Source organism: Rhyacophila brunnea, unplaced genomic scaffold, assembly GCF_057557595.1.
Source record: "Rhyacophila brunnea isolate RB1 unplaced genomic scaffold, BYU_Rbru_1.0 scaffold_18, whole genome shotgun sequence".
NCBI lineage: Eukaryota > Metazoa > Arthropoda > Insecta > Trichoptera > Rhyacophilidae > Rhyacophila > Rhyacophila brunnea.
The window spans coordinates 36,007,529-36,584,244 of NW_028232837.1; the positions used below are offsets into that span (position 1 = coordinate 36,007,529).

Below are 576,716 nucleotides of genomic sequence, written 5' to 3' on the forward strand. Positions count from 1 at the left end.
CCTAAACTTTCGGATTAAGTGAAGGAGTTGGTAGGAGACCAGTGGATGTCCAAACACAAAAAAGAAGTCAAAAAAACGAAATAAAAGACGAGGTGAACTTCTACAATGGTGAATTAGACACAATGCCTACAGTCACTTCCCAACTGCAATCAGCAAAGTTTACACAAAATTTAAATTATGAAAAGGTTTTAAAAAAAATATTACAAAAATTTATTACTTAGGTACCTAATAATAATAATTTATATAAGAGTGCAGGAGATTAATGAACAAGAAAAAAGAGTAAATTATTTATACTCAGTATTGTACTAAAGGGCCAGCACCCTCTTGAACCTCCGTTAGGAAACCGTTTAATAAAAAAAAACTTCTCACTGATGATTCAAAGTGACAGTTTGTTATAAACAACAAAAATGGCAGACCAAGATGGCTATCTTCGGTATTAGCTGGCTGCCTAGTATGTATATAGTATTACCGGGTGGCAAATTGTGAGTGGCAGGACGTGACATTGCTTCAACCAATGTCATGCTCGGTACGTCACGTCGTTGACAAAATTGGTTGATTTTGCTATCTCACGCTAAGGGACGTGGATTTTGACTGGTCACAACTAAAAAACGAATATTCTAAAATATCCAGACGGGATCTGCAAAGATCGCTGATTTAACGGCTTGTTGCAGCTTCCTGATTGGTTGTTAATCCTTCCAGAGTATCAAGTCAGTTTGGACAATTTTGGGTATCGATTAATTATTATGAATAGTGTTACAAATAGTTCTTAGGTATAATACTTATCTTCCTAGCCTATCTAGGCTGACTTATTTCTTCCTCGGTCTACATCAACAGATCTGTCAATGTGTTATAGAGATAAACGTATCATTTCCTCTCAAAGGCAAAGGAAGCTCACATAGAGTGACAGTTGTTCTATCAGTCTTTTTACAAGGAATGGTCGTCAGCTATTTGCTCAACATAATGAATTTAATAAATCAGGAGGAAACAAGAAATTCAATTTCATTTTCAAATTTATTTCTGGTTAAAATTTGTCTATTGTCAGAATAGAAGGTTATCCACCCTGTGTATTTATTATTGCTTAATAATAATTATTGGTGACTTTAAATTTAATGCATCTCGGCATATGATATGTACATGTTACCTTCTTTTTTTTCGATCATGTGCGATCCTAATAAGATCATACCGGGTGGAGGTTTGTATTAAAAGATTTTGTTTTTATGAGTAATGGATGTCAGCCACTTGCTCAACCTATTAGGTCCATACTCTGACTCATACGCAAATTGAAAAACATTATGTGTACTTGTGCTAGACACAGGATTCGAACCTGGGACCCACTACGCTACAGGCCGACGCTTAAGCCGCGCTTGTTGTTACCTACTTACACACAAACTATGTGGATTTTTAACCAGCTAAATGTTTTTTGGAATATGTAGTACAAAACTTAAATCAATTAAAATTTCTTTTATTCTATGTCAATACATGGTGGAACTGCATTGTATTATTGCTTTATATTAATGAAACGCAATTTTTTTTTGTGCTTATTCCACTTTTTTATTTAAGTAATAAATTTTATGAATTCTGACCCATTGTATTCATTTCTTCTCAGTATTTCTAAACAACAGTGAAGCATTCATCATAGAATAGAAGTTTCAAACACCAACTATGTTTTTTTGGGTATTTTGCTGCCCCCCGAAACGTACGGACCAGGTGCTGTGCGCCCACAACTCCCTTACCTCGTACCTGCACATAGGAATATGGAGATAATGAGTTTTTGTGATAATTTTCCAAATATTTGCTGGAGATCTGATTCAGTTAGGCTAAGGCCACATAGGCAGGTGCCTTGCTTGGTGGCTATGTGCTAGGTGACATCTCCTATCGAACGGACGCACACTATACTATCGCAATGGCCACACTGCACGCTTCGCGCCTTGCTACTTGACAATTAGTCACCTAGGGAGTCTCCCGGCAAACCTAGTGTCACCTAGTGATTTTGCAAGATGGCGGATGTTTCTTCAGTATGACAAACACCGTATATTTTGAGGTTATGAATAATGGTGCATGGGATGAATTGACATTATGCACCCAACAAGTTCGAATTTGAGACTTTTAAAAAAAATTTCGAAATTTTAAGCTTAAATTCTCTGTGAGAAGAAGCTTTCTGGTTAGTTTTGAGAGTGACATATCGTTGACTTGAGCGCTCCTAAATCTCAAATGAATTTGTACCTAAGCACGTTGTGTGCAATGTGGCAGTAGTGTTTTTAGTAGACAAGTATATATCACCTAGCGAAGCACCTGCCTATATGGCCGAAACCTTGGCGATTTCAGCGTGTTGTCGTAAAATTTGGATGGTCATCTTGACATGGGTGCATGCTTTTCAACTCTATTTCCTGATTGAAACCACGCCACCATTGACATTCTATTGACTGTTGACACTTCGTTGTATACCTACATAATTCCGAACACATTAAAAACATTCTGCATATCTATTTACTTCTAAAGTAAACTGAACTTACTATGCCGTTTAGGTATTTAGCCACCTTTTGTAGGCAAATGTTTGTCAAATACTTAGTTAATCAATGTCTGATGGCAAAAACTATGTTAATTAGATTACTATATAGTATAATAAAAGGTAAGTTGCAGGAGAGGTTTTGTCATTGGCCGTTTTATGTAGGTCATGACCGGGAGGAAACGGGTCACGGGAATCAAAACATCAAGTAAAAAAATCGTGTTTTATTTTACATGATAAAATGCCTTGTTCATTCTTAAAACATGAAACTTATCAATATCGGGAAAATGTATATTATTTTTGATGAAAATAGATAAAAATGAGCTTAATGGATTATATCTTAATTTAACACAATAGCTTTTTATACAAAAGCCGAGTATGAACAAAAACATTTTTCAAATTATGCCCTATTTTTTCTAGAATGCCAAAATAATGCTCGCTTGCTACTCATTTATTTCTTAATAAAATATTTTTTAAAAATAAATCTTTATATTTACATACAAAATTACTATAATCATAATAATTTTATTATTCTACTAATACAATGAAATTAACACAATTCATTTTCAACTGTGAAAAATTCCCTTGTGTTCAAACAAAATGTTAAAATTGTTTTTGTCAATTTGACACAATCATACAAACGTAGCACAATTACTGGAAAGTGTTACTACGTATCATGTAAAAGTGATTAACTGCACAATTTTCATACCACAGTAACCCTGGAGATAATAATAAATTGAACATTTATTTATGTCCGCATAAAAATCTTAATATAAAGATGGAAACTATTGTAATATTTCACATATAAAAAGCATCTTTTAATCCAGAATGTACGTAAACATCATTATCTTCTTATAATGTTGTAGCAATAAAAGAAAACGATAACCATAGTGCATGGTAAATTTTTCACAGAGGATTATTGTAATAAATTATACCCATACATTTACGTACACTGAGTATTAAGCCAAAGCCCAATAAGACTTAATAAACCAATAAAAAGACAAGCGGGCTATATCTATATGCACTAGAATAGGAAGTGCCCGTGTTTTTGCGTTAGTAGGACTTTGACTGAACACTTAGTGAGAGATATGGAACCTTGAAATTATCTTATACAAAATTTGTGAAGGTTCTCGAGGTCTGTCTATACTAAATTCGATTTTTTAAAATACAATGGATTCAAAATAATTATTACCGTCAAAACAAAGAAGAGGTACAAAATTAAAATACAATTTAAAAAAAATCAAGACAACTAAAATAGTCTAAAATAATTAACTATGTCTTATAACTTATTAATAGCGTACAAATTTAGGTAAATAATTAATAAATTATCGTCGATAACAATAATTTCTGAGAACATAATTTTACTAATTTAGGTAATTAATAAAGTTTGTAGAAATGAATAATTTTTGAGAAACTTAAAATTGGATATAAAAATTAAACTTATGTCATAATCTTAAACGAAACAACGCATTTCTTAAAATAAATTTACAACAATACAATCCAAGATAATTTTCTATTATTGAATGAAGCCTGTCCAAAATTAAAACACCCAAAATTTGATTTTCTAATCTTTGAATAGTAATAATTATTATTATGTATTTTGTTATAATCCCCACTAGGAAGAAATTCACACACAAAGCAATAAAATATTTAATATATTATATTTAGGTATATATGTATTGAGTAGGTATATTGTATTATTATATCAAACATTAAATCGTAATTTTTCACGAAATTCAAGCTTTTAACTGTTCTTGACCAGTTTTTTTTAAATTTTAAGAATATTATGATGCATTTAACAGTGTTATAAAGTTACTGTAAACGTGCATGGATTTATTTGCAGCAATAGTGAGTATTTTAAATAATCGTGACAATAACTGTTTACACGTAATGAGATGAGAGAGACATCTCCCATCTCATTCTTCAAGAGTGAGCAAAACGCGATGTTGTCGCGAGTGGAGAACTACAAGGTTCTAAGTATTCGTCCTTGAGAAAACAAACTCAACAATGAAGTAGTATTCTAAGATGCGTCATTGCTACTTTTGTTTCATCGAGGACAAACACTTAGAACCTTGTAGTTCTCCACTCGCGAAATGGTACTATTTGACAGGTCGTAAAAATCGGTTAACCTCAAAATGAGTCTCTGTGCGGTGTAGTTCATATTTTTGCCGGCAGGTTCACCACTATCGTTGTACTGCGGAGGCACAGATAGAAAAAATCCCAACTGTCGCATGAAAACTCAGAAGCTTCCGAACTATTTTGATTCGTGCATGTAATCTTGCAACTTGCACTTACGTGTTTACACATACATTTTCTTGTTATGGCCGCGATAATACATACTCGCTGGCTGATTTCCAGGTTGTTCTATGTCACTTTCAATAAAATTCTCAGGAGAGCAATTTGTAAGTTCACATTGAAATAATTGCACAACCAATATATTATATTATTAAAAACTGTGTTCTACTGCATATAAAAGAAGAACTTATTGTCGACATTATCAACAAATCCGTTCATAATTTTTGTATTTTGACTAATAGGTTAAACAGAGTTCTGGAAATAGAACAAAATGGCATTAAAAAGTCATTTTGCTTAAAACTGTGATATAGAACAACCTGGAAATCAGGCAGCATACTGTCAGGGAATGGGAAGACTGGCCTCCGGACAATTGGACGCCGCACTGTCGTAGACACGTATACAGAACGTAGAACATAGAACGTAGTTTCTATCTACTACTTCTTTATCGCGGATTGAGAATTACCATACCTAAGGCTTTATATAAAATAAAACTCTTTTTTGGTTGGAACTTAAACATATGCACGATTAAATCATTATTTACGTGTGCAAATACAAATTCTCACCAACTATTCAATCATAATATAATAATTAAAATATGAATAATAATATTAAATATTATTTTAAAGTACCTATATTATGTAGCTAACGTCAATTTATTTTAGAATTGCGTGGCGTCCAGTTGTCCGGTGCCAAATCGCCAGCAGTAAATCCATGCACGTGTAAACGGGGTATTATAACGCAATTTAATTGTATAACAATAATAATTACTGCAAACTTAATATGATTGTTAACATTTGTTGCCTATACGGGATCACTACACCTATAAATTGCATAATATAATTACAACTCAAAAATTGAAAATAATTTGTGACGGCGATACAATGAGTCCTGCAAATTTCGTACAAAAAACTAAAATAGAATCTTTCAACACTCGATAATAATAATTTTTGTTTCCAAATAATTTAACCCAAAATTTCACTTTAATTCACAATAAAACTGGTTACTGGACTTTCAAATAACATTGTCAGCACATCAGGACTCACTGTTAACGTGGAAAAAAATAAAAAATACGCCAACATTTGTGATACTTGCATACAATAGCACTTTTTAGTGTGTCTACAATTTCGTGTACTTCGGGTCCTCCATATGGGAGTTCATATGCTCAAACTGAGGAGCGGACATGGATATAAGAAGATTTAATGATTAAATTTATATAAAGTATTGATATCTATGGCAGTGAAAAAAAAATCACATTGTTTTCAATTTAGGTAGTTGCGAGCAACAAACAGATAATTTTGTAGGTAGTTTTTTATTACGAAGCAGCATTAAATAATACAAAAATTAAATAATGTTACTACATAATATTATAGTTGGTTTGTTACTTGAAAGTGTGGCTTCCTTTTCATTACATTTTTTTTTTGAATCTGGAATAAAATTTAGAGATAATAATTTAAGAACAGCTTGAACTCAAATCTACGTTTGCATGTTTTTGTTACCTTGGATTGTCTATAAATACCAGAGAACTGAGTCATTTGGCCAAAGTTTTCTCTCTCGTCCCAACGACCAAAGAATCTTTCCGTAAATGATTCGATGCCGTTTTATTACCCATCAAAGGACCTAGTGCGTGTCTGTGTTACCCGAAATATTTGCGGGCATCGCGGTGGCATTATTGCTACATATTGTCTTTGGCCATTAAAAGATATGGGTTTATGACTATTGACCCTATATAATATTATTCGGGTATCGTTGATTAATTCATTATAATTATATAAGGCGATGACATTTGACTATTAAAAACAACACTGGTATAATTAAAATAATGTCAATTTTTAAGATAATGAGAAGGGGCCTTATGCATAGTCATACTGTGGCTTTATGTGTTACGCATTACATGGAATGAGCCAAAGTAATAGCGACAATATATTACACAAAGATGCATTCCCATTCCAAGAAACACATAACTCATAAGCCCACTTATTTCGAAAGCATGACTATGCATAAGTGCCCTAGGTATATATTATATAAAAATGAATAATAGTTTTATCAATATTAATTTCAAAAAGGTATCAGCTTCAATAATCATCATATTTTGTTACATAATAATAATATTAACAACAATATAAACCTGGCTTTCTCCTATTGTATTATTTCAATTATGAAATAAATTAAAATTGTTAAAAATGATGAAGAAAATCCGAAAATTGAATTTAATTATTATTAATGCGTCAATTACATTGAGCTACTTTACGAGTTGTTTGTTGGCGAATTTACAATCTGCCTGCAAAGTCGCCCAGTGTCATCATCGACAAGCTAACTAACAAGCAGATTGTAAACAATCCACCGAGAAAAGTTGAAAGCCGGTCAACTTTACACGCTACACGCCGGCGTGTGGGCCTACTGCGTCTGCGCAGTAAACCCCTCCCGGTAAAAAACGAGCTACGTTCTGTCAAAATAGTCACTAGCTTGTTGGCTTCTCAGCGAATGGAAAGTTTTGTGTGTCATCATCACAATCGCAGTAGCTGAATTGCCCGCTTTTAAATTTGTCAACAAACAGCTCGTAAAGTAGCTCAATGTAATTGATACATAAGATCACTTATTTATTCACTTATCACAAATTAATCTTTATATAAAAAACTCAGTGAAGTGAAACACTTATATATAGAAAAATAAATCACACAAAATGTACTGCATTTTTGATAGAATACCTGGTTTACATTATAACAATAATGATCCTAGCAGTAGTGAGTCGAGAACAGAATAGGAAATAATGCGACTATAAACAGAATAATATGTAGATAGTCATAGTCGATTCACACAGTTATGATATGGTTACACATACAATTTTTAAGCTACGTGATTATGCAGATTGAAATAATTGTAATCGTTGGATCTAAATACACAACGGAAATATACTATTACCGGTACAATTAGATAATTAAACTCATTTCAATCATTGTTTTAGGTTAACGTAATAATCTTTTTAATCAGTCTTTTGTACAGAAATGCCTCTTCCAAATTCTCTCCGACACTTATCGATAGTTATTAAATAATGTCTTTGCACCGAGTTTCTTTATTTTAATTTGCCAATAGCGATCAGAGTCCATTTTTAATCGGTACCCGCATACGTCTTATTTGTAATGGCTAATTATCATTAGTCGTACGCCCTACCAGTCTTGAGTTGGTTACGTTTATTATAATTTAACATTCATACGTCGCTGTGTTTGGCGTTGCCGTTGACTTTGAGGCCGTTCATGGTGATGGTTCCGTTCATCATGCAGGGCTGTTTGATCCCGTTGGGGACAGTGCTGACGTGGTTCATGAGGGGGTTAGAGTGCGCTTGGTGCGCGGGCGGGGTGTTCTGGCCGGGCGGGGTGCTAGGAGTCGTGGGGTGGATGAGTTCCAGCCGATCGTCGAAGCCTTTCTTCTTGATAACGTTCTGCGCCGGCAGGAGATTCTTGCCAATCTGGGGGTGCGGCAGAGCGTACCGCAGCTTATCCCAGAACCATGGATCTCCCCATTTCAAGTAAGTGTTCATCCTCAGATAAGCTTGCAGTTCCGGCTCCAGATTGTCGGTGGGGCCGATGTCCCCATACAGTATTATGATAACTCTGGCCCTTCCCTCTTTTATGGCTTGGCAGTGCGCCGCCCTGAATTCCATCCTTCCCCACACGGATTCCAAAAAGTTGGGAGACAGCACGACCAGAGTTCGCCGAGACGCTTCGACAGAGTTCGCAATCTGCGTCGGTATCCATTCTCCGGCTACCCAATCCCGGAAGTGCAAGCATATCTTGAAAGGGTTGGGCCCTTTTTCCAATTCGGGCACCAGTTTATTGACGATGAACTCCTCGTCTTTGTGAGAAAAGGAAATGAACGCGTCGTACAGTTTGTCTTTATCGAGTTCCTTCTCCGACACGCAGCAGAGGCACAGTCTGTTAGCGAAGAGCCACACTACAATTTCTCGGTTATATTTGTAGAAAAGAGCAGCGGAAATCCCGAGAATGAGACTGATTATCACCATTACGACGCTGATGGCGATTACGGTAGGAGTCGCTCCGCATAATTTCCCCAGTGCCACTCGCTGAATGATCTGACCGTCCGGGCAGGTGATGTTGGAGAAATCTTTTACCTGAAAGTAAATTTAATATAAGTAAGTGACAGCACAGCTTTTATAAACGAAGACAGTACAAGTGCCCAGCAGCAAGCTGTATGTGTCTTTTTTAGAACTCTCACAATGCATCGAGTTTATAATCGCATTTACTATCTTAATAGGGGACTTTTTCAAATAGCAATCTGACATTCAGTATTTGTTCCTCAGTTCCCCGGACTCTCACAAAGCTTGCACAGTTTTTTAGGATTCACCAAAGAAAATAAAATTAAAAGAAAAAAAGCCATAGGCGCTTCAACTAAATTTCTGTCCATGTAAATTAAATATTAAACTAGGAATATTTAAAACATGATGCAAATTATGATCTTAAATCGGCATTAGTAAGGCATTCATACTAATAGCGCCTATACACGTGCATGGAGTTATTTTAATCGTGATAATAACTATCGCAATAATAACATATATAAGTGATGTGCTGACTGTCTTGTCAATCTCATTCTTCAAGAGTAAGCGAGACGCGATGTTGTCATTGTAAGGTACTATTTGACAGGTGGTGAAAATCAGTTAACCTCAAAATGCAGTGTAGTTCGTTCTTTTTACCGGTAGGTTCGCCGCTATTGTTACACAGTGCAGACGCAGATATCACACATTACAATTTTTTACAAATATTATTTTATTCAATAGTACCCATTGTCATATTAAAAAACACAGTTTTCTAGAAAAATATATAATGGTGTAATACCTTTGCATAGTTGGTCTGCAAGAATGAAAGGAATGGGAGGTTGTCACAGTCGCAGATGAGAGGATTTCCAGAGAATAAGACCTGCTTTAGAGTCGTCGAGTTGCTCAATAGATCAGCCACAGACGTGTTAATGTGCTTCAGCAAATTATTTCTTAGGTCCAAATACTGAAAAAAGAATATAAATTGTATTAACAAACATTTAAACATTTTAAGGCTGTACGCTTGTGCATGTACACTTTTTTCGACATTTTAGTTTATGATTTTCTCCATACATTTATTCACTTTTATAATAAGCTACTTATCGGATATACCAAGCAAAAATATCATCAAAAACTTTATTAAAACTGTTAATGTGTCTATCGTTTTAAAACATTTTAGACTCTAAGCAATAAAATGCGATCATCGATCGATGCAGCCGGGATCGGATTACCTTTATTACACTAGTTGTGTCAAAGTACCTAATTGGTGTTTTCGCCGACAACTTGAAAAAGTATCCATGCATATGCATATGGATGAAATTTCATGTAAAAAATCCAAGCTGAAGTCAGTAGGTTCATTACAATAAACAACTTGTTGTAGTTTATGAATGTCATGCTTGTTTCGTAGATTTTTACAATGGTTTTCAGATTTTTTATGTTCTACTTCTATTTTTGTTTGAATAGCGACTTTTTGTGTTATGTAACCGCTCATTTAAAAATACCTATTCTCTGATATAACGAGCAAATTCAGTCGGTCTCATCTTCCTCGTAATAACCGAGTTCGACTGTAATTATAGTGGTTTTCAATTATTATTTTCATGCTAGAACAAGTATGCATCGGAATGTTGTCTTTCTCGAATGCAAGTAATGAGTTTTTAAGTTATAACTTATCACAGAAACATATCTTTCTTTCAAAATATCCAAATTGCATTTTGCTATTTAATGTTACTTAGTAGTGAGAATAAAACGATATCGAAATATTATTATAAAATGTAAATAAATCAAAAATCACCTCTATGTTGTTTGGAATATCTTCTACACTCAAATGGGATATATTGTTTCCGGCTACGTATAATTGAGTGATCTCATTGAATGTCAAACTGTTACTCGAAAGTATCGACAAGTCTTGCAGACGGTTGTTCTCAAAGTGCACCTCGGTGTAGTTGAGACCGATCAACTTGGGTTTCGGCAGATTGATAGTCGAGAGCGAGTAAGTGCCGGAGCATCTGACTATTATTGCTCTATCGGACACTCGAACAGAGCATGTGCAATTATTCGGGCACAACTTCTTATCATACGTGCTTGACGGATCGTCCAACGGGCACAACAATTCGTGTTCTTCCACCTCGGTCAATAACCTTCCTTGCAGCTCTTTGGGAGTGGCGCAGACAGCTCTCCCTGTGTGGACTGTGACAATACCTCTAACCACAGGATGAAGCATATTCTGCAGGTAGCGCACGAACCCATACAAAATGCAGTCGCAATTGACTGGATTTTGATCGATGAATACTTTCACGGAGTCGGTTGATCTCGATTTCTCATGGATGGTATTGGCCGCGTATACGGCATTCGCCAGCTTGAAGTCAATCACTGATATATTGTTGTTTCTCAAGTCCACATCGATTTTATTTGATAAGAAGTTCAAATCTTCAAACTGAAATAAACAAAATAAGATTAATCAAGTATCACCGGTGGCCGAACTACTCGACGCAAAACCCCAAAGAGCAGGGGGCGGGTCCAATTTTCTATGCAAATATAATGCTGTTAAGATTCGATATAAGTAATGCACACTAAATTTTGTCAGTCATACTTATTTGTTTTCATTGAACCAAGACTGCAATGTGCAGAGTGTGTTTGTTAGTTTTTAAGAGTATGCAATTTGTTGGATCTTAACAGCCTACCTCCACCCTTCGTTGCTGATATTGGGTAGGTTTTATAATATTTTTCTGAATAAAATATTATCCTACTATAGCTAGTCAAAACATGTACTGTTTGAGACAAAATACATCGTGAAATGCATTTCCCAATTGCAAAATGTCATAATATTCGCATCAAACAAAGCACATTCAGAGATCAGAGAAATTTTGACAAGACATTGCAATAAAATGAAAAAGTAGCCTTTCAGAAAATATTTAATCCTACCACAGTTTGCAGATGACATATTATTATGTATTCTAATTGATTTATTAATGTAATACAATAAAAGAAGGTAAAAAACTTATTACTATTATTTACTGAGAAAAGGGTCATGTATTAATATTTTTTTTTTTGAATATTTAAATTGTTTGTAAAAACCTGTAGTAAACCTTAGACACTATGAAAGCTTTCAGTAGGTACCTAAGTGCATTAAAATATCATTACTCCTAGACAATGGAACTACCTAGCAACACCTACATAAAAAGTGGAATTAAATAATGTGATCATTTAAAAGGAAACTTACCTTAACAGTGAAAAATTTATTAAAACTAAGGTCCAAGTCAGTTAAGGACGGTATCTCAGTCTTCCAGTCGTTGAAGACTTCAGTGATTGAATTGTGACTAAGATTCAAATGCGTCAAGTTCTTGAGAATGTGGAACGGAGATCGGGGTTCGATCACATCAAACGATTCAGCAAATTTGATGTTAAGGTTGGACTCCATAAGTGTTAGGTTGTTGTATGCGAGGTCAATGAACTCAATATTTCTCGGAGACATGAAGGCGTTGCTGTCGATTTCTCTCAGATGGTTATTTCGGATTCTCAACTCCTTAAGTGACGTCAAATATCCAAAGATTTTTCTGCAATAAACATGACAATAATTTATTAAAATCATTACAAATCAAACATCAATTCTGCTACTGATGGAGAATAAGGACCATGACCATCCCAATGTTCATGCTTCTTAAGAAACTTTTCTATGAAAGATCGGTTGTTCGCCATCGACAAAATTTATTTAGGCGCTGGAAATAAGGAATAACTGGAGAATTTGGAAGAGCGTCTGCGCGCTGGAGCGACCAAGTGAAAGAGCTGACTGGAGGCACCATCCATTCTGCCCCGAGAGAAGCGGAAGATCGAGAAGGACGGAAAGTCTTGGTCGCTCAAAGGATGATGAAATTCAAATGTGGTCACGATCCAGAAGAAGGACAATTTTACACACATCCATGCCATCCAGATTGATATTAATTTAATAGAACAACGGTGAATTTCATCTATCCAGTATTGCCAACAAAAAGAGCTATCTTTTACGATTAGTTAAGATGTTATGAATTTTATCATAGAAACTATTTTGTCAATATATGTTCTTGATACACATTAACTATTATATTTGTTTTTCATATTCACATTGTGAATGAGTTACGTTAAAATTATCAAATTTAATCACTAAAACCTCGTAATTAACAAAATTAAAACAATTTCAATTAACTGCTTTGTGAGAATTGAATTAAAGTTCATATTGAATCTAATAAAATTGGAGACCGTATGGTGTATAGTATACGGTCATCTCGTTCCGATAAGAAAAGCTCACGGCGAACTGTGCCACGGTGAAATGTTTTACGTACAATTTACATGTCTGGCTATGTATTATTCAGTATCTGGCATTATCCAGTATTCCCTCCATTCACGTTGTCCGTCTTTGCCTGACATTTCTTCATGCATACAACAAGATTGAAAGATCTAAAGACTGACATATTTTTTCAGCTTCAAAAGAACAGTAAAAACACTGTCCATATGATAATTAAATAATAAATTAATAGGCAGTTCACTTACCCAGAGATTTTAGTGAGCTTGTTGTTGTTCAACTTGAGGACTTCGAGTTTCATCAAGAACTGAAACGCTCCATCGGGAATCGACATTATTTCATTGTTGCTTAAATCTAGCATTGTCAAGTTAATCTGGTCTCTGAACAAGTTCTGCGGTATTCTTGTCAGGGAGTTTTCTTCGAGCGATATATTTTTAATGCCTGTCGAATTCCAAAACAAGGACTCCGGTAGAACAGAAATCCTGCATCTGTTCAGCCAGACTCTGCTAAGTTTAGGCAGATTACTCAACAACCCTTTTGGTAATTCCATCAGATCTTGCTTGTTGTTAGAAAGTTTCAGTTGCTGTAATTGAGAATTTTTTGCAAACAGATCTTCAGGCAGAGAACTTAGATTGTTTGCGTATAAATTAATATCTTTTAAACTGGGAAGATCATGAAACACGTCCGCTGGTAGAGTTTCTATGCCATTCGAACTCAAATCCAGACCTTCTAACGTATTCAAACCTTCGAAAGTTTCTTTGGAGAGATTCGTTAAACTGTTTTGCCAAAGATTCAATTGATTCAATGATCCCAAATGTCTAAAAAGTCCCGGAGGTAAATTAGGTAATTCGTTTTGGCCTAATTCTAATAAATTCAGATGCGTCAAGGACCTGAATAAGCCGGGTCGTAAATGAACTTTGTTGGAACGCAAATTGAGCCAGGTGAGATTTGCCATGTCATCGAATGTATCTTCGGCGAGGTCGCTCATTCCGATAGTTGTCAATACGAGTCGAGTGACGCCCTCCAGTCCTTTGAGGTGGTGTCTTTTGAGGGTGTTCGACAAGTTTTTTCCATACGACTGGAACATGACCGCTCGGACTTTGGAGAATCCGAGCCGGTTGATGATTTCTCCGAAAGGCACGTCTGGGAGCGGACATTTGTTGAAGCTGAACGATTCGATGTTCTCGTCTGTATCGGGGAACGAGAGTTGCGGAAGAATGGAGAAGGCGTCGGGTTCACTGCTCATGCAGTCCAGCCCCACATACTTTCCGGAGATCACCTTTACTTTAATCGATGGAGATCCTGCAAAAAAGAAAAGAAGTATTGAAAAAATGTCTTTAATACTCAGTGACAGATGAATAGGTAGATACAGAAGGATTCAAAATACGTACCTACCTAATACAATATTTTTTTTCTTATCACAATCACGATATCTTTGCATTAGTAGTAAATGAATGATTGTTAAATAGCAAATTTAAAGGCACTGTCCATGTTCGACAACATTTTCATGTACTTACTCCTTACATTGGTAAAATGCAAAATGGCGCAATGGCAAAAAAACGCTACGTCGAAACTGCAATCAATTTGGAAAAACAAAAAGTGACTGAAATGCACCTTCCCAATTTGTATATGTACATCGGAGACTTAAACGATTCAGGTAAGAGATAGATGCTAGATGCATTAGAAATATGGTGCTCAAGAATGGCCAAACGGGCAAAATAATCAATCAGCGAACTTCAGATTTGACAGACTCTTCCCATTTTTCCAACGACGGAATAAAATAGTCTAAATCCATGAATAAATCAGTCAGAGGGTCAAAATATCATCCTAGTGACATCATTTCGAGTCCGTAATCAAGGCATCCTACGAACAAACCTTCCAGTTTCCTTCCATTTTATTAATAATGTTAGATAATGACGAGGAAACTAAACAATGACATGTAAAAATAGATAGGTACCTACATTGTTAAATTAACATCCGTAGAATCACTCCATGTTTACTCAATGTACGAAAGAGATTTGTTAAATTATTTACTAGTGAAGTATATTGTTACACTGCATACAAAAGCCTTGGGAAAATTCAATGGTCACACAAGAAGAGGTATTGCCACTTTTCTTAAACAAACAAAGCTATCAATCATTATACATGGAAGCTTCACTGACATATTAAAGACTTGAGTTTCAAATCCGTTGTGATTACATGCTGGCCGTTCTCTCTCTCTCTTAACATGGTTTTGTACAAAGGGGAACTGATTAGCTAGATGGAAAGATACTCGTAACATTAATTTATTTTCATCCAACTAAAATTAGAAAAATTAGGCATATTGCAAATGTATTCCAACACTGCTCTCAAATTACAATTTCTCGCCCCTTTAGATACTTCTTGGTCATAAAAGGTTATTTTCTTTGTTATCTGATCAATGCGTCTTTTAGTGATCTATTCTTATATATCAATTGGTTCGCAAAGAAGCGGTCGGTTACTCGCCTAATTTATTTTTAGGTTTCTATAGTGTCTCATATTATAATACGAGTATACTCTATACCCCTTTTTAAAATTTATGTCCTACACCTTTGAGAATAGTGTATGTTTTGGTCTTCTTGCATTTTTTAAACTTTATTATTATGTAAAAAATTATAATCTCGTTCTTACTTCAAGCATGAGCTTTATGGCAATAACCATCACTGTCTGCATGGGAAGTGAATTTTACGTCTGAGGTCTTGAGGACTGGATAAGGCCAGCAGAGTGTCTACCCCCGGGGGTAACGCTCAAGTACTGAATAGGAAAGCTCTCTGGGGTCTCTGATGACCCCACCCCGTCTGCAAGTGCGGGGAAATGCAAAGCATATTGCTCACCGAGTGTTCACATCACTCGTAAGGAAAATGATGTTGCCTTTAACGTCTGTAGCGACAGACATTCTGTAGCCATTGTAGACCCGATGTGACAAAAGAAAATTCCATGTCCCTTATTCATACAATTATATTGTGAACTGATCATGCGTCAAATCAGTAGTTTGAATAGGAGTATGCCTAATTAAAATTATAGATGTTGTATTTGTATGGCATTATTTCGATGAGTACTGCAGTTTTGAGAAATAAGAATGATTCGTCTCTATACAAACATATATTTAAAATACTAAACACATTAAGTTTATTGTGAAATTTTCGCGTTAAATTGAATATGATAAAAAAACTACTAATTGGCGTTACTATACATATATATACTGCAAGTATACATACGTGTGTACCCCGTGGTTCACAGTGAAACGATTTTATAATAATTGGTATTTCTCTTGAGTGGTAGTCAGTCGGAAATTCATCTAGCGGCCAAACTAAAAGCTCTTGCAAACCTTGCAGTTACGTATATGGTAATTATGTTTCCTATTCTGTTGGCAGAGATGTCGTTAACATAATGTACAGATTTTACTATTTTTCGTAATGAATTAATATAAAATGGTCATAAAGAGTTAAATAATAATTATATTGTCTGTTGTTTAAGGTCCTTTTCTCACTACTTACTATATTACAATATTGTGTTATATTTACTGACATTAATATAATAAGACTATTTTGAGGTATATTGCATTATATATAGTTTTATTTATAATTGTTAGGTGCATGCGCTATTCAATAGTTCGATGTTATGCAATATGTTACGTTATCCAAATCATTTGAGATGTCGGGAAGAATTGAGGTTTTCGATATGTACCTAGCTGTACCAATCATTCATAAAATTGCTTGGCTTGACAAGCTGACACATAATGTTAAAACGTTTTCAAATGAATGGGGACCGAGTTCTGCGTTCTAAGCCAAAAAACTACAGTACCTCGGGCACATTATGATAGGATAACAGTACAGCATTCTCCAACTCGTTATCAAAGAAAAGGTCAACGATACACGTAGCAGAGGACGACACCATAGACTATAGATACGACACCGTATTATACGAATGCAGCTTCGCCGAAATGTTCCGGAAAGCAGACGATGGAGCGAAGAGGGTCTAGGACGATTTGGCGCCGGGACAACTGGACGCACGACAATTCGAAAATATATAGACGTAAGGCACTTTAAAAAATATAAATTTAATATTATTATTTGTATTTAAATTATTATATTATGATTTAATAGTTGGTGAGAATTTAAATATGCACACGTCAATAATGATTTAATCGAGCATATGTTTAAGTTCCAACGAAAAAAGAGTTTTTTTATTTTTATATAAAGCCTTAGGCATGGTAATTCTCAATTTGCAATAAAAAAACATTATGTCAAGAGTAAAATGAATTAAAACTACTAAGTAGTAGATAGAAACTGATTAAAATTACTCGTCTACGTTCTGTATACGTGTCTACGACAGTGCAGCGTCCAATTGTCCAGGCGTCCAGTTGTCCCATTCCCAGCGAAGATCGCCTCGATGGTGATCAACTGATAGGGGATGGCGCCGAATGAAGAATCTACTGAGCACTTTAACTATTATAGATTACTTTTAACTGTGGCGCATTGGCGAAACAATAATTTAAGTATGCCGAATTTGTTTTGTAAATAAATTAAATACACACTGAGAACATTTTTCCGAGAAATGACCGTTATCCATTTAATCAACCACCCACCAAAGATGGAAAAGAGATATGTAAGGGAAGAGAACATTGATCAATAGTCTAAAAAATAATCGAAACTCAATTTTCAATAATACGGAATGTTTAAATCTCCCCGAGGTTTACTGTGTCATTCAATAGGGCTAAGTGATTAGCGCTTCTTTGAAGTGCCATTGCTTAGACAATCTCCAGGACAGCGGTTTCTGTAATGGGTTGCGCGAAAAAAAATACTTGTATACTAATTGGACGATCGCAGTGAAATCCAGACACAGTGAAATTGTTATATACCTACCTGTAGTAGTCGTAATTAAATAAGTATGTACTTAACGGGCGATTGGCTACTGACACCATCACAAATTCACCGGCAAATTTGAAATTTGACAGAAAAATATTTTCGGCCAAATCCGAAAACAGCAAATGTTACACGTGTTTAAAATAATAAACAGTAAAAAATAACTTACATGTGTAGGTACTAACACCCCGTTTACATGTGCACGACAGTACGTATTATCGCGGCCGTAACGAGAAAATGCACGTGCAAGTTGCAAGAATGCATCAAAAAAGTTGACACGGTTCTGAATTTTCACGCCACAGTTGGAACTTGCATGATGTATACGCAGTAGAACGATAGTGGCGATCTGCCGGAAAAAAATACGAACTACACCGCGCGGTGCATTTTGACGTTTACCAATTTTTATGACCTATCAAATAGCACCATACAATGACAACAACGCGTCTGGCTTAAGCTTTAAGAATGAAATTGGTGAGACAGTCAGCATGATTACGTATACATAGTTATAACCGCGATACTTTAATTTACACACTATTGCTGCCAGTAAAACAATGCACGTGTACAGACAATATAAGCATACGTTCGATAAAAGATACAAGAACCTATATTGAAAATATGCATGGAAACTATACGTTATATTATACAAAGCAGTGAAAAAATGAGAGAAACCGGCATAAAATTAACCAGTTGAGAATCTCCTGGTAAGCGGGCGAAACTGGTCCTTTTTTATTACACTTTACGGATGAAGGGGAATGATTATCATATCTTTCCACCAATAATTAACACTTAAATTAATTAATTTAAGTCACCTTTGCAGTCAGTCTTTACGGCATTACAAATTGGAAAATACACAACAATTTTCATTGTATTAGTGTTTTGCGGGTCTCGTGGTTGAGTGTGACGAGGCCGCTGTGTTTGGGAATGACCAGTAGGTGTTGATGGAGAGTCGCCAGGAGGAGAGACGAGAAGTCGACATTTGGTGGAGGTTGTTCCGATGGATGCAGGAGCGAGTTTTATTTGCAGCGTAAACAGTTGGTACAAGAGCGTTATGTTACAATACTTATGATACCTATTGTCCCGAGGTCCGAACTCGTGGGACAGGAGCGACTTACAGGAAGCTTACTTATCAGACGGAGATTATGATTCATACTAATAGGTATTTAGACTGAGCCACTAATCAACTATGACCTGCTAATTATATGCATGAATATTCGGTAAATTGCGAGTAATTGCTGACGAAGTTTGCAATTGAGAAATCTGCTGGCCTCTGCATTATTGCACTTCTATGTCACGCGTGTAGAATAATTATGCTGACTGTAGATGCGACGATTGTGCGATAGTTTAAGTGATTTGCTAATTCTTACACTGTTAAAATAATGCTGAGAAGGCACGAAGTCATTGACCACTACAAGTGTATTTGGGTCGAATGTGCGCCGAATGTCAGATGCAGGGGTCGTCCTGTAATATTGAAAGTTTGATGGTCGCTGATCCGGTCGCGTGGCCGCCACCTACCGACGTAGACCCCGAAAGCAATTTACAACTGCCAGTCAATTGCGGGGGCACACAAGTAACGTTGACTTAAGTAAATGGAGCAAACGTCCTCGGTGTTCATGCATGCATGCATGCAAAGCGGATTAAATTAAATTCGTCAATAGATATAGGGATGGCGACGATACACTAATATTACATGTAAGCGAGGATTCCATGTAAATTTTACGAAAACACTTGCACGAGTAGGTACATCGCCGAAAGTATTTAGTACCAACCCCGATGATTATTTTATATTATAAATGGCAGAATAGATGCAGTTTTCGGCGAGAGGTAATTTGTACGAATTATTTTCTATTTAATTAATTTTTCCAAAGTTGTACTAGGTACGTACTAAATTAATACGCAGCATTGTATTGTAAGTATAAGGCCTATCGGACTGTCCGACCTGGTCGCCTCAAAGGCCAATTTTATTGCTTTTAGAAAATTTGCGGCGTCATACTGCAAACGTAAAGATCCCTTCACTTAGAATGTTCGGCAGTTTTGTATTAGCTTTAATTTGTTACTTACTACGATTTTTAATATTGCCTCTACGTGCTCATCTCTCCCATATGTACCTTAAATTAAAGTCATGTAAATTCAATCAAATCACATTTGAGCGCATGGCGACCTTAGTCTTGGGTAACTGCTCCTGAGAAATTCCCAGCCATAAAAATAAAAATGATGCTTCACATCCAAACGCAGGGTTTCGTGATACGCCCGATTAAGACCGGGTGTGGTGCGGTGAGGGGCGGGTGTGGTTTGGTGACGCCATTAACTTAAATGTAAGTATATTATTTTTTCTGAAACGTTTGGCGCTTTGGAGTAAGCTGTTACGGCAAACAAAATATATTTGCTAACGTGCAATAACCCATTTAACACGTCCGTTTCTATTGATATTATAAAAACCCAATCGCGCGGTAGAATGAAATTCACTATTTTATTTTCAATATGCATTTAGACTGAGAACAGGCCATAACCTACCTCCCCTGGGTATTCCATCGCGAATCTCCGCACTTTGATTCTAGCGACTGTCGGACCCACGTCGGAGGTAAGAGTTACTCGAGTCGGTCCAACCAGCCGTCGGACCTGGTCGCCCACAAAGGCCAATTATCCTGTATTTATTTACTGCGGGCGTGGAGATCTCTTCACATAACGTTTCCTGTCCGTAGCTTTGTTTTTTTTTTGTTATATTTATTAAATTCCTTTTATTTTTTGTTAATTTCCTTGTGCCTTTTCTCTCCCCGGCACTTTGCATTAGAGTAAAATCAGTAAACTCAGTTAAAGCTCACTTGAGAGCGCGACGACCTCAGTCTCGAGTAACCGCTCTTGGGACATTACTAGGCGTAAACAACTCTACAGATGCTTTACATCAAACGTAGTGCCTCGTGATACGCTCGATTAAGGCCGGCTAGTATTTCGGGTTCAATGGTATCCTATTATTTATCGGAATACCAAATGTCCTCATACAGTGATATAATCGTACTCAAGGGGACAAAACGTACTCACAAAGTTTGGTGGAAACACGCGGCAGCGAAATATTAGGGGACGAGAATAAGGGAAGGAGCTAGGGGAGGCCTTCGTCCAGTATTGGATCGACCCCGGCTGATAATCATGATCATTATATGGAAAATCAACTGCAATAAAAAATAATTATAATATACCAGTTAATTTAACTATGCTGCCAGAGCCCTGATACATAATAAATGAATTGTTTCGACACTTGCTTGAAAGTCATAATGGATCGTATGCTATGTCATTAAAAATGATTTTGATTATTGCCACCCCTGCCTAGCAGGGTTCCGAAAACATTATGGTGGTAACGGAGGCAGAGCCTTAAAGTAGGCAGAATATTTACTTAGGCGTCACTTCAAAGAGAAAGGATGATGCCGCACAAGTGATGGAGGCATTTTCATTATACATCATTATATCGCAATCTACGCTGAGCGAATTGAAATATGTATTTACTTTACGTGAACTTTGATTACTTCAAAATCAAATTAAACTGTTTTTAATAATCTCACGTAAATTTAAAAACATCGTAACAATTAGATTGGTTCCCTTCTTATGATTTTCACATATAAACCAATTCAAGTGTACCTATATCTACGTTTTATTCTTCAAATTTGGCATTAAAACTCAATCCAAGATATTACTCAATAAATAGATATATAGGTATAACACGTTTGCCCACGCTATAATCAAGGTGTCAAATTTCTGACATGGTTATTCTTAAAACTGACCAGAACTCGTACGTATGATCCAGTTTCGTGTCCCCACTCGACAAATAAAAAAATATGAGTCACAGTTCACATTCAGTTTTATAAATGAAAATATTCTTTCTAATAGTTCGTCCATTGACATGTGCAATACTTCCGTTGAAGCACTCAAGTGAGTACCTACTTAACTTATCTTTGCTCATTGACAAATCTTTAAAAAAAATCTCCTTTTTTTAACTACTAATTTAAACCCACACATTAGTAGCCCTAGCTATGAAGAAATACAAATATAAGTAATAATATCAAGAAATGCAGTTTCTATAGTACGTATTTTTATACTAGGATTTTTTATATTATAGAAATACCTATTACAACGTCAGAGATTTTTATTTTAGCGGTGGTTTAATTTTTTTTACAATAATCGGTCTATATGCGGTTCTCTCCAACACTATACTTTCTGTAGAATACTATGGTTTAACGAATGATACGCGTCTATTAAAGTTGTGCTTGAACCTTGATCGAATCGTATCCAATTGAAGATCGGAAACCCAAGCGCTCTTCTATGTCAAGGCGAAGATAGAATAGCACAGTCCTAAATATCGAACAGAGTCGAGTGGGGTGGGCGTTCGTAGCTGAAAATCGCGGTTAATTTTCAGCGACGTTATTATGGGATACGAGCAACGTTTCATTAAATTTAACGGTCGCGTTTTCCTTTGAGCGCCGCCGGAGGAAAAGCGTGCCGCGGGCGAGACCACACGTTATGCCATTAGGGCAAATACCGGTTATTCTAAGTATACATGCATTTGTAAAATGAACTTATAACGCGGGCCAACACGCCCCTAGCCGCCACCGTGGCAATGAGACACACACTGCCGAATATATGAAATGGTTTTTACTAACATTACAATGTTAACTTTACTTGGATCCGATCTGTATAATATTAAATCAGTGGGCAGCGAGTGAGATAAACGATAGGTAGCCGAAAATAACCTATAGTCACTTAAGCGACTTAGCCGGCTCTCACATCAAAAATCGTCCATGTGCTGAACAAACCTACCGAGAACTGAGATCCAGTGTTGCTTGTGAATACCGCGCACATCTACCTAGCGACAGTCGCCCGTAGCCTTCAAAACGTATAGTTATTTGAATGCGGTAATCGGCGAGCCGGTATAGGAATGACCAACTCGTAGGTGTTTGCATGTGAATTCGACCCTTCGACTCGGAGCCCGAGAAGAATGCAACTTGTCGATTGCGACAGCTAGATGTTTTTCTCAAACGAAACAATTCGACCAATCTGCGGAGCTCTATTTAAACGTGTGTTAAGTTATTTGTGTTGAATAACGATAACGTCACATCGACGTATTAGACAAGTTTTAAGGCGAATCGGGTTTTGATGTGAGAGCCGGCTTAGATCACAGCTGTGATGTGTTTATTGACGAATGCCTAGGCAATTGACACCGGATACGAAACAGATGATACACATTTCAAAAGCTCGCTGATAATGTAAAATTGCATTTTAAAAATAACAACGGATTTGAAAAAGACAGAAATTTAGGTAGGTACTTATATGTATCGTTATATTATGGGAAGTCATATTTTTTGAATTCCTGATAATTATTTAATTTCTCTACGACAAACGGTGGAATGAGAGCTTATTTTTTATTTAAAAACAGTCATTGAATTGATAGTTGCCCGGCAGTTTTTCATATTAAATTTTAATTTTAATACAAAGAAAGCAATTTCATGCAGATTATGTACAACCTACATATTATTGTATATAATATATATTTTTTAAATATCTACGCCGATAAAATACTTAAGTAATATTTTGATATTATTGATATGATGATATTATAATAGTAGGTAATTTAAACAATATACAAAGTAAACGCCAATAAACGCTTAAGAAATCGTCGCCACTGGTATACGATAATCATATCCTATAAACTCTACGTTTAAAACGGGAACGGCCTTTTGACCTAAATGACTAAACATACCATAATATTATTAGCGTTCAGTTTCATGGTTTTGACAGAAAATCACAAGCAAAGTACAAGCCGAGGAAAATGGTGTTGCCTTCGCTAACTTCTGGAGCCACACATTGTAGCTATTGAAGACCCGACACGACGAAGAAGACAGAAAATAAGACAGCCTCAACGCGATGCAGTGTAACGACGAAGAAGACAGAAAATAAGACAGCCTCAACGCGATGCAGTGTAACGACGAAGAAGACAGAAAATAAGACAGCCTCAACGCGATGCAGTGTAACGACGAAGAAGACAGAAAATAAGACAGCCTCAACGCGATGCAGTGTAGTCAGGAAATATCAACCATAATCAGTTGCTCTGCCAAATTTATGCGCATTCTAAGTATACAAGTACCTAGTTGTAATAAATATTTAAAAAAGCAGATGGCGAAAAAGAATAAATTAAACCACATTCAAATTGTCTGAATACAACGTTTAAAGAAGATTAAAAAATACGGGTGATGAATATAACAGATTTTGCAGCCAAACCTCCAGTTGAATTCTAGTCTACCCACCTCTTTGCAAAATTAACTGGTTTGAAAAGAAAATGAAGGAAATAACTCAAGAATCAGAACCAGAATCATAAAAAATATCAACAACAAAAGTGGACGTAAATTACTTTGAAACTTAATAGCCTCAATTGTAACTGTTCCGACTGAATATGTAGTAGGTACGATACAAGCTTGATCTTATTACGAGTATGTGTTAGCAGAGCAGCTTGATAGTATCGATGTATTGATAGTATCGATGTATTGATAGTATCGATGTATTGATAGTATCGATGTATTGATAGTATCGATGTATTGATAGTATCGATGTATTGATAGTATCGATGTATTGATAGTATCGATGTATTGATAGTATCGATGTATTGATAGTATCGATGTATTTATTACTTACATTGTTAGGTAAATGCATTAAGGCAGTGACCTTATTGACAGCTCGTTCACTGCTCTAACCGGGTCAAAGGAGACGTAGTATCTCGTTCCACAAACAAGTATGTGGGAACTTATATAATGTGAATGTCATATGACGTGTCATAGACCATAGTTAACATTAATGGCCGGCTTTATTCCGCAATAAAATCCGCCAGCGTGTGAACATTTAATGAGACTTTATCTGATATCTAAAATGACCCTATTCCGTGTCGGTAATGTCTTTCTCAGATCGCCATTATATCATTATATCTAATCCTTAATAGCAACAATGGAACTTGATACAGAATACATTTTACAATTAAATTATGGCTTAATCTATAAAGCTGCGCAAGTGCCAGGAAAGTGAACGATCTGAGTTCGAATCCTCTGTATGTATTACTGAATCATTTTAGAAATATGTAAATTAACCTAAATGTTAGCTAAATTGGTCACGTTTTTACCATAAGTAGTTTTGACATAAAGTTTTTAACATACAAAGAGAATTTTATCTGATTTACGACGAACATAGGTACTTTAGATCGCTTTTCGAAAAAGTAGGTACACGCAATAATATAATAATAGTAATTTGTATATAAAACAAAGCAATATTTTGTATTTATTAAGTTGTTACATTTTTATTTCGACATAATTGAAAAATAGTAGCGAAATTATTTTTCATTTGTAAATCGGTTTTATACAGAAGGTCACTTCAAAACAAGCGCCAGTATGATTCAAACCGTGGTCCATGGTAAGTTATGATAATATAGAAATAGCTAGAGGTCATTTTTCGAACCTATTGTATTTTTGGAATACTCCATTGACAAACCACTGCTACCAAGAAAATGCCAAGATGAGAAAAGAAAAAGTTATAGAAAATTTGGTATGTAGAAAAAACATTACATTTGAAAGCTTTGAATAATATATTTTTTACACAATTTCAAATAAAGAACAACATAATAATATTCTTTAAAATTGGCCGACAAAATAAATACAAACAAAAAATGTTCGTGCTCCGTGCAACGAATCTGACAGTTTTTGATTAAAACGTTAAATTTTTGACAGCCGTATCTACTGTCAAATTTTTGACAATCGTTTCGTTTCCAGCGCTTCAAAGGGATGAAATAATATGATTTAATGTTTCAATCATTGACAGTGTAACTCATAAAAACCATTTGCGTCGAGCTATCTGAAAATGATATCGAATTTGTTAGATATTTAAAATAAAACGAATTTCAAAAATAGATAGAACCATAAATTACAAATCAATACAAATCATGCTAGTTACCTACATTACAGCAAACATGTTTTAATAGTTTTCTGCTACATACCTTTCGTATACCTATGTATTTAAATATATGAAAATTTCAAGATATAGGTACAATATAGATCATGGATGGCGAACCTTTTTACGAACGCGTGCAAAAATTCCCTAATAATATTTTTCGACTGTCGAAAAAAAGTTTTTACAAGTTTTCTAAAAAAATAGTTAGTAGTTGTAAAAATTTGATTAAAAAGTTTAAAAATTACAATTGAGTTCTTGATATTCTACCTTTCACCGTATTTCTAGACGTAGGCATATCTTTTATTCTTTGTCTTGTTTTCAAAATTCTCAGAGATCGTGGAAGTATTTGAACCACTCTTCTTTCATATTATGTTCTCCATCACTGAGCGGTTTTCCATTTTTAGAGATTATGGTTGAGAAAAAATAATAAGCAGTTATTATATTCGAATGACTGCCGACAATTAAATTCGTAAGGTTTGATGATTGAATATTTGTATTTTGAATTGCCCGATCCTAAGAACCGACCTATACAATTGTATATTTACATTAAACGTAATGGTTATCTTGAAAAGGATCTGCCTGCTATTTTTTTATACAGCGCGATTTGTCATTTATGCATGAATTTCATCGTTTCCGTTTGCGCATCGATTGGTAAACATAACATGAAGAACCGAAGAAAATACACATGGCTATGTCGTCATTATATTTTAATATTATATATCAGTACTTAAGTAAATAGCTACCTATATATTTATTTGTAAAACCTTTTTTTTTAAATAGAATTTCTTTTCTTTTCACAATGAAACATTCGCGTGCCATGCAAAACCATCTCGCGTGCCATAGGTTCGCCATTCCTGATATTATATATTATACCATATGGCCTATAGGCAGCGAGGCCAATAATGATTCGATTCGGTTATCGATAGACTTCACTTATGTGACTGCGAATTTAGATGGACCTTGTTTTGGTTCGTTGCGTCTAACGCAACTGGTGCGTTGCCCATCAGGTGGACATTAGATATAATTAGCATGTTATTTACATGCGGTAATTAAACAGTAAATAATAGGTCCGCAGCGAATGGGACCCATTCGCTTAACTCGGTTAACATGGTGGTGAAATATTTATAATTAAACAACAGGTAATTGAATGAGATTATTTAAATTGCTAGATATTGTCATATCTACAATTCCACGATGGCCACGCGGCTTAAGCGTCGGCCTATAGCGTCGTGGGTCCCAGGTACGAATCCTGGATCTGAGAAGTACACACAATATTGTTTTTCAATTTGTGTATGGACCTAATAGGTTGAGCAAGTGACTGACATCCATTTCTCGTAAAAACAAAATCTGTTAATACAAACCTCCGCTTTGTGAAGGCCCATATGATCTTATTAATTAGGATCGGACATGGATGGTTAATACCTATGTATTGTACAGTTGGCATTAGAGTAGAACGCTTGTATCCAAAGACGTGGTTCGCGTGTTCAAATCCCGCAGTTATGTACAAATACACATTGCTTTGTTGAAGGTCAATAACAATTAATAACGAATTTAAAAAAATCTAATAACATAATATAAAAATATTATTCAATTCAATTCAATTCATTTATTTTTTTAACATATTGTGGACATTACAAAGAAGGTAAGGTATATGAACGAAATATATTCAATTGTAATACTAATAATTGATGAGACTTATACTACTCCACATAAATCGATTTTAGCCGTTTCAGTTCAGTTCTCATAAATTAATACTTGAATATTGTGATTATTGATACATGAGTAAAGTTACAGTTCGGGTAGATAGACAACCGTGACTATAATAATAACTTTCGAAATCCGTAATTTATAAACCCAATAACCCGTAACCCACAATATTAAAGCTAAGCCACATTCTTTGAATTCATTTTAGTATTGAAATTATTGTAACGGTGAAAAGCGAGCGTAGATTATTATTTTACTCAAGTTGTACGAATCGAAATGTCACAATAATTATTATTGCCGCTACGGCTTTATCAAGTCATGTGACCGAAAAGTTTCAATTGTCGAGCTTTTTCGGAGCGAACATCAAAAAGCTTATTTATATAAGCCCGCGGCTCAGTCGACCGAGCGTTTGTTATAAAAAAATCATGATCAATGATAATTAATTACTCCACGGGTTTTTACGGAATACAAATACAAAAAAAAATCAACGCTGGAAATGTCACAGACGTAGTGACGGTTTACATGGGCGGTTAAATAAAACAAGATTACAATAATGTTTTTAAATATTTTGTACTACTGAAGTAATATTAATTTTATTAAAAAGTGGCACTTATTAGCAGGACCTAAACTTGACTTGGTAGAAAGGCGTGGAAAGACATCAAGAGGAATCAGATAAAATGTAATGTGAAGACAGAGAGGGATGCGATTTAATCCTTACCGCCTGACGGCACAGCTGTTGTGTCCTCATTAGGTGGCCATTAGATATAATTATCATGTTATTTAAATGTGGTGATTAAATAGTAATTAAATGTTCCACGGTGAAGCGACAAACAGACTTTTAACCCGAACAATTTGTGTATGTATACAATATTTTTGCCAATGTATAGAATGAATCATGAACTTCTTCATTGCATACTATCAAATATAATAAAAAATAATAGTCAGAGATTTTTACTAGATTTTTATTAGGCCATTTTACCGCTAACCATATTATGCTCTCCCACCAGCACCCGTCTTCACACCATTTCAGGCGTAAACGGTGGCGTAACGAGTCGTCCTTTACTGTCCTAGTACGAACTTGTCAACGTGCAACAAAGGGTCAACCACTCCTGTTCTGACTTTTAGTATTACTACTTCAGTCGAGTGTATGCACCGTAAGGCTCTATAGCCGATCAGCCCAACTGAAGCTTGGACAGACAAGAGTAGCTATTCACTTTTAACCGATATAAGACACTCCCAAAGGACGTGCTCAGTATCCTGCGATTCCCCACGAATGGTGATCAAAGCATCATCAAAGACCATATACATATGCAAATTTAAACTTTCACTTTCTTCATTATATTCATTCATTGCTAGTACCCTTTTCGGATATCCACATTGAGTTTTATAATATGCATAAGCATACCAGCTCTCACCGATTTATCACTGCTAACATCAGTTGATGAGGTACACTGTTAGATGACCGTCTCTTAGTAGTAACTGAATATTTCCAGCGACCTTACTCAATTCGATATAGCGGATTGTGGTCGATTTATGTGGGCGTTTATTGCCTGATGTGTGGCAGAATTTTTCCAGTACGTCATACACCCGCATACAGTACAGACATTTCTAGCCCATCGCTACGAATAGCGTTATATTAACATCTATCACATTGACCAAGTTATTGACAGTCAAATAAAAAAAACAGACAGAGATGAGACTAGTTTGACCATTATTAAAAAAACATCCATCAAAAATTACCAGAGTCCATATTTTCATAGATGATAATAACAATACGTTATATAAGGCTGAACAAAAATTGTTCATCATTTATCCGGAATTATAATTTTGATTGAAGCATCCAACACACCTGAACGATCAATCAAAAGGGGAGGGTCGCCCCCCGATGGCCAAGTTACCCCCTAATGGCCCACACTGCCCCCTTTAGGAACGCTCTGCCCCCTAGCGGACATTAATAAAGGCAGTTTTTTTTTGTTTTGCTCCCCATTCGTGCGGATAAATGTCAAACCAATCGCTGTGTTTCACATTTCTCTGAATGATAGATGATTTCATTGGAGCAATAATAATGAAAAAGTACAATTGTTTATAATTTGGTAATTAATTACAAGCACATAAGTAATTATTACTGAACGCGTTATCCATGGTGTATCTTCCCTCAATTAAAAAAAAATAGTTACCAAGCCCACAATAATATCATTCGCTTTCCACCCATTTCGCTAAGTGTATCCAGAACGTTATCAAAATTAAAAACTAGGAAGATCTATTCCCTTCTTGGTCATTCCCTCATGGCTGTGGATCGTATACACCCTGAAATTCATTTATCTTCTGAGAGACCAAGACTCTCCACCTTTCATAAGCAGCGATTAGCGTAGAATCATTGGCGAATTTAAAGTTATTTGTTTCCTGTTCACCAATTATCTAGGTCCTAGGGCTCGCAGCATTATATTGTCTCCATATATATTGATAGAGATAGACGAGGAAGATCAGTACACCGTAACTATATTTAGTAAAAATAATTTTAAATCCTAACAAACTTATGCTATATTTTATGTGTTTTTATGATGTTTCTTTGCCATTTACAACCAATTTTCAAACCAAAAATAAATTGAGTTTTTTTAAACTTAGTAAGGTGTTTCTATCTACATGTTTATATTATACTGCGTTTAGCTTGGTTAATAATTGTGTATTGTGTGCCACATTTTAATAAACAATTAAATGATTTGTTATACAAGAAGATTTTTCTTTTTAATATTCATTCACGATTAATAACATAAAGTAGCAATAGTCAATGAATTCCACAGAATCCGTAATCGGTGTCAATCCTCCACAGTCCTGCAACGTAATTATAAGAAAATAAAAATGGCAATTTGACAGTTTGTTTTCAATATTCACCACTCAAAAAAAACTTATACCAAATGAGTGGGTACCGACCCGTCACCCGATAATGGACGGTTTATTTTCGCCTCGAATAGCGTGGGTACCGGGTTCGCGGCTGGTACGGACCCATCACAGAAGCGGTAGGTACCTATATCTACTGCGACAAATACAACACGGGAAGCTTTCCAACAAAGCATACTTTAACAAAAAAAAATTCTAAGCCGCTTATTTGCATATTGCCTTTAACCTACGAGGGTGGGTCAATAAGTCCTTAGAAAAGCCGACAGGTGGCGCGACTAGTACTGTAAGCGGTTTGTTTTCATGCAGCGGCACTACCGATTCAGTATGCTGCGAAGTTTCAATCAGATTGGTCGGGTTGTTGTGTGTTTCTCGTACATTTAAAAAAAAAATTTGCTTGTGGAAAATGGAAAAATGGAAAATGGAGAAAATTGAGTTTAGAGCTGTTATTAAACATTTTAATATAAAAGGGTTAACAGCAAAGGAAATAAAAAATGAGTTGGATTTAGTTCACGGCATATCTGCTCCTTCACTTGCAACTATTTATAACTGGTTAAATGAATTTAAACGTGGTCGTACATCAACAAAGGATGAACCACGCTCAGGACGTCCTGTAGAGGTGACTACACCAGAAATGATCAATAAAATCCACGATATGGTGTTAAGTGACCGAAGATTAAAGTTGAGTGAGATAATTGAGGTTACAGGGATCTCAAAAGGTAGCATCATTTCTATTTTACATGACAAATTGGGCATGAAAAATATTTCTGCAAGATGGGTGCCGCGTTTGCTCACAGTCGACAATAAACGCAATAGGGTGGTGGCCTCTAAAGCCCTGTTGTCGCTCATGCAACGCAATCCGGATGAATTTTTTCGTCGCTTTGTGACTGTAGATGAAACATGGATACACCACTATACTCCCGAGACGAAAGAACAGTCAAAGCAGTGGATTGCGAAGACAAACCATGTCCAAAGAAGGCGAAAACCGTAAAATCAGCTGGTAAGGTTATGGCTACTGTATTTTGGGATGCACGTGAAATTATTTTCGTTGACTATTTGGAAAAAGGAAAAACAATAACAGGGGATTATTATGCATCTTTATTGGACCAGCTAAAAAACCAAATTGAAGAAAAACGGCCTCATTTAAACAGGAAAAAAATCCTCTTTCATCAGGACAATGCCCGTGTTCACACATGTTTACGATCAATGGCTAAAATTGAAGAATTGAAGTTCGAATTGGTCGACCACCCACCGTATTCGCCAGATTTAGCCCCCAGTGACTTTTTCCTTTTCCCAAACTTAAAAAAATGGCTAAATGGACAACGTTTTTTTTCAAATGAAGAAGTCATCGATCGGACAAATGCTTATTTTGAGGACCTTCCGAAAACTTATTTTTCTGACGGTTTAAAAAAAATTGAGAAACGTCTAACCAAGTGTATTGAGCTCCAAGGAGATTATGTTGAGAAATAAAAAAAAAATACAAAAATAAAAACTGTTTTAATGCTTTTTTCTAAGGAATTATTGACCCACCCTCGTATTAACAATTTACGATTACGAAATGATTTTCATGTAGTCGCTTAAAGTTTGAATTCGATTTGCTTTTATTTACTTATAATATGTCATCATCATCATCCGGGGTCAATCCACTGCTGGATGAAGGCCTCCCCAAGCTTCTTCCAACTCTCTCGGTTCTGTGTCGTTCGCTGCCACGTATTTCCGCCGAACTTTATCAGTTCGTCAATCCAGCGGCTTTTAGGGCGAACTTGTGGCCGTTTCGTGCCCCTTGGGTACCATTGGATGACGGCATTTGTCCAGCGGCCGTCCTTTCGGCGAGCAATGTGCCCCGCCCATCCCCATTTCAGCTGTTTGGCAACGTCTATTACATCGCGTACTCCTGTCTGCTTCTTAACCCATTCGTTTCTCTTACGGTCCTTTCGCGTGATGCCCAACATGCACCTCTCCATGCCTCGCTGTGTGACTCTTAGCCTTTGGACATCTCTCGTGTTGAGGGTCCACGTCTCGCAGCCGTATACCTGCCGCAGCAGTATATAATATATTATTATGTTCAATATCATCAATAATTTCTTAAAAGCAAGTGTAATTTAAAAAAAAAGCGTAAATACTAATTATGTTTGTTAATAAATTAATACCATAGTATTGTATAATATATTTGAAGGGTAGGCACTTGTAGGAATTCGAATTTAAATTCAAATCATGAAAAAGCTTTCATGGAAATCGGTTTTATCAGCCAGGGATTCCCATTTCAGCATCTTCACTCTTCAGGTACAATGTATAGGTATATTAACTGAGTCAGCGTTTACTCGGTAGATACAATTCCATTTTACAAAATGATAATATAAATTACTTAAAATTTGAACAGGTGTTTTTTTATATAGTAGGTACTTAGTAGTCTCGATAATAAGGCATGCACAAATTTGTGTTTCTCTTACGGTCCTTTCGCGTGATGCCCAACATACACCTCTCAATGTCTCGCTGTGCGACTCTTAGCCTTTGGACATCTCTCGTGTTGAGGGTCCACTTCTCGCAGCCATACGTGAGCACGGGCAGCACACATTGGTTGAACACCCTACGCTTAAGACATAATGGTAGGTCATTCTTGAAGATACTATTCAGATGTCCGAAAGCACCCCATCCCAGCTTTGTTTTGCGAGCAATTTCATCGTGCATGCATCCGTCTATGGGCACCTGCTGTCCGAGATAGACGTAGCTGCTGACTTGCTCAAGTTGGGTGCCATTAATACAGATAATCGCAGGGTCCGAAAAGCAGTTCCTCATCACTTTTGTCTTTGAGACAGTTATCTTATCATACTTATAATATGTAGGTACATATATTTTCTTTCGTCGAGACTTCATTACAATGGAATGATAATCATGACCAGGATGTTTTATTCAACTGACAGTATTCTTCACGACATGCTTACGTTCATCGGCACCCACAGCTTGTATCAGTGGAAAACCTGTTGCATACAGCCCTTCCTGATTGTCTCCGACCGTCGACCTGACTAGGGAATCCAATACCAAGATCCCGGACAATTTTAGATACCTATGAATACCGGGTTACAAATCGGTACTTCGGGATTGACTTTTTTTAACAATCACAATCAATTAGTATGTGTACAAAATTATGTTAGTGAAGTGTATGTACCTGCACATGTCACAGGGGGATCGCCGGATGATCACAATATTATATTCTAAGTGTGTCAGTGTGTGTTTGCCTTTGGTGAGTGTACACGGCGCCTGAAGATGCCGATGTCGCAAAAAACGACTTAAATGAAATAGTACAAAACTTAATCCTAGAATTTAAATTCAAATTCCATCAAGTACCTTCGGTGGATAGTATTAATATTAACCATTTTATGTTGTCATACGCAATCGTAACAACATCGGAAAAATTATATTATAATAATATTATTTTCGCAAGTTATAATTGAATTTAAAAAAATAACCAACACCATCTGTAAATTGTAGTCTTAGTTCAATAAAAATAAATATGTATGACTGACAAAGTTTAATGTGCACTATTTATGTCAAATCTTAACAGCCTACCTCCACCCTTCGCCACTGATTTATATATGCCCAAAAAGCCTTCAGCTCTTTTGCAGAAAATACAACGCTTAGAAAGATTCCGAAATACATGAAATAGCAGTAATACCTACTAGTAATACTATTTTAAAATATTTTACAATATATCTAGGTACGTAGGTAAATATTAAACTGTTCTGACCAAATCTACTTACATAAAATTAATTAACAGTGCGGCGAGTTTCTTCTTAATTATTTAACTTATAAATTAATAATTAGTCAATGACCGACGTAAAAATATACGAATTAAAAAATGTGGGTACCTATATAAAATGTAGACATAGTAAATAATACTCTGGCGACTTTATGTTATAGAAAGCTTGGCTAATATTTTATGGGAAATGGGGGCTACGCTTTTGTAAAGTATGATACCTATATTGTAAGTGCTGGCAACATGCGAACTTTGCATATTTCAATAAAATTGTATTTTTTCCAACTCCATAAACACGAATGATGATTTAAATCTGTGACGTCGGCGCTAAAACGGTGTTTAAAATAATACAGAGATAAATATTAATATTCCGAGCAAAGGAAAAACGTTTTCTTTTTCAGCAAACAACTTTATTGAAGATATGATTTTTATTATTAGAGAACCGTAACTGCCTGTGAATGTATCCAATATTCAAGTTATTCATTTATATTATAATATTAATAATATTGTTGTATCCAGAGGACGGGACATCAGATACTTTCAGGGTGCACCAGTGGCGACGGGTGACTTTTGGAAAGAGGTAGGCTGTGGAGTAACCAAGCTTGTCAGATATATTTACGGGAAATAAGAAGATAACCCAACCCTACTGATGAATAGTTACACTAAATCGATGAAATTTCAAAATCTCTATTAGTTTGATATAATTAGTTTATAAATAAGCAATTACATTGAATTATGTATTTTCCTATAAACGTAACATACGCTCAAAATATAAATCATCTATCATCTTTGAAAATATCCGTTGTTGTGTATAATATGTTCCATAACAATTTATAATTTAACCCGTAAAACTAGACATTTTAAAATACTTATATATTTAAAAGACAGACTTAGGTATAAATAACTGATAAATAAAAATCGCGAGATAAATTTTTCAATATTTTTAACAACAATCAATATTTATATGTGATTGAATCCCATAGAAATTCTTTTTTAAATCATCTTATTAATTATTTTGAATAAATGTGCGGATGTATGCGCTAACTAAACAGCCTATGATTTCGGAATAAAAAGCCAGACAGAGACTGGCGTCAGTAGCGTCACGTGACTAAAAACGCATATAAACCACATCTTAAATTCCCATCGAATATTACATAACATAGTTGAATCCATGCGGCAGTAGTTATACCTTACTAATTTATAAAATAAAGCTATGTACTTCTGAATTTTGACGATATATGACTATCAATTATCTTGGATTTTTCAGTGTATTTATTTTTTTTAATTTAAATTATTTGCTTGAAGATCTATTTTTCTTCGTAGGTAGGCTTTAAATAATCGCCTACTATGGAGCCTTCGCCACTGGGGTGCACAACAGTGCTTTTGAAGGTTTACAATTGCGTATACAGGGTTCTCAATCTCTATCAGTGGCGAAAGGTGGAGGTAGGCTGTTAAAATTCGCCATAAATGGTGGACATTAGACTTTGTCAGTCACACGTATTTGTTTTCGAATTACGACTACAATTTACATTGATGGTGTTAGTAAGTTTTTAAAATTCATTTGAACTTTGCGAAATTTCACCATGCCATAATAGATAATAGTCAATAAATACTCGTCTATCTATGAAATATCTAAAATTATGCAATTAAATCATACATAACTTTGGATGTTTTATAGATGGAGTAATATTTTTTATCTATTATAGTTTGGTTAGGCAGGGCGTAATGAATTTAAAAAAAATTACCAAGAATATGTGGAATATCAATATGTATTCTTAATCCAACGAAAACAAAAAGTATGAATGAAAAAGTTTGTATTTATGGCGGATCTTAACAGCATACTTCTATCCTTCGCTACTGATCTCTATTAGCAATGAAAATAATTAATTTATACAACTGACGTTTACAAAGCTTTTTTATAAGTACTAACATATATGATATTTGTAGTGATAATAATCATAAAATTAAATATGTCCAATCAGTTTAACTAAAGTGCTACGATCCAAGACAAAGAACCGAGCCTTAAAATACGTTCCGTACGAATCAATAATAAGACCAAAAATATTATGACTATTGTATGGCTCGTCAACCAGGGCAACATGGAAAGAGCGTTGGATTTGAACGGAGCATGCAGCGTGATATCCTCAGGCTGGAAAATGAAACAGTCGGGTTGGAAACGGAGATACTATATAACGATCTGTAAAGTTTCTGCGAAAGTCCCAGCATGGTATCTACAGTCCACCAATTTAGGTGCACATAAGATGGTTGAGTAGCAGACAACTGAAATTCCGGAAACCGGAAGGCAAAAGAAAACACGATAGACTATCACTATAATATTACCAACATACCTAAACTCCCGTAGATGGAGTATATCAATATCCGAAGGGATTTAGTTGAACAGAGTTATTGCTCTCACAATTGGCATCACCAATGGTAGGTTAGTTCTGCATCTTGTGAGAACAAAAAACTGATGTTTTCGATTTCTAAGATAGTCACCAGGGACACGTTGGTCAATATTACCAAGAATGGCAGAGTTCTCATTTACACCGCGTATAAGTAATATAATATAGATATCTTGTAGCGTTTTGATTAAGTAAGTAAGGATACCTAAGAGATAGTCAGATGGATAAAGCCATGGATATTATCCATACGGCATCAAGTAATCAAGTCGCAATACATTCTTTTAAACCCGCTCCACTATAAATTTGTACTTCAACTGATGCGGGATCCAAACAATAGACCCACTCTCAAGCTGGCTTCGAACTAAGGAAGTATATAGAATTTTTAATATGGTGACATGGGAAGTAGGTACGCAAAACGAAGCCCATCAATTATTGTATCACTTTTTTATAAATGATATCCATATGGCCATAGGTGTATTATGATGTTGTAACGGTTCATCTACTAGGTATCTATCTAACATATAATAATAATTGTTAATTACACACCTGTACTGGGACATAAGACTTCGTAGAATCCTAAACCGTCGATGGTACAGGAGCAGTTGGAGCTATCCGGGCAGCGGAAGTCTGTGTAGTCCTTGCAGGAAACCGGAAGCGGCGACAGCAGCGTCAGAACAGCGGCCGCTATCCATAGCGCGTCCGCCATCTTGTCGACCCGGAATACACCGGCCATTTTGTTGCTGCGTTGTAGCATTTTTCCCGCGCGTTTCCCGTCTTGGATGGCGAACGGAAATGCTGCGGTTTTTTCTCTCTTCACTCGTGTTTTTGTGTTGTCTTCTTACTGCGACATTTGGTCAAATGATTTAGTGGCGACGATGATTGCGCCCTCTCTCGCCTGTCAGCTGTAACAAGAGAGAAATAGATTTATTGTCTATGAAGAAAATGCACAACACAATATCATTGTACGTTGAAATAACTGTACTAGTAATGGATTTATAACATCAATCAAAACTGGATAAAAAATAATTGAAGTGTTATATTTTATATAATGCCTCATTATACATATATATGTCATCGGCAAAGCGCAGATGACTCAGGTATTCTCCATTTATGGGGATCCATTTGTCATTCCAGTCAAGTTGCCTGAATAAGTCTTCAAGGGTAGCTGTAAATAGTTTAGGTGAGATTGTATCACCTTGTCGGACTCCTTTGCTGATAGGAAATCTGCGCGATGGTTTATGGAGATTTACAGATGCTGTTGCGCTACTGTATATATTATTGAATAGAGTTTATTAAAAGCCTTAAATGGAGATGGGCTGGACACATAGCTCGAAGAAGAGACAATCGTTGGAGAAATCTAGTCATCCAGTGGTATCCAAGAAGTACAAAACGTCCACAAGGTAGACCTAGAGGCCACTGGATCGATGAAATGATAAAGTTCTGCGGAAGTACGTGGCAACGCAATGCACAGGACCGAGAGAAGTGGAAGCAACTTGAAGAGGCCTTCATCCAGCAGTGGATAGATTCAGGCTGATGATGATGATGATACATATATGTTTCATTTATAAATATATGACATTGGAAAAACCAATTCGGCATTCTATCATATTTAACTAATTATTAGGTACTTTTATTGATCAACATAATAAAGACTACAAAAATTAACGATTTGCACCTGATTTAAATATATACAAATTCGTACTTATAGAAAAAGACTAGACCTTCTTTCTTAATCAGTCAAGTAATTATTTAATAAAAAATATAACCACAGGTATAATAATGTTTATATATTATAGAAACCCCAATGTGATGAAATTTAAACTAGTAGCCTCTTATATAAATGGATGAATTATTTGTGGATTATATTAGATTTGTATTTTAAGTACGTAGTTAATTATTGGCAGTCTTCCGACTGAGTAGGTAATTGTAATAAAATGCTGATTTGATATTATTTTTCCTTTTTAAACTTCAACTAACAAACATCGAATATCAGTTGTGACAAGCATTTTTAGGCGAATGAAACTGTTCTTGATATTTATTATAGGTACATATTGTGTTTTCATTAATTAATTAGCTACGGGTATATACTTTGATTTTGGTATGCCGATAAGTGATAAGAGATGTTTCATATATTGGTATTGGTAGTATTTTGTTTAATTGTTAACAACATACTGACAATTGGTTTCACTTAAGAGTAGAGTTACATGTCCATGTGAAGTTGAATTGAAGGAAGCTAATTTATTTCTACTTTGATTATTTGAAGCGCCATTGCACACATAATACGATCTGAAAACGTGGGTTTTCTGTAAATGTGAAAATCATGTTTAGCGTTTTCTCCAATTATATTCAGAGATCAAGAAAATTTCGACGATTCCATTTTCTTAGAACCCTCGTCTGAAGTAAATGTAATACTGCCATCGAACGGGTTTAAAAGCAATGTGAAGTTTGACTAATTATCCATCTGTGTTATTAAACCGATAACGTAGGTCATACAAATACCGGAACCAATAAATTTAATAATATATTTGGTTTAATATTAAAACCGATTCTCAAGAAATAGAATATAACGCAACTCCGTTTAATAGGAATCGATATGTAATTTAAATCAATATTCTCAGTCATTTTCATTATGTCAATGTTAACATTTTCTATGTACAAGCTAGTGTAAACAATGCCGTGGTAATTTACATAGTAGGTATACGTACCAATATGAATTGCCATCTGTTAACTAATTAGTTACTTACTAATTAAAATGTTAATACTCGTCAAAGTAGAATTTTAATATGCATCTTAATACGAGGGTGGGTCAATAATTCCTTAGAAAAAAGCATTAAAACAGTTTTTATTTTTGTATTTTTTTTTTTATTTCTCAACATAATCTCCTTGGAGCTCAATACACTTGGTTAGACGTTTCTCAATTTTTTTTAAACCGTCAGAAAAATAAGTTTTCGGAAGGTCCTCAAAATAAGCATTTGTCCGATCGATGACTTCTTCATTTGAAAAAAAACGTTGTCCACTTAGCCATTTTTTTAAGTTTGGGAAAAGGAAAAAGTCACGGGGGCTAAATCTGGCGAATACGGTGGGTGGTCGACCAATTCGAACTTCAATTCTTCAATTTTAGCCATTGATCGTAAACATGTGTGAACACGGGCATTGTCCTGATGAAAGAGGATTTTTTTCCTGTTTAAATGAGGCCGTTTTTCTTCAATTTCGTTTTTTAGCTGGTCCAATAAAGATGCATAATAATCCCCTGTTATTGTTTTTCCTTTTTCCAAATAGTCAACGAAAATAATTCCACGTGCATCCCAAAATACAGTAGCCATAACCTTACCAGCTGATTTTACGGTTTTCGCCTTCTTTGGACATGGTTCGCCTTTCGCAATCCACTGCTTTGACTGTTCTTTCGTCTCGGAAGTATAGTGGTGTATCCATGTTTCATCTACAGTCACAAAGCGACGAAAAAATTCATCCGGATTGCGTTGCATGAGCGACAACAGGGCTTTAGAGGCCACCACCCTATTGCGTTTATTGTCGACTGTGAGCAAACGCGGCACCCATCTTGCAGAAACTTTTTTCATGCCCAATTTGTCATGTAAAATAGAAATGACGCTACCTTTTGAGATCCCTGTAACCTCAATTATCTCACTCAACTTTAATCTTCGGTCACTTAACACCATATCGTGGATTTTATTGATCATTTCTGGTGTAGTCACCTCTACAGGACGTCCTGAGCGTGGTTCATCCTTTGTTGATGTACGACCACGTTTAAATTCATTTAACCAGTTATAAATAGTTGCAAGTGAAGGAGCAGATATGCCGTGAACTAAATCCAACTCATTTTTTATTTCCTTTGCTGTTAACCCTTTTATATTAAAATGTTTAATAACAGCTCTAAACTCAATTTTCTCCATTTTTGTAAACAAGCAAATTTTTTTTTTAAATGTACGAAAATAAAAAACAACAACCCGACCAATCTGATTGAAACTTCGCAGCATACTGAATCGGTAGTGCCGCTGCATGAAAACAAACCGCTTACAGTACTAGTCGCGCCACCTGTCGGCTTTTCTAAGGACTTATTGACCCACCCTCGTATCTATTAGCACGGCAATGCGTCTAAATCTCTAAATCGAAGCAATACAATTCTGTAATTTTTAATTATAAGGTTTGTAAAACATAACAAAAAACATTATTGTCTATTTATGGCATAATCATCAGTGAAGTCCCTATGTAAAGTGCTACAGACTTCTAAGACGTGAAATTAATGTAAACTTATTAGATACTAGACACCACGTTCTATTATCTCATTTGTTGTAAGTGATCAAATCACATAATTCTTTAAAGTTCCGACATAAATACCCACCGACGTTTACGTACTTACATTGTAACGTGGTACGAAATTCGCTATCAATTAGACGTAAGTGACGTGAGTTTATTGCAAAGGGATCTATTCTATGAACTATTTTCAACGATAGCTAACAAAATAATGTATTCGTGTTTATTTTTTATTATGGTTCTGTTTTATTGTAGTTCCATTATAGCTTGACAAAATGAATTGATTGAAATTTCAGAATCGCGGCAAAAAAAACCTTTGTTGCTTCAGGTTTTTCGCTATAAACCGCCGCTGTCAAATTGGCTGTAAAATATCCACATCGAAAAAGGGATCGCGACACACAATACGAAATAAATAAAACATTAAAAAAAGGCGAGAGCGTCCATTGTGTGCGCAAGAAATAAAATAGAAATGTGCGAAAGATAAATTACTTTAGGCCTGATACACACACACGATCCGTGGGACGGGTAAAATATATTAAAAACATCGATCGCGCGGGCAACAACTTTTTGAGGCGAGTTTGTATAAAAAAAGAAAAAAAAGTTCAACGCGAGTTTTACTATTTATGGGGATTCTCTTTGTGCGAAAAAAAGGTTTTCGTGTAGCATGTAAGAGTAAATTTCAGGTAAATTATTGAGCGGGCGACTCTCGTTTTCCGATGGAGAATAGAATTAGGTATATTATAATGAAAACTGAATATTTTATGATAATGGCAATTACAGAAAGTAATAAAATTGAGGATTTAAATTGTGTTTTCTACTATCTGGAGCTAAATAAGCGTTAATCGATGTTGTGTCAATAACTATATGTGGCGATTCGGCATTTTCATTATCAAAAACTCTACTGTCACCCCCAAATATACATCGATAGAGAGGCGGACTGGCGAACAGAGATCGACTAGGGATATGTTTAGGTCTAGTCAATTTGGCCCATACAGTTTTGACATGAAAATGAATAACTTTATATTGTGGAAAAATGGACGTTTCGGTTCACAGGGCGATAAAATCTAATAAAAACACGTTCCGACAACGCTTCAGCGCTCTTGATGTCGTTCTATAACTTCCCCAATAGCCTGTATATGATACACTGTGCTGTCTCTTCTGAATTCTTGTTGCTCTATCGGTTAATTATCGTCAAACACGGTTGGAGAGTACTTTTGTGAAAGCTTTGTACAGAATTTACAGCAGACTGATCGGTCGATAATTTTTCAGATCCTCAGGGTCTCCCTTTTAATGGAGGATGATGATCGTGGCATCTTTCCACGCCTCTGGAACTTTGGAAGTCATGCAAGCAATTCATTTTCACTGTTTTACCGGGTCTCTTGAGAGTGTCAGTAGTTGTTAGCTTTCTCACTTTTCATGTCTGTTATATCATGCTCTACATACTACTACATGCTAGATGTAATAATCTCAGCGAGGCAGGCTTCATCATCTTCCATTATTAATTGAGGATCTGATCTCGTCGCATTTCAGTCAGTAGCATACGTACCTATGTACTTTTCTTTAATAGTCCCAGAGTGAGAGAGAGAGATCATCTAGTCTCATTCTAAGAGTTTTACTACAAGCGTAGACAAGCAATTTATTTTTGTAGTCTTGATAACGGTGTTACAACTGAAAGTCCTGAAGTCTAACAGGTTCCTATTGTTTGACAACAATTTATTGTGGTGCAGTACAAATTGCTTCTTATAACCTATTACAATAATATTTTTAAAATTTAGCTTAATTTTATTGCATTATTAGCTCTTCACTCAATTACGTTCCTTATTCCTTGCACGTAAGGATCCCTTTAATGTTCAGCCCTTCATTATAGCAAGCTGTATCAACTAAGAAACCACAATAAAATCCATCGTAAAAAATAATACATCTAAACAAAAGAATACCGAAAAATAATCCAAAGAGAGAATACGTACACGAAGAGTAAAAAATATTCATAATATATAACAGGTTACACAGTGTCGCCGATAAAGTCATTTCAATATGTTATTATATTTGTGAGTAGAATATCATAATAATAATATGATATTATTACGACTTCTCTATTTCGAGGGGAGGAAAATTTAATAAAATACCGGCGAATAAAATATGCAACAGCAGGGGCGGCTCGTATATCCCTTAACAGAAACAAAGGACGCATAATACGAATAAAGATTCTTTCCAGCACCGATATCCTTATTGCGTAGGATAAAAATAAAAAAGGGAAAATATATAAAACGACGTGACGTAGAGACAATGCAATAATTGGATTGCCATAAAAATAAGCAGGATATTTTTATTCTAAGGCAAAAAATATTCAAAAATCTGGAGAAAGAAAAGATTATGCAATAAAGATATAGAAATGAGAAAAATACTCCGATGCCTTTCGAACGCTATCACAAATAGATAGATAAGTGAATTACTTTATTTATACTGTTTGGTCATTATAATAACGCAATTAAAAATCACACTTTTACAGGTAGGTACCTAATTAGGTATACTTATTAAAACATAAAAAATATTTATTGAAAACATAATTTGAATAAAGTCGGTACTGTCCAACAAAAAGATCTAGGCGATAATCGGAAGTCGCTGTAGTCGAAGTGCGTTTAACTAAATAGGAGGGGCTTGTTAGTTCACAGTTTTAACACGTATACAAGAAGTTCTTGTTCGACAATACGTATTGTTAATCGCAACTGATACCATGCCGTACAAGACTGGCAAAAGAATAGCATACGCGCTAATATAATATATTGATATACAATACATATTGGTATTTCTTTATGTTTATTAAAGACTTATTATGTTACTATCAAATCAAAGAAGTTGTTATGAAATTCTGTATAGAGAATTCAAAGGACTGCAATACTTAGGGATAAAATGCTTAGAAATTTTTATACAAAGCATTTAGGTACCGTACCTACATGTTCGAATGACTATTCACGCATAAACATGACGCCAGAAAATGCTTTTTTAGCACATTTTTAATTATAATATCGTCTCTGTTCTGGCAGAACACACTAACTGGAGAATACTAGTTTTGAGTAATTTGACTGTGAAGTTGTTAAAATGATTGAAATGGTCTATCATATGAGTTTATTAAGTAATCGTAAAAAGGATGACTTTAAAATAAAGACTGTTTATTTATTAAGAAGGTTTCCAGCCGGTAAAGTTTGACATAAGGAACATTGTGGTATAACTAACTCAATATGTCATTTTTTCGAATTAGTGTCTTCTGCCAGAACAGTGACGATATATAACTTGCACTCCTTTAATCGTCGGCTTTTCAATTAATTATAAATGTAACGCCACTGCCATGCCGGTACGAAATCTCGCGGCGCAAACATTCGGCAACGTAATTTTCCGACAGTGGCAGCCCGAGGACATCTTCAGAGAGACAACCGCCTTCAGAGAAATGCAAACGACGAAAGACACCATTCCCGGCACTCCTGCCGTGTGTTATTGTACTTGTAAAATTGTTTCGTTTGCGCTCACTTGTGAGGGGAAGAGGTTTTATTCGCGGGAAATTTCTCGAGGCCGTCATTACACGGGAAATCTCATCCGAGACGTGTTTTATCTCTCACACAAACGTTTTGAGTTTTCTAAAGTTCACTTATGTTTTATGTGATAACAGATGATGAGTTCACACGTTATTTTAACGTATTCTCACGAAGTAAACGTCTTTAATAAAAAAAATGAGTATGATTGCTAGCAGTATAATATTATATTTAAGGCTATACCTCAGCTGAGGCATGGTATAAAAAGATCGTGACTAGGCGATGCGCGGATTGTGCAAATGACGCGAGCCTAACGAAATATAATTTGTCATAAACACCCAACATGCGTCCATTTAATGTTATGTTTATTGTTATATTACTAATATTAATAGTATATTCATTGACATGTTTTCTTATTCAAGTACATGCGGAACGTTTTTTAGTCATCTTTACACGATTTAAGAATATATTCCTCCGACGCCATCACAAAACAAATTGACGTGCTCACAAGTCGACTATTACTCTCCGAATGGCACGCGGTCGAAATTACGTCCCACATAGTGTTGAAAATTATTTGACGTTTCACTTATGTACGCTCTTAATAATAGGTTTATATTTTAAAAATCGAGATAAAATAAATCGCCGAATCAATCCCGCAAACAGGTACTATATTTAAGCACCCAAAAACTTATGAAGAGTAACTGTAGAGAGTAAGTTATATGGGGTACCTATGATGCTAAAGCACATATCCCCTTCGTATCAACCATTGGCAGTAAATATATTATGTCATCAACGGAAATTGAGTCCAACGTCTTCAGATTAGAATACAGTATTCCTAATATGAAGGCTGTCAGGGTAGGCTATCTGAGAGTGCGACACTTCACGACCTTCAGACCCAGTTTTGAACGGGTTACGTCGTCGTGACGGCCTTCCTCAATCTGCAGAGATTCCACACAGTGGAGATCGTGGTAAAAGACACATAATATGGCGCTGGATGGAATACAACGACGCGATCATGCCCTATGCTCTAAAGCTGGAGCGTGAAAGGGTGAAGTAAGTAATAATATTTGATAATGATATTTTGTAATAGGATTGTTACAAATATTATTGTACGTTGTCTCGAACACTCAAACACCGCCAGTACATATTATATTATGTGTAATATTATCTAACATAAGATTACACCGTGCTATAGGTACGTCATGTTAGCACCCATTACGTCTTCAGAGCTTTTTTATGTATAAAAGCTCCGCGTGGTAGAATCGTTTCATTTATGGAGTTTAGTCGACTCTTACCGGAAGTTGTAACGGATGTGCAGAACTTACTACATAGTTCCGACCATGGGATGGAAGTTTACTACATTTTTTAGATTGTTGACATAAATAATAATAATACAAATATAGGACGCTGTAATTTGTTATTGACTTATTTCCTCTGCTTCTTAAATATAAATACGTTTATTAATTTTTGTTAAATAAATCCAATATTACACCAAGAATAATAAGAGTACTTAGGTGGGAAAGACACGTATGCATACTAAACACTCATGTGGAAAGGCTAGCTACATGACGTGTGGGATTGGTTGGAGACTATGGTGAATGGAGGAGAAAATTTGAGGACGCCTAGCCTCGATTTGATAATAATAAAACAGAGAAGGTAATATTCAATTTTGTCTGTAAATATTTCCGTACGAGATAAAGCTACTCATATAATAGTTCTACTAAGTCATACATCACGCTCTGAGTAGTTGTGTGGCACAAGTTAATTCGCATAGGTATGCCTCAGCACTCAGGCTCCGTTAGTAGGTGGGTAACACAATTAAAACAAGCGTAAGTGATATTAAATTGTTATTGAATTCAATGCTAAAAGCACCCGGGGGGATTGAGTGTTGTTGTGCAACCCACGGATTCTCAAACTGACAAATTTTTTTAACATACTTTGGATAATATTATTTATTTAACAAAAATGGCTATTATTAAAGACGCTGGCGTAAAGATTTTATACTAGATGGTGCATGAATATATTATTATGCAATTTAAACTGAAAACAGTACCTAGGGGAGACCGGGGACAATAGAAACAAGGGACGATAGAAACAGCGGGTATAGCAGCCGATTCACATGTCCGAATCACGTGAGAGTTTGCCAAACTAAGTGTCATTGGGAGCTTCTGCCGCTCAGCAGTCGTCCGTCGAGCGTAGTCCAGAGCGGACCTGTATACCTCGCAAAAACGTTATTCCCACCATTAAAGTAATATTTTGCGTTTATCGAAAAAGTGTGACTAAAGATACAAAAACGTTAGTTAGATGATTTCAATTATATTAACATATTTATTTATCTATTAACTTTGGGTGGAATAGCTTACATTATTGCAATTAATCGTTGTTTAGAAAATAATTAATGGTGGGGATGTTAGAAACATATTTCGACTGTTAGTCCAGTGCATCGATTGTAATGTTTGGTCACACGAGTCATGCACTCAACAAAAATTTAACTATACATGTCACAATAAAGCAATCAATTTTTACTACTACTTATATTTTACTATTACTTTTTAGTCTCGTTACTATTACTTACCAACTACCTACTTACTTTAATATTACTTGTTGTGTTGTTACAATATTTAAAAAAAAATTCATGTCACTTTAATTTACAATAAAATTTAATTAAATAAATCTGTTTTCTTATTATTAGCATTAAAGACGTCATAGAATCTAAGTACTGTTTCAATTGTTCCCAGTATGTGTTTCAATTGTCCCAGACAAGGGGATCTCTTTGATGCATGGTTGTAGACCATATATCAAAATAAACACAGAAACTAGAATAGATATGACATCAATATATTACTTAAAATTATTGAAGTTTGAAATATGTAAGGAGAAAAAATTCTAAAACCCAAAGTGTTTCAATTGTACCCGGTCTCCCCTACTCGAAGATTAAGTTGTAGCTAGTTACTATAACCCTCAACTGATAAAATTGCAATAATTTCAACACAATTTTAGAAGGACATTAGTAGCTAATTTGATAACATGTGACACAAACAGGTATTATTAATTAAACAGCTAAACTTGCGTGTGTTACGAATTAATATAATGGTTTTATTAATGACCATTTAGAACACATTTGACTTACACCGGAACCAAAACGTTCCCATTATAAAATATATGTAAGACCACATCAATATGTATAATATATTATGGAATGGCCGTCAAATACGACACCTAACTATAATTAGATTATATGAAACATAAAAATCTGCGTAGGTATGTTATACATAATATTATAATATCATGCACCGCACCAGTGACAGAAAAAAACCAAGTCTCTGGAGCGAAAACAAGTCGAATGCGATACATAGGTATTACGTTGGTAAATTAGTTTCGATGGGTGAGCACCCGAAACCGGGCACTGGGCAGGTGGTTTGGCACTACACTTGGGGAAACCGCCCGCTAATGTAAGTGCCAATAACCGTTGGCACTCGGGCGCGGCTCTCCCAATGTGTTGTAACGACGCTAAACGAATTAAAGTGCGATAGTTTAGCTCCCCCGGGGCACATCATGGGCACGCTTGTTCGACAACAAGTCTTAGCTCGGTCCGTAGAGAAGATAACACACAGAGTGGGTACGCGTCGTCTTTCAATACAAGAATATAATTACAGTTTTAAAAATATGATCGCTGACAACTTCTTGGATCATTTCTGTACTGATAGACATCATCAAAGTAAAAAAATCTGAAGCAATTTAGGATTATATTAACTATTCCTCATCATCATTACTTCGTATTTAATATTGGTATAATAGAAATCAAAATAACAATGCGCGCGTATACGTAATCGCGATTTTGGATGGATTAACTTTCGCACGCAAATCGCCTGAATTTGTTTTCAAAATTGGTAGTCATAACATGGGTGATTGGTAGATAGATTTCTTTGACATTAAAGTCCGACACTACCTATTTTACATCAATGGACGCTACTTAAAACGAGATTGCATAGCGCTGTACATAGTGAAAAGAACGGAAGCAGGGGCTACGGTTATAAAATTGTACGTGCAAAATCAAGATTTGTGAATCCACATATTGTTGCTGTAGTGGAAAAACAAAAAAAATTAACTGCGCAGATTGCGATTAGGTACTTCTACTGCACATGAAATTACATAGAGTATTTTTTGATTTAGGTACCATTATTATACCATACTCGTTTACACGTGCATGGATTTACTGCTGAGAGTAAGTATTATCGCGGCCATTATAAGAAAATGTATGTGTAAACATGTATTATACTGGAGTTGCAAGATTACATTCATGAAAAAAGTTCAAAAGCTTCTGAAATTTTATGCAACAGTTTTTGATCTACGCCTACGCCGTAGAACGATAGTGGCGAACCATCCGGCAAAAAAACGAACTACGAACGAATTATGAGGTTAACCGATTTTCACTACCTGTAAAATTGTACCATAAAAAGATCGCATAACATCGCGTCTCGCTCAATCTTGAAGATTGGAGAGACAGTCAGGAGTTTTATGTGTCAACAGTTATTGTCATGATAGTTTAAGTTTAAATGCACACTATTGCTGCCAGTAAATCCATGCACGTGTACAGGCGCTATTATTTCCGACTGTTGAATGATGACTATTGCATCGTTTTCACTCGCTCGGCGTAGCTCTAACTACGTTATATTTTCCATCAAAACCATCGAGCTACACGCCTATGTGGTGTGGTATGTTTATAATAAAGACGCCCGAAAAAATAATATAATAAGTAGGTACCTAGTGTATATCCGTCAATATCTGTTAGCTCATATATCAATAATAAAACAGCAGAAGTTATAACGTAATTTTTCTTCCCGTTATAATATAATATAACAAAGGATAATTTAATCCTTATATATTGGATAAACTGTGTACTATTTCTGTGACCAGATAAAATAATGTGAATGTACTATTCCAGTCTAAGCTAACGAAACAGTCTTGATTACGCAGATAATTATTATTGTACAGTGGCTTAACTTGCTGGATATAATAATATATATATTATCAATGTCACGGAACATGTAGATAATTGAAACTTGAACGGAAGTGCTTTCGATAATGTTGTTAGCTACAATGTCATGATTCCACAATGCAAACTTCAATATTGAAATAATTAAACTAATATCCGCTACAGCTGCTGTAGCCATTAATAAAATTATACGCTTTAATAATAAAAATAATTGAATAAAATAGATCTGAATTATTTTACTTGATGAGAAAATTTTATATTAAATATTATTTGACGAGTTAATACCACGTGTCAACATAATGACTCAGCTTTCAAATATACAAGTAGGTAACGAAGTGGATTGTTCGCCACCACGTGAAGTTCTACTATGCGAACGAATACCACTTCAATTAAGTAATTCTATTACATTAAAATATCAAGTAGATTTTTGGACGAATATACGAAAAATAATTCGTGAGACATTTTTAAAATGACTCTGATGTACTCGTAGATACCTACATACGAAAGCAGCAGGGGGAAAAAATTTATACCGAAAAATAGTTGATATTCATTGTAAGTGTCGTCAACAATTTCAATAAGAACAAAGGCTAAGGAAAATACAAGGGGGAAAACAAAGAAGGTTCTGTTAACCATCGCCATATTTGCCATGGCTCGTGTAGCTTAAAAAGATGACGGTCAGCTACATAATAGGTAAGGGTGAACTCTAAGAATAAAAAGAAAAATTACTCTGCGAATTCCTCCCTGAACATCTCACCTTAATCCTCATAAAGAGGCTTTCGTTCGGGGGTGAGAATAAATAGAAGGTCTCGCACAATTCCAATTTGGAGCAGGGGAAAGGGTTGCGTTCCCATGGCGACCGGTGTACTTGTTTATGGGCCTCGATTATCTATTTTCTTAACACGATCGGACCTGCATAGCATGCTATAGAATGTGATAATAACATTATATTACTATTGGTCGGATTATAAGAAATATTATTTGTGGAAATAATATCATGCGATGATACCTACACAACAATTTCTATTTATAATCAGACATGTTCAATATAGAAAAAATCTATAGTTTTGTCAGGAGATTTCCCCAGCCAGTCAACAACAAACTACATATAAATTCTGATTCTCGAGATCACGAGCAATATTTCTCCCAATCTCATGTGGTACATTTTATTTATCTCCGATATGAGCTATAAGAGAACTGGATTTATTGCTCGCCGTATATTCCCAGTTATAATTTAGATATTAATTAAAATATAGTAATATTTAATACTAAACTATATATTTTAAATATAGGAATGAAAAATCCAATATTTTAAGTTGTATTAAGTTAAATAAATATATTATAAGTATTAAATAAGACAGTTGATACAAAGCCAACAAAATCAGAGTAGGCTGGGCCAAAGTTCCAGTTTTGGAAACCATCAATTTGAGGTTGTCAACCGGTTCATATACCTGGGTTCCAATATTACAAAACAGAACGAGGAACTGGAAGGAATAAAAACCCGAATAACCGCTGCAAATAAATCGCACTTCTCATTGCTGCCCATATTCAAATCCAGAAATGTCCACAGAAAAACTAAGACCCGGCTCTATAAAACCGTCATACGCACAGTCATTGCATACGGGTGCGAGTCATGGACGCTAAATATGAAAGCAGCTGAAATGGTAAGACTGCTTTGAGAGAAAGATCCTGAGGCGGATATACGGACCCATGAATGATGGTGGGAGTGGAGAATTAGGTACAACACAGAACTATAAAGCTTATACCAAGATTCAAAACTCTCCACCTTCATAAAACTCCAGAGGGTCAACTGAGCAGGCCATGTCCAGCGCATGCCTGAGTCACGGATACCGAAGAAGATCCTCGAAGGAAACCCAGGGGGGAAAAGGCCAGTGGGAAAGCCACGCACACGATGGGGTAATAACTTTACAAAAGATGCCAACCAGCTGCTAAAAATCAGGAACTGGAAAAGACGTGCGGAGGACCGTACCAGCTGGAGGACGGCGGTGGAGGAGGTCAGGGCTCGACTTCGCCATCGAAGAAGAAGAATTAAATAAGACATTAAAATTAATTTAATAGATACAAAATTCCCAAAATTGATGGATGATAAAGTGAATTACGCGAAGGAAACTCGTGTTGCATTTGATAATTTTGGTGAGTGAGTGATGAATACCAAGTGATTAAATATTTTTTTACTTAACGAGACGATATTATTAAAAAATCGATTAGCTACTTCATTCTAGACATTTTTCAAGATAGCATAAAATGCACCTAACCCATAAAAGACAGATTAAACAGTTAAATAGGACCATTATGAAAGATAAATAGCGCTAATTAAGAAGAAGAGATTTAATTAAACTGAAAATTCTGTTGAAAATAATAGAACAATGAAAATTACGGATACATAATATTATGCAGATAGATGAATACCTTAAATTAAATATAATAATATTGACGAAACAATTACTATGTACAATTTTGTATCTATAATGTATAATTTAAACGAAAATTTAATTTATTGAACCATTGTATGTTGGAAGTAGATACTGAAAAATTATGTAGCGTAGATATTATGTTAATAAAGATATTTCCACCGAACCATAATATGAAAAGGTATTTGTAAAATGTTCGGAATTTAAAATCAAAATAAATTCGTATTCATAGATGTCGTAAATAAACAGATGCAGTATGTCTATACAGATAATATTACAAACAGTTTGTCCCGGAATTTAAGCCAATTCCAAGAAACGATAATGCTAAACTCAGGTACCTAATATTTTATTTATTACTAAATGTACGCACTATCCTACAATCGTTGTAGTTGTATGCTATAAATTACAGCGTCTTCAATCGATATAATATTCCTGACTTCTCTGCAGCTTAATTATATACAAAGAATCATGTATAATCAGTTTAAGTATAAACGTGTCAGCGAGAGTAGCCGTAAAAGTAAACTTTATCCATTAATTTCATTTAAAAAAGAGCGCAGTTTAGTTAAAAAATAAAAATAAAACTGGTGTTTTACTTTGGCAAACTTTTAAATTAAAATTTTCATTAAAGCTCATTATAAACTATTACATTCCAGATAAAGCGAAACGCTGAATCATCCACTTTTTTTATAATTAACGAAAAGTAACGACGTAACTTCTAACGGAGGCTTAAGCGGGAAGGCTTTCACGCTTCATTGGCCATATCGTAACGGTTTTTTATCAATTAAGACACTGTGAGAGAAATAATATTGATAAGGTTCTTCTTCAATTTTGTACTATCATTTACGGTACACTTAACACCGACAGATAATATAATGAACTATTTTCGAAACGGAACTTACCAAGAATAGATATTTAATCTCGTTATTTGTGCCCGAAATAGGCAAGTATTTACCGAGTTGATAATATAATATCTTTTATATGGATCATCGATATAAACAAATCCCCACCTAAACACATAATTCAATATAATAAATAATACTTACTTCAAAACATTAAAAAAAAAACGAGTGGGATTCGTACACACTTAAATTTATTGTACAATTTTTCTAATATACTTTTCTAAACGTTTTTTTTTATTACGAGAATGTATTTTCTATAATTAATATAATGTTAGATGCTTAAATCTTGTTTGTATTGATTCTTAATTCGATTAATTAATATTAGTTTAATAAATTTAATTGACAATAGAATCAGATTCACCCCTGAATGTTTCTTATCGGTTATCAGAACGATGTCACGATAGCAAAGACGGTTGGAGATCTTTCAGAGTTAAGCGTCTTTCGCGCACCCTGCCTCTTCCCTTGACCTTTGGCCGTTGGTCCCAATGGAAAGAAAGCCGCATTATGTATAATAATTCATCATGAACATCGGCCGGGGGCTATGCAGTGCTGAATGAAGGTCTCTCATAGCTTCTTCCACTCTCCACGGCACCTGATTCTTCGGTGTCGCGTACTTCATACGAAGATAAAGAGATTACTCATACAGTGGGGTTTGAGGGCGGCACTGTGGTTGTTTGGTGCCCTTGGATGTCACCGTGTAACTGGATTTGTACAGTGGTTGTCCACTTGCCGAGCGATACGTCGGGTCTATTGCCATTTCATCAAGTTGGACGACCTTATCACATGGCGCATTCTTGTATTGAAATTTCAATTAGTTTATTTTGTCATTTGCAAGTTTTTGCATTCTGTCATGGAGGTCTTTTGAGCTTTTTAAAGATATAAATATAACATCTGCAAAGCGCAGATGAATGAGGAATTTGCCATTATCACAGGTACATAGATTCCCCTGTTATACCTACTTTCGTTAACGCTTGAAGAGATATTTTAAAATAGCGTTGAATATTTGGGTGTGATTTTGTTGCCTTGTTGGACACCTTTGCATTAAAATTATTATGATATAATGTATAATATTTTTTTAAATTGGAAAATGCAATTTATGTCAAGACATGCAATATATGAAAGAACTACAAAGATAGCTACCGCCATCACAGGATACTGCAGTTTGCGTGCGTCGACGCACTTGATTCCAAATACATACGATCGGAATCGCTACATGAATAAAAAAAATCTAATCGGATGGATATGGAACCGAGTAAGGACGGCATTGACGCACGCAAACTTTAGCGACGTGTTCCTCAGGTGTAAATCCATGCGTAACTAACACATCCAACGTAACCTCTTTCAATCAATGCGATTTATTATGCTCCGTTTGTCACACGTCGTACTCGAATGCAATATTTAGGATGGTTGCAATACCTGGAACGTGATTCACCAAGTGGAGAGATACTTTACAGCGGAGGCTGATTTTTACAACAATAGATCTTTGCAGGAAACAAATCTATCGAATGGTCAACGTGAGGTGGGAATGCCTTCCGCCCACTTCATCGATGTCGGTTAAGACAGGACCGGCGCATGAAATATTTTAATCGATATTTTTATAATGATATTCCTATAAGTGACCTTCCACTTTGCTTAAGTGTTCAACCAGTGTGTGCTTCCCGTGAACACATATGCGTCTGAAACATGGACCCTAAGTAAAAGAGAGTTCCAGAAACTTAGAGTAGCACAACGTGGTATGGAGAGGTGCATGCTGGGCATAACGCGAAAGGACAAAAATAGGAATGAGTGGATAAGGAAGCAGCCAAGGGTTTGCGTTGTAATAGAGTTTATTAAAAGCCTTAAATGGAGATGGGCTGGACACATAGCTCGAAGAAGAGACAATCGTTGGACAAATCTAGTCATCCAGTGGTATCCAATAAGTACAAAACGTCCGCAAGATGGACCTAGAGGCCACTGGATCGATGAAATGATAAAGTTCTGCGGAAATACGTGGCAACGCAATTCACAGGACCGAGAGAAGTGGAAGCAGCTTGAAGAGGCCTTCATCCAGCAGTGGATAGATTCAGGCTGATGATGATGATGATAAGTATAAAATGCCAACGCAGGTAGTGTCGTTTCCCGTCAAGTCGAGAGCGAGAAGATGCATTCCTCTTCTCGCTCAGTATGCTGGTTGCTGGTCATCGTCTGTCATTTTGGGACTTGGGAGTGAACAAATAACACCTCGGAATTGTCGAAAACGGCGATTTATTATTTAGTTATACTACTTTTGGTTACATTTTATAACATTTTAATATTTTTTGCGGAGGATGAAATGTATGTTTACAATGTCGATACATAGAAGCGTCTACCCGCCAAAACCATATCTTCGCTTTCGACCGCTTTCAGTGCTTTCGGATATCGCTGTAAGCGCAAAAGCACTTCAAGCGATCTCTCACCACGAAAACGGTGTACAATTGCAGTAGAATTTAATATGATGCACTTAGTTAGTTTTTACACGTACTAATAATAATTATAACTGTTTAACATTAATTTAACTATTTAGATCGATGAACGTCTAATAAGTACGAGTATCGATACGTAATTTGATGTACCGATATTTTCCTACATTCCCCGGCATAAAATATTATATATTGTAGGTAATAAATTATAATATAAACTAATTCTTGAAACACGCAGATTAATAGTTTTAGCTTTTAAGATATCATTACATTTTTGTATGAATAGCCAACTTAATGCTTTGCATAATATTATGTAGTCGGCCGCAAGTAGTGATTTGTACTGACACGGTTTTATGGATTAACCGAATTACCTACTGTATTTTTAAAACCTAGCGTTATTATGTCAGGATAGTAAATGGATAAATCAAAGGGGCGCAGCGTATCCTGTAACACGACCCTGTAATTTGGCGGGAAAGGCGATAAGGGGGGTGTGGCGGGCAGTATTTAATTTGGCGAGTGGGAAAACCGCTGACTTCGCGATTCGCCACACCGTGATGATGATAGGGCGGAATCCAAACTATAATTCAAAGATTTTTTCGCTTTTCTTTCGTACTGAAAGCGTGTGGGAGTATTTTTTAGAGATATGGTGTAGGTATTACGAAAACAAAAAAAGAGTCGATATACCTATCTACGAAAGAAATTAAATATAGCCATAGTTCTATATTTATTTTCAATATTTACAATTTTATATAAATAAGCGACTGGGCCGAATACCAGTAGCGAAGGGTGAAGGTAGGCTGTTCAGATCCGTCATAAATAGTGTATATTAAATTTTGTTAGTCATACGTGTGTATTTGTTTTATACAAATGGTATTGGTTCATTTTTTTAAATCAATTAAACCCTTCCTAAACCAAACCATACAATACTTTTGGTATATTTAGGGCGATACGACAAAATTGTGCACACTTTTTCATTCATACTTATTTGTTTTCGTTGGATTAAGAATATATTATATATCACATATCGTTGGTTCATTTTTTAAATTCATTAAGCCCTGCCTAAACCAAACTATAATAGATACAAAATATTATTCAATCTATAAAATATTAAAAGTTATGTATGATTTAATTGCAAAATTTTAGATATTTTATGGATAGACTAGTATTTTTTGACTATTTATCTATTATGGGTTGGATTCATAGGGTTTAATTTAATTTTAAAAATTAAACAACACCATCTGTAAATTATAGTCATTTCAATGAAAAAAAATACGTGAGACTGATAAAGAATGGTGCACTATTTACGACTGCAGCCTACCTCCACCCTTCGCGACTGCCGAATACATATAATACAAAATCGTAAAATCAACATCATCGAAATAGTATGTATTCTGGCATTACACAGCTTTCGGCCAATGCACTGAAGTACAAAGTAGGTGTATAATAATTATCAAAAGTACACATGGAATGAAATAGATTAAAAAAATATCTACATATTTACTGAATAGGTACAACAAAAACAGAGAACATAAGTTCTGCTGAATATAAAAATAATAATATATTTAATACGTCCACGAAAATCATATATTTAACTTAAGAAAAATATATAAACATGTATGGTAGGTACCATCAAATAGTTTTTATTTTATAAGTGGCCAACCCCTCTCACCCTACAGAGACCGTTGAAAAGTGATATGCGCCCTCTAGTTAAGGAGGCGTATGCCATGGCGATAAAGCGTGGGAAGTTGCGCGACCTTGTGCATGGCCTATGCTTCGATGCTTGAACGTGATATAGGATGATGGCGGACGAAGGAGTAAGAGCATAGCTACACAAAAAGGTACCGCCGACATGAATGCATTGGTCATAGGTTTGATTGGTTATAATAAACGTAGGGTACCTCTATCAGTCCTAATACTATATTGCGGGCAATGTGACAATTTGTCGTAAGTATTTTTTATTGTAACTCATCAGTCATCAGGGTACTGTTCGGTTATGCATCAGAATCAATGTCACACATCAATTTATTAGTTCAATACATTGACCAGGTATTCTACAATCTACAAGTGGTAGAAATTAAAAAAAATGTCATTACTGCGGAAAAAAATCACACATTTTAAATGTACCTATAGTTAAAAGGCAAATTGGTAAAAAAATAAGTTTAAAGTACAACAATAATATTATAAACTCAATGCAATAAAATTAATAATAAATTTTAGTTTCATATAAAGTATTTGTAAAAATAAATATAAATAAATAAATATAAAATGATTAAATTAGTTTTTGGCTATCCTGTAATATTGGTAATTTTATGAAGTAAACTAACACACTTGAGCTTTTGTAGTTTACTTAGGTACATAATAATATCTCTGTCACCGTAAAAGTTACAATGCATATAAATAGTTACATCGTATTACGTTTGTATTTTTAACACTAAAAGTTAACGAGGTCAGTGTTGCTAACAATTATAATAAGTATAATATCTTGATTCCGCAAAAAAGGTAAAATTCTATAATTTTACGACAAATGCGCGAAACTGCTATAATTTTAAAGACAACACATGTTCTTGCAGTACAGTTTTATCTGAAATACTATTTTTAGACTTATTATTTCAAATTAATGTACCTACCTACTATGATAATGTATATCACAGAAACGCAATTCTATAGTCAACCATTGTATGTACCTATTTATATCTCCTAAATTTTCACTGTGATATCGAAGTTTTACCCCAAAATAAACGAATGCTATTTCAATGAAAAAGGGAAAAAAGGCCAAAGAAATATTATAGTATTACATTATACCTTCATAAGATTATATAATGTATACAACGAGGCTTCATTTATCGATATACCATAAATCCTAATTTATTATCCTTGAGTGAACCTTCCTACGTACTTATCACTAGTGATGTGATCTCAGAATATTATCTGAGAACGAGAATACTCTGACAATATTCTCGGGTGTTTATATTCAATTTTTATATTACTTTGTAGCTTTTCATAGTGCTTGCTTCAAATGAGAATAAGCATTATCCTACGCTAGGAAATATTCTAAGAATGCTAAGTAATCCACATTTCTTAGATCCACTCACGATAGTGTGTGAAACTGAAAACGATTTCTCAATATGTATTTGACCCAGTGCAAGAACCTGATGAGTTGGTAGTATTGATAACATATTATATTCTTCGTAAAAAGCCAGTTGATATGAAGTTCATTCCGTGTAAGCCCACGTACTCGGATTTGGAGCGAACATAGTCATTATCTTAAAGAAAATATTCCAATTTAATAAATATTACCAGTATTAACCATTTTTTTATGAAACATCGAGGCATTCATTATGATTTGAGTTACCCCATCTCCACCCGCCATGCATATGCAGCCGCGGTTTGTGCACAGCTACTTTCTATGGCCGATATAAACGTGTCAGAATGAAAAGATTTTAGTGCCACATTTCCTTGTCCCGAAGCGATGCTACACGATGAAACGTAATTTCGATTCACCTACATCTACCATGGCTAAAATAGATATTAATCGTACGTTTAACACATCCGGATCTAGCTCTATGCAAAACAGCGGTAAAAAAACATGAGGATCTCATCTCCGTAGGCTTTTAATACCTACCAACAGTTGGTCGTGGGCTTCCACGCAGTCTTTTGGTTATGAATCTTCCAGCGTCCAGCACTTAGTATTAAGAGAAAATAATCAATTAATCACAAATTATTATAGGGGCGCCACTTGGCCTGACTCCTCTCCTGGCATATTACTATATAAGGGACAAATCAGATCAAGAAAAATAATAAACTCATTTGAGGATGGTCCAAAATGGACACAAAGCTATTTATTGGTACTAGTAAAAAAACACGCGGCCATGCCGATGTCACATTACAAAAATTACAAAATTAGGTTCGTAACCAATGCCAAAAGCCCTAACCACACTACCAGAGACACCGGGGGAAGGTTAATACAATTTAAGAGATAGGAGTCTAGTCCTTTAAACATAATTCGATACTATAAATACCGTAGAATCTTGTCGCCATCTTGATTGGCAGGCTCGCCGAGCAGCCTGCTCGAGAAACGTCTTTCCTTGCTCGTGCCTCACTATCAACTGTCCGCTATCTTCAGAGTAAAGCGTACGCCTAGCTGCCAACATAAATGTTCTCCCGTTCGCAGTATCGCCAATCTAGCGACGTCTCAAAAAATCCTCATTGAATGTTGCAAGTGTTTAAACGTCTATGATCCACAAGCCTTGTGGATAATAACGTTACAACGAGACTGACGTAGAAACCATGCACCTTAATGCTTAAAGAAAGAGTTTTTTAGGAAATAAAAAGAATCTTGACTTGCTCTGCCGTCATTTATCTTTAATGACATGAAGTGTCCTCTGTACCCGTGCACTGAAACTCTGCCGAAACAAGAGTCAGGAGTTGAAATTGATGAATATAAGGAGGGATCGGAATTATTACGACCTCCATGTCCATATGACGCAATTAATTAGTGTGAATTAGTGCTCCTATTTAATAATGAATTATTAGCATTCGCAAAATGTAGCTACTAAATGGATAAGAGCACTCACCCAGACAGTAAATAAAGCATTTCACTCGGTTCAACGTGTTTCGATGATTTTTTTTAATAGGTGTTTCTGAGGTTTTTAATATTATTCAGAAAAAAAGATAATCTTTAATTTCAACTTTATTCAAGAATATTATAGAGAATATTCTTCGGTAGATTATTCTCGAGAAATATACAACACTACCTATCAGTCGAGTAAAATGAAGAGGAGTGGAAAATAAAAATACCTACTCGAGAAACGGAAATGAATCGTTACGGTTTTGCGAGCCTCCGTCGTTATTAACTGAGGATAACGGCCGTTATCGAATGGAAAATGTAACGAGAATTATGCGATTAGATCAAGTATAAGATACGATGATATAAGAGAAAATGAAAAGTTGGATATTACGGGATCGTACATGGAGTTACTCGAACATGGATAATCTCGTATTATGATGTGTTCACTCAATTTATATTGGAAATATAAAATTAAGTCTCACAGAGACAAGCCATATGGTAAATTTATTTAGAAAATATCCTATTTTACAGATGATGGGATCACTTATGTGAAGTTAATATACATTAAAATAATATCAATATACCTAACTACATATTTCAAATGGCACGGAAGGCATTTAGTCACCTGAATAGCATCTTCAAAAGTGATCACTGTGTCTAAAACGTGATAGAGCTACCCAGTGGATGGTCGTGAAGTTAATTATAAACCCAAATTGTTTCTCTAAAAATCTAGTTTACTCAAATGTTATATTTTGTATTAATAGTCAGCTATTCGTAAAGTATTGAACTAGCTCATATACTTATAATAATAAGTACCTACGTATCATTTCTTACCAAGGTATGTACAGAGGATAGAGGATAGTCGGCGCACTTAGGTTTTATGGCCCAAATTAATAAAGTGAATCTTGCTTCCAAAACCTCGGTCCATGCCAACTGGCTTTCACATTTCTATCTTAGTAATCTGTTTTGTGATAATAATTATCTGTCGGGGTCGTTCCACTCTGCTGAATGAAAGCTTCTTCTATCTCCCTCCACTCTTGTAGGTTTCTAGGTTGTTCGCTGCAACCGAATTGTACCATCGTATAACTGCATTTTGTCAAGCGGTTTCCCACTCGCCAACCGACATGTTCGCCCTTTGCCGTATTTTGTAATATTATCCATAAAACTTTGATAAATTAAGTAATTGAATTAAAACGAAATATTATAAAAATTTAGGTAAATGAAAAAATAATGAAATATAATTTCAATTTCCCGCTCATTTAGCCACGGAGTCGTATCATGATAGTATGTACGAACATGATAAACCTTATATATTTTTGAAGAGCTCATTTATTTCCCCGCATAAAATAAAATAGTTACTGGTTTATGACAGCTTTTATGATACCACGTTTCCTTCGTTCGATAGCCGATTATTTTTTATGTCACATTATTATTAGGAAAACTATGTGGAAAAAATCCCAAAGTTTTTTCTTTTCTTTTCAATACAATGTGACGTTTTATTATTATATAATATATTTTTTTATTATATTGATGATTATTGAAGTAAAAGAAATTTAATGTTTCACATGAAAGGGTAAAGAAAAATTTAAATACAATTTATCAAAGTAACACAAAGCATATTGACTTCAAAAATGTATATATTTTGAGCTTTGAAAAGCTGCAAAAAATAGACGATGAAAAATCATATCCAAAGAATCGAAAAAGGTCGAATATAGTAATCAGTTCTACTCTGTCAAGAGATGTAAACTCACGGAAATGAGGCTGATTTCACAACCAATATGTTACTATTCTATAAAAATTCTATTATGAAAGATATATCAAAAGAACTCTTCTCAAAACGCCTTTTATGTTATGTACACCTACTCGGAAAACTTTTACGGAAAAACGAACACGGTGAAAGATTACAAGGATGCTTTTTTTATTTATCTAATATAAATAAATATCTAAAAAACAATATGCTATGTCTCATTAGAATAAACGCTTTGTTTAACCTTTATGTTACAATACAAAAACAATATTCTAACATACGATATTATATACATAGCTTAAAACATCAATTATTTATTGTAGTTTGTTTTGTGTGGTGTCCTGGTTTCTGTGACTCAATCAGAGAAGAAGGGTAGAAAATTGAACACACGGTGATAACACTGATACCTAACTCGAGTAGGTAGGTACCAGAAATAGAATTAAAGCAAAATACGCACATAACCTTAGCACATTAAATATAAAACAACAAAATATATATAGAACATACACAATTTAGAAAAAAACCTATGAGAAAACATAATTATTACTAACCAATAGAAAAAAATCTTTTTGAAAAAAGTAAGACACCCTGCCCCGCAGGAATCGAACCTGCATTTTTCGGGTATCGCGCACACGCACATTGACCACAATGCTAAATGAGTCATACTTAATTACGACAAAATTTAACCAACGGCTTTTAATACTCACTGAAGCGCTTCCTGAATTGAGCTAGATTGGCGATCGGATTTTGTATTTTAAATCAAAGTAGGTTTTACTTTAATTACTAACCGACGTCACGGATCACTCCAAGAATTTTTGTTGTAACTTACTTGAACTTGATAATAATTTTTAAATAACAATTTTTTTATTCAACGAATGATTAACAAGATTTAAGATTGTAACATTCTAATTATTGAACTCTAATCAATAATTAGAAAGAAACATTCGTAAATCTTGTAAATTATTCGTTGAATAGAAAAAATAGATAGTTAAAAATATATATATAATAGGTACTTAATTTACATCATTTAATAACAACCAGGGTGTGTAAAAGAGTTACTATAAATAATGACCATTACGCGCACGTAATTTGTCAGTTCAGCTGCGCCACAATAAGAATATTGTTGGACTGATTTTAGATCAATTATTAGGGAGATAATTCACATTTCCAGTACGTTTTGCCGTAATACAGTACTTCTGTAATATTTATTAATATGTAATATTGTATGTAATTCTGTAATATTAAGGGGATGTCCCCCCTTAATATACTCCCTACTTCAATTCTAGTTTGTCAATTTATGGCTACGGCCGTGTGTTGTAGCTTAACCACTGGGGAATGACAAAAGAAATGGCGTATTTCAAAAAAACACTACCTTATTCTTAGGTCAATAATTATTATAAAGCAATCATTATTCATAAGATCTTTATCACACTTGAATGGTCAAAGACATAGCTTATAATAAGTATCTTTAGAATCATCTTCAAATGTGTTAATCTTGCCCATTTTTTGAATAATAAAATGCCTAATTCTTGTCAAATTTGGGATAACAGAGATTATCAATATAATTTTTTATCGTGAATATTTTACAAAAATTATCTCGTAATAAATTATACTAATGGTTTTATAAATGCGTTTAAAAATTAATAAATGTAAAAAATTTTAACACCACTGCACAGTTATGTACCGAAATATGACTATATTCTAAAACATTAGAGCGAGAGGTTTAAAAGAATACTATTTTATGTAACAAAAATACTTTATGCAGTTATCAAATGTTTAAAATAACTATAAAGGATAATAAGGCTTCAAAATTATATAAATAGATTATCTACAACGTTTAAGGAGTGTCCAGGATCATGGTTTGAAAACACAATAAAAACTCAATTTTGACCTGCGACGAGCACGTGGGCCGTTAATATGTAATAATTATTTATTTAACAATATTTCTGCGACCTACCGAACGGGAGACATTGTATTAGGTACGACACTATACGTACATAAGCTAACAATAAGATGTCATGATCTCCCTAATGGTAGCACTCCCAATCTGAAGAGTTTTGAAAACCATCAGCCGCCACTGGCCACTACAATACGTTTATTGAGGAGTATCAAAAATTAAATATCTCATAAATAATTACGTTGTCTCATGTTTGGTAGATAAAAACACAAAAGACGTGGTTTGCATTACACGAAATACTAAGAAGGGACGAGATGTAAGCATAGTGGTCAAATATAATATCGTCCTAATAATTAATCATTTTCATGTTATTTACGGAAATAATATTACAAGGTTACTTAGATCATTTCACTGTGTAGGTAGGTACCTTCAAATTATATATCAAGAAAGATCACTGAAAGAAAAATACAACATAATTAATATATAGGTTTACGTGTAAAAAGAAAACAAAACTATGATAAATACTTAATATAAAATGAGAACGTTGCTCATAGGATAATGGAGAATAATAATAAATAGAATATCTATTACAACATTGTTAATATGGACCAGTATTGTGCTACAGCTCATTGCCATTATACGGCAGTGGTAGTGGAGTAGGATCTTGCAAAGATCTTTGGGATTGTCTACGAATACGGTATCTGGCGATGTTGGTATAATAATTAGGTTAATTAGCCGTATGATGAGCCAGACGTCGTCAGATTTATTAAAATCCAGTCGTGCGATATGTCCGCCATGTGATAGGTACATTTAGGGGTTTAGAAGAAAAACGGAGTGCGAGAAGACCACGACTTCGTTGGTTTGATGGCCTAGGAGTATACTACTGGAGAGCGGGGGGCTGGGAAGAGTAGATGAGTCCTCGGTCCACCAAGGGGCGTAGTGTCAGAGAAGAACAATAAGGATTCTGTGTGATTTTCCCAAATATAAAAGAGTTTTTTGACAAAATGATGAAAAATGAATATTTAAATACATAACTTGAAAACACTTCAGATGTCCCACTAGAAAAAATCTTATTAAAAAAAAAATACGAACCTCGACGGGTTTTGAACCCGTATAACCATTGGTGTCACGCCAATCTGTGCATTAACCAATTATGCTACGAGACTCGCTATCTAATAACGATAATTCAAACTAGTAGGTTATACATGAAATGCTTATCAAATAGCGTTATTATTAACTCTCGGTTTTTGTGTATTAAACCAAGGAATATTAATTACTTTAACTACTAACCGACGTCCGGCTCTCGCCAATATTTTAGTTATAACGTCTACTTGAACTTGCTAACAATTTTTAATAAACTATTTCTTTTATTCAAATGAATAATTCACAAGATTAAGATATATCTGATGTGTTTTCGAGTTATGTACGTTCAATATTCGGAATTTTACATTCTCAAAATCTTGTGAATTATTCATTTGAATAAAATTAATACATAGTTTATTAAGAATATTAAAATGTCAAAATCTTTTGGGATAAGAATGGAACAATTAAAACTTTTTTTAAACATAAATTTCCTGCAGCGCTGCATTTCTTTCACTGACAATACAAAAGTCGTAAATCGTTAAAGGTGTAGATCGTAATTTAGGCTTCTAAACTCCACTAGAGCTGTGCTGCAGTCCATTGTATTGGGAGCTTTCCATACAAATCTTGGCAATAATTACAGTCATTACGCCTTAAGAAAGAGCGCGGTGAAAAGCTCTGAAGGCATTGACTCGGCTGCGATACGGCCCCTGCGAGTAACGTTACACTCAACTCGTGAAATATTCCGCGAAGGTTGTTGCTTTGTGCTTTCGCTACGTGGGGGAGCTTTAGATAACAAGAAACCTTTTTTGAATGAATTTATCTTCGGTACTACTGCAAGAGTGAGGAAATTGAATACGTCTAAACATAAGTTCGCGCGTATGAAGCGGATGAAATTTTCGAATAAGTATCTAATAACAGCGTAAAAAGTGTAAAGTATGTTAAATGTATCGTTTACCCAGCTATATCAGCTACATAATTGCCAACAAATAAAATAGTTATATTATTATCAACGTATAACGTCATATTCGAAATACAAACAAGATAAGACAAAATTGAAATATGTTGCTGAATGCGGAAGAATAGTCTCGTAGACGGTGATATGCACAGACCAGTCTTGAACTTGCCATTCGAGATAGACTCTAATGGGTTTGCCTACAACGGTCATTCTATTTTTTTGTCACATACCCTGCAGGGAAAATAACAACGTAGAAATACTTACTAAAAAAATTTAGTCAGATAAAAAGTATTAGAAGACGAAGAAGAGCTCCCTCAAGATGCTACAACAAGAATTTCACGTGGCTATATTCCGAGAAGGGTGGAAACGAGCCGTGGAGAGAACTGCTTAATGGAAAAACATACATAGACTCGAATAAAATATTTGGCCGATAGATATTATTAATTTACAATAATGTAAATAGTGACTTAACGTAGTTATAATCTTATTCTTCTTCACAATCCTCAATCTCCTATGCTGCCAGCATACAGTCGTTCACCTGGAACAACTACTTAGCGTCCCTCCCTACAGTCTCCCCAGCGAAGTTTCGGTTTCCATGGAGCTTCTCACAAAAACGGTTCATGAGGAGAAATTTTTCTTTCCCTTTCACGATCCAAATTCATTTGACGCTGTGCTGTGCATGGCTTTCGTAGTATTTGAATACAATAATTCTATTATCGGCAAAGAATTATCGATTCATGTCAGCGAAAGCTTTTTTCAGCCGCAGCGGGATAAATATCGATGTTTGCTGAATGTAAATAAATATAAAATGTATCTCAATTATGTAGTTATAAATTGATGTATGTATACCTACGTAGGTAAATACGTATAATAAACTTTAAATCCAGACAGAACTGCCAATATTATTTAGTCATTGGAGTATTACGCTGATAGAGTTTTGCGGTAAATACTGAACACTTAATACTGTTGTAAGTTCGAAAGCTTGCAGCAGCTTTACATTTCGAAGCGGTATTTAGTGCTGTGTACTAAGACTTAAAGTCTGGGCAACTGTTGTTTATGAAAGCTCGCTGCTAGTATGGGTAAGCTTTATGCGGAGGCTCTACGTCATTTGTTTCAATTTGCGACGTCTGATTATAAATTATTGCCGGGATTTGTTCTTATGTATTGGATTCGTTCTCGCACAAGACAAATAATTTCAGTGAAAGAAGTAAAACAGTGAAAGAATTAGGTTATGCATGTATTCTTAGGACCTTTATTACGCTTACAAACTGGAAAATGCATTCTTTTATTATAATGTATGTATACATACTTAATATAATAAGGTTTTGGTATACATATACGGTGACCATATTATTTTCTTGGTTAACATATTCGATAATATTAAGGGCGGACGTGCTCAGCGTGGGTCAAAATGGAGCTTTTTTTTCTATTTTCAAATCATGATCCTGGACATACCTTAAACGTTGTAGATAATCTAGTGTTTGAACATGTACCGTTTAAAAAAAAGATTTTTTTTTCGGTTAGGTACATGTTCAAACACGCGCGTTAACATGATCTTACTCCCTACGTCAATTTTAGTTTGTCAATTTATGGCTACGGCCGTATGTTGTAGCTTAACCACTGGGGGATGACAAAAGAAATGGCGTATTTCAAAAAAACACTACCTTATTCTTAGGTCAATAATTATTATAAAGCAATTATTATTCGTAGGATGGTTATCACACTTGAATGGTCAAAGACATAGCTTATAAATAGTATCATTAGAATTATCTTCAAATGTGTTAATCTTGCCGATTTTTTGAATAATAAAATGCCTAATTCTTGTCAAATTTGGGATCACAGAGATTATCAATATAATTTTTTATCGTAAATATTTTACTAAAATTATCTCGTCATAAATTATACTAATGGTTTTATAAATGCGTTTAGAAATTAATAAATGTAAAAAATCTTAACACCACTGCACAGTTATGTACTGAAATATGACTATATTCTAAAACATTAGAGCGAGAGGTTTAAAAGAATATTATTTTATGTAATAAAAATACTTTATGCAGTCATCAAATGTTTAAAATAAATATAAAGGATAATAAGGCTTCAAATTATATAAATAGATTATCTACAATTTTTATAATGAGTAATGACATTTAAATCGTTTTAGTTTTTTCGGGCTGCACACAATCATAATCTGGCAGGATAAATGAAAACAATAGGAATGTAGTATTAATGTAATTGAAATAAATGTACATGAAAACTAGTACCTACATACTAAGAATCTATATTTTATATTCTGTTTAGTAAATTATTTACTATAAGATTTAGGTAGGCATATAATAAACAGTCTTGTAGGAGTATAACAACAAATAAAGCAAATAAAAATAGGTATATATTATTTACATCGTATAGTATTGCTATAAATTAAACACATTGACTGCTGACTAGATAATTACTTTTTAATTACAACATTTAAATATCATGCTAATGATATCGAATGGCCACCGAATCGTTACGCGCTAGATGCGTCTTTAGGCGTCCAATGTATATAAGATACAGGTACAGAACTAACTCTTCGGTACTTAATTAACATACCTACTTTAATGATAGTCGCAACCGGTTTCATATTATAATAAAAATACAGAATGAATTGACAGTTAAAACCAATACTTATACTATATATTAAATACGCAACGTATATTTTAATATGTCATTCCAGTTTATGTAATGGCCTTTGGTTATTGTAGTGGGGAATACAATAAAATATGGCGTTCACGGAAAATTGCAGTACGTGGAAAGTGAAATGAAAACAATAGAAAACTGCGCCAGAAGAGGCGTGTGGAAAATTAGTATGGCAGAACTGTTCAGACCACCTGTGTCTCGATTTCATAATCACTGGCGCGCTTTTCCAACGGGAAAACTTTTATCGTTATATTAACAAATAAAAACCGTAACAACTATAATATATTTGCTGAACGTCGTGTAAATTAGATTACACTATTCGTATGTGGAAAATGGATATACTTATCTACATGTTAATAAAGTATCAGATAATATTGAAACAATAGCCGTTTGAAACTGTCATAGATGGCATTATATTTGTCAACGTTTATTTGTATTGATAAAATCAAATCAATTCTGTCTTCTAGAATTATGACGTTGGGAGTGGCTTGTCTTTATTTAATATGTGAATAATATTCTTGGTGATATACATGTCATAAGTCACTCATAAATTATTCGTTAACTGTTGTATTGGATACCATTTATCAGACAAAACGTGTCAATCAGTTATTTAAAATGTCAAATGGAAACAATACGATATTATATACGACAGTTGAGGTAGGTAAATATGTCAATGATAATATGATTTTAGTATTGACGGATGACAAACTACATGAAAAATCGAAGAAATTTCAAAAGCAAATTGACAATATAGAATTGAGTGATGAATTTGAGTGTCGTCTGTTTGTATGACAAGTGACTGGCTATTTACTTATTCGTAATTAATCTGGCTCCCAATAATAACCAAAAGCTGTTTAAATCAAGCGTACACGTTTCATAAACATATTGCTAATCAAATCAACTTTGATAATACTGTCCGGCGGGCGGTGTCATAGATTTTCATACAACGAAAGCATAAAACATTAGTGAAAGCAAGCGAATGAAAATACTTGATATGAGGCGTCTAATTTTACAAAATTCGATATTTGCAGGAAACAACGTTTTTATGTTTCAAGCTTCAATTATTTGTTTTAACGTGAGATTATTTTTTCCGTTTTATTCTATGTCGAAATTAGAACCAAATGGCAATTTGTTTCAGTCGATAAACTCTTAAATGTAAAAAATATAGGCAAAATAAAATTGGACGTAGCGCTACTTGAACCTCACTTTTTAATTTATTCCGCATAAGGTACATATTTCCGTGGCACTGTCATGAGTTTACCGGATGCTACAGCATGGGAGACGCCATTTCCAATATTGAACCTTCCCTTATTGGCTGACGACTTAAACACGCGCGAAATCAACCAAGCCTTAAATAATATGAAACACGGACTTGGCGCTTTTTGTCATAAATCGAGACTTAAAATATTTTTTTTCGTAGGGTTTTGTCGCGTTTTGGAATTTATAGATCAATACATATTGTGTAAAATTATACGAAGAATACGTGGGTATTTTTTTCTCGAATGACCAAATGTGGACTTATCGCTTTTTGGAATTAGACGCCTCATATATTATATATTATTATACATATTATAAGTAAAATTTTATAGAGCGCTAATTTAAAAATCGATAAGTAGGTACGTGGATAATAGATTAATCTGCACCATCTGTGGAGTTTTGATATTATGATTACAATGATGATTCAATATTAATAAATAATTATTAAATGTTTGTTCATCACCTTGTGTACTTTACTTTCTAATATGTACCCCGTTTCCAGGCGTTTCATGTTTTCCCCATTGATAATTGCCTCTGCAACTGCAATTACATATCCCCAAATGGGTAAAAAAAGATAATATAAATAATTTTATAATTGTTTAATAAATTCAGAAATGGTTGCCGAAATTTTATATTAGAAAAGTGTCTATATTTATAATATGAAAATTTCTAAGTAGCACTTACGTAATTATTTATATTGAAAATTCTCTATTATTTGAAAAGGAGAGATTTCTGGAATGTATAAAGCGACATGGCTTCTTTGATTGTAGAAAATTTTAAATTGCCTTTTATATAGGGATTATTCGGTATCAACCTGTTTAAGGCCTTAATCGCTTTTATTATGGGGAAAAAACTTCATATTCTAAAGAAAATTACACTCAAAAGTTCGGCTGAACATTACGTTCTGCCTCCCCATTCACAATAAAACGAGATTAAGTAATTAGGGAAGCAGAAATTCTTGCCGTAAAAGGTAATTGTTGGCGTAAAACTAAACGGGAAAGTATAATAATGTAATATAACACATGGCAATTGCGTTTTCAAATGGTATCTTCATGCAAAGTGTTAATTTTATGCAAACCGTAAAAAGTAACACAATTCAAATGTAAAATGGTTCGTATTTTATGAAGAGGTAAGTAGGTATTATATTTTCTGAGTGGCACATAATTTCCCCCAGCAGCACAGTATACCAAGCTAGTGATCAAAAGGTCACAAGGAGGTACTTGTTTTCTTGTTGTTCCCCATTAAAAAAATGGTAAGTACCTAATTGCAAGTTGCAGCAAAACTCGACATGGTAAATTTAATCGTTGCGAAAGCCTATTTTTGACAATACTGAGTTGAGTAGTATGGTGTATTTCGAATTACTTAGAAGATTGCTTATGACGTACACCTTCGTGTATATTTTTATATTTTTTGACCACGTCCGATCCTATTAAGACCATATAGGTTTGAAATTAGGTAATAAATATTAAATAAAATAAAGAAAATTAATACTATCTATCGACTTTACACATTAAATAAATAAATAATTATTATTTTCGAATATAATATAGAGAAACATACCATTTAGGGCGTTTGGATAGTCAGGTTCTTAAAGGTAGATTCATATTCCTGAAACAAATAACACACAAAATGAGTATACTACTTAACTATATCAACTTAGTGTAAAGGGGGGGGGGGGTTAGTTCCGTAAATATACGTTTCCCAACCTTTTCGGCATCACACTATTAAAATTATATAGTTTTAACGACACACTAAGGAGTAGGTACTCACGTACCTATAGATTTTTCCAAACACTAAAGATGTATCGATTTTATTTTTCGAATTAGTACAGATATAATTAACGACCTTTATAAAGATATGAAAAATACACATCGATAGACATGTTCCATAATAATTTTTAGGTAGGTACCTAATAGGGTTTTATGGTGGAGACTAATAAATTATTGCTATATCATAATATGTTGAGAAAGAATCATAGATACATGTTTAATAATTAAAGATTTCTATGAGAATACTAATAGATGTGAGTTAGAATAGTTCTGCATTCAGCTGACTATATCTATAAAATGATATGTGTTGAGTGTATACAAAAGCCACAATATAAAAGTAGTATTATAGAATATAATATTGCGACTTACGAGACAAGTACCTACTAAATAAGGTAAATATTATCATCGTGCAGCATAGTATAATAATAAATTATTTGTGTATATAAGAGTATATCCGTTCGAATTGTCCAAATATTATATAATATCAATTTGTGAACAATATTATAATGTAATATTGTATTTCAGTAGGTAGCAGTTTTATTTATTTGTTAGTTTGCCTATACTATTTAGTATCTGCAGGTAAATTATTGTATCTACGTCTAAATATAATATATAATTATTTTAATTAAAAGGTCAATATTAAATACAGAATTATATAAATTAATCACGCAATATGTGATTCGTTTACTTTATTAAATGTGGCAATGTCTAATTGAATTTAACAAATTACCACAAATAACTTATACCTATAACTAAAACAAATAATATAACTACCAATTATGTATTAGTAATTTGATAGACTCAGAAATGATATTCCCAGCAACTCCCAGCCGTGTTAAATGAGTAATTACTAGTTGGAGTAGTATGGGGCAAAGAGAAAATTTGGGCTGGCTAAATAATAATGATAGAGGAGACGGGATACAGTTGAAGCCGGACCGCAAAGTTTGCGATGCGAAGTAATTAAATGGATCGAATTATCGTCGGCGGTCAACTGACCTCGCAAACCTGAATGATAAGGGGCGAAGGATTGGCCAGTTTTCGGGTATAATGAAAATTTAACAAAATAATCTGAAAATAGTTCCTACCTATGAAACTAAAGCAACAATAATTATTACCTACTTTACTTTTACTTGCGTTTTTTTTCTACTTATCTACAATGTCTAACATAGGGATTTCAATACCGAAATACCGGTTTTAAAAATCCAAAATACTGAAATTTTCGGTATTAGAAACCACACTCGTTTACGTTTTTGACGATGCATTTAATGTTATTTCTTCATTAGTTTGTCCTTTTTTCCTACTCAATTGAGTGTATAAGTTATGGGCTGATAAAATATAAAATATTGACTGAATCCAACATAGGTGAAATAACAATAAAACACAATTCATTAAATTAATATACGAGTATATACCCATTTATAAAATTGTCTCGGTAAATTAACATACCTAATGATATTATTTCGAAATAAAAAAACATCCGTGACAAATGTTCAATTATTCTATAATAACATTATTGATGATTGTACAAGTGTTGAAATTAATAAGCTTTTCCTGTAACGTGCTTATTTACGCTAAATGAACCAGCCTTTTTGAGGCATTTAGTTGAAATTATCAATAATACCTATATTCAAATTATTTGTAAAAATCACCAATTCTATAATATTGTGATTAATACATACGTCTACATACCATAATATATATAAGTAGGTAGGTTTTTTCTATAAAATATTTTTTTAAAGAGATTGTAATAGCCATATTTACTGATACTTATGTTTTAATGAATACCTGTATTCAATAAGAAATACCGAAAAACCGGTATTGATATTTTCATTCGGAGCCAATAGGAAATGAAAACATGCACCCTTCTCTACAAATATGCGTAGTTAATCTACCTTTTCTGTGACACCCAACGATTTTTTTTTTGTTTTCTTTTTTTAGTTATTACTATTAATCAGTGGCGAAGGGTGACTTTTGGAAAGAGGTAGGCTGTGGAGATCTGATAAAAAGAGCACACTTGTCAGGTATACTTACGAGAATAGTACGATATTTACTACTAATGAATAGGTACACACTAGTAAATGAAAACGACACACTAATTCAATGAAACTTCAAAAACTCATTGACGACATAAAAATGAGCGATGTGTTTAAATTACGTATTTTTCAAAACATGTATACCCATCAAAAATCATTAGATAAAATTTATTTTTATTTATAAAAACAATCTATACTGATTTATTAATATTCGATTAAACGCCGTTGAAATTATTTTTTTAATTATCTTATTATTAATGATTTTGGACAAAGTGCGCAGTCGTGACAACATTATTATGCGCGAATGTTTTAGGCTCTGCGATAGGAACTTACGTTATTTCGTACAAATTAGCAGACTTGCTGAGGTTACGAGACGTAAAGTCCATACGAAAAAAATTCAGAATTATTTCACACATAATCGGAGATTTATTTACGTCGAGACGTCGCGGCGTTTATTATTTATTTACGACGCGCTGTGGTATATATTTTAATACCTTTGCAGTTGTTTTGTAAACTGTGTAATACTATAATACTGTAATACATTCCTACATATACGACATCTCTCGTTGGCAAAATAAATTATTTTTATATAACATAAAATAATGAAGTGATTAAGTATATAAATATGTCAATATGCAATTAAAAAATATTTTTCTACAGAAGGTAGGCTTTAAATAATCGCCTAGTATGGAGTCTTCTCCACTGCTATTAGTATAATGAATCAGAACTGGTGCATAGAATGGAACGACAAAAACAAACTGACTTTTCGACAATACAGTCTATTAAAACAAACGTTTCTCGGTTATATAGGTACTAATTTAGTTATAGGTATATTCCGTGTGCACGACATGTCGTAATTGTACGTTAAAATGACTGTAACACAACATTTAGTTTATGAGGCATAAGCCGCTTACTTGTGGGTGCGATAGGACGTAACCACTGGTAGGTGAGCATACCCACCAGTTGTTACAGCTCCAAGCCAAGTGTTCAGCGCTAGAATCAAAGCATGAAGTTTCAGGACATGAGATATGTATGCGAAACAAAAAAGGGACCAAATCTGTAAGCGAGGAAAGGGCAACGAGGCACGGTAAGATAATATGCGGAGTAAGAGAGGTTAATTGCACTAATTTTCGACTTTCGTAGAGAGTCGCATGCTTCGACGTCGGTTACGCACCATGCAACCGTGATTATGCTAAGAATAACACGTCTTTCACACATATAGGTAATCTCTCTTCTATGTGAAGTCTTTATTAAAATTTCTCAATTTATATTACTATCATGCCGCATCCTGAAATTCAACGACTTTTGACCGGCCAATCCGCTCTGGGAGAACGCATGTAAAAGAAACTATATGGTCCCTTGGGAGCAAGAAAATTGGAGATTTAGGATAAGGCTGCCTATAGCTTTAATCGCAAGGTGAATAATTAAATGATATACGGAGAGTATCTTCCACAGTGTTAAATTGAGTTTCAAACATCGTCTTGGGGTACTGACGGAATAAGATATCAAGTATGAATAGATTATGGGTGGGAAAATGTATGCGCTGATATAGCAAATTACAATATATTAACACGACACCGAAATTGCTGATGTCGCCTTCTTATTAAGACTATACCTCAGCTGAGGCATGGTCTAACAAGATCGTGACTAGGCGATGAGCGGATTGTGCAAATGACGCGTGCCGAGCGAAATATAATTTGTCATAAAAATCCAACATGCGTCCATTTAATATTATGTTTATTGTTATATTACTAATAATACTAATAGTACTTATATTAATTGACATGTTTTCTTTTTTAAGTACATACGTAAAGTTTTTTAGTCATCTTTACACGATTTAAAAATATTTTCATCCGACGCCATGACAAAACAAATCGACGTGCAGACACCTCGATTGTCGGTCTCCGAATGGCAACGCGGTCATAGTTTCACTTATGTACGCTCTTAATATGCGTAAGAACAAGTTAATTGTTATTGATCGAGCTAATTTTTAGCCGTAGAAAATACACTCCAAGAAACAATGAACGACTTTATTTGCCCGGGACTGGGATCTGCTATCAGTGGAAAGGGCGAATGTGAAGAAGAAATAACAGAGAGGACACAGATTGCTAAAAATGAGATGACACGTGTTTCCATTTGTATATGGATGGATCAAAGTATGTTGGGCAAAGAATTGATGCCTTTGATATATTGTAGTATTGGCGCCAAATGCTTAAAATTCCTTGAAAAAAGCACAATTTATTGATAAACTCTAAATAATGGAACGGCTGTCGACAATATGAAACATGACACGTATTCCGCAGTTTTCCTGACATATTGTTTGTCACGGACCAGATAATCGGGTAAAATATGGAAATTTTGGTCGTTATCAGCAGGCTTCTGGGAAGAAGATCAGGTGGAGCAACCTAGTGAAGGAGCTTATTGGAGGCAGCCATCCTTCTGCCCTGCAAAAAAAACAGACTATAATGACAGAACGTCTTACGTCTCTCAGAAGATAGCGGGATATCGGAACGGTCACGACCTTCAGTCATGAGCTAGTGAAACAAACTACCGGAGAAAATATCTCTTTCAAAATAAAATAAATCGAAAAGGCCCCGCTTTTTTTAACTTGGCATTTTATTTGGCGTAGAATACATGGTTGATAGCGCGGCAGGATTGGAAGCAGAATGAGACAAATAGAGAGGCCTACATCTTGCAGTATATGCAAATAAGTTTGAAACAATTATTACTATACACATAAACAATCACTTTTCTGATCAAATTAAAACGAGAGATACATTCAGCCAATTAAAAGTAGTACTTATACATTTTTTTGTAAATTTTCAAATGAAATTTCATTGGTGCAAAAGAAAACCTGGACGGTCAAAACTGAGATAGCTGGAATGTGCCTCAGTTTGAGGATGATCGGCCAAAGTAATTGGAAAGCAGCGACACTCGATCGCGATTGAAAAAAAAATATATATTATTGTGATCGCTATATTTTACAAATTGTAAATATACGTAAAATAATACTGTAAGTAGGTATCTATATTAATTAATAGATTGTTTGCCAATTACGTAATTAAGTAACTATTTAAATGTATCACATACTGCGCGGCCTCACCTTCGGTTTATTAGCTAACTAATAACACTTACCAGTAATCATACTAATGAAGTGAACCCAGAAATCGATATTCCGAATACAAGTACGCATGTAGTATTCAAGTGAGCAAGTAATCTACTCTACAGATATAATATGTGGCCATAGCAAGTTAATGAGGGAGCGTGGAAAATTTATACCCAACTATGCAACAATTACGGCTATAATGAAATGACGAATCCATTAGTATTATGACTGAAAATAATAATGTCGGTAATTCGGTGATAAATCATTGTAGTTTATATTATTATATCTTATTGACGGTAAATTGTAGGTGATTGGGATTACAATCCCGGATACCATTTACAATCCACGGATTAAAACTATGAATTCCAATGCCGAGGTTCATGAAAATAATTACAAGATAAAAAGAACTTTTTATATACAACGTTTTTAGATATTCTGTTGAATCATATAAACTTGACCTGACTAGCTTAAACGATAAAAAATAAATGTATTTGATAGAAATAATACTGAAGTGTCATTTTGACACTCATATTGATTTCCATAGTAACGCACGTATATATAAATAATTTCCTAGCAACCAATAATAGTGGATTGGATTACGAATTTCTTCCGAAATAACTTTTCATACAAAACAGAATTAACTGAAAATTAATTTAATTCTACTTAAAGATGGCTAAAAGTAAAAAAAAATGCATTGGCATCGTGTTCTGATATTATATTCTAAAAGTTTCAAAATGTCTAGCTAGTCGGGAAGTTAACTAAAAATCGATTGCAAGATTTGTACCGGACAAATAAGAATACGGCCTAATAAAAACGTTGTAAAATAGCATTTCATTATCATCTCTATCAGCGGGGGTCGATCCACTGCCGTATGAAGGCCTTCCCTAGCTCCCTCGATTCTTCTCGGTCCTTAGTTCTTCGCTGCCACGTACATACACCGAGACGATTGTGAGTTAGTTTATGCAGCGGGTTTTAGGGCATCCTTGTTAATGTTTAGTACTCTTTGTGTACCACTGTATGACGGCATTTGTCCATCGGTTGACTACTCGCCGAGCAAAATGACAATAGTCCCGTAGTAATTATTTGACTACTATAATAACCTTTATGTGTTCTTTTATGATTGAGTATGGAAGAGATTTTCAGTGACACAGTGATCTCAAAAAAAAATGATTGCGTAAGTAAGTAGAATGTTTAATTCAAGATTTTTTTCGGGAAGTCTTGAAATAATTTTCAACTTCAATTTAACTACTTATAATACTACTTACAATACATTTTAGAAGCATTATTGTAGATGATTCAATGATCAAGGCGTTTGATTTGTCCCCCAAATTTGAATAACACATCAACACAAGATTTATGTTGAATCTGAATCGCACATATAATTCAGTTTACTATGGCTAATACTGACGGTGCTATAGGTGTAATCCTTGGTAATTCCGTGTGACTACGAGCAGCATTTCAAGCCTTAGAATCGTGCATAGGATAAAGCTCGCCTTAATTCCGTAATTATAAGCTAATTAAACCGCGATATCTCCCAGTCATATTGCATGTGAAGCCCGACCTCAACTTAGAGAATTCGGATAAGGTCAACATAACTGTGTTTCCCTTTCTATCTAGGTCCTAGAGTAAAAGAAATTGAAAACTACGGTTTGCGGACAAACACAAGAAAACAGCTGATTGTGACATTACACAATTGAAAAGAATAACATATTTCTTACATAATAATATGTACGGTTAAACGTAATTTTATTGATCATTTACTGACTGATTGAGCACCATGGTCCCCACATCCTAAAGCGGGGCCCCAGGCCAGGGCGAGCCCACCTATCTATCGCTGACAGTGTGATGCTCCAGAGTAGTGTCTTAAATTCTACACGGGAAATATCATTTAAGTACATAAATCATCATCATGGCCCCCACGACGGGGAGGCTGCCAGGGCTCTGGCCTGGGGGCCCGAGCTTAGGAGGGGCCCGGCGTGATGGGTTGGCCGGATCAGTGAGATAAGCGCACATTAAAAATTCTCTCCAATACTAAAAAAAAGTCGTGTGTCAACACTAGACAACTCCATAATTAAAGTACTCATCAGCAACACCTTCTTGGCTACGTGTTAAAACTGTGAACTAACATGCTCCGCCCATTTTTAACCGCACTTCCATTATAAACTAACAAGCTCCTCCCATTTAGTAGACAACAGCGCCTAGAAAAAAATCGCTAAATAATTTTATCTCGAACACCATTTGGAAAATGCTTGTATAGTGTCACACTGTCTTTAACCTTAGCGATAGGTAGGGAGGGGCGCCAATGATTTCAGCCTGGGGGCCCGTTTCAGGATGTGAGGGCTATTATCATCATATGACATCAAATTGGAAGGCACAAAGCCACATATTTAAAATACTTAATAGTCCTGAAGTCAGTAGCAGGAGTTTTTTTTTGCTATTAGAGTAAATTTTCGATGTGTGTTAATCGCACTTAGCTGATCGACCCGCCACGCCAGGCCTCTACTATGCCCGGGCCCCTAGGCTAGAGCCCTGTTAGTCCTCCCCTTGTGCGTGCCATGTTGAGCACACTAACGTATATTTTTTGACCATGGCATGCATAGCCTACATGACGAACTCGCCGTGTATGCCAGGCTTATGATGACTGGATGTTGCGTAGTCAATGGAATACCTTTCTACCCTCGCTTCTGTTCACCTTTCACCTTTTCATGCATTATGAGCTGTAGTAAAACATATTTCTCATTGCGGAAACAATGGCCGAAGTAGGTATACCTATAGTATTATTCTGTATTTGATGGTAGCTTTAAATATAATCTCTATATGCGTGTTAGTTATTTTTTAAATCTCCTCATTGGTTAATTATTGTGATCAGCTCACAAAATAGGAACACATAACTTAGCAGTAAGGCTTAGGTACTGTTTACTTATTGCTTATTTACTAGACCGGAAGCAATTAATGAAAATATGCAATAAATAAATGGCCTTAATAATGTACTAGCTTCCCGGAACAACTCCCTAATGGAGCAAATGTGGTGTGGAGTGAGTTTTGCTATTTGTTAATGAAAAATAAATTCGTATAGTGGAAATTTTAAGTTTGGTTTTAATATTGTGGAATATTTATGATAAGTCGCTAGAGAAAATACAAGCTTGTTTACCTTGCCCACTCCACATACAGTTTTATTAGATAATAAACAAATTACGTTTTAAAATGACACTTCCCGACATTAGAGAGTAAATTGTCAGTAATAAGTATTCGTTGTTTTTTTTAATTATCTATAGAACAAGTGGATGGAATACAAGTGACAGTATTTGTGAACTTCTTTTGTCTTTTTTGAAATCTTGCATACAATGACCAAATATTGCGTTTTGAATTTGGGATGGTTACATGAAGAAATAACTCCAATAAGTAAATCTTCGACATTATTATATTCTCGTGATATGGAATGTTTTCGCTTAGTTGAGAACACCTGTACAACTATCAGAAATAGGGTTGAGTGAATAGGTTAGGTAGCAATCACCCCAACATCTATTGCCACATAAGGCCTACAAAGGCCGCGCCGTGACCAGCACAGCCTCTGGCCGAAATTCCCTTATCAATGTTGCTTGTTATCCTGTAGAGAAATATGCGAACAGTTATGTTTTGTTTGTACTAATCTAAGCACGTTCCTTTGTAGATACGTTTAATAATAACACCTACCAAGGAATACCCGTTGATTTTAACTCGATAGTGGCCCGGTGTTTTAGGCAACAGTGAAGTGGTTGACAGGACACTACGGGTTCGAATCACACGTCTGGCACTATTTCGCATTTTATGTTTCCAATGTTGTTTTCAAGAGCATGTCGATGGATTGAGGTAAATTATTTGTTTAAAAGGGGAGCTTAAAATTATCTTCTGAGGGGGGCCAAAATAAATGATCTGCCATGAAGTGAGAATAGTACATATTTAATTAAAAATAGGTACGTATAAGTATAGATATTTAATGAAGGATAGTATCTACGTATTAGTGGATGAACCCACGATGGCAGCTTAAGCGTCGACCTTTAGCGTCGTGGTCCCAGGTTCGAATCCTGGGTCTGGCAAGTACACAGTTTTCAATTTGTGTATGAATCAGAGTATGAACCGAATAGGTTGAGCAAGTGGCTGACATCCATTTGTCGTAAATACTAAATCTGTAAATACAAACCTCCACTCTCTGGAGGCCCATATGATCTTATTAGATCGGCCAAGAAAAAAAAATAGTGGATGAATTAGTAACAAACGTATAATCTATAAGTATATTTTTTATAATGTTTTATAAAATATTTTATTTGTGTTTAAAATGTTTTATTAAATAAATATTTTATAAAATATTGGGGGCGGTTCCGACCTCGAATGGTAGTGTGCGTGTGTAGATATAGTAAAGTATAATAATTTTGCAATAAGAGGTTAATAAAATGCTAAGTACCTATTTACTATTTCGTTTATTGTCAATTAATATCGAAATTGGAAATATTCATCACCTTCAGATATTTTATTTAAGAAGTGAGTTCACTCTACAAGCTTTTTAGTGTAAAAAACGAGCAAAAATCATTTTCTAATATATAGTAGGTATAAGTAGGTTTTGTATATAATATGCGAAATAATCTCAATAATAATTAATAATTTATTTCAATGAATAAATTTTAAATTGATAACCACTCATTATGAAAATGCCAATTAGTGGAAAGTTAAGTAAACAATGACAAGAGTTAGTCAATTAAAAAGTTAGATGTGGGGACGTTAACTTGAACACAATATCCTATCTAAGTAGTAGGTACAGAAATTGTAAACAATGTAATTTTTATTATAGATAGTAAATAGGTATGTATACTAGACAAATGATATAAAAACAAACAAATTATGCAATAGATTGCACACTAATTACACAATAAGAAGAGAACTCAAAGACGCACTTAATTTAAAAAAAAAGTTTTAAAGGTCTCTTGATATACCTACAAAATCAATAGTAAATAAATAGAATATTAATGTCGCAAATTCTAGTGAAGGGTGCCCAACGGTCGTTATCCCCGGTATACGTCCACCATGGCCCCCCAGGCTAAGATGTTTGGCGGGCCCCCCTACCTATCGCTAAGGGTAAAGGAAGTGTGACGCGCTGCAGTAACTTTTTCCAAATGGTGTACGTGGTAAAATTAAGGTGTATTTTTAGCGATTTTTCCATCCAGTTTCCAGTTTGTACATCCATTAAAATACAGTTAAAGATTGCATCGTACAACCAACTATTTTTAATTATTAATATAATTGTAGTAAAATAGCGCCGCAGGCGTCTTTTTTACTATTAGGGCAAAATTGTGATCTATGTTTATCTCACTTATCTGGTCGACTCGTCACGCCGGGCCCTTCCTGAGCCCGGGCCCCAGGCTAAAGCCCTGTCACCCCCCCCCCCCTTGTGGGGGCCATGACGTCCACATAACGATGTTGAATATGGATGGTGAAGTAAATGGCACACATTAAAAAAAAACTTTGATGTGACTTATGAGCACCAAATACCAGATATTTGAAATCGATGTTTCCACCGAATCTAAGGAGGACGCTGGAACGACCCGTTTGCTAGCAGACGTGACAAGTCATTTCTTTGAGTGGCCAGTTATGAAGAAGTTCACGACCCATCCTCCATATGTCCATGATCGTGAAATACCAAGACTTTGTGTTCCATATTATGGCCCGAAGCTGGTGTTTACTGTGGCGAAAGAAGTAAGCAATGTAAAGTTGTTGTCATGATAATATACTACCTCGGCATGTATAAAACCATTGCATGATAGGTATAAGGTAAAATAAGAAATAAGCCATACCTATTGTATTGTCAGAAGCACCTATTATAATTTAATGTAAGCATACTATAGCATCAAAAGCTTTATATTATCAAAGATTCTGGACACTGGACTAGTCACCTTTGAATGCTTGGAAAGTTTTCCGTCTATCGCAGTGGCGTCGCTGCCGGCAGGAAATTGCACAAAAGTTAATTTCAAAGCCACATTTTGGTATTTGCTAGCGGAGACTCAAACCAATATAGCTGTTTACATTTTGTATATTCATCAATCATCAGCTAGCTATAAAGCTATACAATCTGCTATAAGACGGAACTAGTTAGTTACGTATATATAAGTAAGTAGAACCGAACCTACACAGTAATTATTAGAAAATACAAAAGCTTCAATTGTTTAGAGCCAATACAATAAATAGTAACGAATTTTATTACACGTTATGTGATTGATTGGTGTATATTAATTATACAATATAAACAAATGATATTCACAGTGGATAGAATACAATATTTTTACGCAAATAGTCTAATATAATATAGAAGAAGTATTCAACAATTTACTAAGCGGTACAATATTAGACCGCGTTATGGATCAACCGATATGTCCACTGTTAATTCTCAAAACTGATAGAATAATATAATAAAATCCAATACAAAAAACTTTCAAATCATACATGGCATAAGCACTAATAAATTAGAAAATTAAGTTTTCAAACTAAGAAATACCTCAAATATGTTGCATTTGTATATTATTCCAAAATTTAACGGAATGTGTAGTCAGTATCTGTGTACTTACATAATTTCAAGCATGATATCGGATGTCACGGAGAATAAGGCCCGTTTCAGACGGGACACCGGTGTCGCGCTCGATATAATATAGGAGGCCTTTGTATTCGAATAAATGGGCCTTTGTATTATGTTTATGAACGCCCCAGAGCTAATGAGTCAACGCGTGTCCGGTACACTTTTCCGTCGGCCGCTACATTCTCAAGCCGCCGATACACTTATATTACCGCAGCCAGTTTTATGTTCTAATTTATAACGCGAAATTATGCGTTGACTCATTAGCTCTGGGGGGCGTTCATAAACATAATACAAAGTCCCATTTATTCGAATACAAAGGCCTCTTATATTATATCGAGCGCGACACCGGTGTCCCGTCTGAAACGGGCCTAAATGAAAAACTTGTCGGTTTACATAAAAATATAATAATATTACCACATATTAATAACACAGTAGAAGGTATCTAACCCACCGTGGAAAGTAACTCTGACGGAAAAAGGTTGCAATAGTTAAGATAAAATTGGTAAAAACATACGAAATCCATGTCATTTTTAGAGTTTTCAATTAAGCTCTATTACATTGATACATAATATTTACTTCCTTTTAATTATCTAACCTTCGCTTGACCAGTAATAATTAATGCGTAGTGCGGTTTCATTGCATTTCTCAAACCCTATTCTTCTGAAGAGGACAAAGTTCCCTCAGATCTCTAGTTAATTTACATCCCATGGGTAGAGGAATATTAGATTTTAAAAAGTTATGTATGAATTATATTATAGTATTCTATGTAATTGCTGGTAGGTAAGCAATGGAACACACCGGAATAAATCAACCAAATATGACACCATAATATATAGGTAATAAATTTCGCAAGTAAGACTGTTTATAAAACAGTACACTGCATATTATTATATTATTATACATCCATGAAAATACAATACCTACCGTGAACAGAATCAATTCACCTATGATGATTATAAAATATTGATTTATATAGATATTATAGATAAACTAAAAATACGAACTGATTAATAAAACATGATGTTTTTGACCCACTTTCAGCACCTACCTACATATAAATTGAGTTGTTTTCGAACTGAAAATTTTCACTTTATTTCACATTAAAACTTGCTTATTTTCCCAGGGATGTGAATAATTAATAGAACTTCGTGACCCAATTTTATCGCGGGTATAACAAGTTGTAATCTTGGATAAACACTCGCGATTAATTTTTAAACAAACATATTATATTTTTTTATCATATTATCAGCCCACGCTTTTGGTTTTGAATAACTTTATTTGGAAAAATGGCATTTTGCTCTGCTTTATAAGTAGCTACAAATTACTTAATCCTTTTGTAGCCTAGTGATAGTGTTTTCTTTAAATATATATTATCAATAAAATGCATGTGGTAAATGTAATAAGGTACTACGATTATGGTTAGTCTACCCGACATACGTATTTTAATAAAAACAATATAACATAATATTATAAGCATACTCGGGCCCACATCGAGCATTGTATTGAGGATTCACAATACCCGGGGGTTGGATTTTGGAAGCATCAAAGTAATTATTAAAAACAATAATATTTGTATTAAAATATATATTACACTCAATTGTTATGTTGAAATATAATATGATGAACGTATATTGGCGGAAAATCGAAGAAAGAAAGCAAAATATATTTAAAAATACATAATATTATATTCTTATTTGGGAGCTTGAAATCTCCGGTCTACTAGTGCAGGGTTTCCCAAACTATGTTCCGCGGAACACTGGTCTTCCGTAGAACGTGAATAGGTGTTCCGCGGAAACCTGGAATGGTTTTATAAGCTACAACGGCTGTAATAAAATTCAAACATGTTTGACTTCATTTTGGCAGGTGAAGCAGGATTTTTTTTATTATGCTGCAACGAAGTCAAAGTCCAGGAACGGGTTCGACGCCACACCAGATACTTAATATAAGAATAATTCAACTTTCTAATACTGTACCTGATATCAAAAAGATTTGCAATTCAAAGACTCAAAATCATCGAAGTCATTAAAAACTTCATTCACTTATATTTGTATGCTTGGCCCCCACAAAGGAGATGCTGACAGGACTCTAGCCTGGGGACCTGAGCTTAGTAGGGACCGGCATGGCAGATCGATCAGTTAAGTGAAATAAACACACACAACAAACTTACTCTAATCAAACAAACCATAAGTCGATAAATATAGTCTGACAATGAAAAAAGTCGAATCCTGAGTAATCTAACCAACCCAAAAGGAATAAAAATCGTACACAAAGTGTGTATTTATAGATAATGTAAGTACTTACTTATTTGACTATTAACGGAAACGCAGTAGCTCTACTGCTTCTCCGAAAATGCACAAATGAAAATAAGTTAGAACCAGATTAAATTGTATCCGAAAATGTAGCAGCATTTGTTAATCTTTAGAATTAATTTAATTTATTAGCGCTTGCTCGTAACTAATGAAATTTAGTGCTACTATGAAACTGTTTGGTAATAAAGTCAAAATTGCCATTTTAATCTAACGAGATAAATTGGTATTAAGCGAGAACGTTCCCGATAAAGTGAAATTGATGCTTTTGCGAACACTTCGACAGATATACTGTTTTTAATTAGCAGTTAAACTTTATAATCTCTCCAATGGGGGGCACAGATAAAAACATTTGATAAGCTGTGCATTAATGAAACAGTATACAAATAAGGTTCAATGAATATATTTTAACCTAAGTTGGTACTATATAAAAAGTTCAAACCGAAAGTATGTAGGTAAATGGTTTAACTACATATTTAATAGAACTTATACAATAAAATACTATGAAATAATAACTTATATGTACAAATGTATCGGATCGTACATTTTCCCAACACTTTAGCATCGACATTTCGGCATTATAGTTAGTTAATCATGGAAGTAACTACAGTGCAGATAAAGAAATAATAATTACAAGATAAAAAGAACTTTTTATCTACAACGTTTTTAAATTTTCTGTTGAATCATATAAACTTGACTTGACTAGCTTAAACGATGAAAAATTTTGTACTTGATAGAAATAATACTGAAATGTCAATTTGACATGTCATATTGATTTCCATAGTAACGCACGTATATATTAATAATTTAGTTGCTAGGACCCCAGACCCCTAGCAACCAATAATGGTGTCGAAATAACTTTTCATACAAAACAGAATTAACTGAAAATTAGTTCAATTCTACTTAAAGATGGCTAAGTATTTAAAAAATGCATTGGCATTATCTATGTCTCAGATTGGCATCGTGTTCTGATGTATTCTAAAAGTTTCAAATGTCTAGCTAGTTGGGAAGTTAGTTAAAAATCGATTGCAAGATTTGTACCGGACAAAGAACCACCGGACAAATAAGAATACGACCTAAGAAAAATGTTGTAAAAATGGCGACAAGCGAAATCCAATTACTATTATGTATAACCTAATTAATAACAGACTTTGAGTTTACCTGATGCAATTTATTTTGTGGTTCAAATTGCAAATATACATAGCATTAAACTATTTATAAAAATCAACATTTATTATTGATATCAATAAATATTAATTAAGTATATTAATTAATATCAAAGCATATATATTATTATATAATACGATGTAAGTAGTTGAATCAGACCTAAATTAAATATTAATTGAAATATACAAATAAATAAAGTAGAATATGTACCTAAATCGACAATAATTGAGAGAGGATTGTAATACTCTAACTAATATTCATTCAAATTGCAATGCCGCGTGTCAGTACTTACTTGCCTAAAGTAATCACTTTGAAGTTAATATTCGAGCCATCGTAGTTGGATATTAATTACAGCAGCTTTGAAACGAGGGCCTATGTTACGAGGGTGGGTCAATAAGTCCTTAGAAAAGCCAACAGGTGGCGCGACTAGTACTGTAAGCGGTTTGTTTTCATGCAGCGGCACTACCGATTCAGTATGCTGCGAAGTTTCAATCAGATTGGTCGGGTTGTTGTGTGTTTCTCGTACATTTAAAAAAAAAATTTGCTTGTGGAAAATGGAAAAATGGAAAATGGAGAAAATTGAGTTTAGATCTGTTATTAAACATTTTAATATAAAAGGGTTAACAGCAAAGGAAATAAAAAATGAGTTGGATTTAGTTCACAGCATATCTGCTCCTTCACTTGCAACTATTTATAACTGGTTAAATGAATTTAAACGTGGTCGTACATCAACAAAGGATGAACCACGCTCAGGACGTCCTGTAGAGGTGACTACACCAGAAATGATCAATAAAATCCACGATATGGTGTTAAGTGACCGAAGATTAAAGTTGAGTGAGATAATTGAGGTTCCAGGGATCTCAAAAGGTAGCGTCATTTCTATTTTACATGACAAATTGGGCATGAAAAATATTTCTGCAAGATGGGTGCCGCGTTTGCTCACAGTCGACAATAAACGCAATAGGGTGGTGGCCTCTAAAGCCCTGTTGTCGCTCATGCAACGCAATCCGGATGAATTTTTTCGTCGCTTTGTGACTGTGGATGAAACATGGATACACCACTATACTCCCGAGACGAAAGAACAGTCAAAGCAGTGGATTGCGAAGGCAAACCATGTCCAAAGAAGGCGAAAACCGTAAAATCAGCTGGTAAGGTTATGGCTACTGTATTTTGGGATGCACGTGAAATTATTTTCGTTGACTATTTGGAAAAAGGAAAAACAATAACAGGGGATTATTATGCATCTTTATTGGACCAGCTAAAAAACAAAATTGAAGAAAAACGGCCTCATTTAAACAGGAAAAAAATCCTCTTTCATCAGGACAATGCCCGTGTTCACACATGTTTACGATCAATGGCTAAAATTGAAGAATTGAAGTTCGAATTGGTCGACCACCCACCGTATTCGCCAGATTTAGCCCCCAGTGACTTTTTCCTTTTCCCAAACTTAAAAAAATGGCTAAGTGGACAACGTTTTTTTTCAAATGAAGAAGTCATCGATCGGACAAATGCTTATTTTGAGGACCTTCCGAAAACTTATTTTTCTGACGGTTTAAAAAAAATTGAGAAACGTCTTACCAAGTGTATTGAGCTCCAAGGAAATTATGTTGAGAAATAAAAAAAAAATACAAAAATAAAAACTGTTTTAATGCTTTTTTCTAAGGAATTATTGACCCACCCTCGTAATATACCAAAATCAATAAACTGTACAACTAGAAGCCTCAAACGATTCAATCGGCAAACGAACCTAGAGTCGCATATAGAGGGATAATAATAGTATTATCCATGACGGGAAAATCCCGGCCATTAGCGATTGCGAACATCTCCAGCGGTCATTAGGAGGCCAGCTAATTACTTCTGTCTCCCCGAATTAAGTTAATCTCATTTCTGGAGGGCGGACGCTCACTTTGGAACGGACGTGCTTCGTCATACATCGCATGCGATAGCGCGTATCTATATCTGGACACAGTTCTGCCGCCCTGATACTTGTCGGATAATTGGCAGGATTAAATTGAAACCCTCGGGAAGGCGTCACTTATTTTTTCGGTGGTCGAATAACGCGTTCAAATTTAATCTACCACATTAGTATAATTGCTCGGGTCCAGATTTAATCCGCGGTATAAATATAAATGAATTATAAGTCTTTCAATATTCAAGATAGGTACCTAAATTATCTTTGACGAAGCACGAAGCAGTTAAATAATTAAACATAAGGTTAACCAAATTGTCCAACTGACATCTAATTACTTATTAAAATTCGATACTTACCTAACATAATATAAACTACAAAAACTGTGGTAGGTACGCATGCCTTTCGTGATTCACCAAACAAGGTAACGAGGTTGAATTTATATTCGTACGCATCTTTGATTTATTAATGATTCGCACATTATTACAATCGTATTATATTAATAGTATTTATATTAGAATTAAAGTGTTATATTAGTGTAATATAATTTCTGTCAGTGTAGGTACCTAATATGTACGAAACAAAGTATGAACCTATTATAGTGAAGTAAAAATTAAATTATCATGTTCGCTCCTCAGCAGCGTTATTTTTATGAGGATTCTTTATAGACAATTTCCCAACCCATTGAGCCTTGCACCGGATCAAGAAAATAAAACAACAAACGGGTTCAGAAACAGACGCTGTATAAACCAGGGCACCGTGGATCTGATAGTACGAGGGTGGGTCAATAATTCCTTAGAAAAAAGCATTAAAACAGTTTTTATTTTTGTATTTTTTTTTTATTTCTCAACATAATCTCCTTGGAGCTCAATACACTTGGTTAGACGTTTCTCAATTTTTTTTAAACCGTCAGAAAAATAAGTTTTCGGAAGGTCCTCAAAATAAGCATTTGTCCGATCGATGACTTCTTCATTTGAAAAAAAAACGTTGTCCACTTAGCCATTTTTTTAAGTTTGGGAAAAGGAAAAAGTCACTGGGGGCTAAATCTGGCGAATACGGTGGGTGGTCGACCAATTCGAACTTCAATTCTTCAATTTTAGCCATTGATCGTAAACATGTGTGAACACGGGCATTGTCCTGATGAAAGAGGATTTTTTCCTGTTTAAATGAGGCCGTTTTTCTTCAATTTCGTTTTTTAGCTGGTCCAATAAAGATGCATAATAATTCCCTGTTATTGTTTTTCCTTTTTCCAAATAGTCAACGAAAATAATTCCACGTGCATCCCAAAATACAGTAGCCATAACCTTACCAGCTGATTTTACGGTTTTCGCCTTCTTTGGACATGGTTCGCCTTTCGCAATCCACTGCTTTGACTGTTCTTTCGTCTCGGGAGTATAGTGGTGTATCCATGTTTCATCTACAGTCACAAAGCGACGAAAAAATTCATCCGGATTGCGTTGCATGAGCGACAACAGGGCTTTAGAGGCCACCACCCTATTGCGTTTATTGTCGACTGTGAGCAAACGCGGCACCCATCTTGCAGAAACTTTTTTCATGCCCAATTTGTCATGTAAAATAGAAATGACGCTATCTTTTGAGATCCCTGTAACCTCAATTATCTCACTCAACTTTAATCTTCGGTCACTTAACACCATATCGTGGATTTTATTGATCATTTCTGGTGTAGTCACCTCTACAGGACGTCCTGAGCGTGGTTCATCCTTTGTTGATGTACGACCACGTTTAAATTCATTTAACCAGTTATAAATAGTTGCAAGTGAAGGAGCAGATATGCCGTGAACTAAATCCAACTCATTTTTTATTTCCTTTGCTGTTAACCCTTTTATATTAAAATGTTTAATAACAGCTCTAAACTCAATTTTCTCCATTTTTGTAAACAAGCAAATTTTTTTTTTAAATGTACGAAAATAAAAAACAACAACCCGACCAATCTGATTGAAACTTCGCAGCATACTGAATCGGTAGTGCCGCTGCATAAAAACAAACCGCTTACAGTACTAGTCGCGCCACCTGTCGGCTTTTCTAATGACTTATTGACCCACCCTCGTACATGCAACAAAAATACCGCAGATTTGCAAATCTGCACCATGTTTTTTTTTTTTTTTTAATAAGTGTCAGGTTTTCAGCGAAAATTTTAACACAAGAAGAAAAACTAAAAAAAAAAGAGTTATAATGTGTCGTTAAAAGTGTGTTACCCATATTGATTAGTTACATCAACGGATACGCTGGTAAAATCTACATCTCTAAAGAAGTGTTAGCATTTTGTACGTTTGGGAAACACTACTATAAACGATGTGCAAATATTGTATTAGGTATAATCCAATATCTATCTATTATTCTAAAATCAAGAATGAATTACAATCAATCAATATGATCTTATATAAGATAAATCGCCACACCAAATGCAAGTGCATGTAATGCATCATTAATGGATGAGGATTGGTTATTGGCCATTAGGTTCTAATTAGGGGTGTGAAAAAGGAAAGGTAGAATATTATATATAATCACATATTGGGTATGAATTTCACTTAGTCAACAAGCTCTAGAGCCGAACCCTTGTGCTAAGCCCCAGTGAATAGCATCTGGGCTATGGAGGTACTAAAATGTGTACGAAATATGTTTTATCCTATTGTTTTGTAAATTAAAATAGAGATTTTTTAAACTGAAAATTAATATAACTACCATATTATTATTTTATGATTGTAGAATACTTATCGTAAATAAAACGGATCAGCATAATATTATAGCAGTATAGGAAGAATATACGACAAAAAAGTATACTACGTCTTATGTCTAACAGGATGGATATCATACGGGGACTAAAAGGAATATCATGCTTCGGAAGGCAGTATCGGTAAGATTTTGAAAATGCTAAACCAATAGAAACCTTTCTCTTCAGCAGGTAGTTTAGGGCTCCAATCTCGAAAAGCCGAATCATTTTCCGGCAGGCTTTAGAGGAAGCTCCGCAATTTGCAAAAAAGGTGAGCCTTCGGGAGACGAGGATCTAAACAAAGCTCCGAGAATTGCGGATCACCGAAAGCGATATCTTACGTATGGCGAGTGAAGTGATAAAAAAATTGTGACTCGAGTCAAAGCATGCACACTACAATATAATCGACCGCTCAACTTTCCAATCAGGAGAAAATGTAAAATGTAGTTGTTTCAGGAAAATAAAATAATACAAAGAAAGGTCGCGTACACTTAAAATATACGTCAACCATCAAAGGATCAAGTTTTACAGGTATCCCATAATCTTTACTTGATACCTATAGTTGAGATTAGGGTTTGCAATTCCGGGATTGAAAATATGGAGCCCGGGATTAAATTTTATAAGATTTCTAAAATACCACATTCTTTAACAGAAGTGCGTTCTGATGAAAACCATTTGTTTATAAATCATACATTTTCATGGAATTACGGGTTTGGCAACTATAATCTTACATACGTACTGAATCATGTAAAGTGCCAATAATGAATGTAAAATTGTTGTACTTATGCTTTTTCGTTGGTATCAATTCATATTAGATGGATAGAGACAAAGAATAGCAAAATTTCACCCGATTTTTGGCTAATCACAATATTGAAAATATAGTATCTAATCATTATCTTTAAATGTTCGGGCAAACCGCAATACCAGTCTTTGCCTTGGTCGACTATCTCTGAAAACAGATCCGACAACCCTAATTTATTTAATTTGTATCTGAAAGTCAACCACGACAATATCTAAGCCTGATTGCATAAATAAAATCATCACCTACAAAATATTTTAAAATTAATAGAACAACATATCAATAACTACTTACTGTATGAAGTTTTTTTAGTGTTATCTTCTCTTGTTTTAATACAATACGAGCATAATATACAATATCTTATCAACAACAGTTTTAATAAATTAACGGACAACTATTTTCAATACGTGTCACGATCAACGTTGTATTTAGGTACGTTGACAGCACGTTTGATGATTTGTATTAAAAATACGTCTAGTATCAATTATTATAATATTAAAAGTATACAAAACCACCAAAGGTACTTTATAGACTACAGTGTATGTATATTATAACGTAGGTCTTATAAATCAAAGTTTGAAATTAACGTTCAGCAATCATATACGATGACGCGTCTATAATAATTTAAAAGGTTAATAAGTAATAATATGTTTTATTCAGTGTATGTTTCTTTTATGGAAAATGGACTAGAATTTATGTAATTTTTGACGATTCAGAATAGTATTAAAATTATTTATAATAAAAGAATAAATAAATTAGATATTCTGAAATTATAGCATAAAATGATATTTTTTAAATGGGTGCAAGTAACTGTAGAAATGTAACTAAGTTTTTATTTGTTACACAGTGTTTAGCAGGCGGTAGCGAACTGATAGTGTCTATGCATTGTGTCGTAAATATATTACAGTATGACCACTCGTTAATGGCATTGTGGTCCAAAATAATTACTAAACATCAAATAGATCCATTAGACAGGCTACATGATGCATTAGGGAGGTTGTTTTAGTATTGGCTTTGCGATTTTACTACCGTCCGAGTTTACGACTTCAGGTTAATACATAATTTGAGTGACCGAACATTGTATGTATCGCATTCAACAGACACCATGACCCCAAAATGTTTTCATCTTGAAGGCTTGATTGAGCTATAAGAAACATGAAATAAATAAATAAAAATTATAGAGGTCTTCGTTCTGTATGATGAGAATATATCACATGATAATTAAATGTTTATTGGATACAATAAATAATTGTATGAAATGTAGGGACAACTGCATTCAACCAACACCCCTTGGGTTTATATAGACAATATTGTTGGCATATTCAAATATTGGACGTAGTGTTAAAGTTCGATTATTTTTAATTCAATGTATATTTCTCACTAAGAACTCTCAGTAGAAAGTATTACGTAACACCTGTTACTGTTCCAAAAACTGTGCCGATGTATTTTTATTGAATATACGTTGAGGTCTCAATTAGATAACTGTAATCTGTCGTTAAAATATATATTATACAATTGTATAACGTGGTCAGTAGTGTAATATTTATAACGGAGAAAAATAACTGAGGAATATAGGTGTTTATAACAAAAAAGGGAGAAAAATAAATCTAAAATTAACGATGGGGTAAATAAATATTTAAGACTAGCAGAGCACCATTCTACAACCATGTACCTAGATATAGTAAATAGTTGATATTGTTTAAATTTCGAACAAAATCTTAATATTCAATCCGTAAAATGCATCATATTTAGAATAGGAAAACATACTACAGAAAGAGAGCAATATATATGTACCTATATACGTAACAAATTGTGTTCTGTAAGCATTGTTCATGGTAAGCAAGCCAACTTCGCTCCAATTATCGCGAACGGGCGAGAATGTAGATTGAACAGGTGAATGACTTCTTTGCGGTCTTTTGTATTATCGCGGTCCACAAAGAAATACCCCGTATCTGTTAACATGAGGAACGTGAAGAAAATCAACCGGAAACGTCTTCAAATAAAAGTATCAACGTGTTAATAACTCCAGGCGTTACATCTGAAGACAAGCTGGTCTTCTTTAATTAAGATTGCTATATACATAATATGGACACAATAATAGAAAATTTAGTTCTGGTGTAAGGTATAATATTAGGCAGATACGAGTTATTTCAGCGGTAGACTGACGCACCTGATGCTTCTACATAGTTCTAACCTATCGTGTAAATTTGTATCACAATACACTTGCATCAATACGTTCACAGAATATAGGTACCTACTGGTATTAGATATATGTACATACTAATATTATTATATCCAGTTGAAATAATAATATGACCAATAATACAATTACCCATTAATATACACCCATGTTGGAATATAAATACTAAATTTAAATCATACAAGTTCTTTTTAAATATAACGAATTTACTTTTAAAATCAGGTACGAGTATTTGCAGGTGGGACACTACGTACAGAGTAGAAATTCATTACAGCCACATTAAAACCGTTCTTGTTAACCGTATATGACAGGTGGTGCCTACTGTATGGTATACTGCTTTTTCGATATTATCAAATTTGAGCAAAGATAAACATGAAAGAAGGTTTAAGATTAGAAGGTGCCTATAATAATATTGAAATTAAATAGGTTAAGAATTAAATTTAATTCAGGTAATTTCTGTCAGAAACACACCACTACTATCAGGAGCCAAATTCGACAACAACTTCGTTACTGCTGGTCGTATATTGAAAAAAAGGTACGTTATGCTATTTATAAAATCTATAAAAAATAAATTGGTTAATGGAATCAGTTTGGTTTGATCGTGTTTGGAAAAACACGTCTTATTCGTCAATATAGAGAGTGGTAATAATTCCTTTAAGATATATATCTAACTTACAACTTTGTAGTATGCATGATTACTTGGTACAAAATAATACTGCTCATAAAATGTTATATTATCTGTGATTGGTTACAGGGCTGTGTATCCGATAAAACTTTTTATTTTCAAAAATATTATTTTACAAAAATTAAATGTATGTACCTACCTACATAATAATTAATAACAATAATTGATATTTATACATAAACGTACATTTGTAAAACAAAATGCACAGATAATAAACATTAGTGTCGTTTAGTCGAGAAATGTAAATTCTACATATTTATTACCTAATTATTAAGTATCTAAATTATTACCTAAATCTAACATACTTGTACATTTCCTTTTTTACCAAGCTGACGTCTATTTCAAATCTAATCGAATAGAAGGTATGTGAAAAGTTATATAAAAGAACACTCAAGAGGATTTAAAAATTTTCGCAATTTAAAATACGAACTTATTTAATTGATTTCATCATATTCTATTTTTCACCGAAACTCAATCAAAAACTAGTAACTGCGACACGAAAGAACTACCTTTACTGACGCATTTTTGAGACGCTAATACAAATAAATGTATTTTTTGCTTAATGAATTCAGTATAATAACATCGGTGATATTAATATGTCGTTTTACCAAAAAATCCGGGACAAGATCCGACCAAGACACCTGATAGACAATCTGGGACGGTTGGCAACCCTATCCAGGAAAAATAATAATATACACCTGTGAGTAACAATAAATTCGAACTAAACGCCAGCATTAAAATTCTCCGCTTGAACTTGGTGAGAATAAGGCGGAAGAAGCAGAATTTATCGCCGATGCTATTCTTCCCATTGAAATAATTTCATTCCGATAATAATTAACGCGATAACAAAAGGCTGTGAAAACCGTGAGATTATTGCGAATGAGAATAGACGATAAAATTTATTTCAAATGCAAAATTATTACAATTTAATGAGAATTTTCCACCTGAAATAATTTTATTACTGACAGTATGAGGAATGGCAGTGTGTATTTTTGAAAAACGAGCAGGCTTATCAATCGAACCAGCATATTACAGCACGCATTAGAGTAGCTAGAGTAGAGAGCACTGAGTTATTTAAAGAATAACAAATCGGCAGGAAACGATAATATTCCATCGGAGCTTCTCAAGCATGGAGGAGAAACCTTTCTTAGTGCCATGCTTGAGCTACTGCAACAAATATGGGAGGAAGAAAAGATCCCTGAAGAATGGAAAGAATCACTGGTCTGTCCTATCTTCAAGAAAGGGGACAAACTCAACTGTGCAAACTACCGTGGCATCTCTCTTCTTCCTACTGCATACAAAGTTCTGTCGAACATTATTCTCGAAAGAATTCTACCATATGCCGAAAACATTCTTGGTGACTACCAATGCGGATTTAGACGAAACCGCAGTACTACCGATCAAATCTTTACACTGCGCCAAATCTTTGAAAAGAAATGGGAATACGCCCAAGATGTACACTGTCTCTTTGTAGATTTTAAAACCGCATATGACTCTATTGATAGAGAAGCTCTCTGGAATATATTGAAAGAATTCGAAATACCGTCAAAACTTATAAATATAATAAAAGTATGCATGGACGGATCCAGAAGTAGAATTCATATGCAAGGTAGTATATCAGAATCTTTTGAGGTGACAGCAGGACTAAAACAAGGCGACTCCTTATCACCCATGCTGTTCAACTTAGCTTTAGAGAAAGCCGTTAGAGAAGCTCTGAAAGCAGAAGGTGGAGTTACCCTGAATGGGTCCCATAAAATATTGGGCTACGCAGATGATTTGGTGGTGCTCGGAGAATCTGAAGAAGAAGTCAGAGATATTTTCACTCCTCTGGAGGACACAGCGAAAAGGTTGAACCTACGAGTAAATGTGGGAAAGACCAAGTATTTGAAAATGACAAGAGGCATTGAACCCACTGGAAACATTGGAATAAGAAACTCCTCGTTCGAGAGAACCTCTCTCTTCAAGTACTTGGGCTCCAACATTACCTCTAAAAATGAAATGTCCCTAGAGCTCTCTGACCGACTGAGAAGTGGAAATGCAGCGTACTTCGCGCTGAGTCGTCTGTTCAGGTCCAAAATGCTGTCCATCAAAACGAAATTCCGGGTGTATAACGTGGTCATCAAACCAATCGTCATGTATGGATGTGAAACGTGGGGTTTAACAGAAAAACAAGAAAAGGCGCTCCAAGTGTTTGAAAACAGAATCCTCCGGAGAATACTTGGACCCGTCAATGAGAACCACCGGTGGCGCATCCGCACAAACGCTGAGCTCTTCGACCGATACCAACCTAGAATCACTAATATTCTGAGGTCAAGAAGGCTCAGATGGGCGGGCCACGTTGTACGATCTGAACGATCTAGAACTCTCTATAGGATTTACAAAGGCACACCAGCTGGCACTCGACCTCTTGGCCGCCCTCGACGGAGATGGGCGGACAACATTCAAAGGGATGCGGAAAGGCTGGGGATAGTCAACTGGGAAGAGAGAGCGCTGGACAGAGATGCCTGGAGAAACGTTGTGCAGTCGGCCATGGACCTGAACGGCCCCTAGCGCCAGTTTAATAATAATAATAATTAGAGTAGCTGGGAAAAAGTAAAGGATAAAATAAATCACATGACATGAGATGTCCTTTATGATTAATACTTCTATTGAAGTAGAGCAATATAGAACTTTCCTGTTGGGATCATCATACTATTATTAAAATGTAAGTGACTAAGCATAGCCGTATAACCTCAACGTTTCGGCCAGCGCAATTGCTTTGATGCTTATCAACCCGTGGAGCAGTCGCAACTTGGAGTAGAACAGTACTTAGGTCAGTGGTTTCCAAACTTTATGTTACTACGCCTCCCTTTAAAAAAATCTAATCTTGGCGCCCCCCCCTTTATTTCATTAAATAATACAAACACCTTTTTAAATAGTCAACAAGGTACCTACTAATACAAAAATGAAAAAAAAAAATATAAAAATAAACAAGGTTTTACCACCTACTTTATATTCATTATTAAATTAATTTGTTTTTCATGCGATGAATGTGCTTGTTTATTAGCACAATCAATTTCAATAGTAGTCAATCCAAATTCATCATCGTTCATTGACAAATGGATTCTATCATGGGCCCTACATCCTGAAGCGAGCCCCCAGACCAGGATCTTTGGCGTATGTATATCAATCATCATAATAGGAATCACATCAAATTGCAATGGACAACTACATATTTTAAATATTTAATAGTCCTGAAACAAAGCAGCTCCGCAGGCGACTTTTTTACTATTAATGAAATAACGTGAAAAGTGCATTAGCAAACTAACCAAGAACTCAGTTATATAATTATCAGTTATATTATTAACCAAGAACTCAGTTATAAAAATAGATTTTTGTTTGCTTCAATATATCTGGCGCAAAAATCATTTATCAACAAAATTATCGTTCCTAAACAAATTTTCCTCAAATTTAAACATTATTATTTGATCCTTCTATTTAATTTTTTTACGAGATAGCCAGCGCGCTTCACAGTGGTAGAGAAGTGAGGTATTATAAAATTAGTCTCCATATTTTCAGACAGTTTTGCAAACAACCTTTTATAGGACTGTATTTTATGTAGTTTATAACTAGCGGCCGTTTTATAAAATATGCATTGGCACACTGCAAACCTGTGGCTACATTAATTGTGTTAAACTTTTAGCGCCTCCCTTTGCAACACTCCGCGCCTCCCAGTTTGGAAATCGCTGACTTAGGTAGTAATGACACGAACTAGGAAATATTAAAAGGATTTAGAAGGGCAGAAAGAGCATAGACAAACGATAACATTCATTAATACACAAACGCTATTTATAAAAATAAAACTGCACGATAGACAACGTCATGAAAAACTCCGTATGTATATCCTGCGATACGGTATCTTGAAGCAGAATTATGAGTGATGATGGTGGAAATATGAAAATGCATACTTGATTGATTGTTTGTAAATAAACCCACGAAAAAATTGGTGGGTAGGAATAATACGTATACCTACATCGAGAATGGCAACAGGTTTAGATATTTGGGGGCGCACAGGGAATTTCTTAAAGAGAACTCGCAATCCAATTGGGAATGACTGACAGACACAAAGACAATGTATACATTTTGACGGGTTGCTTTAGGGTAGCAAGTCATGGCACCCTACGAAGAACAGCTGCGGCGGATACTGGATGAGCGGTAGTATGATTTTGCCATAAACGAGACGATAATAGATCGGGCTAGGTATGTGGCCCACCTGAGGTAATCATATAACCAAGGACCTCAAGAGGAGTATCCACCTGGAATATCTATTCTGTAAGGTTGCAATTTTATTGGATTCTGGTACACTGTAAAGTTACTAGATTCTATCCACATGATGAAGGAGCTCTGGAATGTTTGCATGACCTGGGATGGCATACAACGGTTTTAGAATAATAGGGATCCTTAAGCGCGAAATATATCATAGTGCATGTCGCGGACTATCACGTGACGTGACAGTAAGCTGCCGCCACGGAAAAACAAGTGTGTAATGTCGTTTTGATGCTCCCCATCCCGTAGCATATTTTGAACCTTTAAACGAACACTGTCAGTTGGCAAAATCTGCCGAAATCACCAAAACAAGAACGAAGTCACCTCACGTTGAACCGCACTGCATCGACACCTGCATGACGTTTTGAACGTTTTTATCATATTATTTTCTATAAGAATATTGTCTATTATCTATCTATGGTCTGTAGGTTGGGTTCTGTTCAAAATATTATCTATGGATATAATATCGCAATTAATTTTAATTATCATGAATAATTAATAACAATTCAAAATACTAATACATTAGAGTTGGCACTCTCAATAATTGAATTTAGAGAGGTGGTGATCGTTCAAAATGTTCTGCAAAATGACGAAACCATTGACTAAATTTATCGCAAATATAGCGTGACAGTGGCGTGACATCCATCTCAATTTGATCACAGCTTTAGGGTTGCCTTGTAGTGAGCTGATGCATCACGTAATGAGTGGACATGGATAATTTTGGGTGAATTTAACATTCGAAGCCTATATAATGTGCCATGTCCGTATGTATACGCACAGTAATCAGTATTCCGTAAACCGCACGCGGTATAGCTGTGCACTCTACACGCTATAGTGAATAGTCCCTCGGCAGGCCACTGTAGCGGTCGCCGTCGCTAATTAAACACTTGCCACGAGACTTGAGCGAAGCGTGTGCTCAAACCGCGGGGTGTGGTGTGGGCTGCGGCTGCGGGGGGTCCATGGAAGTTTTGTTTAATTCGAAAAAACTTGAGAGTTCATTAATGTGATACAACATTTTGCCCCGGAAACGAGTGAACAGCATATGCGTAAGTAGGTATGTACCGTAATTTTGTTTTAAGAGCCGTGGGTAAGTACGGAAATCCGAATGAGGGCTAGAATTCGAAATGAAAAATTACTACATACAATTTTAATTATACTTAGGCACTCACCCACCAACCACTGTAGCACGTACGAAACAAATTAAAGTTATTTGCATATTTAATAATATAGTAAATTACATAATACTGTGTGCGTTATATTATGGTTTAGTCATGGGTACCTGTACCTAATTGGATGGCAGAGGAAATTCTGACGACTAATATTCGCCCTTCATAATAGTTACCTATCATCAATAGTTTAATAATTATTTTAAATCTAACGAAATTAAAAAAAATATATGATAAGTATAATATTATTATAGAATATTAATTACAATGTAAATGCCAACTCAATTGATAATAAAATTCTACTTAAATAAGCGCTCAATATTTTTATTAAAATCCAAGCTGTATATTTTGTAAATTATAATATAAACTATTCACTATAGAGCAATGTTTCTTAACCTTTTTACGGACCATCAACATTGGAATAAAATACTAAAAATTTATATTTACACTATTTTTGAAACAATTGTCGAAATATAATACAACCCTACTTCAAATGTTGGGTTTCTAGGTAACTATTTTTGAACTGCAGAAAATTTTTGCGGACCACCGATTAAGAAACTATGATATATACAGAGTATAGTATTATAATATACTACTTTTCGTAATTAGTAGTACCAAGATAAATTATAAGTATAAAAGAGTTTGAAGACTACAAAAATAAACAAATTGTCTACGGTCTACGCATATGTGTAATAATTAACAAAATGAGACGGTATGATCTCTCATCCTTTCGCTAAAACTATTCAAAAATATTACCTACCTACTTACTTGGAAACAGTATTAATTTACTTTCCTACAGGTAATAATATATTATAATCACGTTTCTTATAAAACCACAACGTAGGTCCAGGTTAAATTTAATAAAACTCCCGAGAACAAATTACGAACTGGTACGACGCGCATTGACGTTCATTAAAGTTTAAAGAAGTGATATGGAATAAAATATAACTTTCATGAATATTTCATCAATCAAATTGTAATAGTACCGCGGATGTTTAAAAATGTGTTTAGAAAAGAAAAAAATATATATTTGTCTGTTATGGCGTAGCACTAAAATCACTTATTGCGGCAAGTGGATGCTCTACGGGTCTACGGCGTAGCGCGACGTTTTTAATTACAGTTACGTAGAGGGAGTGGTCGGCTCGGCCGGACGCGGTTGCCATGTTTAGAACTATACTTTTCCTTTCAGAAGAAAATTTCGCATACAAAGCGTGCGATAGTTAAGTACTATGCGCGGTAAAATGGGGAATTATCAAACTGTGCGATCTGTGTACTTACAAAAAGCCTTTTAGAAAAATTACTATTTTTTGCCCGCTGATACATGGCACTTGATATATTATCAAACATGAAAATTTTAAACTAAATGTTGTAATTTTTAAAAACGGTATTTTCCTAGATGCGTACAATAACTACACAATCAATAAAGCAGTTACCCACACATGTGTATATTGTTAACTATTGAAATTGATAAACGTGTAATGAATACATAACGTATAGCTGAAACAATAACAAGTAAAGGTTAGTATCATGTTTCGTAACTGAGAATATAATAAAAGCAACTTTTCAGGAAAGGAGTTTCAAATTTTCAAACTGTTTTTTATAATATATACGATAACATAATGTTAGCATCTTGTAAAAACGGTATATAATATATACATATCGTCACCTCAATACTACAACTAGATTAAGTATCTATGTACTGATTTTCACTGTTTTTGAGATAGCTATTGAATATGATTCAACATTTCCTTCTCTCCAAAATGATAAAATTAGGTAAGTCTGAAGTTACTGGGAACTGTATTAATTTTGTGTTTATAAATATTAGATAACTTTAAAACCATATAGTTTAAATAAATAAAATATTATATTATCTACAATATTGTTTCATACAATTGAGCATTATTTAATTCTTTCAAATTAGACGAGCACAATTTTCCATGTTTATTTACAATAATAATTATTATAACCTAGATTTATGTTAATCAAGTAAAGTTTAAATTTCATTTTCCCAACAATGACCAAATCAGACTTATCTAGCTGTAGTATTGAGGTGAGGATATATTATATATTATTGGTGCTGTCTACTCAAACTGTCTGATGTTATCTAATAGATTAGTGAAATTATGAAAATGAAAAAAGCTCTGTTCTACTATTACGATCAAGAGTTTTTTTTGTAATATCATACAATAATTTAAATTTAAATAATTTTTAATAAAATATTATATAAATTAAGAAGTAAGTAACAAAAACAATTTTTTGTATTCTAGCAAATATAGATATTGTATAATAATCTGTAAGTCCGATATTTCTGTATTTTTCAATATTATTTGTGTAGATAATATATGGAAAAGGTATAAATCATGTAATAATATTATGTTAATATTGCAGCGCAGTCAGCCAACCATTAAAGCTAATGTGATTATTTGTCCATATCTTTTGATTATGAAATGGAATCCCGAACGACAGACAGTTCCTAAAAGACTATGGGCAAACATTTGAATACGAAATTAACTGCCAATAAAAACCATGTCAGTGCCCACCGATCACTTTTAAAGTAGGCAATTTTACACGACGCGTTTTTGCACAAAAAAGAGTGCCAATCTGGCACTTTCGCGGCGGGGAAACACAGGCGTTTCGGCCCACACGAGTGCCATAATAAATAAATGCATAAATAAATAATGTAATCGGGATGCCGAATTCGCGAGTCACCAGTTTGTAGGCATCCTGTAAATGGCGTACGGCCATTACTGTCAATAATAATAAATTATCAAGAAATGGCGTAATAAACGTCACGATGTTGTACAGGGCAATCGGAAAATCAGTCACAATTCAGGCGGAAGGTACGCAAAGAAGGAATATGAAATCAGAGAATGGGTATACTTGTATTTCTACAATTGTTAGATTTTATCTTTTAAATAACTAAAATAACACATTAAACAAAAGTAGTAACTTTAAAAAATACTTGTAATAAATTAAGATTTAGTATGTTATAGTAAGATCACGTTGTGAGTTGTTCGATCAAAATCAAAAAGACGCACGGCAAGAATACAACATAATATTTACCAAAACTTTTCTTCCGAATGTGCAATCAATACAACATTTCAATCATTAACAAATTATTGGTTGGGAATGTCCTGTTATGCGAATGAAGCCAGAGTGAGCTTTTGTTAAATTATTTAGAAGAATTAATGTTTCAGAAAATCCTAAAATAGATTAATACAACCATTTATAATCGAAAAGCGACTTTTTAGTTATTTTCATTATTATTTTCTAATTCTTGGTGGGTTTATTTACAATTCTACGATACTAGCAGGTAATGTTTTCTTTTATTACTTAGTTTCCCACCAACGTCATAATTAATTATTATATTACTGTCTATAGAAAATTTTAGGTACCTGGCCGTTTATGATGATTTTATGTTATGTGACCAAGGGTGACCGATTAATATACAAATAGTAAATTCTGCACATTTACGTATTTATTTAGTGAATGTATATTATATACAAAGTAATTTAGTTAAGATATGAATGCAACGTCCACACAAGACGATTTCAGGTAACCTTGCGTACAGCTGATGTTATTCATGTGTCAGGGCAGTGGTGGTAAAGGTTTTGAACATCGGGGGGCCGATTTGAGCGAAAATTTACTGCGAGGCCTTTGTCAAAAAGCCTCTTCGTGTGTGTAATGCGTTTGCTTTTTATGAAACGGTGCACGCGGAGTGCGGGTATCATAATAAACCTACCTGGGAAATACGAAAAACCCTGCCGTGTTTTTTCATCTTTTCGTGGCGGGGGTTTTTTTATATATTTCTTTAATGCGACTTTTATATGGACCATAAAATTTCTACATATTTTGTTCTAGAGTAAGTAGTGTGCATACGAAATAAAACTGTCATAAATGTAAAAAATATGACGTTGCTCTAGTACCTAGCAGCCGTATCCCATAATTCTTGCACGGGTAGAAATATACAATAAAAATCTTATCACAGTTATATATCTACACATCTTTTTGTATACAGATTACCTACTTTGAACATCTCAAATACGTAATTATTATTTAAATTTTATGAAGGATCGTAATTTTTTAACTTCATTATTATGTCTATACCTGAAAGCCAGTGTATCTGAAGTCTAAAAATAGCGTAATGTAAAATTTGTCGTGCCCTTAATGTTACTATAATAATTATGTCTTTATGGTTTTAGAATTTCAGATTATTGTTATGGATCAAAAATGATAATTTATGCAGAAAATCAGTACTCGACTGATGTTGAGGTACTTGATGCTCACTGGCTAAGATACGAGTTTTATATCTGAGATATACCTAAAGGCAATGTCACTTGGAGACCATGTGTCAATCGTATTCTTTCGAATATCTGTTGTAAGTCATTCACCTAATTCTAATACATCGATATTAAATAATTAAATAGCATTTTGTTTGAATTATAGTGCATATTTATAGATTTATGGGTTTTCATAGTGTGTATGTCTTCCTTCTTTCTTCAACGTTTCGGGCTCTTTGCAGAGGCCATTCACAAAAGATGAAACAAAACGTCGAGGAAACAAGGAAGAAGTACACACGGTGAAAATCCCGAAAATCTATAAATACGATAACAAACAACCGTTAACGCTTTCGCTGCTGAAGAGATAATGAGATTTTAATTGCCCCCTTTAAAATGCACGTTAATTACATCGATCGGCCGCCTGGTCATTACGCGCCGTGTGCGTCTTCCGCGTCCAAAGTATTAAAGACTCTTGAAAGAATTTTAAAACTAACCATCACCATCTTTCAAATTGTATTCTTAGTTCAATGAAAACAAATAAGTACGACTAACAAAGATTAGTGTGCACTATTTATGTCAGATCTTAACAGATAATGTGAGTGTAATTAGATGCGTAAATGAAGAAGAATTGTTTGGATATTATTGTCTTCATCCAAGGATAGTTTACGATTTAAGATATCTTAGAAGTACATACTTAGTAATATCGAGTTCTTGCAACGGAGCATCGATTCTTGATGACGGATGTGATCACGAAGAGATTTATTTGCATAATATGGCTATAACACTCAGTACGTGGAACTGGAACGAACGAAATTGGCCGATATTGTGCTTATATCCTCTGCTCCAAAGCAGGAGGGTGAAGTAAATAAGTGTAAAAAATACTACCTTTAAAATATACCGCGGCCTACCCCTTTCTCGTAATTAAATGGTATCACAACAGCGAGCTGCAAGAGATAAGCGTTTTGGATCGTACTGACCAAGGGAAATGGCATAACTCGGGTTTGGATCGAAGACCGAAACAGTCAAAATCCCGAAAAATAAAAATAATAATTTTCGATAACTATCCAGGTACCTACCGAATTGCAAAAAAATAGTAGGTACATTTAAAAAAAATAAATACAATTATTCAGGATTTCGTCCAGCACCCCTCTGTGATTGTTATATATTTCGAGGCTGAAACGTGAAAACTGAAAAGGTAAAGTAAATATAATATATATACATAAATATGTTCGATCGAGATAGTGCGTATCCCACAAAAAAATAACATTCCTCATATTTTTATGACATAAATATACGGTAATATGCCATCGTTTCAATCGAATATAAAATACTATTTTCGACATATGGCAGTTTACTTTTTACTTACCAAATTATTCAATAATCTTCCAAGTAGGAAGTTTTATATGCCTCACCCTATAATATAAAGAAAACTTTACTCTTTCTACATATTTTAAGTAACTATTCCTACAGTACGAAATTTATTGGTTGCATGTTCCAACTTTTTTCTCTTTCAAATAAGTAAGTAGTAAAAAAACTTTTCCTCACAAAAGATGTCGTCCTTACTATAATGTCGCGTGGGCGCTTCTCCATTTCCGTGATATATGAAAATAATTTCCCGAGCTAAATAAAGTTTTTACAATTATTGTATGCCGGGTAATTTTCCAGTTGCATGCAAAGGTTAATTTAATAAAGCTGGAATGCTGGCATATGTCATTAATACAAAGAGATTGCGGATAATTTGTGGGTCAATTCAATTGTGACTCCAGTCAAAAAATACCTCAAGTATTTTTTTAACTTGTAATTTTTCTGATTACGTACATGCTTTAAACATTATTTAATATAAACGAATAGTAAACATGTCATATATATTCTGCTTATATAGGTACCTACTGGTATATTTAAAAAAAGCTTCAATGTAGGTGGTGCATTTACATATGAAACTGAAGCCGAGAAGAAGTTACTAAGGCTATTAATTTGTTTAAATTCAAAAACAAATTAAATTATTGTACATACTTAGTGAACTTTATAAAATCAAAATGATTTTAAAAAGATAACATAAAAAATGCAACGATATTGAATAAAAAAACATATACTTATAGAAAAACACATGAGCTAAGTATAGACTATTAGTATTATATTTATTATAGTATTTTGTACAACGACCTTCACCTGAACGTCCTAAACCCATTCTTGCGCAAGTAGTTTATATATTAGATTTAACGCAGTTATTGCCATCCCAATAATTGGCCTTGCCTATCGCAGTCTAATTTTTGTTAAATAAAATACATAATACGTAATATCTCGCACACAATATTACAGATGTACTCTTAGATTTATTTGCCCGATTTAGAAAAAAAAAATCATTATTTAAAACGAATAATCACGTATAATAGCACCCAAACAAATACGTCACCAACGTATGACGGAAAGACATGGCCGATATTTCTTTGCTATTTAGCAACAAGGCAATGAATGTTACTTCGTCTAATTATCAATGCAACTAAACTAACAAAGGTCATGGAATCGCTATCAGCGCATCTATTCTATACACAAGAGTACAACACTGCTATCGAGGGTAGTTTTTCATATTTTGTATTGAAGTATTATAATTTTTACAATAAGTTCGTTGCAATTGTTACAATGAGTGCTATGATTTATTTTAACAGCACCTCTCTTAGCTGTGCTAACTTTTAAAGCGAGATAGACCGATTTGACAGTTTAGACGACTAACTTATTGTAACAATTATAATACCTCAATATAAAAATATGATAAGCTACCCTCGATAGCAGTCTTGTGTATAGAATAGATGCGCTAGTGTTGTAATATAGATAGTTTAACATCACTTGCTTGATTATGGTAGTTAATTTTTTTTTTGGTAACCAAGTATTTCAATAAAGGTTTGTTACTTGTTAACATTAATACAATTATTTATTCAAAGAGATTCGCTAGATTACATGTAACGTATAATTAAAGTTTACTTTGGCAATGTTAATAAGACAAAACGTTGGAAGTATTAAATATCCCACTTCCCATCAGAGTACACAATATGAAAACACTGCAGACTTAACTAAGAAACTGGAAAGAAAGTAGTGTAACGTTGAGTAATTGAAATTAAACACCGCTGTAGAGGCAGCAGGGAAGCAAACAACAAAGCAAGTTTTAGCCAGAGTAGATGCAACCTAAAGCCGATGTAATATCAGCCACTTTGAAAGGTGATGCACCTTTTGTACAGACGAGTAACTTGGCGAGACTGCGACATAGATCTGCGATAAAAGAATCTAAGCATAAATTATAAATACCAACGCACACCTACACTGAAATCCAGTTCTCTAGACCAGTTTTTCTCAAACTTTTCCATACCACGGCCCTTGAAATCAGAAAAAAATCAAGGCTCCCAAAAAATTTAGTCTTTAGTGACCAACAGTACGTTATTTACCATTAATTATTATGCATAATAGAACATTCATTTACTTCCTTGTAACGCAAAAATTATAAAAAAAATAACTTCAAATTTATTACAGCTACAGTCTGCAAAAACAATTTAATGAGAGGGCTGTGATTGCATAATTTTACATATTAAGTCAATATCCGGTACAATGTTTGAAATGCTAATTCGCAGGGTTTACTCTAAAGTCTCTGTTAAAAGACACGACCTGGGCTTATTGTTTCATTACCAGTAATTATAAAAATCTGGTTTCGCATAGGTATGTTGTCGCAAAAGGAGTTATGATTAACAATGCTGCTTTTGTGATAGATGGATATTCTTGTTGTTGCGTTATCCAAAATTCTGCAAGACTTCGAAGACGAAATATGATCATATTTTAAGGACTTGGGGGGAATGGTGTTCTTATTCAATTGTATTTTTGTATTTCATTTAAGTTTGGGAACTATTTGTTGTAATATCTACAACTACTAAAATATTTTGCGGCTCCCTGGCTGGATCTTCAGGCCCCCCTAGGGGGCCGCGCTCCCCAATTTGAGAAGTACTGCTCTAGACTCACTGGTTTCCCAAACTTTTCCTGCGATGGAACAAATCCTCAAATTTTAACGGAACGCCTTGCTTGTTTTGTATGGTAGGTAGGTAAATAATACTTAATCAACACAATTGAAAAAAATGAGAAGAAACAATAATTATTTATATGGTAGGTAATTATTTTTGATTTTGGGTCCTTGAATTGCAAATATTCTTGATATCAGGTACAGTATTAGAAAGTTCTTATATTTGGTGTGGCGTCGAGCCAGTTCCTGGTCTTTGACTTCGTTACAGTATAACAAGAAAATCCTGCTTCGACTGTCAATATGAAGTAAAACATGTTTGAATTTGTTGCAGCCATTGCAGCATATTATAAAACCATTCCAGATTTTCACGGAACCCCTATTTACGCTACGCGGAACATAATTTGGGAAACCCTGCTCTTAAAAACTCACACAGCTAATATAATTAAGTTATTTTTTAAGTATTCATTGGTATGATTAGATGGCTATGACCAATACCCCAAATAAACGAAGAATAATTTGATTCAATTGGCCTCTACGTGATAAAACTTCAGTAATATATTGTTATATATATATATATATATATATATATATATATATATATATAATTAAATTATTAAATAGTCTTTAAGAATATAATATTATTTCCTGGATAATTATTTTTAGCTGAGAATTGTTTCGGAGTGAGGACAATTAGTCCTAGACTTGATAATGAATGCGTACCTACTGCAACAACTAACAAACTATCCTCTAGAATCCTAGATCTAAAAAACAAATACATAATAATATACAGGATAGAATGTTATCATTATACCTACCACTGTAGCATAGAACTAACTCTACCAGTTAACTCCACTAGTAAAGTCCACTAATTCAGATGTACATAAAAGAAGCCAGACAATGCTCATGAAGCTATTTGTTATTATTAGAAGTACATTGACCGTTAAAAGATACTTATTATTTGTACGTGGGTCTCTAGTAATACCAAGAATAATATCAATGTGGGGTACCTAACACTAGGGATTCCAATCCCGGGATCCCGAGCTATTTTCGATACCCATGAATCCCGGGATTGATAAACATAATCCCGGGATTTCGGGATTGATTTTTTTATCCATTTTTATGGAAAATAAAGTAAAAGCAAAAATATAACAGAAAAAATACTTTTAATAAAAAATAACTACATTAAAAATAAACTAAGTTTGAATGAAGTTTGATTTATACCCATGTGTAGGTTGCCGATTCATTTCATTTTTTCACATAAATTATTAAAAATTGAAAGATTGGAAAAAAAACAATGCTTCGCACTATTAACAAAGTTATTCCACTATGATATCATACGTTTTACGGCAGTTTCAGATTTGGCTGACTAATTAGATTTATGAAGCGGAAAAGCCATAAGTACGCCATGATTATTTGCTATTCTATTTTAAATCTCGCTAATCCATTCATTAAGTCTTTACTATCAGAAACAGCAATCTCCTATTAAATTCACATTATTTTTTATATTACAATATTATTTACTCCGTTAAACTTGTGTATTTACAAGATTGAACGTAGGTATACATTATCAACAATAAATGTCTTAAATAATATAAATTATACTAGATTTATTTTTGTCCGATTTTATCAATGTTATTTGTAAATATAAAAATTTTATATAAACAATGGAAAAAATGCCAATCCCGGGACCAGTCCCGGGATCCCGGGATTGTCAAATTGTAATCCCGAAATCCCGGGATCAGAATTTTGGCTCGGGATTGGATTCCCTACGTAACACAATGCACGCGCGAATATGCATGTAACTTGCGTCGCATTAATAGTATATTATTAATGTAGGGACTGCGATGTAGGTTTTCAGTATCTATACCGGTAAAACGGTTTCAATAGCTTGATTACAATCATTACAATAATATTGAGATTTATATTTATTTAAAATGATACATAAATGTACATCATTTAAAAATACCTATTCTCTGATATAACGAGTAACGCTTATAACGAGCAAATTCAGTCGGTCCCATCTTCCTCGTAATAACCAAGTTCGACTGTATAGCTGTTAGACCACGTGGTAGTTTTTGTAAAATACAAGAATCAAATTAAGAGTGTCGCGGGATTTTGTGCCATGCTTGGATTCAATGAGCGGAAGGTCATCTGGGTCACCGTATTGATGTGGGTCGTGACCCTAAGATACTGGGTTCTGAGACCAAGATGAAGCAGGATCTAAATCTAAGGTATCTCTCTTTTATATAACCATACGTATACTGTAGTAGTTACATCACCAAAAATGTTTAATTTTACGAAAGAGACCACAAGTGCCCCTTATAATATAGATTTTTTAATAAACATCAAGATTTGACACCGTCTACTAACGAAGACAAATGTTAAGTTGATCGGAAAACGTGTTTGAGCAACGGCCGAAATGTGTACTAATCATTAATAAGGTTACATGTAAGTTGTACGTATGCAGTTCATCGTGGGACACTTATTCGTGCGCCGCAGTAGGTGAAACATGAGTTCATATAACATTTTATCAAATGACGAGTTCTTCGTTGAACATTTCACCGTGGAATACATTTGTACGTATCTTACAAAATGCGGCGATAGTTTGCAAATAGTACTGTTCCAATTAGATTAACCCTAACATAACCTAACCTAGTAAAGACATCTCATAAAATTCGAAACATGTTGTAGCATACGTACAAATATACTCCACGGTGAAATGTTCAACGAAGAACTCGTCATTTGATTAAATGTTACACGAACTCATGTTTCACGTACTGCGGCGCACGAATAAGTATCCTGCGGTAAACTGTTTATGTACAAATTTCCGGATACGCATTAATAAATGATAGAAATAAGGGGTGATCAAAACTGTTTTGTTTTATAAAACTTGGTTAATAAACGACAGTTATATGTATTTTTAATAAGTTTATCGGGCTGCTTTAAGATAATACATCTCCATTGAACATACTTAATTTGAAATGATGACAGAAACATATAGGTAGGTACATTCAAAATATTCAAATTCAAAATATAAGAACTGGTGAAAAGGTAGGAATTAGTATATATTGTTTTAATGGCAGTCAATATTTTTTTGGTTGAAGGACCCGAGAGTATGACATAGCAAATAATATAAAATTAAAAAATGGATGATCGACCGAGTTTTATTCATTGCTAGCTACCGGTATCTTTTAATACCGGAAAACTAATATTGTCATAATCATCTGGCACCTACTGGAATCCTCAGTATTCATGTATGCGGGAACGGGCACAGGTGCTGCGGCGGCAAATTATAGATTATTAGCGACGAAGGGTTGCCACAGTGGTTTTGCGTGACATGTTCGCATATATGGGAAAACAATGCAGGCATGTAGATAGATATACATATTATAATAATATGAGCAGATAAGGCGGTAGAAGCAAAAGAATAAAGGTGTATTATCGGCATAAATAATTCATTTTCACTCTAATGTTTTTTATTACAACGTTTTTATTAGGTCGTATAATTATTTATCCGGTACAAATCTTGCAATCGATTTTTAACCAACTTTCCGACTAGCTAGACATTTGAAACTTATCAGAACACGATGCCAATGCATTTTTAGCCATTTTTAAGTAGAATTAAATTCATTTTCAGTTAATTCTGTTTTGTATGAAAAGTTATTTCGGAAGAAATCCGTAATTCAATCCACGATTATTGGTTGCTAGGGTCCTAACAACTAAATTATTAATATTATAAGTGCGTTACTATGGATATCAAAATGAGTGTCAAAATGACATTTCAGTATTATTTCTATCAAATACATTTTTCTTTTGATCGCTGAAGCTAGTCAAGTCAAGTTTATATGATTCAACAGAAAATTTAAAAACGTTGTATATAAAAAGTAATTTTTATCTTGTAATTATTTTGTTATTAGGTAGGTACTAATATTTTAAAATTTGATAGTGACCTCACACATTGACGACTAGGATCATAACTGCAATAATTTTGGTTTTCAATATTTTTTGCATCATGGTTTTAGGAATGTCACTCATAATTATTAATTGATAGCTAAGACCAGATCTCTTAACCGGGTCTCTAAATCACTTATATTTCAATAAAAAACGGTTTTTTCTATATGAAATTATAAATATTGCAACAACGATTTACAGTAATATAGTGTCACATTTGAAATTTGTCTGATAGATTAGATTGGTCTGAATGAGGCGTGATCGCCTTCTTAGAGAACTTAAAGAAATAGCCAAGTGAAAAATCATTTCATAAGAGCTTGTCCACATGGCGCGTTTTGACTTGCGCATATTCCAGGTACATGTGACCTCATCGAGGCGTCCACACGCACTCACGCCGTGACGAATTTCGCGCGCGGTCGAGGTACCGGTTACCTCAATGATGTGGCCACATGCACCCGCGGCGAAACACGCGCCATGTGGAGAAGGCCTAAACGTTTATTATTATTATTTTTTAAATTCACAGTCCAACTTCATATGGCGATTTTCTCAATATTGAAACTTACATTCGTCAATATGCGATATTAATAATGTATTGGTTTCTTTGTTCATTACTAAAATTCGAGCTTGGTTAAAATTACTTAAAGTTTTTAACTTCAAAATATAAAATTCCTATCATCCCAGATCAGGTTGTATCAGTTGCATTTAGGCATTAAAAATACTCGAATGCCGTATCCCATGTGTTTTCTTTAAGTTCACAAGCATGACAAGACTCAGTGGAAAATTACACTGCCGATGTAGGCAAGCTATATTATTATGATGTAAATAGAATATTCCGGAAATTGAGATAAATTAGATGGCTGAGCAGAATACGACCACATCTTGCAATGCTTCACTTACCTACTGTTAGAATAGTCTCATGGAATATATATAATGCGGCAAAAATATCAGCATTGCTCTTCAGATGGGTATACACACATATTGACACAACGAAAAGCAATCATTAGGCTTAATATCAATATTCTGCCCTCTTAAAATGAATTATTGAAAGCTAAGGTTATTCAAAAAGGGGTAGCATTGATGCGTAGTATATAATAATATAATATAAGTATGTATGTATAAATATATAATATATAATACATTGAATATTCTTTGTATAATTTATTTTCTATTACTAAATACATTTTTTCCTATATTGGATACCTACCTAACATATTATGGCGAACTGGTTATGAACTAATTAAGTAGTCAAATTAAAAATTTTCAAAGAATTTATTTTAGCTCATTATTAAAAACGAATGATAAATTTGGGAAAGCTTTTCGAAAATAAGGTGTTAATGCAGCATACAAATATTGCATAATAAAATATTTTTTTCCGGTGCTGAGCTTTTGAATAATGCAAAGCTCAACATATAAATTAACCAATGAAGAGAACAGAAAAAATAAGACAATGTTGATTAAAAAGATTTCGTGGTAGTATATATCACCGTGGTTCGCCTAAAGCTAAGATTTATCGTGAGGAATATTTAAAAGGGAAAGAAAACTTAATCTCTTGAGGGTTGAATAAAATATAACTGCCCATAAAATATATTTGAAACTTTTTAATAATTGGATGTATTTATGTTACAAATTATAGTCAGTGTAATTTCCGATTAATTTCGAAATGCATTTATATTACAATTTCAAGCATACTTAACATTACCGTTATGCACACATTTGCAAACGGTTCCTGGTTTTAGTTTTATTTTTTCTTCTCTTTTCTGAATGTAATATTTTTGGCATGTACCTATTAGATATGTCTTTGTTTAATTAGAACCAGTTCTGTTTAAATTTAAGTCTCATGTTGTGAACGTCCTTAACTTTTTTATCTCCACAATGTTTTGTTTTTAAATAAATAAATAAATAGATATTGTTAGCACAGCACTTCAAACACTGATATAAGATTAATTTAAATAAACACTAATGAAAACTAATGTATGTCTTCATTCAGCAATTCTCGGTTAATCCTAAAACGACGATTCGAATAAGATTATAATAAATCGATTCTCAAGAGATTTATCTCCCGGACAATATAGCAATGATCTGCGAAAGCTTTAAACAATAAGTTTTTTCATCTAAGCATGCAATTGTATATATTTTTTCATTGGTCATGATATAATTATAGCTTAAAAAAAGCTATAATAAAATTATTCTAGCACGATAAATAACATGTGGTATATGACTACGGTAATCTTTTCAATATTTAACATCATTAAATATATTGGACGTTAAAGTAATATGAAACTATATCCATCTTAGAATATCCAATCATTAATAAAACTTGGCATAAATGGATAAATCCGTAGATAGTCTACCTATATTTTGTAAAAAAAAATTAAGTTACGAACGTACTTATAATGATTATTTATTCTTCGTATTATTATAACAACAGTACGGATCCAATTAGTTTCATTTCCATTCGATATTTTGACTTCTCATGATTTATAAAGCGATACAGATTATAATATTACTAATGGAAATAACAGTAGTTTAATATTAATTGAATCACCATACATACTATGACGTTTTATTACGTATTGCGTATAGTTTGATGGAGACGAAATAGAAAAAAATAGAGTCGGGTCACCAAGCGAAAGCTGTAGGTATGAAGAAAGCATGCATAACTTAAAGATTCCGGCTAATACACGAGGTTTACGATAATATCAATTTAATAATAGGTGTAATTGAGAATTTTTTTAAAGGTCGGCATGCAGGTAACACAGGTATTTATTTCCACGTAGATTTTACCGTTTGCCAGATACCAAGACAAGTACAATATTACATCGCTGGATCCATAAATCAGATTAATATAGATTAAAAAAGAATAGGACTACGTCATAGTTTCTTTTAATCGCCCAAAATATTACGTGATAATTTGCATTTTAATATATATATTATCTTATACAAGTTACTGTAAGCTCAGAGATTGTTGTCATATACCTGAGCAGAAAATCTGGGTCATTTATCGGAAACTTACAGCCATTTTACTTTGTTTCACATCTATGAGAATTTCATGAATCTTTTACTTAGGTAACAAAAAACTGCACAAATTATGAATTTAAAACCAAAAATCAACGGACACGTATTGTCAAAATAAATATTTCGTATAACTAACCGACGCATTCTATTGGTCACAAAGCTTTCTCAAGAAAATATGCGGTCAAACATGAACGGCCCGGAATTTCCACAAAGGTCTTGTTAAGGCATGTCTTCTGGCGGGAAACGGGATGTTAGTGGCACGCCCCGCGGTGCAAATGAGAAAAGTTCCACATCACAAGGGCAGAGATGAGAGCGTTCGCCATTTTCCGGTTCCACAAGTCAACTGACTTTTCAGCGAGACATTTAAAATCGAATTCCGCGGCTTTGTAGAAGTCGACGGCGCTGTTGCGGAACTCACCGCAAAAAGGTCAGTTCTGTAAAACCCGATAAAAAAAATATATAATGATTTAATTCTCTGTATAAAGCTTTGATTCGTAAAGTTCAGTATAATATAATTCTCGTTAAAGTGAATCTCACGCATAGACGCATACACCAATGGCTATTGGTGGGAATCCTCAACTACGAGTCGTTGTAGGGTAAAATTCCGTAGGTAATGTAATAACGGTCGAAATCGATTTTGCGATATCTTTGTGAGCTGAATCTGAAAAATCTGTAAACTTACTTAGTTTTTAAACGTATGTGACATTATACTATCTCGTCTTTTCAAATCCTAAATTCATATTTTTGAAATTTAGGCCGCAAAGATGCACGATCGTCGATCGAGCACAAAATTGGTAGACCTGGAGGAAGAAAAATTGCATATACCTACCACATATTCGGTGTCTTGGTGTTGGTATCAAATAACTGATACGCACTAGAATGTTAGTAGAGTTCCGACGGAGAAAGCAGGAGAGTAAGTACTTAACATGACCAGATATCACATGAGGAGATTCGTGTATAATTTGGTATTTTTAAAATCACATGTAAAATTTTTGTAAAAAGAAAAAAATATTTGTATCATTGAAAGAAATTCAGTCACAACCTTTAGTTAACAGATATTAACAATTTAATAATCTCTCATATGTAAAATACATTTATAAAAATATTCCTTCCCTTTTCCTCAGTTCTAATAATGGTTGATAGAGCCGATGTCCCAATCCTGTCATTTTAACAAGGCTAAAAACAACATCCGACTTTATTTTTACGCATACAAAATATAAACGACCATCAACTCTGATCAGCTTTAAGACGCAAAAAGGCTACAAAAAGCGGGAAAAAAACAAAGTAAAATCTACGTGATTCGGGTTTCGTAATACCATCATAACTTTCATTAGGGGGCTCGCAACGAGATTGCCCCATAAATGTGCGAATTTCGATTTTAATACATTTTTATCGACGTATTATGCGATGCTCTCTCTCCGCTCTTTGGATGGAAATGTTTTCCTTGATTTTCCGAGCAACGTTTTTCCTTGCCGAGACGTCGCACCGTGAAAATTGCATAACAGGAAGCTCTCTGATGCTGTAACGTAAATACGGGTCGGGGTGGATTTAATAAAATTTGAGGGTAACTTAAATTTTATGATGTAAAATCTTTAGAGGGGGCATTCAATGATGATCTATGACTCAATTATCAAAAAAAATGATACCTACCTACTAGAATTGCTCATGAAATATTTTGCTTACTACGTCATAATGCATTCAAAATCAGTCGGTTATGACAAATTTATTAAGAAGCTTCTCTTTTGTGCTTTAGAAAATTTCTGATTTTATACAAGTATGTACCTATAGCTGTTCTGAAAAAATACACGTCTTGATGAAATAATTAAGTATTAAAAAACAGCATTAAGGTTTACATATTATAATTTTATATTATTCTAAAGCAGCACCATTACTACCTCAAAAGCGATTTGCAGTTGTAGTGGTATTTTTTACTATAATTGAAACAAATATTGTAGCAAACAATGAGAATATACTTGCGAATTGCCGATGGTGCCACTGTAGAATGATTTACCTATACGAAATGCGAAAAATAATCGTTAAATTCAAGAAATACTGTATGACAATAGCTACAAATCTGACGGTCTCAAATAAAGAGAACCGACTTTACGCATGGGAAGCAAACTTAGTTGGCGTCAGTGGTGAGGCTAGTTAGTCTAGCTAGACTCTTGAGCGTCCGAGCCAGTTTCGAGTATGGAATATGGAGAGACCACAACAAATAATATGGTGAATTCATGAATCTTTGATGGCAAGCCTGCATGTATGATGAAATGCAAGACATCCTAACTGAAATGTAATTACGACTACACGCTACAACCCGATGCAAATGGTGTTGCCTTTGGAAAACGAGATCTAGATCTTGCTCTGTAATAACAATTAGTAAAATAAACTAGTTATCAATATAATTCAAAAGGGTTATCTGTGAGACAAAAACGATGTTTTCATAGAACATAGATTTCATGTCAGAATAAATATAGGCAATTGAAGTGAAAGTCGATAATTTTTGAAAACTGAACATTAACCCCAAACACTGTACAAATATACAGAGGTTATTACAATCGAATTTTGAAGCATTATCACAAGCCGTGTACTGGAAGTTAGAAGGCTGAAACCAATGAGGGTTATATAGCCATTGTAAAAGAAATACTAGCGTCTACCGTCAACCCTAGCAATGATCCTAGAAGACGTACGATATTTTGCAGCTCCGCATAACGACACACAACGGCGCCGGCGACGTCCCGTAAAACGTATAACGGCCGTTCGGGATACACAAAGCCCGCGGAGGCTGTAAGTTCAGGTGCCACGTGAAATACGGTATCGAACGTAACGACACTACGTTGCAAGCGAATCGAAGAAAGCTGCAGCCGTATCGTAAACAAGTGCCGGGAAGATAATTGAAAATTTTAGTTCGTCTTCTGGGAAGGTTATACACAGAATACAGCCTTTCCTGCTCTATTGTATGCGCGAACGTGAAAATAAAAATTCGAAACTCAACACAAGAATTATATCATATGAGTTTGGACTTCTGTGAAAGTTTTTTAAACTAACTAGCAAAAACGCAGATGTGATACATTTGGTACATATAGGTACGAGGGTGGGTCAATAAGTCCTTAGAAAAGCCGACAGGTGGCGCGACTAGTACTGTAAGCGGTTTGTTTTCATGCAGCGGCACTACCGATTCAGTATGCTGCGAAGTTTCAATCAGATTGGTCGGGTTGTTGTGTGTTTCTCGTACATTTAAAAAAAAATTGCTTGTGGAAAATGGAAAAATGGAAAATGGAGAAAATTGGGTTTAGAGCTGTTATTAAACATTTTAATATAAAAGGGTTAACAGCAAAGGAAATAAAAAATGAGTTGGATTTAGTTCACGGCATATCTGCTCCTTCACTTGCAACTATTTATAACTGGTTAAATGAATTTAAACGTGGTCGTACATCAACAAAGGATGAACCACGCTCAGGACGTCCTGTAGAGGTGACTACACCAGAAATGATCAATAAAATCCACGATATGGTGTTAAGTGACCGAAGATTAAAGTTGAGTGAGATAATTGAGGTTACAGGGATCTCAAAAGGTAGCGTCATTTCTATTTTACATGACAAATTGGGCATGAAAAATATTTCTGCAAGATGGGTGCCGCGTTTGCTCACAGTCGACAATAAACGCAATAGGGTGGTGGCCTCTAAAGCCCTGTTGTCGCTCATGCAACGCAATCCGGATGAATTTTTTCGTCGCTTTGTGACTGTAGATGAAACATGGATACACCACTATACTCCCGAGACGAAAGAACAGTCAAAGCAGTGGATTGCGAAGGCAAACCATGTCCAAAGAAGGCGAAAACCGTAAAATTAGCTGGTAAGGTTATGGCTACTGTATTTTGGGATGCACGTGAAATTATTTTCGTTGACTATTTGGAAAAAGGAAAAAAAAACAGGGAATTATTATGCATCTTTATTGGACCAGCTAAAAAACAAAATTGAAGAAAAACGGCCTCATTTAAACAGGAAAAAAATCCTCTTTCATCAGGACAATGCCCGTGTTCACACATGTTTACGATCAATGGCTAAAATTGAAGAATTGAAGTTCGAATTGGTCGACCACCCACCGTATTCGCCAGATTTAGCCCCCAGTGACTTTTTCCTTTTCCCAAACTTAAAAAAATGGCTAAGTGGACAACGTTTTTTTTCAAATGAAGAAGTCATCGATCGGACAAATGCTTATTTTGAGGACCTTCCGAAAACTTATTTTTCTGACGGTTTAAAAAATATTGAGAAACGTCTAACCAAGTGTATTGAGCTCCAAGGAGATTATGTTGAGAAATAAAAAAAAAATACAAAAATAAAAAGTGTTTTAATGCTTTTTTCTAAGGAATTATTGACCCACCCTCGTACTACATACTTTTAAACATTTCAATTTCAATGAGTTAAGTTCACAGAGTAAATTGAATTTGAAGGATTCGAATCGATGATATAACGTATTTATATTATTAAGAGTTCAGAATATTCATATCAAGAATATTTACCAGACATACATAAATAGCATCGAAAGACATGGAAAAACCATAACGTCATCAACCCCACTAAAAAACGTTCGTTGGAACGCTGATATTTTTAATCGCCATATAACTACAGTGTTGAAGGAAGATAAAAGGCGGAGAATACTTAGAATGTCATGGACGGCTACGCGCAAATTTAACTGTGAAGACTTGGCAACAATGAACATTTACTGCCTATCTACTAGGCGCGCGATTTCAAATCTTGGTCTATATTTTTAGAATAGATCGGAAAAACCTGGAGATAATGGTGATCACTGATGACTTCCAAAGGTGGAGGTCACGAGGGCAAGAAGCTTTACAAATAAAGCGACATTGTCAAGAAAGTAGCTAACTTAACAATGTCAACACAGAATTATATCAGATGGAAGTAAACTATTGGCAAAACCGATAATTTTAGTGAAGAGGCAAAATACTTGATAAAAAATAAGCATACGGTTCAAATACATACTTATATCCTTTTTCATGTTATAGGCAGGTACTCACCCTTGTCAGTGCAGTTTTACTTTGATCAACGTTAATATACCTGGGTCGAGTTCCCGCTCACATTCACCAAACAAAATTAATGAAAATTGCTACCAGTACAAAGTATTTCTTAATCAGGAACGAACAAAAATTTGCTGCGGTTTTTAAAGTTTTCCCCATTGGATAGGTTCGGTGATTTAGAGTATTACATTCTAACTTTTGGGTACAAGCACCAGTGACGTGACATTGACAACTTCGCAAGATTTTCATTTCACACTTATAAAATAATGTATTCTTTCCTCTAATAAAGTTTTTTTTTTTTATTATCTTGTCGTTAAATATACCTAGTTATATTTGTTCAGTACAGTGTACACTGTACATGCACTTCTAATACTTAAATTTAAGGAATCAACCTGTCTTTGATACACATAATCGATTATGTTTATTAGAAAATATACGAGAATAAATTAAAAAAAGACAAGGCAGAAGGAATATTTGCGACCGGTTAGTAATAGTTTTACTAATTACCAAAACACATAAACAATGTACATAAACTATACAAGCATGCGCGAAGCTAAGTTTATATATTTAACTTTCCTTAGCAATAAAGTTGAACTACGAGTATCACAAATAATTAAATAATTGTTAACAATAAAAGACACCGCCAATACTCTGATTACATTCTATGTTTCAGTCATTATTCACAGGGAAGACTATCTACACCACTGACAAGGCACATCGCACACAAGAGTATGGGGTGGAGGGAACGAGTGAATTGTAGCAATCGATGGTCAATTAACTTACAAAGCAATAAGTCGAGTCCGCAAAAGCACTGTTTAGGGCATTCGGGCAATGCTACGGAGCAGCAAACGGTCAAAGGGAGCAATTTTCCACACCGAATTGGCCTTTTCGTGTATATAAACGATACGAAACTTACAGTTTTGAACGCCGAAAAGTTGCTTTTGCCCTCAAAGTGATTTCAAATTAAAAGCGCTTCAAACTAAGGGTAGTGAAAATTCGACGTATCGGTTTGACCCTTGTTAAAAGTTATTTGCAATCAATTTGTAAACCGAGAGTCTTTAGTTAATAATGTATACTTCCGTATAGTGAGCGTGTACCTATAGTGAAGCCGATTTCGATTTAAACTAAATAATCATCCGTATATTATGTAGGTATAACCACACGCATCAATATAACTAGTTATTGAAAAATATTTAAAAAAAAAAAAAAAAAGTTAGGATCAGTTTTCGAATCACCATAAAAGTAAATCGATAAAGCAGTAGCATACGGTAACGTTTATCTAAGCCTAAGGGGATCTTGTTCGAGTGATAAATATTTTAACTAATTAAATCGTATTAATTGAACTGGCTTTCCATCATAACAACCCAAACAAAAAAAACTTTGTTTCAGAACCATTAATTAAATCTTGGCCTACGGCCGATGAAATAGTTTCGATGTGTGGTATTACGATGTGATATAAGCAAGAATTAATTATTTAATCATGTTTTAATCCTAATAATTCAATTAATAAAATATTTGACTAGACTAACTCTCTATTTCTCAATTCCCTGCGCCAGATTATCCACTATTCGGTCATATATCTATGAAATAAAATACATAATGGATAACTCGCGGTATTTGGTCAACCCAAAAGTCGGCAAAGACAAGAACTTTCCAGATGAACGGAGAAGAGCGAGCCAAGCCGTAGAGAAGACTGTCAGACGGCCTAAGTATGAGGTGCCGACGATGAAGAAGAAGGTATTGGCTTCAGTATCTACCATTAAAATACAATATGTATACAAATAAAAAACAAGATATTGTGAATGCCGTGTAGCAAACACAGTGTATTCAAAGTATACCTATCCATTGAGTATCTCACACAAGAGCAGTAATGAGGCAATTTGATAGAAACATCGAACGAATAGACAAGTACCTACGCGGCAACGAAAATCAAGTACGACAGATTTATTCCCCAAGAGAAAAACTAGAGAAGAGTTTTCCGGGAAAACCGTGCGCCGCTAATTAGGTTGCCTTGCAGTGCCATTAGGGAAAAAACGCAATCAACGGCCATACATGCACGGAGGAAACTGTGCAGGGAATGTAATGCAATTAATGTTACAGGCAGTAACGTCAAGTGTGCGGACGAGCGACGTCTATTGTAATATATTTTCATTATAAGTTACCAACGTAGTGCCTAATTATTCTGATGAAGTTGACTGATTTCACTTCAGTAGTTTGGTACCTATGATTGGGGATGTCATACCGAAAGAAAACTATATGGGTTTTTATCGGTATCGTATCGATACAGTAGAGCAGGGTTACCTAAACTATGTTCCGCGGAACACCAGTGTTCCGCGACAATTTGGAAAGGTTTTATACACTGCAACACATTTACTATTCTACTAAGTAGAAGTAAAATTAAAATAAATAAAGAATCTACTTCATATTGATAGACGAGTGATAATCAATCTCCACTGATGTTTATGACGTCAAGTATCTAGGTACAGGCGGAGGACCATCTTTTCTCACACGGTGCGCATAGTTTTATATTTAAAAATAATTACTAAATAAATAATGTGTTTTAATAACATTTTTTTTTAAATTTTTACTAGTAGGAATTACCCAACCTAAAAAATAAGCTGTGTTCCGTTAAAATTTCCAGGTTTGCAAAGTGTTCCATTGCAGAAAAAGTTTGGTAAACCCTGCAGTATGGTATGGAAACTCTGAAGTAGTCTTAATATTTCACAGCATGTGGCCACTCAATAATGATATATTACTGGATACTCAATAATGAATAATGATTAAAAATAATGATCGTTACTGGATGCACCTAGTATTTCTGTGAAAGTAAATATTATTTAATGTTACTCCTGCCCGTCGTTATGTTTTAAAAAGTACCTATGCAAATACCCAGTATTCGCAAAACGAAATTTTGTTATCATTAACTATTTCTTTTATTCAACGAATAATTCACAAGATTTAAGAATGTACCATTTTGATTATTGAACATACGTAATTTTGAAAAACACTTTCTGAGAAAATATATTATAACCAATAGAAAAAATCTTTTTGAAAAAAGTAAGCCACCCCGGTAGGGAATCGAACCCTGCATCTCCTGGGTTTACGCCCCGTCCGTCGCATTTACCTCTATGCTACGCAGTCACATACTAATTGCGACAAATTTTAACTATTGGCCTTTTTAATACCTACTTATCAGCGTTCTTCTAAATCAAGCTAACTGATTACAATAACATGATACAAGCTACTTGATACTAGCTTGATGTAGAAGAACGCTGATGAGTAGGTATTAAAAAGGCCAATAGTTAAAAATTGTCGTAATTAGTACGTGACTGCGTAGCATAGAGGTAAATGCGACGGACGGGGCGTAAACCCAGGAGATGCATGGTTCGATTCCCTGCCGGGGTGGCTTACTTTTTTCAAAAAGATTTTTTCTATTGGTTATAATATATTTTCTCAGAAAGTGTTTTTCAAAATTATGTGTGAAATTTTGTTAGTTTTTATCGGTTACCTGTGGTCACCGGACACACGGCTGTTTGCATTATAAGCTATGTTTTAATTTGATAACAATACGCTTTTTAAACATTCCCTTATCCGTTATATATTAGATATATAATGTATTAAGTAATGTTTGAAAAAGTTATTATAATATTGTGTTTGTAAAGATTGGTAAATAATAAATTAGTACCTACCTAGGTATGTTTCGTAATTTTATTAAAGCTTTGATAGCGAAACTAATGTTATTATAACACTTATAACGTACATACGTATCTACCCTTAAATATTATATACCCTTTTCACCATTCCCGATTCTTATTTGAAATCTGTGCGGAGAATATTTTTTGCTCGATTTTCACATTCGATTAAAAAGCTACTCCGAAAGCTTCCAATCCAATTGAACAGGATAATCATTCCGATCCCCTTTTTAATCATTTTTTTTTGTGTAATGAAAAACGCTGATGAGTTTTTTACGTTTTGTTTTTATTTGCTTAATAATAATTTATTTCCCAGCGGATTTTTCTGCAAGTTATGTTATCTGTGTACATAAGTAATTTGATTTAAAAACGTTTAAAAGTCAGCATAAGTAAAATATAAATATATTGTGTTATTATTATACAGGCCGTATAAAGGCTCCTGAGCTATTTCACATTTTGTAAATAATTGTTATAAAATAAAGCATACACTTGCGATTTTAAATTATATATTTTCAACAAAAAAGGATTACATTCATGAATTTGGTGTATATTTATGAGGGTTTAATTTATGATTATTTATAGCAATATTATATGACGTCTTGGCATATATATATTATCTGTCAATATTTTCAACATTACATTATACGTCAGTAATCATCATTATTACAACAAATAAGGACTTTTAATTAGATTCATCCTCAAATCTCGAGTTTAGATATTTTCTTCATAGGAATTTACCATTGTGTCTTGTAAAATATAAGTATAATTTTATTGCGGCGAATACCAAGTGATATAGTGTGCATTTATCACACTAATGCAGCGCACTTGCCTTCTGTCAAATGTTCATAGCACACGTAGCATCGAAATAATATTTAGACATGACGCTCATTATAAACAAAATGCATCATCGCATCGATCGACCGAGACACGGCACGGTTGCGTGAAAACGAAATAATCAAAGAAAATTCGCAAAACGCGTGATTATATTAATTCGATAATAATAATATGAAACAAAAAATAAACTAGTATGCATGTAAATATATACATACAACCGGCATTTTGTTACTTGGCCAAATGCAATCTGTAATAATTTACATTGCCATTTTTTAAAGTATCTACGGTATTCACCAAGCTCACCTAATAGATATTTTTTGGTTTACTTTTAATTTATTGGTAGCACGACCAACACAACATCAGCCACGACAATATTTGATGTGAGTCGTCGAACCTGCGAGTCAGTTGGTAGACCTTAGCGATGGTGCCCACAGACGCGTCGGGCGCGCGAAGTCGGCGAATGCAGTGTTTATTCATAACCATAATCACACGTCTCTTCCCGCGCATTACCCTTCACCTATGTAATATGTGGCCCAAGCAGCACAAAATAAATATTATTACAGCGCCTCTCATAACAAAGCAATAAAAATTTTATATTATTTCGGGCTTGTAATTAAAATTTACGACGTCATTCTTCAACCAGCGATAAACTGAACACGCAATAAAATAAAACAATGACTTCTCTGTAATTAAATAATTGCTTTCCGCCCGTCGATCGACAATGCCTCGCGCAGCGTGTTTTTACTCACTGTGGTTAATGAATGGACTCCATTGTATTTTATTTCATTCGTATCGCCGAGAAGCGGTGATTCGCGAAAAAACGATGATTCATGCGGCGCGCGCGTATAATGCGTCGCCATATCCAGTGGGCGCTGGCGTATTTGATTACGTTGTATTTTCAATGATTTATGCGCCACTTGTAGAAATTTTGCGCGAGTGCGGCTCCTGACGCGTTCTGTGGGCACCATCGCTTAGGTTATGAGATGGAATAAGGAACAGGCAGGGTAGGTTAGTTTGACTCCTAAATGAATAACTCAGAATTTGGTGCGTGAATGAAATGAACCCTGGTTTTATTATCTCCTTCCAAATGAATATTAATTTAATTATTACAGATAAGTTTACAGATTATAATTTAGATGGGTGAAATCACGATTATGCGTTCTGATGGATTACGAAAGTCGACCGGGCGAAGCGCAACGATAACCTTACGGCTAACTCTTTGATGACTGAATGACCATGTTGCTTTCTTCTACTGAGTGTTTTATAGTGATTCGACACAATAGAAAATGCTGCTATCCGCTACTTGAATATTTTTGATAATCATGCTTATGAGTTATATTATGCAATGCATATTTCGTTTCATAAATTATAAACAATTGATTTTAATTTGAACAATTATTCAGTTTTTAATAATTGAGCAAGATTGATTTTATAGAAAAAACTTTTGTGCATATCACATAGCATTATTTCTTAATTTGCGATATTATTGATTAATAGAATTAATATATTATTTTGCTAAATTAGTTTTCTGTTGAAATTTGATTGACTCACATAAATTGCTTGTTTTTCAATTTTAACAATATTATGTTGCAAGATACATTGTAGTTATAAATTAATGGTTTCATGCCAAGTCATGCTGGATGGTATGGTATTGACCTCTACAAACCTTTTAGAAGTTTTATTGTTATGTTATTATGCTCAATAATTTGGCAGCACACTAGGAAGACACTCGGGGTAAATCGGTTGAAGCACATTTATTAAAACACAAAATGATAGGTACACATCAGCAATATGGATGTACACTATTCAAGATGTTTTCAACTGAGCTCATTTAGCACGAGACATGGCGCGAGTCGAAAGCAAACTTCGCAGACACTTCCATCGAGAGTTGTAAAACTATTTGAGCCGAGAGCGAGTGCTGTTTATCGCGCCCATGTTTTCGCGAGTGTTCGCTGTGTAAAGGAAATCCTGCAGGCGCTCGTTCCTTATCTCGCAGGATGTCTGTTAGTTGCCCCGATATTAGGATCTAATAGAATAATACCTGCCTGCTGCAAATGTTTCCCGCTATTGTGGATAAAACACGTATCTTCTTTTGACAATTTAGCGATAGTAGCTGTTGATTTTATGTGAGTCTCTCCTGAGTGTTAAATTTCCTATCGACAGATCTATTCTGCATAATACAATATCACCTTTTGATATATTTCTGGATCTAAGATAACCCCATTGTAATACGGATATAATTTTTGTTAAATACGGTGATCTAGCTAGATTAACTGTACACCACAGCTTTAAGGGAATCTATAATTGATACCCATGTTTGACCCTTCGTGCATGGTCGCGCCTGCTTTGTGCGAAGTTGTTGAAAATATTTTGCGTAATAACATTTTATTTTTATTTTTATTAATAACCATGTCCGTTTTTCCATACAAGGTGGTTGTTAGTAATTTTGAACAAACACCCAGGCGTTGAGAAAATCATATAAATATTGTGTCCTCAAAGGGTATCGAACCCAGAGCTCCCGGATGGAAGGCCAGCGCATTACGCACTGCACCACGAGAGCCGCCCGTAATGACAGATTACGGGCTTACCTAAATGACGCCGCGGGCAGAGACGATGTTATCAACAAAAGTTATATTTGACGTTTCATAACCCCGAGATATGTACTTAACTACCGGAATACCATATCAAATCATTGATCACAATATTTGATGATTTGGAATTGGAATTGATCTACAGAGCGATTCATGAACGATTCGATGAATGCACTGTACGTACCAATAACAGCCAAGGGTACGCGGTGTCCATAATAATAGTTAACTTTAAAACCTGGAGCGTATTAAGTTAATTTTTCATTTTCTCGAGGTGTAGAACTAACGTGACATTGGTATGGTCGATTCAGAGGGTAATATTGATACAAAGCTAGCTTCATATATTACAATTATATGAAGGTGAGATATTGTGTGGATTTTGAATATTTTATGCAGTTTAGATTAATATGTATAGGATATCGACCGCATTTGGATTGATTAGCAAATTTATCGAGCGAGTCTCAGGTCACCCCGATAAGTACGTTCCGGCGCCCAATTTATGTTTAATTAATCATAATTTACTTGAAAGGTAAAATTATTGTCACTACAGAAGTGAGGACAGCTGGCGATGATATTTACTAATCGTCTAATATCCCTTACGGTAATTAATTATAGCGTTAACACCATTCAAACTATACCAATCTACCAAACGCCTGTATATGAAAGCCCGTGAATTAGCTGTGCCGATAATTGAAGTAATATTTCAATAAATTACTAGACACAGTCGGCGATACGATGAGATAAATATAAAGATTGATTACCTTATGTCAGTGATTAATCTTCCATTTGTATACATAGGCTATTACTGCTATTAGCTGGAGACCTGAAAGAGAAAAGAAAGAATATTATTATTGTATGATGGCACAAAAGATAGTAACGGTCACGGTTATAAGTTGTAATATTGAAAGTATTCAAAATATTAATTGCTACTATTGAAATAAATTGTATTGTTTTTAATTTCCAATACGTGTTTGTTTGTAAATTTACATAATTTAGAAATATTGGTCTTTGTCATGATTATAATAATGTGATACACTAGCATGTACAACGTACATAATGAAATTGATGAATATAGTAAATGGTTTGTGGTCAATATAACGAAATAATTAACAGACAAATCTTTAAAATTAATTAATGATACCTATGCGTGACCAAAACGTCACTTTATTAAGAGCATACTTTAGTGAAACGGCAAATAATTTTCCACTATAGGTGCGACGAAATTTTGGACTGGCTGGCAATCAGAGAGCGAAAATCGAGCTGTGAACACGTCAATTTGATTTGTGATGGCGACGGGAGAATTAATTCTTAAATCGTGTAAAGATGACTAAAAAACGTTACCCATTTACTTGAAAAAGAAAACATGTCAATGAATATATTAGAATTATTAGTAATAGAACAATAAACATAACATTAAATGGACGCATGTTGACTTTTTATGAATAATTATGTTTTGTTCTGCACGCGTCATTTGCACAATCTGCGCGTCGCGTAGTCACGATCGTTTTAGACCGTGCCCCAGCTGAAGTATAGCCTTAATAAATTCAATCTGTGTCTCAATTCAATCTCAGTATTATTTCGTATATCATAAACCAATGTATGTAAAGGGAAATGAAACAACAAACACATATGGTACCTCAGCCTGATGATGGCATTCTAATGACGGGGTTATATTTATAACTGCATCATTATCGTATTGCTTAAAATGATCAAAAATTTATAAGATACCTTTCTAAAATAACTTACTACATAATGTAGGTATTAATTATTTTAAAAAGTTATAGGTGCATATTTTTGATCTTTATAAAATATAATGAACTTATTTTTTGTACTTGTCATTTTGCCGTTTCTTCTCGTAAATTTGATTCGTTGCTTGGATTCTGACAAGTGTCAGCGAGGCTAAATTGAATTTCCTCGAAGCCGAAAACAACATTTTCATCTATTGTTATGTACTCGAATCTATTATTCGCGCTGGATACGGTAATAAGGGTCTATGAGGTTTAAATACTTATGCATACCATATACAGTACAAGGTGACAAATCCTTACTATCTTAATTGGCGCGAAAATGCGGCTGCGTCGCTGATTCATTAAATTGGACGATGCACATGGATAACAAACATTCATTTCTATAATACAATTAATTATACTTTTAATCGAGTATTTAATTGAAAAAATAATGATCAAAATACAATAATATCCCAACAATATTTAAAAAAGGATGCTCTATTCTTCTACAGCGTGGGGAATTTAAACATTTAAACATTTACAGGTTCCTAGGACGTGTGTGTTTTTTGAATATTTCATAATAATAATACATAAATAAATTTGCATTATTCTTTGTAGCACTACAAAAAACGTAAAACAATCACATAAACAAACACTCAGACTTTGAGAAAATCACATAAATGTATTGTGACTTCATCTGGAAACGAACCCGGAGCCCCCGGACGAGGACCCAGTGCTTTACGCGTTGGAGTACGACAGCCACCCCCGCCCCGATAGTAAATATTTATTAAGCATTATAATATTGTATCAAGTAGAGATTTGTTTAACAACTCCGTAGAAATACACAATAATAAAAAAAATTAAGAATTAGCATAGGAAGTAGGTACTGCGGGAAAGAAAATTTTAAAGCGAATGACATTTGCCATCTGGAAAAGGCATCTGAAAACATCATAATAGCATCACACTGCAGATTATAGTGTCATTATAATAAAGTAAAACACGAATAAATCGAATTAATAAATTTAAGAAAGATATCTATTTCTTATTGATAAGAGTTAATCTTGCTTCTTCGTTGGTAATTGATGACTGAGGATCGTCGTGACCGGTATGATTTGACCGTCGGACGGACGTCTCCACTCCTTGGCTTCATCTCTCTCTGCACTCACCGACATGCAGAAAATGTACCTATTAGTCGAAACAACCTGATGATACCCTTGATTTGGTCAGTACATCTGGATAGAGCTTTATCGTCCTAACCTCTTTTCTAGCTTGGCATAATTCCTACGGGATATAAGACCAAAAAATTGAGCCTGGCGCAGGAAAACTGAAGTGAGTCGAATTTGGCGTTCGTTGCTGTTCATTTATTGAGTTGGCCATCCACGAGACAATTAGTATCCGCATCTCAGTGGAGGTAGGCTCTGGCATAAATACTGCACATTAAACTTTTTAAGTCATACCTACGTTTGTGTTTTTATTGAACGAAGACTACAATTTTCAGGTGGAGTTGGTTAGTTTTTAAAAATCAATTTAACCCTGCCTAAACTAAACCATAATAGTTTTGGTATATTTTGGACGATCCGAAAAAATTATGCACACTTTTTTATGCATGCTTATTTGTTTTCGTTGAAATATATTACCTATATATTTTTAATTCATTAAGCCCTGCCTAAACAAAAATATTATTCTACCTATAAAATATCCAAAATTATGTATGATTTAATGGCATAATTTTAGCTATTTTATAGATAGACGACACTTTTTTTTATTATTACATATTATTATGGTTTGGTCTTCGCAGGATTTAATTTAATTTTATGAACTAACCATCACCATCTGTAAATTGTAGTATTATTTTAATGAAAACAAATACGTATGACTGACATAGTTTAGTGTGCACTATTTATGGCGGATCGTAACAGTCTACCTCCACCCGTCGCCACTGCCGCCTCTAGAACCACAATGCGTATTATAGTCGGTTTGGTAATGTTTTCATTTAATAAAATAATGAAATTGATGACTGTTAAAATCTGGTAATTGAACCATATATTTAATACCCCTGCTAGAGGTTTGAATACACTTAACAGGCACTATAATACGAGGTTTTATAGAGTGGTTGTAGGCCCACGAATATGAACACATGTTTATTTCGCTTAAACCTAGTCATTCCAACCACTGCGCGCGGAGCATGCGGCAAAGCGATTCATATTCCTTGACAGATTTCACTCGCGCGCTGAATAATTGAATTAACGCGGCGCACAGAATCGCGAATCAGGATTAACGCGGTAAAGAGAATAACATAACATGTGATAGCGCTAACTCAATTGGCGGCGTTAAAACTTTAATCCAACGTAGGATTGAGGTTATTAGCAAGATTATGTTGATACAAGTTTATTATAGGTACACGAGAATCTTGAATTGAATTCATAAATTAATAAGGCATAGATAGGTATAGAGGACATCTCACAAGATACTAATAATAAATTCAGTAGGTAGATACCTACAATTAAATTCAGAATAGGTAGGTACTATATAAACAGTCCTTTTGCCAAATTAATTTACCTGAGCTAAATTGATATTAATGAGACATTAGAAGATATTAATTCCCCGTTTACAAGTGCATGTATTGCATGCATCGCGGCTATAACAATAAAATACACGTATAAACACGTATTATCTATCGTGCAAGTTGCAAGATTGCATGCATCGATCAAAAAAGTTCAGAATCTGCCGGGAAAAAATATGAACTACACGGTGCAGAGCATTTTGACGTTTATCAATTTTCACAACCTATTAAATAGCACCCACCATGCAATGACAGCAACATTTAAAGAATGAAATTGGCAAGACAGTCAGCAATTTTACGTGTAAACTGTTATTATCGCTATAGTTGAATTTTCACACTCTGCCACTGTTGCCAGTGAACATATTCACGTGTACAGGCGCTAACATTAGAATTACGTGCATTGTAAAAATATGCATGACCTAATAAGGACATTCCAACTTATCTAGCCCGACAATAACTATTTTTTTTATCAAAATGTCACTTCCGACGTTTTATTTTAACAACCTCGAATAATTATACTCGCTGGTACATGTTGGACATAGCGTGAAAGGATCAGAAGCTGAATAAATATTTTTTTTATAGTACCGAATGTAATACTTTATTCCTCAACGAGTGAATGATAAATAAATCAACAAATACCGCCAGCAGCCAAAATATATATTTTCGACGAATTGGCTGAGTAGATAGAAGGGCAGAATGATTTAAGGGTAGCTTTTCATCGATCTCTTATGTATTGAACACTTTTTGTAAACTAACTAGTATATTATAATAAGGTAGTCGACTAACATTTATGAGGGAAATTTTTGTACTTACCTATACTAATGTAAGTAGAATTAATGTCGCAATAAATTTTAGTCTTCGTAAATATTTAAACAGACTGTCAGATGTCAGGAGGAATACTTTCCACTTTATTTGTAAGTACTTGACAATGTTCAAACTCGAACGTATATATTCTGAAAGAAATTGCATATGTAATAATAGAAGATAAATAAGTTTGTACGAAAATCCAACAAGGCATTAAATTAACTCGACGATAATTTGTTTTACAGTTTATGTACACAAAGGAAGATTATTATTTATTTACTGAAGTTATAATTTTATCTCATGCCTGAGTCACACATATAACCTTTTGCTGAATGTGGAATTAACGCAAAGCCAATTGGCAGATACATACCGCTTTTCATATTATTATTATTATATAACAAATATTAACATAATATTTTCATTCCTTCAGTATCAAAAGGTTGTATGTAACATGTTTAGATTCATCAGTGACATACGATTATATTAATATGTCGTATACAGAAACATTTTACCACTTTATCTGACACCCGTAAACATAGGAGCTTATTACGTTTACAGTTTAGTAAAAGTTATAATTTATAAGAGTTAAGTTTTGAGAACTTGATAACTTGAAACGACGATTTTATCAAAATTACGTTATAATCATATTATAATTACTCTTATATAGTTCTTTCTTTTAGCTATTAGGATCGGACATGGTCATGGCCTAAATAGGTAGCATGTTAATATTACCTACAATAAACAGACACTATCAGTGAATACCTAAGAAAGAAGACTGGTTTTTAAAGTAATTATACTTTTAGCCAAATACTGTTATTTATTAACTACCTTATGGTCCTAGTAACAATCATTTTTTATTCTTTGCATAAATCTTTTTTTTGTCTATGTCCAATCTTAAAAGGACCATATTATGCGCCTCCACAGTGTGGAGACGTATTAACAGATTTTTTCACGAGAACTGGATGTTAGCCGCTCGCTAAATCTATTAGATAGTATATTCTGACTCCAAACACAAATTGAAAAACAATATGCGTATTCGTTAGACCCAGGATTCGATCCTGGGACTCACGACATTATAGGCCGACGCGCAAGCCGCTCGACCATCGTGGGGGCGAATAATAGGTAGGTACAAACACAAAAATATAAGAATATAGTATTCTTTATTGAGCATACCTACCGACATAATTTGGAATATCTTAAAAAATGATAAACATTGTGCATTGTATTTTCTATGGAACGACCGACCAAGTATCTGCGTCAGTGCGGTGCGAACGCGACAATTTGCAGCCCCGTGCGTCTTGGCCCTTAATTGGATTGCTACGATTGTGGGTTGAACTGCCATTCAGTACAAATACGTTTGTTATTTTTTCTAACGTGTGTCAAATTCAATTATGTACTTACTAATAACATAACACAACAATTTAACGAAACACATAGTATTAATACACCTACCTATTAATATGCCAAATATTTAACGATGTCTTAAAATAAGAGGAAAAAACAATTTATTTAACGTCATTATTTAGCTTTAACATAAAAATCATTACGTACAATTTTCCTGTTCAAGCTTTTAAATACGATTTGACAGCCTTCATTATTTTTTCAACGCTTCAAAAAAGTAAACCTAAACCTGAGCTAAACACGTTTTAAAAATACCTCCCCTAGATTGGATTTTTCCGCCGATCCCTCCCAAGGCATTGGTTGTAAAGTCGATACAAAAATAAATGTTTATTTTATTGTTTAATTTTCCAAAATAAAGATATACTTTGGAGATACAATATATATCTAATGTTCGTAAAAAACGCATGTACACAGATTCTTTGGTTTTATTACATTATAATAATTACAAGATAAAAAGAACTTTTTATATACCTACAACGTTTTTAAATTTTCAGTTGAATCATATAAACTTGACTTGACTAGCTTAAACGATCAAGAAAATTTGTACTTGATAGAAATAATACTGAAATGCTAGGACCCCAGACCCCTAGCAACCAATAATAGTGGATTGGATTATGGATTTCTTCCGAAATAACTTTTCATGCAAAACAGAATTAACTGAAAATGAATTCAATTTTACTTAAAGATGGCTAAAAGTATTAAAAGAATGCATTGGCTTCGTGTTCTGATGTATTATAAAAGTTTCAAATGTCTAGCTAGTCGGGAAGTTAGTTAAAATCGATTGCAAGATTTGTACTGGATAAACAACCACCGGACAAATAAGAATACAACCTAATAAAAACGTTGAAAAAATGCGCACATTGGTGAGCATTCTCAAATTAATGTAAACCATGTCCGATCCTAATAGGATTATATGATCCTCCACAGAGTGGAGGTTTGTATTAACAGATTGGAAAACAGAACGGAATATAGTTTGCAAATAATCATAATTGGCAATTGGGCCCAACAAATGCAGACTAACTATGTGGCAAATACTACAAACTACATGACCAGAGGACCGTCCTTAAACCTGATGGAACGACGAAGCAGCAAAGAATATGGGAAAGTCAAGAATGGAAGGAGTTAGGGATCGCAGAGGATCGATCACGGCTGATGATTATGATGATGTACGTAAGAACACAAAACATCCCAATCTCAACACGATTGATTTTTTATTGTATCAATATGAACAAATATTCCGAGGGGTTGAAAACTCCTGTTCTTATAAGATGCTTGAAGAAAAACGCGACAAGTAGGTTATTTTGGTAAAGAAACGAAGGGAAACACCCGCGGTTCACTGTGCGGCAAAATTGACTGGGCAGGTGGAGGGAAAGCGATCGAATAATCAGGTGGGATTGTAATCAAACGGCCGCAGCTTCGACTAAGGCTTTCGAGGAAAGAAAATTCGTCAATCGAGTTATCGCGCCGTTGGTGGTAAACGTAACAAGTGGAAATTTCGTAACTGCTATGTTAGTATTTCAATTCAGTTACTCTGAATTCTGGAAATTGGAAATATTGAAACGAATGTGTAAAACTCGGTAGGTACCTAATAAAAGAGTTGTTCTACTTATTTATCGGAAAGTTGTTTTATTAAGAATCGTGACCCATATAACAAGTGTCAAGTATAGTCGATTTGTATTACGCATTTCATCAGAATAGAGGACATCTATAATTACATACACATCAAAAAAATTAAGTATTGATTAAAACCATTCCAATATTGAAACCTTATACAAATTGGAAGGTATTAGGTAACTGTTTTCGACGGCTATTTTCCCAGGTTTTTGATGTAGGCATTGAATGAATAATAAACGAAACAACACTTCTTCTTCATCGTATCGGTTCTTTATTCAGTTATATGATGTTGCTTCAAAAGTTAACAAAGGCAAACGAAATGTGTAATGCTGGATTATTCTAATCTGATTATACTGACCTTTTGACATGAATAAATTGTAACTCCACAAATAAGAGTTATAGACTTCTGGAAAAATTTAAAGGATAGTATTCAATGATTTATTAAATAAAAAAAAAACAATGTTTACCTAGATAGTCAATACGTATAATTTAATTATGATGAGGTCCAGTTTAGTCCACTAAATACACTGCAAACAGCTATTTATAAAATATTTAACATACATAATTCTGAAAACGCTCATGAGAAAATATAGCCAATAGAAAAAAACTTTTTTTAAAAAAGTAAGACACCCGGCAAGGAATCGAACCTGCGTCTTTTGGGTATCACGCCCTGTGCATTACCACTATGCTACGACTGCCATGCTTAATTGTGACAAATGTTAACTATTGGCCTTTTTAATACCTGCCTTTTTAATACCTACTGTGTGCTCACCAAATTCTTACGTACATTCTTAAAATCATATGTTAGCTAAATTCGTATAAACTTGGCGCGTACATAGTTTTTGACATTACGCAATACAAAAGAGGTCGTTAATTGGTCGGCCTATTAGCAATTCACTTAATTTGCTGTAAGTTGCGCCACGTGGTTGGCTTCAAAGTGTAAGTTTAGTTAAAACTGAAAGGCCGAACAAATTCAAACGTCGTAATGTAAGTGCAAGTCTTAATTATAAGTATTTTAATAGAAACGTGACCGAAACTATTCAATGAGGGCAGAATACAAAGACTTTGAATAAATAATAATATTAGATATTCTCTTGGCGTAAGAATATAATTATTATTATTATCGTGGATTCTTTGAATAGGTTGTAGTATTTTAGTTATATTTTATTAGCAAACAAAAAAAGCTGCGCGTACTTCGAAAATCGATACTCAACAATGTATAAAATAAAGATGGCTGTTTATAGACTGAGGTGGTGGAAGTTTTCTAAATCTCTTCGGATGCAATGTCGCCCAGGTAAGGCGCGAAAATTTATGCAACGCGATTTCTATTCCGTTTTATGGCGACAAAAGTCTGCGGATTATCGCTGCATTCTATCGCCCGCGCTAACTTTTTAACGCGCTCGAATGTCACTCTTAAACCACATTGTATCATCTTAATGCTTTACTTTACACGGCTTTGGGAATACGTAAATGTGCAACTTTTACGTGGTACCTACCTATGCGCTATCATTAGATACGTAATTAATATATTTCATTTAGAAATTGTCACTTAAGTTCTGATCAAATTGAGGTCCATGTCACGTCACTGTCAAGCTGTCACGGCGACAAATTTAGTCTATGGTTTCGTCATTTTGCATAATATTTTGAACGATGATCATCTCTGTAAATTCACTGAAGAATGACACTGATGAAGAGTGCCAACTATAATGCACATAATACTAATTTGAATTATTATTAATAATTCATGTTAATTTCAATTAATTTTAACAGTTTCTACGTGTGCGTACGTTAAAATTACTTGCGACAAGACATTTTAAAATAATATTTTGAACAGAATCTAACCTGCAGACCATAAGATAATAGACAACATTCTTATAGAAAATACATAGTGCCAACCGCGCTAAAAACAAAAAAAAAGTGATATTGAAATGACAGTCGAAAGGTGTAGGTAGGCATGTAGAAGATGATAAAAACGTTCATTGAGTCATGCAGGTGTCGATGCAGTGCAGTTAAACGTGAGGTGACCTCTTTGTTGTCCTTAATTTCGGCAGATTTTGCCAACTGACAATGTTAGTTTAATTTTTTAGAAAACAAACAACAAATAATTCCGGGATTTTTGGATCGAGAAATGTAGCGGTATCTCGTGATTGCAAACCCTAATATCAACAGCAGATAATAATATGCATGTAATCATAGAATGTTTAAATTTCGATTGCGATTTTCCCGCTGACATAAACTTTAATGGACTCAGACGTCATGAAGATCCACTCTTCGCGTCGCAGTCGACGACACGGGTATGCGGTGTGGGCGAGAGAGACGCCACCACCCTTATATCGCCTCCGGGGAAATTAAGCTCCGCTAATGCTAAGACAAGCGTAGAGTTATCCGCGAATAGTGACGTCATTTTTAAATCCGTTCCAATTTCCAACAAACGACATGATTGGCTGAGGATGGAGGAAAATAACGATATTTTGATTGGAATCGTTGACTTTTTTCTCAGAATTACAGTTGGAGTCTATTACATAATATTATCTTGTTTATGTAGGTCATGCAAATTTGCAAAAGCCAACTTGATGATATCTAGAGTGAAACGCAATTCAAGTGTTATTTCAGGTACGCAGACGTCTTACATTACAGAAAGGGAAGTTAATAAATGAACAGCCCGAATAATTTTTCATTTATCAAGTTTTTTGTCACGACGTGTGATATTGTTGGTCACGTTACCGTTACGTTGACGTCAACATCGCGTTTCCGCGGAGAACATAATGATTGCAGCGAAGACTGGACAGTAGTGGAGATAAAAGAAAGAAGCATTCCTCGAGCAGTGGGTGGGCATATTAAAATGATGACAAAAGCATTAAAAATGAGGAGATATCGTTACGCATTACTTTTTATTTTAAAACTAATATCCAATTGATGTCTAAAAATATAGGTATATTTCAAGCTTCTGGTTATTCATTTTGATGGTTTGAACTGTCAATTTTTGATGGAAGGACACTGTACTAATTAAAATTAAATACAATTTGTAGTATTTATTCCACACATTTAATTATGATCAAGACCAGTTTCGTCATTCGATGTGAAATTAACATTCTGTTTAAATCTGTCGACTATTTTTTAAACAGATAAGTTTCTCCTTAGTCATCATCATCATCAGCCTGAATCTGTACACTGCTGGATGAAGAACTCTCCAAGCTGATTCCACTTCTCTCAGTCCTGTGCGTTAGTAATATTCAATAAATAACTTTATCTTAAAACTTCTCCGTAAAAACACATGTTAGATTGTATATTTTGTATCGGGTGAGAATGCTCATTGAAATAAACACAACCGGTTCTGAGGATTATTAAATTATATAAGACTACGTAATATATAATAGTGCTCGTACTTGTAATCTTCTTGATCAATCGACCTGGAATTGCTTTAAAATTAATTAAGCAGGTATATAAACATTTTTTTTTCTTGTGCTGGACATGTCGCTCGGCGAGTGGAGAACTGCTGGACAAATGACGTCATACAGTGGTAGCGAAGGTGCACTAAACGACCTACAGAGAGGCCCTACAACCCGATGGAGTATACTCAAAAGTCTGTGGATTTGGGTGACAGCGAAGAAATAATGACCGAGAAGGATGAGATAAGGAAAGCTTTCATCCAGCAGTGGATCGATGCCAGATCGAATAGTTGATTAAAAAAGACATTTAATAGAAAATTATTTTTAAAAAAATACAATCTGAAACAGTTTCATGATTGGTAGAACTACTCGTAAGTTAAATAGTACGATAAAAGTAGATAAAGTGTGCATGAGGATTTCTTATGCCAGTTTGTTATACTCGTAGAAGGCAATATCTACGCCGACCCTGTACGACCGCTGAGATGATGATTCGCTTATTCTATCCGAGGCGGAATGGAGAGAGTTGCGAGCATATATTATTATACTCATTCTGTGGAGTACACTAGCTGAAATTGTATGTATGGGATGGTGGGCTTATCTCTTGGCACGGCCGGCGGTGCACTGCATTAGTATAATGCATTTCCGGTCAGCACGTGAGTGGTGAAGGTCTTTCAAATAATAAAAACATATTATCATTTTAAGAGATTCGGCATTTACTTGGAGCCCTTGGAGGTAATTACCTAATGTACTTTTCTAAGGTATTTATTACTTTACCAGATAATAAAGTTAATTTACCACACACGACAGTAAGGCTCTTGTACCAAGAACAAATATTTAATATTGTTTGTACGTTGAGAATATATTTTATAAATTATGTATTTAGATACTTATATATTATTATATGATTTTACTCACTGAGCTTTGTTAACTCATATACTTTTCACTAAGTCTGGAATAGAGCTTGCAGTTTATCGACTTTTTCGACTCTCTACAATCAGCAATTCGATAAGTAAGGAATATTTTATTCTCGATAAATCGAGATTGGTTGATTTCTGCAACGAGCCCGAAATGTCGAGGAAAGAATGTAGAAGTACACAATGTAAAAACCTAGAAATCTATAAATACGATAACAAATAACCGTGAAAGTCTGACACATTATAATATAGTTATCGTACCCACTTCTGTCAGATAATGTAATTTAATAAAAATGTATTGAGAAAGCGTTCTTCTCGTGTGAATTGCTTAATATGAATGCATTTCCGGTAGGTTCGCCCACAGCCGAAATCGCCATTGAAAGTTAGCGGAGCATCACACATCGTACACTTTAACGAATAACTTTGGTTGAGTATAGGTAAAGGTAACCATGATATAACCCCACCAGTAGGTATTACGAAGTAAGCCTTATTCATACCTACCCTTCATTGCGATGTAATGACCAAAATGTTATAATACAATAACACGGCAAATCAAATTCTACCAAATTCAAATCAAAGTTAGTTTTTCTCTTTCTTGGTTATACAAATTATTGAATCATAGAATAGGACAATTTTTACATAATATAATGATTTAAGATCGCATTGTCCTCCAGCTTAATTGCTAAAATTAGAGGGACAAAGCTATTTACTTAAAAAAACAGTTGGTATAATTCAATAAAAACTAAATGAAATGCAAGTTAATGCTAACTAAATTAATGTTTGGTGTTGTTTATGTATCAGAGAAAAATGTACCGCGGTGATAAGCAATATAGTAAAGCTTCTTCTTCGTCGAGACCTCATAACAGAGGATCGTGATCCGGATAATTTGAACGACAGCTTCTCTACGGCTTGGCTCCATCCTTCTCGTCACTCGGCGGCACCTGTGTTAGTGGGAAACCTGTGGCATTTTTGATTTAGTCAGTCCACCTGGAGGGGGCTCTTCTTCGTCTTCTCTGAACTTCGACGTGTGCAAATACATATTAGAAAAAAAAACAGATCGACATTTTTCCTATTTTATAGGTACAAACTGACGATTGTCTGATGGTACGTTTGGCGGTTTGGACATCCACGAGACTCTCAACATTCGCTTCAGATACATATTTCAAAATCGTATAGGCCCAACATTTCTCCTGTCTTTATTATTTTAATTAAAGCTATACCGTACATAATGTCATTGTGAAATTTAAAATAAAATTTTAGCTTCATGTACTCGTAAGTACTTAATAATTTTATGTGTTCAATTCAATTCAATTTATTTATTTTTTACATATTGTGGACATTAGGAATTATAAGTTCAAAACGTTCACAACATGACATAAAACATTATTATAAAGAAGAAAGAAAAACAAAAGTAATAAAAGGGATAAAAATGAAAATATAAAAAGAGAACGTAATATTATAAACATACAAAAGCAGTGAAAATACAATTATACATTTATAGATTCATGTATTCGTAATTTTATGTGTTAGACGTAATGTATTTACATAAAGATTTAAAAGGTGATCGACAATCAATGAATGTCACTTTATTTAATAGAACATTAAATGAAAATTCTTTACGGTCTGTTTAATTATCAAAAATGACTTGGGCAATTGAATTAATTAACACGAAATAATTTGTTTGACAGAATAGTACTAATACAATTACTTAAGCCCGTTGCATATTTCATTATCACTTCGTGGCACAAACGGGTTAATCCATGCACGCATCATAATTTCGCCAACCACAAACTCTGTCGTTGGCCTTTGCTTAACCCGCTAGTTGGAATGCAAATACATATAATGTATGGGTCTAGGACGATTTGGCACCGGACAACTGGACGCCACGGAATTCGAAAATAAATAGACGTCAGGTACTTATAAAAATTATTTATATTTCAATGATTATATTATGATTTAATAGTTGGTGAGAATGTAAATATGCAGACGTAAACAATGATTTAATCGTGCATATGTTTAAGTTCCAACGAAAAAAGAGCCTTAGGCATGGTAATTCTCAATCCGGGATAAAGAATACATTATGTTAAGAGTAAAATGAATTCAAACTACTATGTAGTAGATAGAAACTGATTAAAATACCTCGTCTACACGTGTCTACGACAGTGCGGCGTCCAATTGTCCGGAGGCCAGTCGTCCCATTCCCTAATGTATCTATGAAAGTATGCTTATTTTCAACACTGGTGTATTATGCAGTGTTAAAAACAATCGAAATTATATATTTATACTTATTTTAACTGCCTGATAATTATTTAACTTTTCATTGACAAGTTGTAAAATGTTCCTCTAATATTCACTCGGAAACGGTCATTTGATAGTTTCCCGGTAGATTAGATAGCACTATGAATTTCATATATATTTTATACAATTTCAACGTATTTATTGAATCTTTCAAATACTAAAAACAATAAAAAATACTCAGGATCTCACATACAAAATATTGAAAATAGCTCTGTAGTATCTACAATCGAATATTTACTGAAGTTGGTCACCAGTCAGCTGAATGCAGAACTATTCTAACTCACATTTGAAATATTTTGCAGAAGAGTTTTTTGAAACAGCCTATTCAGTTATTTATTATTTATATAAACAAGTCTATTGGCCATTTTTTTTCATAAATAATCTTACTAAATTATGATGCATAGGTAGGTACAGTTATCCATAAAAATAATAATTTATTTCAGAAACTTGTTTCAAAGAATAAAAAAAATCAAATGTCTTCGTTAAAATAATTTCATCAAAAATACGTTGTTTTCACTATAATACCTAACATTATATTAGGTATTATAATGTAGATATAGATGTTGCTGTTATCGAGGTGATTGGAAGTAAGTAGGTATATACTATTTCTATACCTATACTTAATATACATATTGTATAGAATTAACAATCTGCACTGATATTTAGATTTACTTACTTACATTTTTTTATCAAGGTTAACTCTAAATATTTTTTAATAACAGTCCACACAATTGGTGTGTAGAGCAGTGGATAAATAAAACAAATATCGACAATCAATAACAATTTATTTTGCTAACAAGCGCGCCACGTCAAAACGTTTAAAAAAGTACACGAATCAGTAGAATTATCACCGTAACTCCACTAATAAGTAACGTAGTTTAGTTACCTAGCAGTCACGGCCGCAGTTAAATGCTACACCAGACTACGTGAACCTAACTGTACCATTGTGCTCCAGTTTCGCTGCCACGCTAACTGAGCTAAACGTACGGAACAAATAATGCACTTTGTGTGCTATTAAGGTCCATGGAAATGAGAAATATTGAGTTATGTCCTATTATTGCGAGGGAGGAAGTTACGCTTTACTGGAATACGCCGTGGTTATTTTGCATGTATGTCCGATAAATTGGAGTAACTCATTTAGAGCCTGGCGGCCATGTTTAGGATTTATCATGTATGTGGATGTGGAGTAAAGGAATATGAAGTAAATTTAGTGTAAAATGAACACTGCCAACGATAATAGGTATTTGCTGACGCGTACTTGAGTAATAATTTAAATAAGTATAGCAGGACCAACGCGAGGAGGTTTATGGATATGATAACGCTATAATTTAATAAATTAGAATAAACTAAATATCGCCAGACCAGTTTCAACTGAATTTAAGTGCGATTTAATAACCTTGAATTCGTTAAGTTTAATGATCACGGGTCTGTCTGACAGCGATATGTCCAGCCCATTGCAAATTTAAAATCTTGCAAGTCTGCTTCCTAATGCCGGCGCTCCATTGGCAAGCAAATCAGACGATTTACAGTCTTCGGACTATTTTATCGCGTGGACCACCCCAGATCTGCGGATTTTTTAATCCGCAGACCAGGTTGGATTTCAAACATGTTTGATATGTTACTACCTGAGTTGCCAGACTTCGTCCGTCGATCACTATGCGTATTCGATTGACATTAATACGCGATCATTCGGACCGAAAAAAATCTGTAATTGTTTTAAACATTTTCATTGATTATTTTTGTTAATTTACACATTAGAAAATGAGAGATTTATAAATTATTTATTTATTTGTATTTATGAAATTCATAAAAGAAAACGTAAAACTTGTATTGTTTTCACTGCTATATTGTTTTATGCAAGTCTATATATAAATAACACAAAATTATAGGATTATCGGAAGACATTACGATAATCGCAACTTTTGAATTTTGACAGCTCGACTTTTTTATTCGTTCGTTGATCAGTAGCAGATCATAGACAAATCGGACGATTTATTGTCCACGGACTTTTGGCTCGCCAATGGAGCGCTGGTATAACAACTCGTCAGACATGCATTCTACGTTAGTTTGGTTCTGTAAGAAACTTGTGACAGATAGTAAACGTGTGCATCGTTGTCAAAGATTTAAGTAGTCGACCCTCACGTAGAATGTGGTTCGCATTTAAGTCATCAAAGATAAAATAAATGTAGGTACATACTATAAATGAATACTCACCACGTCATAAAGTACGCTTAATATTAATCTATCTCTTATTTTGGTATCTAGGGATCGAATCCATAAAATGTATTTTTAATACCCGAAAAATCCCAACGTCCTGATTATATGTATCTATTATGCATGTTCTATAAAAACCATTTGTATTCCGGGTGATTATTCAAATTGCTTCGTCGAAAAGTGGTCCTTTTACATAAATTAATTTATTCAAATGGGATCAAAATGAGCAAGATACGATAATTACAGAGTTATTTGGAAGAAATCCCGGGGGTGGCGTATGTTAATTCGGACATTAGCATAAAACTCTAGTTAGTGCTGAGATAAATACTAAACAAGGCAACTAGGGCCGCTATAAAAATATGTTTTGGCATTTTACTAGAGCAATTATTTGCACGTTACTGGCTTAAGTAAATTACCGAAAAGTAAATTTGAATCAAATGAAAATGTATATTTGAGGTTCATTCGAAAATTTAACAGCCTTTTGGCGCCATGAATGTTTTCGGGGACATTTATATTTAATTTGTTTTCATGATACAAATTTAGCATATTTTGAGTGAAAAGTTAGCATCATAATATTATCACAACTGTTTGCTTCTCATTTTATCAACGTACTTACATAATATTTTATATAAATTTTAAAGTGTTGCACATTCCTTTCAGATAAATCGCTGTCTCCACGAAATCTTTGAACAAAAAAATGTAAGTGTTTCGGGAATAATTAATAATATGTATCAGTTCATTTCAAGCATAATTGTAATAGGTACCTATACATTTTTTCGCTAATAAAGAGCGAAGAAATTGTGTTAATCATGATAACAAGAGGCTTCGAATATTTTTTTAATGTACAGCTATTACATGCTAAATGAAGGACTCCCATAGATCCTTGCAATCCTCTCGGCTTTAACCTTACGACTGACCTCGTTTATCTCATCTTCATCAATATAATAATGTGTACTTGAACGGATTCTTCTTTCGGCGTATAATGTTTACTCGCAATACAGTTCCCCCATTTAGTTTTTTCATCAACAATATTGCAGAAAAAGAAAAAAATTACATACGTGCGTGATGCAATGACTTTATTAATGGACAATGCACTCAATACAGTAGCTAGCAATAGCTAGATAGTTTATAGCAATATGACCTTTATTGTAATGGCGTTAGAATAGTGTTTCTAGTGTCAATGTTCATTTGAGCGAACCCGTTCGAACCGAACCATTTGGCAGAATGACAAAAAGCATCGGGAATTTATAGCAATATCACCTTTATTGTAATGGCGTTAGAACACATTATGCAATTCGGCAGACCCGACAAAAAAGTGAGTGTGATTTTTTTCCCAGATGCTTCGTCCATATTAATGTCATTAGCGTGATCAGTCTCTGATGATTACATAATAATGATGCAGCAAAACAGTGCCTCCTGTATGAATACCGTAACACAGATATATATTGTATAATATATGAAAACGACTGAAATAATTGTAATCCCCATTCGCATCGTCTGTTTCAAACTCCATTGCTGAAAATTTAATTGTTTCATTTTCGCGTTACTCCGTACACAAAGAGATAATATGTATATTATGTATGTAGGAACGTGTTGCACAATGCACGATACATGCTACACATGTTCAAGGGAATAGTTCCGTTAATTGCTTTCTGCATTTTTTGGCGATTCTCCCCTCCCCCACCCTTACATCACCACGTGCACTTGACAATATAATGGATGAACAATGTTTTTAGACGTTGAGGGACTGACATACAGTCGATCCGAACGTGCCTCGAACATACATATAAAGTAAAGGATTATTTCTACACACTGACGAAAACCATATTCAATCAATCAAGTTTTACGCATTATAGCAAGCAAAAAGTTCAACGTAAACAATGACTTGTTTTGGTACGATAACATCACTGCAGTCTTTAATAATAATAAATACAAAACATTTATTTGTTATTTGAATAGTTTTAAACTTCACCCTACACCGAAAAGAAAGCAATGATACTATTTTTTTTATCATAATCTCTAATTAAACTATAGTATACAAGCATATTGAAGTTACAAAAATAATACGTCTCTTAATTTGGCCAAAGATCACAGTAACGAATCACTAAGTCTAGTTAATAAATTTACAGAAATTACGCCAAAAAATAGATTTAGTTAGCTTGATAGCGACTAGTGTTATAAAAAAAGGATAGGAAAGTAGTAACAAACTAAATTGTTTAGTATAAAATACAATTAAACAAAATATACATTCATAATTTGAAAACACTTGAGAGAAATACATAACTACTAGAGTAAATCTTTTTGAAAGAAATACGACGTCCAGCGGTACTCGAACTTACGTGCACAGGATTCGATCTAATGTACTCTACCAAGCCATGTGCGTCCTATCTAATTACGACGAAATCCATTTTTGAAGCGTTACAAAAATTACGTTAATTTTGGCAGTCGGCCTTTGTATTTTAAATCAAAGTATAAATTATAACCATAATTAGGTACAAACCGGTGTCAGGATCATTGTGTATGTTTAATAAAGAATGTTTGATTTTCAAATCTTGTGAATTATTCTGTTAATAACAAAAATAGTTTATTAAAATATATCTGTATTGTAGTAGGTAGGTACTTAATTGCATTATTTAATTAAAATGTATTAATTAATTAAAAAGCTTATCAAATGATGTACCTACCTACTTATATTCCTATGGCTGCAGCTTGTCAACGACGTAAATCGTAAAACATAGAAATACTACACAATACTACAATACTCACACTTTGGTTAGTTTATTTATAATTTACCTAATCTTCGTGCCCATTTTTAATAGCATTTATTTTTAGTTGAGTATGAATAATTAGGATGCCGTTATCCAATCTGCAACTACCGCTGCATGTACAATACTATCCTGTTGAACTCATGAAAGACGTATAGGTATATATTGAGAAAAAATATATACCTACTTACTATATAGGTATGCGTGGACCTGAACAAGACTTATCCAATTCATAATTATTCAGTTCTGAGATAATTAGAGTAAAAAAAATCAAATTGTTTCAGCAAAATACATGATAATTTATCAGATGAATCACTTGAAGGCTTGCATTCACTGTTATCTGTTGAAAAATCTTAATCTGTTTCCTCCAGTATTTTACGAATGTCAGACTTGTCCGACATTTTTATGTGGAATACACAAATATGGCACTCATAATGAATTATTGTATGTGATTGCAAGAATTGCAAATTGCAAGATTGCTAGCTCAGTTTTTTGGTTTTTGTGGGTTGGACAAGTCTGGTTCTGATGTACATATAAATAAATCTTATTACCAGTTTAAAATGTATTGGAAGACGAAAAATATTAATGCTATTATTTTAATTACAAGATTTTACTTTAAAATATCCTTCAAATCAAATGAAACAATCCCTGTCCTCATTAAATTATGTGGTTAAAGTATTTTATTATATTCAGTTTTATTATAATACATTATGGGAACAACCAGGGGAGAAAGTACTATTTACTTACGTATCGTATATTATTTAAAAAAAAAATAATTCAATCAAATACGATCAAGTACGAAAACAAGCGTGAATTTTCATGGTGGAGTTATTTTATGTATTAGTAATAAATGCATGGTTATATGATCGCAGCATAGTAAACTTCATCTCGTTAATACATTATTAGAACATTATTATATGGTAAGGTAATAAAACGATTTTTAAAGTTATTTTAAACTAGTTGGTAATATAAAAACATAGAAGCCAGCCGCAAACCACATCACGGTGAGTTGCTTCATAATTGAACAATATGAAGCATATTTACTTTTATTACATTTATTTTTACGTGCAAGTATGTTTGCGTAAAAAACAATGTTAGTCTAAATTGTTTACAGTGTTCGTATAGATAGTTATAGAGAAACAACGCAGAATTTAATTAAAGTAGAGTAGGTAGTTGAGAAAATATTGTTTGTATTGCTTCTTTGTTGAAAAGATATTAAGTACCTACCTATCTACCTACATCTTAATGCGAGCATCATTATTTTGTTTCCCATAGATGCAAAACCAACCTGCACATTGTGCATGCCAATTCAGAGGGCAATAAACGTGTTTAACCAAATCGTTCTGGGTTCAAGTACTTATTTGTTTAATGTTATATATAATTTTTTTTTATCAAATTTACTGTTTTTTTCAAATTAACATTCATTTTTTTAAATGTTCCAATCTGCAATGTTCACTCATATTAATACATACATATTAAAAGAATTAGCCCAGGTGCTGTGATCGAACACGTATTAAAGTATTGGATTGAATGTCGCGACGGGTAAAATATTTTTTTTCGATCAATGTAGGCTGTTGAGAAATCTCTTGGATAGAAAATGATTGTACAGTTAGGCATTTATAAAATGCATAAAATTAAACACTTCCATCATCATTGTGTAATGTAACTAACCGCCATTTGCTGCTTGGGTATCGTTGAATATAATATAATGTCTTTAAAAATATTATCAGTGAACTTCAAACAACTAACCTAACCTTAAACTTAAGCTGAACGTTCGGTACCTACTAGAACGTATGTACACATAGGTTTCAATTTACAGCCGTTTTTTTTTATCTGAAATATTATAATCAACCAACAAAAATAAAACAACATGATATATAAAACTTAATACAGATAATTATTCCTTCTAAATATTTAATTAATTTATAGTGGCAAACATTATAGTTTTCCATACAATTTTAACAAAGCAAAATACCAGACATATTCTGTGTCGTATAAAGCAAGCTCACCACACACTAAAAGCACTTCCTGTTTTCTCTGGCATAGAATCAGATTAGATCTTATCATAGAGGTAAGCCCATTATACAACGTCTGCCTTTTTTCTCTTTTCATAAAGGCTTTACGTGCATTCTGGTCTCATCATCTAGGTTGTAAAGTTTTATGGTGCACTTGCAGGATTGAGCTAGCAGTGATGTTCTTTTACATTACTGCGGTTTTGCGAAGAAATGCATACGCGATGCAACTCAGGCTCTGTGCATCATATTTGAAGCGCCGGGAAATAAATGTGTAAGTCAAAACGGAAGTTTTAATAATAAATTAAAAAAAAAAAAACAACGGGAATTGAAAGATAAATATTGATGTCTTAAGAGTGGCAATTGTGAATTATTCTGGTGTGTCAAATTAAAGATGGGCGCCGTTAACAAACGTTCAGTAGGTAGGTACATCTGTCTTATAACTTATAATAAATACTCTGTCAGAGAATTTCAGCCATCAACTTGGCCCGAGCTAGTTTCAAGCGGTATAATTTAGACATTACGGTATTGGTTCACTTATAGAAATCGGAAAAAAGTAGTGGTAATGAAGAATTGATTCGATTGGACGATAACTAAGATATCATATCACCACGGAGAGAGAGGAGAGAGTATATTGTGATTAATGCTTTAAATCTATGTTTCTTAACCTTTTTACATCCGCGGACAACAAAAAATGTTTTGCGGACCATTAACATTGGAATAAAATAATAAATATTTATATTTACACTATTTTTGAAACAATTGTCGAATTATAATACAACCCAACTTCAGGTAACTATTTAGGTCAGGGTTTCTAGGTAACTATTTTTGAACTGCAGAAAATTTTTGCGGCCACTCAAAAATCTTTGCGGACCACCGGTTAAGAAACTATACTCCTTATCAGGTCTGACAATTATTGACTACCATATCATGACGTGAAATAAAAAGCTACTATATAGAAAAAGATTACGGACAAGAAAATAAAACAATATTTCAGACAAAAATCGCGTAGATAGTAAGAAAAATAATAATAATAATAAGGGACCTATCCTAAGAAGTTATAAAACAACGCCGATCTAAACCCACACAAGTAGAATATATTATACCCGAAGATATTTGGTTCAGTACAGTTATTTCCATTCCAATTAGTATTACCAATAAGAGGTTAGTTCTTGCACCTTGGAAGAACACACAACTGGTGCTCCCGATTTAGAAGTCGTTTTATTAATACTAGTGAGACCGATAGAATTCTCATTTACATCGCGTATGAATCTTAAAAAAACGAACCTAATGAAATTCTCGTCTCATAAATTACAGTATGTAAGCATTTCTAAAAGAAAGTCAATTTGATATAATCTATCATCGCAGTCCCGCGGTTTCGTTTGAATCCTTTCTACCGGGCACAAAAACTCGACTCACTCCTAAAAGTCTGCTTCGAACTAAGGAATTATGAAAAAAATTCAATATAGTAAGTAACATTTAAAAAAAAAATGCGTAAACTGTGCAAAACCTTCAATGTTTTAATTTGTTATACTGATGTTTATAATTTGCACTGTTCTATCCATTGTATGAATGATACATAGCTACAACATTATTATTCCATACGAATACAACATTGGTAAGGGAGGACGGGGCACTCTCTTCGAAACATAGCTAAGAAAAATGGGGTGGCTTCAAAATGGAACTATCCATATACCTAACATAAATTGCTTCACTTTTTCATTTATATACTCGGTGGAAGAATATGCATGAAAAATCACTAACACTATCATCTGTAACTATAGCTGGAGGTAGGTACATCCCTAGATACGTGAGATGTATATAAACTATTTTTAATATAATATCATCATCAGCCGGGGTCAATCCACTGCTGGATGAAGGCCTCCCCAAGCTTTCTCCAACTCTCTCGGTCCTGTGTCGTTCGCTGCCACGTATTTCCGCCGAACTTTACCAGTTCGTCAATACAGCGGCTTTTAGGGCGACCATGTGGCCGTTTCGTACCCCTTGGGTACCATTGGATGACGGCATTTGTCCAGCGGTCGTCCTTTCGGCGAGCAATGTGCCCCGCCCATCTCCATTTCAGCTGTTTGGCAACGTCTATTACATCGCGTACTCTTGTCTGCTTCCTAACCCATTCGTTTCTCTTACGGTCCTTTCGCGTGATGCCCAACATGCACCTATCCATGCCTCGCTGTGTGACTCTTAGCCTTTGGACATCTCTCGTGTTGAGGGTCCACGCCTCGCAGCCGTATACCTGCCGCAGCAGTATATAATATATTATTATGTTCAATATCATCAATAATTTCTTAAAAGCAAGTGTAATTTAAAAAAAAAGCGTAAATACTAATTATGTTTGTTAATAAATTAATACCATAGTATTGTATAATATATTTGAAGGGTAGGCACTTGAAGGAATTCGAATTTAAATTCAAATCATGAGAAAGCTTTCATGGAAATCGGTTTTATCAGCCAGGGATTCCCATTTCAGCATCTTCACTCTTCAGGTACAATGTATAGGTATATTAATTGAGTCAGCGTTTACTCGGTAGATACAATTCCATTTTACAAAATGATAATATAAATTACTTAAAATTTGAAAAGGTGTTTTTTTATATAGTAGGTACTTAGTAGTCTCGATAATAAGGCATGCACAAATTTGTGTTTTTGCTAATCGATTTTCAAATGCAAAGAACACGTTAATTACAAAATTAATTAAAAGTGCCCGTAGTCATTGTGTTGAAAACCACCTGTACCTATAATTTAATATAATTTATATTATCATTTTGTAAGTACTATGTATATACCTAACTGACAAATATTAGAATTACTTTACGTTAAAAAATGCGAGATCTGAGTCGTTAAAACCGATTCATATGAAAAGTATAAAACATTCTTCAATTAGAATTTAATAATGTATTAAAATTCAATTTTGAAACACTACAATAAATCTTTCTTGATTCATCTTGAAATAAAAAAATGGCACTACAATTTAAAGGCAATTTTCAATTCAAAATAGTATGCTAACATTAATCATATTATTACATAATTATTAAAAAAAACGCCTTGCCAGTGTAGACAAACAATGTAGTAATAACTTCAGATTGCCAAAATAACAAAATTCATATAATATTACACCATGACCTGTACATACAAAGAATAATATAATTTGTAGGTAACTAGGATTTATCAGGGCCTGAGGTATTCGGCTTGGTTGGGTTGCTTTCAGTAATGTGAAAGATGTAATGTACGCCAATCTATCGTAACGCATCAAAACTGGGGTCGTCGATCAATGTACGCTGTCCGTGACGACATAAGGGGCAGACACATGGACTATACATAAATGACGAACGATAACAGCGACCGACCGAACGAACAGTTATTAAAATGGATTAGAAATTAAGATATTCGTCGGGGAACAACACTCACATCGTCCATCACAAGGCAAGATCTAAGTGGCAATGGGCCGACCACGACAGTAGAAGGGTTGACAAGTGGGGAATAAAGGTTCTAGAATATAGGCTGAAGATGAGATACCGACATGAGAATGCGGGAGGCACAGTACCAGATGTAATTAAGAGACAGGAGAGGCAAATGTCCTGCAGTGATGTCTCAAAAGGCACATGAAGAAGATGAAGACTTTACTTATTATTTCTAAGGCGACTATTTATTTTTAAATGTTTACAAATTTCGGCTTTGACAAAATGTTAATAGTATAGAAAGCATTTTTTTTCAATTGCTTTTCGGCCTCGCTGTGAATCCTACGAGTGGTTCCAGTTCCAGCCAATAATAATTATTTATAATATTGCAAGTATTTTCGAACCAGTTAACTAGCACGGTTGCTTCCACTACTATTTTACTCGGATGATGATGGTTCGTCATCACTGATGCAGGTGATGTTTTATTCATAGGCAGCCCAATAGACACAATGGTGTAGCGTTTTAAGGTCGATTGTCAACTTTCTCTCGCAAAACAATACCATAATACACAACGTACGTCATTCAAACTGGAGTAATGATTAGCAAATCTATGCACTTACAATTTACATACTATGACAATAAATCACTTATCTTGATGTATGTGTGCATTGCCTTTATGAATGTAAATGGCCCAATTCGCTATTGCGATCAGATGTCCCAATTTCGCAGATGCGTTCAACGCACTCGTAAAACGCAGTTGGGAATTTTACTTCTGCGTCGTATGCAAAAGCAAAAACATTTACATAGTATGAAATTAACAAGGCCACATTTCACGAATTCGTTATATGTCTTACGTGGATATGTATCTATATGCTCAGTAGGTATTAACATATGGATTTTGTTTCAATATAACATCCTTATTTTGAGCGGAGTCTAAAGGAGTAGATTAGTATATAACTGTAAATGTGGTTAATATGGTTAATTTTTATTAATATTTAAGTCACTCAAAGCCATTTCACTACTCATTTAGTGTGTGATAAATAAACGGTTCCGCCATAAACGACTGTGTTTATAGATTGGTTTATAGACATCTGTGTCTTCTCATACAGGTACATATTTTTTTTATTTTGCAGAAAGTGGTAAAAAATCAATCTACATTAAAATAAGGATGCATATTGCACATTCGAGTTCATGTCCTTATAATATTCATTTCGTATATTGTACGTGTCCGCGAGAGTTCTCTTAAATAATATCACATATAAATATTCACATTGCATGCTGTACGTGGAAGCATGTAAAATGATCTTTACCCACATTGCAAAAAGGGAAAATTAGCGCTCATATCTTTAACCTATTCTGCCAACGCGTCTTGCACTTTAATATTGAAATTTAATGTCATTGTCACGTGTTTCTTATTATTTTAGATATTTAGAATAATATATTACTTATATTTGTCAATATGGGCATAATTCCCATAGAAATTTTAAAAATGAAAAATAATTCCCAAATATAACAGATGTGATTAATTTTAAAATCTTGTTCTTGTATTAAATGTATACAACTATGCTCTAAAGTCTAAAGAGTCTAAGTAGTAAAATTCATTAATTTGTCAGTAAAAAAAGGCGGGCGTTCACTGACTATAAAAAAATTAAAACACGGGAGCCTCGTAGAAGTCAGCCTGTGGGATGCTGTAGTGGAAATTGTACAAAAGCCTAGAATTCCATTCAGGCTCACTAGCGTTGCATTCATATCGCGGGTAAAACTAAACTAAGGAAAATGGAGGAAAACGAAAGGCGGAGCAGAGATTCTCACCGCCGAGTTTTAATATGCGCGAATGAAAGCGGAAATGGATTATTCCGAGCGGAAACGTGGCGCGATTTTTGATGAGCAGAACTGCGAAAAGAGCACCGCGACGGAGGCTTCGGCCCGTGTGTGAAAACTTCATTTTCCGACGCGCGCTAAAATTTCCGACGCCGTAATTAGACTGTTTTATTTGACTTGTTATATTCGTTTTAATACTAGGCCGGTTTCCATACGACAGTGAAGCAGTACCAGCGGCCTATCATAACTAACGGTTTTTTTTTAGGTTTGTTTTTCAAATTGGCAACACTTTTCCCAGCGACAGCCAATTTGACAGCTGGTTTGTGGTCAATTTGGTTTGCCATTTTACCATGAATAGACTAACACCAGAACTACGGGTGCAAATTGTGCAAATCGTGCAAATCTATTTCGAAAATCGTGGTTCAGTTCGCGAAACATAATATCGTGCGCCGCGTTATTGCCGATATACGGCTCCAGCTGCTCGAAAAAGTGGTCGAAAATTATTGGACTTCCAGATTGCGCCGCGGCGCCCATATGCCCGAAATCATATTTAAACACTAATGGCATAAAATTATCTTTCGAGTAAAGCCAATAACATGTCCATTACTACAATTTTTATGTGTTTTATTTCACCTTAAAGTTCTACACCTCTAAAAAAAACACCCTTTATCGAAATACTAATAATTTATTGCCTACGCTAAGTGTTCAGTATAACATGGTAATGGGCATGTGAAAATAGTTGTCTTAAATGGCGCTAAACGAGTCTCAGGGTAGAAACCACTTGAATATTGATAATATCAGTGAAATACATATTGGGGGTATCAACTACATACAAGCAATAATTTCGACTTCAAGACACTTTCTGCCATCATACAATGCCAGCGGTTTGTACTGTCCTCTTTTGTCTCACCATCGTATCGTGTATTTTTCTAGAATTAGGTACAGTCGAGTATGAAGTACATATTGTCATTGTATAATGTTGTCAGAATAAGAAAAAAAATCCAATGCAATAATCATTTAAAAAGTAATATTTTTATTATCAGCTTTATTGTAATGTGCATTTCTTAATTCAATTCAAGAAACTACAAGAACTACACTCTGAATCGACTCTCATTTATGTATGTGTTGAATATCACAATACCTCAAAAATAATATACCATACGTCACTTTGAATAGTTTGTAAAAAATATTAGCTTGGAAACGCGGAATATTAAACAAATTTATATCATTAATTAGAGACGTGAAGATTTGAAAGCGTAAATCAATCGTAGCGGCGTCATTGGAAGGGGTAGATAATTAGGAATGTTGACACACAGAAAATATATTATAGTGGTGACTGGAGACACTGAGTTCCTTTCTCCTCTTCGTAACACAGAGAAGATAGTCAAAGTGATTAGTATGTACATATTCAATTGTAAATAATATTTTAAAACGAAATAAGTACCTATATCCCGCGAAAAAATATAAAAAAGTATATACTGATCTTTATGATAAAAAAGTTGTGCATAACTGTTATACGCAAACGCTGTAATACATTTCAATTGCTGAAAGTGATAAAATTAATATTCAACATCTGGTATTTCGGTATCAACACAGTTCTGAGAGGTGCTTAGGTATAAGTTACACTCATTTATTTATAAATGGGTTAGTGATAAGCAATATGATGATTGCATTATTTTAATACGTCATTAGGCTCATAGGGTTAAGCTACATTACTTAAAGATTTTTTTGTGTAATCCACGAATGAATATTATTTTTTTCTAGCGTATCACTAGTTTGTCTCCCCTTCCTTAGTAGGTATCTACCTATAAGGACCATTTGCAATGGGGCAAGTGAGTTAATTACAGGTTTGGTACATTTAGCGTTTTGACCAGTATTCTTCTTTTCTACACAGTCTAGGAAACTAAAAATCTGTTTAGGGCTGTTTTGCATTTGTGCTTGATTTTAAGCTTTTAATAAGCTGTCATTTGGTGGTCATATAGCTATCATTTGTGAAAAGGCGTTACAAAATAATGTTGGGTTCATCTTACGTACTTCCCGGGTCTTTTCGGATGTTACCGATATTACAAGCCGGCTTGAGAGTGGGTCGATTATTTGGGCCCCGCACTAGTTGAAATATGGTGATAGAAATTTTTAAGACTCCTTTATTTGAGGTTATATGGATACTATCCATGGCTTTATCCAACTGGCTTTCTCTTATAGGTATGCTTACATACTGTAGTTTGAATGCTAGAAGATATCAATATTTGGCCACGTATTTTTTTCGACTTATACGTGGTATAAATGAGAACTCTGCCATTATTGGTAGTATTGACTTGTATATCCCTGATAACTAAGTAAGAAATTGGGAGCATCAGTTATTTGTTCACTCAAGGAGCATAACTAACCTGCCGTTGGTGATGCCAAATGCGAGGGCAAACACTGTTTCACTTCGGATATTGATATGTTTCATCTACGTGAGAATGAGTAAGTACCTATAGGTGGACGTTGTTTTATAAATTCTTAAAATAAGGTCTGCGTAACTCTTTCGGTGTACTTCCTTGTACCTATCTAATATATATTTTTTGTATTTACACTTTTCTACTGTTGAATAACTTAATACTTCTAAGTATATTTGTTTTTTTTTATATAATACTGTTTTAATAATATTTATTTGTTTCTAAATGTCAAGTTGTGCACGTCTTATATTAATAATTTGTAATGTTCACTATTAAAAAAAAAATGAATTTTTACAAAATGGTTTGATATTGATACAAAAATGATTCCACAATATGAAAGTCATAAAAACGGTCGATTGCATTTAAAGTAAACAATGCCGCCTTATTGTTTGATATTCCTTCCGCGTTTTTGCAGCCAAATCAATCGACGATATCAACAAAGCGATATGTTTGTACGCACGCGTGACAAAAGGAAGAGAAATATAAAAAAAAAATGGAAACGTTCAAAATGTAAGACACTACATGTTATTATCGTTTGAATTGAACCAATTGTCTCTAACCCCTTGCCGACTCTAGCGTGTAATAATTGGGCAGTCGACTCACGGGTCAATATTGCTCGCCGAAAGGTTTATGTAGCAAACATAATGATGTTTGATAGTTCGCAATATAAAAGGTGAACGAAACAGAACAATAAACCAATATAGTACCACCGCTATCATATTGTTCAATAGAGACGATCTATTTATTAAATAATATTATCAGTATTTGACGGGTTAACATTGGTACACTGTGGTATAGAAAGCATTTACATTTTTTTTCAGTGACCTACTGTCTCGCCGTATCATACGGGATATCTTATTATTCACTACAGACTATCAAATCTCTATTTAATTGACAACCACTAGAATGACCCCTCCCCTCACCCTTCAAGGATAAGGCAAGAATCAGCGTGGCGAGGGTGGTATAACTACGAACTGCCGGTTGTTCTATGATCCCTGAAAATCGCATATGTGAAAATGGGACGACTCCACTGGGCAAGCCATAATATCTCAACGATGGAAAACACAGGGCCTTCTTCACCACACAAGATTGAAAAATGAGGGTCAGCAGACCGAGACTGGTGGCTGTAATGTGTAAAATTAGACCAAGACCCATATTTGGTTGTAGTGCAGATGGCGATGATAATATGCCCTGCTGGTCATAGTGATACAGACCTAAATGTAGTTTTTTGCTTTCACTTTTTTGCCATGGATTAAATCAAAATCTTTTAAAATTTGACGTCTATTTGGCGGCGCCCAGATAATGCGTTTTTTATATGTGTAAATATTATAGCAAATTAAATAAAATTATTAAAAATATAATTTCACCCTAGCGTGAACAGGCTTGAACAAATTGTTGTATAAAGAAAATACAAAATCAGTCGATATTCGGTTCTTTTTTATTTTGATCGAAAATCGCAAGTGACTTGGCGTTTCCTTCGCAATAATAACGAAGGCTTTCACGGAATAGGGGGCTTTCGATTTCCTTGAAAGGGCATAAAGTGAGGGGTCAATACTTATAACAAAAATACATCGAAGTATAACTGAGTTGCTTTTTCTGTAACTCTACCATGTGGAGTTTTAATGCAACTTTCCAAAACAAAACAAAATGATATAGGTACCTACATAGATGGACCGATTAGACTGGGGTTATTACGTTATTAAATGATTCTTTTTTTTATAATAGATATTTTATTTTTATTATGCATATACTTACATAAGAATAAAGATAGCGATGTAGGTACATTTTTTTCATTTGAAAAACCTCCGAAACACAGTAAAGAATCTTAGAAAACATTTAGGCAGGGTGGGGTTCGCACTTACATCTGTCACTTTAGAAACGAGCACTCTATCACTAATCCACTGTGGGGAAAAATAGGTACCTAGTTACATAATTATTTTTAATATTATTACTAATAGTATTATTATATTCCAATACAATATAAAAAAGATCACTGAATGTGAAATTTGAGACTAAGTATTTCTCTAAAAAAGCTTTAGACTTTAACTTGGGGGGGAAATGCTACAAATAATCTGTTTGGCATGTTTCATTATTTAGGTGCCTACTTTTTATATCTTTAGTACTTTTATCATAAAATACACGAGCCATCAATCTATTGTGAATGAGACACAATGAAAATGTGACTTTGTGAAACAGTGTAAAATGAGATAACTCTTTCTCACACTACACAAAACGATTTCTCGTCTATAACGTCGTAACTCCAAAGTGTACGCGTAGTTAGAGCTTTTGTTAGTTCGTTCGAGACAGATCGTTAACCCTTACATTGACTAAGGGGTTTATTGTAACGTCACTATCAAACTTATACGCATTTACTCGTACTTTGAGAGAGTGAAGAATCCTCCACGTAAAGTTGTTCTTCAGAATCAATCTACATATTATATAGGTATAACATTGAAACATTCTAAAACTGTCAGTAGGTGCTGTCAATAACTTGACGAATACGGAATGAAACATTTCAGTATAAAATATCATGAATCTAAACTCAAGTAAGAATTATTAATTAATCCTATATTATATAGGTGTTCGCTTTTCTTTAATTTAATCCTCTATGCCAGGGGAGGGCAAACTGCGGCCCGCGGGCCGCATGTGGCCCGCCGGGTATTTTTTTGCGGCCCGCCATCATTAATTGTACTTCTGATTACGAATAACTTTTTTTTATAATTTTTTAAAAAATATTGACAATAGATTAAAATTTGAAGAATTTGTTGTTTCGTAAATGTATTATCTCAGTACGTCTTCCTTGCATCTCGTCTCACACTAAGTAACCACTATTTTCTACGTTGAACATCGACTCCAATAGATATTGATAGTGTACCGACAGAGCTACAACTTGAGATTATTGATCTGCAGTGTGACACTGATTTAAGAGCATTGCATCGTCGTGAAGAAATCTCCAAATTTTACAATGCCCTTAATTCAGACAAATTCGACCAACTTAAAGATTATACAATAAAAATGTTCGTTTTTTGGATCAATTTATATATGTGAACAACTATTTTCGGTCATGAACCTCAATAAAAATTCTTTACGATCAAATATCTCCGATGCCCATTTACAAGCAGTTTTGAGAATATCAACTACAAAATTAACAATTGAATTTAAAAAAATGTACAACAGTTTCATTCTTCCCATTATTTTTTTTGAAATGTTTATTTTTCGTGATAATAAATAGTGTATATCTAAAAATGGTATTTTACTTGCGGCCCGCCGCTCATTTTGAATTCTTGAATTTGGCCCTCCATCCAAAAAGTTTGCCCCCCCCTGCTCTATGCGAAGCCTGAATATGCAATAGCAAGCAATTGACTGATCTTCAATAATCATCGTTAGGTAATTAACTGTCCACCTGACTCGTTCAACATAAATAGGCAAAGTCAAGAATTTCGATATGACCGGTGGTTAGGATTTTTTTTAAATAGTGGGACATTATTTAGTACTGTGTAAGTATGCATCGGACGTCTGAATAGTATCTTCAAGAGTGACCTACCATTATTTCTTAAGCGTAGGGTGTTCAACCAATGTGTGCTACCCGTGCTCACGTATGGCTGCGAGACGTGGACCCTCAACATGAGAGATGTCCAAAGGCTAAGAGTCACACAGCGAGGCATGGAGAGGTGCATGTTGGGCATCACGCGAAAGGACCGTAAGCGAAACGAATGGGTTAGGAAGCAGACAAGAGTACGCGATGTAATAGACGTTGCCAAACAGCTGAAATGGAGATGGGCGGAGCACATTGCTCGGCGAAAGGACGGACGCTGGACAAATGCCGTCATCCAATGGTACCCAAGGGGTACGAAACGGCCACAGGGTCGCCCTAAATGCCGCTGGATTGACGAACTGGTAAAGTTCGGCGGAAATACGCGGCAGCGAACGACACAGGACCGAGAGAGTTGGAGAAAGCTTGGGGAGGCCTTCATCCAGCAGTGGATTGACCCCGGCTGCTGATGATGAAGTATGCATGGTACTCATGCATACTTCATAAAATTCACCACGTGAGCCAACATCGTAAAGCAACTTTATATGACGTGATGAATACCGGGTGATAAAATGAATTATTGTGAATTACTACGAAATAAACGCTGATCTGTTAAAAATATACTGAGGATACAATGGTCAATTTGAAAAACCTTAGAAACACACCAATTTGAATCATCCTAGAAATAAATTTGGGCAGTGTGGGATTACGCACGCTCTGTGTAACAATAGTATGTTTCTGTGGTTTTTCATATTCGTATGAATTTTCAGTAAGAAAAACGTTACATTTTCTAATATTTTCAGTCTTGATTAAAATAATAAAATATAATCAATATGTGTATACCTACATATATGTATGTGTATACTGTATACAGTAAAAAGTAATAATATGCAATATACCTTACGATACCTACAACATAATAATATTAAATAAAGTCGTCTACGATTCTACGCAAAATGTCTACGGTCTACATCAGTCATCCAACTCGCTGTCACATTAAATGGCAAACCTCCGCATTAAACGGGTACCAAACGAATGAAAGCCTTCGCGATTTCCGGCACACTAAGTACCTACCGACTGCTCGAACTTTTCTTAGTGGGAGGCTAACTCTTCACGGGACATTTGCAACAATTTGCGAGCTTTGAGCTTTCCGGGACTCGCGAGGGCATCCTCAATAGAAGAAACTCGCTCCAACAACTTTTCAACTGTAATAACGCACTTCCTTCGACGCTATTAAAATATTTTTCAGCTGTAAACATGCCCCTAAACATGTCCGTGCACACAACATATAAAATACCATATAAGTAAGTAAAGTTGTTGTATGAAGGCACACACGTAGGTATATTAATATTACTGTATCAAACTTAAAATAAAACAAAATATATTAAATAACTTATATTTTTTTTATATTACACCCCAAAAATGCCTCACCCTAATATCCAAGTATATACGATGTATTGTGATATTTACCTATACATAACATAAGGTGGTACAATCCATGAACTACAAAAATTATCCGTTGAATTAAGCTGTATATGGGTACTGTAAGCTGTTACGTCAAGAGACGCAGGACGTGGCACTAGACCAAAGAAGATAACGAGACGTTGTGCTTATCATGACTAGAACGGCGTCGAGTGAAATGAATCAGTAAGCGTACGTGGTCAATAAATTCAATAACTGCCGTAGTAACCATAGTAAGGAGCTATTCACGCATCGACGGAGGCAATGGGAACTTGAGACTGCCGGGACTGACGTAGCAGGACGCAGCTGCAAAAGATTTGACGATTCCCGATCAAAACATTAACTTGATATGCAGCGCTAATGGATCGTCCAGAGTGGAGAAAGTTTCTGAACGAGAAGGTACGAAAGGTAGGAATTAAATAAGTAAATAAATACCCGATGAAAAATTTTGCGAAATATTTCAGTTTACCCCATAATCCAATAAGTAGGTACCTACATAATATTTCACATTAGCAATTTACTAATCTAGTTAAATTCAGCTTCAATATAGTAGTACACAGAATAGATACTAATTAGAGTTATTTCATTTCAATCTTATTATTAGGATTAGAACATGAAAGGATAAAAATGCACGAATTGTTTCAAACAGAAACTAAAAAGCTTCAAAAAATTTTATTCGCATTTAGATACTGAGGGCAGTAATTTGATGCGCATAAAAATTCGCGTCTTTATAGTAGGTATCAAGCGGATAATATTTTCGTAAAATTTGTATGTGTCTAAAATGATTTATCATGTGACACTTTCACACTAAAGCACTACATTTTCGTTAGTATAATATATGTCCACACTCTTAAACATACATACTTTACTCTACTGTTTTTTTTAACATACCTAAGTACTTTGGTTATAAAACTTTTATCTACAACAACATAAAATACCTTCATAATAATCTGTGTTGTAAAATTATGGTTTTCGTACTTACATACTTTTAGACGGTATTTAAAAAAAATAGATATTCAAAGTAGGTACGCATATAATAAAAAAAACTATAAAATACAGTGAGCGATGATAACAGTGCGCAATTGAATCGATCTCGTATTAGAAATTGATATTCTATCAATATCCGAACCAATTTCTACGAATACGACTATTGCCTCTCACGATATAATATATGGCAGGAAAGTACAACAGATTGAGAAAAAAGTTGATTACGCTTCAATTCATTATAGGTATATATATCTTATTCCAATAAATAATGCTCATATACATTCGATTGTAGTATGAGTGGTAAATTAATTACAGCAAATTTAAGCAACTTGTCATAAATGTGTCTGCATGAAAATGCCTGACTCATAAAACTAGCAATTTCCTTAACCAACTGAATTTCTGAAGCACACAACTTGGCTCTTAAATTAAAACTTCTCTCAAACTAAGAACTCTAGAGTAAGAAACATAATATTATGACTGTATTCATACTATATTAAAATATTCTTTTTGCTAAGTAGTTATGTAAAGATACATTAATTTAATTAAAGCGGTACCGGAATGAAACATTTCAGAAACTTGATTAATTAACACGTACAGAAGTAAACGTAGATACTAATTAACAACGAGGTGTACCTACTCGTATATCAATTTAATTATCTTTTTATTGAAGACTAAGAATACACAAAATTAAGAATAAATCATGGAAAAAAAACTAAGGAAAATCTACCTTTTGCAAATTTGGCGTAAAAAAATTCAAGGATTTTTCTAATAGATTATGTATGATTGTGTTTGCGTAAAAATGAGTATTTTTAAAATTAAGAATTGAAACATCCAAGAAGATGAATCAACACCTTAACCATGAACCGGAACTACTTAAAACACATTGCTGACTCATCTATGAGTATTATCTGCTAATCATTCTAAGAGCCTGCTCCCTTATCCATTTGTTTATTTTGTGATCTTTCAGCGTTATGCCCAACATGTACATTTCCATGCCACGTTGCGCTACTTATATTTTTTTTAATTTCTCTTACATTAAGAGTCAGTGTTTCACTCGCATGCGTACGATTAAGACACAGTGGGAGGTCACTTTTGAAGATAGGTACTATTCAGGCGTCCGATGTAATAATATAATATTATGAACCCATAAAGGGTAGATTCAACCCTAGTACCGCAGTCAAATTTAGAATAATTTTCTGCACGGTAACGAATTATAATGACGTAAATTGAAGTGAAGTGAGGCGTCTTTATAAAACAAAGAATTAATAAAGTCGAATTTTGAAAATACCAACCCTTATCAGAGGCATGCATGTGTAGATATGAAGGTAAAACATTACAAATGTCCACATCCACAACGTGGATCCAGATGGTTTACAAGCTAGACGGGATTGAACGCAGATTCGTTATGATAACTGAGTATAGAGGATAGTCTCTCCAGGCATTGGTTCGGTGCTGTATCCAGGACGCGTCTAACGGCATTTTAAGACACTATACGTATCGTTCTAATTTTTCACGATTCTTTACTTTATTGTGGTCTTTATTGTGGTCGTACCTTTCACTGATCATACAAAAAAAAAACTAATAATGATTTTAGGCTCTAGGACCTAGGTGATAGGTATACTTAAACATTTTCTAATATCAATTTATAACACAATGTAAAAAAATAACCTACCTAGGTAAATTGCTTTCACAGATAATTAGAATTTATGTCGCCACGAGTATTAAGAATTAAATACATGCTTTCAAATTTCAACAGAGGTTGACCACATTGTTGCATTCAACAATACCCTTGGTCGAGATATTTTATCATACCCAAGTATGTGGATTTTCTAAAAACTGATATTACATTGTCAAACAACGTGGCCGGAAATTTGTACGTATACAGTTTACCGCAGGACACTTCTTCGTGAGCCGCAGTACGTGAAACATGTGTTCGTATAACATTTAATCAAATGACGAGTTCTTCGTTGAACATTTTACCGTGGAGTATATGTGTACCTACGAGTGTGTTACAAACTGCGGTGCTAGTTTGCAAAGAGTAATGTTCCAATTAGATTTTATACGAATTTTATGAGATGTCTTTATTGGTTTAAAATAATTTAATGTTGAAACTACAAAAATAATATACCTATACGATATGATTGTATTTACAATCTACTTAACTACATATTTTCTTCTGTGTGTCCCTTGTATTTATGATGGCAGCTTTATTACGTATTTTCAAGTGTTTTATTTAGACATGAATATTATAGGATAACCGAAACAGCAATATTTATTTAAATAATGTAAATAAATAATATTATATTTATAATTTCTTAAGTAATACCATACGTACGAATATACTCCGCGGTGAAATGTTCAACAAAGAACTCGTCATTTGATTAAATCTTATACGAACACATGTTTCACGTACTGCGGCTCACGAAGAAGTGTCCCACGATGAACTGTATACATACAACTCACATGTAACTGTCAAACAAAGGGACTAAGCAAATCTATAAAGATATCAATTTAATATTATTTTTAATTAATTAATTTAATGTCAACAGCCGTCATCATTACCAGATTTCGAATATTAACATCTCCAAAATACATTTTGATTGTATAAATAAATTATTATCTAAGTAAATAAAGGTAATACCTCTATGTTGACGGTATAACAGGTATTCATAATGCCGCTGAAAACTGTTTACAAAATAACAAAAAGCGATGCTCGTTCACCTATTCGATTGCGCATTTGTTTAGCTAAAATTGAGCGCTCGAAAATACTTTAAGAGTTAATATTTCAAACACACCTCTCCGAAAAGTAAGTACAGGGAGGAAAATTTATTTTGACGTGGAAACCAAATTAACCAATACACACATATATATACACACAAGGCTCCCACCTAGAGGCGAATATTTGCATTTAAATATGAAACTTTACATTATTATTTCGCGAAATTTGCGAGCCAACTTTGCGCTTGCTTATTTAAGCTTAATCCGATATTTTATGCTCAAACACTTTTAGGCAAAAGGGAAAGTGTGCCGTACCTTGCAAAATAAGATGCCTAAATTATATCCTATTCAATAAACACGGATACTTGTTATAACTTTTGCCGCCATCTAGAAGGGCCGCTCAGGGATTTTTAACACAGAAAATTAAAATATTGTATACCTACCGACTTTGACATAAATACGTCCTTTGACATAAAAGAAGATACTTAATATTATTTATAGGCCAATACTCCGATGGAAGGTTATTAATTTTAAAATTCAGATGTCAGAAAATTTAATTGATATTAAAGACACAAAGCACGAGCTTTTTACAGTTACGTAGATAGTAGTAGGTACTGATATACAAGCATGACTCTCGAGCTTATATGATCGAAATTTTGTTTACGTCCAGGGGTTTAATACGAATTATCCGTTAAGATTTTTTTACAACATATTCACCCATACTTGATGTCAAATATTATCTCTGTAGGGAGGTCAATACCCTACCATCCACATGACTCGGCAGGGAACCATTAATTTATAATTACAATGTATCTTGCAACATAATATTGTTGAAATAGCAAAATAAGCGATTTATGTGAATCAATCAATTTTTAACAGAAAGCTAATTTAGCAAAATAATTCAACGATTTATCATGATATGCACAAAATTTTTTTATATGAAAATCAATCTTGCTAATTATTAAAACTGCTTAATTGTTCAAATTAAAATCAATTATTTATAAACGAGCCATGCATCACACAACAAAGCATGATTATCAAAATATTCAAGTAGTGATAGCAGCATTTTCTAATGTATCGAATCACCATAAAAACACTAAGTACATGAAAACAATATGTCAGTCAGTTATCAAAGATATAACCGTAAGGTTATTGTTCCACTCCGCCCGATCGACTTCGCAATTCGTCAGAACGCATAACCGTGATTTCACACATCTAAATTATAATCTGTAAACGTACCTGTAATAATTAAATTAATATTTATTTGGAAGGAGATAATAAAACCAGGGTTCATTTCATTCACGCATCAATCTTCTTATTATTGGAGTCAAATCAACCTACCCTGCCTGTTACCTTATTCCATCTCACTTCCTCATCTCTGTGAGAATAGATTCTGTTTGTATCGACCGTAGATTAAATATAGCGATAACGTTAATAACGTAACGAGGTATCGACATAATAATAATGCAACTGAAGAAAATACCTATAATATAATGCATTAATCTCTAGGTACGTGAATCTAGTCCATTTTTAATATCGAATCTTCAGGGATTTCCCTTGAATTAAAATATGTTTTTATGGCAGTAATCATCTCAGTAATTCGCTGTCGCCGTGTTACAGAAAATGACGTGAAAATAAGGTTTATATATAATATACTTATCTAGAAAATTTGCAGAATTAGAAATTCAAACCAAAATACATATTAACCGAATAAGAAAACCTTATATAATACAGAGGGTGTTTAAATATTAAATGCAATAAGAAAGGGTGAAGAAGGGTCACTGAGGCAAATGATAAAATTTGCAACATAATACTTTTGTGATCTGATATTTATTTCGACCATGTCCGATCCTGATAGGATCATATGGGTTTGTATTGACAGATTTTGTTTTTTACGAGAAATGGATGTCAGCCACTTACTCAACCTATTAGGTCCATACCCTGATACACACAAATTGAAAAACAATATGTGTAGGTACTTGCCAGACCCAGGATTCGAACCTGGGACCCACGGCTTTATAGTCCAACGCTTAAGCCGCGCAGCCACCGTGGGTGTCTATTTATTTGCTGAGATTAAAACTCAATAGTATCACATGCGTAAAACAAGTTTTGTATACAATAAATAGTTCATCATTATTTGAAATATTTAGACGAAAAATCACACAACCGTTAACATTAAGAATATTATATATGCACTATAACATAACCAAATGTTAAAACAGTCGAATAACATAAAACATAAAAATAAAAAAATGTTCGAAGCAAAAGGTTGATATAAATAAATTAACTTAGTTATAATCTAATATACAGTGGCATGCAACTGATGAATGAAAGTCTAATAAAAACAGCGAACAGTAAAAAATATAGTTAACTAACGCATCAAAAAAAAAATACTAATTTGTATAAGTATATAGTAAAAACCCTTGATCAATTCAGCAAAAAATCATAAAAGTAATTAAATCAAATTAAAAATTTAATGTACCGGAAGTCCGCGATTCGAAAGAATTGAATAACACTGCACTTGACATTTATGATACATTTTCTAGGAAGCGCTAATTAGACGATTCTCTCGTAACAAGTATTTAAGTTTTGCTCAAAATAATGTATGTAGCTTTCATTTCACTTCTCTTGTTTCATTGAGAAACTAACTGTTCGCTAAGAAATTGAACAAAAGAATTTTAGGTGTGCGCGGTGTCACATTTACTTTAACGAAATTCCATATTACCTATTTCAATTTTTTATATTTTTTTACAAGTATTTAATTATCTATTTACTTCAACATAATATAACATATTTTAGTTATAGTTTAGTAACGCCTAATACAAATGCGATCTGTCGGATATTTGGTCTATATCATGGCCCCCACATCCTAAAGCGGGCCCCCAGGCTAGGATCTTCGGCGGTCCCCCCTGCTTATCACTAATAATAAAGGCAGTGTGACGCTCTACAGTACCGTTTTCCACATGGTGTACACGGTAAAATTAATGTGTAGGTATATTTAGTGTTTTGTAGTATATTTTAATACATCCATTTGAATTATGGAGATGTCGAGTATCGATGCACAATTAAAAATTGTGTCGTACAACCACACAATTTTAAATAATAATATTGAAGGAAAATAGCGCCGCAGGCAACTTTTTTTACTATTAAAGCATTGTGATGTGTGTTCATCCCACTTATCTGGTCGAGCCTCGACACGCCGGGCCCCCAGACTAGAGCCCTGTTAGCCCCCCCTTGTGTGGGCCATGGTCTATATAGTCTAGTATATCTTATATAGTCAATTAGGTAGTCATAGAAGAGACATATGAAAGAAAACCTGGAAGAATTGTTGCATAGCTGAAGAATCTTTACCAGAAGTGGGTACACCCAAAGCAGGAAATGTACAGGAAGCATAATTACTCGTATTATAGAAATAATGCCACCAAACAAAGATTACAAGACGATCTCTGAAAAGAAGACATCTTATAGAATAAAAATATAGAACATTCGCACGAATTCTTTTCTTGCGTTTTTCGTGTAACGAACGTTGGGCATCCTTTTTAAATATTATGGTCAAACCTTGGTGAGAAGAAACACTGTCACTGGCCAAAACATTTTTAAATTTGAGAAAATTTATCTTGAAATAGCAAGTCATAATGACTAAACGGTTCAACCTGAGATTCGGAGAGGTATTATAAATTATTGTGGACACTACCAACGCAGTTACGAACTGATACCTATTTATTGTAAACCAGGATAAGCTCACAAATATTTATTAAAAAAAAACCTCCGTCATTCTCCAAAAGCACTGTTTTGTTGCTATATTATCCAGATATTTAAATGAAGAAGATACATTATAAGCCAATAAGTTATATCATCATTATCAGCCTGAATCTATCCACGTACCTACTTCCGCAGAACTTTATCATTTCATCGATTCAGCGATGAAAGCGCTTTAGGCGGACGTTTTGTACCTCATGGTTTGATTTGTCGAACGATTGTCACTCCTTCGAGCTATGTGTCCAGCCCATTTCCATTTAAGGTTTTTTGCAAACTCTATTACATCGCAAACCCTTGTCTGTCTCATTATCCACTCATTCCTCTTTTCGTCCTTTCGCGTTATGCCCATCATGCGACTCTCCATACCACGTTCTGCTACTCTAAGTTATATATCTGTGGTAAATTAAAGAAAAATGTTCTGTGGTGTTAATTCGTTGTTAAAATTTCACAAAAGTTCATTTAAATATTTAAAATGTCTTCCATAGGTTGCAACTTAATTTGGAGAGACGAGAAAGTTTGGGAAAAGTTTAGAAAGCGAAAAGCTCGTATCTCGCGCTGTAGCAAGAAGCTTTCCTCCACGGCGCATACATAATGCATGCAAATGAAGTAATTCGGTCCGCTGTTTTCCTACGGGCCGGGGAAAACAAAAAAAAAGCGTCTTAATTAAGCGGGCGTCGGCGGGACAAAGCCTCTTCACTCTTTTGAACTTTGCCCGCGGAGCCTCCATCCGGCGGGCGACTGCGGCCAACTTCCGCCGAACTTGCGAAGTTTAATTCAATTTACTTTTCGGTGCGGAATCTTCGCATTCACTTCGCGAATCGTTATAATTTATATACGACGCGCGGCACAGTATGGTGTTACTGTAGTTTTTGAGATCATTGAAAACAATTTGAAGGGCAACTTTTAAATACAAAGTTCAAGTAATTTTAAGCAGTAAGTTTTGGTCTCCGTGCATTTTGGGGACGACGTATTTATAATAATAAATTACAATAATACCCCGTTTACACGTGCATGGATTTACTGCTGGCAGTACGTATTATCGCGGCCATAACAAGAAAATTCAAGTATATACACGTATACTCGAACAACATCTTTTTGGCTACGTGTTAAAACTGCGAACTAAGAAGATCCTCCCATTTTTAACCGCAATTCCATTAGAAACTAACAAGCTCCTCCCATTTAGTCGACAACAGCGCCTTCCGGCTTTTGCCACAATCTTCTTGTTAGAAAGTAGTATCGTGGAAGTTGCAATAGGGTCTGCTTAACTCATCCGGTGTACTTCCTTGTACCTATATACTTAATATTTTTTGTATTTACACATCTATACTGTAGAATAACTTAATAATGAAATATCTCTTTTGTTATGTACATAATACTGTTTTAATAATATGTCTTTGTTTCTAAACGTCATGTTGTGAACGTCTTAAACTTATAATTTGTAATGTCCACAATATGTAAAATAAATAAATAAATTGAAATTGAAAAAGATTGCATGCATGGATCAAAAAAAATCAGTAGCTTCTGTATTTTCACACGACAGTTGGAACTGATGAGATATATGCACCTGAGCAGTAGAACGATAGTGGCGAACCTGCCGGAATAAATATGAACTACACCGTGCAAAACATTTTTGACGTTTACCAATTTTCGAAACCTGTCAAATAGCACCATACAAGAATGTGATCGGCGAGGCAGAAACAGTTATTATCGCGGTAGTTGCATTTACACTCTATTGGTGCCAGTAAATCTATGCACGTGTACAGGCGAAATAAACTACGAAATTAAATTTGTATGAATTAGTCATGGTATATATTATTTAGTGTTTTACGACATTGTCGTACATACTGTCAAAATGGGAAATATAACAATTCTTATAAAATAAATTCTACCATGTACTTACGTATAGTAGGCATTATGTGAGTTCAATAGATTGAAATTTCAAATAAAATAATTTAAAAAAAAATGGGTTGTACCTAGGTATATACCTACTTAACCAACGATATGGATTTATCTTCAGATGTTAACACTGTCAACCGGTCCGATCCGCTGACGAACCGGTTATGGTCGAACTTTAATTATTATGAGATCAAAAAATATAGATCACCATTTACGCTCCAAAATAAAGCATAATATGGACTATGTAAGTATCTTCACAGATTGTTACACAGTCGTTTGTAGCAGTAGGTATATGCACTAGAGCTAAAGAAAAAAACAACACGCCCCAAAATCTGAACAAGCTGCACCCAGATAATTTATATAATATTCTACTTTTGAAACAACAAATAATGTATATAGCTAGATATAGTTTTGATGAAATTGTTCGCAGTACCTTAAAGCTAGGCTGGTGTGAGATAAACTTTCTTAAAAATCTGTAAAAATGGAAATGGGTAGAAAACATATTATGTCGAAGGAGACGATCGCTGAAAAATCTAGTCATACAGCGCTACAGTACCCAATAAGTAGAACACGTCCGGAAAGTAGACGTAGAGACCGCTGGATCGACGAGATTAGAATCGAATCGTTCTGAAGATTTTAATCTAATAGACTAAAAAATAGAATAGAAAAAATAGAGAAATATTATGATGCTTTTATAAATCGTAAATTTATTTGTGGTCACCCGAGCGAAATAGGACAGGGCCCGTATTTAATTTGCGCATTACTGGTAGGCTATGTACTGCAATCGTGAACGTGTTAAATAATTTAAGCCACAGAGCATATAATACATGTAGGGAGACCAAACTTTTGAACGAATCTGCGGGTTTATGTGCAAATTCCCGCAATGCAGTGGCACAGTGGATACACATAACACAGGGAGTTTCGCAAGAAGTACCTGTGTAATGTGCAAATAACACACTTAACGCCAAACTTTAGGCGCTTAACTACTTATTACATGTCCGCATATTATTACAATTAAGTTTGTAATCTTAAATAACTATTATTCATACTAAATAAATACACATGTTCAAAATATACCCACCAATGGGAAAAATGTATAGATACTTTCAGAACATCATTTTGATGAGTTAAGAAATTTATTATTACTAAAACCAACGTATAAGTATTATAATAATTTAAAGGTTTAAAAAAAGGGCAATTACATTTTTTAATATGGTTACATGAAGCCATTAAGAGTAAATGTACCATAGTCTCACATTATTGTTTTTGATAAACGATAAAAACTTTTGGAGTAGCTAAATATGCTAAAGTATTATATTTTTTAATTAATTAAATTGCTGGATTTGAAGCCAGCTTGAAGATACTAATACTCGTGAAATTCGCTTTACTTAGAAGCGACAATTAGTGAGTTACTTTAAATATTTCACTATAGAATTTAGAATTACTAGCGAGACAGACTGGCGATCGCCAGCTGGCTCTGCTAGTTTAGAATTATTATTCACATTACTATAATTATTATCTCTTCTGCTTTGAGCTGGTTAGTTTTTCATACATATATTTTTTACACCTATTGAAAAAATACCCGAACTGGTAAAGATAAGGGAAACGACGTAGAAGCCACATATTTATACATATAAAAAAAAGTTTATGAAAAAAACAATTCGTTCATCGAAACACCATGTTATTTTAAGTGCATGAATGAATTTTAGAGCGGTCTCTTTTACAGCGGTTCGTGGAGCATAAATACATAGTAAAAGAACCAAGTTGTGTTATTAAAATATTTTTTTCAGTTTTAGTCGAAAATTCACTTGTTGAGTGAAAATCCTTTGCTGGTCCATGACGGATTCGAGGTGAGTCAAGCATTATATTACAGATTCGGGAAATCTCCATAAAAAATGAATATTACTCAACATTTTAGATTTTTAGAACGTTTCTACTTGTTTAGGTGCGTTAAAACACAACATAATATCATTATCAAATATCATAGAATCCAATGTTTGCATAAAAATAGTAGAATATATTTTTTAGGTATCACTTACCAGTCAGTTGGCTGTATTTGTCAGGCTAGTGTGTAGTTAGGAATCTGAAAAGAAAAAAACATTGTTATGAGTTAAATTGTTGCAAAAGTAGTGATTTCATGTAAAAATACGTATACGTAGACACTTAATACTTTGGACGCTGAAGACGCACATGCGCCATATAAACTTCATTCTGGATCAAACAGCCATTGAAAAATGCTCTAAAATTGTCCAATAGTCATAAAATGTTCACAGTCTCTTCGTGGAGTTCAAATTTGCATATGACTTTGTGCATACAGAAGCTCTGTGGAGTATTGAAAGAATTCCAAATCCTGAGAAATCTGATCCGTATGGTGAGGCTGTGCACGGAGGAATCAGGAAGCAGGATACGTAGAAATGAGAATGTAATAAACGAAATCTTACGAGGTGATCGCTGGGTTGAAGCATTGCGACTCCTTATCGCATATTCTTTTTATTATTGCTCTATAAAGAAGCTTTCAAAGCAGAAGGCGGAACCGTCCTAAACGGATCCCACAAATTATTAATCAGCTTATGTGGATGATCTGGTCACTGGTAGTGCTCGGGGAAAGAAAGCACATCCACGAGTATTGCCACTCCTCTGGACGATGCAGCGAAATGAATAAACGTAAAGGTTAACACTGATAAGAACAAGTACCAAAGATAACCATAGGAGGTGCTTCCGTACAAACACTGAGTTCCGCGAACTATTTAAACCTATAGGCAATATCTTGAAGGCGCAAAGATTCAGATGGGCCGGTCACGTTGTTAGTTGCGAAGGAAAAAGAGAGACGCAGCGAGGCTGAGTGTAACCGACTGAAGAGAGAGAGCCCGAGATAAAGATACCTGGAGGACAGTTGTGCAGTCGGCCATAGACCTAAATGATCTCTAGCGCCAGCTTAAGAAAATAAGAAAGTGAATAATGGTTCAATATTTCACACCATTATCAAGAGTATAATACATATGTTGTATAGGTATAGCTATGTGGGTATATATCTAACATCGAGAGAGGTCTCAAAATCTTCGATTGTACTCATTGTACTATATCAAATTAAATCTAGTAAAAGACAAAAATACATTACAAAATTCACGGACAATTAATATTCAAAGACACAAACGTATTAATTGAATAGTAATACCTACACATCGTCCAAACCTAGATCCTTTGTATTTTAAGAAGAGACGCCAGTAGTTGGCAAATGTTAAAAAAATAAGTAATGTTCAGAAAATTAAAACTATTGCCCGAGGGCACTTTGTGAAAATTGAGTTAAAATTCCAATTGATAGAAAATAGGTTTTGAACTGGATTGTAAAAAAAACATGTAGAATCCGTTTGTAAAGTCAATTCCTATGCAATATGACAAAACTCTCATAAATTAGCATTGAACGGGATTGTTCTCGTTTGTTCACTGTCGTGTCGATTACGTATACCTTTCAATTATAATTAAAATGAACTGATACGTACTTTTCACGCTTATTTTTAGCATTTAAGTAGGTAATTGACACTTTCCAATATATGTACGGTCAAGAGTCAAAACTGATTTCGGGATTACTTAGTGGGTTTTTAGGGGTATATATGTAATGAAAGAAAGTCGTAGCATTTTAACCATGACCAATAAAATACAATAAATTTTAATTAGTAAAAATAGGCGACGAAGAATGACAGTTATAATATTTTTTTTAAAAAGTGACTAGCACGTATTAGTTCAAATCGTGCTTGGAAGAACGAATTTATAATATGATTGTTCTTAAATTAGTATATAATAATATGTAATAGTTGAAATAGCTATCCAAGAATTTGTAATACGTAGTAGGTATACCTATTCATCAAAGGAGCTTTCGCACCAGCTGCAAAGAGGATGTAGACGTCAGTCACAGATACAATGTCAGAAAAAGCTCGGATCTAAATGTCGTAAACGGCTAAAAGCTGTGACGCGGCATTGTGGAATGATCCCGAGTAAGTACACTTACAGGAACTGTCATTTAGTGGAACGTGCTCTGAAATTGGATGTCAGGATACGGAGCTGTTTTATGTCGTTACGCAGCGATCAAGCAAGTATGCGGAGGAATAATATAGCAGGTTTTACATCCGAGTTACTTTGCGTAGATGGCAATAATACAAAAAAGTGTAAAACAATTGATTAAATTATAATTTCACATGTTATATATTTTTCGATGTTTATTTTGCGTGTTTCGTCCACATTAATGAACATTATGTATAATTTAATTACCTATGTAAGCATTCCCTTCCATTTTATAATAGTTTCATAATTACATTGATACATATAAATTCTACAAGAGTTGAGAGAACGAAGAAGAGCTACGTCCAGATGTGCGGAGGAGGGACTGAATTAAGACTGCCACGAGTTATCCACTGATACAATATGTCGAGAGGGGGGAGCAAATAAAGCCATGAAGAAGGCTTCGCAATGGTCAAATCATTCAGCTCACAATTCTAATTCACGACATTATCTAATTAGGGTCCTATGTATGTATAATTTAAGGCAAAAAAAAATCCGAAATAATAAGGGTTGTTTTTGTTTAGTATAATTCTAACTGCTACAATAAATAAACCACCATAATGCAGATTACAGTACAATGCGCTATGCAGGTGTATTATGCATTTATGATTTGGCATAAATTACTCCTTGCATAATGAGAATTTTAATATGTAGAACATTATTTACTCTACCTGCATTCAATCATACTGAAATTTATATGTACAATATTATCAATTATTATCATACAGCAGTTTCAAATACCTTCAAATTACCACTCCAGTTCTAAATCGATGTCAGCGATTTATTAGTTCTGAGTTCATGTAGTTTGAAAATAGAATACTAACAATAAAATTCGATGTTGGTATAGGTATCTACTATAAGAGTAGAATTTCGGGTAGCAAACACCGATTATCGATACAATATTTAGTACTTGACGGAAATTTGATAGCCATTTATCCTGGATCACAAAATGAAAATAATTTTGATATGAAAAATCTTATCATTATTACATTATTATCATTGGTACCTATATTCTCGTTAACCAAGTTACGTTGGCAGAATTTCGCAAAACTCATTCAATGTAGTGCAAACTGTTTTATTATTTATTTAATTATACAGTTCCATAAAAACAGAATTGAGTACAAAGGCAGCGCATATTTGGTTACTTTTGCACAGATAACTATCAAGTGACAGTGTGTTGTTATAATATTACAGTGTTCCGGTCACTCCATATAAATCCGCAATTCGCTAACCGGTCCATAACGATTGCACAACACCAGTAAATAAGTATCTAGGCTAGTGTGTGCTTCTCAAACTGTGTTCCGCGTAAATCTAACTACATTATACATATTGTTAAAGTTTACGTAACGTGCTGACGTTTGCTGACAATGCCTCTGTATACACATTGGTAAAACATAATAGCATTCATTATGAAGTGCAGAAAAGTAACATGTCTTCCATCTCTGTCAATGATATTGTTTACTATGATTCGCTTGAAGTAATGTTATGTATGTATCGATGCCAGAGGCATTACCTGATTCGCGAATATTAATATCTGATTGAAAATTTAGGGAGGTAGGTACGTACCATTTTTCATTCCCACTTCTGAAAATCTTCTTAAATTCTTTAAATAATAAAATTTCAAACTATTACTACTAACATACAAAATTTAAAAATACCTCAGATATATATAAATATATACTTATAGGTACTAAAAATGTTTTTTAAGACGACGCCCAATAGTACCTGTAACCACTGGATTCATGCCAGCGTGCAATACCAATTAAGCTACGGACATCCTATCTAATTACGATTAAATTAATTGTAGTTTTACGTGAAATGCTTATCAAATTGCGTTATGTTTGGCTATCGATTTTTGTGCTTTAAATCAAGGATAATTTCTAGTGCTTACGTATATATCTGAGGTATTATCAAATTATGTATGTGTAATATAAAGAATGTTATATTCTCAAATCTCGTGAATAAAAGAAATAGTTTACCGAGTATTTTTATGAATTTAAAACTTTATGCCACGTAAATACGAACTTATTTATTTATTAACGTATTTAACTACTAGTTACTAGGTGCCCGCAGTGGAGCAGTGGGAAAAACAGCCGCACATATTCGTAGGTCACGGGTACAAAATAAACGCCGTGGCTGATTCATTCACCTGTTGTTACTATACATTCAAAGGGAAGTAGCAAACGTTAAACTATTCCATAAAATATAAAAAAAAGAAGATACTCTTCACTCTCTGAAGGCACATGTTATTGGTTTGGTTTGAAGTGCACATGGTAATTAAGTAGCGTACGTACCTACATACAGTAACGGCAAATAGTCTTTCATTTGCACAAATCATATTAATATACAAACAATAATACATCGAGGCAATGTGAACTGCAGTGTTGAACAAACGCTGGAAATATAGGCACGCTTTGACGTTTCACTTTTTGCATCAGAATTTATTACAGGTAGCAACTTTACCTGCCGACCATCGTAATAGGTATTATCTACCCGTGGAGTATCGCAATATATACATTACTATTATCGAGACGTAATCTCTTTTTCTATCTTCTTTTTACTCATTTACTTTCCGGCGGATACGGCCATTTTAAATATAATTATCAAGATAAAAGCGCGCCAAGTATTTTGTCGCTATTCTATTTTCAATATTAAGACATAACATTCATTAGAATCAAAGCGATGCTAGGAGAAAGTATTTGTAATATGCATAATAGGTATAGTTTTTATTAATAACTATCCATTATTGAGAATAGGTATTTTACTTATGTAGAAAATACGTGTTTAAAAGTTCTGCCAATGATTGTTGTACACATAGCATATTTTAATCAGAAAATAATCCTGGCATGCGTATTATTATCTAAAATGTATATCGTAATAAAGTGATTGGTTGAGTTTTTTAAGTGGACTGTAATTATATTGTCGGAAGATGAGGAGGTCGGGTCTAGGGGTGGGGGCGATGGAACAGAGTGTCAGGCACTGACCTTTGTGATGATGTATGATGGCTCCGTGGTATGGTTTCAACTTTCGCTCGCGCGGTATAGTTGTTTTGGGTCACCCGGTTCGTATACTCCCGCACTTTGTGACACAGTTTTATGGATTATATGTGATGGTGTATAAATGAGTCTATTGAGTCAATCACTTAAGCGATGGAAAGCTATTAGAAGCCCGCACACGTCCGCTGTCGAGATGCAACTGAATGTTCTTTGTAACACCGTCTCTCATCACCCGTAATTGCTTATTGATTGTCTGGTAACAATAACGCTGGGGATTAGGAGGTGGGTGAGGAAATAATGAGTGGAATGGGTACCTAAATGGCCCAAACAGTGATAGTTACCTAATTAGTTAAGAATGAGGCAGATAGTAATCATTCATAAACACCAAAAACTTTCATTAAGTTGGATGGTGTCAACCGATCAGAACATCTGTTAAGTTAATACGAAGAGTTAAATAATAATATATATTCATAAATATTCGGGAAAAAATATTTTTGGCAAGTGAGAATACTCATTTTAATAAACTCGAACCAGAGTAGTTTATAAGAATGAGTTGTCCGATGAAAGCAAAAGGGTGGAAAATGTCAGACATAATATAATTAATAATAGTGCGAATTACGAAAGTATATACTATCCCAACTAATTGGGGTAAGTAAAATTGCGTTCACAATTCAATTAATGCTCAACCAAGTGGCATCATAGGCGATTCGCAAGTGTTTGCTACAATGACTGATGTGATGTCAGGAGTTACGCAATTATATCAGAATTCACTTCTTCTTTTCAGTCGTTCCTTTGTAGCTAGGTTGTGAACACTTCGAAATGCAGCAATTATATCCTGGGCGAACAAGAATACCCACAACTCACTGTCATATGCTTCTCTCAAATAAGGCTGAAGACCACCCCCAGTAAGCTCTTACACATAGTCACACCAACGCAATAACTCTCTTCCTCACCTTGGTATTTGTGGATCAGAGAACCCAGAATGACTGAAGATTTTGGGTAAGTAGCCTTCGGATGTGAGGTGATATAAAAGCGTAATTCTAATGAATAATAAAAATTCTAATTATTGTTTGTTCATACAATAATAATTAGTTAGCGAATGTTGTATGACTATTACGCTCTACATACCTACATTATATGATACGCATATAGCACTGTTTGTTTCCCCGATCATGTCATGAAATACTTTGCATAAATCTAACCAGTGAGGAGAATATTACATTAGCATTAGATGATATAACTTGGAATAATATTGACTGGTAGGTTTATAATATATCAGAATGTAATCCCGCGCGGCATATAAGCAGCAGATAACATTTCAAAGAACAAACTTGGCTGAAGTTTGTCGTGTCACCTGAATTATTCATTAGTTTACAAACGATTTGAATAAAACAAATCATTGCTTCGGGAATGATACCTACTTCGAATATTACGTGTGCTCCGGTAAAGGGGATTGTTTAATATTAGACATTTCTGAGTAAGCTTAATACATATACGTATAATTGACTACGTATTGATGATATTCACCGAATTATACGAAATTGTTTTATAACAGAAACTTATATTAACGTCTGAAATGTATAATTTAAGAGTATTTTATTTTATTTATATTATAACTGGTAGGTATATGCATAAGTTCATGGTAGTAGTCGGTACCTATATCACTGCTAATATTCATAATTTAATTATAGTATATAGTGGTATAATCTGTAGGGTGAATACCCATACCCTACCATCCAGCATGACTTGGCAGGAAACCATTAATTTATAACTACAATGTATCTTGCAACATAATATTGCTAAAATTGCAAAACAAGCGATTTATTTGAGTCAATCAAATTTCAATATAAAGCTAATTTAGCAAAATAATATAATAACACAAGTAATCAAGTCATTCTAACATTCAGTCGAGTCCACGATCTAACGATTAGTAATTTTCTCACGTCGCATCTCTGTAATTATTAACTGTAAAAATCACTTAAATATCATAGTACGTCTCTGTATTAAAATTGTATCATTTATGATTAAGGGAAATAAATTGGGTCTTACTTTATCACGCACAATCCTTCTATTCATTGCAATCAACCTATGATATATATATCAACATATGATCAACAAGTGTTCTTAAATAGATATGCTGAAATGAAAATTAAGATATTAATCACGTTGCTTGGCAATGCCCGTTATAATAATATGATGGCTACGAAGGCTCCTTGCAAATTTAAGACCACTTAATCTTGAGACGTTCATAGCTCAGCCAAACATCAAAGCGTTTTTGTGTATCCAAATGTTTCTGAGAATGTAACCCCTGCAATGATTAATTGTAATATTACGTACCTACCATTCTAAACAATATTATGTAATCGCCAATTTAATAACAGTGTATTAATGTAAAGCTAAATAAGCCTCAACTGAGATTTTGTAGCTAAATAAAAAAATGAAGATGTAGAAGTACATTTTTAATTAATTAGAATCAAAAGTTATAGTAGATAGAGACATTTAGATATCTACTAAATAATAGAAAATGTTATTACAATTTCATATTTGTTTATTTAATGTATAACATTGCATCTGACAGTTAGGTATACAACGATTACTTCTAAATTATGTAATCAAACCAATATTAGGTTCTTACTTTTAAAATGATCTACAGACTTGTGCAAATGGCAATAGTAAATATTATAATCGTATTGAAGTAATGAAATAAAGTATTAGAGATATGAAATTTAATAGGTATTGACAGTGAAACAGAAGAAAGTATACAGCTTGTATGATTTATATAATATACGTCAGGGGTGGCGAACATATGGCACACGTGCCACTGGTGGCACGCGAGATGATTTTGCATGACACGCGTTTGAAGAGAAAAAAAATACATATAATGATAATAAAAGACAGATCGAATTGTATACAAATAGCAGGCAAATACTCTTCAAGAATAAGCATTACATTTAATGTAACTATTGATGACATATGCGTGTGAAACATGGACCCTAAGTAAAAGAGAGATCCAGAAACTTAGAGTAGCACAACGTGGTATGGAGAGGTGCATGCTGGGCATAACGCGAAAGGACAAAAAGAGGAATGAGTGGATAAGGAAGCAGACAAGGGTTTGCGATGTAATAGAGTTTATTAAAAGCCTTAAATGGAGATGGGCTGGACACATAGCTCGAAGAAGAGACAATCGTTGGACAAATCTAGTCATCCAGTGGTATCCAAGAAGTACAAAACGTCCACAAGGTAGACCTCGAGGCCGCTGGATCGATGAAATGATAAAGTTCTGCGGAAGTACGTGGCAACGCAATGCACAGGACCGAGAGAAGTGGAAGCAACTTGAAGAGGCCTTCATCCAGCAGTGGATAGATTCAGGCTGATGATGATGATGATGATGATGATAATATAATTGCATAGGTCTGTCCTTTGGCGACTGATTGCGTCATATATAATATTACACACTAACCTCATCAGGCAGCGGAGGATGCCGCGCCACGAACCTCTAATTTTGATCGATTTACGATGCTTGAGACCACTGGACCAATTCTCGTGTCAATTTGTGCGATAAGAACCAAACTAATTAATACATTAACAAACAATTTCATTTCTACCGACAAAAAATTACTGCACCAAATAAGAAACAAAAACTTGGTGAAGCTAGTAGCAGTAATTCTGGCTGACGGTTTCAAAGTTGGTGGACCAAAATGTATGGCGTAATTGAAAAAAGTGATAAAGCTATACGTGTGCTAGGTTCTGTGAGTGGTACCTGTCTAAAATATTATCAGTTTTTTAATAGGATTTTTAAAAACTATTTTTTCCTCATGAAAAACTGCTCGGCACGTCAGACAGTTGAAAAATAATATTTGGGAAATTTTGGCACACCTACATAAAAAGGTTCGCCAACCCTGATATACGTAATCCAATGAAGTGTCATTTAAAATTATTTATTTATTAATAAATAGTACCTACCCACCTAATGTGTATTTTTAGGTTACTCGTCAGCAATAAAATATCGCCGATTGGTACTCAGTTGATAGTTTTGAATATGATGTACCCATTGAAACGTCATAAGCGTATTTAATATGATTTATGATAGAGGTAAATATTATGGAAAAGTTAGTTAATAAAATGCGATATACGCGACTGTCGACTTATCTGTCAAAATATCTCGCGGGCGTGAATAATATTTATTCACATTTTGACATTTACATTTTTTCACATTTTCACATTTAATGAGAACATGTGAAACAAACAAAAAAAATTGAAAAACTTGTCAATAATGCAATTTGAATTTGAAATAAAATAACGTGAAGTGAATGAGCACTATAACTATCTACCTACCTATATTTCTTAAAACAGCAAATTTTACAGTGGCAATACCAACGCTTCTTTAAAAGCTCCGCTATCAAAACTTAACCGGGAAAAGAACCCGAAAGCTCCGGATTACTCTTTTCACGGCTTAATCCTTTAATTCGGTAGCGCTTTGTGTAATCCTAGACATCCCGCAAGGAGTAATGCGCCTAATAAGCCATTCCTGCTATCTCTAAGGAAACGGGTTCGCATCCCCAGGGATTCCGCACAAAAGGCCCGTATCGCGTTAATAATATATCACAATATACCTAATCTTATCCTGTTGGGAATAATACGCTACGAAAGGTACATACTCGTAATTATGTTATTTCATTACGGAGCATATAAATAATAAAATACCATAATATATTATTTGAAACAGAACCTTATTTAGTAAAAAAATATATTTTGAATTGTTCTCAATTATAATAACAAACAGAAACCCACGTATATAAATATTGTTTGATCCTTATTAAAATTTGTTATATAGTATTTCGTTTTTGGGCTGTCTGTCATCGTAAATTCCTCATTCTTTTTTCCTCGGCGTTTCGGCTAGTTGTAGAGACCGTTATCAGAGATAATGTGGGAAATGTATGTAGCTACTCGTTCATGTATGAATACAAACGCTGCTCCAAGGAACGGATATAAATGAAGAATATAATATGGTGATATCGCAAAAAACAGAATGCAATAACATACATACATAGGTACTGTGTGTACTCATAAATTACTAAACAACATTCTAATTAACCTTGGCTGTTACAAAATAATGGACTTGGAAACAAAAACGGCAGTTTCCATGTTCATTAAATGTTGGTGAGTCATTAAACATGTCTTATATCTTTCTTATGTGTATATTTTTTGAAAAACTATTTTTAAATGTTGTTTATAACCTAATAACTAATATATAACACTGTATACTATTTATTCTAGAAATTATACCTATAAAAGAGAATGGACATTTTTCATAAATGAAAACCGCTGTTTTTGTTGAAAGCCCTCAAATATAATACTTGTGAAATAATTACCTGTTTGCAATTATGATAATTCAACAAATTACGCAAATGGCTGTCGCCACGTTTACATATTTATAAGAAAATGGAACACTACCGAGTAAATGCGCACCCACGATGACCGAGCGCTTATCACGTCAGCTTATAACGTCGAGGGTCCCGGGTTCAAATCCCCGGTCAGGAAAAATTCCCACGTTGTTTATCAATGTGTGTTTGTCCCAGTTTGGAGGTTGAGCAAGTGGTTAACTTACATTTCTCGTTAAATATGTCAATACAACCTCTACTCGGTGGAGACCGATATTATGATCTTCGCAGGAATGGACATGACATTAAAAAAATGTGAACTCCAAAAAAACAGAATAATATTTGTATTTAAAGATTTACCTTTACCGTTAGGTACCTTTTAACATAATAATAAAATAATATATTGAAGAATACCTACTTTATCTTCAATTCGTTAATGAACAGATTATTACCTGTTTAAATTTTTCAATACTGTTCAGAAAAAAATGCTAATCGCTTCGAGTCAAATTGATTGAATAATCTCAATAAATTAAATTCTTATACTATGTCTTACCTTATAATTGATAAAGCATATAATTTGAATCATTTTTAGTGATCCTCAGTTTACTGAAGTATCCATGTTACTACAATCTGAGTCAGTTTTATATTATTTTAACATAGGTGAAATAGGTCAATAAAAACCTCCCAAAAGGAAAACTAAATCAATTTGTATTTTAATTCAAATTTCATCATCAATTACCTTTAGTCGATAACACCAATAAATAAAAAGATCTTCCAATTGAAACTAATAGTATTAAGTACTAGTACACTAATATTACACGTACTAAGATAATACTGCAATAAGCACCTGTTACAATGCATTTTCCAATATTAAATTGTTAACGTAACAAGATTAACGGAAACAAATCGTACTCGCTTTAAGTTTTAAGCCCCTGCTGGAAGGATGTATTGAGCTTCTACTACTGGTTTAATCCAGTCTTAGCACATCCAATTAGATCACAATAAGAAGCGATCTATGTACGTACATTACCTAAAACTAAACTGACACCAGAAATTAAATTTCCTTTATTTTGTTAACTGTCAATTCATGGTGGAACTGCATTGTATTGTTGTTTTTATTTAATAAAACGCAATTTTTTTTATAGTACTTATTCCACTTTTAATTAATATATTAGGACCGGTTTCGTCCGCTTCAGTGGGACATTTTCGACTGAATACATTTTTTTTTATAAAACAATATTTATCAAACAAAATTCAAAGCGATAGAAATAATATATGTACCTATTGTTATATTATTTCTATCGCTTTGAATTTTGTTTGATAAATATTGTTTTATAAAAAAAAAATGTATTCAGTCGAAAATGTCCCACTGAAGCGGACGAAACCGGTCCTAATATATTAATTAAAAGTGGAATAAGTACTATAAAAAAAATTGCGTTTTATTAAATAAAAAATACCAGAAATTAAACTTCAACTTTGTTAATATTAGCTAAGTGTTAGATATTCAGCCAATATTTAGTTATAATCATCATCATCATCAGCCGGTGTCAATACACTTATAGATTGAGGCCTCCCCTAGCTCCATTCACTAATCTTGGCCCTTAGTTCTTCGCTGCCATATATATCCACCAATCTTTATGAGTTCGTTTATATAGCTGGTTTTAGGGCATCCCTGTATGTCGTTTAGTGCCCCTTGGGTACCACTGTATTAGGTACAGTGTTTGTACAACAGTTGTCCACTCGCCGAGCTACATGTGCAGTCCATTGTCAGTCCATCTGTATAGAGACCTCTATCACATCGTTATAATAATATACATACATAAGAATAAATTACATGAAACGATTTACTACTCATTGTCAGAATATACTGCTTGACGAAGAGATAATCGTTGCACAAATCTGGTCATCCAGTAAGAAACGAAAATACTTACATGATAATAAATGTCTACCCACTAATACTTTAAATATGACAAGACAAAATAAAACATCGGTGCATCTTCTACAAATACGTAGGTACTACGCCTTTATAGTGAGTAAGTTCTTACTTAGATAATTGCATGACTGTCAGAGGCGTGACACAATATGCTTGCACGTAAATAGATTGCCGGTAGGAGTAAAAAAATCTGATTTATAACACGCTAAGGTAGATTAACACACGAATTCGTGATGAATTCTAATAAAATTATGTTATAACATTAAAATAATGTAGATGCATATTTTGCATATACTTATAATAAGTAGTAATATGAGCTTTTACTTTATGGAATGATCACAACAGCTTTTTAAGCTATGTGGTTATCGTACGTACATCTTGACATATATAAGTAAATTGTGAGTGTCATCAATTAGGTACATTGCAGTACAGTAAGTAGGGCTTGACAAGACGCGATCCGGCCTGTTGCCGGGATACTAGGACTCTGATTTCCGATCTGGCGACACCTTCCCAGCAATAATGTTAAACTTGCACAATGTAATTATGATTATCCTTTTATTTGAATAAACACTATTCTCCGCTACACGTTATAATATGATTCCTGAACTGATAATGAGAAGAGGCTGTTTTAGGGTCCCGCATAAATTAATTCTTGTTAATTAATCGTAAAAAAAATAGTCGTGAAGGAAAAATATCAGACCAATAAGACTACAAACACTTCAAGTAGGCATTGATAATATTGTTTTATAAAATAAATACTACCTACTACCAACGATTTCAACATTAGTTATTATCTGATCTAGGTATTGATATGTCAACGTTATTATAACATACTTATTCTAGTTAAATTATTACAATATTAATGTTTAATGTGATACTACATCTACTCATTTACTGAATCAATTAAGTAATATCTTTAATCGTGACTACTGGAGATTCTTGGAAAAAGTTATTTTATTATAATAAAAAGTACTTTTAATAAATACACCACGATCAGGAATGGTTGCGTCCGTAAAGACGGACACTAACAACTAATGCAAACAAAAGACAAAGATAAAACTGGCCCTGATTGTAATTAAAATTGTTTTACAATTGCATACATATTAGGATATCGATATGTTTAAAACGACCAGTACCTAGATATAATTGAAAATTGTATATGTATCTACTTACTTATAAATTTCTATGGCATACATTGAGAAATAAAATGCAAAAGATTATTTATTTTAAATCAGAGATAGGTGTACCTACTTATAACATTTTATATATGTTCAAATGGATTTATTTAATGTCAAAATCACTATTTAATTATTGTGTACACCCCACTTTAACGGGAGCCTAAAAGCTCTAAAACCTCACCTGCCTATCTAATGCCACTAATGTGCCGAATGAATGGGACTTTTCAAAGGTAAGTCCATTAAAAAAGATGACATTTCGTGGCACTTACGTACCTACTTACCTAATATAATAAAGTGACTTTTAAAAATTGGGGTGTTTTGTCCGCGGCAGTTATTCAAATTTATTATACAGAAGGGGACGTAAAATCGAAAATAATAATAGTTGGACACATAAGCTTTTATAATATGTAAATCAATACAATGACATTCTATATTACTATAGTACAATGAGTTACTGTGCCATTATTTCAATGAGTCATATTTGGTACTTACCTAATAACATATTAAGTACAAAATGCACAAAACTTAAACTTAAAACAAACGATACAACCTACATAACTAGAGCTTGTGATTTTTCGACGTTATTTAATTTTCGAGGTTTGAGAAATATTTGATGCTTAAGAATTCGAGATTGGTTTATGTATTTCTCGAGATCTTAATGTTATGTTATGATTTTTTCCGTCCAAACCATTGATGTAGGTACTCAATGGTCGGAACAGGTTTGCCCCTAAAAAAACTAAAAAATATTCCCTCCAGATTACAGGTTGTTAAAAAAAATGTTTTATTCGCATTCGTTCCTTAATTGGCCGCCCCAAGCAACGCATGATAGTACAACCATGCGGTATGTCGCTGAAGCTTACCTTATTTTCAAAATTCATGCTAAGATGAGATGGGTGCTGTTAATTTTTTGTATATCATGAAACGAAGCATTTGAGGTCACAAACTGGTACAACTGCCGATGGTATACCTATACACTTATAATTGTGACCAATCATGCATCATCCGCATTGTTATAACTTAAATTTAACATTTTAAATAACTTGTGGCGCCGCGGTGCACAGTTTGAATACAACTGTAATACCATATGATTTATAACCGGCTACATTCCAATGTTGCGTATAGTAATTAATTACTTTTCTATACTAATAGGATAACATAATATGAAATACCTACATATTATTATGTCAAATTATTATATTGCTTTATCAACTAATTGTTATCATATCACTTTATCAGGTAGGTATGAATGGAATGATGTATGAGTGAATTAAATTTGTCATTTTAATGAACGCAATTATTTTACAAATAACATAACTAACCAATCAAATTAAATGATGCGGATGTACTGAATAAATAATACCCACTAATAAATTATTAAATATTATCTTCATAATAATATTATGAAAGATATTTTTTAACATTCGAATTATTTACCTATCATAACTATCTTTTTCGCTGTATCGGATCAGTTCTAATACACATATTTTTAAAGTGTATTTATTGTTTTGGCTACCTATATTCAAATACGATTTCTATTCATTAAAAAGAAATCCAATTTTAACTTATACCTATCATAAAAAGATATTTTAAAAAGGTGCATATCATATTGAATTATTATCAAGTAACACTGTTAAACCAGTGATGCCTGTGATAAACATCATTAAAAAAAGAGATTGTTTTAGTCAGTGAACAATTAAATTATTAATTATAACTTATAACATATCATTGTGTATTATATTACAATGTGATTTTAGCATTTAAAATGCATAATCATTAAATTAAAATAAGTTATTTTTCTGACAAGAATAAAATATAAGCTGAACATGGTAACCTTCATAAAAGGAATTTCATTTTGGTATTAATTTATTGTAGGTAGGTAGGTACCTAGTTTTCATTTTTTTTTTAATTGAATATGGTCACCACTAAAAGCAGATTTTTTAATTTACAACACAACATACGTACCCGAATAAGATTAGTTGTAGATAGTAAGCTAAAATAAGTACCTACTTCTTATTTATGCCATTTATTGGATTAAGTGATAACTTCCATTGCTACCTAAACAAAATTATAATTACATATAAACACATACAAAATAAAACATTGCAAATGCCATTTACTGTTTTTGAAATGGGATAAGAATCATTATTTATTTTCAATTATGTTATAATGGACTTCATTCTTACATCTTAAATACTACAATACGAATATAAAAAGGACGGTTAAATAAAAAAATAGCTATCCCGACCAAAGAGGAGAATTCAATTTAATAGTTTCACATGTACCTACTTATATATCTCTGTTAATTGTAGATATTTCCGCTAGGTACCTACTAAAATATGCAGCTCGCTAAGAATAATAAAATCTACATAATTTCAATGTTAAATATCGTAACTCTAAAACCAGTGGTGTGGTTAGTACTTTCGACTTTAATTAAAGAAATTCACAAAACATCATTTTATAATAATAGCTTTATTATAAAATAAGACAATTTAAGGAAGAAGCCGAAAAGATAAAAAAAATAATTAAGGTAACATATTTAGACATCAGAAAAACAAAGGGGAAATACTTAAAATAATTCAGAACGTCACTAACGAAATATTTTTTTTTATGACAGACGAAATAGATTCATAAGTTCCTATTCACTATTATAATGAATAGAATTTTAGAATTTTTGTCTTGTGCAATTACAATGTAGTTCGGTATAAATTTAATTACGAGATTTATTTATTTTTTATTTCACCCTCGGAGCATAGGTAGGCATTATCAATTCCATAAATATTTCAGATAGGGTTCGCCACCAATTAAAATACTCTGAAATTTCTCTGAGCATGTCAAATGTATACAGTGACTTTTAATAAACAAAATTTTTATAAGGATGCAATAAAAATAAAGTCTCCCCTTTTATTAGTTTGACTTATTGTTTTATTATTTCACATAAAAACAAAAATGTTGATTGCTAAATATATTTTTTAAAGATTTTTAATTTGATATGAAGAAATCGCCAGAATATACTAGCTATATAATATTACATAGATAATAACATAGTACAATAATAATATTGTATATGTGAAAAGGGTGAATTTGTTTGTTGGTATGTTGGAAGATTTTTTATAGAACATACATAATTTTGTAAAACGTCAGAGAACATACCTAGGAATTAGAAAAAAACCTTGGAAAAAAGATAAACCAAGTGGAACAGGAACCTCACATCAGTCATTCTATGTAGGTTTCAAATATTAGATTTAATTCGCGTGATTCATAGGCTGACCGATAGCTCAAATGATGAGAGCATTCACCCAGATAGTGAAATATGTGAGGTTCAATATAATTTTCAGAATGGTGTAATTTCAATCTAACATTCTTAAATATTGTGTATATTCAGTAGGTATCAAATAAAAAAAAAATTCTCACCCTTGTATATGCATTCGCACGTTATCTTTTGCAATACTCATTCAATCGTTGTGCGGTTGATTTTACTGTAAATAAGTTTGCGAGGTTCAATAGTGACGAGTCGCATTATTTGGTAAAATGTAGTAAGTAGTTCGTTTTCCGTGACGCTTAATGCTTTACACTTCCGCGGGTGTCACTCAACTGAACAAATGAAATAATCTGTCAAAAAAGTCTGTCTGTGTGTATATACTATGGTCAGCAGTGGAATATAGCATAGCATCCATCATGAAACTCTATTCTGTGGCATCCATCTTACAATGTTATGTAGGAACTCCATTATGGTGTTGTATTGGTATATAACGCAATACAACAAATACGATTCACACGATAATTAACAAGATTTAAGAATGTAATATTCTAATTATTGAACATACATAATTTTGATAACACTTCTAGTAGCTAAATTTGGAAAGCGCTTCAGTGAGTATTAAAAACCAATAGTTAAAATTTGTGGCAATCAAGGATGACTCCTTTAGCATAGTGTAACTATTGGTCAATTTTAATACCTACTCATCAGTGCTCTTCCAAATGTTGATTTCGTCACCTCGTAGCATAGTGGTAATGCAACGGATAGGGCGTAAACCTGGGAGATACGGGGTTCGATTCCCCGTCGGGTTGGCTTACTTTTTTTAAAAAAAGATTTTTTCTATTGGTTATAATATATTCTCTCAGAAAGTGTTTTTCAAAATTATACATGGTACTTACGTCTTTAATTGTCAATTCATGGTAATCAATTCATGTTGGAAATGCATTGTATTTCGCATTGTACGAGTATAATGGAATTCAAAATACTAGATGCAGTATGAAAAATGTTTTTATTAAAATTATTAATATAGGTATGGTTTCTTGAAACGCATACGTTTAATATCATTCAATTCTCTATGGTAACTGTCATTTAAAAATAAACGAATTAAATTCCGTATCTGACTAGCCACTAGGTGTTGAAGAAATAATACCATCTAAAAATTGTTCCGGTTGAACCTTATTTAGAAGTGGTGCATTCTATATTAGGCATAGAGAATGTACATTACTCTGAGCGTGGGATAATTTTGGAGTTAATTCGTTTTAAATTGCTTGGATGTGATTTGATAGTGTCTTGTGCGTTTTGAAGCACGCTGTATCAACTGCTAATGGGAAGACGGAGTTGATTGGCTTAATTGAAATGCTTTAGGAGCATGACTATCAAATTATTTGAAAATGAAATAAAAAGTTATAATTGGTCTACTGTTTTTTTTATATATTTTTTGAATAAGTGATATGATCGTGAGCATTTAGCTGCAATTTACAATTAGTACAGTTTCAATCTGGTCCGCTATGAATCACACTATTGGGTAAGTAACAACATATTATTTTATTACTTACATTAATACTTAGGTACCACATCATTATACCCATCACTACCCCTATTTCCCCCAAGACTTTTATTATAAATATAATCCACAGTAAAAGGGGAAAAACTAGTAGTATTTGGATTGTCGAAGAAGGGCTTCTTCCAGAGTCCAGATGTACAGACTAAACATGAATACCACGGGTTTTGCACTGACATTCGAATGACTTCGTGTAGCTGAATGCCGAGATGGGTAAGGTGATGAGCATGGCCCCTACACCCTGAACCGGGCCCCCAGGCTAGTATGTTTGGCGGGCCCCCTTACCTATCGCTAAAGGTAAAGGCAGTGTGACGCACTACAGTAGCGTTTTCCATGGTGTACGCGGTAAAATTAAGGTGTATTTTAAGCGACTTTTTGTATTTTTAATATGTACATCTATTTGAATTATGGAGTTTTCGAGTATCTGCACACAGTTAAAAATTGCATCGTACAATCAAATATTTTAATTATTAATAATAATTTAATTAAAATAGCGCCGCAGGCGACTTTTTTACAATTAGAGCAAATTTGTGGTCTGTGTTTATCTCACTCATCTGGTCGACTCATCACGCCGGGCCCCTAGGCTAGAGCCCTGTCAGCCCCCCCTTGTGGGGGCCATGGTGATGAGGTATCGACGTAGGAGATGCTATTAGTAAACCAAGTGGGTGGCAAACTGCATATTTTTAAGTTTTCAAGGATATTTGACACTAATTACATCAAGTACCTTCGGTCGATAATATAAATATTATATTTGACACAGTTATAGACAGGTTATGGCTCTTGCATTCAACTTAGTTGATACCACATATTATTATTAAGAGACGAATTCACAGTATAAGTTTGATGTTTCGCTTCTGATACCAGTATGGTCTGTCATGCAGAGAGGCTGCCAGTTTAATATATTAGAGTAGGAGTAGACTATTAGAGCACGTGAGAATGAGAGTTTACCGCGCTCTTGTGTTGGGTTGGCTTGGATTGTCTTTTTGTGCATCAAAATATGAAAGTAGTTAATTCTTCTCTTATGAATCCAATTCTGATGTAAGAAAGGATCAAAAACCAACGCTAAGTAATGTGACGAAGGAATGTATATTAATTATCATGTACTATCAAGTTCCTGTTTAAATTTTAGATCTACCTTGCAAGTATGAAGAACTGTTATTTGATATAATATCTGATTCATATTTAGAGTAGGTACGGTCTTGAATAAAGATGAAGGCATTCACGATACCTATCTAACGGAGAACTTAGGTACTATAGTTAGACAGTATGAACTTAAGTTATGAAGCGGGGTAGAGTGAAGTGAGTCGTAGAAAAACTTCGTTTATAGTACAAATTAAATATTTGGCTACGTGTCATTATTCTAGATACATTGGTGGTGGCATCCCTAATTTCAAGTGCAATTAGTGAGTGTGTTAAAATGTTGAGTGCATAAAGCATATTCTATAAAAATTGGTAACAATGCAAATGAGATATTATGCAATAATACGATAAGTATTAGGTGAACGTTCTAGAGAGAATATTATTAACTTATATAACAGTTAGAATGCATGTATCTATCTAATTTAAAGGAATTAGGTACATCGTTCTTATTGAATTTGGTGGTAAACTCTTGGGCAGATAATAATATTATGAACAAAAATGTTTAACATGATAACAGTGACAGAGGTATTTAAATAATTTTATACGTACTTAATAAAGTAATAAGATTAATTCAAATTATAGTTCCTAACGACACAATCAACAAAAAATATCAAGACACTCGTCACGATTATTGTATCAACAGAGGAGCTGAAATATCGACAAAGACAATAAACTCTAAAAATCACAGAACGTCTTAATAATAATATTACATTTAAACAACTGTTAACCACGATGGTTAATAATAATATATAGCAGTCATAAAATATACATATATATTATTAGCGCGTGGCAGCCCTTATAAGGCACTTATCATCCGGGGGCTCTCCGGGTTCGATTCCGGTGAGACCATAATACTAATACTTTTCTTAATCACTCCTTATTCACAACTTCTACATTACTGCCATTGGGTATCATGATATTTTGTTGTTTACATAAAAGTACTTAATGGAACATTTTAAAACGTCCACTCTACCTTCGCCACGTTCGGTGCCCTAGTTTGTGTAGTCTCCTTTGAAGAGAAATGAGCGTAAATTGATACGGAAGAGACACAATGGGTAAAAGATTTGATGTCTTCATGCGACAGCTGCGAACTGCGGATATCTTTGAGAATGTCGATGAATTGAAAGAAGCCCTGGCGGTGGGCAGAACAGAAGAGTTCGGTAGAATTGTAAAGTTCTATAACAGATTAGGAGGGAGGGCCTGATCGGCGGATGCTTTTCCAGGTGAGAAGAAGCGATATGACAGCGAGTCGCAGTCGAAGCCTCGGTAAAATCATAAAAAAATCTATTGCGCCTTTCATAACAAGTAACGATTCCTGGGATACCTAACTATGTATAAACAAACTTTGTCATGCAGATGATACCTAAACCTAATACAGTGCATACTCAGCCATATCTTTGTTTGAACAACCCATATTAACCATATTATTCAGACTGTAAAAGACGTGCAATCCTGAACGGTCAAATAAATGGGACTTATCTATCATATCAGTCGTCGCACATTTGTTATTGCAAATATGTACCAACGCCAACCCACATAGAACAAAAGGACGTAGGAAGTCGACTCATGAATATCAATAGACGACGGGTATCTGGACTAAAACAGATAATGCATGACGCATAAAATTAATTATTGTAAACAGCGGGAAATGTGAAATATTTACTACACTTGTACAATTTTCTAATTTGTTGCCATTTATTTAATTTATCAAATTAAAATAACAAAAGAGTATTGACCTATCATAGTTTTAATTTCGTTCGCACGTATTACATTAAATCCACTATAAAATAACGGTTAGATACTTGAAGTAATTATTTATTATGTGTATCACGATATATAATATAGTAAATTACTACTAGGTATATTTAAAGCCCACTGGTGACCGACCCTACGTAGTGATGTTACAAGAGCGAATTACGCGTATGGCTACCAAGTGGCATACATGACATACAAATAATGTCGTCCATCTATTTTCGAAATTGTCTTCATATATCTTCCGTTTCTATATAGACATGCAGGCATATTTTCATATTCATATGCATGAACTACATAATTATGGCTCGCTCCAAACCCTTTTGGATAGAATAGACTCATAGAGGTATGGACGCTAAACCAAGAAATGTATCACGGTGAGTTGAAGATTTCGAGATGTGGCCGTATTAAATTCCTTGGACTGGCGGGGAGACAAAACATGTTGATTACCCCAAACGATATTTCTGGTATTTCTGGTGAGCTTGGAATCCGCATGGGTGTGGCGGGCTCTACGTTCAACCAGCTTGGAGTCGCATGGAGGTCAATGCTGTATTCTGTGAGGACCAAATGTCGTTTGTTTAACGCGTGCGTGCTACCTGTGCTCATGTATGGCTGTGAGACATGGCATCTTACTAAGCTTCAAGAGTCTCGGCTTTTGAGGTTTGAGAATCGATGTCTCCGCCGAATCTTAGGGGTACATTGGTACGACCGCGTTACAAACACCTGAGTTCGTGATCTGACACAACAGCCTTCGGTGATTGAAGTTATCACGAAGAGACGATTTACGTGGCTGGGACACGTATTCCGGATGCCGCCAAAGAGTGCGGCACTTCGTACCCTTGTGGCACAGCCTCAAGGGTTCCGTCGCCGTGGCTGGCCCTCCCTCACCCTGCAGCGGTGCTACAAAAGCGACCAATGTGCTGCAGGTCTGACATGGCGGGAGGCGCAGGAGTTGGCGATGGACCGAGGGAAGTGGCGCCTACTTGTGCTTGCCCTATGCCCATATTGGGACGTGACAGGGTGGAAGAAGAAGAAGAAGACCCCAAACGAATGGGAAAGGATCGAGAACTTCTCCATAGTATCACACCAGACAACTACATAATTAAGTAATTATGAGAAAACAAACGTACAGCATTTTCCAAATCATCAACCAAGGAAAGATCAACGGTACACAAAGCATTTTATGACACCGCACTGTGGTTTAAAAACCTTTGATTGGTACGAGTGCAGTTCCATTTAATTATTTCTGATAGCAGAGGATAGGGTAAAGATCGGCTAGGTGGTCGCCATCAATCGGAGTCATTTGTCCTCCATTCGTAATTCACGAGCTGACGGGATCGCATGCCAAAGAGGCGCAGGCCAGGTCTAGTAGATACGTGTGAGTAAACTGTCAATACACAAGTGCACAATGGTCATATTGAAATTTGTTTGTATTTGAAAGGCCTTTGTCTATCAAACTATAAAAATCGCAGTGGCGTACCGACCGATGCAGCGAGGGTACAAAAATGCATCAATCAACGTAGTTAAAATGTGACGACTGCGCTATCAAAGCAACACGGCCGACTTTTAATTAAAGGAGAAAATTCCCCGTCATCCGCGTGCAATGTTTGCTCGAATCTGGCACAATGTATAAGGGAGCGCTAATAACACTTGGCGTCCTCTCATCGGCCGCCGGGGGAGAGCCGGCCCTCTTCGCCTGCCTGAATTATATTTCCCGCCAAAGCTGACCCCCGCCGCAAACAGCGACACCCCCACCTCTTTGGAGACCGCTGGACGGTGTGACCCGCCGCTTCAGAAGTTTGGTATTTATGGCCCGCGTGAAATCGTTCATCTTCCTAAACAAACGATGTCCATAGAATTATATAAATTTAATTTAAATACATAGGTAGGTACATATTTGGCTGCTAACATTTAAAAAGACATGCTAATAAATAAATAGTGATATCCAATGATAGTGGACACATTGAATGATTCCTATAAAATATTTATATTATCTACAATATTCGATGGCGATTCCAAAGCGTTATAGTGGGGATGAATAAATTGATTAGCAAATTTGGGGTTACAAATAACATGGCAATTTGTTTTGATATTTTGACTAATAAATTCGTACGTTAACCACTACGTAAGTTCAATTTGACATCAATACGCAATCATTCGGATCGAAAAAGTCTGTAATTCTCCTAATTTTTTCTATTCATTAATTTGTTCAGTAATTTACATATAAGAAAATAAGAGATTTAGCAATTATTTTTTATTTGAATTTATTGAAAGAAACCGTATAACTTGTATTGTTTTCACTGCTACATTATGTTGTGCAAATATACATGTAAATAATACAACATTCAGGATTATTGGAAGACATTACGATAATCACAACTTTTGACAGTTCAACTTTTTTACTAGTTCGTTGATTGTCCGTTGGTCAGTAAAAGAGCATAGACAAATTCGATTTCCTCGGACTTTTGGCTCGCCAATAGAGTGTCTGCATTTGGCACAACGCATGGGGAAGATAGAAAAAAATAGTTAATTTATGCGGGGGTGTCCTGTAGTCGATATTATAAACATGCTTTGGCAACTTTTTATGAGCTCATTTCAGTCCAAACACTCGATACGGAGACTCCATGATTGGCAAACTTTTTTTTCAGACCATCCGCCCTTGACATTACCCTCATTCCAAAATGTGCTGAAATCCATTGAAAGTATAAGTCTAACCCATTGTTTTGTTTTCGTTTATTCTGGTCAAGAATGGAGTATGATATAATCTGACAATGTATGCGTATATCAGCGATTAGTAACAGAAAGGTGTTATTAATATTATAAATATGTACCTACATGCGCGACAGACGTAAACAAACGTTCAATTCAAATTCTCTAACGTAGAAAATCTTGACTTTGAAATTTTTCTATGTTGAAATTAAGTAGTAAAAATCAATGTTGAGATATAACCTAACACTTCTTTCGGAAGGAAAAATTACTAATTTGTTAAGTCACGTACTATGTACATACTTCTTGCACAGTTACGAATTTTAACTCAAGTTGAGCAAGTAAAAGGTCAGTGATAATTAAAATAAACAAAATTTCTAATCAAGACTCGTAAAAGCAAGTAAACAATCTGTAAAAGTAAGAAGTTTTAATTGAAATTTCGGCTATGCCCAAAAACACATTGGAACGTACCTACTCTCCTATTGCTAGTAAACGAAGCCTGAGAGAAGGAATCCGATTGATAATATTATTCGTTGAACTGCCAAATGGTTACCAGATACTAATTGGTATCCCCTGAATAACAACAACTGTTCTCAAACTATAAGCTAAGTATGTCAGACTTTGCAATAGTTATACTTTTGGTATGTACCCACCTACCTACGGTTTCGTCAAGATTTTGATCTTTAGCGCTATTTTTAAGCACATTTTTCACTAACAAATTTGAGATATACATCAGGACAGAAAGTAATTTTCAAAAGAGGTCAACTCCAAACAAAAAACTGACTAGCTCACTATCTAATGAGAGTGCGCTTTGACAATATATGTATTATGAAATTTACAGACCTCGTCAAATTCAACATCAAATCGTTTAAAAAGCCAACCAAACATGGGACTAATTCTCTATTGCAGACAAATCCTGCAGTTTTTTTCAAAAGCATCAAACCCATGTCAACCAAGTACTTATTTGTAAAGACAAATACCATATTGCTGAATGCCATATGTACATTATAGAGGTGATGACGCGTTTGTTATATTGATAATAAACATTGTTTTAGGAAAGAAGAATGAAACTATCGTATTTTCTCACTTTATCAAAAAGATGATTTGACCAAATTTGAAAACTACTTCTTGATAACATATTATGCTTCAATAGATTCACGTATCTTCCACATATGGAAGCCAAAATCTATTACTAATGGCATCACATCGATAGAATAACAAAAATATAGTATTTGTAAACAACGTTGTACAGAGACCGCATGTTTTTAAAATAATGTATTGATACCACAATAACACATGCGTACCAATTTCAATTAAGAGTGACATGACAGCGTGTCAGTCAAACGATACAGATTTGATTTTTTTATTATTATAAAGTGGGTCTTCTCTGCTTACCTGACCATCTTTTGCATATATTTAACCACTTTATTTACTTTTATTAACAAAATTGTTTTACAATTACTCTCATTTTTCAATAAGAATCTGATATATAGCTACCTACATAAGTAAAGCGTCAATTACATTGAGCTACTTTACGAGCTGCTTGTTGGCGAATTTACAATCTGTCTGTAAAGTCACCCAGTGTCATCATCGAAAAAGCTAGCAAGCAGATTGTAAACAGTCTACCGAGAAAAGTTGAAAGCCGGTCAACTTTACACGCTACACGCCAGCGTGTGTGCCTACTGCGTCCGCGCAGTAGAGCGTAGTAGCTACCTCCCGGTAAAAAAAGAACTACGTTCTGTCAAAATAGTCGCTAGCTTGCTGGCTTCTCAGCGAATGGAGAGTTTTGTGTGTAATCATCACAATCACAGTAGCTGAATCGCCCGCTTTTAAATTCGCCAACAGACATCTCGTAAAGTAGCTCAATGTAATTGACGCATAAGACTGGGGAAAATTTATTACTAAGAATATTGAAAGGTTAAGAAATGTACAACGGATTCCAGGATCACCATCAGCGCCGTATTAAATAATTTATACTAAGCAGTGGCGCACCCAGGGGGTGGGCCAAGGGGCCCTGGCACCCCCCAAACATGAAAATTATCTCAATGATTTTAAACATTGAAATTGAAAGCCAATAAACTATACCTTTGGGTTTAGACAAATAAAAACACGGCAAAAAAATGATTTGTAATTCTCCAGCACCCCTTTTAGAAAAATTTCTTAGATTTTAATTTAACACAACACTAATGTCAGGTTTTTTAGAAACCTAATCCTTAATGGAACTGTCAAAAAATTCTCGGTGTCCACCCAAATTCCGGAGTGGTGTAGGTCATGGCTGGGGAGGGCTGACAGGGCTCTAGCCTGGGGGCCCGGGCTGTGGGGGGCCCGGCGTGTCGGGTTGAGCAGATAAGTGAGATAAACACACATCATAAATTAGCTTTAATAGTAAAAAAAAGTCGCCTGCGGCGCTATTATACTTCATGGTCATGACCATTTTCAATTACTTATATAATTGTGCAATATTTTTTTGATTATTATGTGTCGATACTCGACAGCTCCTTTATTAAAGTAGATGTATTAAAAATCGCCAATAATTCACTGTATAAGTACCCTTAATTTGAACTAAAACACAATTTGAAAAACGTTGATGTAGTGTTTCACACCGCCTTCAATTTTAGCGGTAGGTAGGGGGCCCGCCAAATATCCTAGCCTGAGGGCCCGTTTCAGGATGTGGGGACCATGGTGTAGGTACACCGAGTGGAGTGGTAGACAAAAGACCGATAAACGAGAAATTAGGCTCTGAAGAAGAAAAAGAGCCTATGAGATTAATTTACATTCTCCTCCTTGGGCCCCCCCCCAATATTAAATCCTGGGTGCTGTCACCGACAGGTTTTTCCGCCCCTGTGGGGGGCGCTCCCATAAGGAGTAATGCCACCCAACCGCTCGGTCTGACCCTGGTAGTCAATGCGCCACCGATGAAATGATGATGACCCTTGGCAAAGCTGAACAAAATATTTCACATGTTAAGTCCCGCAGTTTGCTCTGACAGGCCCCACGGCTTCTCAGAGTGAACTGTGGATGGTTAAGTCGGTCGCCACAGACCATGTAAATAATAGGTAATAGGTAATATAGTTTAAGATTAAATTTTTGTTTTGTTGTCAAATATGGTAAAGGGTAATTAAATTAAATATGATTTGTTTATAATAATGTATAGTGTAAATTGTAAAATATTATATGTAAGGCAAAGGATTAAATAGTAATAAAGGGGGACTTATGGATGGGCGTTGAGGGTATGTAATTAGATAGTTAAGATGTACGTAGTGATAAGTGCATATAGATCGATGTCGCTGCGCGTCGCACGTACACGGCACAGTAATTGTTAATATATGCTCATAGGCCTGTTGCGAAGGCTCCCTTTTGCACGTATGTGCAATCACAAAGCGTAGCAACACTTAGGCAATCATCGATCCGATTATAATCACGATCCCGCGTAATTAATTTTCATTTCAATTTCGATCATTAATATTCGCGGTCATTCCGCGCGCGGCGTTTCCGAATCGGTATTCTGGCAGCTTTCCTGCTCGCACATACGACGGCGTCTCTGTCGTATGTGTAGAAACCGATTTCGAGATACGAATTTGCTCGCTTTGCAGTGACAGAGCCCCTCTCGCTCGCGTGTATGACGGCATCACGCTCACGCGCGACGGGAGAATCGGATCAATGATTTTGGTCGATCAAGGAGACCACGTACTGGAATAAAGTGCGGGAAATCTTTGATCGGCTAGGTATGAGTATGTACTAAGCAATTATTACTGCCTATATGTTTGGTTGACGGAATGACATCCGTCAACTAGTCGTAAGTATGTGCCTGTGGCGACACCGAGCTATATTAGTTGTTAACGTGAGAAAGATTGCGCGACCAATACGTTTATATATTAGAATCGAGTAACTTCCCCGCGTAATATGGGTTTATATTAAGCTTTTATTTTGTAGTTAAATTACCAATCTACCGAGTTCATATTCTTAGACCAACGTCAAGTAGGTATTCAGGCCGTCGGGGCGCCTCAAAGTTGAGCCCCCCAACGGTAGTTGGCCGAAGGATTGATATGCGCTGTCGGAGGCCTGGTGCCTCAAATATGCCGAGTTAACCACTGGCATATGACGCCTTATCATCCAGGCTAACTTTGTAGTACCCTTGTTTCTGGGTGAGAGGTACCTTCGCGCCGCTAGGGCCCACAAAGCCGGCCGCCGCGGGAACGCCCCTCCCTCAGCCATGAAGAGCGCCACCACGCGGGGGGTGTGCTGTATCGATAGGTAATTCAACCACGAATCCGTCGATGCCTCGCACGCCTTCGTAGGTGCGTTTTTCGTGGGGCTGGCCCAGAAACACTGCGGTACTGCTTCATCAATTACACGATCTCAGTACTCCTAGGTACTCGAAGGACGTACGTGACGAGTGAGCGACGCCGCCCGCCGGCGAGCGTCGACTCGCACCCATAATTTTTCTTAGTCGGCCCTTACGTAGATGTCGCGGGTAATTAGTCATTGTACAATTTCCGCCACTCTCGTAAGGAAACCGTTAATTAATTTTGTCACCCGAAAAACGTTGAGCTAAGGGATGAAATCGGCCAGATTTGCTTATAAACCCCCTACTTTTAATTTCATCAATCAGTCGACGCCCGCATTTACGACCCTGAACCTGCGAAGGTCAGCGGCGTAATTTTCTCTACATTTTCACATACAAGTCGCCAGGACTTGTGAGGAGGTACTCGCCCAGGTCCTGATACCTACAGGCAGATACCTACCTCTCTACCTACTGTCACTTTGACAGATAGGAGTGAAGTGTCACCCAGCGACTTAGTCGTTTTATTCGCGAGTTTATCTTTTCATTACCGGACCCGGTCCCCAACCTTTTATCGCGGTGCCCCGTGTTCGCGCAATCTCGCTTACGGATAAAAATAGATTAATTCTCAAATAACTGAATAATAATTGTGTTAGTTATGTAATTAGTGTCGTATCTTAAATAAGACTTTTTAATAATTTTGTGGTTTCGGACTTAGACAATTTGAACTTTGTGACCTTTGTGGACGCGGAACCTAATAAATTGTTTTAATATCGTAATAAGTTCTTTTATTGGACTAGACATAGTGCCTACCTGTTCTTCCTACAATTTGAATGTACCTCCACTCCAGGCCCGGAGCTAGCCGAGGATTCGGAGGCCTACATCGTCGGGCGGCGTCGCTCACGCCCATAATTTTTCTTAGTCGGCCCTTACGTAGATGTCGCGGGTAATTAGTCATTGCACAATTTCCGCCACTCTCGTAAGGAAACCGTTAATTAATTTTGTCACCCGAAAAACGTTGAGCTAAGGGATGAAATCGGCCAGATTTGCTTATAAACCCCCTACTTTTAATTTCATCAATCAGTCTTCGCTCACATTCACGACCCTGAACCTGCGAAGGTCAGCGGCGGAATTTTGTTCACACTTTTCATATACAAGTCGCCAGGACTTGTGAGGAGGTACTCGCCCAGGTCCCGATACCTACTGGCAGATACCTACCTCCATACCTACTGTCACTTCGACAGATAGTGGTGAAGTGTCAACCAGCGACTTAGTCGTTTTATTCGCGAGTTTTATCGTTCATTACCGGACCGGTCCCCAACCTTTTGTCGCGGTGCCCCGTGTTCGCGCAATCTCGATTACAGATAAAGATAAATTAATTCTTAAATAATTAAATAATAAATGTGTTAGTTTATACAATTAATATTGTATAATAAATAAGACTTCTTTTTTTTTAAATAATTTTTGTGGTTTCGGACTTATATAATTTGAACTTTGAACCTTTGGTGATCGTGAGACCTAATAAAATTGTTTAATATAGTGTAAAGTTCTTTTATTGGACTAGACATAGTGCCTACCTGTTCTTCCTACAATTTGAATGTACCTCCACTCCAGGCCCGGAGCTAGCCGAGGATTCGGAGGCCTACAGTGCGCCACTGATACTAAGTACCCAGTATGCATAAAGAATTTTTAAAATATTAAATACAACATAACACATTGACCTTCCTTTATGGACGGATTAAAAGTCTACTTAAATAAAATTGATAACAGACAAAATGGCTGCCTATCTAACCGCTGTACACCAACCACAAATCCGTAAAGTAAAATGATAATATTATATGTAAATAAACAGTGAACTTTGGTTGCCGATAAGTATGCATACTATTTAGAAATTACAAGATATACCTAATAATTTAATTGGTGTTTACAAAATTATATTAAGATAATAGGCAGCTATAAAATGCCACGAAATTGTATTTGTCAAATAAGTAGTAGGTAGGATTATATCAAAAGACACTAATAATTTGAAAGACAATATCAGAAAATATAATACCTACATTTAATTTAAAAAAAATGTAAAACATAGAATAGCTACTCGTAAATCAGAAATATTACTGCGATCGTTTCAGAATAAATATAATATTCTACAGTACCTACTTAATCCTTACAATTTAACAACAATCAGGACAGGTTTTGTGTTCAGGCAACTATTCCCGAGAATAATCTTCATCATTGATCAATCCCAGCAGAAATATCGAAAGTAGATACTAAGATCTGTCTAATTGGTCTAAAATTAACACGGCCTGTGGTTTGTTATGCAGCACAATTACTTTCTTATTGTGAAAATATATTTATATTTTAGTGCCTTTTTATGTAAATTAAAATTATTCTTTCATTCATGAAGTTACGGGCCTCCAGAGGATGTAGGCTTATATTGAAAGATATTTTCAATAAGGAATGGCCGCTAACCACTCACCGAATCTATTGGCCTTTGGATAAAACATAAATATGAAAAACAGAGGTCTAGAATACTATGCAACCGTTAGGCGAATCTAAAGCCCAATTAATTAATAGGTACATCGACATTATATTATGACGTTTACTAGTATGAACAACCAGCTGTTCTGCTAGGACTTACAGGCGGCATTATGCTAGATCATAATCATTCTGAATATATTAATGAATATATACTTTAAGACGGCACAATAATTAATTAGTGATTAACTATAAATATATGCATTGCAGAAGATGTCCGTCAAGACGTGTTCATACATTGAGAATCGTAGGGAAGTGTGTAGCTATTTATATTATTATAGATATAGACTATAGAGGAACCGTAAACGGGAAGGGTGGCTGAAAGTGCAAACACTCATATCGGGCTAATATCGGCGAGCAAACAAAGCGGAGCGGTCGCCAATAATTCAGTTCGATATGATCGCCCCCAACTACCCACAACTGCCCCGTGTCCCCCTTCCGACGGACTTGGCGAGGGAATATCTGGCGATATTGTTTACGGAAAAATCCCAATTCAGTACAAATGGAGCGGTAGCGTAACAGATTGATATATCGAGATTTAATCGATTCGAGGAGAAATATTGCAATGTCCAAAAAACTGCACATTTTTCGGGACATCGAATAGACGTTTTTTCTGAGATTAAAATGTTAACTGTCCACAATACCTGATCATAATCAGTATCACAATTCACTTGCTTATATAGCGGCAGATTGTACATGATAGACAAAATAATAAGCACATAATGAGATTACTCTACACATAATATATATAAAGCAAGTGCCAATTTAAGTAGTTACCTGCATACCGACATGAAGATCCTGCAAAGAATTATAAGAGCCATAGAATAAAATGGAGTCGGGCGAACGACGCATAATTCTGAGGTTTATCGCTTGTTTGCAAATCCAAGAATAATATACATACTTTATTAAGGAGGGACGTTTTCAATGGCCAGATCAAATAGCGAGGAAACGTAGCTCCCAAAAATTATAATAAAACAAACCGGGAGGGAAGGACCAGTTGGCATGGTATGACTACGTTAACAGAGGACAGCACACTGGGTCTAGAAAACTGGAGAAACACAGCTGAGGATAGGCAGGCGTGGAGAAATATCTTCCAACAGGCAATATCTAAACAGGATTCTAAAGCCAATTATGGTGACCTACCCACGTGATAAAATGGCCAAATATAGTATTAACATTGTCAACGTAAATTCGCTTTTAATAAAATATTTTTGCATTTGCTTTCGTGAAATAAAATACGTTTTTGTTAGTCACTTAAATCAATTTAAATTTCAAAAGCCAGTATTTACGTTACACGAAATTCCAATTCATAGCAAAATTCAAAATAGTTAAATCAAACATTTTCGATACGGCTCCGCCATATATTATGTTGAAAAAATGAAAATTCGTTTAACGGGCCAGACGTATCTCGTTCGCCATGCATATTATTTATTTTGTCCAAATGACGTTATCGCTTTTTGCCGCGCGGGGGGGACATTTTGTGTATTTTTGGCGCGTATCTGAATATTTAACGCCGGACGACATTTTGAAAAGCGAATGAAAAATGCAAATGGCGGTTGATTTGTGACAGCCGCAGATCGGCGTTTGCGAATTTGACGGGGTGGAAAAAATGCACAGATACGCCCGCCACCACGAACAAAAAATACACTGGCAATTATTAAAAATGTCAACTGTTTATTTTATACTTTGATCTCGTGGCATGTTTAATTTTGATTTTGACATAACATGTTCATATAAAATGTACATTTGAACTCACTGTGATAATGTCAAACGTCAAATCATTTTTTATCTATACGTGTTCTAATAAATATTTAAAAACAAAACTACACAAACAAAAAATACTAAAATATATTTTTTTAAATTAACATAGGTATAGGTCTTGACATGGTTAATTACCTTATAGATTATATTATAGGTATAACTTTAGGTGATTAGTTGTCACTTGTAAATTTTAGTAAGATGTATGTATTCCAGGGGTATAAAATAATTCTCGACACAACGAAGGTAGTTGTATTTTAATACGTCAACGTGTTGTGTGTATCGAGGAAACTGTTGAGATGTTCCGTTCCATTAAGGAGGTCCAAGAAGCGGTCGCCTCATCAAAAATTAAACACAATTCAAAAATATAGTTATTTATTTCAATCCAAGTGTAAAAAAATAATATGTAGTTAAAAAACAATACAATCAATCACATCTAGCGGAAAACGATCCGGGCAACAATAACGATTGATGGCATAGGCAAATATTCGCAGGGTGGGCTCCAAAGCTGTCAGCGACTCAAAATAATGCTAGGAAGAACCCAGACATTTGGGCAGGGTATCTTTTATTATTTAATTCTTGCAGACGCCACATGGCTAAATAATATGTTCTAACTATTCGACATTATATCCGATTCATATGGAATAGTATGGACCTACCAACAAAAATGTCATCGATTTGGATTTAAATTAATTTTTTATTGAGTAGGTACCCACCATCAGTTGAAAGCCTTCATTTACTGCAGGATATGCCTACATACGCCTTTAACTGTCTCATCCACATAACCCGGTCATGCGCTACTGTGATCCTTGTCTACAGCATACATATTTTTTATGACGTCCGTCCAATGACATTAATGTGGACGAAGCATCTGGAAAAAAAATGAAACTCACTTTTTTGTCGGGTCTGCCGAATGGCATAATCTGTTCTAACGCCATTACAATAAAGGTGATATTCCTACAAATTCCTGATGCTTTTTGTCGGGTCTGCCGAATGGTTCGGTTCGAACGGCTTCGCTCAAATTAACATTGACACTAGAAACACTGTTCTAACGCCATTACAATAAAGGTGATATTGCTATAAATTCCCGATGCGTGATATCGCATAATGGAAATTGCGTGACGTCTACCTATACATGTGCGAATGTCGCTATGCGCGAATTTACTTGCTAGCTACTGTACTGAGTGCGTTGTCCATTAATAATGTCATTGCGTCCGTCCATCTTGTTCATTTCACAATCAATTTTCAATTCAATCATCATACCAGTAGTGGCAAGTTGAATGCAGCATTGCCATTCAATTTCATAATACAATAATTCCAGGTAAAATAAATTTATTGAAATTAATTTAAACGATTTCGATTTCAAACATTTCTGCTAAAATATCCATTCGCCCTTTATAATATGTTCCAAAATTAAATTTGTAAGGTTCAATAGATTCCATAATTTCTCTGAACTACATTTTGTTAACATCGATGTCCAAAAATACAGAAGATGAGTGATAACACTAATAGTAACATATTATTAAATAGGTTTAGGTACTATAATTACCAGTTATAAACAGCCGTTAGTAGTAGTCTGATCTGATAATCCAGAACCAAATAACTGGATTAAAAGTTGTTTCGGTAGACAAATTCATAGCTCCTTCATAGTAGATGTCCCTTACGTAGCATTTCTCACATTTTGTGAACTATTCTATACAAACATGACATTAAACGAAATCATTTTCTGGTTCACTTGGCCGCACAAGTTCTAAATTTTCAAACGATATTAGAATTTCGGAATATTAGAAAATCACTCAAATGATTTGATGGTTTAATAGAGCATGAAGATTTTTTGATTGGATTAACTGGCATTGGGCAGATAAGTATTTACCCGTGTGCGTTGAACTATAATATTGACCTATAATATAATAAATGTATCTATTTTTGGCACCGTTTTCTATCTAAGGATGGCGGCGACCAACTTGCAGTAGGGTACACCTTCCTATCCAGAGTCAGTCGTATCGGATCGCAACAGCTTGGACATTGAGCCACATAGAGAGGTTGCATAGTCAAGGGTATATCCATTTACTTATGCGTCTGCTGATATCTACTATTATAATCCTCATTGCTTAATTAAAATAGAAGAAGGCCGAAGAATGGAGCTATCCTCTCCTGCGATATTAGCTATATCCCTATGGAAAAGAAATCAAATCGCCGGCGTAGGTTTGTTGATTACAATAAAATTATAACCAAGTATCTGGCAGTTACAATGTCTTCTTCATTTCGTACCGTATCCGCTATAAGTGATTCTTGTTAACTTTACCCATCTGTCGCTGCCATCAACGGGTAGAGTGCTGAAACTGTCAAAACTGTCTATCTCACTCTAAAATTTATCACAGCCAAGAGAGGTGCTGTTATTGAAACATAGCACTTATTGTAATAATTACAACTAACTTATTGTAATTGTTACAATAAGTGCTAATACTTGGATACTTTCCTACCCTAGATAGCGGCCGAAAGCAGTCTTGGGTATATATAATAGATGCGTATGAGGTTCCTCCTCAGCCAGAGCTTCGCTTAACGGAAAACTTCACATGGATGTCGCATGCCACCAACGTGTGCGACCTTCGGAAAATTATTGCCGTTTGGCCGATCTGGTTCTGAATTAATCAATTACTGTAAAAGTAAGTCGATGTCACATACGGCTGCAATAGCCACTTACATATTAAATTGTGTGCCTGCCAGAAATATTGAAAGCTCTTCTAAGTGGAGCTTTTTGCCGTGTTCCTATAAACATCATCGAAACAAGCGTCAGTTTGACGGTCATTTTTGAATGGAAGAAATAAATCTTAATCAAAATATCTGAGAGTGAGTATGAAAATTAAAGGTATCGAAGGTGCCTTTTCTGTTTAACATGTTTAGACACCTTTTCTAGAAGAAAGTTTTCTTCAACATATTTAGTAGGTACTAACTAATGTTATTGTTATTATCTGAGACTATGATAAATATCAGTTAAATATTATTTAACTGAATGCACACAAAATTGCAAATACGTTAGGTTAATCATCAGACGAAAATTAAAAAATTGAACTAACTATACCAGTTTCACACAAGATTGCCGACATTGATTCTGTACAACTTGATGAAATGCATAGAATAGGAATAAATTTTATTCGCTCTCAGGATTCATTATTGCTTCAATTAAAGCACGACGCAGCTAATGCCGCTTCTTTGAATCGCGTTCCCGTAACTAGCACACGTCTGCATTGATCAAACGCCAACATTCTAATCAGCCTAATGTATTGACTCTCGGTTAGGCGAGACGCTTGGAATGGGGGTCGAATGCAAATGATGCCCGCAGGCTTTGTGAATTTTAATCCGCGGCTGGTACATCTTGTTGTCGTTTCATTACGACGGTCAATATTGGCCGAGGGTTTAATTCCAGGCGCGGATTAAGGATTTTTTATTGATAGGCGCGCTCAGACCTCATTTAACAAAATACCCTTCCGGCGGATTAAGGGAGGATTTGATCGAGGAATTACAAGCGTCAAGCATGCTAGATTATGTTGGCAGTAATGTAACAGATTTCATTTACATGACACCGATTTTGGAATACTTAATAATTTTCTTGAAACCACTGTATAAAAATGTTTTATTTTGAATCGAGAAATAATTCAATATTTAGTAATATCAAGCTTTTGTACTAAGGTGTGTTTTATTTACGAATGGCAATAAAATAGCTAGTTTATTCCGTAAACTGTGGATTTCTGTCATAAATAATTATTAAATCTATAGGTACCTCATAATGCGATAAGATATTTCTAAACATACGAATAGGTAATTTTTAGCAGTGTCATCCTTAAGAACAAATCCCGATTAGAATAAAGATACATATTATTACTCGTACCGATATATAAAAACAACTAAAAACGAGGTAGGTACCTATCCCATATTTAATTAAAAATTAAAATTCTCATTAATTAATCATGCGTGGACATTAGTGATTCCCAAGCGTTTTTTGTTGGGCAAAACCCTTGAAATATTTTTTTTAATCTCACGGAACCCCTGCCTTGCAGAGAAAAGGTACATTAAGACTGACATTTCAACAGTAGGTAGCAATAAAGCTATCGGCTCTTACTACTTGTACCTCGAATTGTACCTATCTAAATTCCTTATCTACTACATTATAATATTATTTTTCTGTAATATTAGATGAACATATTATATATGCAGCCATATCCATGGCAGGGGAGGGTTCTACGAAATTACTTGGGAATCACTGATGTAGATGAAGTAGGCAAAAATAGATACTATCGACTGAAGACGCATGGAAAAATTGTTTTATATTCAAATATTAAGAAGGTTGGGTCCGAAATAGCAATCAACTTAAAAAAGGCGTTTTAATATAATTTATAATGTCATTTTGTAAAATAGAATTATACTAAGTAAACGTCTTAATGAATAACAAATGTAATTGATTCATGGATTTTGCTGTATGTATGTACACCAAGTTACAGCTTACAGCAACAGTTACAAAAAAAATCAAATTATTATTTGATATCGAAACGCTTGTCAAATCGATTCCATATTTCAATAAGGAAACAACTCAAAGAACCTTGTTGCGTTTCAATTTTTTGCAGAAATTCTCATATTAATTTTAAAGCCTTGATTTTAAGGAAAATATGTTTTTTTTTAAATATAGTTTAGTGGAATTCAGCAATGAACAATGCAATTTTACAATTTAATCCTTTCTATGCCGCAATTAGTTAATTGATAGTAATTAACATAAGAATTGGTGTAATTAGGGCGTCCAAAGACGCTTTGGGCACTTAACCGGTTAAAAAGGAATTAACCCAGAAATTCCAGAATATAACTGAATGAATGATTAATCTCAGAAAGGGTTTTTCGATTTTATTTGATATACATGTTTCAAAATTTTTGTCTTTTTTTTTGCTAAATTGTAAAGAGAATACCTTTCTACATCGAATAGCTGGAAGGAATGGATAGCGAATGACATTATTAACTCAAAACCTTGAATTTTTGAGTTGCTTTCTTATTGAAGTGTTATAAACATGATTATTTTAATAAAATAGTGAATTACATTGTACAATTATTCTAACTTAATCATGAAATAAATGAACTATAATTAAATTTAGATAGAGTAACTTGGAGAAGTAAGTTAACCCTTCGCTTTTCGACTGAGTGGGCAAGTTGAGATGTTTATTGGATTCATCCGACGAATCGGATATAACTATTTCCACGAAAAACTTTACTTTCCGTACCAAGGCAGAAAACCTAAATCAACATAAATTAACAAGACCATTACAGCCGCCCCTGGCAGTAATGTAAATTAGCAATCCTGGAGGCGGCCCTGTTTGTATAGCTACTAGGCGAGCGCCCTACAAATCGGTTAACCGATTCGGATGTCGTTAATATTATCTTGAATGGTTAGTTTAGGTACTCAGTATTTGAGACGACGTACTTACTCGCTACTAGGTACATCAAACTAGTACCCACTGATCTTGGCAATAGGTATAGAATCAACGTTATTGATTTTCTATACAGTATTATTTCATCTGCATACCGTTGTAATTACAGCATTATTATAGAACATACATAATTTTGAAAACACTTCTGAGAAAATGTATTACAACCAATAGAAAAAATCTTTTTAAAAAAAGTAAGACACCTCGCAAGAATCGAACCTGCATCTTTTGGGTTTCGCGCCCATGCACATTGACCACAATGCTAAAGGCGCCGTATTTAATTGCGACAAATTTTAACTGATGGCTCTTATAATACTCTCTGAAGCGATTTTCAAAATTGAGCTACATTGGCTGTCGGCTTTTGTACTTTAAATCAAAGTAGGTATTACTTTGATTACTAACCGATGTCAAGGATTACTCCAAGATATTGTATGTTGATTTGAACTTACTATGTAATAATTTTTAATTGATTATTTTTTTTATATTCAACGAATAATTCACAAGATTTAAGAATGTAATGATAAATTGTAATACATTTTAAGTGTTTTCAAAATTATGGATGTTCAATACCTATTCTTAATTCTTGTGAATAATTATTCATTGAATATTAAATAAATAGTTAATTAAGCATTATTATCGTCATTTTTTGAAAAGAATCGAAAACACAGAAACATAATAATATGTTACGGTGACCGATGATACTCGTCAATACGACAATGACTTAATCTAGGCAAACAATTTTAATTTCTCAACCGAAACCTACCACGTGGTCATCAATTCAATTAATAAAATTATCTACTCTGTCCTCTTATTATATAACAACAATTTAGCGTTTGAAATGAACTTGCTATCCTGTCTGAAATTAATTTGCCAAAATCTTTTATAACGACACAAATCAAACAAGCACGACATATTAATAAAAATATTAAATTATGGGTCTTCGCCAAGAGTTATTTACCTATTTAGAAAAAGAGTATTAAGGCTTACGGCATTACAGCGATTGCCCAATGCGCCATAATATATAATAAATAAAAAAATATAAAAATGTCTTAATTACAAATAACAACTAATATAACAAAAAAGTAGAAAAGACAGCATGTGTTTATGTAATTATTAAAGAAACATGATACATACAATTATAAACTTAACCTATTTAACACATCCACAAACATTATATAGTTAATAAAAAATAAATCAACCTTTATGGTGCCATCAAATAAGTTAATCGCACGATACACAGCATCATCAAACATAACATCTGTCCTGCGACGAGGTATCTTGAAGACCGTAGAGTTACGAGTGATATTGGTGGGAACATGAAAATTAATATTTGCCAGTATATACGGATTGTAAATGAACCCACGAATAAGTAAAAAGAAATGCTTTAAAAGAGCGATCACTCTTCGGGTGGACAGGGATTGCATTGATAGCATACCCAGAAGAAAACGAGTCGGGAAATTCATTTTTTTATCATATGGAAAGAAACCGTATGTTCTTAAGTAGAGAAATCTAAGAAATCTATTGTGGACTCGATCCAACTTAATTCTGTTGATGGACCTATTGGAACTCCAAATAATGCTGGCATATTCAAGAATACTCAATACAAATGATACGTATAATGTACGAGGGTGGGTCAATAAGTCCTTAGAAAAGCCGACAGGTGCGCGACTAGTACTGTAAGCGGTTTGTTTTCATGCAGCGGCACTACCGATTCAGTATGCTGCGAAGTTTCAATCAGATTGGTCGGGTTGGTGTGTGTTTCTCGTACATTTAAAAAAAAATTTGCTTGTGGAAAATGGAAAAATGGAAAATGGAGAAAATTGAGTTTAGAGCTGTTATTAAACATTTTAATATAAAAGGGTTAACAGCAAAGGAAATAAAAAATGAGTTGGATTTAGTTCACGGCATATCTGCTCCTTCACTTGCAACTATTTATAACTGGTTAAATGAATTTAAACGTGGTCGTACATTAACAAAGGATGAACCACGCTCAGGACGTCCTGTAGAGGTGACTACACCAGAAATGATCAATAAAATCCACGATATGGTGTTAAGTGACCGAAGATTAAAGTTGAGTGAGGTAATTGAGGTTACAGGGATCTCAAAAGGTAGCGTCATTTCTATTTTACATGACAAATTGGGCATGAAAAAAATTTCTGCAAGATGGGTGCCGCGTTTGCTCACAGTCGACAATAAACGCAATAGGGTGGTGGCCTCTAAAGCCCTGTTGTCGCTCATGCAACGCAATCCGGATGAATTTTTTCGTCGCTTTGTGACTGTAGATGAAACATGGATACACCACTATACTCCTGAGACAAAAGAACAGTCAAAGCAGTGGATTGCGAAAGGCGAACCATGTCCAAAGAAGGCGAAAACCGTAAAACCAGCTGGTAAGGTTATGGCTACTGTATTTTGGGATGCACGTGGAATTATTTTCGTTGACTATTTGGAAAAAGGAAAAACAATAACAGGGGATTATTATGCATCTTTATTGGACCAGCTAAAAAACAAAATTGAAGAAAAACGGCCTCATTTAAACAGGAAAAAAATCCTCTTTCATCAGGACAATGCCCGTGTTCACACATGTTTACGATCAATGGCTAAAATTGAAGAATCGAAGTTCGAATTGGTCGACCACCCACCGTATTCGCCAGATTTAGCCCCCCAGTGACTTTTTCCTTTTCCCAAACTTAAAAAAATGGCTAAGTGGACAACGTTTTTTTTCAAATGAAGAAGTCATCGATCGGACAAATGCTTATTTTGAGGACCTTCCGAAAACTTATTTTTCTGACGGCTTAAAAAAAATTGAGAAACGTCTAACCAAGTGTATTGAGCTCCAAGGAGATTATGTTGAGAAATAAAAAAAAATACAAAAAAAAAAACTGTTTTAATGCTTTTTTCTAAGGAATTATTGACCCACCCTCGTACGTAGCACTCGAGAAGTTAAAACTATTGGTAATTAGTTAAAAATATACGACAAAACCAATAAAAGTATTATTTCACATCGTTACATAATATTTTCTCTTATGTCCACTTGGCTTAGCAATCTCGTCATTATTAATTTATTCTTTCTCCCTCGTAATGAGGGGTGAGTATCGCCTTGTTATTCAAATTATGTTCTGTAGTGCTTACATTGATAAAAATAAAAATACATTTTTAAACAAGTGGCGAGTGTTTGACTTGCCGAGGATTTACCATCATTTATCCGAGTTTACTTAGGACTTGAACAGGTCAAATTATTATCGCGGAGAGAGGGAGAAAAGCCGAATTGTGCGTTAATGAGGATCATTAAAAGGCAAAAAGGCGCTAAGTCCATCATTAACTCTCATTCTGTTCATACAGATTGGACACGTATTGTCGAAAAATAAAAGGAAAATGGACCCGCGCCAAAACATAATAGCTTCAAAGGGTAGTCTATATAATTTTGTAATGTTCCTCGCTAAAAATTATGACACTTTTTACGCGCGGGAAAATATATATTTAATTTGACATTTTATGTAAAAGTACGCAATTATTAAAAAAAAATTGCTTCCACGGTAAATTTATTCTTGACATGTAACAAATATTTTTTGTCAAGTGTATAAAATATTTTAATAGTAATTCATGTTAAAAGGGTATTTCGTTGCAATTTTAATGAAGAGATTTATTTCTACTGTTAGTTCCACATATTTACCCGCCATTGCAGACAAAAGTGATATCAAGAGAAATGTATTTATGTATAATATATACGAAACGAAATCATACATTTTAGACGTTCATAATATGACATATTAATACAAATAGGTGACACAATGAAAACAGTAAAATTTCATATACTTAACTATTAAAATGTAGCGTCAAAAAAATACAAAAATATACATATTATATAAATACAAGAGAGTACGCATGGGGCATAGACGGATCGATTGCTTATATAAGAGCACTCACGACTCACTGGAATATCGTATTATACGTAAGTTCGAATTCCATTATAGGATTTTTTCTTATTCACGTTTTTGAAGTTTTTCAAAATTATTAATTTTCAAATATAAGAATGTAAAATTCCTAAACCTTGCGCGGGGTGGGTAAGTACAGTTGTAAAAAAATATTATATTAAAACACTACGTTATTATGGTTTGTTTCCTAATGAAAATGCCGTTAAACTTCACGTAGATACCTATCTATTATGAATACTTTACTAACTGCACTCAAGAAACTCAGATGTAATTATCTCGAAAACATAGCCACGTTAAATGTACTAAACACTAAGTACACAAATAAAGTGGCACTGACAAATAGTCTCGTAGGTAACCATCCGATCATCCAATAGGATGAAGCCGTCTACGTCACAGTAACTACACAAATATCTAAAAGTATCTACAAAGAATATTCTCTGTATTAATCTACGAAGAATAAGCACTGTTACATTCTTAAATCTTGTGAATTATTCGTTGAATAAAAAAATGGTTAATTAAAAATTATTAGTTAGATCAAGTAAGTTACAACAAAAAATCTTGGAGTGATCCGTGACGTCGGTTAGTAATGAATTATTCTCGTTGAATAAAAAAATAGTTAATTTTCTATTTATGTTAAAAGCGTGATGCAGGTACAATAAATTTTCAAACACAAAATCAACTGTCAGATTTATAGACGATATTTTGATTACAATATATCAGTTAGGGTCGATCCATTACTATATGAAGGCCTCGCCTAGTTCCTCCCACTCTTCTCTGTCCCTATTCCTTCACTGCTGCCACGAACATCCACAGAGTTAGTCTATCCAACGGGTTTTAAGGCTTCATTGTGGTCCTTTAATGCAGTGCTCCGCAACCTTTTCCAACCCATGGCACACCAAAGGTCTTCACAGAATTCCGCGGCTCACCACACGTAAAACAATTTTATTTATACACCAAAACATGGACTTCACATCCTGAAGAGAGACCCCAGCCCAAGATCTTTGGCGGGCCCCCCTACCTTTCGCTAAGGTTAAAGACAGTGTGATACTCTAAAATAGCGTTTTTCAAATAGTGTTCGAAGTCAAATTAATGGTATTGCTTTTATGTTTGTTATGTTATTGAATGGTTATATTATTTTAATATAACTATGGTCAGTTGTCGGGTTAGGAATAATTATTTGTCGAATATTGATATCATCATCAGCCGGGGTCAATCCACTGCTGGATGAAGACCTCCCCAAGCTTTCTCCAACTCTCTCGGTCCTGTGTCGTTCGCTGCCACGTATTTCCGCCGAACTTTACCAGTTCGTCAATCCAGCGGCTTTTAGGGCGACCCTGTGACCGTTTCGTACCCCTTGGGTACCATTGGATGACGGCATTTGTCCAGCGGCCGTCCTTTCGGCGAGCAATGTGCCCCGCCCATCTCCATTTCAGCTGTTTGGCAACGTCCATTACATCGCGTACTCTTGTCTGCTTCCTAACCCATTATTGATATAATAGTAATAAATTGTGTCCTACAATCACATGTTTTAAAATATCAATACTTAATAGTGTAGCAAAATAGCGCCTTTTTTGACTCGAAAATGGGAGCTGAACTGCGATAGCGTTGAAGAAATCCGAGGATATTTTTTATTAACCGAAATCCAGAAAATAGCCAATGGAACATCGGCGAACTTCAGTTTTAGCGTCCCGTCGTTTATCAATTCAACAAATTCCTCTCGAATTTATAGGAAAAGCGCTTCTATAGAATTTTCGGCATTGGTTGCAAAAGGGTTTTGTATTCTGTCGCATTTATTGTATGAAAATACTGATGAAATTTCTTTTGCAGGAAAATTAAATTTTTTTTTCAGACGGATCCAAAATTAATTGCTTGTTTTTAATGGTGGTTTGGTAGTTCCTTTGGAACATTTGTAGAGATCGTTGTCTTAACTCCTTCTGCCAAAGTTCCATTTTATTTTTGACTTCTTCTAATTTATCAGAGCACGTCAATATATTTTCATTCTGGCCTTGCATTGTTTTATTAAGTTCATGCAGGTGCTCAAATATATTACCAGCCATGTGCGAAAATTTGGCTATTGCACCGCGGCACACCGGTTGCGGAGCACTGCTTTAATGCACCTCGGGACTATAATATATATGGGTACATTAAGTGGGGAATAAACGTAAAAATATTGCAGAGTTTCGAGCCTCTTTTTCTGTTGTAAACGTCTCATGAATAAAACAATCGATTCATAATTTAGATATATTATATATTTTTGATAAGCCTACGATGGGCGCGCGGTTACCGCGACGGCTTATAATTTCGTATATCCCAAGATCGAAACCCGGTTCAGAAGAAAATTACATTTTGTTTTTCAATGTGTGTTTGGACCCAGAGTAGGTTGAGCAAGTGGCCAACATAGATTTCTAGTCAAAACAAAAATCTATTCTGTCGAGGCCGATTATGATTTTCGAAATAATATTTTTTTTATAACCAAACTTTAGTTAAAGTATCAAATATTCAGAGGTTATTTTATAAACATAGTCGTATTTTTTCTATGGGTACTTACTATAAGTACTTGGTATGTAGGTATATCGTATGAATATTAAAATATGTCTTCCCCTTCAAATCACGTTGAGTTTTTTTTTTTAATTCCAATTCATAATTGAGTTAAGGGGGTGAGAATTTTTAATGGATTAAATTTAATGTTATGTATGCCTTCTACTTTATTATATCTTGAATTTTAACAACTATCCCTTTCCCACACCACAACATAAGCCACGTAAATTTCGATAATCAATCTGATAGAGCTCATCATGTGAGCGAAACACGTGTCGTAAAGCAAATATGCGGTGAATATCCAGTGATAGTCATTATATGAAAGCACTAAAATACTTTTGGTTATAGTTTTTCTAGTAAGTTTAAAACAATATGAAAATATTGATTTCAATTTAGTACTAATCCATTTGAGTTATTTCTTTGAACCAAGTTTCGCCTTTCGGCATCTTCATGCACTACTTATGCGTAATACCCAATGGTAAATGCACACTGACTGTATTTACGATTGGTCAATACTCTACTACTACTACTATTGGCGAGTGTATATAGTGGCTGAAGATGCTGAAAGACGAAACTTGAGCGGCAAAAAACACTCAAATACCCTTAATCGATAGTACCTATTCATTTTCAATATGAACATGTTGAAAGTCTAGAACAAGATTCGGATTACAGGACGAATGTTTTTGAGAATATTCTCGAATAATAGTCTATCAAAGAATATTCTCGCTTCCCAGCACTTACTAGTTGCAGTGATTACAGGCAACCTCTGATACCGTAGTTAATGAAGTCGGAAAATAGCCCGGCGTCGAATCTCGGGAGAAATTAAACTCAGATCTGTTTCACCCGCGCGACAGGTTCACAATTCGATTTGTGATCCTGTCAGACGAAATTCGCGCGATCGCTATTTTCTACAACACTCTACCTACGTCCTACAGTGAGTCGTTAAGAAGAGAATACTTATTAAATCTACAGCGTTGTGGAAGTTATGGTAGCATTTAAAGCATGAACAAAATGATTAGATTAATTCCATATTGTTCTACATTTCTTGTATTATAACCATATGGTAACCACGCATCCTTTATTATGTTGTGTAAGTATGTATTCAAATTAAAAAAAAATGGATATAACAAAATAATGTAACAACGGGAATGGAACATCTGGGCGCCGCACTGTCGAATAAAATAAATATACGTTCTTTACGATTTTATACAGAAAGAAGACGAGGAATTTTAATCAGTTTCATTCTACTATTTTATGGTATTAATTCATTTTGCTCTTGACATGTTTTTTTTTTATCGCGGATTGAGAATAATTATCGTGCCAGAGGCTTTATATAAATAATAAAAAATTACAAGATAAAAAGAACTTTTTATATACAACGTTTTTAAATTTTCTGTTGAATCATATAAACTTGATCTGCTAGCTTAAACGATCAAAAAAAAATGTACTTGATACAAATAATACTGAAATGTCATTTTGATTTCCATAGTAACGCGCGTATATATTAATAATTTAGTTGCTAGGACCCCCTAGCAACCAATAATGGTAACGAAATAACTTTTCATACAAAACTGAATTAACTAAAAATGAATTCAATTCTACTTAAAGATGGCTAAAAGTATTTTAAAAATGCATTGGCATCGTGTTCCGATATATTCTAAAGGTTTCAAATGTCTAGCTAGTCGGAAAGTTAGTTAAAAATCGATTGGAAGATTTGTACCGGATAAACAACCACCGGACAAATAAGAATACGAGCTAATAAAAACGTTGTAAAATAAAAGAACTCTCTTCCCGTTGGAACATAAACTTATGCACAATTAAATCATTATTAACGTGTACATATTTAAATTTTCACCAGGTAGGTATAATATAAATAATAATATTAAATATATATTTTTAAAGTAGAAACCTATAATTCACGAACGTCTATTTATTTTCGAATTTCATTCGATTGCGAGGCGCCCAGTTGTCCCGGCGCCGAATCGCCCCTAGACCTTACACAACATATACTTTTTTTAAAAGAAAAAGCTCCAATTCTAATATAAATACAAATAAATCATTAGTCATTGAAAAAAATATAATACAATAAAAGAAAAGAATATACACTACATTTTCTGTGTGTATCCGTTGCCTAGTTGCCTAGTTGCTAGAGCATTGCCTCGCAGTCATTGTCATCGGTGTATCATAAATCTGGCAGGTGGAAATGCTTCGTTAGAATAGGCAACAAAAATCAGCAAGCATTAAGAGCATACTTCAGTGAAACGGCAAAATAATTTTCAACTATAGGTGCGACGAAATTCGAAGAAAGACTCGCTGGCAACCGGAGAGCGAAAGTTGAGCTGTGAACACGTCAATTTGTTTCATGGTGGCGACGGGGGTATTAATTCTTAAGTCGTGTAAAGATGACTAAAAAACGTTATCCATTTACTTGAAAAAGAAAACATGACAATGAATATATTATTATTGTTACTAATAGAACAATAAACAGAACATTAAATGGACGCATGTTGGATTTATATGACAAATTATATTTCGTTCGGCACGCGTCATTTGCACAATCCGCGCATCGCCTAGCCACGATCTTTTTAGACCATGCCTCAACTGAAGTATATATAAGCCTAAAAGAAATATTGTTAGAAATATTCGTTTGAAGAATCATCTAAATAAAAATATATACTGATGTAAAACTTATGACGTGGAATTGAGCAATCATTTAATTTAGGGCAAATTTTTTTTTTAAAAAATCACCTTTCTCTTTAGTTTTCAATTCCGTAGGTAGGTAGAGTATACGTTTTATACCGTTGCACTTTTTTATAGTACCTATACGGTCATCTCTTTCCGATAAGAAAGCTCACGGTGAACTGTGCCACGGTGAAATGTTTTACGTAGGTACAATTTACATGTAACCGAAAATGTCATAACACGTGAAAAATCTTTAGTAAAATTTATAGTGACTATTTTCCAAACACAAAAATTGTATTACTAAATATTACGATGTGTAGGTAGAGATTAATTGTAGTGTCGCAAATTTTAACTTGGTGGGACCGAGGGATGCATTACTGTTGCGGGCAGTACGGCTGGACCGCACGTTGTACATAAGCCCGGTTTTAGAACGTCAGTGCTCGGCGTCTGAGCACTCTGAAACTGCCCGTGGACGTAAATAATAAAGAACCTTCGCAAATGTTTCGAGGTTTAGACTGTCCGCTGAGACTAATTTTGAATGGGGTTGAACACGATGTTGGAGTAGCGAAATAGTGTAAAAAAATATAATAAAGACATGTCGATTATACATAACTTATACCGGTACGGTGGCAAAGGTAAGCTTTATACCATTCACTTGACATGTTACATATTATATACATACATCATTTTGAAAACACTTAACCACAAAAATATAATTATTATAATCGATAAATCTTTTTGAAAAAAGTAAGACATCCCGCAGGATCGAACCTGCATCTCGTGCGTAGGCGGGTTTCGCGCCTACGCACATAGACCACTAAGCTAAAGATACGCATAATGGCTCTTATGATTAATACTCTGAAGCGCTTTCTAAATTGAGCTTTGAAATTATAAGAGCCATTAGTTAAAATTTGTCATAATTAAGCATGTTACCTTTAGCATAGTGGGCGCGAAACCCGAGAGATGCAGGTTCGATTCCTGCGGGGTATCATACCTTTTTCAAAAAGATTTTTTCTATTGGTTATAAGAAATATATTTTCTCAAAAGTGTTCTCAAAATTATGTATGTTCAATAATTAGTATGTTACATTCTCAAAACTTGTGAATTATTTGAATAAAAAGTAAATAATTAAATAGTTATATACAACGGAATTAATATGTACATTAAATTAAAACCGCCGCTGCATGCCACTGACGTCCAATTCATAAGCCATCCGCCGCCTTGTTCACTTGACATGGCTCCTTCAGAATTTCACCACTTCTTTAAGAGCATACATAAGTGAAACGGCAAATAATTTTCAACAGTAGTTGGAACGAAATTTCGCAGTCGTCACCAATCGGAGACTGACAGTCGAGGTGTGAGCACGTCAATTTGTTTTGTTATGGCGTCGGAGGAGTATATTCTTAAATCGTGTAAAGATGACTAAAAAACGTTCCGCATGTACTTGAAAAAGAAAACATGTAAATGAATATACTATTATTATTACGAAAATAATAATAAACATAACATTAAAAGGACGCATATTGAATTTTTATGACAAATTATATTTCGTTCGGCTCGCGTCATTTGCACAATCCGCGCATCGCCTAGTCACGATCTTTTTAGACCATGCCTCAGCTGAAGTATTATAGCCTTAATATCCCTGGCGAGAAATAAACCTCTACTGTGATACCAGCAACACTTGGAAGACCAAACGGATAGGTATATCAGCTTTGAAGCATAGTTAAAAAAGTGCATTCAATTTCCATCCATACTTTACTGTGGTTTTCTACGAGGTTGCTCTCGTGTGCATTTAATAATAATACGTTCTACTAGTGATATTTACATATACTTCTCTTTCCTTCCAGTCCCATTGAAACATAATATATGATAGCGTTTCCCTATCGCTATTGGAAGGACGCTATTGCAAACAACGTTGTGCATAAACGACACACCGATAAAAGCAAATGGCGCAATATAATAATACAAAATATAAATGAATAAAATACATTTTCAATTCAATTTCAATTTCAATTTATTTATTTTTACATATTGTGGACATTACAAATTATAAGTTTAAGACGTTCACAACATGACATAAAAAAGAGATAGATAATATGTTATTAAACTAATAAGTACATACAAAAATATTAATTATATAGGTACATGGAAATACACCGGATGAGTTAAGCAGACCCTATTTAAAAAAATTATAAAATAACGTCCACCTATACTCATCCTCACGTAGGTGGAATATATCAACACCCGAAGCAATTTCGTTCAACATAGTTATCGCCCTCCCAATTGGCATTACCAGTGGCAGGTTGGTTCTGCACCTTGGGAGAATAAACAACTGATGTTCTCTATTTCTAAGATAGTTATCAGGGACATACAGGTCAACACTGCCCAAAATGGCAGAGTTCTCATTTATACCTCGTATAAGTCGAAAATTTGGAAGATTCGGATATTTGGAAGAAATTAAACATGAGAAAACTATAACCCTTTAATAATAATGATTATACAATTTGCGATACGATGAGCTTTGGGATTGCAATACCGGTATTTCAAAACCGGTATTCAATTATTTATCGATACCGAAATACCGGTTTCAAAAATCCGAAATAACGGTATTTTCGGTATTTCGAAAATGAATTAATTTTATTTATTCATTATTTACTACTATAATGTATAAATATATAGTGTATAAATTTTGTGCCGCCAAAACGCAAATATATTGACTGAAACTACCAAAAGTTACATAATATTAAAACAAAATCACTCAAATATACTTATAGAATTGTCGCGATGAATTAACATATTTCGAAAAAGAAGACATTTGTGGCAAATGTCTCCAATTATTCTATAACTATTGATCCAACGTTGATAGTACATCCAACAAACGTTGTATTTCAGAAAGATTTTCCTATACCCGGACACGGACTAGTATTTTATAAAAATTAACAGTTCTAAAATATTATCATCTAGATACATATTTATAAAGGTCAACATAATAAATGTAGGTAGATTGCAAAAAAACTAGTATTTCAAATAGATTTTAATAGTTATATTTATTGATAGGTACTTCTTTTTTCTATGATAAGTTTTGACAAAAAACCGGTATTCAATAAGAAATACCGGTATTCATATATTCATTCGGTATTACAATCCCTAGATGAGCTAGAGTTTTTGACTCAACTACTATTCATAATTAGGTATATATAGTTTTAGCCAATGAGCGTCTACACTATACCAGTGGTTCTCATGTGCGGCCCTGGTGGGCCCAAGAATAATAGATACCGTGTTCATCATAGACAAATTCAAAAACACAGTGAAAAGTTTCGTGTCAGAAGTTGAAAATGACAATTGTTCTATTTTATCCTCTTTTAGCGATTTCAGAGATAACATAACGAAAAAACTTCTAAATTTAAATTAAAGCTTAAAATAATAGAGTACCTTCAATCTCTTAATCTGGAACTTGATAAAAGGTTCAAAGAATTGATTTTTTTTAACTCTTTCATTCGTAACTTCACCTTTTTAGATGATGAAAAATGAAAATGTCATACTACTACAAACGAGATTAACATCATTTTCAGTATTTAATTTAATTAACTGGGCTAACGTTAAATATGCGTTATTGGAAATGAGCCATGGCAAAGTACGTCAAAACCATTTTAATAATACCACAGATGAAAAAATTTGGTCGAAGTTATACGTTGACCAAGAATCGAGTAAATTCAAAGAATTGGGAACAATTGCTTCATTAATATTGTCGATTTTTCTTACTACTGTATACTGTGAAAGATCATTCAGTGTAATGCACTTCATAAAAAACAAATATCGAAGCCAGTTTACAGGTGTATACTTAGAAACAGCCATGCGGCTCGCATTGGAAAAAATGAGTATTGAGGAATTTCCATTTGCATTATTTTTAAATATGCATGTACTAAAATGTTCAAATGTCTTTTATTAAATTGACTTGTCTATAAATAAATTGATCCATTCTTTTAGTGAATAAAATTAAGCTTTAATTTTTTTTCAATCATAACAAAAAGTGAAATTTGTTGCGGCCACCAGACGTTTCCATAGAACTGTCAATGTTAATTGTGCACGTGAGAACCACTGCTATATACCGTTGGATATCGAGTCAGAATGACAATTTATAAAATGTGTCTATCACTCGGTATTCACTACATAAAAAATATTTTTTCATTGTGGTGAATACATAACGATTAAAGAATTACAATGAGTACAACTACCACTGAGTAAACGTTGAATCTCATGAAAACAAATTCTAATGTTATTGGACGGGGATTTATGCAAATTCAGCGTTACAAAAAACAAATGGAATGACCTATTGTAAAAATTGATAACACCTAAAACATAAACTATAAATTATCTACGTATTCTTTTATGTAATTGTTCAATTTAAGCGTACATACTGCGGTGATATGGAGCATCTTGAAGCCGTTTGAAAATGTCCCTAATTATACGGATATAGGTAGGTACATAGAGTAAAGGTCATACCATTCATTGTGGAAACATTATGAGCACAAATGTCAAATGTACGGAAGAGGAAAAAGGAAAATTTGGTCCGACAATGGAGAAGTGACCTTTGAAAATTTACCGAAGCGAAAACCAAAACTCTCGTGGAAAATGTGGAAATTCTTGTGTAAATTTAAATAAAAGCACTTAAAGCGGCTTAAAAAACATAATTGATAATAAACTTACATTTCACTGTTTATATGAGCACCAATCTGTAACAAAAGAATTCAAAATATTAGATATTATATTCCATACCTGCTCAATGGTTACATTAAGCACTTGTAATTATTTTAATAAATGTACCTAGTAATAATATATAGGTAATTGAAAAAAAAAACAATGAATAAGCCACAATATTTTTAGGATATAGTATAACATTAATCCAAAGGATTGATTTATGTCAAAAAGGTAAAAGTAATAAAGAAAAATCCGTATTTTACGTATGTACATTAATTGTTAATACCGTCTTCTGTATGATGTGTCGCTTTATGTAATTTTTGTTTAACACAGATACCTATATTAAATTATTAAGCAATGATTCTATTTAACAATTCCCAGGGCAACAGACGATAAATTGGTATTTATATTAAAGAAAGATCTAGTTATAAAATAGTATATTTTTTATATTGAGTAATCTTACTGAATCTAATGGGAGTTGATAATTATATAATTTTATTATGCTAAATAATACCTGCACTATACACACACACGGTTATAAATCGTAAATTATATTCCATGAGCGCCATTGATTCACCTGTTATTTACCTATACGAAATTATTAATAGAATAAAAACCAGACCGAAAAAGTATGAAAATTAGCAAACGCCTACTCGGCAATTATAATTTTACCTCGCGTTTGCCCAAACAGGTATGTACACCTTTCATTTTCCACGTGAAAATTTTTGTTGTGGATTAATAAATCATAAGGATTTATCTGTATTAAATGTTAATACGACTGCCGGTTGGCTGTGAGGGCGGGCGATTTTTTTTTCTTTTTTCTTTGAGCCTGACAACCGTTTTCCATTCCCGGCCGATAAATCTTGCGTCACGCGATATTTCTTACCTTACATTACCTGGCACCTAACTACTTCTTAGCTACCAACTTAGCTACATAAAGAAAATGAGGCGATTCGCTACCGTTTATGCTGTTAAGTCCAAGGGAGCAATTATTTCTTTATTATAATAGGGTTTTCTTACAGACTTTCTTCAATAATTAAAAACATGGAGTATGTGCCCACATACCAAATTACTAGAGTACTCACTAGAGTCAATAGACAATAGCTATGTGGATTGCATTAATATTCTAGTAGTATTGTAGAAAATGTGAATTATATGATGGAAACAAGAGTTCCAATAAATTTCACTATTTCAGTGAATAAAATACACATTTATCATTCGATCAGATATAAAAAATTTGAACAGTGACTTTTGTTTTGGACATATTATAGTTCCCTCCCATCGTTTTGTAGTTCATCTTGATTACTTTACAATTCAGAGAAATAAAAGAAACAGCAAAACTCTTAAGAATGTTGGTCCATATCGTTGTATGTACCTTTGGTAAGTGTGCAGAGTAGGGATTCCATTCCCGGGATCCCGAACTATTTTCGATACCTATGAATCCCGGGATTGATTTTTTTTATCAATTATTATGGAAAATAAAATAAAAATGAAAACATAACAGAAAATTAGTTTCAATAAGATATTATAAACACATTAGAAATAATCTTATTATATTATCTTTTCATAAATTAATAAAACTATTTTACTTTCACATTATTATTTATATAACAATATTATTTACTCCATTAAACCTACGTATTTCCAATAGTGAACTTCTTTTCTTCTTTCGACCATGTCCGATCCTAATAGGATCATAATGAGCCTCCCCTCCACAGAGTAGAGGTTTGTATTGACAGATTTTGTGTTTTACGAGAAATGGATGTCAGCCACTTCGACCATAACGCCGTGGGTCCCAGGTTCGAATCCTGGGTCTGGCAAGTAAACATAGATTGAACTTACACAATATTGACAATAAATGTCTTAAATAGTATAAATAATACTAGATTTATTTCTGACAGATACTATCAACGTTATTTGTGTATATAAAAATTTTATATTAACTATTGAAAAAAAAGCCAATCCCGGGATCAAGATTTTGGCTCGGGATTGGATTCCCTAGTGCAGAGTGTCTGAAGATGTGAGAGGTGGCGAAACCCGGGTCGCAAAAACGACTGAAATGGAAAAGTACAAAACTTAAATCAATAATAACGTAAATATATCGTCAAGTAATTTACTAAAAAGACACTTGATACGCAGCTGCTGAAAGGCATAAAACTCCGATTCAAAAAACCACAATCCCAAGATGGTTTTAATACATATGAGACATAACGGGTGATTATAATATAGTTATGTAACATATTGTATGGAGGTAGGTACATACTTCAACGATGCCTATGATAAATATATCTGTTTGCATCGCTAATGGATACACGGGAAAAGTTCGACGAGCAAGAATTAGATGAAAGCCAAAAATCTCAAAATAATGTTTTTTTATTGTAAATCAATTAACCGTGTATACATTGAAATTTTAGTAAAATAATGTAACGTTTAAATCAGCATTCCTTCCCAATAAACAATGATCAGGAGAATGCTGACATGTTTACTTAACATAGTACATACGGGATGAAAAACAAATACTTAAACATCGATTTATTAATTGATTATATTTTACGATTTTATATAATATATATATTATAGAAATATTTATACATTACAAGTAAGTAGGATATTATAAGATTAATAAACTTTTCAAAATATTCAGAAGATATTTTTTGTGAATGTAATCCAAAGTGGGCACTAAAATCCGTTTGACTTGAAAATATTAAAAGTTTATGTTGAGCTTTTATAGGCTGTAAAATTTAATAGGGAACACGTCCGGCGGAAAGCCTCTTGCACACGATACGCTGAAAATTAAAGAAAAACTTAACGATGTTATCGACTGCATCGCCTTGCAAAATCAAATTTAATGTTTCAATCCGAATGAAATTGTAAATGAATTAAAAAAAGTTTTCAAAGTTTAAAAACATATATGTATATAATATATATATTATATTATATACTCGATCTCATAATACTCTACTCAGGTTTTGAATTATTTTATTGATTTTATTATCAAAAATTTATTTAGGTAGGTACTAACAAACCGCTTTCGGGAGAATTGTTAAACTGAACGTGTTTAATGTTTTTTTAAAGGGATGCTATCAGTAGGAATTAGAAATCTCTCGTTTTGGAGAAAATGTTTTATTAAGGTTGTAGGCACAAAATAAAAAGTATTACAATGGTTAACAAAATGCAATAATCGTATTAATAAATTATGTAATTCTTTTTTACACAACCTTCCCTTACGGTAAGAGAGTATCGAAGTATTAATGAGGCGTCTTTATTCTTCGGCAGAAACGCATATATTAATATACTTTTTTTAAATGTTTATTTAGAGGGGAATGAAATTTATGTTGATTTCCTACGGAGAACCGTAGTTAATTGAAATGCATCCGAGGGTTCGTCATAGAAAGGCGATGTCAGTACCGATTATCAGATACATTCACATTGTCAGATACTACCTACGTTTCTAGCTACGGTGTGTACCTACTGTGAAGTGTGAACTCATGATAGTTCATTGACCGATTACATCGGTTGGTCACCTTCAACTTGTTGGTGAATTCTGTATGTCATTCAAGAGAACGACGGCGCCTAGTACCGAGATGTATTGCGAGCTATTAGGCTGTCCGCCAATGACAACCATGTGTCGCAGCAACGATTACTCATAATTACTCAGAATCAGTACGTTCGACCCCCGCACGCCTGTCCACCTTTCCACCGTAGCGAGAGTAGGAACCATGCGGTGGAGTGTGCGTGGCGCGGTGTACAGAAGGGGAATAGTGGCTGAGGTGCGTGGTCATCATCATCATCATGTGCGGACAGCTCCGGTTCACCGAACCACCGCAAGTCAAGTCGGGATCTAGTCTTCCTTAAACGTCGAAGGCACATAAAAGTGTCATTAATAATATCGACCGTGTTTAGGAAAATGGGCGTAACCCTCACAGAACAAATTTTACAGGAGGGGGAAAAAAAGTTTTTTGAATGATTTTGGTTCTATATAAAAAAAAAAATAGGCACAGACATTGGGTACATGATGATTGATGATTTGGTGTAATATCTTTTTGATCTAATAATAATTAAATAAGTTATTACAGTAAAATCACTAAAATTTAGGGTAAATTAATGTTTTTTTTTCCCTTAAATTAAAACTTAATTAAAGCTCAATTAAAACCTGAATTTAGATAATAATTCGGCATTTGCGGCTTACTTCCTTTTTACAGAACGTGTTTTAGCTGTAGGTATGCATTGTAATAATATCACTTTTCGAAAAATCGAGGGTTACGCACTTTTTCCTAAACAGAGTCGATATATTCCCGCACAAGTTTTCAGGGATGTTTCGTGAAAAGATAATATGTATAAGATTGTTTGTAGTCTTCCTACATATTGTTAATTTATGACGTATTCTAGAATCTAGATACTGCATTTTCTATATACCTACGATTATTTGATGAAAGAAATATAAGTACATAATAAATGTATATAGCCAGTTTATAACAAAATGTTTATTTTGTGATTGAAAAGAATATTAATGATACGTATCCGTTTTCAATCAATTTCCAATTAAGCTGAAATTAATAATAAAATGGCGTCTAATGAACGGTTATCTCTCCCACTATTCTTTTTTTCAAATTAAGAACGAAAATAATATAAATAGCATTGTCTACAAGAATTATTCAATCAAAACAACACGTTTCGGTTTTTGTTTGCACTGCCCGCCGGGCGGAAAAAAATAAAACAAAAAAAGCAATTAATATCATCACTATTGAGCAATGTGAAATTGCGTGGAAACAAATAAAGAGAGCGCAAAGGTTTATTTCATTGTAAATATTTGATTTATTTTAATATTAGCAATATTCTAAAGGAAAAAGTTGTGCTTTGCAATCATAATAGATAATTTATTATCGTTCTCATGCGAAATAAAAAAAGACAATAATAATATGAGATAAGCCAAAATATATTTAAAATACTGCCGCATGAACTGAACATTGTAAGATAAAACCAAGCGAAAGTCTAAAATTTGTGTTTGTGTACGCTGACAAAAAAAAAATGTATCGTCTGTCAAATTAGTAACGATGTCGCGTTACGCTATTAAACTTGTGTGGAAACTAAAGAATCTAATTGCAAATAGAATTGTTAATTCCTGGATATCAAGTTTAGGACTTTCAACCCCGATTCCGGAAATTAAGCTTTTTTCAGAATTTATACCAATTTTCTCACTTTCATAATAATTAAGAAAATATAATAGAATAGAATACGGTTTTAATCTACAGTGATAATTAATGCTGATAGTGATGATAATAATTATTGTGTATAACATTCTACATAAAAAGAAAAAAAATGTTATTATTAACTGTCCTATAATACAGTCGAGTCATGGACCCTGAAGGCAAGGGAGCGAAAGCAATTGATGCCTTTGAGATGTTGTGTTGGCGCCGAAAGATTCGTATTTCTTGGACGCAGCACAGGACGAACTACTCAATCATCCAGAGACTGCAGATAAAGGAACGGCTCTCGACAATATGTCGCAGAATCGATGAGTTCTGCAGTTTTTTGGTCCGGCGCGGACCTGACAACCTGCAGAGACTGGTGGTTTTGGGTGGCTTCCAGGAAAGGCGAAGCAGAGAAAGAGCGTCTGCGCGCTGGAGCGACCAAGTGAAAGAGCTGACTGGGGGCACCATTCATTCTGGCCTGAGAGAAGCGGAAGATCGAGAAGGATGGAAAGTCTTGGTCGCTCAAAGGATGGCAAAATTTAAAAGTGGTAACGATCCTCAACTATGAGTCGACCAAGATGAGAATACAATTTAGAATAAAATTGAAGCTACAATTTTCATAGATTATTTATTGTATGAGCCGATTTGGTTACAGTTTGTTATTACGGATATCAAAACAAATTTGCACTAAAACTATAAATTAATCATCTTAATACATTTCAATACTGAAACAAATAAGCTTTTCCAGTAGAAAAAACAGATTTCTTTCAGTCGTGTGTGCAAAATTCCCTCCGAACGCATATCCGACAGACGGCGATAATTGAAAATATTCCTCCGCTAGAGCGTCAAATTAAATACGGCGTCGGATTCGAATCCGAACGGGCGTCGGCGGTGTCGCTGCATCCCCAGAGGGCGCCGCGTGACACAGCCTCTTCTACGGAAAAATCGCCACTCGTCTGTCTGCCTGCCATCTGTTTCGTTCCCGTCAAAAAAAACTATACGAGAAAAATACTGACGTCCGGGAATCGTGAATGGAATTATTTTTTTTTACTCGACGGCTTTCAGAGTCAGTCGCTTCCAAATCGCTCAAATATTAAATTAAAAAGTAATTGCATTCTACAAAACGGTTCATTGTTTTCATTTTTAATTAAAATGATTACTTAAGTGCTTTTATTACTATAATATTCAATATTATTATTTAACGAAACAAAAGTGAAACCTCGTAAACTTTTTACACATTTACGTTGTCTCGAATACTTTCGGTGTTTTGACATTGTATCTCGAACGAGTACATTGATCCATGCATCTCCCTGCTAAGTGAAATTTGTCAATTCAGTTATACGGATTTGAGCGATCTCTTTGGACGTATTAATATAAATATATCAATATATCTAGCCATTCTTAAACGAATCAATAAAAAATTGAAGACCAGAGAAGCTTGTCCTGACGGGGACTAAATCGTCTGGGAAGATAATTTCTTATAGAAGCGATTTCATATAGGTACATTGGTTTAAGTCTCAATGATTTTGATAGTTACGAGAAGGAAATTTGCGAATAATTGCAATGTTCAACGAGTAGTCTCGCTAAGGTATGAAAAAATCACCAAATGAAAAACACTGAAATTTTCATTTTTATACGTTTCTGAGACTTTGACCCCCAATGAATACGATAGGAAAAAAATCGTCGCTGCTGATGTAGTGCTACCAAAGGATGCTCTGCATTCAATGGATGAACATGTTATCAATATTGGAAGAGTCTGGCATCAAAGAACCTTTCTCCTTCTTGTATACCTATACCTACAATACGCGAGTTCTGTCTTTAATGTTTTGATCATACTGTCGAAAGAAATTCGAGCAGCCTGAAATCAATGGTAGCGTCGAAGGAAGGAGGCCACGAGGGCACACGCCTTCCAAACAGAGAACATCAATTACTGAAGCAACAAGTCAACGCGGGATCTTTCCAGGTGGAATGAGATTATAGATAACACCTTGAATTTCAGTTATCACTGTTAGCGTCCGTAATCAATCAAAAGCTATGATGTATTATAGGTAGATGCGACGAGCAGCAAGCAAAACGTTTAAATAAACCATATTTATTTACAGATGTCGACCATTGATACATCGTATTAACAATCATGCACTCCGAATCAGTTCTAGGTAACTTGGTCCTGGAACAATTCCGGTATAAACTATATGGTATTCTACAATTTATTACACCACGCAAGAGACAGTATGAACAATTTTCGTGGAGGAAACCTCATGAACAATGAAATTTGATCATTTATAATGTAAATAATTACGTCGCCTAGATTATTCCCTGAGTACTTTCTTCTAATCATTTCTAGTGACCGTTGAGTATCCATGCATCAATTAAGATATAAGACAATGCGTATATAGGAACTACTAAATAGTTCCACTAATTACAAAAATTCATTTTAGAATTGACACTGTTAACACAATAAAAGAAAAAAAGTTTAGTTATAAATATACGACAATGCGTCTGTAGAATGTAATCGTATCTGACATTATCTACACCAAATAAACACACTCAATAATATCGGACCAACATTATCTAATATCCAATACAAACAGTCAATTCTTTTTGATTGGTTCCATTTTACTACGTATCACGACATTTCGATTTCCGAGCAAAGAAACGATAAGTTTAGTATAGTCCAATACAGTAGAAACATTCGGCGAAATTTGATATCATAATGCAGAACCGATTTGAAATCACGCCGGGTGAGCAGTAAATGGCAATCATTTTATTATTAACCCCCAGCTGCAGAGATCGCTTTGATCCGCTCCGGTTGTTTCCGTCATTGATCGCATTTCCTCGCTTTCTCGTCTCATCAATTAACAGCGATAATGCTGACCCAAAACCAATACACAGCATGGCGTAGAAAGTCAGGCTATATCTTTTAATCACTTAATAATAAGCCATCAAAACAAATAGGTATATATTGAAACAATATATTGTAGCTTTCATTAGATTTGTTTCAGTTATGGATATCCAATATTGATTTTCATTAATCAGTGACTCAACCCGGTTAGTATATTATCGCGTTCCGTGATTCAGTAGTGTCCAACAGTTCCGCGACGGTCACAATGTCACTGGATCGATGAATTGATCACAAGTTCTCCCCTTAAGTATGTAGATATGAAGTGTAACCGCTCCTTTCCTCTACCGATAATACCTAGACACTGGACAGTGATCCACAGTGTTCAACATTATGCCGGGTCCACACCGAAAACAAGTCGCGCGACAACTCGTTAAATTTTACGATACGCATGATAATTATCGTAAAATTTCTTAAGCAATTATGATAATTATCGTAAAATTTAACGAGTTGTCGCGCGACTTGTTGCCGGTGTGGCCGCACTTTAACAGCTCGGGAGGTTCGGTACATATAATTAAATAATCTAATACCAGACTTATTAAATAACTGAAAACAATAATGGTTTATGTGATAAATTAAATTTCTTACACAAGTTGATAAGATCAAACATCTTGGAACAAGTGGATGAGAAACCTGGCCATATATTTTCATCGGCTTACATCCATTATTGATTAATGAAGAGTTGATAACTGTCAGGGGTGTTCGGAGATAAGAAAACCTTTAAGAAAAGTTGACCAACTCTCGCTAACAGTGATCACGAATCAGATAATATAAAAACGAAATATTTTACATATGCAAGTAAAATTATTTATGTGTACAAAAGAAAAAGGGAGAAGGATTTTTTTTTTAGTTAGTTGAATATTATGCCAAATTTGCCATCATCTTTATCCAAGCCCAAACAGCACCAGTACATTTGTAAATAATTACAAACATAAACATAGACATTTCTTACAAGACGTAAAAAAGTTATCCAAATCTCAACTTTCTTTTGGTTCTGTACTAGCTCTGATAATAGTGGTTTTAGTTTTGGTATGTTTAAAATGTTTTAGCTTTAAATTTTCATTGGCAGTTTTTTATCTGTTGCTCGTTTTGTGTGATTTTTTATACGTCTCTCCAGTGAACCTTGCAGTCAACCGTCCACATAGTTACCCATAATGTTCTTTAAGCTGTTGGACAACCGTGTTGGTGACCAACCACTTCCTCGCCTACCATTATGTTGTGTATAGAAGGTTGTTCTGGTTGTGTATTGAAATAGGAAAAATCGAGAAAAATAGAGACGAAAGTAGGTACACACAATGTTTCACACTGTGATTCGATACGATTGAAAATTTAATGACCGTGTTAAGTCTCAAGTGATACATCATTGTCTTGATCGTCAGTTGTTGTGGATAATCTAGTAGTAAAATTAAGCGCTTCTGAAGAATGAAGTGTATTGAATAGATTGCAAAGATTTAATGAATTTATTACATTTGATGAAAATTATATGAACGAACAACAAAAAACTTTTGATAAGAGCTGTAGATATTATGACGGCTTTTCCGATCGACTACAAACAATTATTGGAAAGATTGCCTTTCGAACGGACGCGTTTCGAATAAACCCACAACACGTCGCGTTTCAGCAAGCATCGTGACTTTTTTTTTAATATTATCTACAATTAAAATACCAAAAGATGCATAGAAACCTACATGCATCGAAACGACATCCGTTGTAATCGGAGTATTTATTTGGTTACTGAGATATAGATTAAGCAGGAGTAGCCCACTTTTAACAAGAGTTTGTAGTCATATTATACACATACAGTATTGTGTGAATCGTGAATGTGTAACTATTACACAATATAGCTTAGGTAAGTCTATATTTTTTGTTACACATAAATAATTAATGACTAAGATTTATAAAACAACATATAAATAAATATATAAGTATGTACATATTTATATTTTAGAAAGTATAAAATATATATATATATATATATATATATATATATTTAGCGGACATCATACTTATATGTATACAAATGTTTAAAATTTATCGTGTTTCTTCTTCGGTTACACCCATACATATTAATTAAACTCGTTACATTTGCAACGTCACGTTACTTTGGTCGATTTATGCAACAACATTGTGTATTTATAGTACGGTGATTATATTCATTCATAAAGATTCTAAGAGGTAAGAATGAGCAATCACAAATACCTAGTTGTAGAATGATTTCTTTATTAAAATCTATATTGTGAAATTACCATTTTAATTAATTATAATTAATGTCTGTTCTACACACAGAAAAGATAATAAATAGAATACCGATAGGCAATATTCAATACGCCGCATGGTGAAGCAGGCTTTTGAATGTGTGAGTGTCCTACGAAAATGAAGCACGCATTATGCACGTGCAATAGTGTGTGTAATACACCAACAATAAATGAGCGTAAATGCATAAACCGAGAGCAGTTTTTAGTATTCGACGTAAAACGTATTCTTAACACTGTGTAAGTTTAACCCGGATTCTTCCTTACTCGAGTCGGTTACCTGCTATCGCCTTACCCGTTGTGTATTTCAGTTCCCATTATTTCTGAGTTCCCTGGTTCTACAACTAATTGTCGACATCAGAACTCATAATAAAATTTAAGTAAAAGAGTTACCTAAAAATTAAAAAAAAACAATGAAAAGGGTTTCCTAATGTGTACCTATCGCGTTGTTTATCAGCCATGGAAAACCTTGATAAGTACAGTAATATTAGAAACAGACCTTTTCTATAATTTAATTTTAAAAGCAATTACTTTAATAATACAGAGTCGCAAAATAGGCTCTGCGAAATGACAGGGGGCGTACCGAGGGAATGAAACGCCAGCGGCGAAACAAGGCATTATAACAGACATGAATATTCATTGTTTCTCGCGTCACCAATGAAATATTTCAACTCTGTCATCCGAATTCGCAAGCGTTCAACGAGCTCTCGTTTTAAAGAGGGAAATCGAGTTTCACAAGCGCAGGAAAACGGCATTAGTTTCTGGAACAAACTGAGATGCATGCATACTACAAAAACTTTTGTAGGCAGGTATATTACAGGTAAAGAAACGATTAAGCTTGACTAATTTATCCGCATACGTAAATTCGACTTTTGATAAATCATCCATTTTTACTTATTTGAATGATATACGCCATCTAGACAGTTAGTTACATGTAGTAATTTATGCGAAGAAAAATTAGGCGAAACTATCGGAATGATTCAAGTGACAAAAACTCTGTACGAATTAAAAAAAAATACATTATCATTTGAGACCTAAAAATTATTGTGTCAGAAAAACGGTGCTCCGCTTAGGTTAATTTATAAGATTAAAAATGAATTCAAAATATATATGTCAATAAAAATAGCTTTCAGTAATTATAAATTAATGTTAATTGTATTTTACAACATTTTTCTTAGGTCGAATTCTTATTATTTGTCCGGTGGTTGTTTGTCCGGTACAAATCTTGCAATCGATTTTTAACTAACTTCCCGACTAGCTAGATATTAGAAACTTTTAGAATATATCAGAACGCGATGACAATGCATTTTTTAATACTTTTAGCTATTATCTTTAAGTAGAATTGAATTCATTTTCAGTTAATTTAGTTTTGTATGAAAAGTTATTTCGATACCATTATTGGTTGCTAGGGGGTCCTCGCAACTAAATTATTAAATAATATATACGTGCGTTACTATGGAAATCAATATGAAATGACATTTCATTATTCAGTATTTCTATCAAGTACAATTTTTTTTGATCGTCTAAGCTAGTCAAGTCAAGTTTATATAATTCAACAGAAAATTTAAAAACGTTGTATATAAAAAATTCTTTTCATATTGTAACTACTTCTAATAAAGATATTCATATTAATTATCAGAAGTATTCAGAATTCGGAAAAGGTAAGTAAATACACTTTGTCATTATTATCAATGTCCAATTATCTAATACGCATTTAGATTCTGAGGGATGACTTTTTATTTAACCATAGGCATAGATAACATAATAATACCCGATGTAGTAAATCCGTTAGGTATAAAAGAAAATGCTGTTCAACCTATAATAACTTTAAAAAAAAACATAATATTATTATAGGGATGCTAAATCGGAACCCGTTAAATTGAGTAACACATAAACGGGCATATTGGGCGTAAGGTGAAAGAACCGCAAAGGAAATCAATGTGCGAGGAACCAAAATTACGCGATGGTGATACGTTGTAAAACTGGTAATAATTGGGCAGCATATGGTTAGGTAGCTGGATGTCTTCGTCCAGAGATGGATCAATCATGACAGTTGATAACATTGAATGTCTATTAAGTAACTAGGTACAACAAAACGTGACAGACTACAAAAAGTTAATAATTATTATAGCATCATCATCAGCCGGGGTCAATCCACTGCTGGATGAAGGCCTCCCCAAGCTTTCTCCAACTCTCTCGGTCCTGTGTCGTTCGCTGCCACGTATTTCCGCCGAACTTTACCAGTTCGTCAATCCAGCGGCTTTTAGGGCGACCCTGTGGCCGCTTCGTACCCCTTGGGTACCATTTGATGACGGCATTTGTCCAGCGGCCGTCCTTTCGACTGAGCAATGTGCCCCGCCCATCTCCATTTCAGCTGTTTGGCAACGTCTATTACATCGCGTACTCTTGTCTGCTTCCTAACCCATTCGTTTCTCTTACGGTCCTTTCGCGTGATGCCCAACATGCATCTCTCCATGCCTCGCTGTGTGACTCGTAGCCTTTGGACATCTCTCGTGTTGAGGGTCCACGTCTCGCAGCCATACGTGAGCACGGGTAGCACACATTGGTTGAACACCCTACGCTTAAGACATAATGGTAGGTCACTCTTGAAGATACTATTCAGACGTCCGAAAGCACTCCATCCCAGCTTTGTTCTTCGAGCAATTTCATCGTGCATGCTTCCGTCTATGGACACCTGCTGTCCGAGATAGACGTAGCTGCTGACTTGCGCGGGTTGGGTGCCAGAAATACAGATAATCGCAGGGTCCGAAAAACAGTTCCTCATCACTTTTGTCTTTGAGACATTTATCTTTATTATTATTTATCAATAATTATTATATAACTAACAAAATTACAATTTTATTTTATATTCAGCCTCCAGAAAAATTTATAGTAAGTACCTACCTATAGTCTATTTCCATATTTTAATAACTGAATATTTTGAATATCGGGATAACGGTGGTGATCGGGAGAGCAATTTTCTATAAATATCTAAGACTGACACAGTCAAAATCAAACCAGTCCCGATAATTTCAATACATCAATGTCGTCGTCGAAAACCCCGCAAGCTGTCCATAAGAGATTTGTGTAGCAATACCACTGGCTGTTTGTTTACAGATCTATCTCCGCGAGATGGATGAAGCTTCACCGTCATATGACAAGGGTTTAGTGGAAGAAGTTACGAGGGATAAACATTGACGGAAGATAGGCCATTATTTCATTAGGTATGTATCCATTTACCTATGATTATGCTTTGGCAAATGGAACGTTTCCCCAAAATCAAATTAAGCACTAACGTTATAATTAATCACTGGAAGGATTTTCTTGGGTCGTGTTTAAAGTAGGTACCTACATACACAGCTGTCAAAAATCAATTTGTTTTCAATTTGAATTGTAGAATTATAGCGCATGTACACGTGCATCGATTTACTGGCAGCAATGGTGTGTATTTTAAACTATCGTGAAAATAACTGTTTACACGTAAAAGTGCTGACTGCCTCTCCAATCTCATTATTTAAGAGTAATTTTATGGTACTTATTTAACAGGTCGTAAACATCGGTTAACTTCAAAATGACCTCAAATAGTGTAGTTAATTTTTTTGCCGACAGGTTCGCCATTATCGTTATACTGTGCACAAATCCCAACTCTCGCATAAAAATTCAGAAGCTTCCGAACTTTTTAGATTCAAGCATGCAATTTTGCAACTGCAGGATAATACATGTTTACAAGTACATTTTCTTGTTATGGCCGCGTTATACGTACTGCCAGAAGTAAATCTATGCACTCTAAAGTGGGTATTAGACCGTAAATAACCCACTCAATATGCGCACTATTACATAATTAAGACTGTGCACTAGTCGCGAAAAAAATCGTAATCCGCCTGTGTCGCAAATGTATGAATGTAAAAATACATACATACCTAATATTAACTATAATGTGTTTCTTTTTGAGATTAAGCATTGATTTTTTAGGCGGAAAATTTTAATATTTTATTTATCACCGAATTAATCTAAGTAAATAAAAAAAATACTAATTAACGTATCTGATATGTCGCTTCTCTCCAAATAGTTAACTAATATTATAATGAAAATAATTACAAGATAAAAAGAACTTTTTATATACAACGTTTCTAAATTTTCTGTTGAATCATATAAACTTGACTTGACTAGCTTAAATGATCAAAAAAAATTGTATTTGATAGAAATAATACTGAAAAATCATTTTGACATTTCATATTGATTTCCGTAGTAACGCACGTATATATTAATAATTTAGTTGCTAGGACCCCAGACCCCAAGCAACCAATAATAGTGGATTGGATTACGGATTTCTTTCGAAATAACTTCTCATACAAAACAGAATTAACTGAAAATGAATTCAATTCTACTTAAAGATGGCTAAAATTATTAAAATAATGCATTGGCATCGTGTTCTGATATATTCTAAAAGTTTCAAATGTATAGCTAGTCGGAAAGTAAGTTAAAAATTGATTGCAAGATTTGTACTGGATAAACAACCACCGGACAAATAAGAATACGACCTAATAAAAACGTTGTAATATAGAATAAAAAAGCACAATTAAACGACGCAAAGCTTTGATGATATTTCATTTGACATTGCTTAAAATTTAATATCCTACTGAAGATTCATTTATATATAGGTGATATGTTAACTACAGCAGTTAAGAATTTTATTGATAACGGGCTATTTTCAGAGGCTTCACGTAGGTAGGTAGGTACCTACTAGGATTTTTTATATAATAAAATAAGTAATTTATCTATATACCGTTCTCATTCATGGCTGCGGAATGAAAGCTCACATGGGGTCGAAGACTTCGACGTCTTTGCACTTGGGTAGTGACGTTTAAGGCCCGTTCAGACGGGACACCGGTGTCCGCTCGATATACTATAGGAGACCTTTGTATTCGAATAAATGGGCCTTTTGTATTATGCTTATGAACGCCCCAGATCTAATGAGTCAACGCGTATCGGTACACTTTTCCGTCGGCCGCTACATTCTCAAGCCGCCGATACACTTGTTTTATTACTGCAGCCAGTTTTATGTTCTAATTTATAACGTGAAACTATGCGTTAACTCATTAGCTCTGGGCGTTCATAAACATAATACAAAGGTCCCTTTATTCTAATACAAAATCCTCTTATATTATATCGAGCGCAACACCAGTGTCCCGTCTAAAACGGACTTTACGGTCCACAGCAATGAGGAGTGGCGGCTACTGAGTAACTAATAAGAATAGCCGATATAAAGTTTAAATTAAATACAACGTAGTAATTATATTATACCGAGAAAATATTTTTACGGTTTCGTCTGCATAGCCAACACTATCGAGTGTAATATCGAGTTTTTAATGTCTGTCTGCTGCGTCGAAAAAAAATATGAAAATATGTAAACGTGTTGTAAATAAAGTAATTTTAATAAATTGATAACAACGTCAAGTCTATTCAGGCGACTTTATACATAGAAAATATTATATAAATTAGAAAATCCTCAAAAACACACTTAGGCCGGTAGATATGTATTAGAATAGTTTTACTTAAAAGGATTCGACACACGTCTTTCAATTGCCGGGCGAATGCTTCAGCCAACTAAGCAACTGACTCAAGACTTGAGTGGAAAACAAAACGAAGAACACGAGTTCGAATCACAGTCGACGATTTTGTATAGGCTATTTCTAATTAGCGATGAAGAATGCTACATTTTTAAATCTTCTATATATCCAGTCTTGAATAGTCTTGATATATTATGATGATCATGTAGTCGTCCAAATAATTGAGTCGACAATAATTTATTGTAAAATGGTGGAAACCTAATAAATATTAAATAGAATTTCAAAAGCCTCAAAATGTACATTATTTACGCAACATGAATAATTTACGATCAACAAAATTATTATTTTTTCAATCAGTTAAAAACGCATCAATATTAATCATTTAATAAATTTTACACTTTACACCTATGTTTTACGCGAATCGAAATTCGTGCTGTGAAACACGAACACCAATTTTAAAAAAAATCTACATAATTGTGCAAACCTGCAATCAATTAATAAACGTGGCAAAGGCTAAAAAGCTCGCAAAAAGCTATATGCGAGCGTAGGTATCTACTTTGTCTATTGTGATCAATAATTCAAAAGCTTCCTATGGCACTAATGCATCCTATCCCTAACAATAACATTGTCATACATTAACGACTTTAGCCGGGTTAAGTCCATAGTTTGATGTGTTCGTGCTTTCCGTTTAGAGTAACATTTTAGCGAGTTAATATGATTTACTTTCAATTCTTTGCAGAAAGACACAATAAGTAGGTATATAGTAAATAATACACATAATTTAAAAACGATTACGGTCAGTTTCGTCCGCTTATAGCAGAGGTCGCGAATTACTCAAAATCGACTTGTAATATTATTACTAGTAATATTAACTCTCATTCACAAAAGTAGGTTGTGGATAAATGCAGCAGCATTTTTGTGGTTTCAGCATTTTTGAAACCCCATCAATTATTTTGTGTTTTAATATCTGCAGATCAGAGGGGTGTGTACGTGCACATTCAATTGTCATATATGTCAGAGCCGATTCACCTTTTGAGTTTATTCATGACAAAAACCCAAAATTCTTAATCCATAAAATCACTTGTTAATGAAAAATCTTGAATTGCGTTAGGTATGTCAAAAGCATTGTTTTCGGAATTAACATACACTGTACAGATAACATATACTGTATCAGATACAGACAAAATATACCTTTGATTCTTCATTTCCCCATAATTTTCACGTTCGCCCCAAATGAGGTAACTGTGCTCTTTTTCCGACCCCTGCGTAGAAAAATAAATGAAAATATAAATTGACAATCATTAACGTACATATGATATTTATTAGAAAAAGAACTTAAACTTTATTAGTAACAACAAAGGGTAAATTAATTTTTATTCTTGAAATAATTTTAAAAGATAATGGTGAAATAATAATATAAGTACTTGATTTTTTAAATCTACCCTTTTAAACTTATTAAAGATATTCATTGATATATGACATATTATACGATGAGATTACAATAAAATACGTAAATACCTATACAAGTTAGCCGCCCTCGTATATTCACCCGATACTAAATATTAGTAATTTTCATTCCTACCGATAACATTTTTAAGTACATATAATATCAGGTACTGTGTGAAATTTAGTTGTACAAATTCGCTGCAGTATGGGCAGTAAATTTTATATTATCCGCGCGTATAAGTGGAAGCTATTGACAACCTATGCATCTTTCCTATCTATGGTAGACCGGCTTTTTAATCTGTGTTCATAAATATTATACGAAGCTTCATCCGCCGGGATAGTGGCTCTAGTGTGATAGCTTTTGCGAACACGGTCAATGTTCTCAATTCTGAAAGCACATTTTGCCGCGCATTTATGAGCCAAAGTCTTAACATACTCCGACAGACACTTACGAAGTCTTTGCATTATGAAAATTTATGAACACACAAGCGTTCTTTGACACATTTTTGACGCGAAATAATATATCATGCTGGAAGACTATTAACATTCACAAAGCTTAAGTAGCTACTAGTTAATAATATCGAAAAATAAAACTGATTGATAGTATATGTACATAAAAATTGATAAGACTATTCATGAGGTACCGTAGAAAGTAGCATGTATACATTTAATCTATGATATCAAATTAGGCAGCGTACGAAATTGAATCTCAAATCTTACGATTGGTGGAGATGGGGAACGTAAAATCATATCTCTTAGCAACACATGATCTGCCTACTCCCTGATTTTAACATCATCACGTTTGTTCTGTGAAATCTAGTAGATAATATTAAACACCAATTTGTAAGAAATACGTATGTTTTCAGATAGTTAATTTAATAATTGTATAGCTAGTTTGAACTGCATTGGAAGTCCCCATTTAATTTTTTCGAATCGAATGTAATCGCCGATGAAAGCATTCCATATTTTATTTACTTTTGTGTCACTTTTCGTCTAACATAGATAAACGACATGATAAAAACAACAAAATCCGTTTATTCACTTCAGATGTATTGCAGTCAGCGTTGCCATCTTTTTCTGTGCTGATTATAGGACAACGGCGTAAAAATTATAGTATTTCTGTATAAAATATAGTACAGGAACATTTTCCGTCTCGAATCCTTTAATATTATAGTATTTTGGCATATTTAGCGCAAAATTAAAGTATTGTACTATAATTATAGTACGGTTGGCAACACTGATTGCAGTAGGTATCCATAGTAGTTCACTATAAATAATAATATTGTGTCTTACATTTTAACTTGTTTATTACCGTCACTTGAATAGTGGAATACTACTTGTTAGAATATTAGTTGAATGAATGAATAATAAATTCTACAAGAAGTCTGGTTCTCAAATAATACACACAACAATTTAAAATATTATTATTTATTAATGCTTATAGTGTAAAATGTTAAACTATGTCTATATACGTATGTTAAATAAATAAGAGAAGATTTTCGCAAAAAAATCTTTACAAAAATGTTTTTACAATATTCATCGTAGGTATGGTATGTAAGTATCAATGACTTAATTCTTACTTACAATGTTACAAAACGCCTTTTTCGATTGCCAAAAATAATATTTATGTTCTACGCTTAAGGGGATCTTTTGTCGCTTTGACAGACGATTTCTAATAATGCCCGGTGCCACAAGTTCTCAACTACTGCAAAAGTACGAAATCATAAACGGATGTGGCAGACAAATAGAATAGCAGACACACAAACTTTCCTCTTAAGATGGTCAATAGTTTTCGAGAAAGTAAAAATGTAAATTCTAATTGATTTAAAATGCGTAGTAAGTACATATTCCATTTGCGTTCCTTTGCGACATGGGGGTTTCGCCTTTCGACCAATGGCAAATGCACATTGACAGAATATAGTTGGTTCTGGCATAAGTATACCATTTTATTGCGTTACATATACCTACCCACTAAATCAACCCTATCAAAAGTCCAGTACTATAGATCTACCATCATAAATTGGCATTTCAGCGAGGGCGCTAGTATGACATTGAGAATATTACCATAACTAACAAAAAAATGGTAATTTATAATTTTTTATTGGTAGTAGATTTCTGTACAAATATTATGCAATCCATAATTCGAGAAACATGTTGTAAAATTAAATGGCATTTATAACAAATTTATCCTCGATAGACAATTTTAGTTTCAAATTCGACCGGCTGCCAACTTACGATGGTAGATCTTTAGTAAGCAATTTAACTAGGCAATGAGACATTTCAACAATATGATATTAAATACAAAACAAATAAATGAAGCGCCTAGTTTCAAAAGCCCTCAAACGATTTCAGGTAGTTCTGAGAAAAATGAGAAAAACGATTTTAGGAAATTTTGAGAAAAACTCATTTCATTAAATCTGTGAACTTTATATTTATTTTTTAATTCGTTACATTCTAAAGAATACTTATTTTGGCTTTCCATTTTATGGGTATTTGAAAAGCACACCTAACCATTTTAGCAGGTTTTGAAAATTACCCCAATGTTTGATCATACGTATTGACGGTTCTTGGCGTTTTTTAAAATTCAATCTTTGGCCATCATATAGGTAACAAAAATATTCATCTAAATACATACCTAACTAAAAAATTTTCAATAACCGTTTTAGGGGTTTTTGAAACTAGGCGCTTCAAATAATGTCATGCTAAGTATATTCTACAAATTGTTATTAAAAAAAATACACAACATGTCAGGTATACAGTATTAGTACCTACATATATTATGTAGTCCATATTTTATAGAATACTATAATACTTAAAATCAATTAGAACTTATATTCTAGTTCCATCAAATAAGTACACGGTCGATAGTATTATTTTTTATAAAATAAAAGCGACGGACCTGAAATTATTTTTATTTATATCGAATGAAGGTTCAGTACAGTCACAATACTAAAGCTTTTCTTTTTAAACTTTTATGTATCTACATAGGTTAAAATTAATGTAGGAAATTAAGTATCAGTTAATTGTACTAAATTGCACGTCTTGTATGCTGTCGCTAGATGTCGAAGTAGTACTTCACTTAGCCCTAAATAAATATAACCTTTAATAATTTTACAATAGAATGAACAATAGTAGCTCGCTGAAATTATAGAAAAAAGTTATTTAGTAAGCGGTGAGCAACTGCAAAAAGTTCGTCAACCGCTATGCCACGTTACTTCGGTGTAAATATTCGAGAAAACGTCTTTTGTAGTATAACAAGGGAGGCGAACAGGTGTCGGATTTCCCAGCGAAGGTAAACACTACCCGTTTTTCTTTCGCTGAACGTCAAACGCCGCGGCACCTCTTTCTGATGCTAATTAATATAACAATGAACTTCACGCTCGTCTCATTTGTTCAGGAAAATAAAAAAAATACACACACATATTGTGTTCTGGGAAAGTGTACGCCAAAATCAAAGTCGGTAGGTACTTGCTTATTAAATAGCCACCCCCTCGTTTTTTCCCCACATAATGTATTGATGTGGCAAAAAATGAAATAGCGTTCAATGTTTAATTTTCTCATTAACCGAGAATTCGCAGTTTGATATTGTTGGTCTTTACGTTGTTTGACATTAGTTATAGGTACCTATTAGAATTATTAATTAATTTGGGTAATTTAATTAATTATTAACACTTTATACTGTACACAACAACACTGCTAAATTTAAAGTACCATTTCCAACTATTTCATATTTCATTTGGGGTTGGTTGCGTCTGCCAAACCGTGAATAAAATAATAAGTAATTATGATGAATTATAAAACATAACTATTTAATTACAAAATTGACGATAAAAAACACAAAAAAAAATGTTCATCTATATCAATTTATGGCAGGTAGATAAAGAAATAATATTTTTAAGATGTTAGTGAAGTCGTGATCAAATATGGCATGAAAAAGTACATTGCACATAACATGAAGATTCCACAGATATACAATTCGATAAACGAGAATAAGTACTAATAGTAATTAGTGCCAATTGGGAGCGCAATAACTTTGTTCAACCAAACAATTTCGGATATTGACATATTCTATGCCATTGTTTTATAAATTCATAAAATATGGTCTGCTTAGCTCATTCGGTGTACTTAATACCTGATTTATATTTTTTGTATTTATGTACACTTTTCTACTGTTTAATAACTTTTATATAATACAATTTTAATAATGTTTCTTTGTTTCCAAATGGTATGCTGTGAACGTCTTAAATTAATAATTTGTAATGTTCACTACTAGATATATATAAATAAAATGAAAATTTCAAAATTGAATGATAGGTGTTGAAAAACTGAAGATAATGGACAATGACAGTATTTTCTAAATCATCATCATCAGCCTGAATTTATCCACTGCTGGATGAAGGCCTCTTCAATCTGCTTCCACTTCTCTCGGTCCTGTGCGTTGCGCTGCCACGTACTTCCGCAGAACTTTATCATGTCATTGATCTAGCGGCCTCTAGGTTTACTTTGCGGACGTTTTGTACCTCTAGGATACCACTGGATGACTAAATTTGTCCAACGATTGTCTCTTCTTCGAGCTATGTATCCAGTCCATCTTCATTTGAGGCTTTTAATGAACTCTATTACATCGCAAACCCTTGTCTGTCTTCTTATTCACTTATTCCTCTTTTTTGTCCTTTCGCGTTATGCCCAGCATGCACCTCTCCATACCACGATGTGCTTCTCTAAGTTTCTGGATCTCTCTTTTACTTATGTTTCGTTATGCGTTTCACACGCATATAAAAAAACAACAAACAAATGACAAATCGAGATCACAGAAAATCAGCGCTATTGAAGGATCAATTACCTTTGGGGAAAATACGTAACCAGTGACGTCCCGTGGGGGTAGGCAGATTGAGCTTCGCTTGGGGGCGGCAAATCGAGGAAAATCATTTGGAATATATAGAAATATCTACATAAACTTAGCAATAACGAAAATATCTTTCCATTTAAAAATTCAGCTCACTGGTTTTGTCGGGTTCACGATATCTAGTTTACTTCCGTTGCCCTTCGACGTCCTTATTAGTCTGTTATTTTGTTAATAATGTATCCATAAAACACATTTCTTAGATATTGGAGTCATGAAAGGATGATAAAAGTAATGTATGAAAAAAATGAGGCTTCATTTTGGCGCTGCTTACAGGCGGCATTTTATCTAGGGACGTCACTGTACGTAACATATAAATTCTAAGAATAGAAGTAACTCTAGTCTAGAATTGAATTGAACCCAGCCGATGGCAGACAATAACTAATAAGGAAAAAAATCGTAGTCTACCCTCTATTAATGTCATAAGTCAACATAAAAACGAAATGTGATTCTATCTACAAACCTATAACTAAAACCTTAAAGTGTCAAATAGAGTTTTCTTTCCGATAAGAACGTAGTTCTATCACAAAAACGCTAGTTCAATAAATAAATATTTATTTATTATGAAAACGTGCTTTACTACGTAATGCCTCGTAGTTCAAATTATTATTTCCCATTACACCACCCGTGTTATTATTCGGACTCCGAGGGAAAATTCATCTTTCGTTTCGAGATTTTCTTCCGCTAGTATTTTTCTTTTGCTTCGTGATATGAAACATGATTCAGTGGAGTAGAGAAAAGGAGACCTTAGAGAAATTATTCCAATGCTTTTTAGTGCTTTATTACGTACTGTTACAGTGTTAGTTCCACTCCCTACCACGGTTTTCATAGCGCAATTATTTTACTCTTTGTCTCACGGATTGTATTATATTACTTTTATTACAATCTTAGTCTCACGCAAGGTTGGTGTGGTTTATACTCAAGAAACTTTGTCGTACTACTCAGAATTAATTATACGAATTAGCTTGCAGACATTTGAGTAAACATTTAATAAGAAAACTATTTCATCTTGCCTATATTATTATAGTATATATAGATAATAATAATTGGAATAGATTATAGATCATTACTAGTCAACTAACTTGTTTCTTGGAATCGTTTTGACATACCTACATAATTTTTCGTAACACACTAGACTCACTAGAGACATACCTACATAGGTACTCGTACTATAACAAAACCATTTAAAAATACTTTTGCTAAATAGGACTTGAAGTCATAAAGATCGCATTCTGTGCGTTTAAGCTACCGGAACATTCACTAATCAAAACGTATTTTTCTAACAATTTGCAACTGAGGTGTTATTCAAAATTTCGGCGATCATCTTTAGTACTTTTGAAACAATATACCAACCGACCTTAATTCCTAACTGGCGAACGTACGTAGGTTTTTAAAATTGAATAAGTAATACTTTACTACATTTTAGAAGTAGAAAAGTGTAAGCTTCCCTTATAGAATATATAAATAAACTGAATAGTTCTAATGTGTAATAAATGCTGATACCGTGTAAACGTAACTGTTTCTCGTTATACCTAAGGAAAACTGTACCTACGTACGTCAGTTTTTTTTCAAATTCGAGACAACTACCTTTTCGCAATTTCACCAGCGAGCTTTCGAAAAGGACAGGCAGGTGGGCATCCACCATAAAGTAGCTCTTTCGACCCGGAGGAGCTTTAAAGCAGGCTTTGATTGCGCGCCGAGACACCTAGCGGAGGATTTTATTACACTTGCGTCGGGGGTGAAATTACATACAGCCTCCTGTACCTGTGTGCCGAGCTTTCATGGCGCGCCAGAGTTCGGCGATGGGAGCTTTTGAAATATTGTTCGCGAACGAGATATGAGCTTTTATTATCGCGGGACGTAAGAAATTTCAAAAACGTGGCGTCGTTTAAAATTTCTTTCGAAATGTTTAAGGTGTATGAGGCAATTTTACCGACATTTTTGGGACATTAAAGAAACCAGGGTTGGCGGTGATAGTGAAACGGCGAATTTATCTATGAAATTTCCGGTCTTATCCGTAAGAATAAACCGACTTTCGTTTCATGAATTCCACAATGAACTCGTTGTCTTGAACATTTTATTATTTTCATTCATATAGTAACTACCTAATATGTCATTAATTAAATTCTTACTATACCTAGTATGTAAGCATACACAAGAAAAAAATAGATAGTAAATAAATAGATAGTAAATACATAGATACTATCCATGCAGTCTCAATTAAGTAAGTCTTCTTCTAAGCTAAACCCTCTCCACCATAAGACTGTACCTACTTTAATGCCCAAACAATTGACCCATTCGAAGGCTTGCTTAAAATAGTCGATATTAATTTCCTAACGATACTGAATATTGCAATACATTTTTTTATTGAATCAAGGTACCTATTATTGATACCTACCTTGATTCAAAATCCCGAAAAATGGTCACCAATATGACGAAATATAAATATATATCCGACAGGTCGGACGAATGTTGTCAATTAATTTCGTCATGCTTATGTAAGGTATAGGTATGGTGCAGGTTAGTTGGTTGGTAAAGCACGTTGCGCGAATGCAGGTTAGAGTACTGACTAGTACCGATATTTTTTCGAATATGTATGTTTCTGAGGTGTTCCAAATAAAAAATAATAAAATGAAACTATTTGAAAAATTTAAAATAAACTAAAAATCACTTTCTTTTCTTAATAATGGATTTACTATAACATTTTTTTGTAAAACCAAACCGAATCCAACCATAAAATGATAAAGAGATCGAAATCAAAACTGACGCGAATCTGCCACTGCAAATCATGCCGGCACATTTCAGAACCGACTAACAATCTGACAACCCTCTTCACTGTAAAAATAATACCCCTTTCTATGCGAAAACACGGGTTCGAGTCCACACTCACGCATAAGTTATCATTCTCACGATCGAAACTTTAGCCTGTGAGATCGCAGGAGAGAGTGTAGGGTTTCCCGAAGTAAGCAGAGAGGGAGTGACACTGACAGGTAAAAAGAAGCGAGTTAATGCGATTTGAAATATAAGCACTTACTTGAGTTGTAACTTGTAACACTGTGAGAAGTTTGTTATAGAAGTACTCACTTACATATTCTAAAGAAAGAACATATATCATTATTATAATATGCTACGTGATACTTATTATGTAGGCATATAATATGTGTTCAGTATTACTTCTCTTAAAAAGTTTCTTATAAATTTAATTTACTAAGACTTATAATACGTTATTACCTATACTTTAATCGCATTTTACTTTTTACTATTTAGCGAGTGTTTACCAAAAATGTACATTGACACAATAATTAGACAGCTGATACAATAGCCTTAATTGAGACGTTTCACTGTTACTAACAAAATATTCTTGCTGATAATTTTAAATTTAGTATTTATTAACTTTCTGTAGCGATGCTATAATTTATTGAATGGGAAAGAAAAGACCTTCAGATAGTTATGTATAAATATAGATAAAACCTATTCAATTTGTATATTATGTGATAAGATAAGATATAGCATGCTAATGACGTAGATATCTTTCCTACAAAGTCTACATATTATTCAGTGTTATACCTAACATAACCTAAATTCTCAATCTGGGAACTAAAACTCCGGACTATAGTTCGGACAGGGTTGCATAAGTATTACTGACTAAATCCATATGAATGTAGGGCAAGTTCACAAACCTACTGATATGTAAATTAATTGTTACATCTTTCGTTGATAGGTAATAATGGAACGCTTTGCTTTACAGTTTTTGATTATATTTTGACAACACAATAATTGGGTTCATTAATTTATTGAGATATTTTTATTACTTCCGATCGAGACGAAGCATAATAATATGGTATGTCTAGATAAAGATATAATATAGGGAGAGCCTACTAAATAGTTAATTATAATTAACTATTTCTTTTATTCAACTAATAATTCACAAGAATTACGAATGTACCATTCTAATTATTGAACATACATACAGCCAAAGTAGGTTGATTTTGAGGAGCGCTGATGAGCAGGTATTAAAAAGGCCAATAGTTAAAATTTGTCCCAATTAGTACGTCGCCTTATAGCATAAAGGATAAATGTGCAGACGGGGCGTGAACCCAAGAGACGCAGAGTTCGATCCCTGCCGGGGTGGCTTACTTTTTTCAAAAAAGATTTTTTCTATTGGTTATAATATATTTTCTCAGAAGTGTTTTTCGAAATTATATACGTTCAAAGTTAATTATAATTTAACAAAAATATATATACTGACTAGTATAATATATCCACTTTCTACGAACTACGAAAAAATAAACAATAAAAAAATATTACATTATTCAATACGTAGGTAAGAGCTTTTTTACTATGCGGCTTTTTTTAGTTTCAGCGACTGGAAATACACAACACCAACGCCTACTTATGCAAAATGTAATCTAGCAACTCGCGGCAAAATATTCTGTGTTCTGGAATATTACATCCTAACTCATCCTTTATTTACGAATTCATAAATGGCGCTCGCGATCAAAATTATGTAAATACAACATTAAGCGCAGCGCCCCGATGCTGAAAAGCCTCCCTCAAAGGCGAGTAAACGATTCAAAAGAGATATTATACAATAATAATTAATATTTTCTTTGGCCTGCCTCTCGCAAAATATTAATTTCGCCCGCGGCTGACTTCACCCCACACTTTTCAAGACAGGAAAATCTACCTCAAAGGGTTAACTGTCGCATCAGTTAATTAAGGCTTTTAAGGCTCCGGTATCACCTTTGATTCGCAATTACTTTGAAAGCAGATGACAGGTCAGTTGGCAGGTCATTACAAAAAGCTCGCTGTTAGCTTTTTAATATTATAAGACGCTTGACAGCGTCGCCCGCTATGTTGTTCGCTTCACTTTTCAGTCATCGTTTAGTGAAAATTTATGATGCGGTAAAGATTTTCTCAGAATTTTCCGAGCCTTAATTTCGAATATTTACGCCAACAATTCTTTGAATAAATTTCGCTTATAAAAGAAAATTATGTCGCTTGCTTGGCTTCTGTAAGATGTCAATTATTATATGAAGTCATTATAACGACATCAGACCCATCAAAATACCCACCGCCCTAGGTGCTAAGTAGCAAGATTACGTATAAAAATAAATTTTCTATAAAAACAAACGGTTTGCCAGAAATTAATTGGGTTTAGAGTAACAGTCATGATGCAACAATATTTAAATAAATTAACTAGCTACCTATGATAATGTTAATCAGAATAATATGAGATTTTGAGTCATTCCATCGAGTATTAGGTACATGTGAAAAAAACTTAATGTAAAATGTCATAAATTGAGAAAGACATAGAAACATAATGAATATATTTTTTGTTTAATACATAAAAAATATCATCGTCACAATGATCATCAGACAACTACTGGATGAAGACCTCTCTAAGCTTATTCGCATTGCATTGTCACGTGATTGGTCATCTAAATAATGCATACGAAATTAAGCTCCTAATCAATAAAAAGAGACCCATTAAATTAGGATAGCAGAGCATGATATGAACTATAATATACTGGGTATAAAACTTAATAATTATATAAGGGAAGAGATAAGGATATGTAATTGTAATAGATTATGGCTCGAAGAGGCAACCGCTAAACAAATTTAGTCATTCAATGGCAGGTAGAGACTACTGGATCGACGAAATAGTAAAAAAAAAAATACAACGAAATAAATATCTCAGCCAAATTCTGAAATCGATTGTCACTTAAGCATGTAGTTAGTAATTTGTAACGCGTTTCGGTTCCAATATAAAACTATTTTTCTTTTTCGGTCCAATTCAATTATTTGCAACTGACGCACTAGTCTGGAGGTCACGGTCGATCGTTCTTGATCCACCACTCGCTCGTGCGTCGATTGTATTTGCTACGTGATTTGAAAATATTTTAACATTGTTATTATTTAATAACAATTCGCAAAAAAGTGAACAAAAAACATGTTTTCTTCTTTCACGTCGCCGCCGTACCTTACGTGCCTCGCAAAGAAATCGCTAGTTTCGGTTTAATTTAATTGTTCATCTATAATACACATTTCTCTCGTTTTACAAGAGGCGAAAAAATCCAATCACATTAATGGACTGATTTTCGTGAAAGCATAGAAAATCAAAATGTTTTTACGCCAATTTAATCGGTAATGTATATTATTATTCCGATGGGTGGGGGGATATCTACCTACTGATCATTTTAACTGTATCTGAATTTTACAAACTTGCAGTAATACAAAAACCAGGCTTCGCCGTCTTCTCTACCACTATAGCCCGAAGTGCACCTAGGCTGCCTCAAGCAGATTCCTTCACTCAAGCTTTCACAAATTTCTTTTTAGGGGCATCAAACCACCGAAAGCGTGCTCTTTCCGCACTCCACTACCCCTCTAGATCGTTACACGTGAAGTGCTTTGTAGCTACTTGTTCATCCATGCGCATGTCATGTCATGTAGCATACCAATTGTAAAGTTATTGGTGGCGTTTTTCAGTGGACTGTATTAGATGGAATGATTCGGATGCTGGGGGGAGGTCTGGTGTCACTCACTCGCACCACCACTCTCGCACGTTACTGTTTATTGAGTCATTTGTTTACAGTTGGTTGTTTTCTCACTAGCTATAGAAAACATTTACTTTTATCCACAATATGAGACACATTTTGACCATGGGCCCTCATAAAATACTTACATATTTAAAAACCATCATGACATTTTTGCGATTTCATTTCGCTGAATGAACGCGGGGATTTGTAGTTTCGCCGATCACCACTAAGACGTCCGCAGTTATAATACCTATATAGTGGTAGCACTATATTTTTTTTCTAGATGCTGACAGGTAGACAAGAAAGTTATCCACAGGAGAAATAACTGGACATAATTAAGTGGCACGACCTTGAGCTTAGAGACGAGAGAAGTCGAAAAGGTAAATTATATATTTATTGGTAAGTATTTTGACTTTACTTTCCATTGACTCTACTAACTAGTTTCGATATTAGCCGCCTCTTGACAAGAGATTTTAAGAGAAATTGTCAACGATAAACAGTTCTTAGCCATTTGCCCAACTGAGTCTATAGACATTTAAAAAATGTATTAATTTTATAAAAAATAAGTACCTATAATGTGTTATACAACTAGGAAATATATTGCACTGCCAATTGAAAACGGATTAACGTCAAAGAACATGTTAATGTTTAACTCCGCTATCCGCATATGTAGGGCGTTCTGCCGCTACAACACCGAAAAATTTGTTTAGCAAACCTAATAAGTATTTAAAAATAATGTCGGTGTGCTACCAATGCAAGTCGGGTAAACAAAAAATCATATTATTATAATATCTATCCCTCTATGAAATGACTTACGTAAATTTAATATTTCAAAGCTTAGTGAACTTATAAGTATAGTAAGCTCTTTACAAGTTGTCTAGACGAAGTGATCCCTTTACGGGTAAACAATGCGATTAAAGCAGTATTAATACCTACGTAGGTTAAGTACACTACGTAAGTCAGTAATCTTTTGAGGTAAGGAACAAAGCTAGGAACAGAAAAAGCTCATTCCTTAGGTAGGTACCTACATATTTAGCATTATAGCACCTGTACGTGTATGCATTTACTTGCGCCAATAGTGTGTATTTTAAAATATCGCGTTAACATGATCTTACTCCGTACTTCATTTATCGTTTGTCGATAATTTATGGCTATGGCCGTATGTTGTAGCTTAACCACTGGGAAATGCCAATAGAAATGGCGTATTTCAAAAAAATATTACCTTATTCTTAGGTCAATAATTATTATAAAACAATCAAACAATGTTTTATCAAATTTGAATGGTCAAAGACATAGCTTATAACCAGTATCATTAGAATTATCTTCAAACGGGATAATCGTGCACATTTTTTGAATAATAAAATGCCTAATTCTTGTCAAATTTGGGATCACAGAGATTATAAATATATTTTTATGGTAAATATTTCACTATAAGAAATCTAATATTAACATTAATTTTACTAATGGCTTTATAAATGTGTTTAAAAATTAATGAATCTAAAAAATCTTAAGACCACTGCACTTGGATGTACTGAAATATGACTATATTCTAAAACATTAGATCGAGAGGTTTAAAACAATACTATTTTATGTAATAAAAATACTTTATGCAGTCATCAAATGTTTAAAATAAATATAAAAAGGATAATAAGGCTTCAAAATTATATAAATAGATTATCTACAACGTTTAAGGAATGTCCAGGCTTATACTCTGAAAATACTATAAAAGCTTCATTTTGACCTACATGGGGCATGTGGGCCCTTAAGAGGGAATTTAAAGTAGAAATTCATAATGCATTTGTTCAATCGGCCTACTGTACGACAGTATTAATCAACATAGTCCTAATTACAAAAGAATAAACTAATAAACCAGTATATTTACAATAAGTGCATTTCGATAAAAAGTTGCAACATAAGACGCAAACCCCACAGCATGTGGCGGTTCTACGGCACGGGCGTTAGTTTGTCATATAGAACGACCCAAACAAAATGTTAAGTAAACTTATAGCGCATAGCCAAGGCCGTCCATACTCAAGTCGCGGCACTAAATGGCGAATTTCGATGGTAGTTCTAGTTATTGCGTAACTTCGAATACAATGTGGGAACCTGTTCGCAGTAAATGAAGATTTTCAATTGCATATTTCGTTCATATTAATTAACGTAGGTATATATTATATATATATATATACCATCGCCATGATCGAAATTCACAGTTCGCGCCACGGCCTATATAGTAGTGCGCCTTGCGCAAAGCATACTGGTTCGAAATTCACAGTTCGCGCCACGGCCTATATAGTAGTGCGCCTTGCGCAAAGCATACTGGTCGTGACTCGGTGGTACCGGGGTACGGGCGAACCATTTTATCGCCACGTCACTCGCCAGTCGTGTTTCGCCAATAACTTTTTTATATCAGTAAAAAAAATATTTATTAGAATAACTAAGTAAACTATTAGTGTTTACATTTCAGTTTAGGCACAATAAATTCTGAAATCTTTTTAGGTATTTTAAGAGCAGTTTCAGTACTAAAGGTGCAATAACCTTAGGTAGGTACTACGAACGATACTAATCAAACCTATAAAATTACTTTATGGAACTCGTAATGTAAATGCTGCTTTTGATTTTGATATCTCCGATATTCATATACAATCAAATGAAAGAATTTTCCAACGAAAACAATAATAGATTGTTATTTTTGATAATCTTCGATGTGTACAAAATCCGACCACTGGCCACTGAGCAATTTGTTCAACAGAGCGCAACATAAATTACTGTTTCTAAACAGGGAGAGGAAAAACAGTATAGAAAAACAACCAAAATTATTATTGTGTTATATAACAAATATGGCATATCACATCGGGCTATCCCAAGCTATTGGATGGTGGATTGTATTTTATCAATATAATTTACATCAAAGTTGAGAGAAACAAACGTAGACGCGGAGAAGGCTGCCCGGCAGTTAAATCATCAGCAATAAAGCCTTGAGGAATAAGGAACCTACCTATACGTCAAATTATTTAACAATAGTACCTACGTTATTAATAATTCTACCAAGCAAAACCTATCGTAATAATTAACATGTAGGTATTTTTGCATTAGTTTAATTTCCATTGAATCAGTCATTAACAGTCAAAAATGAGAAAGTTTGACACTATTTAACATATAAGCTGAGAAGTGCAATACAGACTATTCTAATCTAACATATCCAAACTCAATAAAAAATGATAAATACGCTGCATCGTATTCAGACAGTAAAGTTAAAAAAAGTTAAAGTAAAACAACTACATTTTTTTTCAAAGCCCTAATTCTGACTGCACGGAAGCCACCATTTTTTTATTATTATAATTTCAACTTAACATTAATTATATTTATTTATCTATTGGCAAGATTGCGTGAACTTTGTTGTATAAAAACTTCCATCAAACCGGGAATACAATCCATAAGCTACGTACAGATGTGCGCATACAGTACTTATACACAGTTAAATTTGTAGTGATATTATTTTTTTAGGTATTTATATAACTTATAATTAATACCAAATATATTACCTAATATTCGTAAGGTATTTATGATAAATCCGATGTCATATCGTCGTATTGTGTTTGTGCAAAGAAAAACCTTCATAGGTATAAAATATGATGATGATGTACATATTTACTATTATCAGTTTATATCACTGGTAAATATTTGTCTATATTCGAGATGTATATTATTGATTTTTCAGCGTGTTCTGTAATCATTTCCGTACATGAATATTGATGTAATGCGTAATGATATTGTTTTATTTTTTGACTTTCTAGTGACTTTATTAGTAAATATTATATTGATAACTCTTGAGTGACCTACCATTATGTCTTAAGATAAAAATATTATCCCGCAATTAAATCATACATAACTTTGGATATTTTATAGATAGACGAGTATTTCATGACTATTATTATTATTGTGATCGCAGGGTATAATTGAATTTTAAAAACTAACCAACACCGCCTGTAAATTATGTCTTATTTCGATGAAAACAAATACGTATGACTGACAAAGTTTAGTATACACTATTTATGGCAAATCTTAATAGCCTATCTCCACCCTTCGCCACTGGTAAATATTATATTGATAACTAAGTTTCTTGATATACTTATATAGTACATTACTTTGATGCTGTGTAGATACCTACATTAACTTACTTAATTCAGTTTGGTAAAACTTATATTGATGGAGTAGGTACGTATAATAAAATTGACGCTAATATTATATTAGTTAGCCGTGGAAACTGACTAACTAATAGCGTCCGCCAAACTATCGAACACATCCGTAACTAACCTTTTAATATATTATGCATCACCCACGTCGCGAAGTTAGTTTGAGAAACTAAATATATTATTCAAATGGGTCGAAACCTTAGTGCCAGGATCAGTTATTGGAGTTAGTTAGTTTAACCATCAAAGTGAGAAGGCAACAAAACTATGAGGAACGAATCGATCAGCCACAAGCAGCCCCCGGCATACTTGGTTAATGCTCGCAGTCAAGACTAAACGGTGTGGTCAATAGATTGGATGTAGAAAATACTTGCTCTCGGGTGGGTTAGCGTTAACTTAAGTAATTATATAACGCTATTATGTTTTACTTGGAGTTATTTACCGGTGGCTGACGTTAATATGTAAAATTTCGTAATAAAGTTAAATCCATAAATTTATTGTGAGAAGAATCTTTATCTTTAGGGGTGTTAAAGACATTTTGCTTTTTGAGGCCATGATACAATCAATGAGCAGCTGTACACGCTCTCTGAGGGCAAAACAATCATGTAGCACATTACAATGAATACTGTGCTGGTTTGGCCACGTACATAGAATGAGTGCATACATATCTGTACGATACTAAGATGGCAGCCAAAATATTATTGGAAAGCGAATTTCACCGGATTATCCGGGATGCAGAAAGTCTCTGTAGGTAGGATATCAATACCCGCCAATGTTTGTAGAGCCAAGGATGATTTATGTATAAAAAATATAGCTACGCCATCGTATATTGTTACATAAGTGTCTATATTTACCAGTGGCGAAGGCTCCATAGTAGGCGATTATTTAAAGCCTACATTCTAAGAAAAATAGATCTTCAAGTAACTAACTTAATTTAAAAAAATAAATAAACACAGAAAAATTGATCCAATTCAGAGTCATCTATCGTCAAAATTTAGACGTTTTATTTTATTTAATAAAGTTTGTAACCATATACTCATACTAGCGCCGCCTGGATTCCAACTATATTATGAATTAATGTGACCGCTTTTCCAGATCTGTTTTGTATGACTTCAGTCTCATGGCGCCAACCACTGTCTGGCTTTTTGTTCCGAAATCATAAGCTGTTTAGTATGCGCTTAGATCACTAGGGAACATGTATTCAAAATAATTATTAATAAGATAATTTAAAAGATAATTTCTATGGGATTCAATCACATATGAATATTGATTAAAAAATATAAAATAATTTATCTAGCGATTTTTATTTATAGGTTATTTATACCAAAGTCTGTGGTTTAAATATAGAAGTATTTTAAAATGCCTAGTTTTACGGGTTAAATTATAAATTGTTATGTAACATATTATACACAACAACGGATATTTTCAAAGATGATAGGTAATATATTTTGAGCGTAGGTATGTCACGTTTATAAATTTTTAGGAAAATACATAATTAAAACTAATTGCTTATTCATAAAATAATTATTTCAAACTAATTGAGCTTTTGAAATTTCATCGATTTAGTGTACCTATTCATCAGTAATATTAGGTTATCTTCTTATTTCCCGTAAATATATCTGACAAGCGTGGTTACTCCACAGCCTACATATTTCCAAAAGTCACCCTTCGCCACTGATAAATACTTTTGGTAAGTATTCAATAACCTTGATCAACACCACGACAGCCAATTGTGTGGACCTGTCGAAAATCTGTGTTTTTACAATACATAATTAAAACTAATTGCTTATTAATAAAATAATTATATCAAACTAGTTGAGCTTTTGAAATTTCATCGATTTAGTGTACCCATTCATCAGTAATATTAGGTTATCTTCTTATTTCCCGTAAATATATCTGACAAGCGTGGTTACTCCACAGCCTACATATTTCCAAAAGTCACCCTTCGCCACTGATAAATACTTTTGGTAAGTATTCAATAACCTTGATCAACACCACGACAGCCAATTGTGTGGACCTGTCGAAAATTTGTGTTTTTACAGTAGTTAATAAGAAAGAGATTTTCAAAAAGCGTATATTACATTGGCAAGCAAAGGAGGTATATCCATAAAGATAATATGAATTTAATATTATTTTTCATCTAAGCAACAGTGGGGTTTTGGCATACGTTTTCAGCGGCAAGCTTTCGAAATTCCAAACACGTAATATTTCGAGCAAAGTCTACGGAAGTTAAAAAAAACCTCCACATATTGTTTTGCTTTGAAGTATAACTGCCTCTCAGATTTTTGTTGATCTTGAACTTGTATTGAATCACTTATATAACAATGTTGGATATGGCCTAACTAAGTAGGTATACTGGAACATTTTGATATCGTTTTGGTAGAATTCTATGTTATATTAGTAGAATATTGATACTAGTATCAATAATTATGATAATAACTAAGTATCTAAGCTAAGAAATACTATTAAGTTTAATCATGTACTTATATGACATTCGAACAAATTAAATAGGAATTTCGTGTTTAGAAAAATCAAAATATTTATAATCTAGCAGTAAAAATGTATCTACCTATCGATCTAGAGAGGGTTACTTACATGAATGTATGGTAAGTAAAGATAAAGTATGGTGTTTGATGTTGAATGTGTGATAAATTTGAAATGTGTCAGTACGCCCGCCGTAATTTAACTTCGGTTAATCACAAATTATTATTTTTGCAGTGAACCCCATGATTAGCAATACTAGCATATTATTTAAAAGAAAATATTCAATTTCATTATAACAATGCCTCACTTTCACTCTTATATGTTACATCATCTTTATGTCACTGATCATAATAAAATAAATGGTTATGTAATATTAGTATTTTAGCGGCATATTATTATAAGTTCGTGTATACAGAATAAACACGTTTATAATATATCAGGCATTTTCTTCAATTGAATGAACTGGAAGGTTTGCAATATTAGATTATCGTAGTATTATTTGATTTTATACTCAACCAACCACTTATTTCCAAAGCTTATTCATAAAAAGCTTACTCGTATACCGAATATCCTTACACTTCTATCAAACATGTATTCTAGATTAAGTTATCAGCCTGAGGTGATATTAGGCTTCATGACTTGTATGTTGTGTTGTATTTTGCCTATTCCAAAACTTAACGTCATGAAGTTGGGGATCTTTGAAGGGCATGTAAGGCCGCCCTAACTAACAAAAGCGCGAAGTTTCCTGCCGGTGTATTTATGTCAATAACTCGTGTATTACGGATAATAACTTTCCAAGTACAAAACCGTTTTCGGGGTAAATAATTTTACTTAGGTCTTGTGAATTATGTCTATATAAAGCTCTGACAACTAAGAAACAAAACATAACTTATTCATTGCTTAAGGCTATACATCAGTTGAGGCATGGTCTAAAAAGATCGTGACTAGGCGATGCGCGGATTGCGGGTCGCAGGTGTAAATGACGCGAGCCGAACGAAATATAATTTGTCATAAAAATTCAACATGCGTCCTTTTTATGTTATGTTTATTATTATATTCGTAATATTAATAGTATATTCATTGACATGTTTTCTTTTCAAGTACATGCGGAACGTTTTTTAGTAATCTTTACGCGATTTAAGAATATCTTCATCCGACTCCATCACAAAAGAAATTGACGTGCGAACAGTTCGACTATCCTCTCCGAATGGCAACGCGGCCGAATTTTCGTTCCACATAGTGTCGAAAATTATTTGCCGTTCCACTTATGTACGCTCTTAAGTGTATAAATAAAACATAAGGGTATTGCAATTTGTATGAATTGCGCGGAGGTTATCTTGACAAAGTGAGAAAAAAATATTTCGCTAGTATCACAAGTGGTCCCAATCGGCAATTTTATTATTGTATATACCTACCTACATATCTACAAATTTATTATTCGAGTCGAAAAAACAAAATTCTGCACTAGTTTATTATTTTTTCTTAATTATGTAGCGAAGGTTTTCCTCTACCTACCTTTCTCGGTATTAAGAGTTGTAATAACACATACTTCTAACTGTGGAAAATGCCACATCGACTAATAAACGACGGTTTTCGATTGAGTAATATTATCTGTAAATAGGCATTTACTTCCCAATTGTTATTTTTATCGTATTTTCATGTTAAGGCAGTTGCTACTTGCTAGTAAACAGACGACTGACGTAGACAGAACAACGTTAGAATAGATAATTATTACTCTGAGTAAATAAATCGCGTACCATTATTGAGAAAAAGTGGAACAATCACTGAGAAAAATTGCAAAAGCCATTGTCTGAGTGCAAGAAAGGATGCATGCACAGTGAATAGAAATTCTTCCTTCCCATCACGAGTCAGACGTAACTCTTCTCGAGCGTCGACCGCACCACACATAACGGCCGCGCACTTTGTGGAAAATGCAAATGGTTACTCTCTTTGCGCTACGACTTTCAAGTTATAAAAAGTGAACGATGACCAAGTGTAAAAGTTCTAAATAACATTGATCTTGCACATTACACTACACAGTACTAAAAATACCCACATTAGGTGTATTTATTGGGGAATTTAACGTCCACTGTATACGTAATCTACCCACAGTTGATCAGGTTAGCTGCGAGTGCGGGGTGTAGGTTAATTCAATTTTCTTTGACGCATATGATGCAATCGATTCGTCAAAAATTAAATGGTGGTTTCGAATCAAGTTAAACAATCCATACAATTACTCAATATTAAAATCTTAAAAATACACTTATATGTTTTTCTCATAAATTGAGTAGATATATAAAATATTACCCATAGCATAATCTACAACTAATATCAAAGGCACCGATAACACAACCACTAAAACAGATGTTACCTGAACATATTACTCATTAGGTGGTCAAGAAAAAGAATTCTCTTTTTTTATACTAGATAGATAATAAAATACATCCGTCTGCAATGGGGTAGTGGACAGAAGGTTCGCTTTTATATCCATCCACAAATAGCGGGTTCCAATCCCAATAATTGATAAAAATTTTGTCTTTACAATCTAAGCATGGTATTGAATAGCAACGAATCCTCTTTTATCGTGGGATAACTGTATAAAATTGAAACCCATATACATATTCAGTGGCGGGTTTAGAGACGTGGAGGCCCGACGCATCGACTGATATTGACGCCCCTCCGATAAAATATAAAAGAACATAAATCAAATCTAAATATTTCGATGATAACAGTGATGACATAATATATTATTATGTGATAAGCACAGGGGATTTTTTTATGACTTGGTTAACATTTTATACTCAATTCGTAATAAATACGCACATCTTCGTATAACATATTAATTATGTCACAGATTTGAACTGTTACGAGGCCCCCTTTTAAATCGTCTCACGAATCGATTGTGTCGTCTGCGTCGAAGATAATCGCCGCTGTCTATATTGGAGATGTAATGTTAATTGCCTATAAACAAATATCTGAAAATACAATATATTAATAATAAATCATGTTTAAGTGTCGTAGGTTTCCAAAATGTTTTGAATTTCGTGAAAACAAAAGTAAAACAATATCAAGTCAGATAAGAATAAACTGCATTTTACGAAATATGTACCTATTGCATATATATTATTAGGTACTGTAATAGTGTGTTTTAGATGGATAGGAATATTAACTATATTAACACATTCTGAAGGAAAGAATTCACCAAAAAGAAAATTACGACACCCGGTACCTATCATTAAACTAGTAATCTCAACGACTCAAGTTTAGTAGTAGTAACGCAAATACTCGTATTAAAGTGTTCAACAATGGTGGATCGTAGGAAGGTAGACATACATACATGTATGAATTATGAGTGCAAATATTACAAGTAGGTACGTTTCAAGTAATACATACGAGAATCTGTAAAATGTATCGCTCACTTCTAGTGAGAGAGTACAGCGGTCGACTGCGCACAATTTCGGTGTGCATTATTGAATGCACTCTGAGAAAATCCACCAGATGCATAGTCATCCTAAAACACTCTATGATCTCAAGGCTTTGGCATAACAGAGAGCTTTGGTAACAGAATATACAGCAGGAAGAAAAGCTTATTTTCTTAATAACATTATAAAGCATGATATTATAAGAAGGTAGCTAATAAACAGAAACATAATCAGCTAAAATGATTCACAATGTATTCTAGCATAACCATACAAGTTCACTGATTACTTGGTAATTACCTGTAAATAATATAGTCATATTTCATGATAATTGATAAATGATTATATATGTAGGTGGGTACATATAAAATAATTATGAATATTCATTTATTTCTATTAGGCATATCAAAGTATTTGCAATGTTTTGAAGCGAGGGCATAGGATGTCATGTTATTGCTATCAGTGTTCGTTCCTACCACAAAATGACGAAGTGTGCAGAAATAATAAAAAAAAAACAATAATATGTCGATGTAAGTACCTAACCACTGTATATAATGTACAAATATCGTTATTTATAATTATAACTTTATATTAAGTTGATATGATGTATAATAAATACTAACACTAACCTTATCTCTTTTTATTGCGGCGTTATTTACCGCAGAAAAAGCAATGCTTTGTTGCCTATTTTGCAATACATACTATGACAACTGATTTCAGATGGTATAGTTATTTTACTACATCATGGTTAAAAAAATATAAGTATTTTAAATATTTTTCAAATCCCATACAAGCTGCATGCACCACCGACGCACGCAGACAGTCCACTGATAATTATTTCCAGTTTGCCTATGTAATTTCTTTTATTTTGTTAACTGTCAATTCATGGTGGAACTGGATTGTATTGTTGTTTAATTTAATAAAACGCAATTTTTTGTAGTAGATACTCGTTCTGCTTTTATTTTATTTATTAAAAGTGGAAGAAGTACTACAAAAAAAAATTATTAAATTAAACTACAATAGTTTAAATGTAGATGTCACCGAAAGATGATGGTGGTCCTTGATTCGCCTGTAGGTCGTAGCTGTGTCCGATGAGGACCAAACACAGAACAGATAGTAAATAGAATTCCAATAGGCTATTATACAAATACAGTAAATTTTGACGCAGGGTTTTGAATGTATGAGTGTCATACGAAAATAAACCACGCATTATAGACATGCATTTGTGTGTGTTGAACCCTTCAATACACCAATATTAAATGAGCGTCAGTACATAAACCGAGAGCAGTTGTCAGTATTCGACGTATGACATATTTTTGACGCGTGTTTAAATTTATCCCGTATTTTTCTTTACTCGAGATTGGTTGCCTACTTCTCCTTACCCATTAGGTATTTCAGTTCCCATTATTTCTGAGTTCCCTGGGACCAAATGACGGTTGTTCAACTCGTGCATGCTACCTGGTCTCCTCTATATGGCTGCGACTAGGGCCATACCTTGTACCGACACACCGTACAGGCATCAATACTTTTCGACCGATATTTTGATATTGTGGTATTCATACTTTTCATTCAACAGCAATATTACTATCAGTAGGTACTTTCTTTTAATATGGTACAACCGCGTCACACGCACTCGAATACATAAGCGAATAAGTAAATATCAAACGTACAGCTCCTCTGAATGCAGAACGTCTTGTACAATTAAAAATCAACGCGCCGATTGTATTAAACAGCTGTCCAAACTATTAGATCAGACCATTTCACACGATTATTATATCATAGAATTTGTAGTTGTGGGTAGTCAAACAACCACTATGATCAATGATCATTGATCACTATCGGGCAGGTGTAGTACAGAGTATAGTATTGACAATCATCAATATTTGAAAGCGTGGACAGTTTATTGACAAATACTCGTGGCGCAGGGAGGGAGACATTATTAACGGATGTGGTCATTGAAAACATGGGATACCTATATTTATATATAGCTTGTCGTTTTATAAATATTCTAATTAGTTGAAAATTTCAGAAGTCGAAAAAATTCGTTTTATTTAACCCATGTAAGTAAGTGCCTATGTGATATTTTATATTATAGACTTTTCATGAAAATAATTTTACTTTTTATGATTACCGCTTTCTGTATAATTTAATTATCTTCAATGCAACATTCGAACAAATTATACCATACATACTACTATCCTCTAAATGTAAATTTATCCTGCATCTCATAAATTATTGTTAGTTGGTTGAAAATGTCCCTCTGAGGCGGACGAAACCGGTACTAATTTATTGATTAAAAGTGGAATAAGTACTACAAAAAAATGCGTTTTATTAAATTAAACAATACAATGCAGTTCCACCATGAATTATTGACAGTTAACAAAATAAAAGAAAATAAATTATTACAGTAATATCAGTTGCCAATTTTGTTTTTTTTTTTTAACATATTGCATATTTGCTTGTTTATTATTTATAAAACGCAAGAGTGATAAGATAACCAACCGACACCCCTGCTGGGAATTTGGATATCAAATACGGATTATATTTTCAAATATTTAAAAAAAAGTGTTCCATACATTATTGTAGGTCTCTCCAATTAACTGTTGAACTAGTGTTCCATACATTATTGTAGGTCTCTCCAATTAACTGTTGAACTAATGCTTCATATAAGTAATAATGCATTTTAATTCATGTTCTGATATCAAAATGCACAATTAAGTTATAAATTAACCGTTATCTCCACAAATTAATTATTTATGATTATTATAATATAAAGAACAACGCATCACATATTGCGTTAAACATAAATAAACATGATAACAACAACTAACTCATCAACACAATATTTGTGTTATCAGCTTATTTCAATAATATGCATAAGCATATAAAAATGTACTACGCATTTAAATAATAACGTCCTGTATAATTATTACTCCACGGAATCCCACATTCAAGATTTAAAATATCGTATTTAACAGTAAATAATGTGTAAAGGAATCAAACGTGTCAGTGTAGACGGGACTGTTCCATAGTGAAAGTCTATGTCCAGGAACCCGGTGGAATCATACCTGGGATGTACACCCTGGAAGTTTATAGAAAGCCACCGACCAAAATCACTTAGTAATATTAAATATACATTTTTTTTTAAATACGTAATACATAAAATAGTATTAACATAAAAAGCCTCTTTGGACACGTACCTATTTGGTTATTTTTGGCTATTTGTTTATTTGAGTAGGTAAGAAAGGCTGAAAAACGCTATCTCAAAACAGATTTTGTACGGAAAATTTACGCACTAAATGAATTGAATAGACATATAAATCACTCAAATATCGTAGACTAGACGAAATAGTTGACAGATGAAAAGCTCTAAGATAATTAGCTCTAGGGCATTTAAAAAAAAACAGTTTTCGTAAAATGTATGTAATGTTCCGGTTTTGTCTCAAACATAGTTGGCAACCCTAGCACAATCAGAACACAAAAGAGGTTGTTAACATGTCTTCTTACAGTAATTTCGAAAAGAATATTTTTTTTGTTAATATACCTACATAAAGTGGAGTTTTCGTTGATTGATCCACAACAATATGTATTTATACCAAAACTTTAATAATTTGCGATAAAATGATGTTATCGAAAATATTATTAACAGCGCAATAATTATTTCTATGTCTCAATAAAAATGTGTAGGCAATCCTTATGTTATTAATATTGTATAGTGTACCTACTGCGGTAACAGAAATATGCCGCAAAATCAGAATAGTACATACATACAATTACTTCCATATAAGATCATCATAAGGTCGCGCCTTTGATAACTATTTATATCACAGGTTCTCAAACTTATATCGACCACCGCCCACTTTGCGATTCAAAAAAAATTTAGTGCCCCCCATATTTTTTAACTTACCTTTTGACAGATCAAAACGCCATTTTGGTCAACTTCCGGAGATGCTAGATTCATGAAATAAAAAGCGGGAACGAGACTAGTGCATGCGCAAGCGACTCTAGTTTTTTCGTCTATACGGGTCTCCAAGACAGAGAATCACAGACAATTTTATTTAGTTTATATATTTATTAGTATATTTAGTAGTAAATCGCATCTCAAGTGGTGTCGTGTTTAGATTCCGTCGGATTTTTATAGATAGAATTTGTCTGCCGTCGCCCCTCTAGATTTCCTTAACGCCCCCTAATTTTCTTTGAGCCTTCTACTGCCCCCCTGAAAGCCTCCAGCGCCCACTTTGAGAAAGAATAATCTATATGACTATGTAAATATAAATTTAATGTTGCAGAGTCGAAACAAAGCAAAACGATTGCAGTCACATTCGACGAAAAAAATTTCACGAAAATAGAGTCAATATATTACAATACACATTACAATAAAAAAATATAGATTTACTGCTTCAATTAAGGCCCAAACTAACATATTATAGTATCTAATAATGGTAAATTGGAAAAATACTTAGGGCCAGATGCTGCCGCTTAACGTATGTTAACCGACCGAAGTCGGCGGGTGAGTAACTAGCGACGCAATTAAATATTAGGTAGACTTGCGAATCGCAAGTGAAAACTCACAAAATGGGAAGAGATGTTCAAGTTAGTACAACCGCCTGTTGGATCCATCGGGCAATCCGAATGCTCGCCAAAAAGACTTTATTGCTATTAAAAAAATTGCGGCTGCGAAGATCTCCATTCGCATAATTATTCAGCACTGAATTAACGCGAAAGTCTCAAATGGAGATGGGCTGGACACATAGTTCGAAGAAGACACAATCGTTGGACAAATTCAGTCATCCAGTGGTATCCTAGAGGTACAAAACGTCCGCAAGGTAGACCCAGAGGCCGCTGGATCGATGAAATGATAAAGTTCTGCGGAAGTACGTGGCAGCGCAACGCACAAGACCGAGAGAAGGGGAAGCAGCTTGAAGAGGCTTTCATCCAGCAGTGGATAGATTCAGGTTGATGATGATGAATAAAAAATAAACGAATATTAAGATACATAATTCGGAACACCCCTAAACATAAAAAAAATATTTTGGATAAATATTGGCGTTTGTTCAATAAAGACTGCCATATTTTAAAATGTTGTGTATTAAAAATGAATAACAACATTAGTTTAATTAATTAATAATAATATCATACAAATGTGAATGTCTGGTTTTTATAAAGGCCATGCCAGTCAAGTTTCAGAAATTCTGCCGTTAACTGCATTATTGATAACTTTCACATCAAACGTATGCGATGATCATGTTATACGAATTACCAGGATGACAGCCCTCTGACACACAAGTATTACTGTGAGGTAGCCGGGGAGGCAGTATCAAGGCATGTCCGGTTGTGACGTCATGACGCTAACGACGCCATGAACCCTCATCAACCCCCACCTTTCACCCCCACCCGCTTGTCAAAATCCACTTCCGGCGCATCGCGCACCAATCATGTGACAGACACAGTATCCGGCTGTCAAGTGGCTCCATCTCTGCCGTGACGTACGACATTGTTAAATTATACAGGTATGTGAATGGGAAGCTAGTAAATGTAGGTTAGCATTAGTGCACAACCGAAATACTATTGGATCCTACATACTAAAGAATCCAATACCGAGCTAAAATTTTGATCCCGGGATTGGCATTTTTTCGATAGTTTATATAAATTATTTATTTAGAATTATCTTCAAATGTGTTAATCTTGCCAGTTTTTTGAATAATAAAATGCCTAATTCTTGTCAAATTTGGGATCACAAAGATTATTAAATATAATTTGTTATCGTAAATATGTCACTATATAATGTTAACATTAATATTACTAATGGTTTTGTAAATGCGTTTAAATATTAATTTTTCGTCCTAAATTCATTATAATAAACGGATTTATTATTTTTCTGATGTTGTTACGATTGCGCTCTCCCCCCATGTAACATAATATGCAGGTACAATTACACGTCACAAACATAATGATTTTTTACACATATCAATTGACTCAGATTGATAAAAAAAATCAATCCCGAAAATTACGGGATTACTAATCCCGGGATTCGTAGATATCGAACATTGTCCGGGATTCGATTCCCTAATAGATACCATGTCAGAAGAAAACAAGTCGAGAATATTGAACCAGTGTTACAAGTTATAGGTAAGGTTGATACACAAGTTAACCATACCTACTTAGATAACAGGTTTAGTCTGGATTTGTTGATCACGAAATTCCCAGATTGAAAACGCTGATAATTTTGAATAAATAAATACAAAATAGAATTTAATTAATAAATTGCATCCAATTATTCCGAGTTGGACACGTTGGATTTACGAGATATTCACAAGGCAATACCGTTTATTTTCATATATTACGGTACCTACAATCGGTCTAGTTTTTAAAAATATAATAGAAAAGAATTTTTGCCACGACCTTGGGAAGCCGTAATTCGAGACGTAGAAGCAAAACCAGTGCAAAAAGTGTAAATGTAAACTGTAAACAAACGACGACTAGTACTTAAGTTAAAACAAATGTAATGTTTGTTAATTTAAAAGTAAAAGCAAATACAATAAGAAAATGTGTAATGTTTGACAGCATTCAATCAGAGACTATGTATAAACATACCACATTAGCGCTAGGGGCTTGATAGTTTTGACAGAAAACGAGAGCGGTGTCGAACGAAAGAAAAACAGCAATTTCAAATGAAATTATCTCGACGCAAGTGCAGTTTAGAAATATCAACCATAACAATAATCACATTCACCCTGCCAAATTATTTCATCTTAGCATGTTCAAGGTAAAATTGTTCCGCAATTGTGAAATGATTGAAAATGTGACGACCCACAAGCATAATAAAATTGTATGATTACTTTTAACGTGGTATCTTCACCCTATTAAAAATGCTCTTGTATACAATAATATGAATAAAGGATGTCACCCGTGGTACCTATACAGTATATTAAATTCAGGTCAGAAAATAATCAACAGTAAACGGTTATAACTACCATCAGTCGAAAGTATGGCAACTTTTTCATTAAAGTGTGATGATTCTACGAATTATTGATGTGTAGGTAAAAGTAGGTGTCTACTCATTCTGTGTTACGGGGTGGTGAGATTTTTTAAACGAAAAGTCGTTACACGGGCAGAGGCAGGTACATCATAAATGATAATAGAACTCGTTTCTCGCATTAGAGAAAAGTGTTACAAAAACGGCATGCTGCGAAGGGTGACACGCGAGCCGACTGCCGGCGCGGCGCAGCGGCGAGGCGGCGGGGAAATTCGCGCGGCGCTAATGGTTTTTCCCAAAAAGAAAAGTGTTTTTCCGGTCGTCGGTCGTTTGTCTCGGCGGCCGTTACACTGCCTGCGACAGTCGTTACCCGTTCGTTACGAATTTCTACGCAAGTCGAGATCTGTGACGTAACGATGGTGATTGGTGGTTGAGTAGCAGGGTAGGTAAGTATAAAGGTAAATCATTATGCAGTGGCACCATGGGTAGGACAAACGCGGCTTTGAGTTGAAATGATATTGTTTTCTAGCATTAAAGTATACATTGTCGCACGCAATCCAAATCATGCGCGAATCGTTGATAGTGCCACTGTAGAATGATTTACCTTACCTAAATATCTACAAAAATATTTTTTGTATTTTTTAAACAATGATTCAAGGTCATTTGTTTTTAGTTAAACAATGCATACCTATTTATAATTGTAAAAAATATATTTTTATTATTCAAGTTAACTAACTGAAATTTGCTTCACCGATTTTTATATGGAAACCACGTGTTTATTATATATCTTTGATAGAGACAGACCTAATCCATAGCAAGACCATTAGCTATGAGTGTAAGCAAACAATGTATTTCATCATATTATGGACATTTGTATCAGAACATATTAATTAAAGTTCGTAAATGCTTGAAAGAAACTTTTGACACAATGATAATAATATGTTCAACGAACAGACGTATCTCGGTCTGTACTAGGCATAACATTTTAATAAGATCTACAATGTTAAATTTAGACGCACATAAATTTAAAACGGTAAGTACCTACTGCAGCGTAGATACAGCGTGTTCACGCCTACCTACCCACACACCTTCCGATCTCCGTGTGCATTCTCCTCCGGACTGGCGGCGAGTGTAACCCGAGCATTATCCCCAATGATATCTACATTTCCAAACCGTCCGTTATTTATGGTAACGAGAGACTAATCTTATCTTTAAAAATATAATAATAATAATTAATAGACTAGATATAAAATACAAATTAAATGGAATGCCAAAAAATTGGATGCAGAAATCATTCATTGCATATTATGACGCGAAAATGTGGTGTTTCATCACCTGTAGATACTCGTAGGTACCTACATAACTTATTTTTGGATTATTCTTCTGCTAATAAATTCTCTGCAGATAATATAGTGATCTAGATGGGCAAATTAAATCTTAAAATTTGTGTGTTCTGAAAAAATAAATTTGTTTTCCGTAATATGATAGATGCTTCAGATTTTTGAGCACTTACGATGAATGCCAGCGACATGACATTTTCAGTATCAGAAAAAAAATATTAATTTAGAGTCATCATCATCATCATCATCAGCCTGAATCTATCCACTGCTGAATGAAGACCTCTTCAAGCTGCTTCCACTTCTCTTGGTCCTGTGCGTTGCGTTGCCACGTACCTACTTCCGCAGAACTTTATAATTTCATCGATCCAGCGGCCTCTAGGTCTACCTTGCGGATGTTTTGTATCTCTGGGATACCACTGGATGAGTAAATTTGTCTAACGATTGTCTCTTCTTCGAGCTACGTGTCCAGCCCATCTCCATTTGAGGCTTTTAATGAACTCTATCACATCGCAAACCCTTGTCTGCTCCTTATCCACTCATTCCTCTTTTTGTCATTTCGCGTTATGCCCAGAATGCACCCCTCCATACCACGTTGTGCTACTCAAAGTTTCTGGATCTCTCTTTTACTTAGGGACCATGTTTCACACGCATATGTGATTACGGGAAGCACACACTGGTTGAACACTTTGCGCTTTAGGCACAGAGGAAGGTCACTGTTGAAGACATACAGGCAGCCAAAAGCACTCCAGCCTAGCTTTACTCTGCGAACAATTTCATCAAATATACACCTGTTGTCCCAGATAGATGTAGTTTTTCACCTGTTCGAGCTGAGTGCCATTGATGAGGGTCTCTTTTTAGAGTTTATAATACATAATAGTTAATAGTTAATAAGAATTAATAATACATAATATTACCATTCATGAAAGTGAGCATTTTTATGTGTAGGTATATAACAGAATCAAATATTTGAACAGCATGAAGTTCAAAGTTAATACGACTTGAATTATAAATTTTACGAATAAATATCCTAGATCTCGAGACGGCAATATTAATCAAATAAATACTCTGTAAAGGTCTGGAATTTGAGATTACGCCGCATCTATGCGCGTCTTATAAGTTAGTAGTTCCGCAAATATTCTTGGTTTGAATCTTCAAACAAAATTCCGTGTATTTACTAAGAGTCTGAAACAGTGCAAATACGGGTAGTGTATCAAATCCCAAACCCCTACTTCGATATAATATGTAGGCGGGAGGCGCTACGTACAAAAGTGGTGTATGCATTGTTCGTCGTCAAACAAACAAAAGAAATTTCGACCTCGCATACTGAGCACTTATCTGAATAAACAAAAATATTTGGTTTCAAGAGCATATATAAATTCTGATTTCTCTATTTCGGAAGATATTCACATAATAATATATTCTGACAACGTATGTCTTCAGAGTTTCTATGTTATAGATGTTTAAACTCTTTCAAAAATAACAAGAATAGCGAACATCCACATTAGTGGCTAAATATTTGATATTTTTATTGGCTTTAAAATGACGGCTTGCTTGTATGTTAATAATTATTGTTGAATTGGATGATTCACAATAATTATGGATAAAGTCAAATTTTCATATACTTAATTCGATTTTTCTTTTCAGTGGCTAGATAAAACAGATTTCTATATTGTGTGTTAATATCACAATCGTAGCTCTACAATTTTCCGCATAATTGGCAATACTAGTATGTATTGATGAGACATCTAATTGAATGTGAATCATGTCCATTTTGACAGTTCCTTCAGCAGTATAAAGACGTATTTGCTAACATTAATTTGCTAATATTAATAAAGCGTGAATTATACTTTATATTTCGACTATGTATTTTAAAATTGCTATCCATGTACTATCAAAATGTGGTAAGTATATACAGTGAAAACCCAATCAGGATCCATTTTGATGGACTTGATCCATAGTTATTTTGAACCACCCAATTATAGAACTAATAATTCTGCCTGCTTCTAGAATTAATGTATAAAAGATGCAGGGCTAGATCAGTGTTTTTCAACCTTTATCAACTCACAAAAATTGCAATAATACGTATGTATGTGCTATCAAACAGCGATAATTTAATTGCGACTAGCTAGTTCTTACATATTATACAATCGTATATATGGGTATGGGGCTACAACAGCTTTCTATTGGTAAAACTTAAGGCATAATGGCGTTACACCTATTGACAACCACTGGTATATATGATTATTAATAAGCAATTGCGTTTTCTCGTCATAATAGGCCAAATAAAAAAACAGAATACTTACATTATATAAATTGATTAAAAATATACCATAGAGATGTATTCAAGAAACTATTAGTACGGACTTACTACTTACGGTACCTACTTACTGTTTAGTTCCTACTACCCTAATGTATTCTATTAGGTTGGGGAAAATTAAAATCGCTTAGGTACATTTTTTTTATTCACAATTAATTGTTCACGAGACCCCGGTCATTCATTATTTGAATTGTATAGAATAGACCCGCTGGTTGAACTAAGTCACGAGGTTCTTTTTATCACAATTAACGTTAATATAACACAATAATTAATTAATTGTGATAATATAAATATTGCACATTAAACAATTTATGTGTAGGCATATCATTATCACTTCTTAGTATAGTCATCCATTAAATTTTGCGTGACATTCACTCTGTTATCATTTTGCATATATATAAGTAAGAATAATCAAATTAGCACAGCAAAAACATCATCAAAGCGAAAAAATTGTATTCGAAGTTTGTACATGAATTGGACGGTACAGACGACAGAGATTGGACGCATTTTCCATATCATTCCGAAAGGGAATATTAAGTCTCATGGACGGCTAAATAATAAGCAAAATATAAATTGTTAACTTTCACTAATTCGTAATTCGCTTGTAAAAAGAAATTTTCATTTCCGACTTACATCCTACATAATATACAAAAAAAAAATAGGAAAATACTAGTTTTTCGTTTAATATAATTTGGGAATCGCTGGTGTCTACATAGTAATTAGTACATTTTTGACCTTCCATGATAATTAAAGATCTTATACAGATATCTCGAACATTGATAATGCTGTATTCCAATTCGCTAATTAAGAATAATATCAATCAAATTGGTACACAGATAGTAACGAGTAGACAGAATATTATATTACGATAAAGCTGATAAGAAGAGTGATACTGATAAGGATAACATAGAACTACATAATTTATTTATGAAATATTACAAGTATTATCTGAATGAGAATAAAAAAAATAAAGCATAATGAAAGAAACCACGATAAAATAACTTGACACTTTTTCATAAAGTGTTGCCATAAAGAGAATAAAAAAAACTCATGAAAGAATAATACCAAATGACAAAATTCACTCGAAACTACGTCACTTGAGCCATTCATATGACAACACTTCATAAAAACATAAGGGATTCCCACAGGAACAACTTTCGAGTTTGTGTGGAAACAAAACAACGCAAGTTTACTGAACCATTTTTGTTTTCCGCCTTTTCTTCTTTTTTGTCCTTTGTCGTTTCCGGCCTGGGGAATGGATAGAAATTTGATAAATGGGGGGAAATTGTACATACACATGCACTGTAAGGTAACTATACCGCATGAAGGTAGGTACATTAAAAATAATGAAAAGATATTTTATCGTTAAACAAAAATACACAATATGATAATTTTCTTCACAATATAAATAAGTATAGTAAATTTACATATGAATTAACGAAAAATTATTAATTTTAGGTGATTATTGATCAATCAAATAAAGTTGTGTTCGATTGTCCGTAAAAAATGCATCCAATGATTTTTATCTGGAGTTATATTTTGGGGGAAATGTAATTTTCAGCGCCACAAAAGTCCTGTCAGCATGACTTATTCCGCAACAAAGTTTTAACTATTGTAGGAAATCTAGAGGGAAAAATATATCGACGAAATAAATACATTCAAATTTATTTATCAAATCGATTCAAATTCCATTAAGTAATGTCAGTAGACAATATTGATTTTCGATACAAATATATCTGTTAAGTAAATTTGTTCTTATGTAAATTTGAAGAATAGCCCTTTTGGCTTAACAATATATTGTTATGGAGCCAGCAATACAATTGAAATGCTTCAGTTTACTGTGTGTACGTATACTAAAGTGCACATTTACAATTATTCGAATGAATAGTTCACGACTATTATACCATAGCGTTGTATCAAACAATGTGGTTACTCGCACTTATAAAGGGAAATTTTCTTCGAAATACATATTGGCTATATATTTACATACTAAATAACATGAATTATAAATTATTGTGTACCTAAGTTAATAGAGACGAATAAGTGTATTGTGGGTCAGTACCTAATTATTATAGAAAAGAAAACACGATGAAATACCAAAGTATGTAGCATTAAATAGGTATCAACGAATAGATAGGTACTACCTGAGCAATCAACAATAAACATGCCATTTCCAGAATATCGCGTTATTTATGTATTAATACATTTTCGCAATTGCTTATAATTCCTATGTTTACAACCGTTCGAAACACATAGCTATCTTTGGGGAGGTACCAAACGAATTCGCGCAACGGTAAGAAAACTATCGGTAGTGATGTCCCCATACCGGATTGCCGCATCACCAGAGAACCAGTTGATAAATCGATTTACTATCAATCTATCAACACTAGATTATTCTATAATACGAGATAAATTAAACGTTGACTTGAGTGTGATCATTAAGGCAATTTCAATATACCAAAAGAAAAGTGATAATATGCCTACTTAAATGATGCTAATGTAATAGTACTAATCAAATTTAACCTGCCTTTTAAAATAATATGTAGGTACCCAAAAGCGGCTATATTTTTATTAACTTCGTTAGTCCGAATTATTGAAATAATGATGGTATTTTATGGTACTATGACAGTTTAACGGATAAATGAAAGGCTAATAATTTTTCAAATAAAAAATACAATTGAACATACATAATTTTGCAAACACTTATGAGAAAATATATTATAACCAATAGTTGAAAAAAGTAAGACACTCCGCAGGAATCGAACCTGCATCTCTCAGGTTTCGCGCCCACGCAAATAGACCACTATGCTAAAGGTACCATACTTAATTACGATAATTTTTAACTAATGGATCTTATAATTAATACTCTCTTAAGTGCTTTCTTAATGTATATTTTCTCAGAAGTGTTTTCAAAATTATGTATGTTCAATAATTAGAATGTTACATTCTTAAATCTTGTAAACTATTCGTTGAATAAAAATGTTATTAATTAAAAAATACAATATTTTGGACTTATCATAAATTGATCAGAGATCATAATATTAATAGGTATACCTATAACCCGTTGAGTTGGTACTAATATATCTTGTGCGAACCAGTTGATGTAAATTTGGCGGGCAACCTCTAATACAGTCGTTACCGGAAGTAGAGCCTATAATTTAGATCACAACGATTCAGGCTTCACTGATCTTTTATTGTTGGTATTAAAAAGTTATAGCTGTTTAAACTGTTAAAGCTGCATAGTAATAATAATGTATTTTTATAGCAACAGAATCTAGAACAGTTTTCTTACTAACAAACTAATACTTTCAGATAATTGGCAAAGTAAATCTTTGTAATAATGTGAATTAAGAATCGACTACAACAAACAAAAGCAAATGTTATATTATCTCTTCGTGAAAATATTTCTATAATGATAAAGTCAAGTAGGTACCTACCTAATGAATATAACATGTTGTTTTGTTAAGAATTTAATAATACATTATAAGGCGAGTAAAATAATGAATAGGCACATCTCAACTGAAGTGTTTACAATAAATTGTTACAATATTGAAAATGCATTATTTGGGACTTTACTAAAATTATCTCGTCATAAATTATACTAATGGTTTTATAAATGCGTTTAAAAATTAATAAATGTAAAAAATCTTAATACCACTGCACAGTTATGTACCGAAATATGACTATATTCTAAAACATTAGAGCGAGAGGTTTAAAAGAATACTATTTTATGTAATAAAAATACTTTATACAGTCATCAAATGTTTAAAATAAATATAAAGGATAATAAGGCTTCAAAATTATACAAATAGATTATCTACAACGTTTAAGGTATGTCCAGGAACATGCTTTGAAAATAGAAAAAAAGCTCCATTTTGACCCACGCTGAGCACGTTCCGCCCTTAAGAACGAGGGCAATGTATGCTCTTCTTCGAATATGTTCGATTCTAATAGGATCATATGAACCTCCACATAGTGGAGGTTAGTATTAACACATTTTTTTTACGAGAAATGGATATCAGCCGCTTGCTCAAGCGATTAGGTTCATATTCTGACTCATCCACAAATTGAAAAACAATATAAGTACTTGTAAGACCCAGGATTCGAACCTGGGACCCACGATGCTATAGGACATAGGCCGATGCTTAAGCCGCGCAGCCAATGTGGGTATTGTATGTACGAGACTCATACGAATACGAATATTATTTAAGATATATGGCGATTTAAAATAAATAATTAACTAATGAGGAGTTGATGATCATAAGGATCCAATGGCCAAATGCATGGTCAAAGTTAGATGCTCAAGTGGCATCAAGCAAGACAACCTTACACCGGCGACATAGTGTAATTAGGCTTGGGTTTGGGCGAACACCAGATCCAATCCATTCCAGAAATTGATGATTTTTTTAGGTGCCGTAAAAAACGAAATAGTTTGAATACCACTGGTCTAGCCGATAAATAATTAAAGAAGACATTGACGATATTCCATTGGTACGTAGGTGCATGATTTTTAATACTTATTTTATATGCTTATAATTAATCAAGGCAGGCTGAAAAGTAATAATAACTATATCGAGAATTTAAACTTAAATGCACTGAGGCATATTAAGAGGGAAGTGCGGCTATTTAACGCCATGGGGCAAAACGTATCGCACCAAAGTTTTTCACTTTTCACCACATCGCTGGATCAAAGGCGAACCTCGCGCCTCTGAATAAGTTGATCCCCCTTGCATTAGCCCTATCTACTCCGGTGAACGATTGCCTGCATTCAATCATTCCTAATGCATTTTTTATCAAAAAGTTACAAGCGTCTTCAACATTACAATACTCAAATAAATATTATATTATTAGAATAATTCAACATGATAAAACTTTACAATTAAGTATAAAAACGTTATAAAGGCATCATAACAATACAATTAAACATTATTTTTCTTAGAGCCTAGAAATGGATAATCCACTAACAAATGTTTGCTAGACGAAAAGACAAATTTTACAAAGTAGATACATATTTTTAACATAACCATCTTATACTTTTCAGTATGTAGTCTCGATAATGCATATCATGAAAAGTCTGCCCGAGACTTTTAGTATTTTTTAATTAAAATTTTACCTTGACGGCTTGAAAGTCGTAGTTCTGAGTATTATGCTATAGCATAGAAAATATGCAAAGAATTTATGCTAATTAGGTGGATCGATTAGATGAAATAAATCTTGAAACGTTCTAGTCTCCGCATCTATGCCGGCAAAAATAGAGAAAAAAGATTCAGTGCACTGTGTCGTCTATGTCAAATTGGCTATACTACCCTTGAGACGTGAGGAAGATTACAAAGACGAAGAAAATTCAAAGGTGCCAATTATATTTAGCATGGTATAGATTTAAAAAGGTTTTTTAGAATGAGGCAATTTTCACTCAAACCTCAATTCAGAAGTAAATCTCTCCTGTTTTCTATACATCAAAATAAGGCAATAGTTGTTATATTGTGTAGCATTGAAAATCTCTGGTAAAATAAAGGGGGCCCGGATAAGGCTTCGCTAGACTGCACTTCACCCCGCTTCCTTAGCTCGATTTTTTATACGAAACTACCCCCTTGTCCAAAAAGTATCCAAAGAGTCTGAAACACTCGCGCAACTTTTACCCCGGCGTACCCACTTTGCATAACATCGAATGCAACGTTTGCTAAAAAAAGGAAAAAGACCCAATTCAGTAAAGTGGCATAGCAGAGCTGATAAAATAAATATATTTTTAATAATATTAACACTATTGATCGACGGTAGGTACTTGACACTTGATCCTTTACTTAGTAGGTAGGTAATATGGTGTTTACGTACTTTTATTGTATTAATTTATTAAATAAGCGAGAATTAACTGCATTCGTTGTCAGTGCATATTTAGCATTTAATTGGTGGGTGCGCATAGAGCCCGATTCTGCCATTCTTAAGAGTTAGGAAACCTTTACAATACCCTCATCCATTGCCATCCATCGAATTGCCATTCGATATCGACGAGTAATTTAAATACACATTCAGAAGATATATTATGTTTATCACAATACTCTATGTCTCTATTGAAAATGTAGTAAGGATAATATTACAAAATTATTTGCCTCTCTTTGGTTGAAACATTATTTCTTAAGGTGACGCATCAGTGAAACGCCAAATAATATTCAACTGTACGCGCGACGAAATTTTGTACTCGCTTCGCATTCATGGAGGGAACGTCGAGTCAGACATACGTCACTTTGCTGCGTGATAGCGACGGGCCAATTAATTCTAAAATCGTGTAAAGATGACTAAAAACGTTACCCATTTACTTTAAAAAGAAAACATGTCAATGAATATATTATTATTGTTACTAATAGAATAATAAACAGAACATAAAATGGACGTATGTTGGATTTATATGAGAAATAATATTTCGTTTGACAGGCGTCTTTTGCACCCGCGACCCGCAATCCGCACATCGCCTGGCAACGATCTTTTTAGACCGTGCCTCAACTAATGCATGGCCTTAAAGTACGTAATAAATAATATTAGGTATCTACTAATTATTTTGTGTTCCACTAAAACGTTAACGACGTAATTCACGGCGTTGCTAAGTAATAACCAAGTAAATGCGTAATATCGCAGGAATTAATTTCGTATTTGTATTAGGTATAGATAGATCGACCGCTAGGTAAAGAAGGTTCGCTAGAATCCACGAGACTAGGGATTCCAATCCCGGGATCCCGGGATCTCGAGCTATTTTCGATACCTATGAATCCCGGGATTGATAAACATAATCCGGGGATTTCGGGATTGATTTTTTATCAATTTTTATGGAAAATAAAATAAAAGCGAAAATATAACAGAAAAAATACTTTCAATAAAAAATAACTACATTAGAAATAAACTAAGTTTGAATGAAGTTTGATTTATACCCATGTGTAGGTTGCCGATTCATTTTATTTTTTCACATAAATTATTAAAAATGAGAAAGATTGGAAAAAAAACAATACTTCGCACTTTTAACAAAGTGATCACCATGATATCATACGTTTTACGGCAGTTTCATATTTGGCTGACTAATTAGATTTATGAAGCGGAAAGGCCATAAGTACGCCATGATTATTTGCTTTACTATTTTAAATCTCGCTAATCCATTCATTATGTCTTTACTATCAGAAACAGCAATCTCATATTAAATTCACATTATCATTTATATTACAATATTATTTACTCCATTAAACTTGTGTATTTCCAAGATTGAACGTATACAATATTAACAATAAATGTCTTAAATAGTATAAATTATACTAGATTTATTTTTGACCGATTTTATCAATGTTATTTGTAAATATAAAAATTTTATATTAACAACGGAAAAAAATGCCAATCCCGGGATTGTCAAATTGTAATCCCGAAATCCCGGGATCAGAATTTTGGCTCGGGATTGGATTCCCTACACGAGACTGAAGAACAAAGGGGGGCAAGACTACCAAAATAAAGAAGACGAATTCGCATAATACGCATTGTACGAGTATCTACCTATAACTAAAATAATTTTATTTTTATCAATTTTTATAGCTGGTTGTTCATACATTATATGTTATTCGATAGATATCACAAAATAATGTGAAACGGTCTCTGCATCAACGCCAACTGGCTCCGTCCACCAATGCGTATCAAAGCAGACGGGTTCTGGAACCTTCTTTACTTATCAGCGGAGTTGTATAGGTTTTGTTCCACCATTGCGATAGTTTGCAGACATTCACGACGCATTTCGACGTATACTGATATTCACAGGATAAGCTGTACTTATAAGCCACAAAACATTGAAAAAATAATCACCGAACGGTTCATAGGCCAAGGTTTTCAAATAACTATGAATGTAGCAACAACAGATAACAATAATATTGTCAAATGACATCTTTGTTTAATTCTGAGAGCAGATCACCGTTCCCAATTGCCAATATTCTGTCTGGGTCATCAGCTCCCGTGACATGCAAAATTTAATACTTATACTATATATTATAGTAGATAAGGATTTTGTAAAAAATATATAATATATATATATACCTAATAAACAGTTGATGATTTCAATTTAAAATTGATTATTTTTTTTAATATATTCTACAAAAATGAATGTTTTATTTTTCCCCTGGCTGTTCCGTTCTGTCACTGTTTAATTTTGTCACTGTTCTGTTTTATCACGTTCTGCTTTGTCCGGTTACCGTCAAATTAACGGGTATGTTTTTGGGCAAATGACGTGTTACAGTGAGTATTGTAACTATTAGTAGACCATTTTTTATTCGCGCAAGCGCACAAAAATACAAATAAAAACACTGCCGTAAATCGGTCTACTATTAGCTGGGTGAGGTGGGTATTCGATACTTTTCCCCCAATAGTTTGTTACTTGGGTATCGATACACCTAGCATACACAAGCACGCTACATAGTTATCATTTTATTTTGAACACCAATAAACTGTGATTTGTCGCATAAAATAAGACATTTTCGCAAGGGGGCCTCCAGACCTCAAAATCAAAATCCTCATCAATATCCACCACTGTAACGTTGATGATACTCATCGATAGAATCAACGACTTCCGTAAAACAAGAAGTATAAGTACCTAGTCATGTTTCATAAGTGAATAACATTGTTACGTACCCTTAGCAGAATATGATGTGGCACCCTGTCGATAGACGAGTAGTTGTTCGCATAAGTGCCTCCGCAAAACACTGCCTTCACTGAAAATTGATAAAGCACGTTTAATATCGTGAAAGCTTTTCTTTAGCAGGTACTAGATAACTAGAGTATGGTAGGAAAAACATCAGGGGTGTGGTTTAATATAACCTTGTTAGGAACTTTATTAGAAGGATAAAGTAAAATTAAAATTGGATTACGGCACAAGTAAGAAGGTGCCATTAATTTTCGTTTGAAGTAATGTAATGACAGAATGATTATATTCACACTGTATACGCAATCACATTAAAAATATAGTAGGTACCTACTAATATAGTTTCATTGTGTTTTAATATGCGAAAAACTATAATTTTGAAGAATTTAAGATAAAAGATGTGCCTTTACAGTTTTTTTTTCAAATAATATAATTTTTACTCATTCGAAATTGGCATAGAAAACACTAATCCCACCATGAATAGGTATCTAAAAATGGCCAAAATTACAGCACTTCACACCTAGAATAAAAACATATTAATGCGATCAAAAGACCGAAGTGTATTTACATTTTAAATATGTATTTTTCGCACTTTGATTATTCTTCAAAATTATTGAGATTAAAAAAAAATCCCAGTTTGGGCCTTTAAAAGACGTGAAAGCTGTGACCGTATACTTTTTATATATTGTTTAGTAATAGTTTCATCATAATATTATACTTATTGAAAAACACCAACCCCAATTTTTCGGTAATTAAAATTGGAAATTGGAAATGAAAATACACAATATAAAAAAATATTAACACTGTGCCCAGAATTGTACGTTCACACAGTTTCCATGGATATTCAAACAAATTAAAAATAAACAATAGTATCCCTTATTATTCAATTCAATTCATTTTATTTTACATATTGTGGACATTACAAATTATAAGTTTAAGACGTTCACAACATGACATTTAGAAAAAACGAAATATTATTCAAACAATATTAGGTACATAATAAAAGAGATAGATTCTACAGCATAAATGTGTACATACAAAAAATTATATAGGTACAAGGAAGTACACCGGATGAGTTAAGCAGAACCTACTTTAAGAATTTATAAAATAACGTCCACCTATACTCATCCTCACGTAGATGGAATATATCAACATCCGAAGCGATTTGGTTGAACAGAGTTATTGCCCTCCCAATTGGCATCACCAATGGCAGGTTAGTTCTGCTCCTCGGGAGAACAAACAACTGATGCTCCCGATTTCTAATATAGTTATCAGGGACACAAAAGTCAATACTACCAAGAATGGCAGAGTTCTCATTCACACCACGTATAAGTCGAAAAAAATACGTGGCCAAATATTGATATCTTCTAGCACTTAAACTACAGTATGTAAGCATACCTAAGAGAAAGTCAGTTGGATAAAGCCACGGATAGTATCCATATAACCTCAAATAAAGGAGTCTCAAAAATTTCTTTTGAACTCGCTCCACCATAAGGTCATATTTCAACTGATGCGGGGCCCAAACAATCGACCCACTCTCAAGCCGGCGTCTCACTAAGGAATTATAAAGAATTTTTAATACAGTAACATCTGAAAAGACCGGGAAGTACGCAAGACGAAGCCCAACATTTGTAGCGCTTTTTTACAAATGATAGCAATATGACCACTAAATGACAGCTTACTGTCAAACGTAATGCCAAGATCCCTTACAGAAGGTTTTCGCGAAAAAACTTTGCCATGCATCGAATATTAGAAAAATAATACTCGCGAGGCTCTGGTAAACGATAAAATATTGCATTTTTCAATATTGAAGTCCAGTTTGTTACGTCTGCCCCAATCTAATATATTATCTATATCAAGTTGGAGTTGACGACAATCGTCCAAGGTGACAACTTTCATGAAGAGTTTCAGGTCATCAGCGAACAACAAAAACATAGCATTTTTAATGACCATTGCTATGTCATTTATAAAAATCGTAAACAACAATGGCCCCAAGTTTGAGCCCTGAGGGACACCAGAAAATGTATTGAACGTCTGTGACTGATAGACTATATAGAGATATAGATTATATAGAGATAGACAAAAAATAATTCGGTACAAGTCGGTTATGGGGAAGCCAGGCGGTACCCGAGCTAATTATTTTATTGTCATAGCCGATTTTGGCAAAATTCATGAATTTCAATAATGAAAACCTAACCTAACCTTACCTAACCCAACCCAACAAATAATCCAAAATATCGGCTATTTTCAAATTGTGTTTGCCGCTGGCTTCCCCATAAACTACTTTAAATAATTCCGTACATTGATTGTTTTACCACAAAACCGTTCAATATGTTAGTACGTAGATAGGTATCTACCTACCACGAATTGAATGGTCTCCTTTATAATTTTGAATTATACTTTTACAACCAATTGAAATAATGACTCTAGTCATAGTGGTTATAATCTGAATAACAATATAGCAATTTCAAAATTGGGAAATACATTATACAAATTTAAGATTTTCGAGTTAAAATATAACATATGCGTTAACAACTTTCCAAAAGCCAAAAAATATAAATATTAAATCATGTTCTTAAAAGTCAACTATTTGATAAATTGAACAATTTAAAACGCTACTGCGTACCTACATTCACATATTGTGGTTATACCATGTTTTAACATTACAGACAATATAAGTACCTAGTAGAGTTCCCACAAATTCTTTAGTGGAGCGAAGTATCTTTTAATAATATTGGGTCTTCTTGTAATAACGCCAGCAAAACAGATATTGTTTTACAGTTTTTATTTTCCACAAGATGCAAGAGAAAACAATTTACCGGTAAACTTTCAATAAACTCCTATATGAAAATAGGCAGGCATCCGGCCTTTTATATTAAAATTATATTAAGCTTTTAGAACATGGGTGTACGATGTAGAGCGTATAAACAGATATTAAATAATGTTGTGTTTTTCATTACATAGAAAATAGTTTGTACACATGCCAGGTTTTAGCTATGTACCTATTTCAGCAGATTTCATTGTGACTAGTTCTTATAGTTTAAATATTGTATCAACCCCATTTCAAAATTACGCCAGCATTATTGTTATGAATAAAAAGGAAACCAATGATATTTTCAAGCTTCCTATACCGTGATGAAATCTGGACCACCAGACTATAGAATATAGGAAAGTGAATGGGATAGGAAGAGAATCAGCGCGTTCTAGATATGAAGGAAAATACTTCGACTCGCTAACAACCATGCACACTAGAAGTTGTGATCGAAAAATAATCAGAATATGTCAATTTTGAATTTCGAGAAATTAATCTTCCCATATCTTGAGAAATCGAGAAATAGTCACTAGGCTAAGCTACTGACCGCAACCGCGATGAATTTTAAAGAAAACGAATGGAATTTCTTAAGAAAATTAGATTTAGGTATATGTAAAAAAAAATGACCCTCGACGTTCATTCTGAATGGAATTTCATAAATTTCCTGTCATTTTTTTTTTCGACGATACGAGCTAAAAACGGTCAACTTGTCAATCTGAAAAAAAAATATGGCAAGATAATTGCAGGATCTAAAAAAATAGAAATAATTCGGCAAGAGAATATAATATTTATTACCCGAGAGTTTCCAGAATTCTCGAGAAATAAAAAAAAAGATCTCGAGTTCTCGATAAATCAGAAATTCTAATATGCACAAATTGGAAAAGCTTGGCACCAAAGAACGTCTCCCGTCTACCTGAAAGAGACGCGTTCTTCAATTATTCGGACACATTGTTATGAGAGATCTGAGCAACCTGGAGAGGAGGGTGATTAGTGCTGACGTCTAAAAAAGAAAGTCGGAGCCACACCATGAGGAAAGCGACTGACTTAAGAAATGGCCGATACAATCAGATTCAATTCAATTCAAATTCAATTTTTTTTATTTCAGGTACTTAAAGTGAACTTAACAAATTACAAATTTAAGACGTTCATAACATGACATTTTAAAACAAAAAAAATAGTATTGATACAGTTTAAAAAACAAAAATGATTAGTATCATAAAAACAGTATAGAGTAAATACAAAAAAATATAAACTAGATGCATGGTAGTAGGTACACCAAATGAGCTTGATAGATCCTATTTTAATGAGAGTAGGATCAGTCCAGATTGAAAGAGAATGTTGGCAACCCACAACGCCTATAAATGAAATGATTATTATCCAACATACCCAAATAATATATACAATCGATTGAAGGATGGTACAAACTCGATTAAAATCAAAGTTACAACACTTTTTTTTATAGTTATTCAAGAGTATTTTCTTGGAAGACCCATTCATATCAAACAATGCTTCATAATTTGAAAGGAATATACACGTTAATTTTACTACAATTTTTACGTCACTCGTATGAAATTTAACTAACACTACTGAACAGTTTATTGCAAGATACTTCTCTAAAAATCAATATGACAAACTAATAAGCAGGCTTAGCAGCAGTCGGAAAAATGACTGACGATAAGCTAAGTGATTTTCAGTGGTAGAATGTTGGCAACCCACAACGCCTATAAATGAAATGATTATTATCCAACATACCCAAATAATATATATAATCGATTGAAGGATGGTACAAACTCGATTAAAATCAAAGTTACAACACTTTTTTTATAGTTATTCAAGAGTATTTTCTTAGAAGACCCATTCATATCAAACAATGCTTCATAATTTGAAAGGAATATACACGTTAATTTTACTACAATTTTTACGTCACTCGTATGAAATTTAACTAACACTACTGAACAGTTTATTGCAAGATACTTCTCTAAAAATCAATATGACAAACTAATAAGCAGGCTTAGCAGCAGTCGGAAAAATGACTGACGATAAGCTAAGTGATTTTCAGTGGTAGAATGTTGGCAACCCACAACGCCTATAAATGAAATGATTATTATCCAACATACCCAAATAATATATATAATCGATTGAAAGATGGTACAAACTCGATTAAAATCAAAGTTACAACACTTTTTTTATAGTTATTCAAGAGTATTTTCTTGGAAGACCCATTCATATCAAACAATGCTTCATAATTTGAAAGGAATATACACGTTAATTTTACTACAATTTTTACGTCACTCGTATGAAATTTAACTAACACTACTGAACAGTTTATTGCAAGATACTTCTCTAAAAATCAATATGACAAACTAATAAGCAGGCTTAGCAGCAGTCGGAAAAATGACTGACGATAAGCTAAGTGATTTTCAGTGGTAGAATGTTGGCAACCCACAACGCCTATAAATGAAATGATTATTATCCAACATACCCAAATAATATATATAATCGATTGAAGGATGGTACAAACTCGATTAAACTCAAAGTTACAACACTTTTTTTATAGTTATTCAAGAGTATTTTCTTGGAAGACCCATTCATATCAAACAATGCTTCATAATTTGAAAGGAATATACACGTTAATTTTACTACAATTTTTACGTCACTCGTATGAAATTTAACTAACACTACTGAACAGTTTAATTCAAGATACTTCTCTAAAAATCAATATGACAAACTAATAAGCAGGCTTAGCAGCAGTCGGAAAAATGACTGACGATAAGCTAAGTGATTTTCAGTGGTACATGTGAATGTAAATTTGATTTCATTGTCCATTTGCTCTCCATCGAACGAGAAAATATGTTCATAATTGTATCATAAGCCTATCACGGTAGGAATGGATGTAATTTTTACGATTATTGGACTATTAGTGATCCAATTAATTTGATAATTATTCCGCGATCACTTACTTATCATTTACGTAATTCAGCATGTTTAATAGCAGATAATAAAGGGAAAACCTCACAAACGTAATATGACTACTAAATAGCAAACAAAATGTCAGGTAAAACCGTGAAAATTATGAATAATTTAGAAGTATTATAATAACTTCGCGAAGAAAATTACTACAATAAGAAAATCAAATATTATACGCAAATAGATGACGGGAAATCTGCCATGTTTTCTGATATATTAAAGCAGTCGCAATATTGCCACGATGCTGAATAAATATTTCCTAAAGTTGAAAGCTAATTCCACTTTCATTCATTCATAATTACTTTGTCTCTTGTTTATGCGGAGGTGGAAAAACTGTCGGGTCGAGGAAAAGAAATTTCGTATCGTTTATTTTTAGATGCGATCAGGCGGGTTCAACATTAATCCACATGAATTACTTACCCCACGCAGGTTTTTCAAGATTTCAAGTTTTTTTTTTCATTTCCATTTTCATCAATAAAATACATATTTCATAATATCATAATACCCATTTCATATTTTACACGGGGACCTACTAAAATCGATTCAAATATTAAAAAACAAGGGTTCCAGTTAATGTTTCAATTCTGAGTTCTTGTAGAAGTTCCATGACCAAGTAATGGAAAAACTTACTTACAATGCTACAAGTACTTAACCTAGATTATCAATATGTGGTATAACCAAGGCCTGAACAAAAACGATGCATGAGTGCGAGTGAGAAAGTATTCGGCACCTTTACAATCTCTGCGACACGCGCTAGAGTAAGATAAAAGGTCTACATATCTGTGAGCTAGTTTCCAAAAGTATCGCCATCAAATCGGGGCGAAACGCTTCACATAGCGTCGATAACTTGCGAGCTCGAGTTGCTAAAATTGATATTTGTTGTGTTAAACATAAAGTCAATGGTAAATATTTTTAGTTAATTAAGTAGGAAAGATGGTTCTGTGTGTTGTCTTAAAATGTGGTAGCCGTACTGATAAGCAAGAAGATGGTATTACGTTTCATATGTAAGTTGATACATGTTCGTGATAATTAATTTGTATTTTATTATAGGTATATTTTAATATCTGTGACCTAGTGTTTCTTTAAAATAACTTAAATTATGGATATCTTTATCTAATGGTTGCATTTTGACCGCTTAAAAATACTATATAACGTAAAAAAAATAGAAAATTATATTTTAATTCTGAGCGTCTAGTGCGAGCACTTTGGGCGAGCACTAGCGAAATGGTCTATGGTCTCGAACATTTGTAGACGAATGCGTTCGCTCGCCCACAAACCAAACGCAAGGCACGCAGCTTCATTTAGCAATGCAACGGGTGGCGTCTAGATGTATCTATAGTCTAAGGGTATAACCTACTCCTCTCTCATTACCTTCCACAGGGTAGAGAGCCATCTAGCAAGATTCCAATTTGAGATTGAGTGCATGTAATAACAGCAAGAATTCCAGCGAAGCCACATATGATATTTATTTATACAGTGATGGTTTAATAATTGCAAAAGAAAGAAATATAATATTTGGTAACTTACTAGGTAGGTGCCTCCACATAGTGGATAATTTATCAAGATTTTTTTTGTTTTTACGGGAAGTTGATCTCAGCTACTTGCTCAACATATTAGCTACATACTCTAGGTCCAAACACACATTGAAAAAGCACATGAATTTACCAGACCTGGGATTAAAAGCTGATACGATACCGCTCAGCCATCGTGGGCGTCAAACCTATTATCACGTACAATTAAATGTAGATACGTAGGTACTTAAGGAGTTTTCATTGCCCCGAAAAAATAGCAAAATGACTTTCCGTAGATTAGACTTAATAAAAATAGATTTTTTGGAGCAACTAGTTCAGGCTTGGGCGGATGAGAGAAGACGGCCATTTTGGATTTGTTTACAGAACTTGATAAATTAAAAACTGAATTCCTCACCACAGTAATTGCATCCATTACGCATACCTACAATATTATTTGTGTAACAGTGAGTACCTAGCTACTAAACCTCGTTTCGCTATAAAGAAAATTAATACCTCACCTAATCTACATATAAAATAAATATTACTATAAGGTAAATAAAATAAGAAAGATTGAACAATAAAACACAAAAAGATCTAAAAACCATTAAATGTTCCCAAGAATAATATAACAGATTAATTTAACGGATTGTTTATAGATATACCCAGTTAAAAGAAGCGAATAAAACTGTACAAGTATGTTTAACGCCGTTTTTACTTGGGAAAGTCTGGTATAGAGAAAATTCTTTTACTTTTCTGCTTTCCTTGAGAAAACAATTCTTAATTATATCGTCTTCTCCCCTGTATCGCCGGCCCCCATAAATTGTTTAAGAATTAACGAACACGGGACAAAATCCAGCAACTCTATCACCATATATTTTCCATTTGTTATTCGACCCTGCGTGAACCCCCCCAAAGAAGGAAAAGGCAATCTTTTATACGATCGGTCAACAATAATTATAGGTAAGTAATAAGATAACGTGTATGATATAATTGAGACGCTACGTGTGATAGAAAGCTCCAACATAAGATTGTAGACATTGGATTGACATATACTTGGATACAGCATTGCATTCAAAACATCAATAGATCATATCATGCACGAATGCGAATTCGCAATATGCACCCAACACCCTTCCTTATTATTGCAATATATATTATTTAGTTAATTTTACTAGTAAATTAAATATACCATTATTCAATTAATTCTGTAAGAATAGTTTGAGGCACCGAAGTCAAAAAACGGTATTTTATCCTCGACATCTAGTAGGTACCTACTAATATATTATACTCATTGACAAAAATCTCATGGCCCTTGTTCGTGGATCTGGAGAAAAGAACGGAAAATGAAAAGAAAAGAAAAAATACGGCTTACACAGTGATTTTTCATTTGAATTGACGTAATTAGCAATGCGAATTGAGAAAATTAATATCAATATGAATGGAGAGGCAGTAAAATGCCTACTCATTAAGTGTATCCTACTATAGGGATAAATAAAAGGGCTAATACATACGACAACGCAGATGCCGTTGCGTCAAAGTAAATCTTACTTGATGCCAAATGTATTCAATTGGAATTATTCAATTCAATAGGAATGGCTTGCTTGATGGTAATTGAATACATTTGGAATCAAGTAAGACCTGCTTTGACGCAACGGCATGTGCGTTGTAGTGCGTCTTAGCCATTGGGGGGATTTATTGTTGATCTGTATTCAATTTGTATGAGCATGGTCTCAAGTTAGATAAATAAGGTCGTTTACGAGGTCGCTGTTATTTTTTAGATTCTTTGTTCACATAAGTACCTAATACATACATGAATGATTGTAGGTCAGTAAGAATTAAGTAATAATAAGAAAAACAATATAATATGTAATTTGAGAAATAAAATTCGGTAATATAAAAATCGAATGGGAATGGCTGGAGCAGCATTCAACTCAATGCAGAGTGTCTGGGACTAACGATTGTACTTGGTCATAACCAAATGCCGCCTATTCGACGATTGCATTCTGACCGTGTTGCTTTACGGTAGCGAATCAAGGCACCTTACGAAGGCTCAGAGCAACCGTATACCTACTGAGGTTCGAAAACAGATGTTTGCGACGGATACTGGGTGTGCGGTGATATGACTTTAGAAGCAATGAAGAGATAAAATAACGCACGAAGCAGCCTCTCATCATGCTGAGAGTAAAGAGGCGACGTTGGACCTGGCTCGGCCAGGTGCTACGGATGCCAGAAGAGAACCTCAACCTGGCTTGCCTGTTTTTCAAGCCAACTGGATTCCGGCGTCCTGGAAGGCCGCTAAATACTATCTATAGAGTGTATACGGCGGAGCTACAGGATGCTGGTTTGACATGGAACGATGCAAGAAGACTGGCGAGCGACTGGGATTCTTGGAGCCGCCTCGTGGTGTCCATATGCTACAACTAAGGGGCGGATATGGTCGAAGAAGAAGAATACAAAAATAAATATGTTGAAAAAGTAATAAGGCAATGCAGAAAGAAATAAATCACTCTGGAGACACTTCGATACAGTGGTGGTTTGATCCAAGCTGCCGGTGATGATGATGATGCTGGTATAAACACACTTGCGATCAGTTGCCTATTCCTCCCCTATTGCTGTTTTTATACTTATTTGTATTTACCGATCCTTTATGACCCCGTAAATCTGCTTCTAGTAAATAAAATATCCGAATGTGGGAGGGGTGACTGACCTGTGACAGCAGACAGAGAAAGAGAATGGGGATATTCTTTGATAATTCCATCGAAAATTTACTCCGAAAAAAATTGTTACAAAACAAATCGAATACTACTGAAACTGAAAACAAGTGAAAATAAGCAGAAAATAATATAATAAATATATTACAAAATGACACTACTTTCGTGATGAGTATGTATTTATTTAAAGTTACTGTTTCATTACTGGACACAATACCTACATTAACACATTTTTGATGAGGAGTGGTTGTTAGCCTTCAGCCAATCCGAAAAAAACCACATGCATTTTTGACACATAATAATAGAGTGACATTCACAATGAAGTAAAGGCCTCTTGTTCCGTGGATCAATGTGGCTGTGTCAATATAAAATTTACATTTTTTTTTATAAATAAATAATGTACCTACATACGTTTGGATCTATTCCATGGAGACAATATTTTGAGCAAATGGCAAACAACTCGATCGAGAAGGTTGTAACGCATATGGTAATTTATTATTTCATTCTTATTTAAACAAAATAATTCAGATATGTTGATATGTACAATGTATTTTTTTTAAAATACAATGGGCTGGTATAACAATATGATATTAGGTAGGTAAGTGTAATCTTTCAGTGGTACAATAAACAATAAACGAGCCTAATCTCGGTAGAATCGTCACATTTGGCATATGTATGTGGAAGGGTGAATGGAATGAGAGAAGAGAATGAGTTATGAGGAGGTCTGCATCAACCCCAACTGATGATTTTCGTATTAAAAATGCGTACCTACGCGAAATCGACAGCGTTTAACCACATCGAGTACGGATTGAATTTTAAAATATGCCTGTCTTTTGAAGTAGACAACGATAAGCAGGGTCGCACATCAAAACTCGTCTCATCTGCAACGTGTCGAATACGTCCATGAGACGTCATCGTTATTCACAAAACACACCTTGCCGAATGGTGCTCCGCAGATTGGTCGACTTTTTAGATTTAAAAAAAAGCATTAGTGCTGCTATCAACAAATCGCACGCGTTTCGGGATGCTAGTCGAAGACGCCAGAACACATACACACACCTACGAATTGGTACGAACATCGAAATGTTTAAGTAGGTATACGTTTAGAGAGATTACGCGTGACTGTCACTAGGTAGATGTGCGCGGTCTTCATATGCAACACCGGAGCGACGATCCTAAAAGGTTTGTGATATAGCTGTGCGGCCAGAACGCATACCTCACCTACGAATTGGAATGTTAGAAATTTCTATCTAACCTATTGTAACGAAACCTGACGTAGATACTATTTCATGGGGTTTTACAATAATAAAACATGTCATGGCATACAGTTGTTTAATTAAATTTAATGGAATCTAAATATAATCACCATTGTTAACTATCTAATATTAAATTACTGTTTAACCCTAACGTAATTTAACTAAAAGGTTAACAAAAAAGACGTGGGCCGTTTCATCACGTTTTGTGGTTGCATAATGCAAAAAAGTGTACATAGTATTTATAAACAATGGCCAATTATAACATTGTTAGCGAAAGTCATTACACTCACAACCTAGATAAATACGGAATATCCATTTTTTATTCATTCCATTCGGTATAATGCCAGATCCATTCTAAAAAAATTGTCCATTAGTCTGCTGTCATAAAAATACTCGTGGATAACTTTTGGTCCATTATGAAATTCACGACATCTACCGTGGCACTTTTTGTGCGATTTTTAATTTATTTATCTCTCCGCTAGATCTGCCCACTTATAACAACACAGAAAATAAATAATAGATATGAATAAACTGTAGGTATACTTGGCTGGATAGAAAGAAGATTTCATTGTTTGTCGTATAATGAATACGTAACGATTGCGTGGGAGACAAAACAATATGAATGTAGTATGTATTATTTCAAGAGATCAAATTTTCAACTGACGCCTTCAATATTGCTTGTATTTCATAAAGCATTACAAAATACATTTTTAATAAATTTATAATATTGCAGGAGAGCTTGCAAATGAAAGCCGTAAAGTAATGTCTGTAATGAGAGATAAACAAGAGTCACTTGGTGTCATAAACTCACATATTGCAATATTGACATTTTTGAGTTAAATATGCCAAGTGATTCTAAATGCATTATACAGAAAAATAGTTGGTTATCAAAAGTCATGTTAAACCATGTGAAAATCGTTGACAAAGTTCACTGTTGTTGTTAAAACTCACATATTTCAAAGAATAATGTGAGTTTTGTCACCAAGGCCTTTCTTACCAATCAGAGAGCTTTATTTCCAATTGCATGTTGTATGTCTGCAGCGCTAGGAGTATTATATATATTTAAAAAATAATAATGTAAATCACTCATTAAGGCCTCAGTTGAGGCATGGTCTAAAAAGATCGTGGCTAGGCGATGCGCGGATTGCGGGTCGCGGGTGCAAATGACGCATGCCGAACGAAATATAATTTGTCATATAAATCCAACATGGGTCCATTTAATGTTCTGTTTATTTTTCTATTAGTAACAATAGTCATATATTCGTTGACATGTTTTCTTTTTCAAGTAAATGGGTAACGTTTTTAGTCATCTTTACACGATTTAAGAATTAATACCCCCGTCGCCATCACGAAACAAATTGACGTATCCACACCTCGACGTTCGCTCTCCGAATGCCAGCGAGTCCAAATTTCGTCGCGCCTATAGTTGAAAATTATTTGCCGTTTCACTGAAGTATCGTTTTAATATTCAAGGGAGCTCAAAACTTTTCATATAATTACAAAACAAAATGCTCTGATGGTTTTCTGCGATTATCTCAAAACTTGATATTTTGAATATGTGAGTTACGACTTTATTCGCGAGTGACGTCATTAGTAATAATGAACTGAATTACTGAACCAAGCGCGATCCTCATCAATGGAACTCAAATCGAGTAGGTCCAACAACTACGACTATTTCGGAAGCAAGTGTTAGTTATTGACGGTGGTAGGATGTATGACGAGATTGCTCGCAGAACCAAACTGACATGGAGTGCATTTGGGCGCCTGAATGTTATCTTCAAATAAAAATTGACCTTCCATTGTGCCTAAAGCGTAATGTTTTCAGACAGTGTGTGCTCACGTATGCATGCATATCGGGCTGATCACGTCTTCGGCGAGTGAATAACCGCTAGACAAAATATGCAGTCATAATGTGGCACCCAAGGAGCACTAACTAAACACACAGCAGCTCTAAAACCTGATGGATAGACGAAATCATAAAATTCGGCTGGTGTACGTGACAACGATCTGGACCTTATCATTAAGATAGTATCTTCATTTTTAAGTCCAAGTAAATCGCCTTCGCCGTGAGTGCACGAAAGCGTCTGGGTGGAAACCATGACACAACTATGCTATCTTTTTTATAAAGGTATTACAAGCGATGCAAAGAGCCATCATCCATGGCTCTCTCCGGTCACTTTTAGGGGTAAGAAAATCAATGACTGGACATACCAACAAACACAATTTAGGCACCGATAATAATTCTACTATATATAAGCTATCTAGAGAAATTGCTCAGTTGAGGTGGAAATATGTACCTATATTATAAAGATACCAGACGACCGATGTATTAAACGTGTGTTTAAGTTAAAGGGTAAACAATATAAATGGAGAAGATTATTATGTATGTATACAATGTATCGAAACATAGAAATGGAGGTGGGCAGTGCACACCGCTCGAAGAACAGCTCATCGCTGGATGAATCATCTGATCCAAACCCAAAATATATGAATACACATAAAGAGTAACTGTTTGCGCTAATATTGTTCCAAACTCCCACCAAACTTTCCATCACATATCTTCCAACTAATTTATATTTCCCAGGCACTTTTACTAATTATTAAGTTACAACTCGATCGACAACAGGCTAACACGTATGCCACCGTAACTCAATCATACAATCATAAAACAATTGGCAGAAACAAGTACAGGATGACTCGTCGCAAGAGTGTTACACATAACAATAATCAAAACCAAGTGTGCGAGTGAGTAACCAGGGACCAGCTGTTAGTAGCGCTCCAGACATCAAAAATTTAGTTCCTGGACTATATCCCTTCGTCAACTGTTATCCGCCAAACTCCAATTTCCTCAAATACAGTCCACTCAAAATTATCGCCAGGTAACCAACAACTCGTTGTATAGTTGCGATAGGTAATGAAGTTAAGTTGAAATACCTAACTACTCTGTAAGAAAAGGTGAAGCCAGGAGAAGCCTGTATCTAGAGTAGTTAGATATGTATATGTTAGATAATATGTCATGCAATTTACAAAGACCAGACTGAAGACTGAAGACTTGAGATTTATAATAATAGCCTGACAACACAGTGTTTAAGATAACCATAAAAACATCCCAATCACACTTTTATTATGGTCGGATCAATATATAAAAAGAATCAAGTCCTATGACTTCTTAAGCTTGTCAGCATGTCAACGTGTTATTGTTGTGAATTTCTATCAATATTGCCACATTCCGTATAAATAGGTGAAGGAGCGCTTTCCTTTGATAATAACATTGAGCTTTTTTTCTATTTACGTTTACAAATATATATTGTTTACATTCGTCTTTGGAGCTGCTTTATTTGGTTTGTATGTACAATAAATCCACAGCTGAATAATAATACTTTGACGTATGTTGATGACATATGCAAATGTAAAATAAGGAAGAAAGCACATTTACATGTGCCCTACGGAGGCAGAAAACGTCAAATTCAATATGTCGGACCGTAAAAAAACTCATTGAATTCGAAGAAAGTGACTACGTTTCTTATTGCAGTCGTAAAACGAATACCGCACGAATAAGGGATTTTATTTTTTTCACGCCCCTTTTTTAAACGCGCGATTCGGGGCGACGCCAGACCTGAGTGTGGTTCTGTCATAAAACTGGGTAGATACCTATTTATTATTTATGCTACACAATTCCGACTCCTTGCATACGAAATGTTTTTTTCCCGCACTTTTAATCAATTTTTAAGCAATAATACTTATAATGCATAACTTGGAAACCTCTCGAAAAAATAATCTTGGACTAAGTGGTCAAACACACACAAGCGAATGCTTAAACCACTCTGCTACCGATCTAGGTATACTACTTACGATGACTTCAATTTCCGTCAAAACATGGCTACCATCTTTAGGCACCTACCTACTCAGTTTTAAAAGAATCCTGATAAGTAGGAATGGTGTTTTGCAAGTCATATATTATATCAATGAAAATGCATTGCGTTACATATTTCTAAATCTGTTGAATGTGTAGGTATGTATTTTTTTTAATCGAGCTATAAATCTAGTCAACCAACAAAGATGACCACTTCTTATATTATATCCGTTTTGGTATTTGGAGACGAACGCTGGACCTTAAGTAATGGACTATCAAAAAGGTAATGGAAGGCTTTCGATATGTGGCTGTATCGTCCAATGAGGATTTCCTAAGCTGAGCAAGTTGGAGGAGCTACGCTTAGTCCTGGCACTCATATAGAAAACACGTTAGCGTTAGATACTCCTCAACCAATGAGATGTGAAAAAATAGTTTAATCAAATTGATTTACATAAGTTCTTCAGAACTCGCTTGTCCGTTAAAGCCGAGGACTTCGATAAGAAGATAATATTCAATTGGTATTGAATCATCGGGCATCAGAAAAAAAGACAGGAAGAAAAACAACTTGTGATTAACTATTTCTTTTATTCGACGAATAGATCACATGATTTTAAGAACGCACCATTCTGATTATTGAATTTATTTTCAAGAAAAACAACTGTTAAATTATTATTTTTATGAGTTTGTGACTTGGCGGCTTTCAGTGTTCACCACATATTATTATTTAGATAAATATTACTTACCAAAGTATGTTTCGCTAACTCTCGATAATGACCACTGCAATGAGTCCGAAATGAACAGTAAAGTTTTCATAACAAATCTTTAGCTGCCACAAGAATCCATTGGAACACCGTGTGGTTATAGAATGCACACATCAGCTGTTACGTGTTGTCATGCGCGAACATGTTGCTTTACCTGTTCTGTTGTAGTCTTCCAGATTTTGCAGCCATAACCATAGCGTGTAATTTATTCACAGGGACGTACTCAGACGTCAGGCTTGGCTGGGCAAACTGCGAATGACCGCAGCGCGGTCTCAGGGCGGCCAGACTCGAGAAATACAATACGACGTACAAAACTTTGGATTTGCTTTAAACTACTCTATGTTAAAGTTGGTTTACGCAGTGCTATTATATCTTCTAAAATTGGAACTAAATATTCAATATGAGCTCATAATATTTCCACGAAATACAGAGTGGTTTTAAACTTATATTCCGAAAATATACTTACTAACTATCATATTAAAATTTATTATGTTACAATATTATTTATCTTTCATGTTTATTTTTCCAATAAGACAGTTATTTGTAAATAATCGTTACTTACAATTACTAATCTTACCAAGAGTATAATAATTATGCCCTTTAGGGCGTGTGAGGAAGGCATAGTATTATTTCAACTGATTTCATTTCCAACATTCTTCTTTGCTCTCAAATTCATGAGGGTAAAATGTTTTTAAAATGCCCTACATTTTCCTATGGCATTGCTGGAAATACTTGACTTGTCAATGATCATTCATACGGTGCAAATGACGAACCAATATAAAATAACAATACATATCTATTATATTCTTACGGCTACTGTCTACCAATATATTCATAGCATAATATGCATACGACAATCTATAATCTATCAACTGAAATAAGAAATCAGAGTCTCAAATACACCATACATTAATTATTTCGTTATTTCAATCAAAAGAATTAAATTTGTGGGAAAATCCCATTTTCTGTCTAGTCAAATCAATGACATTAATGTCATTGAGTCAAATACATGAAAGTAAACAAACCACTTAAGTAATAAGAATAAGTAATAGGGAATGGAGATATTTGGGCCAGCGCTAAGATTAAGTTAAATAGATACTAGTGTGTTTCTAATGTTTCTATACAGAAATACTAAGAAATAGTTTGCCAGGAAAATTTAAGCCAATTTGGGGATTAAAGACTTGCTATCCTATTTTTCAGAGTAATATTTCTCAATTTCAATAAGTCTTTTTAGACCATGCCTCAGCTGAGGTATAGCCTTAATCTTTAACACAGTCATCGCTTTTCCAATAATTATCAGCTATTCTGATTAGAATCTGGCACAAAGTTTAAAATAACACTTATTCATAAAACAATAATTAATATTAATTAATATTAATTTTGAAAAAAATATCCATAATATTCTTTAATTGATTTTTAAGGCAGTGGAAGGGGCGAGGTTAAGAAAATCTAGCAAGTGCCACTGACTTCCACATTTACTCCGCCCTCTACGTATTGGTTCTTGTCAATTCAATCACGAAATACCAAACTTTTACAGGTACATTCCCCATACCCAGACAATCCTCACTTTAAATCTAGCTATAAACACCTGGCCTACAGGTATAACTAAAGGTATTATTACGAATTATTGTGAGAATAATAATTAGGATCGTTAGTGCCCGTTTGTGTCATCTGTGCTGTTTTGTATTTTATTTATGTCACATCGGAATATTAAAGCAAACATTGGATGCCCCAGATTGTTATCACCAAATTATGACTTCCGTGGGTTTTCCAGTGGCCACAGGGCCGACAGGTCTTTCGTGTCGTCGTCGTGGTCAAGTCGCCCACAGTTATAATGTCAATAAAAATTGGCTTTCTTACATATAAACCAAAAGATAATCCTTTTTTTTTAATAAACAGAAATGCTTTATTAGATTTTGGACAGTGTACCTATCCCTCTAGAGCAGGGGCGGGCAAACTTTTTGGATGGGGGGCCAAATTCAAGAATTCAAAATGAGCGGCGGGCCGCAAGTAAAATACCATTTTTAGATATACCAACACTATTTATTATCACGAAAAATAAACATTACAAAAAAATAATGAGAAGAATGAAACTGTTGTACATTTTTGAACATTTTTTTAAATTCAAGTATTAATTTTGTAGTTCATATTCTCAAAACTGCTTGTAAATGGGCATCGGAGATATTTGATCGTAAAGAATTTTTATTGAGGTTCATGATCGAAAATGTTTGTTCACATAAATATAGGTTGATCCAAAAATAACGAACATTTTTCTTGCATAAACTTTAAGTTGGTCGAATTTGTCTGAATTAAGGGCATTGTAAAATTTGGAGATTTCTTCGCGACGATGCAATTCTCTTAAATCAGTGTCACACTGCAGATCAATAATCTCAAGTTGTACTCTGTCGGCACACTATCAATATCTATTGAAATCGATGTTCAACGTAGAAAATAGTGGTTATATAGTGTGAGACGAGACGCAAGGAAGACGTACTGAGATAATACATTTACGAAACAACAAATTCTTCAAATTTTAATGTCAATATTTTTTAAAAAATTATAAAAAAGGTATTCGTAATCAGAAGTACAATTAATGATGGTGGGCCGCAAAAAAATACCCGGCGGGCCGCAGTTTGCCCTCCCCTGCTCTAGAGTGTAAATCTAGATTCTACCATTTCCAATAAGCTATTATAGCGGAAGTTTACAACTGTATCTCAGGCTAGACTGAGCGAATGACGGGACCAAAAAAATAAAACAATAAACAAAAAATATCTAAGTATAAACTTTCTACTATTTTTAATACATACTTAATTCATTTTGGTGGTAGGTAGGTAGGTATATATCAAATAATTTTAATGGTATTGAGCTTAGAAGAGATTGATGTAAAATTTCTAATGTTATATTTATATGTTAGGTCTTAAACTTAAACAAACATTTGAAAATAACTTTTTAAATGTTAGTACATTGTTATTTTCTTAGAACCAAAATATACAAAATATGTAAATGAATCAGACTGTTATCAAAAAGTGACGATCGTTTATTCAAACACAGGAATGTTTATTTTCTTACCTTATCTCCAATATAATAAGAAAGTTAAAATTAGGGTTACCTGACTAAGCGCGCACGTATGTCGATAATGCCTTGCTCATTAAAAAGTAGGTACATGGCGTATTACTGAGAGTTGCTACAGTTGAAGGTAGTAAAAAGTAATATTCTCACACCTGGGGGCTTACTAATTTATAACTGGCAAGAAGAGCAAACTAAGCATATTGTTACAAGAGGTACCTACTAACCAGTTTACATCAGATTGCAAATACGATAATAAAATGAGAACGAATTTCAACGTTTAGCGATAACAGATTGATAAGAATGATAAGTATTCATTTAATAGCTTCTAAAACCGAGGTATATTTCATAAATTAGCATGCGCATTAAGGCTATACTTTATCAGTTGAGGCATGGTCTAAAAAGATCGTGGCTAGGCGATGCGCGGATTGTGCAAATGACGCGTGCCGAACGAAATATAATTTGTCATAAAAATCCAACATGCGTTCATTTAATGTTATGTTTATTGTTATATTACTAATAAGTACATACGTAAAGTTTTTTAGTCATCTTCACAAGATTTAAGAATATTTTCATCCGACGCCATGACAAAACAAATCGACGTGCGCACACCTCGATTATCGATCCCCGATCGGCGACGAGTGAGAAATTTCGTCGCACCTACTGTTGAAAATTATTTGCCGTTTCACTGAAGTAGTACGCTCTTAACACATTCTTAATATCGACAACAAAATATCGACAACGATACTTATAAACAATATCTAATAAATAGTGTCGCATAACAGAAGCTATCACTACTTATGTATGACGAAACCGCAGAACTTAGATTTTCTGCCGAAGAAGGTACCTACTTGACTATTTCATGTTTACTTAGTTAGGTTAATTGCAACATTGGATTCCAAATCTGGGAATCATAAAATCATATATTCAAATGTAGCCACAGACACGTTTTCTGTTTTTTAAACAAAGATTTGAGTTGCCCCATCTCCACCCGCCATGTATATGCAGCCGCGGTTTGTGCACGGCCGCCTTCCATGACGCTATAAACGTGTCAGAATGAAAAGATTTTAGTGCCACACTTTCTTGTCCCGAAACATGCTGCACGAGACTGATGTAGCAACCATGCACCTTAGTGCTTAAAGAAAGAGTTTTAGAAAATAAAAAGAACCTTGACTTGCTATATTATGCTAAAAACAATAGTCACTGCACAACATCAAAATTAAAAGAGATATATTTAAATTCAAACCGAGAGGCATAAACGTTACATCGGGCCGAACATACGCACTGGGTATTTTATGATAGATGCCTACTAGTCTACCTGCTAGAGCAGGGTTTCCCAAACTTTTTCTGCAATGAAACACTTTGCAAACCCGGAAAATTAACGGAACACTTGTAGGTTATTTATTAGTGCAGCTATCCGTTCTGCCAATTTTGGCAACTGTCGTTAAACTGACAAGACTTGTCAACCACATATTATCAAATATTAGTATGCTTGGAGTTAAATAGCGCCGCAGGCGACATATTTCTACCATTAGTGCATGTTTGTGATGTGTGTTTATCTCACTTAGATGGTCGACCTCTCGAGCCGGGGCCCCCACAAGCCCAGGCCCCCAGGCTAGAGGCCTGTCAGCCCCCTACCATGTGGGAGCCATGACCTATCTAGATACTTGACGTCATAAACATCAGTGGAGATTGATCATCACTCGCCTTTCAATATGAAGTAGATTCTTTAATTATTTTAGTTTTACTTATTTTACTTCTACTTAATAGAAGATTTTTAAGTGTTGCAGTGTATAAAACCTTTCCAAATGATCGCGGAACACCTATTCAGGTTCAGCGGAACATAGTTTGGGAAACCCTGTGCTAGAGAATAGTTTTTGTTAAATAAATAACACCGCACGGGTACCAATCAAAATTATTTTAAAGAAACGTGAACCAAAAGTGTTGTACCAATTACTTTGATATGATATAATATACTTCCATACAATTAATTAAGATATAATTGTATTAGCATTACAAATAATTTCATATTGCAGTGATAATTATTTTATCAAACCAACTAGCAGCCACTACCGATTTTTTTATACCAGAAAACGTAATTTCGGGCGCATAGTCGAGATTCGTAATTCATAAGTAAGCATTGGTTTTAAAAAAAAATTATATAGAACATAAATCTAGTACCTACAACTGACAGCTTAAATTTTATATATAAAAGATAAAGAGAAAATAATCATATAAACGTAACAAAAGTGGGTACATACATAATATAATAATGGTGATGAGATGATATAAAATTATAAAGCTACATACTTAATATGCATTATAATTCTAAAATAAAATGACTAGTTTTAAAAAAATATATATAAAACAATGTTAGCCATGGGTCCATAATTAAAATCCTCTATCCTTTAAAAAGAAAACAACAAATAGAAGTACCTACCCATTTTAGCAGTTTATAAATATCCAAGTATAACCCTTCTCAATTGCCACGAAAGGTTAGAGGTTTTAAAAACAAAAGCCATTCTGTGAAATGAAATTCGGGGAATTTTCGTCACATTTACAGGGTTTCTGGCCTAATCGAATTCTTGCCATATTGGATTTCATTCAATCCACATTCAAGCCTCTTAGGTGAAATAATTTCACGTATTAAGCGAAAATTAGAGGATTTACGAAAAGGCCTGTAAATACTATATCATATAGATTTAGGCAAATTACCGGAATAAAATTGATATATTTAAATCCTGCGATTAATTCCAACGCTTATTTAAGGTTTCCATTTGGGTTCGGGTGTGACTTAAACACTTCCTTGGCCATATGCATACCTAAGCCTGGTTTTACGTCAATATAATCGGATTAGGCAGATAAAAAGTTAACCCAGATTTCCCACAATCAAACATTTTTTCAACTAGGTACTCAAATTTATTGCTTACCTATACCTAATAAAGAATAACTGGAAATTCCATGTATGTATTTACATATGTCGTATGGAAAGCAGGATAATTTTATTACGCCTGAATGTATGATAAATATTATGTATGGTAAATTCGCATGGGTCAGTACTTTTTCCCTGTAATAAATTTTGTATATGGTCGCAGACACACGACATTGCAGTGGACGTGCGTAGACGCAGGGTCTTATTTGATTCCAATTGCATCCGATTAGAATCACCAATTGGATAAAACAAATCGAATTGGTGATTGTAATCAGATGCAATTGGAATCAAATAAGATCCTGCGTCGACGTACGTCCACTGCAATGCCGTGTGTCTGCAGCCTTAGATTGATCTTAAACGAGAAACAAAATATTATTGTTTCATCTAATAATAGTTGTGTTATGAAAAAATATTCCAACGATTGATTTTTATGTTGAAAACATGTAAAGAACTTCGGTATATTTTCAAAACTAGGATTCCTTTCTTTGTATTTTAAAAATATCACACATGCACTCTGTTATCTGATCTTCCTCTTCGGTAAAAATATAGCGATGTGTATTCATTTTCTTCCCAAAATGTCATTATTATTGCTCTCGCACATGATAAATAATAATACAATTTATATCAAACACCCTTTTGTAGAATGAGTCTGAAAAGAATAATTATTTTTCCCAATAGGATTATGTTTTATCTATCAAGTTTCATCCAGCCAATAACATACTCAATGATTTGCTGACATTTGGCGTGTGCGCAGGGACTTACGAGGGTGGGTCAATAATTCCTTAGAAAAAAGCATTAAAACAGTTTTTATTTTTGTATTTTTTTTTTATTTCTCAACATAATCTCCTTGGAGCTCAATACACTTGGTTAGACGTTTCTCAATTTTTTTTAAACCGTCAGAAAAATAAGTTTTCGGAAGGTCCTCAAAATAAGCATTTGTCCGATCGATGACTTCTTCATTTGAAAAAAAACGTTGTCCACTTAGCCATTTTTTTAAGTTTGGGAAAAGGAAAAAGTCACTGGGGGCTAAATCTGGCGAATACGGTGGGTGGTCGACCAATTCGAACTTCAATTCTTCAATTTTAGCCATTGATCGTAAACATGTGTGAACACGGGCATTGTCCTGATGAAAGAGGATTTTTTTCCTGTTTAAATGAGGCCATTTTTCTTCAATTTCGTTTTTTAGCTGGTCCAATAAAGATGCATAATAATCCCCTGTTATTGTTTTTCCTTTTTCCAAATAGTCAACGAAAATAATTTCACGTGCATCCCAAAATACAGTAGCCATAACCTTACCAGCTGATTTTACGGTTTTCGCCTTCTTTGGACATGGTTTGTCTTCGCAATCCACTGCTTTGACTGTTCTTTCGTCTCGGGAGTATAGTGGTGTATCCATGTTTCATCTACAGTCACAAAGCGACGAAAAAATTCATCCGGATTGCGTTGCATGAGCGACAACAGGGCTTTAGAGGCCACCACCCTATTGCGTTTATTGTCGACTGTGAGCAAACGCGGCACCCATCTTGCAGAAATATTTTTCATGCCCAATTTGTCATGTAAAATAGAAATGACGCTACCTTTTGAGATCCCTGTAACCTCAATTGTCTCACTCAACTTTAATCTTCGGTCACTTAACACCATATCGTGGATTTTATTGATCATTTCTGGTGTAGTCACCTCTACAGGACGTCCTGAGCGTGGTTCATCTTTTGTTGATGTACGACCACGTTTAAATTCATTTAACCAGTTATAAATAGTTGCAAGTGAAGGAGCAGATATGCCGTGAACTAAATCCAACTCATTTTTTATTTCCTTTGCTGTTAAACCTTTTATATTTAAATGTTTAATAACAGCTCTAAACTCAATTTTCTCCATTTTCCATTTTTCCATTTTCCACAAGCAAATTTTTTTTTTAAATGTACGAAAAACACACAACAACCCGACCAACCTGATTGAAACTTCGCAGCATACTGAATTGGTAGTGCCGCTGCATGAAAACAAACCGCTTACAGTACTAGTCGCGCCACTTGTCGGCTTTTCTAAGGACTTATTGACCCACCCTCGTATAAAGAACTTTTATAAATGTCATTGTTATTATAATCTAATCATAATTATGTAATTACGATAAAATAATATAATTAATATATATTTTTTTTATTTCCTATCGATATATCAAAAACATACAACGTTAGCACTGTTGTATGGCCGGTACTAATTTTCAATGTGGTATGCAATTTATATGCTACATGCATAAGACTTAATAGATAGATCCCCGAATTGGAAACAGAGTTTGTAGGTACACATATTTGGTTCAAAACCTTTGTATCTATTATTAAAATGTTAATTATAGTAGGTAGATGTGATTAATAATATATTTAATTGTATTGTAAATATATACTATTTAAGAGATTTCGAAAGAACTAGGTCCATGGGGAAATAAAAAAACCGATACCATAATTTTATATAAAAGAATGCTACAATCCAAAATTAAAACCTAGCAACCGTTTCACCCTTGGTTTTAAAATCGCCTTTGTTGAATTATTGTGTAATCTGTATGTAATGAATTTGTAAACCAGCAGCAAGGCAAAGTCGCTAGGTTTTTGAATGTTACTTAAATATTTTAAAAACTACATTTCAATTTCTTTTTTAATATAGGCTCCCCGGACCAAAGGTTGAAAACAATCAGACTTTGGCTCGTGTACAGAGTCCTGCCAACCAATAGTCATACATAACCGAAAGCAATCATATAGTGCCAAATTAATGTCTCAACAATATGTTTTGCGTAAAATAATAGTAATCCATAAAATGACATGTTTGGATAAGCGTATGCGCACAAAAATGTAGAACAGTATAAATTCATTTGTTTTCCTGTAAGAACAAACCTACTACCAACCTGTTCAACACACTACAGGACTACATCTAAAAGAGTGTGAAATGTTATTTTAATATTACTACACTATGGATATTTATATAATTATGGCACTATTCACTATCGTCGTAAATAGTAATTCATTCACGAAGATTGATTATCAATATTAATATTATAATAAACAATTACTAGGTAAAAAGAACTTTTTATATACAACGTTTTTAAATTTTCTGTTGAATTATGATATTCAATATGCTCAAACTTGTACCTACTTGATATGAAGTAAATAAAAAAAACAAACAAACAAACAAATATATAGGATACTGAAATGTCATTTTGACATTTCATTTTAATGTCCATAGTAACGCACGTATATATTAATAATTTAGTTGCTAGGACCACCCCCTTAGCAACCAATAATAGTCTTTTACGTTTTAAGGATTTTTCTGAAATAACTTTCCATACAAAATAGAATTAACTGAAAATGAATTCAATTCTACTTAAAGATACGAGTAGCTAAAAGTATTAAAAGAATGTATTGGCATCGTGTTCTGATATATTCTAAAACTTTCAAATGTCTAACTAGTCGGGAAGTTAGTTAAAATCGATTGCAAGATTTGTACTGGATAAACAACCACCGGACAAACAAGAATACGGGCTAAGAAAAACATGGTAAAATGGGGATCCACGAGCAATGTGCAATAATTAATACAATAAATTTAACGCACCTTTTTAAGTTTTAAGACTTTTTTTCATCTACAAAATCTTCCATAAAATGGCGGCACTTTCTAAATTAAGCCGAATGTTCACCATTATTTTATTATTTCCCACTGAAAACATTAGTTTACGTGTTGATTTAAAATATCATTACCTAGTAGTTGGTAGCGGTTTGTAAAAGTAACATTTTGCCTCAGATCTGATGTGAAAATAACTGTTTCTTTTGTTCGGAAACTGAGTCAGTTAGTACAAGATAACTGTATCTAATTACTGTCGTTTTGTGGCCGCGAACAATGTCGCGTATAATTATTTATTTACAAGCGAATCTGGTCATTGTGGAATGCCCAAGTGATTCTCAAAGTGTTTGTTTTCAATTTTATGCTGAACAGTCAGTGGTGTTATTTATCCGGCTCGAGCGAATCGGTGTAAGAATATCCCCTTGATTGCGAAGCGTTAATTGAATAGCGGTAGCATTTCGATTCTACTTACAAATCATTTTTTACAAAGGGATTAATCATTTTACAATTTTTATTTTTTAAGCACGGCATAACTATTTTGAGTGTAATCGGACAAAAGATCGGAAAGAACAATCTACGTTCAATCAGACAAAAATCTAATTTAACATTTCTGATAATGTTGTGAGTTGCGAGAATGAAAATCCTGTAGGAAGGCGTATTTTTTGCGAACTGATTGTTAGAATATTGTAGTAGACTGTAGTCTATATTCTATAATTATGCAGTTTCGGAACGAGGACTAACACAATACTGGTATTATTTTAAAGTGAAAGAAAATTCTAGGTGATTAAATGGTTACCTAGGTATCTAATTATGATTAAAACTATCATAAAAATTATGTGCTTTATATTTTTTATAAAAAAAAAACATCATTTATGTATGGGTTTATAAAACAGTGTACCAAAAGATTGAGAAACATTGCATAATCTCTTTTAAGTATGAATATAGTGACTTATAAATGCATTATCTGCGTAAAAACGAAAGACGTTTTCACTGAGAATTGACAGCGTTCAAGTGTCAAAAAAATAATGACATCGCATTGTTAGGTTTTTTTCATATGAGACCACCATAATATGTAAACATTAATTTGATATAATATGTACTTAAATATACAATACATTTTTAAGAATGTGGGTAAATGGCACAGTTAAAGAAAAACTCGGTAGGGGAATACATTGATTGTGAACATGGAAAATTAAAAAATGCTGAAGTACATATACTTATTCCAAATATTCTATATTACTTTTTTAAATTAAAAATTCTTTTGTCTTCCCAATTGACCTATTTAGATAAATACCTAGTATAAACAGGTAGGTATTATTTAGATAAATTAAATTAGTGAATTCGCAACATATTGTACTACGACATTCCGCTAATACAATAAAAGTATGTATCGATTCATTCGATCGATACTATAAAAACCGAATTATTTCCAGGGGCTCTGATCATCAGAGTCGAAACTGTTTCAATGTAGATTATATTAATTGAATTCCGTCCAATCGGGGTTTAAATTCTACGCACCAAGACTCTTATAACAATTAGCATTCGTTCTTCATAGCTCGTCTTGTTCTTAGCAGCGTCAGGGGAATTCAATTTGCTAATAATTAGGCGAACATGCCTGGAATTCTTATTGCCTTATTGTTCCCGGCAATTAATACAGCGGGGTGGAGGGTGAGACGACGCGAGGGTGTGAGGTAATAAGGGAGCGGTTGTCTTATTAATACACAGTCAGAACGAGGTTCAGATGGGAACACACCGATACAGTAGAAGTTTAATTAACTGGCCAAAACAAGAGATGAAAATGACGTAATGCCCTGATAGTTTTGACATCTTGCGTTAAGATTAAGTGATTATCGGCAGGTACTGCGTATAAATATTACAATAAATATTAATAAAAAAACTAATCTACTAAATGCATTGGGTATTTGCAGTGGATCAAAACCATGTAAAGAGAAACACAAGAATATGTATTTTTACAAGAGCGGGATCAAACACGCGACCAAGCCTACTATAGTAGTCAAATAGTCATAGTCTATAAAATATCAAAAATTAAGCCATTAGTAGTAGTTCAATGAAAGCAAATACGTTTGACTGATAAAGTTTAATGTGCACTATTTTTGTCGGATCTTAACAGCCTAACTCCACCCTTCGCTAATATGGTATACACACCCTTTCAACATTTTTTTAACCATGTTCGATCCTAAGGAGATCAAATGGGAAATGGGAATTCACAGTGGAGGTTATACTTATTAACGTTGTATTAACACATTTTTGTTTTTATGAGAACTTGCTTAACTAATTAGGTTCAAACTCTGGGTCCTAACGAGCCAGAACCAAGATTCGATCCCGGAACCCACGACATTACAGGCTGACACTTTACCGCTAAAACTTACATCTAAATCTCGATGTGAATATATACCTAGGTACTTAGTTTGAGGATTGAGCAAGAATTCGTCTGGAAAGAAAGCTGCACGTACAGAAAACCAAATCATAGTAAAACTAATATTTTTCGACAATACAACATCTCTTTTGTGAGAATATCTTACGGATGTATCGTGAAATTTCTACTGCAAAAAATCCAGTAGGCCATCCCTATCTAAGGTTTAGTGTCAAATAAATTAAAATGATTCCATTCCTATGATAACGATGATCATTTACACGAAACAGTAACTTGCTCCCTTGTATTTTTTATTGCAAAGTGCATCACTTACACAGGGCAGGATCGTCGAATCGAAGTACACCGAGGGTTGCAGATAAATCGCCACGGGAAACAGCGTAATACAACCGAAGATAAAATAGACGGAAAGGAATAGCCAACAAAGGCGAACGTTGATTGAATACAAATCATCGACTTTGGCGAGTACAAACAGTGAGTTACTACTATAAATTCTACTTGCTTTGTGCCAAAAACACCGCAGCGGTCTAATGCAAGTAATGCCGGCTTGAATTACAAATGCAAGCGATTTAGGCGAATTAATTTCGTCTGTTTTGAGAATCCTTGCACAAAATTCGGGGATGTCGATAAACCATTAAAGAAAGTTTAACATATATTTACGTATTGTAAGTATTTTGGGTTATACAATTTGTACAGAAAATTTTAATGCATACTTATATAGTTGAATATATCATATAAATATAGGTAAGTAAAATTTAACACTAATATACTAATATATTTTCGCGATAATATATTATGTAGGTACATGGAATAAAGTGAATAGTTACTGAGTAACCTCAGTAACGATGGTATCAGTTGTCTCATACGAACGTCCGAATCCGTGATCCGAGATGACGGTCCGATGTGGCAGCCTCCACATTTTCACGGATCACTGATTCGGATGTTCAGATCGGATCGTGTTCGTGATCGTCGAATGCTCTTATAACTCAACAGAACCTATTCAATTTTCCAGTACAAAAAAAAAATGCAGAACAACTCTATTACTGTTGAAGGTGGCTTATAAAAATGTGAAAATATGAAGAAGGAAAAAACTACCCACCCATATAAGATTTTATTTTGTCTAGATCAGCGGTGACGAATCTATGGCAAGCGTGCCACTAGTGGCACGCGAATGTTTTATTTTGACGAGAAAAAATATTCCTCTTTTCATAATGACAGATCGCATTGTATAAAAAAAGCAGGCAAATAATCTTCAAGTATTACATACGTTTAATGTGAATATATAATTGCATAGGTCGGTCCTTAGGCTTTATGCGTCATATATTATAATATTATCGCACTGACCACATCAGGCGGCGGGAGATACCGCGCCGCGAATTTCTGATTTTGATCGATTTACCTACAATGCTTGAGACCACTGTAGCGAAAGAATGCTTCATCTGATCGGAGCAATTATGGTGTCGATTTGTGCGTAAACAATCAAAATAAGTAATACAACAACTCAACAGAAAATTATTTTCTTTCTACCCAAAAAATGAGTGTTTCAAATAAGAAACAAAAACTTGGAGGAGCTTGTAATAGTAATTCTGGCATGGTTTCAAAATTGGTGGACCGAAATATATGGCGTAATGGAAAAAATCTATACGTGCACAATGTTCTGTAAGTGATATCTACATCAGAATTCAGAAAAACTATTTTTTTCTCCACGAAAAACTGCTCGGCACGTCAGACAGCCGTAAAATAATATTTGGGAAATTTTGGAACGCGTACGTAAAAAGGTTCGCTAACCCTGGTCTAGGTCCTAAAAGGTTATTACTTTAATTTCTAATATTGGAGTGTTCAAAATCAATCGACCCCTGGGGCCGCAACGTATTTTCAACCGCGACTGGTGGGTATCTATCTACTTACGATCAGTTTATTAAATCTGTCAATGTTATCAGTGTTATCACCATATCACTAACAACATTGAAAGAATCTAATATTGTATAAATGCGAATATTTACAGTCACTTTCGTTGATAGTCAAAGATAATGTGTTCTTTCCATTCATTCAAAAAAATGAAGCAAAGTATAACAAGTATTTTCTTTTATTTGAAATTGTGCAGTAAATATTTACATATTGTGAATGTATCTGGCGTAAAAATAACATTTTAAGTAAACAAATACTTTTTTTTTTACTTGTTTATTGTCCAGATTCTAAAATCTAGATATGATGTCAGGCAAAATAATACAATAAAGTTACTACTGTAAGTCATCCAAAGTTGCAATTTTTAACTTTTTATCTGTATCCTCTGTACCTATATAACCTAAACTAAAACAATATAATACATTCGAGATACCCCGCCCAACCAGCATTGCGCCAGGTACAGTAAAAACGAAACACTAATGCGGTCGGTCGATAGTGTGCGTGCGTATGGGGAGCCGTGATAAAGGCCTGGCAGCACGTATTCGTACGTATACGTACATATCAGGGAACTCCGAAATAATGGGAACTGAAATACATAACGGGTAAGGCGATAGCGTAAGGAAGAATCCGGGTTAAACTTACACACGTGTCAAGAATACGTTTTACATCGAATACTGAAAACTGTTCTCGGTTTATGCATTTACGCTCATTTAATGTTGGTGTATTACACACACTATTGCACGTGCATAATGCGTGCTTCATTTTCGTATGACACTCACACATTCAAAACCCTGCATCAAGATGCGGCGTATTGAATATAGCCTATCGGTATTCTATTTATTATTTGTTCTATGGTACATATACAATCGACGAACCCCGTCATTGTTTCGTATTTACTGTAGGTAGGTATCATATTTTATAATAGTTATTATTATAATAGTTTCGTCACTAGTTTTATACTAGGTAACAAACTGCCAGTAGGTAAATATACTAACTAATTACTAAGTAATAATACTAACTAATAACAAAGTATATCGTGGGTTTACTGAAGGCTATCAAATTATTAGAAAATAAAAATCTCCAAAGAATAGGTATTTTAAGTTCCAAAGTGGTAAAGAAAACCAAAGAACAATTTAAGCCCAATATAGTTAGTTAACGCCTTGAGGGCGCGGAGACTCAAATGGACTAGTCAAGTTATTGAATGCGATGAAGATAGAGCTCTCCATAAGGTTTATGAAGGGACCCCAGAAGGCACTGGATTAGGCCCGAAGGAGATAGGGGGGCATGAGGGACTCAAAGAAGCTCAGGATACACATGTCTGCAAGACGGCTGTACAGTCGGCCATGAGCACGAATTGTCTGTAGTTAAATACGAACTAATTTATAAAACTTTTTATTACTAGATATTACTAGATATTACTACAAGGTGCATTCACCATTTGCAAACAAATTGTAATTTGATAATATTAAATTCTAATTAAGTACTTAGTAAGAGTTTTGTAGTATTTCACTTAGTGGATTCATAATACAGTAATTACCTAGCCGTAATTAAATATATTGAGCGAACATCGGACAGCTTAGGTTGAAAGTATCTGTGATATCGAAAACCAGTTTCTCTTGTTTCCCCGAACTCGAAGAATTTCGCCGAGTGATTTGCAACCTACACCGCAACCGCAGACCTAGTGGAATTTTTGACTCTACACATTTCGCTGATGCCACGATGAATCATCAGCATTCAAGATGTACCTATCATTATTTATTTACCTACTGCGAGTCGCGCGGATTCGTTAAGGCCATGCATTAGTTGAGGCACGGTCTAAAAAGATCGTCGCTAGGCGATGCGCGGATTGCGGGTGGCGGGTGAAAATGACGCCTGTCAAACGAAATATTAATTGTCATATAAATCCAACATACGTCCATTTTATGTTCTGTTTATTGTTCTATTAGTAACAATAATAATATATTCATTGACATGTTTTCTTTTTAAAGTAAATGGGTAACGTTTTTAGTCATCTTTACACGATTTTAGAATTAATTGACCCGTCGCCATCACGCAGCAAAGTGACGTGTTCCCGGGTCAACATTCTCTCAGTGAATGGCAGCGAGTCCAAAATTTCGTCGCGCGTACAGTTGAAAATTATTTGGCGTTTCACTGATGCGTCACCTTAATATTTACATAACTTTGACGATTTCAGTTTTAAACATTGTATGAGCCTATGAGGATATGTGTGTATAATGTTTAAACTTTGCGTTAATTGTTAAAATAATTATAGCCTTGAGTTTAGCTTCATTAGGTACCTACCAAGTTAATAAAAATGTCATGGAAGATACTATGATAAGATGCTCCTGAAATTATCAAAACTTTATCCGGCCGATAAAGCGGTCATACAGTGGTACTCAAAGGCAATTAAATGACCACACTACCGCCCCCCTGCTGAATTGACGAAATCGATAAAACAACTAGTAGAGTGAATGTAGCTAGAAGAAGGCTTCACCCAGCAGTGGATCAAACAGTATCTTCACCATTACTAAGTATATTAGTTGCATACCTGCATATTTAATTTTCATAATTTAGTTGAATTTGAATATGTTTATTTTGAATGGAGAGTTTCCTACTATTAATTTAATGAATTGATACTTAAATAACTGTAAACACCAGTGGCGAAGGGTGGATGTAGGCTGTTAAGATTCGCTATTAATAGTGCACACTAAACTTTTTTAGTCATATGCATTTGTTTTTATTAAACTAAGACTACAATTATTTACATATGGTGTTAGTTAGTTTTTGAAAATCAATTAAACCCTGCCTCAACGGAACCATAATAGTTTTGGTCTAATTTGGACAAAACGACAAAATTGTGCACACTTTTTCATTCATAGTTATTTGTTTTCTTTGGATTAAAAATACATATTACACATATTGTTGGTTATTTTTTTAAATTCATTAAGCCCTGACTAAACCAAACTATAATTAATAAAAAATAGTATTCTATTTATAAAATATTCAAAGATATGTATGATTTAATTGCATAATTTTATATATTTTATAGATAGACATGTATTTTTTGACTATTATCTATTATGGCTTGGTTTCTCAGGGTTTAATTGAATTTTAAAAACTATCTGTAAATTGTAGTCTTATTTCAATGAAAACAAATATGTATGTCTGAAAAAGTTTAATGTGCACTGTATATGGCGGATCTTAACAGCCTACATCCACCCTTCGCCACTGGTAAACACATAGTACCTACATTTTTCAAGTCGGTAACATTAAAACCTAGTCAACACTGTTGATTTTAAGGTTAGGGACGTATGTACCTACATTTATCACCTTATACATTGTTTTACGTATTTTGCGAATAACTTGGTATCTATTATAATACATACGTGGGATCATGTCTACTGGTTGCTCGGTACTGGTATCCGTGTTTGTGTATGTATGTATCTTCTGAAACTGGCTGGTTTGATGTGATTATCGATGCAATATATTTTTGAAATCATCACATCTTCAATGTTTCCATCATCAGCAGCAGGAGTCGTTATAAGATTAACTTTTGGATGAAGCGCTCTCCTAGCACCCTGCGCTATTTTTGAGCCATCTACTCATTCTCTCTCTCTCTCTCGACGATTAAATGAGCAATATGACACCTGTCTTTGTAGTTAAAGAAGCTGTAAAACAATTAAGTAACAATTATCATCGACAGCAAACTCTCACGCACTATACAAATCAACAATAAACTTAGAAAATCTTTTAAGCTAAGTCGTGAGGGGGCAACTAATAAAATTACATCCGGACGTGTTGTTAGGACCACGTTCGGGATTCTTCGGAACAATTCGTCTAATTTCCAAATCCTCGGCTTTTGTTTAAAAATGCGAAAAGTTAAAATGTGTTCGCATTTAGATAACGCTTTTACGAGGCAAGGGCGGCGCGTGATGTCTAAGCGAAATCCCAAATGAATGGGCATTGTTATGAGATAAGACGTTAAGGGTGAGCTTAGCTGTCTAAAAATAGACATTTAATAACATCTCATGTTATTTATTAAATTCCCCGGTTTACTGTAAGTATACAAATTTACGATTAGGTACCCACTTACATTGTAAGTTGAACGTTGAAGGATAAGTTTCCGTTTCATAAATAGAGTCGTATGTAGGTAGGTACTCCGATCTCATTAAACACTATTTTATTATACAGTAAATTACTAATTGAAATTTCCATGTTTTAGGTCGAAGTGTTGGAACAATGTGTATATCTCGTAATCAAATTTGCATAAGGAACATGAGTAACACGGCTGTATATAATAATATGTACCAGTAATGAAGTAGGCTGTGAAGATCCGACATAAATAGTAGGACATACTAAACTTTGCCAGACTTACTTATCTACTTTCATTGGATTAGAATACAAGTTGCAGGTGGCTAGTTGCAGGTGGTTGATTATTTTTTCAATTAAATGAATCCCTGTCTTAACCAAACCATAATAGATAAATGACAAACAAATGTTCTTCCATCTACTACACTATATCTACAATATCTAAAAGTATGCCATAAAATCATAAGAACATAATTTTAGATATTTTTTTATAAATTATGGTTTGGTTAAGGCAGGGTAACATTGAATTTAAAAAACTAACGAACACAACCTGCAATTGGTATTCTTAGTTCAATGAAAATAAATAAGTATCACTCTGATAAAGTGTGGTGTGTAGGTACACATTTTTATGTCGTATCTCCACAGCCTACCTCCACCCGTCGTCACTGAAACATATCCGACTATATTCGATCCTAATAGGATCATATGGGCATCCACAGAGTGGAGGTTTGTATTAACAGATTTTGTTTTTACGAGAAATGGATGTAAGCCACTTGCTCAACCCATTAGATCCAAAACAATGTGTAGGTACTTGCCAGACCCAGGATTCGAACCTGGCACCCACGACGCTATATGCCGACGCTTAAGCCGCGCGGACCATCACAACTATAGGTAGGTACCTACATAATATTTATGAAACACAATCGATCGAATTTCGTTATGGGTACATTTGGGTAAATTATATAAGTAATTATAATAGATCACGAATTCATAATATATTATTTACATTCAAAGAATTAAAATGTACCTACATCCATCTAAGAACAAGGTCCTAAATATTCGAGAGGAATATTCGAATATTCCCGATAATATTATTATCACTGTGACACCGCCATGTAACAGAAACACAGTCGTATCTTCGGTTCTTTATATCCGAATGCGAAATCCCTCACATTGTAAACAGGGGACAATGCTGAAATATTTCAATTGAAGTGTAATCTCTTCCAGAGGGAGGTAGGCACGAACGCCACTGCAAACAATCCGGAGTGTCAATAGAGGGTTACTTCAGGAATGTCACGTAACGCGAAGGAGTCAAAGCCGATTTTCAGCAGATGTAAAATATTATATTGGTACTATTTGTTCCCTTCGTACGCACATACAGGCTTGCATGAGATTTATGATACCAACTTGTTATTAATATAAATTAGGTATTCGATACCTTTGTTTCTACGTCAAATTCAATAATGATTTTAACCATAGAATATCATGAGATATATAACAATGGTTACACGTGTACCTTTTTACTTTGCAAACCTAGTTTTGAATTAAATATGGGATAACCTAAGGTCCTCAGCTAAGGCTGCGCTAATATTCGCAGATTTCTCGGTATTTCGGTATCGTTTACTAACAAGCTAAACCTATACCCTTATATTATAATAAGTTGTAAATATAATAGCGTCATTTATTTATCAATTGTATTGTAATCATTAGTAGTGTTAATTAGTTAAGGTGACGCATCAGTGAAACGCCAAATAATTTCCAACTGTAGGCGCGACGAAATTTTGGACTCGCTGCCATTCACTGAGAGAATCTCGAGCCAGAAGCACGTCACTTTGCTGCGTGATGGCGACGGGTCAATTAATTCTAAAATCGTGTAAAGATGACTAAAAACGTTACCCATTTACTTTAAAAAGAAAACATGTCAATGAATATATTATTATTGTTACTAATAGAACAATAAACAGAACATAAAATGAACGTATGTTGGATTTATATGAAAAATAATATTTCGTTTGACAGGTGTCATTTGCACCCGCGACCCGCAGTCCGCGCATCGCCTAGCAACGATCTTTTTAGACCGTGCCTCAACTAATGCATGGCCTTAATCACAACCTATAGATTTGTTATTCCGCGACGGCCCGTCTTTTCACCGCTGACCGCGTGCGTAGAAAAAATCGTAGGTATTTGAATTAGGCTACCTACAGTCCATCCTACCTATCAAAGCAGGGGTGCCTTTTCATGGGATATTATAGTATAGAGAGCAAGTACGGGGCATTTCCGTAGACTCCTTCCAAGATTTGTGAAAGATAAAACAAAACTCTTATCAACATAGGTACCACATAAGAAAATAAAAACATGTTTTAAAAACCCAAGTAACTACCTAATCTACCTATTTTATAATATTATGTTGACCAAGAAATCAGAATCTAACACAAATAGATATATTTGCTCATTAAATCGATAGGTACCTATAATGACGATCTCAGAATAGGTTAAATCAAAATTGAGATACTTCTACATTTTACAAATGCAAGTAAACGCACTGTAAAATATTACGTAAACGCTTAGAAGAGGAGTTTTCTTTACTCATTGCATCAGTGTCGCCTAGTATAAAACTTATAACGTTGCATTTAAATCAGATCGATAACATTCGTTTTTATGGGGACCCCATGCAGTGAAAATGCCGCCCTTAAGCAGAATTAGAATTCCGTGCCATTTTTTAGTTTAAATTGTATGCGAAGTTGTTAATGTTAAGTAAACACATACCCATTTATTTCGGCTATTGAGGTAGGCTAATGCAACAAAAATCTTTAAAAAATTGTCATACACGTAATGTCACCATCTACTAAGGGCTTGCGCAGACAGAGAGCGGTCGGAGTTCTGCGTTCAACCGACCGTTGACCGCTAACGTTCAGGGACAGCAGACAGGTGGCGGTCAACAATAAGCGTTCCATTTGTTTACAAACGTTGTACTGACACAAGCGCTGCATAATGCTTGACCGCTATATTCCGACTGCGAGTGGAAGTGAGAAAGCACCGCTGTTGCGTACTCACTCCCCCGTGTGGTTTCGCTCTATGTTGTGTGACTGCTCAGCGGAGGTACGGCGTTCTTTGTAATTCCGGGCATAGAACTCCAGAACTCCAGCGTTCCAATTGACCGGCGCGGTCTGACCACCGGCTGTGTACCCATACAGTATGAAGTCCATACAGTACAAAGAACGCCGAACTCCGAACGCGGAACGCAGACCGCCTGACCGCGCTCTGTCTGCGCAAGCCCTAAGGGTTAAGCACACTTTCCACTGAACCTGCTCTCGAACAGCGGGGGTTTTGATTTTTTAAGACAATGATGTCGGTACGTTCAAACGAAGCGATCGCCATCAATCATCGGCCATCGAAAATTGTAATGGTCCTTCATTTACCACCCTTTATAATGTGCAACCCCTAAACAATGCATAACCTACTTACCACGACGTGACGTCACTGTTCCCATGATTATAACATTGGACCGCTCCCAAATTTGTATAATCAATAATGTATTTTAACCTGTGTTAATAGGTACATATATACCTAGGTATATAATATAGTGCCCAAGTGTGTGTAATATAAAGTAAAAAAACGTAATTAGGTAGGTATTTCTTAAAGATATCGCATTCAGAACCGAATGGGTTACAATCTATTCCCGAGTTCAACAATATTCCCCATTCGCATAGCAGAATAGTGTATCTCACAATATTTTCACAATGCTCTCGGTATTTATAATATGAAATATGCAAGCAGTGAATATATTCAAATCCTCCGAATAATATTTATTCTGATTCGCAATTTGTATTCCGCTGTACGATGTTGTACGGAATCTCGCAAGCCGGCTCTCGCATGCTCGCTGCATATTTCAATATTATCGAATGCACATTTTTGCGGTTACCATGAATCGGGACATATGGTACACTGGCCACGATAAGAAGATGCCATTTGTATTTATTTTCTTATAAACTTATATTTAAAAACAAGAGAATCTATTATTATTATTAGGTATCCGAGGACGGTGAATGTGTGGCTATTTTATCACGATAACTATTAAGTTCGAACAAATAGTTATTATTTGGCAATAGATATCTCAGGTTAACAACAAAGGGTGGTTGGTTAATACCTAATAACTTCCTACTTAAACACTCTTTCCAAAAAATCTCGGTCCCTCATCAAGAAAATGCGGTAGGTGCCTACCTGTTTACATGGCTACTATCAATATGAATGGTAGACGCACAGTTTCGGGCAACGAGCAAGATTAATTTACGGTGGATGCGAAAATGCTATTTCGAAACTGCAATAAAGCTGGAAGAGCAAAAATATTACCAAAACGACTAAAATGTGCCTTAGTAAGATCTTTTGTCTTCTCTACCTGTAAAACCTGTAAGGTATTTATGCCTAAAAAGTAAAGGCTAAAAAATGTGCTGAAGGCGGATGAAAATCGTATGGATGGCCAAACGTGCCAACGACGCCATAATCAGCGAACTCAAAAGACTATTTTCGCACTACCTTCGTCGGACTCTTTTGGTCACATAGCCCGCAGAGGAGGCGACGACCTAGAATCCTGAAATCGGATATTGGGTCAAGTGAAAGGTCAGAGAAGACAAGCTCCAGATGGATGGACCAAATGAAGAATATCACAGATTTCATCACTTAGTAACACGTTTCCGTTATCTTTATTGTTCCAAAATAACACGGACATCACTCGGAGCAATTCATGAAGAAGGCGGGTATATACAATAATTGTTAAAACACCGGCACCGCGTCGTACTTGATTCCAAATGCATCCGATTAGAATCTCCAATACGACTCATACGAATTATGGGCGGACGTGTAAAAAAATATCACGGATAATTAACTGCCTAAATACGACACTTCTAACAGAATGACCGCAAAACTGATTCGTTGATCAAAACTGATCAACTATTTGTTGCATGATTTCGAAAAACTACCTATTACGTTATAAATATATAGGTATAACACAAAATTACATATTGTGGAATCTGTCATATCAAATTGTAATGATATTTCCCAAACATGATAACAGCTTGTGACTTTTATTTACGACATTAAAAAAAACAATATTATTTTTACGCGTTTAATGTTGCCAGATCCCCGAGATTAGAAAATGTATCCCGTCGAGAAAAGCAGTTTATTACAAACGCCATCGTATGATATTCCGATATTTTATGATTTCTAGCCGCCGCGCGGGGAATACCGAAATTCATACCCTCGCAGATGGTTCCCTTTTATGAGCGAATCGCAATGGCACGTGGTTTGCATGCGGGACGAGTGCGTCTCTCGCCGATCGCGAATCCGTCAGGTCCACAGGCATTCGCGCCGAAACATGAATCACGATTTTTCAATAGGTACGCACGCTACACTGAACTTTATGTAACATTGTAAGACATAATATATTTTCGTCATTTTTGAAAATTGGCTATAAAATTATTGTATCCGATTATGATTAAGTAGGTACGTATATGAAATCAGAAGATACCTACTTGGAAAACGTTAATAAAATATACAATTATTGATACCTATTACAATAAACGCAAAGTATAACACTGTCATATTAGGTATAATTGTAGCTACTTAATTAAATGAAAAATTAATATGAAAATAAAATTCAGTTGAACTTAATTATTTGAGTATCTAAGTATTTTGTTTTAAGATGTAAGAGGGCTATTAATGATACTAGAGGGGCATCTATCTCTTTTACATAATACGAAGCATGCAATTTACATTTTAACGTGTTAACTAATGTACTTATATAAAAAGTAAAAAAAAGTACTTAAACGTTTATTATATTAAAACTAAACTTACTTACATTGTTTATAAATTAATACCTAAGTAAGTATAATATGTTTTATTAAACAACTTCATTAAACTCTTGTTTTTACAGAGTATTTTATGACTATTTGTATATGTTACGCCGAATGTGCGAAATTGAATATTACATGAAATGGGCAAAATTTTGCCTAAATCATGAAAAATGCAAGCCCGTTACCTTATTCATGAATTAGACAAAATATCTGGAGAGTGCGTGAAATCGGCAGTAATTTTTCTGCCTACTTCATGTCTTGGACAAATTAGATAGTAGCGCTACGGTGGTATTTTTTGCAACTAAACTAAATGTATCAAATGCTCATGGATAGGTCAAAATGTACATTTATATTATCTATGGTCAAAATAGATGATCGCGCTCCGTGGTGTTTTTTACAACTAAACAAATGTGTCAAATGTCATTGATTTGAATGACGTTCATATCCATTTACTATGCGCAAAAAAATTCTAGAACTATAATATGATAACGGAAGAATTTTATTGAAAAGTATTTTCGCGATTTGATTCATGCTTGGGTATCAATTGTGCAATGGTCGATTGAATGTTTGTGATAGTTTGTTAACACTTGATAGCTAACCTCAAAATGGACATTCAGTTGAATAATTTACCTAACCTAACCTAACCTAACCTAACCTAATAATAATAATATTATATTATGTCCAATTATAACTAATAAAACTATCCGTATTAAATTAACTTTTTCTTCTGTCATGTTGACAGTTCAAGAATTCTATACCGTGGCGAATTCATGTACTCAGCAGAAAAATTACCTAATTCAAGAATAAGGCAACAGGCTTGACTATTACTGGTTGCACTCATTGCTGGTTGCATTAACTTTTTATTATTATATTATAAATTTCTGTAATCAATATGTAACTGTTTGTTTTCCTTAATTAGCCAAAATTTTGCCCATTTCATGTAATAGTCAATTTTGCACATTCGGTGTAACATATACATTAACAATCAGCTTAAGGTTATACTTCATTGCGGATTGTGCAAATGACGCGAGCTGAACGAAATATAATTTGTCATAAAAATTCAACATGCGTCCTTTTAATGTTATATTCGTAATAATAATAGTATGTTCATTGACATGTTTTCTTTTTCAAGTACATACGGAACGCTTTTTAGTCATCTTTACACGATTTAAGAATATATTCCTCCGACGCCATCACAAAACAAATTGACGTGCTCACACCTCGACTGTCAGTCTCCGATTGGCGACGACTGCGAAATTTCGTTCCACCTACTGTTGAAAATTATTTGCCGTTTCACTTATGTATGCTCTTAATAAGTGAGTTCAGTTCAGACAGTGATTTTTGAATAATTTATATTTTGATTGTATTTTTATGAATATCATATAAAGGACAATAAATAAAGCGAATACATACATATAGTATATAAAAAACTTTACATAGTTAGTTTTGACAATAGGCGACTCAGTTTATGTGCATTGTCAAGTGGTTGGCATCATTCATTCGGCCAACGTTGTCGGGTAAAAAGAAGCCATGAGCCACCTCACCGCAACCATAGCGGGATTCTTCGATTCAAATTGATAAAAAGACGCGGTTGCAAAAATACTACAATGTTGATTACTATTTATAGTAGGTATTGTATTGGTACCTAAACTGTAATAGGACTTAGACAGGACAAGAGAAAGCAATATGTGGTAGATGTATTATAGTAGGTATTTGGCATTAAAATTTATAATATACTTAGGTAATATTGATAACATATTAAAATGATTATGTTTTAATCCGAACGGAAAAGGAAAGACCATAATATAATAATATTGAAATATAAATTATATAAAGTGAAGAGGCACCAACTTACCTACCTGTACACAAAATATTTGGAATTTTTAGTTGAAGTGTTTCGTGAATACAAAACACCAAACAAAATACCGACAGAATAGTAGAATAACTCTGATAAGATGTGTACCTACGCCCAGTAACGGTGGATTTTAAAACAATTAACACCTGAAGCAAAAATTACCTGTCACTCTATGACAGTATTACATCCGGAATATTTAGTTGAAGAAATTCTAGTATGAGTAACAAAATTGGAGCGAGTGAATAGTTGTTTCACGTCATGCACTATTATAATTGTCATCATTATGTACTTAATAACTAGGTACTTATTACAATAAGGATAAGGTTATTTTATAATAATTGATTTTAAAACGTATGCGAGATATTTTATTGCAGGGCGCGTTACTTATTGGAACCGTTGCGCTGTATTTGAGTTCCTCGAGAATAAAATTATGAGGATGATAAAAAAAGCAGTCATTAATCCAAGATTCAACGTAATGAGAGTTAGGACCAATAGTTCCACTGGCTAAATTCATGAGACAAGCATATTCAACAGTTCAACCAAAGCACTGAAAACATCTGACTAACATGGGCGCCCTGCGCCTTTATTCCGCTGCACCTACCGCGAGTGGAATGTATCGCGACGGGAGTATTGAGTACCTTAGTTACTCTAAGGCAGGGGTTCTTCACCGCGTGCCCGCGGAGCCATGTTCGTGCGCCCCCGGTAAAGTATTAAATAACGAAAAAAAATTTTTTTTAATAAAATTATTTATTGAAATAGCAACAAAATTACCATATTTGCGGGATTAAATTTTTTTTCATTTCAAAAGGAAAAATATTTGAACTATTAGATAACCATCATTGGATGAATTGACTGGTATTTTTCCAAGGTTGAAAAAAGTGAATTAAATTCAAAAAAAAAAATTAGTGAAAAATTATTTATTACCCATCTTGAGAGAACAATTTAAAAATAGATTCCAGCAATTTTCCATTATCGAACCGATGGCTACATTTTTTTAAAACCCTTTCAATACAGGAATAGACAACACTAAAATTGCTAATTCCAAAGCAGAAATTCTTCAAGAAGACACACCAAAAATTGAAGAAGAAATTTTAGATATTCAAAATGACATGTTTGTTGACAATGTTTTACCGAATTTTTAGAAATCCGATGTGCGTCCGCCACTATTATCCCAAATTCCAAATACGCCCACTACCGCAAAAAGGTTAAGTGCCCCTGCTCTAATGCTATGCAATTGCATATCGACTATAGAAAGGAAGAAGGGCGTAACCTTAGACAATGGGCGTAACTCTCAGTTTTTTCAAAATAGGTGCTTTTGCATAATATCATCGTAGACAACTAATTACACGTTGTGTTCAAAGGATGTAAGCTGCGAATGCCAATTTATTATATAAATTTAGCTAACAATTAAAAAAAAGAAGATGGAAGTAACATGCGAAAAAAGACTTCACTTTTCCCAAGAACATCACTTTTGTTGGTTTTTTGTTTAATTAACTGAATAATTAATATCTGATTAGGGATATAAAAACCAAATTATTATAATATATCATGCATTTTAAGATGTCTATTTTTTATATTAACTTAAAACAGAAACGTTTTTGTGCCTCCTGTAAAATTTGATTTGTGTGGATTACGCTCTTTTTCCTTTTCACAGTCGATATAGTAACTAAGGTAATATCAACTCAATAATTCAAAAGCGCAAAAACCCAACTGGTTGACGATCGACTAACGATCACCCTTTGTAAAAAAGAGAATCATAATTTACATTTAAAACGGATAATTTACTTTTTTATTTTATTTATAAGGCAATAGGGAAAATGTTATATAGATTCTGGATTATAATTGAGAGTCCATTTCAACAGATACTCACTTATACTATGCAATAATTAAGGAAGTACCTTTGTAATCAATTAATTGATTGGCAGGTGTAGGTATCTACTCGCTGAAGTAGAGCTCTCCTTTTATAAACTGAATTACATATGTTTATTAGTCGTCCTATTACATTTATGTGGCAACACCTAAATTGACAAAGATTTTATCAACATCACCCAAAGGTCAATTTTCCACTTACGGCTATCAGAGTTTCATCTACTTGGCGTTCGAAAGCTTTAATTGGAAGAATACCACAAGTAATAAAACGAATCTTATTGGTCTACTTACTCTCACGTTTTATATTATTTAACATAACACTTTCATTGAGAAAACGAACGAGAAGTGATTACAACAGTAAAAATTAAAATTGATGTTATTACGGTAGATTGGTAGGAAGGTATTTAAATAATACATACAATGTAAGTACATTATATTATGTAAATCAACGATGATCAGTTGGAAATGTCCATCTACAAAGGTGATGTCGGTGCTAGGAGGCGCTCGAAGGGCACTGGTACGCAAATAGCAAGCTTCAGGTTCCTCAAAAGGGGTAAAAATTGATACGTAATGAATAAAATTATATTATGTTTCAGTCATGGCGCTTTTAGCACGTAAAATAAAAATAAAAACAACGCATTTACCTAAATGGGTTTCATTAGTAGGTAGGTACCTTTAATTCATGTTTTTTAATTAATCCATTACACATCATGCTCTTGCCTTTCCGTACAAGATGATTAATAGTAGTGAAAGGTAGGAATATGTATGCAGTCATATGCGCATCAACTTAAAGTGACCAGCTTTGTGATTAAAATCCAGGTGGGTAATGAGCTATTATTAACATGATTTTATTCGTGCAGACAATTATTAAATTATTATAAAACTCCCGGGCTCTAAGAGAGCTCGACATTTATTTAAGGTACCTACGCTAAAAAGTGGGGTTAAGAATGAACTTTCAAAAATTTCAAATATAATAGTTTGTAATGATTTGGTAAACCTAGACATATTATAACAATTGCCAATCACCTAACAAAAAAGGCCACATAAATATTGTCATCAAATTACTTGGTTTACTAGCTAACTAGTTCCATGAACTTTATTTAGGAGTAAAGATAATAAATAGGGGCATCATTGGTGATGATAACTTTTATCAGTAATGATGGATAGATAAACACTAGTTACATAGCATATTTTTTTATAATGTAATGCCACTTAACAATGGTGCGGTAGCTATTGAGAGAATTATGTCAGTAAGTAAAATAAACATTGGATCACTAATCAAACAAAACAATAATTTTACACTCGAGTCGTGATAGGAGAAAGAAGCGTGTTCATTTGACAATAATTAATCACGAGTATACTTACTAGTCATCAAACACTCGTGTGTCTATTTCATAATCCAATTAAAAGATAACAAAATCAGTACATACATAGTATGATATAACAGCATAACAATTAACTATCAGGTACATACTCGCGCTATCTGAGTGATAATAATGTAATAATAATATAATTTATAATAATAATATTATGATTGAATGGTGTCAAAACATTATAAATTTGACAAGTATATTATAGTGTACTTAAACGATTTTGATTCTAGATTGCAATTAATCAATAATGACATCTGACATGATATGACACTTATCCATTAAATGTAATATTTCCCTTTTGTGCTGCCCGATCTAATTAATTAAGTAGTTGTAAGGTAAAAAAAATCCTGCGGCGCTGTCATTATTAATTCAGGTTTTCTGTTCACGTACATCCGGAAACAACAAGGTAGATACAGCGTAGTAATCACAATAGTATATTATGCCTAGAAAGACAGAAAAAACTATACCTACCTAGATGAGACTGTTCAGAATTGCGGGAACGGACATATTGTGAAAACTGTGCGTTCACCTGCGGAGATACTGCTCGGAAAATCTAATGTCAACTGGTAATGTTAGCGGTCGTGGAAGAGTATTAAACTATATAAGAGGTACCTACGGTAAAAACAAAACAATGATTCAGTTCGTGGATTGAATGCGTACTAATACGTATACCGTCGTCAGCGCTACGAGTACCTACATCGGCTGCCAGGTAATTAGTAACACTAGTAGGGGTAAACATTCGCACGCACACCATCGACCAACCGAATCATTGTTTTGTTTTTACTGTACTTATAAATCGACCTTGTATAGTGGCAGGATGTGCAGAAATAAAAATGGCCATAGTCATCAAAAGAAGAATAAAAAAGATATCTACCTAATTGTAGATGGCTTCTTACATAAGTAAATATATATTATTTATATGTATGATGACCTATCCACAAAAATGGATCATTTCTTTTACAAACATAATTTGAAACAACCTTACAAAAATGTACAATTTTAATCCTATCCATATGAGGTGTTCTTACAGCTCGTCAATATCGGCAAACGCTTTATTGATTTTTTAAATCGATCTATACTAAATTGTGTTATTTCTTTGTTAATTCAAATTATTTAATAACCATTCAGTTTTCCCACAATTACTGTCTAACATAAAATGTTATGTACCAAGAGTCAATATTCGTCCTCACATTTTCTCACTTCTATACATTCATACAAAAATAAAACCAATCTAGGTTATTATTGTCCTGTGGCTCTACTCTGCAGAACCATGAATTTTTACAGTGATGTATTTTGTTAACTAATTGTACATGGACGACTGCTTTTTTAATTGTATTTTTTAAAAATTGCATTTTTCTTTTCATATATTACCTGTCTTATCTATTTACTTATACATATACTTTTAGTGTTTTTCTGTTTTTTTTCCCCTATTTTTCTTATGATTATTAGATACCTGGGACCTACTAATGTGTTTTTCTTTTTTAATTATTTTCTATAACTCTCCAAATATATTCATTACAGCTGTACTAACTAATATTTTTGATCTAATTTAATTTGATTTCGTATTATGTTATTTGTGTCTGCCTGTTCTTGGGACCATCACATATTATTTTACTCTATACTAGTCTATACTATAGCTATAGGTATTATAATAATTATACTTATTCTCTGTGATTGATCCTGTTGGTTGACCTAAATAAAAAAAATCATCGATCGATATATTCTTATAGTATAAGTAATGGATATTATACTGAACTTTTTGAATTACTTATAATCACACATACTTACTTCTAGGCAGGTAATTTATTGAGATGAAACCCCCTGGGGAAAGATTCTATATCTCTTTGATGAGCCACATTATAAATTAGGATGCCTTTCAATTATTTGAATAGCCTTTATAAAAACAAAAGACTATTAATGTAGATACCTAGATAAGTACTTTGAAAGTGTAAGGTAACATAGGTCCGAAACAAAAATGCCCAAGCGTTTTATATAAACTAATTATTTAATGTTGTGGCATGATAAAATTCCCATTCTGGGTGGGCCAGGCCAGTAGGTACAAAATGGAGGACCACCCAGGATAACATGGTCGTATGAACGGGTTGACTCGATGGGGTAGATTAAAATACTTTTCTAGAACATGGCGCAAGCTTTTTATTTTGTTAAAAAGTGTTGGCTGACTTCCTACGCGCATTGGTCGCCCACGGACAGTTGCGTGCGTGAGATTTTATTTCGTAGGGGTAAAAAGGGCAGCATAATTATTAAATTTTATTTATGCTAAGTATGGTAAACTTTGGTAACCAAGAAACATTGAAATCATAATAAGAATAAGTACCTACGTAGTTGTTCACCAAAAAATAGTTGTGTGAAAAATTTCCAGCAATTTCATACTGGAAATTTAATCAACCGTCCGTCTCGTACTTTATAGCCCCCTTTTCAATAAAACAACTACCCAAAGCCATCGACAACAATAGAGAATATTGTGCAAATTAAAACATAAAATGTGTTGATGATAATTGATAAAACATACCACGTGGGCAAAACAAATATCGTATAACACAATTTGTATATATTGTGGTGAATGCCAAATCATGCCGTTAGCATACGCTGAATCTTTTGAAATGACAAATAAGGTACCTACCTACAAACAATAATACCATTTCTTAATCTAGGTCTAGGACCTAGGTCCTAGGATCTATTTGACTAGGATGAAAAATTAGTAGGTCGACACGTCTATCTAAATTTAAATAATACCATTTTTCTAATTTAGCGATGTTAAAATAAATGAGAACAATAAAATTTCGTCTTAAAATCACGATATGTAAAATATCAAATAGGCATTGCATGAAATTATATTGAGTCGTTATATTTAGATCAGACCATTTGAAGGTGATTTCGGTCATTAGCGTTAATCGGCATTTAATTATGTGCACAATGAAGCAAGTCGTACATACGCCTAACACGTTTAGATCAATTGCATTGACGTATTTAGATGCATATAGACCATTATTAAGCCTACCAAAAATTGTTGCAGCTAAAATTGAGAACAAGGAACCAAATTATCGAAACACTTAGGTACTAACATAAAAAGAATTCGTAGACTTGTCCTGAATAGTTGAGGTGGCCAGATGAAGGACTTCTCAATTCCTTTTACAAAAGACATTCATAATCTACGATTCCAAAATGGCAGAGAAAGAGGGTAATGTAGCTGTTCCAGTTATTGAAGCTGACAGCTCTTACCAGTGAAGAATAACAATTTTAAATAAAAAGAAGAAGTGTGTACCGTAGTAGATTTTTGGATTTCCACCGTGTGTCCTTCTTCCTTCTTTCCTCGACGTTTTGGGCTCGTTGCAGAGGCCATTATCAAGAGATGAGAGACAATAGCAGAGGGCATTATCATCATTTTTTGGTAATGGCCTCTGCGACGAGCCCGAAACGTCGAGGAAAGAAGGAAGAAGGACACACGGTGGAAACCCAAAAATCTGCTACGATAAAAAAACAACCGTGAAAGCCTCAAAAATTATAGAAAAGTTAGCGAAAAAAATTACCAAAGTCTAAAACCAAACAATATTTATTTAGTTTGCCTAGTTATGTGTATAATATTATTATTGTCTTCCTTCCTTAGCCAATTTATAGAAACATACTAGTATAAAATTACAAGAAATGAAAATATAATTAATATTAAATTTTACAGGCTTTTAAAAGGTTTGTCGATAGCTATTTCGGTTGTAACACTATTATCAAGACTAGTCTACTAGAACAAGTCTTGGTAATGGTGTTACAACCGAAATAGCTATCGACAAACCTTTTAAAAACCTGTAAAATTTAATATTTATTATATTTTAATTTTTTGTAAAATGGAATTCTACCAAGTAAATGCTAACTCAATTAATAGTATAAAATTAATATGTAATTTTCTAATGTCCGTAATTGGTCAACTGTTAGTAATCGTTGTGTTTAAAAACAATTACTAACTGAAAAATGAAACAAAATGAAAATATGCAATCTTCTCATTTTGTTTATCCCCCATCTCCCCCATGCGTAATACACTGAACTGCTGTTAACCTATTATTAACGGCTGTAGTAATGAGTTCGTGGGAGTGTCCAGAGGAGGACAATGCATGCTTTTGAAAAAAAATCCTATGTTGTGAAAAGACGCTCCAATTGTTGGATATCACGATTTGGTAGCTGCCACACACACACATGGTGATATCACCATGAAAGTGCATTATTTTTAAGGCCTAACTTACACATCGCGTAGGAAGAGGAAGATAATAAAACAAGACTCGAGTCCTCAGAGAAAAACGACTGCAAGTTAATCCATTACTATGTGAAGTTATTGTGTGATATGAATTTAATATTATACCTAGTAAACAAGTTCTTCCTAAGTTTAAATAATATTAATATGTATAATCGTTTCTTGTATGTAATCTAATGGTTTTACTTTACGGACTGTTTTTCTTTTTAAATGAAGGTTGGCCAACATTATATAAGTACGAGTATTATAAGACGGAGATAAAAATTTTATCTCTGTCCTATTCATTGTGATTTGCGAACTGAAAAGTGAGTCTGTGCTTTGGTCAAACTACTTTATTGTCATTTTATCATGATGATAAACAGTTATTAAACAGTACACCATTATCATTTTCGTCTGATGTTGCAAAAGAATTTTCTCCAATAAATAAAATTCTCACATCCATTAAATAATTCTCACTTCCATTGGAAAAAAAATTGAAAAAAAAACATTGTGCTAGGCGGAGTCGAACCTGCACCCATCAGATTCCGTCAGTGTGCTTTATGTTCAATAACATCACGATTACATTCGGTGAGTGTACTTATGTACGCGCGTTAGAAGTTATACTTCTTTGGGGTAACAAAACAAAAACAAAACTTGTGATAAACTAGTTCTTTGACTAGCTCTTAATTATCTTGTTAAATTACACACTCAAGAAAAAGAACCGCTCATTGGACCGACGCTGCTTTATTTCTATACACTTTAACTTATATTACTAAATTATATAATGGTACCAACTGTCACTCTGACGTTTAATCGTTTGTTTACGTAAGGAATTGCAAATTGCCGACAATAATAAATTCGCTGCTAAGGCAACGGAACAATTCTAAGCTATAATATTATACTGTATAATCGTCACTATGCAGTATCATACTGTGGCGTAAAAGTAGTGCGTTCGGCTGATAACCGAACAATCGGTGGTTCGAATCCAATCGAGTGCGTTTTTTTCGTGTGAAAAACTAAATTATGTGTTACTATAAATATTCTTCATATTGTGTAGTTCTTTACGGGTATGCCTATTAATATCATTGTCGTATAAAATATCTAAACACTAAAGAGGCTAACAACGGATAATTAAGTACATAATCAGACTCTCAAGAACATTTTTTTTAAACCAAGTAATATTTCCACCTAGACATTTATCTACTTAAGGGCCCGCTGAAGAGCCCGCCGTTCAAATATAATTCAGTATAAAAAGGACCTCGGCGTCGTAACTACGTCAATTTAAATCGATCTTTTCGCAAAAATCACTAATCATCGGAGATTTTATTTCAAGAAATATTATTATTATTACTGATAATTTCTGCCGCGCGGAGAATTATTATTATTTTATGAACACCTGCGAGATGAAGCCGATCAGAAAACAGGGCTGTCAAAATAATATTAAGCATTCATATTTTTTAAATGTTAATTTCATCATGGTTTTTAATCAAACCTGTGCAAGTACGTACTGATAACTTGGGTGGATTTTCTAGCAAACATACTATTGATATATATACGGGTATATTATTATTATAACCCAATTCAAATTGAACACAGGTTGATACTCAAATACTATTATAGTATGTTTATGATTTCGAGAAAATAATACGATGGTATAATTAATCCATATCAATTATTTGAAAACATTACATTCGCACTTTGCACAAAATTACAAACACATTCGAAGTTTGCCGCACACGTACAGACCACGTGATATTTGTTTACGCAAAATCGTCGCTTTTCAAAATGGCGAATTTGAATAACCAGATTTTACTGCGATGAATCAGTATGTTCCTTTTTGTTTTTTTTTATTCGTAGGTTTGTTTACTATGTACACCGAGAAATTTCCATTTATAAACTCGGAAACGATTTTTACAGAAGAGTTTTGGAATATAATGCAACCAAAACTGGAAAAAATTCTATCATGGGTGTTGACTTCCTGAATTAGCTAACCCCAGGATGCCACTACGTGAACCACAGTGGATATTAAGCCATTTCCACACTGGCAACAAGTTGCTGGCAACCTCATTAAATTTTACGATACTTACCATAATTGCTTAATACTTTGGACGCGGAAGACGCACACAGTGCGTAATGACCAGGCGGCCGATCGATGTAATTAACGTGCATTTTAAAGGGGGCAATTAAAATCTCATTATCTAATCAGCAGCGAAAGCGTTAAGAAATTTTACAATAATTATCGTAAAATCTAACGAGGTTGCCAGCAAATTAACTTGTTGTCAGTGTGGACCCGGCATTAGATGCACAAAACTTAAATAATATATATTATAAATAAAAATTTAAAATTATAAATATATATTATGATTTATGTCTTCGACAGCCCTGATGAAATAAATGTGAAATATGAGTCGGATCTGTCACAGAGCAAATTTATTAACACAAACAACTTTGACACGACCTTTTTATATTAACTAGTAGACCAGATATTATGGACCACATGTTAAAAAATCATATTTTCAATTCTCAAGGCCAATTCTGTAGAACGTCCTCTTAAGGGGCGGCTGAAGAGCTCGGTATTCAAATATAATTTAGTATGAAATGGACCTCGGCGTCGTACGCACGTTAATTTAAATCGATCTTTTGGCAAAAATCACTAATCATCGGAGATTTTATTTAAATAATATATTATTATTACTATTGTCGACCTTCTACATTATTATTATTGTAGACAATCTTGATAAACAGCTGCACGTGTCCGCTGATCAGAAAACAGGGCTGTCAAAATAATATAATATTTGTAAAATGTTAATTTCATCATAGTTTTTAATCAAACCTGTGCAAGTACATACTGATAACTTGGGTGGATATCGTGGCAAACATACTATTGATATATCTACGGGTATATTATTATTATAACCCAATTCAAATTGAACATAGGTTGATACTCAAATACTATTTTAGTATCTTTATGATTTCGAGAAAATAATACGATGGAATATATTATATAATCCATATCAATTATTTGAAAACATTATATTTGCATGTATATAATATAGTGAAAAGGTCAGATAACTGTTTTCTCTGCAAGATAACATCAAAATTTATATAGACTTACTTAAATGAAGAATTACATTCATGAGTGAGCACGGCTCAAAGCTCAAAGTTGACTTTATATAACTAATAAAAAATGCTGTTTGTTTCTACGAATAAAAAATCACGGCAATCAGAAAGGCCGGAAAATATGGCCGACAATGCATGATACACAAACATAAAATACACAAAATTACAAACACATACGAAGTTTACCGCACACGTGCAGACCACGTGATATTTGTTTACGCAAAATCGTCGCTTTCCAAAATGGCGAATTTGGTTGCCAGTTTTTACTGCGATGAATCAATGTGTTCCTTCCCGTCGTTTTTTATTCGTAGGTTTGTTTACTATGTACACCGAGAAATTTCCATTAATAAAATCGGAAATGAGTTGGAATATAATGCAACCAAAACTGGAAAAATTCTATTATGGGTGTTTACTTTTTGAATTAGTTGACCCCAGAAAAACAGGTACATGCCACTACGTGAACCGCAGTGGATATTAGATGGACAAAACTTAAATAATATAAATATTATAAATAAAACTTAAAAAGTACAAAATAATTATGTCTTCGACAGCCCTGACGTTATTTCTTGCCTGCCAGTCCGACTGGCGAATAAAAAATAAATGTGTGTGGTGACTGTAGGCACTCATGATATAAATTATTTCGTCCATTGGCTTTACATAAATAATGGTAGGTACTACCTACCTATTGTTTCACTAGTTGTATAAAAGTAAAATTGCGCAATAAGTACCTATTATTTTTAATATGTTGGTCCTAAACATTAAAAATAAATACTATTCATTATTAATGTTTTTTGGATAGCACATGAAATAAAAATGTAGGTAGATATGCATTTCAACATCCTTCGTATGTTTAATTCTCGGACGATTTCAGGTTAAAAAGTTATTAATATGTTATTAAGTTTATGTTGTGGTAACCACATAATTGAAAATGTCACCATCATATTGGTTGCAATACTTTCTCCCAAACAGTTGATTAACAAATTGAATTTAGTAACATTTACGTACCTACCTATATTAGAAGATATTATTTTTTGGTCACCCCATTCTGTCTTCATGTCGACCGTGTTTATGATTTAAATTTAATTTAGAGACCATTTACATTTGACACAAGCATTGTCGGCGACCTTTGTATATTGCTAGTAGACCAGCAATTCCGGACCACATATAAAAAAATCATATTTTCAATTCTCAAGGGCAATTCTGTAGAGCTTACCCTTAAATTATGAAGAAAAGTTAATAATTCATACATAAATAATTACTCATTGTGAGTATTACATAATATTATAAATTTCATTTTAAGTAACACATATCGTGCTGTTATTAAACAGTAGGCATGTATGTAACTATTGTAGGTCGGCAGTTATCAAATAAACATTATCACATTAGTTAGAATATGGAGAATAGCATTAGGTACCTACGCTGGCTATAGTATAGTAGGTAGACAGCTGAAATTATTTCTCATATAACGAGATTTTGAAATCTCTATGATTCCGCTTGTCGCCCATTGTGCCGAGGTAACAATACGTTGTCAACCCGTTCCCGTTAAAATCAGGTAAATCTCGTAGAATACACTCTCCACGTATTTATTCGGTTTCCAAGCATGCTAGCCTGGCCCTCCTGTGTACATAATATATTATTAAATTATCTCCTCGGTACGAGGTAGATACTAGCGATAAGGCTCTGCTTTGTTGCGGATCGCCGTCGAGACGCCCTAGCGTTTTACACCCGTATTACACAGCTAAACCCGATTTCGGTTTCTGCACGACTGTACGACCCGTTTCAGACGGGACACAGGTGTCGCGCTCGATATAATATAGGAGGCCTTTGTATTCGAATAAAGGGGCCCTTGTATTCGAATAAAGGGGCCATTGTATTATGTTTATGAACGCCGCAGAGCTAATGAGTCAACGGGTGTCCGGTACACTTTTCCGTCGGCTGCCACATTCTCAAGCCGCCGATACACATGTTTTTATTATCGCAGCGAGTTTTATGTTCTAATTTATAACGCGAATTTATGCGTTGACTCATTAGCTCTGGGGCATCCATAAACATAATACAAAGCCCCCTTTATTCGAGCGCGACACCGGTGTCCCGTCTGAAATGGGCCTAAGTGTGTATGCTACAATACGATATTAGTAATTGGAATCCGGGTCCAACGAAACGAACAGCCTTGTGAATATTAGTAATAATCATGATCTTTATCCTGTTGTGATGATACATAAATAAAACTATACTATCTAAACATTATGTTCAGTCCGTTTGATGCAAAACATTTACGCTTATATTTAACTAATACTTCGATACTAAAGGAACTGGGTATCGGTGAAAGACTGTCATCTGTGGGCAAGTGTCTTTCGGGTGGTGAGCCAGGTGGGTAACCCAGTTAACACGCATAAATCCGTTTGATGCAAAACATTTACGCTTATATTTAACTAATACTTCGATACTAAAGGAACTGGGTATCGGTGAAAGACTGTCATCTGTGGGCAAGTGTCTTTCTGGTAGTGAGCCAGGTGGGTAACCCAGTTAACACGTATAAATCCGTTTGATGCAAAACATTTACGCTTATATTTAACTAATACTTCGATACTAAAGGAACTGGGTATCGGTGAAAGACTGTCATCTGTGGGCAAGTGTCTTTCGGGTAGTGTGCCAGGTGGGTAACCCAGTTAACACGTGTAAATGCGTCTGTCACAAGGCATACACCAGTTCAGGAAGAATTGAAAAATCTGATCTAAATCTCGGCAGTATTTCTAGAGTGACCACTATTACGAGGAATATGATTTAAGTACGTGCACGTGACATTTTGTTGTTATTTAAAATATTGCATTCACTTCTAATACTTGCCGAAAAATAACTTAATAATAGATAATTTAATTATTAATTGTTTTGATGCTATAAAAAACGCCTGCAATAACACAAAGGCCGCCTCCGGATCAAACAAGTCGCTGGTGTTTGGTACAATATGTGGCTGGGAAATTCAAACGTTGTTTTTCATCGTTGTAGTTGATTAAGCAAGGAAACAACGCAAATGGAAAACCATTATTCGTAAAATAGGAACAAGTCTCAACTTTACTACTGTATAGCCACAGTGAAGTGAGACACTGGTATCTTGTAGTTGCTATGGGATATCATAAAGTATTTAATAAATAATAGTCAAAACAATTTGGATTGTATAATATTTCTTTGTTTTTTATAATCGTCATTTTAATATGTGATGTTTTTGCATTAAAGCCTTTGTGTTCAGGTAAACTTTAAGCAGCGTTCAAATTTAATTATTGCTATATTTTTAAATCAAAAATTCCATAGGATTATGTTAAAATTAATATTCTTTTCAGAGTGAAAGAAGAATATGTAAGTCAGTAACTTTTAATAATGTGATCATATTTTGTGAGAGGAAACATTCGCGAATACGAAATTTTACTCGCCCAAAAAAACTGGAATCGCGTATATTGATGTGATACGGTCGTTTCAAGATAGACCCTCCATCGCGACGTCCTCGAAAGCCTCCGTCTGCTATGTAATTTGTTGAAAGTTTATGCAGGGAGAGCGCGTCCGTGCGTAACACAATAGCCGAATGCCGAGAGAAATGGGATTCATGTACGTATACTTGCAGCTGAGAGGAGTTATTTGTATCTTAAGGGTGGATATTATTAGATTAGTGCGGCTTTTAATATACCTCAGTGAATCACAGAGACAAACTCAACGCTTACATACTCAATTTTAGGAAAGTAGGGAAATATTGTTATGAAAATAAAAAATAAATAAAATTAAAATCTGCCTGGATTTTGCTGTAGGTTGGCATTCAATTTGACAGATTTTCGCAATACGGGATTCACCTTCCGGCATTTAAAAACCTTTGCATTCGTATTAATTGATTGGATTCATCATAACTAACATTCAATATTAAATTATTTGTATTCAATTTATGCAGGTTAAAGTAATAGACCGCATAATATTAATGTTTTTTTTTTTTTGAAAAGCTATTTAAATTTAACTGCCTTATTGTTGAGCAGACCAAGTTTTTTGAATTTAATTTATTGTTCATAATCTTTAATAAATAACGTTGTCTCTAAAAATGTATCAGTTTAAGGGGGGACATGCTCAGCGTAGGTCAAAATGGAGCTTTTATTGCATTTTCAAAGCATGATCCTGGCCATACATGAAAATACAATAAAAGCTCCATTTTGACCTACGCTGAGCATGTCCGCCCTTAAATAGGTAGCTGTAATTTTCTGTATTTTGTTTCAGTTGACAATGTCCCATTGCAGTAGACGAAACCGGTCCTGGTGGTAATTTAATTATAATGAATACAAATAAATTTAGAATTACTACATATTGTGTTTTATCATAATCAATTAACTTATTTACAAGATTTACGACTGCAATGTTGAAAGAATGCCAGGGGACAGTACACAAAACAGCCATAAGGACTGTGATTTCTGAAATTAGCTAAGTATGTAATACAATGAATAGTATGAGAAATTTAAAAAGTTCTTTAGATTTGCCTACAGCAGTTTGGGTTGATTTTGTATCGAAGTTGTCATCACTTTGGCCTTCGATAGTGCCTTTGTTTCATTGCAGGTGGGTACCACAATAGGAGCGACATGGAGACAGACCATGTAAAAGGTGAAGTGACAATGCGGAGGAGGATTTGAGTGTGGCGGATTAGCCGGGAATGTGGAAGATAAAGAATCAATGCGGTCCTTGAGGAGGAAGTCATATCCCGATCTTGCATGTAGCCGAGAAGGTAAAGAAGAGTATACATTAGAGTCAATATACTCTACTGATACCTACATACAAGCAGCTTGAGGATGCTGTAAGGCGAATCCCGAATCGATTAATATTAATGTATTAGAAATAAATACCTTTTTTACATTTTCAAAGTAAAATTCTTGGGACGGTTGAGTATTTTTATTCAATTAACATAAAATGATGATATACCTACATATGAAGAAACGAGGAAGAGAAGATGTTACAAATATATAAATTTAAGAACACACTGGCAGATGGAAAGTTCAACGTACAAATTCCTTTCATGTGAAAAATGCGTACGTTCCAAATGCTACATTTTTGAGGACGCGGTCTAGAATGAAAGAAAAAAGTGTCGCATTTTCTTCATAATATCAATCGACTTTTATCAAATAGATAATAATTAGGAAAATAATAAAATTATTATCTTTAACTATGATGCGGTAACTCACAACTTACAACTTACTGTAATTGGTACTGTAGACTTTGTAGGCTAGCGTGAAATCCCAACTACGACTTTCCAAGTAAATCTTCCTAAAAGCAAAACTTGAAACCCGTAGGTTCAACTCTCTCTAACATTGTTTTTTTTTATATTGAAACTCCTAAGTAACCACATAATATAGTTGTGTTAAATTAATTTCAAGATCCCTAGAGTATCCATTTGGCATTATATTGTTTCTCTAAAACTAGTTAACATACACAAGACAGTGCCCACTACAATATTCTCACTTCCCAACATTCAAAATAATCTCGTACGAGTATATTATCAAAGTTCGGTAACTCGTCTCTGCATGGTCAAAGTAATAAAATAACACAGGAATAATTTTGTTCTCTTCCCTCCTTTAATACAAGTTTATTTGAAACTATATATATAGTTATATATTATATAGTTAAATTGAGTAACTGTGTATACCAGTGGTGGGCAACCTTTCTCGTAACGAGATATAAATCTTTTTTTAGGGAGCCGTATTTATATACTTGAGTACCCACTTAGATTATATTTAAAGCGTAATTATCCAAACCGATTATTTTTAGAATACAATAAAAATAATGTTTTCATTCTTCGACATATTGTTTTAAAAATCATCCCCGGGAGGGGGGCGTAGGTTGTTCGTCACTAGTGTAAACTGTCACCGTTCACTGTTGCTTTACGTGTCCGCCTATTAATTAGCTGGTTAACAGTTAAGCAATATAGTTACTAATTGCTATATAGAGTACATGTACACATAATAAAACGCTATCACTCTTTATAATACCTATTAACGTAATTTATTTTAATAATATATTTTTGAGCCAAGTTGGCAAACTTACTGTGTAACTGCGGAAGTAAATGATAAGAACGTCATTTTATTGCGTTTTCCGAGATTTAATAAGCTAGTTATTCCACCACCTTCAGACAGGTCACTCACTATACATACATAGAGAGTATAGATGAATGTTTCATATACATACACGAATGGTCCAATAGGTGGACCTGTATTTAATGATAAAAAACAATAAGCAATGGACCTTCCTTCAAAGAATGGTCTCTACCTACTATTGATAGGTACAATTCACAGTATTAAGTAATCAGCTATAAACAACAGACATGTATTGTATCATCGCAACATCTACTGCGGGAGAAACTGATTTACAGTTTGAGATAGCGTCCACGGTCCGCCTGAGGGTTTATTGATACGACTCTTTGTGACGAAACAAAGGGTAGGTTTTAAGAGGACCGGGGTAGCATAGTGCCCCCCATTAACGCTTATTGCATTATATTAACGTGTCTTGAATAATAGTGGAATCAATCCAAATCAAAGTGTGAGATATTCAATACAACGACACGTAGTTTAAAACAGTTGTTAAAATGAAATAATAAGTAGATTTATATATTACAACTTATTTGGGTATTTATTCTTTTGGCGATGGAAGGTCTTTGTCAAAAAAAGAGAAACATTAATCGGGTTATATTATATTGTCAATTTTTGTTAAAAACAACATGGGGCGTAAAGTTCGTTGGTAATTAATTGATGGTGTAGCAAATGACTTTGTGTAGATCTTCATTGTTTCAATTCTGGGTGAAAGATTATAATAAATGTTTCCAATCACAACAGCCATAAATTATCGTCATGAACTAATGAAGTATATTCGTGTTGTCAAAAGCATGCAAGACTATTTTATGTAAAAAGTGAAAATTGAAATTCTAATTAAGCGGTGCGAGTTTTCTACTATTCCATAGTAATCTGCATGTACCTACGTGCATATGTGGCCATTGGTTAACTTATTTACGATAAGAGAAAAGCCTTATTTTATTCCTACAAACTAAGAAAAGAAAATATTGTATCAGACTAATCATTATTTCAAGGTTTAAATTGACGAATTGATAGACTTTTGACTAATATTAATAATATGCATTTTTTTACTTATTCCACTTTTTTATATGTCGAATAAGTACAAAAGAAAAATTGCGTTTTATTAATATTAATCAATTAGTAAGAATATATACCTACATATCTCGAAACAACTTAATTATCATTATTATTTTACAAAAAATAAACCAAAGTAGTATGTAGGTATATTACCTATGGCTATATGTGCACAGGAATCTACCATCAAAGATCAATAGTGTTGATTATAAAAATGTGTGTGAATCCTGACCTAATATTTAAAATAACGGTCGATGAGTAGGTAGGTATAATATCCCAATAAATAATTCACCTTAGTATCGAACTATCTGTATGTACTTATACCTATCTACTAAATTCTATAACAAGACAGAATAGTTTACAGGGAAGATTTATAGAAACCATAACAAGAAAATTGTCTATTCCACAACACAAAGGTAAGTGAGTATAAATAAATTTAGATATCTCATTTATACGTTATACGACATCCCACTATAATAGGTAGGTATACCAAACCTCCTAAAAAATATTAACCTACCTGAGATACAATCCGACGGACCCAAACTCACCTTCGCCGTGGGAGGGATATCTTTTGAGACTCGCTATCAAAGTAAAGAATAAAATAACACAAAAAAAATATCGGCCACAAAGATGATGTGTTTATTTCGAATTTATCTCCCCCTATACGGCTGTTATGTCCCGTCGAGGTATCAAAGAATCGGTTTATAGTCGATTGTAAAATTGTACGACATCACTGAATACGTAAATTTTAATTTGGAAGATGTGAGACTTTACAATAATTATAGTCTATCTATATTATATTGAGATGTACATCGGTGGTATCGTACCTAATCCAGATAGTTAGATTTAGTTAAGTGTTTTTAGTTCATCGGTTTTCAAGCTTTTTAGCTGATGACACACTGAGCATGACACTGAAATCGTTACATGATACCATTGATATACTACTAGATGAGGAGTTCCCATACAAGTGTCATTATAAAAATGTATCACAAAAGAAGATATTACGAATATCGTATTATTATTTCCTTGTAGGTATAATGCGTTAAGACCGTTAACATGGATTCCCGAATTTCACCCGTATTGCTTTGGCTGTAAAACTAAATTTGCGTTCTTGGAATAGTGACCCTAAGGGTGCTGCAACCCAAAGCTTGCAAGCTACCAAAAATTCATGTCTGAGCGGACAGAGCAAGTTCGTCATGCGCTGACTAGAGTAAGATGCAAGCTAGATCGGGCTTACTCATAATTATTGACAGGTCGTTTTCGAGACAAATATTAAGTGAGCTTATATCGAGTTAAGTCCGCTGATATTAAAACAGTTAGTTTTAACAATGGCCGAGTCGCTGAAAATCGGGCGTCATTTTAAGAAGCATATGATTCATCCAGTAGTATATCAATGCATCAAACACACATCTATGCAATCTAAGCAATTTATTTTCGAAAAGAATTTTCTCATACGAAAATCAATCAATAAGATTCCATATGATGAATCGATCAAACTCATTGTTTTTATCGGGAATAGATGATAGCGAACATCTTAGTTAGGGGAGGCTTTCATCTTTCGGCAGAATGACGTTATGAATACAAATATGCATACATTCACACTGAAATACTGCCATAGTTATTTGATTTGTGATGTCAACCTAATTTACACAATGGAGCATATAGCCTGATTACTAGAAAGATAGAGAAAATCTCACCTAGTATGAAACTAGGATTGTAAAACACTTTAATAAACCATTTTCTTTTTATTAAACGAATAATTCATAAGATTTAAGAATGTAACATATACCATAAACACAATAACAACATAATGTATGTTGAACATACATAATTTGAAAATACATGTGTGAAATATATAAACATTAGAAAAAATCTTTTAAAAATATATATGACTCACAGGGTTTTTTTAGGTTCTTCGGGGTATAGGTAAATCATTCTACAGTGGCACCATAGGCGATTCGCGCGTGTATTGAATTGCTTGCGACAATGCCTGTTTCAAAACTAGCAAACAATACCACTACAACTGCAAGCCGCATATGCCGTACCCATGGTGCCACTGTAAAACGATTTACCTATACATTGATAGATACGACCGACAAACACCCGAGTTCGTGAACAGAACAGCGGTGCTACAAAAGCGACCTATGTGCTGCAGGTCTGACAGGAGGCGCAAGAGTTGGCGATGGACCGAGGGAAGTGGCGCGAACTTGTGCTTGCCCTATGCCCCAATGCTGGGTCGTGACAGGGTGGAAGAAGAAGATTGGTATTGAGTTATTTAGTACTGGGTAAAAATAAAAATCCCCTTGTAGCTCATTTAAATACACATTCATTATTTTGTATATTATAATGTCACAGTAATTATTACTCTTCATTATCTTGGCGAGAAGGTATATTTTTTATTAATTCTGTGAATCTATCCGCACATGTGAATATGTGGCGGTCAATAATTGTCGGGTACGAAGTGGTAAGTATCTATCTAACATATTCTGAATTTTTGTCCGATACAGTACAAACTAGCCGCGACCTTCGATTGTCCCAATTTAGTGTTCAATAAACCTGCATAGGGCCGAAATAGGTTTCCCAAAAAATCCATCATGTACGCACGTCGCTTGAATTTAAATAAATAAACAAAATTGTCCAACTTTGTAAGAAAATCCATTCGTTACGTCGCGCCACTTCAAAGGGGAAAGGGAGAGACCTGTCCCAACCTGCGAAAGCTTTTACTTCACCAGGTAGAGAGGCGAATAGGAACAGCAGGTGTTTTTGGGTTAATTAAGTTTTCAAAGGCACCTTCGGCGGGATTGCGTGAAGGGTTCCAGGCCAACCCTCATATTATTAAGTGTACCCCCTGGGGAGCCATCGACAACCGTTTTTAAAAGATTGCATTTGCCATGGGACGCATAGAAGTGATACAAAGTGCGCTATGACGCCGCTGGGATTTGTTACATTAATAGAAGTTGCGCTTGATGGAATTGTCAGGATTTTTTGACAACATGAACAAGACTATGTCGCGGTGTCGTTCTCTTGCGATCAACGTGTTTTGTGCCTTCTTGACAGGTGAATTAATTCTTGTCATGTTTCCGGGGCAAAAGACATAGACATGCACCGCGTCAAGTTGTAATTAATATGTTGTACAATGTTATAATTGTTTTATGCGTGTAACTATTTGAGGTTGGCCAAGACATGAAAATATTTTTTTGTTATTAAATTAACCCAACGTCTTGTTAAATTCTCGCCCGGTGTACATTGGAAGTTAATCGGATGGAAGAAGGTTACGATATGTAACTATTTGGATTTAGGTTACAAGTAATAATCATTTTTATAACTAAACTTAATGATAATTAAATCTTAACTACGACATAAATTTTAATACACTAATCTTGACAGACAATGGGTGTTATATTTTATCATCCCACGTCCATACTGGTGACCTAGTGTTTTTTCCTACCGGAGAGTCTGGGTTCGACCCGGTGAGGCCACAACTTACAATACATTACTACGAAGTACTCTCGAAGTTGATCTCGTGATATGTTGCAGTGAAAAATTTTTTTTTTGATTAGTTAGCAATGTCTACTTAATTGCACAAAACATGTCCCCATTTTCATTATAAATTGTCGATTAAGTATTATATTTGAATTGACGTGTCTTCCCACCAAGAATTGACAATTGATACAATTAAAATTATTTATACTTGACTACCCATTTACATCAATATTCTTAGTGAGCATAAAAATGAAAGACCCATCCATGATATCCGTTATGCTATTTTCACACCATGCCAAACTGTTGAAAGAATATAATATGCTCAATAGCTTGGAGGCAACATACCAGGTTTTAACAGTAATTGTTGGCCATTACCACATTAAAAAGGGGGAATTCAGACATGCGTAACCCGCCTTTACGTCCCAGTACACATAATATGAATCTTAATTTTAGTGTTGTATATTACAGTTTTCAAGAATTGCATATAAGTATTACAAATGTTCACAACCCCTTAATCCTATAAAATAATCATCCCTCTAAATAACTTCATTTCACATTCTTATAGGATAAACATTTTAAGAGCGCTAGGAAGAATAGACCAGCCCCGCCCAACTCAACGTGAGGTACAACTCAATTCGCTTTAGGGTCCAAAAAAACATAAAAAAGGACCCCAAGATCCAGAGGATAAATAATGGATCCACCTACGAAGTAATGTATCAATCCTATGGAGTAAAAAAATGAATAGAGGCCAATCAGAAAACAGGGGTGGAGTGCATAACAATGCGTTGAATTATATTTAATAATGTTTTCACTATGTTGCTTTATCGTGTATTTTATCCACTGCTCACTTTGATTAATTTTTACAATACAAAAATAAAACAAAAATTAATTCCATTAGAATTTAAATTCTAACTCCATCAAGTACCCTCAGTCGATAGTATTAATAATTTAATGGTGATATAATTATTCACATCTTCATTTAATGCACTGACCCGATGTGAACAGTTCGCAATCCGCCAAATATATTATGTTTACAGTTCGTTCATAGGTACATCGGCGGAGATATATCTTCCACGTTATCCACGCAGGAATTTGTATTTTATTCTTGAAGGATGTCTGGCGTTTTATAGTTATGTACTTCCATTCCATTTTACATAGTATACCAACTATCTACTAAAAAAGTAAATGCCGAATGATAGATTGTGCAATAATAGTCGTACCTATTAAATAATAGAAAATGCTTTATTGCCTAGTTACTGGTACCTATGTACTTTTTGTTAATTGTATGGCAACAAAAATATGTACTTATTAAATAAAAAAAATATTACAGTGCAAAATCATGATTTATACCTAGGTATTAGGAATAAAATAGATGCCTTACCTTACATAATAAAATTAAAACTAACTCGGATCAAAATAGGTATTTTGATTATTTTTAGATGACTTTTTTACGCTAAACATAAAATATATCACACTATGAAACTATCACAACATACAGCAATATATTATTATAAAGTTTGTTGTTATTCATTCGCAGGGGATGAGAAAAAAAAATCTCAACTAAATATAGACGTAGGTATGTAAGTGCCAATGTGTTGATAAAAATGCCGAATATTGAAAAAACACACATGTGGCCATAGCTTTTGGTTTTGTTTCCGGTAGGATACGGGTAGAGTTAGGTAGGTACTTGAACACTAGTCCGTCGCTTTACCCAACAATCAGCAGCGACCATTAACTTATGAGATAAAATAATACATCGCACAGTAAAGTGGATATTATGTTAACAGAATAAATCAAAGCCATAAAAACGAAATTCGTTTACTTTACAATATTTATATTTACATAATTATCGATACACCAGTTCAATAGGGGAACAACTCATAAAACCTTGTTCCGAGATAATGGCGTTTGAATTTTTTGCAGTAATTCTTATTTTAATTTTAAAGCCTTGATTCCGATGAAAGTGTATGTTTTTTTGTATTTGATTTAGTGGAATTCATCAATGCACAATGAAATTGTACATTTTAATAACGAATTAACAAATAAATTTGATTATATAATGGAATTACTGATTAATCTTAGAAAGGATTATTCGATTTTATGACACATTGAAGAAATTTTTAATTATTTTTTTTGCTGAATTATAAAGAAAAGAACTTTCTACATCAAATGGCATTCTTAACTCAAAACCTTTAAATTTTGAGTTGTTCCCCTATTGAACTGGTGTATCGTTATGTAACTCATAATATGCTCGCAGAACCCAATCGGCATGGAGTTCATTTGAGCGTCTGAAAGAATAGTGTCTTCAAAAATGACCACATATTGTGTCTTCAGCTTTGAGTGTTTAACCAATGTGTACTACCAACGCTCACGTTTGCATGAAAAATATGGACGCAACGCGGCATGGAAAGGTGCATGTTGGGGATAACGCGTAAAAATCACAAAAGAAACCAACGGATAAGGAAGCAGACAAAAGTGCCCGATGTGATTAGAAGCCCCTGCAGATGAAATGGCAATAGGCCAGAATTTCGCTCGGCGAGTGGACAACCACTGGACAAATGCCGTCATACAGTGGTACCCAAGGAGCACTAAACGCCCACAGTGACGCCCTAAAACACGCTCATAAAATTCGGTGGATGTGGGTGGCAGAAAAACACTAGGGACTGAGAAGAGTTGAGAGAGCTAGGGGAGGCCTTCATCAAGCAGTGGATCGACCCCGGCTGATGATGATGTACCTACAGACAATGTACAACCGTAATATACGAAAACATGCGGACACGTTAGAGGAATAGGACATGTGGTTAATTTTTCAACCACATTCATCTGTACACGACATATGAAGGAATAAAATAATATGTATGAACAGATCCAGATATTACGTAGGTATGTATGAATTGTTAACGAGAACCCTTTTATTCTTTACATGCTGAGTCCAATAAAAAGTCAAAGGTAGCACGTCCAACAAATTGAAAATTGTTACAAAAATGCTATTTATATAATACTAGCTGACCCGGCAAACTTTGTACCGCCTCAGAATCAATAATCTTGTTAACTTATTAGCTGAATTAAATTCAGTTTTTTATTAAGTTAAAATGAATACTCAAAATGAATAAGTTCAATAAATGTGCAAAAATCAAATCAAAATGAAAAGTATTTTAATTATATTGAACTGCACACACTGTACACACACGATGACCACGTGGATTAAGCGCCGGTATATAGTGTCGAGGGTCCCATGTTCGAATCCTGGGTCTGGTAAGTTCACATATTGTAATTCAATTTCAATTCAATGATGACTACCGAGCCAACCTTCAGTAGTTAATTGTGTTAATTCAGTAGTTTCAAAATTCAGTTGGATAGTTGGTTGCTTCGTCTTCGTTTAATACACAGTCGATAGATTTGAAGGAATGCAGTGGACCAACGATTTCATTTTGAATTGTGAAGTTTAAGTGATCCACATATTTGTTCTTTACCGCAAGAATGCTCGTTCACTCAACCAATTGTCATGTTTGTGATTAGCAATGATGTTCGGTAACACTTTGTTGATGAGTTAGTCCTTAGTTGAGACGAAATTGGAAAAATTCAGCGGAAACGAAATCAATCCGCTTGATTCATCGACAGGAACACGGCCGTTACCGATAGTCAGCAATTGCTTGGAGAAATCTTCGGCAGATGGATCGTTTAGCAATCCAACTCGCATGTTTGTCGTCAGCTGAAGTGTCTTCACATAGCACCACCAGAGTCGATGATTTGAGGCAAGCATTTATTTCATCAGCAGCGGTCGATCTTGGAATGACTGGTAGTGTTTGGCGAAAATCGCCAGATAGTAGAATCATTGCGCCTCCAAAACTTCTTGAGTCATTGCGCAGATCTTTCATAGTTCGATTGAGTGCTTTCAATGCGCGTTTATGCGCCATTGTGCATTCATCCCAGGTGATGATTTTACTTGCTAACAAAACTTTGGCCATTGCTGAGTATTTCGCAATGTTGCATGTCAGTTTTTCAGTCGGCAATTTCAACGTTGAATGAGGCGTTCGGCATCCTTCTAACAACGTGGCCGCTATCCCAGAAGAAGCAACTGCTACAGCATTTTCGGATCTCGCACGAACAGTGGCCAAAATCAATGACATGAGGAATGTCTTCCCAGTTCCATCGGGCGCGTCGAGGAAAAATAAGCCACCATTTCCATCATCAATTGCCTTCATTAACGTATCGTACACTTCCTTCTGTTGAGGGTTCAACAGTGGTACATTCGTTCGAACTGATTGGTTCAATGCATCTCGATCATATTCACGATCACGTTCCAATTCTCGATTGAAAGCGTCGTTCATTCCACGATGTGGCGTTGGCATTCCTAACTTGACTAAAAAACTGCCGCACATGAGGTAACACATGTATTCGATCAAAAACAAAGCCTGGTTATGTATCTCCTCATTCACCTCGATATCGGGATTCGCTGAACTGACACAAATTCGATGTAAAATGTCTCCTGACATGTCATCCTTTTACTTGTTCCACAGTTCAGGTGTATTCGATGGGAAGCATGTCGAAATAATGATATCAAAAAATGTGCGTATCTGACTTGAAGATGCAGAAACAATTGCTTCAGCGATTGTCATATCCCAATGAGTATCTTTTTCAAGCAAATTGAGCTGTTGACATGAAGCACGAAATGTTGGGCACACTACACCATTGACAGTTAGACATTTCGACTATCATTGTTTCTTTTGTTTGTTTGTTTCTTCTTTATTGTTTCTGTCATGTATCAGAGATGGCGTTGTATACGGATTAAAATTTTTTGTGATTTTCTTTTATTTTCGAATGCGTGAGGTTTTCATCGTTCAAATTCATCGATGTCAGTCAAAAGCCTTTCCATACAAAATGTATGAGAAAATTAATTTTCTTCATAATGTATTTTTTCCGTGATTTATCCGATATTTTAATAGTTATTCTGCTATTCGGGGCGGAGACAAATCCAACAAATTAAAGATCATAAAAATCGGTCCAGCCGTTCTTGAGTTATAAATGGTGTAACTAACCCGACTTTGATTTATATATATAGATATACATAGATTATCTACCTAACAAAAATAAAACAATATTGCAAAAGCCTTATAAATTCACCACGCCAATCCGCCATCTGACAATGTATCAACCATAAGGAAAAGAAGCCCTATAAAGACAAGATTTTCGTCTCATCTCATCTCATCTCGTCCCGTCTCGCCCGTTTAATATCGCGTGATTGCCCGGGCAAAGAAAGACACCTGCTGTGTTCACTTTCTTACACAAAAAGCGGTCTCCGCTACAACAACCTACCTACTATAAGGGTGACCAGTTTTGATTACAATTAAATCGTCCAATCGCAAAGCAACCTGTTTGCCACTTCAATTTGATGTCTTATCAATACTAGTATTGTCATTTATGCGGAAAATTGAAGAGCTACGATTGTGATATTAACACACAATATAGAAATCTGTTTTATCTAGCTATTGAAAAAAATCGAATTTTATGAAAATTTGAGTTGATGATTGCCCATTGAAGAAGGAAGCCGATACATTACACGACTGGTCCTACTTTTCGCCCCTCCCATTGTCTATGGATGACCTGTCATTGTCTATAGAGTGCTCATACTGACGCGTCTGTCGTGTTCACTTGTCGGAGTATTCTTAGTTTCAGATTTCTTTCAGATTATTTTAACGTATCTTGGAGACCTTGGAGTTCATCTGATTTAGTGGTTATGTGTTATTAATAATTGGAAGTGACGATCAAAGTAAGTAAACTTCTTCTATGTATAATAATATCATAATACACTGGGACGTTTGTCAATGTGATAGTCGATTCCAAACGACAATAACTAATAACTTATTTATACTCTTCGGTCATTACAGAATACCAAACTCTGCTTGCCAGTTTTTTTATCAATAAATAGTATGGCAGTGGACCACTCGTTGGTTGTGCAAAAACCTATGCTCAGGCTTTATTAATCTAAAGATGGAGGTGACTTGATCCATAATTATTGTGAGGCAATCGCCATCCCTTTCGCACATTGCCTCTCATTTACGCGTTCACGTGACGAGACCACTGGTACATTTTGAGTTATTGACACGAACAAAAACGCCGACCTTCAGTTAGTGTTTATGGCAGAGTATGGTTTAACGACATAACTATACAAATCTAGCCTTGTAGTCAATTCTACTTCTCAATAGCCTTGCGACAACCTCACGACACGGTTCAGACAGGATATATAAGTCCCATGGTTCTAAATTATGGAAGAAGCAGAGAAGAAATGGTCGAAAGAGACCTTGAACAGGTAACCAGTAACGTAATCGTTTAGTATTAGGAAGTAAAATGTATGTTGTTAACCTTTTCTTTGTAAATGTAATAAAATTTTACGTAAAAAATTTTCGCCTCCGAAAATCAAGAGTGCTCCAGTGTAATTGGAACGCTGTGACCACAGACCTCGAGATGACACGTCGCGTAGATTTGGGCGCGATCTAATTTGGAAATAATTTCCGGGAAATCTCCATTAAACTTAGAAAATAAGTTATGGGAGAGATTGTTTACGTAAAATTTAGCAAGTACATGCTTCAATTACTTTTATAGCAATAATGGAAATGTATGAAAATTGAAAAAGAAAATTGAATATTTATAAATTTATATACTGTATAATTGTGAATAAAGAATTTTAATACTAATTTTATCAATACAAGATAGAAGCTAACTACCGTTATAAAAATACTGTAAACGCGTACCTATATTTATAGACGCGTAATTATAATTATAGATTTTGTTAATGCTATAACTTACTGACTATAACGAATATTGTAAAAGTAACAATTGGAAAAACTTAAGATTCTGGCATAGATGGGTTTCTACCCATAAACAATAATAAATCTTAATCGCGTCTTGGGTAAATAAAAGAATCAAACACTACAACTAAAAACACAAATTGACGTGTGACCTTGAACTTTAACTGAATTCTGTTCGACTAGAATTTACGGCCCGGCTGTGTTGAGTTGCCAGATAAAAATAGATTCAAGGTTACGTTTAGATTACTATGGAAAAGCCACTATTAAAGACTAAATAAATTTGTAGTCGCTTGTAATTAACATCTTGTAAGGATTAAGCATTTATATATTTAAGTTGAAATGTTAAGTATAATATTATAGTATTTTCACGTAATAATGTTCGTCCGAAAGGTAAATATCGAATGAGAAAGTTTCTGCGGCTCCAAACAGTTTTATTAAAACTTAGTAAAATTCTATTGGCCTAAAAAGGCCGAGAGTGGTGGAAAGGACTAGTACATGGGTGTCAACCTTTCGTTTTGACATTTTAAATTTAAAGACTGCCATTCCCTTATTTAGTACCCGAATACTTATTCCGATACCTCGATGGAAAGCTAGAAACTTTCCCCTTCGTTTGAACACGAAAAATCATATAAAATCAACTATTTTGCTTACGTCATCGCAACGGCGTATTTAAGGGACTTGTTCTAGAGGGTGCTTGAAACACCCCTATTGAAACTTTATTTTGTGAAAATAAGGTAGAGTAATTTTAACCCGATTTAATTAGAAGATATCTCTATTAGAAAGTTGCCAGGAACGGGAGATATATGTAAATTTATCCCGTGAGAGAAAGATATACATCTGCTATCCCTTACGGACTGTTTCCTGTTAAACCTCTATCCGAAGGGTATAAAAGGCGACCACTTTTCCCGTAAAATCATTAGTTTCTACACTCTTCACCGGCGATCTTCAACAAGCAGCAGTCCTCACTGCCAAGTTGTGAGACACGGTTCTCAGTACATTCGCGATTCCTACGTACCAGTAAGTCCCCCTTCGGCGGGCAAAACGTAACGCGAATAACACGTATCTGTCGGTAGTGACGTCGGCCGCTAAAACGCAGCGCGAATAGCACGTATCTGCCGGTAGTGACGTACACGCGGAGTAATTTTATTTTTCATTACTCATCCTACGAGGTGACGTAATCGAGATAAATTACGCGATCGGATTTGTTTTATAAAAACAAATTAATAAACTCAGTCTGTAATAATAAATTTTACAAATCTTTTCGGGATTATAAAATAAATTTTTGAAACTTTATTAAGTAAACATAATCATAAAATAAATTTTAGTAAACAAATTCATAAACATAAAAACAAATTTTAGTAAATAAATTTGTAAACATTAAGCAAACCTTTTGTAAACAAGTCTGTAAACACAAATAAATATTTGTAAATACACTGTGAACATAAATAAACTTTATAAACAACAATATAATAATTCTATTCTTTTATAAACCTAATACTGTGTGACCAAAGAATAATTTATATTTTCTTTCTTATGGGAAAATATTTCATGAATTAAAAATATTCAAAGAATATCTGCGTATACATTCTCTGAATTAGGTGTGACTTTTTGGGAACTTGTGAAAGATTTCACAGAGATCCTATAGTGAACAAATAAATAGTTTGCTGATACTTTAATGAGATTTAATTACGGGAACAATGACAGTTAACCTTATTGTGTGACCGTGAACTATAGTACCTGAATAAATTCGGCACCACACCAGCTGAGAGTTTTATTCGGGAATTCAAAAGTTGTGATACTACAAAGGAGATCCACCTCTCCTAGTTCATCACTAGTCTCCTCAGTGACGGCCCGGTAGCATTATTGAGCTAGCCGTGAGCCGGGTCATGTCATTATGTCAACTCAAATTAATAAAAGTTAATATAATACAAATAGATGCACGTTGGGCATAACGCGATTTCATGAAAACAAATTCAATGTCGTAAACGTAAAGGATAAAAAGACTGCACGATTAGTGAACTTTAGCCAGATTATTTCAAAATAAATATATTTATATATTTATATATAAGTACCTACCTACCTACACTTCCAAATCTTTCTTATTTCTCCAAAGTGTGGCGCTAGTTTGTTCATACATGTAATAGTAACGATTTATGACCAATACGTACTGAAGTTTACATGTTTTAAAGATGTCGCCACTAACTCATGTGCCTAATAATGTCATTACTTGCGGATGGAATAATCATTCATCAGTAGTTAAATATTCATAATTTTGAATTCTCATATATCAAAGTAAACGTTAAATATTCGTTAAGTATTAAATTTTCGCCACTGGGAACTATTATAGGCGAACTAATTATTAAGTCCGCGGTTTGCTTACTGGCCGAGTAATTTTATTGTAAGAAGGAAACAATGTCAGGTCATTAATGTACTACCCATGTACAAACGCTATATAATATAATAATGGTCCGCTACAAAACGGGTTGCATGAATAGTTATAATTATTAATTATCATTGTACTTATCCGTTTAGTTGAATGTTGTAAGTGTTATTACTTATTATAGTTTCGCTACAACAATATATATAATCAATTTCATTAATACCATTGACTTATTGAACTCTCAGTTGTATCCTTGGACCAAAATAACAAAGAGTTTCATAAAATTGGTAACACAAGGTCACCCGAAATCAAAACGTAAAGGCGAGTCATCTTGCGTTCGTCTTTTGTGCGCCTCTTCTCTGAAGCAAGCCATGTTATTTTATTTAAACTTTATTCATAATGTGATGTTATTATTTCTTTTCGTTTAGCTTTGTTATGTCAGTGCAATGAATGGAAGATATGAATTAAATTAGGCAGGTATGATCTGAGTTTGATTTGATAATAGTCGACCGCTTCATCGAAGACTTCTAACGCGAATGTAATAATTATGGTTACTTCGTCGCTATGAAAATGTTTTGAAGACGAAGCATGGCGTGTATCATGTGCACAACTCACAAGATAACCTGAACTAACGTACATGGGACGAAATCGCGTCAATTCATTTGGAGTAGGTACTCAATACGTGCAAAATAAATTTCTTGGTTGAAAGATGCCAGTATTTTCACTGCTTCCCGTGATGACGTCACAATATGTCACAAAGCAAACGACGACCAAAAGAGAACAGATTATAAATGACACGATTTCCGTTAATGATATTATTGATCTTGTCCATTACACCAACATGTTATAAAATTGCTTCGGAAGCGCAATGTAAATATAGCAATAATATACATTTTGAAGTTATACTTCTTTAGGCGTGTTTGAAAAATCACACATCATAATTTATTATTTCACACAAAAATAAACGCACTCGATTGGATTCGAACCACGGATTGATCCGTTATCAGCCGAGCGCACTACCTTTACGCCACAGTATGATACTCCAATCCAGACGATTATACAGTATAATATTAGATATAGTTTAAAATTGTTCCGTTGCCTAGGCAGCGAATTTATTATTGTCGGTCATTTGCATTTTTTTACGTAAACTAACTATTAAACGTCATAGTGGCAGTTGTTACTTTTAAAATAAAAACAATGATTAATAATTATATAATTTAGTAATATAAGTTAAAGTATATAGAAATAAACCAACGGCGTTCCAATAAGCGGTCCTTTTCATTGAGTGTGTAATTTAACAAGATAATTAAGAGCTAGTCGAAGAATCTAGGTTACCTATCACAAGTTTTGTTACGCCAAAGTATAACTTCTAACGCGCGTACATAAGTACACACCGATTTTTTTTTCGTAAGTACCCAATTCTGAAAAGACCATCCACAGATTATGGTTGTATACCTAAACAGATTTTGGTTTTTTTCTCCCGAGAAATGGATGTTAGCCACTTGCTCAACCTAGTAGGTGGGATCGTCCATACTCTGGTCCGAACATACACATTGAAAAACAGTATGTGAATTTTCCAGACCCGGGATTCAAACCCGGGACTCATTATAAGCCGCGCGTAAGCCGCTCGGCCACCGTGGCACTTTACTTCCTTGTAAACACTAAATATATGTACTTAGGTAGCAGTGGCGAAGGGTGGAGGTAGGCTGTTAAGATTCGCTATAAATAGTGCACACTAAACTTTGTTAGTCATATGTATTTGTTTTTATTGAACTAAGACTACAATTTACAGATGGTATTAGTTAGTTTTTAAAAATCAATTAAGCCCTGCCTAAACGAAACCATAATAGATTTGGTCTAATTTGGGCAATACGACAAAATTGTGTACAATTTTTCATTCATAGTTATTTGTTTTCGTTGGATTAAAACTACATATTACACATATTTTTGGTTCATTTTTTTGATTCATTAAGCCCTGCGTAAACCAAACTATAATAAATAAAAAATATTATTCTATCTATAAAATACTCAAAGTTATGTATGATTTAATTGCATAATTTTAGATATTTTATAGATAGACATGTATTTTTTCACTAATATCTATTATGGCTTGGTTTCTCAGGGTTTAATTGAATTTTAAAATCTAATCTACACTATCTGTAAATTGTAGTCTTATTTCAATGAAAACAAATATGTATGTCTGAAAAAGTTCAATGTGCACTATTTATGGCGGATCTTAACAGCCTACCTCCACCCTTCGCCACTGTTAGGTAGGTACCTACCGAGGTTTTTCTTTGTGATGTTTTACACAATTACATATTTTCAATATTAAGAATTCATTCAAGATGAACATTATCAAATTAATATTGTGTATACTTAATTCGGTATTCAATACAAACATAAAAAACAATAATTAATACTATTGACCGATGGTACCTACCTACTTGATGGAATTTGAATTTAAATCCATTAGAATAATTAATACCTAGGTATATCATGAACCTAGAGTATAAAATAATAATAATAAATTAATTAAGTATGTTGTTAATTAAGTATTGTTAACTCTTAATTATTATCAATATGATAAAATCAACCCACAATATAAATAATCGGTAACTAGTAAAAATTTTATAACTGTGATCAAAAGTCCGATTTCGTCCGAATTGTCCCATTGACAATGTCCGGTAAGAAACCGGTCCTGGTCGATATTAAATTATTAAAATTGAGTAGGACATTGTGTTTATTTTAATTACCCAATATTATTGTATCGAATGAAGGTAACAAAATACATAGAAGGCATATAAATATCCAGTACCTACCTACATATTCACTGTGCTTTAAAAGATAATCTAAAATATTAAATCGTTTAAAAGGCAATCGATAACCGTTAAATCTCTAATTAGTCTTCCAGCATATATAAATAAATATTCATCACTGAGACTTTACTCTTTGGATCCGTGTTTCCGTGGGTGTTCAAAAACCACTTAGGGAAATATTAAATTATCGGATGAATGCTTGCACAGAATTCGTAAAAACGCTATTCGAATATTATCACATTATCAGAGATGTTTTAAGCTTTCCGTGTAAAAAACGCTAATGAGTTAAAATTGTAACCTTCAAAGGAAGGAGAAGATTCGAGTCTGTGAATCAATTTGATTGATTGCTCGGCAAAAGACTCGCACGAGAAAGAGAGCGAGAGAGATAGCTGAGTAAAGGGTACAGGAAGCAGGTACAGAATACCGAAATCATCATCAACCGATTGTGTACGAGGCGTATTATATTATAATCCATCCGTTAGCATAAAAAAGCTTTCAATATTACGCATATATCAGGTGTAGGAAACGTTCGTTTTTTCTTAATATCGGTACAGAGCAAGAATACCAAAGAGAGAGTATATTTTCCGGCAATACGTGTTAATTTTTTGGTTGTATTAATTACGATTAAATTACTGCAAAGATGATGCACAGTAGAACTTCAATGATCCGAACTAATTATACAGGAAAGTACCTCAAAATTCTATTCGTATATGTAGTGGTAAAAATTATTATACTTCTATTATTATTTTACTTCCCGGATAACCCTTTTTCATTGCAACTTTTGAAAAACTGACGCTCTTCACATCATGCATTGTTATTATAATTATGTGCTACTGAGTAATCGTGATCTATCTACAATTCTACATCCTCGAGAATCTACCGTATCTTAACGTTTTTATTTTTAATATAGGTATATATGTATTGTTTTTACAAAACACACATTAAAATAAGAATTATTAAATAGGTATTTTATTTTTAAATTAAATACCCCTCACTATTTCCCTTATCGCATATAAGCCAAACACCGTCTTTGCGGTGGTAAATTCGACGCTTACGTTCCAGTTTATTCAAGTTGCCCTAGGCATAAAGCCCATTGACGCAGCGAGTGCGGCGCTCGCGCAAAATTTCTACAAGTGGCGCGTAAATCATCAAAAATACAACGTAATCAAATACGCCAGCGCCCACTGGACTTGACGATGCCTTGCGCCCCGCCTGCCGCATGAGTCACCGTTTTTCGCTTCTCGGCGATACGATTTAATGAAAATACAAAGAAGTCCATTCATTGAACACGGCTACCAAAATTACGCTGCTCGAGGCGTCGTCGATCGACGGGCGAAAAGCAATTATTTAATAACAGGGAACTCTTTGTTCCGTGTCCTATATTTCGCTGGTTGAATAATGTCGTCGTAAATATTAATTACAAACCCCGAAATAATATAATATTTTTATTGCTTTGTTATGAGAGACGCTGTAAAAATAATTATTTTGTGCTGCTTGGGCCGCTTATTACATAGGTGAAGGGTAATGCGCGGGAAGAGACGTGTGATTATGGTTATGAATAAACGCTTCATACGCCGACTTCGCCCGCTCGACGCGTTCTATGAGCACTATCGCTTAATGTTATGCATATTATTTTTGTCACTATACGCTTCTTAAAAGTTTCAATTCCGCACTCACATGCCGGTTCTGTTCACGCCTTGGGTATAATCTATAATCGATAATTTAAACATTTTATAAATGAGGTTTATGTACTAATGACAGCATGAACGATTAGTTTTTTTTCGACAGGTAGGTTTACTATCCAACATTTTGCCTTCCTTCCCATAATCGTGAAAATAAAGATTATAATATTAATAATATTATATCATGCTTGATCTTTGTGGTATTTCGAAGAGCATTCCTTTTAAAACAGCTTCGCCGTATGCAGGCTATGTCAAATTTAATAATGTCCAAGATTAGTAAGTGTCAGAGAGACTTCATTTCAGAGCATTAGAAGTTGAGTGTGGAAATCTGGAATGCGCTTGAAATAAATGGTGAGAAGCATTTTCACAAGCACAGTACATAATGGTAGGAGAAGCACCATGACAAAGAAATGTAAGGTTTCTCGCCGTGATTGTGAACACTACTGAACACATAACAACAATTAATATCTCGGACGGTGCTACAAAACTGGACCAAATCTTAAGCGTGACACTACTCCTGATTAGTTTAACTAAGTGTCCACAGCGACGCAAAACAGAAAAGTATTCTTATAACTTATTTATACTTTGTAAGAAATAATATATTGCATGGAAAATCATTACGGTTAATGTCACTATTCCGTGTATTGTATATCAAACGGCACATAACCCGGAATCAGTTTTTACTATTGGAGCAGTTTATTTTAGTGGATATTAATTTACTCCTGCCAATTATTTACCATTCTACAAACATATTTTTCTAGTTACCTAGGTATATTGTGTTTTAAAACATGATATCCTTTACATTCAGCGTTAATTCTCCTCACTCGAATTGCACATTCCACGCCGGCGACGCCACACCGCATAGAATAAAATTACCTGATCCACATATCACATGTGTCATTCTGAAAGCAGAATTAACACTTCTAACAGTAAGTGGGACATGTTTAGCTAAAATTTATGCAAACCTGCTAAATAAATCGTTAGTCACAGGTGGTAGAGTAGCACTTCCATCGCACATCCAAATCACGGCTCTGCTTTTAGCAATATATGGCACAGTGGTGGAAAATACAAAAATTCACGCGTGCCATTAGCCACAGTAATTATTATTTCCTTTATTGTTCAATGTTATTTATTTGTTTGCAGAAGGCTGATAGTGATCTGATAACAGTGATAACACACTAGACTAATTCAGTAATATTTTAGATACCTACAATAATTATTATGAACACTTGGCAAATATGTTGAGCAAAGCCAGTGGTACTGACTACTGAGGGTGATTGTCGAATCAAACATTGTTGTTTTCGATTATAACTACCGTTTAATTGTTGGTTCACGTAACGACTATTTTTATAATATTGAAACAATTCGTTATAAACTCTTTCCGTTACTACTCTATCGTAGTTAGGACGGATAACATATTACACATAAGTAGTAAGTAACTACATATTATAATAATTAGTCGATTTCTCTTTTTGATTTCGCGAAAAAACGCGTAACACGTCATCGATTCGCCAACACTGCTCCGGCCTGACAGGAAGAATTTTTAGCGCGCGAATCTTTCATTGTAAACGCACGGCCGAAAATAAATTCCGAATCGATAATGACTCGCGGCGAATGCATCCTGCTTTATATTCAGGCCGCATTTACCTCAAAAATAAGAGAAAAAAGAATTGATTTTAAAGTAAAAACGGGAAATGCCTCCTTACCTCAGATGCGAAGACAGGTAGGTATGTAAAAGCGAGAATTCCGACTGGTAGACAGATAATCTGGAATCAGAAAAAAAGAATTGGTGAAAACAGTGATTTGATAATAAATTTCGTAGAATTGTTTTAACACAAATTTCCCTGTTGTTGAGATGTTGACGAAGGACCTTCATTTATGCAGACGTCACTTTAATAAAATATAAAAATGACAAATGGTAAGATACGATAATTAAATTAACTACAGGTAATTTGACACGACTGAATCTTCAAATTTCAAACGCTCTGGATTTATTTGCTATGTCACACTGGCCGAGAAAGAGACAAGAACCATGTCACGAGAAGTCGCAGATAGGTGTTTTGGACAAAGATAAATATCACACGGGGACATAGGTAATACCCACACCGGATTGATGCACGTGTGGCACCCCGCATGTCCTCACGTAATATCCTCGTGTGCAAACCGTACCTACGTGAAACGTATACCAGAGAAATGCGACTAAATACGACTTATTGTTGTTTTTATTTAATAAAACGCAATTTGTATGTAGTACTTATTCCACTTTTAATCAAGAGATTAGGAACGGTTTCGTCCGCCTCAGTTGGAAATGTCCCTTTGAGGCGGACGAAACCGTTCCTAATCTCTTGATTAAAAGTGGAATAAGTACTAAGTACATAAAAATTGCGACAACAACAATACAATGCAGTTCCACCATGAATTGACAGTTAACAAAATAAAAGAAATTAAATACGACTTGTCGTAACGTCTAGTGGTTGTCGTATACATGTTATAATACCAGCAAACCATCAGTATATAAATATTAATTTACAACCACATACCCTTGCAAAGACTAGAAAGCACAAGGGAATAATCCACCATCCCATTTCCTTTTATTATTTGCAAACACTACCAGAGAATATTATTGTTTAATTAATTGCCAATTATTCAGCATTACTAAAAACGTAGTTACTGGAATCAATGTCAAAGGGTGGTGAGACGCAAAAAGTTATGTTACTCCCTTTGTAAAGTTGTTCTAACTCCGAGGCGAACTCATTGTTGTTGAATGACAAAAAAAATACTTTGTGAGGCAGATTGCATTAAATAAACATATAAAATATCAACACGAGTTACAAAGTCCAATTATAACTTTGTGACGTTAATACAATCCTTTGTGTTCGATTGATTTTACTAGCAATTCCAAATTTTTATTAGTCACAAAATTTGTTTTGTTATTCTATTATTATTTAAGACAAATACTTACATAAATTCAGGTTCGATTCAAGGACTCCCTTGGATGGGACATGACAAATAGAAAGGACATACACTACAATATAGTCGTCGAACCATTATGGACAGCGGCGTGTCAAACATGAGTTTTAGAGCAAGAGAGGAGTTAGTGAAAAGCAATAGTTTTGACCCGACGGGCTATAGCGCCTTTAATAATGATATAATAATTCTTGAACAGACAATTCCAATGCTTGAATTTCCGCCGCTGAAAATGAGAAATCGAATTGTACGTATAAACGTGGTCATATACCTATATGGTGGTACGATTCATGAACAAAAATCAAACAAAAACAATTATGGAACAGTAAGTAAATGTCAAAGCTCTCTACCTCTCAGAACTCATATCAGTATGAAAACTACAAAATAGATCGACAATAATATGACATTCTTACATGGTTACATAATTATTATAAATTGTACGTAAAACATTTCACCGTGCCACAGTTCGCCGCGAGCTTTCTTATCGGAAAGAGATGACCGTATAGGTACTATAAGGAGTAAAAGGTATCCATTTTTATTAGATTCAATATGAACATTGATTCAATTTTCATAGCTGAATGAATTCAAGAATGAAAACCTAACCTAACCTAAAACCCAACAAGTAATCCAGTAGGTATATCGGCTATTTTCAAAATTTGTTTGCTGCTGGCTTCCTGTAAAATATAAACCGACAAGGACCGTGTTTTATTTAGACATGAATTTTACGTCAGTACTATACGACCCAAAGAGGTTGGACTGTCCTTAATATACCTACGGCCTTATATATTTCCGATACAACATTTCACGGTGAAGTGTGATACGGCGAAGTGCATGCGTATAAGTTTCCGGACACATTCTGCCAGATGGCGCGATGGCTTTTGTGAGTCAGTAGTCAGTAGGTAGGTACATAATAATATTATAACGGTGGTATGAGAGAATTTTACACACCAATAAAAAATATGAAGACTTCTTTTATATGAATACATTATACACAAACTGCAGGTAGGTATGCACCTATGTTATGATAAAATATATCCGCAAATATTCTTGTAGATACAGTTAAGTTAGCTATAAATAATACTAGTCTATAAAAACGTACCACAATGTTGGTATACATATACAGTGTATTGACAGTATTATGTTTGGGCTTCAATAATAAACTACAAATATACAAAAAAAAACTATACCGTAAACACAGCATCTAAATTTCGGAAGTTAATGGAAGAAAACATAAAAAACTTTTTCTTCCATAAACATTTCAAAACTTCCCTACCAACGTAATTGAGAAAGTTCGATACAAAAATTCGGGAATACGGAATACTTAAAGGATGTTGGTGTGTACCTACTGGAAGTTAATATCGATTGTAAAAGCCAAGAAAAGTTTTTAAAAAAGTAGATATTACGTATGAACACGTAGGCAGATGCGTATTACGATTAGGGATTTCTGGATTACAATTTGACAATCCCGGGATCCCGACACTGGTCCCGGGATTGGCATTTTTTTTCACTGTTAATATAAAAATTTTATATTTACAAATAATATTGATAAAATCGGTCAAAAATAAATCTAGTATAATTTATACTATTTAAGCCATTTATTGTTAATATTGTATACGTTCAATCTTGGAAATACATAAGTTTAATGGAGTAAATAATAATGTGAATTTAATATGAGATTTCTGTTTCTGATAGTAAAGACTTAATGAATGGGTTAGCGAGATTTAAAATAGTAAAGAAAATCATGGTGTACTTATGTCTTTTCCGCTTCATAAATCTAATTAGTCAGCCAAATATGAAACTGCCGTAAAACGTATGAGATCATGGTGGAATTACTTTGTTAATAGTGCGAAGCATTGTTTTTTCCCCAATCTTTCTCATTTTTATTAATTTATGTGAAAAAATAAAATGAATCGGCAACTTACACATGGGTATAAATCAAACTTCATTCAAACTTAGTTTATTTCTAATGTAGTTACATATTTGTTATTAAAAGTATATTTTCTGTTATATTTTCGTTTTTATTTAATTTTCCATAAAAAATTGATAAAAAAATCAATCCCGAAAGATTCGGGATTATGTTTATCAGTCCCGGGATTCATAGGTATCGAAAATAGCTCGCGATCCCGGGATTGGAATCCCTAATTGCGATAAAGAAAATACTAATAATTTAGTGTCGTAAACATAGACAACGTATTGCATTCAATTCGATTCTTGTAGATCTGTGTTCCCTGATAGAAATCTTTAAATGTTACCTAGGTCTTCCATACGTATGACTGAGGATTGACTTTGAGTTGAGGTAGTTGAATTTTAATTCATCTTATTAACTAATAGGTATTAGTAAAATCTTTAAATAGGTACCTATCTCAATGCTACCATGTCACACTATTGTTTGTTTATAATATTGTTATTTACCCTTTTGCCAAGAATTCAATATCAAAATCAATAACAATAATTAAATATTAAGAATACTGTAATAATACGTCTCATTATTCCATCGTATCTCTTCAGCATTTATGTGTTAGCTAGATTTCAATGCACTCGATATCGCAACGCATCTGTTCGCACCTATCATTAATTAAACTCGAAATTAGTAATGCGCACCACCTATGTATCTAAATACTAGGACAATCACACGTAACCTATAATGTAATTTGTAAGATGTAAGATGTAATTAAGATGTATGTAAGATGTATGTAAGATGTATGTAAGATGTATGTAAGATGTAATTCAATGACCCACTACAATAACTTCATAACTTTCCTACATTGTACTAGTACTAGCTAGATTAAGTTCCCATTTTGGTGTCGTGGTGCCCTAGCATTCTGCAGTTCTGTTAGAACAGGGGGGGGCAAACTGCGGCCCGCGGGCCTCATGTGGCCCGACGGGTATTTTTTTACGGCCCGCCATCGTCAATTGTACTTCTGATTACGAATAACTTTTTTATAATTCTTTAAAAAATATTGACAATAGATTAAAATTTGTTTAGCAACAGTACGCTATCCATTTTCAATAGATATTGATAGTGTACCGATAGAGCTACAATTTGAGATTATTGATCTGCAGTGTGACACTGATTTAATTGAATTGCATCGTCGTGAAGAAATCTTCAAATTTTACAATGCCCTTAATTCAGACAAATTCGACCAACTTAAATATTATGCAAGAAAAATGTTCGTTATTTTTGGATCAACCTATATATGTGAACAAACATTTTCGATCATGAACCTCAATAAAAATTCTTTACGATCAAATATCTCCGATGCCCATTTACAAGCAGTTTTGAGAATATCAACCACAAAATTAACACCTAAATTTTAAAAAATGTACAACAGTTTATTCTTCTCATTAATTTTTTTGTAATGTATATTTTTCGTGATAATAAATATTGTATATCGAAAAATGGTATTTTACTTGCGGCCCGCCGCTCATTTTGAATTCTTGAATTTGGCCCTCCATCTAAAAAGTTTGCCACCCTCTGTGTTAGAACAATGAAATCAATATTCAAATGTTGTGTTACTGTTGTATGTTACTATAACTCTGTATCAGTTATTACATCCAATAATAGTGTATCTTACGTGCAAGGTAGATCTTTTGCTTTTCATTTAAATCAGTGGTTTCCAAACTCTGTGTGACTACGCCTCCCTTTTAAAAAAATCTAATCTTGGCGCCTCCCCCCCTTTATTTCATTAAATAATAGACACATTTTTAAATAGTTAAAAATGTACTAAGTAGATGTTAACTAAGACAAAAGTGATGAGGAACTGTTTTTCGGACCCTGCGATTATCTGTATTTCTGGCACCCAACTCGAGCAAGTCAGCAGCTACGTCTATCTCGGACAGCAGGTGTCCATAGACGGAAGCATGCACGATGAAATCGCTCGAAGAACAAAGCTGGGATGGAGTGCTTTCGGACGTCTGAATAGTATCTTCAAGAGTGACCTACCATTATGTCTTAAGCGTAGGGTGTTCAACCAATGTGTGCTACCCGTGCTCACGTATGGCTGCGAGATGTGGACCCTCAACACGATGTCCAAAGGCTAAGAGTCACACAGCGAGGCATGGAGAGGTGCATGTTGGGCATCACGCGAAAGGACCGTAAGAGAAACGAATGGGTTAGGAAGCAGACAAGAGTACGCGATGTAATATACGTTGCCAAACAGCTGAAATGGAGATGGGCGGGGCACATTGCTCGCCGAAAGGACGGCCGCTGGACAAATGCCGTCATCCAATGGTACCCAAGGGGTACAAAACGGCCACAGGGTCGCCCTAAAAGCCGCAGGATTGACGAACTGGTAAAGTTCGGCGGAAATACGTGACGGCGAACGACACAGGACCGAGAGAGTGGGAAAAAGCTTGGGGAGGCCTTCGTCCAGCAGTGGATTGACCCCGGCTGATGATGATGAAGTAATACAAAAATTTAAAAAAATATAGAAATAAACAAGGTTATAATTAAAATTAATTTGTTTTTCATGCGATGAATATGCATATGCTTGTTTATAAGTACAAAGTGCTTTTTTCTACTAAACGGGATCGATATTTTTTTGGATTTCATTGCAACTAATGCAGAAAATCCCGTTTCGCATAAATATGATGTTACGAATGTTAGCAGTACTTTACTTACAACTTGCATTGCTTTTCTGACAAAGTATTATATTATTCTTCACTTCGATTCAACCAAAATTGAACTAGGATTTTTGTTTCAATGAATTATCGCATGATAATTCTACCAATTTTTCCTTTTCAATCCAAATTCATCATCGTTCATTGACAAATGGAAACGTTTAAGTATAAATTGTAACGCACAACCATAAGCCCTGAAATAAAGTACCTAGCACCGCAGGCGACTTTTTTTACTATTATAAAATTAGTCTCCATATCTTCCGACAAGTTTGCAAACAACCTTTTATGGGATTATTTTTTTATGTAGTTTATAACTAGCGGCTGTTTTATAAACTATGCATTTGCACACTGTAAACCTGTGGCTACATTAATTGTGTTAAACTTTTCGCGCCTCCCTTTGCAACACTCCGCGCCTCCCAGATTGGAAATCGCTGATTTAAATAGTGATTTGATAGCACAATCACATTCAAAAGAAAAGAAGTAATACTCAACTTCTTTCATATTTTGACGTCAAGCGGAGGATCCAAGCTAACCCATCACAAGAGAAAGGATAAACTCTCAAACTCGCGTCCACTAACATATTGGTATCAAGACAATTGGATGAGAGTGAAACCATTTTATAACAACGTAAGTAAGTAGTATAGAACTCTGGATCATCCACCACAAACTTTTACGATCATCTGCAAGGTATGTGGTGTGATGAGTTACTTAAAATAATAAATGTGAATTATGCATCCCACAATTCCCACCTAACTAAAAATGGGAGTTGTGAATCTATAATAGGGAAAAGTCATAAAGACAAAATTTAGAAGAGTAAAAACATACTTACTAGATATACTAAATACAACTAAAACAGTAGTCTTAGCCATTGCGGTATATAAATATAGAAACTGAAGACAATAGATAGAAAATGACACGACGTTTTTTAGATGTACCAGAGAGAGGCTAATAAAGAATAAGGACGAGAGGACGTGGAAAGATTGCGATTCGCTGGAGTGACCAAGTGAAGGACATCGTGGGCTTCTATCCACTATTCGCCCTCAGAGGGCGGCGTACAGGAGTGAGCGACGAAGGATCGTTGAGGGTAGTGGAGCTGTTTCGCAGCCTCAGAGCAGCGAAAATAACGACTACGAAGAGAATATAAGTAATAAATCTTTTGTGTAATCTCTTTTACTAAAATATTTTAACATTTAGTTTACCAGTGGATTTACAATCTTATATGGGACAATATTGTCTGATAGTTATGCTAACTAGGTAAGTATGTACCTAGCGAAAAAGTTATACTATTATTTTTTTTTTAATTTGAGATTGGCTTTATATAATATAAAATATGAAGAGCGTTTAACATTGCATAACAAGATAATTATTGCATTACATACCTATTCATTATAATATAATATACCAAGTCATATTAGTAATTCGTGAAATGTTGGCAGGTCAGTGGCATGCCAAAAAATATTTCACACTCGTAATAAATTAAGAAATAAAGTTTCACTGGTTACGAAAATTGAAAGTGAGTAGGTAGTTCTCAGGTGATTATTTCGCATTTGGTAACTTAATTTTATTATGTAGTGATTTTTTTTAAATTCGGACGGATTTATTGCTCACTGTTCTACGGAGCCGAAGCGTGAAATATAAAAACTAATTACCGATCAGACAATTAACTTTAAAATAAAAACGAAAATGCTATAACGTTAGTATTACACTAAAAAGGCAAATAAACATAATTATGAAGGGTTAAATTGCAATATTACCATTTACCAGTACCCACCAGTTCAGGAGATATCCACTTTTGAAGACGTGGGTCACGGGGTCAAATACCTTATCTAGCTAATTCATATTTAGTTTTTCAAGGTGTAAATATGTATAAGTACTTATTGAGCAAATGGACAAGAACCACGTCCGATTGTAGAGCAAATGAAAACGATAAAAAATAAATTGATAAATATACCTAAATAACAGTGGCGAAGGGTGGAGGTAGGCTGTTAAGATCTGACATAAATAGTGCACATTAAACTTTGTTAGTCATACGTATTTTTTTTCATTTAACTAAGACTACAATTTATTGACGGTGCTGGTTAGTTTTTAAAAATCCAGTAAACCCTGTCTAAACCAAATCATAATAGTTTTGGTATACTTTGGGCGATCCGACAAAATTATCCACACTTTTTCATACATACTTATTTGTTTTAGTTCAGTTAGGAATACATATTATACACGTTGTTGGTTAATTTGTTTAAATTCACTAACTCTAGCGTAAACGAAACAATAATAGATAAAAAATATTATTCTATCTATAAAATATCGAAAATAATATATGATTTAATGGCATAATTTTAGATATTTTACAGATATACGAGTATTTTTTGACTATTATCTATTATGGCTTGGTTTACGCAGGGTTTAATTGAATTTTAAAAACTAACCAACACCGTCTGTCAATTGCAGCCTAAGTTCAATGAAAACAAATACGTATGACTGACAAAGTTTAGTGTGCACTATTTATGGCGGATCATAACAGCCTATCTCCACCCTTCGCCACTGCTAAATAATAAGTAGGTCCATAGATAAAAGTAAGTGATGTCGCTACAATCTTGAGCTCTATAATTTGACGTAGTCCATCCAACACCTGCGAAGCCACATTCATCGTATGATAAAGGAACGACAAAGCTCCCTAGTTTATTGGAACAGCAGGAAAACGGAGTGTAAGGTAGTAAAAGAAAGTATGCGACGTAATTAAGTATGCACAAACCCTTGACGAATGCAATACTCCAGTGGTATCTACCGAAAGCCTGCCCCAAGGTATGCTAGTTTTACGAAATATTAAGATTCGACGGAATTACAGACCTAAAACTTTGGAGAATGGCCAAAAATGGAACTACGAACTACCATAGGACGCCATATTGAAAAACGTCATTCGAATATCAGATTTTGCCAGTTACGAGTCGTTAATGGGTAGTTTTCGACAGTGGCTCCCCCATCTCATTCTCCAGATAAGTTTGTAGGCCTGTACTTGCAGCGAAGAACCTGGTTCTGAGAAGAGTTGGTGGCCTGCGACCAGCAGTAGATTTAAATAGGCTAATATGATAATAACATACTATTGATTTTACGAAGTGCTACCCAGTAACCATCTAATATTCGAGTGCTTAAAGTCAGACAACGTTTTCTACAAAAAAGATAACGTTATTTTACATTTATGGCTACATGATAGTCAAACAACGTTATGTCAATCTTTTCTAATTTCTTATTAAATCGTCAGTAAAGTTTAACGCTAACTACATAAGTTACCCTTGTTTTCATATTTTTTTAAAACTATCCCTATAAATTTTAACATCATCATCATAAGCAAGATAATTGTGTTACAATCAATGACATTAATATGGACGAAGCATCTAGAAAATAAAATGACACTCACTTTGTGTCGGGTCTGCCGGATGGCGAAATTCATATTTTAATATCGGTATCCTACGCTCAAATGAACATTCTGCTTGCAAGCGGTCTGGCGACACCGCTGAGTCTGCCCATACAAAATTTCTGACTGTCAGGTTTCGACTCCACCGTTATTATTGTGTTACAAAATGCCAATGTGCCTAGTTAAAAATTGTAAAAAAATCTACTAAACACTCCAAGAAAGATGGGATATCACTTTTCATGTGTTAGTATTATTTATTATTTATAAAATGCCATTTTAAGATATTGATGAATGTTTATTCAATGCAATTGAATGACAGGAACCATTGGACAGTCAGTCGCCTGTGATTCGCTGGGCTCACTTGCGTCTAATCTCCGAGAAGTCGTAAGTAACCGAGAATCTGTTTCTAACGCAAGAGTCATGACACTAATACGCCATTACAATAAAGGTTATATTACTATAAATTCTCGAAGCTTGTATCGCATAATGGAAACGGATACGTCATATGGTCACGTGACATCTACCTATACATCTGTGAATGACTTTCATGCACAATTTCTCGTGCGCGCCGGGTATGAACTGAGTTGTCCATTTAATATGTCATTGGTTACAATACACAATAAATTATAAAATATTAACATTAGGTTTTAAATAAACATTTCCCTTGTTGAGTTACAAGAATCTAAAATAACGATTTTTGGCTCTCCTGTAAAGTTGCACTTTTGTAGATAGTGTTGTTTGACACTAAGCCTCGTATTGCAGTCAATATTGTAATAACACTATCACCAGCTACTAGCAGAAATAATTAAGAATACAAATATGTATGTGTGACGTCATAGGAAGTATAGGAAATTAATATTTTCTTGATATTACGGGTTGTTGGATGTTTGTGGTCGATAAACATTTCGCATAGTAAAATTTCCCGATGTGCAAAAACCACTACGTCACAATTCGAAGTCACAGCGACCGCATCGTAAAGTAGCATTAATAATAACGTGCAGGTTCTATCATACGAATAAATCCGTATTAACAAGATAAGCGTAACATAGACTGACATAATAACACAATAATATACAGTCTTATTCTTGTGATGAAACATACAATGTCAATTCGACTGAGTGCGGCAAGCGGTGGGTGTACCTACTTCTGACTCATTCAATGATTTGTGACGTCAGATAGCACCTGAATAAAATTCTTCGAAGCAATGCCAACAAGTAATAGCAATAACTTAATAGTACATTGGTGCTACTATCTTATCTATCATACAATATTAAAGTAGGTACATTGCTGAATCAGAATCAAAATTGACCAAGCCGCCACAGCATCTGACTAAAATGTTGTCACCAATAATTTGTCAAATTGAAAATCCTTAGGTAGTTGGCTAAGAAAAATTGAAATATTTTTAGTTTCATTAATAAAAAATATAACTAACAGATGACCAATGAGTCTAATGACTAATAGATCAATAGCTGACAACCAACATAATAAATATCTCCACGTCTTGAGTGCTTTTATTGTCATTCCCGGGGTTATGATTTTTTCAATTCCAAGCTCATTAAGTTAAATAGGTATCCAGAGATACCCAAATACGTGATTGAATAAATTAAATTAAATATGACCTAAATATTATATAATATAATATTTGGTGTAAGGAAAGTACTACTAAGGAAAGTAAGGAAGGTTCCTACCTACTGACACAACAAAAAAAATCAGAGAAACATCATTTATTTTATTTGAGAATAAGCACGTTCTTTACGTTTTTTACGTTATTATAACGTTATTTTCCACCCTCTCTTAATTCAGTGAAAGTTATGGAATGAGTTGTATGTTCCTGTGATTTCGCTAACATTAATAAATCAATCGCTTTCTTTAAATTATACATACTTATTGAATTGACATGTGAATTGTCAAAAACCATATAATACGTAGGTAGGTATATACAAGTATTGCAAATCTTTCAAACGAATCTTAACTGTTTTTTGATGCTAAAAAAGTGTTTTATTACCAATCTGTAATACCACGCGCACACGACAACTACTTGTGGGTGCAACAAGTCGCAAGCACTCGTAATTGAGACTTTTACCAGTACACAGTTGGAACTATAGATGTTTTCGGTGTTTAAAGGCGCGGTATCGCAATAGGCGTGGTACGAGTTGTCGTCGATTGCTACTGGTGGAGTAAGTATTAATAGGTACGTGTTATATTTTTGCACTTTTTACTACACTGATACGCCTCTTTGCCGACTTACCTCGCATAAAATTAGATGAAATGATATTCACTTGTTTTAATATATCTAGTAAGAACCTAATTAATAATTGAATAGATAATATACGTTTTTTTTTAAATATTGATGTATTTTACATCATTATCATCCTAGCACCGGAGTGCAAAGTTATGATGCATAATATACCTACCTACTCTAGCTGTGGTTAGAGATTGTGTCTGCGCGCAATGTGACTTCTGATTTTCGCTAAGTTTTAATAATTCACTGTACCTATTAGGTTCGATGGGGCGGTTGGTAGCCACTAACCCATGGCGTTTCACCTGCTCGTGTAGAATGGTCCTTATATACAGGTTATAATAAAATCATAAGTTGCTTCTAATTATAGTTTTAATACGGAAAAGACAACACGAGTACTTGTATAACTAGGTGCAAAAAAAGAGGAAAAATCTATCGAAAAATATAAAGTTACCATTGAACATTGTCCAGAATGTTAATAAATAAAATGCTTACTCTTTAGGAATGTGGGTATTTATAAGCAATTGTTAAACATGGACGGGAAAATGAATATATGAAAACGGTACTCGGAAAACAGCCTAGTTTTGAATAATAATATACAATTTAAGCAAGCGTTATAATTTATTTATTATTTTACATGCATCAATGTAAAATTATAACAATTATATTCAAAATACTGAATAATATTAAATGTATTATAGAAATTATTATATAGATAGGGTGTCTTTGTTATATGTTTTAAATCCTGCCACTATTAGGAATATCGCAATAATATTACAGCGAGACGGTGGATTCTGTCATTCCTTTCAGCGGAGTAGGTACTTACTATTTCGCTGTATCATTATTATGATTTCAAGTATTAAATTCCTTCAATATCAATATTGTTAATACCATGGCCCCCACAAGGGGGGGCTGACAGGGCTCTAGCTTGTGGGCCCAGGCACAGGTGGGGCCCTGCGTGGCGAGTTAACCAGATAAGTAAGATAAACACATCATAAATTTGCTCTAATAGTAAAAAAGTAAAAAATATTTTTACACAGTTTCTGTAGAATGTTTAATTGTGTATGGATACTCGACAACTCCATAATAATTAAAATGGATGTACGTATTAAAATATACAAAAAAACACTAAATATACACATTAATTTTACTGCGTACACCATTTGGAAAAAGCTACTGTAGAGCATCACACTGCTTTTATCCTTCGAGATAGGTAGAGGGGCCCGCCAAAGATTCTAGCATGGGGGCCCGCTTCAGGATGTGGGGGGCATGGTCAATACATATTATTTTATACTTTGTGTTTCAGTCAGTCCTTCATTCGATAGATATGATATATCGATTTAAAAGGGTTATATTATAATTCAGTGTTATATTATTTAGGTACGAGTACCTAATAAGTAAAATATGTCATATTTTTGTTAATTTCAAATAGTAATTGTCTCAACGTTTCTTTGACTTTTGACAAATTAAAAATAAAAAAATGTTTGGGAGAGGGTGGCAGACACCCTTGACGCAGGGATAAATGGAGGTTACATATCCGCATCTGTGCGGACGTCTTAACGACGACCTGTGGAACGAATAATCCCCCCGCCCTTTCACGTACACGTATAGTATCCGACCACCGCTTCCGTCCTTCACAGGATTATTCGGTACTGTTGTAATATTGCAAATAGCATCCATGACATATTATGTTACTATTCTTATTACATAGAATCAATGACATTATTTAATGGACGACTGATTCAATACAGTAGCTAGCAGGTAAATTCGCGCATTCGCATGTATAGGTAGACGTCACGCAATTTCCATTATGCGATATCACGCATAGGGAATTTATAGCAATATGACCTTTATTGTAATGGCGTTAGAGCAGTGTTTCTAATGTCAATGTTCATTTGAGCGAACCCGTTCGAACCGAACCATTCGGCAGACCCAACAAAAAGCATCAGGAATTTATAGCAATATCACCTTTATTGTAATGACGTTAGAACAGATTATGCCATTCGGCAGACCCGACAATAAAGTGAGTGTCATTTTTTTTTCCAGATGATTCGTCCATATTAATGTCATTGCATATAATAGTTGTAAGTTGTAAGTCTTATTCAGCACATTGAAAAAAACAACATGGCGTAACTTATTAATACAGGATTCGAGCCCGTATTCACAGCCACTGACAGTACTCTACCGTGGTGGAGTAGTAGATGTGTATCTTCAATCTGACAATAGTGTACCTTCATATTACTATATATTTACCGGCTGGCTTAGTGCTATAATGTTTTATCAGAACAAAATAAGCGTAGGTACCTTAAGACTTAAGTTTACCTACGTATAATTATAATACCATACATACGCTTTATTACGAGCAGGTATAAGGGCTTTAAGCTGATCCTTACCGATATACGTATTAAACAATATAATATCTATCTAGGGTAAAGGGTTTGTTTGGAAACTCATTAAATTTAATCAATTTATGCCGGCGAATAAGAAAATCTTTCGATAACGCTTTATAGTATATGGGGTGCTATATTATAGGGCGGTACATAGCTTAGAGTCATAACAAGCAAACTATGAGATATTATGGCACCCTTTGTAGATTATGTTTGCCTGGTTAACCTATATTAATAATATTATGTTTGCATAAGGATTCATATGGTTGGCACTAAATACTGCATGTGTTGGAATTTTCGTTAATAATGAAGAAAACATAGTCGACAAGAATAGGGCATTGCCCAGACAAAACCACATATGTACCTACACTACCTACGTGGCTGCTATATGGATGTATGTATCCGCGAATGCAAGTGGACAGCTCAATGAGTCACAGCAAGAGTCTGCCACAGCTCCTCTCAGTAGATTCACTACAAATATGTAACCCATAATAAATATCCTATATTTGTACTAAACTTCATTGTTTAAGAAGTTTTGTTCAAAGCATCTTCGCCATAGGTTTAATAATAGCCACAAACCAATTAATTAGTGCTATTGGAGGTGGATTACTAACCATTGTACTCTTCCTAGTTTAAGTATAAGTTAAATTAAATTGTTAAGAACTAACACTTAATTAAGAAACACCCAAAAGTGTGATAGAGATAAACTGAGACGTTTCATTTCTTATTTTGAGCGCACATTCAAACCCGAACTGAACAAACATTTCAACATTTTAAAACTTAATTACACTAATTAAAACCTTACATGATTAACCATCAAAATGTAATTAACTAACAACTAGCGAGCAAGTTAATTCGGAGTTCAAAATAACAATAGGTAACTACATTATACAACAAGAATTTAGTACTTAAGAACCTTCCTCTCTTATACTTAACCAATTATTAATGGACTTAAAACACAAAACAGAAAGAAGAAGAATATTCCCATGTGGGCGTCGACCTTCCGCAGACACAATGCTCGGCTGAACGACTCGTAAATGGGTTCAATTCTCATCAACGGATAAGTAGATACAACGCGAATCTTTTGCCTAATTGGCACAACTACACGCCTAAAATTTGCAATAATTGACATAGGTACCTACATCTTAAATAAATCATTTATTCTGCTTCGGCTAGACGTCTAAAGATGATATATTTATATTGATAATATATAGTACTTATAGTAAAATTATATACTATATATAGTGATAGATAGGCCTAAGTTTCAAGAAATTATCCGGAGATCGAAGTTGTAGGTAATGGAAGCTTTTATCCGCCTGAATATGGTGTTTCGATCTACTATCGCGTACAACTAAAGGACAAAAAACAAAACATTTAGGACCTAAGTAAATAGTTGTATAAACAATTTTATAAGTGTTTTCGAAAAACCGCATGAAATGGGCAAGAAGACAGCTCGAAGAGGGGACAATCGGTAACCCGAAAAGTAGAAAACGACCGAAAATCCGACTTTTTGGATCGACGATATAAAGTTCTGTAACAGTGCCACAACACGCATGAGCGGTGGATTGACCCACGCTTGAGTAATTTTTGCCAGGAAACAACAATAATGGTAAAAGAGTTACCTTTTGGGTGCAATTGTAAGAAAGTACCGTTCCTGAGTGTGGATAAATATGACATAACACGTTTTGTTAAAGAATATGATATATACATATAAATGTTGTGTATATATAACAATGTGCATAAAAGTTTCTTAAGTAAACGCAACGCACAATATGCATTATTGGTTTAATGGCCGTCCTCTCATTAGAAAACTGCCGCCAATGTATTTTTAAGGGTCTTTGCTTTTCAACTACCTAGCATAGTTGCTATCTAATAACTATGGTTAGAAATCACTAGGTGGCACTTGGATATATTACAATTGCAGAATCGTACATAGGTACTATAAGAAGATGGCCAGGAATACTGTAAACATAACAGTGGTCCAAAGTATCTGTATAAATCAAAAAGCGATTTTGTCTGTTTGTAACTTGTGTATACCCACTTAGGAACAGAAACAGAGGGGCGTTTACCCTTATCAGTCTTATCACTAAACATAGAGGGCAAGCCAAAGTGACTCTAATTTGTAATTGATTCCATCATACATTATTCAAACAGAACGTTTACGCTGCCATAGTGTTTATATTACATAATCACTATTTGACTATTTAGACATGTTTACTTGAACTTAACTTCGAGTAGGTACGTCCAAGCTTTGACGCAAGCACAAACATTTCCTAGCAACTAACTACCGTCTTGACGTGTTCTGATATGTATTAAGGCATTAAGGTATTAGACCAGTAATCAGAAGGTACATACGTTACGAACGTTTGATGTAGGCTATGACTACGATAGCCTGAATCCACCGGACATTGACATTTCTAATTGCCAATCAAACCGCTGGGTTGGCTTTGTAATGAATAATGATCGTATTTCGATTTCACTGTATACCTATATAACTACATAACATCAAAAGGTTTTACACATTTGAAAGGCACAGTAGTTTGGTATACACTGCAAAGGGTAGGGATGAGACTTGGTGGGGTAGTGCTTTAATTATCAAAAATATATTCCTATATACCAGTGGTACACAACTTATTTAAAAGAATCCATTTTCTAATTTTCACGGGCCGCAGTGGGTAAAAGTGTAGAGAAATAATGATATATTTTTTATACTAGACGATTCAATTACCAACATTTTATTATTTTAAATTTAATAGTTACATATCAGCTACTCCACTCACTCTTCACTCTGCATTACGTACAAATTATGCATTTTCACGATAGAACTTAGTACTTATATGGAAAAATAGAATTATTTTGAGCCGCCACAAATACTGTTTTGGGCCGAATGCAGCCCACGGAGCGCGGTTTGTGCATCACTGCTGTAGACATAGTGAAAATGTGTAGCTATAGTTACTGCAGATATCTACCTATTCACTAAAAATCTTTTTTGAAATTACGTCACCACATCGAACAATATTAAATATCTAACCTAGAATAAATTATAGAAAAGGTTATTGAAGACAATCGTCTTATATAGACTAGTGACGTCCATAGACAAAATGCCGCCCTTGAGCAGACCTAAATTACCGTCACCTTTCATGTTTAATTTCAAATTGTCTAAAAAATATTTAGTATTTATTTTCGGCCATAGTTATTAAAAAAACAAATGCACAAAAAATCTTTTCATTGACACACACGCCATCTGGTGAAAATTAGAGCATTCCACAAAACTTACTCTCAAACATGAAAGGTACGTAACCGACATGTTTAGAAGCACCCTCGTGAAAAGTTTTCATGTGTGATAAACCGCCATTAGAATATGTATTACAACGGATATTAACAATACAACAATAGTTGCCACTGCCACCCTTTATAATGTACCGCCTCTATGCAACGCACGACCTGCCTACCCTCACGGGATGTCACCGATAGAGTCGTAGTCTAAGATAAAAAGACTCCTGGTCTAGGCACTTATTTTCAAATAAGACATAGATGAAGAGTTTCAAAGGGAAACCACAAAAGTGGTCTTCAACATCTTTGATTACAAATCGACATTGCTTTGTTTTACACTTCATCTAAATAGGTTGTATATTTGTTTGTTATTCTTACGTTGTGTGGTACGAAAACATAACTTGAATGAGTTAAGCCTTCATAGCAAATACCTATCTAATTAGTGAATACTTAAACTAATTTTTGACGGTATTAGCACGCACATTAGCTCAAGTTTGAAGTGAAGCCGAGTCGGCTGAGTAAAGGTAGAAGGCACGATAATTGCAAAGGCAACACAGCGAGGGAGGCGACTAACTTCAGTGTTAAATTGATTATTCTCATATGGCATGCCGTATCCAGCCTTTAATGTAATCTGTATAAGAGCGAATGTGTATGAACTTTGCATCACTGTTGCTATATAGAGAAGTCACTTCAAATGGCGGCCCGCTAAAGGAAATATTAAATTGCATCAAATCATTCAATTCAAGATGGTGGCGATCTCTAAATAGTAAATACTTGGTGAACTTCGTGCGAAAAACTACATATTAACAAATATCATAAAACAAAATATAATTCTTTCGAAAGATATATATATTTCAGTGAATAGTGAGTAAATTTTTCACCAGGATTTTATTTAAGCCATGCTAACAAAATCTCAAAAAAATGTACTACTCTTGACATCAAAGTACTTAATATAAATGAGAACCATCTTTTCTTTTATCTACTATTGTAAAGTAACAATATTTAAATATTATCTACTTATAGCTTTTTGGTTGACTTTCAAATTAAATCGATACGATATAAATTATTGCAATTTTCTGGGATTACTTTAATGAAAAATTTGCTCCGAAAACTTCACCAAATATCCTCAGTGACGCTTGGTGCGGCAAAGGCGCAGACGTCTTTGATAGTGATTATAGTAGGTACAATCTCAAAATCATGACTAAAAACCTCTCTGCTTGCATTTGAAAAAGAATACTTTCTAATGAATATTTGTACAAGCACGAAACTAATTATAAAACCAGTAAGTAATTATTTTTACATTATAATGGTTTTGAATTCAAATCTCGGTCGATAGTATTAATATGAACTATTTTTAATTTATTAAGGACATAGAGATCGTGTTATACTGTGCATTTTACAAACGTACGTTTGAAAGATTATATGTATCAGTTGGACAGACCTATTCTAGCATATTATGTTATGTATCAACATGCAAGCATACGTATTGCTTGTAGCAAAAGTTATAAGCACTTCTGATAAAGTTAAGAGAAACAGGTAAGATGAAGTAAATTGTGGGTAGCGGCACGGTATGAAAGTATACTCCTGATTGTGTTAAATTGTATTGGTGTCTAAGTTGCCTACACTATGGTATTAATAATGAACATTTTTTTGTAATTTTAGGGAGGTAGGTACTTGTACATGCTATCAATCTATATCAAATAAATAAGATATATATTATATCTACTAATAGAGACATAAGTCATCAGATATGTTCAATAAGTAAGTTATCGTCATTTTAATCAAAACTCTAACATTTGAGACATGTTTTGCTGTCGTACATTGTAAACCAGATTGTGGATTCATTGCTTTGAACAAAAAAAACGCTTGTTTATTATCGTAAAACAATATACAAGACTACCAAACTTCAGAAGATCACACGCAGGGAATACAAAATTATCTTAATTATTAATCTGTTCTGTGATCACATTCACGATTTGAATCTTCAAATTTGAAATACCTCTAAGTTAAATTAGTCATCAGGTTTCGTAATGATTCCAGCTTCATTAACAATAAATACACTCTGTATAGAAGAATGTCATGGCTCAAGAATCTCAAAAGCCCTATTTAGCCAAAATTATTGTAGATCGATGACGAATATGGCACGGTAAGAAGAAGATAATATTACGTATTTCGTGTAGATAGGGACGGTTTTCTTCAACATCTTTATCAGATATTTACCAATTTTACCGATATGTGCGTAGGTATTTATCTAAGTTATTTATCCACCCAAATATATCAGCGCAAAAACTATTTTCCACATTTATCAGCAAATATTCACAGTTGGTGCACGACCAAAATAGAAACCATAGATAATAATATTCCGGAATACTTCAGACTGTTTTTGTTGGTCACGGATTGACAAATCCGCAAAAACTGTGCGCTTGCTTCGCCAATCTGTCATGCCGGTTGACAGATACTTCCATTACGGAAGACAAAAATACTCCGAAACTATGTTTTAGTCGCCTACACTTTTTAGGTCAACCAAGTTCTGGACCCGATAGGTAAGGCGAGTGAATTGATAAACGCAACATTTTCAGTTGTGGTAATTTAGTTAATATTTTCATTCGCCGGTCATGTATTTACAATGATACCAAAGACCCAAATACACGTGAATCGATTGATTATGTGGATTGATTGAATGTTTGAAAATCAGATTCACGATGCTAACTGACCTGCAGGAACTATGTTCGGCAGTTGAGAAATACGATTATCCAAGTATGTAGAAACTACGTAAATAAGCATAGCTGATCAAACAGCAGCAACTTGAGGCGAGTGGCACGCGATTTTATGTCAACTTGTTACGTCGGCCGACTAGCACTTACCAATATTTTCCACTCTCCTACGGTTTCTTTCCATATGCAGAGTGCCATCAGGCGAGATTTTAATTAGATGTCGGATGCATTTTATAACAATAATTAGCACTTGGTTGGCAGGTTTAACTAAGTATTTATTTATTTTTATTTACATGATATAATTAATCCAACAGCAACGGTTTAAGGTAGGTACACAATTAATGAGTGACGTTGGGTGAAGCTAATGAAACCATTTTCGAACTACCGAAAGCAATTGCAGGATTAAGGTAGGTACATGCTACATTATTTACAACAAGTGTTGTTAGACCCAACATTGTATGCACTGCATGCATATAGAATGTGGATACTTGATATGTACTAGGTACCAGTGGCGAAGGGTGGACGTAGACTGTTAAGATCCGCCATAAATGGTGCACACTAAACATTGTCAGTCATACGTATTTGTTTTCATTAAAATAAGACTACAATTTACAGATGGTGTTGGTTAGTTTTTAAAATTCAATTAAACCCTGCGAAACCAAGCCATAATAGATAATAGAAAAAAAAATACTCGTTTATCTATAAAATATCTAAAATTATGCAATTAAATCATACATAACTATGAATATTTTATAGATATAATATATTTGTTTACCTATTATAGTTTGGTTAGACAGGGCTTAATGAATTTAAAAAAAAAGTATTCTTAACCCAACAAAAACAAATAAGTATGCATGAAAAAGTGTGCACAATTTTGTCGTATCGCCCAAAATAAACCAAAACTATTATGGTTTGGTTTGGCAGCATTTTATTGATTTTTTAAAACTAACCAACACCATCTGTAAATTATTATAGTCTTAGTTCAATAAAAACAAAGACGTATGACTAAAAAAAGTTTAATTTGCACTATGTATGGCGAATCTTAACAGCCTACCTCCACCCTTCGCTACAGCAAGGTACCTACTTAGTTAGCTGATATGTTGCAATTAGAATGTTTCTGCTTAAAAAAACATCTTCAATGAATACTGATACACACTTAAACTGAGGGGTGGAGTACAGAACAGAAAACTTGATAAAGTCAGACAGTGTAAATGTTTGGTGGCAGTTAGTTTGCAACTCTCGCAGTGTTTCGCTAGATACTAGATTATTTAAGTAATTTATTCTGTTCGTGTCTTAAGAAAATGTGAACTATTAAGCCTTAGGTCTAGACTTGAGACGGAAAATTGTATTCGCGTAATAACGTAACTTCAAAACCATGTTATTATAAATACGTTATAAAATTGCGTAGAAACATGTATGTATAATATGTACGCGTGCTAAATAATTATTATGCGGAAACACGTGTCCTGCCTACCCAGTTTTATCGCAGATATGAACAAAGTACCTACTTAGGCAAATTAATTTTAATCTCACCATGCTGCATTATCAGACAATAATAAAACAACCCTCCAAAAATTATTTTAACATTGGAATATGTACATTATGATTCTTAATGGTATGGTTATGATAAAATAAATAAGTGATAAACAAAAAGCAACGTATTATAAAATGTACATGAATGAATTTAATTTAATCTTCAAAATAATATGTACTAGTAAGTACAGAGGTGGCGAACCTATGGCACGCGTTTGAAAAGAAAAAAAATACCTATAATAATAATAATAAATGACAGATCGCATTGTATAAAAAATAGCAGGAAAATACTGTTCAATAATAAGCATTACGTTTAATGTAATTATGTAATTGCATAGGTCAATCCTTAAGCTTCATACATCACATATAATATTATCGCACTAACCTTATCAGGCGGCGGGGGATGTCGAGCCGCGAACCACTCATTTTGATCGATTTACAATGCTTCAGACCACTGTAGCGAGAGAATGCCTCATATGATCGCAGCAATTGTGATGTCTACTTGTGCGTAAAGAACCAAACTAATAAATACATAACAAACAATATTTCTACCCAAAAACATGACAAATAAGATACAAAAATTTGGTCAAGCTAGTAGTGGTAATTCTGGCAGACAGTTTAAAATTGGTGCACCGAAATATATGGCGTAATAATTGAAAAAAGTGATAAAGCTATAAGTATGTGTACCCATGTCCTGTGAGTGGTATCAACATCATTCCTTTGATAGAATTTTTAAAAACTATTTTTCCTCCATGAAAAACTACTCGGTCAGACAGTCGAAAAATATTTGGGAAATTTTGGCACGCGTACGTAAAAAGGTTCGCCAACCCTGTACTAGTTAGTAATATGTAGATAATTAGGTACCTACTTATATTTTAATATCGTAATATAATATTATCATGTACTATAATAATGCTACATTAAATCGTGTTATTCTGTGATAAATGAAACCACGAATGCCATTATTGATTGTATGCAATATTCTCTTACAAAAAGATAAATTGTTTTTGATTCATTTTAAAGAATCGAATCATTGAATCGTTCGATAAAAAAGGAATCGAAAGACTTTATCCGTCAAATCCAACGGATTACTACGTAAAGTGCTTACAACGAAAATTTTCACACGTTTTCGCCAGCATATGAAGCAGACAACGATGGTGAAATACCTCTTATCTACAATACAATAATGTCCAATAAAAACTAAAAACTAGCTTACTGAACTACTGAAGATAAATACAATTAAACTAACACAAAGAATAACAAAAGGTTTGTTATTTGGGTACGTTCATGATGGTGTTTCTATACCAAAGACCAATAATGTTTAGTGTCTTTGGCACATTTCGTGATTGTGCACTTACGAGTTATTTCACTGTTGTCGATCGTAGGCTCTGTGACCGTTATTCTCTGCAACGGTACGATTCAGTGACAGAATTTAAATTGACTCGTAAAAACAGAGCGGTGTAAATTTTTCAATTCTCCACGGCCGTTACTAACTAGTACTTTTTCTTCGTTTTTTAACCCACCTTTCGTGCGGATCTGAAGGCAGTTTCATCGGACCTTAAGTTTATAGGATTGCTCCACAGAGATATAAAAGAGTTTGCTCTCTTCTTGATAGAAACAGAAGAGGTGAGTTTTTTTTTTATTTAAATTGAGAAAGCTATTCCAGTCATGCGGTTTTACTTCGTTTGCAAAAAGAACCATATAACCGTATACACTTTGGCATACAGTACCTATACACCCCATACACTTGCGTTTTCAAAGTTTTTTGTTAAAACTATACAGGTAGGACTTTATACCTAAAGTAAGAAAACATCACGAATTTTAAAGTCACTGTCAAGAAACATTAAAATATGTAAGTACAATTTTTAAACAACATATAAAACACAGCGGGTTTTGAAGGCGCGACAAAGTTAGGCCTTCCAGATGGCGCGATTTGGGTAGCGCGTAAAAACTCGCGCGCGTTCCAGATACATGTGACGTTATCGAGCCGTCCACATGGAGGTACTCGCCGCGTGTCACCTTTGTGGTTTGCGAAACTCTGGTCAAGATAATGTAACATTATCAATTATTTATAGTATTTATGAAATTGGCTACTTTACTACGAACCCTTTTGTAATTAGAACTACACTTAAATAATGAATTACTTACCAGCAAATAAATAGAAAATAGGAACATGCCACTTATATAAAAAAAAAATTACCATTCTTCATTGATGGAAGTAAGTAATTTAACCGAGTACCTACCCTGTCGGTGTGTGCTATCACTGCTATCGGTACCTACAATTATGGACTAAACTAACTGTGTAACATTGGTGTACCTACGTGATATTTATTGTAAATATTTCCATTGAATTATTAATTTTTATATTATCATCAATATTTCGATCCTTATAATGGAACTTGTGGTTGGACTGGTGACTGGAAAATGCTGTATATTATCATGTAAACTTCCATTAAATTAAGTTTATAATAATTAAATGTATCTAATACATTACTGTTGATTGTTTCTGTATGTAATTTCTAAGAACGGCTAGAAAGATAAATTCCTAGGTGCACATTCCCTCTAGCTAGACTAACTAAAGGGAATGCAGAGGGCAGTGATTTTCAACCTGTGTGCCGCGAAGCAAAATAAAAGGGAATGACTCAACTGTGTTGGAGATGAAAATATGTAAATTTGCTTATCACGTATAGGTACGTCAGAATATCAACAGAATCACCAAAACACGAAGCTAGTGTCACATTAATATTAGTTGAAGCTTTTTAAGTTATATTAGTAACAAATATTTATAGTTATATCTTTAAATCTAAATCCCTAATGTGCCATAAAGTAAAAAATATTTTTCAAGTGTGCCGCGAGCACGAAAAGGTTTAGAAACACTGATCTAAAGTCTAGTAAATCTACCCGAAAGTTAGCACGACGTATTACCCTGAAACAAATAGTCGTTTGATGACTAATATTATAATTTAAGTATAATATAATGTAAGTATAATTAGCGCACTATTATACTTACATATTTTAAAGATACCTAGGTTTTGTCGGTATGTGCCCTAATGCCCTAAATGGGTTGAAAATTAGGAATTTGTAAAGAAAACAATTATAAATTAGGTTTAGCATTTACCGAGCGATACAGAATAGAAATAGCCCACATAGTATTGTACAATAATAATATTATAGACATCGTGGCAAATATCTCGCGATTAGAAACTCCAATAGAAAGTTTTGTCAAATATAATTTTAAATAAATTCTTACCCTAGTACTAGAAGAAAAATTCGTAAACATTAAATTAAAATGTATAAGGCGCGTTTAGCCAAAAAAATGGTAATTCTAAAAAATGTAATCTAACCACGGATATCGTATGAAACGAAATGTGGCTGTTTTCTCAATTTTAAAACAACGAAGTTTAAAATAATATCTATTAATTTACTGCTAAAAAGTAACGTTTTATATGGTTTATCAAATGTTTATTCTTACGATGAGAAAAGATGGGAGATCATAATGGATAAGTACATACACAAAATTAATTAGAATGTCTACATATTGTTCAGGCTTAAATCCAACATATCCAACACAAATTCTTCATTTCCGACCTACATAGAGCACGGTAGAGATGTTTGTTTAATTCATTATATTAGTACTTAGTACTTTACGTATAAATAAAGTATTATAAAATAATAATTCTGCATATCTTTGACTAAATAAGTTTCTTGTTAATTTGGTATGCTAATACACAAGTAATATAAATTCGTGCTTGCAAAAACGGCGGAACAATCAATTCTTTTGATATTTACCGAAGCATACTTTTACTTTCAAACCGTTTTAATTGGTTTTCCTAAATTGTGGCGATTAAAAATTTGATAGCTTAAAAATTCACAAAGGCGCGTTTCAGAATAGTACTTAGATGTTATTAAATCACAATGCCTCCGTTTGGTACCTACTGAATAGCTTGACACATTTCACAAGAATAATATCACACGGCTAGGTAACTTATTATTACACACTAAATTAATTGTATGTTTTATAAAAAAACTACTTCTCATTGCTAAATAGTATTCATATTCTATAAAATATAACATATTATTGCACTTAATATATAATATCCTCTGATCCCATCCTACCAAGGAGCGAAAAGGAATGGTAAATTCAAACAATAATAATTATTATTTATGGAAGTTTTCCTACTTTTATAAACGGATTTTATTACATGCTTTTAATGGACAGGAATTTCAGTGTATATAATACGTTCACCTCATAGTCGAGGTCGTTCCAAATCGTTCATTACAATCATCCCTTCAAAAATTTAATACAATATTTCAAATATTTAATTCAAATCTATTTATTTTGGTGCATCAAACAAATATTACAAAATTAAGAGTTCACAAATTAACAAACTGACAAGAAAAATATAACGAAAATATTATTATGGAAATGATTACCTACGTATGCACGTTACGTAAAAAAGCATGAGGTAAATATTATATTTACCTATACAAAGTATAAAAAATACCTACAAGATAGTACCTGCACCGAGTGAACTACATATAAGTTTAATTTTAGGATTTATAAAACCATGTCGACTTAAACTAATTTCATACAAATGGAATAAATCAATACCCGAAACCATTTGGTCGAACATGGTTATCCGACCCTCTTGTCAGGAAAAATTATATCAGGATCTTGAGGTAGTGATAGATTTTAATAATAACGTAGATTAAAAGTGTATTTTTTAATCACACAAAAATATTATAAACTGATTAGGTACCTAGGTACTTACTTACTTAGTAGTGTAAAAATCTAGTTTGGAAATAATGCAACCTGGATTTAAAATGAAACTATAACATATTAATATTAGATACAGGCAGGCGTGCGGTTTTATAAGTATTTCTTATTGACCACTTGTGCCGTACTGTCCCTGCACATCTATTACATATATACTTACACACTACTGTTATCGAGGGTAGTTCTTCATATGTTTGTATCGAAGTATTATAATTGTTACAATAAGTTAGCCTTCTAAACAGTCAAACAGTCATCTCGCTCTAAAATTTAGCACATCCAAGAGAGGTGGTGTTAAAACATAACTCTTATTGTAACAATTACAACTAACTTATTGTAATTGTTACAGAAGTGCTAATACTTCGATACAAAATTATGAAAAACTACCCTCGATAGCTGCCGAAAGCGGCCGATAGCAGTCTTGTGTATAGAATAGATGCGCTGATGGCAGAAACGACTACTTCCCCATTTCCTTCCAGCGCCCTCTTTTGGAAACAATGATTATAATACTACATAATATTATCAAATAATCAAAATGAAAAGATCCCATGTTTTATTGCACGATTGTTATATCTATTGTTATAGTTTACCCCTGCAAGCCAAATCCAATTTGATTATTGAATCATAAAATATAAATAAGACTCGATCCACCAGATGAGGACCGCATTTACGTTTTTAAGAGTGCCATCCATTCCCGAAACAGGTTGTACAATGGGCCAATACATTTTCACGAGTCACATAAAAAAAGATTCGAGTCGCAGGTGTCGATTCGCAATCTTCTCTTCGGAGCGTAATGGCACCGCACCGCATCGTATACTGAGCGCATTCGAATCTTTTTTTGTTGCGGTACCACGGTTTTTCGAAATACCTATTACATGTTAGTTATTTTTTTAACTGCGTGAAAATAAGGAAAAAAAACAATGGAAAGGTATATATTTTGATAGTAACTAACGGTAGAAAACTCAAGAAGAGTCAATGGAAAACAAGAAGGCGATAAGACTATGGTTTCGTCATTTTGCAGAATATTTTGAACGATCACTATCTCTGTAAATTCACTGAAGTATAACACTGATGAAGAGTGCCAACTATAATGTATTAGTAATTTGAATTGTTATTATTATTCGTGCTAATTTTAACAGTTTCTACGTGTGCGTGCGTTAAAATTACTTGCGACATGACATGTATAGATAATATTTTAAACATAACCCAACCTGCAGACCATAGATAATAAGACAACATTCTTATAGAAAATACATCTTATTGCCAACCTCTCTATAAACAAAAAAAATGTGGTTTTGACATGACAGTCGAAAAGTGTAGGCATGTAGAAGAAGATAAAAACGTCCAAGAGTCATGCAGGTGTCGATGGACTCCAGTTCAACGTGAGGTGACCTCATTGTTGCTATGGTGATTTCGGCAGATTTTGTTAACTGACAATGTTCGTTTAAAGGTTCAAAATGTGCTACGGGATCGGAGCATCAGTCTGATAACATTTTAAACACCCAGAAAAACGACATTACTCACTTTTTTCCCGTAGCGGCAGCTTACCGAGACGTCACGTGATAGTAGGCGACATGCACCTCAATTTGATCAGAGCTTTAGGCGTCAAATCTTCAGCTTGCAGGTATATGAATAAACTTTCATTCATTTTTCATCGAAGTTTCATCAGTAAATATGTCATTTTATGTGTTTTAAGTTGTATCCGAATAATAGTTTATTTTTAATTAAAAATTAATTGAAAAAAGTAGATACCTATGGCCTAAGTTTTGTAAAAAATAACGTAATGTTCTATTTTAATCACTTAGGATATCTTTAAAAAACTAAATGCCAAAAATGTACAATATCTATCTTTATTTCAATATAATTTGATTTACTCGAGTGTCGCCTACTAATTAATAAATACGCAAGGGTCTCCCCAACTTTCTGTACTATGAAAATGAAAATTTATGTTCACTTTCCCGGGTGCACTCTATCTCAGTTGTGTCTCACCGCCGACATTAGCCGAATCGGCATGCTAAGCACATTTTGTAGGCGAACCGATTGATATTGCCATCACTTTCCAAACCGTGGGAAAAAAGAGAGCGTTGCATGTCACATTGCTTCTTTGTGCGGTATCAAGAATGTGATAATTTTTCACAATACATGCATGTTGGCTGAATTGTAGGATAGAATGCAAAAGTGCTGTAAAGTGCATAGTAAAAGAATTAGTTGCACAAAAAATGGTTCAGATGCAATGAAAATTTATTGCACAAAATTAATTCAATTACAATATTATTACGGCTAGAAACGAACGTGGATGTATATAAAAATATTAAATAATATAGGTAAGTACATATTGCGGAAACGTTGTTTTGATTGGTATATATTATATATATTATAATATACCAAGATATTAGGTACATTTGTGTTGGGTAGATGCTATGTAGATACGTATTAAGTGCAATTTAATTTACATCTTCGAAAAATAATTTCTTAGATATATGTAAATCAAAATATGAGAAAAAATTCATCATTTTAAAAACATCGTATGATTGGTACTACCTAAAAAATATGTTCAATTAGTTTTGTATGTGGGGGGGGTAGAGAATCTGTGACCTTTTTAACGAATCCAGAGTTCTATTTTTTTAATTAGTATCCAGGAGTAGGTACATTCTAAAGTGCATATAATTAAAGTTTCTTGAATGTATCCCTATTGGTATACTTACAGCTAAATTATTGCGGCCTTTGACACGAAAGACCACATTTGGTTTGGTATCTACCTATATTTTTTTTTCATTCTAAAAAGGGTAAACTACCTAACAAATACAGACTATATATTATAATAACAGACTTTTTTATGAGGAATAGTTTTTACCCATTCGCCCAGCCCATTGGGTCCTTGTCCTGGATAAACATGTAATTTTATCGGAACCGGGACCAAAACAGCATCCCCTAACGCACTACTAACGAAAGCATACCCTTAAAGGCTATACTTCAGTTGAGACATGGTCGAAAAAGATCGTGACTAGGCGATGCGCGGATTGTGCAAATGACGCGAGCCGAACGAAATATAATTTGTCATAAAAACATGTGTCCATTTAATGTTATGTTATTCTTATATTAGTAATAATAATAGTATCATGTTTTCTTTTTCAAGTAAATGGGTAACGTTTTTTAGTCATCTTTACACGATTTAAGAATATATTCCTCCGACGCCATCACAAAACAAATTGACGTGCTCACACCTCTCTGTCGATCTCCGATTGGCGACGAGTGAAAAATTTCGTCCCACCTACTGTTGAAAATTATTTGCCGTTTCACTTATCTATGCTCTTAATCATGTAACTACATACGTTATGACAAAAACGTGATACATTTACGTACGATTTTAATTTCGACAGAATTACTTATTTTTTATTTTGATATACTTATTGCATTCATAAATTAAACATTTTATTTTGATATTGAAAATGGGTGTTGCGAGATACTTAAATGTATATCGATCAACAAAGCGACATCGTCCGAAGCCAGGTACTACAGCTATCGTAATATTGTTTTGTTAAGGTAAGCTCTGGCTAAATCTAAATAATCATCTAGGAAGAAGCCTTCGCCAGTGTAGTACCACGTACATTATTTGTCATCAATTCTTTTAAAGACAATAATGTCGTTAAGTATAATGGAAAACACTCATACGAGATCGGATGATTATAGTTAACGTTTTTATGGTATGAATAATAACCATAGAGAGAGTATAATTTGTAATGGATTGATAATGGTTAATAATGAGAGACGACAATATATTTATGAATTACGTCGTAACGCGATTTTCTTGGAAAACCAAAAAAGTAGGGAAAAGAAAGTTAAGCAGCTTGAGTTGATGTTCATTCGCATTATGATAAAAAGTATGACAATAAAATTGAGTTATGTGGGTTCATTTGAAGCAAATAATAAGACAAATTCAATAAGAAATGAACCGTGGAAAAATATAATTAGCTTATTATAACAAGCAACAAAGGAACTTTCACAGTAGATATTTTCTTCAAATAAATTTAACAATGACTGCCATAAACAATACAGTGTTATGATTGTTATGAATTATGATTAAAATATTTTACGGTGGAGTGAGCAAGCAAATAAAAATCAAATTAAAAGAGACAAGGGGCGCAGTTAAATCAGTTGACTTAAAATATATAAATTATTTTAATCGATTTGAGCGATGACCAACCATACAACTTAATTAAAATACAACACATTCTATTATTTTATGTACAACTTTAATCAAATTGAATAAAAAACGAGAAACCTTTATGTACCTACTTCTTTATGTATAAAAAATATTCTAGTGAAACTTTCATAAAGGGCGTGCTTATAATATTTCGGGTCATTTTTTTTTGAACCTCGAATAAGGTCAAGCCGGATTTTCAGGACGTAGGGATTTTATTGAAAATCCCTCGCCTTTCTGGTTCAATATAATTTTATTGCAAATGAAAAAAGAATAACAGAATTTCATTTAGTAAAGTGCACAAAGTCGCTGTGGATAAACTTAGTATAATATTGGTGTTAATGTAAAATGCCAACAAACGTGTAAGCAACGGATATTAAAAAATGTGCAAATTTACACATCCAGTCATCATCTGACCGCAAGCAAATCGGTGGGTTTTTACAGTGTTACCATCTAGATATTTATCTAAATATTTCCTTCAAGTTTTTTGCATATTGAATCAATTAAACAAACCAGGTCTACACTCACACGAGTGATTCAATAATTATTGAGAGAAAAATATACTTAAGCACTTTGAAAAAATAAATTTATTACCTGATCGAAAAGAGGTCAAGCGCCATTAATATCAACCGCATTAGTGGCACTATCATCCGGGAGTCAATACACTGATGGATGAAACCCTTCCCATTCACTCTTCTCGGTCCCTAGTTGTTCGCAAGTTTCGCGAAACATAATGAGTTCGTTGATAGAAGATAAATGAAAACAAGTTGAGTAGCATGGGCATTGGACATAAATGGACAAAAGGCGGAAAGACAACAAGATAAACCGCTGGATAAAAGGGGAGCCAAGGTAAATGACAATGGACCGGACATGTTGGTCGGCGAGTGGATAACTGCAGTAAAAATGCAGTCAACATTAGAATCAGAACTAGAATTAAGTACCTATAACAGCCATGTATCCATAAGTTAATGCACATAAGTGTTATAATATGTACGAAAATGTGTATAAGAATCCCCCTGAGTATCGTATCAATCTCTATGTCTTTATATAGGTACATAATTTTGAATTAAATTTAAAAGGTACCTACAACCAATAAATGCATTAGGGCCTGTAAACGTGCATGGATTTACTTGCAGCAATAGTGTGCATTTTAAACTGTCGCAATAATATCTGTTTACACGTGAAAGTGCTGACTGTCTCGGCAATCTCAGTCTTCAAGAGTAAGTTTATGTTAATAGTAAAATATAATCCAAATAAACATTTATTTTTATTTTAATCAACCGCAGCACCTCCAGATATAATATCCACGAGCCGCCACTGCATATAAATCAATTATTAGGTACTACAATAGGTAAACACAATAAGACTTTAAACTTTGGCTATACCTAAGTGTTTAAATAATTATTATTCACAAATATGAATGTTCAACCTATATTGTGCAATAAACAAGCAATATTATTATTAAAATAAGAACACTTGGTTCGACTATTGTGTTGGTCAAATATAGAGATGGATAGTATTTATTTCCTATATGAAAAAGTGTAGTAGTCCAGATGGGCAAGCAAAGAATAGCCGCTTATTAAAACGCCTAGCAGAGCGTGTAGCGCAGCGTCACGGTAGCCACTCTATTGGGAGGAACGGAGAGTGGACTTTACTAGCTAGGCAGAGCTATTATACCCACCTACCTAATTATAATATTTTCAAATCACTTCCAACTACAAGATAGTGAATGTAAAAAAATATGTATGCATGCTAAGTGGACATACAAAATAACCGCTGGTTGACAATATCGAGTAGCCTGGAAGATGTTACTGGGATTTGATTCTTAACCAAAATGTGTTCCCTAATCTCATATTCTTATTCGATGCGAGCACAGTTTTCACAAGTTTGAAATAATATATAAGCACAGTCATCAACAGTGAGGATTTGTTCAGAAATTGGTTTTCACTCTTATATACAATGAAAAACATTCCTCCAACTGGCCTAGCACTCATAGGCAGGGCGGAATTTATCGTAGGGCTAAAGGAGCTAATAGCCCAAAACCGTAAAATAAATTGAAATAATGCTGTATTTAAGTAGATATCTATTTCGGTGGAAATACGCGGAGAGGAGGAAAAGACGTTTATTTATGTTTGATAACGGTGCTACAACTGAAACAGCTATCGACTTAAATCAACTCTCTTCTTGGTCGTGCACTCATGGCTGAGGATCGTGACCACATTTAAATTTCGCCATCCTTTGAGCGACCAAGACTTTCCATCCTTCTCGATCTTCCGCTTCTCTCAGGGCAGAATGGATGGTGCCCCCCCAGTCAGCTCTTTCACTTGGTCGCTCCATCGCGCACACGCTTTTCCTCTGCTTCGCCTTCCCTGGAGGCTACCCAAAGCTACCAGTCTCTCCAGGTTAAATCAAAATGTAGAATTTAATATACTATTGTCATTTTGTAAAATGTACCTAATACTACAAAGTAAATGCTGACTCAAGTAATGAAAAATAATGCAGTTAATAATATATCCCACAATGACACTGTAAAACACACAATTTGTGGGCGAATCAAATAATAATATAATACTCAAGCAGGTACTTGATATTATATTGATGAAGTAATTAATGGACATTATTACAGTCGAATTGTACTTTTTACAGCTTGAGTTCGCGTAATAAAAATTTTGATTATGCAAATTTACAATAGTTTTCAGCATACACTAAATAAATTTGCTATTGTTACAGATATCATGTTTTGTAATATAAATTAAGTCAGGTTTTTTTGGGGAGCCTATTAATTTGTACTAGCCCAGGGCCCCTTCCTTTAAGTATAGGTACATCAGGAGGAATCAGATGCATATTTCGGTGTAGGTGCGATATCATGTTATTACGTTAAAATGACAATACTTATGTAGGTAAGTAGATACACAATGACACATTTGACCCAACTGAGATTTGAGATTACGGCTTACCAATGCTAGTCTTATTTATTATATATATTGGGTCTTATAGATAGCCTTTAATATATTGGGTCCCAGGTTCGACTCCCGGATCTGATTCAAATAATAAGTTGAGCAAGTGACAAACCTCCATTTAACACAGTGGAGGTCCATTTATAATGATCCTCTTAGGGTCGATGTGGTAATGGTGATGTAATGTAATTCAACAATAAGGACTTAGTTAAAACAACATTGTGATATTTTCCATTTTCGAATATTAATTTATATCGTATACCTAAGTGCCTGATGAATTAATTGTGTTGTGGCAAGAGCGGACATATAGACATAGTATAGAAGTAAATAACTATGTTATGTTCCATAAATCCTTTCAGGATTAAACTTTGTTTCTGTATGGGTTTTCACCGTGTTTTGTCCATAGGAAAGAAAGGTGAATGGAAAACCCAAAAGCAAACTTTAACCCTAAAGCCGTTTCATTTTGAGAACAAGCAAACACCTTCTTTAATCCTAATGTAATGTGTCGATTATTCACTAACCGGCCTCTCTTATCACGTCAACTGAGAATAAATCATTAATTATAAATAGGTAGTACCTACACATATTTACCTGCTTCTAAAGTAACTCCCTGTGATGGTATTATATTTAGGATAGGTAAAGGAATTTTTGATGCTGCTTGAGAGTGACAACACTGTCAAATAGAGTAGGTACTAACAACTAAACGCTACGGACTGCTTTTTCCAATCAGTTTGTATGGGATGTTCGCATGCACTGCATAGCATACGACGTACGGAAACCCCTTCTACTACGTTACCATGACTTAATCTCGCCCCCCTCCCCCACCAGATTCCCAGCGTAATTATTTAATATACTGTAACCCCAACTATGAACATACAATTGAATTATATATGTACTTATACACTTGCAGCTCAATAAGTATAGGTAGGTCCATAGGTGGGCAAATGCTCACACATTAGTCGCTGATACCTGTCGCACCACACGATTCGTATGGGTGGATCCTGTGCAGTGCTGCCATGGTAGAGAAAAAGATCACCATATTTGCTCAGATTTTTTTTTTGTATTAACCACGACTGCATTTTGTGGTAATTTCTACCTTTAACGGATAGAAGACGAATAGAGGACTTATCTACTTCTTAGTCCAGGATTTTACGACATGCGGTGGATACATGCACCCCTGCTGATACCTGATACATACGTAAAATGAACTTAAAATGAAAAATGGGATACGACGGGATAAAGGGGATCATTTTTTATAACACTAAAACGGAACGACTACTAAATACCTACGTATATCTACAGTATAGGTAGGTACTACCATTTGAAGTGTCAAACAAATGAATTCGAAGGACTACCTACTATTTTATGCACATGAACTAACAGTAGTTTTGGGATTATGAATCCACCATCAAAAGATTTAGTTTGAATCACCGTACATATACAACAGAGAACTCAGAAATACCCAACGGGTAAGGCGATAGCAGGTAACCGACTGGAGTAAGGAAGAACCGGGTTAAACTTACTCACGTGTCAAGAATACGTTGTACGTCGAATACTGAAAACTGCTCTCGGTTTATGCATTTACGCTCATTTAATATTGGTGTATTACACACACTATTGCACGTGCATAATGCGTGCTTCATTTTTGTAGGACACTCACACATTCAAAACCCTGCATCAACATGCGGCGTATTGAATATAGCCTATCGGTATTCTATTTATTTATTATCTGTTCTGTGCTATACACAAAGCATCCATCACAGTCATTAATAATTTGAATCCTGACAACCACTGAGAACTTGTAACATGTACAATAATTGTACAAAATAAATGCTTAGATGGCTTAGAACCAATGATTGCTTAGAACAATATGGATATTTTATAATTACACGAGAAGTTCAGCGAATTGTAAAATAAAAATATTTCGCAATGTGTTTTGAGTATAAAAAGGAAAAATACACGGCAATGCATTCTTTCCGAGAACACATGTTGCCTAGCGAACAATCAATTTCATACGTGGGAGGAAAATGGCTTCAATGCTCCTTTATGGTAGTGTAACTGTGCACCGTCAATAATTTTGAGACGAATGATATTAGCTTACTTATAGCTTTATGCTGATGGCATTGTCACTTGGTGATCGACTTTTTTAATCTCGCGTCATCTCGGATCTCACAACTCGTTGGGTCATGTCTGTTCTGCGGGCCATACATATTATTATGAAATGGCGGTTCCCTTGAAAAATTCATTTCTCTGGAAGAAGCGGCAAAGAAAATAAACTTACGAGTATGAAGAGGTGAAATAGTTAATAATTCCAAGAAAGAATGTACATTGTACATCCATGAGAAGATCTGGTGGCTGACTTCATATTTGAAACCATTTACGTATTTTTTTAAGTAGGTGTGTGGGAAACTATACGAACCTGAAACTCGTCAGCAAAGTGAAGGGTGTTAATGCAGCGTCCTCGAATACTCATATTCGTCTGTACGATTATAACTTTGGATATGCTAGGTGACTGTCAAGCTGATAGTTCTTGCGGTGTGTATACAGAGATTATAGATCCTGGCGGAGAAACAGGAAAATTCTAACCATATATTTTAAGAATAAGTAAGTACTAAAACCGGCTTAAGAGAACCGAGGGTGACGCACTCGTAGGGCTTATCTCTTCGAATATATTAATTCCAATATAGTTATTACATTGACGATTCAAAGAATCAAATGAGCCGATCCAGCGCCATCTTTAGATTAATAAACCCTGAGCATATCTGTTTGCACTTGCAACGAGTGGTCCACTTTTCAGCTGTCAAAATCAGATCCCAGATTGCTTGACATATTGATTTGCCCTTTCTCGTTTCAAATTGAATTATAAAAAAATTTCAAATCAAATATATGAACTATCAGAGTTATTTATAAATAATATACATTCCTGTTATTCATCAGCCTGCTGTCAAAGACAGACTAGTCCTTCACACAAAAACCGGTGGTAATATCGATTTCCAAAAGATATGTAGCATTGATCTATGCATTTCATTTGTAGAAGGTGTGTTAATGCTAGTGTATTAATTATCATGTAACTCATATATCCAAATGAAACCATTCCCTGTGTGAACACGATAGACGCGTCAGTATGAGTACTCTATAGGACAATGACAGGTCATCTATAGACAACAACGGGAGGGGCTGGAACAGTAGGACCAGTCGTTGTGAATGTATCGGCTTTCTACTTGAGTCGGCAATGGCCGACCAAGTTGTTAAATGCAATGTGTTTAAAATTTCATTTTTGAACAGTATGGCTTATTTTTTTCTTTTATGGTGTAAACACTGTAAATAGTACCTATGGTTTATAAAGGGACCCGTCTTGGAGGAGGTGGGAAGATAACGTCAAGCGGGATGGAGAGCGAGAGCTTGGAATAGAGATTCTGGTTGTGCAGTCGGCCATTGAACTTACACAACCAGTCTATTATAAGAAAGTAAATTAGAGATCAGTGCAAGAAATGTTTGCTAAAATTGATTACAATAATAATTTTATTATCATTGCTTTGAAACTATTCTCTATGTTTGAAACGGTTAATTTGTTTATAATTTGAGGTCGAAACTGTAACAATATTGCCAATTTGTGATTTAGGCTTAGCGTTTGGGAATATTTGAATAGTCGGATAGTAATTTCGTACCGCTGTCGACAATAAAACTAGGTAGCGTAAAAGTAACAAAATCGGTTTTTCCTACCATGTGTTCGTGGATGAAGGCGTGGTCACCACAACTTATGGAACGTGGTGGGAAACGCCAGGAAAAGAGACGAGTTCACACAAAACATTCGCCGTTTTCCACCGTATTAATTAGCAAACCATACACCGTAACAGGTCAGCATCAGCTATATCTACTGGGTGGCCATACCAAATTATAAAGACAATGATCATAACAACAATATAATAATTTCCCACCCACACTAAGACGAAATTCTGCGAATAAAATCATAATAGAGACGGCTTATTGTAGGTTATCATATAATATTGATTAAAATGTAGGAAATCAAATAAGTCCCTAGTTAAGTTTGCTTATGGACTATGGTAATTACGTATAGGTAGTTTGACAACAAATAATTAGAAAAATCAATAATACTCAGATCACATTATGTATACCAACTATGATATGAAATTATAAAAATAAATAAAGCTAAAATCACATATCCTCCAGGTTGGCATCTGAAATATGCGAGCCGTGAAAGAAAATTTGATGCAATCAGAAAACAGAGCTGTCAGATAGGTACGAGTATATGGCTGTTAGTCAAAAGATATAAATGTACGGTTCTCACAGGAGTTTTTCTGTGTCAATTATTGTATTGTGAGTAAAGACGTTCTTTCATTATAATGTTTTTAAGATAACTGCATACTCATTCATTACTTGTACACACTAAAAGAAGTAATACAACCGAAGTAAATACTTGCTTAGTTTCCGATCAGTACCTAATAGTCATGCAATTAATTTTAATACGTACACCTGCATAATATTATGTTATGTGCATAGTGTCATAAGGAAAACGACATTATAGGAAACTTAGAAAGTTAGTACCTATCAATAGGTATTATACTATATTATAGGTATTTAAGTACTACAATGTATAATATTTATTATATCCGAGTCTAAATATAGGTAGGTACCTACACAGTACACCTACAAGCTTGAAGAATGTAGCAATAATTTTTAGAAATACACCACTTGGAAAAGCATCGAAAGCATACTTTTTTCTATGATTTATCTATTATTAGGTATTGTTTTATTTTTATACCTATTACAGTAATAACTCTGTTAGTTTAATTTAAGGGTACCTAACTAATGCTTAAACCCTTAAATACACCTTGATCACCGTGTAGGCAGAGGTGCTTGGCTGAGCATCGTTTTTTCCCATTACTTAGCATCTACGTTAATATATTCATTATTTTTCCGTTCCGCCATTTTTAATCATCATACCAAGCAAGTAGGTACTCTGTTGATTTAAATAGTTTAAACAAATTCTGACTTAACGAAGAACAATAAAATTCTCAATAAATTGAATAAACACAATTTATTAATAACTACTTATATTGAAACATTAACAACTTCACTCTGCAATAATTCACCATCATCAACAATTACTACATTTTCTATTGGTATTCCACCTGGAAAGAGCTCACCTATTCGAACAATACAAACATAGATCCTCCAAACCAATCGCCCCACACCACACTCGGTCGTAATCGAGTGTACCTAGCACTAGGCCCTACGTTTGGATGTGAGTATCAGTAGTTTTTTTACGCATGGGAATGTCTCAGGCGCAGATACCCAAGACTGAAGTCACCACGCACTCATGACAATACCGACATACAAAAACTAAGTGAAGAGATCCTCACGTCACGCAAGCTGACCCTTGCGGCGACCAGGTCGCGCGCGCGAGCATCTATTTGGACTAGCTTGAGCATCTCTTTCCTCTCGGGCCACACTCTCGGATATTCCTAGAAAATGTGTTTGCATCTGTAATTAGCTGTTTCAATTATAATACCATTAATCTATCAGACTAGTCCTTCTATCGATTTTATCGAAACACATAATGATTAAAAAACAAATTGAACTATTATTATTGACACTACTTATGCGTCAAATACATTGAGCTTCTTTAAGTCCATATTCCATTGGCAGATTGCGTCTGGTCCGATCGTCTGCCACGACTGTCAAACTCTATTCTCTATGGTTTTCAAGGATCGTGAGCGATCGGGACGAAAGTGGAAAATTTTCTATTATCCGTCGTGCGATCCATTCATTATCAAGCGAAGATTGGCGAAAGCGTACGAAAATAGCCGAATATGCGCCTGCTCGCGAGTCATGCAAACGGTCGTTCATTTCATTCTACAGGAGGGCGATTCCCGACTGAAGCATTATGAAGCACAAGTGACCAGTTGCGCAAACATTTACACAACATACTTCAACTGTAGCATATTAAAAGTCAACCGCTGGGTGTCACTAGGCTAGGCTTTGGTAGTACACATACTTTGACGGTAGGGGCGCTCGCAACTCTCCGTTTGACATAATAAACGTCAGATTTCGTATCGTACGTAATATTGGAGAAAGCTGTTGATCTATTGTTTTACATTTACCACTTATTACCACATATTACCGCTAAAATTATTATTTCGTGTTTCAATTCTCATTTAAGGATGTATTTATTGTGATTTTGTAATACAGAAACACACATGTTTGTTTGCAAAATACAACGGAAATTCCGTGTTGTAATCTTGTTGTAATATTGTTATATTGGAGACGTAACTAGCGTGTTTAAAGATTAATTGGTTACGTACTTCAACAATGAATGATTTAATCATGCAACGTTAACGGTAAGTACTGATTAAATATGAAGTCATTACCAAAATGGATAAAAATGTTATTTAATTTCATGACATTGACAATAGTGCCGTCTTGACATGTTTACTTTCTATCTTACTCTAACGCATGGACATGAGGTATAAGCATGTTGAATGCTTTCTCACTCGCACTTATATGCCGTTTAACGGTTTCACTCGAAGCTCTGTACACATAATATCTCCTGTAAAACTAAAAATTTTACGAGCTTCAGTTGAAGCGGTTCGGTGACGTTTTTTGCACTGCTTCATTCAGGAATCGCCGTCCTGGTCGATTTCAACTGAACAACTACAAGATGGCGAAAACTCAAAAAATATATATGGAGTTTCACCGAGGACACAGTCCTCGTCGAATTAATACACGCCAAAGATATAGTGTGGAACGTAAAAAAACCCGCCATATTCAATGGCGATCACGCTGTTCTTCAGTTAGCCAACTATTGACTCAGTGTTTTCGTTTACGGCGAGTCCTGACCGCCTGAGCCAGTTGAAATATACCTAGCCATACTCGCTACAATAAATTAGTCTTTGGATTATTCGATTTCGATATTCGAATTACTCAATTGGTTTGAAGCTCGCCCAGTTATTCATGATGTAAATTAACAATAAGTATACAAACTTTCTATAAATGTCAAACGGCCTCGTAAATTTTAACAGATCTGATGCTCTGAGACAGCTGACAGCTCAGTTTTTTTGACGTAAAATTGCGCGGGAATGCGTTCAGTGTAGCCACCAATCTAAGAAATATCTAGTTTTCACTGAACCTATATTTTTAATAATAGCAACACTATTATTATTTTAAGCCAATCAAATCAAGGACCAACGAGATTGAATCGTTGCGTGTATTTGCAAATAGCTGGCGACGACGCGACGGTCAGCGTCGATTGTTGGATCGGGTTGGGTCTGTCTGTTTGCCAATGTAATTAAGCCTTTACGAGCTGTTTGTTGGAGAATTTATAATCTGCCTGTAAAGTCGCCCAGTGTAATCATCGAACAAGCTAACATTTAGATGATTACACTGGGCGACTTTACAGGCAGATTATAAATTCGCCAACAAACGCTCGTAAAGAAGCTTAATGTAAATTGACGCTTTACTTACTTAAAAGAATCAGACAATCAATCAATAGATTGTTCATTTCCCTCTTGCCTCGTTAGTAGGTAGGTACCGATCACGGGTATACATATTATATATATAAGAACCATCGTCAAATCGAATTAATATTATCTTTTTAAAGAATTAAAGTTATCTATTACATAACATACTATATTATTTTTAATAACTTGATAACGTTGATAAAACCAGTTAAGAATAATAATTGAACAGCGGGAAAACCATTAATTTCTTTATGCTCTTGAGATCCTTTTGGTTGTTAAATTATATTCATTTTTTGAAAACAAAAATATTAAGTAAGTACTTACTTATTTGTATTTTTAAATAGTATTCACAATATCGCATAATGTTGCATATTTTGTTGGCTGTGCACAAGTAAGCGGGCAAAATTTTCAAGCAATCTTTTTGTACGTACATTATTTATAGCGGGCGAAGAAAACCAGTTTTCAGATAAGTAAGCGAGTATTTTGGAAGACAAAAACGAAAAATGTCATACATGTAGATAGAGGTAAACATGCACATTTCCGTGAATTTCCAGTGCACCTGGCTGTTCGATGATACTTAATTGTTTATTTAAACAATAAAAAGTTGACCTTACAGATATTTGTATTAGAACTACCATACGTTATTTTGTATTATGTACTTATTCTTAACAGGTGCTTACATAAATAACTTGCGCATATCAGTATCATGCCTAATCCAGTCAGAGTGTGCGTTAACAAATGAGCAGTCTATAAAAACGGTCAGAAAACTGTTTAAAGTACGAACAATTGCATGCGAACATGTACAAACATATTAAATGTCTGGTCCATTTTTTTTGTATTGTGCTGGGACGAAAAATGTACCGTTGGTCTAGCTAGACCAGTGTTCTCAACCGGGGTCCACTGTAACTACAAGTACATACCTACCTAATGAAATCACAACGTGAGATACTAGCAGCACATTGAATACTACCTACCATAGAATTATTGTGTCTCGAAAATTGTTAGTAATATTGGTATGCGCATAGGGTTTTATTCTTAACATAATTACACTAAAATATTACAATAAAAACAAGTCATAAAATTTCAACATGCGTCCATTTAATGTTATGTTTATTGTTATATTAGTAGAGGAAAATGTGGTATCTTGGCCCCCTGCTACTAAATTGGCCCCCCTAAAATTTTCTTATTTCTGATAATGCCATCTATCGGTGTATCGTGACATATCGTTCTCCTATGTACCACGAGTCTAGGGAATCACGATTACTCCGCGTGAAGCGTACGCGTCGTCAGTGTCGGGCATAATTGTCACAACGTGTGAAGTGAAAGTTTATCGTCCTGCACAAAAAATATATTTTCTCAGAACTTTTTAGGATTCAGAGACTTTTTAAGTGATTTTGTTTACAACGAAGGAATGTGAAATCAATATTTTCAAGTAAGTTCGCTCAGTGTTCAATATTTTAAATTATAATTCAAAAAATACCGTGATAGTGTTTGTTGATATATTGGCCCCCCATGGTGGTATGTAATTTGGCACCGGGGGCCATATTACAACCATTTTACCTCGAGTAAAAACTATTATTTTTATAGTTTTACAGGCATGCCGCGAATGAATCTTTCTCCGAGAAACAAGCATAAACTAAAATTATGGAGCGAGGAGAAAGATTATGATGAGTGCAGTAGTTGCAGTGTGGGAGAAGAAGATGGCCTACAAAAAAGCGGTGAAGGAGTTTGGAGTACCAAGAACGATATTGCCGAGCTATTTGGTAAGGCTGTTAATGGATTCAAGGTATCTGGTATATATCCATTCGACAGAGATATATTTAATAATGCTGATTTGATCGCAGCAGAGCACGAAGCTACTGAACCTACACCATCTCAACTCCGAATGTTCTTGATCAGCCAAATTCCGTCAATGACTGCAAAAACCCTTCGCTCTCTACAGTTATCTGAGAGCCCTCTTGTACTGCCTGAAAATATTGTGCCAGTTCCACAGCCTAAAAAGAAGAATTCAAACAGGGGACGTAAGGCATGGTCGGCTGCTCTCGTGACCGGGTCGCCGTACAAAGCTGGCTTAGAAGATTCTATGAAGAAAGCTGAACTTAAGCAATCAGTAATGGAAGAAGCTGGGCCTAGTCATGGGAGGATTAACCGAGGCCGTGGTGGTGGCCGGGGTGGTATTGGGAGCTAACAATATAGCAAAACGGCGTTGCATGAGTTCTGACTCAGAAACAACTGAAGAATCTGGGCCTCCGAGCTCTGCCTCGGATATATCCGATATGGAAACTCCTGGTGCGCCTCTTGAAGATGCAGATGCGATATGCACGTTTTGCAGGGAACCTTATTCCATGGACCAACATGGTGAAATTTGGATTCAATGTCTTATTTGTCACGTATATGCATACAGAGAATGCACATCGTGCGAAAAAAATGAATATGTGTGATTTTTGATTAAATACCTAATTAAAAATGAGAAGATTACAAATTGTTTGAGCGATTCTGTAATATTTAATGCTTATTTACTAGTTTATAATGTCATCGACAAAAATATCTTGTAAATTTCGATGGGGGCCATATTACCCTCACATTTTTCAAAAATAGGAAAACTTGTTTTTTTAGAAATGCATGTTTAATATAATTCAATTGCTTTATTTTTGGTTCCACGTTTTAGCAGACACAAACTTTATAGTTTATCTTCACTTTAAGCAAAAATTTAGAGCAGTTAGAATAAAAACTCATATTTTATGAAGAAAAAACAAAGTGGGGGGCAACAATACCACCTCTTCATCTAATAATAATAATATATTAATTGACATGTTTTCTTTTTCGAGTACATGGTAACGTTTTTTAGTCATCTTTACACGATATAAGAATATATTCCATCGACGCCATCACAAAACAAATTGACGTGCTCACACCTCTACTACCGCTCTCTGATTGGCGACGAGTCCGAAATTTCACCCCACCTATTGTTGAAAATAATTTTCCGTTTCACTTATGTATGCTCGTACCTATAATTATATCTACTAGCTAGCTATAAGTACTGAAGGTTCATAATTTAAGTGTTTGTTAATTAATTAATTGTTATGTATGCTTTCCGTTTATTATAATTATTGTTCACCTTTGTCCAACGGTCTTCGCCGCAATTATCTATATTCCAGAGTCCAGACAGTCCGTATCATATCTTTCGTTTATGCGGAGTCTTGGGATATAACCAAGCTCGTTTTCCTGTTTAATTATTTTCAAAGTAAATTAATGATCTTTGTATTCAGATGTATATTATACATACAAAAAAAATATATATTTTATATACATACATAAAATATTTAGGTACATGGGTCAATGAGAAATGGGACCAGTCTCAGGAAATAAAAACTAGAATTGAGATCGCAAGGAGCGCCTTTCTTAAAATGAGACGCCTCCTTAGCAATCGCATCACATCTTATCAATCTGCCTACCCCCATGGGACGTCACTGCTTCTCAAAATGAGACGCCTCCTTATCAATCGAGACCCTAACCTAGGTCTGAGACTGCGTATGGTACTTGTTATGTTCTCTCAATTCTTTTCTATGGTATGGAAGTATGGACGCTAAACCAAAAAATGTCATGGAGACTTGAAGCTTTCGAGATGTGGCTGTATAGACGCATCCTCAAAATTCCTTGGACTGACCAGGTGACAAATGTTGAAGTTCTCAATCGAATGGGGAAGGACCGAGAAGTGTTACGTAGTATCAAAACCAGGAAACTACAGTACCTCGGCCACATTATGAGAGGACAAAAGTACAGCGTTCCCCAACTTGTCATTCAAGGAAAGATCAACGGTAAGCGTAGCAGAGGACGGCGCCGCATTTCGTGGCTTAAGAACCTCTGTGATTGGTACGAGTGTAGCTCCACTGAACTGTTCCGGGTAGCAGACGACAAAGATACATATAGACGATAAGATCGTCTTGATGGTGGCCGACCTCCGCTAGGGGATGGCACAATAAGAATAATACATACATAGTTATAAGTGCATTAGTACGTAAGTATCTATCTAACATAACGCATACCTATCAAACACATAAATTAATAGTTATATTATTTGCAAAGTATCTTATAGTTGCAAAGTAATAAAAACAAAATGAACGACAACTGGTTGTTGTATCTTGTGAATACAGAATACACATTACATTCTCATTAATTTATTTACAAACCGGTTTTCGAAGAACACAGAGAGCGGTAAATACTTACGTGGATAGAATTAAATCGAACAGTATTGGCTTGAATGGGGAAACACGTTGTAAAACCAAGTCATATTATCAAATGTGTAATAATATATTTGTAAAACTTCGGTAGCGACATTGGGCTATAATAATAGATATAGGAACATAATCAATTGGATAATATTATACATTTACCTACTTAAAAATCGCGAACCCATTGGTTGATAACCAGGTGCTCTGTTGGCTTATTTTTGTATTGGCCTGTTCATTAAGTAGATATCATTATCAACGTTTATTTGATACTCGAACCGTTTATAAAATACATAATTGAATATTGGTTTCAGCTTAACATTTAGGTAAATAACTCAAATGCTTCGTTGCAAAACTATGATTATGAATAAGATCGTCACAGAGTTTATCTAGATTGGATGACTTCGCTGAGCAGAACACGTGCAGTGCACGGACGACGGCGTGCCGTGCAAGCAGTAGTTTTGCTATGTATAGGAGAAAAGAGAGGTTGAACTGCCGCGGTATCCTGGGTTTGTACTTGACAGTAAAGGACTTGAAGGTTGGAATCTACTACAATGTTGTATTACTTACTTACGTTAAGTTTAAGATAAGGCATATTGTGTTGTGCGGCTAAAACATTGATTAGTAAATATATTTAAAAACGTGATGCGTATAAAAGGAACTTCCATCAATATTGTTGTGTCTGTTATCATATTGTAAATAATATTAGCATAATTTGTGGAAAAGTAAATAATCCTCCAATAGAGGCAAATATACACATAATATGCGTCAACAAACAAATCATTAAAATTAATTTCAGACCAGTTATAATTTTGAGTTATCAACAAAATATTAGAGGTCAAGATGTCATTAAACGTATATTAAATAAATATTAAATGAGTGATAACGGGAACGGAATGGAATGAGAGAAAAAAATATGGTCATATATAATTAAACATTTTTTGGGGCCGTGAGGATTATTGCGTGGGCATGCTATAGAAGTGTAGAAGCATACAATACATGGAAAAACAAATAGGTTATTGCAAAACTTACCATTGCATATTATAATTGGTCGCCAGATTTTTTGAGAAGGGGTTTTGACTAGGGAATACAATCAAGAGCCAAAATTCTGATCCCGGGATTACAATTTAACAATCCCGGAATTGGCATTTTTAAAAGTCCATTGTTATAATTAAAAAACTTCTGACTGATTCTCACTCAGTTTTTCCACTGTTTGCGAATCTGCGTTGTAGAATCACAACCCCATCCCGTATACCTAAGATTAAGTCTGGACATCGATTCTGAAATGAAATTATAGTTACCAGTCGTGGACTCGAACATAAAAAAAAACCTCGTAGCTTGGTCATGTCGGATACAGTAGACTGAGTAGACGATACTAATAAAAATCTTCCAGATTGGCATATTACGACGCTAGAGGGCGAGAGGAGCAAATCTGAGCCGCTATTCATAAAGCCCACCAAAAAAGCGTTCGGTGCGCTCACTACTGAGTAGGCCCCCTCCCACCCGCGCATTACCCTTCACCTATGTAATAAGGGGCCCAAGAAGCACAAAATAATTATTATTATCAGCGTCTCTGATAACAAAGCAATAAAAATATTATATTATTTCTCGGGGCTTGTAATTACGCAATAACTAAACAATGAGTTTTCTGTTATTAAATAATGGCTTCTCGCCCGTCTATCGACGACGCTTCCAGAGCGTGATTTTGCTCGCCGTGTTCAATGAATACGTTGTATTTTCGTTAATTCATCCGGCTGAAAAGCCACACAACGGTGACTCATGGGGCAGGCGGGCACAATGCGTCGTCAAATCCAGTGTGCGCTGGCGTATTTGATTACGTTGTATTTTCGATGATTTACACGCCACATGTGAAATTTTGCGCGAGAGCCCCACTCGCTCCGTTAAGTGGGTTTTACGCCTAAGAAGACTGGCCGACGGCAATAATTAGTCCATGTTATGATCCAAAGACACGATCTTGGCGAAAAATCATTAGTTATTGATACCTAGGTACTTAAGCATTTGCTGAACATATTGCTTTTTAAAATAGCGAATCCTAATGATTTATTGATTGGCAGACGAATAAGAAACGATGGTTGAAGTGACCCCCAAGACGGAATATTTAACCCCAGTGATAGGTTCTGCTAATAATATGTCGTGTTTTAATGGTTGGAGTACAAGCATTAATTGCTATAGTAGGTACCTAAGTAAAAAGTTAAACAAAAAAATCACAACTTATTTTTAATTACCTATTAAAAACGTTCGTTAACTTTCATGGTGTCATCTTTCACCGTATGGGCAAGCAAGGCTGCGTCTTCGGCCAATAAAAATGGACAAGTGGTGCATTGGAGACGTCATACAAACAGGAGATGGATAGCAGTACTCAGTGAATACCTACAAACTCTACAAATAAACATTATTTTATTTTGTCAATGATTATAATATAGTTTCCTTTCAAAGCCGGATATTATCCAGTGATAAGTAAACCACGTTGCCATTGCTATCCTGGGAATTTTATGTACCTATGTAGGTAGGTACTTACAAAACTATATAACAGTCTAATGTACACTGACATTAAGTAAATATAAGTAACCATTTATTTACGGCTAGAATCAATCAATAATAATTTTATTCCCTACCAAGTGATTGTGATAATTTAAGTCTTAATTATTTGATCGTAGGTCCCCAAATAATTATAAATTGTAGTAAGTAATACAATCAGTCGAAGCAAACAGTAATTACAATATGTACCAATAATATCTAAGGTAATCTATAGGTAGGTATAATATTAAAATTTCACATATTAAAAGTAGACCCTCCAAAGCTGAGCACACATCATTTTGGATTACTTTAACAGATGAAACATTATTGTACCGAATTCGGTCATAATTTGTGCAGTAGGTTGCTACTGTAAACTGTTGATATCTCAGACTAACTAATGATATGCTAATGATACTTTGTATTCGAAAGTAAAATGGGTTGTATGTCTAACTAAAATCACTACTTTTCAGGAGAGTCAAAAGAAGATTAAGGCCCGTTTCAGACGGGACACCGTTGTCGCGCTCGTATATAATAAGGAGGCCTTTGTATTCGAATAAAGAGCTAATGATTCAACGCTTGTCCGGTACACTTTTCCGTCGGCCGCTACATTCTCAAGCTGCCGATACACCTGTTTTTATTACCGCAGCCAGTTTTATATTCTAATTTATAACGCGAAATTATGTGTTGACTCATTAGCTCAGGGGCGTTCATAAACATAATACAAAGGCGTTATATATTACATCGAGCGCTACTACACCGGTGTCCCGTCTGAAACAGGCCTAAGTCTTGGACCATTTTGTACGCTAACCTCATGCGTTTCGCTGGAAATGCACCGTTGAATTGACTTTTTTTCATTTATCTATGCATATTAATTATTTCGCATATTCTATTTTAAAGATCCCGTTAGTCATTTCAAATATGTGAACGTATGTACATATTTGTAATTTATAGTGTTCCCTCGTGTTAATTAAATTAATTAGAATACTATCGATTGATTGAGTAAGTGGGAAGGGAGATGATGGTTTTTAAATATTTACTACTTAAATAAATACGATCAAAATTAGCTCATGCTCCACGAATCGTCACAAGCACCTACTTACTTATTATTTGTTGAATTATTTACACAAGCATTCCACCCACATGACAATATTATTTGCGCTCGGATAAGAATAAAAACATTTAACTATCAATAATTACATGCATACACAGTAGGTACCCACATTGGCCACTTTGGAATAGTACCTAATCATTTAAGTTAGAATTTTTACACTAGGCCTATAAAATAATGTAATAAAAATATATTATGTAAGTACATAATTGGGCCGCGTGGTGTGTTGACTAGAAAATTAACCTTCCCAGGAACAATTTTTGGAAAAAGAGGCTTCCGTACATTGGGCCGTTACTGGATATTTATTATTTACTAAAAATTTTACTATACCTAGTAAAATAATTTAACTTGTACCGTTCCCACATACCCATGATTTTACCATACGATACACATAGGTACCAGTGTCGAAGGGTGGAGGTAGGTTGGATCAGCCATAAATAGTGCACATTAAACTTTGTCAGTCACACGTAGGGAATCCAATCCCGGGATCCCGAGCTATTTTCGATACCTATGAATCCCGGGATTGATAAACATAATCCCGGGATTTCGGGATTGATTTTTTTATCAATTTTTATGGAAAATATAACAGAAAAAATACTTTTAATACAAAATAACTACATTAGAAATAAACTGAGTTTGAATGAAGTTTGATGTGTAGGTTGCCGATTCATTTTATTTTTTCACATAGATTATTAAAAATGAGAAAGATTGGTAAAAAAAACAATGCTTCGCACTTTTAACAAAGTAATTCTACCATGATATCATACGTTTTACGGCAGTTTCATATTTGGCTGACTAATTAGATTTATGAAGCGGAAAGGCCATAAGTACGCCATGATTATTTGCTTTACTATTTTAAATCTCGCTGATCTATTCATTATGTCTTTACTATCAGAAATAGCAATCTCATATTAAATTCACATTATTATTTATATTACAATATTATTTACTCCATTAAACTTGTGTATTTCCAAGATTTAACGTATACAATTTTAACAATATATGTCTTAAATAGTATAAATTATATTAGATTTATTTTTGACCGATTTTATCAATGTTATTTGTAAATATAAAAATTTTTATATTAACAATGGAAAAAAATCCCAATCCCGGGACCAGTCCCGGGATCCCGGGATTGTCAAATTGTAATCCCGAAATCCCGGGATCAGAATTTTGGCTCGGGATTGGATTCCCTAGTCACACGTACTTATTTGTTTTCATTTAAATAAGACTACAACTATTTACAGATGCTGTTGGTTAGTTTTTAAAATTCACTTAAACCGGCGAAAACCATGCCATAATAGATAATAGTCAAAAAATACTCTTCTATAATATAAGATAAATCTAAAATTATGGAATTAAATCGTACATAATGTTGGATATTTTATAGATAGAATAATATTTTTATCTAGGTATTATATTTTGGTAGGTATAGGCAAAGATTAATGAATTTCAAAAATGAAACAACAATATGAGTAATAAGTACTTATGTACGAAAACAAGTAGGTACTTAAATATGAATGGAAAAGTATGCACAATTCTGTTGTATCGCCCAAAATATGCCAAAACTATTATGGTTTGGTTTGATTGATTTTTAAAAACTAACTAACACCATCTGTAAAGTGTAGTCTTAGTTCAATAAAAACAAATACGTATGATTAACAAAGTTTAATGTGGACTATTTATGGCAGATCTTAACAGCATACTTCCACCCTTCGCTACTGACACATACGCACAGAAATTTAGGGAATACTTACTATACTACTTACTATAATTAATTATGTAGGTACTAGAAAATAGTAAGTGCTTAATTGATTAAAGTATAAACAGTTATTATTACAGTTATAGTAATAATAATGTCATAGAGAAAGAATCTATACAGATACGGTATACCTACTGTATATTTAACAAAAGTACAATAATTTAAACAAGGGTATACCTATTATCTACATCTACATTCTACACTACAGCTACACACATACAATGGGCAACTTGGTAAAACGAAATCAAAATATGTAACCTACCTAGGTACCCACTGTGAAGACACAAAAATTATGTTTAAAAAAAACGCAATATTTCATTATAACGAAATAAAAATAATAAACAGAGTTCTAAGAAATATCACTAAAGAAAAATGTATTGGTGTTGAAAAAAACTTACGTCAGTGGTGGATTCTCGGAGCTGTCAGCAAAATAATAATGACATTGGCGAATCGAATCAATCGGTAAAAATTAATTACGAAAATCCAAATCACTTCTTTCACAAAACTAACACGAAAATGGTAACAAATGTAATAGTAGTGTTATTTCTTTATCGAAAAACATCCTATTTATTTGAAGAATCACAACATAAACACTAGCACAACACGTGAAATTTTAAACTGTTTCAATAATCAAGAGCTGTATAAAAACTAGCAATCCATGTTATTTCACCTTCATCACTTGTTTCTTTCTACATGACAGTCATCGCGCTGTCAGCGATAAACAAAATTGTTTTCAGAATAAGAACAAAACAATCATGATCGTTTTTCAAATCTAAATTTGAAGCAATGAAAATAATTTCAGATAATTTGTAATCCAATTGGATTCTATCACCCGAATAAAATTGTCAAAAAGTTCGCACGGAATTTCGAAGACGATTCCACGAAAATTTTAACGTCACCAACCCTCGGAGGTATGCTAACGACTGATTTCGTTCGAGCCTGGCAAAACATGCGGCCTCCCTGCTTCGTACGCCTTCGGTCGACTTCGACGTTTAGAGCGAGACGGCGATAATATTTCGTTTTATTTGCTGTATTACTACTGTGTTGCCTCTTGCTTTTGATTATCATTTTTTTGCAATAAAAATATTAAATCTAATAAACTGGTTAGCCTCAATGTTTATTATTGCTGAATAAAATAATATTAATAATATATTGTATGTACTTAGAAAACTACCTATATGTAAAGAAAAGTCATAACGTTTTACATGACGTTAAGGGGCGGCTGAAGAGCTCGGTATTCAAATATAATTTAGTATGAAATGGACCTCGGCGTCGTACGCACGTTAATTTAAATCGATCTTTTGGCAAAAATCACTAATCATCGGAGATTTTATTTAAAAAATATATTATTATTACTATTGTCGACCTTCTACATTATTATTATTGTAGACAATCTTGATAAACAGCTGCACGTGTCCGCTGATCAGAAAACAGGGCTGTCAAAATAATATAATATTTGTAAAATGTTAATTTCATCATAGTTTTTAATCAAACCTGTGCAAGTACATACTGATAACTTGGGTGGATATCGTGGCAAACATACTATTGATATATCTACGGGTATATTATTATTATAACCCAATTCAAATTGAACATAGGTTGATACTCAAATACTATTTTAGTATCTTTATGATTTCGAGAAAATAATACGATGGAATATATTATATAATCCATATCAATTATTTGAAAACATTATATTTGCATGTATATAATATAGTGAAAAGGTCAGATAACTGTTTTCTCTGCAAGATAACATCAAAATTTATATAGACTTACTTAAATGAAGAATTACATTCATGAGTGAGCACGGCTCAAAGCTCAAAGTTGACTTTATATAACTAATAAAAAATGCTGTTTGTTTCTACGAATAAAAAATCACGGCAATCAGAAAGGCCGGAAAATATGGCCGACAATGCATGATACACAAACATAAAATACACAAAATTACAAACACATACGAAGTTTACCGCACACGTGCAGACCACGTGATATTTGTTTACGCAAAATCGTCGCTTTCCAAAATGGCGAATTTGGTTGCCAGTTTTTACTGCGATGAATCAATGTGTTTCTTCCCGTCTTTTTTTATTCGTAGGTTTGTTTACTATGTACACCGAGAAATTTCCATTAATAAAATCGGAAATGAGTTGGAATATAATGCAACCAAAACTGGAAAAATTCTATTATGGGTGTTTACTTTTTGAATTAGTTGACCCCAGAAAAACAGGTACATGCCACTACGTGAACCGCAGTGGATATTAGATGGACAAAACTTAAATAATATAAATATTATAAATAAAACTTAAAAAGTACAAAATAATTATGTCTTCGACAGCCCTGACGTTATTTTTTGCCTGCCAGTCCGACTGGCGAATAAAAAATAAATGTGTGTGGTGACTGTAGGCACTCATGATATAAATTATTTCGTCCATTGGCTTTACATAAATAATGGTAGGTACTACCTACCTATTGTTTCACTAGTTGTATAAAAGTAAAATTGCGCAATAAGTACCTATTATTTTTAATATGTTGGTCCTAAACATTAAAAATAAATACTATTCATTATTAATGTTTTTTGGATAGCACATGAAATAAAAATGTAGGTAGATATGCATTTCAACATCCTTCGTATGTTTAATTCTCGGACAATTTCAGGTTAAAAAGTTATTAATATGTTATTAAGTTTATATTGTGGTAACCACATAATTGAAAATGTCACCATCATATTGGTTGCAATACTTTCTCCCAAACAGTTGATTAACAAATTGAATTTAGTAACATTTACGTACCTACCTATATTAGAAGATATTATTTTTTGGTCACCCCATTCTGTCTTCACGTCGACCGTGTTTATGATTTAAATTTAATTTAAAGACCATTTACATTTGACACAAGCATTGTCGGCGACCTTTGTATATTGCTAGTAGACCAACAATTCCGGACCACATATAAAAAAATCATATTTTCAATTCTCAAGGGCAATTCTGTAGAGCTTACCCTTAAGCTTATTATTATCTTTAGCAGTGACGTCCCTAGACAAAATGTCGCCCCTAAGCAGTGCAAAAATGCCGCCACATTTTTTTTATTCAGTACTTTTTATCATCCTTTCATAACTCCAATATCTAAGAAATGTGTTGCATGGATACGTTACTAACAAGATATATACCACTAAATCTAATTTAAATGCCATCTCTGCTCCAACAGACAATATTGCGAGTCTACGGTTTCAGATAGGTATCTACATTTAAAAATACACTTGACTACTTCCAAAACTCGCGAGTGACTGGCAAACATGTTTGGATACATTTTAAATTAGATGTGCACGACGGAAGTAAACTAGATATTTCCTGTATTACTAAGTTTAGGTAGCTATTTCTATACTTATATACATATTGATTCTCCCCGATTTGTCACCCTTTGCGTAACGCCGCCCCCAAGCGACGCTCAATCTTCCTACCCCCACGGGACGTCACTGATCTTTAGGCATCAATTTTATTTTATTGATAGATCCTCAGACAGGGATAGAGAGACTTCATCTTGAAAGCCACAGTTATTTTATAACCTATGAACCGTCGCATTCAAGAAACATCAATTCTCAAAAATATACATCGTAAAAACCTAATTTCTCTAACGTATAGCAGGTTGGTACTTTATTTTCAAATAAAGGTAAATTTAAATTACTTATTTTTTTATGTTGATTTTATGTTGTTAATTTAAAAAAAAATGTCTTTAAATTATTTTTATCGGTACCTAATGAAGTTGCAAAAAAAAAATATTTGTATTTCCTTTTAAAGCGGAAGAAACCGGAACTGTCATTAATACATTATGTATAAGTATCTACTTAATAAATAAGTCAGGGCTCGTAATGGACCGGACAGCACCGGAGCGCCGTTCCGGTTCATACGATCCCCAAAGATATCCTTGTCTCGTTGAATAAATATTTGATATAAGTACTTACTTATACATATATTGGCATATAACAAAAAATCTAACACACTTATTTTTATAAAATGCACCTAAAATTGTAAATTTATCGAGCACTTCGGTTCATAAAATTTTCCATTTCAAGCACTGAAATAACTACATGTATGTAGGTGTGTACTAACTTAAAAAATATAAATATTATTTAAAATACCTAAGTACATAATTTTGTTTGATGACCAATAAATCCGCAAATTCGATTCATTGTCAATGTTTTTGAAATTTATTTTCGTAGTTATTTTTTTTTTATAATTGTATAGATACCTACTGAAGTAACGGCAAACTTTTGTTAATTTAAAAATTAATTGATATTTTGATGACTTTGTTGGGTGTGTATTTTTTATGAAAGATTTTGAATATTTTTTGTTTGCACACCTTCTGGACGAGTCTTTTAGAAGGTTTAATTTTAGAGCGTGGAGAAATATCATATAATTTACTTAAAGTGCTAAAGAATTTGTTATTTTTCTAACAGTTAAGTCTGTATCTACGCATTATACTTTGTCATATAAATGAAACGCGCATTCAATATAGGTAATATTTGGGAACATTCAGTAGTGCATTGTATTTCTTGCGTTTTATGATCTGACCGTCATAAATACTGCATTAAAGGCATTGGTCCAAGGCGACATGCTTTCACATTTAAGTTTACTTTATTCAGGTACCTATCTATTATATGGTTGCAGCATATAATATGTTTGCAGTTTCAGATGCAAGAAATCGTTATTGATGTTTTCAAACGCCTCCTATAAAATTTTTAGATATTTCAATAATATTTGAGTATGGCTTGATCACTAATGTTGTGTCTGGAGCTGTGAGTGGAGAGGATTCTTTTATTGAATCATCCTAAATACTATTGTCATTTAATGATCAAAATATCTGTCAATTTTGATTTTTTTTAACGCCTGCGTCTAATTAACTACCTAAAAAATTTAAGTTTCCTTACTCCTAAAGAAAACCATATTTCATAATGTCACTGCACTACAAAGTAAAATAATTAGAAATGCATAGATATATGATACCTGGGAACTGTGGATGATACCTCTCAGGCCAGTCGCACATTAAACATCGTTTCGACTGGGATAATAGTCATAAATCAAAACTGAGCGCAACATGCAACTTTCTTATGTGCGTGAAGCAAGGCCGTGCGAGTACAATGACGTCACTCGGCAAGCCAAAATGACTGACGAAATGCGACATTTCGGGATTATATCTGCGTTGTATGTCGGGTGAAAATAGTTGCATGTGCCTCCAGAGGTTTTTTTTAATTTAAAATGTATTCTTCCAGCAGTGTGCGAAGGTTCATAATATAAGATAACGTGAATTTTGTGAATAATGCTGACTTCATATCGACGTATTCGACACGTTGCGGTCGAGACGAGTTTACATGTGAGAGCCGGCTTAGGTAAGTCGATAATAAGTTGCATTAGGCTCTACTTATCTAGTGAATTTTTGAGAATCGAATATTTATGTGTGGTTAAAAAATAAATATAATATGTAATACATATACTTAAATAATATACATACACATGTGTTATTGTATTTTAAATTATTATGTCTTTCCATCAAGAGTAAAATTAAAAATAATTATGCAGCCATTCTAAAGACATAAAAATTTCACCGTTTTCTATTTCAATAACACAAAATTACCATTGCATGATTTTTGTCCCGTGAGAGTTAACTTAGCACTGATATGATTGTTTAAATATTTCTTTAATCTAAAAATATATAGCAACTATAATAAGTCATGTGCAGAACAATCTGAAAATAATAATCATTGTAATATCTATTCTGTCGTGAGAATTATTTTGATTCAATTGATAATAATAATTACCCATGTTACAGTTTTTGGTGTCATACAAACATACTTTCTGTTTTTAGTACATGATATGTCAAGTTAATTATATTATAATTCACATTTGTATATGAATTTAAGGTGATTGGTTTATTTGGTAATTACTGGTCCATTGTACAAATATTATTGTAAAGGGGGGGGAGGGGGGGGGGGTCTGTTAAAATCCGACATAAAATAGTGCACGCTAAACTTTGTCAGCCATATGTTATATTACATTTGTTTTCATTGAACTACATTTTGCAAAAGTGTTGGTTAGTTTTTTTAAATTCAAATAAACCCTGCATAAACCAAGTCAGTCAAACAATATTCGTATATCTATAAAATATCTAAAATTATGCCATTAAATCGTATATTTATAAATAGAAGACAATTTTTAATCTACTTATTGTGGTTTGGTTTACGCAGGACTTTATGAATTAAAAAAAACTAACACCATCTGTAGTACATAATTATATTTACCTGTTTTTAATTCAACGAAATAAAAATGAACAAAAAAGTGTGCATTATTTTTGTCAGATCGCCCATAGCACACCTTAACTATTATGGTATCGTACGCAGGGTTTAATTGATTTTTTAAAACTAACAAGCACCATCTGCATTTTTTATTTTTGGTTAAATGAAAACAAATCAGTATGGATGATAAAGTTTAGTGTGCATTTTTATCTCGCATCTTAAAAGCCTACCTCCACCCTTCAATGATACCTGCTGATGCTTCGGATGTTATAATATACTTTGGAAAAAGAGGTAGTTATGTATGAGCATTTTAATAACGGATTTTATGGATATATCATAATATTATGTCTCTGATATAATATTGTCGCAACTTGCATATCGAAATAATTCAACTATGAATTCAAAAAGGAACATGTTTTCTTCTTCGGCTAGAGTCTGGACCAATGAACATCGTCATTTTGCAAAACACACAAACACATATTTTTTGTATATTTTTTATATATTTTGAAATAACATTCCCATTTTTATAAAATAATATGCAAATAGAATGTCACCAATAATTACACGAATAGGATAAGGTTAATAGTCGTGACGATTTTTAATGGAATATAATATATAATGTAACATTAATTTTACTATTGGTTTTGTAAATGCGTTTAAAAATTAATGAATCTAAAAAATCTTAACACCACTTCACATGGACGTACTGAAATATAACTATATTCTAAAACATTAGAGTGAGAGGTTTAAAATAATACTATTTTATGTAATAAAAATACTTTATGCAGTCATCAAATATGTAAAATAAATATAAAGGATAATAAAGCTTCAAAATCATATAAATAGATTATTTACAACGTTTAAGGAATGTCCAGGATTATGCTCTGAAAATTCCATAAAAGCTCCACTTTGACGTACGCTGAGCATGTGGGCCGTTAAGAAGCTTTGTTTTAAAACCTTTACGAATCCTTAAATGAAGTTATTAGTACCTGAATTTGACCTTGAAGCATTGCTGGGAAATCTGCCTTCAACTTCAATAAGATTATAGTGGATTATAATACGAGTACTATCAAAAAATAAAGATGTTTTAATCATTCCCAGTCTAATCAGTACCTAAGTATATATTTTTTGTAGAGGTTGCGAATTTGCAGATAACACTACTATGTAGGTATGTTATGTAAGTCTTTTAGAAGGCTCAGTTTATAATCTACAAAATCTATATCAACGTACTATCGTGAAATCTTGGTCATGAGTCACGACATCAAGGATGCTTGAAAATTCCAACTCAAGCACTCTCTGTGAATATAGCTTGGAATATTGATTTCAGCTTTTTCTTGTTTCTAGTTTTAGGGCGCACAAAATTGTGGCAGTGGGCGGCAACTTCTTTAGTTAGAAGAAGGACATAATATTCTTCTGACATTGCGACCATGACAAAATCACTGTGGAACGATGTATTGTCATTTTTGAAAGTATCGATTCTAACACATAATTGAGTCGTGCTGCCACACGAATCTGGCACCATTCTACCTTCGTATAATACTTCAGTATGTCTATCTTCGCAGTGTGTATTTAGAATATATTATATAACAGGGTTGGTGAACCTTTTTACGTACGCGTGTCGAAAATTCCAAAATATTATTTTTCGACTGTCTTACGTGCCGAGTAGTTTTTCATAAGGAAAAATTAGTTTTTAAGAATTCTATTAAAAACGACGATTCTCAAGATACCACTCTTAAAACATAGTACTTCGTTCAATAACGCTATACATTTTGGTCCATTAACTTTGAAACCAGAATTAATACTACCTATTAACTCTACCAAGTTTTTGTTTCTTATTTAGTACAGCCATTTTTGCAGGTAGAAATGAAATTGTTGTTCCTGTATTACTCAGTTTGGTTCTTGAAGTACAAATTGACACCAGAATTGCTCTGATCAGATGAGGCATTCTCTTGCTACATTGGTTGCAAGCATTTTAAATTGATCAAAATTAGAATTTCGCAGCGCGGTTTCCCCCGCCGCCTGATGAGATTAGTGCAATAATATTACATGTGACGAATAAAGCCTAAGGACCGACCAATAAGTACAATTAGGTATGTATGTATTTATGTTAAATGTAATGCTTATTCTTGATTCTTGAATTATTTAATAAGTATTTGCCTGGTATTTTATATACAAAGCGATCTGTCATTTATTATTATTATGGGTATTTTTTCTTTTCAAAATAAAACATTCGCGTGCCATAGACTCGCTACCAATGTTATATATATACTAATATATAACATGTATCTCATAATCCGGTTCAAAAACATTTTTTCAGTCGAGGTAAAACGATTTCCCCCCTATTTTACAACGTTTTTATTGGGTCGTATTCTTATTTGTCCGGTGGTTGTTTGTCCGGTACAAATCGATTTTTAATTAACTTCTCGACTAGCTAGACATTTGAAACTTTTAGAATATATCAGAACACGATGCCAATGCATTTTTTAAATACTTTTAGCCATCTTTAAGTAGAATTAAATTCATTTTCAGTTAATTCTGTTTTGTATGAAAAGTTATTTCGGAAGAAATCCGTAATCCAATTTACTATTATTGGTTGCTAGGAAATTATTAATTTATACGTGCGTTACTATGGAAATCAATATGTGTGTCAAAATGACATTTCAGTATTATTTCTATGAAATACATTTTTTTGATCATTTAACCTAGTCAAGTCAAGTTTATATGATTCCACAGAAAATTTAAAAACGTTGTACATAAAAAGTTCTTTTTATCTTGTAATTATTATTTCATTTGTTTAGTGATGAATATTATTACTCGATAAAATAACACATACGTTAAAATTATTATGTACAAATAAATACTACCTACGTAAATATTTTACTGCTTGTTACTTACTACTTCACCAAAGGTGTACCACATAATACCAATAATTTTGACCCCCCCCACTATCGTCAAACTTCATCAAAAATCTTTTACCTCCGTCTAAATTACGTTTCCCCCAACAATTTTGTAACATATGATCGATTTCAATACATTGTTCTCACGGAATTAGTTTATATTTTGTGGTTTTTGAGATCAAATTTTCTACTACCCTCCTAACCCCGTCATAACAAATTATGATTTTATATTAGACCCTTTCACCCCTTATGGTATGACGTCAAATATGGACGAACCCGATGTCTTAATCGATGAAAGCTCCATTCAGCTTTAATGCTTTTCTGACTAAGCGTGGAAACTTTGAAGTAATTCCTCTTATCAAAATTGTACACGTTAATTAATAACCACACCTTTACGGTGAACAACCGTGGTATCAAAATGGCATTTTGCGATATCTTCTTGCGATACATTTATACATCTTTCGCGACCCTACGAAAAAGCAGGCTTTAATTTAAAGCACCAAGTGAAAATGAGCTCTAGCGTCTAGCAATCAAACGCGCTTTATAGCCGTGTTTTTCAATTCGAAACTTTTAAGCGAGCTTTCCTTATCGCAGGCTAAGTCAAATCTTGATCGTCAGTCTTCGTTCGCCTTCGTGTTTTATCGGTTTTCGCTATCTTTACATTGCGCATAATTCACTGGATTAAAATATTCGTTTATAGCAGGAAATCGAATGATCGTTAAAAGTGTTAAGAAGCTATTTTTATTCATACTCGATCCAGGCGTAGCATACAATAACCATCGCATTTATTAGGTGGGTGAGTTTTAGGGTAGGTAGAGTTTGTATCAGAATATAGTGGTGTAGAAGGACACGGTTAATCGTCGAAGGCATTTCGTATTCGAAAATATCATTTCATTAGCACTATAAGCAGTAGGTGAAAAATTCATACCAATTACAAAATGATTTACACATTTAACTTCACTCACCGAGCGAGTGCTACCTATATTCTTTTGGGTAGCGAGCCAAATAGTAGCCTTCATGGTTACGAGAAATTTGTACGAAAGACTATTGGCCGAAACCACTACGCCGAATATTAAATAATAGCAGCAGACATTCAAGCCGACTGCAATTTTAATCAATCAGCACGTTGCCTAAATGGTAATTTATACAGATTAATAAAGTAAATACTTACTATTTATGTGAGTAGGCAATCACATTAATTATTAGAAAAAGTATAATGTACCTACACCTCATAAAAGTAGAGATTTAATTTGGTATAAATATTTTATAATAAACATAACTCAGGTAACAAGTATTTGACAAATTAATTAAATTTAAAATATAATTTTATTCTTAGTGCATTCGGTACTTAAATATTATAATGTATACAAGTAGTGAAACAATGTAAGAATGTAAAGCCCCTTTCCCCACACTGGGCCAAGCAATGCGAATGTTAGCGCTCTTTGATACCTATAGATACACCGATACTGCGTCGAAGTACAGCCAACATTTGCCGGCCATGGGCCACATAACCCATATGTCGCTGTCAACACAATGTTCCCCGCTTACATTATGCTGGGTCCACACTGGCAACATGTCACCGGCAACCTAGTTAACTTTACGATAATTATGATAATTGCTTAAGAAATTTTACGATTATTATCATACTTATCGTAAAATTTAATGAGGTTGCCGGCGACATGTTGCCAGTGTGGACCCGGCATTAGACTTACTTGGCCAATATGAAGAGGTAGCAGTAGAAGCATAATTTAGAATTGATAACTAAATTAATTTATTACGTCTTACTTACTTCACCATGTTTGATCTTGAAAGAATCATATGGGCCTCCATAGAGTGGAAGTTGTATTAACATATATTTTTTACGAGAAATGAATGTTAGTCACTTGCTCAACCTAATAGGTCCATACTCTCATTCCAAACACAAATTGAAAAACAATATGTTTATTTGCCAGATCCAGGATTCGAACCTGGGACCCATGACATTATAAATTATAGCGCCGTAATTTTTTTTTTTTTTTTGATCATGTCCGATCCTAATAGGATCATATGGGCCTCCACAGAGTAGAGGTTTATATTAACAGATTTTGTTGTTTACGAGAAATGGATGTCAGCCACTTGCTCAACCTATTAGGTCCATACCCTGACTCACACACAAACTGAAAAACAATATGTGTACTTGCCAGACCCAGGATTCGAACCTGAGACCCACAGCATGATAGTCCAACGCTTACGCCGCGCGGCCACCGTTGGTAATTTAGGCGGACACTATTCATTTTAAGTAAATGTCAAATCTGAAAAAAAAATTAAGTACCTAAGTAGTTATTTCGGATCCAGTGCAAGAACTGAATGGGTTGGGAAAATGATTAAAAACCAATGCGCGTAAAAACCCTGTTAATATAACCCCCATTTTCGGACTCGGATGGACAATAAAATTATCCTTAGTCCATTTTGTGTTTCGTACAAATTACACGGTAGGTACAATAAGAATTTATTGTGTACCTGCCTAATAGATAAAGCACTCGCCTGGCAATCGACAGTTGTGAATTCGAACCCCAGTCATTAATTGCAAGGTAGTACCAGTATTACAGGGATTGCAATACTGGTATTTCAAAACAACATTCAATTATTTATCGATACCGAAATACCGGTTTCAAAAATCCAAAATATCGGTATTTTCGGTATTAAGAAAGCATGCACGTTTTTGAAAACAAATTTAATGTTATTTTTTCATCACTTACTACTATATTGTACCTATATTAAATTTATTGTATAAGTTTTACATTGCCAAAACCCAAATATATTGACCAAAACCAACAAAACTTCGATAATTTTATAACAAAATCTCTCAAATATATTTATAGAATTCTCGCGATGAATTAACATATTTCGAAAAAGAAAATATTCGTGGCAAATATTTCCAATTATAATATAACTTACTATTGATCCAACATTGTTAGTACGTACCTACATCCAACAAACATTGAATTTGTGAGAGATTTTTCTGTACCCAGATTTATATTATTTGTAAAAATTAGCAGTTCTAAAATGATATGATTTACGATGGTCGCGCATTGGCCTATGCCCTATCTATAGTGTCGTGGGTCCCAGGTTCGAATCCTGGGTCTGACAAATACACATATTGTTTGAGTCAAAGTATGGACCTAATAGGTTTAGCAAGAGGCTGACACCCATTTCTCGTAAAAAGAAAATCTGTTAATACAAATATGATCAAATATTATCCATATGATCTTATTAGGATCGGACATGGTCGAAAAAAATACATATTTATAAAGGTCAACGGAATAAATGTAGGTAGGTACTTTAGGTTGCTATAAAATAGTGTTATATTATTGTTATGTTATATAGATTATAATACTTGTCATATTTATTGATAGGTACCTATTTTTTCTACATGTTTTGATGAAAACCGGTATTCAATATGAAACACTTACCTAAATACTGGTATTAATTATTGATAAATACTCATTCGGTATTGCAATCCCTAGTCTCAAGATATTTTCTAGGATTTCTCTATGAATATTTCTGAGGTTTTTTTTATATTTTTTAACCATGCATATTGGAATTTACCGTTAATAAGAAAATAATAAAATGAAGTTCACAAAGTTATCTATAAAGCGATTGCTGGAGAGCTCTTGAAGACGACCAAGTTCCCCGTTTTAAATAGCACTGAGAGCAAATAGAACTTTCTCGAAGTAAGTAACAATTTTCAAAGTGTACTTTCTTTATTCTTGGAATTCTCAAAGAAAATATACGAGAATTATTCAAATCACTTGACTATTTTATTTGGCCGAGTTATAGTTTTGTCTGTTTGGCCGTTTCAGTTTATTTCTCAACGACTTGAAACCTCTTTAGTGAAATATCAAAAAAGTTTTCCATTTAGCCTTGGCTCTCCCCTGAGACAAGACCTACCTATACTTTTATTTCAAAGTGGTAAATTAGTTATTTATGTTTAATGTTTAACTTTTGAATACTACAATATGAAAATTAAATACCGGAATATAAAATGTAATTCTAGGTGGATCAAAGATCCTGAAGAATATTCGTTATTCTATTTAAGTATTCCAAATCAGTGATGCACAACCATTTATCAGTAGGGCTAATTTATTAATTTAAAAATTGTTCAGAAATGGGAAGGAGTGTCATGGTAATGATACTTTCTCTATCGAGTATATACAGACGTGTGTATTATTATAGTACTAGATAATTATTTTTTAGCTTGTATTACGTTATATTATAAAAAAACGAACACTTTTTTATGTGTAAGTTATCTATTTTTTACGTGTTTCTTCAACAATTATTTTATCATATTAATGCTATCGACCGAAGGTACCTGCTTGATGGAATTTGAATTTAAATTCTTATGGATTTAAGTTTTGTACTATTCTATTTGACTCGTTTTTTACGACCCGAGATTCGCCTTTCGGCATCTTTAGGCACTGTGTTACTTTACCTTACTGACTTAATAGGTAGGTGATAAATTTTTACCTACTTTATTGTATTGATTTGTTATATAAGTTAGAGTTAATAGTATTCATTGTCAGTGTTAATTTGCCTTTTGGTGAGATGGTGAGATTATGAAGATGCCGAAAGGCGAAACCCGGGTCTCAAAAAACGACTCAAATAGAATAGTATAAAACTTAAATCCATTATAATTGTTATATCATTTTAACACAAGATCAGTGTCATCCTGGCGGACATTTGAAATAGGTAAAAACTTTAAGTATGTAATATAGTATTTATAGACTTATCCGTTAACTCACTATTATTATTTTTTGTTGGATTTTATTATACAGTACACCACCTATTTTGATTAACGAGATTATTATTATACTTGCATACTGCCCTGCTAAGTAAAATGACAGTATTTTTGTTCTAGTGAAGTGAGAGAACCCAAGTTTTAAACTACTTTTTCTCTTGTATTATGTGAAATTATTATTTTGAACTAATCTTTAAACAAAACACTCCAATAATTTTACATAATATAAGAGAAAAAGTGTCTTTTTACTTAGCAGGGCAGCATAACATTGAGAGGTAGATAATAAAAAATAGATTTAAGTCTTGGTTTGTATTAGCACATACACCCCTGTCGATAAGGATATGCATTTCTTATTTAAATTCAACTCAATATGCATAGAATAATGATAAAATTAACAGGTTTTGCTGCTTAGATAGTAACATCCATCCATTGTAGAGCTGTGCGGAGACGCCCATTTCCATCACGATTCTACACATTTCCATAATAGAACTTCCCTTTATGAGCACGCCACTTTGTTACGAAGCCTCGCGAAAAACATTTTCGGCGTAAATGGTGGAGATTGTAGTGCTTGATTTTTAACGAGAAGGCGTTACTTCTGCTTTGAGATAAGTCGGAAAATGTTTTTTGTACCTTTTACATAGATTAATCGGCAGTTATTGTTAACTACTAACTAACACTGTTATGTAAATCACTACAAGCATATGGGCCTACACAGAGTAGAAGTTATATTAATGAGGAATTGTTTTTAGCCTTTTGCCCAACCTATTCACTCAAACTGTACTTGATCAATCAAACTCGTGTTTAGACATGAGATCAAACCCGCGACCAACCAGACTACCATGGTTTAAGAAAAGTATAATCCTATGTAAGTAATAATAATAATAATTATATTAGTATTTTTAAATTCCGTTCATATTTTATGTAATTTTGTATATAATGGTATGGAGTCTTCGCCACTGCTATATATTATATAGCAGTGGCGAAGACTCCATACTAGGCAATTATTTGAAGCCTACCTTCTTAAGAAAAATATTTTTTGATTGCATAATATTGACTTATTTATATAATCTGTTATGTGCCATTCAAATTTGTACCGTTAGTTTGTCAGCCTGTGGGTTCGACAGGCTGAAACATGTTGCATCTTGTCATTTCTTAAGTTTTTTGCATCATATTTATTGTTTCCTTCCTAGAAGTATTTCAGAATAACAAATCACTCTACAGCTGGACGTCTCACAAGAAAGACGCATTGTGTACCTTGTAATATTCAACTTTGTATTAAAACTTCAGTAATAATAATTGTATGTGATTTTGTGTTATAAATCGGAAATAAAAGAAAACGTTAGATATAATTAATAAAATCTTTTAATAAAACCAACCCATAACAAATCACTTGATTATTATATTCTATAAAAAAAATATTTTGCCAACGAGAGATGCCGTATGTGTAGGAATGTATTACACAGATAATTATAAAACAATCTGCAAAAGTTTTAAAAAATATACCACAGCGCGCCATCTGTCTTGACGTAAATAAAGGTCGGATTATGTTTTAAATAATTCTCAATTTTTTTCATATGGACTTTACGTCACGTAGCCCCGCCCAGTCTATCGAATTGTATGAACTAAGGTAAGATCCGATCGCAGGGCCTGAAACTAAATAATTAATAATTAGATAATTTAAAAAAAATATTTATATGGTGCTTAATCGAATATTAATAAATATAGACTGTTTTTAAAAATAAAAAGAACTTTTATCTAATGATTTTGGATATTGTATGATGTATGGTGATATTAGTATAAATGTTTTGAAAAATTACGTACTAAATTTAAACTGATCGCTTAATTTTATGTCGTCAGTGAGTTTTCGAAGTTTCATTAGATTTGTTGTCATTAGTGTGTACCTATTTATTAGTAGTAATATCGTATTATCTCCTTATTTCTTGTAAGTATACCTTACATGTGTGTTCTTTTTATCAGAACTCCACAGCCTACCTCTTTCCAAAAGTCACCCTGATATATAGATGTGTTGGTTTCAACGTTGCCAATTTAGCGTTTTTCTTGCCAGATCTAGCATTTTTCGATAGGCATCTAGCTTGCAAAAACGCATCTGGCTTGTGGCGTTTTCACTAGCAAATTTCTGACTATTGGATACATACTTAATGCAGGTAGGTCGGTACCTATGTTGGTATGTAGCGTGAGAATTAAAACAACAAATGAACACTTGAAATAGGAGCATTCATGGTCTTACAGTGAAATGGTATCAAATTATATTAGTGTGTGACATGAAACGAAACTTGAACGCCGTTGACACAATATAGGCATTTGATGTCAATTCCGAAATATATTTCTCTTAAAATGTGTGATTTTTACACTTATAGATTTTTTCACTTCTTTTGATAAGCGAAAGGAAGGGCATTGACTTCGTTCTTGGTAGTATAAGGAAATTTACTTGTAATTTTATTTTCAAGAAATCTAGCGTTTTTTTCCTGCCAAATAGCTTGTTTTCGTAACCCGTCTAGCATGTTTTTGTCAACTATAGTTGGCAAGACTGATTGGTTTGGATATTTACTATACACACATTTATCGGTTTATTTTTATTTCTTAGATTTCAATTCAATTTTATTTTTAAGACGTTTATTGTTCACATTACAAATTATAAGTTTAAGACGTCGACAACATGACATGAAACATTATTATAAAGAAGAAAAGTAATAAAAACGATAAAAATGAAAATATATAAAGAGAACATAATATTATTAACATACAAAAGCAGTGAAAATATAATTATACATCTATAGAAGTTCAAAGAAGTACACCGAGTTTGCTAAGGAGACCCTATTTTAAGAATGTATAAAATTGCATCCACCTAAGCTCAAACTCACGCAAGTGGAATATATCAACATTCAACACCCGAAGCAATTTGGTTGAACATAGTTATCGCCCTCCCAATTGGCATTACCAATAGCAGGTTGGTTTTGCACCTTGGGAGAATAGACAACTGATGCTCTTAATTTCTAAGATAGTTGTCAGGGACACATAGGTCAACACTGCCCTGAATGGCAGAGTTCTCATTTTACCTCGTATAAGTCGAAAAAAATACGTAGCTAAATAAAGATCTCTTCTAAATTGCAGACTACAGTGTGTAAGCATTACCTAAGAGAAAGTCAGTTGGATAAGGCCATGGATAGTATCCATACAACCTCAAGTAAAGGAGTCTCAAGAATTTCTTCTCAAGAGATTTATTAAGGCCTATGTGTAACCTGGCATCATATTATTTACTTTTGTCCTATCAACCATAAAATATGGATTCCGTACATTTCTGAACTTGATCACACGATAGATAAAATTTAAGGTCACTATAAATACTGATACGTCTCAATGCTGAAGCATTATAAAATACGAAACTTAATAATTTCATTAATATCTTTTTATTTTTCTTTCTGGCGCTACAATCTTATGCAAATTTGATGGACCGTATGATGCTTCGGATATCATATTATGCGAGAAATCGCACAGATCGTACTTGTATCTTCATCACCACCTACCTGACCTACCTGACCTGTATCATCGACGGGTCCGAAGATAATGGGACCAGCACTCTTTTTATGTATTGACGTTATGAACGGGATTCATCATACCAAGGGGAGGGGCGCTGCTACCACGGACATAAAGGTTTGACATCACTGTTCCAATCATATCGCTGATTGATAATTTTAATTACGCTTTTTATATGTATGTAGATATGTATCTATATATTTTTTAAAGGTTACATTTTCAAAATCACTGCCCATCCCTTTCACCATCTTCTGAAGTGTTGTTTCAAAGTAGAGGTGAGTTGGAAATACTGTCACCAGTTTGTGTACGCAAGTCTCGGATGCAACTACCCTTACTCAGTACGTGTGGTCTAATAACGCGACTCGCTGGTTGGTAGACTTTCAATACTATTGATATTAAATGCGCCCGAGCGAGATAGCATAATACACGTATGTCGAGCCGTGATACACTCAAATGTCATTGGCGGCATTGCTCTCTCTTTCTCCCCAGTTGTAAAGTCGGTATAGTGAAGGAGAGAAATGGTGACAACTGACAAGACTGACAAGTTCGTTTTATAGTAATAATATGGAGTTATGTAGTTTTAGTTCCAGTTGAGTATGCGACTTATATAGAGTTGACGCCAGTCTCAAGTCCTGGAATAGGTACTAGTGCTCGAGTTCTGAAAAGTATTTACGCGTTTATCTGGTTTCGTCACGTCGAGTTTCTCGATTTTTTAGTGTTATAATTGTAACTTATGATCTGAATTCAAATTTTATGGGTGATGAACAATTTGTGGAAAAATGGCTTCTAAAAAGTCAAGTACGCCAAACGCTCTATATCGTCTCTGTTCTGGCAGAACACACTAACTGCAGAATACTAGTTTTGAGAAATTTGACTTTGAAGTTGTTAAAAACTTTGAAATAACGGTCTATCGTGTGAGTTTATTAAGCAATCGTAAAAAGGATGACTTTAAAATATAGACTGTTTATTTATTAAGAAGGTTTCCAGACGGTAAAGTTTGAAATAAGGAACATTTTGGTACTAACTTAATATGCCATTTTTTCGAATTAGTGTCTTCTGCCAGAACAGTGACGATATAATATTCCAAATACTAGTAAGTATTTTGGAACAAGTCTTGATTTTTTTTATACTGATAGTAAGTATACTTAGTCTTCAAAATCGACCAGTTTTTCCACCTCTACTACTTACCATGTCAGAGTAACCGGGATCCAACTGATTTTCGAGAGAACTACCAGTTGGAGACTCCTCCCTGGTTGTCAGCCCAATAACAATGATGATACCTTACCGTTATTTTATTCGCTTGATTAAATAATATATAGGTTCATTAATAATCAATGATATTTAATATTTATTGTGACTTTGTATAATAATTATTCTGAAATTGAGCCTTCCTCGAAAAATCACACGCCAGTCTCAAAAAATTTTGCGGTTAAAACAATACTTCTATACATTACTAAAATGTTTCCATTTGAAGAAGGCTTATCAAACTTTTGATTGTGTAACCGAAATAAATTTTCACGAAAATATCTGTACGCATTACAATTTTCAGAAGAGCATTGGATTTGAATACGACTGGAAAATTTCATCGAAAAGCATTTTGTATAATAGTAATCTATGCGAATAAATTTGTCATAGGTTGAATTAAAAAACTTGGCACTGATTCGTAAGTAATATTTTATAATAATTACGAGAGTGTTTTATTGCTATGTGCCTACTTTACTTACCTACCTTTAAATTATTCAAATTTATTCTGGTACCTACAATTTGTTTTTACTGATATTGAATATTCACAATCGACCAGTTTTCCCACCTCTAGTTCAAAGTATAGATAGAAGCAATATTTCAGCCAAACCTAGCCCAACTTAAAATACAATGAGTGAATTATTACTTTTTCGAGCATAATTATTTTATAAAGTTGGCATTTAATTGACATTCATGACATGCTAGTAACGATGTTCTTTTCTTTAATTTTTCTTTTATTTTACTACTTTTTCTTTACTGGACATTACCCAACAAAAGTACAAGCCAGAATTACCTAGCTTCGTAAAGCTTGACCCTTAATCCGCCTAATGATTTCTGCCGGAGCCAAATTTGTATGGGCGGGAGAGTGTGGGCAAGTCATAAAAACCAGCTTTTATAGTTGTTTACATCGGGATCGGAAGGGTTAATGCCATGTGGCCGGCGTAATAAGACACATTTGAGACTTCTATACGGTTCGTAAAAAGGCCAAAGTGAGGATATTAAGCCAATGGTCGTATCAAACGAATCAGAGTCTTTGAATACTTTGGAACACCCTGTATCTAATGAAACTTCTAATAAAGAGATAGTCTTTATAGTAGATACTTCGTACATTTTTAATTACAAGTCGATATAAGAAATCCACAAAATGTATCGTAAAATGGTTTATATTGAGCATAGATGTAGTAAATATACAGATGGACTATTTCTATACAGAAATATTGACTACTCAATAGTTTTCCAGGGAAGATGGCATCATAAATTACCAATCGATTTATGCTTCGGACTTAATATTGCGTAAATGGTGATATGCAGTGACGCCATATGGGGGTATGGAGGTGATGCATTGATTATGGGGCGGCACATTCTAAAGGGCGACAAATGAATGAACGGATTCGAATATTACAACTCTTGACAGTAGTGGCTGTTGTCCATGAAATAAACGACGCAGTCGCTTCGTTCGAGTACTCGTGTAAATAATAAAATATATATTAGAATAAAGAATAAGTATGTATATAATTCTGGTAACACAACTGTAGGTCTTGCTGTAATTCCCGACGGCGTCATATTACACAGGCAACATTTTCGTAAGAGGCCTCCAAACCGGTCAGCGCCATGATTCTCCACGTATCTAAAATCACTTCTATGTCATTAGATGATATTGTGTATGTTAATTTTATTTAATTAGATTTTTGTTGCATTTGTCTATTTAAGATAGATAACATAACCTAATCTAACCTAACCTAACGAGTTTGCTTACTTGCACTAATGTAATAATAAATAACTAAAAATGAAAGGCGGGTGGCATTGACGTCACTGGTGGTGTGTAGCACACACAGAAGAGATAATAAATAGAATTCCGATACACTATATTCAATACACTGCAATTTGATGCAGGGTTTTGAATGTGTGAGTGTCCTACGAAAATGAGCCACGCAATATAGACGTGCAATAGTGTGTGTAATACACCAATATTAAATGAGCGTCAATGCATAAACCGAGAGCAGTTGTCAGTATTCGGCGTATGATGTATTATTGACATATGTTTAAATTTATTCCGTATTCTTCCTTATTCGAGATCGGTTGCCCGCTTCTCCTTAACCGTTAGGTATTTCAGTTCCCATTATTTCTAAGTTCCCTGGTAGCACACGATGTAGGCCATGTAGGGTTATGATGTGAATGACCATGGAAATACCTAGGACATTTACTAAAAAGTATATTACTCACTTTCTCATACCCAGAATCGGAACATAGGGCAGGCACAAGGTTACGCTATGTCTCTCCGTCCATCGCCACGGCCCACGCCTCCTGCCATGTGAAATATACAGCACGTAGATCGCTTTTATGCCATGTATGCAGGGGAGGGGGTCGGTCATGGTTACGAAATCCGTGAAGCAATATTTGTGACCACACCCGTCATGAAAAACTGACACGTGTCAATTTACGACTTCGAGTGTTGGCAACGCGCTTGTACCCATTGTACCCGTGTATCCGTTTGCCTACTTCTCTTTATTTTGTTTATTGTTTTATCGGTGTACTTTTATCTACTAAGAAACGCCATTTAGTACATTCACAGAAAAGGCAGATACTGTCTGTGGTAAAAACATTTACGTTATTATAATTCTTATGAGAGACGGTATAATTTAACCCTCTATTCATCGAAATCATTAGCTACTTATTTCTGAATAAATATTCACAATGAATACTTAATACATACCTACCCTTTCTACGGAAGAAAATTGCCCTGATAAAAGATTTATGACAAAATTTATTATATAACGTAGTACCAAGATACAATATTGTGACTGAAAATTATAATTTTCCCTAAAATATACCACTAATTATAAATCAAAAGCCTCCTTCAGTAAATCATAATTAAGATTGAAAAGGCTTTAATAAGAATCTCTTTTATTACTTCAATTTATTCCCAATTGTATGGTATTAACCCAATCGATATCAGAATAATCGTTTTATGTTTTCTCCCAATTTTCCTATCAGCAAAGTTATATTATTACCTACGTTTTACACAAAGTGAGCTTGACATTAATAAATTAATTACGTTGGAGGGGGGAGTGTAAAAGGGGAGAAGGAATTTAATTTATTTTCCCTGTTTCAAAATTGCCTACAGAATCATCCATCTGCTACTTTACGGTAGGTAGGTACCTACTTTTCAAAATTAAATTTTATGTTATTTTTTGAAGAATGTCATATTTTTCGCAATATTAATTTTACGTGCTTGTAAATACCTTTTATTATTCTTTCTTCCTTTACTAAATACCTAATGCAAAGGTTTTTTTTGAATCACCGATTTTATATTTCATTTTTTTATAGGTATCGATCTATTTTATATAATATACACATACTAATATTACTATGTAATAGAACAATATTATGCAGCAAACAAGTCAACTGGTGAAAGATAATCTCTATATATATAAAAATCTCGTGTCACGATGTTTGTGGTCGAACTCCTCCGAAATGGCTCGACCGATTTTTATGAATTTTTTTATGTATATTTGATAGGTATGAGAATAGGTCAACAAGTATATTTCATACCGCTAGGTGATTAGGGTATCTCTATCCAGAAAATTTTTCTTTTATTTTTCTGACAATTTTTTTTTTGTATTTTTTTTTATTATTTGGCATAAAAAATACCTATAACCTCAAATTTTTACCCTCCTACCCCTACCCTCCCATTTCTTAATCGCGATTTTATTATTTTTGTATTAACAAATTTAACCGTCGTTCGTAAACAGAACGAAATTATTTATGTTGTTCATTGACAGATGGCGTTACGTCCGAGAAGAACTCAAGAGAAGCGTCGCGTCATTTTGACATTTCATTCGGCATATCACAACGCAGTGCGTGCAAAATTTTGTACGATTTATTTTAATTTATCTATTTTTATGTGCGTGTATCAAAGTCACAATGCCAGCAAGACGCAAGGGGGGCCATTTTGGCCGTCGAACGAATAAAGCAACAAACATGCGAAATAGTAGAGCAGAAAGAACAGACGAACAAATTCAACAAGATAACAAAAATGTGCGTGTAAGAATGTCGCAATTGCGTGCATCTCAATCACAAAAGGCACGAGCTGAACGAAATCAACAACGACAATTAGAACGGAGCCAAGCGCGCCGGTTCGTAGTTAACACACGCAGAGAAAATGACCGACAACGCCAACAAGTACATCGAACATTTACATCCGCTTCGTTCCTTCATCTCGCATTCGAGTACGAGCCAGATATTGAATATTCCGCTCATCCGAAAGTGCTGATTGGTGCTATGGACAAAGAATGTCCCCATTGTCATGCGCTAAAATTCAAACATGAGTCAGCCGGGATGTGTTGCGCATCAGGAAAAGTGCAACTACCAGATATTGAGATACCACCAGGACCATTGAACGGCTTGCTCATCGGCACGGTTCCAGATTCATACCTGTTCCTGAAGTCCATTCGCACATTCAATTTATGTTTTCAAATGACTTCGTCCGGAGCAACAGAAATAGTTCACAATACTGCGGCAAATGGTCAACAATTCCATTCTACGTTAAAAATCAAAGGCCAAGTATACCACAAAGTAGGCTCATTGCTGCCAATGCCAAACGAACCACATACATTTTTACAAATCTACTTCATGGGCGCGGCGGTGAGGACATCAATCATGTGGATGCACGTAGCGGCTACAATAGCCTCAATTCACCTAATGCCAGGCGCATCGTCGGCGAACTGGACGCCCTGTTGAATGAGCACAATTAATTATTGAAATTCTTCAAAGCACACATGCACGAATTACAAAGTGACAATCACGTTATTGTCATCAATCCTGATAAAACACCAGCTGGAGAGCACGAACGTCGATTCAATGCGACTGTTGTTGACGACATTGCTGGAATCATGGTTGGCGATCGCACATCGACGCGAGAAATCGTGATTCGAAGAAGAAACAATAATCTGGAGTTCATCGCTGACACACACCGTTCATACGAAGCTCTCCAATATCCGCTAATTTTCTGGAAGGGACAAGACGGATATTGCAAAAACATTAAACAACGAGATCCTGTCACAGGTAATTCATTCATTATGAACATCATTACTAATTTTGAATTGAGAAAATGAATGTTTGATGTTTTTTGTTTTTATCGGCGGTCATCGTCTACAGCGCTCTATTCCTTTTTCTGTCATAGATCCCATCCCCACACACTTACGATACATTCGTTATTTTTTATTTAACAACCAAAATAATCACTAGAAATAATTTATATGGCAGAACAACGTTTGCCGGGTCAGCTAGTAATTATATATTATGAAGTACGAATTTAATATGTGGATATATTGTGTCAAAGATCTCTGATAAAGATGGATGCGAGGCTAGCAACAGCGTTAGTAAAAACCACAGATCATAATATTCATACATATAATTCCGACGGGGTATTCCCCAATATACTACATTTCGACCAGGGTTTTGAATGTGTGAGTATCCTACGAAAATGAACCACACATTATATTTGTGCAATAGTGTGAGTTGCAACATACAGATACACCAATATTGAATGAGCGTCAGCTAATAAACCAAGAGCAGTTATCAGAACGAAGGTCAAGCGTATTATTTACACGTGTTTAAGTTTATCCCATATTCTTCCACACTCGAGAACGGTTGCCTGTTACTCCACACCCGTTATGTATTTTAGTTCCCATTATTTCTGAGTTCCCTGGTTAAAACGTTATGGCGAAACTGCAACCGGTTTGGAAGAACAAACACATTTTGGTATGCTACGATCGTTTGTCTTCCTAATTTGTATATACTTATGTGGCTTGAACGATAAGGATAAAAAACAAAGATATGTTAGACTCATTTGAAATGTGGCACTGGAGATGACTGACTACTGAGAGTCTAGTGGACGGTCCTAAGAACGATTGAGTCCATCATCAACGAATTCCACATTCGAGGCACATGTTCCAGACACGAATTTTTGTTCATATAGCCCTTATCCGCGGGAAAGATGACAACCCGGATAAATTTGTAGTTTTTTGACAGATTGACTGGTTGTCAAGGATGGGGAAGAGCACCATCCAGATGGACGGACTTTAGTATCTAGGGTCTAGGGTTTTCCACTGTCACGAAATGAATGCCGAAAGGAGTGGAGGCGTTGTAACCAGGCCGTGGACAAACTTGTCTAAATCGTCCATGTCATGTCCCAAATTAATCCCCAAGCGTAATAATTCATCAGTTTACATCACTCACTGATATGTACGTTAATATATTGGTCATACGCAGGCGCGCACACAATAGGTGGTTATCGGGTCCAGACCAAATTATTTGGGTAAATGTTATATTACTTATTATTCTTTTTCGTCAAGACTTCCTGACTGAGGATCGGGACCTGAATTCTTTGCTGTCGGACAGCTCTCTCAACGGACTGATTCTACTCGTATCGGTATTCTATGACATGCAAGGCCTGTGGTCACTCATAAATTGGTGCAATTATCTGGGGCATCCAATGTTTGCTTTAATATTTTGATGCGGTGTATCTAAAAGACAAAACAGCACGTACGACACAAACGGACACCAATGATCCTAATAATACTTATGACCATTAAGCCACGTGCAATTGATAATCACTTCTGGATGTGACATCTCGCAATAACTCGTAGATGAACAGTAGGTATATAAATCATATCTGCAGGTCACTTGTTTATCGTTAAACTCAAAGTGTGGAGTGTCTGGTATGGAGAATGTATTCGGAAAAGTGCGATATACGGTGGAAACTACAGGAAGCTATAAGTAGTATATAGGCGGGGTAAATGTGGAAGTCAGTGGCACCAACTAAGTAGATTTTTTAATGCCGCCCACTCCCACCGCATTATAATCAATAAAAATATTATTGAGATTTTTTCAATATGGACCCCTGCCTAAACAACTTTTCTGTGTGCGCTTCTGGTCATACGATGTATATTTATTTATTTAAGAATACAAAACATTGTTGACATAACAAATCTAAATTCAAAACGTACACAACATGAGATTTACATTATAAGTCGAACATTACCCTCACAAGAGAGAAGAAGACAATATAGTAAAAAAAAATATCAAAACATACTTAAGTACAATTTAATACAGAAAAATATAATTTTTCAAATCAAAAAATATACAATTTTATACAGAAAAATACAGTTTCAAAAAGAAAATGCAAAGTACATCATTAAAAATGTCTATATCTTTAGGAGAGCATTTACTAATCTTGCACCGCTCGCTAATGCTGCCTGATAGGCTTGACACGAGGAAACGGTTTCGATCCAGAATAAATCATGGCTGCGACTACGTAGGTAATTCACAGGTATATTAGATAAGTACGTTAGTTTGTCTGACTATGATTAAAAGTAGTGCCTCTATCTGACACTACGGAGGATTCCCACAATTAATGTCCCAAATACGCATCGAATAGCTGTAAATACATCGGCAGGCTGAAGACCCAGTGTTAGATGGTTTTGAACATCAGATGGTGGATACTCATATTGAGTAGGTACCTAAATAAGAATTCGAGAATTCCAAGCATTCCGAATGATTATAATGATATGATGAAACCAACGATGCATCGTATCAAATACCTACTTCAATATAAAAACAAATAGTGTATAAGAGAATTTGTTTTCATATTGCGTTAGTATACCTACTTACTTATTTACGATATTATATGCCAAACGGGGTCAATATTAATGTGCGTCTGGAACTTCAGTACCTTGTTTGGTTGGCTTCAAAGAGTATTCCAGAATATTTAAGTACAGAGTTTCAGACTCGTAGAACTTTGTTAGGAAATGAAGATCCTTCCCAACCACAGTTTCCGGCCTTAAACTTAAACTCTGTTCAGTTAATATTAAATGTTTTCATAAATAACATTTCATTGCACTCTAAAAGAGTACATAGATACTCTTTTAGATTAATTTTACCTATACAACATTATATTATGTTATGTAACAGTTTTCAAAATTATATAATATACCTAGCTATTAATGTATGTATCAAAAAACTAATACATCCAAAATATGTCTTACGCAGTAGTTTGACAGCATAGTCAGAAGTAAGAAGAGATGGTGAATATTTAGATAAGATGAATATTATACAATACTTACTTATCTCAAATATTTATCATCATCATCAGCCAGGGACATTTAAAAAGTGGATGCTGGTTTTCTCTAGATTATTCCACCCTGCAACGCACCTACGTGATCTTGATGAGTCCATCAATCCAACGGGTTTTAAGGCAGTCCTGTGGTCGTTTATTACTCCTTGTGTACCACTATATGATTAGTTTTATCCAGCGGTTGTCCAATCGCCGAGCGACATGTCCGACCCATTGTCATTTCTGCATAAAAGAAAAAAATGAGTCAGCGTACTTGGTAAAATTCAATTTTACACGTGATAACATTACAAATTATATTAAATTCTACAATATGTTTTTTTAAGTCGATTGCTATTTCAATAATTGTAGTTTTGATACTAGTGTTACAACTGAAATAGTTATCAACTATATCTATGTAGAATTTAATATAATTTATTTTAACATGTGAAGAAAAATGTCAACCTCTATCAGATAGTTATAATACTCGTAATACTCTTGTATACCTTTTTATCCATTGAATTATTTGGTGGTCTTTTGCGATGTGCCCAATATGCATCATTATAATATTATGCCACGTCGCCCTACTACCCAATTTTTGGGTTTCTATTGTATTTAGCGCCCAAATTTAATATGCTTACGTAATAGTTGCACACATCACCTGAATAATTTACATTTTAGGCACGATGGAAGGTTTCTAGTTCTTGGTTTTCATCATCGTATACAATGGTATTGTACGACATCATCTTCTTGACTACGCTTCTAGGCGCTGCTGCCTACTAAATGGGAGGAGCTTCTTAGTTTATAATGGAATTTCGGGTGAAAATGGACGGAGCATGTTAGTTCACAGTTTTAACACGTAGCCAAAAAAATGTTGTCATACAATACATCATCGTACATGCCCTGGCGATGCATTACTCTATTGCTGATACAATGCAGGTGTCAGTGGCGAAGAGTGACTTTTGAAAAGAGGTAGGCTATGGAGATCAGAGAAAAAAACACACTTAAATGGTAATACCTACTTACGGGGAATAAGGTAATTCGATATCACTACTGATGAATAGTTACACATTAATGACAATGGCAAACTACATCGATTAAATTTAAATAACTTACTGACGATATAAAATTGAGCAGTGGGTTAATTTATGTATTTTTCTGAACATTTATACACATCAAACATATATATGTGATTAAATTATCTTATTATTAATTATTATTTTGGGCAATAATATTATGCGCAAAGATTTTAAGCTTCGTCTCATCAAGCCTACTGTGTTGCATACATTATGGTAGACGGGGCTGAGGTTCGTGAGGTGAAGTCCAAACAAAAAAATCTGACATTCATCGGACAGTAATCCCATACATACAATAGTTGAACCTTACTTTGCAGATGGTTCTATACAATATACTTATATAATACATTACTAATGCAAATTAAATTATTTTTGTGGAATATAAAATAATCAAGTTGTTATTTAAATACGTTAATATGTATTTATTAATTTATTATATTTCATCATCATCCGGGGTTAATACACTGATGGATGAAGGCATCCGCAAACTTCTTCCAACTCTCTCGGTCCTGTGTCATTCGCTGCCAAGTATTTCAGCCGAACTTTACCAGTTCGTCAATCCAGCGGCTTTTAAGGCGACTCTGTGGCCGTTTCGTGCCCCTTGGTTACCACTGGTTGACGGCATTTGTCCAGCAGCCGTCCTTTCGGCGAGCAATGTCCCCGCCCATCTCCATTTCAGCTGTTTGGCAGCGTCTATTACATCGCGTACTCTTGTCTGCTTCCTAATCCATTCGTTTCTCTTACGGTCCTTTCGCGTGATGCCCAACATACACCTCTCCATATCTCGCTGTGCGACTCTTAGCCTTTGGACATCTCTCGTGTTTAGGGTCCACGTCTTGCAGCCAATTTGTATTTAATAATATATTATCATCAAAAAAATATTTTTCTTAAGGCTGAGGCATGGTCTAAAAAGATCGTGACTACGCGACGCGTTGATTCTGCAAACGACACGTGACGAACAAAACATAATTTGTCATAAAAATTCAACAAGTATAAATAATAATATATTCGTTGACATGTTTTCTTTTTCGAGTAAATGCGTAACATTTTTAATCATCTTTACACGATTTAAGAATATATTCCTCCGACGCCACCACAAAACAACTTGACGTGCTCACAGCTCGACTATCGCTCTCTGATTGGCAACGAGTGCGAAATTACGTCCCACCTATTTTCCGTTTCACTGATGTATGCTCTTAAGGACTAGCCTTTAAATAATAGCCTAGTATGGAGTCGTCCCCACTGGTAGGTGTATAATTATGTTATTGATAGATAAAGAAGGTAAACGTAAGGTAAACGTAAAAATAATAAGGTAAATTTATTATTCTTTTTCGATAAAAATTAGTAATTCTCACCAACTAGTACTGAAAAGAGCCTACTTGTAGTATTATCACATCCTGTTAGAATGTTTCCACAAAGTGACTGCAACAAGCTTGCAACTTATGTTTCCCATCTGACCATAAACCTGCGATGGAGGCTTTCGAGGTAATGAGGCTTCTTGTAATGCAGTTTAGTAGTTTACATTTAGGAACTAGTTAAGTCTTCGCAGGTTAAACACACAATAGGTAGTATACTCTAACTTAAGACTCAAGGCTACCTTCGTAAGGTTGACAGAGGGTCGAGCGGGAGTATTTATATAAAGGTAGTTTAGGTGTATTATAAACAAAATTTGCCACTCGGTCACATGTTTTATTTGAATATCGAATTTAAATTAGATATTGAATATTAAGAATTTAAGTTTTAAAATGTTTCATATATACTATGTTGGTATGGAATAGTCCGGGAATCAAGATCTCCCATATAAATTAGGCTATGTATTTATTTATTTTAATAAATTATTTAATTTTCCTTGCTATTATTGACGGGTGATTGATTGCAGACTAACTTCTAGCTGTTGATCGCACGTTGCTGCAGCGATTGTTAGCCCAGTTTCACTCTAATGCGTGTCTCTACTGTCCAATGACATTAATATGGACGAAACATCTGGAAAAAATAATGACACTCACTTTTTTGTCGGGTCTGCCGAATGGCATAATCTGTTCTAACGCCATTACAATAAAGGTGATATTGCTATAAATTCCCAATACTTGTTGTCGGGTCTGCCGAATAGTTCGGTTCAAACGGGTTTGCTCAAATGAACAAATGGGCACTAGAAACACTGTTCTAACGCCATTACAATAAAGGTGATATTGCTATAAATTCCCGATGTGTGGTATCGCATAATGGAAATTGCGTGATGTCTACTTATACACGTGCAAATATCGATATGCACGAATTTACTTGCTAGCTACTGTATTGAGCGCGTTGTCGATCAATGATTTCATTGCTACTGTCCGACAACAAGAAATCGGCGATAACAGAAAGTCGGTGTAGTCGCAAATATAAGACTTTTTAATGACGTACCTGTGATGATGGCAACGCGTGTTTAAATAATTTAACGGCTCTCCTTTTAGATGCAACTCCTTTTCTTCATCGCAATAAAACAAAAGTTAACTGATAATAATTCTAACATCACTTCTGATCGTTACAGACACATTTTTATTATAAAAAGTTTCGTACACGACGGAAGCGTAAAATGAAATGATAAATTTGGGGGCGTTCCTCATTTTAAAACGGAAGTGGGATTAGCCGCACTGGAGGGAATTTTTAGTTCACAGTTGTAACATGTGGACAAGAAGTTCTTGTTCAACAATGGCTGTATTTTCTGCACTATAACTGGCGGCATATTTACGGAGTCGAGTCGTGGACCCTGAAGGCAAGAGAACGGAAGGCAATTGATGCCTTTGAGATGTGGTGTTGGCGCCGAATGCTTTGCATTTCTTGGACGGAGCACATGGCGAACCAGTCAATCATCCAGAGACTGAAGATAAAGGAACGGCTCTCGACGATATATCTGAGAAGAATTCTGCAGTTTTTTGGACATATTGTCAGGCGCGGAACGGACAACCTGGAGAGACTGGTAATTTTGGGTAGCCTCCAGGGAAGGCGAAGCAGAGGAAGAGCGTCTGCGCGATAGAGCGACCAAGTGAAAGAGCTGACTGGGGGCATCATCCATTCTGCCCTGAGAGAAGCGGAGGATCGAGAAGGATGGAAAGTCTTAGTCGCTCAAAGGATGGCGAAATTTAAATGCGGTCACGATCCTCAGCCATGAGTGCACGACCAAGAAGAGACCAATTGAAGTTAAACTAGACATATTTAGTTTAAACGATTATTAATTAAATTAAAAATTTCACCGACGCATAACTACACTGGTGAGTCTAGTGGCGAAGGGTGGACGTAGGCTGTTAAGATTTCAAATAAACAGTGCACACTAAACTTTGTCAGTCAAACGTATTTATTTATTTTCTTTGAACGTAGATAGTGTTCGCTAGTTTTTTAAAATAAAATTAAAACCTGCCTAATCCAAGCCATAGTAGATATTAATCTAAAAAATGTTCATTTATCCATAAAATATGTAAAATTATGCCATTAAAAAATATATAATTTTATAGATAGAAGAATATTTTTATCGATTACGATTTAATATGGACATGACACACATTAAAAGAAAACTAACTCATACAACCAGCTGTAATATGTATTCTTAATTCAACAAAAGCAAATAAATATAACTGAAAAACTGTGCACTATTTTTATCGAATGGCCCATAGCATACATAACATATTATGGTTTGGTTAGATAGGGTTTCCTTTGGCTTGGAGGATTCGTATATACATCCACATCCAACTCTCTGTGACAACTTTTGGTTTATAGTCGCTTATTTAAATTGACAAAAATTCTTCATTAAATTATCCAACCGTGATACATCGTTTATTTTTGTTATTTAGTTCGTATAATTAATAGCATCAAAACAGAAATGGCTATTGATTCGTAAATAATTTTGTTGAAATTAATTCAGTGTGATTATTAAACTATGTATGTAAAAAGCTTTTCCATTGTAATAACATCAATTATAGAATACGCCCACTTCAGTCTCTACCCACAGTAGTAGCTTTAGTACCTACCTACCTTTTCAGAAGCTTCATATTATTTAAACTGCATCCATGCGAAAAGCTCAAGTGATTATTTTACTGGGGACCCACGCAAGCTTCTAAGCTCGACTACTTTGTGGAATTTAGGCCTCAAAACAGGTATGCTAAACATTTCCACTGTATTTTATAAGCTAGGCTCACATTATTTAAATTATTAATGATGGAAATTCTGTATATTTAGAATGGGTCAAAATAATGCTAATAAAATAGAAATTAAAATGACATCGGAAAATATGGTGACTGTTTCATAAAATCGATGTGTTTGTTAACGTAAGATGAAAATCAAACAACAAATACGTACATATAGGTATTATATGTCATTAATTCACACAATATGTACCTGCCTAATATACTTATATAACTTCCCAAAACTCGCCAAAACTTAACATCTTATCGAAACGCTATGTAATACTTCCGATTTTATTTTACCTACTTATCTTTTTTTATAAATTCATTATGAACCATAATCTTGCATTTTCGTACAATGTCACTATTTTTGAGATGATATGAGATTATTGTTTTAACTTTAAAATAAAAAGCAATGAACAAAAGAAACTACTATTAAAGGTGTACGCAGACCAATCCCAACATTCGCAACGCGCAACCGCTATCGCTAGCGCTACCGCTTGCTATCCGCTTGCATTTGATGTGACTTTTGTGTTTGGCATCACATCAATGCGCCAGCTACGCGGCCATAGATTAAATAATTTTATTTCCGCGCCAGATGTAAAACAATAAATAATATTAATATTTTACACCAAATATTCTATAAATCTTATGAATTAAATATGAAAAATATACGTACACTATAGCGTTTTCAGAATTACTACAACTTTTACCCACTTCGCATAAAATGTATTATAATTCTATGAAAAGGAGATGGCAGCATTGGTTGCAGCCATAAACTAAATAGACATGTCAAATTGACAGAGGACAGAATGTTCAATGTTCAGCACACCACTAGGTACTTGTCTACATAACACATGATTACATACAGACCACGCTCATATATTTCTCTCTTAATTTCATATTTTTTACGAATATTTTTATACTCCTGTCCGGATACACTCATTTCATTTCGATTTCCCTTAAGAAATCTGTGCGTCGTGTAAAATACGCAGTCGTCTGCGTCATCGAAATTCGTACCTTTTATTCATTGCAAATTCACACGCTAGGCGCAAAACGGTCGCGCAAGCTTGCTCTCTTCCGTAAGCCGATACGAATGTCATAGGGCTGAGCGATGCGATTAAACGCACTGGTTAGTGGACACCAACACGCTAAAGACGCGCCCAGAGCGTAACGATTAAGGTGGCCATTCGATATAATTAGCATGCTATTTAAATGTGGTAATTAAAAAGTAATTATCTAGTTGGCAGTCAATACCAAACATTTATGCTTGAAACACGTCATTTACCACAAATACTGAAATATTTTTATCAAACGTATAATTTAAAACATTATTAATGTTACGAAAAATAATATATATATAAGGTCTGGTGCAGAATGTTAGAGACTCACGGATGTACTAGAAGCAAATGCCGCCTCTTCGACGCTTGCATACTGACGGTCTTGTCTTATGGCTGCGAGTCATGGTACCTTAGGTGCCCTGGATTGTTGCTAAATACCATCCACGTGAGGTAGTTATATGGCGAAGCTACAGAAGACAGATCAGTGACAGGGATTTTTGGATGTGATGTTCATATATTTTCAATTTAAATTTATTTTTTAACATGTTGTGGACATTACAAATTATAAGTTTAAGACGTTCACAAAATGACATGGAAACATTATGATAAAGAAAAAAGTTAGTAATGAAAACGATAAAAATGAAAATATACAAAAGCAGTGAAAAAAAATACATCTATAGAAGTTCAAAGAAGTACCTACACCGAGTTTGCTAAAGAGACGCTATTTTAATAATTTATAAAATAGCGTCCACCTAAACTCACCCTCACCCAAGTGGAATATATCAATACCTAAAGCAATTTGGTTGAACATAGTTATCGCCCAATTGGCATTACCAGTGGCAGATTGGTTCTGCATCTTAGCAGAATAAACAACTGATGCACTCTATTTCTAAGATAGTTATCAGGGACACACAGGTCAACACTGCCTAAGAAAAAGATATTGACTAAGAAGAAGGAGAAGATTATGTCATAAAATATTATGTAAGAGAAAATAATGAATTAATTTCTGTAAATTTCGCTTAATTAGAAAAGACGACTTCTAAAATAATATTCCAACTGGTTAAAAAAATCTTGAATATTAAATAAAGTAAAGAATACTTGATTCAATTTTAGTTCTCATTAAATTGAACAAACACTTGTAATACTCTGATAGAGTAGGGCTAATTAAGTATGTGTATTTAAAGTATTTATACTTTGGTAACGTCTGTTTGCAAGAGACTAAATTATAGATGTACTGGGGGGTTGAACATTCCTGCTTTAAAGTTTTCATTTTGCGCTTCGCAGTAACGAAATCTCGAACGCACGTTTTACGTTATAATAAATTAGGGCAAAAGTCATTTTTGGGATTGGGCCGAGAGAACTGTTGCTGCTTTATTATTAAGTGACTTTGTTAAGGCGTCATAAAAAACGTTAAACTTCAACGCGAGTTGTTGTATAATACCACTTCTGAGAATTTTTAAAGACGCTTTTCATAGCACTTTTATACTCCCGTCTCGTACAAAATGAAAAATGCAAGCAATCTGCAATATAAAAGTTTTTATTGAGTGTTACGGTTTTGGTTTACAACTTTATTACAAGAATAATACCCTAAATTGAATTCACTATTCTTCTTAATATGATATGCTCACGCATAGAAAATATCTGGTGTTTATTTTTTATGAACATTGATTAATAGCAGTGGTGCACAGCTTCTTTGAAAGAAGGGCCAATTTATCAATTTTATAATTTTTCACGGAGGGTAAAAGTGTTGAAAAATAATAATATAATATTATTATACTATACGAGACATACATTAATTTATTATTTTCAATTTAAAAGTTACACATTAGCTACTCCAATCACTCTTCACTCTGCATTATGTAAATTTATGTATTTGCACGATAGGACTTAGTACTTATAAGGAAATTAAAATTTTAATTATATTTTTTTATTCAACGAATAATTCACAAGATTTAAGAATATTGTAACACACATAATTTTGAAAATTTTTATGGGAAAATATATTATAACCAATAGAAAAATCTTTTTTGAAAAAAGTAAGACACCCAGCAGGATCGAACCTGGATCTCTCGGGTTTTACGCCTATCCACATAGACCACTATGCTATAGGCGCCATCAGGGAACTCTGAAATAGTGGGAACTGAAATACATAACGGGTAAGGCGATAGCAGGTAACCGACTCGAGTAAGGAAGAATCCGGGCTAAGCTTATACACGTGTCAAGAATACGTTTTACGTCGAATACTGAAAATTGCTCTCGGTTTATGCATTTACGCTCATTTAATGTGGTGTATTACACACGCTATTGCACGTGCATAATGCGTGCCTCATTTTTCGTAGGACACTCACCCATTTAAAATACTGTATCAACATGCGGCGTATTGAATATAGCCTATCGGTATTCTATTTATTATCTGTTCTGTGGGCGCCATATTTAGATGTGCCGAGTACACATACGCCGCAATTGTTTGATGGCATGGATTTGTTTGGAAAATTAAAATTAGATTGTTCATTTTTTATCGCAAAGGGCCTCTACGTCACTAAACGTGCCACTGACTGCATTGGAAATACCTGGAGATCGAGGGAAATGTGAGAGGCCATTAATCAATTAGTAATGTAATGTTTTTAGAAGGAATGCTATGAAAAATATTACAGTCATCGTGTTATGCCGCATTTAGACCAAGCGACTGAATGTTTATTTTTCCCCACTCCAGCGAATTTTTCTTGACTTAAACGCTTTTTGTTGAGCGAGCATAACCCCCGTTTCAGACGGGACACTGGTGTCGCGCTCGTATATAATAAGGAGGCCTTTGTATTCGAATAAAGGGGCCTTTGTATTATGTCTATAAACGTCCAGAGCCAATGAGTCAACGCATAATTTCGCGATATAAATTAGAACATAAAACTGCCTGCGGTCATAAAAACATGTGTATCGGCGGCTTGAGAATGTGGCGGCCGACGGAAAAATGTACCGGACACGCTTTGACTCGACTTAGCTCGAGGTATTCATAAACATAAGACAAAGGCCCTTTTATTCGAATACAAAGGCCTCCTTATTATATACGAGCGCGACACCGGTGTCCGGTCTGAAACGGGGGTAAGAATTTCGCTGGAGTGGGGGAGGAACACACGTTCGTTCGCTTGATCTAAATGCGGCTTTATACAAACTTGCATATTATTCAGACTGAATATCAGTAATCTTGTATGATATGTCATATATGTATAGTAGTACAATTGATCCCTTGGGCTGAGAGTTGATCGATAAAATGTCACTCAAATCGAATAATTTTCTGCCATTTGTGAATCGGCATTATGCTTTCGGTCAATTTTACTTCGTATAAATTCACAAGTGCATTTTTGCTGTTTTCTTTAATTTAACAATATTTAATTAACTGTAAAGGCATGTCGTTTGGTAGTGGCAATAAAATAACTAAGCAAGTACAGAAGCTTTCAAGTCGTGTACCGGAAGCATGTCTGCTGTATCCCCTGACACTATGCTCGTACTGTCTGTACATTGTACACACTTCCAACTTGTTTCCGCACTTTCTTGGGAGTTAAGCTTTGAATTGTTCCACAGGCGGAAGCTCTAACTGAAACACCATATGAAAATTGTTAAAGGATTATGTATGCGGGCCGCCGATTGTGTATATGGAGTGCATCTGCATTTGAAAGCATTAGCGCTTGAGGAAAATCAATTTTCATTGTGTAGGTATTAAATAATTATAATTATAATAATTTTATTAAAATAAGATTGTAGAGTTATTCATACTATAAGATCCACCAATATAAGTTGTCCGCTGAGTGAGAGCGCCACATGCTAACATTTGACATATCATTCAATACTTTTTATACTGGGATGAGCTTAGTTCTAAATTCGAACACTTGTCAATTAATGATGGTCTATCCTATCCTATCCTATTCCGGATGCCACCAAAGAGTGAGGCACTTCGCACCCTTGTGGCGCAGCCTCGAGGGTTCCATCGCCGTGGCCGGCCCTCCCTCACCCTGCAGTGGTGCTACAAGAGTGACCTACGTGCTGCAGGTCTAACATGGCGGGAGGCGCAAGAGTTGGCGATGGACTGAGGGAAGTGGCGCCAACTTGTGCTTGCCCTATGCCCCAATTTTGGGACGTGACAGGGTGGAAGAAGAAGGGGAATCCTATCGGTAGATAACAATTATTTTAAATTAACTATTTTTTTTATTCAACGAATAATTTACAGGATTTTAAAATGTAGGATTCTAATTATTGAACTTACATACTTTTGAAAACACGTCTGAGAAAATATATTATAACCAATAGAAATAAAACTTTTAAATAAAAGTAAGACACCCCGCATTAATCGAACCTGTATGTCTCGGGTATCGCGCCCACGCAGATAGACCACTATGCTAAAGAAGTAATAATTAATATCGACAAATTTTTAACTAATGGCTTTTAATACTCACTGAAGCGCATGGCCCCCACGTCCTGAAGCTGGCCCCCAGGCCGGGATCTTTAACGGGCCCCCTACCTATTGCTAGAATTAAAGGTAGCGTAACGGTTTACAGTAACGTTTTCCAAATGGTGTTCCATATAAAATTAAGGGTAGGTACTTATTCAGTGTATTTTTAACGATTTTTTGGTAATTTTATTAAATCCACTTGAAGTTGTTGAGTATCGATAACTACACAATAATTAAAAATTGCATTGCACAATCACATGTGCCGCATGCGACTTTTTTAAAAAACTATTAGAGCAAATTTGTGAAGTGTGTTTATCTCACTTATCTGGTCGATCCACCACGACGGGCCCCTAGGCTAGAGCCCTGTCAGCCCCCCCTGTGGGGGGCATGCCGAACCACTTTCTAAAATTTAGCTACTATTGGCGATCGGCTTTTGTATTTTACAACGTTTTTATTATGTCGTATTCTTATTTATCCGTTGGTTGTTTATCCGGTACAATTCTTGCAATCGATTTTTAACTAACTTCTCGACAAGCTAGAAATTTGAAACTTTTAGAATATATCAGAACACGATGCCAATGCATTTTTTTAAATACTTTTAGCCATCTTTAAGTAGAATTGAATTCATTTTCAGTTAATTCTGTTTTGTATGAAAAGTTATTTCGGAAGAAATCCGTAATCCAATCCACTATTATTGGTCGCTAGGGGTCTGGGGTCCTAGCAACTAAATTATTAATATATACGTGTGTTACTATGGAAATCAATATGAAATGTCAAAATGACATTTCAGTATTATTTCTATCAAGTACAAATTTTTTTGATCGTTTAAGCTAGTCAAGTCAAGTTTATAGGATTCAACAGAAAATTTAAAAACGTTGTACATAAAAAGTTCTTTTTATCTTGTAATTATTTAGGTATTAAAAGCCATTAGTTAAAATTTTTCGCAATAAAGTATGACTCCCAGCATAGTGGTCTATGTGCATGGGCGCGATACCCGAGAGATGCAGGTTCGATTACTGCGGGGTGTCTTACTTTTTTCAAAAAGATTTTTTCTATTGGTTATAATATATTTTCTCATAAGTGTTTTCAAAATTATGTATCTTCAATTATTTTAAAGACACAGTTATTTCTTGGAGACAATATGAACAATAAAAAACCCTGATTAATATCAAAGAGAGACATTATACGTCGCGAGTTCTAATGGTTTTTAATATTAGTGACTACCACTTGATTTTCCGATATACTTTTGTCTACTTGTAAGTTTTCCAACCAAGACTAACAGCGTTGATTCTACTTGCTTAGTATTATAATCGGATAGTGCAATATTGAAACTTTCAACAAGTACCCCGAATGGAAAATCTTATTATAGATCTTGGCTCCACAAATAAAATTTATGTCTACATACCTACCATAGGTAGAAAACTTTCGTTTTAAATCGAACGATAAAAGTTTCAACAGATTAAAAACTTCTGAGAGGTTTTGAACACACTATTTACCACTTACTAGAAAATGACGAGAGACTTAGAAGTTATATTTATTTGGCGTAAAAATACAAAAACAAAACTTGTGATAAACTAGATTCTTCGACTAGCTCTTAATTATCTTGTTAAATTACACACTCAAGAAAAAGGACCGCTTATTGGAACGCCGTTGGTTTATTTCTATACACTTTAACTTATATTACTAAATTATATAATGGCTTCTCGTTGTTTTTATTTTTAAAAGGACCGCTTATTGGAACTCCGTTGGTTTATTTCTATACACTTTAACTTATATTACTAAATTATATAATGGTTTCTCGTTGTTTTTATTTTTAAAATACCAACTGTCACTGATGTTGAATCATTTGTTTACGTAAGGAATTACAAATGGCCGATAATAATAAATTCGCTGCCTAGGCAACGGAAAAATTCTAAATTATAATTTTATATTGTATAATCGTCACGATTGCAGTATCATACAGTGGCGTAAAGGTAGTGCGTTCGGCTGATAACCGAACAATCGGTGGTTCTAATCCAATCGAGTGCGTTTTTTTTCGAATGAAAAAATAAATGATGTGTTACATGTCATACGCCAAAAATACACTCTGATCTGATTTTCCAAACGCGCCAAAAGAAGTATAACTTCAAAAATATTTTTTAATCGTCTTCAGATTTGTATACTTAGCAACTGTTTCATATGTGCTCTCTGTAGACGATTTTTACATTTACATTACGTATATTTATTTTTTTAGAAATTGTATATTTTTTTGACCATGTCCAATCCTAATATGATCATAGGGGCCTCCATAGAGTAGATGTTTGTACGAGAAATGGATGTCAGCCACTTGCTCAATCTGTTAGGTCCATACTCTGACTCATACATAAATTGAAAAACAATATGACGTGTACTTGCCAGACCCAGGATTCGAACCTGGGACCCACTGCCCAATAGGCCAACGCTTAAGCCGCGTTGCCATCGTATATATGTATTTATGAGTATCGAACTCAAGAAATAGGTACTCAATTAATATTGTCTACAGAAAATCAACCAGTTCGTCTGAATGTGGGAATAATAATACAGTATCAGTACATATTTAACGAATAAATGTGCAACAAACAATATGTCTGCAATAAACTATAAGAGACTAATATGAATACTATTGACCGATGGTACTTGATGGAATGTGAATTTAAATCAATTAGAATTTTAAAAAAACTAGGAAAGTGAAACCAAATGCAATGTTTGCTAATTTGAAAGTAAAAGTCAACCCAGTGCAAAAAGTGTCAACAGTAAACAAACAGCGAGTTGTATACTGGAATTATTCTACAGTGAGACTACTTAATCTGCAAACCAGCTAACTAACTGCACTTTATTTTGACCAAAAATGAGATTTTGATGGCATTTTGTTATAAATGTTTTCTATACTCACACAAAATTTCAAATTCCAAAACCTATAAATAAATGCGTTCACACAAAACAGCCAACTGCAGGTGCCATATTTCTCCGATTTTTATTTAATAAATTTATTAAAGTGTCTGGGTAGGAGGAATGTACGCGAATGGGCGCGGTTAAAACCGAAAGAAGCTATGAGTAGTAGGCGGGGTAAATGTAGAACCCCACCCCATACCGTAGCCTTCAAATGACCCCCCCCCTAAACCATTTTTCTGTGTGCGTGCCCGTTAGCAAACATTAAGCCTACATAGCGCATGAAGATGGCGAAAGGCGAAAAGGTACCTACTCAAATCAATTAGAATTTTTATTCAAGTAACTTTAGTCAGTCTATAGCGTCTTGGGTCTCACGTTCAAATCCTGAGTCTTGCAAGTACACATATTGTTTTTCAATTTGTGTATGAGTCAGAGTATGGACCTAATAGGTCGAGCAAGTGGTTGACATCCATTTTTCATGAAAAAAAATTCTGTTAATACAAACCTTCCACTCAGTGGAGGCCCATATTATGATCTTATTAGGATCGGACGTGGTCGGAAAAAACCTCAGTTGGTAATATTACGAGTAATTTGGTATATAATTTAAGTAAACATTAAACGTGATGTACATACCAATATACAGCAGTAGGTCTATTCTATACTTATCGAACACTAAATTGATAAATAGTATCAAACTTAGGGTAGGTTTGTATCAAAATATTAGCACTTATTGTAACAATTACACGAAGCCGGTTTTTATTGTTGCAATAAGTGCGATATTTTAACAGCAGCAAGATAGGTGCTGTTAAAATATAGCACTTATTGCAACAATAAAAACCGGCTTCGTGTAATTGTTACAATAAGTGCTAATATTTTGATACAAACCTACCCTAAGTTTGATAATATTTTTCACTTTATCACTTTAGCGGTCGATAAGCATAGAATAGACCCACAGGTGTCCATAGACGGAAGCATGCACGATGAAATTGCTCGAAGAACAAAGCTGGGATGGAGTGCTTTCGGACGTCTGAATAGTATCTTCAAGAGTGACCTACCATTATGTCTTAAGCGTAGGGTGTTCAACCAATGTGTGCTACCCGTGCTCACGTATGGCTGCGAGACGTGGACCCTCAACACGAGAGATGTCCAAAGGCTAAGAGTCACACAGCGAGGCATGGAGAGGTGCATTTTGGGCATCACGCGAAAGGACCGTAAGAGAAACGAATGGGTTAGGAAGCAGACAAGAGTACGCGATGTAATAGGCGTTGCCAAACAGCTGAAATGGAGATGGGCGGGGCACATTCCGTCATCCAATGGTACCCAAGGGGTACGAAACGGCCACAGGGTCGCCCTAAAAGCCGCACGATTGACGAACTGGTAAAGTTCCGCGGTAATTCGTGGCAGCGAACGACACAGGACTGAGAGAGTTGGAGAAAGCTTGGGGAGGCCTTCATCCAGCAGTGGATTGACCCCGGCTGATGATGATGATGATGAACTACCAATAATTTTCTAATAATTTACAAGTAGACCATTTTCTAATATGATGACTGATTTTATTTTGAATATCATTTTATTTATAATATGGCATGACATAGCAATGGATTAAGATACTTTTAAGTATTCTTTGAAACTGTTCAAACAAAAAGAAAACTGGCTTAGAGTTAAGAAAACTTGAAGAAAACTCGAGATATTTGTAGGTAAGTAGGTAGTGTCAAAGATGAAGAGGTCCTCGAACGATTTCCCGAATAATTTCTGTCTCATTTCAATCCCTTGTTTGTGGAAAACTCAATTTAAAACTTTCCCCGATTCGACCAATTATATACGCTATTTGAATGAGATTCTACCCCATCGCGAGTGTCTGCTTTCCCATCCCCTCGCCGCAGTCTTCTCGGAGCTTTCTCGTAGTTGGGTTATAAAATACAAGAATAAAATCCAGTCGCGAGTCAAACACAAAGTGCTGTCTTACAGCTTTATATTGTTGAGTAATACTATTGTTTGTTTGAACCAAGATGAGTTATGAGAATAACAGATATTATAGAAAAACACGATTTTGAAAAATCTCAGAAATATAAGAAAATAGCCAAAAGTTGGTAAGTCTCGAAATCATGTTATGGAGTCACTGCAATTTGAAGATTGACATTCCCTCTAAAATCAGGCATAATGCTACTTTCGTTGTACTTTGTGTGAGTGTTCTATACATGGCCCCCCACACCCTGAAGCGGGCCCTCAGGCCAGGATCTTTTCCGCCCCCCTACCTATCGCTAAGGTTAAAGGCAGTCTGACGCTCTACAGTGGCGTTTTCGAAATGGAGATCGAATAAAATTCAGTGTATTTTTTAGCGATTTAACATATCGAATAGTAATGGAGTTGACGAGTATCAACACACGTCAACCAAAAATTGCATCGTACACCATATATTTTAAAAAAGTAATAAAATAGCCCCGCAGGCGATTTTTTCCTTTTAGAGCAAATATAAGATGTGTGTTTATCTCATTTATCTGATCGACCCGCCACGCCGGGCCCCCCTGAGCCCGGACCGCTAGGCTAGAGCCCTGTTAGCCCCCCACCTTGTGGTGGCCATTGATCTATATATATATTAGATGAGCATGATTTCTTTTTCTAGCATACATATTTATAATAATATATCAATAATCCGTTGTTAACTCTAAATACCTGAATTATCGACTTACCAACTTTTGGCAGCAACCCACGATGTACACTTATTATAAAAAAAAAATCTAGAACAAGATTTTTTCTGAAATATATGTTTCTTTAAGTTTATCAAAATCGTGTTTATTCTATAATTAAATTGAATCCTACATTGTTAAATCCTAATGAGGCGCCGAGCGCCAAAGGAGCTCAAGCACCATTTAACAAAAGTGCTACAAAATGGCCGACAAGTTTTCACTGAATTTATTTTGTTAATTTTAAACTTGAATGTTGAAATGGACAATTATTTTCTAAGCAAAGCAAATTTAAAAAAATGAAAGTTTCTATTTGCAATAATATTTAATGAAAAATATCTATTGGATTCCAAAAAAATGGTGCTTGAGCCCCTTTGGCATATAGAAAAATGAAAAAAGGTGGCACTTGATACTTTTTTTTTGTTGCATAAGCTTCTGTGGCATTAACATTTTCAAACTCAAATAATGGCATTAGTTTTAAAAACTAAATCATTTAAAAAAATGATTTAATGTAAGGGTTTGGATAGCAATAAAAAAACATTTTTATATAAACAAATTTTATTATGCCAAATAAACACTGAAAAAATCGTCAAATTTGTTATGATTGTTACATGAGTTTGTTTGGCATAAAATTTGCCTTATAATATTAAATACATTTTTGCCATTACAGCAATGATTTCAAAGCTTTTGGATTGTTTTTTTTGTAATAACCGTCTATATACCCAATATTATTAATAATACTAAATCAAATCGTTACTCCAAACTGGCCAAAATAACAAAATCATTATTCAAATTTATCAACATCATTTTTTCTCAAGGATTCGGGTGATTTTTTAAATACTTTTTTTAGTGTATATCAATCGTAATTGGATATAAAATAAGATGAAATTAGAAATAAGAGTTATTTTCTTTCATGGAAGTATCAAAGAAGTGGACATAATTACTAAAATGATGTTAATAAACATAATTCAAAAGTAATCTAAAATATTTTAAACAACAGCGTACCTATGTGAAAGAAAAACGGATAAAACATGTTAAACTTATCGTGATTTTCCTCGTTTACAGGTTTAACACACATCGAAACTATTTTCTAATCCTTCTTGAGCTCATTTTTAGTTTTTTTCACTGTTGAGAACGTATATTCAATAAGACAAATCTGAGAGCTGTTTTGGTCTCGCGCTCTCCATAGAATAATGGCGGATAAGCTTCTTTGGCGTGCTGACATAACGACCAAAACAATTATGCCACAGAAAATAAATCTCTATTGTAAAATATCTATAATTATTTGAGCGATAAGACTTTGTGGCATGATACATATCGATTTATAGAAAAAACCTACATTCAAATGTCAAAAATCGTAAAGTTGGCGCTTGAGCTCCTTTGGCACTCGGCGCCTCTTATGTATATCGGGTATTGAATAAAAAATGTATAATTTCATTATATAGTACTAGACTATTATAAGTACAAGACAGTCAATAGTAGGTATATTCAGGGAACTCAGAAATAATGGGAACTGAAATACCTAACGGGTAAGGAGAAGCAGGCAACCGATCTCGAATAAGTAAGAATACGGGATACATTTAAACAAGTTTCAAGAATACGTCATATGTCGAATACTGGCAACTGCTCTTGGTTTATGCATTTACGCTCATTTAATATTGGTGTATTACACCATGGCCTCCACATCCTGAAACGGGCCCCCGGGCTAGAATATTTGGTGGGCCCCCCTACCTATCGCTAGTGTTAAAGTCAATGTGACACTATATATTAAGCATTTTCCATATGGTGTTAGAGGTAAAATTATTTAGTGATTTTTAAAAACATCTACTTGAATTATGGAGTTATCGAGTATTGATTGACACACAATAATCAAAAAATTGTATCGCGTAGCCACATATTTTAAAATGTTAATATGTACCTTTGAAGTAAAATAGGCCCGCAGGCGACTTTTTTTACTATTAGAGCGAATTTTTAAAGTGCGTTTATCTCACTTATCTGGTCGATCCATCACGCCGGACCCCTCCTAAGCCCGGGCCCCCAGGCCAGAGCCCTGTCAGCCCCCCCTTGTAGGGGCCATGTATTACATCCACTATTGCAGGTTTATAATGGCGTGGCTCATTTTCGTAGGACACTCACACATTCAAAACCCTGCGTCAAAATTTACTGTATTGGTATATAGCCTATCGGTATTCTATTTATTATCTGTCCTGTGAGTCTATTATATTACACAAACGCCTGATGTAATGTCATTTACCTTAATAGATTACAAAGCAAGTTGCCTCCTCATTAGTGTAATTTGATGTAGGTATTATCCTGACTTATCTGCTCTTCAAGTCGACCGGATTCTGGCGTCCTGAAAGACCGCCATATAGATCCCCAGAGTACATACAGCACAGCTACTCGATGATGGCATATTTGGGAGAATGGAAGAAGATTGATGGGCGACAAGAATTAATATTGGAGGCGTTTCATGGTATCCATAATATAGTCTAACTAAGGAGTAAATATGATCAAAGAATGAAACGGAGATTATTATGTAACTATGGTACACCCATGGCCCCCACTAGGAAGGGGCTGACAGGTCTCTGGCATGGGGGATTAGGAGGGGCCCAGCGTGATGGGTCGTCCAGATAAGTGAGATAAACGCACTTTAAAAATTCGCTCTATCCATAATTCAAGTAGATGTTTTCAAAAATACCTACGAAAATCGCGAAATAATTTTAGCTCGAAAACCATTTAGAAAATGCTTGCATAGTGTCATACTGCCTTTAACATTAACGAGGTAGGGGGTGCCAAAGATGCTAGCCTGGTAGCCCGTTTCAGGATGTGGGAGCTATGGGTACACCTATGAAATTGCTTTGCAGAAAATATCGGAAAACCATACGTTTATTAAGACGGTACTTCAGTGAAACGGCAAATAATTTTCAACTATAGGTGCGACGAAATTTCAGACTCGCTGGCAATCGGAGAGCGAAAGTCGAGCTGTGAACACGTCAATTTGTTTTGTGATGGCAACGAGGGAATTAATTCTTAAATCGTGTAAAGATGACTAAAAAACGTTACCCATTTACTTGAAAAAGTAAACATGTCCATGAATATATTATTATTGTTACTAATAGAACAATAAACAGAACATTAAATGGACGCATGTTGGATTTATATGACAAATTATATTTCGTTCGGCTCGCGTAATTTGCACAATCCGCGCATCGCATAGCCACGATCTTTTTAGATCATACCTCAACTGAGGTATAGCCTTAAGCAAAGCCATAATCGTCAAACTGAGGAGAGAATCTACAAGAAGAAAAATAACAGTGAGACAAAAATCAACTCACGTAAATTGCACTATATTTACTGCAATTAAAAATTGTTACTGCCATTTTATGACACCTAAATTTGACGTACTTTAACTAATTAAAAAGGCGTTTCGAATAATTAAAATGTTTCTTACGAAATAATTTTATTCTCTTTAATTTGTATTCAGCTGTTTTTTATTACAACTTCCCTCGTTCCAAAAGATGTCCAATTACTGCAGTCTTTTCTAAAAAGCCCTTCGCGGAGTCCGTAAATTTTCTGTCATTATTTTTTTAAGAAAGGCCTCTTGTTATTATTTAAAATGAAATGGAATTTATTTTCTTTTATGACAAATTATTTTTGCAATATCTTGTCTCGAAAGTATTAACTGTATTTTTTTGTATCAGTAACATAAATAATACTTATTTTTAAAATGAGTTTAAAATTTGGTATTAACTATATAATATAAATATTGCTTTACTGTGTTCCGCTCATGTGGTTAATCAGGTTAATCAAAATGTGAGCACCGAAATCTACATTTACGCATTTTTTTATTTATTGTCAATACTGTGGTGTGAGGGAAGATATAGGTTATAATGTGGAAAGAGGTTATGTTTTTGACAATTCAAAGTTGTAACAGAGTAGAGAGGATTGGAAATTTTAATGGAAAAATCATGAGATGTAGGGAGTAATTATGTTTTATAATGCTGTAAATTAATGTGTTATTGGTGTTAATATCTTTTAATAATATCACTCTTTTTATACCCCACCACAACCACACCATATTGACAATATTTATAACATTTTCACAACCTAAACGCAAATTTAACACAAAACGAAAATATCAAGTAAATGCTAAATCTCTTGAAAATATTAAATAATACATGTTTAAGGTTATACTTCAGTTGAGGCATGGTCTAAAAAGATCGTGGCTAGGCGATGCGTGGATTGTGCAAATGATGCGTGCCGAACGAAATATAATTTGTCATAAAAATCCAACATGCGTCCATTTAATGTTATGTTTATTGTTATATTACTAATAATAATAGTATATTCATTGACTTGTTTTCTATTTTAAGTACATACGTAAAGTTTTTTAGTTATCTTTACACGATTTAAGAATATTTTCATCCGACGCCATGACAAAACAAATCGACGTGTGGACACTTCGCTGTCTGTCTCCGATTGGCGACTAGTGAGAAATTTCGTCGCACTGTTGAAAATTATTTGCCGTTTCACTGAAGTACGCTCCTAACATAACGCTCGACAGTGGAAAGTGCCTGTTTCTAATAGTAATTTGACCGCGAATGTGTTGGGCGAGAGATTAACTACCATTTTTGGTAAATAATTCTACCAAGCTCCGTTTGAGAGCAAAACCGTATCGAACATTATTTTCTTAAAACATATTTGTGAGTGCACTTTGGTGGGGAATAGGTGTTGCAGTTGAAAGACGATATTAGTCATTTGTGATGATGGAGGAGAAAATAATTTATTTACTGTTAAATACGAGTAATTACAAGGGTATAATCGGTACAATATAATAAATACAATGACAATACGGTGAGATGTGTTTTTACCGGGAAGTTATGTTAGAGTGGCATTCCCAATCAATTGTGATCCGCTATTTATTGACGTACTCACAATCAAAATAATATATTGAAAAGAATATTTAGGAAATAACTATTATAACTGAGTCAGCTATTTTATATCGAGTTTACGATAGTTGAACTCTGATATACGGGAAACGGATATTAAGGAAATCATAAGTGCGGTCAGCCATATCAGCTATTTAATCTCGCCGATTTATATGTTGACACGGCTTGGGTTGTTCATTCCCATAATATTGTTAAGATCTTGAATTAATTATTTGTCACGTTGTTCAATAATTGTTAAATATATATGTCAATCAATAATTGTTAAATAAATTTAAAACTCACGCTCATTCCCTCCATATCCATGACCAAGGGATATGAGCTTTTCTATAATATAATTATATCACGAGTCCAAAAGATGTCGCGGTTAAAAGATCGTTTGACCTTGGTGCCTCAAATTATACTTACATTTTATAAATTATAAAAAAATAAATAAAAAACACTGTTTGTAATATTCATACATACAAAGGCAGTATAGATAAAAGCTTTACTTTACCGTGTTACGTTTTTTCAATATTTTTCAATTATGCTTTCCTTCAGATCATAAGATGCCTGTGTTATATTACTACTCTCTTTCTTACGCAGAAATTCATATAAACTTATCCCGGATAATACATAGCCACCCCTATATCATAATATATACGTATTAAGATCAAACAACTCCTAAGACTTCCCAAGTACTAAACCTCAGGAAATATTAATTTCCTTCCTCCTTAATCACTATCTGTACATCTCTTCAGAAAGTGATCTCCCGGCTTCGTCGTTTTGTTCCGTTCGGCCGACGGTTTAAGAAAATTAAAGGCAAACAGAAAGACTACTTGTAATAACAATGAGACTGGCTTGCTCGGAAAATTCGAGGCTTATCTACTGTCTTTCCTACAGAATTTTCCATGCCTCGGCGTAGAGCAGGGATCAAGTAATCTGGTTATATGTTTAATAATAATATCAAGTAATTATTGTTTTTATAAACCAAAATTTGCTTTTTTTTAATAATTGGTTTGTTCAAACGAGATTTTTTTGGCGGATACTCATCTACAAAAATGAAAAAAAATCTATATTATAATTTTTATTATTTATAACAAAAATTAAGAAAAAAAAACAATAATACGAATAGTAAGTAGGTAGTTTGTTTTATCAGAAAATCGTGGAAAATTTTTATTTGAGTGGCTTTTTTTTGAAAGAGAAGTTCTAAAGAAACTTGTTGTATGTGGGAAGGTGAGTAAGAATATAGGAAAAAAATTGTGAACATCTTATATCCAATGTACTTTAGCTATAATTACATAAATAATAGACTGCTGCGGCTCAGGTAAAAAGACTCGTCTGAAGCGTCTTTTTCAACGCCAGTCCGCAATAAGCCTCAAGACAGAGCACACGTATATTATAAAGTTACTCACTTAAGTCAAAATTAACGTCTTTATATAATCAAGTTAAATAAATCTACTATCAAAAGTGTTTCGCTGATCACCCTCTAACGCTAATCCCACATGTCTATCGATGTTGTCGCTCCGGAAAATTCCCAGAAATATTAAATAAATTACTACCAAAATCATAATATTGGGTATGTATTGTATTGTATATGTATTGGTCACGTAACCTCAGTCAGTCTATCGAATTGTATGAAATAAGGTAGGCTCATTCATATCGCAGAGCATAAAACCAACGCGCAGAATAATGTTGTCATGACTGCACTTTGTCAAAAATAATTAATAATTAAATAATTTAAAAAATATATTTCTATGGCGTTTAGTCGCATATTAATAAATATAAGTAGATTATTTTAAAAATAAAAATAAATTTTATCTAATATTTTTTGATGTGTATAAATGTTTTGAAAAATACGTAATTTAAACTCATCGCTTAATTTTATGTCGTCATTGGGTTTTTGAAGTTTCATTGAATTAGTGTGTCATCAGTAGTGTGTACCTACCTATTCATTAGTATTAATATCGTATTATCTTTTATTTCTCGTAAGTATACCTGAAAAGTGTGCTCTTTTTCTTAGATCTCCACAGCTTACATCTTTCCAAAAATCACCCTTCGCCACTGGTTAATTCTACACAACTATAGCAATTTTTCAAAAGCCTAATGGTTCTAAGAATATCATATCATATTTTTGAGATTTTCTATATTATGACTACTACGTAAATATGTTTAGAATATCGTAGAGATACTAATTTGCAATACCACATAATATCATATATGTACCAACAAGATTAAATTTGTTTCAAACCATCAATTGATGATATAATATAGCATTCCTAAAAGAAAAAGTCACCGCACGTAATGATGTTTACCGTATGTTAAATAAACTGGTTCTGAAAGTAGTTATCACTCAATTTAAAATACCACTATTTCACTGGATTGATGGGGTAAAAGAGACACGATGCAAAGCTTAATTTGGGCCGTAAACCTATTAGATGAAATAAAAGATTTAAAAAATCCTAGTTAACTACGTGGAATTATTCTTTTTGTTGGCGTTGGTGATGAATTAATTACAGTATGTCGTAACAGGTGGTTAATTATTATATGTTAAGGTAATTATTGAAAAACTAAAAGGAGATACTCCAATTCAAAAGTTTTTTAGGTTTGCAAGAAAGTGATAAATGCACAGTATATTATATAGTTTTTCTTAACATCAGTTTATTTATTAATATTCTTGAAAGTAGCAGTAGCTATCTAATAGATTTTTAAAATATTTGTAATATTTTACAATAGATAATATAGATATATTATGAACAGCGCAGGGCTAGAAATGGACCGGATCCCAACAGAGGACAGCTCCAGTTAAACTGTGAATTTTTGACTCTGTTTTCCCGTACAATTATTGTTGAAGCCAACAGTTATCGGTGTATGTATGCAGTATCTTGATTATGTTAATTAAACAAGGAAAAATGACAAAATTCACATGTTTCATTCAAATAATATGTAACTATTTTAGTTAAGTATAAAATTAATTATTAATTATTAAGTGTGTACAAATATGATTTATCCGGAATTTACTCATGAATTTTTGAATCGTGGAATATGTGCATATTATTCGAAATATGAAATACAATGAAAACTTAATAATATGAATAACATAATTTTGTTTGAAATATTTAAGCTTATTTTACTAGTACCTGAATGAAACCGTAATGTTAATATTTATTCTCGTTTATTTCCAATTTATTAGAGGATTAAGCATCCCTGCTTATTATTAGCGGTCCGTTTCTGCTATGTCGAAAACCACTCGCCTGTCTTTACCAAATAATTTATTTTTATTTTATAAGATTTTAATTTAGATTTACTGCGCCAAATATTTCCCAATTTAACAATAACAACAAGATTGATTATATTAAAAATTTGTTCCTTTTGTTATTAGAATTCTGTTGTTTGGCCCATAAACCAAGACAAAATATATGTTGTTTTTATCCCTGGAAGATATTATATAATATTATTATTTCGTAGAATTTACGCCTTCCATACTTAGCGATTTCTTCTTATTTCGCAAATATATATGAATTAATATTTCCAATGAAGCTATGTTTAATAAAGAATTATTTTTTACCGCAGTTTCTTTGTTTAGGGTAACAGTGTGTCAAATGGACATGACTATTAAGTGATTATGATGTCAGCTGTTGGTCGGGCACCACAATCTTAGCATGTTGCTTATTTTTGATTTATGGACATCTTAGGGTGCAAATTCAGATAAATCTTTTAAATCTGTTTCTGAGTAACAGTGCACAAAGGGTACGTAAATAAATATAAGTCTGGGTACTGTTCGGTTATCAGGAATACAGCGGAAAACACATTTTGAAAATACCCGATATACTGGATTATTTGTTAGTTTGGGTTAGTTTAGGTTAGGTTAGGTTAGGTTAGGTTAGATTAGGTTAAACTAACAAATAATCCAGTTTATTGGCTATTTTCAAAATGTGTTTTCCGCTGTATTCTTGATAACCGAACAGTACATAAGTCTGCTATAAACACGTTATATTATTGTGTACTTATTTTCACAGTTTGTTGCATAATATGATGACGATATGTCTTTATTCAGATGACATGAAAAAATAATGCCCACATGAATGAATTATTACCATATTAATGGTAAGTACGACATATTGATATAATATTATAATACGAGTATTTGTATGAAATGATGAAGTCCACGTGTCTTTCTAGCCAATACTTTGGGTATGAATATTTCTAAAAAAATATTGTTTTCGCATACTTTGTGTTAATAAGTTGATCTTCTCCACCGATTTAATCAAAATTTTAAAATAAATAAAAAAAAACAACCTTTGCGTACTAATACAATATAATACTCCGAAATCCAAAAACGCAATCTTTATTGATTGCAATTAGCTTTTCTTTTATTATTATTTATTACTTCGTACACTAATGATTATACCTACTACGTATATTTTATTGTACACATATTATTTGGGGTGGATATCTATGAGATTTGATCTATATATTATTATACGTTTGAAATCTCTTGTCTATACGATTTCCTCTACATACATTTATAAAGCTCTACAATCGAACAACATGCATGTACCTGCTTGAAGGAGTTGTAATTTCCTCTTAGTTCATCTATCGTAGAACCATGACAAGAGCATCTACAAAGCGTGTTGGAAGCGTAATGCCAACCTGTATATACGTATTGACATAATTATAAGATTTTGATGATTGATTGTAAATAAAAAAGAGATTGCTATATTGACCACAAATTAATGATATTATTGTATTTTATTATTGATTGCAGCGTATTGAACTCTCTAATATCTGGCCTCTTATGTGTGTCTCTCATAACTGTCTGAGAAATCCTTAAGAGTGGTATTTGGTGTCCCAGTGTGCAGAACTGACCTGCTATTGGTAAAACCAATTGGGATGATAGTAGGTTGTTTTCAACCACATTGCTTCTGATATCGATGTATTCTACTGACATGAAGGTGGCTATTAATTTAGCTTAGAAATTGTTTTATAAATTGCTAAAATATGGCTTATTTAACTTTTTCAGAGTTCTTCCATATACCTTATCACTTGTTTAAATATATTTATATATTATATTTATATTATATTATTTTCCATCATCTTTTGTGACTTTGAAGGATACAATTATTGCACTAGATTTTTTCTAATTTTTTTGAAATTGTAGTTTTATAAAGACAAAATATGCCTCCAGATAAATGATAATCGATATTTTATAATATTTGTAGGTACGAGTAGTACATTGGAACCAGTTTGCATTACATTATGTGTTTAGATATTAATAATAAACATAATTATGTAAATAATATCAACACTTAAAACGTCTATCTGATTTTAAAAAATATTAAAAATTAAGTATACGTAATATAAATAACCAATGATAAGAGTATGTCCTTGAACGTTGAATGGTTTTTATATGGATACTAAACCTACCCATAGTTATGCAGACTGTAAATTTCTACAATTGATTGAATTATTAATAAATGCAGCTTTTGAAGAATAAATAATCCTTGTAAATTAACCTGATTATAATAATATACATCTATGCATGCTCATAACAAGTCCATTCTTTAGTTAACAGAATGTAAATAGACTTATGTTGTCATATTCTGCAGAATATTGCATTTTTTATTTTTCGACGCTACATCAAAGAACAGGCATCAATATTATTGGTGGCCTATGTTGAAAGAATGCTAGACGACAGGACACCAATAATCTGGAACAGGGGGACACCAAATGTAAGCAACCAAGGTTTAGACCACAAATTGTTGGATTAATTGCGTGGAGGAGGATATGAGAACGATTAAAAATCCAGGAAACTGGAAACTATTTGCCAAGGACAAGAGGTGGTACTGTAGAGTATTCTCCAACGTGTTTACTTTAACGTTTAGGTTTTATAAGTAAGGATATAACATTCTGTATGAGACAATAAGTATTATATACCTCAGTTCTGTCTGTAAGTTAACACGCTTTCGCAAAGCGCGTCCGGAAAGATAGGATCGTAGCATTCGTCGTAGCTCGTAGCTAAACGTAGAGCTACAGAGTGCTCCATCAATTTACTTTAATTTGTCATGACGTGTGGCAGCTTTGTACAGCAAATTACAACTTGCTGTCACCATTCATAAATTTATTAACACAATTAAGACAAAGGACGGTAAATGGGAGATATATTATTATTAAATCCGTACAATTAAATGCATACAAATTTAATATTGTGATATGCTAATTTATCAAGCCATTGAATAGGTACGTAATTATTATTTTTAGAAAGCTTGTCATTCTACCCTTACAAAACTGTTATAACCCATCGCATTAATCAACTGGCAAGCCAGGTCTAGTTTGCACACTGAAGTTACAGCATAATATTTTCTATTCACTCAAACTATAGCCGACAGCCAACATTACAATGCATTCAGATAAGCATTTCATGTAACAAGTTGACACGAACAAAAACGCCGACCTTCAGTTAGTGTTTATGGCAGAGTATGGTTTAACGACATAACTATACAAATCTAGCCTTGTAGTCAATTCTACTTCTCAATAGCCGTGCGACAACCTCACGACAAGGTACAAACAGAATATATAAGTCCCATGGTTCTAAACTATGGAAGAATCAAGAATGAAATGGTCAAAAAGACTATGAACAGGTAACCACTAGCGTAATCGTTTAGTATTAGGAAGTAAAATGTATGTTGTTTACCTTTTCTTTGTAAATGTAATAAAATTTTACGTAGAAAATTTCGCCCCCAAGGATCGAGACTGCTCAAGTGTAATTGGAACGCTGTGACCACAGGCCTCGAAATGACACGTCGCGTAGATTTGGCGCGATGTTATTTTGGAAATAATTTCCGGGAAATCTCCATTAAACTTAGAAAATAAGTTATGGGAGAGATTGTTTACGTAAAATTTAGCAAGTACATGCTTCAATAACTTTTATAGCAATAATGGAAATGTATGAAAATTGAAAAAGAAAATTGAATATTTATAAATTTATATACTGTATAATTATGAATAAAGAATTTTAACACTAATTTTATCAGTACAAGATAGAGGCGGACTACCGTTATAAAAATATTGTAAACGCGTATCTATATCTATAGACGCGTAATTATAATTATAGATTTTGTTAATGCTATAACTCGCTAACTATAATGAATATTGTAAAAATAACAATTGGAAAAACTTAAGATTCTGGTATAGATGGGTTTCTACCCATAAACAATAATAAATCTTAATCGCGTCTTGGATAAATAAAAGAATCAAATACTGCGACTAAAAACACAAATTGACGCGTGACCTTGAACCTTAACTGAATTCTGTTCGACTAGAATTTACGGCCCGGCTGTATTGAGTTGCCAGATAAAAATAGATTCAAGGTTACGTTTAGATTACTATGGAAAAGCCACTATTAAAGACTAAATAAATTTGTAGTCGCTTGTAAATAACATCTTGTTAGGATTAAGCATTTATATATTTAAGTTGAAATGTTAAGTATAATATTATAGTGTTTTCACGTAATAATGTTCGTCCGAAAGGTAAATATCGAATGAAACGTTTTCTGCGGCTCCAAATAGTTTTATTAAAACTTAGTAAAATTCTATTGGCCTAAAAAGGCCAAGAGTGGTGGAAAGGACTAGTACGTGGGTGTCAACCTTTCGTTTTGACATTTTAAGTTTAAAGACTGCCATTCCCTTATTTAGTACCCGAATACTTATTCCGATACCTCGATGGAAAGCTAGAAACTTTCCCCTTCGTTCGAACACGAAAAATCATATAAAATCAACTATTTTGCTTACGTCACCGCTACGGCGTATTTAAGGGACTTGTTCTAGAGGGTGCTTGAAACACCCCTATTGAAACTTTATTTTGTGAAAATAAGGTAGAGTAATTTTAACCCGATTTAATTAGAAGATATCTCTATTAGAAAGTTGCCAGGAACGGGAGATATATGTAAATTTATCCCGTGAGAGAAAGATATACATCTGCTATCCCTTACGGACTGTTTCCTGTTAAACCTCTATCCGAAGGGTATAAAAGGTGACCACTTTTCCCGTAAAATCATTAGTTTCTACACTTCTCACCAGCGATCTCCTACTAAGCAGCAGTCCTTCCGCGGATACGAGACACGGTTCTCAGTAACATTCGTGAAATTTACCTACAATAAGTCCCCATCGACGGGCAAAAAGTAACGCGAATATCTCGTATCTGCCGGTCGTGACGTGTGCCGCAAAACGTAGCGCGAATAACACGTATCTGTCGGTAGTGACGTCGGCCGCTAAAACGTAGCTCGAATACCACGTATCTGTCGATAGTAACGCGCTCGCGGAGTAATTTCATTTTTCATTACTCATCATACGAGGTGACGTAATCGGGATAAATTACGTGATCGGATTTGTTTTATAAAAACAAATTAATAAACTCAGTTTGTAATAATAAATTTTACAAATCTTTTTTCGGAATTATAAAATAAATTTTTGAAACTTTATTTAGTAAACATAATCATAAAATAAATTTTAGTAAACAAATTTATAAACATAAAAACAAATTTTAGTAAATAAATTTGTAAACATTAAGTAAACCTTTTGTAAACAAGTCTGTAAACACAAATAAATATTTGTAAATACACTGTGAACATAAATAAACTTTATAACAACAATAAAATAATTCTATTCTTTTATAAACCTAATACTGTGTGACCAAAGAATAATTTATATTTTCTTTCTTATGGGAAAATATTTCTCGAATTAAAAATATCCAAAGAATATCGGCGTATACATTCTCTGAATTAGGTGTGACTTTTCGGGAATTTGTGAAAGATTTCACAGAGATCCTATAGTGAACAAATAAATAGTTTGCTGATACTTTAATGAGATTTAATTACGGGAACAATGACAGTTAATCTTATTGTGTGACCGTGAACTCTAGTACCTGAATAAATTCGGCACCACACCAGCTGAGAGTTTTATTCGGGAATTCAAAAGTTGTGATACTACAAAGGAGATCCACCTCTCCTAATTCATCACTAGTCTCCTCAGTGACGGCCCGGTAGCATTATTGAGCTAGCCGTGAGCCGGGTCATGTCAAAGTGCTAGTTACATGTGTCGTGATTCAATAAGATTCCCGTAGCTTAATTGGAAAAGCATACTGACGCGAATCCAGCAGACACAGTTTCAAGTCCCGTCGGGTGTATTATTTTTTTTCTACAAAATAATTTTTTCTAGTGTGTATGCATGTTTTCGGATTTCCATTTTATTCCGTCTATTTTTGACTTCACATAAAAAATATTTTTCTCTTTAATGTGTTTAATATACCTAGTATGTATTTCTTAATTTAAACAAATTTAAAATGTAAATTATAAAAAAAAATATCTCTTCAATCTGCAATCTTGGGAATGGGACGACTGGACGCCAGGACAATTGGACGCCGCACTGTCGTAGACACGAATACAGAACGTATACTAAGAATTTTAATCAGTTTCTATCTACTACTTAAATGTTTTATTTATTGCGGATTGAGAATTACCGTGCCTAAGCGTACGTCCTGAGTGGCAGCGTTCGGCGCAGCGTTGAGCGTTTTGCGCAACTCAAACGTATAACCGTGTGTGAGAATGTTCGTAGACAATCTCTTTTTTTGGTTATACATTTATACGGTTATACGTTTGAGTTGCACATAACGCTTAACGCTGCGCCAAACGCTGGAACTGAGGCCTCACACTAAGGCTTTATCTATATTATAAAAAAACAATATTTGTTTGTTTGTTCGTGTTTTATGCGCTGCCATACCGTTCATCCGATTGCGATAAAACTTTGTCAACTTATTGCTTGCACTTGCGTGAAGAGTATAGGCTATATCTTATATATCAAAATGAATGTCTGTATGTCTGTCTGTATGTCCCGTATGCGTTCCTATACCATTCATCCGATTGCGATGAAATTTTGGTAAGTGGGTGTATGCACACCCGCAAAGGTTTCTGAATTAGAAAAATCATCATCTTCTTCATCTTCTTCTTCGTTTTATTTTCTTTTATTCATATGGTTCCTATACCATTCATCCGATTGCGACGAAACTTTCGCCAGTTATTGTACGCACACCCGCAAAGATTTTTAAATTAGAAAAACTATCTTCCTTTTCTTCTTCTTCTTCTTCTTCATATATTCTTTTATCCGTATGGTTCCTACACCATTCATCCGATTGCGATGAAACCTTCGTCAGTTGTTGTAGTAACACCAGCAAAGGTTTCAGAAATAGTAAAACCATATTCTTCTTCTTCTTCTTCTTCTTCATTCTATCTTCTTTTATTCGTATGGTCCCTATACCATTCATCCAATTGCGATGAAACCTTCGTCAGTTGTTGTGGTAACACCCGCAAAGATTCCTATACCATTCATCCGATTGCAATGAATTTTTGATCAAGTGTTGTGCTCACGCCCGCAAAGGTTTTTGAAGTGATACAACTATTTCCTTCATCTTTTTCTTTTGTTCTATCTTCTTCTATTCGTATGCGTTCTTATACCATTCATCCGATTGCGAAGAATTTTTGACCAGTTGTTGTGCGCACGCCCGCGAAGGTTTCTGAATTAGTACAACCATCTTCTTCATCTTCTATTCGTATGCGTTCCTATACCATTCATCCGATTGCAATGAAATTTTGATCAAGTGTTGTTCTCAAGCCCGCAAAGGTTTGTGAATTGATACAACCATTTCCTTCTTCTTTTTCTTCTATTCTATCTTCTTCTATTTGTATGCGTTCTAATACCATTCATCCGATTGCAATGAAATTTTGACCAGTTGTTGTGCGCACGCCCACGAAGGTTTCTGAATTAGTACAACAATTTTCTTCTTCTTCTATTCGTATGCGTTCCTATACCATTCATCCGATTGCGATGAAACTTTGGTGAGTTGTCGTTCGCACGCCCGCGAAGGTTTCTAAATTAGTATTATATAACATACAAAGTTTGTTGTTTATTTTTTCCTTCCAATTTTGATTTTTTTTTTACTACATATTAATAACATTAATAACGTTTTCATATTTTGGATTCGATTTTAATTTAGTGTTCTTTTGTTTGACCTTTACTCCTATTATAATTATTTTCATATTGCCATATTGTATTACACAGATATTTTAATATTAAAAAAAAATTACTTATTATTATTTTTTAAATATCTAAGATAAATATAACCACGAAGCGACCCTGTGCGAAGCCGGGTACTTCAGCTAGTATAAAATAGAAAAACTCTTTTTTCGTTGGAACTTAAACATATTATGCACGATTAAATCATTATTTACGTGTGCATATTTAAATTCTCGCCAATTATTAAATCATAATATAATAATTTAAATATAAATAATAATATTAAATATATTTTTTATAAGTATCTATAAGTACCTAACGTCTATTTAATTTCGAATTGCGTGGCGTCCAGTTGTCCCGGCGCCAAATCGTCCTAGACCCGCAATCTTCGTATTTTTCCTCTATGTTCTACTTCTACTTCTTATTGTGCTATCCCCTAGCGGAGGTCAGCCACCATCAAGGCAATCTTATGTTTGTCGTCTGCTACCCAGAACAGTTCAGTGGAGTTGCACTCGTAGCAATCACGGAGGTTCTTAAGCCATGAAATGCGGCGCCGTCCTCAGCTACGCTTACCGTTGATCTTTCCTTGAATGACAAGTTGGGGAATGCTGTACTTTTGTCCTCTCATAATGTGGCCGAGGTACTGTAGTTTCCTGGTTTTGATACTAAGTAGAACTTGTCAGTTCTTCCCCATTCGATTGAGAACTTCAACATTTGTCACTCGGTTAGTCCAAGGAATTTTGAGAATGCGTCTATACAGCTACATCTCGAAAGCTTCAAGTCTCCGTGACATCTCTTGGTTTAGCGTCCATACTTCCATACCATAGATAAGAATTGAGAGAACATAACAACGTACCATACGCAGTCTCAGACCTGGGTTAAGGTTTCGATTGCTAAGGAGTCGTCTCATTTAGAGAAAGGCGCTCCTTGCGATCTCAATTCTAGTTTTTTTTTTCTGAGACTGGTCCCATTTCTCATTGACCCATGTACCTAAATATTTAGAATGGGTCACACGTTCGATTGGTTCGCTGTTAATGACAAAATTTGTGTTAGTGTCTGGTGTCGCTATTTTTGATACTAGTAATAGTTTTGTTTTCTTGAGGTTCATTTTTAAACCATAAGAATTACTGACCTCATTAGCCTTTTCTACCAGTTCATGTAAACTCTTTAAACTATCAGCAATCAGCACAGTATCATCGGCATATCGTATATTGTTAATATGTTTCCCATTAATCAAAATACCCACTGATTCGCCATGTAAGGCTTCCTTGAAAATAGGTTCTGAGTACATGTTAAATAGCAGAGGTGACAATATACACCCCTGTCTTACACCGCTATGCTATGCATGTGCTACTAGTAGGTTGAATATTCACGTTAAATGGAGTACAAAACTTTAATCAATTAGAATTTAAATTGGATTTCGATTAAGTACACTCAGTCAATAGTTTTAATAAAAAGCTTCAACTAAATTAAAATTAAAGCTATTTAAAAATCATTAAAACTATTTATAAATTCGATTTAGTTAATCTAAATTTAGTTTTTCGCAAATCCAATTTTAAGCGAATGGATTCACGTGGCCAACCTTGTAAGAATCAATTATTCACCACTGACCAGACTAGTGGGGGGTCGGTGCTGGAAACCATCGCGACCGACCCCTGCCACACGATCTCCGTATATATCCCATCCCAACATAATCGGATAACAATCAAGCTCCCCTAGAGATTTTGGATTCGAATTCAACGGGATATAAAGTCACCAGCATGCACTCCGATCGGCACAACACTCAATACGCTTTAGGGAAATATATTAAATTTGGACTATGAATTAAAGTTATAGTTTATACCCACTTCATTTCGTGCCGGTGGCTATAGTTAAGGGATCTATATTATGTAAGGTGGTATATTGTTTGAAATTTCGAGTTAATTTATTGAGTGTGGATAATTTTGACTGAGAATTTGTAATGAAATCAAATTGAATTCACCAGGAACTATTATGTTTGCTCTTAATCCTTGAAGGAAATATCTTATTGTTTGCAGTATTTAATATTGAATTGTAAATCAATGTTCACGAATTACCTACATACCGTCCATTGATAGTTTATATGTATATTGGTGTATGTGTGCTTTATTACTCAAGACAAATTAAATGTCCTGATGAGCTTTGGATTGGACACCAATTTTTATTAAAACAAAACAACATTTCTTTTGTAAAAAAACACAAAACAGAACGAAAAAAAACAACACAAGAGAGTGTCTTCACTCTTTCGTTAATTAATCAATTCTGTGAAATGTCTTTCTGGAATGACACTCAAATAAATTAAAAACGTTCGTCCTTTCTATCAGCTGTTTTATAATTGCTTTTTATCTATAAGTATTATTACTCTGGGATATCAATCGTGAATTTGCAATAGCTTTACTATCATTGTTATGTATTAATACTATCGACCGACGGTACTTACTTGATGGAGTTTGAATTTAAATTCTAATGGATTTAAGTTTTTTGCAATTCCATTTGACAATGGAATAGTACAAAATTGAATGGAATGGAATAGTACAGAACTTAAATCCATTAGAATTAGCCGTTCGCACATCACAACTCGTCTCGTGCGCCTGACAGCCATAAATCAAAACTTCCGAGACCAGCTGGCCAGTGTTGCATGACACAACTCGCACATATATCTAGCGACAGTCACGCGTAGCCTTCGAAACGTATTGATATTTCAATGCGGTGATCGGTGAGCTAGTATAGGAATGACCAATTCGTATGTGTTTCTTTGTGACTTCGACTCTCCGACTCGGAGCCTGAGAAGGATGCAACATGTCGAATGCAACAGCCAGATGTTTTTTTTCAGACGAAACAGTTGCATTCGATCAATCTGTGAAGCTCCATTATTTGGTAACGCGTGCTATGTTGTTTCGTTAAATAGCGATGACGTCACATCGACGTATTCGACACGTTTTTAGGCGAGACGAGTTCCGATGTGCGAGCCGACTTATTGTTATGGCTTTGTGGATATGAAAAACGATATTACATAGTTAATAAGGTTCATATTATATTTCAATTGCAATTCACTAAGGTAACATGATATAATAACATAATAATATTAATAATATCGACCGAAGGTACCTACTTGATGGAATTTGAATTTAAATTCTAATGGATTTAAGTTTTTGTGTTTCGGGTTTCGCCTTACGACATTTTCATGCCCTATGTGCGCACTCACCAAAAGGCAAATACATACTGACAACGATTTCTTCTACCTTTTCTTTTAACTGAGACCTTGTGAGGTTCGAGAGGCTGACCTCGGTTTCCTGACTTATATTTCTAGGGTCGGTTCTTGTGAGTACATTAATGCCCTTTCCCACATGTAATCTCAGTTACCTCTAACTTATATAACAAATCAATACAATAAAGTAGGTAAACTTTATCATCTACCTATTAACACAATGCTTACGGGCCCTTATAATTAATTTTGTAATTAACGTGTTAATTTGCATTTGAAAAGTAATTAGCAAAAACACAATTTTGTGCGGCCCGTAAGCTATGGGTTACGTCAAGGATCATAATAAAAAATATAACAAACAAATTATGAATATTTTGAAGTGTTTCTAAAAAACCCCTATCTTTTCATTCTTATCACTAACAATATACTCGATCAGTGACGTCCTGTGGGGGTAGGCAGATTGAGCGTCGCTCGGGGGCGGCAGTCACTCGAGGGGCGGCAAATCGAGGAGAATCATTAGGTATATATAGAAATAGCTACCTAAACTTAGTAATAACGGAAATATCTTTCCATTAAAAAAATCAGCTCACTGGTTGGAAACAAAGTGTATTAATTACTATGACAGGCTTAACAGGACTGTAATTTTTTGTCGGGTTTGCGATGTCTAGTTTACTTCCGTTGTCCTTGGATGTCGCGTCCTTGGTGATGATTAGCAATGACATGCGCAGATTTGCGAATTACATTTCAATTATAGCTAGGTACATACTTACGAAATTTAAAATTTATCCAAATATTTTTCCAGTCATTCGCGAGTTTTGGAAGTTGTTACATGTATTTTAAAATTCACCTATCTGTAACCGTGGACTCCACAATATTTGTCTATTGAAGCAGAGATGGCATTTAAATTAGAATATAGGTCTTGTTAGTAATGTATCCATTATGTTATGTATACATGAAAGGATGAATAAAGTATAAAAAATGGGGCGGAATTTTTGGCGCTGCCTAGGGGCGTCATTTTATCTTGGGACGTCACTGCACTCGATAAGCGTATAAATCGTCAAAACTTAATAATAGATCATTAGAAATTATAAAAAAATACTACACAAAAGAGGTGGAATAGTACAAAACTTAAATCCATTAGAATATCATAATAATTAGGAATAATAAAGTAAGAACGAAAAATTTGGAATACAATATAACAGTTGTCGGGTTAGGACAGAGTTGCATGTTTGCTTCTGATTAGAATTTGCGATAAATATCTAAATAATCTTAATCAAGAGTCGATAGTGTGATATGGATAAACGCATTTCAACTGCTTCCTGCCAGCGAGAATCGAAGGTTAACTGATAAGGTATGAATCACTTCAGATTATGTGAATGAATGCATGTGATTCGTCAGACCATAGAAGATAATAATATGTAGTAGGGTATGGTATGATCGAATTAACGAGTGATCAAGATTCAGAATGGATTGTAGAGCTAATAAAAAATAGGGGTAACCAACGTTCCCTCTAATTTTTCTATTGTGTGTGAGGATCATCAACGCATCTGAGCAGTGTCACTCGTCACCCAGTGTGGTAAATTTACCCCCCCCCTCCTATAGCATAGAGGAGCATAATATGATGCATTTGACCTAATCATCTGTTTCCGAATGACCAAAAAATATAATATCACCAATTCTTACTTTTTGCGAATGCATTGAAGATGGCATTTCTGTTTCGACAATTTCAGAGCCATTCCAATTTAAATTTATCGCAGGATTTCTTCTTAATGATCGCATTTGAAATATCACATCCACTCCTTTTTGACATTTTTTAAGTATAATTATTGTACAATATAATTTATATAACTGTGAAAGCAATCGTATTGTTCAGTTGAATTGTTTGTTACGTACACTGAACACACCTGTAGTTATTACTGAAATATCCCAAAGAAAACTTTATTTTACAATATTTTTGTGTGAGGACTGTGCGGGAGATGAAAAGTTGTGTGCGGATATATTTTGGTAGGTGTGCGCGCGCGCACGCGCACATCTTACAGGGAACGTTGGGGGTAACTAGAAATAGCCCAATTAAGTATATTAATTGGGAATGAATTTGCTGGCAAGATTCCATTTTAAAATAGTACTTGATTACTTACAGTAACTTCTGCAATTAAAATAATATATTCTATGGCTATTTTAGTTGTCACACTATTAGAGGGAAATGAACGTCTATTTGATTTTATGCTTCTTTTAACTAGTAATAGTCAATAATAACAATCCAGTACAATTTGTTTTTTAATCATTTACGGTAAAATCAATAGAAATACTAGTTTGATAGATTAATGGTATCATAATTGAAACAGCTGTCGACTAAAGGACAAGTTTTGTGTACTTTAAAATTAATAATACAGTAGGTACTATCGTCATTTATTTCCATTATAAATGTGGACATCTTCAATATTTGATATACCTACAGATGTACGTACATTTTTCCCCAAGTGTTTTTTTTACTGAAAGATTACTAAACAAATATAATGTAGGTATAGGTAAATCATTCTACAGTGGCACCATAGGCGATTCGCGCGTGTATTGAATTGCTTGCGACAATGCCTGTTTCAATGCTAGCAAACAATACTACTACAACTGCAAGCCGCATTTGCCGTACCCATGGTGCCACTGTAAAAAGATTTACTTATACATAGGTAGATTCAGATAATATTAAATTCCAAGCTATAACTGTTAGGCACTAATTAAGGGATTTTCTATTAAAATAATCTAATAATTATCAAGAAAGATAATTTCTATCAAAACGTTTTAGAATATACTAGTAGGTATCTATTTATTTATTAATTCAGTTATTCAAACAAAATTACATACAAAAGTCTATCAGGTACACTGGATGAGCGCCAATGTGCTTTACCAATAATTGAGTTACAACGTCCAATCTAATTAGGATGAAATTAAATAGAAGTCTTCTTCTTCTTTGGCCATATCCTTAACTGGAGCATATGGACACCACGCGGCGCCTCCAAGAATCCCTGTCGCTCGCCAGTCTTCTTGCTTCGTTCCAGGTCAAACCAGCATCCCGTAGCTCCGCCGTATACACTCTGTAGATTGTATTTAGCGGCCTTCCAGGTCGCCGGAATCCGTTCGGCTTGAAGAACAGGCAAGCCAGGTTAAAGTTCTCTTCTGGCATCCGCAGCACGTGGCCGAGCCAGGTCCAACGTTGCTTCTTCACTTTCAGCGTGATGAGAGGCTGCTTGGTGCGTTCTCTTATCTCCTCGTTGCTCCTAAAGTCATACCACCGCACATCCAGAAACATCAGCTGTTTTCGAGGCTCAGTATACGTTTGCTCTGAGCCTTCGTAAGGTGCCATGATTCGCTACCGTAAAGCAGCACCGTCAGAATGCAAGCGTCGAATAGGCGGCATTTGGTTTTGACCGAGTACAATCGTGAGTCACAGACATTTCGAATCGAGTTGAATGTTGCTCCAGCCATTCCCATTCGGATAGCGAGCTCTTTCTGCAAAATGCCATCTCCGGTGATGTGTACCCCCAGGTAGGTACTTGAAGCTGTCGACGCTCTCGATGTTTTTTCCATCGCTAATCAGAGGGAAATCTGGATCAGGACAGGTGCTATTGCACAAGACGTTGGTTTTCTTCGCGTTGATTTTCAAACCAACGCGAAAGGAGTTGTTATGCAACCTGTTGATTGTCTCTTGAATGCCCTCGATTGAGTTGTCGAATAGGACAGCATCATCGGCGTATTCCAGGTCGCATAGCTTCACCGTGGGGGTAACAGGTATGCCTCGGTTGGGTGGTATTGACTTCCGTAGTATGAAGTCAAAGAGAATGATAAAGAGTAGTAGGTATATAATATATCTGAAGCGCTTAAAAAATTGCGTAAATTTTGACAATCCACTTTTGTGGTTTGTTAATTAATTGATATTCACGGTTACATGTAAATTGTACGTAAAACATTTTACCGTGGCACAGTTCGCCGTGAGCTTTCTTGTCGGAAAGAGATGAGCGTATACTATACGGTCTTCAATTTTATTAGATTCAATATGAACATTAATTCAATTTTCATTGCTGGTTTTGGCATAATTCATGAATTCATGAATGAAAACCCAACCTATCCTAACCTAACAAATAATCCAGTATATCGGCTATTTTAATTTTTTTTTTGCTGCTGGCTTCCTGTAACCGACAAGAACAGTGTTTTATTTAGACATGAATTTTATGTCACTACTATACGACCTAAAGAGGTTGGACGGTCTTTAATATACGGCCATATATCTCCGATACAACATTTCACGGTGAACTGACTTTCTCTTAGGTTTGCTTACGTAACTGTAGTTTTAATGCTAGACGATATCAATATTTGGCCACGTATTTTTTTCGATTTATACGTGGTGTAAATGAGAACTATGCCATTCTTGGTAGTATTGACTTGTGTGTCCCTGATAACTATCTTAGAAATCGGGAGCATCAGTTGTTTGTTCTCCCGAGGAGCAGAACTAATCTGCAATTGGTGATGCTGATTGGGAGGGCAATAACTCTGTTCAACCAAATCGCTTCGGATGTTGATATATTCCACCTACGTGAGGATGAGTATAGGTAGACGTTGTTTTATAAATTATTAAAATAGGGTCCACTTAGCTCATCCGGTGTGCTTCAATGCTTTATAGCTTATATTTTTTATAATTTTTGTACCTTTTACTTTACTTTTCATACTGTTTTTGTGATACTGCATAGGTATTTTTATTTCTTCTTTACACTGTTTCATTGTTTTTAAATGTTATGTTGTGAACGTCTTAAATTAATAATTTGTAATGTTCACTGTATGTAAAAATAAATAAATTTGAATTTGAATAACAGGCATAAAGTGTTATACGACGAACTGCATACATACAAGTTTCCGGACACAGACAATTATACGGCCGTATCCATAAATTGACAAACGATAAATAAAGTAGGGAGTAAGATCATGTTAACGCGCGTGTTTGAACATGTACCTAACCGATTTTTTTTTATTTTTCAAAACGGTATGTTGTAGCTTAGCCACTGGGAAATGCCAATAGAAATGGCGTATTTCAAAAAAATACTACCTTATTCTTAGGTGAATAATTATTATAAAGCAAACATTATTCGTAGAATGTTTATCACATTTAAATGGTCAAAGACATATATTATAATCAGTATCTTTAAATTTGTAAATCTTGCCCATTTTTTGAATAATAAAATGCCTAATTCTTGTCAAATTTGGGATCACAGAGATTATCAATACACTTTTTTATTTAAAATATTTCACTATAATAGTGTCGACATAAATTTTACTAACGGTTTTATAAATGCTTTTAAAAATTAATAAATATAAAAAATCTTAACACTACTTCACATGGACGTACTAAAATATGACTATATTCTAAAACATTAGAACGAGAGGTTTAAAAGAATACTATTTTATGTAATAAAAATACTTTATGCAGTCATCAAATGTTTAAAATAAATATAAAGGATAATAAGGCTTAAAAATTATATAAATAGATAATCTACAACGTTTGAGGAATGACCAGGATCATGCTTTGAAAATAGCATAAAAGCTCCGTTTTGACGTACGCTGAGCATGTCCCCCTTAACATTTCAGATTTATGAGGCCGTACTTTTTAAAAGTTTGAGAAACAACCGTTAGAGTCTAACTGTATATAATATTCACACCCATCCCATATACATTTGTGATAACTAATGGCAATTCAAAAAGATTTTTTCTGTTACATGTCGATATATTATTTATTAGATAATATGTATGGAATCTCGGCACATCTCATACGAAAATTGAATCATAACATATTTCTGGCACAACAATAAAACACCCCGACCTCTCAAATGCAATTTCGTGTTGAATAAATAATACTGGCAATCTACTTAGCGGGGCGATAAATTCCTTCGGATCCATTGTGCGGGAATCGCAGATAGAAACCGCCTGAATATTTTACCCGCCAAGTATTATTATAATGGGAACGAATACTTCTACATACATATCCTCAGTGAGGTACTAAATAATGAAATAAAAACATTATTACAAAACAGTTTTATGAGTGGTTAGTTTGTTTGAGGTCCGCATTAGAGGTGAGTTGGAAATACTGTCACCAGTTTGTGTACTCAAGTATCGGATGAAACTACCCATACTCTACATGTGTACATGTGGCTCAATAAACTTGTTCCAAAAAACTTGTGATGATATTATCATCGAGAGTCGCTGGCTAGTTGGTAGACTTTTAATACTATTCACATTAAATGCGTGCGAGCGAGTAGCACTCGAATACAATTATATTTTAATTTATTGGTCTATGCATGCGAATGACATCATCTTATGTATGAACAATAGGTCATAAATTTTCTGTAGCAGCATATTATTCCCTCGAAAATGTGGTGAGTGACTGAGGTGACGCAGTTTACAATAAAAATAAAACATTGTTATTCATTTTTTGTTAACAAGAATATTATATCATAACATAAAAACAACTCATAAATTTTAAATGTGTTTAAAATTTTATAGTAAATGGGACACTTCGAAAAGACCAGCTCAGTGTATTTTTAGAGATTCTATTGAAATCGATATTTCAAATACTGATATGGAGTTAAGTTTTAGTTCCAGTTTAGTATGAGACTTATGTCGCACACGCACGCCAAACGCTCTATATAGTATTCAAAATACTAGTAAGTATTTTGGAACAAGTTTTGATACTAAGTATATTTTTATACTGGTAGTAAATATACTTAGTCTTGAAAATCAACCAGATTTCCCACCTCTAGTCCGCATCGGTTGAAGTTCGAGACTTGCGCTTGAGAAGTGCGTTTTTTTACAGTGGACTGTAATTTGAAAATGTTCAAGGATTACGGATCGGGGGTGGTTTGGACAGGATGTCAGATCCTTTGATTTGACCTTTTATGTTGAGAGGGCTGGCGCACGCTGGAGCTGGTTCGGTCTTCACGCACTCGCGTACCTACCGGTAAACCGTGTTTTCAAATTATATATGTTCACTATAAAGAATGTTACATTTTCAAATCTTGTGAATTATTTTTTGAATAAAAGAAATAGTTCATCAATAGTTTAAAATCCTATTATCTCGTGTAAAAGGTTAGTGTTTTGACATTGTTTTATGTTATTATATAGATACTTTAAAAAATATATGCAAGGAGAACAATAAAATTAAGGAGTGATGTAAATTTTATTTATTATCTTTTAATCTCATGACGCACCGCCATTGGATTACTGAGACAAGTACGAGTTGGAAAATCGACTATGGTATTACAATTGGCTAGGACTGGAAGCTGGAAGAGCTCACACGATCTCGTAGCCTTGTGTGTTGAGCGCAGTGTGTGTTCGAGACTGGCTCTAAATTTATGACTTCGGTAAATTTACATTACAATATTTTAATGCCAAGCGATGATCTGTATAAGAAAAATAAATAAGAAAACCACTAGTAGGTAATACATCCCACATGACCAATAAAGGTCAAAAATAAAAATTTGTGGTATCTTTGGAAGTTTAGGAGTTGAGTTATGTCTCGGTACATCGATCCATCGGTTTGTGAGGAAAAAAATTAACTGTTTAAAATTTACGTAAATTCACTAACATTGTATGTTATTTTAATATAAACGTATACGTATTTTTATATTCCGACCAACGTTCCCTCTAATTTTTCTATTGTGTGTGCGGATCATCAACGCATCTGAGCAGTGGCATAGTGTCCCGGTGCGGGAAATTTACACCCCCCCCCCCACAAACACACACACACAATTTTTCATTAAAACTTAAGTATGTATATTTTCAAAAGTATTTATTAAATTGATTAAAACTAAAATACATATCTTCTTTTCGTATACTTTGGCATGCGATATAATGGGACAGATATTAATTGTGATCCCACTCGACGTAAAATTTCACTTGCGTGCTCGCGTTTGTCGCACTTGATCATCGCCTTCCGAGAAATGGGTCGAAGAAGTGTGCATGTGATGGTTTTGTGCATTCGAGCAAAACTAAAATCTGGCAAAGGAAACTTTCTTTTACAATATTTTTGTGTGAGGACTGTGCGGGGGATTAAAACATGTGTGCGGACTCATTTCGGTAGATGTGCGCGCGCACACGCGCACACCTTACAGGGAACATTGATTCCGACATGTACCTGTGACAAACATTGTTTATGCACTAGGTTTCTTGGTTTGGCATATACATTTATATATATTTTTTTACGTTTTAATTTTTTTTAGACTTTTATATCACTATTTATTATAATGTTTATTATAATTGTCGAATACACATAATTTGAAAACATCTCATCCATAAAAGTAATTACTAGAAAAAATCTATTTTAGAAAATAAATACGACACCCGGAATTTTTTCTAATAATTTTCTGGTAAATTCAAGAGATGTTTTCAAATTATGTATGTTCAATATATAGAATGTTATACCCCGTTTACACGTGCATGGATTTACTGCTGACAGTACGTAATATCGAGACCATAACAAAAAAATGTACGTGTAAACACGACGTATCATCGTGCAAATTGAAAGATACATGCATGAATCAAAAAAGTTCAGAAACTTCTGAATTTTCACGCGACAATTTTATTGGACCGTGCAATATCTGCGCCTACGCAGTAGAACGATAGTGGCGAACTTACAGTTAAAAAAACGAACTACACCGCGCTGAGACTCATTTTGAGGTTAACCGATTTTCACGACCTGTCGAATAGTACAAAATAATGATAATATCGCGTCTTGCTTACTCATGAAGATTGGCGAGACAGTTAGCACGTGTAAACAATTATTATCAAATCTTGTAAATTATTATTCGTTGAATAAAAAAGTGGTTTATTTATTAATTATTATAGTGTCGTTTTCAAAATACAAATCTAGAAATGGATATTATTTTATTTAAGTTCTTGGTATCTCATTTTGCTAAATCAACAAAGAAACGATAAACTTTCGTTAATAAGTGAAAAATATAAATCAAGTCACAAGCAAAAATAATCTTCAGTATACATTGTTTTCAATCTAGAATTACCTTTACAAATACTAGTAAATTCCCAGCAATAAATCCATTGCCGTTTGCTAAAGCACAGAAAAACAAACACCAATACAAATCTAATTCACATATCAATTTAGTTTGTTGAGTATTTGATTGGATTTTCTATCGTATTGTTTTGTTTTTAGCACACATTTTAATTGGTAGTATTCATTTTTACAGAAGAATAATTAATATTTTCATACTCTACCTTTTTAGTCAAAGTCAGAAAATGGAAAATTTTAACATAATAATATAGGAATCCCAACGTGCCTTGTTTACACCTTCTTGATATATAATATATTCTAAGAATACAGGAATACTTAGAGTGAATTGTGTTAACTTTTGAGAAAATAAAGGAGTACGACAAGGATGCATTCTCTATCCCGACCTATTCAATATTATAATTTACAGGGAATTTATAATCAGGAGAGTATTAGACCATTAGGATGGATGAATATCTATAGGAGACGAGCGATTATCTAATCTTAACCTAAAATATGTCGTTGACGCCAACCACACTTATTACCGGTAGTTAAGAAAAAAAAAATGATGAATTTCTATATTATAGTGTCGATGAAGAGAGCATGGATTTAGCCAATCAGATCAATAAAGGTCAAATCAAAATTATGTTAATTAGAAGTTCGAAGTTTGAAGATTTCTTAGCTTAAGACAAGGATCGGCACACTCTTGGACCAAAGGAGCCAAATATGAGTGGCACAACGGTTTAAAAAAAATCGAGAGCCATACGTATAGTTTTATAAATATGATTTATTTAAATGAATTAATTACATTTTATAATTTTTAATTTATAAAGTACTAGCTGACCCGGCGAACTTCTGACCGCCTCAGAATCAATAATCTTGTGTTAACTTATTAGCTGAATTAAAATACTCAAAATGAATTAAGTTCAATAAATGTGCAAAAATCAAATCAAAATGAAATAGATTACATAGTTTTGGTTGGTTCAGATTTCGAAGCATGATAACAGTTTCAGTCGTTTGAAGGTTTAACGGCAATTTCAACGCTGAATGAGCCGTTCGGCATCCTTCTAACAATCCCAGAAGAAGCAACTGCTACAGAAATTTCGGATCTCGCACGAACAGTGGCCAAAATCAATGACATGAGAAATGTCTCCCCAGTTCCACCAGGCGCATCGAGGAAAAATAAACCACCATTTCCATCATCAATTGCCTTCATTAACGTATCGTACACTTCCTTCTGTTGGGGGTTCAACATTGGTACATTCGATCAAACCTATAGGTTCAATGCATCTCGAAAATATTCACGTTCACGTTCCAATTCTCGATTAAAAGCGTCATTCATTCCATGATGTGGCGTTGGCATTCCTAACTTGACTAACAAACTGCCGCACATGAGATAACACATGTCTTCGATCAAAAGCAAAGCCTGGTTATGTATCTCCTCATTCACTGGGAAGCATGTCAAAATAATGATAGCAAATAATGTGCGTATCTGACTTGGAGATGCAGAAACAATTGCTACAGCGATTTTCATGTCCCAATGAATATCGTTTTCAAGCAAATTGAGCTGTTGACATGCAGCACGAAATGTTGGACACACAACACCATTGACAGTTCGAAGTGATTCAAATTATGTCGGCCCACGAACATTTACCATCAACAACCGCAAGTAGAAGCATTCGTCATACTTCGGATGAACTGTGTAAATGCGACCAAGAGCATTATTAGAATGCACATCCGGATGATCAGGAACCGCATCGCCTTGCTTACGACGTTGAAATTTCTTCCATGAAGCGTTCCAATAGTGTAATAACGTAGCGTCTCAGAGTAGAACAACGTTCGTGCAAACGAATCGCTTTGACAAATATAAAAGAAACTGGTCAACGTTGAGCAACATTCGATGCATTAAAATAAACTCGTTGACCATTCTCCAGATGCACCGCCAAATGTACACCAGTGGGATGACGTTCATGAATGGGGAATGAGAAATTACGCCAAATCGCTTCATTGCAGCTCACATATCGACAAACCTGATAGTGCGTGATTTTATCGTTGGTATTGGGAGTTTGAACGCCAAAAACCACAATATCGCTGCCTCTGGTGACATATTTGCAGATGTATTTGATGTAATTTACTGAATTGCAACACTCATGTATCAGAGATGGCGGTGTATACGGATTTTTTTTGTGATTTTCTTACTACGAACAAAAAAAAATTCATCGAAATCAGTCAATCAGTTCTATATCATCAATAGACATCATCAAAAAAGCCGTTCCATACGAAATCTATAAGAAAATGAATGTTCTTCATAATTTCTTTTTCCGTGAATTTTTCCGATGTTTTAATAATTATTCTGCTATTCAGGGCAGAGACAAATCCAACAAATTAAAGATCATAAAAATCGGTCAAGCCGTTTTTTAGTTATAAAATAAATGGTGTAATTAACCTGACATTGTTTTATATAGATTGATAGATTAGATCTTCTGGCTCGCGGCATTGTAAATAACACTGGAAAATTAATCACACAATTCAAAATTACATAATGAAGCAATTATCGATACACGAAATTTCATAACCTCAGAAAGTGAACATTTTAGAAGGCAACTTATTGTTTGAAAATCACGGTCAAGATCGCCATTTGTCTATAACAAAGTCTTTCGGTATTATCTGAGGTTGAACTGAATCAACTGTCAAAAACGCCATGTTCATACTTTCTTCTGTTTTTTTGTTTCTTGTTTATTGTTTCTGTCATGTATCAGAGATGGCGTTGTATACGGATTTTTTTTTGTGATTTTCTTTTGTTTTCGTATGCGCGAGATCCATCGTTTAAATCCATTGATATCAGTCAAAAGCCGTTCGGTACAAAATGTATGAAAAATTAATTTTATTCATAATTTTCTTTTCCGTGATTTTTTCCGATGTTTTAATAGTTATTCTGCTATTTGGGGCTGAAACAAATTTAACAAATTAAAGATCGTAAAAATCGATCCAGCCGTTCTCGAGTTATAAATGGTGTAACTAACCCGACTTTCTTTTATATAATTATATAGATTAAATACATACGATTTTCACGTATTCCCTTATACTAATGTGACTAACTAACTTCCTTGCATTTCTTTGGAGAATTTCTGTATGTTAGGTATGTAGCTTGTAGTTTTTAATTTCAGGCGTTTCAGGTTCATACATATGTAGACTCGAATATGAGTTCGGAAAGCTATTCCATGTATTAAAAATCGTAGTATCTACCATACGTAGATCTTTTGGAGCGCTCCACTTGTGTTATGAAATTAATTGCATTTTTCTCTCTCCAAATCCTCAATTTTGGTGGCATTTCATTTGTCGAAATTTGCAATGGCGGATTTAAAACAACAACAATCATATTCATCATTTTCCAAAAGTACAAATCAATGACAACAAATTAAAATTGTGAATTTTGCAGAAGATTTTGAAAAAATTAGGAATTGAGAATTTGGCAAAGAGCCGCACGCCAATACCCAAATAGCCGCATATGGCTTGTGAGCCGCGGTTTGCCGACCCCTGGCTTAAGATATTAATAATTATGTAAAACGCAAAAAAAATGAAATGAATTTGCGGCTTAATTCACGAGTTATGAATATTTAAATTTCCCATACATTATCATTTACGGAAGAAGAAACAACGCAATATAATTCCATAAAACTTTCAGTTACCTGTTTCATTTTGTATTTCTTTGATAATCTATAACATTGGTGACGCAATAACAAATTCTCTGAATGCTGAAAATTTATTGATTTAAATTCAGAATTCACTGATAGTATCTACAATTTTATAATAAAGTAATAATGATGGATGGCAATATTCTCAGAATCAGTCTCGTTCGAAGAACAAACGAACTGAAAATACTAAGATAAGTGATAAGGCAAGATAAGGTAAATACTCTAATTAGTCTAATTCATAATGAGTGATACTTACAGAGTCATCAGTAGATAGATACTATACAGTAGATAGATAGCTGTTACATATTATGTACAAGGAAACGTTCTCGACATGATCATGCATAGCCTGATTTTTCCAGAACTTAAACAGAACAACATGGATTTATTGAAGGCCGAACAACGGAAACTTACCTGGAGGTATTTGTTGAGAACATGTTTGTTCCCAAGCGTTTCGCCTATAGTTTCAAGTGGACTCAATTCTCGATTTACCTTGCTTCTTCCATAACAAGGTCATAATAAGGTCATTAATTCAACAATACGTAGTCTTCAAAGTCGACCACTTTTCCCACCTCTACTACGTACTATGTCAGAGTAGCCAGGATCCAACTGATTTGCGGGAGTATTACTTGTTGAAGATTCCTCCTGGGTTGTCAGCCCAATAATAATCAAATCAAATCGAATTTATTTTACATATAATGAACATAACAAATTATAAATTCAAAGCGTTTACGACGTGACATAAAATATGTGTTAATTTAAAAATAAAAATACAGAGAAGTGTGACTTAATAATACAATAAGTAATAAAATAAGAAATAAAATAGGTACTGTTCGGTTATACCGGAGGCAGCGGAAAACGCATTTTGAAAATAGCCGATAAACTGGATTATTTGTTAGGTTAACCTAACCAAACCTAACCTAACCTAACCTAACCTAACCTAACCCAACCTAACCGAACCTAAACTAACCCAAACTAACAAATAATCCAGTTTATCGGCTATTTTCAAAATGCGTTTTCCGCTGCCTCCGGTATAACCGAACAGTACCATAAAATAAAATATCGGAAATAACAAAATAAAAGTAGATGGAAGCATACAGAGTGAACTTTGATAGACCCTATCTTAAAAACTTATAAAACAACGTCCACCTAAATTCAACTTCACTTAAGTGGAATATATCAATATCCGAAGCGATTTCATTAAACATGTTTATTGCCCTCCCAATTGGCATTACTAATGGCAGATTAGTTCTGCACCGTGGGAGAACAAACAACGGATGCCCTCGATTCCTAAGGTAATTATCAGGGACGCACAAGCCAACACCACCAAGAATGGCAGAGTTCACATTTACGCCACGTATAAGTCTGAAAAATATATAGCTAAATAAAGATTCCTTCTAAATTTTAAGCTACAGTATGTAAGCATCCCTAAGAGAAAATCAGTCGGATAGAGCCACGGATAATATCCACACAGCCGAAAGTAAAGGAGTCTCAAAAATTTCTTTTGGACTCTCTCCACCATAAAGCCGTACTTCAACTGATGCGGGGCCCAAACGATAGACCCACTCTCAAGTCTGCATCTAACTAAGGAGTTATAGAGAATTTTTAGTACCGTAAAATCCGAAAAGACCCGGGAAGTACGCAAGACAAAGCCCAACATCTTTAGCGCCTTTTTACAAATGCTAATTATAATGGTATTACAATGGATAATGAAGATACCGTACCGTTATTTATTCGCTTGACTAAATAATACATAGGTTCATTAATAATCAATGATATTTGTGTGACCTTGTGTAATAATTATTCTGAAATTGAGCCTTCCTCGAAAAATCCCACGCCAGTCTCAAAACATTCAGCGGTTAAAACAATACTTAAATATACATTTCTAAAATGTTTCCATTTGAACAAGGCTTATCAAACTTTTGATTGTGTAACCGAAATAAAATTGTGCGAAAATATCTGTACGCATTAAAATTTTCAAAAGAGCATTGGATTTGAATACGACTGAAAAATTTCATCGAAAAGCATTTCGTAGAATGGTAATCTATGCGAATAAATTTCTCATTAGGTTGAATTAAAAAAAATTGGCACTGACTCGTAAGAAATATTTTATAATAATTACGAGAGTATCTTACTGGTCTACTTTACTTACCTACCTTTAAATTATTCAAAATTATTCTGGTACGTACAATTTATTTTTGCTGATATTGAAATGAATAAATTGTAGAATTCTCATGCCATCTGTGAAGGGTATAAGTATTATCAGCCATTTTGCGATCGTGTAAGTGTTTTCGTACAATGTAGAGGAATACCAACAAAACTCTTATTATTAAAGATTACATTAATAATAAATTAAATGATATTTATTTGATTTAATAGTGTAGCATTATAATTAAAAATGTAAAGATACTAGAAAAAATGACAGATTTTTTGGACTGAGTGACATTTGTTCAATTCAACCATATACTGAGCTTCAAAAACAGATGTTTACGAATGTTACTGGGTGTGCGGTGGGGTGGTATGACTTTAGGAGCAACGAGGAGATAAGAGAACGTACCAAGCAGTCTTTCACTACGCTGAGAGTGAAGATGCGACGTTGGACCTGGCTTGGTCATGTGCTGCGGATGCCGGAAGAGAACCTCAACCTGGCTTGCCTGTTCTTCAAGCCGACTGGATTCCGGCGTCCTGGAAGGCCACTAAATACTATCTACAGAGTGTATATGGTGAAGCTACGGAATGCTGGTTAGACCTGGAACGAAGCAAGAATACTGGCGAGTGACAGGAATTATTGGAGGCGCGCGTGGTGTCCATATAAGTGGCGGATATGGCCGAAGAAAAAAGAAGAAGACATTTGAACAAATGCTTCGTCAATTTTTGCAATCTTTCTTAAGCTATTTTCTCCTTCTTGTGCCATCATCTATCGTCCTCCACCATCTACATCCACGATCCACGATCTTCAATTTACCGTTTGATATCTGGAACAGTTTAGTGAAACTGCATTCGTATTCGTACCAATCAAAAATGGGATTGATTATGATTATTAAGCCATTGCGTCTTTCTCTGTCACATACCTCTTTCTTAATGATCTGAAGAATGTATTTTTTGTTGACTTTATCCAATCCTAAGTAGAACATATGGGCCTCCATGGAATGGAGGTATATATTAACACATTTTTGTTTTTTACGAGAAATACCTAGATATTACTTAACTATAAGGTTAATACTCTGACTTCTAACACACATTGAAAAATAATGTGTATAGTTGCCAGACCCAGGATTCGAACCTGTGACCCATGATATTATAAGCCGATGCCTAAGCCGTTCAGCAATCGTGGGCGTAAAGTATTTTTATCCACTCATAATGTGCCAAGTATTATATTGTTATAGTTTTTATGTTACATTGATTTTTTCAGTCGTTTCCCATACATTTGACTATGTCTACATAGGAAACCCGGCCAGCTCAAAGAGTTTTACGGTACGTCCACAGCCAGATCTCGTAAACTTTAACTGTCTGTGATATTTTTTTGTCTTAAACCTTCATTTCATGTTATAGAAAAAAAATAAGAAGAAATAACAGCGAACTATATATTGTCTCAGATCAGGATGGATATTGCTAAGAGGGCGCTTATTTTTGATGCGCTTAATGATACATCAATTCTTATTTTTAATTTATTGGCTTGGCGTCCCAAGTTATAGGTAGGTACATCATTAAATTTATCAGAAGAAATACTGTTTTTTTATATTTATTTTGGAAAGTGGAAATCATACTGATTGAGCATTTCGTAATCAGAATAAAAACACTGAGGCGGGTTGGGTTTGGCAGTAGGTAGTAAACCAAAAAATAAACATGAAAGCTTTCCGCGGCTTAGATAATATGGAATTATTATTCCTTTTGCGCAAATAAACACGTTGGTATATTCTGTTCAAACTTTTTGGCTCGTATTAAGTAATGTTGTGGTGAATCATATTTTACTTAAGGACGATTTAAATATTTTTGAAACGAAAATGAAGGTGTGGTCCAAAAATTAAGAATATAATGGCATGGAAATTGCATGTAGGGTACCGCCCGAAGAAATCAATAGATACCTATGTACCTTCCTTTTAATAAATAGCACCAATTATCTAATATGGGAATTCACTCGATGCTTTTAATTCCTGGCCATTAATACAGACAAACGGGTAAATGGCCACCGTTATACTGAATAACTAATTGTATTAAACAAAGTATTTTTTAAATACATATTATTATAAAACACAACGAATAAACAGAATCGTAATATAAAATGTGATAAAAACTAAGAAAAATATGTGATAATTGACTATCTAAATTATTTAAAATTTACCGATATTGTTTTAAACGCATTTAATCTGCCTCATTAAAATGTAATATTTTTAATGATAATGTAGTCGCAGACTATTTTTATAAAAGAGTAGGTACCTATCTCCTCAAAAAACGTTAAAACTTAAAGCTTAAAACTTTTTATAAATAAAGGCTAGAATATTATATCTCGTGAAAAAAATATTGATCATATAAAATAATAATATCAAAAATTATTTTAAAAGCTAGTTTCTAAATTTTAACTAATATACCGAACTTATTAATTAACGTGAAGAACTCCATTGTAACAAATTTTTAAAACCATTATAAGTGTAATTTACTTAAAAATTTGTCATTAAGGGTGATAAACATGATATTACACTTTTATTTAATATTTAATTTGATGCGAAATAGCAAGTTCTATATCACAACGCATTTTCTATTAGGTATAATAATAGTACTTGGCAGGTTGTGTTTATTATTAATAATTACAAGATAAAAAGAACTTTTTATAAACAACGTTTTTAAATTTTCTGTTGAATCATATAAACTTGACTTGACTAGCTTAAACGATCAAAAAAAAAATTTACTTGATAGAAATAATACTGAAATGTCATTTTGACATGTCATATTGATTTCCATAGTAACGCACGTATATATTAATTATTTAGTTGCTAGGACCCCAGACCCATAGCAACCAATAATGGTGTCGAAATAATTTTTCATACAAAACAGAATTGACTGAAAATGAATTCAATTCTACTTAAAGATGGCTAAAAGTATTATCGGCATCGGCATTGGCATCGTGTTCTGAAATATTCTAAAAGTTTCAAATGTCTACTAGTCGGGAAGTTAGTTAAAAATCGATTGCAAGATTTGTGCCGGACAAAGAACCACCGGACAAATAAGAATACGAGCTAAGAAAAACGTTGTAAAAAGAGAAAGAAAGAAACGCACTGAACGAATCGATCAAATCAATAATGTGGCAGAGTGTTCATCGGTGCTGGTAATCCGCTCAGTTGACTCCATGATAGCTGGTCAAAATTTGTGTATGAGGAGAATAAGAATTCATTATAAAGACAATGCTCCTGATTAGTACGACAATGGTTGAGATTTTTAAAATATCTTATAATAGTGAGTGGACCGCAGTCATCAAAGCACCTAATCGTTGGCGAAATCGAAAGTACGTCGACGCGCCGGTTTACCACATTTCGGGCATGGTAGTAAGGAAGTGATGATGATGGGTAGTAGTCTGAGTCACTTGTAGGGTAGATCAGATTTTGTGAAATATGCTATTTAGGTTTACATATAAATTAAATTGGGAAAAGTGATTCTCTTTGTAATTCAATTAGTTAGGTACTTACTGTAAAAAAATTAAAAAGAAAAACCATGTTTTGTCTGTTCATTTCATTAGAAACCCACATAAAATAGCTACCTACTTAACTTTTACTTTTATATCAAACGATTCAGAAATCGCTTTGTATTTTGAGGGAAAAATACAATTCTCACATATTATTACCGTTTGCTTAATGTAGCAGAGGTTTTAAAGCATTGTTAATAATTTTGTATGGATATTTATTACAAAGTAGGTACATATTTAAAATTAATGAAAACATTCTAGTAAATAATATAATAATAATTGAATTGACAATTGAATTGAGGTTTAAGTGGTAGAACTCCATTATAATGGGTATAAAATCAATATTTGTTTGTTAATTTTATTTTAAGATATTTGAGTTATAATATTTGAAAACTGTTTCGAGCAATAAACTCACTTTAGAACAAGCATAGGATAGTTAATTTTATTAATTAAAATAAGTACTTAAGGTTCAAATAAGTAGGTACCTACTAAAAATATTGTCATTTGTTTGAATTAATACAATATCTTTCTACGAAGAATTGGCAGACTTAAAAAAATAAGAGCATACTTCAGTGAAACGGCAAATAATTTTCAACTATACGTGCGACGAAATTTCAGACTCGCAGACAATCGGAGAGTGAAAGTCGAGCTGTGAACACGTCACTTTGTTTTGTGATGGCAACGGGGGAATTAATTCTTAAATCGTATAAAGATGACTAAAAAACGTTACCCAATTACTTGAAAAAGATACAATGAATATATTTATATTATTACTAATAGAACAATAAACATAACATTAAATGGACGCATGTTGACTTTTTATGACAAATTATGTTTTGTTCAGCACGCGTTGTTTGCACAATCTTCGCGTCGCGTAGTCACGATCGTTTTAGATTGTGCCCCAGCTGAAGTATATAACGTTTCTAGTTCGAAGTTATTATAATTAATTTTATTTAATTTTGTTATTATTATACTCATTACAATATTACTATACCCATTTGAAATATATTTGGGACAGTTTTAAGAAGGGGCTTTATTAGGATATTAATTATAATATAATCTCCGGATTTTTTTTTAATGTAAGTATATATTTATCTCAACTTTCTATATGATGGAAAGTCGATGACTCTAACCCTAACTTGTAACACATTATGTTTTATGTATATACACGTATATTATACCATGGGTTGAATAGCTATACGATGAGTGATGAATTGTAAAGTATGTTTAATATATTTTCAATGAACGTACGTCATCATCATCATCATAACATTAACGTTTCTAGTTCGAAGTTATTATAATTAATTTTGTTTAATTTTGTTATTATTATACTTATTACAATATTACTATACCCATTTGAAATATATTTGGGACAGTTTTAAGAAGGGGCTTTATTAGGATATTAATTATAATATAATCTCCGGATTTTTTTTTAATGTAAGTATATATTTATCTCAACTTTCTATATGATGGAAAGTCGATGACTCTAACCCTAACTTGTAACACATTATGTTTTATGTATATACACGTATATTATACCATGGGTTGAATAGCTATACGATGAGTGATGAATTGTAAAGTATGTTTAATATATTTTCAATGAACGTACGTCATCATCATCATCAGGGGCGCGACAACCCGGTGTGGGTTCATATTCTCAGGTAAACATATTCTCAGATAGCCAATCCAGTCTGGTAGCTCTCCAAAACCCATCATCGACACACCCACTTGTAAGAGACATTTTAACACTGTCAACACAGCTTCGAATGATAGGAACAAACCCCTGATTCTTCTGGATAAGAAGTCACACAGGGATAGCCGAAAACGAGGAAGCTGATAAATACGCTAAACAAGCCACAACAGACAAAAGACCTTTAACCTATACACACTTCCCTCTGAGTTACGCAAAACAAAAACTAAAAGAAGATACCATAGAGCTATGGAACCACAGATACACAACATCCGCCCACAGGATCAATAACGCAGAAATTTATTCCAAACATAAACTGTGTCATCACTCTTGCCAAGAACTTAAAAATATCACACGAACTCACACAGATACTAACAGGCCACGGATCGGTGCGAGCTTATCTAAAAAGATTTAAATTGAGGGATGACGACTGTTGTCCATGTGACGGCAACACATTTCAAACTGTGTGGCATGTCATCAACAACTGCCCTATACTAGAAAGGGTGCGATGGACTCTCAGGACTCGATGTAGACAACATAATCACGAAATTGACCTCCAAAAGCCTCACGAAGCACTAAGCAATAGAACGACACAAGAACACTACACAAAATATTTAATCCTGGCCATAAAGAAAATTAAAGATATAAATGGTGGCACCTAATTAGCCCCACATCAATGCAACTAACCCACCCAACCACCTTGTACAAAAAAGCAAGGGTATGGTTATTATTAAAAAAAAAAAAAAACCCGGTGTGGGTCTTGGCATCCTCCAACAGCTTCCTTCACCTGTCCCTATCCAGTGCGGCCGCTTTCCAATTCGGTACCCCCAGAATACGGCAGTCACTGGCAGATCCATCCAACCAGCGAATCTTTGGCCTGCCTCTTCTTCTACATTGGATTGCTGGACATCACTGTCTTCGCCGGTTCATTGTCATTCATACGGTGCACATGACCTAGCCATCGCAGTCTCCCAATCTTAATTGATGGAACTGCGCTGCAATCTTAGTGCAGCCCGTAGAGCTCAGCATTATATCTTCTCCTCCAATTGGTGCCGTCCCTGATCGGTCCATATATACGGCGGAGAATTTTTCTTTCAAAAATGTTCAGGGGTCGTTCATTTCACAGAGTTCAGGTTTCCGATGCGTAGGTGAGCACTGGCTTTACAAGTGTTTTGTAAATAGTGCTTTTTGTTCGGCGAGATAGTATGTCTTAACAGGCCTAAGAAGCATTTATTCGCAGACATGATTCTCTTGTTGATTATGTCAAGTTACAAGAAAACCAAGATATATGAAACTGTCGACCGTATCAAACTTGTATTCACCAATATCTAACTTTGGTGCGCCTTCTCGTAGTGTGACATAGACAGGCATGTATTAAATTTTTGCCTCGTTTATTTGTAAGCCCATTGAACGTATGTAATGTTTAGTAATTAAATATAACTCAATTTTCTAGTACTAATTCCACTTTTTTATTGAATTTTAAACTGGACCGGTTTCCTTCGCTTCTAGAGGGTCGTTGTCAACTAGTAAAAAAAACTGTGGACATTGTCAATTAGATAAAAATGTATGTCATCTTTATACCGAGTAATGAAGCTTCTGCCTGTCTGACCTAGATAAAGTGTTAGACAAGTTTAACACAATAGCAAATAAATTAGTACAAACTACTTGAGGTTGTATAAATTCAATTAGATATCTATAGAGAAGTGGCGAGGGGTGGAGGTAGGCTGTTAAGATTCGACATACATAGCTCACCCTAAACTTTGTCAGTCATATTTATTTGTTTTCATTGAACTACGAATACAATTTGCAGATGGTGCTGGTTAGTTTTGAAAAATAAATTAAACCCTGCCTAACCAAACCATACTAATTTGGGTATGATATGGGCGATCCGACAAAAATAGTGCCTACACACCTTTTTAGTCATATTTGTTTTCGTTTACTTAATTAAGAATACATCTTAGAGCGAAGCCACACGACGCAGCGCCCATGTGGCTTCGCTTTTACAGATCATGTTGGTTAGTTATATAAAATTCATTAAACCCAGTCTAAGACAAACCATAATAGATAAAAAAATATTCTAATATCTATAAAATATCTAAAATATCTATAGTTTAATGGTATAATTTTGAATATTTTATAAATAAATTAATATTTTTTACGATTATCTACTATGGCTTGGATTAGGTTAGGTATAATTGAATTTTAAAAACTAAATAACACAATGTCTTAGTTCAATGAAAAAAAAACGTTCGAATGACAAAGTTTAGTATGCACTATTTATGTCGGATCTTAACAGCTTACCTCCATCCTTCGCAACTGCTACATAGATGGGGTGTAATTAGGTACTTACAGCTAATTTACATTTTTTCAAGATTATAAAATACTTAAGAGCATACTTCAGTGAAACGGCAAATAATTTTCAACTATAGGTGCGACGAAATTTCGGACTCGTTGCCAATCGGAGAGCGATAGTCGTGCTGTGAACACGTCAATTTGTTTTGTGATGGCGTCGGAGGAATAAGTTCTTAAATCGTGTAAAGATTACTAAAAAACGTTACCCATTTACTTGAAAAAGAAAACATGTCAATGAGTATATTATTATTACTAATAGAACAATAAACATAACATTAAATGGACGCATATTGAAGTTTTATGACAAATTATGTTTTGTTATGCACGCGTCGTTTGCACAATCTTCGCGTCGCGTAGTCAAGATCGTTTTAGACCGTGCCCCAACTGAAGTATAGCCTTAAATATTGACAAACCAGCAATAGGTTATTTTAGTTATTTTACTTATGAAGGTTAATGGTGCCAAATGTAACAGGTACGAGTAATTGTTAATTGGATTATGATATAAGTCTGCGCTCCGTGTAATGGGCACTTCTGCCTAGACGTTCACTAGCATAATATTAACAAGGCTTCTATTTTTTGTCGAGTATAATCCCCTGTCACGTTCGCGTGTATACTGTGCGAATGCTTTTGTCTCGTTTCTTTTTGGAAACATAATCTCTACTCTCGCCTGACAATTGTGAATATTTTCCCTGCTCATTATTCCCGCAGATTCGTACAAAAATCGTGTTTGATGTCTGAACTTGTTACAAAAAAATAGGTCCCAAAAATTAATTAGCAACGAGACCGAATATATCATTATCATGTGAAATCGAAATACATGTTTAATATTCAGCACAAAAAATTGAACCGCCTTTGTACTTGTTTCATTGATAAAATCTAGAATATTATTATTAAGTAGAGAAATAACTAGGTATTGAATAACCTAATTATTTACCACGACACTCATTGGATATTTTTTTTTGTACAGTAACTAATTACATTATAATACTTATTATAATATATTTATCTCGATTTATCTATCTATCTGTAACGCATAAACTGTCTCTTTATAACGTATATATGCATCTTGCGCGATCAGCTAAATAGAACACCTGAATGGAATAAAAAAATTCCAACCTCATTTTTTTATGTCAAGTCGACACTGGTACCAGTTTATAGTTAAATTGTTGTATTCATTTTCATTAAAATTCGTAAAAACGGTAGTTGCAACCTTTTAATTAATATTTAATTAACACATCTAAATAACATTCTAATTATATCTAATGGCCACCTGGTGGGCAACGCACCAGTTGCGTTGGACGCAGCGAATGCGTTTTAAAAGTAAAAAAATTATTAAAAACGGTGTTACTATTAATTTTATTATATATCTGCAAGAAATAACAGTGGACAAATTTAATTACGTAGGTAGTCATACATATTGATTTATTGAGATTTAATTATTGTCGTAGATTAATACCCCGTTTACACGTACATGGATTTACTGCTGACAGTACGTATTATCACGACCATAACCAAAAAATGCACGTGTAAACACGTATTATCGTGCAAGTTGCAAGATTGCATGCATGTATCAAAAAAGTTCAGAAGCTTCTGAATTTTCACGAAATACATGTTAAATAAACACATGCGTAGTATAACGACAGTGGCAAATCTGCCAGAAGAAATACGAACTACACCGCACAGAATATTAACGAACTTGTCAGAATCTATCCGAAACTGTCTGAATCTGTCAAATAGTACGATGACAATATATTAGCGTCTCGCTTAGGCTTGAAGAATGAGATTGGAGGACAGTCAGCCCTTTTACGTGTTATCGCGTATAACTTTCTTTCTTTCCATTCGACCATGTTCCATCCTGATAGGATCATATAGGCCTCCACAGAGTGGAGGTTTGTATTAATAGATTTTATTTTTAAGAGAAATGGATGTCAGCCACTTGCTCAACCTATTAGGTCCATACTCTGACTCATACACGTATAAGTTTAAAATAGTTTTAAATACACAATATTGGTGCAAGTAAAGCCATGCACATGTGCAGGTGCTATAGTATCTATTCAAAATCTTTGTCTATTCATAGAGATATTATTTTGAAAACTATTATTTTGTTTAACTCAATAAGTAAATCTGAAATTAATTAAAAAGGTACTACACATTATTGTCACTACTGGAGCTATTTCACTAATACTGTTTCCTTATATTTATAGATAGTACAAAATCTTTTCCTACCAGTGCACAAGCAATTATAACGGAAAAGCATTTCGCAATTACACGACCACCTGACATTGCTCAAATAAACATAGCAGTTGCATAGCCGTGGAAAACTTCATTTCCGTGGCAATATTTATTTTTTTAAACCGGGAAATCACAATAATAATAATTTTCCTGATTTTCTTTTCGAGTATTCCGTTCGTGTAATAGCATCCCGCCGCTGAACAGCATTTGTCGCTAGGTTTCTAATTGGAAAGCACTCGACAGTTCCGCCAAACACTTTACAGCTGCGGAAAAACAAATTAACCCGCCACAATTCGCCACCTGTCAGATGCAATATTTACGTAAAGACAATAATAAATACAATTCCTGTGTTCTTTGTAAATTGTTTATTTAGAATAGAATAATCGATAAATGAGATTTGTCTTCGTGAAATACGGAAATAAAAGTAGACATATATACAGATTTAGGAAATGACGCGCGCCCCTCTACCCTATTATTTAATGTTTATGAATATCCAAAAAACTAGAATTGAGATCGCAAGGAGTGCCTTCCTCAGAATGAGATGCCTCCTTAACAATCGAGACCTTAACCTAAGTCTGAGACTGAGTATGGTACGTTGTTATGTTCTCTCAATTCTTTTCTTTGGTATAGAAGTATAGACGCTAACCCAAGAGATGTCACGGAGACTTTAAGCTTTCGAGATGTGGCTGTGTAGACGCATCCTCAAAATTCCTTGGACTGACCAGGTGACAAATGTTGAAGTTCTCAATCGAATGGGGAAGGACCGAGAAGTTTTACGTAGTATCAAAACCAGGAAACTACAGTACCTCGGCCACATTATGAGAGGACAAAAGTACAGCATTCCCCAACTTGTCATTCAAGGAAAGATCAATAGTAAGCGTAGCAGAGGACGGCGCCGCATTTCGTGGCTTAAGAACCTATGTGATTGGTACGAGTGCAGCTCCACTGAATTGTTCCGGTTCCGACAAATCTAAGATCGCCTTGATGGTGGCCGACCTCCACTAGGGGATGGCCCAATAAAAAGAAGAATATGCAGTCAGTGCCTTTAGAGACTATTGTCCGACAGAAATAAATCGGCGATAACAGGAAGTCACTGTAGTTGCATGAAGAAAACTTTTCAGTGACGTACCTGTCATGGCGGGAACGCGTGTTAGAGGATTGTTTAATTATTGTATCGGCTTTCCTTTTAGATGAGACTCATTTTCTTCTCGCAATAAGCTAAACGTTTACTAATAATAATTCTAACATCGCTCCTGACGTTTTAGTCATATTTTTATTACACAAAGTTTCAAATTACATAAATGGATAGATCCGTACACCACAGGAGCGTAAAATGAAATGATAAATTTGGGAGCGAAAAGTGCATGCGCGCCTGCTGCATGGAGTATAACATGACGCATTTTTGTCACCCGAGAGTTTTCGGTGCAGGTATCGCCCGTAAAAAAAGATTCAATTAAAAACAAATTGGTACTTGCAATAGGCTTATATGTATGCTTGATTTTGAGTAGATACATTAAAGTTATATACGTAGTTAATTTGACGAATTATCACGTGATGCATAGTAATCCAGGAAAACACTTAACAGCCCAGCCGAGCGATATTAAAATGTATTTTTGCGTTTCCGCGAGCGGTGTGGTATTTTCGAAAATAGTGCAGATACCGATACATTGCATTCGAAATACTGCGATTGTGTAATATGTACATGGAGCGGAAAGGTTTTCAAACAATATTCACATCGTTTTAATATTTTAATATATATCTATATATGTATTGTTTGGGCCAATTATGGTCACCCTTATCCCTTTATTTCCCTCCTACCTCAAATCCTCAGTTATTGTCGCAAGTTCAGGCAGTTACGGGTCATCAGTCGACCGTGATTGAATAACATTGAGTTACCTGCAGTGAACTCAAGTTACCACAAGACAACGGATGCGTCTAGACGTCTTGTTAAAGGTAGACCGTCGAAAGTATTTTAAAACGCATACAGACTGATTCAAAATTTATTCGTAGACCACGGCCGGGTCAACTTGATATATTATGACCGTCGTCCAAGCGATAATTCTGAAAACCTTTCACGTTATAATACCGGCTATTGCCATTCCTCAACCATACGCTCATACCATCAACCAAACTACATTTTTTCAAATTATATAAAATGTTCAATCAAAGGAATGTTACATTCTTAATATAGAGGAGACCAATTTGGGTTGACACAATTTTTACATTTTTGGTCATAACTTGCTCAGTTGCACTACTAAGACTATGAAAATGTACTTTTTGCATAGTATATGTTATCCTTTACTTGTGAAAAGAGTTTAAACTGCAATATTACTAGGTATATTCTTAACAGTTATAGATTTTGAGATATCGTCGTTGTGTCAACTCACCTTTGTGTCAACCCACCTCGGTATTCCCTACTCGTAGAATAAAAAAATAATTTATTAAATATGTTTGAGTCGGAGTTTTTTTACATCCATCTCTTTTAAACTCATAAAAAAATCTTACATAGATTTACAAGCTATTCCTATTACAAAATTAATTACAATTTTAATGCTATGAATCTTTAATATAATACTTAAAGCTATTGGTTTGGAATTTTATATCTAGATACATATTGTAATTAGTATTCTAAATCTAACATATTCCTTTTCCAGATAGCCAAGTGATACGTCATTAGTCTTTCCTATTCTGTTAATTGACTATGTGACCAAGCTGCACGCTTAGGCGTACAAAACTTTATTCCGGCTCCCCATTGAAGACGGGAAGTCCATGAGTATGTCAGTTGGTATGCCCATATTGTATTACAAGCCTATATGTCGTTGGTCGTATTAGTAAAATATAAACAAATATAGCAAACAATACGTGTATAATAAATGCCAAAGTTTTGGAACCATTTCGAGAGACCTTTATACATACATCAGTATATTGTATCAAAACCGATCGAGATACATATGTACATAATATATTTTACAGTAAAATTGCAGAGCCAGCGTGAATCGTGATGTTTACATGGAATGTGTAACGAGCTTTGGCGTATACATACATTTTATATAAATGTAAATAACTATAATATATTTGTTTTTTCCCGTTAGAGAAGGCTGTTGGGAGTTTGCAGGAAAAATCACTGCGTTGCAATAGTGAGCATACCACCATGTTTCAAGTTTTCAGTTTCAGTTTAAATATTCGGGTAGTTTTAAATGAAAACTATTATTTTTATAGTGCTCTTGTATCACATTGTATTTATTTACAGGGTATATAAATAAAATCCATAAATACAATCGACTCGGAATACTTGATGGACATGAATTTAAATTCTATCTGGCGATTGTTATTTATATATTAAGAGTGTACATAAGTGAAACGGCAAATAATTTTCAACATTATGTGGGACGTAATTTCGGCCGCATTGCCAGTCGGAGAGCGATAGTCGACCTGTGAGCACGTCAATTTGTTTTGTGATGGCGTCGTAGGAATATATTCTTAAATCGTGTAAAGATGACTAAAAAACGTTCCGCATGTAGGTACTTAAAAAGAAAACATGTGACATAATAATATGACATAATAATAAACATAATATTAAAAGGAGGCATGTTGAATTTTTATGACAAATTATATTTCGTTCGGCTCGCGTCATTTGCACAATTCGCGCATCACCTAGTCACGATCTTTTTAGACTATGTCTCAGCTGAGGTATAGCCTTATTAATGTAAATTGTATTATTTGAACATAAAAAAATTGAGATTAATCTTTATTTATTTTCTTCATCAGGACTGAAGGTATTTAGCTCGAGTGACTTCGCCATAGGTCAGTCTTCCAGTCTTCAAGTAGGTTCCACCATCTTTATGTAGGCATTTGGCAACACGTTGAGCTTGCTGTAGTGGAAAATTTTATTTGGTACTCTTGAACTAGTCTCTTTATATGCCTATATGGTGCTCTTCCTTGACTGTTTTGATCACAAACCACGGGTTCTTGCAGGATTCGTCCTTCCTCCGAATATGTTGTCAAAACCGGAGAATACCCCACGCACAGGTAAAATTAAAGCCACGAAGTCTCAAAGACCACGTCCTGTAGGTTAACTTTACTGTTATAACAAATAAACAAAAAAATACTCACATAGGCATTAATTTATAATGCATAAAATTTCTGTAGCAAATGCCAAACGTAAAACTTACCAATTAATGCGCAGAGCCTACATAATTTGTTTTTATCAATTATTCGACTTGACTCGAAAATTTCAGATTGCATTTGTACATTAAATTATTCAAGATTGTAAAATAGATATTTTTCCCAGTAGTCGGCTTATAGTGTTGTTGGTCCCAGGTTCGAATCCTGGGTCTGGAAAATATGCATATTGTTTTTCTATTTGTGATTCAGTCAAAGTATGGACCTATTAGGTTGAGCACTTGGCTAACATCCATTTCTCGTAAAAACAATATTCTGTTAATACAAACCTATACTCTGTGGAGGCCCATATACTATTATTAGGATCGGGCATGGTCAAAAAAATAGGTAGGTATGTATATAACAACTTTGCATACAATTTGAGATTAAAAATGAAAGGGGACGTTTTTATAAGTTTGCCTAAGGGCGACACTTTGTCTAGGGACGTGACATGCACATACTCGTTCAATCGCGAGTTGAAAAAAGTTTTTTCAAAATTCAAAAACCGCATTTGCTGGAATAATCAAAACCGTATTTTAACTGAATAGAATAATTTCAAACGTCAAAATGTGTTGGTTACGCATACAGCTGTCTGAATATTAACGCAGCTTTTTATTCGCACGAGAGAATTGCCCAATGCGCGTAAAAATAACGCCACATTAGTGCCTATTCCAGCATTATGCTTAAAACCTATATGCTGTAGTACCTAGTACCTACATTGATGGTGTAGGATCAGAAATTTTATCAAAAATCAAATGCTACAAAACGAGTGCCTATTATAATTAATATTTTGTTTTATAAAAAGATACGTAAATCGAGAATTTAATAATAGTTTTCATCTTCTTATAACTAATGCTATATATTTCCTATGGCGCGGTCACAGGTTTTCTACTCACACCTGTAAATAACTGGTTATGATTACCACTGGCAGAAGCTACTAACTGATCTCCAGAGCGAAGCAGGTGAAACAATCCGCACGCTGGAGCGGCCAAGGCGTGTATTCGTTATAGTCTGAGAAAAACAAATGATCGTGAGGGGTGGAGGGGTTCTCACTCAAAATATGGTTGCTTCTAAGAGTAGCCAGGATCCTCAGAAGGAACAAATGAGAAGAAAAAGATACTATAATAAAGAAAATGGCATCAAATAAGTAAATAACAGATGGTACGTACTTATCTACTTCGTTAAAATTTAACTTCGCATTATAACTCAATTATACGCTGAGCTGATTGAGCTGGCGCTACAGTCCATTCAAGTTTATGGTCTATAAATGATGTTCCAATGTTACTTGGTGTTAAGGGCGGACATGCTCAGCGTAGGTCAAAATGGAGCTTTTATTGCATTTTCAAAGCATGATCCTAGACATTCCTTAAACGTTGTAGATAATCTATTTATGTAATTTTGAAGCCTTATAATCCTTTATATTTATTTTAAACATTTGATGACTGCATAAAGTATTTTTATTACCTAACCGATTTTTTTTATTTGTTTTTAAACGGTACATGTTCAAACACGTGCGCTAACATCAGTTTACTCTCTACTTCAGTTATAGTTTGTCAATTTATGGCTACGGCCGTATGTTGTAGCTTAACCACTGGGGAATGCCAAAAGAAATGGCGTATTTAAAAAAAACACGACCTTATTCTTAGGTCAACAATTATTATAAAGCAATCATTATTCGTAGGATGTTTATCACACTTGAATGGTCAAAGACATAGCTTATAATGAGTATCTTTAGAATTATCTTAAAATGTGTTAATCTTGCCCATTTTTTGAATAATAAAATGCCTAATTCTTGTCAAATTTGGGATCACAGAGATTATCAATATAATGTTTTATCGTAAATATTTTACTATAATAATGTCAACATAAATAAAACTAATGGTTTTATAAATGCGTTTTAAAATTAAACAATGTAAAAAATCTTAACACCACTGCACATTTATGTACTGAAATATGACTATATTCTAAAACATTAGAGCGAGAGGTTTAAAAGAATACTATTTTATGTAATAAAAATACTTTATGCAGTCATCAAATGTTTAAAATAAATATAAAGGATAATAAGGCTTTAAAATTATATAAATAGATTATCTACATCGTTAAAGGTTCAGGATCATGCTTTGAAAATGCAATAAAAGCTCCATTTTGACCTACGCTGAGCATGTCCCCCCTTAAGGATACATCAGTTACTATTTAAATAGAATATTGCATTTGCGCATGTGTGTGACATATTGACATCGGTAAACTTTAATGATACACTTGTTGGCATTTTGGTAAGACTTGTATTAATTCGTCGCACATTATTAATTACATTACACTTTATATTACATTGAAGTTGTAAGGTTTTACATGAAAACCTTTTAACTTTATATTTATTAAATTATTATTAAAGCAAGTTCAAGTAGACGTAATTGGCAAAAATATTGGCGAGAACCGGACGTCGGTTAGTAATTAAGGTATCTAATATTCCTTGATTTAATATACAAAAACCGATAGTTAATAATAACGCAATTTGATAAGCATTTCATGTATAACCTACTAGTTTAAATTATCGTTATTATATAGTAGTCTCCCAGCATAATTGGTTAATGCACAGATTGGCGCAACATGGTTATACGGGTTCCCGTCGAGGTTCGTATTTTTTTCAAATTTAACTTTTTCTAGAGGGTATAGGCTTATGAAATGTTATCATGTTATGTATGAAAAAAATATTTTAACGCGTTTTATTAATCTAAATTAAAATTATTATATTCAATTAACTACAAATATTAATTGAAATATCACACAATAACAGTCCACTATTTTATGTATTATAAAAATCGCCCTGCAAATAAAATATTTCACAATTTAAAAAAATCCGGCGCAATTTTTCATTCCGAATTTTTCCAGACACGAGTTTTCCGAGAGAGGTTTGATTTTAAAGCCAGCCATTCAACCGGCGATAGTTTTTTCGATTTTCTCATGTTTTATTCACGATTAATATCTACAGAATGTTCCCGCCCCTGATTTCCCATTGCCATTCAGCGTTTCGCATTCAAAATGGGCACCGTTTTTGTTCAAGCAATATCTTTAGAAATAAAATATTCCATTCACAGGGTACACGCGAAATAAATGAAAACAAAAAACGTTTTTTTTTCGATTTAACAAAAAGTATTTATTGCTACAACATCAAGAGTAAACACTAAAGTAATATTTTTAGAATATTAACACTATCGACTAAGGAAATTTGAAACTCTCTTAATTTATATAAAATTAATTCTTATTCCTTAAGCGCCGGCTAGACGCTCATGCTTTACGAGAAGCTTACCTGCGCAAACCGGGTTGTATCGGGAAGCCCGTGTGTATGGACGGGAAAACTGTACGCGAAAACCGAAAAGCGCTGTAAAAGTGTTCCGTATTTTTATACCGCGCATGCAAGTCGCTGCCGTCTGTCTAGCCGGCGCATTATGTATCGTTTTGGCGACCCGATCTTCAGACAAAATGTATATCTGTAAAATGACCCCAAAAGCTATCGCATTTAAAAAGTTATGATAAAAGTATAAACTATGGTAATGTGTACCTACCTAACACAAATAATTATTATTATCTATCATCCATATATTATTAAATACTTACATAATAATTTTGTGTCGGTACACAAAGTAATAGTTAAGTAGTTACGGTTTTAAATATACATCTAAGACGGATTATTGTCCAGGGAAGTAAAAATGCGCCTATTACGCAATAAAATATTTTCATGTACGATTTTTTTTTTGATGAATAAATGTATGTAGCAGTGGCCAAGGGTGGAGGTAGGCTGTTAAGATCCACCGTAAATGGTACACAAAGATTTGTCAGTCATAAATTTAACTAAACCCTGCGAAAATCAAGCCATAATAGAGAATAGCCAAAAAATACTCGTCTATCTATAAAATATCTAAAATTATGTAATTAAATCATACATAACTTTGAATATTTTTATAGATAAAATAATGTTTTTTTCTATTATAGTTTGATTTAGGCAGGGCTTATTGAATTTAAAAAAAATAATCAACAATTTGTGTAATAATTAATGTATTCTTCATTCAACAAAAACAAATAAGTATGAATGAAAAAGTGTCCACAATTTTGTCGTATCGCCCAAAATATACCAAAATTATTATGGTTTGGTTTAGGGAGGGCTTAATTGATTTTTAAAACTAACCAATACCATGTGTAAATTCTTTCCTTCCTCGTTTTTCTTATGTAATTTCTTTATATTTATGTTCTTCTTACTTTCTATCTCGTTAGGTTTAACTATATTATAATTTATATATTATTGAAACTGCTGGTTGCAATAACTTTTCACTATTCGATTTTTTAAAATACTTTTGTAATCAAAATGTAACTGTTTGTTTCCTTAATAAATAAAATAAATAAATAAATTACTGACAAAGCTTAGTGTACACCATTTATGGCGGATCTTAACAGCCTTCCTCCACTCTTCGCTACTGGTATGTAGGTATGTACAAATGAAGATCTCTTTATTCTTTCAATAAAGTTGCGTAAATAGATCTTCCAGAGTATCGGTGAATAGTTTAGGTGAGATCATGTTGCCTTGGCCTTGGTTTGATACCCTGGATAATTATAGAAATCATAGAATTAATAATATGGTACATATTATTATGCTCACCTTCACGGAAGTGAAATAAATATATCTATAACCGAAGCTAATGGCTGGTTAGTTTTTCAACAACAAACAGATGTTCATAATTTCTTAGATACCTAATTATAGCTAATAATTATCAGTACTACTAATGGAAGTGTTTTCATTAACATTACGTTTCAGTCGGATAAATATGTCAGTAAATAATGATTTCCTCTTATGCTATGATTATTATGAAATTGTTATATTCATAATATGATACGAGTACTAAACGAAATTTTGTGTTCATTTGTCATTCATTTAATTAGGTAGTGTTGAATGTTACCTACAATGTATGTATATTAAATATTGTACAGTGTTACATGACACGTATTTCAATTAAAATGCAATTTCATTTAAATGAAAATATTTCAATATTACACCGACTGACAATGTGCATTTTACCCATCATACCTCTCGTTTTCTCTATAAAATTGAAGAGACTGTATGTGATTCCGAAAAATTCTTATTTTATCGGCGTTTTGACTATTTCCATGATATACCTACACGTTTTTTTTAAATTTTGTCTGTCTGCTATGTAAAACGTAAAAAAACTACTAGATAATTAATTTAGATAAAACTTGCAGATGTTACAATGACTTCATTACTGATAGGTACATACCAATGAAATGAGGCTTAATTTATATACATACCCTAAAAGATTTTGAAGCAATCAGATAAAACGTGCTTGCAACAATTCGTCACGAACAGTTCAAGAGGTCAGATATCAGCGATGAACTGATGAGGTGCGGTAGTTGTAGAGTGGTTCGGGCTCACGCGAGCCCACGGTCAAGTGTAAGTTTTGTTATTATTACTTAAAAAAAGGTGAACGCACATATATAAAACAAACAGAAACGTGATACTGACATAGTGTCTAAAGGCATTGACTGAAGGGGTCAAATGGTAAAAATGGTATAATATATTTCATTGATTTTGAAAAAATGGAAAAATAATCAAATTGAATCCGGCTATTTCTTCATTCTCAAATTTTGAATTTTTTTTAAAGATACAGTGAACATTACAAATTATTAGTTTAAGACGTTCACAACATGACATTTAGAAATAAAGAAATGTTATTAAAACAGTATTATATAAGAGTTATTAAACAGTAGAAAAGTGTAAATACAAAAAAAATATATATATAAATTAGATACTGTTACCAGACAAAAAAGAAAATAACCCAGCACGACAGTTTCAAATTCCAAATCCGCAATTTAATCAAAGTCAGGAGGACCCCGACCGAAAGTTTGGTTCTTCTGCCGTGCGGGATAGTGTCCCGGCTCGACCGATAACTTCTAAGAAAAGCCTCTCCGGCCGATGCGCGCCCAAAAATTTACAGTAAGCTGTGACAAACAACCCGCCCGCACCCCTGGGATATCGAGTACCCCTCGCCGTTAATTTTTTTTCGATATTTTTTGAAAGTCAGGGTCAGTTCCGATCTGGCAGTGAAGCTGGCAAAAACATTCCCCCGCCGTCCTCGGAGGGGCGGATACCTTTAACACGTGTTTCAGTTAGGATCCTCGCGTTAAAAATAATCGATCAAAAGTTATCATATCTTAGAAAAATCGACACCCCTTATCGTTGTCGTGTGAATAATAATCCATATAGTTGCCATCAAAGCAAACCAGTGTTCGTGTGCGGGATGACAATAATAAATCGATCCCAAATGTAACGCTAGTGTTGTGTTAATGTAAGACCCTCGTTTTAGCCTATATTGTAAAATTATCGATGTTTGCCCATGTTTTAACTTAAATAAATTGTTGTCCTGCGCAGGATTTTAAATCTAGAATCGGTGTTATAATTTATCCTGTTTGTCCCGACGTCACACTTACTCTGCAGCCCGAATTGATACCGGATCGGGACATCTACCTCGAAGACATGTGAGTTCGTCTTCCACCCCCGGTATTATACTGTCGCCCATGCGTGAGGCGAACGAAGTCAATGCGACTTCGGGAACCACGGCCCTGAGAAACCCAAGTGTGTGACGTCAAACCCATAGTTTTGTGAATTTTAAAAATAAAAATAAATTCTCTGGCGCCCTATTAAAAAAAAAAAACCCTAAACAAAAATATATTTCGCCCACGCTACCGTTAAAACAAAGTGAAAATTACGAGACAAACCCAGTAAGAACGAATTCGCGCGTAAACCTAACACGATAAAAATCAAAACCAGGGGTGTTCAACTTCATACGCAGTGTTTAAAAAAAAAAAAAAAACGCAAGCCTTCAAAAGTTAAAACGATGTTAACGACAATGAAAAGAAATCGAGTGCAACGAAACCCGAAAATGCCATGAACGTGGGTTCTCACAGAACGGACGTTCCTACGATGCTGCAGCCACCCCCCGTCTACTAGCATCTGCCGGGGACCACCGACGCTGGAGGTCCTGGAAAAGTCCAGGGTACAACTTCCCAGTTTAGGCCGCCCCCCCCCCCTGCTCTACGACCCCTAGCACGAGAACTCAGCTCTGTCTTCGCATCCCTGCGTCAATCTTGCGACGGAGTCGCCACACCCCAGCACACGTCCAAATTGCACCTCCCGCCGAACGACACCTGATCTCCGCAACCCTCCGCCTACCCCTGAATAGGCAACCCAACCCTGACTGCTGCAGCAGCCGAAAGAAGCCTATGACGTGACGACACCCTACCAGATCCGGCTACCCTCCAGAATCGTTGGCACTTGCCGAGAAAAATCTCGCAAGACGAAATGGCGTCTCCGACGGCACGAGACTCATGATCCGTTGAGCATCCCGCTCGCGGATCGAACAAACGACTTAATGAAAACCTATCAATGTATTACCAACGCAAACCCGCCTAACTCGCGCGCTGTATTAGAAAAATTTTCTTTGCCCTATAACCACATTCCATTCGCTTTACATGATCGCTGATATAAAATTTGAAACAAATTGGAGTAGGGAGGCTTGTTACCAGACAAAAAAGAAAATAACCCAGCACGACAGTTTCAAATTCCAAATCCGCAATTTAATCAAAGTCAGGAGGACCCCGACCGAAAGTTTGGTTCTTCTGCCGTGCGGGATAGTGTCCCGGCTCGACCGATAACTTCTAAGAAAAGCCTCTCCGGCCGATGCGCGCCCAAAAATTTACAGTAAGCTGTGACAAACAACCCGCCCGCACCCCTGGGATATCGAGTACCCCTCGCCGTTAATTTTTTTTCGATATTTTTTGAAAGTCAGGGTCAGTTCCGATCTGGCAGTGAAGCTGGCAAAAACATTCCCCCGCCGTCCTCGGAGGGGCGGATACCTTTAACACGTGTTTCAGTTAGGATCCTCGCGTTAAAAATAATCGATCAAAAGTTATCATATCTTAGAAAAATCGACACCCCTTATCGTTGTCGTGTGAATAATAATCCATATAGTTGCCATCAAAGCAAACCAGTGTTCGTGTGCGGGATGACAATAATAAATCGATCCCAAATGTAACGCTAGTGTTGTGTTAATGTAAGACCCTCGTTTTAGCCTATATTGTAAAATTATCGATGTTTGCCCATGTTTTAACTTAAATAAATTGTTGTCCTGCGCAGGATTTTAAATCTAGAATCGGTGTTATAATTTATCCTGTTTGTCCCGACGTCACACTTACTCTGCAGCCCGAATTGATACCGGATCGGGACATCTACCTCGAAGACATGTGAGTTCGTCTTCCACCCCCGGTATTAATACCTACAAGGAAGTACACCGAATGAGCTAAGCAGACCCTATTTTAAGAATTAATAAAACAATGCCCACCTACACTCATCCTCACGCAGGTGGAATATGTCAATATCCGAAGTGATTTGGTTGAACATAGTTATCGCCCTCCTAATTGACATTACCAGTGGCAGGTTGGTTTTGCACCTTGGGAGAATAAACGACTGATGCTCTCTATTTCTAAGATAATTATCAGGGACACACAGGTCAACACTGCCCAGAATAGCAGAGTTCTCAATCATACCTCGTATGAGTACCACGTATCTATATATCTTGAATTATCACCATTAATATAGTTTAATTGTTGTAGTATTATTATTTGTTTTATCCTGAATATAACACAAGATTAAATGTGAGATTCTTTCTGACTCATGACACAGAATAAATAGTTTTTGAAAGACCTCAGAAAATATACCCATTAGACTAAATCGTAGACAAAAAGTTGAATCGAGTAATATTTGAACTCACATAATCAGCAATTGATAACTTAAATATAAAAAAACTCACCCGGAAATGAAAGATTTGAGTTTGAGTCTAGGTCCAACCTTTTTTTCTATTTAAATGTGTATTTTAAATGAATATCTTCGTAATAATGTAAAACAGTTACAAAGTTTAAGAAACGCAGAGGTCTCTTCAGACCCTTTACAATTTAAATATGTAATATATACCTATGTAAGCTTAAGTATGTTTTGAAAAATTCCCATACCCAGGCTTAGACATCTTCAAACTTGAGAAGGGCAATCCTTTCTTATTTTCCGGCCTTTTTAACAAAGAATGGAAAATCAGGGCTTTGTATTGATAGAGGTCTACTGCTAACATATATAAGTTAGGCGCTATAGAAAACACCCAGATATATTTTAGATATAAAAGAAGAATGAATGATGATTGGGCTTCAATATTACAGTGATTGATTATTGTACTTTTTAAATCCTACAGCGAAAATGTTATTACCCATAGAGTTATGCAGCTAGTTTTATATATTATTATATATCGAATGAAATAGTTTTAGAGTTTAGACATTGGATCGTTATTATTGGATTATGTTTTCAAAACATATTATATACGTCATGCTATGTTCTAAAGGTGTAAAGTGAATTACATCAACTTTTCAGAAGAGCAATTTTATAAACTGATATTAGGTACGCTTATTGAAAGATTTAATATAATGTTTTTTTATGTTTAGAAATAATATGATAAGTACACAATATTTAACTATGTAGATATTAATAATATGAAACGATTACCGTCCTCTTTCTTAAAAAGGGATTTTCTTCTGGTTTATTCTTTTCTATTTTAATAATTGACAAAGTCATGAAGCTGACGAGTTCTAATAGGTAATAGTACTTTGGTGGGTCTCGTTGTTGAGGGACGAGACCGCTGTGATTGGGGATGAACAGGAGGTGTAGATGTAGAATCGTCAGGAGAAGAGATGAGAAGTCGAGATTTTGTGGTTGCTCCGATGGATGGAGGCGTGAGTTTTATTTGCAGCGTAAACAGTCGGCACAAAAGTATGTTACAAGAGTGTTACGTTACAATACTAATGATATTGTTCCGAGTCTCGGTGGAACAGAATGCAGTGCGGAGAGACTGACATGAAGCTTACTGATCGGACTGAAATTAAGATTGATACTTATATGTATTTACACTGACTAACTCATCAACTATGACCCGCTAATTATATGCATGAATATTCGGTAAATTGCGAGTCATTGCTGATGAAGTTTGCAATTAAGAAATCTGCTGCCCTTGGCATTATTGCACTTCAAACGTTTCGATACCATCGCAGAATGTCACGCGTGTAGAATATGCCGACTGTAGATGCGACTATTGTACGATAGTTTAAATAACTTGCTAATTCTTACACTGTCGAAATAATGCTGACAAGGCCAGAAGTCATTGGCCGCTACAGTACGATTAATGGTTTTGATGAACTCAAATAGAATGCAGAGACTTTTACTATTAATATCATTAAACAGTTCGTACATTGACATGTGCAATACCCCTGTTAAGAAAGTCAAGCATTATATTTTTTGTCACCAAATTGTCATTTGGTATCGTCTTTCTTCTTCGCAATCGTGACGTTTCTCGGAATAAGTACGGGCTGTTGCCAAGTACTTCTTACATTATAACTCTCCAGGTGATATTACATAATATTATAACCAGGAGAACCGCTTTTTAAAGTTTTTCTTTGAGGGCAGTAATCATCAGTTCTCCCAGTTATATATTCAGTGTATGCCAGTGGCGGAGGGTGGAGGAAGGCTGTTAATATCCGACATAAATAGTGCACACTAAACTTTGTCTATTAAACGTATTGGTTTTCATTGAACTTATACTACCGTGTATATTATGTAGTGATTGTTAGTTTCTCAAATTCAATTAAGCCCTGACTAATCCAAGCCATTGTAATTAAAATATATACAATTATCTATAAAATATCTAAAATTATGCCATTAAACCATACATAATTATAAATATTTTATAGATAAAATATTAATTTTAATCGATTATGGTTTGCTTAGGCAGAGCTTAATGAATTTAAAAAAAAAACTAACTGATACCATCTTTAATAATATAATATTTTTAATTCAACTAAAACATATACGTATGACTGACAAAGTTTATGTCGAATCTTAACAGCCTACCTCACCACTCACCACCGGTGTATGTGGGGTTACGTCGATGGCAAACATTACCAGTGGTTTTATATTTACTTTTTTGAGGTGCCTCATTTTTTAATGTCTCCAGATAGTTGAACATATTTATTTATATTCTGCGTATTATACCTATTAATTTTAACAATATATCATTGCTGAACGGAACACCAACTTCTCAAAGCTTAACTGTTTTGTAGGCTTTGTTCCTTGTTAAAATATCTGGTCGATTGTTCAATGGTATTCGTTTAATAATAATGAACTTTAATTTAGTATTTAATTATCTTTATTTATAGCCTTTAACCATTCTGTCACCTAACTATTAAAAAAACATGGTTAACAGCTGCCTATGTTTACAGGGTTTTACCTGTTGTACATATCTCTATTAACAAAATATGCACAACATCAGAGATTTATTTTTATTTTGTTCAAATAGACAATTAAAATATGAAAATATTCTATGTATTTTGAATGGAAAATAAAATAAACAAAAAATATTTCCATTCTCATCGGCTGCGAAAATAATAGCTCGTCTGTTGGTATTTTGCAAAAATATTTTATCTGAAATTGCATGCAATCATTATTTCGCATAAAGTTTAATTATTTAAAATTGAGTCTGCAATCATTGCTCTTTGTCCCAAAATATATATAGTATAATGGCTCTATGCATGTTGAAGGTATGATAATATATTGTGATAGATAACTGAAAAAAAATCCTAGGACAGCCCTCTTTACAGTAATTGAATTATCTTTTTTTCATCTCCACTTCTTACATAACAAAATATATTATATTTTACTTTTTAAAAATAGGTATGACATGAAAACAAAAACAACAGGCACTAAAATAGATATTAAAGAAAATTAATACCTTACCACCTTTTCAGCTCAGGTTAGAAAATTGTGCTATCACGACAGTAGAGCGTTTAGACCCCGAGACTGTCTCGTTATCGGCCCGGCACGCTGAAGTGAATGTATATTTTTACAAAAAAATATATCGATGTATGGACCGGAGGGCCCATTAGGCATAAATAACTACAGCCTCATATCACGTGCTAGTATGACACTGGTTTTGCCATTGTGTGTATGCGTGTTTTTACAATAAATTTATAATCGTATGTATGTGTTGTTTGCGAGAAATGTACCAAATTAGTTGAAGCGTTTGTTGGATTGTGTCGGTGACGTTGGTGTAATAACTGCATATCGTCTCTGTTCTGGCAGAACACACTAACTGGAGAATACTAGTTTTGAGTAATTTGACTTTGAAGTTGTTAAAATGTTTGAAATGGTCTATCATGTGAGTTTATTAAGTAATCGTTAAAAGGATGACTTTAAAATAAAGACTGTTTATTTATTAAGAAGGTTTCCAGACGGTAAAGTTTGAAATAAGGAACATTTTGGTATAACTAACTCAATATGTCATTTTTTCGAATAAGTGTCTTCTGCCAGAACAGCGACGATATATTGTATTAGTGCCAATAGCTATATTATGTCGCAAGCAAGCTGGCAGTCAATTTGTAATACAGGCCCTACACACAGATTTCTCTGGAAAATTATAGATATCTTTTTTTGAAGAATATAAAATATTAAGTAATTACTTAAATACGTTAATATGCATTTGAAAGTTATTTTTCTTAAGAAGGTAAGCTTTAAATAATCGCCTACTATGGAGTCTTCGTCACTGTTGTATATACACATACATACGGGCTACGGTGCTCGTGCGTACAACGAACGAGTTATGAACCATTTTTAACTCATGGCTCGAGCACAGGAAACTCAGAAATAATGGGAACTGAAATACTTAACGGGTGTGGAGAAGCAGGCAACCGATCTCGAGTGCGGAAGAATATGGGATAAACTTAAACACGTGTCAAAAATACGTCATACGTCAAATAATGACAACTGCTCTCGGTTTATGCACTGATGCTCATTTAATATTGGTGTATTGAAGGTTGCAACACATACTATTGCATGTCTATAACGCATGATTCATTTTCCTAGGACACTCACACATTCATAACCCTGTGGCAAAATGTACTGTTTTGGGATATAGCCTATCGTTATTCTATTTATTAATCAGTTGAGCACCTCGATAATATGTAGAAGTATCAGAAATTGCTTCATCAACTAGTGTTGCCAACAATAGTATAATAGTTATAGTATTTTAGTAATATAATTTTGGTTTGCGTACTATGTAGGTATGATATGAAAAATGTAGGTATTGTTCGCCAAAATAAGTATAATTTCGCATTTTCCGTACTATAATTCGGTGTTAATTACCATAATTCTGAAAGAGTTATAATTTGGCGAGTTGCGAAAAAAAATCTGACGTTTGATCGAACAAATAATTTTTTTCTTACTTGGTCAAATTGGACCCAGAATGCAGTTATCAAAATTACCGCGTACAAAAAGAAAGGAGTTCCTGAGCTAAAAAAAGCTCTCGTCCCGGATTATGAACGGATTTCTCGTGTCACGACTCACGTCCTGTTATCAAAATTACGTCATACCCGCGGCGTGTTCAGTTCATTTACAAGTTCAAATTCCAATCAACCTAACTTTTTCCTATTTTTCAAAATATTTTTATTTATCAATGATTATGTCTAGATTCTAGAAGCATATATAAACAGAGTGGTGTGAGATTCTTGTGGCAGTGTAGGCGTTTCATTTAAGTGTTGGTATCGTTACTTTTAAATGACACCAACACCGTTCCAAAGTGATTGCCTGTACGTTGCCACAATGCCAGAAGAATCCTTTCTCTACCTATCAAGATATTTCAGGTCGACTTAATGATTGTTTCGTATATCAAGTGTAGATAATGGTTGTGCACACTTTAAATTATCAATATCAACCTACATGTATGAAAAAAATATTTATTATTGAGACCAGAGCAACTAACTGCAATTCAAAAATGTTTCATGCAATTTACCAATAACTAACAGCACTGTTGACTTTTATATCGGGTTGGATTTTTACATAAAAAGAGCATTTTTATTTAGGGCGACCATGCGTCAACAAGCTTTAAAATAGGTATGCAATGAAATATTTTAAAGAAATATTCGGAGATAACTCTTTTCTTCCTGGAATTTTTTTTAAATCGGAAATTGGAATAATTCCTCGTTTCGCCTACCATGGAGCAAAAGCTGGGATGCCCATTACTTATTTTGTGAATTTTTATAGTTCGTGGATTTGTTACACTAGTTTTTTGTTGACATTATGACATAGGTACATGTGTTAGGTAGGGTCTAGGATGATTCGGCGCCTGGAAAACTGGGCGCTACACAATCAAATGAAATTCGAAAATAAGTAAACGTTCATGAATAATAGGTAGTTTAAAAATATGTATTTAATATTATTATTTAATACTTGATGAGAATTTAAATGTGCACAAGTTATGAATGATTGAATTGTGCATATATGTTAAATTTTAAGTGTAGAGATTTCAATTTAATTTAATTTTTTTTTAAACATATTGTGGACATTACAAATTACAAGTTTAAGACGTTCATATCATGACATGAAACATTATTATAAAGAAAAAAAGCAATAAAAACGATAAAAATGGAAATATAAAAAAAGAACATAATACGAGGGTGGGTCAATAGGTCCTTAGAAAAGCCGACAGGTGGCGCGACTAATACTGCAAGCGGTTTGTTTTCATGCAGCGGCACTACCGATTCAGTATGCTGCGAAGTTTCAATCAGATTGGTCGGGTTGTTATGTGTTTCTCGTACATTTAAAAAAGAAATTGCTTGTGGAAAATGGAAAAATGGAAAATGGAGAAAATTGAGTTTAGAGTTGTTATTAAACATTTTAATATAAAAGGGTTAACAGCAAAGGAAATAAAAAATGAGTTGGATTTAGTTCACGGCATATCTGCTCCTTCACTTGCAACTATTTATAACTGGTTAAATGAATTTCAACGTGGTCGTACATCAACAAAGGATGAACCACGCTCAGGACGTCCTGTAGAGGTGACTACACCAGAAATGATCAATAAAATCCACGATATGGTGTTAAGTGACCGAAGATTAAAGTTGAGTGAGATAATTGAGGTTACAGGGATCTCAAAAGGTAGCGTCATTTCTATTTTACATGAGAAATTGGGCATGAAAAATATTTCTGCAAGATGGGTGCCGCGTTTGCTCACAGTCGACAATAAACGCAGTAGGGTGGTGGCCTCTAAAGCCCTGTTGTCGCTCATGCAACGCAATCCGGATGAATTTTTTCGTCGCTTTGTGACTGTAGATGAAACATGGATACACCACTATACTCCCGAGACGAAAGAACAGTCAAAGCAGTGGATTGCTAAGGCAAACCATGTCCAAAGAAGGCGAAAACCGTAAAATCAGCTGGTAAGGTTATGGCTACTGTATTTTGGGATGCACGTGAAATTATTTTCGTTGACTATTTGGAAAAAGGAAAAACAATAACAGGGGATTATTATGCATCTTTATTGGACCAGCTAAAAAACAAAATTGAAGAAAAACGGCCTCATTTAAACAGGAAAAAAATCCTCTTTCATCAGGACAATGCCCGTGTTCACACATGTTTACGATCAATGGCTAAAATTGAAGAATTGAAGTTCGAATTGGTCGACCACCCACCGTATTCGCCAGATTTAGCCCCAAGTGACTTTTTCCTTTTCCCAAACTTAAAAAAATGGCTAAGTGGACAACGTTTTTTTTCAAATGAAGAAGTCATCGATCGGACAAATGCTTATTTTGAGGACCTTCCGAAAACTTATTTTTCTGACGGTTTAAAAAAAATTGAGAAACGTCTAACCAAGTGTATTGAGCTCCAAGGAAATTATGTTGAGAAATAAAAAAAAAATACAAAAATAAAACCTGTTTTAATGCTTTTTTCTAAGGAATTATTGACCCACCCTCGTATGAACATACAACAGCAGTGAAAATACAATTATACATTTTATAGAAGTTAAAATAAGTACACCGAGTTTGCTAAGGAGACCATATTTTAACAATTTATAAAAAAAGCATCCACATACACTCACCCTCAAGCAAGTGGAATATATCAACACCCGAAGCAATAAGAATAAACAACTGATGCTCTCTATTTATAAGTAAGTTATCAGGGACTTACATGTAAACACTGCCCTGAATGGCAGATTATACCTCGTATAAGTCGAAAAAATACGTAGATAAATAAAGATCTCTTCTAAATTGCAGACTGCAGTATGTGAGCATACCTAAGAGAAAGTCAGTTGGATAAAACCACGGATAGTATCCATATAACCTCAAGTAAAGGAGTCTCAAGAAGTTCTTCTGAAAGTTGATAACCCTACTCTAACGTTTAACCCCATAAATTAAAAAAAGGAAAATACCACATTCGCTCTTAGGTGTACGGGCCTCAACAAAGAGGAAATGGCATTAATATAATTTTATTAGAAACATAAAATACCCAGTGGATCACGGGATCGATGTTTTAACTCATAGTTTTATAAGTGGGCGCTCCACCAACTCGGTTTCCATGAGGATACAGGTGTGATAAAAATATTAGATTTTTTCAAAATATAAAATGTACCCACAAATTTTTTTAAATTATAAAGTTTTGGTCACTGCATAAAATGTATACACTGCCAGCACATTTCGTTTGTAGCAATTTTCGGTCGCAGCATCGCTCACTTCAGCGCGGCGCTGTACCTGTGCTGTTGGTAGCCCTGCACTTTACGATCCAATTTGTATCGAGTATTATCGAACATATTGCATGTTGCAAGTTCTGTTACAGGATGCAGTTGCATTCGACATATCGCAAATGGATCACATTTGTTCGGATTCATATTTTTTTGATATATTTACCGACCAAATACTAGGTGCTTACATAATAGTATATGGATATTAATATATATACAGTAGTATAGGTTTGCCCGACTAATAATGTTGACGAATTTTCTTTTCGTCTTTTTTGTATTATGGTATGCTGCTACTGATCAAGTTTTACTTGTCAACTCTTGTAAGCTCTACTCAGCGTTTTGAGTAGTTTTTGTGGCTAGTGGAACTAGCGAGTACTAATGATTAGTATTAAACCACTGTAAGCCAGCCTTTATTCAATTAAATAGTGTTTTGGTTTGACAGAGCTTGCTGATTTGATGGACGCACTGACGCCCTGCCACTTCCTGTGGGGTTTGCAGGGTTCTTACACCAAGGGATCCGTGTTCCATTTTTGGTGAGGTCAAAATAATATCATCGTTATTTTCTCAAAAGTTGGGTGCTTGTCATTGTTTCTCTTATATTACTAAATACAGTGCTGTTTTAACACTACACTACTGTCATTGGACCTTATAGCCTGTTGTAGTAATAAAAAAATCCACTGCCGGATTTATGTGCCTCCAAACTGATTCCATTCTTCTATATCATGGGCATTGTGTTTAGACTTATTTCCTCAAAGCTAATCCATCTGGGCTATCTACAGTGCAACTTCTATATCTAGTCTGGAACTAAAACCCTCCCCCTGCATGTATTTTCCTCACTAATATATTCCCGGGGCCTTAATTTAGTGTGTGTTCGATGTTGATGCGGAACCAGATGAAAAGCATTATTTTTAATGTAAACGTAGGTATTGTGAGGAGGATAAACAGAAAAGAAAACTTTTTATTACTTGCAATCAGTAATAGATTATCTACTATGACAAATCAACACGAAAATAGCACATGACGTAATAGTGCCAGCACATGCAGCGCTGTGATGTAGAATACTTGTTATGGGAGTTGGTATATTATAGGTCTACCATTGGGACTTTTTACTTCTTGTGTAACATTTGAACAGGCCAAAGTTGGCGTATGTCATAGATGTGCGTACCAAAAGTGGTTTTAGTTCAGAAGCATGAAAAAAAGACACCATGGATGCGTTGTTAGGAGGGGTTGAATAGTGATGTGGCTGCCCATCGTGAATCATCCCTCTCATCAACTCAAAACATCCCTAGTTTATTTAAGTTATAACTAGCATAAGTGAACTTACAATGTAAACAATATCATGTATTTTATATTTCATATTCATCAAAATCATGTTCACTTGTCAACTTCATCAAAACCACTTGTCAACTTCGGCGATAACAGAGATTCTCGAGGAAAGCGATATAAGATGTCTTCGCTCAAGTTGAGCTGCAGAACCACAGAAAGAAGAAACTGTGCAAAAAGTTTACAAAAATAGTTAAACAAAATAATGATTTAAATTTTCTTGATTGAAATGTATAATCTATCTGAAAATAGCCTCTCCAGTAGAATGTAAATTACTGAAGTAATTATTTTGTTTAAATGACTGTCTAATAGATATTTGTATTGCCTCTTAAAAATTAGCTCCCCTAAAATTAGTTCCCCTTTATCTTTAAACCAGTCCACAATATGTATTTACGGCCCCTCTAAAAACAAAACATTCATGGCTAAAAAGTTTTCAAGTGTAAACACGTGGATGTTTGTTCAAGACGAAGTAGGTAATTATTTTATTTGACGGAACCCATACTTTGTAAATTACGTAAAAAATAATTTATCATCATTCATAGTCTTGGTTTTTTCTCTCCATCCTAATATCCATATTCATTATGCAGTCATATTTTACCATTACATAAATAACGAAAACGCTCTTCAAAGTAAGTTGTAATCTGTTGTTGTTGGATGTAGTAGTATGGTCATAGGGTTCTGTCAGCATATATTTGGGAAGTTTTAAGCTAATGCAAAGGATTAATTTGTCATAAGATCTTTACAAAACATATTTTCATGGAATGTGATCCTGACAGGCAGTGGCGCACCCAGGATTTATTATTGGGGGGGGGGGGGGCAAGGAGGAAAATGTAAATTAGTCCCATAGGCTCTTTTTCTTCTTCATATAAATATTTTTACATATTTTCACAATACACGGCGATATAATTGTACAGTTTCTCCTAGTTTTTGCTAAATTGGAGACATAGTGGCGGTAACCGTTGAGCGTGTCATCAGCGACTGGCGGATTGGAAGTGAACAGCGACCATTCTGGACATGTGTACCTAGTATGCTAACAGATTACTTAAATAATATCGGCTGTGCTACCCGCTTGGTCTAAAGCAGTGTTTCCCAAAGTGTGGTACGCGTACCCCCTGGGGTACGGGAAAAGCTTGGTGGGGGTATGCGCTGCACTGGGTTATGGCTACGCCTGGTGCAACAAGCATTAATACAATATCCAAGCTAGAAGGTTTATCGCATGCGGAAGAAGAGCAATTGTTGGAATTATTAGCTTCAGACGGATTCTTGCAAAATAAATATAAGGAGTGTACTTAAACATCATTTAGGTTGCAAATGCAACATGTGTATCCAGGTTTAACAGGGATATTCCTGAAATACATCTTGCCTTTTCCAACTTCATATCTATGTGAAGTTGCTTTTTCAGCATTTGTAGACATTACGTAAAAAAAAAGGAACAGCCTTTTGGGTGTGGAACCGCACCTCAGATTAAAATCAATAACAATAATAACCAATGAATGTTATTTTTTATAATATAACTTTTATTTATATTTTATTATGAATGAATTTTATTTTTCGTTTATTATTATTTTGTTTATGTACTACAAAAGGAATATATAAATATATTTTGATTGTTATTAAAGTACTTATATGCATTGTTCTTTGACGAGGAGTACTCAGTGCTACGAAAATTATAGAAGGGGTACACAGATGTCGAAAGTTTGGGGAACACTGGTCTAGAGAGCTACAATATTTATGCCGAATTCCACCGAAAAAAAATGTTCTTTTTATTTACACCACCACCGTAGTGGGTGTAGTCGTTCTTTTCGCCGAATTTTTATCGTAGATTTTTGGTTTTTCAATATTGAGGTTCCAACATATTAATCTAAAATGAACAAGAAAAGTATTATTGCATTTAAATTATACACAACCTACTCATTACAACACAGCCTAATATCTCGTTTATCGGTCTTTTGTCTATTGCACTCGGTATACCTACACCATGGCCCCCACATCCTGAAACGGGCCCTCAGGCTAAGGCAGTGGTCGGCAAACTGCGGCTCTTTGGCCCCTTGAGTGCGGCTCTGCCACAGATGCTCTCTGCCATATTTGACATGGCTACAAAGAAGAAGCAAAGAAAATGGAAGAGGATAATCGTAAATGTAATGTTGAATAGACCGAGACTTCGCGTTTATCCAAAACTTAAATGGCTTACCGACCTGTATTTATGTGTCGGGAAAAATTGGCGCATTGAAATTTAGAAAGATACAACTAAAAACTCGTAATTTTGCGCTAAATATTCTGTCGATGATGCAAGGAAGAAAGCAGCTGAGGAGAAGAGTTAATAAAAATAAAGTTCTGTATGTAATTAGGTACTGAATAAAATCTGTCAACAATGTTAATATTGCAAGTTTTGTGGTTAGTAAAAAGATTTCCAAGAGAGGAAATCAAGAGTAAATTAAGAAATCGATTTATTGATGAGAACCTGGAATCGTGCTTAAAATTAAATCAATAACATACGAACCTGACTTACCCAAACTTTACAAGGAGATGCAAGGCCATTATTCACATTGAGTTTGTCAGTCATTGTCATGATTCAATTTTATGGTTACCTGACTTATAATTTAATTTTTATTAATAAATAAGATCATTATTACGTATGATTTTCAGTTTTATTCAGTGTACCTACCTATAATTTAATTAGGACTTAAAACTTTAACTAAAGTTTATTTAGTAAATTAGCAGTGTACCTACTTACTACCTACGTATATAATTTAAGTTTAAGAAATTTGGCTCTCAAAAGAAATCTCAATCGTTGTACTGTTGATATTTGGCTCTATTGACTAATGAGTTTGCCGACCACTGGGTTAGGGTATTTGACGGGCCCCCTATCCACCGCTTAGATTAAAAGCAGTGTGAAATACTACATTAACGTTTTTCAAATTATGTTTTAGTTCAAATTGAGGGTACTTATACAGTGAATTATTGGCGATTTTCAATACATCTACTTTAATAATGGAGCTGTCGAGTATCGTCACATAATAATCAGAAAATATATTGGAAAATTATATAAATTAAAATGTTCATAGTCATGAAGTATAATAGCGCCGCAGGCGATTTTTTTTTACTATTAAAGCTAATTTATGATGTGTGTTTATCTCAATTATCTGGTCAACCCGACACGCCAGGCCCCCCACAGCCCGGGCCCCCAGGTTAGAGCCCTGTCAACCCTCCCCAGCCATGACCTATACCACTCCAGAATTCGGGTGGACACCGAGAATTTCATTAGGGAACGGGTTTCTAAAAAAACCAGACATTAGTGTTTCGAAATTTTTGTGTTAGAAATTATTAAAATCTAAGAAATTTTACTAAAAAGGGTGCTGGAGAATTACAAATCATTTTTTGCCGTGTTGTTTGTCTAAGCCCAAGTTATAGTTTATTGGCTCTCGATTTCAATGTGTAAAATCATTCTGATGATTTTCATATTTTGGGGGGGGGGCAAGGCCTCCTGCCTCCCCCCCTGGGTGCGCCACTGCTGACAGGTAATGTGCACAATGATTTATATTCACGATATTTCGTAATTTTTATGCATATTTTGGGCAGTATAAGAAAAATATAATTAATTGTTCTCCACTGAGAATATAAAGAAAGAAGAACTTCTCAAAACCTAAATGGAAGTTTGTGGGCAAACCACTAATTGTCTTGACTCTTGATGGACCAACTTATAGAATTACTTTGAATGACATATAACTACATTAGAAATAAACTGAGTTTGAATGAAGTTTGATTTATTACCCATGTGTTGCCGATTCATTTTATTTTTTCATATAAATTAATAAAAATGGGAAAGATTCATAAATAAATAAAACTCTTTTATTCTCACATTATTATTTATATTACAATATTATTTTCTCCGTTAAACCTATGTATTTCCAAGATTGAACGTGCACAATATTAACAATAATTAATAATGCCTTAAATAGTATAAATTTAATTATACTAGATTTATTTTTGACCGATTTTATCAATGTTTTCTGTATATAAATAAATTTAATATTAACTATCGAAAAAATGCCAATCCCGGGACCAATCCCGGAATCAAAAATGTGGCTCGGGATTGGATTCCCTAACTACGCATGATTATAAAGAACACAACAGAAGAAGGAAAGTGCGACAGAGAGAACAATATATATTTATAAAATCATAATATACTTAATACACAATAAATATATTCTCATGCAAAATGTCAAATTCTCAGAGATGAACCAAAAATGTCTGCCCTCATACGGAAATAGTCAAAGATATTTGGAAACACGCCAAGCAGCAACACCAAAAAATATGTTTTGCAGTAGTTGGAACGAAGATTGCTTTTGTATTTTTTTTGGAATTTATCTTCCTGGGGAAACCTTTGACTTGGTTCTACTAAATTATCCGTGACTCAATACATCCCCGAGAAAACAAAACAAGGATTTTACGCCTGCTTATTTATATCATTGCCTTTTGTGTTTTCTACATTAAAACAGAGAAAGTGTATTTCTCTAATACATTTTATTTTTTAAGATTAAAATACATACTACCAGTCATTTTATATTTAAATAGGTAGGTACCTACCCACATATTTAATTAAATAATTTTCGTATGCTAAGCTGTGTAGGTATACACAGGATCTGATGGTAAGTCTTTTTTTGAAGTTATACTATACCTTTTGGCGCGTTTGGGAAAATAGATCAGAGTGTATTTTTGGCGTGTAACGAAGATGTAACGCATTTGGCGTGTGACGCCGATGTTACGCATTCGGCCCGCGCCGATACAACACAATTTATTATTATAATTATTCATTAAGATTTGAGGCTATATTTATGTAAGTATTATTTATGACTAAAATTATATTTCAATAAATAAATAAATTTTGTGATTGTTGAGTTAGTAAATAATTCAAACAATGGTATGTTGTAAATTTACAATATTTAGACACTTCATATACAAAAATACATATTTTTACAGTTTAGGATAATATTTGTCGCATATCCCATGTCAATGTATTTATTAGCGGCTTACAATAACTGAAGACAATAATAATTATTATGTTTCATCACAAAAGCCAATATCACGTTTCAGTTAAACCATTAAATAATATACTATGTTTTACTTTTGATATGGAATAAATTATTATTGTTAACGAAAATAGTTTTACAGTCATCTGTTTAAGAAAAGATGGTCGAAATAGCGGTTTGCTAAATTTTTCAAACACAAGTTTTGAGATTTTTTTCTTCCAAAATAAGTACATTCTGCAATACTATTGTTTATTCGAATACATAATATTATTGCTGACGGTACCTATATCGATAAAATGCCCTTGAGACCGAAATTAATATAATCATAATAATACGCCAATAAAATTTGATTTTTTATTAATTCATCATGGGCACTTCTGAATCGATTATAACCGCTGTATGGCAAAGATGAGTTTCTTGTGTTGTTACGCCAAAGAAGTATAACTTCTAATGCGCGTACATAAGTACACGCACCGATTTTTTATTGAATAAATACAATTTTAAAAACCTTGGTTTTGTTTGGATCGATTGGGTTTCGAACTCAAATCATTCATTTTCCGGGCGAAAACTCATGTACATTATTATCCATAGTTGGATAGGTAGATTAATGGATTACAACCATCACCCGAAAAAATATTATTTACTACTAATATGTTTGTGCTTGTACCTACTTCATTATTAGTCGCAGAATTATTTGTGTAAATTATTTTATTTAATATTCTTAAATAATACGAATGTGTGGATATATTTTTTATGGTTTAAATACATTAAAAAGTACATTAGTTATGGGGTTTTTTTAACCATGTTTGCGAAATACTTATTTTTATTTGTCAAAACAGCGAAAGAATAGAGTAGGTCCCGTTAAATGTGAGATATAATATTTTGTATGTAATAATCCGATGAGATATTCTTTAGTAACTTTGTCTACTTTGATGAAAATGCTTCCTAACTTTTCCAGATAAATAATTAACCGTATTATATATTTTATTCAAGTACAAGTGAATATGAATTAATCGCCCGCAGAAATTCCAAATTCAATTTACAATTCCCCCGAGAATAGTGCATGTCTAAGATTCTCAAGAAATTTCTCGACAAGTCTTCACTTGGGGCATTTAGCACCCTTCAAACATGACCCATTCGTTCTATTTTTGATTAAATTAAGAAATGCGTATTTTAATTAATTTGTATTATTAATGATTAATGAAGTTTGATGATAATGCGTAGGGTATACGACTGAGACGGGACATTAATTTTATTCAACTGCAGATTAAGTATTAATAAATGAAATTCATTGTGGTCCACCTTCAACTGGAATTAAAATCATAGTGGAATCATTCACATAATAAGTGAAAAAAAATGTTCTGCATGTTTAGGTATTCATTACAATTTATTGAACACTTTGTAATGTGTTATATTTGTCGAAACACGTGTCATATCAATTAAAAAGTAATTCTAATGGATTTAAGTTTTGTACTATTCCATTTGAGTCCATTTGTACTTTCGGCATCTTCAGGCACTATGTACACACAAATACTCACTGACAAGGAATACAATTTATTCTAACTTATATAACAAATCAATATAATAAAGTCGGTTAAAACTTAATCACCCACCTATTAAGCCAATAAAAAATATAACAAAGAAATTATGAATAGTTGAAGTCTTTGTAAAAAAACCCCTACATTATCAATAATAGTACACTCGATAAGAATATCGTCAAAACCTAATAATAGATCATTAGTAATATGTGTTATAAACAATAAAAATCCTACACTCAAGAGTTGTAAAATCGTCCATTCTGGGAACAAGGTGAAACCCGGTTCGCAAAAACGACTCAAATGGAATAGTACAAAACTTAAATCCATTAGAATTTAAATTTAAATTCCACCAAGTACCATCGGTCGATAGTATTAATATAATAAGTAATTGATTAAATTAAGTACCCATGTGGATTGTATGGCACTATATTCAAGTACGTAATTACATAAAATTCATATTTTTATATTTAATAAAATATGAGAGATTTTTAATAATTTAAGTATCTTCTGTTTATTTAATCATAAGATACCAACACACCAGGGTGTGAAAGCCGATGAGCTTCGATAATATTTTGCACAGCAGGCTTCATTTTCATTTTAAAGGTAAACATTGTGTATTATAACAGAATTCAGGACATTCACAACATGATACTTAATATGTGAAATTAGATATACCATAAACTATACACGTATATTAAAATTATCATTAGTAGATTAACAACCCAAAGAGGATCCTAACTTCCTCCAAGATCTTCCTCCATTTCCCTATATCGTCTGTAATTTTCTACAAACACGTATCTCAAAAATCATAACTTTTCAAGAGAGGCAAATAACAACTTTATTCTCTCAGTTTTTAATTGAGAAATAATTTTTTTTCTATGAAATATCCATATAGTTACACATATTTTCATGAAAAAAATGTTATGTTTCTTCAATTTATCGCACTATATTTTCGACCGATCAGTCACATTGTCGGAGATACGAGAATGCGTTGCAACTTTACTGTGAATATTACTGCAGCAACCACGTATCTTGACTTACGAGAAAGAGCTTCAGTACAATTATCTTTCGGAGTTCAATATATACTCACAAACACGTAACTCGAGATACGAGTTTATAATATTTATAAAAGTCTTTTATTGTGGTACGAGTTTTTGTTATTGCTTAAATCTATTATGTTGTAAAGTATGTTTTGAGATACGTGTTAGTGGAATATGTGCGTATTCAAATTCTGAATTCATTCCATCAAACAACTCAAAACTGACAAAAATTGAGATACGTGTTTGTAGAAAATTAGCGACGATATCAAGATAATGTATTTAATTGCTATCACGATATATACCCGAATTATTAATTTATAATTATTTTATACTTTTATTGATTTTTATGCTTCCGGTTTAAATTGTCCACAAATTATTATTTCAAAATAAATTCAATAGAATACCTAAACTAAATTAGCACATTATATATAGATAAAAAATAGTCACTTTAGTCTGTTCGAAGTCATATTCTTTATATTTTAAGCTTTTCTTTTTTAAACTAATTAAACTGTACTTGGCTTCTCAAAACAAATTAATTATTTTTCAATTTCCTCTACAAATAATTGGCCTGGTTAGCGAATAATTTTCCTTCAAACACAAGTGGTTGTAATTCAATCGGGAACTGAAGATGCTAATCAGAAATGCACTCGGGGGTGAAACGGTGCAAGCCTCGCAATTTCAGTAGAGAGCCTTTTGCGGACTCACTGTCTGTGGACTGAGGGAAATGAGAAGAAATTGTGAAATTGTGAGGGTGCATCGATGAAAGGATGCGGTAAAGGGAGCTTTATTTACAGGAGCTTCATACTGTGAAACTTGGAGTACTTTAAAATTAAATTATGATACGATACAATAAAATCATTTGTAGGTATGATGGGATTTTAATATGCCAATAAAAAAATAATATATAAGGTGCATTCAATGCATTATTTAACTTAGGTACCTACTTAAAATGTAGTAAGCAATATTAATATATTATGATCTACAATGTCGCGGATTCGAAACAAGGGTCCAAAAAAGAACATGTTGTCTTTTAAATATGTATTTGTACCTACGTATAGTATGGGCCTAATACGCTTAGCAAGTGGCAAACATAAATTTAACAACAGTCTAATAATACAACGTTCACTACGTGGAGGCGCATATGATCTTCCTAGGATCAAACATGGTAATATTTATGTATATATATATTATTATATATTGACTAGCCTGAATTAATTATTATTATTACTGTTGGGTCACTACTGTGGTGTTCGATGTGTGGGTTGAGGATGATGATAATGAAGTCTATGATGTAGCAGGGTGAGATTTATTAGCAGCCTATCGGTACAATAGTATATTATACAATGATAGTACATATAATCTATTGAGATAGTTACGAGCCAGGTACTTGGATTCGAGTGACATTTAGATAAATTATTCTTCGTTATTTATACAATAAAAAGTAACACATTAACATTAAATTCTGGTACATAATCATATTCAACTAATTATAGAGTCAGCGTTTTAAATCGAGTAGCGAAATGAAATATTATTTATTATTACAGTCGTAAGAAAATATGATACCATGAATAATGATTATTCGGCTAATACACCGTAATGATATAATGTGCTGTGATATGATGTAATAATATACCGTATCTAATATTGCCAATCAACTTGCTGATCTAGCTAAGAGTTGTTTGCTGGAAATTGATTCGCTGGGAATATATTACTGCAGAGTAATTTGATACATTAAACAATAGATATCTGATCGCTATTATTCTGCAGCTACATTATCTTAGATACTTGATAACAGTCAATAATTTAAAGAAACCAGTACATAATGCATGGACCAGTTAAAGAAAATCGAAGGCGGTGCATTCGTACTAATCCGTACTAACATTGAAGTCTTCCAGAAATTGGATTACCATTAAGACAGCCTGAGCCAGTATACGTAAGTTACTAAGTACCTACTATTCATATTGAATGATTCTATTTTAGAGTGTAGTATTTGCGCTGAATGCTTAGATAAAGCACCGATATTGATGCAGTAAGGTAGTTGCGAGAGAGCTTCTGGGAGTGCAGGACTGCGACGTAACATGCTGTAAAGGTGGAAAGCGGGGGATGGGTAAAGATAGGCTAGCTAGGGCATTACCCAAAGCCTCATCTTGATCAAAAGGTGGCAAATGTAATAATTGCTTTAAATTTAATTGTACATTTCATTATTTGCTTTTTGTATAATCTCCACGAGAAACGTATCGTATAAATTTATAGTACCTACGTATAGAGTTGGTGTTTCCTGAGAAAATCTCAATCTCCAGATTCGCGATTTCCCGAAATTATGAATTTTCGAGATTCGGGATTTCCAGAAAAGAATTCTCGAGATATCGATTTCTCGAAAAAATTAAAAAAAAAAATCTGTAAAAATCCTATAAACAGACAAAATATTTCAAAAAGATTTTTTTTATTTAAGAAGACAAACAAAATAGAATTAGGAAAACAAAAATTATTCAAAACATTACTTTATTAAAATAGGATTTCAAAAAACACAGACTGTCAATGGCTGCGTCTGACAATCGCGTACGCTTTTGTGATACAAAATTCCCTGATGTTGAAAAATTGCGCTCATGTTGAGTCGACGTTGGCTTAATTGTGTTAAATCCCCCGATCAGTCTTTGAACGTTTTGTATTTTTTGTCCACTTTTTTGATATAGAAAAATCGTTTTTTCAATTAATATTTGATAATAAAGAAATCCCGAATCCCGAGAAAAGATTCTCGAGATCCGGGATTTCCCGAAATGTTAAAAATTTCTCGAGAATTCCCGTCGGGAAATTCCCGAAACCCAACTCTACCTATGTACATTTGTAATTTGAGTGTTATTTATCGATGTATAGTCAAGCCGCAGTTAAAATTTTAATGGAAATTTGACACTATTACAGTACCTACCATATCCTTTTCTGTTTCAAATTGTCAACGAAGGGTCCAGAGTGGAGTGTGAAGAAACTGTCTAGTATGGCGGAGGAGAGTTGGGGACGTAAAGAAGGAGGAAGATGTAGGAAAAGATGAAAATGGAAATTACTCCATTTATATTTTGGTGAAGTGCATCCGCAGGCTTGTGAATATGACTGCCTGCTTGCTTGTCTGGCATAAAAATGTCATTAATATTTGTTTTACCAATTGCATTACATTTTTATTAACAAAGCATACCGCGTAATGCATTAAATTATGTAGGAAGTGGACGTTGTGTGCACGCAATATGTCAAGTTAATTGATTTATTCGAAAGCACTGACGACTTAATTTCGGGTTTACGTCACGTGTATTTATTTATTTAAAATATATACTTGGTGGTGCTTTTAGCAGTGGACTGTAATTTAAAGATGCTGGTTAATGGATTACGGATCTAGGGGGGGGGGGGGGTTACACAGGATGCCAGACAATGACCTTTTATGTTGAGAGGACTGGCGCGTGCTTGAGCCGGTTCGGTGTTTACGCACTCACGTACTGGTAAACAGACGGCTTGGAATGTCACTCTAACGGTTTCAGTTTTGTTTTGGGATGTATGATGATGACAAAATCAGGATGGATAATAGGCATGACGTTCGCTCAAACCGTATTAGATTTAGTGCAACGAAGGTCAAACAAATGCAATTTGTATTATACACTCTGTAGTTAATGGGGCATTGTATCAGACACAACGCGATAGCTTTAACAAGCCTACGCGCTCGGTTGTCTTGGAGGAACTATAGCTAACTCTTGAATTAGTCTTTGAATTATACAATAAACGGTGGTACAGACCTACGCCTACCCGTTGTCTTGAGAACTAAATGTTATTCGCAATCACAGTCGTCTCATGACCCGTAATTGCTGGTTCCTGGTCTTATGAATATAATAAATAAGGATGTGAGGTAGGTGGGGAAATAAGGAATGCCAGCAACCATATTTGGCCCAACCAATACTTATAAATTTCGTATGTCGTATTATGTAGCACCAGAATATATATTTTTTTTTTTTTTTCGACCATGTCCGATCCTGATCATATGGGCCTCCACAGAGTGGAGGTTTGTATTGACAGATTTTTGTTTTTTACGAGAAATGGATGTCAGCCACTTGCTCAACCTATTAGGTCCATACCCTGACAAACACAAATTGAAAAACAATATGTGTACTTGCCAGACCCAGGATTCGAACCTGGGACCCACGGCTTTATAGTCCAACGCTTATGCCGCGCGGCCACCGTGGGCCAGAATATATATATTATGTTAATAATCTTTATAACGGTTACTCAAATTTCGTAAATATCATTAGATTATCAATATGTGTGGATACTGAGTAGGTAATGAATCGGTACTTCCCTCCAGTAAGCATTTTCATCATTGATAATGTGAGTATTTATGGTTCATTATTTCAATCATCAGATAGGCACAGAATAAATTGCTCACTAGCGTTTCCAGTTTATGCCTTTAACCTTATTTGAGACTCGTACGTATAATTCTACAGTAAGCAGATATTATCCATTACAAGAAAACCGCCGGCGGATTGATTTAGTGTAAGATATCAGCAAATGAATATCCGCTGTGGAAGTACGTAATGTGAGCCCAGCAGTCTGCTTTTCTTTATCATACAATCATAATTGATTGATCGTGATCCGTGAGCCGTGGCTAATATTGATAGAATCATAGATTAAATATAACTATAGAATCTAAATTGTAGGTTATAGAGAATTCACGGATTAGGATACATTATACATCCCCAAAATTTATCAACAGTAGCTAGTACATAAGTAACTAACTAGCTAAGAGTTGTTAGTGGGAAACTAGTATTCTAGATCCAGTGGCGAAGACTCCATACTAGGCGATTATTTAAAGTCTACCTTCTTAAGAAAAATATTTTAAAATTTTATATTGACATATTAAATAATATAATCACATAATAATATATTCAATATGCGCAACGACATCTATCGTGTAATTGTCATAATAATTTTACGATCTTTTCCACTATTTCAATAAGCACCATTTATGGCATGTCTCAAAGGTTTAAAAAAAATAAGCGACATCTCGTTTCGCTTCACATAATGGATTACGTTTGCGTGAATCGAAAACTTTTTTTATTTGAAGTTTGTTTCTCATAATTTCAAGACGTCTGCGGAGGCCCATATAAATTGGTAAGCTATTTAAGGAGCGCTTATATTTTACGTAAGTGCACATTTATTCAAAATAATTTATAAGATAATTTAAAAAAATAATTTCTATGGTATTCAATCACATATAAATATTGATTGTTGTTAAAAATAATAAATAATTTATCTCGTGATTTTTATTTGTCAGTTAGTTTATTCATAGACTAAGACAATTTATTCAGCCAATTATGTAAGTTGAAATCTGATATTGTATCTATGTCTGTGTTTTAAAATATAGATGTATTTTAAAATGTCTAGTTTACGGGTTAAATCATAAATTGTTATGGAACAGATTCACAACAACGGATATTTTCAATATATTTTGAGCATATTTTGCGTTTATATTTAAGAAAATACATAATTCAAATTAATTGCTTAATTTTATACCATAAGTGAGCTTTTGAAATTTCATCGGTTTTTGTGTACCTAACTATTCATCAGTAGTTATGTCGGATTATCTTATTTCCCGTAAATACATCTAACAAGTGTGCTTTCTCCACAGCCTACCTGTTTCCAAAAGTCACCCTTCGCCACTGCATACGTGGTAGGCTTTTTTTGTGAAAAGTGGTGACATGAAATAGGTATGCGGTTTTAAACAAATTTTCTGTTTGCCGAGAATCGGAAATGTGTGCTTTCTAGGCAAAGGTAAATTATACTAGAACATGCGTATTATTGTGGATTTTCACAATAATTTACGAATTTTTAATATATGTGTTATGGCATTGTTTTTTTCTTCTAATGTGTTAACTGTCAATTATTGATGGAAATGCATTGTATCAATTAAAACATCGTCATTTTACCCACCAATTCTGTGACCAAACATTATAATATTATCTATGTAGCAATCATACCACTTAGTATTAAATTAGTGACACACTTTAATATGTATGTCTTTTTGTCAAAACAAAATAATAAAGCGATAATAATAGTCAGCATTTCCTCTATGATAACTAAATCAGTACGGTCTGTTATGATTGATAATTGCGACAATATCTCTTCTAATATAATATGTAGGTACTGCGTTTGTAGGTACAAGTCGGTTATGTGGAACACAGCGGCAAACACATTTTGAAAATAGCCTATATACCTACTAGATTATTTTTTAGGCTAACCTAACCTAACCTAAACTAACCCAAACTAACAAATAATCCAGTATATCGGGTATTTTCAAAATGTGTTTGCCGCTGTTTGTATTCCACATAACCGACTTGTACCCGTTTGTATAAATTGGAAGATAAATGCTTGCATCCTCACTCAACTCACCGAGTCCGTCACGAGACGCTCTACTGTTATCATGAGTTCTTCACTAGACATAGTCAACGTCATTCTACTCGAATCAAGCCTCTCAATTCATTAATATAATCGATCTCTTGATCACATCGTTCTCACCAGTACATCATTACACGCGATTATAATCTCACGTTATCAACCTTATTATTGTATTCAGTGTATTCTTGTAACGATCATTAAATCCTCCTCCAAAAACATCCACGTAACAACGACCTTTAACCTCATCTCATCATGTACTGCCAAATCTATTAGAATACAAAATTAAACTTTCAGATTTCTTATTCGCCATATTATATATATTTAGTATGTTTTTGAAAACCTCTTGAACCCTTGAATGATAACCGAGATCTTCAAACAATAGCTTGGTTTGTTTTTTTTCCGTTCACTTTTAAGAAGCCCTGTTCTGTTTTCAATCAATCGAGTCTCAAGCAACAACAAATAAGATAATATTCATGCTTCCTGGCTTCTGTTTTAGATTAGTCAAGTATGTTTCGTACCTAGCCTGGACGAACTTACAATATGCCCGTAAGCATATAAACATTGTATGAAAACTAATTATAAGTTTAACACTATAAATTTGTTGAAAATAATACAAATGACTATATTTTTTTGTAATCCGACACGGATGTTATATAATATGTGCAAACATACTGACAAATAAACAATACGTATATCTTGGATATGAACATGGCTCCAACATCTTGAAGCGGGTTTCCCCGGACATTTGGCGGATCATCGGAAAATTATTGAGAAGTCGGCACTAGACATCATATTTTTAAAACATTGATCGTAACCCATTTTTATGGTAACCAAGTAACTTGCGACCATTCACTATACTTGATAAAGACACAGTTTTCTTAGTCCAGGAAACATTTATACTCGTATTATAAAATAAAATTCTACACGTATATTATCATTTAATTATATCCATCATATTTCATTAAATTGCATCGCATAGCCACACTTTTTTTTACTATTAGGGAAAATTTGTGGTGTTTGTTAATCTCAATTAACTAACCGAACCCCCTCTAAGCCCGGGCACCCAGACTAGAGTCCTGTCAGCTCCCCCTTGTGGGGGCCATGCTTGCATACAATTTTTTCAATACCAAGTAGTTAAAAACATAACAATTCGATTTAGTCAATTTGGTCACTGGTGCACTCGTATTTTGGTACAATCCTCAGGACCTCAATTATAAATTATTACCCTTGTGGGAGTTTTGAGTTGTGGGTGAAGACATTGAGGTTTGGTGGTTGCTCCGGTGGATGGAGGAGCGAGTTTTATCTGCAGCGCGTTACAGTCCGTACAAGAGTATGTTACAATACTAATGATACTGTTCCGAGGTCCGAGTCTCGGTAGAATGAGATGTTGTGCGGAGCGATACAGAGACTAAGATACTAACAGACCGGGAAGTTAAGTTCAAGTGACATGTCCAATGAATTATGATCCGCTATTTATTGACGTACTTACAATCAAAATAAAATATTGAAAAGAATATTTAGGACATAATTATTATAATTGAGTCAGATACTCTAGGTATATGGCGTTTACGTCATTGGATATGGCTGACTGTCGAAAATCGGATATTGCGGAAATTGTCATTGCAGTCCGCTATTTACTGAGTTTGCCATAATTGAACACTACCGGAAATGGATATGTAATATCGCCTATCAATATGCTGACACGGATTGAGTTGTTTATAAAAATCCCCATACCCTTTTATAATAGCCTTGTATACAAATAAAGCTGAACCTTATTACATTTTTTGCAGTAGGTAATTATCCTTACTGTCACATATATTAGCGTAAATATTAACCCGAGTGAAGTATATTTGAGTTTTTACGCTTTTGAAAATCTGACACTCGATGTAAATTAGGTACATTAAAGGGCTACTTGGTCAGACGACGGGGTCCCAAAAATGTCAAAAACACGTCGGCGCTCGACACCCCCGCCCCGCCCCCTTTTTAATGATTAATTATTGCGTGAGAGGCGAAAGCTCTAACTACTCGCTACTACCAAAAAGGGTGCGATCCACTCACCGGGCTCTACGATCTAAAGTCCGACTGATTTGGTTGAGACAATATGGTGTTTGAATAAAGATTCTGATAATGGTAATATTTTGAAAACCGGTGGTGTCTAAATAAAATAGTGCTGGGTCATTGTTTTTTTTTTAAGTTATACTTCTTTTGGCGCGTTTAGTAAAGGAGAGAATTGAGAGCTGCGCGCGCACACCGTTACGAAAGTGTGACATGATGAAGTTAGCCGTGATCGGGGTATACCCAACGCGTGTTTATTGTTATTTTATTTTGTTTAATTATGTAAAAATAATTTAACTGTCTATAAATATACCTATATCATTTTCATTTGATTATGCTTTTTAATCAAAACTTTATTCGTTGCATTAAATATCTTTCTTCAAATATTTTATCGAATTTTCTACTTATGTATTTGTTTTTGTTTTAGTTTTTTTTTATTTTGTTTAATAATTAAAAATTAATAACTGTGTATAAATAAATATCATTTTAATTTGATTATGATTTTTAATTTAAACTTTATTCATTGCATTAATCTTTCTTCAATTATTTTACCGTATTTTCTACTTGTTTGTTTTATTACGCCAAAGATCACTTCTAACGCGCGTACATAAGTACACGCACCGATTTTTCCATTTTTTTAATAAATCTAACAAACTGACACCGATTATCGATAGGCAAACCTGATAGGTAGCACAAAATATAATATATTCTAAAATGTAATTTGGTCAGTGAATCGAAACAAGACACAAACATATTGAATAAAAGGGCAATGTATTTGTATATAATCACTTACTTGATGTTCTTGTATATATTGATGAGAAGTGATTGAAGAAGCGCTGGCACGTCCTCTGTGCTGGGAAAAAGTCCTGGCTCGCTTGGTCCGGGTCTAGGACGATTAGGCGCCGGGACAACTGGACGCCACGGAATTCGAAAATAAATAGACGTTAGGTACTTAAAGGTACCTTAATTTTTTTAATATTAATATTTATATTTAAATGATTATATTATGATTTAATAGTTGGTGAGAATGGAAATATGCAGACGTAAATAATGATTTAATCGTGCATATGTTTAAGTTCCAACGAAAAAAGAGTTTTTTTATTTTATATAAAGCCTTAGGCATGGTAATTCTCAATCAGCAATAAAGAATACATTATGTTAAGAGTAAAATGAATTAAAACTACTAAGTTGTAGTTAGAAACTGATTAAAATACCTCTTCCACGTTCTGTATACGTGTCTACGACAGTGCGGCGTCCAATTGTCCAGAGTCCAGTCGTCCCATTCCCCTTGGAAAAAATAATAAATGCACATTGCTTTTCCTGCTTTTATTGTCTGCAATTATTATGTAAAATGTGTCGGTAACTATCAAATAATAAAATTATAAATCACTTGTAGATGATTCCATTCATTATGATGATTCCTAGCAGATTGCATACATCAAAATGACATGACGTTTAGCAGACTTAAATCTGTCGGACTCTAGGAAAGTATGGTAAGTAATACAATATTCGCAAAGGGAGTCATCCAACGGGAATAAAGCGTCGTGTGACAATTAAATGGCCGCAAGTCTGTGATTAAGCGCTTTTAATCACTTTGGCAAAACCTATTGAAACTTAAATGTATCAATATCACTACCAACTACTAACACACCCCATACCTAATTTGCATACCTACGTATAAAGTCGTGAAACATATTAAATATATTACGAGGGTAGTCCCAGAAGTACCCGACCTAACAAAGAAAACACAAAAATATTTTTATTTTTCTACGTAGTTTCCTTTTAGGTCGATACACTTTTCCCAGCGATGTTCAATAGCTTCAATACCCTGTTTATAGTGAGAATCGTCGAGCTCCTCAAAATAGCGATAAACCGCAGACTCCACCTCTTCATTGTTGGCAAATCTTTTACCACCAAGCCATTTTTTCAAGTTTGGAAACAGAAAATAATCCGTGGGGGCTAAATACGGTGAATAGGGTGCGTGAGGAAGCAATTCTAACTTTAACTCATTGATTTTGGCCATCGCGATAACGGATGTGTGAACTGATGAATTGTCCTGATGAAATAAAATTTTCCTTTTCGCCAAATGCGGTTAGTTTTTCTTGATTTCATCACTCAAACGCAGCAATAAGTTTGCATAATACACGCCGTTGATTGATTTTAATTTCAAAGATAATTAGTGAAAATTACCCCACGCACATCCCAAAAAACTGACGCCATGAGCTTGCCTGCAGATGGAACTGTCTTCGCCTTCTTTGGAGCCGATTTTCCCCTTTCAGTTGATTGTTTTGACTGTTCTTTCATCTCAGGTGTAAAGTGATGGACCCATGTTTCATCCATGGTTATGAATAGATGCAAAAACTCTGCTTTATTGCTGTGAAACTTCGGCAAACACTCGATTGAAACATCCTCACGATGCTGTTTTTGTTCCATTGTGAGTAATTGCGGCACCCACCTTGCGCACAGCTTTCTCATGCCCAAATTTTCAGTCAATGTGTGATGTACAGCACTTTTTAAAATGCCCACCATGTCTGCTAGCTCGCGCAATTTTAGTCGACGTTTATCCAATACCATTTTGTGGATTTTCGTCACCATTTCTGGTGTGGTCACCTCATTTGGTCGACCACTGCGATGTTCGTCTTGGCAGCTCGTCCGAGCTCGTTTAAACTCAGCCACCCAATATGTTACTGTTGTAAACAAAGGAGCAGACACCCCCAGAATAGAATCTAGCGCCGCTTTGATATTGGTTGGACTGAAGCCTTTGAAATGAAAGTATTGTATCACATAACTATGACCAATTTTTTCCATGTTTAAAAATTCACTGAGAGCGTTCACTGTTGATGGCTGACAAATAATTACTGAACAACGTAGCGTCGTCAAACTTCAAACTTATGCTTTATAAGGTTGGTACTTTCTATCATGGTCATTATTTTTAAACAACAACTGCTATATATACGCCAGGTCGGGTACTTCTGGGACTACCGGTAATACACTCGGTAGCTATTCTCTCAATCATAATATCACATTAGTCAAATGTGGAAAAAGTGTACTAAAATAAATAAAAAACTAATAAATTTAGTGTTATTTCTCATAAATATAACATTAAGTATATAGATTGAATATGTAAGACTAAGGTTCTCCGCACATTACAATTACCGGGGAACACAAACATAAGGGAGGTGGGTTACCATCTGGGTGTGGATGTAAGAAGTTATAAAATTGTATTATCGAGAGTGGAGAAATATGGGATATGAAAAATTAAACACGTATTACTAAGTTACTTTTGATAGTTACGGTTGAATAATACTATTTATTAAAGTTTGTCGTCTAAACGAAGTGCCGTTTCAATATTGGTAATATTTGATTATCAGGCTTATAATGTCGTGGGTACCGGGTTCTAATCCCAGGTCTGATATAAATTCACATGTTGTTTTTCAATGAGTTGGAACCAGAATATGGACCTGATCGGTTAAGACTAACATCCATTCCTCATAAAAAATGTAACGACACCTCTTGAGGCGGAGAAATATAACAAAAATCTGTTAATACAACCTTAACTCTGTTCCCATAATATTATGATCTTCTTATAATCGAACATGGTTTTATTAAGTCATAAACCAAAACTGGCTTCAAAATATTATTAATCGATTCTGTAGACGTTACTTTAAATCGCAATAAGTTACAGGAGTGATGTTCAATATAGGTAGAGTTTGGATATTATGAGACAATCAGGCGGGTTAATACGTGGGTATTGCACGCCCATCAGTCCACGGCTGTGGATCCCTCGGGGTATAAGGGGTATAAGCCGACCACTTGATACAGTACTCGTATGTGGACTCAATTTTGTTTGAATTATTTTGATGTTCGACCTCATAATAAGTCAAACCAATAGGGTCCAATGAGTAAAAAAAATGCTTAGAAAGTTTAATCTTTCTGATCGATTAGTTCCAACATACGGTTGCTACAATGAAAATTAATGTTTTGTTTGTAGAATATTTTTTAAAATTCTAAATTTGATTTTGATGGTCAAATGAGATCTGACTGTCGGAGATGTTTCATATTCTCCGTACTTCACTTTCAATATATTACATTATGTATCGAGCAGTGGCGAAGGGTGACTTTTAGAAAGAGGTATACTAACGGCAAATAAGACGATAATACGATATTACTACTGATGAATAGGTACATACTAATGTCAACGTCACACTAAATCAATGAAATTTCAATAGCTCACTGACGATATAGAATTGAGCAATGAATATTAATTATATATTTTCCTGCACCTACACGTAACATACGCCTAAAAATATATCATCTGTAAATATTATCAACAGCCCAATATGACAAACAACTAAACAAAAAAATAATATACTTATATGTTCTATGACTGAATTAAATGATAAATAATAATCACGAGATAAAAATTAATAATTATTTTTAAAAATATTATATCTTTATATGACGTGATTGAACAAATAGAAATTATTTTTTTTAATTGTCGCATTATTAATTTTTATTTGAATAAAGTGCCAAAGCGACAGTCGTCGACACTAAATATATAAGCTTTGCCTTATAAGCCTATATATTCGTATGAATAAAATCAAACTGCCCCGATGCCCTTAGTTCATACAATAAGCTCAGCAAATTATTCTCGAGTGAATCGATTAATTCAATAATCGCTAGAGGCGCTGCTTTGTCAATTATTATTTATTTATTCTACATTATTCTGATGATAGTTGGCTCTCATTTATATATATATATATATTATTAATTAATATTTTGACGATATATTCAACTGGTTCCCGCACATTTTTTATTTAATTACTTATTTAAATTTAAATACTTTCTATGTATTTTTCTTAAAAGCTAGGCTTCAAATAATCGCCTACTATGGAGCCTTCGCTACTGGTATCGAGTCACTCGTCTTATCCTAGCTTGAGTTTGGAATCCATAAAAAATGATTATTACCAATTAATTTAACACCAAACATTATGCTTATTTGATTACATTCAAGAGCAGGGGCGGGCTAAGTGGCGGTGTTTTTACCTTCTTTTATTAAATTAATTTAATTTATAATCGGAAATTAATTATATTCTCTGTCGGTGTTTATTTATTACTAATGAGTGCGCATAGTGAATGAGATGCTGAAAGGAAAAACTCGGGTCGTAAAACCAGGAGATTGGAGCGGACTCTTTTTGAGTTGCTCCGCTCCGGGACCTTATACTTGCTCCAGCTTCACTCCAGGGTCTGCTCCATATAAATGTTTAAAAGGTAAATAATTAAAAATAAGTAGTTTTAAAATCATTTTGCATTATTAAAATGTCTCCAGTGAGAAAAAAATTGAGACTCTGCAGTGTAGCCGTATTTCAAATAATTCTGTTGTTGCAAAGTATCAAATATATTTTCATTGGATTTTTGGAGGAAAACAATTACATTACAATAACATTAATAAAAGAAAATCATCCGAAGCAGTGGAGCACTCAACAATTTCGGTGCTCCGAGTCCTGCTCCGGGTAGAATCCTGTTGCTCCACTGCCCCACGCTGCTGCGAGCTCCGCTCCGACACTGCGTAAAATGACTCAAATCAAGTAGTAAAAAGCTTAAATCAATAAATTAGAGTTTTTATTTAAATTTGTCAGTGTTTTTGTTTCTTTTGTTCCTTGAATACACTCGCATTTTACTCGCTGTTTTTATTACGGAAATAATATTGTATGTGCGTAGAATATGATGTAGGTATACGGTCTAAATCTAAATGAAAAGTAGGTTCACAAAAGAAAGCTTTGTAAGAACTCACATTTATTAAACGTTATTTTTTATGTTGCCTTCGTATAAAGTTAATTACATGTCGCCCAAGAAAAATAAGACTAACAAATAAAATAAAAATCTGCGCAAACCACTTACGAAGAAGTAATGTGCCAGTACTTATGTACATAGGTATTTTGGTATAGGGAAAAAACGACCCTTTTCGAGTTCTTTTATAATGTCCTCGCAATCTACGCTTTTAGAGCACACCTCTAATAACCACAATTTTTATAACATGAGTTATATCCAAAAAAATATTTTTTATATTTAGTTTAATTTATAAAATCACTGCATAATACATTTTTATATTAAATAAACTTACTGTTAACCAGTGGTTGACAGAGGTAAATGATTCGAAACCGAAAATAACAGTAAGCCGGCTCTCACATCAAAACTCGTCCGCCTACGTGTCGAATACGTCGATGTGACGTCATTGTTATTACCAAAACACACGTTGCCAAATGGAGCTCCGCAGATTGGTCAAATGCGACTGTTTCGTTTGAAAAAAACATCTGCCGTTGCAATCGACAAGTTGCATGCTTCTCGGGCTCCGAGTCGAAGACGACAAGTCGCATACAAACACCTAAGGATTGGCCATTCCTATACCGGCTCGCCGATCACCGCATTCAAATATTCTATCTATACATACATAATTTTGAAAAACACTTTCTGAGAAAATATATTATAACCGATAGATTTTTTTTTTGAAAAAAGTAAGCCAGGGCCCAGCCCCGACAGGGAATCCAGCCCTGCATCTCCTGGGTTTACGCCTCGTCCATTGCATTTACCTCTATGCTACAAGGCGACGTACTAATTGCGACAAATCTTAACTATTGGCCTTTTTAATACCCACTCATCAGCGTTCTTCTAAATCAAGATACTTTGGCAATCGGTTTTTGTTTTTTATTAAATAAAAGTAGATTCATACCTATTATTTCAATTACTAACCGACGTCGTGGATTTCTCCAATATTTTTTATGATGTAACTTACTTGAACTTGCTAATAATTTATAATTAACTATTTCTTTTATTCAACGAATAATTCACAAGATTTAAGAATGTACCATTCTGATTATTGAACATAATCAAATGCTCAATAATCAGAATGGTACATTCTTAAATCTTGTGAATTATTCGTTGAATAAAAGAAATAGTTAATTATCTATCTATACGTTTCGAAGGCTACGCGCGACTGTCGCTAGGTAGATGTGCGCGGTCACAGAAAAGAATTATTTCTGAGTTCCCTGTGCGCGGTCTTCACAAGTAACACTGGATCGCCGTTCTAGGAAGGTTTGATTTATGGCTGTGCGCCACACGAGGCGAGTTTAGATGTGTGAGCCGACGAAGTAGTGTCATATGACAATTCATTGGCGCATTATTATGATTTAGATCAGGGAACAGCGGGAACACAAACATAATGGGAAGCGTATTACATTATGGGTGTGGTTATAAGTACGTACGATTCTCTAGTATGAATAAATATGGGATACACTTCTAAAAACGCGTTAACCAATATGTTATTTTTAATGTTTATGTATGTATCATAATATGTATTTAAGTCCACGCGTATTCAATGTAAGTCATATTTGAAAGCATTCTTAGGGCTCTATTTCTTGGCTTGCTCCTAAATAAGTCATAAAACAAAACTGCTATCAAAGTCTTGGTATAAGCATACGGTGACATTTGTATCCTATTAATTTGTTATATGATTGGGACAATTTGACCTAAAATAAAGTTAGTTAATTTTTGTAAATTTGTAAATTTGCGCGGTTTTATCTCAAGGGGTAAGAGAAAATTAACAGGCGTCGAGCGATCTCAGGTGGTAGGTTTTATCCTAAGGGCGGCAAGTTATATGAAAGTATGGTGAAGCAGCCTAGTATGGCGAAATGGTGGGGTGGGCTGGTAATCAATTTGTGGCAAAATCTGAACGTTAACATTAAATTATTATATGGGTACGTTATAATGACCAAAGTAAATCCTCTGTGATACCCTGAATTTTTTTTTATCGCGTCGCTATTTTTCGTAAGTTATCGGATATTGTTGGCCTACTTCATTCAGCTGTATGAGAAAGCCGATTCCTTGCCCCTCTTTTAATTTAATACCTCTATGGTTTTATCACTGAGGTGAATATTCAGCCATTCCCAATTTAAAAATAAATAGATACCTACGTTTGCCATGAACCAGACTTGTATCGGTTATTATTATTTACCATTCTACCTTGAGAGCTTCATGCTGTCCATTAGAAGGTAACCAGACGTCGAAAAGTTACATTAGGTACACACATATGATGAAAATACAATCACGTCTACGGTAAATACGCATACGTGGATACAAAAAATAAAAACGCAGTATATTTGGGCTGACGCATTGGCTGACGCCCACGGTGGCCACGCGCCTTAAACGTCGGACTATAATGCCGTGGGTCCCAGGTTCGAATCCTGGGTCTGGAAAGTACACATATAGTTTTTCAATTTGTGTGTGTCAGGGTATGGACCTAATAGGTCGAGCAAGTGGTTGACATCTATTTCTCGTAAAAAACAAAATCTGTCAATACAAACCTCTACTCTGTGGAGGCCCATATATGATCCTATTAGGATCGGACATGGTCGAAAGAAAAGAAAAAATATTTGAGCTTGGGAATGTTCTCGGAGAAAAACAGGGGATTTAAGTGAAAACGACGAGGCGCGGTAAGTAGTAGATGGGATATGTGTGGAAGTTTCATTATTACAAGGATAAAATAAATTTATATTCTCACCTCCGAAAATCAGTAGATAATAAATTATTTTTATTACGGATTATCCCATAGGTACTGTGCGTACCATGCTGTGCGGCTGGTCAATGCACTCCCTAGAGATGTAAACAATTTTAGCAATGAATTATGTATTCTGTTTTTTAAATTATATTTTATTGTTGAATTTGTATTTATTTTTTGAATTACTGTTGTTTTTTTATTTTATTTCTTTTCTATAAAATTAGTTTTTGCTTTGTTTTTTTTCTCTACCTTGTTTTTTTCTCTAGTTGATTTACTTGTACTTTTTATTCTAAATGTCATGTTGTGAAAGTCTTGAATTAAGTATTTGTTATGTGCTTAACATGTCTTTTTAAAATAAATAAATAAATTTTGATGCAGTCGTGCTTGTATTCTATCAATCATAATCCAATTTTATTAATGTTAATATTAACCCATCTTGTTGTAGGATGATATGATATTTTTGGAGAATTTAATTAATAGCCTGCAGTCTTCACTCAACCTTTTTGTTGTTGTCAAATTATGTGTTGCTAATATTGAAATGCATCGATCAATCTTCTCGAAATGTACTTGTTCATCCCCTTTAAAGGTTGGGTTGTGGTAATTTGTTAGAGTTGCGCAAACGTCAATCATTCGAAATGGGTTTCACTAAGTAAATCACCACACTTAATCTAATAAAACGCACTTTTAGGCGGGATTATTTCACAGCTACGGCAGAGTACTCGCTTACTAGTCAGTGTTTACCGGTGAAGAGATGTCGCCAATCATCGCTAAGTGCTGTGTTTACTTTATCGCAATAAAGTATGTTTTTCATTTTACTAAATGCTACTGAAACCTTTAATTGATTATTAAAACCGGAGGAGAGGTGGCAAAAGTATACGTAAAATAATACCAAGCAGGTACTGAATAAATAGAATTCTAAAAATGCCGAAAAACAAAACCTTGGACGTGTCGTAATGTATGTCGATAAATTATTTCTGAACATAAAATAATAATAATTAGTCTACCAAAATTTTGAAAACTATATTATGGTTTTTTTCTAATTATAGTTATTTTGCGGGGCCTCGTTGTTGAGGGACGAGACCGCTATGATTGGGGATGACCAGGAGGTGCAGATGGAGAGTCGTCAGGAGGAGAGACGAGAAGTCGAGATTTGGTGGTTGCTCCGAAGGATGAAGGAGCGAGTTTTATTTACAGCGTAAACAGTCGGACAAGAGTATGTTACAAGAGCGTTATGTTTCAATACTTATGATACTGTTCAGAAGTCCGAGCTCGGTGGAATAGAATGTAGTGCGGAGCAACTGACACGAAGCTTACTGATCGGACTAAGATTAAGATTGATACTTGCAATTGAGAAATTTGCTGGTCTCTTCATTATTGCACTGCGAACGTTTCGATCACATCGAATAATATCACGAGTATGCTGACTATAGATGCAACGATTGTGCGATTGTTAAAATAACTTGCTAATTCTTAGACTGTCAAAATAATGCTGACAAGGCTCGAAATCATTGACCGCTACAGTTATCTCTAAACGGATATCTAATAATATTAAGTTCATTTTCTATCGCAATTATTTCAAAAAGATCAATTCTTTGAGTAACTCCAACTCCACCCGACATGTATGCCACTATTTGTACATGACCGCCTTCCATAACGTTATACACGTGTCTGAATGAAATGATTTAAGTGACACACTTCCTTGTTGCGAGACGAAGTTCCACGGAACTGATGTAACAGCCATGCACTTTGGTGCTTAAACAGAGAGTTTAAAAGTAATAAAAGGAGCTTGACTTGCTCTGCAGTCTTTTCTCTTTAGTGGCATTAAGTATTCTCTGTACCCGTATACGGACACTCTGCCAAAACAGAAGAGTCTAATGAGGGATTCCATCTTCCGTATGACACAGCAAACTCTATCGCCTCAAAGTCGGCGTGATCAATTGGATCCGTAAGTGGACGAATCAAGGCAAACAGCTCTGCTCGGTCAGATCACATTAGCGGGCAGTCCCAGAGGGTGTGTTCAGGAGTTGAAAGTGATGAATTTAAGAAAGGATGGGAACTATTCCTTTTCACGATGTTGAAAATTTTTCAAATGCCTTATAGTTGACTTTGGTTGATACTTAGTCGGCGTTGCTTCCTTGTGTGGAAGGACCCAGGCAAACAACTCCGCTTGGTCGGATCCCATCCGCGGGTAATCCTAGAGGACGTGTTCAGCGTCTTGTTGGTTGTGACCGGATGTACCTACATTCCGGCCCATATTCTAAAATAAAACCGTGAAACTGTATGTCACCATAGCCGGTCAGGAACTGGCATATCCAGCGTGTTGGTCTTAATTTTCTCATTAAAAGCCTGCCTGACACATCTTGATAAGCCCCTTGGTAGATGCCAACCGTTAAGTATACTGTATAGCATGGGGATATAATTGCAACCACGGGAAAGGGATCCAACAAGTTTTGTTTAATTAGTGATAAACGATTGATTGTCACTGGCCTTGAAGATGAACGATAGCTCCTGTAGACTGTGATCGTATGCCCAACATGTGCACTTGAACTTTAGTTGGTTACGCGAACTTATATTAACGAAAGTTAAATCGTTTGGTTTATATTTTACAATTTAAATTTGATTATGTGTAGGGAACGTTCTGTTTTACGCTCGAGCAGGTGTTGTTGAGAAACGTTTTGTATTGAACTATCTGAATTAAATGGATTCACCTCTAGAGTATCTGTGCTGACAGTAAGGACGAAGGTGGACGCACAAGATTTTATGTTACCTATTTCAATGGTTTTATAAAACTGACTTGCATTTAAAATATATTGTATTATTCATATTTTTTGACTTCATTCAGTTCAAAAACATAAATATAACAATAGGAAATACCTACACTCACCTAACATTTACTTTGTCAAGAAGTCTATTACAAAATAGCCAACCTAATTCCATACAATAAAGCTTTTATTGGAACATGATTTTATTATCAAATTGCCTTATTTGTTATATTACCATCATTGGATAAGTAATTGGAGGTTACTATTACTAAGTAATTGATATTCAAACGCGTGGTTAGGAAACATTTACAAACAAAATTATTTTATCGACGGGACTCTATCATTCTCTTATCAGTTTTGTGTTAAAATTGGGATTATTCAGAATCACGCAAACACAAATTTAATCAATATAACATAGTGCTTATTTTTATTCTTTATTAAAATCCCAAAAAAATGCTTGTATATTTTTATCTTCTTGTTGGATTTATATTTGAATAATATTTAATGCAAAGTAGAATTTTATCGCTAATGTATTCGCCTGTATTATATTTATATATAGAATAAAATGGCATTTAATAATAATTATAATACACTCGTAGTTACAATTATTTTAGTAAGGCTCTACCAATGTTAGTCTTAAGTGAAGACAGTACTGTATTAAAACTTTTTATAATAATCCAAGGCAAGGGCTGTATGCTTTTGAAATATAGTGCTGGAGGTGGATGCTGAGAGTCTCGTGCATGGTAAAACGTATCAAAAATTATTCTATACTAAGCGATCTCCAAATTCAAAATATAATATGTAAATGTAGTTTTTGGTTATTTAGCCAGCAGTGAGGATGATAATCTGATATTCGCCAGGTCGGTAAGTATGAGAAAGACCTCCCTACAGGTGCAAGGACCAACTCAATAATGCCATAGGTTTCACACTGTGACAGACAATGCGTACTGCCGAGAAGGATGGATTAGACATTAATTAAAAACACAATTTCTAGTAGGTACTGTTACCCATGTAGTTATTCACTACATAGGAGAGGATTAAGGCGAAGTCTTCACTGAGCCTTTTTTAAAGAGGCACCTAGCGGAAAAATACGAAGCTTGCAATTTGAGACATTTTTTTGATAATTTACAATTTCAACTGTATTAATGAATAAATATGTATCTGAAAACATTAAAAATAAGAATATTTTTTATTTTAAGTCAAAGACAAACTTACAATTGTAAAAAATGTAATAAAATGTGAATTTGTTCTATCGGTCCGCACCCTATTATTACATATATTTTATGGTCATATTTATTATTAAAATTTAGTTTATTAAGTTTTCTAAGCATCACCTAAGCGATTTTTGACAAATTCATAGTTTTAATATTTTTTATATCTATTTTAAAAACATCGATTTTTATAAAAAATATAAATGTGTATAACTTGAAATCCTTTTTCAATTATTTTTATAAATATAAATAAAATATTTATTAATTATAAATTTATTTAATTAATAAACATATTATTTAATTAATAAACATCTGGAGAACTATAAAACCATGTTAATTCATTGATTTACGTCTTCGAAGTAAGGAAAACATGTAAATAAATTTTCGTTTTGTTTTATAAAAAAAAATATAGTTAAAATCATGTTGTATATTTTATTGTCAATTATATTTTGTTATTAATAAAATGCACCCATAAAAACAAGTAGATCCATGTGTTCGACCGACGATTTATTTGTAACAAATTCGACAGTTTAAATGTTATCTGATAGCTGCTATTAATTGCCATTGTAGCTGAAGTTAATCCTGAATAAGTAGATACAGGAAGTTACAGAACGTATGTCGGTCACCATATTTTGAAACGTAATGGTAAGATGATTTAAATATATTAATTTAATTATCACTAATAACTATTTACTAGACTGCAGTTAACGGTAAAATATATGGTAGGTTTTAGACTAACCTGTAGTTGAATTGGTCTGCCTACACGTCAAATTAGTAGCATTAAAAATAGTTTTTGTACTCGTAGCAGCAAAAATTGAAAGCCGAACAGACGTTTTGTATACCTTTTAAAAATTTGGCCATAAATAAGCACCGAAAAAATAATGTGGCTTTTTTTCGGCCGTATCAAAACGGCAAACTTTCAACTTAATTGACCAAAAAAAGCCATTAGTGTAATTGCAGCAGAAACAGTTCGCCATGTTATGCGGATAAAATGTAGCCTGAAAAAAGCTTAATGCATGTTGACATCAAAGCTCATGGAAGCTCGGCAGCGGTTTTTAGAGCTTTTTTCGACGACAATACACTGAGCGCGTTCTCCTGTAGAAAATACTAAGGCGGATATTATATGTACATTATTTTCACTGAGATTTGTGCACTTTGAAATGTGTGAGCTTTGGAATGACTGAAATCTCGCGTTGGTTGATATAATAATAATGCAAAGCTTTTAGCGCTCTAAGTAAATTTTCATATTTTAGATCATGCTACATGATATATTATTATATTCTAGAATCTAGATAATTTTTGAATATGTTCATAATATATGTGTATACTTTATAGTTTATACTATCATTTATTTACATAAAAATAATAGTTAATTATTGTTAAACAGAATCTTTTATTAATCTTGAAGTCAATGACATTTTTATGGATTTTTATCAACGTTTTCATTAGTCAATTTGTCCATATCTATATATATATAATATTTATTATTTATATATTATATATAATATTAAATATTATATATAATGTTTAAATATATACCTAGATGAAAATATTTATCTATTTCATATAAAGTGAAAATTGTGATATTGTATTTTATTACACGTTTGCTAAAAGGAATTCAATTATTATAAAGAGAGCAAGTGGACTGTATTAGTGCAAAGGTAGGGTACAACCATAGTAAAGGACCGAAGTGAGTAACAATTTTAAATTACTGAGCTTGAAGTTATCCTTCATTATCGTTTGATTTTATATTCACTTTCACTAATTTTCCATTGCGTTACTATTGTATAAATGTTAGGAGGGTGGGTAGGTAAGACTTGGCTCAGACACTAATATTATTACAATACTCACCAGTTAATAGTTCTTGTGTTATCGTATAGAACCTTCTATCTAGTGATATTACAAAAACCTTCCTCCCCCCGGCATAAATCATTATGTGTCTCAACCGTATTACACTTAGTGTTTGTGATTTCTTGACCTTTTCAAAAAAATCTTTATGAAATCAAAAACATTTGTCGTTTCTGGAATTATTTGAGATTGGCTTTTATCTCGAGTAATCAACTTAATTATAATTGTATTACCTTTTCCGCCAATTTAGAATTTTTTAGGTTTTAGGTTTTTGAGCCGAGAAGTTTTTCTTTTCTTTGGTTTAGGCAGGGTTTAATTGACTTTTAAAAACTAACCAACACCATCTGTAAATTCGGGGGTCTAGGATCATAAGGGCAAAACTACAAAAACACTGTACTGAGATAAATGGGAAAATAGGGTAAAATAGATTTTATTGTTAAAAAAAACAATTTCACACTGTAAAAATACAAAAAAAAAATTAAAGCTGTTGTAACATATTCATAAGAGTAATGTAGAGCATCAATATCGTCATTTTAGACATTAGTTAGATTGGAAAAAAATAAAATATAATTAATGGGAGACATTCGCCCTTTTGTCTCTCAAAATATTTTCAAATAAGGTTACTGGTAAATATTTGTTCTTAATACAATATAGATAGTGCAAAACATAGGCGAAATATCTTTCATCAAATTCTATTTCTAAATCTAACTATACATAATTTTGTTATCCATCTTCTTCATCCATGTTTTCTTAATTATTTTCAAGATTTGACAACTTTGAAGAATTGTAAAAATAATGATATTGTTCCTGAATAATGCCCATTGATATCTTTTTCGCATGAATGGTTAATTATTCTGGTTTCTCTTCGTATGACTTGGAGCATTTTGAATGGCTCGTCAAATCCATATTTTCTTCATCCGTATCAATCCGTATGAATCGTATAACACTTTCTCCATCCGCATCAATCTTCTTATTTTTATTCTTTTTATTTTATTCCATATTTCTTATATGAATTTTTGTAATTCAGGAAAATCAAGAAAATCTTGTTGATCCATCTCAGTTACATTGTATTTTTTGTGTGCCATCTGAACAGCAGAGTACCATGCGGATGGATGGTATTTATATCCAAATGCTTTAGTTTTCGATTCTCGCATGAACGGAATCTCATTTCATTTGCGAGTGCCCGGATTCAAAGAACATTTGATTAACTATCGGAATTTTTGGGAACGACTATGTTTTATAATGAACATCTTGTGGCACCCTCCGGTCTTTGTTTTTCAATATCGCCTAAAGACCAATATGAATTCAACATTGTCTGCCGTACTGTTTCGGTAAAATTCTCATTGCACTTTCTGGGACATTTAGAACAGTCTTTGGGCTTTAAATAACTTCCTTCAATTTGGTTACCTGTAACTGAAACATATAACGTTTCGTTTTGTCTATTAGTTATATATTTATTTCTTTTCCATTCGTAGGGCTTAGCAATACGTGTTTGTTTACTATTTAACTCATCAAAAACACAATCTTATTTCTGAATTGAACATTATTGGACATCACCGACATTATTTTTTATTGTAATTTCTTCTGGGCATCCATTAAATTTTTCAAAAAACCGGTTGAGCTATTCAAACACGTAGTAATTTCTGAGATGCTGTAAATGAGTTTGTTCTACAGGAAATCGATGAATTAACTCACTTTTATCTGTTTTCATAATATAATATTATGAAGTATATACCATGGTTAAATTCAGCATATAACGGTGGTTCATGCGTAGGTTCTAATATATTTTTCTACTAACAATAATAATTGTTCCGAATGTCCTGGTAATGGCTCAAATACAATCTCTTCAAAAAATCCTGTTTCACTATTCAACCACGAAGTAAATTCTGGGATGATGTGCATGTCTAAGAAAAGAAATAGTATTTTTAATACAAAAGACAGATATTTTGAATCCGGTTTTCTAAAAAAAATATAAAATAATATTTACATAATACATAATAGAGTTCAATTCTGTCTTTTATGATGAGTGAATATTCTGCATTATTTTGCATTAGTCATTTTGCTGGCCATCCTGGTAACGTATCAGGGAGAAACTCTCGAAAATATTATCTTGAGCTCTGCAACCACGAAGTAACTCCTAAGATGATAATATGCATGTCTGAGAAAAATAATCGTATTTTTAATACAATCAGCTAGTGGGTAAAGCCATATCTGAACAAATGAACAATTCATTATAATATATCATCATGGTTAACTGTTTATCAGAGTTATTTTCCTTGAAATTATAATCATTTGTCGGTGTATTATCTGGTACATGATTTGAGTTCAAAAAATTCAGTTCTTCGTCTTCCAATTCTGTATTTCGATCTGCAAAAACATGATTTATAATGATGCTGTAAGTATATAAATATTTAATCAGATTACATTTAAAAACAATTTGACCGGTTAGGAGTCGAAATAACATAACTTAAATATACATAAGTAATTACTTACTTCGCATGCTTGTACGTTGGTTCTGTTTAAAGATATCCACAATCATTACCTCTCCAAAACATTGTTGATATGCAAATATGAACCGATAACAAGTGTTTACTTAAGTCAAATTGACAACTTACGCCAAACTAAAAATTACGAAACTTCCATAAACTAAACTTTATGTCAGTGACATAAAGGCGAAACGCCGCTTACGCCGAAGTGTCCTTGATTAATCGGCATTAATGTCAGAGTCACACAGGTGTAAGAGAACATTCACCCATATGACATTAAAATTCCATGTGGATTTGTAGATACGCCAAGTAATATCTGGCAAACCGCTATACGTACGAGTTTCATTTTTGTACATATGATAGAACTGCGTTCTAGCAAGACAATGCAATATTTAACTCAAAACAGCCATTTTTGTAGTTTCGCCCTTATGATCCTAGACCCCCGAATAATTGTAGTCTTTGTTCAATAAAAACAAATACGTATGACTGACAAAGTTTAATCTGCACAATTTATGGCGGATCTTACCAGCCTACCTCTACCCTTCGCTATTGAGTAACTATAACCTGTATACTATATTATTATTATGGCCCGGATTTATATACTAGTGCATTTTTGTGAGTGTGTATGCACAGCTATGGGAGTCGCACAGAAATCCGTTTTGAAAGACGCAGAATCCAAAAATAAATTTTTATTGTGCATATAAATGCATGTTTGAGACGTTAGAGCATATTTGAGATATTAGTGGATATTTCATTAATAAATGCATATTTTAGGGCTTTTGTATTTATAATTTTATCGAAACATAACTAAATCAGGTAGATGCACTTGCATTTTTAATGGCATCCCCGAGCATTTCATTAATTTATCAGAAAAAGTGAAATCAACTCAGGCACCTTTATTTAAATTTTGCGCTATCACATCTGTGGACGTTGAGAGATCATTTTCAGCATATAAACAAAATACTGACAGATATGTGGAAAATTTAATGCCATCGAATATTGAAAAAAATATTGTAACTTATTTTTCGGACTCGCTTTTGTTTTTTTAATCTGTGTTTAGTTTCCATACTTCATTCCATTTCTTGTTCAATTATTTGTACCTACCTACTTGTAATCAAACTATTTTGAAAATTCTAATTGATTGACTTTATATTGATTATTTGTGTTTTCATGTTATTGTATTATATTGCTTAAAATTATTAATTTGTTATTCGATTTTTTATCGGTAATATTGGGTGAAGTAGGTATTTACAATATTTTTCTATAAAAGAGTAAATTTTTAACTGCATATTTCTTTGGTTTTAGTGCATATTTCAATGATTTTAAGTGCATATGTGCATGCATATAATCATGTTTTCTGTTGCAGATAAATCCGCTCCCTAATTATTATGATTGCATCTGGCATAGACGGAGGCTTGCTATCGGTGTTTCTCCAGCAATATTTATTTCTGACTATGTAAATGACAGTCATCGACTGATAAGAAACAGATGGAATTATAATCAATATTCTCGCTTTATAAATTCTGTGAGACCGTACTACAAACCAGCTAACAAATTCTAAATTCTAATGGATTTAAGTTTTGTACTATTACATTTGAGTCGTTTTTTGCGCCCCGGGTTTCGCCTTTGGGTATCTTCAGACTCTGTGTATACTCACCAAAGGCAAACACACAACTGACAACGAACACTCTTAACTCTAATTTATATAATAAATCAAATAAATCAACGTGCTATGTATTTTGTATTCAACATTTATTTTTCTGTATAAAATTGTGGGTACTTACTTAAGTATGTTTTGATTTTATTATTTTTTTGTTATTATTATTTTCTATATTCTCTTCTCTTTTTTGAGGGTAATATTTGTTTTATGTAAATCTCATGTCGTATGCATCTTGAATTTAAATTTGTTATGTCCACAATGTTTTGTTTTTTTAAACAAATAAATACAATACAGTAGGTAAAAACTCCATTACCTACCTATCAAGACAAGGGTCATAATAAAAATACTACACTCAAGAGGTGTAAAATCGTCCATTCTAGGAACAATGGTACGTATTGGAAATTAATGGAGTTAACTAATGAGATATTATAATTTAAATTCAAATTCCATCAAGTACCTTCGGTCGATAGTATTAATATTAATAATAAAATACATACATTTTATACTATATTCGCTACCAAATTTTATTTAGTGACATACGAATGAATCTAAATGAATATTTGTTTTACTCGTTTCAATAAAGCTTTTTACACTTGTCTATGGCTTCAATAAAATAACGATCAAGTATTTTCGAATCAGTAGTTTTTGCAGGATAGAGTAAAAACGTTTTAAAGGCCACCACTACGTAGGGAAAGAAAATGTACGATGTTTTACGAAAGGGACGGACGCAGTTTTTTGATAAGTTGGATTCGGTCGCGGACCCGTCGAGTGTAGGGGACATTGAAAATCCATTATGGACCCAAATAACTTTTTCCTTCGCTCTACTGTAAGTTTTTTTTTTTGCGGGCCGGGAAACTTTATTGAAAAACTAAAGTGAAACAAAATATGTTTTCAAGATGCTCTAGGATGGATGAGGGCTTGTTATTGGGTGCATATTGATATTTTTGCAATCATTCTGAAGTGAGGTTTTAAAATAGGTTGTGTTATAATAAATGTACGTTTACATTCTTTGACACCATTTGAAAATTAAAAACGTAATTTTAAGTACGTTATTGCCCAATAACAGAAAATAAAAGCATTTATGTAGATTAAATTTCAACAAAAAAAAAATTAACATCAATTATAAGTTTTTAACGCACATACATAAATATTTTTCACATTTTGTTGCCTGCCAATGGTAATACCAGTTACAGTCCTACAAACTTATCTAAAGAACGGTCAAAAATGGAACTACGAACTACCATATGGACGCCATTTTGAAAACGTCACTCGAATGTCAGATTCTGTCCTGTTGCGAGTCTTGATTGGGTAGTGTTAGATTGTAACTCCCCCATCAATTCTTTAGATAAGTTTGTAGGTCTCTAGAATGGCGATAGCTATATATACTAAACTAATTCATATATGAGATATATTCCACTTACGTGAGAATAAGTTTTGATATGTGATGTATCTCAAGAAAATGTATTGAAATAGTCTGTTTAACTTACTCGGTACTTTTTCCTCCCATGTTTGTAACTATTATTACTACGTGTGTGTCAATGGCATTGTGTGTGTATACTCATTTGCTTCATATTAATTGATTTTATGTATCATTTACTTTGTAACTTGTTCTTTTTTGATGGTTTGAAATATCTAAATATCATATTGTGAACTAATAACTTTTCATTTGCATAATGTTATAAAATTAATAAATTCAAATTTGAGTTCAACGAAGAACTCGTCATTTGATTAAATGTTGCACGAACTCATGTTTTACGTACTGCGGCGCACGAATAAGTGTTCTACGTTGAACTGTTTACGTACAAATTTTCGGATACGAGTACTCCTATGTAGAACAGGGGTTCCCAAATGATTTATGGTCTTGAGAACATTTATAATCAAGAAGGGATTGGCGGGCATATATTCATCAGTTCTCCAAAACATTAGACGGTGAAAACAATATATCTGGGTACAATTTTTTGAATAACTGCTTGTTTATCTTTTTATTAGTAAAAACAGGTGTTGAAGATTGAAGATTGCGCCGCAGGCTACTTTTTTCATTATAATAATTTTTTATAAGGCTTTGTTTATTTTACTTTTGCAGTGATTTCCACTAATTGTACACTTACACACAGACATCGATGAAAAAAATGATTTACCTAATATAATATTATCATAATTATACATACCTACAAGCAAAATTTTAACGGATTTGTTAAATATTTAATACGAAATTAATATTTTCATATTTAGTGGTTAGAAAAAGACTGGGAAAAGTACATAAGTATTTATTCCAGAAATGAAAACATAGACATGTAATAGAATGACATTTATTAAAACTGTTAATACTTATTGTTTATACATTCATCAACGTTAAACAGTAGGTTTCGATGACGATAGGTATTACGGTAGCCTACCGATAGTACCTGTACTGCGATATGAAGTCCATGTTATCATAGATCCTGAATTAATAGCGAAACATCAGTGCAGTGCTCCCAGATCGCGGGAAATTTTAAAAGGAGAAACCGAAAACAGTGAAAGGGGAATTTCATCCTAAAATTGTCAAATTATGGAGAGAACGATCGGTTCAACTTCTACAAACTAAATAAACAAAATATTTAAGGTATTTGAACTTACTAAGATGGATTCACATAGCAAAAAGAAAAGGCCGTCGTCCCAGATTTCTTGAAAAACACCCTTCTCCAACACGTAACACTGATAGAACTGTTTCAAGTTGAAATTATTCAGAACCTAGGTGGTAAAACTGATTGTCTCTCGGTACCTCTGTAACGCTCAATTTTCGCCTAATTTCATTAAATTAAACTCAGACATAGGTACTAATGGAATGTCAATATATATTGCAGGGGTCCGAATACAGGCAGGGGAGGGGTTAGTGACCACTAATTGGGGTCGGTACCCAAAATTAGGATTAAAAGACTTACTATTCTAAGAAAAATCGTTATCAGTCACAACCAATAATTATGTTATTGATAATAATTTCTATTAGACAAGTGGAATCGAACCAACAAATACCAAATCACTATAAAGACAATATACACGTCACGTCTTACTTATTGAATAACTCTTGTAAACGTTTATACGTTATAACTCAGTAACAAGTAGGTAACAGGTGTGACTTCATTCAATACTGATGAAAACACCTGGCGTTCTATTGGAGTTGATTGATCACTTATATTGATCAATCTCGCAAACACTTTTCATATCACTTTGCAAATTGAAAAGCTAACTGCGAAGTGAGTCTCGAATGCATTCAAAAGCATTTGCAATTCAACTTGGCTTTTTACATACGAAAGTTCAGATTAAGCTAAAGCTCAGAGAGCTTTAAGCATTGATGTTTTATCTTTTATATAAATGTGATCGTTTTACAGAATCGTACTGATGCATAAATGTATTAATTATATAGGTAAATATAAAGTACATACTTTTATACCTATTTAATCCTCGTTTAATTATTTTATTATTTTTATGATAATCAGTGCTCCACATCTATTCCCCTCTAAATATATATATGGAGTTTGAATAAATTATAGAGTCCATATGGTCACGTTAGATTAGATTTAATCGAATAATAATAATAAATATAATTTGAATATAGTCATCCTAAAGATATTATATCGAATTTAAATAAATATTTTTTATTCAATGAATAACTAACAATATTTAAGAATGAAACTTTATTTTGTTGAACACACATAATTTGAAAACATTTCTGAAAAATATATAAGTAACTACTAAAGTTTTTTTTGGACGGCGCTATTACACTATATGGATACTTACTAACATAAAAAATAATTTGGTAATAAGATGCAATTTCTGATTATTGTTTCTCCATAAATCAAGTGGGTGTATTAAAAAATACGAAAAATCGCTATAAAATAACCTAAATTTTACCTCGAACACTATTTACGAAATACGCAACTGTAGATCGTCACACTGCCTTTAACCTTAGCGATATGTAGGGGGCCCGCCGAAGATTCTAGCCTGAGGGCCCGCTTCAAGATGTGGGGGCCATGGCCATAGGTATCTAATCCAATTGCGACAAATTTAACAAATGGTTTTTACAATACTCTCTGAAGTGCTTTCTAAATTACGTTGCTAATTGGCAATCTTATTATTATTATTAAAATTACTTTAATACTAATGGTGTCAGGATCAATCCATTTTTTTGTTATAACGTACTTGCACTTTAGTATTAATAATTTATTTTCATAAACTATTTTTTTATTTAACGAATAATTCACAAGATTTAAGAATGTTACATTCTTTTGTTGAACATACATAGCTGTCAATGTCAAAAAACGATCGATTTAACGCCATACACCAGATGCAAATTTTGAAAGTTAGATGACACCGAAAAGAAAGTTGAGTTCCCTGCTAGATCTGGCAAGAATAATGATAAATGTTGGAAGCGCTGATAGTTACTAGTCGAACAAGATCTTCTTGTCAACGTGTAAAAATGTGAACTAATAAGCGCCTCCTATTTAGTTAATCGCACTTCGAGTACAGCGAAGTCTTATTCTTATTCTTGTCGGATAGTAGGTATATATTTTTTCTATGTGAGGTCCAAATTGTTGGAGCGAGTAGGGCCTTCAATTGCTCAAATCCGCTCCAATACAGAATAGAAGGAATTTTCACTTCCTCATTTTTACTAATGCCACTAACGTGTTTTGAAATAGGTAACAATATGCAGCAAGGCTAAAAGGTAATTTATAACCTTTGTTATTTCAATCACATCAATCATAGTGAGATATTCCATATGGCCAGTCGACTTCTTTTATAAAAATAACAACACCAATATTATTAATGCATTTTTGAATGCACAGTTACTCAGGCGATATAAAGAAAGCCACGCGCTTCGGTTCGAAATGCTTGGCATTTGATAATGAGTCAAGTTCGCTCCACTCATAAATCAAGATATTTTAAGGCTTACGGTGCCAAGGGCTGTGACCTTAAGTGCATTACGAAGGTAAATCGGAGGACGTGCACCGAATCTTCCGCCAACGCATCTGATGCAACACAATGGACGGGAGAGTGCATCATTACGAGAGTCGCAGTCTTTATGGCAACATTAATAATATATATTATGCAATACATGTAGTACTTTGATCTCATTCTTAAAAAATATTTCACGTTGGTTTTTATTAATGGTAATTTAAGTATTAACATATAAATGTTTACGTCGCTTGTCACATACACATGGTATAATTATTGAATTTCGCAAAATTATTATCTTCTAGTCGATATCTATTTCGTTAGTAAAACAATTCTAATGGATTCCATCAAGTATACCGTATAGGTCGATAGTAGTAATATTAATAATATAGCAAAACTATTATCAATACTATATCGTCACCTCAATACTTGACTTGACCAGCATAAACGATCAAAAAAAAAAAATTGTACTTGATAGAAATAATACTGACATATCATTTAGACAATATGTCATATTGATTTCCGTAGTAACGCACGTACATATTAATAATTTAGTTGCTAGGACCCCAGACCCCTAGCAACCAATAATGGTGTCGAAATAACTTTTCATACAAAACAGAATTAACTGAAAATGAATTCAATTCTACTTTAAGATGGCATGGTATTTAAAAAATGCATTGGCATCGTGTTCTGATATATTCTAAAAGTTTCAAATGTCTAGCTAGTCGGGAAGTTGGTTAAAAATCGATTGCAAGATTTGTACCGGACAAAGAACCACCGGACAAATAAGAATACGAGCTAAGAAAAACGTTGTAATAAAATAGATAAGTCTGATTTGGTCATAGTTGGGAAAATGAAATTTAAACTTTACTTGAGTACCTAACATAAATCTAGGCTATAATTATTATTTAAAATAAAGATGGAAAAGTGTGCTTGTCTAATTGGGAACAATTAAAAATACAAAAAAATGTTGTAGATATACTATTTGGTTTTAATGTTATCTAATATTTTCAAACACAAAATTAATACAGTTCCCATTAAATTCTGACTTAGGTACTATCACTTCCCTCCATTTTGGTATGTAATTTCTCAACTGTCACTTTTATTTTTAGTTATGGTTTTTTTATCGTCTGGGTTCGGGATTTGGAGGTGGATAATTGACACACCGGAATTGTGATGGAAAACGGCGAGTTTATTTAAGTTTATATTATACTATATGGTTACATTTTTAATAATTTTTCTACGGAGGGCGAAATGTACGCGTTCGCGATTTTGCTGCTTGTCGCGATCTCCGCGCCATCTTGAAAAATCATTCCCAACAGTTTTTTTTCTTGGGCGACGTTGCATATCTCCAACGGTCAAAGACAATGTTGCCGGCCGACTTTTAACATTATTTATTTTCGTAATCAGCGCTTTATTATTTGAAGGCTTTGATACCGATTCGGGCGTCTCCAGATACACAAAGACATCCCCAAATGGGGACCATACGGGGGTGTCACAGTACCTAGTTGTATCATTTTGTATGGAAGTAAAATGTAGAATCATATTCTCACTATCTCAAAAACAGTGAAAATCAAGTTATCTAGTTGGAGTATTGAGGTGACGATATGAATATGCGGTTTATTCTTGCTTATGTATTACATAGGTACAAATATATACCACATTTCGATATTATCGACTTAAGTATCATTACAAACATTATATCAGTAGTCTTGATAATGGTGTTAAAAATGAAATAAAAACATTTTTTTTTATAATTTAATGTTCATAATAAATTTAAAAAAATACATTTTCACTTGAACCCATAACTAATGCATTCCGTATGCTATGATTAACTGATTAATCTACCGGTAGGTACACCCAACACTCATATCATTCATATCACACTCTAATCACACATCTAACACTCACTCATCAAAATATTCAATTAATAATAGTGCTTACACTTGTTATTATTATTATTCATTTGAATTTAAAATGCCTCGTTTAGTTAAAATTGTAATGGTTAATTATTCAGTTCACAATGCAGGGGAAGGTAGAGGTCGGCAGAAGAGTAGAAGAAAGAAGATTCTTTTGGAAACACAACCACTCATGGCCCCCAAATCCTGAAACGGGCCCAGGCTTATCTTTGGCGCCCCCTACCGGTCGCTAAAGGGCAATGTGACGCTATATAAGCATTTTCCAAATGGTATTCGAGGTTAAATTATGGTTACTCATTTAGTGCTGACACCGCGTCTGGCGCGTTTGGAGTACTTGGCCATTAGATATAATTAACGTGTTATTTAAATGTGGTAATTAATAGTTCGGCAGTGATTGTGTTCAGTGTAATTTTGACGATTTTTTGTATTTTTGAAAACATCAACTTGAATAACGGAGTTGTCGAGTATCGACACACTTGAAGTAAGACTTTTTTTACTATTAGAGAAAATTTTAATGTGTGGTTATCTCACTTATCTAATCAACCTGCCACACCGGGCCCTCAGGCCAGAGCCCTGTCAGGTCCCCTTGTGGTAGCCAAGTAACCACCGTAAGTGGCTCAATGTCCAAGGCGTTGGTGATCTCATAGGACTAACCCAAGATAGGGAGATTTAATTAAATTTGATTGTGACTCTTCGTCAGAAAACGACAATTAAAGAAGATGAAGAATTTTATAGATACTACTGGAATACTACAAAGTAAAATTCAATACCAATTTATTAATACTCAACGTAAATTTTTTGGAGAAAAAAAATACAATTAAAAATGATTGCTTATTACTCTGTGAAAATAATCTGGATTTGAATTCCGTCAAGTTGGTTCAAAGGACCGATAAGAAATTCATGATATCATGTAACTGTTTTGCGAATTATGTATCACAACGATTACATTGTTACAGACATGAAATAACATTGAATATTATTATTATCTAGGTAATTCGAGCGAGAAAAAAGAGATTTCAGCCACACATCCGTTCAGAGTATACATACTAAAATAATTGGATAGTAAAAGTATTGGGCGGCTTACCACATAAAAAGGATCTATAATTAATTATGTATTAAAATCAAATATGTACCCGGACATTGTTTTCACATTGGTACATAAATTAATTAACATGCTGAAGCCAATACAAAGCCCTGCATTAAACAGTACACTGCACGTGTGGGTGGATACAGATAATTTGTATGGAGCAAATAGGTACATGTCAGTTGTTCTTGTATCAGCATTCCAGTGTCCTGAGTTCATCCGGCCTATGCATTTATTGGAGCGGTACGTCTTGGTATATCGTACAAAATTTACACGGAATTGTTGCTTGTACATCTTCTAATATTTTATAATAGTTTTGAATATTGTAAGCTTTTATTAATTGATATGCAATAAAAGCTTTGGATTTAGTTGTTCTTCTTAAAAGTGTTAACATTGAAGAGCTTTTAGCTTTTACATTATTATCGATCTTTTAATGGCAAACGATTTATATTTGCTTAAGTATTTATAGTGAAAAAGTCAATATGTATGTAAGAAATTAATTCATTAATAAACTTAGATAATTTGGAACACCTCAGAAACACACTTATGTAGACAAACTATTTTTGAAAAATATTTTTACCGATGGAACTTGAACTTGCATCCGTCAGATTCCAGCCAATGTGTGTTACCAATTAGACAACCTATAGTGATATTTACAATATGTTTCTAAGGCGTTCCAAATTATGTTACATAAAAAATCATTATATTCCCCTTTTTTCTCCTTCATTAGTCTGCCTTCACCATAATTGGTCGCACACTGCTTTCCTCCAATTATTGATCAGCAGCAGACCCGTGTTTCCTCTTCTTCACGCACATATAGTAATGCACGATGATGATTAAAGAACTTAAAGTTTCTCCTGGATAAAATAAGAAAGCGCCATATTAATGTGATGTTCTTGAAGCTTTAAGTAGAAAGCCACCAGGGGGTGTGAAATTTACAAGGCATTGCACAGTGGATACAAAAAGCAGGCGCTCACTGCCTCTATTTCATTCGTTATCTTGGAAATTAGATCGTGGAAATCTGAAATGTCTGCATGAAAATTTACCACAAAGAATCGATTGGTGAACATTTCATATCGATAAGACCAATGATAAAAAATATCGGAGAGTGAGCTAGGTCACCGCTTATTAACAGAGCCTCTGACGGCGTTGTCTGAGCAAATAATGGAGTTTTAATTTAATAAAGTGGATGGAATTTTTAATGGGAAAATAGGTATACTTAATCAAGCTCACCATGTGAGTGAAACACGTAGCGTTAGGTAATCTTTATGCGTGGTGAATTATTACCAAATGATTAATAATAAATTATCATGAATTTAATTTTTATCTTATTTTATTATGTTTATTTTATTTAATAAATTACCATGCATAAACCATAAAGTAAACGTTGAATGACGCTGTGGAAAAAAAGAAGATCAACATTTTAATGTCAACTGGTCAAAATAAGTTGGTACTTTATAAGTACCTACACCAAATATACACAGTACTGCTCTGTATAAGTGATAATACAATATTATCGTATATATACTAGGGATTGCAATATCGGTATTTCAAAACCGGTATTCAATTATTTATCGATACCGAAATAGCAGTTTCAAAAATTCAAAATACCGGTATTTTCGGTATTAAGAAAGCATACACGTATATGTTATTTTTTTAATTACTTACTACTGTATTGTATTACGAAAACGCAAATATATTGACTGGAAACCAACAAAAGTTACTTAAATAATATTAAAACAAAATCCCTCAAATATAACATATTTTTTCGAAAAAGAAAATATTCGTGACAAATAATAAATATATCCAATTATTCTATAACAATTGATACAACGTTTATAGAACATCCAACGAACGTCGAATTTCACAGACTTATACTATTAATACTACCCGGGACTAATAGTATTTGTAAAAATTAGCAGTTCTAAAATACATATTATGATCTATACATATTTAAAAAGATCACCATAATAAATTTAGGTAGGTACTTTATTAGATTGCCATAAAATAGTGTTTGAAATAAATTTTAATATTTATGTTTAATGGTAGGTACCTACTTCTTTTTTCTATAATATGTTTTGACGGATACCGGTATTAATACCGGTATTCAATAAGAAATACCGAAATACCGGTATTGATATATTCATTCGGTATTGCAATCCTTAACATATACATATATAGTATGTGCACACTAATTGTATGTGCATATCAGACAGAATAATGTCTGTCTATTAACGGACCAAGAGGATATGGGCAGCAATGAAATGTTATAGCTTATCGTGTGGGTGAATTCTTGGACGATGCTTCAATGGAAATGTTAATAAATACACGCTTAATGAGGGAACTAATCTAACTCTTGGGTATAAAGTTTCAATATCTACTATATATAATTATATTAGACATGTTTGATAAATAAGGCAAATGCCATATTATTTATAATAATTATAATACTGCCAAAACAATTATGTAGCTACCAGGAATTTCGTTATATTGATTCATCAACTAATATTTATAATAATCCCTTGTGTGTTCGACAGGTTGCAGCGACTAGTAGGTGAGCAATAGTGGCGTGTGGTGAGCTTTGGTTTTGTACCTAATATTTGCTGCACATGTACTTGGCGACCTGCTGCTGAAGTAGTACAACAATGTGTTGTGATACCAGTGGCGAAGGGTGACTTTTGGAAAGAGGTAGGCTTTGAGATCTGATAAAAAGAACACACTTTTCAGGTATAATTACGAGAAATAGAAGATAATATGATATTACTACTAATGAATGTACTTATTAGTGTGTGCCTTAATGACAACGACACACTAATTTAATGAAACTTCAAAAACAGCAAAAACGACATAAAATTAAGCGATCAGTGTTTAAATTACGTATTTTTTCAAAACATTTATACCCATCAAAAATCATTAGATAAAGGTTCTTTTTATTTTTAAAACCAGTATATTAATATTCGATTAAACACCATAGAAATATTTTTTTTAAATTGTCTAATTATTTACTTTTAGGCTCTGCGATCGGAGCTTATCTTAGTTCATACAATTTGATAGACTGGGCGAGGCTACGAGACGTGAAGTCCATATGAAAAAAATTGAGAATTATTTGAAACATAATCCGACCTTTATTTACGTCAAGACAGATGGCGCGCTGTGGTATATTTTTTTAAACCTTTGCAGACTGTTTTGAAATTATATGTGTTATACATTCCTACACATACGGCATCTATCGTTGGCAAAATAAATTATTTCATAGAATATATAATCAAGTGATTATGTAAATATAAAAAAAAATATTTTTCTTAAGAAGGTAGGCTTCAAATAATTGCCTAGTATGGAGTCTTCGCCAATGTGTAATACGGTATGGTCGTTATTAGATATTCTAAAAATATTTTCTTAATATTAATAATATCGGAACGTAGGAAAAGTATCTATGGTTACGTAACATATATTGTATCGATTATTTATGGGGATGTTCCACATACATTCAGTTCCTATGTACCGTGCGATGTGTCCGGAAACTTGTAAGTATGCAGTTCGCCGTATGACACTTCACCGTGAAATGTTGTATCGGAAATATATGGCCGTACATTAAAGACCGTCCAACCTATTTGGGTCGTATATTACTGACATACAATTCATGGCTAATAAAAACAAGGTTCTTGTCGGTTTACTTTTTACAAGAAGCCAGCAGCAAACAAATTTTGAAAATAACCGATATACTGGATTATTTGTTAGGTTAAGGTAGGTTAGGTTTTCATTCTTGAATTCATGAATTTTTCCAAAATCAGCTATGAAAATTGAATTAACGTTCATATTGAATCTAATAAAATTGGAGACCGTATAGCATACGGTCATCACTGTCTGATAAGAAAGCTCACGGCGAACTGTGCCACGGTGAAATATTTTACGTTCAATTTACATGTAACCACCGCGCGAGACTGGTAAGTGCCTCACCAGTAAGTAATTATAGCTACAAGTCAGAATTTCATCGTTAGAATCTAAGCGAGTGTCAGGTCATGGATAATGTAGGCGGGAATGTGCGGGGTCCGCTGTGGAAGCGACGACGCGTAAAGTAGTAAGTAGGGTACAAGCGGTGGTTAGTAGCGCTGGCTAGCTATGGACATTTTGGACATCTCTTGCATGAATACGCCAATGTCTTGATGTTGATATGCGATCATTATACTCGATTTTTTATAAATTATCATTTTAAGATCTAATAGCAAGTAGCTGAGACTAACATAATGTTATAATGGAGACATGCATGTTGGGCATAGCGCACAGGATACAAAACGAAACAAAATTATTGAGCTGTTTGTCAAAATACAAAGTGTATAGATTTTGAAGCGAAGGTGCACGCACCACATCACTGGACAAATCTCATCGTCTCTCGCTATCCAAGATGTTATATTAAATAATTTAAATGGCGACCAAGGGCCTGTTGGACCGATGAGATAATTAAGTTTAGCGTAAGTATACGGAAACGAAAGACTATGGACTGACAAGAATGGAGACAGCAAGGAGACGCTTTCATCCAGTATAATTTAAATGTTATTGATAATCATTGTAATATGCTCATTCGCTGCTGACTAGATAATGATTTTTTAATTACGACCATTAAAATGCACGTTAATTGTCATTACGCGCCAGGTGCATCTTCAGCGTCCAAAGTATTAATTGTTTTAAAATCGTTGTATGAACTACAATACGACATGCTTAAAGTTTATATTCAGAATATCATAGTAACCTATTATCTCAGATAATAGAATTACAGTTGCGTTAGAATTATAATTTTATAAAAGACTGACCAGTTTTAAAACTTGTTACCAAGTTTAGTTCGTTTATTGTCAGATTAAAAACATGTGCATACACACAGAAATAATAAACGTGATTTGTTTTGACTAGAAGCTTTTATCTACTATTTTATTTGGAAGCAAAGACAACAGTTACTTTAATGCCTTTTCTAAATTAAAATAAACCTCTGTTTTATCGACATGGTAAGGTGATTGATGGATAAATATTTTGGTTAGCAAACCCTCTCTTTTGTTTTAACAGTTTGGGCGCCATATGGAGTATAAAATTTAATCGAAAAAATGATCAACAAAGTTGAAATTTGAAGAGCCGTTTATTTTTTATAAAAAATGGGATATGATAGAAAAATACCTAGGTATTCAAAATGATAATTATTTTCATGTTAAGAAAAATTATCTAACGATGAAGATGAATAATATAATATCTCAACCGATTGATTCATTTTGGTTTCTTATTTATTCATAATTCAACTATTTGTAATTATTTCAAAACGGTCAGAAATAACGATTCAATTAAATTTTTTACAGCATAATTATTGTTTATTTATTCTGTTATTTAACCTTTTCTCGAAACGTCCGTAACTAAAACTAATATTTCAAAACAAAATATAATATAATAAAATAAAAATATTATATTTTTTTTTACTGAAATTTCTTGATGGAAAGACAATAAGTATAGTATACTTAATAAAAAGTAATAATATTAATATATTTCGACTGTTGAAAGGAAAAAGGACGTAATCCACACAAATAAAATTTTACAGGAGGCACATAAACGTTTTGGTTTTTGGTCAAAGTTAAAATACAAAATAGACAACCATAAAGTGCAAGATAATTAATTAATAATTTGGTTTTTATACTTCTGTTGAAAAATCAACAAAAGTTATGGTTAGGTCGTTTTTCTCATTTCGTGTATTATTATGATATTAAATCGGTATTTTGTAGCTTACATCCGTTGGACACAACTTGTATTTAGTCGTGGACAACGTGATTATCCAATAAAACCTATTTGGAAAAAAACCGAGTGTTACGTCCTTTTTCCTGTCTACAAATGATTTATTAATAATATCTAGTAACTTTTCCACATTTTGTTGCTTTCATCTTATCAATAATACCTTTATTAAAATTGAATACAGATCTGTATATTATAAACAAAGAAGAGTCGCTTAATTTTTTTCCTACCAATAGTGCTACAGCCCAAATCGAGCCTTGGCCTTATCAATTCTCCCCCTCCATTCCACTTGGATGAACGTTGACGATTATTATTGGAACCCGTGTATTAAGTATACGGTGGTCATCTCCTGTCTCAGCAGTTTTAATATGTATGGAGAGTTTAATGAATCAACGCATCAATGCATCTTTTTATCTAAGTTCCATTTTTCTTATATGGTTCCAAAGTTTTACCTCAGAAATTTTCTTTTAACGGAATCCAAAGTTCTAGACGAACGAACAGAAATTTTTCACGTTTGTTGCCATATGCAACTATTTTTCTTATTATCTCGTTAATATATTATATTTATTAGTATAAATTATAAATAATATTATATTTTGGTATTTTTATGGACACTAGTGAGTGGAATTTAGTCCGAAAAATAATTATGAATTAATTCTTGTTATTGATAGTATAACTATTTATGAAGACAGTATTTAAAAAAAACTAAATTAATTTTTTTATGAGTAACACGTTTTCTTTTCACTTTCCCAAATAATCGGCGTTTATTTGCAATGAAATGGTAAAAATAAAATGTTTCAATATTCAAACGAACATATTCGAAAACCAAAATGTCTTCTATATACAGACGGGAAATAGATAATATCGCTCCATCGAAACGATTGCCGAATGTAGAAAAAAGGCATTAATTCGATAGAGTCTGTGGCATGGCTGATGTGTGAAAGCTTTGTAAAAAAAGCTTTAAATTTGAAATGGCGAAAGCTCGGTAGGTTCACAGGCTGCCATGCCGGAGGCTGGGCGGAGGCTTTCGCGCGATCCATCCGCATTGCGCTCGCAAAGTTTCCGTTTCAAATATCGACATTCCATTTTATACATCAACGGTTTGGCCAGTGGCTACCAACTATAACCATGTCTCCTTTTTATAATATTATATCTGCTGATAATATTTGTCAATTTTTCGTTTATTCTTAGTGCATCGTTTGGTTATCATAATGATACGTTAGTAACCTATTATCTTTTGTTTCTTGATAAACTTATATGCCAGTATTTCTTCCTCAAAGGGTTCATGCAAAATTACCTACATGTACAATTATTTATACTACCATGCTAAGTTAAAAGATAGTGTTTTTGTTTTTAGTGAAATTGTTGTAGAACACAAGTTTTAAACTACTTTTTCTGTTAAATTATTGGATTATTTTGCCACGCGTAGAACTCATTTAATTGTATGTTAAATTCAAATTATTAATAATTATAATGGGGACACAACAATGTGTATTGTTAAACGTTGATTGAAAAAAGATTCCTGGAAACTGAAGCCACTTTGTGATTGGTGTGGGTGGAAAATGGTCGCTTTCAAAAGATGTATAATACTAATTATTAATCGTATACTACAACAACCGAGGCCTGTTTATAAAATAATGCAATATGACTATAACATCGCTCACACCTGGATATTCGATTTGATAATCATAATAATTATGAAATTCCTTAGATTGGGGTGAAGATAAAATAATGAAGCTTTTATGTTCGACTGACATCTTATGCCCCTAACACAGCTTCCCAGCCGGTGTGTCGCGGCTCATCAATGTCCCATAAGGATTTGGAAAGTGTGCTGCAAGATATTGTTACGGATTGCTTTTGATTTGATAACATCAACATTATCGAATGTTCAATACACAATAATGATAATCTTGTATTGTTATGGTATTCGATATTATTTTAATATGACTGTGAATAGGTAGTATTTTTTTTAAATAAGTTTGTGATACTACGTGTAATTATATTTAAATAATCCTTAAAGTTTTACGTCACAGTCATCCACCATATTTTTCATTTTTAATTTGCTCAAACTTGTTTTAACAAATTTGCTCTAATAGTAAAAAAAGTTGCCTTGGCGCGGCGCTATTATATTTACGAAATATTAACATTTTAAAATATGTTGCTATGCGATGCAGATTGATGTGTTGTTATGATTGATATTCACGTGTAGAATTGTATCTAATAATTATTTTTAATGTTTCCTGACTAATAGAAATGGCTATTTATCCAATAAGACTAAAGAATAAGTCACATTTTTATTAAAAAATACAAAACAAAACATTAAAACTACTCCTCATTTTACCTCGTGGAACCGTGGGGTTCCGCGGAATACCATTTTGGGAACACTATTGTAGAAAATCACACTGCCTTTAACCTAAGAGATAGGTAGGGGGGCCACTAAACAACCTAGCCTAGGGGCCCGTTTCAGGATGTGGGGGCCATGCTCTTTGGAGTACCAATTACTCTGTTTGGGTGGATATTTGGGACATTTAATCATTGCTATCTAGATAATTTCATCGTAATAAGTAATATATTTTACAATATATTTACAATGTCTAACAATTAATACAATACATTTACAACATTTTAATTATATGATGATGGCTGCTGTCCATGTGACTGCTACTGTCAAACTCAAACGGACATGTCATCAACGACTGCCCAATACTAAATAGAAAGTACTCTCGGCAGTTTATGTAGACAACATAATCATGAAATTGATCTTCTAACACCTTACTTAAACTTACTTACCTCACGAAAATTAATGAAATAAATGGAAGAATATAATAAACTGCACACTCGCCAAAAAACTATTATCGAGCAAATTTGTTGATAAGTATTACTATGAATACAAATATGTAAATGACTCAATGTAATTAGCTCGCACAACTACCTTGTACGAAAAGGTAAGGCATGGTTATTTAATATGTATATAATATAATAAATTGAAACCATACAAGAAGAAAGTTAACTATCACTGCCTATACTATGGGTTGCTAAAAAGGCGCGAAAGCTTGACAAGTGACGTTTTCTTTGATCTATCGTACCATCGAGATTCTACAGAATTCCCTTTTTTTACTTGGTGCTAAATATTATTCAGTTCCATCGTGGTATGCGTTTTATTGCTTTTTACATTTCTTCCCTTTGGCTACCATCATCATCATTTTCAATTTGGCTTTTAAATAATCACTGTCTACTGTAATATAATAGTATTACAGTCGATCATTTGGATTTTTATGAATCTTCATTTAAAATGCATTACATTTCAACAATTTGGTTGCCATTTTATAAAAACTTCACATCTAAACTTCGAAACGATATCAAATTAAAATTTAACATTTATATTCAGAATTTAAATTTAAATATTTGTTTATGCTACATATTAATTAATAATATGACAAGAAAATTGTCGGAGTTTCAATTTTAGATCACATCCGTTGTAAAGATTTATTAATTGTTTATGTTTATAGTAAGCCAATGTGAATTAAAATTGTAATTACCAAAGCTTTCTCAAATGCTAGTTGCAGGAGATTAAAGCTTAACAATTAGTATTTTGCAAAAAGTGGTTATCATTCATATTATGTTCTTAAGTATTGAAAAACATTAATCAGTTATGACTATTATCAAATAGATTCAAATGATTGTAATATATTTTTCAGTAATAATTACAATTAGTAATAAGTACGTTATTTTCATGTCGTATCTCTTATTAAGATTGTTTCAATTTATCTTCTCAATATTTTCATTCAATTTATGGTCCATTATCATTTATACATGAAGATGCTTAAAAATACTGTAAGTACTTATTGCAGATGAAATACGGTAGTAGTTGATCATGATGATGGAGGAGGCGAGAATTTATTTACTGTTTCAAATAACTACAAGGGTACAATTGATGCAATATAATAAATATAATGATAATTCGGTGTGATGTGTCTTTAAAGGAAACTTGTAATCGAGTGAGACGTCCAATCGATTCTGAACCGCTGTTTATTGACCGGCGCACTATGAAATAATATGTTGAAATTATTATGAAATTATATTATTTCGTAATCTTATGAAATGGCAGATCCGTTATCGCATAACATCACTAAATCATATTATACAATATAATATACTGTAGGTATACGTGAAAAATGAATATTTAATAAATAATATTATAATTGAGATCTGGGGTACAGAAATCCGATGACAGCCACACAAATATGAAAAAATGAGAAAACAATTTACTTTTCACGTTACTCGCATAGCTAGCGTTTGCTTGCTGATATTTCTATAGTAAGTGGCTACATCAAGCTTTCATATTGCTGCGAAAGTAAATAAATTTATGATAGATGAGCTTTGAGGAGATTTGCATCAGGTTTTGTTAATTTTAGTTGTAGGAGAATAAGATTATAACTGTGGTAGACGAATATATCATAGCGGTAGGTATGTCATAATGTCACAAATAATATTAACTTTATTTTAGATAATATTAAGTCGTTGTTGGATTATAGAGAGAGCGTAAATATGTTATAATGTTCACGTCATATAAATAGTGCATCATATTATGTTATTATAGAATTGTAGAGGTGTAATGATATGTTAGCCATTTAGAGGGATATGCACAATATGAATTATTTGAATACGTCAGCATAATCACTATTCAGTTGATTATCGCATACAGGTTGCGCGGGCAGGTTGGTCTGCGTAGTTAGCAAACCTGATGGCAAAATACTGAAATATTCTGAAAACTGTCAAATAATTACGTTTGTTAAATATAAATAGTAAATATAGTTTCGGACAAAGCAATGTTGCATTCGTTACCGATTACCTATCTATAGTCTACTCCATGGCCCCCACATCTTAAAGCGAGCCCCCAGGCCAGGATCTATGGCGGGCTCTCCTACCTACCGCTAAAGTTAAGCGCAGTGTGATTTTTTACAGCTGTGTTCCCCAAGTGGTTTCCACGAAACCCCATGGTCAAGGATATTCCGTTTATTTCTACCGATTTTTAAATAAATCCAGTTGATTTATCGAGTTTTAGGCACTCAGCATTTTATGGAGCACTGATCGCGACCTCATTTTGTGGTAACCAAGTAACATGGAACCGTTCGCCATATATTCGCCAGGAAACACACAAAATAATTATAAAACAAAATTCTGCGCATGAATTATCGTTTAATTTTATCAATCATCGTATTTCATCAAATTACATCGCACAAACACATATTTTTAAATTAATGTTACTAACCATTCAAGAAATGTTAATTGTTAGAGCAAATTTGTGGTGTGTTTTTCTCATTTAACTGGTCGGCTTGCCACGCCGTGCCCCCTCTAAGCCCGGGCCCCCAAGCTAGAACCCTGTCAGCCCCCCCCTTTGTGCTGGGCCATGGTCTACTCTACACAAACACCATCCAAAAGACTGAAAATTTCGCAAGCATTTGAAATAATAATTTATTGACAGTGTAGGTAATTGTAATTGTTATCCAGTCGTGTGATTGAGCTCGTGATCTATTTATAAAATATGTATCTAGAGTAACCGGACAAAACAGGAACATGTTCTGTTTACCTCTATCTACATCTATAACATATCTAGGTAGATAGTTAGTTGCTATTTTATAATAATACTTACCTGTATACATTTTATTAACAACTAATAGGTAGGTATATTATTGTTTTCTATTTGTGCATTAACAATTGGTTAACTTCGTTAACGTTAACAATTCATTAACAGTCGGCGCGATACCAACGCTTATACGGGTTTAAATCCCATCGAGCATCGTATTTTTTTTCAAATATGATATTATCTAGTGGTTATGTATGTATCTGAGGTGTTTTCAAGTTTTGTATTTATTAATCAAATATGTATCTATATAAAATTTAATTTAGTAGTTGGTCATCACACCCAATTAAAATATCAAACAACTACAAATGGTGACCCCGACAGAAAGTGAATAACAGTTAAAAATAATAACAAGATAAAAAGAACTTTTAATATACAACGTTTTTAAATTTTCTGTTGAATCATATAAACTTGACTTGACTAGCTTAAACGATCAAAAAATTGTACTTGATAGAAATACTGAATTATGAAATGTCATTCCATATTGATTTCCATAGTAACGCACGTATATTATATTATTTAATAATTTAGTTGCTAGGACCTCCTAGCAAACCAATAATGGTATGGAAATAACTTTTCATACAAAACAGAATTAACTAAAAATAAATTCAATTCTACTTAAAGATGGCTAAAAGTATTAAAAAAATGCATTGGCATCGTGTGTTCTATCGTCTGATATATTCTAAAAGTTTCAAATGTCTAGCTAGTCGGGAAGTTAGTTAGAAATCGATTGCAAGATTGGTACCGGACATACAACCACCGGACATATAAGAATACGAGCTAATAAAAACGTTGTAAAATGTCTAATGCTTCATCTTTATATTTGAAGATTTTTGTTGTATCATATCTCTCGTGATAAAGGCTATACCCATTCGTCGTTGAGATTTGAAAATTGCATTCGCCGTGTCGCTGCAGTATTGCACATTTATTTATAGCTTTAATAATAAAAACTCACATTTGTACTCGTCGACTCTATTTTTATTAGATATAGCGAGAGTTTTACGATGCATTCATATTTATTATGTTAACGTATAAGTTATAAACATCTTTAACGAGCGTAATTTTCTGATCAGGTGTTGTTTTCACCCTATTAACATGTTTATTATGATGGTATTTCACAGTATACGCATTTAATTGTATATCTCAATCATAATATTATATTGTTATAATTATAAACATAACTTTTTACGATTATTTCCAAAATTAAAAAATATTCATGTTAATTTAGTTCCGAATAAGAAATCTTAAAATAAATGTATATCTTATAATATGTATAATCTTAATATTTAGGTACTTACATGGGTCAATGAGAAATGGGACCAGTCTCAGAAATAAAAACTAGAATTGAGATCGCAAGGAGTGCCTTTCTCAAAATCAGACGCCTCCTTAGCAATCGAGACCTTAACCCAGGTCTGAGA

General features: G+C 34.1%; 1 protein-coding gene across 1 annotated transcript; it reads right to left on the reverse strand.

The window, feature by feature from the left end:
- Positions 1-5,598: 5,598 nt before the first annotated feature.
- Positions 5,599-413,030, reverse strand: Tl (toll like receptor). Its single transcript, XM_085945120.1, has 13 exons — positions 412,504-413,030; positions 361,617-361,676; positions 283,410-283,489; positions 225,240-225,265; positions 173,415-173,458; positions 128,408-128,469; positions 71,035-71,082; positions 37,278-37,633; positions 13,371-14,424; positions 12,067-12,400; positions 10,639-11,280; positions 9,649-9,813; positions 5,599-8,927 (listed from the first exon to the last, which is right to left on the reverse strand). The coding sequence occupies exons 8-13, from the start codon at positions 37,483-37,485 to the stop codon at positions 8,007-8,009; spliced, it is 3,324 nt and encodes a 1,107-aa protein (XP_085801246.1). The 5' UTR covers positions 37,486-37,633; positions 71,035-71,082; positions 128,408-128,469; positions 173,415-173,458; positions 225,240-225,265; positions 283,410-283,489; positions 361,617-361,676; positions 412,504-413,030; the 3' UTR covers positions 5,599-8,006.
- Between the last annotated feature and the right edge of the window lie 163,686 nt (positions 413,031-576,716).

What these genes read in the sequence shown, in the direction of transcription:
- Tl (XM_085945120.1), bottom strand. Translation starts at nt 37,485, where the DNA reads ATGCTACAACGCAGCAACAAAATGGCCGGTGTATTCCGGGTCGACAAG. An exon ending in AGTCTTATGTCCCAGTACAG is followed by an intron (nt 14,425 to 37,277) that starts GTGTGTAATTAA and finishes TCTTTTTTGCAG; the next exon opens with GATCTCCATCGATTAAAGTA. An exon ending in AAGCTCACTAAAATCTCTGG is followed by an intron (nt 12,401 to 13,370) that starts GTAAGTGAACTG and finishes TGTTTATTGCAG; the next exon opens with AAAAATCTTTGGATATTTGA.